Source organism: Amblyomma maculatum, chromosome 2, assembly GCF_055883805.1.
Source record: "Amblyomma maculatum isolate TAMU_Amacu chromosome 2, ASM5588380v1, whole genome shotgun sequence".
Classification (NCBI taxonomy): Eukaryota; Metazoa; Arthropoda; class Arachnida; order Ixodida; family Ixodidae; genus Amblyomma; species Amblyomma maculatum.
In genome coordinates this window covers 17,670,940-18,247,655 of record NC_139345.1, presented here as the reverse complement: position 1 = coordinate 18,247,655, position 576,716 = coordinate 17,670,940, and the positions used below count along the sequence as shown (strand labels likewise).

General features: G+C 47.8%; 8 protein-coding genes, 1 long non-coding RNA gene and 1 pseudogene across 18 annotated transcripts; 4 read left to right on the top strand and 6 right to left on the bottom strand.

Moving 5' to 3' along the window:
* Window positions 1-2,233: 2,233 nt before the first annotated feature.
* Window positions 2,234-142,866, bottom strand: LOC146198079 (uncharacterized). 7 transcript variants are annotated; one of them, XM_084593390.1, is made up of 4 exons: window positions 125,505-125,715; window positions 120,760-120,822; window positions 88,199-88,316; window positions 2,234-5,553 (listed from the first exon to the last, which is right to left on the bottom strand). In XM_084593390.1, exons 3-4 carry the CDS (start codon window positions 88,278-88,280, stop codon window positions 3,272-3,274), a joined length of 2,364 nt encoding a protein of 787 aa, XP_084449516.1. In that variant the 5' UTR covers window positions 88,281-88,316; window positions 120,760-120,822; window positions 125,505-125,715; the 3' UTR covers window positions 2,234-3,271. The 7 variants fall into 7 exon arrangements, with proteins under 7 accessions (XP_084449516.1, XP_084449515.1, XP_084449517.1 ...); XM_084593389.1 differs by lacking the exons at window positions 120,760-120,822; window positions 125,505-125,715 and adding an exon at window positions 142,684-142,866; XM_084593391.1 differs by lacking the exons at window positions 120,760-120,822; window positions 125,505-125,715 and adding an exon at window positions 138,116-138,134.
* A 26,288-nt stretch (window positions 142,867-169,154) lies between these two features.
* LOC146198078 (uncharacterized) lies at window positions 169,155-171,181 on the top strand (annotated as a pseudogene).
* Window positions 171,182-186,785: 15,604 nt separating this feature from the next.
* On the bottom strand, window positions 186,786-206,205 carry LOC146198076 (apolipoprotein D-like). The gene is made up of 5 exons (XM_084591849.1): window positions 206,098-206,205; window positions 198,269-198,399; window positions 196,687-196,772; window positions 194,227-194,316; window positions 186,786-186,970 (listed from the first exon to the last, which is right to left on the bottom strand). Exons 1-5 carry the CDS (start codon window positions 206,203-206,205, stop codon window positions 186,786-186,788), a joined length of 600 nt encoding a protein of 199 aa, XP_084447975.1.
* LOC146198077 (uncharacterized) lies at window positions 187,902-193,677 on the bottom strand. Its single transcript, XM_084595657.1, has 3 exons — window positions 192,938-193,677; window positions 191,812-191,992; window positions 187,902-187,909 (listed from the first exon to the last, which is right to left on the bottom strand). Exons 1-3 carry the CDS (start codon window positions 193,649-193,651, stop codon window positions 187,902-187,904), a joined length of 903 nt encoding a protein of 300 aa, XP_084451783.1. The 5' UTR covers window positions 193,652-193,677.
* A 4,748-nt stretch (window positions 206,206-210,953) lies between the features above and the next one.
* bbg (PDZ domain-containing protein big bang) lies at window positions 210,954-510,494 on the bottom strand. Its single transcript, XM_084593387.1, has 9 exons — window positions 510,378-510,494; window positions 333,418-335,549; window positions 315,955-316,022; window positions 315,062-315,409; window positions 229,900-230,004; window positions 217,588-220,163; window positions 216,655-216,970; window positions 215,043-215,150; window positions 210,954-212,904 (listed from the first exon to the last, which is right to left on the bottom strand). Exons 2-9 carry the CDS (start codon window positions 335,445-335,447, stop codon window positions 212,744-212,746), a joined length of 5,712 nt encoding a protein of 1,903 aa, XP_084449513.1. The 5' UTR covers window positions 335,448-335,549; window positions 510,378-510,494; the 3' UTR covers window positions 210,954-212,743.
* Window positions 263,242-265,196, top strand: LOC146198075 (uncharacterized). The gene has a single exon (XM_084592563.1). It carries the CDS (start codon window positions 263,327-263,329, stop codon window positions 264,671-264,673), a length of 1,347 nt encoding a protein of 448 aa, XP_084448689.1. The 5' UTR covers window positions 263,242-263,326; the 3' UTR covers window positions 264,674-265,196.
* On the top strand, window positions 421,947-423,732 carry LOC146198074 (uncharacterized). The gene is made up of 3 exons (XR_014704710.1): window positions 421,947-422,040; window positions 422,789-422,843; window positions 423,674-423,732. It is a non-coding gene; the product is annotated as an uncharacterized LOC146198074 (long non-coding RNA).
* Window positions 510,495-522,922: 12,428 nt separating the features above from the next.
* Window positions 522,923-524,601, top strand: LOC146198072 (uncharacterized). The gene is made up of 4 exons (XM_084591848.1): window positions 522,923-523,568; window positions 523,925-524,072; window positions 524,314-524,378; window positions 524,424-524,601. The coding sequence occupies exons 1-4, from the start codon at window positions 523,312-523,314 to the stop codon at window positions 524,599-524,601; spliced, it is 648 nt and encodes a 215-aa protein (XP_084447974.1). The 5' UTR covers window positions 522,923-523,311.
* Window positions 524,602-524,618: 17 nt separating this feature from the next.
* On the bottom strand, window positions 524,619-527,450 carry LOC146198071 (uncharacterized). The gene is made up of 2 exons (XM_084593386.1): window positions 526,274-527,450; window positions 524,619-525,214 (listed from the first exon to the last, which is right to left on the bottom strand). Exons 1-2 carry the CDS (start codon window positions 526,936-526,938, stop codon window positions 524,635-524,637), a joined length of 1,245 nt encoding a protein of 414 aa, XP_084449512.1. The 5' UTR covers window positions 526,939-527,450; the 3' UTR covers window positions 524,619-524,634.
* A 5,708-nt stretch (window positions 527,451-533,158) lies between these two features.
* Window positions 533,159-576,447, bottom strand: LOC146198070 (arylsulfatase B-like). Of its 4 annotated transcripts, XM_084593384.1 has the most exons (12): window positions 562,307-562,594; window positions 557,071-557,132; window positions 553,935-554,019; window positions 550,543-550,655; window positions 549,181-549,340; window positions 547,829-547,941; window positions 544,940-545,050; window positions 542,673-542,798; window positions 541,567-541,693; window positions 539,293-539,586; window positions 536,730-537,181; window positions 533,159-534,163 (listed from the first exon to the last, which is right to left on the bottom strand). In XM_084593384.1, the coding sequence occupies exons 4-12, from the start codon at window positions 550,630-550,632 to the stop codon at window positions 534,026-534,028; spliced, it is 1,611 nt and encodes a 536-aa protein (XP_084449510.1). In that variant the 5' UTR covers window positions 550,633-550,655; window positions 553,935-554,019; window positions 557,071-557,132; window positions 562,307-562,594; the 3' UTR covers window positions 533,159-534,025. The 4 variants fall into 4 exon arrangements, with proteins under 4 accessions (XP_084449510.1, XP_084449511.1, XP_084449509.1 ...); XM_084593385.1 differs by lacking the exons at window positions 553,935-554,019; window positions 557,071-557,132; window positions 562,307-562,594 and adding exons at window positions 568,163-568,385; window positions 576,326-576,447; XM_084593383.1 differs by lacking the exon at window positions 557,071-557,132.
* Between the last annotated feature and the right edge of the window lie 269 nt (window positions 576,448-576,716).

The window sequence follows — 576,716 nt, the reverse complement described above, 5'->3', positions numbered from 1 at the left end:
GCTCTTGTGACCAGGTAGAGCTGAGCCTCCGGGTCAGAGCTGGCCAGCGGTGCTGGATAGAGCGTCGCGTATGCAGACGGGGAGTCGTGCGCCCGCGGATTAGAGGCTGGCAGGTAGCCCTTGGCTTGTTGCGGCCTCTTCCGTAATATGGACGCTGGATCGAGCTTCGCGTATGCCGTATGCTTATAGTGAACTAGAATATATACGTATGCGGTGTGCCGTGACCGAGTGACGTCACAGCTAAGGCCAGCTGCTCAGCCCTTGGAAGTCATCGTAACTATCACTAACCATCACTTACTAGTTAAGGGGTGTTTAACTAACACTAATCAGACATTAACCTGTACTCGGAAAATGGTAAACTATCACTATTCGAGACGTCCAGCCGTCAGATGGTGACGTAATCGACAGTGATTCACGCATAGACGAAGCTGACTCCGCCGAGCGTTCCATCGCTGTGTCCTTGCGGCGCCTTTCATTAAGCGCTTCCTCGAACGCCGCCTCGAATAGAATAAAAAATAGTTGTCACTCAATTAGGGTGACGTCAAGGGTGTGACGTCAAGGGTGTGACGTCACCCATCTGGCGTTAACTACGAGGACCAAGCGGGAACGAGTGCGCTCCAACGCCGCCGGGCAGCGCTTCTTACCTTCCACGAGTGCTGCTCTTTTCCTTTCCTGTAAACGAATTATAGTACGCCTGTGAACAGACGCGCTCGACATGGAAGCCAAGGAGTTTAGCTGCTGGCGAACGGCGCAGGACTGGATAAATTAACTTCTGATCCCGAGGTAGTCACTGCTTTCCGCTATGTACTATATCCAGACATAGCAGAGCTAAGCCATCTTTCATTTTTTGCTTTCAACGTCCAAGCATGGGTCACGACTAATGCATACACCGGTGGCCGTGAAAGGACGTGCGTTACAATTCATACATTCTCCCGCGTTCCTGCATGTATTGTGCTGAGCTCGCAGTAGCTTTCTAAAGAAGCTGTCTGTGCGGAATGAGAAAGAACGAAACATTCGCGACATGTAACGTACAGCCTTTGTCAAAAGTTTAGAGCCTAGAGTGTTTGGTTTTCAGCCGTGTATTATGACTTCATTAATAACAGTGGAAGTCCTAACCATTTGAGAGGATATATAGGAAGAAAAATCTTGCCTTCAGCAAGTTTGGAAACCTGGGAATGCATTACGAGCCACATAGTATGGCTCAGAAGTAGACCCCCTGCATGGGCTCTAAACTTTTCACAAAGGGTACCTCTTAAGAACCGCGCAAAAATATGTATTGCCAACTAGGCACAGTTATGTACCTGTACCTAGGCACAGGTATGTATCTTGTACCTGCCATGCTAAAAAAGGAAGCCCAATACTGGAATTAAGAAAATTCGACCTCGCAACACACTTACCTTCTATATTTGTTTTTACTACACTACCAGTCTTACCGGATGCTTGGTGACATGCGGAGCACAGGCTGATCTGGTTTATCGAGATTCAGCAGCATTGGTACTAATTAGTTTAAGGGGGTGGTCTAGTTGGTGATCCATGATGCATGGCTGAGAGTGCAGAACAGAGAGAAGATGAAACACAAACACCAGAAAACTCGTGTCTTATCCTTGCGTTTCACCTTTTTTCTGTTTTGTGCTGAAATCCTACATATATTGGCACCGAAACGAAATCAGATGCCCCTTTTTATTTATTTATTTTTTTTTTTTTTTTTGCTAGCGACTGAATGGCTTTTGATTTCAACAGTATGGCTCTTTTAACCTCGCAAGAGGGTCGCCCGAAAACTCGGTGCGCACGATTCATACTGCCGCATGCACAACATATTCGCGAAACGTCGATGAAAATGCCTGAGCGTCCTTTGCGCGCAGTACAGTATTAGGGGTAAGAAAATCACCTCAAGGTGAATCAGGTTTCAGTAATATATGCGCTTTGTGGCTGCTTGTTACATACTCAGAGTTCCTTTAGCACACACGCACAAAAAATGATGGAAACCGAGACAGAAAAGGAAGACAACACCACGCCGTGTTCTTTCTTGTCTGTTTCTGTGTCGTTCTTTTTGTGCTAAAAGAATTCTAGAGTCGATTTGAGATAAGAAAACAGTTACTCATTAGCATCCACCCGAGGGCATCCATGTGCAGTCGTATATGATTTGTCTAGGCTAGGCGACAACGAGTAGTTGTTTCCTTATTACTTACTACCGTGCGTGTTAGTGTACAATTAAGGCACACGAAGCTTCAGCCATGTCAACAGCACTAATTTCATTGGCACTCGATGCACACATTCTCACAGACAAGCACACTCTGTCACTAACAGAAAATATAGTTAGGAACTAAAATTCATTAGGACAAATACAAGTGGCAGACGCAATCTATTTAATTGAAGCTCTGAGGCCCAACTCATGTCAGCGCCGTGCAAGCAACAGTATATGTACATTTTTTGTATCCGTCAAATCAGGGAGAGCATGTTGCCCATTGGCTATATGCTTCTTTATCTCTGCAGAGATCCGTTTACGCGACCACTCTTTCGCGTTCAAATATAATACTTGCTAGTTATCCTCCTCTCCATATGCTTTGGTATTGTAGCTCTTAATGAAAGGATACAGATGTATATTTCAACAAGCACTCACATAAATCGCAGTATAAAAGTATAAAAACTGACCATCGAACACTGTATTGCACGTACGAGAACGATCTGCCTTCTGCCGATCCTGCCAAACAATACGGATAAGCTATACAAATGGCTAGAGGAACCTCGCTCTGCTAGGCCATGTAGTTCCAACGCAAACGTTTGACTGTCAACACACAAATTTATACACTAAATGGCAGTATTCAAGGACGACAGAAAAGGCGAAAAATAAAAGTGTCCCATAATACTTCGCCGCAATATTGAAGTTCAATTTGTCGACAGAAGTCACAAGCGCTAAAGTGACTGCCGCTGGAACGACACGCACACAGACACGCGCAATCCTGCCAGGCCGCAAAGACGCACACCAAAGCGCGCATAAGTAATGCCGGACGACGCTTGACCAGTCACGGTAGGATGCATCCAACGTGGCAGGTCACATCACCGGGTCAGTGCAGCGGCGCAACGCATAGCGGATCAGTACACAAGCTCATTAGGCACCACTGGATGCACGCACACATGATGGCAAGACCTTCCACTACTCTACAAGGCCGGTCCAGGTGCGCGAAGGCGTTAAGTGGCTAGCCGTGTATTAAGACGGCATGCTTGGATCACTTTGGGGTGTTGTTACTCGAGTTAGGCGCCGGGTGAGAAATCATGCCGGTATGCGAACTCCAGCCGTCAGTCGCCGCTCACCTGGTGTCGAGACCGGAGGAGGAGTAAGGGAAGCGAGCAAAGCGTCCAGCTGGCAGTCTTCCATGGGTACTATCTTCCCGCGCTGACTCGCCGCTCTCCAGTCGGGACCGTTGGCGGCGCGGTTATTGCTTCCTGGAGCAGAAGATGGCGTCGGTACACCTTCATCCAGACGCTTCCACCGCTGAGACTCCTTCTGCAGCGCCTCCATTATGCTAGTCATGCTCTGGGACTTGTCATACTGCCTGTCGGAAATTGCCCTAGAGCTGACGCTGACCGAGAGCGCACGTGTCGAGCGACGAGCGGCGAGCGACACGGCGGGATCCTTTCGCAAGTTCCTGTAGGCCATATCGTCCCGCACCAGGTCTGGATGCACCTTGGGCCTCGTGAGAGGCCGCGGAGCGTCAGAAGGCCGGGCCCTGATGTAGTCGCACGTGGTACCCTGAGTCGGAACTAGGGGGATGCCGAAGGGCGGCTGAGGGGGCGGAACTCGGGCTCCGTCAGCTTGAGCGTAGCTTCGGTACGACATATCGTCCTTTTCTATGTCGGGTTCACCGGCAAGCGTCATATCCGCGAGAGCTGGGTCCACGTGGAGGCTGGGAGTGAAGGCGGCGGAACATAGGAGGTAGCTCACATCTTTGCGCGGTGGCGGCGTATGCGCTCCGTTCCTAGGCGGCGGCTGTGGCTGGACAAGGCGGCGGTAAGCCAGATCGTCGGCCACCTTGTCCGGAATCGCTGAGCGCCTGAAGGACGGTGCTCTTTGTCGTAGGCCCGATATGAACGACATGTCATCACTGCAGCTTCTCTTCAGGGGATAAGCCACGTCCGGCAAAACTGTGTCAGCACCAGGGCGGTTTAGCTGAAACTTGGTCGGCAAGTCTCTTCGTTCAGCACGGAACAGAAGGTCCTCGTCCTCGTTTAAGCGCAAGCTTTTGTAAATCTCCTCTAGTTCATTCAGCGCCGTCTCGAGATTCGCCGAAGAACGTCTGTCTCTTTCGCGCTGAATGACGTCGTCCAGGCGCCGCCGAGCGGCCTCGAGGCTGTTGGTGCTTCCCGCCACGGACCGCTGGCGTGGCACAGGGGGCGGGACGTCTCTCGTCTTCTCGACGACCATGGACAAAGGTCGGGGTCTGCGAGGCGGCGTGTCTGTCCTCGGCGTCAAGTCTAAAACCTCGGCGGAAATCGAGGCTCGCCGATGTCCCGGTGCCAAGCCGAAGAACCTCATATCTGTTCTCTGAGGATCACTCATGTATGCACCTGCCGAATCCGGTCTCGGCGGTGCCTGGTCAGTGTACGAGTACGCCGGCCCACGAACGCGCGCTTTGATGCCATGCGCGGGAGTCAAGTCGGCGTAGCTGTAAAAGCTATCCTTCCGCTCTGAACCAATGCCGCTGTCTTCCAGTCTCCACTGGTCGAAGGAGGCCGAGTGCCTCCTTGGCTTCGCCACCAGGAGGGGAGGTTCCCTCGTGAGTGCTCTGGAGGGAGTTCGTCTTGGCGGCGGCGTCGGAGCGCGGCCGAGACTCGGACTAGACGCAACTGATTGGGAGCTCACCCCCGAGTCCTGAGGTGAAGGTTGTATTGGAGCAGCTGGTCCCTGAAACGTGGTGGTCACGGTCAGCGGGGTGACCGCACCCGCTCTACGAACCATGTTGGGCTCTTGGTATGCCCTGCTCTCTTGCCACGCGGTAGCCAAGGCACGCGGAGGGGCCGAGCCTTCTCTCGACTTCCTTTTGGTCTTGTTCACCTTGCCGTTTTCACGCCAAGTGACGTCTTCGTCCTCATCGGAAGACGAACTGCCGCCGTAGTGGCTACGTTTGGCCTCGACCCTGGCTTTGACGGCCTCCAGGCGCTCACGACGCGTGAGACTCTCGGTGGACCCTTTGATGCTATTGGCAGAGAAACCGGAGCAGCCCGCGGCGCCGAGTCTGGCAGGACTGTTGCGATAAGGTGATCTGGAGGCTTCGACGCCGGCGCTGTGAGGACGATGGAACTCTAGCGAGGAGCAAGATGTGTCCGAGCTGATGGAACTTTCGTCTACCGTACTGTCTGCGCGCTTGCGACAATCAGCTTTCCCGTTCTCCCGGGATTCTTCACGTCGTAAGGCAGCAAACAGAGATCTCGGATCTATGGGCTGTCGGTTCGGCAGACTCCTCGATTTCGCCTGCACGACTTGTCGTGGCATGGCCGCGCACCGGGATCCGTTGTTGGCTGGCCCGGCCTGCCGACTGCCGACACATTCCGCCCCTGCAAAGGCACGAAACAGTTAGCGTAAGGAAAACATCAGACTAAGACTATATATATATATATATATATATATATATATATATATATATATATATATATATATATATATATATATATATATATATATATATATATATATAATGTTCACCACTTTACGGGGTTTATCTGGTTTATAGTCCAATAAGTGCAACCAAAAAGGAGGAAAAGTGGCCACGCACAAGAACTGTGCTGCAACTTACGTACACTGCTTCGACATGTCACAGGGTGTAGACAGTAATTTCTTCAAATTTATGCAAAGTTAATTAGTCGATCGTTATTGCGGAAGACCGTACTTTGAATTCCAGAACATATTTCACGATCTACGTTTTATGACATATATCGTTCCCGAAAATACTGGGCATCCACATACATCGAGCCCTTTTTTTTTTTTTTTAAAATCTGCGCTTTGCTTCTGTATTTCATGCTTTCCTTAAGTATTCAGTAATTAAGTAAATATAATTAGGCGTACTTCCATCGTTTTGTTTTTTGCTTTGAGCCGTTCAATCCAACCCACAGGAATACCAGGACTTGCTGACGTTAGAGAAAAATGCAATTTAAAATACTTGGGAACAGTAGCATGCGTTTGTTTCAAGTAGAAAACCGTATGAGAAGAGCAGATATTAGCTCGAGCGGACGAGTACTAACAGCAGTGGACAGAATTCGCACAGGCCACAGACCAAATTTTGCGCGGCGATACAAACATGACTTGTTGCCGCGAGGAAGACACGCCTGCCTCCGTACGCACTGAAATCAGCCATGTGACTCAAGGCACAGTGCCGTGACAGTGGGGGTGGCCTTGAGCTTGAACGAGAAGAAAGCGCCCAAGGTCTGCCTGCCGGTGAGACCACTGTCAAGGGTCCGACGTACAGTCATAAAATTTATGAGCGTGAACACGGGAAAGCGTGCCGAACTGTACAATCAGCGCAGTCTAGCGCACGCTGACAGTAACTTCGCGAACGAGATATTCGCGGCTCAGGCTGTTAGATTAGCGGATGCACTCCCTGCCATCAATGCGGTCTGTTACCCTTCTAGACCCGCAATCTGCTGCTTTAGCTATCTGCAACACGTGGTGATGACAGCTCAAGAAAGGTGCACTCATATGAATCCTACATGCCGAGCGCGTAACGATAAGAATGCTGACGTGCTGTTCAATTATGGAGTTTTTGTGCTTTTGTTTACAGCGCAGCTCTTATGCGCCCATTCATTGGTTTAACCGTGCCGCCGTCGGCGTTCCCGGTGTAACCGAGCGAAAGGGCAGCTAAAAACGGGCGAAAGAAAAGCCAAGAGCTCTGCGTCACTCGCTGGTTAAAACGTTTGTGATTGGTTGAATTTCTTGATCATAAAATAAACCACATATGCTTTGATAACGCTGATGCAGTTTTGCGTATAAAAAAATTCCTTGAGCGGTTTTCTTTCACTTCTTCGGGAGCCACACCATGGCGCGTGTACCCGACGAAGAGCGACGGCACATCATTGACCTAGCGTTGAAAGAATACAGCCAACGGTCTATTGCGGCCATGACCGGCCGACCGCTCAAGACTGTCAACAGAATATGTCAAGCCTATAAGACAGAAGGAAGAATCGGCGATGCTCCACACCGGCGCCGACCAAGAGCAACGACGGAGGATCAATTGATCATTGCGGCAGACGATCCTTTTCAGACAGCGAATGAAATCATGGAAAATACCGGAGTCAATGCCCACCCTGCCACTGTGCGGAACCGGCTGAAAGAAGCGGGCTTGCACAGTCGCGTCGCCGCACAGAAGCCCTTCCTCAACAGTACGCACAAGACCAAGCGACTCCAGTTTGGAGAACAACACGCGTCCTGGACTTCGGAGGACTGGAAAAGAGTAATCTTTACAGATGAATCCACCTTTTGCACCAAACAAGCCCGAAGGAAGAGAGTCCGGCGGCTAGAAAATGAGAGGTGATGCTTGCATTTGTATCTTATTTCCCGTTGAGTCGTCTCAATAGAATTATCCTAAATGTAGGAGGAGGAAGAGGATAAACGCTTCACGCAATCAATGGCTTCTTATTTACGATGTCGACTGCAGCTCGAAATTGAAATCTTCGGCTGCAAATGCTAGAATGAGTTTAGTGGCCAGTCTCATTCAAGAAGCTTTATATCCTCTTTGACAATTGTGCTTATTGTTCGTGCGCGCACTCTTTATTTGCAGGCACCATCCGACCAATATTCAAAGCGTAGCCGCAAGCGGCCGCATAACCGTAAATACCTGGGGAGCCATATCGCATCTCTGACTGGGACCGATGGTCCGTATCGAGGGCCACTTGACATCCGCCCGTTACAGCGAACTTCTAAATGACGTTATGCTGCCTTACGCTCGCCACGGACCCTTTCCCAACGGCAGTTTCATCTTTCAACAGGACCTTTCCCCTATACACACGTCTCGCCTTGTGAAGGAGCTGCTGGAAGACGAAAGTGTAGAGGTCCTGCAGTGGGCTCCAAAAAGTTCTGACCTGAATATTATAGAGAATGTTTGGGGGCGGATGAAGCAACGCTTGATGCGGCGTCCACTTCAAAGTACGAATGCTGACGGCCTTTGGCAAGCGGTGCAAGAAGAATGGGAGCGGCTCCGTGAAGATCGCGCATTTGTTGCCTCACTCTACTCTTCTTTACCGAAGAGGATGGCTGATGTCATTCGCCTAAAAGGCTGTGCTACTCGCTACTAGAAGCAGGCGAAAATGTTCAAAGTTACCTTAAGTGCAGGATGCTTTCCACAGTTCTCACTGTAGTGCGAGTAGCAGTTGATTTTTGCTAAATTCTTCTTTCTGCTCCACTCTCAATAAAATTATTCTCCAAACCGCAACTGTGCAGTGCTTTGTTTCGTCTTTGACATATATGCACGCAAAATACAGCCAGTAGTGTTTTACTTGAAAACAAACATCTATATATATATGTATAGATATATATATATATAGAGCGAAGTATATATATATATATATATATATATATATATATATATATATATATATATATATATATATATATATATATATAAGAGAACGAAAAACGTGAGCGTCTTTGCAGACTTGGCTTATGGTCAATTTTTATAACTAAGGCCACTACAACGCGAAATATTGAGAGAAGCAGCAACGGCATTCCTCGAGATGTCAAAACGTAGTAGTGCATGACAGTTGAAGGCGCCACCTCGATGAAACCACTGGTAAAGGTTATTTTAAAACGTAACTTTATTATTTTCTTTTCGCACCCGGAAAGTCAATCTGCAATTATACGGTACCGTATCCCACTGTTGAGAATATCTGAGCGGCGATGAAATGGTAATAGCATCAAAATGACCATATGCATAGGTTTCCTCGGCATTGGTTACAAATTCGCACGCCCAATATCCAGGCACTCCTTTTGTAAAGGAACGCATGTTGTTTTAGCGGCTGGGAACCCGCATCAGATTATCGCTTTGCGCATGCCTGGGAAAGTGACAGCCGCTTAGTGCCCGCGCCTTTGTTATCAGTTATCCGTTATCGCTGTGCGAAGTAGACAGTGAGCGGGAGCTGGCTGGGAGTGCATCCGCTTATCTAACAGCCTTAGCCGCGAATATCTCGTTCGCGAAGTTACTGCCAGCGTGCGCTAGACTGCGCTGGTTGTACAGTTCGGCACGCTTTCCCGCGTTCACGCTCATAAATTTTATGACTGTACACCTCGCTGCGCGGAAAAGGTCATCCCGACGCACTCCCAGCAAGCGCGGACCGGAGAGCGTGCGAAGAATGGAAAAAGATGCCGCCAGAGGTAGATATGGGGTCAGTACTTCACATGAGGTAAGGTAAGGTAAGGTAAGGTAAGGTAAGGTAAGGTAGGGTAGGGTAAGGTAAGGTAAGGTAGGGTAGGGTAAGGTAAAGTAAGGTAAGGTAAAGTAGAGTCAAAAGTAAAGTAAAAAAAAGTTCTCTCCAAACAAGTATGAACTTTCTGGAAAAGGCCATGTGTAAGACGCCGAAACAGCAAACGTTTCCGTAAATTTATTTTTTTGTGCACGCAGAAAAGTGGCAGGCATCAATCCAGGGAGGTGCATTGTTCTGTGGAAGTGCGAGCCACCGGTCTTCCAAACGGTCGTATCGTATGTCCGCGCACTGGCATGGGTGCGTCACGATTTTTACTACTGTGCTCATTTATTATTATTATTATTATTATTATTATTATTATTATTATTATTATTATTATTATTATTATTATTATTATTATTATTATTATTATTATTGCGGCACCTGCTTATCGTGCAACAAAAAGAAGTATACTATTTGATCCTATGCTCTTTTGAATCTCTCGGAGGTAGTGCGCATTGTCAGGTGTAAACGGGACTGACGGAGCCGGTCCTGCTCGATCACTTCTTTCAAGAGGGCAGGGATTGTACACGGTTCTGGGAAGGACTGTCTTTACCAGCGAAGGCTTCTCGCTTCTAAACTATTGGTTCAGGACACTGAGCTGGTCTTCAAGCGGTCCAAGTGGCAGTTGGAGGCCCTTGTGTGTACTTATGTGCGTGGCGACAAATGGCCAGAACTGTGACAGAACTGCGACACGTACCCTCGTCTTTAATTGTTATTACCATTAGGAGTCACCACGATAACGTAGTGACCCGGGAAGATTAACTCAACGCTAATCTTGCCAGTAGCTCATGCCCGCCTCAAGCAAGGAGTAAGAAAACAATCCGTTTCCCTACAGTCATACGTGTTTACCGAAAATCCCGCACTAAGAGGCAATCTAGAGCTGTTTAAATGCTGAGCGAACCTCACAAACTGCTCTCACCAAAGGACGCATCAATGTTTCTCGCTGAATGTGAGTGTCATGACGATACGGCTGTTTACTATTCCCGCCGTTATCAACTCGTGTCGGTAAGGGCGCCCTTAACAGTTAAAGCGTAAAAACGAAAATCGAAGGGCACGATCGCTACAATGCTAATTCACTTTAAGGTATACAGAGAGCCGGTCCTATATGCGAAAGCAAATCGTCATCTCACGCATACTACTCCTATGTTCGTTTTAATTGCATACGCTTTTATGTTCCCAAACGACTGATGATATATGAGGTACGCCGTAGTGGTGGGATCCGGAGATTTCAATCCCCTAGTACACCTCGCTTGCGCCTCTGTCAAGAAGCGGCGGCTGCTGCCGGGATTCGATACCGCATCCTTGATACTCCTATCATTCGCAATCAGCAGGACTGTGCCTTTTTTCATGAGCGCTGTTTATCGGCCGAGGCGGCCTTACGAAGTGAGTCAAGGCTCTTAAAATAACACGCATTTTCTGGCCACTTTCCTTTTCTTTTTTTAATTTGGTCGCTGCGCAAGCTTCGACCATGTCTGATCTCCGAGCAATCGCGCACGGTCACGTGTGCACAAACAATCACGCGGCCAGCTCGCTTTCGATCGCTAAGTATATCGCCCAGAAGTTATTAACACCCAAGAGAAAGGGGGGAGGGCAATAAACAAGAAAGAGCAACGCCACACAAGCTGTTATCGGGGACCATGCTATACACGACTCGTTCTCAGAACTCCACGAGCGTGACGTGGCGGTTGACAGAATTTTTCGTCGTGTCCAATAAGCACCGTGGTAACCGTACGCGAGTACACGCCGTGTCCATAACTGAACGAGAGAAAGACGCAGGGCGCAACACCTGCAGCTGCGTTTACAAACAGCGAAGCGGCGGCGGCGGCTGTGCGGACAGGGGTAGCCGGCAAAAGAGCGGGAATAACCGGAGCGTTATTTTGGCCCGTCCCGCGGGGCAGAACAAATTGCCCGGCAGCGCGGGTCGTGATCGGGCGCCAGGTGCGTCCGATCGTTACGCGCCGTTACTCTGCGCCGCCTTCGTCGTCGACTCGCGGCATCATCCACGCTTCGAAAGAACAACAACCGGCACCGCGAGGCGAAGGACCTTAGCGGCCGACGCGTGCACCTGAGCTTTCGCCATCGCGTTGTGTTGTACACGCAGGACATCCCACAGAGTGAGGCCCTCTACGGGGACACGAAACGGCTCCATTTGTTGTCGGTCTGGTTCTGTTCGCACCAATGACGCCGTAGTCTGTGAGAGCGGTGTCGCTGCTGTCGCTAATGTGGTAGTTGGTTTTGCCGAGAAGGAGCCGCCAGCATTGTACGTATGGCGCTTTTAATAAAAGCAGAACTTGGCGATATACAGCAAAGTCCGAACGATACAGCAGCCAGGTGCAGTTGGCCGTCTTTGAAGCTACAAGACAACCGACCCGGAATTCGAAAGCATTCGTGAGAAACGGAAGTTAATACAGGGCGTTTAAGCTACCGGACCTGTTCACCCCTGCCCCCCCCCCCCCCCCACCTCCTCCTACCGTTTCCTGCGAAAAACAAAACGAAACAGCCAGAACGTTACACAGCTGGCAGTCGACACCCCGACGCCGTGAAGGCTGCTACCGCAGGATGCGGAAAACGGCGGTGACTTAAAACTGAACAAGGCATGAGTGCTTTTGAAAGCACTCTTGTTTTTTAAACATAAGAATTGTGATCTCTAGGGGGCAATCTTGAGCTAAAAACAGCTGAGGCATTCCGCGAGCAATGAGGAACTGCACTGCATACCCTTGATGCCTCTCAGCACACTCGCTTACACTCCCGTCTTTGTTTTTTTTTTTTTTTTTTTTCCTGCCTACTCGTAAATTTCTATCTTACTTTAGCCACTGAGAAGACCGACAAGACAACGTGCCCGTTGCCCCACTTAATCTACTCTCATTCATGCCAACGTCAGCTCCCGGTGGCCCGCCCCTCGCACTCCACTTCCGCCAAACCATCGGTCCTTCACGTCACTCGTAAGCGCCGCTTCAAATAAATACGTACACACCACGCCTGTCCGGAGCGCCGCAGAGAAATTGCGGTAGGGCGCGTACCCGCGCGTCACACCAAAGGACTGATCAGTCCGCGCTGTGCAAAAGCGCGCAGCCCGCTCCGGCTGTGCATAATGAACGAGTCCGACAAACGCAGTAGTGCACAGACCCGGGACAACAACAAAGCGCCACAAAGCGTAGTTCGTCTTCCACGCGCTCACACACGCTCGCGGCTACAACCATTCTGCGAGCGGTTCGCCTGTCGACAAAAGTTTAGAGCGGGCGCTGCAGGGCAAACTGCCCGCGCTATAATAAAGAGAAGAAGAAGAAGAAGAAGAAGAAGAAGAAGAAGAAGAAGAAACCTCCTTGCTGTTCGTTGTGTAATAAGACGTCTCGAGAAGCCGAGGGCTAAACAAACGAGGCGGGTCGCGCGGACCCTCCCTACCTATTGGACCCTTCAAAACGTACGCGCCCGCATGCGCGACTGATGTTCGCGGTGGCAGAGGAGCGAGGTTCACATTCAGAGCTAATCACACGAAATGCACGAAAGCAGGCCAACTCGAGTCTCTGCCGTTACGTCACCGATGAAAACCCCGGTACGTTTGCATAAGCCTTGCCTGGCCGCGCGCCTTTGCGGAACCTGCAAGCGCGCACCGCCGCTCGACACAGCGCATCGACGCGCGCGCTCTTCCCCGCTGCGCCGCGGCGCTTCCCGCTGCAGTTTAGCGCGCGCTTTTCGCTTCGCGGGAAGAAAACAAGGGCGAGAACGCCGTCGACTGAGGACGGTTATTCGACGCTGCAAGTGGAACGCGATGCGAAGATTCCGAAAACGTCACTTTGGGAAAGAATGTCAAGGATTGATTGCTATATATCCTGCAAGGCGACCGCCCATCGTCAGTAACGGCGGATTGGGCGCGAAGAAAACATGCTCGGCGGAGGAGCTCACCTCTGCTCTTTCTGAAGGAATTTGAGGCCGGAGAATCGTCACGGAGCGAATTGATGAGCGGCAAAGAAAGGAAAGACAAACCGAGCAGCCTGCGCGGAGATTGAGAAAGCGGTTCCAGGAATGTGCACCTAAGGAGAACTGACAAAGAAAAAATAGAAAAAAAAAAGGAAGACATTCTGTCACGGAAACCTCGCCATAAAGCAACAGACCGTCGACAAGTTGTGGAGCATTTGGATCGGTGGGCGGCCAGGTATGTAAGCTTTGCGGCTTGCCCGCTCTACAAAGAGCGTGGGTCGGAAATGCCACTTCGTTTTAATCTATAAGGGGGGGCAAGCCGCAAGCCACCACCCCCCCCCCCCCCCCCCCCCCCCCCCCAAAACTTATCTCTAGCCGTCCACCTAACTAAACGTAAATTTGATCACTCAACTGGGACGACAATCTGCTGCTCTGAGACCATTGTTGATAAAGGTGTTCAAAGAGATGAGGAAACTTCATAACGAAGACTAGCACTATGCTTCATCAAGTGAATAACTAACAGCGACAGAACAGTAGTACAGGCCATCCAGTGAAACGCGTCACTTCTGGCTTGATGAAATACTTCGTGCGTTGGGAGGGGGGGGGGGGGGGGGGTTGCAAGTTCGTAGTGAAATTACATTTTGCATTATTTAAATACTGCGTAATTAAATACAGCGTCCGTTTCCGTTATATTTAAATAAACAAAAAGAAAGCAGGTTGGAAGCACGTAGTAAACCTCGTTTAGTCGGAATTTAAGGTGCCGCAAAATATTTGAATTATCCGAAGGTCCCAATTTGTCACAAACATCCGAAATTCTGCCAGAAATCAGCCACAACATAGAACAATTTCTGGCAAAGTCCTGGGCGGCGGTATTTAACTCAGCATGAGATGAAAACAGAGCAGCGACGTCTTCTTGTAGTTAGTAAGCGGCCTCGTCGCGTGTGAGCAGGTCCCACCATACAAACAGTGCATGTCTGGCGCGTTTGTTGTTTCGGTGCACAGGAACCGCAGAAGAACGCGAGACAAAAGCGACGGAAAAGCTTCGGCTGCTGAACGATAAGGGTGCGTCTGGAAAGAAATTAACGGCGACCAGCAAATAAATTAACTGTCGTCACCCAACAGCTGAGCAAAAGCGCACTCGGCCAGCTGGCTAGAATCCGGCCGGGACGAAGCTGAGAAATGTGAAGAAGAAAATTAGCTGTGGTTTAGTCTGCGGTTAAACCTGGCGTTCAGTTCAGTTCAGGCGTTCAGTCGTGTCCGACTCTTCGTGACCCTATGGACCATGTCACGCCACGCTTTCCGGTCTCTCACTATCTTCTTAACATCACATAGCTTCATCTGCAATGCCTCGAGAATGCCATCTAACCATCGCGTTCGCTGCCTACCCTTTCTCCGGCGACCCTCAACCTTTCCCAACATCAAATCTTTCTCCAGCGACTCCTCTCTTCTCATCAGATGACCAAAGTAGCTGAGCTTTAACTTTAGAATTTGACCCTCCAATGAGCAGTCATGGTTTATGGTCGACAATATCGACTGATTTGATCTTCTGGCAGTCCAAGGAACTCTTAAGAGTCTTCGCCAGCACCACAATTCAAACGCGTCAATTCTTCGGCGGTCAGCCTTTTTCACAGTCCAACTCTCGCATCCATACATCACAACTGGAAAGACCATAGCACGGACACCCACCTGGCGTTACGCGAGAGCTATCTGCATGGCTACGCTTAGGTTCAGCTTGAAAGTAAAGACGTGGCTTTTGAACTTAGTAGTTTGTTCTATGGCTTCAGCTTTATGCAATAGGGAGCACTTTTGACCACTTACGTGCGATGAAGCGAAAGACTATCGCGCGGTGATCCGAAGCCGTCCACTACGGCACCTCTTTCTCTCTGTTTTCACTCCCACCTTCTCGATGGCGCGATAATTAACGTAAACTACCAGCCAACATAGTATAAAGCCGGCCGCTTTAATCGAGCCGTATATGAACGTGCCTGCGTTGCCTAGGGATAACGTGAATGCAAATGTTTTGGCAGGCTGATTGTGATATCAACCTCCCATATGAAAGGAGAGGCCCGAGTTGGCAGCCCCTGCCAAAAGTAATGTCAGGAAGTCCTACGTCCAGTTAGTGTTCGGTCATGTCAACTGGCAGCTATCGCCTCCCACGACCTCCTCCTCTTCTTCTAGCGGTTGCTAGGCAACGGCTCAAGACAAGTGCGACCGCGGCCAAGGTGCGACCACGAAGAAAGCGATCACGGCGAAATGGCGAAGTGGCTGGCCTAGTGTAGCTCTCGCTACAAAAGTACGCGGCAGCATTACTTTCCTGCGGCGGGGAACTCTGAACGCTGAAACGCTTACTGCTGCTTAATGGCGTGTCATAAAGGAGTGCGGGCAAGACTGAAATTAGACGATTGCTAAGGAAGCCGATAGAATGGACCAAAAGCGCACGCATTGACGAGTGGCTGGTGCCAGATACTTGTGCGCGGGCGCAGATCACGACCACACCGGCAGTCCGAATCGTCCGCGTTTCATGCGAATTAATGGGGGTCACATTAAATGCGCGACTCTGCTGATCTCGCAGTGGACATACGCGTCCTGCCTTTGCAAAGAAAAGCCAAGTACATCATAGAAAGGAAAAAAGAAAGTGAGAGTACGGAACAAAATTTTAGTCGTGGACAGCTCTAAATGTAAGGCAGTTTTTAAGCGGCCTAATAAGCATATCTCGCTGCTCGTGGTATCTGCTCTAGCTTCAGCGGCAGCAGCATGCGATTGCGAACACCTCCTTTAGGGAGACTACACCGCCGACATCGATTTCCAGGCTAGGCGGATCCTTTCGAGTGCAAAACTGTTTGCAAGGGTGCGCGTAGACGACATGAATGGACTTATAAAGAAGGCAAGGCGAACGCCGAACGAAAAGAATAAACGAGAAATGTCAAGATGCGCGGACGGCGAGGCTGATATCGCGTTTCATCACATCAAGCATGACTCAGCGCTGCTCCAGTGACGGAAACGTGCGCGACGGCCAGGAATTCTGGCGGGGAACCGAGCTTCGCACACCATCCCATCGTCCAGACGACTTCCCGAGACAAAACCTAGTGCAATGCGATAAGGATCTCGTGTAAAAGGCCGTCTACCTCCTAATTCGGAGATTTAATTGGTTGCTTGATTGCAATTGAGATGAATGATTACCAAACTCCGCCGCACACAAGCACCATCACATAAGTCCAGTCATTGACAAGAGTGTTCAACTCGCAAGTCTCACCATGAAGTCGTGTGGCCAGGGTCAGTTCCTTAAGTGAGAAATGTTTAGATAAAACTATGCTGAGCCCCATTTCTTTTTCCGGGAAAAAGTCCAATTAGTACGTGGTTCGAGCGTGACCTCCGTACCAAGATTGACCCATAAATCTGCTCGTGCACGGTGAAGTATATTTACTGCATCACTGAAGTTCCACAGATGAGTAGGGGTGACAACGAGGGATATGCTCATACTCTCCGGAAATTAAAAGCTTCAGCAGTGCTGTTCAAAGTGCGTGTATGAACCCTGCGGGCCAGATGATTTCGATGAAGGTTCGCATGTATGTTTGTAAGCAGTTACTTTATTGTCTGATAGAGAAAAAAAAAGCATATATGATGACCAGTGTGGCTCAGAAATAGATGTTACGCTGATAAAGATATCGAGGAGGGGACGTTTCTCAGTGCTCCATAAAAGGTAAGAGCCGTAAACACCCTTTGCTTCGACTGCGCTGTTCTCCCCATTCTGACTCTCAATAAAAATAAAGAATTGATCCGAGATAAAGAAAAAAAGAAGAAACTGCAAATTGCTCACTCACATTCTCACGTCGTTCAATAAACGCCTGGCCGGACGAACAGCCCGTGGCCCAGCAGCAAATGAATGACGGTACTTTTACAGAACGTACGACACGGATGCCTTCGGCTTTCCGCCTCAGCGTTCCCGAAGCAACGCGGAATGGAGTCACCGTCTTAATTCAGCCGAGTCCACGCGTTCCACTTCGCTGAGCTTAGCAGCTGCAACGATGAGAAGGCCAAGCCCATTTTGTGTCGCCTCTCGCGAGCGGCTCGTATACAGTCCAGGTAGGATACTGAAACAGCGAGGCGAAGGCGTTTTGGTGTCATCCAGCCGTGTATCCAATAACACACCAACTGATCATACGCGTAATGAAGCTGGTGGAAGAAGAGAGGAGGAAGTATCTACACGGTTACGCGAATATCGCCAACTCACACGCAGGCGCATGTATACCCAAGCGCATACACGCATCCACTTCCAACAGAGGCGTCGCGCGATCGAGGCCGATCATTATACGACTCGGGTCATGCTTGGAGTGCGCGCTCGGCGGCGGCCATTTTTAAGCTTCGTCACGGCAGCACTGCCTGACAGTGACCCGTTTCGAGAGCGCACGCAGTGGGGCGGACGCAGCCATGTGGGCCGGTCCCGTGTAGTACTACAACTACTCTCCAGGCGGAAGAAACCAAGCCGTTGCGAGGACCGGTCCACCGCGGTTATATGGAAACTCATTCGGAATCGGAACGCCGCGGCAGGAACGAATGTGTGTGTCGGAGCCCGGAGGCTAGACGCGCGTGCTCGCGCACCCTCTACGCGCTTGGGTGCTTTTATTCGTGGCGGCACGCAACGACGCGTCGCGGAGCTGGTGGAAAAGAACGGCAGTGAAATCTATTACGCGGCCCGCGCTGCTGTTGCGACACGTGCGTTTCCCAAGGTTGGCTCGCCGACGGTCACACAGTCGGGGATCGGTCGCCAAGCTTGGGCGCTTCGGGCACACGCGCTCGCTTTACGGAGAACCCTTCTTGCGAACGATAAAATGACGCTGTAAGGGTAGGGGAAGTGTACAAGTAACTGAGTTTACGGCCCTCATGTTTTTACAAGAATCGGAAGACACGTGCATACCATATACACTGCGGACACATGCATCCCGACACTCCCATCCCATGCGTGCGTGCTCATTTGGGTTGATAGCACGGAATTTCGAAAATGGTAGTCCAACATTAAAAAACGATACCACAAAACAACCCAAAACGCTAGGAGTAATAGGGCCGGACCAGTCGCATGCATATGCAACTTCGAAAACAACGAAGGGTCGATGAAAGCTCGAACCGTGACTTTGGGAGCCTGATCTGAACTGCTTCACTGGACCCGCGCTGCGGGCCTGAACTCCTCCGATAGAATAGGGCTAACTAATCGGATATGTGACCGGAAGCAGTCATCCATAAAGTGCGAGTCGACAAGTGTTTCTCCGTTGGACGGTCTAGAACCAATCCTTGAGCACATTACAATATGTAGTAAAAAATGACGCGTCTCACCCTGAGGCCTTGGTCTGCCAGGTTTGTTTAAAGGCTGATACCTCTGTCCCTTCCTGCTGAACCGACTTCACTTCTGTATACTATATGTGACAAGTTACCAGCTAAGGTTGTTCCTTGGTTATAAGAACATACATAGCAACCGGCGTTTTTTAGTTTAGAAATTCCGTGCTTTCTTTTTTCTTTTTTTTCTGCACCGCCGGATGTTTATCGACGCGTCTCGGCCTAGCTGCATGAAGGGAAATGCGTGGTTACTGTCTCACTTTGGATAGACGCCCGACCAGTTTTGATTTGATACGGATAGCACAGGTATATTGTACATGGTTCTGTATGGTGCCTGGTATGGTGCATGGTATCATTCTGTACGGTGCCTCGAAACGCCCGCTTCCCTACCGTTGAAGGCGCGCCCAACGAGGCACCCTAGCGTTCTGCGCCTTGTCCTGCCGCCTTGTTCAATGTTACTTCCCTTGTTTGTCATGTCTCCACGCGGTTTTAAGGCGAAAGCCTTTAATGGCTCATGCTGGCGTGGACAAAATGTGCCGCTTTTGCGGCATTCTGATTGGCCCAGGCGGGATGACGTCATAGAGGTCTCGACCAATCACAGAGCACCAGCACGCGAATGCGTGCCTTATACGGCCATATATCAATCAATGAGGAATTACTAATTAATGCATTGATGAAAATAATTATCATTTGATGACTAATAAGTAGCTCATTAATTAAGTATTTCATAATTAATTGGTTCGTTATTTTTTAACTAAATACCAATCAGTGTCAATTGCGTAGCAGAATGCGGCACTCAGGCTTTCGCCTTTCACTACTAAGTTTAGTCGGTAAAGACCCTCGCAATTTTATCTCCTTGACCTTAGCAACGCGGTGAGGAAAGGGATGGAAGGCACAGGAAGGTGGAGCAGAGGTGGATTTATGGGCCACTCCAGGGAGCGCGTGTAGCAGGGAGGGAGGGGGGAGGGGGAGGCAGCGCCATTTTTGAACCCTATTTTTTGGTTAAAAAAAGGAAGGGGCAGGGACACCCCTTTCTTTAAATCTGTATCCGAGGCACAGGGGGCGGCAGGATGGGCTGCTGGGAGTGATGCGCGCGTATCTGCCCATCTAGCACGCGAGTTCATAGCGAGTCAAAGCAACGGGGGGCCAGTCTTTATGCAGTAGAGTTGCACGTCCCGCTCAGCATAAAACTCGACGAGCGCTAACAGAATCCGGATTCGTCAAGAAAGGCGTAACTTCATAGCCAAGCAGTGACGAAATAAAATCTCCGTTTTTCCAGTCGTGAGCCGGGCAAGCTACACCTGCGTCAACAGGGAACTAGTGGATACAAACGCAGATCTTGTACGCGCACTTAGCTCCGCAGTGTTCACAGTAAGAGCAGAACAAGGGGTGGGACCTGCTGACGTTATTGCGGAACCCTCCTTGGGAGAACACTTAGGTTTCCCCCAACTTTTGAAATACATGTAATTACTTCTAGAGAAATGTAGAACAACAACAGCCAGTATCTACTGTTTCAAAGTGCATTTTTTTATCGAAGATTATTCCCGTCACCCGCAGCGGCTCAGGTTCGATCCCGAACGCGGTGGCCGTTTTTTACACGGAGGCGAAACGGAGTGGCGCCCGTGTGCTGTGCGATGTCAGTGCACGTAAAATAACCCCCAGGTGGTCGCAATTTCCGGAGCCCTCCGCTACGGCCTCCCTCATATCCTGAGCGGCTGAGCCGCTTCGGAACGTTAAACCATTACAAACAAAACGAAACATATTCCACAGGCGCCACGTCAACAACCAAGCTGAATTATGTAAACACTGCCGGGACAATGCGCTTTAGCTTTTGTTGGGAGTGTGCGTTCGGATCCATTTTTTTTTTTTCCACGTGACTCAGGGTTCAACGATGTGTGCGCATCACGCCGCCTTGCTGTCGCGACGCCGAAACCTCTGGGAGAGCGGAGACTGTTAAAAACGGGGCTACTATAGAGCTACTGCGGCAGGCAGCGCGGCAGTGGGCGAGGGAGGGGACACAATTGCCGGAAGGCGCAATCGGGCCAAGGTTCCAACTCTCTCTCCCCCCCCCCCCCCCTTTCACTTATATGTGTCTTTCTCAGTGCGCGCGCCCAACGCCGCGTCTCTGTTCCGGCCCGAGCAGCGCAGGGATTTGCGTGTCATAATACCGAGCTCTGCCGAGCTCTGACGCGCAATATCGGTCAGCATGCGGGAGAGAAAGGCCTGCCCGACATCCGAGGTCCACAATGAATGAAGCCCGTCGTGGCGTGGGTGCTGTACTGCCGCTCGCATTTGTGTCCACTGTAGGCAGAAAGCTCAATGACCCTTTCCTCCGTTTTTTGTTTTTGTTCTTTTTTTTTCCCCTTGGCGCTACAGATGGGAAATGAAGTGACGCACGAGTACATGTACAATGTGCTTCCGCTCTCCGTGCAGTGCGCCTCGTCGTAGTCGAGCGGCTGCTGCTGCTGCTGCCAGTCAGTCAGAGCGGCCGATTAATTCGGCCTCGCTCAGACACTGCTACGAGCCGGCCTTCCCGTTAGCTCATCTAGTAGTAAGCGGGTGTACTAGAGGCTTGCGCTGGGCCTTGCCGCTAAGGACAAAAATGCAAACATAGCCCCTTCCGTCCCCCCGACTGCGCCATTCGTTCTCCGTTGGCCGCGAAATGGTTTCCCTGCACCGGCGTCAGTGGTAAGGTTATAAATAGAAAAATTATTGTCCTTTATGAAAGTTTTCCTTGTGGATTTTCACAGATTTCATTTAGGTAATACAGGTGTTCCTTCCTATCAACGTTCCGAAACGATCAGTTTTGAAAATGTATAAATACACACTTTGCATGGGCAGGAAAAAAAAAAAAAAACAGAAACGGTCACCGTTACCTGACGTTATTTGCTTCTTTACATCACTGCAATCTGAATAGAGAATGCAACCTCATTTTATTTCCTTTCACAGGCAACTTATGAAGCCAGTCGCCGCAAGTCCTTCAGCTTTTCTTGCTAGCAAGGCCCGTAGCTCATTCCGTTCGATGACGCAGTGTTTCCGTATGGAGGTCACGCACTAAAACGTGCCGGTTTTCCAAAGAAGTGTACGACAGTGAAGCATTTTTCCTGCACCTCCAGGGTAGCAACAGCATGTAGTTGCACGTTCAGTCAGCGGTAAAAGTGATTGGAAGATCAGGCTCCTTTCACATGCAGTACGTAACCTGAGGAGAGCTGTAAAAGCACTAGGGGGCGATTGCAATCGGTTGAAGAAACCTGTCGGTTACCGGCGGTAGAAGGGGTCGAGCCCACCACCGCCCAAAGACGAGGAGGGTTCTCTATTATTTCATATTACTTTTGGGTAGCCTCAAAATAATATATGCATCCCCACGCTGTCTTTGGTTTCCGGTCGTCTCCACCGCGACGTTCTTCCCGCGTGCAGGTGTGACGCGTTATTTCGTACAAGAGGCCAGCCGTGAGCTGGTCCTTTGCTTAGAACAGCGGATCTTTAGTCAATTTTCCAGGCCTGACGATGATTGAGGGACCTGCGGCGCTATTTGTCGCACTCAAGGCGATCTGTGCATAAGTGCCGAATCAGCAGCGTGTGGCAGACCATATGATGACGAGGCACGATCGAAGTGATTTAGACACGGCCGGCCCTTCGACATGCACCAAAATTTCGGTGCACGGTTTCATTTGCGTCTAGCCGTCACTGGCATTTGTTTTTTTGTTGTTTATCCCGCAAGCATAAGAGAGTGAAGAGTTCTACTGCTCCCCTGGATTCTGTTTTTCCATAGCATTTCCTCTAACTCCCTCCTCTTCTGAATTGTCTACGCTTGAAGCATTTCGAAATGCGGCAAGACAAGGTACCAGGTACGAGTTACGTCTACTGTACGAGCCCATTAATATCGGAATGGCATGACCTGTAATATAAAGCTATAATCTATATACCGCACAGCCTGCAGAACATGTATCTGCTCCACGACGCAGCCTTCCCACATATCTGCCGCAGCTGGCGGAAGAAACTGAGCGCACGCGTCCGGCGGCTGCACACATGCGCAGCGGGATCCTGAACTGTCCGCGGGGTGACGACGCAGAGCAGCGGGATCCGCGCGATCTGCATATCGCTCGCCTCGATCGCGCGAAAGCAAAACCCGCTAACCTCGCTCTGCCCCGCCACGATAGGAAAAAAAAAAAAAAAAAATCAAACGTCTGCACAGCACCGCAGTGGAAGCGGCCGCACGAGACTTCGCGTAATCAAACCTGTCTGGACTTCTCCCGTTACATCCTTCCCGGCGCTCGTCATCGCGAGCCTTCGCTTTCTCTCGCGGTCACCTTACGGCTCGCCCGTGTCAGTGAGGGTCACCCTTCCGATACCTCCCCTCCAGCCTCGAGACGGAGTTTTTATATTAATCACTTGCAAGCAAAAAGCTTTTGTTCCGGGTGTATACATAGCCGGCGAATACAATGTGCGATGGCATTAATGACTCCTATGGGCGCGGAATTGCGACAGCGAACGAAAGAGGCAAACGCTCCACTACATAGACGGCCGCGCTTTGGTTAACCTCTTCCCGGCTTTTCCAGTTGCCCTTCTTGTGCGCCGTCTCTCCTCAGTGCGAAGGGCAGCTGAACTCGCTTGTTTCGTGCTCGACCCCCCGCGCATCTCAGCACTCGCGCGGACCCACTCGGGAACCCCGGAAGAGTGGCCCAGAAGTCCCTGGCGTTCGTTTGAGCAGGTTATTAACGATGCGCTCACAGACGCATTATAATTCGTTACAAAAGAACTACACGGCCGGATTATGTGCACAAGTGCATGAGCTGGATGTTCTTTACGACGGTAAGTAAATGCTTTGTATCAGTGTCTGTTGCGTGCCGGAGAATACAAGGACCATTTCGGGGGAGACGAAGCGCAAAAGGCGCCCGTGCCCTGTGCGATAGTGCTAAAAGCTGAAAATTCCCCAGGTGGCAGAAATTGTTCAGGAGTATTCCACTCCGGTACCGCTTCATCGTTTTCTATCACTCCCTCCTCCATCCCTCCAGTCGAGGCGCTGTTGAGGTACCCGCCGAGGCGTGAGGCAGTTACTGCGCCCTCTCCTTTTCTCATAACCAGCGTTCAATTTACGTAAAGCGAAAGAAACAAATTTAAAAAAATGTATGCTACACCTAGTAGGCAGCACCGATGTGTACTTACGACTGAAATCACTGGGAGAGCCGTTTGCCAACTTCATCGGTCATATGAACATTGTTACTATCACCGCTTATCTTCCCACTTAGAGCTTTGAATAAAACGATCGGTCAAGCCTCGTCCCACAGCGCTGGAGGTGCTGAGTATCGATGCCAGTATACGCCCGAAGCTACTCGTTTTCGCCTTGCCGGGGCATATGGGTATAAAATATCTTGTTTTCCGATCGGCGGTCTTGGGCATATTAAAAGCTGTAGACTCCATCAAGCTCTCCTAACGTAACTATCGAAGTGTCTCGCGGGCTTGTTTTCGTTTGCCAACGTCATCAGTCATTTGTTAAGGCACTGTTGCCAGCTCCAAATGCACCGTCATACCTTGGTTCGTGCAGCGCAGTTACAAAACAGCACTGCCAGTCAAGGACAGCCACGATAGCTTCAACCAAGGCGTATGCCAGATCCAAACCGAACAGCAATGTAGGATTCCACCAGAGTCGGCGACATATACTACAGTCCTGGAGTTTCCGTCGAGCGTAGAGACGTTAACAAGAACCTACTCCGTACGTGGACACGTATATTTGCCTTTAACTTTGACGGAATATCACGTTAGTTTGTAGCAGGCGACATTGCGCCTGAGAGCAAGACCCGGCCATATACACTTCGTGCCGGCTTTTCTCTGGCCTCACTCGCCGTCGGCCAGAGTGCTACGCCCAAGAGCTACGATACGAGCGTGGATGGCGTGCGCACTTTCGAGTTGCGAAAGAAGACTGTTTTCGCGTGATTCACACATGGCCGGCGATAAAAAGGAAACGCCAAGTGGGAGGGCGCCAGCGTTGTGAGAGAATGAAAAAAGAAAGAGGAGGCGTGCAGGCCCCGGAGTGGAAACAAAGATATATCAAGGAGCGAAGAAAAATAGAAGGTCCAGCAGGTCCAGGGCAGGAAAGCTAAATAAGGCTGACTTTCCGGCCGAGACAAACTTTCCTCCGCTGGAGCTGCCTCCGTTGAGTCGAGCGCGTTGCCTGCCTGCGTATCTTGCGCAATCGCCACCACCCTACGTCTTCTTAATCCATTATGCGCGTGATGCGACGGCAGCCGTTTTGCTCTATACCAGGCAGGCAGGCAGGCAGGCAGGCAGGCAGGCAGGCAGGCAGGCAGGCAGGCAGGCAGGCAGCCTTCTCGGTACTCCGAACCGACCCCTGGCGACGATGCATGTGTCCTCATCTCTACCGCTGCTTTATTCACCTTCTTTTTCGCTTTGCACTGGTTTTTAGGAAAGGATATTGCTGAAACAGTGTCGAAATAAAGGAGACCTGCGGTGTTCATACGAAGAGGCATTAAACTTTCTCTATGGGCTGCGTGAATGAGCCATCTATGAACGACCCGCTCATATACGTGTATTTCAGAGGAAATGAAGTAACGTACGAGCATAGCACACGTCAGAACCTGACATATCTCTCCAATTAGCAAGACTGACAACAATAAATGGCAACAGAACACGTCACGGTCCTGAGCTTCATTATGTATTTTCTTTTTTCTTCCCTCTTTACAGTAAGAGCAACAGGAAATCGAGGCGCCGAAGTGCGATAGTGAGAACACTAGTGTTTTGAAGTCGACAGTGATTCGAGTCGCTTCGATTCTAGCGGACGCACGGACATCTAGAAAGTGCCTAGCTTTGAATACAGTAATGCATGGCTTGGTTCTGCTCGCTTCAGACGCTTTTGTGACTAGCTTCTGAAGCGGCTCGTTATTTCGTCTCATATTAGTAAATGCACAGTCATCAAACGCTCTCAAAAGCGACTCTTCCTGGGACATCTTAAATCCCGCGACCGCCTCCCGCCATGCAGTCCACTAAGGACCTTGTGAAAAACGCGGAAGATTTAGCGCAGTCACGAAATGTGCTTTTTGGGCGGAAGGTCCTCTCCGCCGCCGACGAGCACGCACGCTGTCGTGACGCTGGGGCTATGGCGACCCGGCCTTCACTTGGTAGCGTGCAGAGACTCCGGGTTGAAGAAGGACTGAATCTTCGAAGTTGGTAAAATATGTACAAGCAGGTTTACTGGCACTTTGAGAAAACGTATTTACAAGAATATTTACATGAAAAAGAAGGGTACATCAGCAAAATGGAAAGCGTTAAGAGTTCATAGCGAGAAGCGACTGGATGAGCCGTTTACCCAGGGCTCAGAGCGACATTTCGTGCTCTGCAGCGTCCTTAAAAACCCCCTATGTCCAGCCCCTCTCTGAAGATGCTGACCAACCAAATCCAGGGCACGCCCCTCAGGTATCGGCATCCAATCGAACACATCACTGCACTGATGGTCTGAAGCACTGACTGGTCCGGCATTCATTCGTTGGGCGTGATCACTTGTTGGCGGGAAAAGCTTGGGAACGGCGAGGAGAGGAGGTACATTTCTATTCTTCAGCAAAGAAACCACAGGCTGGTTCTGACAAGGGGTTTTACTTCTCAGAAACCCGAGTGCACGTGGCGCCGCATAGGGCTCCCAACATGGTCCCTTTTCGACAATTGCAAATCTTTCCTGCATTCCCGGGAAATCACTTAATGGCCGTATGAGTCATGCTCCTTTCTTGTCCTGCACGTCAGCGGACATGTCACTCTGTCGTCTCCTTTGGATAGGAGGCATTCATCACTGGAGGATAGCACTTCTCGACTGGAAGGGTGAACAAAAGAAAGCACTTCCTGCTATTTCCCGCAGGGGGACGTTTCTTTGTGTTTTTCCAGACGTTCTCTTGACAGGGCCAATTTGGCATTTGCAGGTTGTCCACAAAGCAAAACATGCTTACAAAACAGGATTCCTGGAAACAGGCTCACTTAGAGCCAATGGACCATCACCACATATTCACAAAACTTTTCCATGCCCACAGGCGAACAATAGAGCGCGCAAATGCGGATGCTTGGTCGTAACAGCCTCCTCCCCCGCCAGAAGAGACTCGGAGGGCAGCAGCCGCAGCTGCTGCATGAAGAGACGACTTAATGGCCTGCACGTGAACGCTTGAAGCTCGCTGTTGCATGTCGCGTTGTCTTGATTGTTGTAGGCCAAATTGCTTGAGCTATCTGAAACTCAACCACCTGTCGAAGCAAGCACTCGGCTCCCGTCTGAAGAGACCAGGTCAAAAGAAAACTGCCATTGTTGTTCGAGAAAAGCCCACTCTCAAGACGTTCAGGACCCACGTATGCCTCGAAAACCAAACGTGCTGCTTTACATAGTCATCTATATTCAAGCGCACGAAAAAAAAAAAAAAACCTGATTATCAATTTGGATACATGGTGAGGAACATCTCGGACCGCTTAGAAAGAGCGGCTAAGCGCGGTCCGCATTCCCATTTAACTTCCCTTTTTGTATCTTATTTCAAAATTGTACTGCTGTAAAATCAAGCTCCACCTAAGAAGGCGACTGTTCTTCGATGTCGCAGTTTGCAGCCAAAGCCAGGGGACAATGGTCCCGTCTCTACGGTGAATTTGGCCCCTCCAAGATAGCACTGCAATTTTTGAATGGCCCATACAATGCAAGCGCATTCCTTCTCTGACGCGCAATAAGCCCTCTCTCTAGAACTCAGTTTTCTGCTCAAGTAGAGCACGGGGTGCTCATTACCGTCGTCATCTCTCTGGCAGAGAACAGCACCTAACCCTCGATCACTGGCATCACACTGGACCGTGAATTCTCGGCCATAGTCTGGAGCTCGCAATACCGGACGCTAATCAGCACAGCCTTCAGGTTTACGAAGGAGGCTTCCTTTTTGTTCGTCCCAGACTACATTTGTCGGTTCTGTCTTGCGGAGAGCGTCGGTCAGAGGGCTAGCCAAAGCTGAATAGTTAGGGATGTAGTGATTGTAGTACCCAGTCAGACCCAGGAATGCTCGAATTTCCGTCTTCGTGCTCGGCCGCGGGTAGTCTGCTACCGCAGAAATCTTAATCTCGCTGGGTTTCCTGAAACCTTGACCTACATTGTGACCCAAGTAGTCCACGGTCGCCCTTGCCAGGCAACATTTCTCGGCCTTTACGGTTAGTCCAGCTTGACGCAAAAGGCTCAGTACAGCTCTTAGAGGTACCATATGGTCCGCCCATGAGTCGGAAAAAACCGCAATGTCGTCTAAATAAGGCACCGCGAATGTTTCACACCCCTTTAAAACCCTATCCATGAGTCGGGAAAAACAAAATGGAGCATTTTTGAGCCCGAAACTCATCATTGTTGGCTGGTAGCTGCCCGTCGGAGTGACGAAAGCCGCGTATCTGCTGGCGCGTTCAGTGAGCGGTACTTGCCAGTATCCTCGAGTAAGGTCCAGCGTAGTCACATATGCCGCTCTACTGACCTGTTCTACTCTCTCCTCAATATTCGGAATAGGATACACTTGATCCCTGGTGAGAGAATTTAGCTTTCGGTAGTCTACCACAGGCCTAGGGTCTTTACCTGGAGCTTCTACTAAGATCATAGGCGAAGCATAATCGCTTTCCGAGGGTTTTATTACTCCCAATTCCAGCATGCGAGTTACTTCCCTATCCAGAATTTCTCTTTGCCTTGGAGAAAATCGGTAGCACCTTGATCGCACTGGCACGTCTGAAGTCAGCTCAATATCGTGCTCAGTCAAATCAGTTCTGCCTGGCCTGTCCACGAAGCAGGCCTCAAACTCTGTTATTATCTCGCCCAGATCGGACAGCTGGGATTTCTTTAGTTCTCCTCTCTGCTCCGTCTTTTTGAGAAGCTCCTGAGCGTTGCTTCCTTTTCCGCTGAGGCAAATCAAGTTGTCCCCCATCTCCTCGGGAAGGTTTAACGTTAGATTTACCATGGTTTCCCTCTGCTCATAAGGCTTCATAAGATTGCAATGATAAATGCGCACTGCTTCACGCCTATCGGGGATTTTCACTGCGTAGTTAGTGTCAGAAAGCTCTACAACGACTTTAGCAGGTCCTTCCCACTGTACTTCGAGCTTATTCTTGGGATCATTGGCTTGCTCCATAGCTAAGTCCTCTCGGTTTCCACTTAGAAGTCTCGTGAGATTACTAGACACCGGCGGCAAGAGGTTACTCTCTAGAACGTCCTCATTCCGTGTCTTATCAAGCTCACTTTCTAGTTGACTTATCTGAGATGCCTCGCTCTCAAAGTTTTCTGACCTGCTATCTTCCGCATTTACCACTGTTTTAACTGCCGTTTCCTCCGCTGTGGATTTTTCTGGAATGAGCAGTGTAGCTAGTTCTCGCGCCTTTGAACGTGTTAAGGCTTGCACAACTCTGTCTCCGAAAAGGATGCCCCTCTTTCGCAGCAGCATGTCCGATTTGTTGGAGAACAAATACGGATGGCACTTAGGAAGCTTTCCTGAAACGGCAGCCTCGGTTGTTAATTCGCCGAAAGGGCCCTCGATGACCACGTTCGCGATCGGCAAGCACACACTCTGTTCCTCAACTACCTGTCGGATCCATGCACACTGTCCTGTATAGTCGGAAGGCGATACATACGCCGGATGGACAACATCCATCGTTGCGGCCGAATCGCGCAGTACCTTGCAAGGCTTCCCGTTGACTACTAGGTCATGCAGGTAGGGTTCTAAAAGCTGCATATTTTCATCGCAGTCCCTGACATACGAGAAAGCAATCTTTTCTTTCCGGCAGTTGACGGCAATGTGACCCTGCTCATTACACCTAAAGCATGTGAGCGGCTTCCTAGCCTCAAGCTTATTCTTTGTGTTCTGCACGTTGGTCACTTCCCCACTTTTCTCACTGCCGTCCTTTCTAGGGAATTTGCCTGAAGAAACCTTCATTTCTTCGTTTCCAACTCTAGCAAAGTGCCTTTCCTGACGGTTTTTCATACTGAACTTGGGATTGCGGGGCCTATCCACTGCTGGGTTGCTGAATTGTCGGCGCGAAGCATACTCCTCAATAAGTTCGGCAGCTTCAGTTGCCGACTTAATTTCGCCTCGGTCCTGTAACCAATTTCTTTCTTTTTCTGGGAGGCAGTTATAAAACTGCTCCAAAAGAATTTGCTCGACTACAGCGTCCCTATCACTGTAGGAATCTGTGCTCTTTAGCCACTCGCCCAAATTAACTCTTAAATTGTACAGGAATTCAGGGTAACTCTCGTCCCTGGACTTAGTAGCTTTCCGAAAACGTTGTCTGAACGCCTCGGCGCTAAGCCTATACTTTCTCAGAAGGCAAGCTTTGACCTTCTCGTAGTTGTCCGCGTCCTCCTTGCTTAGCCGCGCGACAACCTCCGCTGCCTCGCAGGGCAGAACCGTCAATAATCTCTGAGACCAAGTGTCTCGCTGGAAGGACAGTTTTTCGCAGGTTCGCTCAAAGTTAGCCAGATACAGACCGATATCCCCTGATATCACATATGGCTGCATGTACTTTGACATCTTGAAATCTGCCTCCTTGTTGAGAAGAGGTACCGCTAGCTGGGGACAATTGCCCGACCTCTTGCTCAACTCTAGTTCTAATTTCCGGAGCTCAATTTCTTGGTCCAGCTTTTTTGCTTCTCTTTCACGCTTCTTTTCCTCTTTTTCCCACTCACGTTCGCGCTCCCTTTCCTCTTTTTCCCTCTCAAGTTCACGCTCACGCCTCTTTTCCTCTTTTTCCCGCTCTTTCTGCTCTTTTTCCCGCTCCTTCTGCTGTCTGAGCTGTTCCTTTTTTTGACCGATGAGGTTCCATGCTTCACTGAGCTCCTCATCATCGGCTCCCAAATCTGTGATTGCCTTTATAATCAAAGGTTTTCGTGCCAAACCACTTGTATCAATTCCCAATTCCTCACACAATTGCAACAGTTCCGGTTTCTGCAGCTTTTGTAGGTCCATGATCGCTCCGAGTGTCGGCTACTTCCAAAACAACTGTGCAAACTACCAACCTAAAGGCGTTTCCACACTCTCTTTACCAGTTCTAAAATCTAACCCTGTTCTAGAACCTGGTCCACATCAGAAGAAAAGCCAAGCACTCACCCACACATGCGATCGATGTTCCGAGCTGCCCTCTTGGCCGATTGTTGCTCCTGCTTGTTGCTTGAGATGCCACCTCCGATCACAAGGTGTTGTGGTGGTAGATTCAGATCCACCTCCAATCACCAGATGTTGTGGCTTGTAGATTCAGATCCCAACGCTGGTCACCAGTCGTTGTGCTTGCAGATTCAGATCCCACCGCTGATCACCAGTGTTGGGGCTTTACCCCACCGCTGCCACCAGTTGTCGTGACGCTGGGGCTATGGCGACCCGGCCTTCACTTGGTAGCGTGCAGAGACTCCGGGTTGAAGAAGGACTGAATCTTCGAAGTTGGTAAAATATGTACAAGCAGGTTTACTGGCACTTTGAGAAAACGTATTTACAAGAATATTTACATGAAAAAGAAGGGTACATCAGCAAAATGGCAAGCGTTAAGAGTTCATAGCGAGAAGCGACTGGATGAGCCGTTTACCCAGGGCTCAGAGCGACATTTCGTGCTCTGCAGCGTCCTTAAAAACCCCCTATGTCCAGCCCCTCTCTGAAGATGCTGACCAACCAAATCCAGGGCACGCCCCTCAGGTATCGGCATCCAATCGAACACATCACTGCACTGATGGTCTGAAGCACTGACTGGTCCGGCATTCATTCGTTGGGCGTGATCACTTGTTGGCGGGAAAAGCTTGGGAACGGCGAGGAGAGGAGGTACATTTCTATTCTTCAGCAAAGAAACCACAGGCTGGTTCTGACAAGGGGTTTTACTTCTCAGAAACCCGAGTGCACGTGGCGCCGCATAGGGCTCCCAACATGGTCCCTTTTCGACAATTGCAAATCTTTCCTGCATTCCCGGGAAATCACTTAATGGCCGTATGAGTCATGCTCCTTTCTTGTCCTGCACGTCAGCGGACATGTCACTCTGTCGTCTCCTTTGGATAGGAGGCATTCATCACTGGAGGATAGCACTTCTCGACTGGAAGGGTGAACAAAAGAAAGCACTTCCTGCTATTTCCCGCAGGGGGACGTTTCTTTGTGTTTTTCCAGACGTTCTCTTGACAGGGCCAATTTGGCATTTGCAGGTTGTCCACAAAGCAAAACATGCTTACAAAACAGGATTCCTGGAAACAGGCTCACTTAGAGCCAATGGACCATCACCACATATTCACAAAACTTTTCCATGCCCACAGGCGAACAATAGAGCGCGCAAATGCGGATGCTTGGTCGTAACAACGCTCTTTCCGTGCCGTCCGTTAAACTAGCAGCTGTCAAGGGCGGCGCGGATGAATGGACATCTTTTCTTGGCGAATTGGTCGCCGCCACGTATAGGCCATCGCTCGGCGGACAGAAAGATCAAGCTGTTCGAGCTATGACGGACAAAAGCGCCTTCAGGAGGAACAATGAAATGAGAGGGCTGCGTTGTATTTTCAACGAGGGTGTGTATGCTAGGAAGGCTGCTGCAGTTTAGTTTATTCAGGGAGGGGCTATATTCCTATAGGTTTAGAACGGTTAGGACAGAGACAGTTTAGGAAACGGCACCGTATTTTGCTGCACCGCCGTAAGCCGTACGAACAACGACCCGTGTTTTCGTTTCGTATTCTGAAGACACACTCCAGTGTTTTCGTGCCGTCTGCGGACTTGGAAGGAGAGAGGGAAAAAAAGACGAGCAACAGAAAGAAAATAATGCCGCGGTCAAACCTTACTGGGTCAGAATGGAAAATGGTTTAAGGCATTAAACGTACCAAAACAACTCAGGCTATCAGAGACGCCGTAGTGGAGGGCTCCGGAGATTTCGACCACCTGGGGTTCTTTAACGTGCACTGACATCGCACAGCACATGGGCGCCTTGCTTTTCGCCTCAATCGAAAAGCGGCCACCGCGGCCGGGAGAACATCATTCCGCTTATTCGGGCTTCCGCGGCGGAGCTCAAAATGGTTAGCCCCCTCCCCCGTCCATACAGACACATATATCGCAGGGCCGTAAGCCATTCCTGACACGGCCCTCGACAACCGACGGTGAAGGGTACCAGGAAAGAGAGAAACGGCTGTTCATGTGCATGTTGCGACGCCGCCGCAACCTCTTTCTCCGGTAGATGGTACTACGAACATCCGTAAGCAGTTTCACTAAATATGTGCAGCAAGTTCAGAGAGAGTCCGTGCAGTATAGCCAGCTAATCTGGCTACTCGAACCATAGAAGTTCTCTGCACGCTGGAAAGGCTAACCATCAGTATCCGCTTCCTAATTGGATGCTGAGCTCTGCTGACAGCTGCTGCGATCGGCCAGTGCACTGTCGCAATTCCGAACCGCACGCAGAATTGCTGCAGACAGCTCGTTTGGCCGGTGCCAGCTCCTACGCGGCGCTGCCCAGTGCTATCGCAATGTTTCTTTCCTAGGAGTGCGGCTTCCTTTGCCGCAGCCCCTGGCTAAATGGTGCCCGACGCCGTCGGCACCTAACCCGGATATTTACCATGCCCTATACGACTGCTTCTTCCTCCAGTTGCCGCTGAGCTTATACGAGCGTGACCCGGCGGCAGTCGTCTCTGGCCAGAAACCGCGCGGTAGTACAAGCTGGGCGGGCGCCCGCGTAAGCTCGCGTAATATATAACGGATGAGAAAGAAGGAGGCGAGGAAGAAGGTAGGCGAAGAAAAGAAACGGCGTACAAGCCCTTGCGCAACCGACGAGTACGAATGGCGCGCGCAGTATACGAAACTGGAACATGCCCCTCCGTCTGTTGGAGCAACAACCACTTCCATCACTTCCCTCAAAGTATAAGCGGAGATATATTAGTGAAGGAAATGAAAAAAAAAAAAAAAAGTAAAGGAACGCCAGGAAGCCGAAACGTGCGCCCTGAGCCGAATCTGCTCTTTTTCTTCCTTTCTTTCTTTCATGCAAGGCCGTGGGACGCGGGCAACCACCGAGCGGAATGGAGGCGAAGCTCTACTATACTTTCCAATGACCCATTGTGCATTTCTTTTTCGCGCCCTTCTCAAAAATCGTCCAGTGACCCGGTGTGGAGACGATCACTGCTCTTGCCGGCCGCGGAACTGACTACCGCACCCCGGTCAAGGCGGTGATTTTAGCGCGGTGACGTTATATCTGTCCTTATCGATGCTCTTTCTGACCGCGAAGGGCAGACAAGATGGATCAATATCTTATTGAAGAGCGACGGAGACTGCGTGTCGTGCTCACGGCCTTCCGCACTGAGCTGTCGCATCAACAAAGCTAGGGCTGCGGCGGACCGTGGCATAAGGCCGACCTTATAGAATAACGGGCAACTTGTGGGGTACGTGTTATAAGCATCTAATGGCTGCGTCACGAGTTGTGTCGCTCTTTTCCCTCCCAGTAAAAACAAAGGACAATAACAGAGCTAAGAGTTTCTCGCACCTCTGTCTGCCCACTTGCAGCGAATTCGATCACATCAAAAATGCGGCTTAAGTGTATGTTCGGGGGCACGTGCTTGGTGTTCGAGCGCGCCATCTATTACATGATATAAATCCAAAAATAAAAGGAGGAACAAGAAAAAAACAAATCGTCACGGCATGCTCGTGTCACATCTTCCTATATAGGTATCCAACTTGACTGTTTTTAAAAGCAAGATTGCGTAACCTTCCCGAGCAGTGACTCAAAGACCATGTACGCCTTGTTCCAGCCCCTGGCTATTCTCCGGCCAACGAGTTCAGCTACTCGGCCAGTTCACTGAAATAAAGATATCGTGGTATTTTATTATTATTTATAAGACTGTACATCCGCAAATACATTGTGGGACGCTGCAGGTGTCGACAGAGACAAATTGTCTCCAATCGCTAACCGATACAGCTTCGTTGCCGCATTTATCGATAGGCGGCGTGTATAAGGGCCCCCGCGCTCTTTCCCTCCCCTTTCCTACCGGCAAGGAATACCCGCAAGGCGAGCTCATTGGCTCGCTCTACAGCCTTCACGAGCCCGGGGCGCCATGAGGTCAGTCGGGCTAACCTTAGACCTTAGCTGCGCATACTGCCGCCACGCTGTCCGGGCGGCTCCCGCGGAGAGGAGAAACACCCGGAGAACAAGTGCCCGTTTTTTTTTTTTTTTTTTTTCCTTTTTTTTTTTTTTTTTCTTGTGCTCGTTTTCTCTACCGGCGCAGACAGCGGCGCGCTTTGGCGCCGATAACAGGAGCAGTAAAAAGCCGCAAACGACCGCGACTTGCTCGCTACTTCTTACGAGGTGTATTGCGTTGCATGGCCTCCGGCTCGCTGACCCGATGCGGACGCATATGAGACTTTCCGCGGGCTATCTCTTCCTTAGTCTCGGGAAACTGTGCTATAATACCCACGTCCACGGTATGGTGCAAACCGTGCTGGGTGCTTTTAAAACATGTTCATCCAGTTCTTGCGCTGATCGATCACCTCGTGCTACGTACGGGGTGCGCTGCTTCCAACGAGCATGCTTTGCATGTACGATTCATTTCATATGATATCCAGGCCGATTTATAACGACATTTCAACGAAACGCTTCACCAGCTTTCACGACGGGACGTAGCAGCTCAGAAGGGGCCCGAGCTTAATGAATTTTCGTGCATAAGCAGCGTGCCTGAAAAAAAAAAACAAACAAACGAAAAAAACAGAAGCAGGTTGCTTCAAGAAAAATCGAAGCATTACAATCCCGTTATCTAACACAAATTGCGCCAGAATCCAGATAGGTGTACGCCTCGTGCAGGTCAAACTCGCCTCGCACTCATTTTGTGCATTTTTCGCGATGCTTTGCAGGCAGTCCGCGATATTGCCGGCGACGAGTGGACACGAGTGCACTCGAACGGAACCACAAGGCCCCAAGCATTAATTTCAGCGATCGCGCTGCCGTAATCAGTGGATACCGTCTACATCTCTAATGAAAAACGAGGACAGTTCGGCGTTTCGTAAGATTGGTCCCAAAGAGCAACCTTGAAGATTGGAGTCAAAGATCGACCCACGCGGAACTACACAGCTGTCGATTACCATTTGCCACGATACTGCTTCTCAAAGAAACGTAATTGAGAGTTATCCCCCCCCCCTCCTTTACACACACACACACACACACACACACACACACACACACACACACACACACACACACACACACACACACACACACACACACACACACACACACACACACACACACACACACACACACACACACACACACACACACACACACACACACACACACACACACACACACACACGCACTCACGCACGCACTCTTTTTTTTTATACCCATGGCTACTCTTATGCATGTGGTCCGAAAGATTAAGAGAAGTGCTTGTTACCTTAACTTTTTGAGCGAGAGGCAACCGAAGGTAAACTGCGCAACCTTCATAGGACGGAAGAAATAAAACGATCCCCTCGTCCGTCACCTGTCTTCTCTCTCTTGCTCTCTAATACGAATCAAACAGGTAGCTGCTGTTTCTTCGCATCAAACACGGAGTGATCAGTGCAGGGCCGGATATTAACGCGAGACCCGGTTAGAGAGACCTCGTTCTGCAGAAAATACGGCATTGGCGCTGTGAGCGGAAAATCGCGAGCATGGCGCAGGCCTGCGGTAGCTGGCAGCTCACATAAGGCCACGCACTGTTTGGACGTCGGGTTGATTGTTCTATGATACGTTTGGCAGTAGCTGTAGACTCGGGTCTCTTCGTCCATATGGGAGAGTGATATCAGTCTGACGACTTCTGGCGCTGCATTGTCCATCACATACACATATACACAAGAGATTACAAGACGTCCAAACCGATGATGCGCACACTACCTACTGGCAATTTATTTGCGGTTTATTTATATTTATTTATAGCTATTTATTTATACTAGAATCAGCCTGCCAGAAGCCTTGCATTCACGTTACCCCTATGAATCATACATGGCCTGGCTAAAGCGGGGGTTTATATGTGGGGCGGTAGCCTATACGCTATCGCGTCATATCCTTAAAGGCGGAGCTTAAGCGTCCCCAATATGTTTTCTGTATGAAGTGTGCCCTCGTGCGAAATAACAAAACATCCTTTCGTTATTTACATGTGCATATAGAAGTTTTTCCTCTTCAGTACTCCAGACCTCAGTTCATTTATAGAGACAGGGAAGAGCTAAAATTTCCTCGACACTTTCAAGTCACGTGGCGAGGAAAGATAGCCATTAAAAGCAGCATCAATTTTTAATCGACCTTTCTTCCGTAATAACTTCCTTTACTATCATGGTACGGTAAATACATAAAAAAGCAACAATGTTTCCGAGCGAAGCCCACTGAGAACGTGCTCTTGTTTCCGCATCCTCGTCATGGCACCGCTGATTGCACGTCAATGTCAGACAAAGTTCGAAGAAAGGCACGAAGTGAGAGTTCGGCCGTCGCTTGCCCCAAATTTCTGCTACCGAGATGACGGCCGATTTCAGGACGAGGGCGGCCACCGCACTCCATACCAAGACGCCGAGGGAGGAGGACGAAGTTGCTTGTATAGACAGGAAAACGGAACCGGTGTTAGCTAACTTTAAGTAATCCTGTAGGTTGACCATGTCGATCCAGAGTGCTCGATTACGGTGCCTGCTCCCAGTTTTACGTATTGAGCACGTTTTGGCACTAGAACACATTGGGGATAATCGTTATCGCGCTCCCGAACAAGCGCGCGTAAGGGACAGTATACGCGACACAGTTCTCAAGGCAGATAAACCGCGCTCACCTTAGTCGGTCGCCCCGGCTTATCACCGCGCGCTGCTCATTGTATGTAAACACACACGCAGTCTGTCCGAGCGGCCGCGCCGTATATATACGCCTAAAAACGGACCGCAACTAGTTCACATCCTCAAATGGTTCCCACGGAAAACTTGACAACTGTCGCCGACGGGGCTGCTGCGTATGCGACCACCGCTGAGTCAACCCACTCTTCTGTCCATCTGCTCTCTCTCTCTCTCTCTCTCTCTCCCAGGGGGTAATGACAGTGCAGCGTTAGCACTGTCGTGCGTGTCCGTTTCCTTAAGCGCGGCGCCGACCCTAATTTAAAGCCTTCGTTAGCGGGTAGGCCACTTTTGATTGCTGTCGACACGAACTGGGCAGAGCAGAGGCGTGACGCACCGCGGGACCGATAATTATCGCCGCCACCGACAGGATTATACCCTCCCGATTCATATTCTATCGGCCGCGCGTTGATCGGGTGTGTTGCGCGGCACATCAATGGCCCGGTTTCTGCGCGCGATATGAGACGTCAACTCCGTGCGGTTGGCTTGTTAAGCGAAACAATCGAGCGACAAACCCAGGTGGCCGGATGGTGGATTTAATTAACGGGACATGCATTGTTACCGTCGCGCTGTTTTCTTTTTATTTTCCAGTTGTATTAGGCGCCCGCCTTCCTTACTAGGTCTAGATAGTAAAAAATAAAAAAAAATAAAAATAGAGCACTTCGATATGCAGAACGATGAAGGGGCAGAGAGAGAGAGAAAGAGAGAGGTTATGATTATTGAAGCTTTATTCACACTAAGGTAGAGTTCTGCTCAATATTCTGGTTACGCGCATGCTTCTACCGAGTTCCAGTGGCGTGCTTATATTTCCCACCTGCATTCACGTGTCTAAAAAGAAAAGACTAGACTACTCATTCACGTCACGTGCTTTCTTAAAGGGCCACTGTCCAGGGAAGGCCCTTTTAGGCAAAGGAGCCCAGTGTTTCAATCAGGTACCGGAGATAGTCTGTGCAAAATTCTACAGCGACACGCGCGCCGCAAAGCATCGAAAATACAATTCAGCTCTCTCATGCTCTCCTTTGAGAAGCCAGCTTCACCGCTTCCTGCGCTGGCCCGAAGGGCCCCGATAATGACGTACGTACCGTGAACGACGTCCATTGGTCCGTCTCGCTGACTGACGGGAGAAGGATGGGTGTCTACCGCTCGCAGCGCGCTTTTCCCTCGCCACGGCCAGACTGAATCCAGCGGCGCGCGCTCCCTCGACCGTTTTTTTTTTTTTTTTTTTTTTTTTTTCGCGCTCGCGGAGAGCCACGCCCCACCTCCCGCCAAACGCGGAGAAGGAAGGGGAATTTGTATTGCGGAGGCTAGACGACCTCGGGCAGGAGAGTGAAAAACCTTTGCGAGGAAACGGAAGGAGAGAGGCAGGATAGAATCGGGTGATTGCGGTGGCTGTAACTGCGTTATTAGTTACTCTTTTCAAAAACATTTTGCGGCCTTGCGTTCCAGGGGCGAAGTCTCACAGTCACCGGGGAAGAAAATATTTTAGACCGGAGGGTGGACAGTGGGCCTTTAAGTTTATTTTTCTAACATAGCCGTGTTTTTTGGAAATGTTCTTTTGTGGCAACATGTGCGCGTTGAATGTGCGCACTTACTGCCGAAAATCTGCGTGCCGATGACGAAAACAAGACGCGGAGTAGGCAACACGAGAAGACGCACTCCCGCAGCAAATACGTCCTTGACAAGGGCGTTGAGGATACCTGGAGGATGAAGGATTGTAAGTGTAGGATGGAATACCAGGAGAGAGAGAGAGAGAGAGAGAGAGAGAGAGAGAAAGTGATGCAGCACAGTTCCGTGCTTGGCACAAAACGCAAGAGATGGGCAGCAGCGCGAGAACACCAGTGATAGTTGAGCTTCATTATGAGCTGCATGTATGAACCTATGGGCCGGGTTATTTGGCAACGATTGCCAAATAACCCTACCGGTGTGACTCGACATCAAAGTGCACTGGAAGGTTGATTCTTTTATTCTCCCTTGAATGAGCAATTTGAATTTGCAGCTCCTTCCAACTTGCTGATATCATGTGGTATCTTATGGTGTCTTCGGCTGACGGCACTCGTGGAGCAGTGTAGTTGTACCTACAAACCAACACCGCCACAATCGCAACATTTCGCAGCATGCGCCAGCGTCTCTAGTTACCACTAGTTCTACACACTATTTGTAAGAACGTAGAATAGCCTCCGAGACAGTCAAAGATCTCGGAGGCTATGCAGCAGTGCACAGAAAACTCCACGAGTGCCGTCAGCCGAAGACACCATAAGTCTCGCAAACCATCGAATGATCTATCGCCACGCCAGTTTGCTGCCACCGTCAACACCGACGCCTGATTTTCTAAGCAACGGGACCTTTAAAGCTGTCGCGTTAGTAAGGCGGAGCAGAACGGTTCCAGAAGTGCAGAACAGCCGAACTCCTTCCGACCAGTCACCTGGTCGCTGCGTCTCTACAGAGCAGCGCGTAAATACAGCGACGGCATATAAGTTATCGGAAGGAGCATCACTCATTGCGGACATCGAAAATTCGGCGATAAATAAGTGTATGCCTCAATCCCGGCCTCGGCGGCCGCTTTTCGATGGAGGTGAAAAGCAAGGCGTCCGTGTGCTGTGCGATGTCAGTGCACGTTAAAGAACCCCAGGTGGTCGAAATTTCCTCCACTACGGCGTCTCTCATAGCCTGAGTCGCTTTGGGACGTTAAACCCCACAAACCACAGGCATAAACCAAGTATATGCCTCGGTGCCTTCATTAGATGCACAGGCGGGTTTCCTTCTTGCCAAAACTGTATAGCTGCTGGTTGGTCGCCGAGATTATTTAAATTCCTAGGAAAGTGTCGTGCGTTTCCTCTACTCGTTTCCAAAACTCTCCTCCGCTACTGCACACAGCAGAAACCAACAATCTGGACTAAATGTATAAGCAACCGAGGTAAATACGTTTCGTTAATATAAGCGGATATACGCTTCAATGGATTTCCTGTTCGGCGATACGCGGAGAATGTTTGACAGTGCAAGGCGCATAGAAGTGGCCTTTTGGCCTCAAGTATATACTCAATAGGCACTTACTGTGGTGCATCACTGTAAGGAGCTCGAACAAGCCTTCGGCGAGCGACGATTTCGTAATCCGCACAGACCGCTACGACCTCCACAAACAGCGGCGCAGACCAGACGGACGTGTCGCAACCACTAGACTCAGACATGTTCTTCTGGTCTTTTTATTTTAAGGCCACATTTAACATCCCGGGCCATTGCCCTGCCATGACAGCGCGGGAAAGATAATTAAAACGAAACTCGATCCCGCAAGCTCCAGTCGTCTCGTCAAAAGAATGTCACGCGGGAAAGTACTTGTGCTTTCTGGCGTGCATGCTGTTGCGTAATTTATTTCCTATTTTGCTTTGTAGTTATTTAAGTGTCGTTATATCATCTTTGAACTTGTAGCCTTTTTTATTGCGGGCAGATAGGATGTTTTCGGCAGCCACATGTGCAGCTGCATTTATCTACCACAGCGTAGCTGTTTTAAAACAAAATAAAAAACAAAGGACCGACATACTATGCGCAGTTTGATTGCCTGACTCCATCTTTGATTGCGGACACCTTAGAAATAAATCAAAGGAACCGTGACGAGTATGTCCACCTGAGCTGTCAATATCCACAATTTGCTTTACGAAGAGGCACGTTCATGTGCACAAATGCAACCTGTTTCTAGTTTGCACCTGAACACAGCTGCAAATAAGGCTTTTCTCGAACAGTAAATTGTACAGCCAGCGAAATCTGCAATTACTATCAGACGTAATTCGGCCGCAGCACGTAATAAGACGGATTGGCGTAGCTGACATTGTATAGCATGTGCAAAAATAGCGCTGAAGAATAAGACGGTGGAGGTTGTTATTGTTCCACTCAGGGAACATGGCACATGTCCACAGGGGGGTGGGGGGACTGGCCAAGGTGTGATGACTTATGCAGCAATGCAACTCCCACAGGCGATTACGAGAAAACGCTAAGCGGGTAAGCTGCATTCATTTTTTTTTTTTTCGTTTTGATCGTCATCTCTGTTCTTATACTCAGTGCTGGTTTGCTACACGTCACAAGTAATTGCGTCATTTAATGTTACTTCTCTGACAGCGTTCCTATACGTTAAGCTTCGAAAGATGGCATCTAATGCGGAGTATTATCAAGCGTGCCGAGCCAGTTTACTGAAAGAAAAAAACATTACGAGGGACTTTAGCGACTAAAGAAGTGAAAGGCGAAAGCCTGAGTGCTGCATTCTGCTAGGCAACTGGCACTAAACAATAATTAAGCAGTTGACTAGTCATTAGTTAAGGAATTAATTAGGTATTAGGTAGGTGAATAAATAATTACCTAAATAATTAAATATTAATTAGATAATTAACGAATTGCTCATTTAGTCATACATTAGTAATTAATTGATCAGTAGTTAATTAGTGATTGATCATTGATTGACATATGGCCGTATAAGTACGTTTTCGCGCATACTGTGGTGGTTGAAATTCACTGGTCACTGACGAAGGTCAAAAAACGAAAGACGTTTCGGGAACGCTACGGCTCCCGTCAAACCATCGACTACACCGTGGAGGTGATCTGTGATTGGTCGAAACCTCTGTGACCTCATCCCGCATCGGCCAATCAGAGCCGCCGCAAAAGCGGGACACATTTCGTCCACGACAGCATGAACCATTAAGAACTTCCGCCTTAAAATGACAGGCTTGTGAACTAATACGTATTTAGCACTCGGGCCTTGGTTCTGAGCTCTTTAGGCGCTGCGCGCAATAATTCTAAGGGGCTGAGCACACTGCAGTGCTGACGCAAGTCATGTACGGAGCAAGCAGCAGGGGACAGAGTTATCGACCTCTGCATGAGAGGCACAGATTGCTGCCTCTCGCGGCAACACCTGTTTCCGACTCTTGGTGACTGCTCGGCCGGCCAAAACTCTTTCGCCAGAGTCGAGCGGGCACAAAAAGGGGCCTCCTCCCGATATAGATAAACGCGAAAGTGGAACTGGAGATAGCGAGCGGTATCGAATATCGAGGTGTTTGAGGTTGTCTGCGAGAGCGGACACTCGAAACTGCCTGGACAGCAGGTGCGGGAAGAATGGGGTTCAGCGCGCAGAGAACACAAGCACGCACAAAAGCTGCTGCGGCGGTGTGTTTTTCTGTCGACTGTGCATATATTTCCAAGACAATGAAGCCGTGGAGGGTCGGCAGCAAAAACACCTTGCCGAGGACTCGTGTACGAGACGGCGCAGAGCCACACAATAAGGAAATGGCGGTGGGGAGGTTAAGTGTCAGGTATGCTAAAAAAAAAAAAAAGAATTTTAGTAATTATCGTAAGTAGTATGCCGTACACTTACGCGTAGCAAAACGTATAAACGGAAACGTATAAACGGAACATTAAACAGCTTTAGCCTACCGCATGCATACATAGGCCATATAGGGTCAGGCGCGGGCGGAGAACTGCAGTTGCTTAGCCGCGGCTCGTTCCGTCCGGAAACAAATAATTTAAACTGTCAACTGACTACTGACAAAATGTTTATGTTCGAGGCCCTTAAGACGCAGTGATTTAAACACTTTTGGCATTATAAGAGCAAGTTGGTGGGCTAGTAAGTTCTGCATGGTGGTAAAACAGCGCAAGGAACGGGACACAATGAAACGAGGAATTTTAGAGCCTGCGTGTGTCCTTTCTCATTCCTTGCGATGTTCCACCACCAGTTTTAGATTACCGCATGCAAGATAGCCATAAGGGGTCAGGCGCGGGCGAACTGGAAATGCTTAGCTTGGGGCGGCTACGCAGTGGGTCATAAAGCAGCGCTGAAGAAATACACGAAACCACTTTCTGTACAGCTCAAGCTATGACGCTCAAGTTGAAAAAGAAGGTCTTGAGTCCACTAAGCTCATACTGACCCAGCCCCGACAGCAGCAGGATCTGGCTGATTTTTAATTTTAAAACGGATTTGTGCACAGGTTTTTTTATCTAGTGCACGGGAAAACTTTCGCTATTGCAGTTTTTATAAAGGAAATATGCGTAGATTTGCTTTCCATTTAAGTACACTTAGTTTCGATTATGTATTTGGCTCATATCGAAAAAAAAAAAAAAACCGAAGAAAACCCTCATTTTTTCAGGGTCAGTGCAATTGTGCATTAACAGTGAAATACGTTATGCACTGGAAGACCCTTGCTTCGCTGGACGGTCCACATCCCAACGAGGCAGCCTTTGACATTTAATTACGGCCTTCTTCGCATCCATGGTTCTTCGCGACTCTACACGCTTGGACACAACGAAGGTAACAACGAAAGCGCTTCACTTGCGACGAACCAGGTGCCACTGTACGCGTACGACAGCTGGGATGACTATACGACGGTCGTTCTGTCAGCGCAGGGCTAAATTTGAGGGTAGGGGACACACAGGCAGAGCTTCGAGATTTTCTCAACACTGTTAACCAACCCTTTTCCTTTCTTGAACTACCATTTGTCGGGCGATATAAAAGAAAAAATACAGATGAGTGCAACAGACGTTCACCGAGTATCCTGCACAGTGCAGAAGCGGTCTCGTGGATAGGCAGGGAAAGAAAGCCATAGGTACAGAGCCAGATGCACACGGGAGGTCTTTCGCAGACAAAAAAAAAAAAAAAAGAGAAAGAGCGAATGTCGGCACTTTGTCATCCTCCCGTCTCCGGTCGGGGCTGTTTCGGAAAACAATGAGCGATTTATCCTCGTCCGTACACACGCACACACCAACATAGGAGGGCAGCATTTTTATGCGGGCGGGGAACAGAAGCAAGGGCAGACCCTTTTGCCACAGCCCACACACCACTCCTGCACAATAAGCTGCAGAGAAAGCATACCAGTGATTTTGCTTTCGTTTCTTTTTTCCGCTCCATGCATGTTTCTAGATCACCCACCCCATCACTTCCTTCCCTCCCCCTCTCCTTCAGCACGGGGCGCGTTTTTCTCTAGGTCGGAGGGTAGCGGGATCCTCCCCGCCGCGGAGACAAACCCCTCGCCTTGGATTCGTTTGTTGTTATTCGCTTCCTGACCTGCCCCTTGACAAGTATAACTTTCGCGCACTACAGATTCGGGGCCTTGCGGAGAACGAGCGCACTCACCTAGGAGACGCCGCTTAAGGACAAAGACTGACTTTAGAAGACAGCAGTTAGGGTGGGGGTGAAGCAATGAAGCCTGAAATACGACCTTGCAAAGACGCATGCCCGAGGGCGACAAGACGAGCCTGCTTTCAAGCGGCGTAAATGAGGCACACAAGTCGAGCCGTTCTCTGGGGAGCTTGTTCGTTTTCGATGGAAATAGAAATGCCTACGCGTACACCCGTGCATTACGCTGCGGATGCCAAGAAACCATCAGTATTTCTTGCGAAGCTCCTCGGCAGGGTTGCATATGCGGGGGTAACTTTTTAATTGGGCCCGACTTGAAAGGAGCAGAGGCTGTATATTAGCAGTTGTTAGTCTTAGTCCACGGAGCTATTGGTACGAGGCTAATTTCAGACTGTCTCGTGGCTTTCGACATTATCAGCCGCACTGTTTCAAATGATACTTCGCGGGTATCTTTGGAGTAAAGAAGTCATAATGTCTGCATGGTCGGTTTGCTCGCAGCAGAAGTCCACTACGTTGTACGAATTCTTTCTCTCTCCTTTTTTTTTTTCGTGCCCTGCCACGGGCACTCTTTTCAAAACCAACAATATATGTTTAGTAAGCGAGTGAGTGCCCAGGCAGAATGAAATACCTGGTGTTTCCTTCATTGAGATTAAGTTGCACGGCGCATCAAGAGTGCATTCCGGAAAGCGATAACTTTTGGCATGCCACGATGACGGATGTCATCAAACGCGGAAGAATAAATGCCGGTGGCTATCGTCCATTCGCACCCAATTGCAGGCTGTATTATTACCGCGTTTTCTTTGCACATTGTCGCCAAGACACAGATCTTGTCAGTGGCAAGCAAGAGCTCCATTAGTGCTTTTAACGACGTTGCTAGATGTCGGATCCGCATACGTTCAGTCACGGCATGAGAACGCAATCTACCTAACCGTTATGTGCAACCGCCTACGGTACGGCCTGGCAGAACCGATTCCCTAGGCACACCGCGGTACTCTCCGTTCTTCAACTGAGCGCCTGTCTCGTGGAAGTACAGCATAGCGGACACTTGAAGACTCGCCAAACCTTTCACCCTTTTAGAAGCCTTCCATGTACAGTCAAATGCACATTCCACACTGACATCCAAAGCTACACGCACAATCGCGATCTCAACAGAATACTCGACATCCGGCGTCACTGTCGAGTGCACCACGCCAGTTAAGCACTGTATACAGGTTCAGATATACGAGCAGCCACATACGAGTTGAACGGAATAGATGGCCGCGCGCTGTTTCATTCACAGCCTGATCGGTGCCAGTGATGTGGTGGTGTTGCAAAGTGTCGACACAACGGCACACTGGCTTTTTCTGTTTGGCTCTGGCTTCCCAATCTGCCCAGTTCCTGAATTCCTGTCTTGTAACCGGAAACATGCCCTTCGCTACCGTGCTTTTTCGGCAGCAAACAACTGTTAGTTTCCTTCGCTCAAGCGTATCTTCATCATGTTCCCAAGGCGTATTCTCTATACGCACAGCTGGAATCCATGGTCCATGATTGCGTGATCAAATTCGTATCACGCAGGCATACTCTTAGGTGATGAAAATAAACACCAGATTTGGTGAACACAGTATATATAGCAACACGCGCGTCATTACCATTTCGTACTGCACCCCTTTGTTCGTGAAGTGGCATGGTTTCTGTTTGCTTTTGTCTCTCCTTTACCTGGCCAGTCATCCATGTCGCCCGCCGTCAATGGAACGCGCGGGATATTTACGCCTCTGTGCGTGAATGCACGCCGGCTCTCGCTTTCCTGCCGTACACGGGCACGTCTTCTGACGACCTCACGCATTCTGCGTCGCGCGTAGCATTCCTTGGATACCGACAAGCCGGCTTCCCATGGAAGAAGGTAACTGATATCTGATTATTTCGTCATTTAGCCCCCAGCAAAGACGTGGCCATTACTTTGTGTTGTTTGCATCTGACCCCGTGCGCATAAAATGCACAGACACTTTTTTTAGGGCGTTTTTAAACAATCCTCCAGATATTGAACTCAAGTGTCACTGCAAGTCTGCGAGACTGCTCACTGTGTTCACATGTAGCCGCCTTTTAAAGACCTGCGTGTCAATTTAGGGAGATCTCTCGGTTCCGTAATCTAAGCTGACTGGTTCGTCTAAACCTGCTTCCCCTTTTTTTGAAGTGGTCATACAGCTGGCAGGTTTACCGCGATTTAGAGGAAGATCTGCATTACTCGCGGCTGCAAACGTTTCTGGCTACGTTCGTACAGGAACGTCCGGACTTGAAAGCTGTACTTTAAAAACTGCCGCTGACAAGAGCGTACACTTGCTCGGGTCTGAAGATGAGAATACAGATGGTCGGCTGTTATTCCAGCCGCCGGCGGCATAACAGGTCAGATGAACCATGCTCCCACCTGGGGCCTTTTTCTTTTGTTTTGAACGTGTTAATGACACTGAGGGAGATTAGGGCATACGGTCTGCTGAACGCCTGATATTTTCGCAAGCTCCGCAACACAATGAAGAAAATGTTTCAACCTTTAATTGCGTGGGTTAGTAAGCTATTTTAGGGGAACTACAAACTGACTGCAAAAGACGAGATTCTTTTTTTCGGAGCTCCAAAGATTTGCAAAACCTGCACAGCCTTCTTTTGCGGCCGCGTGACAGCTCTCGGATGAAGGTTAATTGCACTCACTCGCTTTTGAAAAACAAAACAAAAGAGCTTACTCGTTCGATTTGCTCGCCGCACCTATAACAGGCATGTATGCGAACCCAATCTGCTCCTATGGTGCTGCCCTTCCGCAATTTCTTTAGTTCCACATTTCTATGAAAGTCTGGCGACTCACTAGGTGATGAACAGTGACGGTCTCCAGCTGAGGTGGTGTCCGCTGCATGCACCAATTTTTCCTGTCTTCTTTCTTGTTCTCTAATTCTCTTTCTTCCTTAGTGAATGGCACATACCCACGAAGGGGGATTGGCCAGGGTTCAGTGTAGACAGCCTAATGTTTGGTTTGGTTTGTGAGGTGTAACGTTCCAAAGCGACTCAGGCTATGAGAGACGCCGTAGTGGAGGACTCCGGAAATCTCGACCACCTGGGGATCTTTAACGCGCACTGACGTCGCAAAGCACACGGGCGCCTTGCTTTTCGCCTCCGTCGAAAAACGGCCGCCGAGGCCGGGATTCGATCCCGCATCCTTGGGAACAGTACTCGAGCGCCGTAACCACTGCGCCACTCCGGTGGCGAGGACAGCCAAATGTACTGCAGATACTGGATTAGTGTAATAAATCAATCATCCACTAAACAAACAAAAAAACCTAGGATTTAAGATCATAGAATTGAATGGAAAAAAAAATGAAGATAGTGAACAAAGTTTTTGAAGCTTGTAAATCTTGAATACAATTAGCAAGGGAATCTGTCCATAACTGTAATGTAATCATGTAAATATTGACAAATCTGAGGCAACACAAATCTTGGGACAGACAAATCTAATTGCACTATGGGAATCAGTGAATGTTAACTTCCTCTTTTGTGTCCTCTCGCCGACTGAAGAAGTTGTGCGCAGCCCATGTTACAGAGAAGGTAAACAAAGCGAAAAATGAATGACGGGAATGCACTCACATTATCTAGAAAAAAACTAAACATCTACACCAAAGGAAGACGAAGTCACAAAAAAAAAAACACAATTCGAAGTGCTTATAATAAAGATATTTAAAAGTTCAAAACGAACGCCTTAATGTAGCCATACATCATGAGTCTGGAACATGGGACTGAAACATCCAAAGAACGCTAAAGCCGAAAGCATCAATACGTGCGCAGTTTTTAGCCAAGAATAACAGGAAAAAAGAAAGCACAAAGCCAGTTACATTTCGAAATACGCGGTAGACAATGGATCCCTTAAAGCGAAGAAAAGGAAAAGAACGTAAAAACGGAAGTCCTGATCAAGAACGTTGCTTTCAGAGCCGCACTTTTGCTTCACCAAAAGAGAAGCGATAGCTGAAGAACGTTTCTCCGGGCTCGAAGGTCGTGGAAATGTTACCAGGACGCGTCACCCGCACTTCGATTATATTTATGGGCGTCTTCGCCTCTCCGAGAGGAGGTGGCGGAATGGAGGTTTCAATTAGCAGCTGCCTGCGCGCGTCACATTTCGTCACGGAGGAGAGAGCGCGACCCCCGGAGACAAGGAGAACGCCGCGTAGGGGTAGAAGGCAGACAATGGGTAGAGGAAAACGTCACTGGCACACGAGAGCGCGCACGACAACGCGATCAGTCAAAGTCGCCTCTGAGCAAACACATATCGGAGCGGTTCCACGCGAGCCTTTCTCCTCGCACAATTCAAGCTCGCAGCCACAACAAAAATGCTGTATAGTGATTCGCGAGGGTATGCAGTGCACAGGTGCGGGTGTAGAGGAAAAGTCTAAAGAGGGGATATAGTTTTAGCAGCTGCGTTTTCTAAGGTCGACCGTGCATACCGCTGCCGGTCTCCGAAGCGGTCAACTGTTCACGACGGCAAATGGCCTATGCGAGTGGATCGCATTCATTTAAATTTTATCCGCATCTTGTCAGCCTTCACGTCTGCGTTATCTCCCGCATACCACTACTTGCGTTTTGGTCACTGCCGCACACACGCACACACACACACACACACACACACACACACACACACACACACACACACACACACACACACACACACACACACACACACACACACAGTTTATCTCGGCTAAGTCCTTTTTATGAACTTCATGGAAAAATTAAACGGGAACACTAACCGAATAAACGAACCCTTTATGAGTACTAATTAGTGTAAGACGGTGTAATCCGATCTTGGAGTTGGAAGTGGAGTTTTCTCCTGAAAGAAAGGGGAAGCGGAGACAAAAGGCGGCAGGCCTGTTGTTGTTGGGATCAATAGCACTTCATACGATTCTTCCTTCCTTTCTCGTAGAACAGAAGTGCATTCCCCTCCCCATTTTTTGTTTTAATTTTCACGTTCGTACGTGTTTTCCACCTATATCCACGCCTCTCTCTCCGTGCGCATGTGCGAACGCGCGTATGATAATCTCGCAATTTCGCACAGTACAATGAGCAAATAAGCCTCCGCGCTGCTGACCGATATCACGCTGGCGGGATAGACATCACGCGCGAAAAGGGGCGTGTCCCTGGGCGCACGCGGGAGAAAGGCCCTATTGTCAAAAATTAAAATTGACCACCGGCACGGGTTCATTACGAGCACGTTTAATGGGCTGAGCGCAATTTGCCTAACTCTCTGGTCCGCTCCGAAGAGACAGCGGAAGATTACAACGGGGGACGGCAACACGAAACAAAACCAGCGCGCTACTGTTGTATTGTTACGCCAGAGCGCCGAGCGATCACCGTCAGCAAGCAGGGCTGCGAGTCAAGGCCAGCGTTCGGAAGCACATAAAACGGGGCGTAGATATTTTTTCCCAGTGTGCGTGATTGCAGGCAGGGAAATGAAACGCTCTAAGCCCTAACGCTTACCTCCCTCTCGGGAAGTCTGAGTACTTAAGAGTAACCTCCCAATTAGGAAACCAGGTAGTTTAGGAACGCTTGTATTGCGCTCTCGTGCGTTGTTCCTGAAAGTGCAATTCGTGGCGTGTACATTCTCTTGTTCAGTGCGTTTAGAAATATCCTCGCAATAGATTTCACAGCACTGTCAGCTGTCTCACAGCTAGGAGTCGGACGCGAATAAGTGCTCTGTGGACAAGGTAAAACACTGCAAGCCACGCAGACAGCGTACAGCTCTGTCAGCCTCGGAACAGCACGTGTTGTACTGCAGCGGATGTGTTTTTCCGTCCTCGTACGGAAGCGTAAGCAGTCGGTAACATTATTTCGATGTCAGGTTGTCACAGCAAGCGTCCGTTGGTTTCTCAGTCGTGCTCTCATAACGGTGCAGGGCAGGTGATATGAAAGGTGCGCAGAACGGAAAGATGGAGAGCAAAAGTAAGATGCAGCCGTCGCACGCTTACCCGTGTAGCAGGCATGGCGGGCACGTAGTCAGCAGGTGCTCACGCAGACGACCGGCGCGCAGTGTGCGAGCGCAAGAGTATCCAGAGCAGCAGACGCGCACCGACTCCCGCGTTGCGCTTCTCTTCTACGCCGCGGCTATAGTGCCTAGAATATACTGGCTAGTGTGCCGAGGGCGCGCGCTGGCGTGTCCGCCGCGGTGATGCCTTCCCGCTACCACCGCGGGGCGGCGCTACCAATAGCTAAGGTGCTATCGCTCCGCGTTCGCGGCCTCGGCAGCATAGGCGGCATATAGGTCCGGATAGCGCGCTGCGCTTTTCACTATGAAACCTGTCTCTCGACCGTTTAAGCGCACTTTGTGTCTAAAAACAGTCTTGGTGGAAGACATTCATACCGTCCTAGTACTGTGCGGAGAAAATTATACGCTCAAATAGCGCTCGAGGAAGCGTTTAACAAATACTGTCTGGTCCATGTCTGCTATATATCTGTTTTATTTATTCAGCTGAACCGGATAAGGTCTTAAGCAGAACACATATTGACTTCCTGATATCCAGCGAGAGAAGAAATTTGAGAAAACCACCTAAAGTTGACACGTTGGTTGCAATAGTTTGTTAGTCTTTGATTAAACGATCGAGTCCGGGCCGGATTCAATATATTGCTATGAAATATTCCGATGACGATTTTATTTGATCTAGAGCCACTCGATTGCGATCCACGCATCGCGATCGCGGATGTTGCGTATCGTATCTATCTTCCTTCTGAGTGAGCGCTCAGTCAGCTCATATCCAGGTGGTTGTCCCGAATTATGGCAACTATATTCTCAATCGCGATCTAACCCGGAACGGATCGACGACGACTGTTATTGTCCGTGTGACACAGGTATCAGAAAATGCCCTTAATATTTTACACTGTTCATTAATCCAACTTTGAATTTTATTTACTCTTCGGTCTTTTCTTATGGTCCATGGTATATCGCGATGCCGCAGTCAAGTGCTACGAACGTCAATACGGGCCTCATGCTTTCGGATAGTTTACGTCGACGTTTCTGCAATTCAGTCATGCTTATTGCTAAGGTGATATAGGTGATAGGTTAGTGACGTTTTATAGCGTCACATATGTGCTACAGAAAAGAAGGGCGCTTTTTATGTTTTCAAAGATCGCATTCGACAATAAACACAAGCAGTCTGAATCTGTTCTTACTCTTTATTCATTTGTTTTATTAGGAAGTCACTTAATTGTTGCTTCATACATAAATGATTATTATGCGGTGCGCTTTTTTTTGTAACAGAAGGAAAGACAAGAAACAAAAGTGGTGATTGTATCACTGATTCTTTTTTTTTTACAAAGTCTACAATATAGTAAAATTTGAGCAAAAAGTCGCAGCAACAATAAACAAGTAAAAATATAGAAATGAACCGCTAAAGGTTTTGGAGAAAGGCCGCACATATGACACCGCAATAATTTTAAAGTAGTCTGATACCAATTTTTGGTGGTATTTTTTTTTTTTTCACTTGCTAATGATGCGCTAGATATTCCTGTAATTCTCCACGTGGTTTCTCGCTTACCACCGCTAAGTAATTTATAATTAATTTTACTTTCTTCACCAGTTTCGGCTTCGCGGTTTCAGCAGCCGAGCGGTTGTTGTACGGTCACAATTGTCTAGGTCACGCGCGGGATTTAAAAAAAAAAAAAAAAAAAAAAGTTTTAACCACAGACTCACTTATTAGCTCCTCATTTTGCGCTTTCAATACAGCCACTTGTTCTGCGCTCCATGCCAGTTTTCTCTTAGCTCTTCTCAGAGCGCGAGAAATGTTGCAGCATTTATTTGGCTAGTTGCATGCTTTTTCCTTCTTTCTGCGCATCTTGTGTAAGCCTCCGCTGGTATTTGCATTAAGCGCAGCTAACCCCTTCAGAGTTGACGGTCAAGCGACACTTTTTCTGCAAAATATATTCCCATGAATGATATGTGCTTCCTGAATCAGCTGGTTGCAGGCCACATTCGGAACAAAGACCCTCCAGTGCACTCTGCCTATAGATCTATCTTCAGCTTTAGATATTGTTGTATTGTACGCGCTTGTTTTTTTCTTTTCCGAGAGTATACACTGTAGTGTCCACAGAACTGCGTTCAGGCTTCCAAAAGTTATCACTTTTTCTATGTACAAAGTGACAAAGTTCCTTTTTTTTTTTTTTTTTTTTTTTTTTTTTTTTTTTTTTTTAAGGCTCGATAACGCGCGTAGGCTACAGATCCAGCAGGTGCTTCGGTTAATTTGGTCCAAGTTGCAGGTATGTAAACTGAGTCAAACGGATCCCGATGCTCAAAGCTGCACGTCTGCTGCTGCGGGCATGAGTTCTCGCTCGGCTCTTCTAGCTGCTGCCAGCTCCTTGGAAGCATTGTCAAACATCCTTGACGGTGCGTGCATGGCTGTCGTCTGCACCACTGGCATTACGGCACTGCGTTTTTTGTCGTTTAGCGGCCGGTTGGTCACAGAGGTTCCTCAACTTTCTTTTAGATGTAAGATAGTTCGGATAATGGTCGAATAGCATTGGCACGGTTTCAGGATTAATTCGTGGTCTATCTCTATAGCGAGCTCGTTGACGATGCCGTTTACTGTCACTTTGAACGTTCTCTTGATGTAGCTCTCCTCAAAATATTTTTCGCAGACAACACACGTTGAAGTCAACTTGCGGTCCTGTCTTTTAATCAGCCGCTTTCACTACGCAAGCTGCGCAGGGTCCGATGGCACACCGAACATAGAAACCTAGTCCTGATTCGAGCGGTAGCCACTCCGACAAAGCGACACGAAACATGTCTTTTCCCTGCTCTGATGCTTTATTTTTAGCATCATTAGTCGTTGCAAATTTAATTATCTCATATGAATGCAAGAAACAGAACGACTAAAACAAAAGAACAGCGTAGACGCGTCCAAAGCGCTCGAACCCACTGATGGCTCGGCCAGCGCAGCTGCGGCAAATCAAGGGCGCGCCGGCGGCCGACGGCGTCGACGGCACCTTTACGATGAGCAGCGCCCCTGGCGGCCAAAGTTGGAAGGCATCGCCGGCGCGGACACCTCCTCCCATTGAGAGAGCCCTCCGCACGGCACACTAGCCAGTATATTCTAGGCACTATACCGCGGCGAAACCGCCGCGCGCAGCCGTGCGGCGCCACCGCAGCGCCGAAACGGAAGGCGCATGAACTACTCAAACGGGGAAAAGCGATCCGCTTGAGTGCGTTTGCGTTGGAAGCCCTCGGTGGAGCTCGGAAAACACTCATTGTGTGGGAGAATGGTTTATCGCTTCTGCATTTAGCGTCAAGGCACGCTAATGTGCGCTGATAAGCATTCCAGAGGTGTTTGTAGTTTAGTCAGTTAAGTGTAGTTAAGGGGGTACATGGCTGCTAAAGTTACTTTTCCAATTGTTGACCAAATTTGATAAAACATGTTATTCTGATTCAGTTTCTTGCACTGATTTCAAATATGCAACTATTTTTCAATTGGCCAATTAGTTCAAGAGATAATAAAATTAATTGTTCATAATTATAAAAAAACGTGTTATTAACATCGTATTCATCATGCTTTCTAGTACCTAGCAAAGTGTTCATGTGAATTTTTTATATTGCGGTTATTTTTTCATTGTTTCTGTAAATTATGAACAATTAATTTCATTTATATTTTGTACTTATTGGCCAGTTGGAAAAATAGTTATATATTTGAAATCAGTGCAAGAAACTGAGTCAGAATTCCAGGTTTTATAAAATGTGGACAAAAATTAGGAAAAATAGTTTTAAGAGCCATGTTCCCCCTTAAGAAAAGTGGAGGAAATAATGTGTTTGTATGTAGTACATCAAAACAACAAGGCTATGAACGCAAATTTACTTTGCGTGAAAATAATTTTATAATTAAACCCTTTCGCTGATAATGTAAAGTAGGCAAATATTTCATTTTAAGCATTTCACAGCATTACGAGGAAGTCGATATCGTAATAATAATAATAATAATAATAATAATAATAATAATAATAATAATAATAATAATAATAATAATAATAATAATAATAATATAAAACTATGATGAAGCAGCTGATTTTGACATGTGCCTGTTTCACTGCTCATCTGCCTTTTTTTTTTTTTTAAATTCAGAAGCCTGAGCCACTAATGCGGTATTACAAACAGGGCTTTCATTTATCCTTCAAGGCATGCACAATCCCTCGTCAGGAGCACACATGAGCAAAAGAAAAAAAAATGCAGTCAGAAAACGTTGCAAATCCTGCTTTTCTGTATCAGCTGTTCCATATACTGGTCTATGTGCTTCAATGTAAGAGTTTATGGTCATCTATGTACACCTATGGACTTGTATAGTCACCCACAAAATGCATGCCACTAGATTATCTATAGGCAGCTATAGAAAATTTTATACCAATTTGGCTACTGCTTCTGAACCATACAAAATCTCCTTAGATATAGAAAACATTATGTACCTGCAGCTGTAGACTAATAGTCATACAATTACCTTTACCTACCTATAGAGATAGAAATGGCTCTAAAGCTACAGACCGCAAGCCATACAAGCAGTTTTAGCTAGCTATAGAAAACTGTATGTTCCTAAAACTGTAGAGCAGTGTCACACAATTAATTTTAGCTACCTACAGGGGTGTAAATACCTCCAAAACTAAAGATTACAAGTCATATAAGCTGTTTTAGTTGGCTATATAAACAAGTGTATGTGCCTGAAGCTATAGACTAGTATTCATACAGTTATCTGTAATGTCAAGAGAGATGTGGATGCCTCTAAAAGTACCGATTGAAAACCTTATAAACCGTTTTAGCTAGCTATAAAAAGCTTATATCCCTGGTGCTATACCTGCAGTCATGCAGCTATCTTTAGACTATAAACTGTTTTAGTTGGCTACAGAACATTGTGTGTACATATCAAACGTTATTGACCAGCAGTCATATATTTTTCTTTAACACACTATAGAAAAACGAGAAAGCATACACATGAGGATACATATAACGTCGGTTCCAATCTCTCTTTCGAGCTATCTCGAGGTTGACCAGCAAATATATGTTGTATGGTGCAATAAATAGTATTAAATTTACCGCAGTGCTGTACTACAAACGGATTGCGCCACAGTTTTGTTGTAGTTGGTGGTACCACTGTCGCCGCACGGAAGTACGCCTACGCTGAGTGCCTCCGACCCATGGTGATTTTCGTGGTGCTCACCACTGGCCGATTTTCAGTTATTGGGGCATAAACGTCCAAAGAGCTACAGGACGGCTCCTGCATGGGTGTATAGATCCGTAAGCAAGCTATACAACGGCCCTAAAGAGTATATAGCTGACCGCAGAAAATGCCATAGACTGTAGCACACAGGCAGACCCAAATACATAGGAAAGGTTAACCACTTCTATAGCGGGACTATAGCAAAACCTAGAGACTGCCATAAGAACGGCTGTAGCTATTTGGGTCAAATGCGTATACGAAGAGCTTTCTACAACTGACCATAGAAAATGCTAAAAACTGCAGTACATAGGACACCACAAGTCTGCATAATAGTCTGCATAATCTATTGCACATATCATAGCAAAATCTGAGACTGCCATAAGAACAGCTATATATATATTTGGGCCAGTATCTATAATGTTTGCATTCGGTAGAGGGACCTACAATGACCGGCACAGAAATCCCCCTCTTCTGTTAACGATCACGTTTCAGGCACCGCAGCACGAGCGTGGTGGTGAGAGGCATTCCGTGCACTGAGCAGCCAAGCTTATTTGATCCTTAGCTGACTAGGCGTATTCGCGCGCACAGAACATGAGCAATTTGTGTCTGTGCAGTTTTTATATCAGCTTTGTCATTTAAAATTTCACACCAGGCATAAGCTCGTTAATAGACCATGTTATATCATTCAAATGCTAGTTTTCTGATAGCGCTCCTTGCGGCTGTTGTATAATGCGTCCAATCTCTGCCTCTTCAGACCAGTTCAGAACGAAACTTGCAATCATACATTAGACAAATCACACTCCCTACGGAGAAAAATGGGCATACGTGCATTTTTAGTTTCACAGCCGTTAAAATTCCACAACAAAGGGCAAATCCAAGAAATGGGGCAAATAGGTTACCAACGCGAAAACCACGCGGCGCCCGTATCTCGGTAGAACAGAGAATAATGAAGAAAAGGAGACCGAACGAGGGCACAGCTAAGTGACTACACGTACCATAGCGCGTCTCTCTTTCGCGCGTTCAAACATCCGTGAAGTTAACAGCCCGTATCAGTTACGAACACACTGCACGAATAACAACACGCGCCAAGGGGCACAGATGCTCTGACCTCCATGCGCAGGCCAGGCCACCATGGAAGATCAGGCCCCATGTGTCTCTCCCAACACAAACTCCGTGTGTCCGTGTAATAACGACGCGCGCAGAAGTCTGTAACAGATCGCTCATGCATTTTGCAATACTCGCATCGCGTGGTAGGCCCGCACAGGGAGCTCGTTTTCCGCTCGGGCCAATGATATCTGGCTCTTAACCGTGCCGGCCGGCGACGGCCTGTCTTAAGTGCTCGCCCGCCAACACGGCAATCGCATTGTGCGCGGACGGTATGTGTGCATGTCTGCTAGACAGGGAGGGATGCGGGCGCCATAGCATATATACGCATATGCGTGCATTAACGTCTCAATGCCCGTGCTTTACCGACTAGTGCAGTTCATCATGCGTGCAGTTCTCCCGTGTTCGAATTGCTCATACGTTCTACATTCCTTTCGGTGACAGATGAACGTGTAGCAAGCCATGCGAATTTTCCTCGAGTCAGGATGATATTGTTCGAGGCACTCCGATGAGAGCAAACGCAGCGGCGCCTACGCTCTCCGCTGTTCGAATTACTTATCGCAGCGCTTCTTGTCCCCATTCTCCGTTCTTCCCGCGCTATGTTTCCTAAGTTAAGATGATTCACCAACCTGCCCAAGCTTATTCCCTTCTGCTTCTATCTGAGTGGTAACATAGAGCGGCGTGCGTATCGTATTTGGGAACTCAGCGCGGAACAGGACGCAACACAAGAGAACGAAGGCAAGGACGGAGCGCTGAACTGACAACTTTTATTTTCGGATTTGAACCAACTAGCCTAACAGCAAGAGTGCGTATCGTGTAGGCGCCACACTGTTTGTATTTTCTTTTACCGTGATAGGACATGTGGCGCAAAATTGTCAAATCACGATTTAAATTGCTTATAAGGCGTCAGCGATAATTTTAAGTCTACTTGGGAGGTGGTGGCCAGAAATACTTTATATGGTGGAGGAAGTCTGTCATAATAACAAAGATCCTAATTACTGATAATTAGCCACCTTTCTATTGGGTATAGTTGTACCTCGACAAATATGATCTCAATATAGAGCAAGATAGAGCTCAAGAACGCAGCGGCAAATGCTGCTCAAAGGAGATTCCCCTGCCATTGGCGCCGGTCTATTGTCATGGCGTCGAAGTTAATCCAGTTGCACCTGCCAAACACCTGCGGCGTTACTCTAGAAGCTTATGTATACTCTAAAAGTTTATGTATAATGAAATGTACCGTGATGTCAAGGAAATCGGTCGACTGTATTAGCTGGAGCACTTCTTTCGAAGGTCGTTAATTTATCGCTGCTCTCTTGGGCTATCAGACATAAGTTCTCTAAAGTCTCTGCCAGGATCACACAGCTCAATGTAACTCAATCTGTCCTAAGATAACCTGCAAACAATATGCTCATTTATCCTCGTGAGCCATTCTTCTTGGCGAAACGCGTGAATATCGAGAAGCAGCAGATCAATTTTCACCGCTGTGGTTTTCCTCGCAGACACAAAGGAACTATCTAGTGCAGGGTAGCCAACAGAAATACCCTACTGATTAACGCCTTCGCCTTTCCTTTTCTATTAACCATCTGCTGGTACAATCCGAAACACTGAAGCGGTCGGGACTGAGCCACAGTACTCCAGACCTTATCGCAGTAAATACTGAGTTGTACTGGAGTCCGCCATCAATACTGCAAGGTAGCTTTGTGCGCAAGTTTCAGTCACGACATTTGGTTCCCGGTGCAATTAGCCACTAATATTCGTTCTCCTTACTTCTTATACCGGATGTCCCAGCCAACTGTGCCAAGGAATAAAAAATGAAATATAAAAAGCAGTCAAGTGGAACCGGCTGGAATCTGCATGCAGCCTTGTGCACCTGTTTTTTTTTTTTTTTTTTCACGACTAATTTAATAGTTCAAAGACATATCAGTTATTTAAATTGTACATTATTTAACTTAGACAATAACTGGAATTCGCAGAGTCAGAGACCACCGTGAGAAGCTCCAATTCCTGTTAAGAAAGCCTGCAGAATAAAAATAAGAACTATATGACTACGGTCGAATACAACCAGCGCCACTTAGCATTCAAGCATATCGCTACCCTTTCGATTAGGGACAGTGAGTCGCGAAATGGCACTACGGACGCAAGCGAACATCTCCACCTAAAAGTGATTATGCATAATTGCTGAGGCAGGCAGCGCATTCGTCAGCTGAGAACGTGCTGCTCTCATTCGTGATCTGAGTGAATAAAATCAGCTGCTGGCGTGTGTTAACGGCCCCGGCCGTTGCTGCGGTAGAGCGATAAGTTGACTGTTCGTGGCGTCCGCGCCAGCCAGTCAGCGCGCGGGACGAAGTGGAATACACCGAAGCTGGAAAGTTTCAAATGCATCTCGTTTTATTCGTCTCCAAAGCGAAATAAAAGCAAAATTCATGAAATAATGTTGGCAGCGTCGTTGTAGCTTCGTTGGGAGAATCCTTGATCCTCAGTTTCGCAAGATGTTTGCAGCACTAGGGTAAATGTGGCTGGGGCCAATCAGGACGAGGTGGAAAACATGGGTGCAGCCACATTCTTAAACAGTGATCGACATGCGCGTAGAAGCGATTATGTGGTCCAGGGCGAACTGGATCATCCTGATTGGCCCTGGCCGCCCTTACATTTCGTATAGCGCTGAAACGGAGTGTGGAGGTAGTAGCCAATGCATGGCTTGTCATGCACATGGTAGACCGATGTTTAGGTTGTTAAGCATGAAATGCTTATAGATCTTGTCATTGTTGACATTGGGATGACATCGAGCCAAAAAACGAAGAGGCAACATTGGAGCATCGATCGCCCTCATCCGGGCACTGATCTCCCTCAATCTGGGAGCTGAAACTTGAGCATCCGGTCACCGAAAGAAACTTGCCGAGACGAGTTTCCGCTCTTTTAAGGCTTCCACGCTCTCGTGAGGCATGCATGGCCTTGAGTCAGGCCATGTCCAATGCAAGTACGTTATTCGTGTGAGATTGTTCGCACTTATGTGTCCTATTTCTGGGAGTTTTCGTGCTTAGGCCAGTAACGCTTGCGCATTTATCCATTGTTACTCCCTTTAATTTTGACCGCATTGACAGCGCAACTTATGAATACCATTTCGTAGCTACGCTGCTGATAGCTGTTATTATGGAAACGACTTAAGTGCTGCCCTGTTCGCAAAGATGCAGATGTTCACATGAATACATTTGGAACAGTTTGATGAACTAAGTGGATGAAAATGGGAATACCAATGGGGCATCTGAGTGTCCAATTGAAACGTTACCAGGGGCGGAAGTGCTGCTCCATTTGCTCCATCCTGCTCCAAATGGGCTGCCTTGATGTTTTGCCATCAAATTTGAAACACGGCTTTGCCGCTCGTTGAATTATTAATGGTATTGCCTACGAAAAATGTGGTTCGATGCAATTTTATTAGACGACTGTGAGAAGCACAGCATTGTGATGGCATGTTGTGAGGTGCGCGTACACGGTATAAGGGCCGCCCTAGTAAACATGATGGCAACACGTCAATAGCAGCAGTATTTCTTGCTGAGCCTAAAGCATCTCTTAACTAGAAGAGCATAGAGCCTATATAATAAATGTTTGTTCACGAGTAAATTTTAAATGATATGATTAGCGGGAATTGATCGCCAAAGAAATGCTCTGTGCATGCGACATAGCACTTTCTCTCGGCTACCACGAACCATTAGAAAACTGGTCCGGCTGCAAAGAACTGCACGAGTTGCTGTGAAAACAATCAGGTACTTCATCATTGAGGCTGTCATGCCTATTCTAGAAAAAAGCATACTTGAACTGCTATGGGGGGTGATGTCACTTCGGTGCCAGTCACTGAAAGTGTTATCAGGAGTATTGGAAAGGCATAGAGGGCTTAATCATTGCCAGTATGTTGAAATTAAGGAAGCCCCAACATAGTTGTAGCCGTTAACAGAAGACACTGTCTGAAGGCAGTCAAGCAAGAAATCTAAAGGGGGAAGAAGCTATCCTTGAGTGTTGACTATACCCCCCCCCCCCCCCCCCCCTGAAGGCACTACTGACCAGTGTCCAGAAATGTATCAATACAGGCATAGGATCAAAATGCACATGCACAAGATAGGGAGTGGAAATGTGCTGTCCATCGATGTGAACTTCAAACTACTGGAGATGCTTGAGCACATCAAAGTGGGCTTCCTCTCTGAATCTTATCAGGTCAAAATAGTGAACAGCTTTTAGTTAAACTTGATGGTTGACAACTGGACAAGTTGGAAATCGTGCCAGCCTCCCCCATCTTGTTTGCTTCTCTTCTCTGTCTTGTCTTTCGGCTGGTTTAAAATTAAGCTTGATGTTCAGTTATGAAGTGTAAACGCAAGCGATTCATTTGTTGATAGTCAAAGTTTTACTCGGGTTGCGTTATTTTAAGGATTTGTGCATATTTTAGCTGTTAGTCTTATCTTGTCAGAGATACGTGCATACTCAGTAAAGCATTGAACGTTGAAGCCTCGTATTCGAGAAACTGAAGAAACGCCTGCCAAATAAGGATCGATCATCCGTTTTCCGCTTTATGGCAGACGTCGGGACCGAATTACGAACATGTCTGCCATAAAATTACAGAATTCTTCAGTGTGCGTTGAGCCGCGGTCAGGATGACACGCATACCACTTTTCGACGTTGACACTCTTCTGTGGTGCTGCGTAACAGAAATATGTCAACTATTTTCAGGTTGAAGTGCAAAAGTACAATTGAGTTTCAAAGCATCAGGCATCCATTATTTGCTTCTAGTTAACGTGTCTGAAGACTGACTGCAGGCACGTGGAATGTATTCTTTGTCTGAGGCTTTTCAATTTAGTCGTTCAGTCGTGTCCGACTCTTCGTGACCCTATGGACCATGCCACGCCACGCTTTCCGGTCTCTCACTATCTTCCTAACATCACATAACTTCATCTGCAGTGCCTCGAGGATGCCATCTAACCAACGCGTTCGCTGCCTACCCCTTCTCCGGCGACCCTCACACAAGCGTATAAGACGTGGTAAATTATTCCTCGATTTTAATTACAAGAAAAAAGGAAACCCGATTTACGACGCCTTAGTTTTGCTCCCTACAGGTATTTTTAACACACACTGTAACAAAGAGAACGCAGAAGGAGATGCATTTAATGCGTAACTGCGTAAGCCGAAGACCATCCTTTCTTTTTATTCATCATCATCAGCCTGATTATACCCACTGCAGGGCGAAGGCCTCTCCCATATCTCTCCACTTAACCCGGTTCTTAACCCGGTTTGACCGGTTTCTTTTCATTGGCCATCCTAAAATAGTGAAGTGTGCTCGTGAGGGCTGCCTCACACAACGAGGAGCTCTGCACTGTCACCGACAGATCGCTAAAGGCAAAAATGCGGAGCAAACGCGACCCTGAAAGGAGCCGGCTACAAACCATTGCCTCCAAGTCATTTAGCCGAGCTCGCGAAATACGGCTCGCATGAAAACCGCACCAGAAGAAAAAGAAGGAAACAAAACAATAAGAATTGGGAAAGCGTATGGCGCGCGTGCAAATGCGGATTCGCGTACAGCCTCTTGTAAGTCGTACATACACGCCTCTATAGCTGCGCCCTCAATCTTGGCACTGTAAAAACAGAGAAGCAAGAACGCCGCGACACACCGCGGCCGCGTTTCCAGAACGGGTGCATGTATGGGCGTCCACGGGGGGGTACAACAAAAGGCAGCCGGCTTGCGCCCTCCCCCAAACCACCGTTACAAACTGGCCGAAAACACCATTTTCCATCGAACCAACGTATCGTTCGGTGCCGCGTGCCTTGCCTGCGCGTTGGTAGGCCGCGCTGAGGCGCTAGAGTCCGCAGAGGCGGTCATGGAAGCGATTCTTATTGTGAACGTGCAAGCTGAAGAAAAACGAATACAAGGGCAAAATCGCAACAGAAACAAATCATGCGGTTCTTTCTTTGGCAATAGAGCAGGGTAATGCCATACGCAATACTTACATGCACACACATATAGAGGCCAAGCACGGCTGCTCGAAAACTGTTCCTATTCTTCTTTTCAGGAGGCTACGGCAGAGGGGGCCAACTTCGGCGGCCGCGTTACCCTTCGATAGCTTTTATTTATTTATTATTATTTTTTTTTTTTTTCTGTTCGCCCATGACCGCAGAATGTGTCTTCGCGGCGCGCGCTTTTAAAGGTTGCCTCGCGCCTGTCTTGCGCGCTCGGAGCCGACGACTTCTTTGTCGACACGCGACTTTCCTGCTTTTCGTTTGTACTCACCGGCTTTTGGGCGTGTGTTTCTTGAGGAGCGTTCGCCGCTGCACTCTCGGCGACACACTTCCTTATGGAACGTTTCGAACAACTAGAACATCAGTATAGGGGTCTATACGACCGGTTTGCAGTGACTGTGATGAATAAAATTACTGCTGTTGCAACTATATCTACATGCGCATGCTCAGAGGAGAGTTACTGCGTGTAAAATTACTTTACGTAAGAATTGTGAATTTCTGGGGTGGATTATAAAGGGCTGGCTCATGACTGACGGTTTCGAAACGGTCGTTTTGAGCCCGCAGCCGCTGGCAGCCACAAGAGGCGTCGTCACTGAACTTACACGCAGGAGCACGCAAGTTCCGTGCTGTGAAATATCTTTGGCAACGCCACCGAATATATCTGAAGAAAATAGCGCAGGAGATGAGACAAGGAAATCTCTCACGTGTAATTTCGCAACACCAGAGAGTTCGCTACTACAGCTACTAACATGATTATTTATTCTTAGGGTGACCGAACTCGCATATTCTACACTTTATGCGATCTTTGGGAATTCTTGCATTCGACACACTAATCTCCTGCATCTGACTTCTTTATTGAAAGACGCACAAACTTTGTCGGGTATCTGCTATAGGCGCGATAGTTTTCGTATGACGTCCCGCGCTTGTTCCATTATTTGAAGTTATTTGCAGGGAGACACGGGCCGAGTCTTCCTTGCTGCTCAATACTGATCTAACCCCGAGTTCAATTGTTGGATCAGTGAGTCTTTGGCTCAGCAGTGGCGGTTAACTGCTACACTTAAAGGAACTGACAGAATGTTCTCCAGGAAGCGAAGTGTCGCGAAATGCCACTGAGGCTACCACCTGGTGACGAATTAAGCCCCGCGATGTTCACGTTTGTGTGCTGCAAAGAACACGGCGTCCCCTTCTCATCTGGTGTTTACATGGCCTCCAGTAGCGGGGCAAGAATGCATGACGAAAAAGAATTTACCGCGTTCAAGGTCTTCTTTGATCTTTTTTATCGTTTGGACGTGAGATGTGGCACACAACAATGGAGGCATAACTGTGCCCTCTTCAAAGTGGATATGCGCTGGCCATCACGATGAGCATCTAGTATAGAGGATGAGCGGTTTCCGACATCTTGCTTCATTCAGCTTCGAAAAGAAGATAAGGGTAAGCGGTTGATATGACGCTCAGCTGGGAACTCGGAGCAGCTTGATATATACGACTTCTTTGAGAGACGCTTTCTGAACACTGACACGTGCACTGAAAAGGTCGCTTTGCCAGAAGAGCATGCAGTTTACAGCATGTGGTTTCAGATTTCCAGAGCGCCTAAAGAGCACAATACGTACTGAGTGATGAAGTGCGTAGGTAAATGGATGTCAAAGTGAGCGAGGAAATCGTAGTGTATACTAACTGCTTAATTAATTAGTGTACTAACAGTGATAAGCACGCTGTCTTCTCAGTCTTTTTCAAACTTTCGAATGTTCGAAAAGTTCATGGACCAAGAAGGCGACGTTTTTCAATATATACATATAGTAGTTTTCCAGTGCCTCGCCCATTTCGACATCCACTGACCTAACCTAAGCACTTCGCCACTCAATATGCGCCGGTTAGGCGCTCTGGAAAGGTCGAACCCTCCGCTCATCGGTCACCTGACCTTTATGTTTCCGGACAAGAGCACGCCTAAATTGCTCACAGGATGATTGCAATTAAGGGAAAATTGTCTTCTTGAATTAGAGGGAGAGGGTGTCACACGACAGCTTCGCAAGTTCGGTCTTATGGCCATGCGAAATATTACGCGCGCGTACTATGAAACAAGCACTGTGTAAGCATACCTGCGCCCGCTTCAGAAGCGATATGGACTTCAACGCTTAACCGCGCAGCCTCAAGAGAGAACTGTCCACTGCGGCAGCCACTGCGCCATGTACCCTCAGTTCTAAACTCCAGTGCTAGTCCGCAAGGAAACTAACGTCAATGTCACTCGTGGCCCGGTTACATTTCGGCCAGTGAGTGTGCTGACTGCAGGGCGAACGAAGGTTACTTGAGATGGCGGGCGCCCGCGCACCGTTTCGTCCCCTAATGATCTTCACCCGAGTACCATTCTGCGCAGCCTGTAGTGTCAGTCGATTAGTCGCCGAGGACAAGTCCCGTAGCACGCGCCACAGCACGCGAGCCCCCGACTACGCCCCCTGATGGCGTCAACGGCGGAGGCGTGGCGCTCCTTCGAGACACCGCATCTTCCTTCCAGGTGGCTGCTGCTGCTTGCTGCCAGTTCGCACTGGGTCCGCGCTCTTTCCCCAGGTCGGTGTGTATACGTGTCACGGGCGCTGCGCGGCATGTATACACGCGGCGGATGAAATGGTCCCACCACGGTCACACCCTGGCGGATGCCGGATAGCCGTAACTCTCTCGGTAGAGATTGCACAACGCGTGCCTTTCGAAAGAATGCCCCCGGTGTGTGCGAGAGGTCAGGTCAGACCAAGAGTGTGTGCGCGCCCATCGCCCGGAGGTCACGCCACCGCTGCTGGGTGTGAGGGCTGAATGACATCCTCGCCACTCGCGTTATATAGTACTATGCAGGGCACCGAGGCGTTCTCCTAACTGTGTACAGTAATGAAAATTCTGTTTGTATCACAGGATATGTGAAAAAAAAAAAAGAACGAAATAGAGCACTGAAATTACATTCCAGCTGCATACTAGAGCTGCATTACACCCGTTATTATCAGAGGTACAAGTAAACCAATAAAGCCTTTCATGCTCAGACTCTGCTTAGACGTAGCACCCTTCGGTTATACACTCCATCTCTGCGCCAAGCACACAAAACAATGAGCGACAGCAGAACATGAGGCAAAGTAAATGGAATCACGTTATTGACATGCGCATGTTCGCCTTTTTCAGTTTCTCAGAATGAGATGATCGCAGCAGTACTTCCAAGGAGGTGTAAATAATGGTCCAGTTTGAAAAGCACGGAAATGTGTGTCACTTCAATTTCGATGAAAAGGCTCTAATCTGCTGTCGGCATCGTGACAAGGGCTGAGGCGTAAATGAGAACTCAGGCTGCGGAAGTGGAATGACATGTGTTGCTTTGTCAAACGGTGACGCGTGTCAAAGAGCGCGTAAATGCATGATGCTCCTAACTCGTCAATTCTCCCGCTCGCAAACTACATCCGCACTTTCCATTGTCACCAGCGCTAGCGATAACCGTCGCATTGTTTTCCCATTGTGTGCATATATGGCAACCGTATCTCTTGGAACGATATTTATTCCAGCCATTTTTCTACTCACGGCAGAGCAAAGAGTAAGCTGTAATATCCGACCCCATGGCAGAGTTCATAATGCATCTAGGAGCCCTGGACTGCAGGCATGCTGAAGAATGTGCTGAGTAAATATGACCTTCCATTTTGAAATATCCCTTACAAAAAAGCTTAATGAGTTTCTGATTAAATGGTAATTACATTCCTCATCATGCACATTAACATTTCTATACATTTTCTTGATGCATTTTTGATGAGTTTCACAAGAAAGTTGGCCACCGTGTTTCTGGTTGGTACCTAATGTGTGCATTTCTTGTGTGTTGTTCATGAGTGTTGACCAATGAGCACTTTTGGATAAAAAGTAAAACCTAAAACGTAGCGAAGCACATCAACTACATTAAAAAAAGCTAAAAAATAAAAAAAAAATTAAAACTAAGCAAAAAAAAAAAACTGGACCTCTGGCGCGATTCGAACTCTGTACATCTTACTCCGTAGCTTTCTACGCTAACCACTCGGCCACTCGGGGAGCTGGTAATGTCGGTAACGTATTTGCTTCTTATGTCTGGACTGTATTCATAAGATTGGGACATAATGTTTCGAAGCATGTTTCGAAGTGTACAGGCCATTGCGGCTGCTCTAACAATTACAACTTCTTGACCTTTAGAACTTGCATCTAATGTTCTAGATACCTATGCGTACTATTTTGTCCACTGCAGTCATTTTAACATGTCGAGTTCGGCATCGCTGGCAAATTTATCAGCGCTGGCTCTTCGGTGGTTGCTACCTTGGGCGTAATTTTCGCTGAACACGGAGCTGTAGCACGAACCTTTAAGGAAAAAAGTGCGACCAAGCTTCAATACTGGCAAGCGCAGCAGCGCCAACACTATTTTACTGGTAACTAAATCTTATTTGTATCTAAACATTTCGGGAAGCGTTGCGATGACTGAGGGCGAGCGCTCGGCTAATATATACGCAGAGCAATTGGAGCTCGAAAGCTTAAGAAACACGCAAAATATCACGCATTATAAAGAAGGCATTGCTTCTCGTGCCCTGGTCGCGCACATGCTCCCAGGACGGTCCAGTTCCGAGTCAACGCACGGCTCGGGTTACGTCCGCGCGTCGTCGTCGGCGCAGGCCGGGGTACGTCCCTGCTGGTCTCTCCAAAACGGCCTGCTCGCAGGTGCAAGGAGGCATTGGAAATGGAGCGGCCTTGCGTCCGTTAGCTTGGAGGCGGTGTGGCAGTGCGTCGGTTCGCGTACACAACAATATCCTTGCCCGTGACACCCTCAAGCATATTGTCCAACCACAGCACCCATTCGCTTGGCAAGAAGTGATTTGCAATGGCACAAACACCCAAGACGCAGGGTGTAAGCGTGTTTTGAATGAAACAAATGTCCAAAAAGTTGTTTTTGGTTTTGCAGTGCATGCTAAACAGAAATGAAAACACAGTAAAGAATATACATTCGCTTAGTGATGTATAATTTCCCTCATTTGAGAAAGTCAATGTATTTCCACATTAGCTCCTATACAAAAATACTGTTTTGTTTTCCAAGTACAAAACTTCTTGCGTAATCTCAAATGAAAGTCTGTTGCGGATCTCATGTTAAAACACATAAAAATTGTTTCTTAGGCAACATACTACATATGCTAATCAGAAATGAAAACATAGGGCTCTGAAAGTGTGCAGTTAACAAAGAAATAATATATATTCACTTAGTGATGTATACATTTCCTCATTTGAGAAACTCAATGTATTTCCACATTAGATCCTACCCAAAAATACTGTTGCGTTTTCCAAGCACAAAACTTCATGTGTGATCTCAAAGGAAAGTCTGCTGCGGATATGATGTTAAAACACATCTAATCTTGAATCTCCTTTGAGTGGTTGATGACTCATCAAAAACACATTACGTGGGTAACAGAAATTCAATACCCATTTTTGTAAGGGTTATAAGGCGGTAAGTATGCATATACGCGCGGAAGTTGGAACGTTCGCATAACCGTAGATAAGGTAAGATGAGGACTTCTTACTTGTTGAATGTACCAGGCATATGCCAATCGAAAATATTTTGTGCAGTCCTTTCACAATACTTCTTACAATATAACAACGGTTTTCTTAACAATGTAGTTCTGTAGAGGACCCGGGAACATTACATTTCAATATTCTTTCATCACATTCAAATATGTATTCAAATGATAGATTATAAACAGAATATCATAACTCACACACTAATGAAAAAAAAAAAAAATTTTCGAATGCGAACGCGTGATCTGATAACGAGCTGGTCTTCAAGCACTCTTCTTTTTTTTTCTTTTTCTTCTTTTTTTGCAGTCACTTCTCACACTCTCCTGAGGAATATTAAAGAAGTCTTTCCGAAAATCACTGCTGATGGTTAACACCCGTTTCTTGAACATTTCCTATAAAATATTAAGCCCCCAGCGCATACTTGCTATCCTGTTAAAAATGATGCTGCGGCTTACAGCCTTCCAAATGAAAATGAACTGTGAAGCAGACCCCGCGCAATTTACATTAATAGAAAACGGCACCATGCTTCTCCGTGAAAAAGAGCGCAAAACACTGGAAGCGAAAAACGAAAGGGTGGCGCGATCGTTGGCCTGGGCCGCAGAATAAGGCATAGGGAGGAGAGATATATAAGGTCACAGAGTGCACGGATGAACGTGCATAGTATACTACCTAATGCGCCTTGCAAATCATCTTCTCGGTGTCAGCGAACGCCCCCAACGCTCAGGAACTACCGTGCCACGCCCCGCTGCATGGCTCCATTCTTCCCCAAGGGCGCTGGCGTCACGGCCACGCGGACAGTCCTATACGTCACGAACCATTACTATTTAACTATTCCTGACTTCCAAGCTACAGCCGCAATAACGGCATCACGCGCATGCACAGAAATGGGGATTAGTCAACTGGTCAGACGTTGTCACGCAGTGACTGAATGATAATGGGAGGAGGGGAGGATGAGTTTACGCGACCTTAAAAGGGTTGCCCACTCCGTATTCAAGGAGGGTCCTCGCGACTCGCGTCTAATGACCGTCTTTATACACTGTGATTCTTTTTCAGGGACTGAATTAGCGAAAGATGACTTCGTTATGCTGCCACTATTTCCAGCAGTGCTGACCCAGCAGCCGCGTACGAAGCAATTCGAAATGATGACAGTCGCGTTCACTCTAATCGGGTGGAGCCCTTCACATGCATACGCACTGAGAGCGCGCAGGCTGGCTTGCACACCCTTTTGAAAATTATTATCAGCGCTAGAAAGATTGAAATAACCACCCCCTAGTGTGGGTAACTAAACAATTTTCTACACTATATGGCCCGTTCACAAGGATGCGAACAAGCGCACAGTACCGTAGATCATTCCTCTGATTCTGGCCAGCAGAAGCGCAGGGATGTTTATCGCACGTGCGTATACCTTCCTGCGTTCCGAAACTCCGAAAGCGCACGTACGTTGCCGAAATCAGCGGCGTTTACAGTAGAACGAACTGCTTCGCAAGTTCCGCAGCGAGGATGTTTACGCGGAACGCAGTTCTTACTTCAGTGTCTGCCTTCCGTGGCCCGCTGCTCTTTTGCCGAATAACAAGGGCTTGTTTTTAAAGAAGTGGATGCCAGATCATTTAAAGGCGCAAGGCCCTGGTCAGCGAATCCCAAAAGTAGAAAATGCAATGGTATTCTATCATTGGTGCGCCAATTAAGACCAAGTGGCCTGCTTCAGAAGCCTTGCGCCTTTATTCCACATTACTTTTGTGACAATGTCAGCAAGTTCCAAGAAGTGTTCTTGTGCCTACACGCGGCTATATACGAAGGGAAAGCACGCTTCATTAGTTTATAATAAATGTACACGGGAAGAAAATGACGCTTTTGCTCTCCAGCGATGAATCATGAAGTGCCATGCTCGCTTACGGTGTTATACACAAAAGAACAAAGACTAGCTGGCAGAGCCACGTGGACGCAACAAAACCTTCGCGGACACATCGATGTGAATGTATGAGAGTTAGCAGCCAATGTGCCAATCTTGTTCAACAAACGTTTCTAACATCATCTTTTCATTAAAAGACACAGCACAGATTTATGAGATACGGGCATTTAACTGTTTAGACCAAAAGCCTGTAAACAGTATAGTAGAGTTAACCTGAATGATGCAGATGTACCATACCAAAAGTTTAAAAGTGCGGAATATATTGGGTGGATTGTGTTTTACGGTTTACAAATTTGCATTTTAAATATTAGCATTAAATAACTCGATGCGGTTTGTGCAGGTGGCTTGTACAATCGTGTAAATATTATGCATGTTATGGAGGCTGAAGGTTAGACGATTAATTGAATAAACTGATCTAATCAACTCTTTATATTTAATTAATGAGCAATATTGTGAAATTGAAGGCCGTCAGCATTAAAGATGAACACCTGTTTGCATTGTTGCATCGTTTCTTAATAGGAAATACGGCGTGAAATGTCAGAAATATTCGTCTGAAAGGTCGTTGTGCTGGCTTTCACGCAACACACATATAAAATTACGTTACTGCGCGTCGTATTTTAATCAAATCACCTTAACTGCATGTTCATAAAATACGCAAACAGCTCGTCTGTATTTGATGCGTAAAAGAAATTCCAGCGAGGCCATTTTAAGCATGTATATGCGTAAAAGCCAAGTAAACAAGCTTTCAGGCGCGCTTTTTTTCACATTCTATATTTCAGCCACATTACCTGCGAGAAAATTTTAAAAAGGGGACTCACCTTTGATGAAGGCGGCTAATTTCGCAAATATATGTTACTCCTTAATATAAATGTAAAAAATGTTGATTAGCTTATTCTTGTTTATTAATCGTGTATACTCATTAATTTCTACATTTTCATGATGTTCGCATCACTGTACAGCCCATCTGCGCAGGTCATTCGGCCTTAAATTGAGGAACTGGAAGCGATTCCAGCAGAGGCTACACCAACACCGAAGACAGCGAAGAGCGCGACATGCTAAGTAGCCATGCACACCATCGTGCAACCGAACAATTTGATGCAATCACGTCGTCAAGGAGGTGTTCACCCTGCAACTTTTCTTGTAAAGAAGTAGCTGGTTAATCAATCACAGAGAAAAAAAATTGAATCCCCCGAAACATCACTTTTCGCTAAACTAACTGATTACATGTAATAAATTATATGCAACTCTGCTTCGAAGTGTCCATACACACTCGTCACATTATCGACAAGCTTTTCATCTGTTTGGTTTACTGTTGTTACACGAATTCTTGCAACAGCAAAACTTTCCTTGACATATCATATACCCACCAGACGATATCAACAAACGGTTTTATTGATATCGTCTACAGCGGTATGTTTCATCTGTTTCATTAATTGCAGTTGGTTTATTACATAGCAATCCGCAATAAAATGCCAATCTTTGGTATTTCTTTTTTCTTATCCATAGTTATTTGGAGTGACTCAGTTTCATGCAATCAAATTTCTGTATTTGCGCGTTGTGTTTATGATTCGAAGTGCTATTTTGTATGTTTTGTATACGTTTTTCAAACTGCACGCTGAACGTCATCCGGAGCGGAAGCCTTTGTCAGGCTCTGTAGCCTTTAGCTTTCGCTCCGTCTTTCTGTAATAGAAAGAAAGAAAGAAAGAAAGAAAGAAAGAAAGAAAGAAAGAAAAAAGAAAGAAAGAAAGAAAGAAAGAAAGAAAGAAAGAAAGAAAGAAAGAAAGAAATGCAGCAGAAATATAGAAATAGCGGTTTTTGGCTATAAACGTACTTGAGTCGAGGGTTGTGATGCGAGCAGGATGAAGTAACGCAGGATGAAATGAGCTAGGTGGAAGCGGTGGAAGCATGGAGTTAATGGTGGAAGCGCTCGCAGAGCGCGCTTTCTCCGGTCCGGCCGCGGTGGAGCGGCCTCGTTTCTCCTCGCGCTCCACAGATGGCGCCAGCGACGCAACTAGAGTAGGCGGCGCTGACATCAAGGCACCCTAAACTAGAGTGGCAAGTGAAAGCAGTCAACAACTGCAGTAACTGTATGGTCGTAACTGTCACTGCACCAAATGGTTCGACCTAGGACGATGGGACGTTTTACAACGTTGCGACCTCTGCAGTTGGGAGCCTAGCTGGCGTTTAGCTCGTAGCGCTATTGCTTCGCTCCGTTACTTTCTTACGTCGATGGTGGAGCTCGTTGCAGCAAAAGAAACTGGTTTTGTCGTGACTTCTCAACGTTGAAAATTGTCAATTACATGCTACAAATGTTCCAATCATACCTGCGCATCCTTAAATAGAACGTAGGTCGCTGCATATCATGGCCTCATGTGTCGCTAGCTAATTACGACGGTTATGCCGGTTTCAGTGACTAGGAGGCACATATTGCAGTTTATTAACGAACTAAAACATAATGTACCGAACTGCTACGAAAGTAGGTCACGGCCAGTACTTCAAGAGTAGTCCAAGCTGCTCATTATTGCAATGCAGGACAAATTCCTTTTCGAAAATTTTAATTGCCCATGTTTTGCTCCAGCTTTTCCGCTCTATTCCCTCTACACTTTCTTAGACAGACATTAACGGGGACTAGGCTAAATGGCCAGCGCCCCAAAATCGCAAACCCCACTGCCACTGAGAACAGAGGAGAGATGACCAAGAAAATTCCCTAGAACGGAAGAATAATTTGATAAGCGACCATGGAATGTAATGCGAAATCTCTGCATCGTCAGTCGCATTTTAATTTTCGTCTTTCTAGGATCTCTTAATATTCACCATTTAAATGTTGTTTTCCGATTTCGGGCTCCACAAGAGTGCTGCTCCCGGTGCACCCTCGTTCTCTTTCTAGTTTCACATTAACGACGTGCGCTACTTCATTTCACTCCTACTGCTACTGCTAACGTCCCAACAGAACATCCAATCACACAGCGAAGGACTACCATGAACCTGACTTCGAATTATTCATCCGGGCAAAGGTTACCATAACCGAAATTCGAACAATGGTCAACTACTCCACGGACGCGCGAATCGGTGTTAATCAAGAAATAAACTGCAGCGTTAAACTTGCAACAAAACGTGTGTTATTCACACACACACACACACACACACACACACACACACACACACACACACACACACACACACACACACACACACACACACACACACACACACACACACACACACACACACACACACACACACACACACACACACACACACACACACACACACACACACACACACACACACACACACACACACACACACACAGAGAGAGAGAGAGAGAGAGAGAGACCGACAGAGCAAAACCTTCGCTTGAACTTCGGTTTGGCAGTTTGAGTCACGTACTGCTATTTCTTTCTTAATCCTCTCGCACTATCTCCTTCGTCATTAACCCGCGGCACATAGTCCTAATTGGTAAATCTGGTCTCAACGCCGACGACCAATTCTGAGACGTGCATGGGCCAGGCATTCTCAGATCATGGGCGGTCGTCTGCCAGTACCCGTGTAACAGCTGTATCTTAACTTATAGGGCCTAAAACGTGAACGGTAACGAGGACGGTTCACCTAAATTGAGGACAATGCAGTGAGCTATGGAAAAGAATAAGATAGTAGTAACATAGGGGAGGAAGCGAGAAGTATGTGTCAGAGAGCCAACACGAGTTAATGGCATTATAGTCGGAATTAAGACTAAGAAATGAGAATTAACATGACGTGTAATCCGAAGGCAAGATGACCAATGCTCGCTAAGAGTAACTGATGCGATCCCGAGGGAAGGAAAACAAAGTAGAGGGCGTCAGAAACTTAGGTCGTTGAATGAGATTCGAAACTTTGCGGGGATCAGGTGGTGGAAGTAGGCATGTACAGACCGCGTTAACTGGATATATATGGGAGAAATAGGCCTTTTTCCCTGCACTTGGTGTGGTCAGGCCGCTGCTGTACTGACTATGATGATGACGTGGGTACTGCCAATGCGTGCAACGAAACGACGATCTTCAAAAACTTTTGTGAATTCTTCTCAGGTCACATTTTTTGCGTAATTTTCACGCGCAACGTCAGCTTGAAGGCAAAGTGTTGTGCCGACCCAGGACGAAAGCAGCGAGGCGACCGCTCTCGAGACACTGGGATGTTAAAGATCTCGTTCTGTCGTAATGGTGTGAGCGAAAATTTTATAATCGCAAGCTACGCATAAGGTCTTACGGCCATCAATGCTCTTTCCGACCGGTAAGGCCGTCACATATTGGGTGGGAAGGCTTCCAGCCACGAAGGGTGGTAAACAATGCTGGCGATAGCTATTCATAACAGAACCATCGAAATGACGCACCAGGTTTGGTACTTTACATTTTAACGCTGCTAATATATCCTTTTAATGTAGTTATAATATCCAGCCTGATTCTACGCGCTGGTGGAGCAATGAGGTCATTTTCTCCAGCCTGCATGGTCAACTTTTCATCAGTCGCAAGCCTAGCAAAAGGAAGCTTAATTCACCAGCCTCATAATGCGCGGCATACGCATGCAAAAAAAAAAAAAAAAAAAAAAAAAGTCGCTCGACGATTCATTTTACATCACTGTTTAGTCATCTAAGAAATCAGGATTAACTTAGCCGCTGATGACATGCGTCGTCACATTTTTCAGTGTAGCAAGAACTTGAGCCGCATGCGCAGGACTCTGAAACGCACCCGCCGATCATGTCACGTGATCACAGGCTGTCAGGCTGAATCTACTCAGTGTCTTTCCTGTGCTCGAAGAACGGAAAACATTGTTGCGATCGCGTTATAGCTTCATGCTTGCGTACATATCCACAGGGGGGCTCTAAAGAGGCAAAACAAAAGAGAAAAAGAAAACACAAAGGAGTTTCTTCTGTTTCCTTTGCCGCTGCCGTATGGAACTGGAACAGAGAGGAAGGACCAGAAATTCTGATGGCCCGTTGCCTTCTAATGGCTGCTGATGCAGAGTGCATAGAAAGCTGTAAGGGGCACATTCGCCGCAGCTATAACACGCCCGGCACACTTTTCCTCGGGTGCACTGAGCAGAAAGAGTAAGCCGCAAAACAGCCCATAAGTGGCAGCAAGCAGGCGGGGCTGCAAAGCAACACGCTCGTGTGTACATGCAGAGCACAACTAGTGCGCATGCGTGCGTCGCATATAGCGCGCTTCGGTTCCTTCGCACCGTGGGAGCCGCTCTTCCCTCCGCGCAGACCCACCGCGTGCGGAGAGCAGCATCAGCTAGGCACCCTAAGCTCGGTGAGTTATTGTGGAGGCCCCGTGGCCACCGAATGTGGGACGCCGCGGAGCATTTATTAGGGCCGAAACGCAATTAGAGCCGCCGTCGGCCCGCAGGGCGCTTTGGCAGAGCGCGGCGCCGGCGGCGCAGCCTAAACGTCGCACCAGGGGGCGATGCTTCACGTGAACCGCCCCAGATGAAAGGAGCTCCATCTCTCCTCTCTCGAGCTCGCAGAGAGTGCACTGGGCTTCACTAAAAGCATGCAGCATATCTGTGATTTCTCTTAGGCCTGCCATTCGGGAAGTGTGAGCTTAACAACGCACCCGTCTGAGCGGTGTAATCATTAACATTGGCTTAACAATATCCGCCTACTCCAGGTGTAACTCTTAATGATGTTTATTTAAATATATGTTGAGCTTGCTACGGACACGCTAGCTCTTCAATCTTCCCTATCTACGCCATCCACACGGCTCTGTGCCGGCCCTTCCAATGTCCCCTTCTCTATGAATCTGTTACCTCACACTAAGTATATAGCCATCGTTCAGCTGATCTCCGCGTGTTCACTTTTTCTTCTTGATTTCAGCTATAGATATCAAATAGTGTGTGTCCTGGCTCACTACTGACTGCTCTCTTCTTGTTTCTTAATGATGTCGTTGTTAATTTGCCTTGCGTAGAGAGCTCCGCTTCCCTGCGTTTCATTGCAGTCGCTTTCATTAGTCAGTTCCAGTGGTTACGACGCCCGACTACTGTATCGAAGTACTCGGGTTCAAACCCGACTGCTGGTGGCTGCGTTTCGAAGGAGGCGAAACAAAGTGACATCCGTGTTCTGGATAATGTCAGTGCACGTTAAACATTCCCAGGTGGTCTAAATTTCTGGATTCCTCCACTACAGCGCCTCTCATAGCCTGAATCGCTTTGGGACGTTACACCCTATAAACCAAAAGCACTCGCAAGACGTTCTACAAGGACTCCACAACAGCGAATGTTTGACGTCATCGTGCACTGAACTTCACGACTGCACGTAGTGGAGGGACTATAGCTTCCTCAAAAGTAAATGCGCCTTCTAACCGCAAGGCACTTCATATCAAACGTCCGAACTACTATCTACTGCGCACAGGTGGTAAGTGTGGCTTGTATTCGGTTCTCCTCCACTGCACGGTTTTGTGCTGGCTAGAGTATTGAGAGGCAGGGATGCGCTCTCGACCGACGCCTATCAGCTCCGTAGTGTAATAGCAGCATAAGATCGCCAGCCGACCCTTTGCTATGGGGCGTCCTGTTTGCGAGTGGAACGGGCTCATTCACGGAGGACGCCTCCTCAGGCGCTCCGAAAGTGTGCTACGGCGATTCGCCTTAATTCACGCGGTCAGTGCGGCGGGGAGTATCCGATCCGTCTTCCCAGTATAGTCATGGAATACAGAAACGTCTGTGGCATCCGCGTCCGCGTGTGCCTGTACGCGGGAGGAGTTGCGAAAAGGCTGGATTAAATAAAATGGAGTGGATAATCGCACTCCGTCGTTCCGTGAGATCGCATCCTTTGTGATACCGGCGTGCTAAAAAAAAAAAAAAAAGGGGGGGGGGGGGTAAGGGGGAGTTGAAGGAACACGCGCGTGCACAACGCGGTGCAATGTGCCCGACGGCCGGATCGAGTCGTGTGGGATAAATTGCATAAGCAGAACAAGGTTAGATAAAATAGTTTGCGTAGTTCGTGAGTGCGTATCTAACGCAATTTTGAGCTGTTGAAAACCGTGCAAGGACCTCTGGTACCCTGAACATCTTGTTGATGCCTTTGATTTGAAATTTGTGTTATTCTTTCACGGTTGTGTTACGTACCTCTAAACCGGTCTGTATAGAACGAGACAATCCTTCCGACGTTCTAACTGATGGTTAGATCTTTACAAGAAGGTGTATGGAAGCAGCGACACGGACGAAATGAAAATACGTCGAAACGTATAGTTATTGCTTCCAGTCTGGTGACGTTAGTTCCCTCCATGTAATGTACGGATTTTGTCGCCAATGTCACCTTTTTTTCTTTTTTCGTTTTTTAGATGAGACATCTAATGCTGTATCTCATTAAAACGTTATCGGAGTTACGCTCAGCGCACGAGGAGCGTGCAGAGGTGAACAGGGTTGTGTCGGAGCGCTGAAACGCTGTGCTGTGAGAAAAATAACGTGAGATAGTACCGAACTTGCTTTGTTGCCGTCATTCCCCTTCCCTGGTGCAAGATAGCAGGCCAGATACTCAACTTTCCGGCCGACTATCTGCCTTTCCATTCAATAAACACATCTGCCCTCTTGCTTGTATTATTCTTCGATTTGTGAGCGCTTGAGCGCGAGGACTACATGTGAAGACAACTACCTGCCATAAACTGTCTTGTCCTTTGCTCCTCCGGCAACAGCTCGAACGCTCTGCGCAAGCCTGCGCACGTCTGTGCAATGGCTCGCATACAGTGAGTTACTGAATTCCTCGACATTCCGAACATGGTCAAGTGTGCTGCGCACGGCGATGTGTCTTTTGTTTTCTTTAAAAACACGTTATCTCTCTTTTTTTCTCTCTCTCTCCCAGGCTGCGTTCTTGTATTGACTTTAATAAGGAAAAAAAAAAATTCTTTCGTACTATATACCTTACTTACGCAGGCAAAAGTCAAGTGATCTAGAGGTTCTGAACTCAGACCTCAAAAAAAGAAAAAAATAAAGAAGAGAAATGCAGACCTCACCTCAGAACTAACCTCTAAGCAAGTTTCGCTTGAATGCGCGGGGCAAACATATTTTCCAGTGTTTTGCGGAACACTGTAACTGGCTGTTTTACCCATTATGCGCAGACGTCGAACTGAGGTATGTGGATATGAATGGTGTCTTATTGCAGGTTAATTGCAGGCATTGTAACCGGTCGCACAATACGTGGAAGTCACTTCCGTATAATATGTTGTTTTAAATATCCCATTTGCTGCTGACAAGTACTTCGTTCAATAAGCTTGACGCGCCGGTTAAAACCACTCTGCTTTGCATGCATAATTACTCAAGAACACTGGCAAGGCGCCGTTCTGTTAACATAGGTAACCACTCTTCCGGAGCGGACAGATGACTGCTGGCCTATGCCATGGGCACATTTTCAGCTCAGACCTTCCAGTCAATCAGACGGCGCTGGAGCTTTGCCGCCAAGGATTAGCCGCGCGAAAAACAAACATTGGCGCCTCAAGATTGTGCGAAGGACGCGGCCAGGGGAGCAAACAACGGAAGCAAGCGAGGAAGGCTAGGAAAAAAAGAAATGATGGCGACGCCGGACGGTATTCTGCCACGCGCGAAAATTGCGACACGTGGTCCTAGATTTAGGCGCGACTGCTGCCTCGCCAAGCCTGAGGGCGCACGCCATCACTCTGTGGGCTACTACTCGTTCTTAGCTTCTTCCTTCATTTTTTCTGTGTAGTTTTGGTCGCCGGTTCGAACGGTCGGGGAGTCTGCCAGCTGATTTTCCGGACCCGACACCCACGCAGGAAGACGCGCACGGCGCGTTCGCAACGCAAGGGCGCAAGCCAGGTTACGCAACGCTAGAAAAGAAGGGTACCTGCGACCGCCACGCACACACGCGGAACGAACATGCCGACGCGAAACGCTCGTAGTTGTCAGAGGGCGAGTAGGCCCGCGCGCAAAGCCATCGTCGCAGCCGCGCGTGGCGTGGCTCCATCTGTCGACGCCGCCGCGATTTGTGGAGGAGGCGGTCTCGTGCTTCTGGAAGATGCTGGGGAAGACAATTAACGGACTCAGGAGGAACGTTGTCGTCTACACCTTTCTTAGTGTTATAAATCCTACCACTCGCACTTTTATCAGTGAGGGCGCAGTGTCAGTACACTTTTGCGCATGAGGCCAATGAGCACGGATGAAGACGTTCGTGTGTGCATTTCTGTAAGATATCTCCATGGATGCTGGTGCCTCGAGGCACCCCATGTTTCTGAATCTGACAGGCATGCCTTAATAGAACTCACGCCATTTATACATTACATATACCAATGTTCTGTCTGTCTTGTAGTTACAAACACTGCAACTGCTTATTCGGGAACTATTAGACATATCATCATCATCATCAGCCTGATTATACCCACTGCAGGGCGAAGGCCTCTCCCATATTTCTCCACTTAACCCGGTTCTGTGCTAGCTGCATCCACTTGACCCCTGCGAACTTCTTAATCTCATCCGCCCACCTAACTTTCCGCCGCCCCCTGCTACGCTTTCCTTCCCTTGGAATCCAGTTTGTTACCCTCAGCGACCATCGGTTATCCTCTCTTCGCACTACATGTCCTGTCCATGTCCATTTCTTCTTCTTAATTTCCACTAGAATGTCGGTAACTTGAGTTATTTCTCTGACCCACTCTGCACGCTTTCTATCTCTTAATGTTACCCCTACCATTTTTCGTTCCATAGCCCTCTGGGTTGTCCTCAACTTAAGTAGAACTCTCTTGGTTAGCCTCCACGTTTCAGCCCCATAGCTGAGTACAGGCATATTCTGCCCCGTTAAACCCTCATACATTTCGGTTCTTAGCCGTAGAAAAGATGACGGTGCTCTGTATGATATGATAGTGTTATAAGGCTTGTATAGCATGTGGAAACGCAGAATGGCTGTTCGCTATGCTAATCTTCATATCAGGCCCATCCGACAGTATTTTGGTGATTCCGTCCTACAGATAATTGATGTTTTGAACACTCAGGTATGTGTATTCAAGTTTTTCAATGTATTTAAAGAAGTGATCAGTTTGAACGTTTTATAATTAGATGTATTGCATGTAAACCAGGTAACTTTTGAAAATCTGGCAACCTATAGCGTTTGAGAAATAAAGACAATAAAGACAAAAAGAAAAAAAAAAAGCCGCGCTGGATTAGTGGTTCAAGGCACTCGGCTACTAAACCGGAGTCCCAAGGTTCGAACCCGACCGCCTACGGTTGCTTTTCGATGGAGTCGAAACGGACAGGCGTCCGTGTGCTGTGCGGTGTTAGTGCGCGTCAAATATCCTTATGTGGTCTAAATTATTTCGTACCTCTCAACTACTACGGTACCTCTTTCTCTCTTTTCACTTTCACTCCCACCTTCTTCCACTATGGCGCGGTTCAGATGTTTACGCAGAAAGTGACAGATACTATTCATTTCCGTTCCTATAATACTAATACAATTTATTTATTAGACATACTTTAAAACAGGTAAGTGTTTTCACATGAGTTGCATTTATAAAAAAGAATAATGAACAGAGGTTTCTTCCATTCATGGTATGGTAGCAATGAGCACGTACAAGCATGAAAAACTGAGAAAAAGAATTTTGCTACGTTAAAATAATTGTGTTCAAAACCGTCATACGGTGATGACTCTCGTTACTAGTTTTAATGGAGGTGCAACGAGGAACACAGAGAAACTATACCGCATGTATTTATTTATTGGTATCTAAATGAGTGTTAAGTGCCAAGACTCAAGGCCGCGAAATTAATTCATTGTTTTACCACCTGGATGTTTCGTGTCAGATTGTAATCAGTACTGCTGAGTGTAGAACTTTTTTTTTTTGTGTGTTTTCCAGTGGACGACAAGATACGTGTTTGGAGAGCCGAGCAGAACACGATTGCAGTATAGTCGGCGCTAGATGATGTGCAGCATTTCCAGCTGTACATCATGCAACGGCGACTATACTACAATCGTATTTTGCTCGGCTCTCCAAACACGTATCATGATATATATATATATATATATATATATATATATATATATATATATATATATATATATATATATATATATATATATATATATATATATATATATATATATATATATATATATATATACATATATACTAATATGATCAGCCATACTTGTGTGTTTTACAGCGTAGTCTGTTATAAGGGGCATTACGTGGCGAATTCTGTGGCTTAGACAGTCAGTATGCAGCCACGTGACGTGCACGTCTTGAGCACCCGACCACTTGTCATCACGCAGCCAGCGCCGGCGCCAGTCACGTGACCGTGCGCCCGTTACGATTATTGTAGTATTCCGGATTATTAAAAACATTTGCAGGTCTTAGGCTTTTTTCTAGGCCCGAGTCATCTATTAAAAACAGGCAGCAGTACAGCGGCAACGTTAACAGCTGAGTTTAGCATGGTACGCGGAAATTATAAACATTTAACAATTCTATTGTTCATCCTAACGTAGCACAGGTAAGATACTGTACATGGTTTAACGTCCAAAAGTGAGGCGGGTAGCGGGGACAGCTCAGTGGCCGGCTCTGGATTAATAGATTTCTTGAGTCATCTATACCCAAAGACAGCATGCATCGATTACGTCAGCTGCCGCATGGCTTTTGTCGAAATAACATTGACCAGCGATGGCATCTAGAATTTCCTGTTTCACTGCGTCAGCCGTTCCTTTTCCTTTAAAACTTTTTTTGCTTCTAAAAGAGAATGTCCAGCTGTCAGCACATTCCAGGAATGAAGCATGTCGGGTAAGCACACAGGCCTTGCCGGAAAGCGCGAGGACATCCAGATTTGAGTTGTTAAGCGTGAATACATTACACAGCGAAATGGGAAGGAGGGAGGCTGTTCTTGTGAACGCTACCATATCCTAGTCTGAACGAAAATTGCAGACTTCGAACAAACCAAGTAGTTAGTCCTTTTGGATTATTGCTGAAAAGAGGCTGTTTCTTCTTCTTTGTTTTTTTTTCTTTTTAGCACACATATTCATGTTAGAATACTCTGTTTGGTATACCAACTGCATGTTTTTTTTTTTTTTTTGTTATTGCTGTTGTCTTCACTTTTAACGTTGTTTAGAAACAGAAAATGAAGAGATGTTCCTTTTCTTCAATATCGCATCGCTGAAGCCTAAAATGTGCACGTTTCCTACTCAAAGTAACTGAGCCAGAGCCAAGGTACTGAGGGCCTGATGCGTATGTGTGCATGCCATGTTATGCATCGATTTCACACCATTCAAGGAGCTCAAAGAAACTTGCGAAGAGTGCGTCGCGTTGTTCTTCTTTCTTCTTTTTTTTTTTCTTTTTTTTTTTTTTTTTTTTTTTTTTTTTTTTTTTTTGTTGTTTCTTTTCTCCCCACGGCTGGGAGACAGGAAGGGTTCAGCGGAGTCGGGCACGCACGCCGGTCGTCGCCAAGTGTGGGAAGCGTGGTTTTTCGGACTGATGAAAATTCAAGCAGGCAGGCACGTGCGTCGGCGAAACGCGCATTAGTAAAGGAGGAATCCGAGCAGAGCAGTTGTGTGCCGACACGCGACTGATCGCGCATACGCGAGAGTAGCAGCCTTGGACTTCCATGCCCAAGCGCGCTTATCACCCGACCAGCTGTCGGCGCGCTCAGGCCCTGTTTTTGTGAGTGTTGTCAAGCGCCGCTCGTCACATGCGCCGTCGACAAACGGGTGATCGAGGCGTGTCGAGTCGCGTGTCACACATCCGGGGCGGTGTCGGCGTGACTTGGCGGCGCCTCAAAGGCGGCAGAGATCTGGCGAAGCTTGCGCGCCAGAGTGCAGTTGTATGATTCCGACATACATGAAGCCTATACTTGATCTTTACACGCTCCGCTGGCTCACTCGCCAGAAGAGAACGTGTAAAGCCCAGCCTATCTCCTTCTCAAAGGGCACTTCTTTAGCATCACAGTAACTCAGGCGCGTTGGGACAAATCGTTTTCGAAGCCTCCGGACACGGTTGCAACGTTGTTACAAAATTTTAACTGCGCTAAATAGAGTGTGGGTTACATTTAGTTGCTCGTGAAGTGCACATGTCAGGCACGTAGCCAAGAAGGTACGGTTAATTGCCCCTTTCGAAAAAAGAAATCCTGGCTACATGCCTGGGACCGTGGTATGTATTACAAAGGTTAACGTCACGGAGCGATGAACTGGCTCACCCGGAGGTCTTCAGCGTAGCGCTGCAGATATTGTTTGAAATTTCGACTTCGTTTATAGTACATCTGCCGGGGGTTATCATTCCGCGAACTGGGCCCCAAAGTCGAACGCCTCTGAGCCATCACGTGGATGTTCACTGCAAATACCAACCTTATGTCACTATTCAATCTTTATAGAAATATTTATCATTCTACTAGATGCATTTCCCTAGACATCAGTTTGATCGAAATGATGGTAAAGCGATGATGCGCCCAATTTACTGCTGAAGAACTGTTCTAGTAGCGAAATTTAAGCCCAGTGTTGTTAAAGTTAATCCTGAGTCCTTTATTAAAAACCTTCTCGCGGCCTCCGTGTAGCGTTTAGAAGTGTAATTCAATATTCGGAAAAACAAAACAAACACAAAATGCACCTAACAAGCTTGCATTGATGCAACACCGCTCGTCCGGTTGGAAGACATACAAACAAAAGATTGTGTGTGTGTGTGTGTGTGTGTGTGTGTGTGTGTGTGTGTGTGTGTGTGTGTGTGTGTGTGTGTGTGTGTGTGTGCGTGTGCGTGTGCGTGTGTGTGTGTGTGAACCTGCATATTTTTTTTTTCTTTTTACTAAGACTGCGTGCACTACTGTAAGCGCAGTTAATTTCCTTTCGGTCTGCTTCGCTCCCTGCAAAGAGAAGCCAGGGTCTCAATTGTCGCGTTGCCAGCTTATTGCAAGGCGACGCGAAAATGTGCCCCCTCAAGCTGAACTAACACCGCCGGTAGACTAGCTAGTCTATACAGGTGGTGTTGGCTGAACACGCTCACTTTCTTTCGGTGAGGCCGACACCGTGAACCTATTCAGATCCGCTTAATGTCGCTTGCAGAGAGGCGGAACATCTTGGAAGAAGGCAGCAGAGCAGGCAACAAAACAGAAGAAACACACACAGACACAAGGACAACGCTGTTTTGTTTTGCTTGCTGTTTTGTTGCTTGGTCTGCTGCTTTCTTCCAAGATGTTAAACCAACTAGCTCAACGTTCTCTATTAGAGAGGAAGAGAGGAAGAAGAGAGAGAGAGAGAGAGAGAGAGAGAGAGAGAGAGAGAGAGAGAGAGAGAGAGAGAGAGAGAGAGAGAGAGAGAGAGAGAGAGAGAGGTTGCCACACCCGACAATCGGGTTGTCAGCGTCCTGTTTTCGTAACCGGGCGAGTCTTTGCAATTCGTCAGCCGGCAATCAGTAGCCTGTCACGGGATGTCGCGTGCCTTGTAACGGGACCGCGGAAAATCGAACTCACGGCCAGTTCAGTCAACGAGCAGTGAAAGGGGCATACAAGGCACGCAGCCTCTTCGCACGCGAAACTTGAAGGGCTTGAAAACAATGGCGGTCAAAGGTGTCGCCTAGTGAAAAGGCGTTGGTGGCCGCGCCACAGTTACGGAGACGAACCATTGTCGTTGCTGCCAGACCGACATGCAGGTGCTGCTACAGGCGTCGGCAGAGGCCCCTTTATCTCAGCCCTTAACCGCAAAAGGAGTTGTGTAAAGCGGAATGGCGGCGGCCGAAGACGTGGATTGTCTCGCCGCAATCGTCGACTGTGCCGCTGCGGGTGGCCTCGATACGCAGCTAGCGAAGCCGGAAGTGCGCGAGAACTGCCGAAAGTGCGCGGGGGAGACAAAAGTGCGTGTCCCCTGACTTATGGACTTTTCCGCATTTGCGCGCCTGGTTAGCGGCAATCCGAGCATCCAGCCTAGTGCCAGCCGGAAGAGGAAAATAAGAAAAGTACAATCATATAGGTACCGGCACCGGTGCGAAGAAGCTCTACAGACTTCTTTTCTTCCCGCAAGACAAGGTCCCGGAGGGATACGAAGCCAATAAACTATGCTTTTCTTCATATCTTTTTAGTCAGTCTAGCCAAGTTTGAAGCTGAGCTTGAGCTCGGGTCAAATAAAAAAAAAACGCAAGCAAGTGAGCTGGATAGTTACAAACGAGAAGCTTCCAACTCGCTACCCCTGTTAGCCGTGAAGTGTAAATTGGTATGAAGACAACAAACACAAGCTGTGTTTTAGCTGAAATGAAGTACAGACATGGTACATAACGCGTAAAATACAAATTATATGCTCTGTTCATACTTCCATGATGAAGCGACAGGTTCGGTGGTATCAAACGAAGAGTGTATCCGAAGCTCGGGACGGTCGCTGGGATTCGTTAGATGTATGCGCAGAGCCGATTTACTGCAAGTCACTGGGGGGAGGTATTTGTAAGGAAGTGGGCTGAAGGAAGCCGCTAGCCACAATTTCATTTTAAACCAAGTAAATCTTCCCGATATTTCGACCATGTGCCAATGAACATCTCATGAGGTAACGCTGCTACGTGTGTTGTTAGATGTCCCGAAACAACACAAGGAGGGCAATGGGAGACGCCGTATAGTGAAGGGTCCTGAGCTAATTTCGACCAACTGGACTTCTGTAAGTGCACTGAGAACGAACGTGCTCATGGTCGTTTTTGCATTTCGCCTATAAGCGTGGACACTCGAACCCGCGACTTCACACCCGCCGCGGCGACACTGAGTCAACGCGACGAGTGTAGAATATTCGAGCCAACATTGCTGCTCTATGTTCCACTCAATTCCTGCAGTAACCTTGCAGTGCCTTCTTTTTTTTTTTTTCTTTTCATTTCCTGCGTGTGTCTACGCCTTCCCTGTTCTAGCCTTGCCGTAGGAAGCACTCGAAGCGCGGAGGGGCGATTTCGATAGCTTTTTATGCACTCCAGTCAATAAATAAAAAAATAATCGCATTCGATAATTCCTTTCTGTGAATGATTCTATCAGTGATGGCGGCCAATCAAATTTCGCGAAATTGGTGAAACATATTTTTTAGGCCTGTCACCTCAGTGATTGTGGCGCCCATGTATAGCTTGTGAGGCGCGCTTTGTCTCTACACGACCGCATGGACGACGCGGATAATATGCCATATTTGTGTGTCCCGTCCCTGCCGCCCACAGCGAATGGTATGAATTTGAAATTAATAATGGAGTGATTACTCATTGACATCCACTCAAGCGCTCTCAATTCCTTCTAGCCTTACCACCTGATGTTCTGACCATCCTGGTTAGCTCAGTTGGTGGAGCGACTGCTCCTGAAAAGCGGTGGTCCCGGGTTTGACCTTCGGACCAGGACGAATTTTTATTTAACTACGAAGTTGCTGAGAAAGCTGTATGGCTTTCCTTTGTAGCCTTATGGCTGCGCTTGGGTGGATGTCAATAAGTAATTACTTCCTTATTAATAACACATCTACTCCACCTTGTGGGATTCCCCTAAATACTCGATGAACATAAAATTACGACGAAAAACTGTACTCTCACACTCTTCTCATTGTGTGCCTAACCTTCAGCTTTAGCATGTATTTCTGGGTAAATCCTCTTTCGAAAACAAAGAGCCCCTCAAATTGATTTACTATGGACCGGGCTGGAGTGTTACTGCTATGTGGAGCGCCAACGTTTCGTATCCCTTGATTGCTGAGAGCAACTCGCGCCCTCGACGGCGCAAAAGTCAGGACATGCACGCATGGCACAAAAGCCGCACTGGTGTGCCTTAAGAATTGTCAAGTTTAAGCTGTTTGCGTTTCAAAAGGCTTTGTTAACGTGAGTGATATGTCGAAGAGGCTGGATGAAAGGAGGAGATGGTTGTTTGCTTATATGTGCGCGCTATAGTATGCTACACGACATCAGACGCTATCGACTGACTGTGTAAAACAATATGCGGAATACACTCTTCTTCAGTGACTCCATTTTGAGGGTAAGTGCTATCCGTAAGTTATCCTTTATCTGCAATGGTGTTTCCTCCAAGTATTGTCTCCACAGCTATATTACCCACTCCCATATTATTCTCGGAAGTGCGGCTGATTGCGTCACTTCTATTACCAGCCGACAGTGACGTTACTGCTATCGGTGTGTATACAGGAGCACAGTTTTACAATTGCCTTTTTTTTTCTTTTTTTTTTTTTTTTTTTTTTGAGATCACCGCTGCGTCGGTCAACTTGGATTTCAATTTGTTGCACACACACCGCACCTTGTAATGCTCGCTTCCTAGATTAACATGGCACTCTTGGCAGATATTTCCGAAACTCCGGGTGTTGGAACTGTCATGAGTTACATGTTACGTATAGTCGAGAGGGAGCTATAAGCTCGAGGACTGCAACAACGTATCATTTGCGAAAGTTCCTACGATCGCGTTTGATTGCTAAGCGTGCCATTCTCACCCTGTCCGCGCTGCGTGCCTTTTGGCTGCTATGAACACCACCGCCTAGCCGTGTATCGAGGCCGCGGCTTATCTACGGCCTCAGACACTATGGCTGGAAGTTCGCGCGAGCAAAAACTAAACAAACAAACAAACAAAAAAAAAAAAGACGCGTCAATGGAGGCGGTCGCGCGACGTGAATTCTAATGCAATCGAGCGACTAAAGGCCGCGGCTACCCACGTAACTTGGGAGCGTCCCTCCGTATGCATCCGGGAGCCTGCGCGGGCCGGGTCCTTTTCGGCGTGTATGTACACGCTTTCAGTGTGTTTGTGTTTCGGCGCGGCGACGTTCGGCCGCCGCCGCACGCGGACAGGGCGCTTTTCAATTGAAGGACCGCCAAGGACGAATCGAGTGCTTGCGCATGCTGTCCACGCGATGAATCACGCAGCACGCGTGCGTTTGTGTGTAATACATGTATGCATGTATACTGACCTTGTGGCGAAGGCATGGTTGGCGTGGCCGGCTGCGACGGCGATGGCGGGCCCGTGGTGACCGGGATGATGATGGGCCGCATGCTTGATGTGTGTCTCGAGCGCCCGCGTCACATCACCTAAGCAGAGGAGAAAAGCGGACGTCGTTTAACGAACGAAGAATCGAACGACGCGCATATATGTTGAGAGAAGGGAAGAAAAAAAAAGAGGTCGCCAGGAAACGTCATTAGGAAAGGAATGAAAGCGCACCGGCACAGGGTTGCGCGTTAACAGGCCGAGGTCTGTGGGTCTCATAGCATTCGAAGCACTCTTTTGTTGCGCAAAGCAAACGTTACAGTGGCGTGTTTCTTTTTTCTTTTTTTGTAGTTTCACCTTGACGGAAGCAAGATACACAAGCACGCAGCTAACAGTTGTAAGTACCACTTGGCTGCATAGTTAGCATGGGCAGGAATTGTTTATGCAAGCGCAGGAGCGTTCATGAACCGAGTCGAAAGGCAGTGTCATATAATTGTATTCACTCAAACAATGACCAGTGCAAGCCCTTGTACATCATCTCACCATGTGGGTTTGTCTTCATAGTTTATTCGAGAAATATATTCCCGACAGCTCAATTCAAAACGCACAAGAATGACGGACCTGGTGCACTGTAGGGAAACTGCGTACGCTTCTTCCTTGCCGGGTGAAACAGCCGCCTAAGGCGCCCAAGTGTTTAACCGCGCCATACCAGACTATGAAATGCAGACTTCCTTCATAACCACTTGACCGAACCGACTTAAACTCGCTCAGCTTACGAAAATCTATCAACCCGAGCAGGCGGAGAAGGCAACAAATTTCCTCTCTGTGTTTACAAACGAAACTTTTATGAGAGTTCGTATATGAGCACAACACACGTCGCTTCTCTTTCGACTGAAGTAAGTCGAGGAAAAACAACCAGGGCTTTGACCCCAAACACGGAGCGCCGTTTCACTACGTTACTGCGATTTCCACTCTCCCAACTGCCGCTTCCATCCACGTTGCCATGGGCAGCTAAACACAAGAACGGAAGAAAAGAGCAGCAGGGTTTCTCAAACACCGTGCGTTGCCATTTAGTTATGTATCGGAAGCTGATCTGTACACACAAGAAGACAGCGAGCGCGCGAGAACAGCGCGAGCTCCCTCCACGCGGGCTAGAAAGACGTGGTCTCGAAATAGCGGGTCTCGCAGCGCGTTCTAAACGCGCGGCAACGAAAATCTCCTGTTGCGGATGCCGCTACAACCGCAGTCGCAGCCCGTTTCTGCTTCTTGCTTGGTTCCGACCCTCTCCTTGCTTTCTGGCGCTGCAGAGCCGTGGAGCGCGCAACTAGCCGGCGGCGGTACTGCGGCCGTCGACCAACTTGCTGCTTACCTTTTCCCACGAAAGCTATCCCCGCGCGAACGCCTATTTCTGGGCCGGCGCGCTCTGAATGCTTCGCACCAAACAAAGCAACGACGGGTTGCTCTCCTTCATTTAGCGGGCAGCGGCGGCGCCGCGATGGGCTCATTTGCCGAGTGACGTTTCGGCTGAGCATATGCAAGTGCATCGTGCCACGTAGTTGTTCACGCTTCTGGTTATCCGCGGTCGTCGGAGCGTGAAACATGCTCGGTCGTGGTTAGGCATTCAGTCTGGTATTCGTGCATCCTATCTGGAAGCTATAGTTTAAACGCTTCCAAACTTAGTCCTTCCTCCATGACACACACACGTACTACGTCTCGAACGCCCATGTGGCCGCCAGAGATTTATCACTGCGTGTGGACGCAAACGCTGACGGTACGCTTAGTTGTTCCGGGCGGATGTGTCACCGAAACACCGCAGTGCGCGCTGTTGCGGAATAAAAGAGAGAGAGAGAGAGAGATTCCGGAAACGATAACAGGTTTTAGAGCGGGTTTTGCGAAGCCCGCATTGCAATATCGTTTATGGAAAAGCTTTGAGGAGAAACAGGGCTCACGGCAACCATTTCCGTGGAGCTCTTCGTTTCGAACTCCCTTAGTTTCGACAGAAACGAAATTACCGAAACTTTTAATTTGCACTATCCATTAATTCAAACGAATGCTGTTCGATAGTTGCTCTGTTAAAGTACACGCGTGTTTTCGTCTTTCAACATTCGTTAGACATTTGAGTACATGGGTGATCACGTGGTATTCGCCTACTGTCGCTAAATAATCTGTATAATTTGCAACTGCATTTCTTCTCGATGCGCTTTCGATTTCTGTTTCATATACGTAGTTTGTTTTCATTCCGGCACTTGAAGCAGGCTGGTCGTGAACCAAAAACGCCCGTCTGTCAGCGATAGACTATAGTTTTTCTTCGACACTCATGTGGCCTAAGCCCTCCTTACACGCCACATACTTGTTTACGCACTGTTTCTTACACGTTGTAGCTCTCTTTTGGTTGAACTGAAACACCAAGAAAAGAAATCATTTATATATTACTCGGCGGTCGTAAGCGAATACCACGTAGTTATTCATGTATTCCAATATTTTATAGATTGCTATAGGGAAAAAAATATGCAACTAAAATAACATGTCTATAGTTTTTTTCAAGCGTTCATTTTAATGCTCCTGAACCATTCAGCTTGAAAATTCTCAACTATATGCAGCGTTTTGAATAGATTTATCAAAACTAAATCAAGCTCAGAAATATTACGCAGTATTAACGCGTTTGAGTGAGCCAGTTAACGAACCTTAAATCTTTCCAGCGGGTGACATCACGTGAGTGCAACTCTGGGAAGGCTGCAATAGGAGGAGGAGGAGGAGACAAGAAATAAAATTGGCCTTCCTGCTTGAGGTCTGAACTGAGGCTATCTACGGCGCAATGTGAAGACGCGAAGACTCACACGGAGAAAGCTCGTCACACGCATGGCTTCTCACAGCCTTTTCCATTTACTTTCCCGATCGACAGTCAAGCACAGTCTTTAGCTTTTGTGATGGCTCCAACTCTGAAGTTATTTTGACCGAAAGACACGCACTTGAACGGAAGGCAGTGCTTGAAAGAGCCGTGGAAAGCAAGGAAGGCGGTAAGGAAATAAAAACAAAGGTTCGAAGGGCGCGAACGAATCCCCACCGCTCCTCCCTCGCATACATTCGCCGACGGTGCACGTGGGTTGCTGACAGGATCTCAGCGGCGGGCCGGCGAAAACAATCGTGACAGTTTATTTAACTGGGGCGAGTAGAGTGGGAGCCGGAAAAACAAGCAGAGGCAGCAGGCACAGTGTTCCGCCGTCGGCTCTGCAGGGTGGGCTTCCCTCGCAAACCTGTTTGTTGCACGTTGGGCACCGCACGCTAAAGAGAGCGTCTCGTGCTGCGACGCAGAAGGGCACGGATCCAGAATCTTCTATTCACGCGTCCCCATGTATTAGCTACACGAAACCTGCGAACGCGAGAACACAGAGGTTCAACTGAGTACGCACGCTTTCGGGTGTACCTCTTGCCGAAATAGGTCCGCTCCGACACGTTCGAAGCTAAAGACCGGACGAGAGTATCAGCTGAAGCACTTTTCTTTTTTTTTTTTTCTTCAGTCAGCGCACTATACAAATGGTCTCTCTTAAGCAACAAGTGTTGATCATTGATAGGAAAACGACAGGAATGGATAACTACGCAGCTGTACGACCTCGCCCGTAAAAATTCAAGGTGGATTTAAATAGAGTAGATTACTTAAAATCAGTAACTTGAATAAAGTAGATTATACAATATGTTACAGAGCAGAAGTTCTTAACGTCAGAAAGCTCACTCAACCAAGTTGGCTCGTTCTGGGCGCGGCTGCGAAAGCGAAACAACTCAGGTTTTGAACCTTAAGGATATTATCGGTTATGAAGTATGCGTCACGCAGTTTTTCAACTAGGCACTCGTGCTCAAGCATTTGTGGTTTCTGAGCCCCGATTGGAAGAGAGTCCTCATTAAAATAGAAAAAGAAAGAAGAAGAAGAGAGAGAGAAACAGCAGCGCGCAGAACGGCTTTGAAGACGTTGCACCGCTCATATGTGTAGCAACATAAATTCAAAGAAGACCTGACTACAGTGATTACCCGATTTCAGTTCTGTTCCACAGCGTCTGAATCAACAGCAGAAGGCGGCAATGGAATGGAGCCGAGCAAGAAACAAAAATAAGGTGGAATGATACCACGCCGGGTTGCAATATGGTAGATGGCTTGCTTGCTTTAACTTGGCTTAAGTTACTTAAAGTTGAGCTTTACAATATGCCCGCGGCTTCTAATATTCGATGAGCGCGGCTAACTGCGGCTCCCTTGATGATTCGCTCTTCATGGTGCGCTTCTACGTCCCTCGCTCAGGTCGCGAGGGCCCTGCGCGGAGGTGCTGGTTCGAAATACATACGCTTTCGACGTTGCTGAGGACACTTACATTAATTGAGTTAAAGACCCCCATTTTTGTCACAGGACGGTTACTCATTATTCTTTCATTCTGTACGTTGTCTAAAGCTGTTGCTATAGCGGGATATAGAAATGCACAAGAATAATATACCAGCTCACGAACCGGTTTAGTGTACCGGAAGGATTTATAGCAGTTGGCTTTTCAGGCCAACCGCCTGATCTAACGTAATCTTCAGTTACAGGCTAGCTGTTCTCAGCTTTTATGCCCGTCAGCTTACATGAACTACGTAATGCCAACAAAACGCTGTTTCATTCAATAGACGCATAGTTCTTACGTAGCCATCTGCATCTCAGTAGTGGCGCCGTCTCGCGGTCAGGCATAGTTGCACGGATGGTTATTCCATTCGTCTCGCACCGGCTGGTGGCGACTCGATCGAAAGTACACAACACAAGTGCGAGACGACCGGCACAAGTATATGCAAGCACTCGCCCCAGAACAGGCAGATCGCCAGGTGGCACGTACCGATGCTAGGTGGGCTATATACAGACAGCTCAATAAAGCATGTTGCCGGGCTAGTTGGTTTTACATCTGGCGGTTTAACATGCATACAGTTGGTTTAACATGCAGAAGTTGGAATCGAGGACTTCGTCGCAAGCAGCACGGAGGAAAAGGAGCGTGCAGCGAACAACCTGTTTCACTGCCTATATGGTTCGCGAGAACGGATGCGTATCATGCTGAGAGTCTGAGATGGCGTTGCATATTAAGCAATAACACATCTATACATATGGTAGTGGCGCACGTTTTGACACCAATAAGCGGCTAAACTGGTCGAGCAAAAAACAGACGGTTTTGAGGTATTTTCATAATCCAAAGATGGAGTAAGCGTGCACGCGGAATAAGCGATGTTACGATATGGCCCCGAGAATTCACATTCGCAACACCGGTGCAAAAACACGCGCGACTCTTTACGCCTACTGGGAGGCGACGGCAATATTAATAATACATGGGAAAGTACTGCAACTGACAAACAGGGCAGAACGAGACAGCTTGGTATTTGTGTTGCAGCAAGTTCCAAGGTGTGGAAATTCGGTGCTTGCAGAAAAACACGCATGTCAGCTCGATGTGTCAGCAAGCAAGTCACGTTCGAAGAGATGACAGCAACGAAGGTTAAATATTAGAAACTTATCCGAAAAGACATGAAGTTGCTAGTAATTACTTTCAAATTGTAACAGTATGTGCGCGCTCGCTCTCACACACACACACACACACACACACACACACACACACACACACACACACACACACACACACACACACACACACACACACACACACACACACACACACACACACACACACACACACACACACACACACACACACACACACACACACACACACACACACGCACACACGCACACACACACACGCACACGCACACACGCACACACACTATATATATATATATATATATATATATATATATATATATATATATATATATATATGTGCATACATATAGCGTGCACTCTATGAAAGAGCCGAAACTCAGGATACACTGCAGTAGAATTATTGCAGATTGGGCTAGTTGGTGGTTCATACGGTATCCACAGCGCTAACAGACGAGTACAAAGAAGAAACGGAACGATGCATCCGTGTTGCTATAGAATAGTGTTGCATCATTGCTGCTTTGTCCTCGTCTGTTAGCGCTGTGAACACAAAACTCCTGATATCTTTAGAGTCCGTGCTCAGTGTTAATTAACGGACGTATTTTGTGGGTTAATTATAAACTTTGCCCGATGCATTTGTCAGCCTTTATGCTTTTGCGTCGTGCTTCCACTCAGGTTTTCAAGAAAATAGAGAAAATAATACACACACTGCTATGAGGTGTACTGAAATGGGAGTGAAGAGTACTGCACAAAAACGTACATCCATAAGGGCGAAAATGTCTTGTTAGTAAACACAATTTTATATACAGGGACTTTTGAAACAATGCTCTCCATGAAACGAACAATTTTCATGGCGGAAAGAAAGAAAGAACGACGAAAACATTAAACATCACTACGTGACAATTTTTTCGTAAACCTGCAGCATTCAAACCAGATGTCTGATTTGCAGATGTGCACAATGTGGAGTAAACAATGCCGCATGCATCGACGCGGCTACCGTAGCTTGGTTTGTAGAGGAACCGTCTTGCTTTGGCCACAGCTCGCGTCTTAGTTAAGAAGAAACGAGAGCGACACAGGGAAAGGTCGAACTGTACTGCATCGCAGCACTAAGCATCCAATAATTCTTCGGCCGCATGGAACTCGGACTCAACGTTGTTTTTCTCTCGAGAATATGAACAAAGAGTGGCCGCACAGACACTGTATACACGTATTTTTTCTCCATGTCTTCTGGCGTGCTACAGTCGTTTAGGTTACACTAAGTTACTTTATCAGCTACCCGGAAGGGAAGAAAGAGGACGCTAACTCACGTCCTTGCATTGCTCGAGAAAACGAGGGAGAGAAGAAAGCGCAGCGTCTCTCTCGTGCGGGCGCGACCGCACGTCCAGGAAATCCTCGAGCAGCTCGCACGACAGAAGTCACATGCGCCTTTCCCACAAAGGAGCGTTTAACGAGAAGACGAGAAGTGAATGTTAACAGTGTACAGAATCGTGCAGGTGCGGCGGCTGCGTTTCGATGGAAGCGAAACGAAGAGGCATCCGAGTGCTGTGCGATGTCAGCGCACGTTTAAGATCCCCAGGTGGTCGAAATTACTCCGTAGCCCTCCACTACGGCTCCTCTTTCTCTCTTTCCACTTTCACTCCCACCTTCCTCCCTTCCCTTACGGCGCGGTTCAGGTGTCCATAGACACAAGTGTGACAGATTTCTGCGTCTTCCCCTTCCTGTGAACCAATTATTATTATTATTTATTTATGCAATATACGCCTGTTTTCTGCGCAGCAATAAGGAAGGTTTTATGAAAAAAAAAAATCTTTTTCTTTTGCTGGTGGGGGACGGACTCGGACCAGCAAATGCCGTACAGTAAAACGTACGTCCTCTTACGAGCGTCCCTGTAATGGTGTTTTCCAGAGCGGTGCTGCTCTTGTCGACGCCGACTTACGCGATTCAGTATGCGGTTGCCTATATAACTCTCACTCGGTTGACAAGGCTGCGTCCGCTCTTTGCGTGTTTTGTTTCGAAGACACTTAACTGATGGCCACTCCACAACGAATAAGCTGCGCCTGGTCGATTAACAAGCACCGTATAGGTGCTCGGGCTGACTAGAATAATCTTTCAGTGCAGACTTATACCTAGAATAAACATCCATGTGGTCGGACTAGGCAAAACCTTTCTAAATCAAGCGAAAAATTTAGTGCGCGGATAAAAGTATAGTTAGTTGTGTAGCACCGCTTATAGCATTTAGTATTTCGAGAAAACCTCTCCGAGAGCAGAAAGACGTTGTGTATCCTTGAGTGGCAGCGCGCGGGTCTAATCATTTACCTATTTTCTCTGCCTGCCTTTATTGTTTTACGTCAAGCAGTAATAATAATAAGACATTTGTTAAAAAATTCTGGATAAAGGGTTGATCCTTTTGCATTATGCGGTACATACAACAGCCGAAGATTAAATTATACTGGAACAGCACCTACGATATTTATACTGAATATTCTCGTTTCGTTCTCAACAAGCAAACGTTGCCGCCACTACATCCCATTTACAGAGAGAGAGAAAAAAAAAGTGTACTGATGAGCAACCGCACAACAGAAACGGACAGAACGAAGATGTAGACAAGACAAACGTCGAGTATATGCAATGCTAAGCGTATGGTGCGCCTGCCATTTAGGTCATTGCTCCTACGCACAAATAAAAAAACAAATAGAGGGACTTTTAGACGCCTCTTAAGAGGTAAATGGCGAAAGCATATCCTTCCTCTCTTATTATCGTTTGCCTTCTATCGGCGTTCGTTGCAGTGCTACATATAGTTGTGATTAGGTTAGAGGAAAGGAAAGGCGCGGTATCTGTCACACTTTCTCCGGTAAGTGTGAGCTTGGACGGTACATCATCGATCCTGTCGCGTGGCTTTCTTTGGCGGGCGTTCGAGACAGTTCATAACTAAATTATTTGTAATCTCCGCATAAGTTATGAACTGTCTCGAACGCCCGCCAAGGAAAGCCACGCGACAGGATCAATGAACTTGAAGATCCCATCCCTCCCCCTCACTATCTATATTCTCTCCACTTACCCCTCCCCTGCACAGCCCCGTTGCGGTGGTCCCTAATCTGTTCTAGGAGACAGTTATAGGGCTGTGCCTCCCAATTTCTTCAACTTGACAGGTTTCTTTTCGGGTTAATAACGAACAGGCAGAAACAAAAGAAAATGCGTGCAAAAAAGCGAGGGAATGAAAAACAAAAACTGCAAAGAGTCGCATTACGCAAGCAACGTGGAAAATGTTTTTTTGGTTGCGAAGTTTCCGGTAAAAGCCGCATGACTTCTACCTGTAGTTATATAGATGTATGTACTTATGTGCATGTTTGCCAGTGATTACTCCTTTCCCTTGAAACCGACTCCATCTTGGGGAATTCCCCTCCGCGCACTAGGAACAGGAACGATAGCATTATCTAAAGCAACCATTGCCCCCTCCCACGTGCCTTTTTTTGCTTCTCTCTTGCTTTGTTCCTCTCTCAATCGAACCACAATTCGAGAGAAACCACACGGATTCTGGGAAAGTTGCGATTTCGTAGGTCGGACCAGTGTACGCGAGCGAATGAAGCAGGGTGGTGAAGCAAATAACACGGAACCACGCCTTCCTCAAAAGCACACTATTAACAGCATGCCGACACAGCGGCTGTCACCGGTTGACCTCCATCCCTTGTTTCTATTTTCTCCTGGCTACCACACACTCTCATTGTCCTCCTTCGCGATTAAGGAGTACTACGTGTGAAGTGCGCGCAAATCCCTCGTCTCGCATCAGCGGCCCTCAACGCCACGCTGATAGAAAGGATCTACAGCGCCATCTCGACCAAAGCGCGAACAAGTACGGAGGGGGAACGCACAATGCTTAACCACCAGCGCTGCGCGTACAGAAAACCAAAGAGCGGCTTTCTCTCGAGAGCCAAGTAGAGCGAGACGCTTCGCGGCTGCAAAGAGGGCGAGAAACGGCGTGTCAGCGGCGGTGGTTGCAAAGGACGGAGAAGAAAAGAGTCGCGCCGACGGTAGCGAAGCGAGCACAACCACCGATTGCACCGGCAATCTGCACGCTGCATGCCGGAGTGAGCCACCAGATTTGCGCGCGCTCTCGCAGCCGAAGAAATCCATGCTGTAGAGTAAGCCTCGGACTACAGCGTTCTAAAAGGCTTCTAGAACACTGCATTTCGAAAAAAACCCCGGATCGGTTAATTAAAGGTGAAAAGGCGTCCACGTGATGCGTTTAAGAGACGTTGAAGATCGAATGTGAAGAAGTGCGCCCGGCGGTTCAGTCATTCAAGATCATGCGTGTGATGGCACTGCACGACCAATTGGTCATGTGACTTTACTATGATTGACGTAATTTAATGGGACCGAGGATCAAGGAATCCGGGAAAATAAATGGTGGGGGACTGGGGTTGGCTATAGCAGCCGAGCCCCAATAGACAGATTTAACACAACCTGTCTCGACTGTCCAAGAGAGGGTGCTGACCTGCCACATCGCACATTGACTCTAACAGCAGATGCCCCGTCATGCCCCCAGGACTCGACCTCCAGCTAGGACAGGACCAAGAAACTGTGACTGTTTGCTTCAAAAGGGAAATGCCACGTCATCATCATCCTCAGCAGCAGCAGCAGCAAATCCAGTGACTAATACGCATTCGCAGTATAGGCACACGACTGTTTTGGTGTTCGTTAGCGCCAGCACGTCTTGTATAATATCCTTACATTCCTTCCAAAAAGCGTTCTTCAGCGTTTTCTTTTTTATTCGTGTAAATTCTAAAGTAAAATTATCCGCCCCAATGAAACTATCCGGCCGTCGATCAATACTTCAGCTGGAACTCTGTCAGGCAAACGCTGTTTTACCTACCACTAAATTTACCTGTTGCGACGGGCTCCATGGGTACGCAGTTATTCAAAACCTGCGGTCGTCTGCATTTGCTGACATTTTTAGCTTCCGGGAGAGACTCCCGGGGATATTTTGTGAGTAGTCCGTCTCACTTTCCAACGGGCCCTGCTTTTTGACCCCGGGCACAGATATGAACTTGATGAGTAAAAATAAGCCAGACCCTTGAGCCTACAGATCGCGCGTCAGCGCTGACGCAGGCTGGTCACTTTTTCCTTTGCGTTACGCTGTAACGAAGGCAGGGTTTGCGCGGGGTTGATCGATGGTGGTCGGATAAGGAACCGCATATATAATATCGAAAGAGAAGCTGGTGTTCAGACTTCAGGCTATAAATTTCGTCAGGCATAGGTGCAATGCGTTCATTGAACCCCGGGTGCAGCCCCGCCCGGATTGTGTGCCCTTACCGCTCCAACAGCAGGCGTTTGAGTATTTCGCCATAACAACATTTCAATGGGAAATGTTGAAAGCGTATTGGAAGAGGCAAGCGCAAGGCTCTCTAAATGTTAGAATGCCATTTTCCTTCTTTTTCGGCCGCACATTCCACAAACCTGATGCTGGGAACAGACTGCCGACACGTGCGCTAGCTCCGTCTTACAGGCACCCTCGATCAATTATACTCGTTACACCGGTCGAATGTTAAGGGATCTCCGAAAGAGGAGTGAATAAACACCAAATCTATGAAGGGAAGCAAGAATGACCCTCTAAATCTATCGTCGCGTGCGCTCAGGCCAAGCAAAAAGTCGCGAAGCTTGAAAACAGAAGCAAGAAAAAAAAAAAAAAAACGGAAACAAAAGACCTATACCGTTACATTTCTTGCAGTGCAAGTTTTGTAACAATGAGCACGTCATTTTCGCGGTTTACTTTGTTTCTGAAGATTACAGGGCAGCAATACCATGTTCACTCGATGACAGTCGTCAAAGATGCATTGTTCTATTTTTCCATTCAACGACTTAGAATCATATATCTCTACCACTGCGTGTTCCCCAGCAGTTGAACCGTACCGCGCTATTGCATGGCCTCTATTGCATGGCCTCATTGTCCGGTCTCAAGGGTGCTGTACAACAGTTTACACGGTAGCATTTCCCGAGTACTTCTTCTATACAAGTATTTTCTCTGGTGCATTTTTCTTTCTCCCCACATGGGCTCTTATGGCCTTCCGACACCGCATTCCTCTGAACAGTTATGCATCGAACTGCCTTGTCCTGCAGCGAGGGCGCCATTATTCTCTCCAGCAGAGCCGTTGTGGCCTCCCGCTTGCCTGCTAGAAGTGTTTTGTCCTCACAGGAGCTACCATTGTCTCAGGGACTCGGGAAAGGCGAGGTCGCGAGATCGGCGAATGGCCCGAGGCGCCGGGCGTATAATTTCCTTTCCCCTTCGAGATGGCCCGGCGATAGCGGTTCTTCCGAGAGCAGAAACGTGCGCGCAAGTTACGGTTGTGCTGTAGAAGGGAGCGGAACGGGAAAACGGAACGACAAGGCTTGCGTGTGCCCTGTCGCGTTTCAAGTGTCACATGAGTAGAGAGATTGAGCACGGACCCACTGTATTTCCTGGCATGCAAAGTGGCCAACGCAGAAATGCGTGCAGTACTGACAGTGTAATGTAGTATATACGTCTTATATGACCGTCCAGTGAAGCTAGAACATATTACGGAGTCATGCAGGAAATTTCTACTTTACCTCTAACCTGCTGATGCGGCAGGGGACATATTGGCTCTTTCGCCGCCTAAATATTTAACGCCAAAAATAAAAGAAATATTAAATCCATTCGTGTACGACAGGCTGCAAAATTTTGTAAATGGGAGTCAATGGCATATTTAGGCACCTACCTGCAAGCCAAAAAGAGAGTGGCACAATTGCAATAGAATTTACAAGGCGCTCTTCTAAAGTGTAGGTCAGCAGCACAGAAGTGACGCGACAACTGAATTTTAAGCAACATAAGTGAGCTAGGATGCAAAACACAGACCACTTTCAAAGGCGCGGGCGTGCAAGCAGCGGTTGCTGTCAGGCAAATGAATTTCTGAATTACTTGACCTTGTTTCGAGCCACCCTCAATGCAAAACACTAAGGTGAGACGAATATGTACGCAACCACTGAAATTCATGCGCAGCAGGGAGGCTTTCTCTGTTCCTTAGTTGCTGTTCGGTCTATCCTCCTTAGGCTTGTAGCTCTACTTCTCTTAAGCGGTCAGTCACCTTTCAACTGATATTCAGACTGCAACTACAGCGCTAAAGATGCCGTGAAGAGGGCTATTGCTGCTCGATCTTATTTATTTTTTCACAGTGCTTGTAGGGTGCCTTCTAATGATGCAGAACTATCGGTAAATTTACTATCGATAGTATAGATCGTTTTTTTTTTTAAACTATCGATAGTACTAATATCGATAAACTATCTATAGTGCAATCGATACTACTATCGATAGTGCAGTCGGTGTCGATAGTGTTCAGCTTCAGACGACATCCTTAGCGCAAAAAAAACACGCGCACACGAGAGAAAAGGCGGGACAAGGGACAAGCGCTGCATCTCAGGGCCCTTTTATGAGCGCTTGTCCCTTGTCCCGCCTTTTTTCTCTCGTGTGCGCGTGTTTTTTTTTTGCGCTAAGGATGTCGTCTGAAGCTGAAAACCATCTAGCCCGTCTAAAAGTTCTTTTAAACCATTTGTCGATAGTGTTGTCAATAATTATGCAGTTTTTGGCTAGCGATATTGCCAAAACATTTGCTATAACCTACTATCAGCAGGCGCGATCGCGCTTATTTCGCATGCTAGCAAGGTGATGTTGAAAATCCTCCAAGGGAGGCTGCAGCAGTATGTGGATCGGGAGCTTCCGGACGTGCAAGCTGGGTTTCGCAAGGGCAGAGGAACTAGAGACCAAATTGCTAACCTTCGCTGGATCATGGAAAAAGCAAGAGAGTTCCAGAAACCCATCTACTTCTGCTTTATTGATTATGCGAAAGCGTTTGACTGCGTAGATCACAGCAGATTGTGGCAAGCTCTCCAAGAGATGGGAGTTCCAATTCACTTCATCTGTCTCCTCAGGAACCTGTATGAAGGGCAAGAGGCCACAGTCAGAACTGGCCATGGTCTTACTGATTGGTTTCCGATCGAGAAAGGAGTGAGACAAGGCTGCATACTGTCGCCCTGCCTATTTAACCTATATGCAGAGTGCATCATGAGGAAGGCCGGTCTGGACGAGTCTTCAGCTGGAGTGAAGATTGCTGGGAAACGTATCAACAACCTTAGATATGCGGATGATACCACTTTAATGGCAGAAAGTGAAGTGGAACTCAAGAGACTTCTGATGCGCGTACAAGAAGAGAGTGAGAAGTTTGGGCTTAAACTGAACATTAAAAAGAAAAAGATCATGGCGTCTTGCCCTATAAAGTCCTGGAGCATCAATGGACAAGAAGTGGAAGCTGTGACAGATTTTCTGTTCTTGGGCTCCAAGATTACCTCGGAAGGAGACTGCAGCCATGAAATTAGGAGCCGCCTGCTTCTGGGAAAGAGAGCAATGGTTAGCCTTGACCGCCTAGTAAAGAGCAGAGACATTAGTCTGCCAACCAAGATCCGTATAACTTGTGCTATGGTCTTTCCAGTTTGATGTATGGATGCGAGAGTTGGACTGTGAAAAAGGCTGACCGCCGAAGAATTGACGCGTTTGAATTGTGGTGCTGGCGAAGACTCTTGAGAGTTCCTTGGACTGCCAGAAGATCAAATCAGTCGATATTGTCGACCATAAACCCTGATTGCTCATTGGAGGGTCAAATTTTAAAGTTAAAGCTCAGCTACTTTGGTCATCTGATGAGAAGAGAGGAGTCGCTGGAGAAAGATTTGATGTTGGGAAAGGTTGAGGGTCGCCGGAGAAGGGGTAGGCAGCGAACGCGATGGTTAGATGGCATCCTCGAGGCACTGCAGATGAAGTTATGTGATGTTAGGAAGATAGTGAGAGACCGGAAAGCGTGGCGTGACATGGTCCATAGGGTCACGAAGAGTCGGACACGACTGAACGACTGAACTGAACTATCAGCAGTACTCATTTCGTGCAATTTATGATAAAGTTTAGGCAAATGAAATAAATCATCTAATTCCGTAATGAAAGTGCCGGATTATGCCCATCAATAAATTCATACTCAAAAGTAACCTGCTGAATCCAACCAACAAATTCGGTGCTTGATGTTTTTGTTCCTAAATCCCAAAATGCAAATATAAATTGGAAGCAGCGCATTTCCGCAATTTTTTTACGGCTTCCTCTCCGCTATGAACGAACATTTCAACAGTTGTTGTTTGCCAGCCAAGCATTCTGGTGAAGGAACACAAACATGTCAACTTTCTTGCCCTTCAGCCTGCTCCTCCTTTCTGAAATTATCTGTCCAGCTGCTGAGAATACGCGTTCTGCCGGTACCGACGTTGCTGGAACGCACAAGCACTTCCTAGCCACTTCAGAGAGTGGCGTTGTGGAACATTACCAAGACCTCCAGAATTCCCAATTGGCAAGAATGCTCCAAGAAGAAATAAAAATAATAGAAAAAAAAATTGCCCCGCACTCACCACTACTGATCGGACCAAAATTTTCCTCTCAACATACCTTTTTTTTTTTTACTTCACCTGAGTCGGAGTAGCATGCGTTAGGGAGCCGCCAGCCTCATCCAGCGAAATAATTACTCGAACTGCAGTCTGAATATCGATTACTTATTTTTGAGGAATATGGTAATTTTGAACCGCTCCAGAACAACACAAGCTAAAATGTCGACTAAGAAACTAGAATCGATTTTTAACAATGCTGCTCTTACGAGTTCCGAAGAGTTGGCAATTATTATGAACCGTAATCGACATAGTTTACGTCCAGACGTTGAACGTTCTGTACAAGCTTACCTGGCACAACCGGCAGTTGATACTGTTTTGAAAGCAGCAGCTATGCTATAGAGAGCACGGATCTCGGTAAAACCAGTTTTTCATAATCGGCAAGCATACCCGCTGAATTGTTAATTTCAACCAATTTCGGCTCAGAAGCAGACAAGCAAACGGTGCGTCTCGGATCGTTGCTGTCAGTACAACTAGGAAATTTGCGACACTTGACACCATCCAGCAACTCTACCTAGGGTACAGATGTGTTGAAAACATGATTAACAAAATGACGTTACCAGAGCGGCGAAAATTGCACCGCGCGGCTGGTGGTGGTGGTGATGAAAACATTTATTATAATACATAGAGGTATATACACTAGGTGGGATGCCTAGACAGGCACTCCATTGGCGTTTGCCGCAGCCCGGGCGCGCTGCGTTAAGACCTTTTGGGCCTCTAAGGTGCAGCAGCCGGACAGGGTCGCCTCCCAGTTCTCTCGGGTGGGGTTGGGGATAGGGGGCAAAGATGGGTTTTTCTGGCAGGCCCACACCATGTGGTAGGTGTCAGACACTTCCCCACAGTGCGAGCACAGCCCGTCGAATTGCGGATCAAAATGTTTTAGAGTAGCCGGGCACAACATTGTATTGGTGAGCAGGCGCAGGAGCACCCGCTCGTTAGCCTTCCCCAGCCCTTTGCACGGGGTGGGAAGAGTTTGGTGCGTAGATCTGTAATATTCACATATTTCTTTAAATTTGTAAACTGGGCTGAAATCAAAATCCTGGTCCGCGTCGGGTCCCGTGAGAAATGCCCGGAGAGAAAGCACGCGGGCGGCGGCGTCGGCTGCCTCATTCCCTTGGAGACCTTGGTGACCTAGAGCCCAAACGAGAGATCGGTACGCGGGATCCGAATCTCGACTGCAATTTTGGTATATGCGGTAAGCTAGGGGAACAGTCCACCCTTGCTGGACGTTCCGACAAGCCCCTCGCGAGTCGGTTATGATGTATTTGGAGGAGGAGTCAGAGGCTGCGAGGGCGATGGCAACCTCTTCTGCGTGTATTGGTGACTGGGCCTTGAACGTAAGGCCATCTACTGTTTTCCCTTGTGGATGACCGCGGCTGTGTACCAACCCCTGGGGTCTGGGCCGGAGACGTCCACATAGAAAACTCCTGCGGTTGGCGCTGCACCGTGCTTTGCGAGCAGGGTTGGCAATTTTGTTATCGACACGGTCGTAACCGCGGCGCCGAGCGTTGTTGTCGGCCGCTCCGGAAACACGCCACTAGTGCTAATGTTTACCTCGACTGCACATCTGTAGATCTCGTTGATGCATAGACTGCGATAATGGAGAGTCCTGTCATATTTACCACCACCATCATGCCATGCACTCACGGAATCAAATTTTGTGTAATGAGTTCGCACGGTTGATTTTATTCTACCGATAGTACAAAAATTACTACCGATAGTACTATCGATAGCGCTATCGATAGACTATCTAAATAACTATCGATAATATCATCGATAGTATTATCGATAGTACTATCGATAGTTCGATAGTGACCCAACTATCGATAGTTCTTTATCACAAGTGCCTTCACCAGAGTCTCACCTTGTGCCGTGTGGTTAAAACAAATGTAGACTTCTGAGCTCGTTTCGAAATTTGCAACGAGGGCTACAAGTTGGCAAAGTTGACAGAACCGAGGAAGTAGACCGACGAGACGAGTGCTACCACGGTCGAGTGCAAACAGTTCTACCCTTGCGACTGATTTCTTTTTCGTAGCACACTCTTCGCGGTCACTGAACGTGATTAACAGTTACAACCACCTGAAAAGCGCCCACTCGTCCTGGCTGGAAAAAAAAAAAAAAATGCCGCCATTGCGCCAGCTCGTATTTTGGCCTCGCTCTCCGCACTCTTTGCAGAAGATTTTGGGCCCCATGCACTGTCCAGTAAAACACGTGGCGATGTGCATTGTTTTTTTTTTTTTTTTTTTTTCTGCCATCGTGCTGAAAGAGACTGGGCAGACCTCACTTACGTGGACTTCGTCCCCACCGAGACTGATACAATATGGTATCCGCGGTGCAATGCATAAATAATCGGCGGTTGTACATCCGGCTGAAAGACCACCAATATCAATGCTAACAAATCAGACAGGCCCATGTGTCGAATCCTCCAGCTGTTGGTGCATATGTGCGCAACGAGTGTTTATATACACGCACAAGCACGGTGTCGGCAGCAGCGGATCGACGCCCCGGCACCGCCTTTTGCGACCACTTATCCAAGTGGTCTTCCCTCCTTCCCGCGGTCACGCGAGCTCACGTGCGAGCGTTGTGTACATGTGTGTGTGAATGCATGTACACATATAGAACCTGCGCCCGCGGAGTCGCGCGGGGAGTGTAGGTCGACTCTGGAGTAGGAGGAGGTGGCTGTTCCTTCGAAAGACCACCGCTTGCTTCACGCGTAAACAGCCAGACTCGGCGGCAGCGACGTTGACGACGAGTGCTCGGGCGGCGGCCGACGCATCTGCGGGCCAGCTGCCGCCCACGGGGAGACGAAATCCAGCTGACGCTCCTTCCTCGCTTCCTTCGGGCCAGACCCCGCTGCTCTTCGGTCGCCGCTGCAATCGTCGCAGGAACAGCAGTGAGCACGCGGCGAGCCGCGGACGCCAAGACAGCCCCGCACGCGGCCTCTGAATCTTCCCAGCGGGGCTGCGGACGCCGCAACAGCGACGAACGGCACCGGGAGAAACCCAGTTTCAAAGGGCGCGCCTGTTCGCCAGAGACCCGGGCAAAGGCAAAACCGCCCGCGTATTTATGCGAGGACTGCATCATAGGGCGGGCTGACGCTCTGCGGAGACGAAGAATCTCGACGCCGCCAACGGGGCTACGCGAGGGTTCACTCTCTCCCCTGCCGACTGAACCCATTAAGCGACCGCGGAGTGACAAATAGCCTCCCTGCGCGTGTGTTCTCTCCACGTCTCGAAACGCGAACGTGTCACCGCGAACGAGTTTCATCTCACCGAAAGCGCACTTTGTCATATTCATAAGGGTGTCTCCCCGCTCAGGCTGGAGTGTTCGGAAGTCCACAGCGCACTGTAAGGGCGGGACTGGCGGTGTACGCACACGCCGGTCTTGAGTCAAAGAGGAGGCTTCTCTGTGACGCCGACGACTTTTAGCGAACAAGACAGGGGCACTTCATTGGGTACTCAGCGGTTCGTTCAGAGTGGCTTTCGTTAATTTGGATGGCTTTCTCTGATATATAATGACCTCACTTCGCCATGCATTGCCCGTCATCAAAACACACAAGGCTCGAGCTTACGCTGGACGAACACAGGCGGTCGCTTCGGGCGGCCGATAACACTAATTGCGACAGTCATAAAGGGAGTCACCATGACATTGGTATAAATCACGTTCGCCTTCATAGGGGCAGAACTACTACGCAAAGTAACTTGTAGAGTTTTCAGCACAATGATCTGTATTGGTGACCCTTTAAACTAAACAATAAAGACGTTTAAAAAAAAGTAGGGGTGATATTAGTGGGGAGAAAGTGCGTCATTTTATACCTGCTCCCCCTCTGGTCATACTTATATATGTAGCGTACAGCGCGTACTGTACCACTACAACCATTGCCGCCACTTGGAATTTACCGTAATCACTAGTATAACCCAATGATAATCACCTGTCTCTGAAAAGTCGCCTAGTTGCTACAGCCAGTGTTTCGTTATCGCCGACGCCTTACAGTTTTCGCCCATGACGGGACTGCGGGATAGTGCTACCGCATAAAAAAAGCTTATTTCACTGACGCCGGCGACTGCTGTGCCCAAGGATGCGGGATCGAATCCCGGCCAAGGCGGTTGCTTTTCGATGGAGGCGAAAAGCAAGGTGCCCGTGTGTTGTGGGATGTCATTGCACGTTATAAAGCACTGAAAGGGCCTGATTTTCCGGCCCGGACGGAGCTGGCACGGGTCCATCATTTGTAGCCCGAGCCCAGCCCGGATCTGGCCCGGCCCACGCTGACATGGAGCAGGCCCGAACCGCGCCCGCGCTTCTGAGACTCAACCCGGCTCAGACCCGGTAATGTCAGTCTGCGCGGACCCCTTAAAAATGTACAGTTAAGGCGAAAAGAGAAACGTGTAATGCTTTTCTATTCCATCATAAATGTTCTAGTCCTGGTTGAAATGCAACAGTATATAAAAGAGTCCACAGCGCTAATAACGCGCAACAAAAATTCCAAGCACGTAAAAGAAAAAAGATTTTCAAAACACTGCATGGAGTATTCCTTTTATGCATGGAGTTTACCACGAGACTGTACTACCAAGGCTCTTGGCTTTTAATTGGGCTAGTGTGTTGCTAGATTCGGATGTAGTGGCTAGCGCACGAGGAACTGTCCACCTACCTGCTGTATGCTTCTACCACGTGTGTTAGCCACTACGTCAGAAGCGAGATTCTAATAAACTTACTAATAATATTGTATGTGCTAAGAGCCGTAAGTAACTATTCTTGCTCTCTGAATTGGTGAATTAGTTCTTGTAGGTATGTTGTTACGATTTTCTTTTTTCGTTTGGTCATGACTGTATTTCATGTGTAATTTTTTACTTTACTATGGGTGTATTTCTGACGTACCCAACCCACTCATACCTTAGTCCTGAATATGACGAATAGTATTTTTAATATAAATAAATAACGCTTCTTAATGTGTATATACTGACAAATCAATATGGGAGAAAGATCTGACAAAATATTCTTCCCAGCAGGGAAGGGCACTGTTAAAGTAGCGACAGAAGCAAATGCTTGGTCAAGAAATGTTTGGCATGTCATTTTATTTAAAGCTATTGTTCTCATTAAAAGTAATGGATTACAGGTTTTGAAATATATCTCCTTATTAGCAATTAGCTATTGGGGGCAAGTTATTTGCTTAATCACACACAAGGAGCCTGCCTCCGGCAACTATGCCACAGGAAACTACCTGCCTGAGCAAGGGCAGTAAAATAATAAAAAAAAAAAAAAAAATCGACATATTCTTGTGAAGAGTTCATGGCCGCACATCGCATCTCTATGGCGACAAAAAGCAAAACGCCTGTTTATTGTGTATACATATGTGTTTGAATACCCGAAGATTCTTAAATCAGTACGCTCTGATTAAATGGCGTTTCTTGTAGCGTAAAGATGTTTTTTTCTTTTTTTTTTTTTTTCCGTGTGGGGGGCGCGTGGCTGCCTGTCGAGCAGTCGATTAAAAGTCCTTGTCCAGCGGCTCTTATGAGGCCTCATTAATCCAGTCGTTAGTAGCAACACAACAAGAAGATACAAGAGCGCCTTCTGCTAGATTTTAGCACCGGTGTTCCTTCATTTCCGAAAGAAGCCGTTCACAGCTAGCCACAGCCCGGCGTGGGCCCGCATATTCAAGCCCACGCCCAGCCCGGGCCCTGCAAAACAAATTTTTCAGGCCCGGTGCCCCGGGTCCGTGCAGTTCTCGAGCGCACGTGAAACAATCCAGCTGGCAAAGTAAAAAACGTAGCACAAAAATACACGGACAAAGGGAGGAGACAGTGTGTGTCCCCTTCCATGTCCGCGTCTTTTGGCGCTACCACTTTTTTTTCTTCTTTTGATATCATGTATACCAACAAACCTAATAATATATGCCCTTCTGAACCGCAAGTGGTCGAAATTTCTGGAACCCTCTACTATGGCGTCTCTCATATCACCTGAGTCGCTTTGGGAGGTTAAACACCGGAAATTAGAACACCGCTTTTTGTGCTGTTCTCGCTGCTGCCAGTGCCCGATAAGTGGGGCCAAGGACAACCCAACTCCAAGCCGTTCTTGAACGGCTTTTCCCTTGGCTCCGTTTTTCACTTCATAGTGAGAAAAAATAAGAAGGAAAAGAAACTAAACTATACTAATTGGTCAGTTCAACGTCCTAAGACATCAAACAAGTTGTTTTGCTGTGTTTGGTATGTGTTATCGTAGACTGTGACGCCGACTTAAACACTTTCGGGTGTGCAGGTGTACATGGCCCACCCAGCCCAACGGCCTGTAAACCTGACTGCTAGTATGTTCGAAGCTTTCGCCAATGTACGCGTAAGCAACTTCTGACGGGTGAAACTGAGGGCACGCAAACGACCGACACGTACTGGCTATTCAAAGCCTGCTCGCTTTCGCGCACGATCCGAGAAAAGCCACAGCCCGACTGCAGACGCTTGAGGCATCAAGAGCGCCTGTCACTGCGAGACCGAGCGCAATGACGCGTCGTTTAAACTTTTTAAAAGACCCTTCAAGTCCGTCCTGCTCCTGCCTAGTGAGCTTCCAAAGGCAACGCACGAAGAGAAAAGGTGGCGAGGGGGGAGCCATGAAGGGATAATCCGCTCTTTCAAGACCTCGCTTTGTTACTCGTAGCCCTTCAAGAGCGAGCGAAGGGGCCCCATAGGAGACAGACGCATAAAAGCGCTAGAAACAAACGAGAGCCAAGCAAGTGGCCGCCGCGGCCCACTAGGGGTGGCTCTCCAAGCAACCTCTCCTTTTGTAATAAGTGCTTTCCACCACCATCCACAAGGGCTTTATGCGATGACACACGACGCATGCTGTACGGGTGGGGAGCCTTCGGCGTCACTTGGCCGTAGAACTGCTTTCACTCGGCGCTTGTTTCCGTCCGTCCCCTCGGATCGCGGGGTCGAGGTCCCTGGTCCAGGCAGTACACCCTCGCCGCGGGGCTTCGGCGCGCAGGCAAAAGGCCCTGAAATAGATCAGCGTCGCTCTCTCTCGCACGTGCAGAAGCAGCTTCGCCTCCCCCAACCTGGGCTCTCCTTTAGCGGGCGCGCAGCCGCGTTCTTATCTTTCGGTAGCGGTGTCAGTCACGCCTTGATGCTCCCGCTATAGTGTACGGCGGACAAGCTCGCTGGGAGCGTATGCAGCGCGTTATATTTATAAGCACCGCGAAGGGGAAAGGCAGCGAGAAGCTACGCCTTCCGCGCGTTGTGTACAGTGCCAGTAGCTGGAGCGAGAAGCGTACATATAAAACGTGAAACTGGAAGGGTGCGCCCGAACGAGCCATGTTACACTAAGGGCGACTTCGGCTGCGTGGCGGGAGGCGGACGACCGTGATTCATCCGTGCGTAATAAGTGTGCTGCGCGCGGAGGCTTCGTAGTGTTCGTGTCGCCAGGTGACAGTTTAAAGGGGTTGCTAGCTCCTGCCGTCGACGCTGAAGGTGCACGAGGTTGTGCAGTTACAACTCCTAAGTAATATCTGGGTTAGCTCGTGTCCGCCGCTGGCATTAAATGGACACTGATTAATTGACAAAGTATTGCGCCTTAATGAGAGATAATCCAGGAAAGCCCAAAGCCCGAAATGGAGGTACTGCCTGCGCCGATCGATTTCGCAAGTAAACCGCAGGCGTCGACACTGATTTTTGGACGCGGATCTCTGAGGCCACTGATTTCACAACGGTGATACCTGAACCGTTCCGGCAGGAACGTCACAAGTTTTGGTAGTTAGGAAGATAAACGTATCTTCCGCTGCAAGACAAACGCCAACATGACAAATGGAACCATATGATCGACATTTTCTGATAACAATAAAATTGAATGAAGCTGTTCGGAGCGTCTCTTCTAAAGTCTTCTTGCGCTGGCCAAGCTTTTCTCACGTACTGATTCGTGGTCTTCGAATGAACGGTGATGTCAAAGCCCAATATAAAAAAATTGTGATTATGGTGCTGTCTTCCCGTGCCACCATCACGCCGACATTCCTTTCGTTGAAACAATCGCTGAACGGGACATCTGGCTTTACACGGATGACTCAGAAATAAAATAAGAAGACAAAACGAATGTCAGCTGATCATTCTTCTCAAATAGACATGATTTGTGGCAATGTCGAGCCGTCAGACATGTCAAATGCGGAATCCATAAAGGACGAGACTCCCGCCGTATACCAGCCATTACCGTAAAAGCCCGCAGCTCGTGCAAACCGCGCACCATCGCGAAGACCTTGGATATGTGGCCGTGGCGGTTCCGTAAGGTTGTGTAAATACGCGCGTCGTGAGTTTATTTACCTTAACGGAGCGAGCGGGAGTAACGTGCACGCTTCCCCGCGTGCTCTCGCTGCGCGTGTTGTTGCAGTTTTCCCGGGAAGGCAGCAGCAGCTGATGCGTGCGTTTCCCCTTCTTCGGCCACCACAGAACGATACGCGGAGAAAAACTGGCGCCGAAACGCCGAAAAAACACGTCTATTTCGAGGGTCGCTTCGTCGTTTCGTCCGCGTACGCATATGGCATTCATTGTACGTGGAGGAGCCGCGGCCAACTCCGAAGTGAAGCGGAGAAGCTCGCTGCCTCGTCAGGTGGGACGCCCGAGAGTGACACAATGACAGCTGCCTGAACGATGCCTCTTCCCCCGTGAGTGCTGCGCATATATAGGGTTAAAAGAAAGCGGCCGACACTGCTGTTGCTGCTGTTGCGCTATAGCGAACGCACAACCACCCTCAGACTAACGACGTGTGAGACAGCCACGTCGTTGTGGAAAGCGGTCTTGGTCAGCAGCTCGTTCTCAACAGCAATTTCTGAACGTTGCAGGCGTGGCACATTATACTGGGTGTTTCAACGAACACTTTGAAAAATTCCTAGAAATAGGGAACTCGAAATTGACAGGAGCAAACTCTCAGGCCCGGCGGATGCAATTTACTGCATGCGAGAACGCTATTAATTACGCAGCTAGACTCGCTAGTTACTTTTACAATTTTCGCAGTTGGATGGTGTATGCCAATGTAGGGAGTTTGAAGCCGTGGGCAAGGCTTATGTTTTTGAAATTACGAAAAGCTCATTTTTTGGAGCCATGCAGCGCAAGGAAATTCTGCTCTTTTTCTCCGCTCAACAGAGCGTTATTAGACGCGCATGAAGCTCGATGGAAACCCTACATCGGGTGGTGGCGTGCGTCATTGAGCATGCGCTATGAAACGTGGAGGCTAACCAAGAGTGTTCTACCTAAGTTGAGGACAACCCAGAGGGCTGTGGAACGAAAAATGGTAGGGGTAACATTAAGAGATAGGAAGCGTGCAGAGTGGGTCAGAGAAATAACTCAAGTTACCGACATTCTAGCGGAAATTAAGAAGAAGAAATGGGCATGGGCAGGACATGTGGTGCGAGGAGAGGATAATCGATGGTCGCTGAGGGTAACAAACTGGATTCCAAGGGAAGGAAAGCGTAGCAGGGGGCGGCAGAAAGTTAGGTGGGCGGATGAGATTAAGAAGTTCACAGGGGTCAAGTGGATGCAGCTAGCACAGAACCGGGTTAAGTGGAGAAATATGGGAGAGGCCTTCGCCCCGCAGTGGGTATAGTCAGGCTGATGATGATGATAATGATGATGATGATGATGATGCACTATTGTGTTACGTCGTATACAATCTTTTCCTTCGCCGCTCGTTGCACGGAGAACGAACAGTCGCTGCCAATTATGTAGACGTTATTTTTGAGAGCGACGGAGGAAACGAAAATGCATGATATGGCACAGCATGGCAACAAGTTCGGATATAGTCGTTGCAACACGTCACCACCGGATGTATTGTTTACAGCGAGCTTCATGCGCGGCGATTCCATGGTTGCGGTTTAGTGCTTTTTTTTAATCTTTTTTTTTTCGGCCAGAATTTCTCGCGCTGCAGGGCTTGAAAAAGTGAGTTTTATTTTTTTTTTTGTTCGTTTCAAAATCTAATTTGGAATTGTTTTATCCTTAGCTTCGAACTGCGCACGCTGACATTGAACAACCCCGCGGCGTTAATATAAATGCTTATCTGCGACGTTTAGACAATTTGCTATTAATTACAACAGTTTTTAGAGTTACATTAACGAAAAACCTTAGCTGGAATAAACATGTATCAAACGTATGCTCCTCAGCCTTTCGTAAACTCTGCTTTCTTAGGCATAAACTAAAACTTGCCCCACCTGAACTTAAAACATTAACCTACTTTTCAATAATAAGGCCATCACTAGAATATGCGTGCACCGTCTGGGATCCCTACACTAAACGTAACATCGAGGCCCTTGAAATGATTCAACGCAAAGTCGTCCGTTTTATTTTTTCAAAGTATCATGTAACTGACTCACCAACGACCCTCATGAGAACTCACGGTATTGAAACATTACAGCTGCGCCGGAAAATTCAAAGACTGAAACTACTTTTCTTACTAAAAAATCATAAACTGTCTATGAATGCAGACCCCTTCCTTAAACCTAACACTACGCGCCAAACACGAAATCATCATGCACAATCATTAACCCCTTACAGTGCTAGGATTAACGCCTTTAAATACTCGTTTTTTCCACGCACCATTGAGGAGTGGAACAGGTGTCCGCCAGATCTTTTAACCAGAGCTGATTCTTTTGACTCAATGTTTTCTTCACGGCATTTAATTTGAGAGCCATTTATTTCTACGTTTACTTTTTGTATTTTGCATTTGAGCCTTGTATGTATTGTTGTATTTTGTGTTACAACTTGTATTTAACATTTTTTTCAATTTTGCTAATCCTGTTCTTTTTACATGTATTATGTATTCGCCCCTCCTGCTTGGGCCTACTGTAGGCCTGCAGTATGTTCTAAATAAAATAAATAAATAAAATTACGCCCGCCGCGGCTGAGAATATGTGGTAGATTTTTTTTTTTTTTCTATTTAAAGATCCCTATATTAAGAAATACTTAAAAGTGTCCTCTGAAACGTGCGGTTTATCTCCGTCCATGCACCCCGCCGATATATCCTGTCAGACAGCGAGATTATAGTTTCTATAACTGATTTACAAGAGGAATATATTTTTTCGTTGCACTTAAAAAGATTTCTCTCGATGCTCGCCAAAAGAAACGGTGCTTAAAGGGCTAAAGACTGGCCACTTACAAAAAGCTTGCCACCCGGTAATAAATGTTTCCTGTGTGAACGAAAGTGTATAGTTATTATGTTAACCGAAAGGGAACGTCTTTCATCCTGCTATGCGTAGCGCGCTCCCGACGTGTCATAAGTTCCCCGATGCAAAAAACTGCTCACAGGCACACGCGATATATGCAACCGTAATTTGTTTTGCAATTAAGCGGCTCGAGTGTAGCGCCGCTGTATCTTCATCGTCCTGCGGGAGAGCCAAAGTTCATTGAGGTTCTTAATCCAAGAGTTTATTTTTAAAATCCTTTTAATTGCCATTGGAAAATTTAGTGCCATCAAGGCTATGCAGTTAATAGGCGTCTACTTCGTAACCTAAACCACGGGAACACGACGGGTTGTAGAGGCAGTGTGAACAATTACGGTGCAAATTGGTCGAAGTATAATGAAGATACTGTATAGGCCACGAGAGGAAGTGGCACTGGGTGAGAGGAGGAAGAGGAGAGTGGAGAGACAGTTGAGCGTGATAAAGCCCCTTGTCGTTCTCCTCGTTCGGAGACGTCAGAAGTCATATCGTGTGACGGCCACCAGGCATCGCGAAGCCGGTCGGTACACTGACCGTTACAGGTCACGAGGCGGCGCCGGCGGCTGAGAAACGGCACTCGGTCCGCGACGCCGGATTTGCATACGCCCACCCAGTGCGGTGCCATCTGCCAGCCAGGGAGGGAGAGCGAAGGAGGGAACAGGAAAAGTCACGCTCATCGTGAGTGCCCACTCTTGAACGAAACACCCCCGGGAGAAGCGCGCGTGGGTCCCCACTTTGACGAGCGTGTGCTTTTGTGTGTGGCTTTGATCTGTGGGCCACACTTTTGCCGCAGCTCGGAGCCCCGGCTGCGTGACCACCCGTTGTCTCTTCAGCGTCGGCGCCCGATCGAACGAGCACGCAAACAGAGCAGGAACGGCGGCTCCCTTACAAAAAGTGGGTATCTTCGGTCACGACGCGTCGGCTCTCGTCTCGACGAAGAGTCAATGTTTGAGCACTGGGGATCTTATGTGCGTCTCGAAGGAGAAGGCGAAGGAGCGAGGAGTTCGCCGAGACGGCTTCGCACACAAATGAGCTGCCGCGAAGGCCGCCTAATCACTCAGCAATCGCAAGTTTAGAAAGATGTGGTACATATATGTGCACAACCAACCCAAGGATGTTCGGAGACCGGTTGCTGCAGGACGGACTGCGGAAATAAGTTTCTTATTCATTTTTGAAAGTAAATTCGGCCTTCGGTGCATGTATGCAAGAGTGTCAGGCGATCTATGTCGAGTTCTTGTGAGGCTCGTGGAAGAGAATCCGCCTCGCATTCGGGAGGTGCCAAGTTCGATCCCTGGCGCTGCCGGACTGGTACCAGGTGCCGCCGGGTACCGGTTTTTCAGAGATTTCCCCTGACCTGGTGCTCGGCTCTTCTGGGGTGAAATGCTTGGGAAAGGGGCCATGAATCGAAAATGTTTGCTCTAAAAAGAATATATAATCCCTTTCCCAAGAATTTCACCCTGGAAGAGCGGAGCACTAGGTCAGGGGAAATCTTTGAAAAACCGGCGGCATCTGGTACCTCGAACCTAGTACCTCCCGAATGCGAGGCGGATGCTCTACCACAAGCTTCTTTTCTTTCTTTTTTTGTGGAGGGCACCAGACAGAAAGAGGAAGGAAAAAGTTGCGAGTGCGGCACCGAGTTTAACTTCAACCACATAGGAAGGAGACTGCAGCCATGAAATTAGGAGACGCCTGCTTCTGGGAAAGAGAGCAATGGTTAGCCTTGACCGCCTAGTAAAGAGCAGAGACATTAGTCTGCCAACCAAGATCCGTATAACCCGTGCTATGGTCTTTCCAGTTGTGATGTATGGATGCGAGAGTTGGACTGTGAAAAAGGCTGACCGCCGAAGAATTGACGCGTTTGAATTGTGGTGCTGGCGAAGACTCTTAAGAGTTCCTTGGACTGCCAGAAGATCAAATCAGTCAATATTGTCGACCATAAACCCTGACTGCTCATTGGAGGGTCAAATTCTAAAGTTAAAGCTCAGCTACTTTGGTCATCTGATGAGAAGAGAGGAGTCGCTGGAGAAAGATTTGATGTTGGGAAAGGTTGAGGGTCGCCGGAGAAGGGGTAGGCAGCGAACGCGATGGTTAGATGGCATTCTCGAGGCATTGCAGATGAAGCTATGTGATGTTAAGAAGATAGTGAGAGACCGGAAAGCGTGGCGTGACATGGTCCATAGGGTCACGAAGAGTCGGACACGACTGAACGCCTGAACTGAACTGAACATAGGGACACCGGAGATAGCTCAGCTCAGCCACTGCATACAGAGGTGGCTGCTGTCAAACACTGCGGCAGGACAGCCCAGAATCATGTTATATCAAACTCACGTTCTGCTGCTGCTGTTCACGGGAAATCAATTTTTGTTTCCCCCAAATAAGCGCCATTACGTTTTGCACCCAGCAAAATAAGGCCTTGGCGAGATTACGTTCTTGTTAGCTCATACTGCAGAACCAAGATGTCCATGCCAAGAGAACTAATAAAAAAACAACAACACTAATTTCAATTCATCGGGGTAAAAATCAAACAAAAGAGCATTGTTTTCTCAGCACGGATTTCCTTTCACTCGCGCCAAACTGTAGACTAATATGCATGCATTGCCACACTTGCCTACTAGCCTGCTCAACATTCACTTTTCCGGCCTACCTTCTCCAAACGCAGTGTTTAAAAATGAGCATGTACAGACGAAAGACCGCTGATGTAGTGCTGGACAGTCATTCCAAAAGCGCCTATCCCGCGCACACCCTCTATTACCTGGCCGCCCCTCGCCTGCAAAAGTGGGGCACCGCATGCGTGAGGAAGGTCGCTGATGAAAGGGTAATAACACAATCAATAACAATAAACAAGGTCCGAGGAGCTAATTCAAGCAATGACTCGAGCTGGCTCTGCCGACATGAATAATGAGAAACGCATACGTACAGTAGTATATGTACCGTCACGGAGGATCGCCATCGGGCAGCCGCGACAGTGCAGCCAAGATTGTAACACAATGCGGGCGCCTAATTACGAATCACGACATCAAAGGCCAATTGTTTTCCTCCAAGACTGCGTGCATATCTTTATTCGGGGCAGCGCGCGCCCCGTCATGGGAAGGGTCACCCGCATATACGCACACGCATGCACAGGCCCAGGCACATGATCTCGTTGTGCAAGCCCGCGGCGAGACGTTTCGTTGGAGCGAGACAGTTGAACGCCAGCGGTGCAGCTCTGAACGTATGCGTTACACGCACTGGTGTGCTGTGTCTCTTGCGGGTCCCTTCTTTGTTTGTTCACTGTCAGCGCGCACATACGAAGACGTTAAGCAAGCTTTCTTTCTGCCTGGCCGAGGAGGAAGGACAGGTGCAGGAAATAAACTCTCATTCGCTTTTATTTTTCATAATCATCATTGGCCTAGTTGCGCCCGCTACAAGAAAAGTTTATATCTCCCAGTTGCAGATATATATCTCCCAGTTGCAAATATCGTCATGGAATTCGGAAGATGCGTCCAGGGAGCTGACTCAAGGCGAAGTAGATTTGAAATAAGGGAGTAACTAACTATAGCCATTAAAGGCCAGATAAACGCATTCGTACCGTTACAAAGGTAAGTTAATCTTTCACAGAAACTTCATAGTTTGAAAAAAAAAAAAAATCGGCCTACGATATTTGCATTCGTCTCATATACCCCAAATATGGGCATCTTCCGACTGTGAGTAACTGTCGGACCACGCTCCGGAGGCTACGTGTTCGTTTTCTAGAAATACACTTTGTTGCTCTAAAGCACTGCTTTGGTGAAGATCAACCCGGCAACGGTGTTTGCTTCACAGCCTTACAGTGGGGACAGCGCGGTACTCCTAAGGACGAAAAGGTCTCGGGAGGAGAATACCAGGGTTCTAGTTAGTAAATACGTATACTCCGTACTCGTACTTTCCTACACGACTAGAAACAGCCCCCGTTCCTTGTTTACGAATAGTAAAGGCGGTACCCTATATAAAGGTTTCTTACTCCGTTGATTCTTCCGTTTACATATGGCTGCGAATTACCAAGTAGCTCAATAAGTCACCCTTGCAAACTTTTCTGTACAGAACCTTCACTTCTGTGTCACCTTCGTGGCCGCTGCCGTTTATCACAGGTGTATCTTGGCCTACTATAGATTCGTGTCAAGCTCCTACGTGCTGGGACAAATGCGTTGTTGGGAGGCTTCATCACTGCACAAGCGTCGTATCATGAAGGTCGCTCGATCCGAGTGACATTGTCAGGTGCTTTTCTACATTTGAGTTGCGTACGTTCACCACTCGGACAGCCTTGCAAAGGCTCAGAGAAAATGGCGACAGCTTTCTTAGGGCCTTTTTTTTTGTTTGTTTTTAGACGGAACCATGAAATTCTTGTAAATAAGAACGAAGAACTCGCCTACAGTTGATGTGAAATAATATTTCAGCCGGGCGAGAAAGAAAGAAAAAGCCTGTACCCTGCGTCCTCTTTCGCTTTCTATTAGTTTTTCCCTATGACAGCATGGTGTTGTTGTTATGTCCTAAGCTCATGCCCCTATCAGACTGCCATGGCGCAGTAAATTTTTCGACTTCTCAAGGTGGGGCAAACACCCATTCTCCCCCTATTTCCCTAACCATTTCCCCCTATTTCCCTAGCCGAGCACCAGGCTATGGGAATGATTGCACCCAGTGTGTCATACACCGATACCCGGCGGAAATAGGGAGTGACTTCCAGTCAGATCCACTCAGGGTGCCGGAGGGCTTGATTCTCATCCCACCCTCTCATCGCCAAGGGTCGAGCTACCCCTCGGCGGTTAGCTCCATCATACTTGTCTATTGCCATGTGGTCTGACAACCAGACGACCAGCCAGTGCCCGCCGGGCCCTGTCACCTGTACCAGCGACTACCTGTCAGAAGCATGCCCGTTAATTTTCGATCACAACGCCGATGGCGGATTTTATGCGCAAGGAGCCATAATAGAGGACTTCATATAGCTCATAGTGTTAGCCGCATAATGCGAAAGGAGACAGCAAAACGTTCTTCTGGGAGTTGCAAGGCGAGCTGCAAAAACCTATGCGAGTGCCCCGGCCCTATCGAAGCAACCGTACGAGGTAATATTCGGAAACTATTGCAGACAGACAGCGGTTAATTAATGCAATGGGAATGGAACTGGTGTGTTCTCGCTAAAATTTTTTAGTTTATTAATATTTTCGCAATGTCGTAGTCTGTCATCTATGCCTGTCCCCGTTCCCTGTAGCATGCACCAACCGGATGGCGTAGGGCAACGACACGCTTTCGGAATGCTTACTTTAAGCCTCTCTGACATGTATTTCCATTAACTTATACGTGCGACAAGGAACGGTCCTCACACACTCACTCTTTGGAACCCACCCATAACCCACCCACCTCTGCAGGCGTGAAAGTGATGCAGTGAGAGCCCCGCAAGCTCAGACGTAAAGATGTGTATGTTCGGCTATTCGCTATCTTTATTGCTGTACATCGATAACTCATCGGCAGGCAACTTCGTGCGAGCCTCGCTTTGAGCACGAGACCTTGTCAGGGTACATACAGCGCGAGCTTGTGTCATTCATGTAATACATCTATTATTCATGGTAATTATATATCAATGAATTTTATTAATCCCGCGTATGTGACGTATGCATTGATCGCGAGGTCCTTTGACAGCTTTAGAAGGTCGCTTCCCCCCACACGAGGATACGCAAAGAAAGGACGCCAAACTGTCCATATGAATGCTGCAGTCGGTTTCCCCATGAAAAAGATCTGCAACGTGCACATCATCGATCGTTGTTTCTCGGTCCGTGGAATCAAGTGCGCCAAATTTTCCTGCCCCGTTAATTGTATGTGGGTATTGGTTTATTTCCAGTGAGAATGCGCGACTGAAACCGGCTACATCTATGCTCTGATGCATCGTATGGTGAGCACTTCCAGGTAGACGCTCGCCGGGCGCAGATTCATCCAAGCGCAGAGACGGTACACTGCAAATTTTCTATGATCTCGTCGCCACTGGAATGGGATGCGCGAAAGAAGTAAGCGGGCAGTTAGCCAGCAGCAAATAATCGCGAAATGTTGACAATTTGTTTTTAGTTTTTAATAAATGGATCCGGCTAACATCCCGCATAAAAGAGTATGCCTGCATTCGGCGCCTCTAGGTCAGCGACATGCCCTCAGCCCCATTTGGGCCCTTCTGTCCCCCTCTAAGAATGGCGTCGTCGAGATCGGGTGCTTCTCATCGGCGAAGGAAACCCTGCCCACCCGGGCGGAGGCCCTGCACGCACCCCACGCAAGCCGGCTGCGTGGGTTGCTTGCGTGGTGATATATGCGAGGAAGCAGGAAGAAAAAAGAGTGCAGCCGGCCGGACGAAGGAAAAGTCCCAGCCGTCCGCAGAAACGGTGCACAGAGCGAATGCATACACATCTTGTTAGAACCATGCAGTGTTGTTGGAGCTGCGGAGCTGGTATCAGCTTGTCGGGAGGCTAGGATGGCGGGATAAATCGACACAAGGCTGTTAGCTATGATTCACTAGTTATCCACTGAGTGGACACGAGAGCAAAGACACCCATCATTCGCGGAGAACAACTTTACTCCAGCTCGCTATTAATGAACGTCAGCTACGCAGCTCGCTGACCACTGCACAGTTATTATGGCACGACGCTTTCGCGCGCAGGACAGAGAAAAGATACACGCGACGATTCACTCGGGCCTCTCTTTCCTCCTCTTTCCGTATAGCATTCATTTCAGCCGGCTGGCTGAGCGGTGAAAGTCAGCGGGCCGTTGAGAGATGGATGCGTTGGCGTCGGGTACTTCATAAGAGTGAGTGTGATGCTATTCAGGGCATAATTAGGGGCTCGGGCTCTGCCCCTGAAACACACGCGCCTGCTGACTCACTCATATGTGTGAGCCTGTATGTCTTCAACGTTATGGCTGCCGAAAAGGAACAAATTGCGAAGGACAAAGATGTTTACTCGAGGTCTGTGCGCAATCCGTTGTGCCGATGCTGGTCTGATCACCAGGAAATGATGCTGCCGAGTGTATACATATAGTTCCTCGTCGTCCACCTTTCATACGCAAGTAATTTGATCGTCGATATAGTTAACAAGGAGGAGTTTTCTGTTGCTCACGCCCAGCAAGCTTGTGTAAGGCTAACGAGGGAAATTGTAATTTGCGGAGAAGATACTTGGTTCGAAGCATATTTTGTAGTTTTCCTGTGACAAACCGACCAAATGTGACGTTAAATTTGGTGCCACAGAACATTTAATTAGTACGTAGAACTTGCAAAGTGCGGCCGGCCCATGCGAGTTCAGAAACCAATGACTACAATACGCACGCTGAAACTGGAGAATGTAATGACAGTGCCATGTTACGTGCGGTTATCGCAGTGTGCAAAAGCTTCCTAACCATAGGACACGGTAAAAGCGAAGGGTAGATAAAGATGGTTCCTTTAGGAAGCTATAACGGCTGCCTCAGTAATTCAGTTAGAAATGACTACAACGGCATTGAATATGGAAGTTCAGGCCACCTTCGCTCCTTCGCAGAGTCTATGTTGTCATTACTATTATATCGATAACAGAGATGGAGGGCGCGGGGAGTCACCATATGTTGAAAGGAAACCAAGAAGGGCCGAACCTGCAGAAAAGGACAGATAACCGACCAGATGGGCAGTCCTCGTACACGGTACTACACCTCCCAGTTAAAGAGACGCAGATAGCGTGTGCATCCTTTGCACCGGAGATAGCTGCGGCAACCGCTCCTTGACTTCGACGCTTCGTCCCGTTATGGCGACACTGCTCGGTTATCGCGCGCCTCAAGAGCAGGCAGGGAAGCATTTCCTGCGGAATACGCGATAACGGAGCTGTACGGGAAGAACGCACCTCTGCTTCATTTGCATCCGGCTGAATGCGGCGCCCTTTCATCGCCTAAGCGGACTCATGGCAACTGTCTCGGGGAACAACGCAAGGAACATACAGTACTCCCATTCTATAGCACCGCAGATATTTTGGAAGCAATAAAGGTTGTTTCTTTTTGCAAATTACATCGCATTTTTGCTTCACTTCTACTACGTTAAACAATACAAGGTGTGTCGCCCACGCTCACGCGAGTTGTTACAGGTGTGCATGCGCATTATAGTTTCCATACGCGCTCAGGTGTAGTAATTCAAAACGATTTAGGGTGTCCAGATAGGTTCCCTCCAGTTCTCCGTGATATGCGTCCCGATGCACGTATATCTACTACACGGTGAATCTATATGAAGTATACCAAAAGTGAGAACACGATTATGAATTTCTTCATGACTCGGCAGATTAGCGTCGTTATTCACACTATCACCAACCAGGGTATATGTTCCGTCCGTCCGGGAGCTCAGATCAAAGACTTCAAGGACTTTTTGAAGGATTCTGGAAGCCGCCTTCCTTTTATGACTGCTTTCCGTACTAGCAAACAATGCTGTGGAATGAAGCGGATGGCGCTTTTCAAAGTTCTCACATTAACTGATACATGAATACTAATCCAGTCACTACAGAACAACCCAAGCTCGACTCCACCTAAAAGCGCGGTAGCTATGCAACGTTGTCGGAAATTTTATAGTGCAATACACGTTAGTGCGATACACAGCATACCTGTGATAAAAATGGCGAGGGGGGGGGGGGGGGGGAGGGATTTTCTCTCAAACGAAAGGTACTGCACTGAAGCCCAACACTACAGGAGCAAAAATGCATGCAGCCGACTATTCTACGCGTTTTATTGCTTATTCGCACATTGTGTGCTAGAATACTTTTTCGCAAAAGTTCCTAGCCGATTTTTCGCGTGACTATCCAATATATCTAAGCTGTAGGGTGGGGTGTGCTGTCCAGTTCTAAGCGCTGTAGACGGTAAGACTAAACAACGGTATGAGGACGCCTCCTCTTGCTAGCAATAATAACTGTGTTAGTTGCTGCTGGACGCTCAGGACCGCTAGCAGCGCAACATGTGCCAGCGTGCAGCACGACTCGGCGCGTGTTCCAATGCCATCACGTTGGTGGCACGGCTACCCTTTAATCAAAAGTACTGCGCCGACATGAAACTATTGATGTCACTCACTCTCTTGCATGCTCTTGCACCGCGCCACCTCCATCGATGGCCCGTTGTTGTACTGAGGGCCCTGCTTGACCGTATTGGAAACTATTCCGCAGCTTGGTAGTCAAATGCGTGTGCCATTAGGTCGCGGAGAGGGAAGGACGGATGGAGGTAAATTATTGAAGATGTTTTCTTTTGTTCCTTTCCACAGCGAGTAGCATGAAAATCACCATAAGGGGAGGGGGGGGGGGGGGGGGGCGATAAAAATGCGTCGCCCGGCGCCGAATTAAGAAGTTCAATGCCACGCGTCCGGACACATTATCCTCATCCGGCTCATGTGAGCGGCAGGAAACAAAACTCTGAGGAAGTGGGGGGTATCTCACACCCACGTCCTGTTCACGGGCAGCGAAGGGATGCGTTTCTCGAATGTTTCTCTGTTGCATTTCCCGGCCCGCCGAAGTGGTGTACGTGTCGTCGGCGCACATCACAGACAGGCGTGTTCTGTTTCTGGAGCCGCGGACTCAGGTGTATATGGTAACAAGCGGAAACCCGGTCTTCAGTCAGTACGTCTGAGGCGTGGTGTCGTATTGGCGCATGCACGAGCTCGTGGGAAAAGAAATGGGCTCGCACGTTCTCTCCGACCCACGTCTCCCACCCTCCACGCCGCTGTTATCGCGCCTCAACATGGCTGCGTCAAGTTGGCCGTTGAACCCTGCTTAAAAGGATATAGGGCTGAACCTGAAGTCGGAACATCACATCATATTATGAAGTACGAATTGCTAACACGAAGTGGTGGCCTAACGTCGAGAGAAAAGAAATGGTCCGAAGCTCTCTTCAGAAGTCTACCTCTGCGCAGGTCACTAAATGAGATGCGTCGACAGAGCTGCCAATTACATTGAGTGTCTCAAGTTGCGAACCCAGGAACTACAGCCGAGTGAAGCATTCAGAGCTCATGATGTCTGGATCCACCTTTTTTTGACAGGATCGTATCCTTTCTGTTTGTAAGGCGCCTGCCATATATACTTCTTTCTTTCGTTCATACATTATCGAGAACTACAAATTCGTGCACAATCGTTCGTTAGACTTATACGCGACCTCAGAACCTTTCTCTTGAATACTTTTTTCGCTATTTTGCCTGTAAACCCTTATTAATGAAACAATAAAGAACGCCTATATTGTTTTATATGAGGACTGCGTTGTTCTGTGCGGCGCTGAACGTTCAAGTGCATTTTTTTTTTTCATCTAAAATGACGTGAGCATGCTGTACAAAAAATGTCGGCGTGAAAACAGTGACAAGATGCGTTAACAAAATATCAGGTCACTGGTTCGAGCTTATCTAGTTAGGGACCTTCAAAATTTAGAGACCATCGCATGAATTGTTTCTTTTTGCCTGCTGTTGTAATTAACATCTATTATAATACGATCAGCCTTGAAGGTGTATGCAAATAAGTCAATCATCCTCGTATCATAAGTTCAATGTCCAGAACAGTGAACACGGCGCCAGTTTACTGCGTAATAAAGCAAAACGGAGACTGCCAGAAAAGAGAACGCGGTGGGCAATATTAGGAGGCACGGCTATTTCAGTACAACAGCCACAAGATTCATACACTGTTATCGAACAGCTTTCGAAGAGCATTACAGTGCTGATTATATGGTGGGCTGATGGGCTATATTTTGACTCTGGTAACAACATACACAGTGTAAGTGGGGGACTGGTAGAGAAAGCGCGTGTACTTTATTCCAGTATGCAGGAAACACAGGCGAGCACGGGTTCAGTATGCTGTGTGCCCGTCGCTAAACAGCATTCAAGGCTGCCTGAAGCAGGCTTTTGATCAGTTAATTATAGTGCAATGGCAGGAACCGAAGACTGTCGGGGTTCAGGACGAAAAGAAGTGGCCAGCTGGAAGCTCTGCTCTCTGTTTGACAAGAGCTGCACCCTGGAGGCATATCGTTGCAGCAGAAACAGCTCCGAAAGCAATATTCAAACAATCAGTCAAAACTATAGAGAGAACAACGTTGAGTCTTTCTCCTTGTGTTCGCACCTTGTTTTGGCAAAATAACAATGGCTGAAAGCGCACGCAACGATTGTCAGCAGAATTCCACTCACCAAATGACAGCCTCGATTCTTCTGTATTTCTCGCGCCGCGCACACCGAAACACAGATGCAAGCGGGCTTGACGGTGGGACTTGTCGCGGGCCCTTATCTCGGATCAACCACGAGGTCCCCGTCTCCGGCGCCGTCAGCGCGCCGATAGCACGCCATGTCGTCGAAACGAAGCGCAAGACCGGCAGCAACCGAGTCTGTCGCGGGCGCCGCGCTGGGCGCGAGCGGAGGACGCGACGCTCTCCAGCGCCACCACTCCACGTAGTTCCAGGGGCTCGCGTGCTGCATCATTCATTCCGCTGGAGATACCTTTTTCGAGACCGATACGCTGTGCTTGGCGCCTTCAAGAGGTCATTTCTGCCTCAGCTTTGCATCCCGAACCTTGCCGAGGCGGAGCAGAAGATAATGACTTCTTGCTTTTATAAAGGATGGATGAATAACGTTACAACTGGCGGCAAAACATTGTGAGCACAAAATGGCGGACGACGTGCTACCCCTGTCGCCGTTGCACGAAGCATTATTTACTGCGTTATTTACCGTTCTTGAAAAGCCGACTGTGGAGCATAGCTTGCATTGTGTGCCTTCCAGTAGCCTTTAGACTGCTAAATTTTGTTGCATTTGTTGCAAACTGAACAAAAATAAAAATGTGCGTTAAAATGTACGCGGTGTCTGACGAAGACAACTGGTTAGTATTAGAGGAAGACTACATATTATGACGGACCTTTTAATTATTGTTATGGCGGCACCGAACATTCAGGTGTCGTGCCATGGGGCAGTCTAAACAATATTCAACTCACTGTAAAAATTTCACTGCTGTCCACTGTGCAGAGGTGTGCGTCGCAGAAAGCAAGCACGGCTGTCTCAGTGAAGAGTGAAACTGGCGGCCGTGAATATTCGAGCGAAAGATTGCTCTCGCATTTAATTATTTGCGCTCCTCATCGTATAGACCGCGAAAACTTGCTTACAGGTCGTCACCGGATCCCTTAAGATGAGTTATTATTGCCGTCTAGAATATATATATATATGTATATATATATATATATATATATACATACATATATAAAAGGTAAATGTCTATAATACTTCATGATATACTTCAATAACACGCGCATTGTTGCTGTACGCCGATGTTTTAAAAACGGTTGGCTCTCTGTTCAGATGGTGTTCCGATACCATGCACCGAAATGTGTGGCCCTTTCCTGTCATTTAGCTATAGGCATTGCTGGAACGTGCCTGTAGAAACCAAATTTTATTTCTCTTCTTTTGTTTCTCTTTTTTTCTTTCTGTCTTTTATTTCTCTTCTACCCGCCGTGCGGGCTTAGCTGCTTGGCCACTCAGCTGCTGAGCCCGAAAACGCGAGTTCGATCCCGACCGCGTTTCGATGGAAGCAAAACACACGATGTGGGTGTGCCACGATATCGATGCACGTTGAGGAATCCCAGACTGTTTGATTACGCCGGAGCCCTCCACTGGGGTGTTCTTCGTAGCCTATATGTGTTGCTTTGGGACACTGAACACCGTACACTATACATATCTTGTTTTTCCAAGGTGCGCCCTTGCATTCACGCTCTCCTCGCCGCAGGCAACACAAAGAGCGCTCAGATGAACTCATGAGGGATAGAGTGCGGCCGACATGAATATATACGTGCAAAGCAAGGGGGATGAAGAACGACACCATTGCATAGTACTACAAGGATGGGTGGATCGCAGATCCCAGGAATGGAAGCAAAGAGAAATTCATATCGATTAAAAAGAAACAAATGGCAAAATCTTACGATAACAGCACAGTGCGCGTAACGAGATCCGCTCGCCCCAAGTCAAAAGGAATGGCCCATGAGCACACGAGCCAAGTATGCGAGGCAAAAACACAAAGAACGAAAACGGCGACAGCTGATGCGGTCTGATTGAAACTGCGTCACGAGAGACAAGAGACAGAATGCGGCCAGGCGGCACAAAGACAGAAGGGAGTCGAGAAACAGTACACGGGGCTGTCCGATGACAAAGTATCTGCGAGCGACGTAGCCGTGCGGGTATGAGAGAATAGACGAGATGCTGTGCCACTATCCAGGATATCGTGCGGGAACCCTGGAACTTTCCGCGCGCAAAGGACGACTCAGAGATGAGACGTCAACAGCGCAAGAATGGGACAGAATTCCCGATAGGCAACCGACGACAGGCCGCCGTACCGTCGGGATGGGAGGTATGTGCATTGCGCATCCGGTCGCCCATGTGGATGGTGCTGAGGTATACGGTTATATACCGCCTTCTCTCGCCGCATCTGCGGATTCTCGCGAGAACTTCGAGCACATCTTGGTGTTGACTATTCCACGCCGCTAGCGGGTGAGCGCGCCTCTTCGGCCGTCTATAAATACTTGCTCCTCGCATACTGCACACTGCAGCGTTAAAAGTCACCTCTGCGCGTGCAGGCCTGAGCCACACACGCACGCCGGGACAACTGCGAGGAAACGCGGGCAGCGCGCAAAGCTCGTTTTAGGTAACGAACATCTTTCATCACGTTCCGCCGACGGATCGAATTCGGGGAGCACGAAAAAAAAAAAAAAAGTGAAATTAGAAAGAAAGGATACGTTTGGAAAGAAAAGCAAACCGTAATGAAAGGATGGCTGGATTAGGTGACATGATAAAGAGGAGCTCGGCAGCATTTTTCTACCTAGCAGTAGACAAGCCTTGCAACGCGCAGTGAGATATATAGGCGGCGGTGTGAGAGGCATGCAGGCGACGACGGGCCAGCTTCCATTTCGGCGAAATTTTGTGCTCCGGAAATAAAACTTGGCCATTTGAGAAGCGAGACCGAGGATCTCGAGGTATGGAAACCACGTGTGAGGTGCCCCGGAAAGATGCACAAGAAATGCTGCGGTTTTAAAGGGACGGACGTGGAGCCAGAGGAGTTTCTTTTCGGAGTGGGGTACAAAACTCGCTTCCTTCCTCATCACGCGAGGCACGATCATGGCCCGCTCGTGACCACTTTTACGTCACGCACACAAGAAATGACGGCGCCGCCTCAAAGGCGCCGCAGTCGTCCGGCCGCTTGTGCTTGTAATGGGATAACGAGACCGATGACGTCGATTGCTGTCCGCTCCAATGTAGGGCATGCCGATTAAAACTGCATTAGAAGGCACGTTATCGCATTGTATCTGCACTGGGATGGCTGCGGATATTGCATATTCATTTCAACACTTTCCTCTAGCTGTTTCCTTTAGGATATACTTTGAGTGAAATTCAAATTTTGAAAGCGCGTAGCGTTACACTAAATAAAATTTTATTGTTCTTGACGTGTAGACACACGTTTAAAAATGTCTTGTCCGATGAAATTCCCCTTAGCAGTGGAACTGCTTTACAGATTAGGCAAGGTAACCTTTATTCTTTTCATTACTTCAATGTCAATGGGACAGTATTTTGATTTCGGCGTGAATGGCCCCCCTTAACGCGATGACAGCAAGCACGCTCAGTTGAATATGAAGGGTCACGCCGTCGCCCTTTCGGATACCTAAGAGTGTCAAGAATTTCCTGCCAAGTTATTTATGTTTCGTAAAAACCACAGACCTCCTTCATAGAGCTGAAGAGTGCGACCCTTGATGGAGACCGCCGTGACATAGACAGAGCGACTGACTTTTGCGGCTTAGCTACGGTAAGTTCCACATTTGTTTCGTTTCTTCTTCTTTTTCTTTTTTGCATCAAGCAAGAATTACTAGACATCTGAGAGCGAACCTCTACAGACACCATTAATTTTCTAAATGCGAATATTTCGTCAGCCAATAAATATCGGGATTCACACCACACCAGAGCTGCAGTCCTGAGGTCTGCGAACAGCGCATCACCGATTACTCGCCGCCCTATTCGCCGTCGAATCACCGGCCGCAAAACGTCTTCCATCGCATCCTCTAGCGCATCCTATAAATGGGGATGCACATCGTTTCTCCCTCGAGGTGCGGTAATAGCTGCTTGATAAGTGCGTACACGCGTTTGGGAAGCGATGAGAGGCGCTCCGTCGTGACCGCGTGACTCTTCGTCCGGTGGTCGCCCCACACTCACGCTCAAAGGGGCTTCACACCGCACAGCCGGCGTCTGCTGAAGCGCTCGACTCTGCGAGAGCACCAGGCGGGGACTGTGCGCGCACCACGTCGACGAAGCGCCTGCGCTTCGTCGCGCCTAATTAGCTCCCTCTGTATACAAGGTCAGCCCTTCAATTACACTACACGCCGTGGCTGCCGAGCTCGGTAAAGCTTTGGAGAGGGTACGTGACACCCGCTGTATACATAAGCGCGGCGGGCGCGCGACCGACCTTGAACGCGATGTGGAATTACGTCTTCTCTTCTCTGGTATTTTTTTTAACGCCTTCTAGCCTTTCGTCTCGTTTCTGGCATCCTATCATCACTCATGGCTCGCGCAAAATGACGCTGACAGGCTCCATGTGACTGCCGCACGTGGCTAGGAAAACAAAGCCGGAGGAAGTGCTAAAGAGTAAAGAAAAATTCGCATGAGCCTAGCGGCGGATCAAAAGACAGCGAATCCGACTCTTATGTAGCCGTGAGAGAAGCTTTATCTCTGTGATCCAGCTGAGGTGTACCATTATTTCAAGTGAATTATTAACTCTGACTTGGTGGCGCATGTTAAACGTTATTAATTATTAATTAGTTCACAGGAAGGGAAAGGCGCAGTGTCTGTCACACTATGTGGACACCTGAACCGCGCCGTAAGGGAAGGGATGAAGGTGGGAGTGAAAGTGGAAAGAGAGAAAGGGGAGCCGTAGTGGAGGGCTACGGAGTAATTTCGACCGCCAGGGGATCTTTAACGTGCGCTGACATCGCACAGCACACGGACGCCACTTCGTTTCGCCTCCATCGAAACGCAGTCGCCGAGGTCGGGTTCGAACCCGGGAGCTCCGGACAGTAGTCAGGCGTCTTACCACTGCACTACCCCGGCGGGGCTGTTAAACGTGTCCAAATTAGAATTCGGCCGTCAGTGACTCGAGGCATTCACATTTAAGGCACTGCAGTGTAGGACCATGACATGATTTCATGTTGGTAAAATGAATCACCGAATGATTTGCCCTATTAAAAAAAATTCAAATCTGCAGTCTGCAGACATGACTGACTCAATATGATTAAATCCAGGTTTATTGGTCATCACATTTAATTGTGAAACAAAAGTATTTTAGGACAATGTTATGAACGCATTGATCGAAAATAGGCAATCGTCCAGTACTCAGCGAAATCTCGCTTATAAAGGTTGTCCTGCGCTTATATCACGCAGTTAAGATTGCCATAGAAAACAAATGAGGTGCGTTTTTGAGAGGAAGAGGAAAGCGTGGCGTGACATGGTCCATAGGGTCACGATGAGTTGGACATGACTGAACGACTGAACTGAACTAACCAGCAAACTCCCAGCGTCGCGAGAATATATTTGCCGTTAGTGTGGTGCAATATTGTCGCGACTGTGCGGAACGCGATGGAGGCGAAACGGAGTGGCGTCTGTGCATATATTGTGCGATATCAGTGCACGTTAAAGAACCACAGGTGGTCGAAATTTCTAAAGTCCTACACTACAGCGTTGTAGAATGAGTCCATTTGGGACATTAAATCCTAAAAGCAAAATAAAAAAAAAGCAAGCAAATTTTGTTCATAATAAAGAAATCCTCGTTCCTAGTCCAGGATACCGGGGTTTGCAAGTATTACCTAATAAATACGGGCTGTTTTCAGTTGTGCCCCCAAAGAAGAAATCTGCGAATATAATATCAAGTAACGCTTCGAAAGAAACATATTCGACTATTTCTTGTGAACGCGGAGCTGCTTTGGCAACTGAAGAAGGAGTTGACCATGCAGTGTACTATACGGTGGCTCGAGGCTATATAATGGAGCCAGCGTCAAAAGAACTGTGGATGCATCGACACTGACAATCCCTGACACACCGCTGCCATGCCCAATAATAGGAAAAAAATGTCTCACTTCATCGATGACGTAGCCTTATTAGATGCGAACAAACCAAACATTTTTACACTGGACGCATATAAACAGGGCGGCTAGGGAATCCAATCAAAAGAGACGATGAACTTCGGGTACGTCGAATGGTGTTAATAGTACAGACACAAGAACAGTCGAGCATTATCTACGGCATGGGGCATACAAACATTGTTACTCGCACAAGCGTTTCCCTCAATGCATACACCCGCAAAAAAAAAAAAAGAAAAAAAAAAGAAGAAGAAGAAAAGAAGATACTCAACAAAGCAAGAATCAGGCCCTGTAATATTGCGCTTCCTAGTGCCGTTGGTAGCCCCCGCCAGACAATGCATTGTTAGCTGTGTAGTATTACGAAACCAAAAATGCTGGACAAGGTCACATGCACCCAGCAAAAACTCCGAAGAACGGAAACAAAATCTCGACAGCGCCGGCAGAAAAACAGAAAATGAAAACTCTGGCCCGAAGCGGATCTCAAATAATCTGCAATTCCCCGCGCTCGGTCCATTGAGCGCCACTCGCGCGGAAGCCTCGTTGAAAGCAAACTGGACCACCCTCGGTCAGAACGAAACACAACGAGGTGGAAGAAAAGAGGGCGCGCATGCGACGGCAGCCGCAGTCACCACAATGGACTCTTTCTGCGGTCCGATCAAGCGCGGCCAGCATAACGGAAGGTCCCTTCCTGCAGCGTCGGGGCTGCGAGCGATGGCCGTGGTACAGCTTGCAGGGCGTTCGAGCAGCCAGGCCAGGGCGCGCGTGTGTACAACACACGCGGGAGCGAGGCCGCCTCCGAGGGAGTCGAAGCACTCACTTACACAGCGATTGGCATTGTCCTCGCCCCCACGGCGGGAAGGCACGCACGCCCTGGAAGGCGTCGCTCAGAGATGGTGGCAGTGGGCCGATCAATGAGGGAGGTCAACGCCAGACGTCTTCTTCCGGAGCCCGGAACGCGAGGGCGAGTGTGCCGGGCATTGATACGGCCGGAAATTCTCCGCTGCTCGTTTTTTGATTGGCTATCGAGATTTCAGCAGTCCCTGAAAGGCTGTGTCGGTCATACATGAGCGTGTAGCTGCGCGATGGGAAAATTGTGAATGAAAGCTTCAATTGGTGTTCCATGAAGGCTATAAGAGGGTGCCAAAGCAACTAGAACACGTCACCTACTGTTCCACCTTCATATATACGTAGTATTTATGTAACAACAACGCTAGAAGAGGTATATAGTGCTCGAACGGCGCGTGTAGGTATATACTACTGAAAGTGAACTAAAAAGAATGACAAAAACATTGCTTTAGGTGACGGATGAGAGTTTGTGGAGGTGTGCACTGCGCAGAGCTTTTGTGAAACGTTCTCAGACAGCAAACATATCTACAAGACGTCACCGCACCGTTGCCTGCACTCATGGCCTCTCTTCGCGGGCAATGTCGTTAAACATGCGCTAGCCATTTCTACTTTTGCGATTACAGAAGCCCTTGAAACACCCTTCGCGCCATTTCCTATAGGGTTGCACCTTCACTGTCGCTGCAGCTTTGCTTCTTACACCGACACTGCTGTCGCACTGCAGGTAGCTACGGGGATCAGCAAGGTGCAGATAAGGATCAACCTATCGTTTGTGACGTAAGCTGCGTCTTTCAAACCGTTCTATGTTGTTTGCCAAAAGATGCGCTTCTCAACACTTTTTCACTTATACTCTAGTGTGCAGACCACCTGCTTCGTTACGGTGCTCGTTCTGGTCGGCTGCTTCGTTACGGCACGGTATGCCGCAATAGGATGGGGATCTCCTACGGACGTTTATCGTGATTTTCCGTTTCTAACGAGCCCCTGAATCTTGCGCTCACCCGATTTCTATACAGGCACGCGTTCGTGGAGTGGCCTAGAGTTGGCATCCGATTGTAACCCGCATGCAATCTGAAGGTGCGATTTTTATGAAGAAAATATGTGCGTTAAAATCGATGAAATAATATAGTTCGTAGGTCGAATTAGCCCCGTTAACTTTACTATTTATCTTCACTGAAACTACATACAGCTTTCCTTATGTAAACAACATGCTGTTAAAAAGATAACCGCTGTCTACAATACAGTCACAAATGTTTATTATAACGATATAAGACGAGATGGCATTGAGTGCGGAGGTTCTTTTGTAAGCATGAAATACTTTTTTTTTTATTCTCCTGCCGGTATTAGTAAGAGGAATAGACTGAGCCACGTAGCACTTCGTTCCCGGCGTCGGCTTACTTGGCGTCTTCTCCAAAGAAGGGTCACGCTGCGAAGATCCGCACACGCTAGTCCATGAGAGTACCGGCAGAAGAACAGATGAGACAAGAAGAAGAGAAAGTACGCTCATGTTTCGGAGAGCGGTGATTTCCGTGAAGGCGACTTTGCACGCCCGCCCACATGCATACAAGCGGGGCTCCCTGAAGAGGAAACGCAACTCGCAGCGTGGGAATTCACACACGCCTCTCGCCCCTCGAAAATTTTCGGTAAATGTGAGCAGTTGGAAATGAAGTGACTCGAGCGCACAATGCAATCACTCACGTGACCGGCCGGTACGCGCTAAAAAAAATAAAAATAAAATAAAGACGTGTTCCCGTGTTTTCGTTTTGTCATTGTTAATACATCTAGAGACCAAAAACGCCAGGTCACGGAAAGAACGCAATATAGGAAGAAAACGAAAGTATAGACCGACTGTTGCTCGAGTGGATTGTGACCGGAATTTAAGATCGCTGTCATCTCCACCTGCCTCCACCGCTGGTCAGGCCGTTATTTCGCCGTACTGCGCAATCTGTCTCCCTGTTAAAAACGGAGACAAAAGAGAATTAGAAGGGGGTGAGGAAAGCTAGAACAGAGATAAAGGGAAGTTCCGCTGCGGCCATCAAGAGGTGACGTAAAAAGTGCGTGCTGGCCTCTGAGTGGGGGCGCGGCGGCCGACCGGCCGTTGCTCGCGCTTGAGCGGCAACGGCAGCAGTGGGCATGATCTATGGCGCGTTCGCTAGAAGTGTGCTGGGAAGCCGGCAGAAAAAAGGCTCCTCAGAATACGAGTGCGCTTTCTGCCGTCCCTGCATGCCCCTCCTCCTCCTCCGACGCCACTCCTGGAGGTCTCCCCGTGACGAAGGAGAAGAAGCCGGCAGCGTCGGCGACGACGGCGACGACGCGAAAGGGTCGCTGACCCGCGGCGAAAAAGAAACTCTTCTTCCGCCTGGATGTCTAGGCGCCTTCTCGCGTGCTCTAAGCGTTCCCCGGGACCGTTGCTTTTTCTCGTGCCAAAGAGTCGACCGAACCCCGCGCACGGATTCCGCAAATGAGCAGAAGCCGCCGCGCCAAAACGAGGAAACGCGGAGAGGTGAGCGACAGGTTCTGAGAGGCGCGGGGGAAGTGTTTTTTTTTTTTTTTTTTTTCACGGAAGGAGACAAGCAGAGAGAATATGAAACAGTCGTGCTCTCGCTACACAGTAGACGGTCCGTATACCAAACAAGCGTTGTAATTCAAATAAAGCAACGCCTAATCATCGATCTCTCGGCCCGAGCACTGAACAAGGTTCAATAACTATCAGGTTAGAGGCGATGTCAGCTCGGTGGACTTCCTGTACACGTGAGTGCCTTCTTAGCGTAGCCAGAGCAGTTGTATGCCGGCGCCAGAGACCACCACAGGGTCTTTCATATATTATTCCAGTTTTCTACATAGTCTCAGACACCCTACTTCCTATGAAAACGACCGTTAACGAATCTCTTGTTCCTGATTTGCAGGACCGCTGACATCAACCGATAAGGAAGTACTTTATATAATCTGTGCGCATCTTTTCAAGCAAGTTCGGTAGCGCTGTTTCGGTGTCGGCACATTTTGTTCCGTGTATCCAACTAACGCATATCGTTGCTAGACTGTTACTATTTTTAGGCATCACAGAGTGAAGGGCTCCACATGAAGATTAAATAAAGGTAGAAAGTTTGACGCTTTTCCTATTGTCTTCCTTTTTTTTCCTGTGTGCCTGCTCAGTTTGCGTCCATTTATTTGAATCATGGAACTCCGCATGAAATCAACGAAGTGGCATCAAGGTCGCATGGAAATATTGCATACGAGCATCATGGTGCATTCTGCATGCCGTCACCGAAATGCGGCCTCCGTGTCTCTGTGGCCTGATTTAAACCAGCAGCAACCAGCTTACAAAGTCAGCGTGACAGCCACCTCGGCAGGTGAATATCCTGATCGAGGAACTGGGTTTCGATACTCTCCTTCTGTGCATGTGTGCATAGTCAAGCCTGAGTGCATGTATGCTATCGCAGATTTCAGCGCTGCTGAAAGCCCCGAAGCTCGTTTTCTTTCAAACGAACACTGAAAAGTGCGCCTCGATGCTCGTAATGCATTCCATGTCAAGGCTATTTCAAAGCAATGAGCGCCTCAACACATCTCGGTCACAGCGATCGTGTTCGAGATGGTGGTTACAAGCGGGGGAGGAAGGTGCGGTGTGGTGCTGTTGAGGGCCAAACCAGCCCCAGTCGCACTACTGGTATCGTTAAATATGTATGCGAGATTGACACAAGCTGAGAAGCAACTGCGTCGCGTATGTGCACTCGAATGCGTGTGTTCTAGGACACCGGGTGCAAACGCGATCGGGGCTGTTAAGTGCTTTATACCGAGCAATGCGAGCACTGTTGAATCTCTCCCCTGACAAGGGTGAAATTATGCGAGAACTTTACGGGCATTTTACTATACCTTGAAAACCACGATTGATAACTTTGCTTCTACTGATATTGAGCGAGGAGTGAGCAACAGATTAAAAGGCGTGTATTCCATACCTCGTAATGACGCACTGCTAAGGAGGAACAAGTTCATATCCAGTGAATTCCTCCGTCAATTATCCTGTACTTTCAGTCCACTCAAGTAGTGCAGTAGCCACCGCTTGCACAACCGCTATGTCGGCCAGGAAATAAAAAGGTCTTTTTGTAAGGGAGGAACGAGGCAGTAAGATACCGCAAGCTTGAGAATTGCAGCAAACGAACGTGCCAGCCGCATACGCCGCAAGCAGAGAGGACGACGGACAGCGCCTCGTTAACTATTTCTCACGTCTCGTTCAGGGCTCTCTGATTACACTCGAAAAGTCAAGATTTCTTTGCGTCGCGCTATCTCGACAACGAGCTCGTTCTAAAGCATGCAAGCCTCGTTTCTGCTTTGTACGCAACGCCTCTCCTCGCACCGAAGCACTGCGAAAATACACATATTGTTCCAGTATGCACCTCACAACAAATGATATCTTTCTTTCCCACGCCCCTCATTTGCGGCGTGGCCAGATTAGTATTATAAAATGTCGTGGTCAATCATACTGCTCTATATTCTGCATTCCGGAAATCCAAAGCCGTGACAGCAAAAAGTGGCCCACATCACTCACATAAATTCATGCTGCTCTGACCAAGTCCGCCTCTCTAATTCCGTAGTTCTGACCTTTGTGCGCTACTGTTCTTTAGAGCATTGGCCTATAGATGATCAAGCTATGACTGCTATCATTATTGTGGCATTTCACTGCTGCTGTGAATAAACCATCAATAAAATATACAGATCACATCACTCTCGATACCTGTTTATAAGGAGCCACTGGAGTTCTCAGGTTGCTCCACGACAAGAATAGCAGCGTCCTGGGTTGTGTGATTTCTGACAGCATTTTAAAAGCGAATACGGCAAGAGAAAATAATAAAATTACCTGCACTTCATTGCGAGAAAAAAATAAGCTGTTTTAAGGTGATCTGAATAGAAATAACGGTCTGTGCGACGCTGTGGCGTAGTCATGAAATGTAAAGTATAGCAACTTCAGACGCTCCAGAAAGCTACCATTTTAACCGCAACGAAAGGACACAGCATGGAGCCATCATCCGCTCATATCTGACTTTTTTGGCCAATTTCAAATATACATTTCTGTTTAAACAGCACGTTCTGCCCTCGTTATTGCTGCCAAGGTGAGATACCCACTAGAAGTCGTGAATGTTTTTATACTCGTCTCCGGCAGGAGCCAGTGCCTCTAGGAGATTAAAAAAAAAAAAAAAAAAAAGAAAAGAAAAAAGAAAAAAATCGCCCTCAATTACATCAACGATTCGAACTCAAATTTTGCACGCGTCATCTGTGTTGGGTGCCCAAATAGCATGGCCAGCATATTTCATCCAGTACTGAGTAAAAGGTACAGCTCACAGTATCGGAAACAGAGTCCATAAGTCGGACCTTACAAACGGGAAGTTTATCATGAGGTAGCCATGCACTGCCGTGCCAACGACCGCCGAGCGTTTTCCCTTCCTACAACCCGCAAAATAAAAACAGGACGTTTAAAAGGCTTCTTGAAATAATAACCTCACAGAGTGGCAGCTCATCCGTGCTACTGAGAATCGGGCTGATTACTAACGGCGGCTTTCAAGCCTTAAAAACCTGCGCTGCCATCGTCGTAAGGGACGTTTTGGCGAAGGCAATAACCTCGTTTCTTTGAACGCAGTACCGCGCCCTGCCATTGCTGTCTCGTGTCTTCTCTGTGCCGTAGAAATGGGAGTCGACGACACTAGGCCGTCCCGCGAATCGGGACTTCTCGCCAACATTCGACGCCCTGATGGACCCCCCTCCGAGAGAGCGGAAAACAACTAAAGAAAACAAAGCAAAACGACAGGAGAAGCGAACCTGAGTCGGTCGACGCGGGAGGTGTCGTCTGCTGGCGCCGAACGGTGCAGACGACGCGTATCGAGTGCAGTCTCGTGACGTCACCTGCCGCTTCTACGGCCGCACGTCATGTGGCCCTCGCCGCCCCGCTATCGGGCGTGTGCCCAGCCAGCACTGGTGCCAAAGCGGAAAGGGAAAGGGCGTCTAGGCCTATTTCTGAGGGTGATCTTTTTTGCCCAAGTTGCAACAGCGCGGCGGAAGCCCTCAGAGTGGAAGCGAATATAGTAATAATAAAAAAGGACGAGGAAAGCTCGGCGACGAAAACATGAGCAAAACTCGATTAAGGGATCCGACGAAAAGACGCGGGGCGAAGCTTTCCCCCTGCAGCACTTGGAAGTCTGCCCAACTTTTCGTGCACCGCACGGAACGAAGCTTTGCAGGAAGAAAATAATGGGGCGATATCCGGAGACCGAGCCTAGATGACGGGGCCACCTGGCTTTAAAGAACCAGGTTTTCCAGTGCGTCCACAGCCGTTCTCCAACGGTTCGAGTGGACGATACAGTTGAGCTAATGAAAAAGAGTTCGGATGCTATCAACAGACATGACATTACTAGATTAAATTGTATAGGCCAGAAAACACGCGTGAAGAAAAACGAGCATTCGATGACCCTCTGCGGACAGTCATCCGTCAAAACTCGACTTAAAAACAACTCAAGGTCACGCTTTTGTAATCGGTGATTGTACTGCCTGAGTATACAGCCTCATATAACTAAGCAGCGAATTTTGGTCGTACCAATACAAAATACATCGCGCTTAAGGAAAATAGTCGAGCACGTTCCTGTGAAGCTTAGGGATAGACATAGAAAGCAAAAAAGAAGGTGGCTAAGATCGGTACGCCGCTATGTTTGCAACGTCAACAATCTGATATCGTCTGTAATGCCCTGTCAGTAGCACTAACCGTAAGAACAGAAACTTATAAATAACGAGTGGTCTCGAACGCCCATGGCCAAGATAATCTATTCAGTCGATCATATATAACCGAGCTCGCTTAGCATTATATCCTTCTTCTACTGGGAGCATGTAGGCTTGGTGTTTTTGGCGCTGTACACAAATCGAGTGCTTTAAGAAAAATGGGAGAGACACCCATCCGCCTCCCGATTGCAGCTTTCTCAAGCCTCGTCGCACAAAATAAAAATCAAAATAAATAAATAAACGCTCGGGCGTTGGACTGCCATCCCGAAGCCAGCGCAACAAGCGGAGCGCAGACGCAGGCGGGAAAAGCGTACCGAGCGGTCCTCGCTCAATTCCGAACAAAGCGAAAAAAAAAAAAAAGTAAGAAATGACAGAAAGCTGCTCGCTAGCACCAAACAAGCTTCAAAAAAAAAAAAAAAAAAAAAAAAAAGCCACCCCAGGGCGAACGTACTGGATCTGGGACGATGCGTTTTCCTATAACGCTCGACCAAAAAGAAATTGACATGCAAACAAGGAAGACCGGTAAGGTACGCTTCGTGAGCCTGAATTGCGGATGGTCTCCCTCGCCATCATCTTCCTATATTATGTTTCTCTTTTTCCTTCCCTCACGGTAAATGGTGCCAGCGGACCGGTATATCAAAAGGAAGCGCTCGGTGCGAAGTTCGACACCAAACGGGCCCATTTAGAGACCGGCAAGTGGGTTGCGGGCCAGAGTAAATAAAGGCCCCTATAACGTCCACACACATCCCATATACTCCGTGCCAAAACGGGCTGCACCAATTCACTGGACAACACGGGGAGGCAGGCAGTTCACGCTCCCCTGTAAGGCGACGCTGTTCACGCGTCTGTCATACGCCATCTGTATGCATACTGTACTCGCCCTCCACGGCGCGCATGTTTCGGAGCACACGCTGTGCGCTGCGTACAGACTGGCATGGCAGAGCCGTAGGGACGGTGATCAAGCGGGTCGCAATCAAGGGGTCATGGTCGACGTGCGATCCCAATCTAATTTCAGCAGGAGGTCCGCCTCCTTTGTGTGCCTCAGCCGGCACAATGGCTTCACGCTCAGCTTCGCGTCGAATGGGCTAACCAACGTGTGACCGCTGCATGGCGTACGCTGTTGGCAGCTCATTAAACGCGAATAACAATTGCCTACAGAGGAACAGCGCGATGAAGACATGTACAAGCACTGCGCACAGGTACCCTATCGGAGCATCACGCCCGCGATTGTGACCTAAGCGCTTGATCGCCTTCGAGGCTTGAACCGCGTTCGTTTTACAAGCGTTCGTGTCCTTGAAGAACTGTTGCCCGACCTGTGAAATACCCCACATGGAAGCTCGGAATCGTGCAGCTTGCTCCGAAGATGATGTTGCCACTGAGCGAAGGTCAAGAAGATAGATGGTGTTCAATTGTGGTTCTTTTGGCCCGCGTCTGACATCAAGGGCTATGGGTTAATGTATCTGGGAGATTCGTCTCACAAACACAAAAAGTGTCAAGGGATCGTTGCAAAAGTAAGCGCTGTGCTACATCTTGACATTAACGTACGCTTGAGCCCAGAGCGAATAAAGTGAGAATTGGTCGGTTTATTGAGGAATCGCGACCTAAAGCCGTCTCTTGTGCTTTTGTTTTCAAAGTGGACATCTTTCAACATGTGTAAGGTCTTCAATGAGTTGGCCGAATCTGTTTCACTGTTACAAAGTCCCTGTAACAATGTCGCACTAGCGTGAACCTTATTTATGTACAGACAGTATAGCTCTAGTAAGGTCCTAATCCTTTCCTGCGGTTTTAAGCACGGGTAAAAGAACTGAGGAGAATAGTCGAAACAGGTAAGCACAATGAAATTTCATCGCCTGTCTCCACCCCCCCCCCCCTCCCCCTCTCCTTGCAAATTTCTGCCATGAATCAATATTTTTATTACCTGCATACGTCTTGATATTTTTGAGGTGCCCTGGTGGAATTCTCTCAACGTACCCCACCGGGGTGGACTGGGGGCAGCGGGTATCCTCTTAAATTCTTGGACGATTTTTCAGCGCACCTCTACCAGCTTATTTATAAGTGCAGTAGTAATTGCAGTGGTGGTAAAATGAGATTCAATAGCAAAAAAAAAAAAAAAAAAAGAAAAAAGAAGTAAGACGAAGCAGGAGGAACAAAATGGCGATAGTATTTTGCACAGTGGAGCGATAACGTACTCCCGCCGGACGAACTTGTTGAGTTCACTTCAGCGAAGCCTGTAAAAAAGCAGCTTATGTATGAAGCACAATGTGAAACCTCACGTTTATCAGCCTCCCGTAGGTCAGTTTCGCCAGCCAGACACGAAGACATTAAGCTCAGCAGTTGCTTATAACTGTTCTTAAATACATTCGATCCAAAGGGAATTTAAATATAACAAATGAGGCATTCTCGTAGCGTGCAGTGTAAATGGGAACGACATAAACAGACAGTGTCACCTCAATCACACTGCCACTGAATAGAGACAAGCATATCCCACGGGCTGGTGTAATATTGTCATCAACGCGCCGAACCGCGTGACAGCAAGTGCCCACTAGGCGTCCCCCGCTGTTTGGGACTTTAGCATTTACCAGAGCAAATTTTCCATGTTTCGCAACAAAGGCTTTTGAGAAGCGGTGCCGGCTGTTCTGAATGGAGGCAGCGGCGGATGCTCATTGTGTCATCTTATCAGGCGTCAATACTTGACCTGTTGTCAGCTGTACTGATTAGTGCGAAATACGGCTAACACAGTGGGGAGTGCTTCAGGTACAGACCACGATTCCTGAGGTAGCAGGAGTCCTTGACGTGATAAAGTGAGCACTCCAAGGAAATACCACTCCTCGAGTGACCGTTTCCTTCGGCCTCGGAAGCCTGCAGCTGTTTTTGTGCTTTTGGGGGCCATCGCGGAATAAGAAACTTTCGTTCGTTCGAAACAGGCTCTCAATACAGAGAAGCATCGTAGGTAGTGCATGCAAGCCGACACCCGCCGATTTAAGTGCTCGAATAAGTAAATGGTCGTGCAAGCACTGTGACTCAAAAGCGTAAAATATTGTTCACTCTCACAATTGTCAAAAGCATATGAATATATAACTAAATACTCATCTTGTGGGACGCACAGCATTACATTTTTTTTTTTTTTTTTACGTGTCCTTGTCTTCCACTTCCTCTGATAAATATTATTGTATCACACTGTCAGAAACAAGAAGACTCCGTGAATGATCTCTTTCATTGTGTGAAAAGCCCACTTAAACGTTTTGCTAAAAATGTTTCGACTTTGACCCCATTCTGATTGGCGCCTTGCAAATGCTTTTACCTGTTCAAGCTTGAAAAAAAAAAAAAAAAAAAAAAAAAAAAAAAAAAAAACGGTCTAATTTACAGTCAGACAAGTCAGGCACCTGCTGGAGTTTCTCTTTTCCCCATTTTCGACAAGAGCTCAACCCTTTGGCAGTGGCTCCTTCGCATCTCTTCTAACGCAGCATCCTACCCTACAGAATGAAATCACCACGACAGCATCCGCGCTCCGGTGGGGTGCCAAATGCCCGCTCTGCTTCGGGAGACAATCGCGCCCACGTGCTCCTTGTCTAAGCATGCCGCGACCGGTACCTGCGACAACGCAGTGCAAGACTCACAGCGAGACGAGATATGAGGCGCCCGCAGCGGACGAAACCGAAAGGCAGTTGCGGCGAGGTTAAGTCCAATCCGGGGCGGCACCACAGTCAGCGGCACAAGAAATAGCAGCCCTCACTGTCCGGAGGCGCGGCACAAACTTAGCGGTACTCGAAGCAAGCGCAGACATTGAACGGCTCAGGTGCCCACTCTCTCCACCCGCTGTCTTGCAAGAGCGGGGGTAGCTAGTGGGGGGCACACGAAACATCGCTCAGGACGCTAGTGCCGTCTGGTGTGTTATTAGATTAGCTCGGCCGGCTCTGCGTTCAGGCACGGCCGGTTTCGAGGGAGAGCGCGCTTCTCTCTTAGAAGTGACGCGAAGGGATGGGAGGTGTTGCCCCATCTGGTGACGGAGTGGAGCACGTCTTGTACGCATTGCTACACTTTCTGCCACAGATGGCGCCCCAAAAGGCGAAATTTTTGTTTCCCCCAGGGACGCCGCAAGAAAATGGAGAGTAACAGGCGAGCAGGTAAAGCATTTAAATACCTATACCCAAAGAGCGTCGGCTCAAAATGGATGAAAATAACTGGGAAATTAACCGGTAAGTATGCAGTGCACAATGTCGGAAAAATAAAGACCTTTAAACAAAGGGTAAAAAACAAAGAAGGTAAAAATGACAAATTTTATGGAAAAGAAGCAGAGTAGACGTATATCAAAACTAGAAAAGGCAGATCAGGACGGAATCTTTCTTTGATAACTTAATAAGCAGTGCCATATCTTTTAGAGCTAGATTTAGGTGCCTTAGAACACGCAGCTGCAAAAATAAATATATCCAAGAAAGTGACACATGTGCAGTGTGTGGCGAATCCGTGGTTGAAACAAGTGAGCATGTTATAATCGAAAGTGGCGGTATCTATTCGGATGTCGATGCAGGCATAGTCAATCTCCATGAGACGGCGTGTGAGGTCCTAGGGTTTAGAGACGTCAGTAGTCGGGTGAATGAATCTGCGGTACAAGTTGGCAAAGAACTACAGTAAGATTGGTGGCTGAAAAGAAGAAAGATGCAAGGTTAGAGCGGAAATAAAAATTTATTAACTGAAATGACGAGGTATTTTAGGGATTAAAAACAACATATTCAAGGTATAAAGGAAAGAAAAGCAGAGCAGGGTGGAAATTATGCCACCACCAAGTTTCAAAGGTCACACTCTTATAATCCACCCACCTACCCAACCACCCGCCCATCCGTCCGTCCGTCCGTCCGTCCGGCCGGCCGTCCGTCCATCCGTGCGTGCGTGCGTAAGTACGTACGTACGTACAGCCTTTGTGAAAAATATACTGGAATATATATGTAAGCATAGAGAAGAATGGGGACTTGATTTGTCGTTTACTAGATTTCGAACGGTGCAGATGCGTACTGAGCCCCGTTATGGGGCTTAGAAGCAAAATCCTTGGGCTGTATATTTTCGACAAAGACTGTACGTACGTACGTACGTACGTACGTACGTACGTACATACATACATACATACATACATACATACATACATACATACATACATACATACATACATACATACATACATACATACATACATACATACATACATACATACATACATACATACATACATACATACATACATACATGCATGCATACACATTGGTCCTTTTATATTCCTTAGGCATGGCGGGATGGCAGATATATTTCGGAAGAAGACTGCTCGTTACACTGACACTGAGCAAAGGCACCGTGTATATAATTTTCGACATGCTAGAAAATGCGGCTTCGTTCTACTGCACATAATTTATCTCTTTTAACGTTGGACACTATGAAGTACCTAAGATACTTGATGAAATGTATCATATGTATCGAACGGGGCGTCACTTTAGGCCTATAAGAGTGTTATAAGGGCCTCCTTACATGTGAAAATCGTTCTGCATAACCGGAGGGTAGAGGTACTTGCAATGTAGCTTGTAAATGTACATGAAGAGTTAGTGAATTTTTCCATCAGCAGTGCATCCAGTCGTACTAACGGCCGGTATTCAGTTGTCACGAGGATGGTGAATCGCAACAACGAAATTTGGGTAACCGTTGGCATGTAAGGTCAACAACAACGGCAGCAACGACTATTCAGTGCTAAATTAAGGAATAAGGCATGCTAACCAGTGCTGCGTACCTAAAACGCCTACTCGGGAAACAGAAGGGGTGAACAAGCTGAGAGTAATTAGTACCGTCCTATATGAATACAAGGACAGGAAAAGCAAATTGAGACGCGTGAGTGCGGAATCAAATAAGGCAGGCACTATATATAGAGTGCGCGGCCATCCTCGCGCCAGGAGGAGTATTCTCCTCTCTATCTCGTCGTTCTGAATCTCTGCGATTTACGACGCCTAGCGTAGATGTCCACATTAAATAATTCAGCAAAACTTGTTGCGCTGTGCTAAGTGTTGCGCTGTCTGGCCTGGATTGTACACACAGGCCAGACAGCAAAACACTTATCACAGCGCTACAAGGTATGTTGAATCCTGTAATGTGGATATGTACGCTAGGCGTGGTAAATCGCAGAGATGCAGAACGACGAGATAAAGAGAAGCTACCCCAAGTAGCAAAGAAACATTACAGCAAAGTTGCATTTTTGTTTCAGTCCAACGTTGATGTTCTTAATATCATTTATTTTTCTAACGGCTTAGCAATGTTACATATAAACGTTAGCATAATATTCTTCAATAAACATTAAAGTAATGACATAAATTTAGTTAGCGTGCAATATAAATACAACAATTTTCAAAAAGATGAAACAACCCTTCACGAGCATGTTGGCCCACCGCGACAAAGGCCACTATACAGCATAACACATTCATAGTTCAGCATAACTCCTACACTCACCCCTGAATAAATATCACAGAGTGAAGGAAAGAAGCCAACAGTCGGCGAGGCCAAGGAAAGCATTGGGGATTGTACTTTATCTTTCTTTTTTAATTTTTACTTGATAATCACGTAAATTAGTAATGTAATGTGTTTAGAGGAAAGATGAATAACCACAAAGTAGAAGGAAAAACAACGTGCCGATGGTGGGAACCGAACCCACGACCTCCGAATATCGTGTCCGGTGCTCTTCCAACTGAGCTACATCGGCCGCTGTCCGCCCTGATACTTTCTTGGGTATTAATGTTGTCTGTATACGAACCTTGAGAGTGTTCACCAGCGCCAGCCTCAACTATAGCGGTGGACGTGGAACGTCCTATGTTACCGCCAGCGTCACGTATGATCAAGAGCGAGGGCGAAGATAGATGGATTTATTGAAAGGAAAAGGCAGAGAGGTTGGCCCAAATAATTCAAATCTGGCCTGCTACTCTGCACTGGGGAAGGGTAAGGAGAGAAGAACGAAGGTCATGATGGGTGACGATGTGGGAGAAGGCATATGAAATATATATACAGACACAGCAGCTTGCTTTACAAGCGCGAATCAAGTCCGCTGGCGCTCAAATAACGGCAAAGAGCACGCACTGCCTGGACGCCCTTCCCCTTGTCCTGCCAAGCGCCCAGCAGCAGTTCCTCCGACAGAGGCCTCTTGTCTAAACGCTTCAAGGAAGCAGCTAGCACATTTCTTTCGTTCGCATACTCTGGGCACACCAATAATACATGGTCCACAGTCTATGGGATGCCACAAGTTGAACATTCCGGTGAGTCCATCTGTCCAATTAAATGTAAGTACTTGCGCTTGAAAGCCACGTTTAAACGAAGTCTATGTATCAAGCATGCCTGATGACGCGGAATATCACGCGGAACATTAAATTTAAATGTTCGATCGAGCCTTCTTAGACGGATGTGTCGGGCGTCTGGTTGAGCCCAGTAAGCTGCTGTAGCAATACTCATACAACTCTTTAGAAGACACGTCGTATCCGCTCTTGAAAAAGGCACAGCTGTTTGGAAGCCATTGATGAGTGCGCTTTTCGCTTCAACATCGGCCTGCTCATTCTCATGGAGGCCGCAGTGGGCAGGGATCCATTGAAACATTATCATGTGGCCTTGCAGCTGGGCAGATGTGATGAGCTCCATAATGTTTAGTGCCAAGGACTGATAGGCAGTGTGGCGTAAGAAGTTTTCCAAAATTTGTAATGCAGTCTTCGAGTCCGTGAATATACACCATTTTTGAGGTGTATACACATATATACACATATATATACACACATATATACACATATACACATATATAGCGAAGAGATTCCCGAATGGCTACAAGTTCGGCAGCGGTTGATGTAGAGGTATGTCCCAAAAGGAAATGCAAAGTCGTTTTCTGAGTTGGTATGACCACAGCTGCAGCGGATGCCTGTGCTGACACAGATCCATCTGTGTATACGTGAATATAATTGGGATATTCTGACCAGATGTGTGCCAGAGTAAGTTGTTTGAGTCCACTAATTGGTACCATTGATTTCTTTAGTATTCCGGGAACACGAAGGTGCACCAAAGGTTTATCCATCGTCCATGGTGGTTGGGTGGGACGATATGGGAGGGCATATCCTGTCGGTATTTGCGACTGATGGCAGCGGAGTGTACTTGTAAAACTGCAGTCCGGCCTCTCATCCAGAATCTTGCATAGTGGGTGAAAACGGTTTCTTGTAAGTGCTCGTAAATATACACGAAGTGGTTCGTGTGACAAGTATATGGACATTGGGCGAGCGTGTGCCTCTTCGATTGTGCCTTTGTTAGAGGTGCATCTGGGCAGTCCAAGGCATATTTTCAGTGCCTGCGTTTGCACGCTCTCTAAAGTCCGCAAGCAGGAAATGCTCATACTAGAGAGTACTGGGAGACTGTACCGGATGTAGCCAACAAACAGAGCCTCATAAAGCCGTATTAAGGAGCGCTCAGTTGGACCCCATTTGATGCCAGCTATGTAACGAAGTACATGGCAAAAATTAATTAGCCTTTTCTTCACCATAGCAATATGTTTCGACCAAGATAGTCGGTGGTCAATAATTACTCCCAAGAATCTGTGCCTGGAGACGTATGGTATTACGACTCCATGAAGGGTAATCGGGTAGCGGCTGACACATTTTCCCGTAAACGCGATCACCGCACACTTTTCTGCCGCTAAAAATAAACCTTGACGCCGTAAGTACATCGATGTTGATGACACAGCTCGTTGCAGTCTCGCACGTAGTTGTGGGCGCGTCGAACCAGAGGCACGGATGCATGTCGTCAGCATATGCACTTATGTGGATGTTAGTTGGCAGTTCACTCACCAGGCCAATTAGCGCAGCGTTAAATAAATTTGGGCTGAGAACTCCTCCCTGTGGAACTCCACGACCGCCCTGAAAGCGGGTAGTATCTCCTTCAGGCGTAGTCATGTAAACAGAGCGGCCGCTGAGATAGCTTACAATCCACAAGTACAGCCGGCCACCAACTCCCACGTCGTCAAGTCCATCAAGAATAGCTTCATGTAGGACGTTGTCGTAAGCTCCCTTTATATCTAAAAATGCAGCAGCTACTAGTCGACGGTGACGCTTTTCGTGTTCTACTGTCGCCACAAGGTCGATGACGCTGTCAATGGAAGAGCGTCCGCGGCGAAATCCAGTCATCATATTCGGATAAAGATCATTACTCTCTAGATACCACTCAAGTCTTGCCAGCACCATGCGCTCCATAACTTTTCCAACACAGCTTGCTAGGGCAACTGGCCGGTATGAGGTAAGTTCGAGAGGAGGCTTTCCAGGCTTCAAAAGAGCCACCAGGCGGCTAACTTTCCAGTGTTCAGGAGCAGTACTAGAAGCCCATATATCATTGAAATAAGTAGTGCAGTTCTACCATCCTTGCCTAGGTTTGATAAGGTTGAATAAGTAATCCCGTCAGGACCAGGTGCAGATGAATGCCGACAAGAAGCAAGAGCGGCGTCTAATTCAGCTATTGTAAAGGGCACGTCGTATTGATCATTCGGCGAAGGTGGTGCAAAAACCTCTGAAATTGGTAACTGTGCCTGGTTTGTGCCCACAACCATTTTACAAAAATCTTCAGCTACGTCAACTTCATTGCAGCGTTGGTAAAGGGCCAGGGTACGAAAAGGGTGCCTTTCTCGATGAGGCGTGCGCAAGCTTCTCGCAACATGCCAGATACGCGACAGAGGCTTACGGGGATCCAGTGATGAGCAGAACTGTCTCCAACGTTGTCGTCCTAACCTCTCCAGGTGGCTCAAAACTTGTCGTTTAGCTCGGCGAGAAAGTGCGAGATCTTGCGCGGATTTCTTTCTTCTGTACTTCCTTTCAGCCCACCGACGGATCGCGCGAAGCCGCTCGAATTCCACGTCGATGCTGGACACTGACACCGGCACACTAACATAGCGAGTGTTCTCACTGAGAGAGGAAGTAATGAGTCCCTCTATTTGAGATGGTGACTGGAGGTCCACGCTGGAAGTCTCCACCGCTGCCCTAAAGGCGGGCCAGTCTGTGTATTGCACACGAGGTGAAGTGGCAGGTGCAAACCACTTGATGCATATGTACGTTGGTATGTGATCACTCCCATGTGTTTCCACATCACTACACCAAGAAACGGAGGGATGGAGGCTTCTGGAAACAAACGCTACATCCAAGCAGCTGCTGTAGGTTGTTCCGCGTAGAAACGTCGGTGAGCCGTCGTTTATATTGACGAGGTCTTGCGTATGCATAATGTCTGCCAGGTCTCTTCCTCTATTCCTCATTATGGCACTACCCCACTGAGGGTGGTGAGCATTAAAGTCCCCCACAATAATACGAGGCGCTGCACAACACTGGATTGTTAAAAATAGATATGATATGTCCAAGCCACCTCTCGGTGGAATATAAGCGCCAAATACAGAACATACTCGTCCTTTCAGGGTTAACGTCAAACAAATGTAGTGGTTCGTGTTGTGGGGCTGTAGAGCATGACGGACGTGCGCAATGTCTTGGCGTACATATACCAGCACTTTGCTTGCTTCGTCTGCTTCTCTAGACCATAGCAGAACATATCCAGAAAGGCGGAAAGCAGCCGGCGTGTTGGGCTCACAGATCACAATCACAGGAAAGCGGTACTTCTGTACCCGCTGTCGGAAGTCACTCAGCCGACCACGCAGGCCTCGGGCATTCCATTGCATCACTACACTGCGGCGCAAGTGCATCGTCACAGAGGTGGGGTTAGTTTGTTGCGCCATTGTGAATTATTGCAATGCCGCCAAGAGCGAGGGCGAAAGCTGTGCTAGAACCCCCTTACGCAACCTATGGCTTCAAGACTGCCAGAACCGAGACCCCGTAAGCTACAAGCAGATAAAGGAAGGGGAAATGAGGGTGCTCGTTATAGTACATGAAGGAAAGAAGCCAACAGTCGGCGAGGCCAAGGAAAGCATTGGGGATTGTACTTTATCTTTATTTTTTTAATTGTCAAGGAACGCCACGCGACAGCCGCTGCAAAAGCAGGACACACTTTGTACACAGCAGTATGAGCCATTTAAGGCTTTCGCCTTAAAAGGCGCAGTATCTCCCCTTCTCCGGCAAGTGTGCGTTTGGACCGACGGTACACCATCGCTCCTGTCGCGTGTCGTTCCTTGGCGCGCGTTCAAGTGCGGCATTTCAGATGGCAGGGATGCATCCCGCGATCGACCAATCAGAACGTCTCAAAAGCGGGACACACTTTGTCCATGACAGCATGAGTCATTGGTTGGTTGGTTGGTTTGTGGGGTTTAACGTCCCAAAGCAACTCAGGCTATGAGAGACGCCGTAGTGGAGGACTCCGGAAATTTCGACCACCTGGGGTTCTTTAACGTGCACTGACATCGCACAGCACACGGACGCCTTGCTTTTCGCCTCCACCGAAAAGCGGCCGCCGAGGCCGGGATTCGATCCCGCGTCCTTGGGAACAGTAGTCGAGCGTCGTAACCACTGCGCCAGGCTTTCGCTTTAATATAAACGACATCATTGCTGCTTCTGCGCGTTGTGTAACAAAAGCACCCGTTTAAAACGCTGCAAGTCCACGGACAGTTCATTTTGCAGAAGTGTTCTAATCTGACAATTTGACCACAGTTCCCACATTCAGGCCAGCCATTGCTTTGTTCAAAGGGCGTTTCGAAACTAATGTGACCATCACTACCTCAAGCAATACACTGTAGGTTTCGAGCACGATATGATTTCAGCGTTTTGGTTCTCGAAAGTTTAACGCCAATCAAATGAGTAAGTATGCTAATTTCACATAAGACTTGGAAGGAAACGAAGGAACATTTTCAGTTGTTTTTAAATAGATTCGTCAAAAAAGAAATTTTCTCGGAAATAAACTTTGCTCTGGTAGATATGATGTTATTGATTTGAAAACAATCTTAATTTTCAGTCACTGCTATTTTTACTATAAATATTAAGGTCATGCTTGGCAAATGGAATTTACGAATTAATTTAATTAGAAGCATAGTCGTATGCATTTGATTACTTGCAATCGATTACTTGTGATTAATTAAATTTTTGTGCAAATCTGTAATCAGTTGATTAAATTTTAAACTAATGTTCTAGTTATTCAAATATTTTTCTATTATTAATTCCCGGTAATCGATTACTTGTTTGCAAGACAGGCTACAGGGGCAAAGCGTCCATGGAGATGTAAGTGGGTCCTTGTTCGGTCAGATGGTTGTGTGCCTAGCTGCCTGGCATGCTGAACTCTTGGCGGCTTTCGTTCTTGGTGTAGCTATCACCATTTATGGATGCTCCTTCAGATAAGCAGGGCCTAGCTAATTCATTTCCAACAGAACTGGAGTTTTGCTAGAAATACTGTCGTGCCTCGTTAATATGAACACTTTGGTTCTCGAGCGGAATTCTACACGAATCTTATCGTTCGAAGTTACGAAATATTGTCCATAATACTTGTCAATATTAACGGAGGTCATATTAACGAGGCAGGACTGTACACCTGAAGTATTGAAAATGTATATGCTTATTATACTCAGCCGCGTTCGATGTTTCTTTCAAAACACTATAAAGAACGAGAGGTGTTGGTCCTTTTGCGGCGTAACTGAGCTGGCACTGGCAGGCATCCTTGAAGGGACTAACAGCGAGCTGCTTAACTGTTCGTTCCTACAAGAGAGGGGCGAAAGTTAGTCCCGATGAGCAGGTTTCTAAGGAAAATGCAAATTCAGTGTCATTTTCCTTAGAAACCTGCTTAGAAACCTGCTCAATTCAGTGGCTGGAACCCCAGTCCGGGACTCAAGCGGCTGCCACTGCTCTCCGTGCTTAATTTCACGAGAGTCATTTGGCCCTTAAGACAGCCTCCAACCCCTTAATCATGTCTTCCGATGGATTGAATCTTTTCTTCTTAACCGATTGCAATTTGTGTTCGCTAAAAGCACTACCTCACCGCTTACTAACGTACTGTCTGGTGTACCACAAGGTTCTGTCCTTGGACCACTTCTGTTTTTAATTTATATCAATGACTTTTTCCTCCGTATTTTCTAACATCCATCTTTTCGCAGACGGCTGTGTAATTTTCAGGAAAATAAGTAACCAGAATGACACTGACTTACTTCAGTCTATCTTACTTTTATCTCCAACTGGTGCAGAACATGGAAAATGGAATTAAACGTTAATAAATGCAAGCTCTTGCGCGCTTCTCACACCTCAAATCCTTCTCCTTCATATTACCTGAATGGCATTCCTCTTGATTGAGTTAACTCATATAAGTATCTAGGTGTCTATATCACACGAAATATATCATGACGTACCCATATCGAATACGTGATTAATAACGCTAATCGCATATGTTAGGGTCTTTACGTCGCAACCTCTTCGGCGCTCCATCCTCCCTAAAAGTTCTGCTTTATAAAACACTATTACGGCCAAAACTTGAATATACAACATCAATATGGGACCCTGCGCATGATAATTTAGCATATTGTCTTGAACTTGTCCAAAATAATTCCGTCCGCTTCATTTTCTCAAAATATAATCATACCACGAACATCACAGCCATTTAAGCTAATCTTTGCCTTCCATCCTTACAATCTCCCAGGATGATCAATCGCTTAACTCTGTTTCACAAGATATATTATCCCGACACACTACACGACAAATTCATCTCACCACCAGAATACATTTCCCGTCGTATCGACCATCGTCACAAGGTCGGAACCGCCAAATGCCATATACCAAAGCTTCTTTTCAGTCATACCTTGCCCGGGAATCCACCGAATGGAACCGCCTTCCCTCCGACATTGCAACCACTGAAGATAACTGATTTTGCATTCTTATAATTTTTTTTGTGCGTGCTTGGGTTTGGATTGGTCATTCTTGGTGTAAATAAAGCACCATATGCGATTTTTATTTTTTTTTATCAAACGCAATCAAACTCGGTCGGGACGCATAAACAAAACGTCTGAAAAGGCTTCAAAAGGCCTCTATTCACATTTGCTGCATACCAGTGGCAACATTCATAGTGTGAAAAATGCCCAAAATATGCCAGGAGAGCAGGTCAGAAGACGTTTCATAGATTTCTCTCTTCCGGTTACCAAGAGACACTGCCGAGCCACCAAGCCCGCAAGTATCCTAGTCCTGGCAAAAATATACCCCCTCCCCATCCCCCGGCTGTCACTAAATGACGAAAAAAAGTCGCCCGCCATCGCGGAAACACACCCGCACTGGACACTCAGACCATGCTCAGAGCGTTAGTCTGGATTCGCGCACGCTAAGTCATCCGAGATCTGGAGTGAGCCCGAGTGAGTCGCCTCAGGAGTAGTTCCACCGGCCCGACCGTGGTGACACTATAATTTATTTCACTTCTTTGCTTCGGCGAAGCTTTAATGCAGTATACTTAATTCGGCATTTTTTCTAGCGTTTCTGAAGCAAGCAATGCTGTAATGGCGACTAGTTGGTTTTCCATCATCAGGTAGGCGCGCTAAACTTTAACTCAAGACGATTCACTAAAACAAGACACGTACCAGTCTAGTCTTGTTTTAGTGACTCGGCTTGACTTAAAGTTTAGCGCGCCTACCTGATGGCTACTGAAACATTATAATATAATTGATATGCAAATATTATGGTATCTTTTTCTAGTCTTGCAGACAGCGATCTCAAACTCACACAATTCCGTAAAACACAACCACCTCGGCAAGATATCACCGAAGAATTACTTGCACTCGAGGAAAGATACCAGCTGAGCTTTACTTTTGCACTGACGGTTCGAGAACGGCTGATCATGTTAGAAGCGCGGTTGTACGAGGAAAATTGGAGAAAATAGCAAGACTCCCACAGTGTGCATCCATTTTCACCTCTATCGCTGTGAACAAAATAAGAAGCGAGAAGATTACAGACAGTATTGTTTACACAGACTCTCTCAGTGTACTCAGCCCTTCACCCCAGAAATGCAGTTGTACCACTACTTACAAGCATCATCATCATCATCATCATCATCATCATCACCATCATCAGCCTGATTATACCCACTGCAGGGCGAAGGCCTCTCCCATATTTCTCCACTTAACCCGGTTCTGTGCTAGCTGCATCCACTTGACCCTTGCGAACTTCTTAATCTCATCCGGCCACCTAACTTTCTGCCGCCCCCTGCTACGCTTTCCTTCCCTTGGAATCCAGTTTGTTACCCTCAGCGACCATCGGTTATCCTCTCTTCGCACATGTCCTGCCCATGTCCACTTCTTCTTAATTTCTACTAGAATGTCGGTAACACACATGTCATACAGAATGTCATACACAACGTCAAAACAGCAATGGCGCAGGGACTAAACATCAAATTCTGCTTGGTACCAAGCCATGTCGGAATAAAAGGCAATGAGAGAGCAGGCGCATGCGCAGCTCAAGCTCGAGACAAGAAGACCAAGAACCCCTTTAAGAACTGCATGAAGGTTGTGCATCGTAAACTCAGAGATAAATGGCAGTTCATTTGGAATAGTAAAATAAATAGCAAACTTCATTTAATAATGCCTGTGTTTGGAGAATGGAAACCATGGCCACACTAGGAACGTATTTAAAGCAATTTTATGCCGTCTTCGTATAGAACACATACACCTTACACATAACTTCATACTAACGAAAAGGGACAAGCCCCAGTGTGAAGCATGTGGAGACGACCTCACAATAAACTATCCTTTATACTCATGCGGAAAGCTCGAACCAATAAGGAAAAAAACATTTTGCACTTTTTACAGTGAGCACACTCCTGCGCATTGGTGTTAGGTGAAAATGCTCTTTTCAACTAGTCCGTTACTTTCGAGTTTCTAAAAGAAGCAAATATCCTAAACAAACTGAAGATCCGACAAATTGCCACATATAAACAAAACAAAGAGGTATTTAACCCAGTTTTAAACCGCACAACACAGCACAATTTTGTAGTCTTGCCAGGAAATAACGACACATTATACCCGGTCTCCGAGTCGAATTTATATAGCCAAATAAAAAGAAATGGTAGTGTCCTAGCCCAGTGAAATTAACATAGGATTACTTAGAGAGTTCTTCCATAGCCTTAAGTATGAGCAGAAAATCCAGCGTTTTGTCGTTGCGAGCAAACAATCACAACCATGCCTCTAGCAGGTGGTAGTTGGCAGGTCACGTGATCAGGCAATGATTGTTCAGTGGGTTGTGCGACGTAACGAGACCATGTGACATGGCCGAGTTGGCAGGGCAGAAGTTGGTAAGAGATGAGAATCGATTCTAGTACCTTTGGATTCCGAACAAGACGTGTTCGTAGGGCTTAGTTAAAGCGTAACTTTATTTTATGACGGATGGGCTTTCACATAGTGGGGTAGCCTTAGACTTTATGCTAATCAGCATGTGTGAGATAATAGAGGCACAAATGAAGCGATGAGGGATAATGCGGGTAGTAAACTGCATGCAAACGAGAGAGGATTCGCAGGAAGTGCCACAGGCGGGATTCATTAAGGATGTCGATCCAGTCGTGCCATATATATCGACCATGGCCCTATCTTAAACGTGGAGCATATAAGTGCACCAACAATTTTTGTTCTTCTTTCGTTCTCTAAATTTAATTAGGGAGTAACATATAAATTGTTGGCACGATCTAGGAACGCGCTGTCAACAGAGAATATACGGTCTTCGATATAGAGACGGAAACACTCAAAGGGAACAAGCTCGTTATACATGGGAACACGCACCCTCAACCAATGATTAAGAAGAGCAAGGGGCATCACACCGCGCCAAATACAACTCACTCACTGACCTGATATCGTGGCAACATGGCCACCGTGACCACCATCATGATAATCCCACTCCTCTCCCTTCGAAGCCATGGAGTGTGACCCTTGCGTGTTAATTGGGTGATTTTGTTATTTACAATGAAACTATAAAACTAAAACACAGTCTATATGACCTTCATAGTCCAACACGTTTCAATCAATCAATCAATCAATCAATCAATCAATCAATCAATCAATCAATCAATCAATCAATCAGTCAGTGAGTTTATTAAGCGCAGAATTATTTTAGCTGTAAGATCTCACTCCCGTGCGAACTGTGGAAGATGTCTGGTGGCAAACAAGTCAATATATTATATTAACACTTCGAACACAGCAAGAAACTTATGTGCTTAGTTTGAACGCGAAATTAGTGTTTAGGGCGTGACACAAACGATGTGCTTTAATTTTGAACTATGGAGGAGCATCTAAATGTAATATATGTAACGTCGGTTGGAATTGAGCAGCATTTGCATTAATATTTTGAGACGCTTTGTGCTTTACGTAATGTTAGCTGCAACCTCTGGTGGTAGGCGCATCCGGGAAGCTCTTGCTTCGGAGAGAGAGTCTGGCTGACTCTCATGAATGAATCCGGCTGCTGCTGGCTCAGATTGCGCTTGTCGGCCGATGTGATTGGAGCACAGGAGGGATACAAAGATCGGGTGGCCAAGTTCACGGAGCAGTTTCACGCTCCAATGAGCGATAGGCCGGAGTCGTTGTTGTGTAACAGCACACACGTGACCTCGGTCAAGTGGGCACACAGCGCCTTCGATATGGCTCGTTGGAAACGAGACATCTGCTGACAGCGTGCACAACGACGCAGGGACAACCGAAGAAAAGGGCACTATGACGAGACCTGTTCTCACTGCATGATAGGTTGTATTGTGCTGTGCGCCCGTCCATGGCAGTCTAGGAAAGCATAGCGTACAAGTGAGTACAGTGTAGCGATTCCTTAAAATTTCAGCTGTATTGCGCAATAATTCACGCATTTGTATTCACTCGTCTTGGTTTATAATTGAGTCCTGCCGCCTAACCACGCTAGTTAAGTTCGCACCAAATTTATTTTCGGACTCCCAGCACATCTAACTTTGCAGTTAAGAAAACAACAGGAAGCTAAACACGCGGTGCGCACTAGTAATAATTATTAAGGTGAAAGCTCACGGAATGAAATCCCGTGCGCGAGAGGTGTGCGAGATCTGTGCGCGAGATTCCGCGAAATGTGTTCTCCTTGTCTATCGTTCCTGCCATCTGCAATGCCACTCTTGAACGCGCTCCAAAGAACGCCACGCGACAGGAGTGACGATGTACCGTGCAAACAGTTGCCGGAGAAAGTGTGGCAGATACTGTGCCTTTCCTTTCCTGTAAATCAATTAAAATTATATGTAGCACTGCAACGAACGCCGATAAGAGATAACCGATGAGATGCAAATGATAGGAGAGGGAGGGTAGGATTTCGCCATTCTCCTGAGACATTTAAGAGACCCTCTAATTTTTGGTTTGGTTTGGTTTGTGGGGTTTAACGTCCCAAAGCAACTCAGGCTAATATAAACTGTGTTAAAAAAAAGGCGGTGAGTAAGTGAGCGATCATGTGTGTGATTGAGTGAGTGAGTGAGTGTCTGAAAAAAAAGAGGGCTTTTGGATGGGAGAAGCGATTCGTGCTCAGTTGCGTGTGGTTCGTATATTACCCAGAAAAGTGATGCAGCAAACAATCACAACACAGGCGCATTCATGTGATTGTGCTCGTTGCGCCACCTTTCTGGGTATTATGCAGCACCAATTCGCCCCTCAATCTGTTAGTTCGTATATTGTTCACTTTGCTGACGGCCGTCGAGAATATTATGGTAGCTCGAGCAAAGCATTTTGTAGTTGTACTTTCGTTGCACAAATTACAGATGCCGCAAGGCCGCCATGAAGTTTCAAGACCCTCTGGAAGTTTTTTTAGTGAAGGAGGCAAGTACTTCTACGATTCTCTAAAGTGACAACTGTAAGTACTGTCCTGGCAGTTCACGCGAGTATACGTTGGACAGCACATTTCAGCAATTAAAGCGCGCTTGGGGGGCGCAAAGGATGGGAAACGATATAGTATTGCGCGTGGAAAAGGAGCAGCAGAGCGTGATATCAGCGAGAACGAACGTGGTAACTGAAGGTCGATTTAACGACGGGTTGTATTTGAAGTGCAGTTGAACGCTGTACACTAAACGCATTCTGTACAGAGCCAAAACTTTCTTGAAGTAATAAACCAATTAGCTCTATTCGTCACAAGGACGAGTTTTCACCAAACAAACCACACAACAAAGCAAGGTTCCGCCCACTCCCCCCCCCCCCCTCCCCTCCCACCCGACCTTCTCCTCGTCATTAATCACCACATGAATGAAAAAAACCCCGCGACGTTTTCTCTTCAGTCCAACGAGCGCTGTTGGTACTTTCAAAGGGGACCGTTGAAGCTCATTTTGTTAAAAGGTGGACTATGCGTATAAAGCATTTGTGTTTTGGTCATTGGTGATTGCGAATATTTTCCAGCTCCTTTCGCCCCCTCAGTACTAAACAGCGCGTTCCTTAATACAATCCGTGTTTTGAATTTGTGAGGGCCTAACGCTGCAGACACGCAAATCAGAAATGTGCGCGCACTTCATTGCTTAATTTCTGTAGATCAGTTTCATTTTGTTTATGGCACTTTGTACTCCTTCATGTACTCTAGATCATGAAAGTGGAATAATTAGGAGAATAAGATTGGGATGGAGAGCATTTGGAAAATACTCGCAGATTATGACTAGCAGCTTACCGGTTATAGCTCAACAGTTTCATCTTACCTGTGCTCAGCTATGGGGCTGAAATGTGGAGGCTAATGAAAAGGGTTCTATTTAAGTTGAGTACAACGCAGGTGGTTATAGAGCGCAAAATGGTAGATATAACGTTAAGGGATAAGAAGCGTGCAGAGTGGATTAGATAAAAAGCTCAAGGTACTGATATTCTAGCCGTAATCAAAAATAATAAATGGGCATGGATAGGATGTAGTGCGAAGAGAGGATAAGCGATGGTCGCTAATAACCACTTGGATTCCAAGGAAAGGAAAGCGTAGCAGGGGGCGGCAGAAAGTTAGATGGGCGGATGAGTTAAAGAAGTTCGCAGGGCTCATGTAGATGCAGCTAGCACAGGACAGGGTTAAATGGATAAATATGGGAGAGGCATTCGCCCTGCGGTGGGTATACTGCGGATGATGATGATGATTAGACTCATTTATGGCATAGAACTAAAAGGATGTTTTGTGAGCTTCCCATTCCTCGCGCGTCCTTAACTCTACAGCTGCGTTATAACCATGTGCATATGCTGCAGTGGCTGGAGGGCGCGAACGACAGCTTCTCTTATGCCACCGCGCGCTTGAGGAAGACAGAGTGCGACCAGATGCAAGGATCCCACTAGTGAGTTCTACTACTACCATATATAGCTCGGTGCGCGCTCCACTGTCGGGATCTGCATTAACGGGCAGGTATACACCAGTTGGAGCATGTCATTATGGTCAGGTAGCTCTTCGCTGAAGCAGATCGTGGGAGCCGATCACAGATCGTGTTAAGATCCTCTAGAACAAATATATTGCAGCGCAAAGAGACAAGGACAAGACGAGACGACAAGGACGGCGCTGAACTTCCAACTTTTATTGCGAACGAATCGCGTGAACACACGTATACGCTCTGAACAATCCGGCGTCACCGTCCATGCATGCTCAAATAAGTCAGCTTATGCGCAAATCAACCAGCTGTTTTTCAGAGAGAGTGATAGAGCGGAACTAACACATGCTTCTCCCCGATAACATATCAGCTCCGATTTCACGATTTCTCGCGTTACACGTTGTATGTTCTTTTTTCTAATAACAGTGCTAGCAAGATCCGGGGAACACTCCTCACAAGTAAGGCGGTGGGTGGCCAGAAAACATTCAAAATCTTTTCTGTCACGGGCATTTCGTGTTCTCTCAGCCTGTTGTTCACGCATCTCCCAGTTTGGCCGACACAAGTTTTTTCACAGTTTAACGGAATTCCGTAGACTACGCCTTCTGCGCATTCAATGAAGGGCCGCGATGCTTCTTGCCGCAATTCCTTTGCTTTGTTGTCTCTGTACGTAAAACAACGTAAAACAATCCCCACAATACCAACAACGTAAAAAAATGTCCGTGACGGAACAGATTTCGAAGGTTTTCTGACCATCTACTGCCTTACTTGTGAGGACTGTTCCCCAGATCTTGCTAGCACTGTTAGAAAAAAGAATAAAGTGTAACGCGAGAAATCGTGGAATCGGAGCTGATATGTCATCGGGGAGAAGCATGTGTTAGTTCCAGTTCTCTCACTCTCTCTGAAAACTTATTCGTGCATGAGCTGACTTATTTGCGCATGCATTGACGGTGACGCCGGATTGTTCAGAGTGTATACATATATATGTTCGCGCGATTCGTTCGCAATAGAAGTTGGTAGTTCAGCGCCCTCCTAGTGGTCTCGTCTTGTCCTTGTCACTTTGCGCTGCAATATATTTGTTCAAAAAATGTACCAACACGCCCAACTTGCTACGTTAATTAAGTCCCTCTACTTGACCCGCTGCGACGGGACGAAGAATAGCGAGGCTCCATCGGCGTCATCTCTATGCCCACAGCCACAACTTGAAGAGGCTATATTTCAGCCCCTCCTCTTTTCTGTATGAGCCATGCCCACCAGAAAAAAATACATCTGGAATTGGTTTTTAGGAAAGGAAAGGTTCCATAATTATTTTGCTAAGCAGGAGAATAAATGAGAAAGTGGCAGAGATAAGGAGTAGAAGTAGAAGTAGTACATCATACAGCATGAGGCGCAGTGGCACATGCAGGTCTTGTGTCGCGATAATCGCATAGTGGTATCTGTGCAACTTACGTCAGGGACAAAAAATTTTAGGTCCTTGGCCGCGGCGATCGTCTGCGGTGAAGGCCTCCCAGACACTGTTCCGCTTTATGAAAAGCACAGGCCTAATCGAAAGACTATGATTTTGCTGCTATGTTATGTGTTATGACTGTGACGTGATATGTGATGTGACATGTCTGTGATGTGACTGTACTAACTTCAACCATCCCTCTCTCACAACTTTTATATCCACTCACCTCTTTCCCCCAGTGCAGGGTAGAAAACCGGTTTATTTTACAGGTTGACCTCCCTGCCTTTCCTCCTCCTCCTCCTCCTCCTCCTCCTCCTCCTCCTCCTCCTCCTCCTCCTCCTCCTCCTCCTCCTCCTCCTCCTCCTCCTCCTCCTCCTCCTCCTCCTCCTTTTCCTCCTCCTATGCAGACATTTTCCTGGAAAGCAAGCTAGCTTTACATTGCTCCTGGGTGCCTTACTTGATGACCCCGTCGCACCTGATGTCCCACGCCTCGGCAGTTTTAAAAACCCTCCATGACGCGATGCTAGAGCCTGTTAGGTCTGCGGTGCTCCTCCGTCCGTTTTGCGTACGTGTACCGCTGATACTGTGAGAAATCCGACTAGAGGTCTTCTAATGAACGATAAGTGCAATTAATTTCATCAATGCTTGGATAAACATGCCTTTTTGCAAAACGGCAGGCTATATAGTGGTATGACCAAGAAGAATTTCTTTTTTCTCTCGAAAACAGGAACGTATGTGCGTGAATTCCAGGACGGCATATTTATTTCCGTAATGAGAGTACTGAGTACAGCCTGGCTGATAACTCAGTTTCAGGCATACATTCTCACTACAATAGGTGCAATAAACTTTCCAAGATAAAGAGAGAATAATTTGCATTTACGAAAGTTGACTTTCCTTTCCTTTCTGTTGGTTTTTATTTTGTAGGTACTTATTCTGGAGGCTTGCGACGCTCAAGAAAGACGTAAATATATACTTCCAGGAAACTGCAACAACCATGGCAACTAGAAGATGGACGAAACACTGGATCTTTATTTTTGGCCTAATCTTTTTGGTCCTGGAATCTTGCGCCGACGAAAAGCTCTGCCACGCTTCTTTGCCGGTTGATAACGGCGGCCGGGCGAACACCGAGGACAAAAAGGTGCAACTTGTCGAGTGCACTGACCAGCCGATCTCGTGTCGTGGAGATACGTGCAGTTGGAACCGCTCGACGACTTGCATCTGCCGAATGCAGTGCAGTGCCGGCGAAGGTTTTTGCGTCGAGACCAGCGGCGAGATAACCTTGTTGGTGTCCGGTCAAACATCGGCTTCTCCTCAGCTACGATCTTCATGTGCTCCTCACTGTGATTCTACGGACAGCACCAGCGAAGCCGCAAGAATGAGGAAGGCAGACACCAAACTAACATGCCGAGCCGTTAACGAGACGCTTGCTTTGTCTTCCGCCGACAGCTGGCGAGGCGACAATGAGCGCTCATGTGAAGTGTGTCGCTTCGGAATTTTGTTAAACATTGAGTGTCATTCGGTGACTGAACTTCCAGGTATTAGAAACGACTCCTTTCCGAGCGTCTCCAGCAATTCCACTATTCATGTACCGCATCCGTATGCAGTTGCGTATGAGGTCGCCAGAAAATTCGCCCACAGCGCTGACACCTTTGCAGGAGCCACATCAGCTTTCTTCCTCTTGCTCAAGGTTTTCGTATATGTCGTTGACCGATCGTCACGGTGCTTTGTTTCGCACTGCGCGCTTTGCTATGCATTGACGCTGCTAGCAGGCCATTTAATTGGCTGGATAAGTCTGGCAACACTCGATCGCATGAACGGCGTGGCTCTTCAGGCGACGTCTCTCATTCTGCTTTACTGTTCCCAGTCACTTTTTCTCTGGACTTTGGTTCTTTCGTTCGACATATGCAGGGCATTAACCGCGACGAGACGCGCGATAAGAAGCATTAAAACATTCGTCTTGTACGTCGCTTTCGCGTGGGGAACTCCCGCTTTGCTCTTTCTCCTGGTATATTTTTTACGCAATAGTCATGGTCAGAGGTGCTTCTCCGACTTTTTGAAAAGCCGCGCCTTATTGATGATTTCCATCGTAGTTCCGCTTGTTGCTACGGTTGCCAGCTTCGGTTTGTTCACGTACACTGTGGTGTCTGTCAGGAAATGCAAAGAACCTCTAAATAGTATAGGAAGACTGAAAGCTGCCGGGAGTCACTCCTCGCTTTTATTGTCTGTAAGGTTAGGATTCATTATGTGTGCTGTTGGTGTTTGTCGTCTCGTGGCCTCACTGCCATATATCGTGCCAAACATGAGGCGAAACCCGTCGACCATGGTGGCGTTTTACGTCGTTTACTTTTTAAGTGTGATGTTGGGAAGTCTTCCAGGGGTGTATTTGTTCTTTGGTTTCAACGACCACAAAAGACTGTGGCGTATGATTTCGAAACTTCGACTGCACGTGCGCCATTCGATAACCGAGGTCCCTTATCGATCTGAAAAGGAACTGATACTGAACAACGTAATGTAGAAGCCCGATTTGCAAACGGCTGCGATATGCGGTGCCAGCTGGTGTCGCGATGAAAGCCGAAAGCAGCTGGTAAAGGGATATCGCAGACGTTCGGTGCGCGCTATTCGAGCGGCGCCCAACTTTATGGCTCGCAAAATGAAGAGAAACAAATTCTCTTGCGGCGCTCGCATGCATAAGCGCGGAGTGCAAAACGCAGCACGCGAGCTGAAGAGGCATGTTTCGCTATGTGCACCGTTCTCAAGTGCGAATTCATCAAGCAGACAGCGAGGAAGGTACTCATGTCCCTACCTACAACGCGCTCAACCCGCACAGCTGGCGTGTCGAGACATTAAGTACCAGGCGTCGTTCCTCGATCGGGCTACCTGTGCATGCACCGCGTGCAATTAAAGCTGCTGCCATGATGCACTATCTCTCTTTGTACGTCATCTCAGCATCGCTGCTAGGTTGAAATATACTTCACTGGAAGCTACAAGCCAACGCAAAATTTACCATATTCGCCTTGGCTAGCGTTGATCTACCTGTCCCAGCCTCATCAGGGCCAGAAGCAGCCACCCTGCTTTTATCGAAGTTTCGCTATCTCACCTGACCTCGAGTCATCTCATTGGTGGAAACGCCGGAATCGGGTGTTTCCACTACGGAACAGGAAGAGGCGTCAACACCATGTTCCAGCGTTTCACCATTCAGATGACTCGAGTTCACGTGAGATAGCGACACTTCGGTAACGACGCTAACTCGGATATACGGGCCCTGAACCGCCCGCGCTGCAAGGTAAGGGAAGAAGGTGGGAGTAAAAGTGGAAAGGGCGAAATGGGTGCCGCGTAGTGGAGGGCTCTGAAGTAACTTCGACTACCTGAGGATCTCAAACGTGCACTGACATTGCACAGCACATGGACGCCACTCCGTTTCGCCTCCATCGAAACGCAGCCGCCGGCGCTCGGGATCGAACCCGTGTACTCCGGCACAGTAGTCGCGGGCCAGAGTACCCGGTTTCGATCCCGAACGCCGGCGGCTGCGTTTCGATGGAGGCGAAACGAAGGGGCGTCCGTGTGCTATGCGATGTCAGTGCACGTTAAAGATCCCCAGGTGGTCGAAATTACTGCGGAGTCTCCGAACCGAGGTTGTAATACACTTACCAATAATATTGTGTATGCTAAGAGCCGTGAGTAATTCTGGCCGCGGTGCGACAGACTGCCTCCCCGGACGCCTGCGTGCGGACCCGTAGGTGGCTGCCGCGCCATATTCGGCGGAAATAAATGTTCTTCCTCCTCCTCTGTCTGCTGTCTCAATTGCTGCATCGGCGATGGTAGATATGCAGTTCACATTTTTTCCTTTGGTCATGACTCTATTTCATGTATAATGTCTTAGTTTACTACTATGAGTGTACTTTTGATCTAAGCAACGCACTCCTATCTTAGCCTTGAATAGGACTGATAATATTGTTAAACTAAATAAATCATACTGCTTAAATCTCACATAATAGGAAATCAAGATGAGAGAAAAATGTGATAAAAATACTCTTCTGAGCAGAGGGGCGCACTCTTCAATAACCGAAAGAAGCAAATGCTTGGCAAAGAATTTTCTGGCATATCATTTAAGTTAAAGCTATTGTGTCCATGCGCGTTTAAAGGATGTGGATTACAGTGATTTTAGAAGTGACTACTTATTATCAAATGGCTCTTGAGGAAAGTTATTTGCTTAATCACACACAGAGACTGTCTATAGATTATTATGCAACAATATTATATTGAAGAACTCATGGCCGCTATCCGCATTGTTATGGAGACGGAAGACAAACACCTGTCTATTTTGCATCGTTATGTGTTTGAATACTCAAGATTTCTAATGTATAACGCTCTTATTCAGTGGCGGTCCTCGAAGCGTAGATAGTTTTTTTTTTTTTTTTTTTTTTTTTTTTTTTTTTTTTTTTTTTTGTTGAGGGGTGGGGTGAGGGGCGAGGTGAAGACGGCTGTCAGTTGGTTAAAGGTCCCTCTTCAGTGGCTCTTGGCTTCAAATGTCAACTAGTCGACGGTAACACGAAATAGTAATGATACGAGGGCGGAGTACCTTCTTCTAGATCCGACGGAGTGTGCTCACTGATTGGTGCAAGCCGTGTGCCATGCGTTGCAGCACTTCATAAGATCTGCCATGTAGTAGAACATGCTGCGACGTTTCGCGGAATCTCTTTTAAAATTTTCGCTTGCGTTGTTGAATGCCGAGAGGCGTGCGCATCCTAGAGCAGTGCACGGGCTCGGGCGGGCCCGAAAGCCCGGGCCCGGCCCGCGCTCCGGGCCGGGCTTCCTCTTGGGAATGGCCGGATTAGTCGAACCAAACTGTTTCGCAGCGTACGCGATATGGGTTTCGGTTTACATCATATTGTTTGTCCGAGAGCTATTTAGCCATGTTTATTTTTTTATTTTTTCAGGAGCAGACCCTCTTTTTTCGTAGTGTTATTAAGCTAAGACCGACCGGATCATTCGCAACATCATATCATTGCTCGTCACCTATGCTTCGTTTCACAAGATATCTGCAGCACTGCACACTATAATAGAGAATTGGGCTCCTACTGTCACGTCCGTGAAATTGAGAGGGGGGGGGGGGGGGGGAGAGGCGCTTAGGAGCACAATTGCCTATTGTACTGCGAGTGTTCTTGCGTAAGCTTTTGACATCGTTCATTGGACGGCATCCACACATCGAATCATGGCTGAGCCTCGTCGCGTTGTTCGCGGAATTTAACCGTGAAAGGAAATTAAAAGATATATATATATATATATATATATATATATATATATATATATATATATATATATATATATATATATATATATATATATATATATATATATATATATATATATATATATATATATATATATATATATATATAGCTTAGTAGGACTAAACAAGGAAGTGACCAAAACCAGCTCTAGGGGAGGAATTCTTTTATTTTTTTGCTTGCAAGACTTCGTATTAGGTATATGTACGCCACCGATAGCGAGTAAAGTTATACAAGTGTGTACTTTTGGTCATGAAGGAATTTTCAAGCCTCTTTCAAAGCTACACTTGAAAAAGTTTAGAGATTATAACAAGTGTGTATTTCTAAGATTTCTCCTTTTGCACGATTGCACCGAACAGCCGTTCAGCAATCGCCGGAGCCATACCGTCCCAAGGAGTGGAAAATAAAGGCCGAGGAAGAGCAAGAGGCGACGGGAAAATCCAAATGTCGACGCGCCCTCGCATTACCTCTGATAAGACTTGCAAAGTGGCGAGAATATCAATGGTGGCATCCATCAATAGTAGCATCGGGTCAACAGACCGGACGCGCTCCCGTCAATGAAGCAGTAAGAGACCTCGACAGATAGCAGGGGGACGCACCTATTAATGGCGTCGACTGTCTCGCGTACAACGTAATAACTACGTCGCGTGCGCGTGCGTGTTGGCGAAACAGCGCCCTTTCTCTCGACGTCATAAACGCGTAAGAACGAGGGGTCTCATTGGAGGCCATGTGGCACTAAGCATAACCAGCTGGCGGGGACGCTCGCTTGCATTCGCCGTCGTGGGAACCGGGCGCAGCTTTCCGAGGAGTTCAAAAGGATGACGAAACCAGTTCTACGCCAGGGCCTTTTCATGGAGTGGTCGCGACGACCGACATCCGCTTGGCATTGGTTGCATCGGCAGCCGAAGGGAGCCCAACGGGAAAACCGCCGTCGCCGCGGTTGCTGTGCGGCCACGGCTCTCAAGAAGGATGGCCCAGGAGCAGCACGGCCTGTGAAGAGGTAAGCGATAGACGAAAAAACGAGTTCGGTTGATGTCCGGTAAACAAACCGACCACATTCTGCAGCAGAGAAACTACGACTGCGATGCGATGGCTTCCGCTTGTGCGCTGTTTCCGTACGCTATAGCGCTCCAGCCGTGCACATCTGTAAGCAACCACAGCTGCGCTCGTAGTTTATCTGTACAGTTTAAGCCGTCGCATGAGCAGGCGGTCAAGGCCTACTCGTTTCTGTCACATATTATATATTACGCTTGAAGTTTATTTTGCAGCGGCGCCATGAGCACACGAGTCGTGTTCTCCTATTGTCATCGTTTGTTCCGTTCTCTTATTTAAGGCTGTATGCAACCGCAAGGCCAACAGAAGGCCGTCATGCGTGTTTCGATACAATATGCGCGTGAATTTCGAAATAAACTCTCCACTAATGCTCAGGCCTTTGTCCGGTTCGTTAATCGAAGGTGTCATCGGGCGTTATGCAGAAAGTAAGACTAGTCGTAATAATAGAACACTCCTGCAAGAGAAAGAAATAAGCGGGAAACGTCTTCGTGCCAGCCAGTGGTCACTCCTAGCCATCAGCATGCATTCATATAAACAACCGTGGTAGCACGCAAGGCATGCGAGTATTCATTAACGGAATGTCTCATTTGTGGCAGCTCCATGCATTCTTTCATAGTCTGACACGTCTAGTAAGCGCTCATTTGCCCTGTATGCCAAAAGACTCCTGACACTGCCCGCGTGCAGTATATACATGTAACGCCATTATGGTAGCATTACCACGACCATCTCTCAAGCAGGCGCGCGTCATGGGAGCACGGCTGTCTAGGCAACACTCCTCGCATGTACATGCATCGTGTTCCGGGTGCACACGGCGATGGGCAAACGTCGTAAGCGGTCTGTGGGAGGACAATTGTCCAGCGCCTTGTTCAAAGGTAACGCGGGAATGCAATATGGATGCCTTAATCATCCGAATGTGCCGTCGCCCTATTGCCGGTAGGAAAAAGGCGCCACGTCCGCGGCGTCTGCCTGGTGATCGCCCGTCGATCCATAATTCAGGAGCCGCCGCACAAAACGCAGCGCTCACGTGTTTCCCACGTTTGGTGCAAGCGATCCGGGTAAGCGTATGCGCCTTCCGCGCCACTCGTGCACTGTGACTGGCGCCGTGAGGACGCTCCTCCACTTGCCCTGACACACTCGCCAACAATGCGTTGCGTACTGTCGCAGCGGCTGCGGGCCGACCTGAAACCTCTCCATAGCGACCTTGTACTTTGCACGTTTTGACTGCACTTCCCTGCTTCGGTGAGTACTGAGAGTTTCACGTCCGTGGAAGATGCTCGCTAAAGTAAAGGTGTAAGACATGCATCACATATGATGCGATTCATAAGTTTTATTTCGTATTCGGTTCCAGTCTGCACCATCAGTTAATATCCCAGCTTCCGGTATTGAGCGGCATATAAGTGCGAAGACCGCAGCAACTGGAGTGGTTGTCAGTATATGCTAATTTCTATACATGCGCATTTGCGATGCCGCTAATGTTATAGCACGCATAGCAATTTCGTAGACGATATCTCGCTCGCAGTGCATACGTTAAGCGCATTGTAGTTTACGGTCCGCACTCTGGGTTTTTCATGTGTGTGTACAGCACACGCCCTTGTGCAGGATTGAAAGCTTGCTAACTATATACCATCTAGTGGAGGACAAACACGGATCATAACTGTTTAGCGCAGTAGTAGAAAAAGTATTTAGACTTACGAAGCCTTGATATTTATGTACTGTCGACCGCAAAGGTTTACTGGATATTATTTTCTCGAAAAAAAAAAAAAAAGAAGAAGCATCTTGTTGAGCGAGCGACCTGATAACCTTACTGGCTGAAGAAACATACGCGTTCCAACTTACCTTCATACAATTCAGGTGATTGGTGGTTCGAATTTGTCGAAATATAAAATTTTCCGACAGAGCAGCACCCGGTAAACTGTTGTGGTCGACAATACGAGCTTATCTGCAGGCGTATGATGGGAGACAAAGAGGGGCACCAGCCTCTGACACCGATTACTTCTTTCTCACGCGAATACAATGCCATCTGACTCGTTCCAGAACGAAGACAGTGTTCCTGAACAGCAAAACAAACAAGGAAAGGAGACGCCAGATGGTCCGGACATGTGGTTTCTCCCACACCTCCTCTTGCTACTGCTTGCGCGTTGTGTGGCTGCCCAGCGCGAATGCAACGGGACTGTTATCAGCGACGTAAGACAAGACGATCACCCCTTGTTCAGCGATCTCTCCAGTGATCTGTTCGAGTCGATTACAAAGTGCCCGTCTGACATCGACTGCTGCAGCGATGGCACATTTTCTTGCTACAACTGGACGTACTTAACGTGCTCCTGCACCGGATTCTGCGAGGACTTCGGAGACTGCTGCTGGGACTGTGAGAGGAGGGGGGTGGACGTGGACGCGGTTCCTCTGAACTCGAAATGGAGATGCACCAGCTTGCTGCTAGAAGGCAGCATAACGAAGCATGCTTTTTTAGCGTCTCGGTGCGACGATTTGTGGCCTCTCAACGACGACGTCCGCGAGCGCTGCGAAAATGTAAACTTCAGCCCCGGAGAGATGTTCTTCTACATTCCGGTGACGAGTAAGCGATCGTTGGTGACGTATCGCAATGCTTTCTGCGCTTTCTGCAACTACGACCTTGACGAGGTGCAGTTCTGGAAGGTTGTCGTAGGGGCGAAAGACAAAAAGAGGCTGCGACCTCCTGCCTACATCTCGGAGGATTTCTACGGCCACCTACGTCAGTGCAGTCGGTTTCCCCTCATTCAAGACTGCCCGAAGAAACCGCGGAGTTAGTGACTCGACACTGCAAAGGCTTTTTCGCGCCTGTCATGGATGACACGTACGAATCGGTATTCTACAAAAATGTCTACTGCGCTCGATGCAACGGAGCTAACGTGGCATCTCTCTCGTGCGTGCCGGCTGAAAAGATCAGTAGCAAGACGAGCGTGGAGGTCAAAGTTTCCGGCAAGCTGCCTGAACTTGATCTTTCATCCATATTCCGGACTGTAGCCAAGAATGACAGCTGCTTTTCCGCATACAATGGGAAGTGTTACATTCAGTCCATTACCTACCGTTACCGCAATGCCACAACGGCAGGCCCGAGTACGGCGGTTATGGTTCGCGGCTACTTGACCATCGTGTGTATATCGGTGTCGCTGTTCTGCCTGTTACTCAAGCTGATCATCTACATCGTCTCGAAAGAAGGCCGCACCTTTTCGTCCTGCTGCACCTTGTGCTTGTCAATGACGCTGTTTTTCACTCACTTGTTTTTCCTTGTCTTCAACGCAGCAGACTTTGGCCGCCCTGTGTGTATCGTGTCTGCAGTGTTCATCCACTTCGGCTTCCTGTCAACAGCCTTCTGGACCGCAGTGCTATCGTACGACATCTGGAAGACGCTGATACTCGTCCGCCGGCCCAGTGGTGATTGGAAGAGCCTCGTTCGCTACGCTCTGGCCGGATGGGGACTGCCGTTGTTAGCTGTCGGCGTGGCTTCCGTCATAAACTGGACCCGAAGCGACTCGGTGCTGTCACCTTCGTACGGCATGCCGAGGTGCTTCATAAACAAGAAGTGGAGTCACGTGGTCTTCTTTCTTGCCCCGATGCTGGTGCTGCTGCTTGTCGACATCGCCTTCTACTTGCACACTATCTTCACCATTCGGAAGACTGAGTCGCAGTCCCAAAAGTTTGACTTCAAAACAAACGTGAAACCGTCGAGGATCCTGCTGTTCGTGAAGCTCGCTTTCATCATGGGTGTCTCGTGGCTCCTTGGTCTGGTCAGCGGACTCGTCAACTCGCTCCTCATGGACTGCATCAGTATCGTTTTCATCGGGCTCCAAGGTGTCTTTCTGTTCTTCGGTTTCAGAGATCACCGGCGCGTCTCCAAGATGGTGTCGTCCTCTTCACTGATCAGCGGATTCCTGAGCCAGCAGCGATCACGGTCTTCGACAACGGCCACAACAGATGTCGCTCTGGCTAACCAACTGCCCGCCCTTGCTATCACTCACAGAGAGCGAATGTCAAATGACTCTACTTGAACGCAGCGCATGGAGCATTGGGCTGCATATCACGACTCTCGTTCATTCGGTTATGATTTTCTTAAAACCTAGCACAGTATTCGGCCGATGTCGTTGTCGCTACACTGCTGAGGGAAAAAATCATGGGCGAACATTCAAATCCCCCCCCCCCCAAAAAAAAAAGCAAAAAAAAAAAAAAAAACAAACTGAAATACACTGTACTCGGCCCAGTGAAGACGCCAGACGGATGGCGGGTTGTCAGGCCTTAGAAAAATCTACTGTAACAAAAATGCGTTTCACTATTAGTACTAGCTGGTATGTGGAGCTCTTACTACTGCGTCTTGTACATTAACTATATGTTTGAGAAGAACAATGGCGCATAGGCATCACGCCCACCCAGCACTTTGCCCGTTCCACCACATCTTCGAGCCACTTCGCCGCGAATGTCCCCGCTCCTCTCTCCATTATGCCAGTCATAAACTTCCTGCCATTTAGATGCGTGCCATAGCAGGCACTGCGATACCCTCAGAGATTCCAGATTGTTCTCGATACGCGCGTTTATCTGCGAGTCGCAGCAGCAGGCGAGGCCTGGTTGCACTTCACCATCAGTTAAAATAGCTTAGAGAAAGTTCTTGCAAACGGTGAAATTCCGCCAATGGATTGCAAGCAGAATCTTTCGTCATGAATGGAGCTATCGCTATAAAGACAGAATTCCCGTTTTCCCAAGTTTTCCTGTTGTTTCGCGGCTTCAGAAATCCTTTTATTGCGACACCGTTTTGTGGCCATTTTTCGGCTTTGTAGGTTTTATGGGATTACAATGTGCGCTACAATAGTGCGCTCCAGAAAAGCGAAAGCTGATGAGAAAACGTGGCCTTCTCACGCCCACGTGCGTTAATGCTTGGAAACTAATCGAATATAGCAGAAAAATCGCGCTGCATTCAAGTGTTTCACAGCCTCGTCACCTTCAATATTATGCGCTATATAATTGATATTAGCAATGTTTACATATTTACATTGTAGTAGCAATAGTAGAAGCAGTAGAAATTGTGTTAGTGGTGTATAGTAATATAGTTGCTGCACGCACGTTGTGTATAAAAAAATAATATCTGTGCTCTCATGAGATTGTGTAATCACAATCTTACCAATGTGAATTATTGAGAATTGGTGCGCTGACTCGTTAGACTTTAGAATGTGCTATTTGTGTCATGCGCTTCAAACCTGTGTGGCCAATGAGACTAAGGGCTATCGCGTGGCGGCCGCCTTTCTTTGGCAGCGAAACGAAAAAGCGTCCGTGCTTCCCCCCCCCCCCTTTTTTTTTTCAACTTCAGAACACTTTATTGCCTCCAGGTGGCCTAAATTAACCCGGGGCAATTCACTGCGTGTTTTAGGGCCGCTAAACTTAATATGTCCCCTGTCATCATTATGCTAGTGTCTGTGGCGTCCTGAGAGCAGTAGTTATTAGCAGCACGAGTAATATAGTAGTGTTAGTCGTAGGTACAGTAACTGGTAGAAATACTTTGTCGTGAAAGAAAACTCAGTGACGTCACTACTCCTTAGCGCGTGATCAACTGCTGGCCAGCGAGAATACACCGTTCATGGTCACATGTATAGTTTAATCCTATGGGGGGTTGAGAGCCTGCGCTCTCGTTGGTGTTGGAGGTGAGGTAGACGGAGAAGGGCTTTCTGCAGTTATTAATGCATTACATTGCTTCTAGAAATGATGATTAGTCCTAGAGTTTCCTGCAGTTTCACGAGTTATTATGCAAATAGTGAAATGTTAGCAATTGTTCCTCAATCTTCATTTTACAAAAGAAGGAGGAGCACATTCGTTGCTGGAAGCTGAAATTAATGCTTCATGTCGGGTAAGGGGTGTACTGTATTTCAAAACAATGCCATTTATCATTTGCATTGTCGCATGTGCACTGTTCTCATTCTGATTTAATTTATCTAGTCAAAACATGCTGTGATCTATGGTGTCGACTACATGTGCAAGACGTCAATTATAAGTGGTCGCACATCTGTATTTTACGTTGACATTGATGAAGCACACCTGAATAAAGGAAAGTGAAAGCCAAACGCATTGAAATTTGTTTGTATACCTCTGTGTGTACGCGTCGAGTGATTTGCTCTGAACTTAACGTGTTTAAAAAACGTAGCATGTAACTGAACCTACTTATATGTTTCAACTTTTCCTCTTTCATCCGAGCTGCTACAGCTGGAACAAAAATTTGAAAACAGTGACATCATAACGTGGCGTACGTCATTGACTAAACGTTAAAGCATGCACGATGACACGGTTTTGCGCAATATTTAATAGCCACGAACATGTCCTCATGCGCTGCGCGAGCACCACACGCTATTTCGGCGCATCTATATTCGATCCCCAAGTGCAGACATATATAGCTTTAACCGGAAGCCGAGCAGGAAGGCCGGATTCGCGAGGAGTGTGGTTGCTGGTTTGGCTAGTAAACACTTGCCCACGCGAGGTAAGCCGACGAAGGCAGTGTTCAAAGTTACGGTACTTCATGTACATGCTCTCGTGTTGTAGCACATCGCGCGACGATAAATCTGAGCCCGGTCATATGTCATCTGTCAGCTACCAGCTGACAGAGGCATTCTCGTGTTTTCTCACACACTACGCCAAGGCCGAACTTTCTCCAGGACGGGGAATTTAATATTATTGGATTAAAAAGAGGGCCGATTTAGCTTTGCTAGTACAAATGCGAATAAGCTGCCACTTATGCTTCGGTTTCATGAAGCCGTAACCTACCACATTATGCTGAAGGCCACCCGACATAGATATGATGTCCCACTCTAACAGAACCTTACGAACAAGGCTTGCTTGGCCTGGGAGTAGAGTGTCTTACTCGGGATACGAGGGTCTTGGTGAGTTCACTTCTTTCTCAAATGTGCTGCTCCCAGATAACGGTCGGTCTTCTGGCCAACCTCAATGATCAAACCCTACAAGATTTTACGACCTACATTAATGATCGCTGGGACGCGGGGGTGCTACCGAATGAATGGAAAACATCCATAGTGACGTTCATCCCCAAGCCCGGCAAAAAGATAAACACAGACAATTTAAGACCGATCTCTCTCACGTCCTGCGCCGGTAAGCTCATGGAGACGGTAGTGAGGCAAAGGCTGCCCGATTATTTGGAACAGCACGAGTTGCTGCCGCCCTCTATGTTCGGCTTCCGACCACATTTATGAGCGCAGGATGTACTGCTCGAAATCAATAGGGATGTCATTGATCCCCCTGTCGGTAGTTCAGGAGATAGGATTATTTTGGCCCTGAATCTGAAGGGGGCCTTTGACAACGTTAAACCACAGTAGAATACTGAAATATTTAAACGCCACCACTTGCGGCGAGAAAATATTTAGCTACATAAAAGCTTCTTAGAAAAACGGAAATCTCATATCAGATTGGGCAATGAAAAATTCGGACCCATCGATATGGGAACCCGATGAACTTCTCTCTTCGCTGCTCTTTAACGTTGCCATCATAGGCCTTCCAGAGAGGCTTAACGCTGTGGATGGCGTACGCCGCGCCATCTATGCGGACGACATTACCATCTGGTCGTCCCGGGGGAACCTAGGGCAGATGGAGGAGGCCCTCCAAGAGGCCGCCTCGGTAGTAGAAAACTACGCTCGGGAATGTGGTCTAGAGCGCTCTCCGAATAAATCAGAACTTTTGCACCCCCCCCCCCCCCTCCCATTGCAAAGCATAAAGACCCAGAACAATAAATACACATTTACGTGAATGGTCTTCCGATACCAGAGGTGAACACACTTCGGGTATTGGGATTGCAAATTGATAACAGGGGTAACAATGCCACAGCCCTGAAAAAATTAAAGTCCACCTGCGAACAAATTAGTAGCATGATTGGCAGGGTATCCGGTAAGCACGGTGCACTTGAAAAAGAAACCGTTCGCCTGGTTCAGGCGTTCGTCGTTAGTCGTGTGGTGTACGTGGCGCCCTACCTCAAGCTGAGGAAGAGCGACCGTGGCACGCTCGACTCGATGATCCGGGCGGCGGTAAATAAGGCTCTAGGGCTTCCGGCCAGAGCGTCGGCAGAGAGCCTGCTCCAACTTGGGATCCATAATACAGTAGGGGAGCTGACTGAGGCCCACAGAACAAGCCAAATTACTAGGATGTCGGTGACCAGCACCGACAGGCAAGTCCTCTGAGACCTCAATCTAGGGCTTCTCCCCACCATAGAAAACAGAGTGGACATCCCGGAAGTGTGGAAAACTACTTTGACAGTTAAGCCGCTCCCCAAAAACATGAATTGGGAGTATAATCAGGGGAGGCGTACGTGAAACCAGGGCAAAACGTGTACAAAATAACTATGGCAGTAAGACAGGCACATATTACGTGGATGCAGCGGGTCCAACCAAGGATGGCATCTGCACCATTGCTGTTGTGCACGAAGGAAATCAGGTGAACGGGATCTCAGTAAAAACTAACAACACGCTAATGTTGGAGGAAGTGGCGATTGCACTGGCCGCCACCCACTGCGACGCAGCCTACATAATGTCGGGCTCGCAACAGGCCTGTCGAAATTACATGCAGGGTAGGATAGCGCCACCCGCCCGCAGAATATTATTGGCACATACGAAAAATTCAGATTCGGCTACTAGTAAAAAACAGGTTATATAGGTGTGCGGTCACCAGGGGGGCGGAGAGGAACGAGACCGCTCACGCGGCTGCCCGAGCGTTCCTCCCCCGGAGTTCCGCTCAATCTTCCGGTTCTACCGAGGCAATCATACCAATCCGGCTCTTATGCGGACATTCCAAATTATTTAGACCTCTGCAGGAGGGCACTCCCTGGACCCGCCAAAGGACTCGACAGATCTGAGGAGTGCCATCTTAGACGGCTTCAAACCGGGTGTTTTCTAAATCCCGCCATACTAAAACACATGGACCCGACATTCACGGGTAGGTGCAAATTCTGCGGGCAGTATGCTGACTTATACCACATGGTGTGGGCCTGCCAGCAAAATACAAAACTAAAACCAATAAAACAGCCAACTAGGGAGGGCTGGGAGGCGGCCCTGTCCAGCTCGGACTTGTAGGCCCTGCGTGCCCTGGTCCAGAGAGCTCGGGCAGCGGCGGCGGCCAATGGCGTCCCGGGAATAGGGTCTACCACTCAGCTACACAATGAAACGCACCTCCTTACCCAAATCATATCATCGTAAATGTTTTCTCCTCCTCCTCAAAGGGCAACTCCGGGGGTTTTTTGACATCCGAATATTCTGATAAAAATTTTACTGTAGATTCTCCTCTTCGTCCAGACACATTCAACAAAATTTGGACGCCGTATGATAATCCGTTCGCGCGCAACACGACTTTAAAATATGCGGTTTTCATGGCTTAAGTTGCGACTATTTCTGCCGGCAACACTGAGTTTCTGACGTCACAAACAGTATACCGGCGTTGCTGTCCACTTCCCGCATGATTATGAAATTGTGAGGCTTATATTGAACTACCTCAGACATTTTATGCAATGCTTCATGATTTCCATACTTTATTTTCACCATCCAACGCACGTACGAGTGTTTCTCTAACACTGAGTGTGACGTCACCATTTCGTCTCCTGGGACGTCGTTTCTGGCCGTGAAAGCAGTTTCGGTTTCGATTTGCTGTTTTTTCTTTTTAAAAATACTTCTAATTGGAGTTTCGAAAAACGGTTTTTTTGTGTTCGAGTCAGGACGTGCCGAGGAATGTAATTCAACCGAAAACACAAAATGATGGAAAAACCACCGGAGTTGACCTTCAAGGTGGCAGCTCCGGCCAATTCAGCCATGACCTTCAGTCTCGTGATATCACACAACCCGCCGACCAACCATTGCCGACCAACCATGTCTCTGTCAACCACTACCTGTCAGATGCACTCTCGTAGGTAGTACTTGATGAAGGAAATTACCAGCAAGCAAACATCGGTGAAATGCGGTAGTAGGGTGTTAAGGTGTAGTGGTCCTTTTTTTTTTTCTTTTTTCTTTTTTGCAAAAATTTGCCGACGATTGAGATACTCGGTAATGCGAAATTTAATCGTTACTTTTAAGGTACTGTAGTTTTGCCTCATGCTGGGGTAAAGAATTTCAGAGGCATGTTTCTATATATGGGCAGTTTGAGTCCACTTAATACAGTCCTTCATAACCATCCTTCAGCTGGCACTCGATCCTTTCCCGGATTTTGATTGTCGTGAAGTGGGCGCATAGCCGTCAAGGGCAGAGGACTGAAAGAGAGAAAGATCATGAAACTAGTACAAACGTACGTCATTAGCAGAGTTAGATACGCAACGCCATATTTGGATATTAAAGCGGCGGAGAGGGGCAGGATAGACGCCCTCATACCCAAATCCTTAAAGAGAACAGCGCTAGGACCATGTGTACTTCAGCGGAGCGACTGCTCGCGTTGGGAGTACATAATAAGTTGAGAGAGCTAGCGGAAGCGGTTAAAGTCTCTCAAATAGAGACACTTAGCCCGACGAACACGGGCAGAGTAATTCTTGCAAAAATAGGAATAAACCCGGATGAATAGCTACTAAAGAAAGTGTGAATACAGAGGGAGATGAGAAATACGCAGGTAGTCTCCTCACTCCCTAAGAATGTTCATCAGGAACGTAATATACAACGAAGTGAGAAGCGAGCTGAGGCCTCAGAGCTAGGGCTCGGAAACATGGAAGAGAATGATCAGGTAGCTTACGTATAGATGCGGCCTAGGCCACATCGGACGATGGTGGCTCCGGTTGTAAATGGCCGAGTCTCCGTTGCAGCTCTCCGTAGACGCAATATAGAGGCGGCGGATGAAGTGGCGATCGCTTTAGCTTGCTCAGAAAAAAAAAAAAAAAAACAGCGGCAGTAATTACCATTCAATATCTTGGAACAGGTAGGATCTCGCCGGTGACAGCAATGATCCTTAGCCAACAACCGCTGAACAGGAAAATTCAAATAATCGGGATACCCGCGCACACAGCCTTCGCAGGAACGAGAAGGCCCGTGAGCTGGCTCGAGCACTCTGCTTGCGGGAAGCCATGAGACCCGCTGACGATTGCGATAACGGGGAGCGGTTGCCACATTTATGGGGAATTCATCAACCATTATCGATCGGCACGCAGGCTGGTGCTCCCGCCAGACCCCAAATTGAATAACGAAGAAGGTGCTGCATGGAGACGCTTTCAAACCAATATATGAAACCAGTCTTAGACATGTACTTCGAGACGAGAGGGCATGATAGGTGTAGACATTATGGGGCGAGAGGGACCCTCGACCCTCGGCCGGCAGAAAGTTAGGTGGGCGGATGAGGTTAAGAAGTTCGCAGGGGTCAAACGGATGTAGCTAGAGCACGACCGGGTTAATTTGAGGAATATGGAGGAGTACTTCACCCTGCAGTGGGTATAGTCAGGCTGCTGCTGCTGTTGCTGCTGCTGCTGATGATTATAGATATCTGACTCGGAAAGCAATGGTCCCGGGTTCGAGTCTACTGTCACCTTACCATCTGAAATCTGCCGATATATAGGACACTCTGGCAGCGATCTATGCCACCTCTACGCCTCATAGCTATGTGACCGGCCAAATCCCGCAGGCCAGAGACATCCACGTGGTTTTTCGCTCACAACGCCCGCCGCGGTGGCCCTTACCCGTCTACCCTCCTCCTCCGCTCTCCCCCTTACTCACTTCCATATTTCGTTTTCCCGCCTCTAGCACCTAACTCTCCAAACAACCACCAGTACCCTTCATAATGTTTGTAGTAGTTTGCAATGATTAAAATAAGGTGGATAACAGGAGCACCCCATATCGGGTGCACTTAAGCTAGTGGGGCACGCGATAGCGTTAAGCGGTTTTCTTCGGCCGGCGACCGACCGAAGGAAAAACAACGCGCGATATATATATTTATAAATATATATATATATATATATATATATATATATCGCGCGTTGTTTTTTCTTCCGCTTTTCATTAAATATTCTTTATCCCGATAATCATCATTACACTAATTCTTGGCGAATACCAACAACCAAACACGAAAAAAAAATCCTTAACGTTTGCCTTAGACTCGTAGACTGCCAGGCCTTTTAAACACTATTATATAGACGCTTTCCCGCTCCACTCAGTCAGTTTTCCGCGGCTGTGTGTGCATGCTCAGTGCGAACACTAGCCTTCTCTCCGCCCTTGAGGGGGAATGCCGCTATCCCCCTCCTCCTCTCTGTGGCGAACACCACGTATACCTGAGGAGTCATTGAGTGAACCACGTCATACAACTGGTCGTCGCTGTGGCGGAGGTGACAGCGAAGCGCGCAGCTGTGGCGGCGGAGCGCCACCAGTTAGAGGTCGTTTCCAAGCCTGATTTAACAATTCTGCTGGACATGCGAGATGTGGAGCTTCGCTCCAAAAGTGTGGCAGAGTATGCCACATGCTCTACCGCGATGGCTCAGTAGTTAAGACACTCGACTACTGAATCGGAATACCTGAGTTCAAACCTGACCCCCGGCGGCTGTGTTTCGATGGAAGCGAAACGGAAACGCGTCCATGTGCTCTGCGATGCCAGCGAGGTGGTCAAACATTCCGAGAGCACTGTAGAATCTACACTGCAGAAGTGCGGAAGCAAGCGTTGTTGGTGCACACGGTGCATCACGTTTGCTTTCATTATCGTTGTCAACTAAATGCACCGTCATTTTCATTGCTAATGTCATTATTGTCGTTATCGCCAACTGCAGCGCCATTGTCATCGGTACTGTCATCCTCACGGTAGACAAGGAGAGTTATGATGTGCGTTTCACGATCCCTTGTATGGCCACATCAAACGTGCGGTATTAAAGCCCGCACCATCGGAACAAATGTGCACATTGCAAGAACTCTTCTTGAATGCTGTGACGCCTTCGTAGAATGAGTTGCTATAGTGCAGCTTTACCTTGGGAAGGCTTTCGATAGAGTGTCGCTCGGAATTTTTTTCTCAATACTAGAACATGTAAGTGTTGGCTCGGTTATATCACAAGGCATGCGGATGGCGTATGTAAACTGTGTTGCATATATCATTGTGAATAAACAGTTATCAGAATGTATGCCTATATGTTCTTCAGTCCGGCAAGGTTGTCCGCTCTGCACCTCTGCTTTTTGCTGTTTATCTTGAGTCGTTTCTGTTATCACTGAAACATTATGAACGTGTCTGCGGTTTTACTCTCCAGTTTACGCAAATAAGAGTATACTTGCTTACGCGGACGATATCGCCGTTGTTTGCGCAGATCGGGATAACGTTAAAGATGTCGTTCGAGTTGCGGATGACTACTGCAAAAAGACCTGCAGGGTGCGAAATCAATTGGAAGAACAGCATTGATTGTTGGCACAGTGAATGGGAAAATACACCGGCAGTGTTTACTAATATGCGGTGGACGAAAGCTCCGGCAAGGTACTTGGGTGTTCCCTTAGAGTATTTTAAGAGCAGCAGAGAGTAGCGGAATGACGCAACTCAAAAGACTAAATAAAAAGCGGATGGCTGGAAATGATGCGTTCTCTCAGTGTTCGCACGTGCAAGTGTGTGCAATTTGTTTTTGATTACTAAAATTTGGTTTCTGCTGTAATTTTTATGCATATCCCGCTCTAACGCGCAGAAACTGCGTAGAGTATTTTCAGTTTTTATTTGGAGCTCAAATTGGGGGCGAACTAGCCGCACTAATTTGTTTCTTCCCATGAGAAGGGATGGCCTTGGTCTTTCTAACTTGTTTCTGAAATTGGTTACGTCATGACGTATTTTTTTTGCGTGATCAAACAGACCCATCGTTGTGACTAGTTATCCGGCCAGAGATCGGGCTGTCACTGGATTTTTACGATAAGTTGTTTTTGGCTTACAAATTTTGCGGGCACATTTTTTGGTGGAGCATCTTAGTACTGTACCCAGGAAAAACAACTTATAAGGACCTGCTGAACCTCTTTTTGCCCGTATCCCTACACCTTATTCATATATTGTGGAGGCCCACAAGATGTCCTAAAGAGAGTTTGGAAGATGTCGGTTAAGCCGACCGTCAAATCGTTTTTCTTTAAGTGGTGGTAAAACATTTATTGTGGGAACCAAGGTACAGTACAAGGGTTGAGGTGGTTCCTGATCCCGGCTGGTGTCTGTCAGGCTGTGCCTGGCAGCGACCGCTTCAGCCCAGTCAACCAGTTTTCTTTAAGCTTCGCTTTGGTATCTTTCCCGTAAAAACGTGGCTTAATGATAAATCCATATTTGTACCTTGGACCCTCAAATGCATAATCTGTAAAAAAAAAAAAACAGAGACAATCGATAACGTTTTTATAGATTGCTGGGATCCTGTTTCTCATTAGGATATTTTACAAAGAAACTTAAAGAACTAGCTATTAACCCTTTCGGCATCCGGTTTCTACCCGCATACAAAGTGACGAGGCCCAGAACGACATGATTATGGTGCTGAGCCTCCACAGCATTTAGAAATCGCGGATGGCATATGGGCACACAGAAGAAGAAAATGTACGGTCTGTCGGGACAACTTCATTGAAAGTGTATCATTTCTCAGAGAGGTTCTCCGTTGTCGGCCTGAGCAGCAGCAGTGGATGGATGTGGTCGATGGTTTGATCAACATGAAAATATTTTAAAATATAATTTTAGCCAAACTGTAGGCTAGCGATTTTTATGCATGCATGTACTCTGTTGACCGGCAATAAGGTAAATAAATAAAAAAAAACGGGCGTGGCGCATTTGGTTATAGCTCGGGATATGCAAGGGATGGTGGTTCGATTCCCGGCGGAGACAGGATTTAGGTATTTATATTTAGCTGTCTTCCTCACGATAAGGCAGAATTATTGTGCCTTTCATTCTCTTGGGCACGGCGCAGTTGGTTAAAGCGCTCGGCTGGGGATCTAAGAGATGGAGGTCCAATAGCCGGTGACGATCGGATTTTTATTTTTTTGATGACATCATCATGACGCCATTTGATTGAAGCCATTAAAAGATTTTGCCCTAAAATCACTTCACAACCCTCTGATACCGCAGCCCTTCTGATTTCGCTCGAGGCCTTATTCCTCCCTTCTCTTATGGCGCGGTCGGGGGACCAAGGAGAAAGGATGACAGATACTGTGCCTTTCCTTAAACCATTCCGTTAGAGATCATTTTCAAGCTCGAGGAAATGGCCTCTAATGGAATATTTCATAGGCAGGGAAGGCGCAGTATCTGTCACTTTACCGTGGAACCTGACCCGCGCGTAGAAGTGATTTCCAAACATAATGTGACCTTCAGCTCTTCTAACGGAATGCCCCGCCGTTGCTGTTGTTGATGCGACAGAAGGAAAAAGGAAAAGAAAATGTATGGGCCTGCTACTGGCTCTGTTGTTAAGCCACCTCCGCGGCCTCAAGCGCACAGAAGATAAAATAGAGTATAAAGAAAGGGAAGAGGAAGAGAAAGACGCGCGTCGCAACAGCCGTCGTTCACCGCCGAATCTATCGTAGGCCGTCATTGCACCCGCTACCGTTTCGGTGGTGTACGACGGCTGTTGAGACGCATGTCTTTCTCTCCCTCTTTTCTTCTGTATTTTCACCTCTGTCCACACGAGGCATCGAGGTTTCCCCTGATCGGGCCCGGGCAGGTGGATCACCGCCACTTGCGGCGGGGGCTAGCCTGTCACTGAATTTTTATCTGTTGCAGGCCGTCATTGCACTCGCCACCGCTTTAGTGGCGGTGGACGACGGCCGTTGTTGCGGCGCGCGTCTTTCTCTCCCTCTTCTTCTTTCTTTCTTGTCTATTTTCTCTTCTGTCTACACGAGGCAGCGGAGGTGGCTCAACTACAGAGCCAGTAGCAGGCCCGTGCATTTTCTTTTCCTTCTTCCTACAGCCACAACAGGCAGCGGAGGGGTGCCGAGACGGGCGGTTCGGGGCCGGTGGTTGCTCTTGGCCCTACGGGGCTGGGACAAGTAGGTCAACGCCTCTTGCGGTGAGGGCTAGCTTGCCACGGGATTGTTCATTGCAACCGCTGCCGTTTCGGTGGTGGACGAAGTCTGTTGCGCCCCGCCGGGGTGGTGCACTGGTAAGACGCCCGACTACTGTGCCGTAGTACCCGGGCTCGGACCCGACCTCGGCGGCTGCGTTTCGATGGAGGCGAAACGAAGAGGCGTCTGTGTGCTGTGCGATGTAGCGTTGTTGTTGTTGTTGTGGCTGTAAGAAGAAGGAAAAGAAAATGCACGGGCCTGCTGCTGGCTCTGTAGCTGAGCCACCTCCGCTGCCTCGTGCAGATAGAAGAGAATATAGAGATGAAAGAAAAGGAAGAGGGAAAGAAAGACGCGCGCCGCAACAACTGCCGTCGTCCACCACCAGCGGTGGCGTGTGCAATGACGGCCTGAACAGATTAAAATTCGGTGCCAGGCGAGCCCACGCCGCAAGCGGCGGTGACCCACCTGTACCCGCCCCATCAGAGGAGAGATGCACCCGGAGGCGAGCGCAATCACGGCTCCATCGTTAAAGATCCCCAGGTGGTCGAAATTACTCCGCATCCTACCCCTGCGGCACCTCTGGATTTTTTCCACTATGACTCCCACCTTCCTCCCTTCCCATACGGCTCATGTCGGGTGTCCGCAGAACAATGTGTGGCAGATACAGCGCCTTTCCTTTCCTTCCCCCCTACTGATGACGGCACCAGAAAAATAAAAATCCTGTCTGCACCGCAGATCGAAGATCCATCCCTCGGATCCCCTACCGAGCTCTTTCACCGACTGCGCTACGCCCGGGATCATGAAACGCACATAATAATTATCCTAGTCTACCGTGATGATTATAGTAGCGATGACAATGACGCTGCAGTTAGTGATAATGGCAATGTTGAAAATAGCAATGATAATGACGGTGCATTTAGTTGATAATGATGATAAGAGGAAACGTGAGAGGAAACCTATCCCCCCTGGGACCCCTGAATATCGAGCCAGACGCGTCACCTTCATGCCACACGAGCACGCTCGTACTACTTGGGGAACGTGCTGCCTCACAGGTGTATATATTTTGGCAGAAAGCTTACGAACGTATGTCAATGAGCATGTGCGAGATAAGAGAGTCACAAATAACGGGATTGGTGTTTTAATTAGCGCGTCAGTGCGCATGCACTTATTTCTCGCCAGGCCCGGCGTATGAGTTGAGAGCAAAAACGTGGAGGCTGCTTTTAATTGCCGATATTTGTGACGCTACGTATGTTGGAACAAAGCTTTTGGCGGGTGGAAGACACATTATCGGCTTTTCTTGCCCCCCTCTGTACCCTTTAGGAGACAGCAAGAGAGTAGAATGCGTTAATCTAGAAATGCTAGTTAAAAGGATACTCCGTGTTCGCAAAAGAAGCGACGACGTGAGGAGGTGCCGCGAGGTCCGCAGCCGCTTGCACCATCGCGGGTAAAACCCAGTGAAAACGACGGCAACAGGCGGCATGCGCGACGTGCGGCAGCGGAGGTGTGCGTTCGTTCGGCACCTGCTCACTGCTAGTACGTAAACAGTCCTGCAATCTGTCACGTCTATCTGCGCGTACGCCAGAGAATTGTGCACGGGGCCTTCTGCGCCGCGACTGATGCTGCACTAACCGCTGGAGCGCAACGGCATACACTATCCCGTACCCTACATGACAAGAATCTCAGACTGCAGTGCGCTTGCGCGTAGTCCGGTTTAGCTGTTGTTAGCTTTTCGCTGTCAAGAGACCGGACGTTTCTCTTTCGTTTTTTCCCCTTCGTTGCGGCAAAAATGTGATGGCAGTTCTGTGACCAAGCACGCCTGTTGAGGCGGAGATCACGCAGAAAGTAGTAGCGGAGCAATACAAGCCCAAACTCATGTACGGCAAGCAAAGCTCTGATTGGCTTGTAGCACGAGGCGACGAGCGAAACTTATTTGGAGTTGAGAACCGAACAAAGAGGAAGCGATATGCACATCACTCTATACGCGCCGCTCGTCGCTTCTCTCTTCGCGAGAAAGTTGGCGTACATTGAAATCAAGGAAGAGGGAATGAGTATGTGCAGGACATGTGATATACGACGGCAAGACACACCTTGTCATGCCTATTTGCATCAAAGAGGCCAAGTGAGATTTAGGAGCTGTGCGCAGAAATGACGTGGTGACGACGGCTATACACACCAACGCCCGTTGGTGGAAAGGCCTAGGATTCGATGAGAGAAGGAGAAAGGATCCGAACTGACAAGGAGGAGGAGGAGGAAGATGAGGAGGGGGAAAGGCAGGGATTTTAACCGGTGAAAGAAACCGGTTTGCTACCTTGCACTGGGGGAAGGGGGTGAGTGGATATAAAAGTGGTGGGTAAGAGAGGGATGGGTGAAGTTAGTATATTCACATCAAAGCCATATCACGTCACATCACATCACGTCAATGTCATATCAACAGCAAAATAATAGCCTATCGATCAAGCCCGTGGTTTTCATGAAGCGGAGCAGTGCCTGGGAGGCCTTCACCGCCGACGATCACCGCGGCCAGTGACCTAGAATCTTGACTTCAATCAGTGGGCGTCCATCTAGACGCTCCAGCGCTCAGCAGAGACACTGTCTTTCCGCACTGTATGCGGGGCACTCACAAAGAATGTGGCCTATAGTCTCGTCGCACCCGCAGGTTGCACATGCAGGGCTATTTGCCATACCTAACACAAAAGAATCAGAGTTTGTGAACGCTACACCAACCCACAGGCGGCACAGCAAAGTTTCTTCACGTCGGGGTAGGCCAGGTGGAAGCCGGAGCTTCAGGTCAGGGTCCAGGGATTTTAAGCGGCAGTTCGCAAACTGGCCAGAATTCCACGAGAAAGTTCTCATATTTCCGCGACGAGTTGCTCATGGGCTCCACGGCGGAGAGCCGGTTTTAAGGCTTGCAGGACTGCTTTTAAATCTGTGAATATAAACCATCGCTGTGGGCTTTGCTGACTGATATGCCTAATTGCAACACGAAGAAGGGTTAGCTGACAAGAAAAGCGCACAAGGATTGGGGAGCAGAAAAGCGGGAAACAGGAGGCAGACTTAACCTCGCTTCCAGAGAAGCGTTGATCAGCCTAGCGAAGATCATCCAAGCTAAGTTGCGTCCCGACGTGTCCTCAACTGTAGTTATTATAGGACGTAAACTTGGGCGAGATGGAAGTAATTCGAAAACATAATTCTTAGCGCCTATTACGACACAACGGGCAAAAAGAACACATACGAACAGGACAGACGCCCATGTGTCCTATAATAAGCGCTACGAAATATGTCAAGATAATGCGCGCTAAAGCGTCGAAATCCCGGTCACATGTGTTATCGACCTCATTTCGAGTCGGATACCTACGTTACAACACGACAACATCCTATAGCAAAAGCGGGGGGGGGGGGCTTTTTGACTGGTTGGCCGCTTATCTGTTCCGATGCAAGTTCTTCACATCTTGGGTCACTAGGTGAAAACGCAATGCTATTTGGTTGGCTAAATGAGTACAAACGATTGAGCATGGAGACGCTTTTTTTTTTTATTCAGTGAAGTCACGACGATCGTGTGGCTGCCCGGAGGAACTCTGTCATGTTTCTATTCGGCTCTTTCGTGGGTGCGAGTCACTTGAAGTGGCTCCCGTTTCGCCTAAATTCCAAGTGTAGTCCAGCGTCTCCTAGATTTGAAGGGTGAGAGTGACCATAGGCCTCGCACCTTCAGAACGGCTGGACCTTTGTCTGATGTACCGAGAAACAGGATGTGCGACGTGTGACATTCAGAAGAGGAGCACATTCGCCGGGTGCGAAATGTTCAGCGGATTCTTGCGCATGCTGTGACAAGAGGAAAAGTTTTGCCGCGAGATTTCATCGGACGGGAAATCGTAGGCGTCCAGTAGTTGGTGCAGCACCCGCAAGGTGTCTCTGCGCAGCCATGGCCTTCGCGATTGGATCCAGGCCCACTCTGAAACAGACCAGACATATTGGTTAGTTTCAATAGGTTTCTTAGCGTTAGAGTGTTCGGTTACACGCCACTGGGATTCACAGCTAGGCGTGGCATGAAAATTCTCCCTGAATTAAGACCACCAATGGCACCCAGTAATGTACCGTGAATAACGGTATGCATTCCAATGTATATTCATATTTAAGTGCTATATTTATTATTATTATTATTATTATTATTATTATTATTATTATTATTATTATTATTATTATTATTATTATTATTATTATTATTATTATTATTATTATTATTATTATCATCATCATCATCATCATCATCATCATCATCATCGCCCGCTAAGTGCGATTACGTGTACGGGGTGTTGAAAAGGATGTAGGTGCTAAGCAGCGCGGCAAAGAACTTTTCCTTTCGGGCACAATTGAGTCTTGCGCACACCGCGTGCGGACTGCGTACATGATATTACGAAGTTTAGAAGCAACTAACACTACAATTCAAACATGCAACGCTTGAGGCAGCAGGGTAGGCATGAAAAACTCCGCTGAATCGTTAATCGAATTCAGATAACTCAATAATAAATGATTTACATTGCGTTTGCAGCAGTTCTCTCAGATCGGAGTCGCTGGTAACTAGGAAGCGGTTTCTCAGCCGAACAAACTCTGTCGCTCGTACCACAAGTGCAAGTTCTAAAGACGACTATACTTTTTGCATTGTACCTTGTGGTATAACTCTCCGCTTTGACGGTCTCTGCGCCTCTCTTGTGACACCTGGGGCTCACGAACCACTTTCACATCGTTCGGAAACTCAGCCTGCACGCCATCATGGATGCTCAAAATATTTTGTGCTGCATCACCTATGTGCCCGCGATTGGCCATCGTTGGTGTCTCATAATATTTCACTTTTATTGTGTCAGTGTTTTTCTCATGAGCGTCAGTCACTTCTCTGCAGCCAGTGTAGATGGAATGCGTCACTTGCTGGACAATGTCGCCCATGGAGGTCCACGAATTAGAGGCGGGAGGCAGAAAGGCTAATTTTGAAATTCAAAATACACTGGCCATCTGGCGAAATGTTCGGAGTTGTATTTTGTGCAGACTATGCTGTACAGACTCAATTTGCCGACACGTTAACTGCCATCCCCTTAACAACACCACCAACACTGTGCTAGACCAATCCAACAGAGCATGACCGTTTGTTTGAATACCACGATGCGACAAATATTGCATTCATGTAGGGTATACGGCAGAAAATTTCAATCACACGTGTACGTACTACAAGTGCTGGTCCTTTTAGTCCTAGGTATGTTTCTGGTTATAGTATCTCTATTCCGGTTCCGTCTTGGTTTCGGCGCTTTTTAATGCTCCATCAAGTCCTGTATTTGCAATTATTTATTTGTTTATTTTCACATACTGTGGCTTCGCACAAAACAATCCCTGGGGTGGCGGGATGCGGCGACATTCCAGTTAATAGAAAAAGTGCTTGTGTGTGTCTGTGTGTGGAATGGGGGAGGGGCAATAAAATAAAATTTCTTTAATATGGCTCGACCAGGTTTTTATGTTCATTATACGAAATAATAAGTAATTGTAGAATCCTCTCGCGAATATGAATGGCTGCGTGTGTTCTGCGAGTATGGAACTGAGAAATAAGCGACGCTCCTGAGTCCCTGATCAGGCTGATTGAGTCAAGATATTAAAATGAGACTTTGTATGTGAGTCAGAAACCTGAAAAGTGATATTTTGGTCTCTTGAGCGCGTAAGCGACTGAAATTTGAATTATTTCTTCCTAGCACCTAATCTGGACCGCAAATAATTCTCATCGAACACTTGACTACAATTAGAAACCTGCACTGTATTCTCTGTACATTCCTCGCTCAAGTAAAAATGTCGTTTTCTTTTTACTGCAACAATAATTTAGCCGGCGAGCACTCCCTACATGTTACTGACAATTGTTAGTAGCACTGTGTCCTGTTTTCAGTGTATCTGTTTTCCCTGTCTTCCTGCGCTAAGCCTCCGGTAAATTCATGCACCAACTAGCCTGCAAGAATGTTCCGGCAAATAATTTAACAAACACGAAATTATTAGCGCATCTTACTAAACAGAAGATATTTGCTGAAATATTTTTGTACGCTGTAATTAATGAGCAAGAATGATAACATACTATTGCCCTCGGCAATAGCGCCGCGTTCGGCTGATCACCAACTGGCGGCAGCTCGTTCATGTGCCACTCGGAGGGAGCAGAGTTTTGCACTATAGAAGCGATGCAGCAGAGCTGAGGGGGTGTGAAGGAAGGAAGGCTCTTTACTTCTCCCATGCGCGCGTTAGTCCATCGTACCTTGCTGTATAATGATCAAAGTCGTAACGAAAATACATAACCCATTACAGGACGTCGTTGCTTGGCTATGCGGAGGCGATGGGGTCGCGTTTAATCGAAATACTTGGCCAACATGTCGGCGGTATACACCGTGGGAACAGCAACATCAGCGACCTGATTATTGCGGGTTAGTTTGCTGAAAACACCACCATTCACTGGGAACGCTCTTCACAACGGTGAACGAATTCCTACCATTAGAAGTTATGAAGGAGCACTGAACAAGGGTAAATGGGGTACGCCTCAGTTCGCAGGTCGAGCCAACGCTTCGACAAGCGTACTTGTCTTCGTCTGGGCCCAGACTGGGCGTAAGCAATTTAAAATTCGCGCGAGTGAAACACCGGAAGTATTTAAAAGCGGGGGGGGGGGGGGGGGGGGGAACACAATGCGAGTGGAACACAATCACTCTGATCCAACACTGGCTGGCTCGAGGCAGCTGTAGGAGACCGTTCACTTTCGAGCAAGTCACTTGCAAGGGGCAAATCTGTATCACTTTCGTTTACAACAGCTGGCTTCACAAAAGAACGTCGCAAATGATCAGCATGCACAAATCGCGTCTGTCCGTCTACAACCACAAGGTATGTCATTGCCGATTTCACATCCACGACCCTGCCTGGACGCCACTTCACCTGTTCCCCACGCACTGAACGCACAAACACACTATCACCAACAACAAATGATCGAGGTGAACTCCTTCGCTTGTTTGCACTGCGAACATTCCTCTCAGATCTGGCATTTATTGCATCTTGCAGATTCGGTTTCAACAAAGATAACCTTGTGCGCAACTTCCTCCTCAAGAACAGTTCATCTGGCGATTGGCCGGTGAATGTGTGCGGCGTTGTTCTGTAAGCGAACAGAAAGTTATCTATCCTGTGCTACAGTGATCTGGAACTTTTGTTCTTCTGGTCTTCCAGCAATTGCTTCAACAGCGACTGTTTTACTGTTTTGACAGCACGTTCTGCCGAGCCGTTCGACTGAGGATGATATGGCGGAGTAAGCGTGTGCTTGACCCCGTTTGTCAAAAGAAACTTCTCGAATTCTTTTGCACGAAACTGCGGCCCGTTATCTGTGACTACCTCTATCGGCAGGCCATGACTTGCGAACAACGAGCGCACCGTTTCGATCGTGCTTTGCGCCGTCGTTGACGTCATGATTTTTATTTCCAACCATTTGGAATAGGAATCTACAGCTAGAAGAAACATCTTTTTTTCCTTTTCAGCAAAGTCTAGATGTACCCTCTCCCAGCTGCTTGTGCACCACTTCCACGATGAAAGCGGCGCTAGTGGCCCCACGGATTTGGTGCTTTGACAAATTTCACACTGCTTCACTGCTCGTTCGAGGCAGTTGTCTATCTGAGGCCACCAAACCATTGACCTCGCAAGTGCTTTCATCTTTGTGATACCGATGTGTTGTTCATGTAACAAGCACATAACTTCACTTTGAAGCGACTGTGGTACAACGACTCTGTTGTTCCACACCAAACAGCCGCAATCGACTGAAAGCTCAAACCGCCTAACGAAGAAAGGCTGATAAAGTGTGTCCACAGCACGCGGCCATCCGTGCCATACCATTTCACGAACAGTACTAAGAACTGGATCTTTCACAGTTTCCCGCTCGATATTTTTCGCAGTTAAGGGGAGTTTACTAACGGGCGAAAAATAAAATATTTCTTCTGCCTCGTCACCGGCTTCAGGTAGTGGAAGGCGTGATAAGCCATCTGCATTGGCTATCTTTGTTTGCTCTGTGCAAAATGCGAAAGTTGTAGTTTGCAAGGAAAATTCCCCAGCGATGCACGCAAGCTGCAGCGACTGCATTTGTGTGGTGCTTTGCCTCAAAAATAGCGGTGAGCGACTGGTGATCTGTGATCACGTTGAACTTACGCCCATACAGATATTTATGAAATTTCTTTACTGCAAAAACAACAGCAAGAGCTTCTTTTTCCACCTGCGCGTAATTACGCTCGGTAGGAGTCATTGATCGAGATGCGAACGCAATCGGTCGCTCTACGCCCTCAATCACGTGCGACAGCACCGCGCCTAAGCTGTAAGCAGAAGCATCACATGTCAGCTGTATTTCTTTCTTTACATCATACAGTTCCAAAACCATGTCTTCACTGATCAAATTTTTACACCGTCTGAAACATGCGTCACACTGGCTCGACCACTTCCATGTGCTGCCTTTGCGCAACAGTTGATGAAGAGGTTCTAGCAAGTTTGCTAGGTCAGGCAAAAATTTGGCGTAGTAGTTTACTAGACCCAAAAATGCCTTTAGTTGAGTCACGTTAGTTGGTTGAGGCGCTTCTCGAATCGCCTTTACTTTTTCTGGTGTTGGGTGTACGCCATGCTTGTCTAGCTCATGTCCCAAGTAACAAACATTTTCTTGGAAAAATTTGCATTTCCCTGGGTTTACCCGGATGCCGTGTTTACTGAGCGTTTGTAGCACTTGCTCGGAACGGTGATAGCACTCCGTCAGGTCTTTACCTGCTATTAACACATCGTCCAGGTAACAGGCAGTTCCAGGTATGTTTCGTAACACCTGGTCCATCACGGCCTGAAACATTGCAGGGGCGCTTGCCACTCCGTATGGCAGTCGCCGGAACCTGAACAGTCCCATGGGCGTGTTCACCGTCAGCAATTCTTGTGCCTGCTCATTCAGCTCAAGCTGCAGGTAAGCTTTAGACAAATCCAGTAAAGTGAACACGGTCCCTCCAACCAATGACGCGAATATGTTCTCTGGCAGAGGCAGTGGATAGTGGTCGAGTTCAATACCTCGATTTACAGTCACTCTGTAATCCCCACATATCCTAATCTGCTTTTCTGCTTTCTTTGGGACGATCACTAGCGGTGTAGCCCACGCACTGTGCCTCACTCTGTACACCACACCAGCCTTCTCAAGTTCAAGCAATTCATTCTCCACCTGTTCGCGCAATGCATATGGCACTGGTCTCGCCTTACAAAAAACTGGCTGCGCATCGTTTTTCATTTTGATGCTACCAGTGAATCCCTGAATAGAACCATAACCTGGCTCAAACACATCACTGTACAGCCGTTTTAACCTGTTCTCGGCTTCCGCTGCTACCATCTGCCTGCCATCCTGCACGTTATCAACGTCACGTTGCAACTGCTGAACAGCACTGTGCAAGTCAACTTTTAGTGCCGTTATCCAATCGCGACCTAAAAGCGTCGGCATGCGAGCTCCATTTTCTTGCTTTGCTATTATCAGAGGCAGATCGTAGCTTCGGTTTTCATAAGACACCTTGACGTTTGCTACGCCTTTCACTTTGAGTGAAGTACCGTTATATACGCCTAGACGTATGTCGTCTTTCGAATATGGACAATTTGGAAAATTTTCATCAAAGTCTCTTTCAGACATTATTGTCACAGCGGCTCCCGTGTCTAATTCCATCGGTATCTTCTTGCCATTTACTTTTACTTTAAGCACAATAGGCGGTGAGCCGTGAACTTCGTTCGTCGTACACACTGTAAGCAAGTCAGTTTCCGCCAAGGGCTCCTCAACTTTGTGCACCACCTTTGTTTTGCACATTTTTGCTACATGACCCGGCTTCGAGCATTTGAAACACATACTTTTGAGGAAAGGACAACTCACAGGCGTATGCAGTCCGCCGCATCTATGACAGACGCGCACAGTGCCTTTCCCACGTTGCTTCCTTGGGCCGTTTTGCGGGGCACGCTGCTCGTTGCTAGGGGCCTCCTTTGTCGCGTGTCGCTGGCCTTGCGGGGTGGAATCCCGATGCCAGCAGATGTCCGCCGGACTGGTGGTTGACCCCTCCGGTAGCATTTCTCTGGTGTCTTTCTGAGCAGTCTCCAAGGCGGTAGCAATTTTGCAAACTCGCTCCCAGGTGACTTCATCATCAGACAGGGCAAGAAGACGGCATCGGATAGAATCCGCTCGCATTCCAGAAATCAGTCGATCCCGGAGCGCTTCTTCCAAAAAACTTCCAAACGAGCACGTGGCAGCCAGTCTCTTCAGCTCGACAATGAACTGTGCCAGGCTTTCGTGCGACTCTTGCTTTCGCTGGTAGAAGTGATACCGTTCGGTAACCACTGACCGCTTTGGTGCATAGTGCTGTCGGAGAACATCTGTAGCTTCTTCGTACTTGACTTCCGTGGGCTTCTTCGGCAGCAGAAGGCTACGCAGAGTCACATAAGCTTTTTCACCAAGGACAGTTAAGAAGACTTGCAGCTTCTTACTTGTGTCTATTCCGTTGGCTGTTGCGTACAGGTCAAACCTTTCCACGTAGATGTCGAAATTGGCAGAGTCCGGGCAAAACTCGCCCAACGATCCCAGAGTGGTGTTCATCACTGATGTTCCCGCTTGCCGTGGCGTCGTCGTCTTTTCGTCAGGAGGCTTGGTCACTGCCTCTTCCTGAACGATCCCATCCTCGTCGCCATGTTGTTCCGAGACGCCGAGAAGGCAAGACTTTATTCGGACAGCAACACGAACATACCAGCAACAAGGATTCAGTGGCTTCGGTTTATAAAGGAAGCCTGGATGCAACCGAGGCATGCTATTGGCTAGCGCTACGGTCGCACACGCGAACCATGACTGCGTACATCAGATAGCGGCACACAGTAACCAAGCGGCACACAGTAGCAAGACAGCAGCAAGCTTGATAAGCGTTGCGCCGATATAACAAGTACAAGAAATGGGTGTGGGCAGTGCATACGATGCGGAGTGTATATAAACTATGCTCCCTTAGGGTAATGGATGTATTACAAGGAAAGGCGGATGTATACTTATAGGAATGGTCCGGTGTCAGGTGTACAGATTGGGAAGTTTATGGGATAGTCGCAGCTGTCGTAGAGCAGGGTCTACTGTATATGCATCTGAGAGGCATTCGTACAGCAATGGGCATGGTTTGGCCAATGACTTACTGGTCAGTGGAGCGTGGTCCAGTGTGCAGGCGACTACGACAGCATATTCTTTGTAGTTTGTGCTCACCACAGTGTAGTAGACGCCTTCACCTAAGAACGGGAAGAAAGTGCAGGTGCGCTTAGCGGAATGAATTGAACAGTGGCGCAGCCCTCGGTTGTTCCCGATAGTCAGTGCAAATGTCATCGTAACGCAGATGCTCCCAAAACGCGATGGTCATAGCGACAAAGGGTAACGCTTGTATAGACCCTATTCACTATCAGGTTTAGCAGGCGGCAGTTGTGGCAACACTGTATTGTGGAACGCCATAACGTTGGGCGGTTCGGCACTAAAAGCACACACACACACAAAAAAAAAATCTTCCCGATGCGTCGGCGCCGGTCTACCGGCGTCCTCCGTGCTGCGCGCTGTTCATTTGTCGGACACCTGAGACGCCGTTTTCAACGCCGTCCAACCAGAGCTCGGATTTCACTGACGCCGTGTCGTGATTCGCCGTAGGCCCCCCGCTCTCTCTTTCTTTCCTCCTCTCCGATGTTGCGTTGTGCGTGCCACGGTTGCCAGTAAAGCTGCAATGACGATGCGTGAATAAGCTCTATAGCTTTTCTATTATTGACGCGCTGGCCTTCCGAGTGTTTTCGGCTAAGCTGTCAGTTTTGAAAAAGTGACACGGTATGGCACTCGAAGTGATGCTACCTTCCATAAGAAGCTGCAGCTATTAAAAATATTTACGGCAAGTCAGAAAACGGAGGTTATACCCTGTGTTGGCTCAGAGGAAACATTGAAGCGAGAAAGCTCCTGGCAGACATTTTTATTATCCACGTTTCGGCCAGTACCCGGCCTTTCTGAACACTGAAACCCATGTATCTCGGTGGAAACAGTTCAGGCAGCTGATTTTTCAAGACGATTTGCAAATTTTACATTGGCATCTTATTATTGAGCCTGTAGTTTAAATGTTACTAATTATTTTTTCTTTTGTCTTGCTAATTAACTTTATAGAATAAAAAGAAAGCTGCAAAATGGGTCATGCGACTCTCAACTACTACAAGGATCTGTTTTGCTTGGTTGGGACACTGCGTATTATTTAAAAGACCGGCTGAGACAAAATAGATTGACAGTTGGCTGAAGCGATCGGCGCTAGATGAATCCTCTGGTGCAATGATTTTTTAACGCAATTTCGACCCAGGCTTGCCTCTAGACCTACCTCCAGTTCCTTGACTATACACGTTTTAAACCATTAAAGGGGTACCTCTCAGCGGGTACGACTCTCTTTTTTTTTTCTTTTTTGTCTTCAAGCGCTGAAATCATAAAAGCAATTCCTGCGGTTAACGCGATTAATAGAAGATAGAATCAGATAGAACCCGACCTGTTGTATGCCTAACTGAAATCTAAATCTAAATTTGGGCAAAACTTTAAAGTAACGTGTACGTAATTAAATTGGCACGTATTTTTGCCATAATTATCGCGCTTTGCACTTAATATGTTGGGGCGAGTTAAACAGTTGGACGCTGGTGGCGACTAAAGCTTGGTTCAAAGTTCACCTTCTCATCTTGACTCTGCTTTACCGCGGTACTTGTTTATTGAGGTGAGCATTAAGGAATTATTTCGAACAAACTTGCATTCGGGTTTATGAGCGTATAATTCTATTCACTGTTCTTGCGTAGCAGATTCATAACCTGTAAAAACGTTTCCTGTCAATGGTTAAATTTTACTGGCTGTAATTGGCTCATATGTCGTTTTCTCAGCTGCATTACATTGGTAATCTTGCTGCTGCGTCGCACCTTATCGCTTCCGCTCACGCCTTAGTTGGCAATATATATCTTATTATTATTATTATTATTATTATTATTATTATTATTATTATTATTATTATTATTATTATTATTATTATTATTATTATTATTATTATTATTATTATTATTATTATTATTATTATTATTATTTAAATAAGGGCAAGTGGTCGAGCAAAATTTTTCAGTTTCGGCCATCACGTCCTAGAGCTAGTCACTGCTAGCTTGTATATGGCAAAGTTATCTATTCATGTCGTGACATACCCACGAGCAGTCATGGGCAACGGGGACAGTGGTAATAGTGAAGGTGGGGACAAGCTGGTCCCAACCTTGGGTACTTGCCTATAGGCCTGGCCTTCGTACAGTTGGCAAGACATGCGGGCCCTCTACTCCCCATTTCTGACTCTTTGGATTGCATAATCAAAAATGACCCGATGCAGAATTTCTAAAGTGTTACCGCAGAAATTGTTCCTAGTATCTCTAATGGTCTGCATCAGGGAGAAAGTTTACAAAAGGCCCAATTCCATGCAACACTGAGCAGAACTTGCATCTAAGAGATATGTGAATTTGTACTCAGCATACGCCATTTCTGAAGCGGAAATAATGAACCGAAATCACATTCTGTGCAAACCGCCCTCCAAGCCCATCGTGACCTGTCCGTTTTGTGTCACTCACGATCGTCTTCGGTAATGACAGTGGCCCCGTCGCACTTCGATGGATCGATGAATATCGCGTCAGCTTCCAAGGACACCGGGTTATTGCTGCAATTTTGTAACAAAGAAGACGTTGTTTACACGTAAATGCAATGACGATGGGAGCAGTTATTAGGTAAAATTGGGTATGCCGAGGTGCCAGCCCAGCTCTGGTGATCTGAAGGATGACCGCTCGGCAGATACATACTATATTACTTTGAGTCGGTAGAAAATAAAATGTGTAACAAGATTTTTTTTTTTTCTTTTGCCTGCTGCTCTCTTTCAGCAAGCATTTTATATCCCGTGAGAAATGCGTTCGCCACAGATGACTTTTTATAAGTCCAATTTTTTGAACGCTCACATCATGAGATTCACATTGTTTCGGGCTGCATCCAGAGTGCAGGATGGGCTTCAGAGCGGACCTAAATATAAAGTTTATTACAACTTTTTTATTAGTTCTTTAATTATTTTAGAATGTTTTCGCTCTCATACCGATGGGCAAACGGACAAACCAGATTTATCCTGCATATATGGACACATGGTGGGGGCGACAATGGCAAAAGCAAAAGACAAAAATAGTCATAGTCACATAACAGGAAGCCAGCAAAAGAACCTAGATCCACTGGGGGATTGTGCATGAAAAGAAATTTCAGACAAACTCTGGCTGAAGAGTTTTTTTGTACGTAGCCTTTTCGCATACTGTATGCTGCAACATAAGAATCAGTATATCTGCAAACCTTTCCTCGGCATAAAGTTTTTTTGTGTTTATTTTCAGTCTTGGTTACTCATTGTGAGCGCAGGAAAAACTTCACTAGGGAACTTTTGCGACGGATAGGAAGGTTAGACAATTTAATATGGTCATAAAGATACCAATAAATAGTCCACAGATTCCTCACAATTATCTTCAAAAACAGATCCCATTATAGCTTTTCTACGGCAGTTTTAACTATTCGATACAAGCGCAGGGGAAAGTAAACTTTAAAAGCAACTGATTGCTTAGGTCACTGCTATCAACATGTGCATAAGCTAGATTGTCTTACAATGACCCACTTTTGCCCGACAATTATGATGTGCTTTAAAAAACTCGATTTGATTGTGCTGGCTAGTTACCCAAAATAGTCCAGAAGAGGAATGCTTTACACGGTGAGATCTATGCATGCTGCCTTGTGACGGATCATATTGAGATATGTGGCGCAAAAACACAAACACAGGAGAAGATACACAACACACGCGCACTTTTTTTTTTGCACCACATATCTGAATATGATCCAGCACCAACTAGCCCCTCAAGCCGTTATTTTGAGATGCCTTGTGACGCTTTCAGTAGGACATGGGGACTGCGTGGTTTGGCGTTGCTGTTTGCAAATGAAGAAATACTTTGATCAGATGAAGCTGCTGACACAAAGCGAAACTAGGTGCATCAGTAATTTTCAGGTTCGATCTGAAATACCTTCTCGGCGAGAAGTCATATACTTGCGTCTCTGCTCAACTGAGAACACTGCCCATATAATGTCGTCATTTTCACTCCACAGTCAATGTATTTTAAATAACTTCTATTGACGCACCTGGCATCGAGTGCTGTCTTGACGATGCGTAGACCAGCAGAGCCCAAAGGTTTGTACTGTGTCATCACACAATGCAACGTGTCTGCGTATGGGTCGGCAGTCTTGGCCAAGTCGTACCACCGTCCTCTGAACTGGAAGAAGTTTACGTTCACCCAAAATATTTTCCCACACTTTAGCCTAGAGCGCCGCTATATACTTTCTTCCTCGATAAGCATAGCTAAGGAGACGGATAGACCCAAATCATAAGCGCGGCCCTTGCTCGCGTAATAATCCGTTAATAAGAATCATTGCAACGAAAAGGCGCTTAGATTGCGTTATTGCGTTGAAATTACGTTCAAGCCTACATCTCCTGGTGCGTGGCAGGTAGCCGATAAAGATGTGCTCACAGCTGTTGAGCTGCCAGAAGTAGCTGAGAGGATCATTTAACGTAATGAGTCTTGTGCTGAAGTTTTGAATAGAGTGGCGCCGCCTCTTGGCGGCCAAGGAAAACCTGATTGGGTAATACAACGGCGGCTCTGCTTAGGATGCAGTGCTTACCGCGCAAGCTTTCTACGTCGACTCGCGCTCCTTTATGCCCCTTCGTGAGCGTGAAAAGACTCTTCATGTATCATGGACATCATTGTGAACCGGCAGTAGCCTAACATTAAAAAAAGAAAGCCCTGCGGCTGCCTTCCGGCGAAATGATCTAAGCATGCGGCATCGACCTTAAAGTGTACCCCTCCATCTCGAAACATTGTCACCGCCGCTATATTGCCGCATGCCTCGTAGGGTGCCACGGAAACTTAACAATTTCATTGTTCGACTCTACTGCTCTCTTTCATAGCCGCACGAAACGGGGCTAATAACGCTGTAATTGGTAGGGGCGATCAGGTGCATGTATGCTCCAAGACAAACGCCTTTCGCCCTACGCAGGCCGCTCCGCCGGATAAAAGCGGAAATATATAGAGTACAGCCAGCTATGTGCGCGTATTTATTTGTGGCCGCGAGAGAAACCGTCCGTTATGCTACTATTTTCAGCAGCCGCTCATATATAAAAACTGCACGTACGTCAAGCAACGAAAGATTGACGGCAAACTAGAGCTCACTTAAAACGTTTTCTGTCTGAATGAAAACAGCCATTCACTTTTAAGAGGAAATAGCAATAGACGGCATTTGGCGCAGATTTATAATTACTAAGCAGCCGACAATAGCATTTCGACCATTATGCACCGCGTGTTCCTGAGCTGAGAGTGCGCTTCTAATGCACGATGTTGCCCCACTGCGCTAACGTACAGGCAGAAGCTTTGGCTCGAGAGTTGCAAGTATATAAGTTAAAGGCGATTGACAATTAAGCAATGGAACGGCGTCAGTGTGCCTTCACTGATATATGGTGGTGGTAACAACTTTTATTGCCACGAAATGAAAGGAATTATTTTGGGCTGAGGCGAGTCTAGGGTGGCCTCCAGTCGGGAGCGACCTCTCGAGCTCGCGTGACGAGGGCCAGTTGCGTAGTTTTTCTTGGGCTGGCCAACAGCTTGTCCCATTCCTCCTCTGAGGGAGCTGGCAAGAGTGTCTTTGGAGGGGGATTGCTGGCGCATTCCCATAGTATATGGTCTTGAATGGCCTGCGTCCCGTCACCGCAGTGCCGGCATGCAGGGTTGAATTCTCCGTTCGTAATTAACGATAGTCGGTAGGGGCTAAGAATGGCCTTTGTTTGTAGGCGTCTGAGTGTCGTGGCTTGCGCCCGGTCGAGGTCGGGGTGAGGGGCGGGGTACGTGCATCTAAGCTCGCGATAAAAGTTTGTTACCTCCGCGTATGTGCGCGGTGCCTCGACAGGCGCGTCCGTTCCCGATAGATCTCCCGTCTCCCGGTTGGTTAAGCCTCGGGCTAGACGGTCGACCCCTTCGTTTCCGGAGTTACCCGCGTGAGCCGGAACCCATACGAGATTGATGTTGTGATTGAGAGATCGGTTGCGCAGAATTCGCGCCGCGAGTGCGTTTACAGAATTTTTGGCGAAATTTTGAACGGCGCTTTTTGAGTCGCTTAGAATAGTTTTGGTGCGGGGATCCGCGATGGCCAGTGCGATAGCTACTTCCTCTGCCTCGCATATGGAGCTAGCATGAAATGTTATGGCGTTAATGAAGGTTGACTTTGGAGTGGCCATACATGCCACGTATGCTCCGTTTTTGATGTGTTGAGCTGCATCCACGTACACTGCTTGTGGATCGTCCTCGTACTGTTTCTCAAGGGTCTGTGCCCTTGTCTTCCTGCGGGCATCATGTCTACCTGGTAGCATGTTTTTGGCTATTGGTTTAACAACTACTCTACTAGTTATGTCAGCCGATAAATGGGATGTTGCGCACACCTCCTCAGTGGGGTGTATGTGGAGCTTGTCGAGAATTACGCGTCCCGCAAGGCTGCGTGACAAGCGGGTCACTTGTGCTGTCTTATGGGCTTCAATTAGTTCAGATAGCGTGTTAAAAATTCCTAACTGCAGTAGTCGATCTGAGTTAGCGTATACTGGTAAGCTAAGGGCCGCTTTGTATGCTGTTCTAATTATGCTATTAAGTGCATGTTCGTCCCTACGACGCAGATGATAGTACGGGCAAGCGTACATGATTCTGCTTATCATAAAGGCTTGGATGATCCTGCACAGGTCGGCTTCTCTCATACCCCTGCGACGTGTGGCAATGCGTCTCACCAGCCCACCTATCTGGTGCGTCGTGACGCGTAGCCGGCGCATAGCTTCTGTGTTCTGAGTATTATTCTGAATCAACATTCCGAGAACTCTGATCGTGGCTACCGGGGGTATCGGATGGTTGTCAATGTGTAACTGGATAGGTTCTCGAGAATCTGGTTTTACCTGTGAAGCTTGTTTGTTCCTTATAACTAATAGTTCTGATTTAGCCGGTGAACAGGTAAGGCCGTTTTCCTGCACATAAGACTGTACCGTGTCGATAGCTCGTTGTAATGACTCTGTAATATCTCCATCGGAGCCAGAATTGGTCCATATGGTGATGTCGTCGGCGTATATGGAGTGATGTATGTATGGGATATCATCTAACAAACGCGAGAGGCCGCTCATAACGATGTTGAAGAGAAAAGGTCAAAGTACGGCGCCTTGCGGTGTTCCTCTCGTCCCTAGTGTAATTTTGTCGCTAACTTTGTCAACGAAATGGAGCGTAGCCGTACGCGCATTCAGAAAGGCAGTGATGTAGTCGTATGTCCGTTTGCCTACGTTTAACTGTGAGAGGTGATTGAGGATGGAAGCGTGTGACACATTGTCGAAGGCCTTACTCACATCGAGTCCCAGGATGGTTCGCGTGGCTCTTATGCGATTTGTATCTAGAATGTCTTGTTGAATTTGCCGCATAATGTCCTGAGTCGAAAGACCAGCTCGAAACCCGATCATGGACGGCGGAAACGTGCCTTCCGCATCGGTGTGCATAAGGAGCCTGTTTAAGACAACGTGTTCCATTACCTTCCCGAGACATGACGTTAGCGAGATTGGGCGGAGGTTCCCCATCTCGAGTCTTCTGCCCGGTTTAGGTATAAAAACAATTTTAGCGTGCTTCCATTCCTCAGGGACGCTGCCCTCGGTCCAGTACCTGTTGAAGAGGTCCGTAAGAGCCTCTACAGACTGGTCTTCTAAATTGCGCAACATCTTATTGGTGATGCAATCTTCCCCCGGTGCCGAGGTGGTGTTAATTTGGTTAAGAGCAGCCCTAATCTCTGCTACGGTAAAGACGCTATCCATGCGAGGATTATCCAATCCTGAGTACCCATCTGGCGTGGGTATATCCTGGGAGGTGTTAATGTATTTATCTTTTAAAGTGGTCATGAGCTCTTCGTCGGTGCCTTGGAAAGATTGCGAGATCCTATGTAGGTTCTTGTGGGAATCTGCCTTAGTTCTCGTAGGATCCAGTAAATGTCTAAGTAAAAACCACGTGTTCTTGTTGCCCAGTTGCCCATTAAGGCGGTCGCAAGTCTGATGCCACTGTTCTCGGCTAAGTTCCCACGAGTAAGCCTCGATTTCCTTTTCAAGCCGGGTTAGCCGAATTTTTAAACCTCGGTTCTGCTTATTTTTACGCCATCGAGCATGGATACTTCCTTGTGCTTCAATCATGTGCACTAGCTTAGCGTCCGGGCTGGGACTGCTGTCCTCCAGGGTAACAGTTTTTGAAGTGTTTGCGGCGTCTTGCAACAGACGCTCCGTCCATTGTCTTAAATCTACTATACTTTCCGCTGGCCTTTGCGAGCGGACATATCTAAAGGCGTCCCAGTTCGTGTGCTTTACTTCCTGGCGACGCATTTTGCAATGCGTGGCTCGGAAAGTGGTACATAGTACATAGCGGTCGCTTCCTATGTTTGTATTTAGGTTTTCCCATCTCGCATCGGGGATATTTCTGGCAAAGGTAAGGTCAGGGCACGTATCCCTGGTTACACTGTTACTAATGCGCGTAGGTTTATCAGGGTCGACGAGTAAGGTATGCCCTAGCGCCTGGGCTGTCTCCCATAATTTAGTTCACTTTCTACTGTTAACTGAGTAGCCCCATCTGCATGGGGTGCGTTAAAGTCTCCAACAGTCAGTAACATTCCATTATGAGCGGCTACATGCGCCTTACGGAAGAGTGTGGCTATTTTCGTGCTGTTGTCTTTAGGTGGTTTAGGTACATAACGACGAACACCGAAATTCCTGCCGCGGCCTAATTCGAACTTTTCAGCAGTCCCAGCTTCAGCTTTTTGTATGGTTTCCCAGTACGTGGACTCTGTATTTTCAAACATTACGAGCGTGACTTATCAGCTAAACGGGACACAAAAAGCAATAACCAGCGCAGGATCAACTTAAAAGTTCAGGGACAAGCATGCAGTGAACGCAATCCGCAGCGGCCCATGCACGGCCAGTGCAAGGTGCCCATCGGAAAGATTGTGCCTCAGAACGGTTATTTACGCTGCCTAAACCCGTTGCGGTTTCGTGTGGATGCTTAAGCATAGTTGCATGTAAAGGTTTCGTAAAGCTCCACGAATTCGCGCGACACTCACCTGGCTATATCGACAAGCAGCGCGCCGAGATTTCGTCTCCCATTTCTGCACGTCCTATAATACCTGCACTGGTTTATTTATTGCCTTTTTCACGTCGTGACAACCCTGAAAACATTTTCAGCGCCTTAACTTCTTTGTAATTTGTATACAACATCAATTAGAGCGGTGGATTCACACCGATTGCATGTATTCGGATGCAGATGCCGCGTATTTGTACTACCCAACAGACGCCTATAGAGGGCGCATTTTAGCACCGTTTTCGTGGCGCCCCCTGGGCAGCGCAAGACGCCCAAATGCGCGATATTTTGAGCTGACAGGAAACGCGCACCCAGAGCTCTCAAACAGGAAACAGTATGAAAAGAGCAAGGTTTTGCACTGATTTGACCTTGACCGATAAGAACTGGGAAGCCTACTTGTTTTGCTGGATTTCGCCTGTCAAAATTGCGGATGGGTAGCAGACTAGGCCCGAGATAGGTTCTGAATGCGTAGGGCCGCAGCGATTGTACAACTCGCTTTGCTAAACATGGCAATTATAGCCAGAAATTGTGCGCTAAGGTGGGTCACACCTGATTCGTCTTCCGTTCGTATAGGGCATGAGAAAACAGCGCTACCAAAGAATTAAGAACTTAAGGGCATCGCGGCGCTGAGTCATCTTTTACATTGCCGCTGAAAGTGGTTAAGTGTTCAAATTTTAGAAATCTGAGCATGATCTTACACCCGATACTGCCCGTGAAAGTTAAAAAAAAAAAAAAAAGGAAGGCATATTTCGATACGGGGTGCAGAATTCTCGTCTCTGTTGCCGTTTGCATTCGAGTTGGTTTTGTCACAAAGGTTGTCAACAAGTTCAGCAAGCGAAACTGTATCGCGAATACGCATCATGTCGTATTTGGGTGTTTTTTTAATATTTGCTTGACAATGCATTCTACCCCACGTGCACCACATGCGACAACACTCCCGTGCCATGGAGGAGCTCCACCTGTCAACAATTTTCAAAATGGGCCTTTTTTTTTAGTAAGGACATTGCATTTCAAACGATGCATTCGTAAGTGATGCAGTGTGCTAGAAGACATATTGACTAATACTTAATAGTTATGTATTTTTAACTTGAATCAGACCCCAGAGAGAACATTAAAGAGCCGTACAGAAAACAGGACCCCCTCGGCAAACCACGAGCGGCGACTCTCAATATGCTGTCGTTTCGTGCTATCCGCAAGATTACGCTCCAAGGCTACCACCTACCCAGCTTCGCTTAAATCGAGCTTTCATCGGGCTTAGCCGCGTTCAACAAAAATGAGAAAGGAAGCATCTTGCGGTCGGACGCGGAAGCCGAGTGATTGTATGCACCGGCAGCCGTGAAGCCTTCAAAAACCTTGGGATGCTGCAACAAACGGCACCATTTCGGGCATCAAAAAGCATGTCCTCTCTCGAAAACAAGGTTTGGCGGTGTAGTGGATTGGGTCTCGGGGCAGGCGGGTGCCGTCTGAAACGCGGCCGCGCACTCGTTCCCGAGCGATGTCTTAAGCGATGACCGCTCCGTCTCGGCCCTGCCCGCAACGAATGAGTCCAATCGGGCCCACATGTCAGCGCTGCCAGACAAGAAAGACTGCGTGACTTCGCAGTGCAGGCTATCGATAATCCCTTCTGGGCGTCCCCGCGGTGGCCAAGCCTTCGTACATATGGCTCACGCGGGTATGAATCGCACTCACCGGAAATGCGTTTCCCAAATGGTGGTCACATAAGGAACGCCAGGCATGCCCAACAAGGTTCTAAATGCGTCGACACACTACCGTCAAAGCAGCGTTGACGACGTCCTAGAATGTACTGAAGAAACATATGGCCAGAGTAACGGGGAGCAAGTGCAACTTAGGCCCCTCCCCAATGGTTCAGCTTGTATTATGAGGCGGCCTTGGTTATTATGGCAACGCAAGAAAGCACCCCAAAAATATATCAGTACTTGTACTGCACCTAACAATAACACTTTGACCCGACCCACGCTTAAATCCCTCTGGTACTTAGCACGGGAGGCAAACATTGACCTCCAAGTGTGGTCTCACTGTTTCTACTCTCCCTCTCCGTGAATAATATTTTAATGCCAGCTTCAATAACAAAGAATGCTCAGCTCACAACTACTGCTGTAAGCTCCTCATTTATTGAGATGCTTGCTTTCAACCGTAAGTAATCTCCGTATCAGTTTTTAGAACGTCGAATAAAAAAGCATTCTATTATCCGCTTTAGCGCAAAGTATAAGCCGTTGCGAAAAGAGTACGTGATAGTAGCACTGTTAAGTGATCCGCGCTCACAGGCTTGACCCTCTGTTTCTGGCCTCTCATTTCTGCCTTCGCCCGTGCGTGGTCCCGAAGTTCATTTCGTGGTACCGGCGAATAGAGAAGTATTTTTGACATTATAAAAACAGGTATGAAAGTACTTATGGTTGGCTCTCATCGTCTCTGTAAATAAAGAGGCTAAAAATAAGTAAATGTTAACTATTCAGTGTCAGTTAACTAGCCTGATAATTAGTATGGATGAGCTGCATTCTGCGCTGACATTGCTGTTGCGAACAAAGCGCTCGATCTTCTAACGTAACAACTATTTTTTCTTCAAAAAACGAAAAATTGCTAACAATCTTAAGCGAACAACACTAGATATAGCCGCCCAACTTATCACTAACCCTGGTAAATGTATGCTGAAATTACCCACATGGTCTAAATACGCCCAGATTTTAATTCTGACCTTGGCAGAGTATAAAGCACCAGCTCCTGTGCAAGCAAGACTGCTGGCACCGTGCATTAATGAGCCGACGTACATACCTTCGACGCTTGAAAACGCTTCATCGCTGGAATGTCGGAGCAGTGCTTATCGCCTACCGCAAGAAGTCTGCTCTGAATACAAACAGTTACTGCTACGACACTGGTCATCCACGTATGCATATCCTGAATGGCAGCGCTTACAAATACGAAAGCAGTATTACAGGTTGCAAAATCCCAACGGCAAGTGCTTCCAGGAACCACGCAGTCCCAAGTATATAGACGGTGAAACGATCGCCTTGGCCAACGATTCCCGACACAAGTGAATTCGATACCAGCGGGTGGTCTAATGGGGACAACACGGGGGGCACAGCAATTAAGCGATGGTTAATTGCCCTCCGAAGCCTCTATCCCACCAATAGACGGGTGCTGCTGTTGCAGTCTGTCTGTGACAAATAGCTCGGGGTAATGAAGCGTTCTGGCAGTGAAGCGTACCGCGGGTCGGTGGGCAAGTCTCCTAGTGCGTGAAAACCAGACCGTATCCAGTCAACTGCTCCCACTCGCAACATGAGTCTGACCCCGGGTCACTGGTGTTCATCGCCACGCACCAATGACTGAATCCGTGCTTGTGCTCGCAGTGTGTTGCTCTTGAACAGAGTATTAAGGGACCCGTTCTCGACTCCTATCTTGTTTCTAGAAACACGGGGAATTGCTAACGCCCGAGGTATACAAGCAGTGCATGCAGCTGTTTTGCAAATTAAAGTGTGTAGAAGAGAAAAGTAATAACAGAAGGCACCATAGGCATACGGCCCTTTGAGGCACGTATTTCGCAACTGTGTACTGTAGCGACCGGATACCTGACAGGCTGTCGTCAGGATCGGACAAAAGCGCGGTATATACCGAACGAAGGAAAGGCCTGTGCCGGTTTAAGTCCTTACTGGCTTCTTGAGTGGAGTGAGCAGGATTAGGTGATACACCAAAATTTCACCTGATTTCTTATCGAATTTGTGACGCAGCCGTTCTTGGTGTAGAATTAAGGGCGGTACGACACGTGCCATACCATTTCGATTCCCATTTGGCCAGTTAAGTAGAGGCTGATTTGCGACAGAGATTCTAACCGACGACACATGTGGCTCCAATTATACGCCGTGAAATAAAGGAGTTTAACACTTGGAAAACAGTCAGTCTCTTATTCCTAAATCGCAAAAAAAAAAAAAAAAAAAGAGCTACTAAGGGGTGCCTGCACACATCTTGATCAGCGGAGTTAAATCCAGGCTATTTTTTTTCAACGCTCACAATCGTGACGAGGAATCATTACGGAGGGTTAGTCTGTTATAAACACTGGCAAATCGTCGGAATTAGCAGAAGGCAGCCGATCGAGAGAAAAAAGGTGCCGAGTGATAAAAGCAATTTCAAGCATTCATTACGAGTTGTGTTCAACAGCGAGCAGCCCACGAAGGACGCCGCTTTCTTGAGCCGACGCCTGCGGCGCCGCGTGTGCCCCATATGCTTACGAAAAGGGGAATCCACCGTGACTGCACTATGGAAGCGGAGCTCGGGGCTTCCTTGCGGTTCCCACGGTTGGGCACCAGACAGCGAGTGACTCCGCTTACTGAAGGAATACTGTGACTGCCCGTGCATCATACCACCTGTGCTGTCATTTTTGTGACTGGCTACCGATCTGGAGGGCTGTGTTCTGAGTTTGAGTGAATAGGTTAATGTGAGAGGGTCTGGACCTCAGGGGTTTTAAGGACGATGTTGTGTGAGCAATTGGCACTTTGGGACATGGTCAAAAGGCGTATCTAAACGCTCATTGCAATGAGCGCTTAACTCTTGCCATTAAAATCCTTTTTTTTTTCTTCGTGCAATTAAGTATATATAAATGTGCCATTAAATCTATCTGCTTTCGTTTCCCAATTTAGATACTTCAGATTTTCCTCAACACGAAGGCTCAGCAGGTTTTCAAGTGGGAATCCGAGTTCGAGCCAGCTTGAGCGCCAAGCTAGTGTATTTCAATTCGCTGTTTTTCATTACTGTGTGAGCGTCTAACATTTTTTTTTCTTTATAGAATTTAACGTCCCAACGCCACTCAGGCTGTGAGACTCCTGCATCCTTGGGCACAGTAACTGAGTGCCCTAACCGCTTCGCCACCACGGCGGGACCCTTGTTTTTGTATCGTACAAATTTTCCACTGCCCATACTGAGACTAATGTTGATGTTTACGTCATGTAATTTCATTAAATAGCAATTTTTAAGTAAAAAGTTATTTTATCATTTCATTTCTACCATTTAGGAGCAGCTTTGAAAAAAAAACTTTACCTCATGACGTTGCGCTCAAAGTGCACATATTGCACATATTGCACAAAGTGCACTTACGACAGCATGGACGTTCCTCGCGGACACTCTTGCCATAGCCAGATGAGTTTGATAGAGCAGTACTTAGTCATATTATGACCCATTCCCGCATACACCCTTTGGTGTGTGTTTTGGTTGATATTTCTGCTTCCGACAGATGGCTTGCCCAAGTTGCTCCTGGCAGTTCTGTGCTATATCTCGCGCAGATTCAAGCGCAATCAGTCCCGCACTTGTCCTACAATTAGGGGCCCACGATCTTCACCCGAGAAACTGTCGCTTCGACGGAGTTGACAATGTCACAACTCATGGGAAACACCTGCATGCTATTCTTAAGCTTCCGCATAAAAAAAGAGTTGATATTTTTATTGCCACCGTAATTTGTGCATAATCATAATTGTATGCAAAGCTCCGTTGTGGAACTGCATTATGGTTTCCTTTTGTGGGACTTCGCGCTGAGCAGCACGCAGGTGTAGTTGGGAAACATCCTATCTTGTTTTTGTCCACATGTTATTTTCTACCCTAACTGATATGACACGAAAATGAATACTGCGTGGTGGGACTAAAGAGCATCTATCCCTCGGTCATTTGGCAACATCTCGGTAACCATATTATAGTTTGGACTGCGACGAACAATTTCCAGATTGCGACTTCTGACCGCGTTTGTCACCGAAGAAGTGAAGGAAGACATCCTGATTGTTCCTGGACATATACATGGTATTCGTTACCACGTTAGCTGCAAAGCCTGCCGAGATACCCAGATTCCCTGGACATGCATATATGAGGAGCAGTACATGGAGCAGATAGTGGAGAGCCACGGAGTAATTTCGACCATCTGGGGACCTTTAACGTGCGCTGACATCGCACAGCACACGGACACCACATCGTTTTGCCTCCGTCGAAACGCAACCGCCGTGGTCGGGATCGAGCCCGGGAACTCCGGCGTGTAGTCGGGCGTCTTACCACTGCACCACCCCGGCGGGGCGGATCCTCCGCGCAGTCCCAGATTCATAGATGTCTATTCGGGACAGTTAATTAGCTGTGGGGAATAGCAATTAAATTCCTTCATAGATGGAGTCTAGCCAGTTTCCGTCGTAGAGCTGTGGTTCGCCACACCCACTACCGAATTTCGGCAATGTTCGTTTATCTCTGCTTCAAGAGCAAGCCTCGGTCAAGTGACATGGCAGGACACTGATATATGTGTGATGTGTGTAAGTGTGTGACGCGACCACATGTGGGCGAATTCGTGAGCGCTGCAAATTTGGACAGCGTTTTTAACTCGGTAGCGTTAAAGGCACCCGCCCACCAAAAAATATGGCGTCGGCGTTGATAGCGAAAAGTGACGAGTATGGCGCAAGCAGGCAGGTGGCAGTTGGGATGGCAGAGCCCTGATTCTTCGTTGGTTTGTGCGACTTTGCGAGACCACATGATAAGCTGTCGACTCGAATTGCTCATGTGAGGTGGGAAGGTGGAATACGAATCAGCCTTCCAGTGCTCTTGGATGCTGAGTTGTGCACACTATACTCCTAGGCCACGTTAGTATATGGTTAAAGCAGGGCCCTATATATATCGGGTGGTACCCTACGATATCGCACCATAGCCGGTGCTTACTAGAGTGCCTCCCGTAATTTTTGAGATGAGGATCGAACCAACCGGGACGTTTAAATCCCAAGCCAGAAACGCTACTCAGGCCATGCAGGCATACACGTTCGTACGGCTCGGTCAAAGCGGAGCATCACATTAAAGTCGTGTGTTTTGCACATAATGTGTGTATTGGTTTATAAGGTTTGACATTCCAACGCTACTTAGGTTATGACAGACGCCGTAGTTGAGGGTTCAGGCTGGAGATTTCAACCACCTAGGGTTCTTCCACCCGTGCACTGGCATCGCACAGTGCACGGGCGCCTTGCTTCTCGCCTCCATCGAAAAGCCGCCGACCGGATTCAATCGCACGTTTGTCGCCTAATGTGGTAGATTATGAGTGTATGCTAAGGAGTATGTGCGGCTAGGAACCGAAGTGCGTAATTCGCAATTTGCTTAACCATGGTAAATCAACGCCATTTTTTCGCCAGTTCATTTGCACGAATCCACGACGTCATAATATGAAAGACTCAACTTTCCCTTTCTTCTTCCGTGTCGTCCCTCCCTTTCCTGTGCAGCAATATACGAATGGCTAGGTGGGGGAGAGGGGTAGTTTTCCTAATTGGCAATTACGAGGAAAATTTGTTCCCCCACAATGTTCAACTGTGCCCGGAAGGCTTAAGTACTGAAGCATTTTCAGCCTCTAATGTTGAAGCATATATTCACCACGTTGTTAACGCTAGCTGTATGTAATAGAAACGTTTCAATGAAACCGTGGAGCAAGCGGGTGTGGTTAGCGGCAACGAGTCTTTTTTTACTTGGGTCAACTAGAAGCTAGGCGATGGAGGCAGCACTGTTCAGCTTTCACATCGACAACCTGAAGAAGGAAAAAGAAAGAGTTCTCACTGCATCCGGTAGTTCACAGGCTGCTTCTTTGTGCACCGAAAGTCAGTCTTCACCAATACCACAGCAAAAAGAAGGAAAAATTCAACAGGCTTCACTGAAGTTTATTTACGACAACGAATTTACAGTCACTCAGACAAAAAAAAAAAAAAGAAATGTAGGTTGTTACTGCACAATAAAATTTACCGGTTTTCTTACCGAAGCTTGAGACAGACGCGCAGATGTGTAGAAGAGGAAGGATGTCGGAAGGCGTGAATAAATTCTAAATTGTAATAAAGAAGTCAGAGGTTGCGATATGATTGCAAAGCAAAACGTTAGACGTACTGTGTGTATTCGATTGCACATAACAAAAGCATTTCTTACCACCGTCAAAAAAAAAAAAAAAAGAATCTTGTGCGATTACCAGTTGCAGCCACTGTTCTAAGGCACTAGTCGGCTTAGAAAAGACAAAAATATATAAGCACATTGTCATGCGCCTCTAGGATAAGAGAAAATATATATTACAAAAATAATTCATACGACTCTCCTAGTACATATATAAATAGGTGTTTTAAGCTTAACAGCAAGATTTGTTATATTTCTCAAAAAAATACTTCTTAGAATTCGCATCTCTCAAGGTATATTCAATATTTGCTTGAAAGCGCGAATAAAGTACTACGTCTCTACACCGGGCATTGACTTCGCCATTGTGACAGACCTGAGCTACTGCAGCAGCTCATCTGCTCAAATTCAGTGGACGTCTGATGAAAGTATATGCGGCCTCCTACGTAGTCATGTCATATTGGCACTTTGATCGAAGCACCCTGTTTGCTTTCCATACAAGAGAAAAGAGTTCGATCTGCACTTGTATCAATGACAGGCTGGTATCAGAAGCGACATTTCGCTAAGGAAACAAAACAATCAACAAGCTCTCTAACAATCAGAGCGTGGCTTGTTGTCGCCATACCCTCCAGCCAGATAAGAAAATTGTGCCATACTCTTGTTGGCAGTGACAGGAGAAGGTAAAAGTGGTAAGGACATATATTACTATCTTACAGCTGGTTGTGCCACGGTAGCACAAAATACAGGAAGGGGAATATGTGAAGGCACGAGTGAGAACAAGAACACTTTGCCAGAGCACAGCACAGCCTCCGAGTTGTTTTCTAGAAAGGAGCTGCGCTCGTTTCCTTTTAGGCGAAATAACAACGTACGCAGTCTGCCTGTCACTTCCAGGCGTGGATTCAGCGCTCGACGGAAACATCCAATTTAAATGCAAACACAGGCAGAGTCCGAACGAGGCCAGAGAAAACATTGTGCATTGATGGCACCAATCGTTAGAAATATTCCGCTTGAAACGTGTTAAAGGTGGCGCCAAGAACCAGGCAGTCGAGCGCAACAATCAAGGCTGAAAATTGCTTCGTCCTACTGTTGCATTTTCGGCCGCCGCTGAGTGGAGTCGTATAAGACCGCGGACCTTTGCGAGCTTGTCAACTAGGACCACCATGCTGGCGCATATGCTGTAGATACAGTGCCAGCTCTGCGCCGCTCACTTCGAACGGACAGTTCATGCTTTTACGGCCGTTGGCCGTACACAATGCACGCTTCGTAAGACACAGCGGTCCAGGACGAGGCAGAACTTGCGCTAGCTCTCGCACATTCCAGCATGGTTGCCAGCGTTGCAGCATCTTCCAAAAGACAGGGAAAAGGAGAAAGCACCACATATGAATGCCTGACATTGAGTAGCATCCTAAAGGCACGTCACAGCAGGTATACGTCCCACAGCTCTTAGCAGCGACGAATAAACGGCGCGTCATCACGAAGGGGAAAGTCACGTTTGTACAAGTTGGCAGCGCACACGCACACACACACGCACACACTTTCGCACGCCCGTCGCTTAGCAGGCACGGCGGACGACTTGCAGGGTGAGCGGCCCATCCGGCAGCTTCTTGAGGAAATTCCAGGCCTCGGTTCGCGTCATCTGGTAAGTGGCTTGAGCGTTGATAGAGACCAGTTCGTCGCCCACTAGAAGGCGGCCGTCCCTCTCGGCAGCGCCCCCTGCGTCGAGCGTAAAGCGAAGAATCAAGGTTGTGTACAAGGTACTCTAGCTGTCACTGGAATCTGCTTAGTCAACGTGGAACTAGTCATGTCCTGTGCAGGAGTGATGGCTAGCTCTTTTTGGAGCAGCTTTGGAGCAATATGAGTATTGGAACATTCTGATTATGTTTTGGAGCACGTTTCTAAGGTCAAACGCCTTTTCTTATTGCAGTTTTCTATTTCTGACATAGTGTTGGTAGTGGGTTATTGAAAAACAATGATCAAAAAGAAAGGAAAAGAACACTGCTGGCTGCACCTATTGCTGGTTAATATCTTGAGCACCCGAGCTACAGCCGGCGGGAAAGAAAAGGGACAGCAAGATGGCGGAGAGAAGTACAGACGGGACGATAGTAATAAAGTACAGGGCCTGGCATACGAAATTCTCAGTTTTATTCTTCTTTTATGCAACGATCGATGCTTTTCGACTAACAAGACAAATGACCAAAACATGTAAATATGTTCAATATAAAGCAGGCTGACCTAAGCCACAATTCAGAACAGACTAGGAGCAAACGGAACGCTTGCTTGTGCATTTCATATCTAAATTTTTTGTGCCTGTTTTGACTTCACAGTTTCAAACATGGAGCCTACTACTTCGGTACGCTCAAGTCACACCACTAGATCGGAGTTCGCATCAATGGGCACGACCTTTCCGCTCTCTATCTTGAGCAAAATTTCCTTCTTGGTCCTACACCTGCGCTGATGAATTCCCGAGCACTGGTTAGTGGTGCTTTCAGGGAAGATGTACAATATTGAAGGGTAGCCTTTTGATCCTTCAGCGTCTTTGTAGCTCCAATGGTTTTGTTTGAGCGATGGTGGGGCTTGAAGCCCTGTATGGCTTTCCGACCTCCTTGAGAAGGTTTCTAGCGATTGCTATCCTCGGCTCACCACAGGACAACGCTTCAGGCATGCAGTTTTGTCTTGCATAGGCCTGACACGCTTTTCTTTGACAAAGAGGCTCGATGGTATCTACTTGTTTTCAAAACAAAAGCATTAGAAAAGCTTGTGTAGTTTTTGCACTCAGACAAGTGTTCTATAGCAGCTCGCGGGAGTTTACGCTAACTTCTCCCCTTGCTATTATCGCTTCTTTCTAAACTGGCGATTCACAGCTTGGGATGAGGTGCGGTGTCTCATGCGCGCGGTGTATCTTTTTTTTTTTTTTTTGCAATTCATTTCCTACAATACTAGTGGACCATATTAAATTTGATTGCAATATATATATATTCCACGTTTCTCTAACTTTCAAAAATTTTATTTATTTTAAGAAGCGTTGCAAGACAAGCTATACATCTCCCTTTGATAGTACAGTAAAACAGCCGGTTTGGGGCACTTGCGAGCAAAATTGCGTTTTGGAGCAGTATGGAGCAGGGAAAGCCGTTTAGATTTCAATCAAAATCTCACTAATAAAAAATGCGGCTAACCCACTTACCACATCCTTACTTCACAAACAGCGCAGGAACAATCCACTGAGATTTATCGGCTACATATCTTATTTCCAGCAATTGAACCTCTTTGTAAGCTCGGCTGTGGCGCTGATATTGTTTGTGAATACGAGGATATTCTTGTTTTAGATGTGCCCGCCGCAGTGGCATAGTAGTTGTGTATGGCATTCGCCTGCTGATCCCAAGGTCGCGAAATCGAATCTTGACCTTTGCGGCCGCGTATCTTTGGTGGCACGATTCGAAACACCCATGCTTTGCGCGATGTCAAGCTTCAGGTGGTTGCAGTTAATCGGGACTCTTAATGCAGCGTTTGTCGTATACCACGCGCTGCTTGGGGATGCTATGGTTGCGCAGCTACAGGGTCATCTCCATGGTGTTTGGCATCAGCGCTCACTGCCAACTGTGGTAGAAGGTTCCCGAAAGCGTTTCAATGGAACTTCGGCAGAAGGAAGAATCTGCGTGAAAGCCAGAAGAACAGGCTCGAATTCGCATTATGCGTGTCTTAAGTCCAGCTACAAGCGAGGCCATACGTTTGCTGAAATGCCGAGACCTATAATACCGTCCGTTGATGTGTAAACTTGAAACGATGAATATCTTCATGAACAAGCATAACATTCAACTTTACGAGCAGCACTTGAGTCAATGCTTAGGGCATACCTCGAAAGATCCTCTTGACGACTAGCGGCTTGTCCCCGAGCGGCGAATCCTTGCCGCCTTCCAAGGTGAATCCCAATCCGAGACCGTCCTTGACCAGGACTATTTTTTCTGCGATGCAAAATGTAAACACTAATATAAGCATCACAAGACATGTAAAATATCATGCTACAGTTCTCACGTAACAACTATTTGTGTTACATCGCACGCATGAAAAACGCCTTTTCTATTCCCGTGGCTAACGTCTGCCACAAGACTAGCAATGGATTTCGCGGAGCGAGGTTCGCACCTCGCTTGTACTGTGTCCTGTTAGATCGGGAGTTAGTATATGAAGTCATCAGTAACTGGAGCTTTCCTTTACCTTTAACTGTTTTAATGGAGAAAAGAAAACAAGACGTTAGTTCTGGCGTCTGTCATGTCTGAATGGTAGACGGGGAGAGGGATGTCATCAGAACATGTGAAGTCGAGTACGCGATGCAAAGGTTGCCGGACGCGGCGGAACTCTGCCCAAGCGGGCGCGCCGACAGGTCTGGCGGCCGAACCCACGTGCGCCGCTTTTGATGTGCGTGCGAGAGTAAGCGAAGGATTGCCAGACGCGGCGAAATATTGGCTGAGCATGGAGCACTGAAAGATTTGGCACCGAAACACAGGCGTGCCGCTCTTTGTGCGCGCACAAAATACAGCTGACGTCGCGCGAGCAGTATAGTTGCCATACGCGGTGACAGCAAAAAACCACAACATGGTGCATAGTAAATTGCACATACTCGTGAAAATAACAACAAATGCGCATAGCAAATTACATGAACGGCTTTAGTGCTGACGCATTCTTAACACATAATGTAATTACGCATGCCCCAAAGCTTTTGGTGCTATACGAAAGGGCGTACTCACATAAAAAAAAAATAAAAAAATGCGCGACAGCTAATGTTTTACTGTACATGATATAATAATGCGATCAACGGCGCCTATGCTCCCTCAAAATTGGGGGCTGCAGAAATGTCTGCCGAGGCAAAGGTATCCTTCTTCAGAATAACGATATTTGTTCTTTTCAACCAAAAGGAAATGCTGAAGGCTGTAGAGGCCGAAAGCCTCAACACAGAGTGCACCTCTCACTTCTGGATTTGAATGAAGCCGATGTGCCACGTCAATAAATTCTAATCCCTTCGTCAAATTCTGAGTCTGCTGGATGTTTATCAAACTTTTACATTCAAGAGAGTTTGCTTTTAAGCCGTATAATATGACTTCTGTAATAATCGTGAAAGTCCTAGCCATTGGAGAGGGTAGGACGAAATATCCTCTTGCCTTCAACAAGTATGGAAATCTGGGAATGCATTACCAGCCACATAGTATCGCTCAGAAGTAGACCCCCTGGTCTATAAACTTTTCATAAAGGCTGTACCTTAAGTAAGGCCAGTTAAACTGCTGGACAAGAATTCGCAACAAAAACGCACTTATCCCGCGCTTGTCCCTGCCTGGTTCTTCTCCGTCCATGTTGTTTTAGCGCTTTAGAAAAATGTCAGACCTGTACTAACTAGCTCGATCCGCCACCCTTCTAAACGCAGGATTGTCCTGTATTCATCTTTCGGTACAGGTTAGCTAGGAAAGGCCAGCTCACCGTGTTTGGCGGGCGTGGGGCTTTGCTGGGCGTCGGCCACGGGAGATGCAGGGGTGGCGACGACCTCAGGCTCGTCGACCACATCGAGGACCGACGACAGGCTCGAGGCTCTACTGATGTTGGGAGTCGTTCGCATAGACTGGCGGCCCTCCCTCGAGATGACCAGGACCACTTCCTGCCTCGGCGACTTGAGGATATCGATGGCGTCCTTGTGCGTCACATTCTTCATGGTCTTGCCGTTGATAGACAGAATGCGGTCAGCCTTCCTTATTCGCCCATCACGGTCGGCTAGCCCTCCTGAAATGACCTTGTGCACCTGCAGGTTGAGCGCGATAACTGCCAGTTAGCAAGCGCTTAGCTAGCACAGGTGCATGCATCTATTAACTCTTGCTTTGAATGAGATGTATCAGATACACATCACCGGTGCCCTGTGTGCGAAGAAACGATTTAAAATTAATACAAATAGTGCGAAAAGTTAGTTCCCTTCCTATGATACAATGCACAATTGTTTACTTGGTGTATGTACGGTGTCGTCCACACTCAGTTTGAACACGGTCCCGTCTTCGGAGCACCAGTGCGTATTGAGCGGCGACTAATTGGCGTGCCATACGAAACATCGCCTGCAGGTCTCTGTGCTTATGTTAGTTTGCTTTAATATGCAGCTGCGTAGGAAGCAATGTCGATCTGATTACAGTGACCGTAATCAAGCTAAAAGTGGTCGACCCTGCACGTACAAACGTATTTTCATCGACCAGCAAACATCACATACCTGCGCTGACATAATTTTCTCCTCAGGCGCCTCAGTACAGGAGGCTGGCAAGCCAATATTTGACCTCGCGACATGACGGCAATGTGCTTTCCCACTGTCTTATACCATGCCGATTTGCAAGCACAGCTGTACCTCGAATATAAATTATAGGAAACATCACTCACCGTAATTTCCTTTGTTTCGTAGTCGGAGCCACCTGCTAGAGTAACCCCAAGTCCGCTTGTTGGCGAGTCCTTGTGGAGGATGACGACGTGGATGTCATGTCCAGAGGCACCAGCTTCGTCCAGCGATTGATTAGCCTCGTCGATAAGTTGTTGAAGTTCCTGAGGCGAAATGAGACTGCTCGTGGAGGCCAAGGACGTCATAGATGAGTACTGCTCTCTAGAAGCGGTGCTGTTCCCTGAATCGTTCGAGTCGATCGAAGAAAAACGCCGGTGTTCGGGAAGTGGAAGTTGCTGCTCCGACCTCATGGCTCTGAGCGAGGCCAGGGTGCGCGGAGGTACCTTAGCCACTTCAGTCTCGAAAGCTTTCTTGATGTCGTTCACGCTCAGGGAGGGCGAGCAGTTTTTGCTGCTTCTGTAGGCCACGTTGGCCGGCCTTTCAACCTTTGTGCGAAGGTACGATGAAGGATGCGAATCGGGCCAGTCCGTGCTCAGGCGCGGCTTGTCCCTTTCCTCAAACATCGAAGCCGGCCTCGAAAGTGCATATTTCTGCGAGCGCATCTGAACGGAAGGATACTCTGCCGAAGTCGACGGAGAGGCCTTTCCATTAGCGGCCGCATACTGTGTTTGTCTCTGATCATGAGGCTTGGGAGCAACCGGCGGGTGGGCTTTGCCGTTTACCATGTCTTTCCTCGCAGGCTGCGGAACGCTCCCCTGTGCATCTTGAGATCTCTGCTCCCACTTTTGGGCCAAAGCTTTGAAGCTTTTCGCACTGTCCGCACTGTCGACCGTCTTTTTGAGCACCGTCTTTTGCTGACCGAGCTGGCTGGCTCTGACGCTCTTCTGCCACGCTTCGCCGGGACTCTCCTTCATGTCCATAGATCGCGCCCTGTGGTCCGCACTAAGGCTGGAGGCACTACTAACCCTCGTAGAGTAGCTCGGTTGCTCGCAAGAGTTCCGTCTGAACTGCGAGTTCCAACTCCTGTCATCCATAGAGCGGAATTTCGTCTTGGCGTCTTTCAGCGATGAAACCTCCCACGTCCTAGACGATTTCCTGCTTTCGTCACAGTTTATTTCGGTCGCCATTAACCGCTGCACTTGAGGCGGGCTGCTTGAGGCGCTGACTGTCGGCGCTATCGTCTCTTGAATCACAGCATCAGAGGAACCGAAAGAATTAAGCCGCTTTATCTCAACCGAACTCCTCCGCTCTGCGGTATACTTTGCACTGGGTACGACATGACCGTTTGTGACTGTCATCTGATCAATGCGCGAGTCGGTGGAAGAAACACTTTTGATGCTGCTTTGCCTGGACACTTTCGTGTCGCCGTTCTTTTCCTCGTAGGTAGCACTAGAAAGGTAACGCTCCAGGAGCGGTGACTGTGCGTAAGATTTACCATTGGTAACTGGCGTGTCAGATGCGGCAGCAGGCGCTTGCTTTTGCTCACTGTCACTCAATGCAAACGAATCGGCCCTGCTCTTCTTTGCAACCTCGAGCGAGCATCCACTGCTGGACGGATTAGAGAATGTGGACGAGCTGCTGTTCGATCTCGACCTACTGCCAGATGATGTGTAGCTCAAAGGTGGCGGGGACATAACGGGCGTCTCCGGTAGGACCGGTGTCACCGGCTTGCTGTGCGTCAGCGAAAACTGGAAGCCGTTCTGAGAGCCTCCTCGCACAGGCGACACGTCGCACGACTTGGACACCTGCAGAGAACGTCGCTTGAACGCTGGAGAGTACTTTGGCACTTCCGACACCTCCTTCACCTTCCAAGGAGGATCCGCGAGCAGGGCAGTGTGCTTTGATGGAGGAGAGTGTTTACTCTCCCTTTTAGGTTTATCGTCCAAGAGCACCACCTTGTTGGATGAAGGCACGGGGTTGCTTACTATGACCGGCAACGTCTTTGCAACGGTCGTCGGTGCCTTTGGCTTGTCGGGTATAACCAGCCCCTTCAGCTTGGTGCAGAACTTGGTCGTCTCTAACATGGAGGCCAGCATACCAGAGTACCTCTTCTGTGTGGCTTCAGCAGATGCCCTCCTGTCCAGGGTGAGCGGGGAGCTGTACTGGGCCGTCGGCGTGGGCAGGGGCGCCGACGCGAACGTCGTCGGAAGGACAGACTTGTCCTCCTTGGGAGCGGAGACAATCGGCTCAGCCGCAATCATGGGAGACGACGTGGAGTCCTTGTCGACGCTGTTGGTCCGGGGCGGCTCGCTGGTGACGGCCGCTCTACCGTCGCCCTGGCGGTTGCACTCCTTGGTGGTGGACTTAGTGGCCGCGACCTTCGTCTTTTCTTCCCCTTCGGAAGCGGAAAGCGAGGAGAGCGGGTCGTCCGAGAAGATGCCGGAGTCTTCGTAGACGTGCATGGGCTTCTTCAGCGGCAGAGCGTCTTCCTGGGTGGCAGCAGGGGGCACTTTTGGCAGCGAAGGCTCGCTGTACGCGGTTGGGAACTCGTGGCCGTCAGGCGGTAGCCGTCGCAGCAGCAGGGACGGGAAGCCTCCGCCGCCCTCGTCAGAGCTCATGGGGTCTTCCGAGTCCGGAGTCCGGGTCTTTTCTTCCCTCTCCCGAAAAGGGCTGGGAACTTCTGCACAGTGCAAAAAAAAAAAAAAATGCCGTTAGAAGAGTTGCACAATCAATAAACAGCGTTCTTGTCCATCTTTTTACAGCGTCCGCCACGGTTACTGCGCCCATTATTAATGGCACCTCTTATAGCATCACTAGAAGTAAGAGGTTTGACGAAGAGACCCTACAGGCCTTGCGGCTTTCGTCGGAGAAACTACGCACTGTGGTTGACCATGAGTAAGTAATAAACAAATAAGAAAATGTCCCTGCCATTCGTTGGTAGGTTTTACGCTCACTGTGGCGACAGCTGCACAAGACTCGAAATAAGTGCGCAGTTCACGCAGAGATGAGAGGCAGCGCCAGCCAGGCAAAAGCGGATGATCTTACTCAAAACGGGAGTGGACCCACACCGTCCTCTCGGGGGTCTGCAAGACAGCGACTTGGAAGGCGGTGTGCAGGTAACACTGAATAATAACGTTCATTGATCGCCAAACACCAGCGGCTAAAGCAAAGAAACGAAATGGATCACTGGTAAGTGGAGCACGGCTATCTCCGGCCGGCCGACTTCTCCGCCTTTCATTAAAATACCTTTCTCCCTCTCTATTGCTTCAATTTCAGAAATACAGCAAGTTGCAAGTTGCAAGTTGTCCGCGGTAACACCAGCAAACACTGCAGATTTTTTGCGAATGAAGCGGTGTCGGATGCGTATCCCATTTCTAGACGACCAGGATGATATTGTCACTCCAGATGGTCTACATGAATTTAAAGTGCTCCCATTTGGATTGTGCTCTGCCCCAGCTACATTCCGAAGGATGATGGACACCGTCCTCAAGTGGCAGATCTGTGTAGGTGACAATATAGTTGTCTTTGATAAACATTTCTCGAAGCCCATGCACTCGTATCTCAAATAAACGCTACCACCATCACCGCTGCCAACTGTGCTGATTCAAACTTTGCGAGACAGGTACTCATCAGAGAAATCAAGTTAGACAGCCCAACAGACCAGGAGGCAGTGCGCGATGAAAGAAGACACATGCAGTGGAGGCACAGCCCTGGGCGGGGAGAAGGAGCGACATTGAGTTTCTGGTGACAGGAGCGAGACAGCGCGATCCAGTGTTCTTCGCTCGAGCCCGAGACTGGCGGAGCACTTTCGTCTCCGCTCATCGGTCGCGGCTGCTCGCCGACGACATCCGCAAGGGCCATCAACGCGATCGCGGAAAGATCGTGTTGCCTGCGGACACGAGCGCTGCTCCCACGCGTGGCAATGACCTTAGGCGCCGGCGCTCTGCTCTGGGCTGCGTCGCGGAAGAAGGGTGGAGGAAAGCGAGGCCCGCCCGGAAGTTCTGCGCGCAACGCTCTGTGGCGGATGTTGGGTGTCAAGACGGTGCTCGTGCAGCCGCTGAGATGTTCAAGACCCGCTCAGTCTTCGCCCCGGAGCTCCTGGAGGTCAAGCCGACGGCTAACCGCTGGCGCAGTCGTACGTGACACACATATCTCAGAATTACGTAAAAATGGTGGCAGATTGCTGGCGGTGACGGCAGGGTTGCAGGGGAATCCGACCAACCCGAAGATTGCTGGAATTGTCAAATTTTACCTTAATGTAAAACGGAAGGTTGCCATGCGGTGACATCGAGACGCGCGGTAAGTGTCAAACAACAATACTGCACTTCTTGTCAGCTGCAGCACAAGAGGGGGACAGTGAGAACTCTGCCTAGTCATTGTCTCGAGTAAAACTATGATATCGACTTTTCCTCTGTATGGTGATGTCTGTGCTGCATCAAAATAGGCAGCTGTGCTATGAAATTGGAGGAAAATGGGAGAGGCCTTTTCCCTCCGGTGGGTATAGTCCGGCTGATGATGGGCTATGAAAAATTGAATTTAAATATTTTCTGGGCACTCCAGTCAAACTCCACGCAAAGAAAAAAAAAATACAAGCAGTGTCGACACGGGCAGAACACGTGAAATCGGATGGTGATGGCGATACCAGCATTATACTGATCTTATTAAAATTTCGTTTTCAGTTAAACCAGCGCATTTGTCATTCGAATGTTGTAACCTATAGATTTTGTCGAACTTAAATTTAATATCAGTGTTTCTTTAGTGACAAGTGCATTTGCTGTTACATCTTCGTACTTGTTTTCTTCTGTCTGCATGAAGCTGACATGCATTCAGACTGGCGTCCAGGCACAAGCTGGGAGCCCAAAGAAAAAGTGGTTTGTCATTGACATTCTCTTCTGCACATTGCGGGCATCAATATACATAAATTAGTTATTTCAGGAGCCACGCTTGCGTTGTGCGCTGGCACAAACAGCGACGCACAGTTCTTTTTTTTTTTTTTTTTTCTTCCCGGGGAGCCTGTGCTCAACTATGCATGCCGTGCACGGTTCAGGGAATGAAGCAACGAGGCGTGCCAACAGGACTGATTATCTGAGTCGCGTACATTGTATTCCCCCTCGCTGGATGTTGCCGCTGGGTAGTTAGAACACCGCCAAAAAAAAAAAAAATAGAGAGAAAAGAGGGAGAGATCATAAGAATCACAACAGCACTGCCCGAAAGGTACGGCTCTTTTTCCGGCAAAATGTTGAAAGCTCCCTAATTTCGCTTTTGAGGAAAATTATTCAACGATACGGTCAGTTATCTGATGATACATATTCTGAGGAAAAGGGAAGCGTAGACAAAGCGGCTGCCCTGGCACCCCTAACAGGGGACCCTCCTTCACTCGCGCCTTGCTTTTGTTTTTCCGCATTCCATCGCAGGCTGCAGCTAAGACAATGACACAGGCTCACGCTGTTTCGCCTGTTTCGCCATAGAAGAAAGCAGAGCAGGGAACGGGCGTCCACCCAGAAGGTGCGACCGCTCCATCCTCCCCGGTCGAAGGACCGGCCCCCTTGTCTCCGAAGCGTTCCCTTTGACGCCACGTGGACGAGAAAGAAACGAAAATAGCCAGGGATCGAACATGCGAAGAACGGACAGTAAAAAAAGAAAGACACAAAAGAACGGAGAAAGACACGGCGGCCTTTCAAGGACTCTCCGCGCGTCGCTGCAGACGCCGCTTGTCTCCTCCGGCCGTGTTATTTTCTCCGCTCGAAAGTCACGAATCGAAATTCCCGCGGGCCGTGACCGAAAAATAGGAGCTTCCTCCTCATGACGTCCACACCAATGTGAACGGCCTCACGTAGTATCGGCGGCGGCGTAGGGTCCCTCGCTGATTCTCTCTCTCTCTCTCTCTTGTACGCGTTGCGAGTGAGCGAGCAGCACCAGAGCTGTAGAGTCACGCGAGCGCGGAAGAGGCTATGCGGCGCATGCGTCCGTAGCACTCGCGGGAGGGCCGGAAATTAGCGCCGTCGGCCGTCGTTTGGCGTGCTATGCACAATGTGAAACATTTCACGCCCCGAACTCTTCCCCCGCCGGCTGGACGCGAAGACAGCCTCCTCCCTCCCGCCCCCCCCTCACATTTCCCGTGGGGCAAGGAAGCAGAAGATCGTGCTCGTCTCGCATCACGGCAGCAATCGGCCGGCCTTGCCACAGAGGCGAAGGCGGAAATGCGCCCGCGAAGTGAGCGCGATACAGTCGCCCCTTTGGTTATTACGAAATTCACGCGGCGCACCACGTCCACCGGAAAGTGTAAGCGCTCTCCTAAGGTTGCCTGTGGTAAGGATAAATAGGACTTATTTTCCAAGCCCGGTGTGACGACCACAAGGCCGTGCGGCTCAACTTATATTGTCGTAGGAAATAAAACAAAAAGAGCACACACAAAATGAGCTAAATTAAAGCTTCCCCTGAGAACTGGGCAAAGTACGGCTCTACGGGGTACAGCTGCATGATTAATTTTTTTTTGTAGCAATATCACGGCAATGTTTTAATGATATCACGACAATGAGGGCTCTGCATGCAAATAACAAATATATTCTGTTTTGCGCAAAACTGCGATCCTTCAACAGAAGGTGACGACCCTCTGGTCGACACAGACGTATTATCACCCAGAAAGCGAAGAAGAGAGTCAGCATAAAAGTGAAGGTGATACCTGCAGCGCAAGCCAGCTGGGATAAAATGCTCCGCCACAGTGAATATTTTCGAGAAGATTGAACAAAATTCTGAGGACGCTTAAGTAGCTTCAAGAGTGTAATGGGAAGCGTTGCTGAACATGTTGCATGAGGTGGTCGCATACAACCCCAAAACTATCGCACTGAACACGTAGTCCCTGCATGCTCACGACTCAAGGGAGGCTGTTCGAGTACTGGCTCGACCATTTTTCTGTTCAACGCAATTGCGTTTTTTTTTGTTGTTTTTTTTTGTCATAAGAATCGCGTTATGCCATATCGTACCATGCCGTAGCTTACCGCTGGATCCCTAACTATCCGTTACTAAAATCCTGCAACTTCGTGCTTTCTAGTTGGCGTCTGTAAGGCCTGAATAGGCAAAACTGCTCGTGTTCGTCTAGCATTGCGATGGAAAAATGCGTAGGGTAGCCACCAAAGTGGGCAAAAGTTGCATAACCCTCTTTACCCTTTATCTCCCCCCCCCCCCTCCCTTTCCCCACTATAAATGTAATGCTACAATGGCGTATACATTATGTGGACTACAACAAAGTTACAAAATGTACTCATCCCTTTGTTCTGTTTTCCAGACCACATGTGAAGATGCTTTTGCACCGGTGTGTGGCACCTCGCTTGGTATATGCTGTCTATCTTTTATCTTTCACCTGTGAACTGATGATCTGAACGAGTTGTTGAGATCGAGCGCACCCACGACGCGAGGCGAAAGCTTCGGCGCCAAAGGAACAGCCCACCCGAACAGCAAGGCGTCTTAGTGAGGCATCGTTCTGGCCTTTGTCACTCGAAAGATCCAGTGGTCTTTATTTTTTTTTTTTTGTCCTAACGTGCTTTGTGCATAATGACCTGCTATTAAGCAATAAAAATTAAACATTGGGGCACTAGCGCACGTTTATCCCACCACACGACGCATTTGAAGATCTCGTTCCGAATATGATCACGCATTTCTCCCCGGTCACAAACCGTACACGCGAATGGTGACGCTGGTATTCCCGGGTCGCTGAAATCGCATCTATAAAATGAGTGAAAAGAAATCTGCGGTCATGATTTATGGGATTTCGTTTTCCTGATCTCTTATTTCGCCTCTCTACCATCGTATATTGCAAAGCTGCCAGCTTCCAAGCAAAACTGTCTCTGGCACCGTCAGCAAAGAAGGCAGGGATCGCGAAGAAAACACAAGAGAAAATTAACGAATGAATCGAATAAAAAGATACCGACAAAGTATTGTCCTCGGTTCGAATTTTCGGACCTCTCTCATAACTTCAAGTACTTCTCGCGTTTTACGCGCACATACGGGTGGGTGCCTTCAAAGTTATATAGAGACCAACTGAGTTGAAAAAAATTAAATTTAATTTAAATTCAAACAGTATTTGGCGAGATTTTTTGGTGGATAAGGCTGTCTGCATACTGCCGTACACTAACGATTGATATGCAAATATCGGTTCGATGATATATGAAGCGATGGTGTTTTTGCTAATATTGCCTTCCATTACCTTTGACGGCACCCGCATTCTCATTCACTGCGCGTCTACATCTCGCAGCAGTCTTAAATGGAAACGCGGCGAAGCTCGCACTCCTCTTGCTCGCCAGATGTGGCCCGGGAGTGACGCTGAAGGCACCCCAGTACAGCGAAACGCTGTGAAAGAAAATGTATCCGCGAGGAATGACAAAACGCACATAACTCCCAGACCGGTCAGTTCCATAATTCGCGGTTCCATCTCCTCCTCTCACGAGGACCAGTGCGCCCTCAAAACCAGCATCGTCGCCACCACTGGGCAGAGCCGCACAATCCCGAGACATCGAGGGCGCTGACGTAGCCGAGGAGATTAACTGCTCCCCCAAGACGATATGCAGTACGTACCAAAGAGAAAGAAGCAAGAAAGCCGGAATAAATAAAACAAGAAATAAAGGTAGAAGACAAGCACCAAACGCGCGAGGAAAGAAAAAGCGGCAGTAAAAGCCGGCAGCAGCCGCAGCGTTCAGCTAGAAAGCAGCTCTCACATGAGGTGGGCATTTCCGGAGGCGGTTTGTTCTTCGCGTGCACCCGAGATGAGAGGAAAAGGACAGAATCATATCGGCCTCCTCCTCCAAACACACATTGGCCCAGTTAAAAAGCTTAGAGAAAGAGAGAGAGAGAAAGAGCAATGAGGGACAGCTTGACGAAAACGAAGATATATGTAGTTACGGAGGGGCCGGCGGGAATGCGCACGCTGACTGCCCCGCGGCCATGCACCTTGAAAATCCCCACGTTCCTCCGGCAACTCCATCTGAACACCGTCGTTTTGGCGCGACAGCGGCATGGCGTAGGTCGCTGTTTCGCGCACAGCGACGTCCTCTGGAATCCCGGCCGCGATCGCGGCATGCATTTAAAGTGGCGTGTGTGTGTGTGGCCTGCGGCGCATGCTTACACAAGAGGCCAGCGCCTGCTATTACGCCTCATTATGCCGCCGCCATGCGAACGACAGTAGCGCACTCATTCGCTCGCTGCTGCGTGTTGTGTTACTCCACTTTCTTTTTCACCTCCTTACCTTTACTGCCAAGTTCTTCGAGACGTTATCGATTCGGTAATTTCTCTACAGGTGACGAAAGCCGCTGTGTCCATTAAGACACCTGCATGTGTGTGTGTGTGTGTCTGTGTCCCCAGGATCTGTGTTATTGGATTAGCGGCCCGATATCGAACGTGGAATTCGAGGAATGCGTTTGACTGTACGTAGGCAAAAAAAGGGCGGATTGCAATCGTGCTCTCTGGAATGGATATAGTGCTCGTTAGTCACCCTCGTCAATGTACCTTCTAGCTCCACTTGTATGAAAGCTGGAGCCGTAGAACAAAAAGAAAACAGAAGTGTAGGCATGAAAGCGTGCAAGACTTACTCGATAACGAGAAATATTGCTAGTATCTCTGCTCTGCAATATCACAGCAAGTGCGTGCTCCACATCAAGGACGAGAGATAAGGAGAGAATTTCCATTGTTCTCGTCACGGTGGAACTACGCTAGCGCGTTCCGGTGGCGTTACCCGTTATCTACGTTGCCCTCGTCCTGCGTGTGGAAAAAAAGTTTACAGCGACAAACGTGCTAAATGTAGCACTAGTTTTTGGAACATGAACTGGAGACATCAAATGTCAATACGGTGCTTTAAATAGATAGCGTTACTTTGACTTGCGTCAACAATTTAGATAACTGGAGAAGGGATGCTCTACAGTTTCATGAGCGCTATTCCGATAGCAGCTGCTGTAGTGCGCTGAACGACTGCTTGTGACGCATGTCTCACTTGGCTCAGGCCTAAATTCATTAGGAATAAGAATTTCTAATTTAGGGATTACAAAGAGGTTCACAAGAACTGGAACCACTTGCACTCTCGGAGCCTTCATCATGCAATGCGGAGTTTCGCTTAAATAGCGCATCGCCGTCGTAATTTGTACAAGTGAGCTTATACAGTTCCTATTTCAGCCTGAGCTGCTATTGCGTTGCTTCCTTAAAGACTTAATAATTTCATATCCTTCGCTACATACAGCAAGGCACGAATAAATTGCACGACAACGTTTCAATACTTTTCGTGCGAGAAAAATTATTCAAACTTAGAAAGCTCTGCGCCAATTTTCTAACAGAAGTTAAAGAGCAAATCATTTAGGAAAGCAAATAATCTACGGCGAACTTGCGTTACACAATTTTAACATTTAAAAACAATCTTCCCACAATTCTTTAAATAAGTACTATCGTCTCTATCAGCTTTGAGTAACTCAAGCTGGACGGTATACTTGAGTACTCGGCACGCCTACCGAGCAGCAAGCCAGACAAAATTTCTCAAGGCAATCCGCTACCAAGCTGGTAACTTCGAAAACAATTAGTCTATAACCATTCCACATGCTCATCTAGTCCATGTAGGATAACAATAAGCAATTTATGCAACGGCAATATCATTCCGACGAGTCACGATCTTCGCCCCACTCTTAGCATGCAGTCTCGGTGCGGATATCTTTCCCACGTACCCAGAACTAGACGTATATTGCACGGTATATTTGGCCAACTTTATATGCTGCGTTTAAAGAGTCGCCTCTCACCACCAGCGGTTCCCTCCGTGTTTCCCACGCAGATCATGCACAGAAACACACACACACACACACACACACACACACACACACACACACACACACACACACACACACACACACACACACACACACACACACACACACACACACACACACACACACACACACACACACACACACACACACACACACACACACACACACACACACACACACACACACACACACACACACACACACACACACACACACACGCGCACGCACGCACGCACGCACGCACGCACACACACACACACACACACACACACACACACACACACACACACACACACACACACACACACACACACACACACACACACACATGAAGAGAAAGGATGCCTCGAGTTACAGCACTCTATACATATCCCGGTGTTCGTCCACTATTCTAATGCAGTGCTGCGCCCATACAAGAGGAAGGAAAGCAGCACAGGAACGCACGCCGCCGAGCACAGCGCGAACAAAGAAACAACGGCCTCGCGGCATTACGCGAGGCACATAACCCGGGCGGCGGCGGAAGGTGGTGGGAGAGGCTACCGACGCACAACTTTCTCACGCCGCCAGAGAAGAAGCGATTGTCCTCGTCATGGCGGCGATGTATGGGAGTGGCTGATATTCGGCGGTGCCGCCATTCTGTTTCCCGCTACGCCTGCAGGACTCCCTTCTAGCAGGTTACTTCCTCGGAGCTCCTTCCGCGTTTGATTTAAATTTGCGATATGGCATCTCGTGCTCTTAGTATCTGATGCCTGGAAGAGGCGCGAAGCGGCTCCATGACCGTGTTTCTTACGTCTAAATTTTTTCTTGGGGCCGATCTGTCCCGAGAAGAAGCGGCTTATCTCTTTCTTGTCCATACTACTTATACGCGCGCATACAATGCTGATTGGGGGTCTTCCTATTGTTTCCCTATCGAAAAGTGGGTCTGACCGTTTGTTAAGGACGAGGTGGAGACTGGGACGTGATTTGCGTGGTGCAAATGTCGAGAGCTACTTGGCGGAGCATGCGCTCTCGAAAGGGAGCCGAGCTTCGTGCTGTCCGCTTGCGTCAGGCTAATCCTTGGAGCCGCTCCACGTCGTTATGCGATCCGGCCTTCAGTGCGGATAATGGGAAAACAGTGAAGTATCTTTGCTGAATAAATAATAGGTATAGAAAAGGAGCCCCGGTAGAGAGAGCAGTAGATGAGGTGACGTTTATAGTAGTCTATAAGGAAATTTCGGACAAGATATTTAATCCGACGAAGGGCGCTGGATTTTGCTGGGCACTGCCTTTGGCTGCGCTAACACATGACTCGTAAAACATTGCTGCAGCATGTTGCGTCTAGAAACTAGGAAAAAGCAACAAAGAGAACGCTCTATCCTTTTGGCAATAACGCAAACCTAAAAAAAAAAAAAGTAAATAAAAAGATATCCCAGACAGTATTATACACTTAGGTACTCGCATAATGACATGCTCAAGTATGTAATACATCAGGTGCACAAGACATCTCGGCATTTGATAAACTTCTACGAACACTGAGGCGAGGTGCGAAACAGTAACGTGAGCTAATGAAAAACGAATTCGTAAGGTTAGCAACCGCGCGTGTTACTGAGTGATTTTTAGGTGCAATGCGTTCGAACTCACCGGGTTCGAGTGGACTCAAGGCTTGGTCATCGCCACTGGCGGGAGCAAGTTCGTCGACCTGGCCGACGGTCTCCAGCAGCGCCCAGTCACCTTTTGTCTCTTCTTCTGCAGAGAAACCAAAAATAGAGATGTGTAAAGGTTTCGCCAGATGACAGAAGGAAACGGCACAGATAATAGTCGCGTATATCTTTCTTGTTTCAGCCATACTTTTAAACACCAGATCATGAAGACGAGGTACACAGGAGGGCGGAAGGACGAGGAAGAATACGTGTGTGTTTGAGTTGTCGCCTGGCTCCTGTGCGCCGGCCCTTGGTTGAAATTGTTCGGCCCATCTACTTCCCATATAACCTGATCCCTCGATTGACACGGGGTATGAAGCAAAGGCCAGCGATGACCCGGACATTCAATTCCCAGCCGCGGCATGGGCCTGCCTCGCCCGGTACCTTCATGGTCTCGGAGGTATGCGCTGACCACCTTCCCTACCACCCCTTACTTTCCTTTCCATAACAAAGTTGTACTTCCTTCCTTCCGTCTAACAGTAGATTGCTTTCTGACGTCAGGAACTTACAATATAATCTCAGTCTAAATGTTTTCCTATGATAATATGCAAGAAATACAATTGCGTTCATGTCACTGAAAAGAACAGTTATTGCCGACTCCAGATTGCTTTTAACAAAACTAAACCTTTTATACTCTCTTCATCATCATCACCATAACCAACCTAACTACTCGCACTGCGAGGCAAAGGCCGCTCCCATGTTCACCTAATGAATCGCGTCCTGTACGCCAAACTGCATTTTATCGCCGCAGAACATCCCACTCTAATCCACCCACATGACTTTGCCGCCCACTGCTGCGCCCGCCTTCTCGTGGAATCAACTTCGTACATCAGATCGGTTATCTTTCCTTCGCTTTACGTGCCCTGCCCATTTCTTCTTGCTCAGTTCAACCAGAATATCATTAACAGGCGTTCGTTCCCTGACCCACTCTGCCCACACTTCCTGTCTCGTAACGTTACCCCTATCATTTTCCTTTCCAAGGCTCGCCGCGCCGCGCACTGTCCAACTTACTTTCAAGCTATTTCGTTAGCGTCCTATTACAACAACCGGCTACGAAATCCGATTATAATAGCACAAATATTAAATGTGTGGAGATGGCGCTGAACAGACCGCGAATCGCAGAATATGTCAAACACTCGAGGTTAAAAATTTTCCAACCTGCTGCATCAGCGGGATGGGAGCAGATGAGCGCCGAGGATGGGTTAAACCATGGCTTCCGAGATCACCCCACCCCCGCGCGGGGGGGGGGGGGGGGGGGGGGGGGGGGGGGTCTCGGAAGCCATGGTTTAACGATAAAAGTCAGCCTTCTGTCACAGATGTCCGCAGTGGCGGAGCACCGCCTGGCATCCTCGCCGACAGACATCTGCTGCTTTAAAGCATCGAAAGTGGCACGCAACTCATAAATATGCTAGTGCGCATCCGGATATCCGCTACTATCTTTCTTTCTCACCGCTAAGGCGGTCACAGGCATGAAAGGTACGCGCACTAACTTGATTCCGAATGTGAAGTCTGCATTATATTGTCGCTCTTAGGTATGCATGCGACCAACTGCGGCTGCACCCCCCCCCCCTCCTTCCTTTATGGTTTTCTTCTAACAAGAAGCTTTTGCAAATAAGTCGCATGGCCCATTTCCATCGCATGTCCAAGCACTTCAAATGAGCGTCACTTGATTTTTTTTTTTTCCAACAGGGACGATCTGGATCATCGTCCCACATTCGCAAGACTGCAACCGCCACAATGGAATAAAATGCGCAGTTGTCATCGCCACTGGCTCCTCTTCCTGCCGACATAAAAAGAATCAACGCCTCTGCGAACACTGCCGCAGTGGAGGGAGCGAACGAGACCTGCAGGTCCTGCGATGAAAGTGAGAATAGACGCGCGGTAATATTATAGACGTCGTTACATGGCGAGCAGCGGCGGCTGAGGAGCGCGCGTGCTGGTATGCCCGCCGCGCCGTTCGAATAAGCCGAGCACGTTCCGTCGTCATCGAAATCGGAAGCGCCGGGCGCGCTTGCATTGCAAATGACGCTCGCACGCACGCACCAGATGCGTAACAAGGCGCGCAGCCGCACGTTTATGCGCGCTGCCTCCGCGTCGCAGAGCATCTGCAAGCCGAATGAGAGACGGAACGGGGCCGTTGCTTCGTGCTGACCGTTAGATATACCTGGCGGCGCTTATCAGAAGCGCAGAGGCGCGGCCCAACGCCTCTCTGCAAATACCTGAGGAGGCCGCCATAAAGAAGTAAAAGGGGGGAGTTGCGAGGGGGTACGAGCGTTAGCATACACCCAGATAACGAAGGGCTTGTCCGGACCTGTGTGCGAGTAGGTTCAAGCGAAACCGTTGCAGGGTTGATGAGACTCTCCGACGCGTGCTACGGGAGTTCCCGCGAGCGGCCTTGGGTTCCCGCGGGGCCGCTAAGAGATACAGATGCGGAGGAGGCGAATTGAATAACGGCGCCTGTTTTTCTTTTACATACCTGCCGACGACGACGACTGCCCGCTGTTGAGCCAAGATCAGCGGAAACGCCGATGTGCCCCTCAGCCAAGACTGCGGCGCTGAGAACGCCAACTTGGGCCCGTTACATGTAGCCCTCTTCGAAGGGCATTTTGGAAGATATGCAGATGCATGCGTCGGCCAGCCAGCAGGGGGCGACGTTCTCGCTAAAAATCACGTCTTGGCCTTCTCACCACTCCTCCCTTCCCAGCTTCATTCGCTTCTTACTTCTTTCCTGTATCTCGTTGCAAGGACGCGCGCGTACCGGCGCTTTGGAAAGGCTGCCGCCGATCGGCTCCCATTTCTCGGATTTAAGTATCACTTGGAACACGTATGTATATCGGGCTGGCTGCTCTCGCGAGTTGGCTATGCGCCTTGCGCTTTCCGAGCGGCGGCCACCATTTTCGCAAGGTCATTAGGAAGATTGCGGGGCGTTCTTTTTCTTGCTCGCAATTTCTCCTTTCTTTGCCTCCTTTCTCGCTCTTTTCGCGAAGGGCCTCCAAAGAAAGCTCGAAAGAGGAGGAAGAGAGGCGATGTTTGCATTTTGTCCCGTTGTAGAACAAACGCGTTATTCCCTGCCTTTTAAAAGAAGCCCTACGCAGGGTTTTAAATGTAAGGTGAGGGGGGAGTCCGCCGGTTGGCCGAGTTTAAAGAAACCCACCGATGTTATTTCGTGCGTGGTTGGCCCTTGGCTGATAACATATGTGGTGCGCGTTTACATTTACAAGGCGGAAGAAGGACGAATAGGCCCCGAACGCAGCTTGTCTGTGATTGAGCACGGTGCGCGAGCGAGGCAGCGCATTACACCAGAGCAAACAATCGGGGCTAAACATAGAACGCGTCTGACGTCCAGAGCTATAATGGCTCGGTATAAGAGACATGGATCTTGCGGCGAGAAGACATTAACCTCAATACGCGGGATGAATGTCGCGTTGTGACGCGAGTTTGTGTTCCGGAGATGACATGGTAAGTAATCTGGGCTAACACGTAGACGGAACTGAGAAGAAAACATTTCGGGCCGCCTAGTGATACCAGTGCACATGGCGTACGCACTCGTATCACTTTGGTAGGCAGCGACTGTTGCAAACATTTCTTCAGACAGTACATAGAAATATGATCAGCACAGCTTGTTAACACTTTGATAGGTAATTAAGCACACTTGATTGTTTTCCCGTTTCGCTTTGGCTTATCAATAACCAACGAAGTGAGCGCGTACGTGTATCTGCGTCCAGTTCTTTCCGCCCGATTTACTGTCGCACATAAGAAACATTGAAACAAAGATCGCTGGCCACAATGTTAGTAAGACTTCAGCAGATATTATTTTAGAATGAATCGCCAAAAATATACAAAACGCGCCTCGGTCATTCAGATGAAGAAAATAACGTTGAATGAACATCGCCCGTACCTTTCTGTGTTGTGCGGTGCCCGGCCAGTGATTCAAGACCTCAGTCCTATGAAGTTCACCACAGCTTACGCATCCGCGGTCAACTCGAGCATTCCGTTTTGCGCGCCGAAAGGGAAAGATGATCGCTACTTTCTAATCTTGGACTGGATTGTACCTAATACAACAGCGGCAGGCTAATTGCGTAACAGAAGCTGCATTGCACACACCACGGTACTCTCTTTGTGAACATCCATGACGCCTTCGCTGCGCAAAACACAAGAACGAGCAGCCGTTACGAGGAGCGTGCATCCTTCGATGCGGCCAGCCACAATGGCCACAAAGGCGTACACATCAGCCAAGAGCGGAGGAGTTTGCGTGAGCATGCCTTCGCCTCCGGAAGGTATCGCGGCCACCGCGACCATTTCGCACCGTAACGGACTGTTCGGCCGAGCGGTAAACGAGTGAATTGCATAAACAACGCACGCGGCAGGGTTGCGTGCTGCCCATAGACCTCAATCGAATCGACCAACCCACGCGGTTCAACAGGACGCCCTGTGAGGGCCACACCACCTCGCCACCGCCCGCTAATTCGGAAGGAAGAAAGAAAAGGCAAGCGTGCACACACGTGCAACGCAGTCGGTTGTGGGCCGACGGCGTTCCGTATGAGAGCGCCTTTGTAACAACCTACCCACGCGCTTATCAGCCTCGGTTTCTCCATTGTCTTCTTCCTCTGCCTTGGCGCATTCGCTCTCCTTGGCGCAAACTTCCGGAACCTCCATGACTGTTGCTCGATGCCTCGCTCCGCGTTAGCTCGGTCTGCACGTGGTTGCGTGAGTACGAGACGGCACAGGCGAGCCCGCTATGGCAATGAAGAACCCGTCAAAGAGCCATTATTCGGTGACAGCCGGCGCACTTCACCACCCAGCGGTGCAAACGCCAGACACCAGCTCCCCTCTTTGATGGGCTGCAGTGGGGCCAAAAAGCACTCAACGCGCACAGTGTGCAAATCGGATTTACTGAGCCTCGAACGACTCCACGCATTCACACATCGCCGGCTTGAAGCAAACACACCAGAACATTCAAGTAGGAACACACAGCAGGCGCCGATGCAGTCCGGGCACGATTATAAGAAATGGGCAAAAAGGTGCGAACCAGTCATAGGTCACCAACGCCCATTAGAAGGCTGTAGGTAAAAAATGCTGTCCGCAATTTTTCAGAGAAGCGCGTATAATCCTGGCGCTCGAGTCGTGCGAAGAAGCCTTGTGTCACAGCGAGAGCGGGGTGTCCGCACAGCGGAAACCGCCAGTCGCGGCTAATTGTCCAAGAAATTGCCGCTACTCTCGCTCTCCGAACCGACGAGAAACATTTGCCTGCGCAGAAACGACGTCCGTTCTCCTCAAAGAGCGCACCACACACTCCACTCGTCGTTTTCGCCGAGGTCGGAGGTCCCAGCGTTGTCTAAGCACCCCGCGGAAGAAGCCGTAGCGATGGTTAAAGAGCAGCGCCCCAGCGGAGGACCCTTGTTCATTCAAGAGAGAGGGCGCTTGGCGGAAGGAAGGAAGACGCCGCGCGACAAACACACGACGCGGCGCTGTCCGCACAAGCGTGTCCCCTTCGGTAGCCGGCCGGCCGACAAATGGCAGGAGTTTTGCCCGCGCGCTGCGGAAGCTACCAAAACTCAGCGAACGACTGACGATGGCGACGAAGATGTAGGCCAAGATTCCGAGCAGCGGTGGCGGCGGGCAAAAAAGCACCGCCCTCTTTTTCTTCTCCTTTCCCGCTTCTTGTTCTGCACGCGAAAGAGAAAGGACCTTCCTTGGAGCAGCCGCCGCGGCAGCAGCCCCTGAGAGTGTCTCTACATCTTTTTGCTTTTTCATTTCTCTCCTTCCTCAGAATCTTGCTGGGTTTCCCCTCCGAAGGAACAGGGTTTATGCATGGAGGACGAGGGGAGAGAGAGATGCAGAAAGAAGAGAGAAGGTGCACTGGAGAAGGCCGCTCGTTTTTGTTCCCAAAACACCGACCTGCCTTGTTTCTGCAGTGACTCTCCTCCACTTCTTACGCGCTCCTCGATGGCGCGGGATGCAGTCGCGGCGCGCCGGAACAGCTAGTCAATGAAGAGGGGAAGGTAAAGTGCTTTTGTTTCGTTTTTCTCCGCTCTTTTGTCTTCTGTCCACCCGGCCATCGCCACAATCGCGGGCTTCTTTTGGCGGGGGAGGTCCATCGAACCTCAGAAGACCCAGATGCCCAGCTTCGCGTACGAGGGGAAGAGCCTGCCGTCACAGGAAAGGGCCATAAGCAACCTGACCCAGAGGCCTATCTACGTATGGACCCTTGAATTTCCACGGCCTGGATATCACTAATACTTTACATGATTAACCATCCTAACGCTGTAACCACAGCAGCGATTGCAGAAGAAACCATCTTCCTGACCTCTTCAAAGCTGTCTTTGCCGCTGCAAACAGCCACGGCCATTCAAGCATGCCGCCGCTTCCAGGGAAGGACAGGAACGTAGCTTTTGCCTGAGAAAGCGAACAAAGCCGCATTCTTGACGTCGTCGTTAAAGACTTTCGTACAGCATAGAGCTTGCCGCGATGCGGAAGGATAGCCTACAGAAACTTCACAAGTCGGCGACCATCTCTGGCTTCATCTACGCGACGCCCCGACGCTTACCAGCTACGACGAGCTGAGCTGGATTCAAGCGCGACAGTGGTGGAAGCATGAGGGGCGGAGGATTAAGGCCTTCGTCCAAGTGCTTTTCAGTGTTTCACAACGTCTTCCGGCTTCATTCACTTCGTGTCGATATATACGAGGCCGCACACAGAGAGAGGAAATTTCGGAGTCTAAAGAAGGTGGCATCGAATGCTTTTCGTTTTCTTGATTTCTGAGATGGCCGATAACGATAAGACGCTGCTTTCAGCCACCGAGAACAGGAGCCCCTCTTTTTGCTGCGCCCTTCAACGTCCGAGAAACGAAGCGGGTGGCGGCAAGCCACCATAGCAAGTTCGATTGATATAATAATAATATACGTGCAGCTTCTGGTGCGATGTCGACCCACAAAGAACACGTGTTCACCGAGGAAATACGGCAGGTTGGGCCCCAGCCGCGTTAATTCTTATCTCGTAGGTGTCCCCGGCATAGGAGGAGGCCATAAAATTCGAGTCGCCCACGTGAGGGCTCCTTTTTTTTCCTGGTTTCCTGGAAATTAGGTCCTCTGCAGAAGGCGGAAGGTGGCTGCCTGAGAGAACGGGAGTACTGAATGAGAAAAGGAGAGTAATGAAATCGGGCGACAGTGAGCACAAATAAAATGCGATAGCGTTGTGACGTGCCAACGCGGCCCAAGGAGTCTGCGGAACGCTATACGAAAGCTGGCCGATATGGTTAGCACCCTGTTTGCTCCAAATATCGACACGCGTCCACAAATGCACACACAAAAAAGAAGTCAACGGCAAATACTAGTGTCGGGTAATAACGACTCTGGCGACAATAAAGCGATATAGATGCATTTAGAATTTGTCTACGGCCCTGCTCAGAATGTTAACAACATCAATGATGGAAATGAAACAAATGGTTCTATTTACTTTTCTAAATCCTTCATGCTTGACACAAATAACAAGAAAGATGCTGTGAAAATGAGTCCACACTTCGCTGCACTCTTGAAGCGTCATCCAATCGGCTGATCAAGATCTAGCGGAGTTCCCATCGGGAGCCCGCACTTAAAAAAGGACTCTAATTTCATGTCACATTGTGCTCAATGTGTAGATAGAGCAGATGCTTTCTTTTCTTTTTTTTTTTTTCCTTGCGAAGTTTCGTCAACGTAAACCAACGCCGATATTTCGGTCAATGCCGATTGACCGAGTAAGGCGTGTCCAGTAACACTGGGCTCGGCTAATCAAACAACTGCACCTTATTGTATTTAAGCAGTCGCATTCAGACCAGAATCGAAGAGAGTATATGCATGGTGTAAGTATGCAGTGAAAGTAGTGGCACCGGTGCTACTTAATCTTGTGTGTACACAGGCAGGCATATACCGGACGCACACATCCCACGGTGGACGACCGGCGTCTCAACACGCGACAACCTTCCGCTGCGCGGCCGCCTGGAACAGCAAACAGCGCCGCACAAGACTCAGAGCTCGGCATTTTCTCACGCTGGACGCTGGAGAGCCCCGGGCTGGGCCGCTCGCAGGCAAGAATTGAGGTTACCGAAACGCGCCGGTAGGCGAACGACAGCCGTTGATCGAGTGCGAGCGTCAGCTGTCAAGAAGGCAAGAGTCGGTCATGCCGACTCGCGCCGAAAGGTTTCGGGCAGGGGCCGTTCAGAAAAGAAAGGTACGCCGCCGCATTAATGATGGATAGCTTCAATCTTACATTCTGGGCCGGATTAGCGCGCTTTGGCGGTGTCCTCGCGCGTGACCGCGGACGCGGCTCCTTTTGCTGAATGCCGCCGCCAAGCGGATTATGGTAAGCTGCGTGCGCATGAATGCGCTGACGATCGAGGTGGTGGCACCTCTTCTTCATAAGATTAAGATTTCCCTCTCGTCGGCACTGTGAGAATAAGAAAAGCAAGGAAGAGAACGTGTATGAATGATCTCCACGTCCGTCGGCTCCACGACAGCACGGAGAAAGTGAACGACTTAACTGCCCTAGATGCCTCCTCTTCCTGATGGTCGCCAATGGTTCTTATCCATGGTCGCTCTGCAATAATTGATTCATGGTGTGCGATAGAAAGCTTCTTACTCAAAAAGAGCGATTGCAAGCCCACTCACGCAAATTTCGAGTCTCCAGTGAGACGTTTTCCAGTTATAATGAAGGGCGTGGTGACCTGAATGAGCGGCAATTGATAAACGTTGCAGCGCTATAACGCTGCATACAAAAGACCTAACATCGCTGTAACGCGGAATTGGCTGTTTGACTAGCGACACAGCAAGAACCCGCTAACTTGAAGCAGAGAGAGTTATATGAACCACTTTAAATTTGCGGCTTGCCACGCGCTATACAGCAGACTGTCAGTACCACTATACGATAGCGTGTTCTTAATTGCTTTTCCTCTCCTTTTTTTTTCTTTTTTTTTTTTACATATAATCCACTTAAATACAGCCTAAACGTCCAGATAATCTAGACCAACCAGACCAGGGTGTTCGCATTACCACTTCTTTCGTAGACGTGTTGCAAGTATTTGTCAGCTGTTTCGAGAACTTGACAAACCGCTGCAGAAAGAAAATGTGCCGAGCTTGTCAATTCGTGTGATTTTATCTCAGCTGGCCTAGATTGAATACTTCGGCCAGAAAAGCATTGGAAAGTTTGCACACGCTGATATATGGCTCTTCCTACGCCGAGAAGCTTAAAATATGAAGGAGATACGGCATGTACTATTGTCAAATGAGACAAGATATGTCACCTAGATGTTGGGCCATTCGAGGAATGAAGATATTGCAAGCATGAAATAAAGTTAATTGTTGTTTATGAAGGAAATGTGAGAGGAAAAAACTGAAGATACGCACACGCTGGCTAGCGGGAGAGTTCGATAAGAAAGGCAGCCGCGAAAATTACTTCGATGGAAACAACTCAAGCAAAAGAAGACAAAGAATCTGAGTATATAGACGCGTATCTGCATTCAGATTCCGTTTTCTTTTTTTTTTTTTTTTTTCCGAGCTAGATTTCTTCTGATATCATCTGAAATAGAAGGCACGTGCCAACGTTTCTCTTGTACCGCTTAATACTCACTGAATGGTGTGATTGAAATAATAAAAAGCAATTCAGTTAATGAAGTAAATGAGAGTGGGCGGAATTGGAGTGAAGTGAGCCTAAATAGTGCGTTTTGTTTCCAGAGAGCAGAGCAATTAAGTAGTGCATAGGAATTTTAGCCGCCGTCATGGAAGCCGGAAGTAAATACACAAATATAACTAATATAACCAAAGGCACCATCTTGCAACTCAGTATGTATGCTCATATGTGCGCTGTGAAAACGGTAAAAACAAAGCGCATTACATGCACCTCCCCAGGTTTTTGGTATATGCTTCAGTAGCCCGGGCCTCCGTTCAAGCCGTGAAGAAATATTCCATGACTTCAGTGATACATTACATTAAGAGCAGAGATGTATACAAGCACGGGCATAGGTAACCGGAGCATGCTATATCAGTTAAAATTTCGATCCCATTTTTGCACTCGAATATAGCAAAACTTTGTCTTTTTGAAAGCAGTCTACTACCTGTATGCGCACACCAAAGCTACCAGTTTTAATTAGGGAACCAGCGGAGTGCAAAATGTGATCCTCAATTAATTGAACGTGATTTTTTTGTTTTGTCTTTTGCTATGGCAAAGCCGTGTTCGGCGATTTAAATCAGCACGTCCCACTCCACAAATTTTCGCCATTTGCTTTTCTCTTTTGGTGTGAATAACTCTCATGGCAGATCAGCAAATACAGGAGGGTGGCGCTAACGAACATTTTCAAGGATAAGTTTCTGTGATTCGTTTTCTGTGATTGGAAATGTATTCGTAATATGTATATAATAGATACATGTGGTTTTCTTCCATCAAATTTATTTTTGACATAGCCATTGTACAATCTTTTGCATAAATTTTCCATGTTTTATATATATATATATATATATATATATATATATATAATGTGTAATAATGTAACCGTTTTTATCAGGATAAAATATGCTGAATAAAGTTGATTTGAACAAAGTTCGATGCGACTTAAATACCCAAGAAAGTAGAAGCTGAACCGTCGTCGCCGCAGCTCAGTCGGTAGACCACTGGACGCGAAATTCGGAGGCCGTGTGCTCGGAACCTCGGAACCCACCGGCCGCTTGCGTTTGTTTTTTTCTTCTACTTTCTAATCAGATATCTCTACGATAACATTATTGATTCGCATTTAACGACAACAAGCGATTCCTACGCGTTTCTTTGTGTTACTGATTGTTAGCTCACTTCGTATGTGTTAGATGACGGATGCTACATATATAGGCGCATCCGAGGACCTCTCACACTGTTGAAAAAAAAAAAAAAAAAGAATTCCTCTAGGATCTCCAATACTGCCCATTCAAACAAACGCCCTCCCTTTACAGTGCAGGACACCTATTCGCGGCAATGACGCGTATCGGCATAGAATAACAGCGTATCATAATCAAAGTTCACTTGGACAAATCCAAAATGCAACCGATCTTTTTTCAGAAGAAAGGAAAACACCCTGACAAGACAAAAAAAAGAAAAAAATCCGTGTTCGCGGTATGCGGCTTTACGTTAGTCTAAGTGAGCTTAAAATACTAAAATGAGAATTTCCGAACCTACACCTCATTCGCTCGCTTTCTTTTGCTTAACTTCGAAGGGACCGAACAAAAAGAGCGCCTTTGCGTGCTGCCTGGTTCGGCAGATCGTGATCCGGGGGTGCCCGTGAATCCTGGAGCAACCTCGAGGTGAACAAAAGCGGTCTGCAGTCAGCGGAACCGAAGATTTCACCAACTTTACGCAACCGCGTGGGAACAGCAGCAACAACACGATCCAGCACACAGCAACCCACATGGATTCCGAGACGCGGCCTCCCCACAAAGCGGTTCCAGGACCAGGGGAAGAAGACGCCGGCGGCCCTCGCAGCGGCGCAGCGATGCGTGACTCAAGGACGTCCAATCGCTTAACGCGGCTATCCCGATGACTCCGGAGGGCGCCCCTTTGAGGAAAGGCTTCTACGGTCCACTGGTCCTGAACGAAACCCAGAGACCGATCAGCCGTCGTGGTCTTGTTCGCTAGCCCGCCCGCCAAGACAGTCGTCTTCTACGCTCGGACACGGCGCATCTTGTACTTCGGTCCTCGCCTCCGAGCGCTCTCATCCATCTGTCCGTTTGTGCGTATTCTTTTTGGAGGCCTTTCGAGAGAAGCAGGTTGACTTTGCGCCATTCCCCTCCGTTTCGGAGCTGGCGCCACCGAGTATTGCGTCGACGGTGAAAGGCGAGCCCCGGCGAGGGAGTATAGATTCCGAACGGACCGCAATCGCCGGAAATTGGTCGAATTTTGCCGTGCGCTGTCCGGCTGCTCTTCGGCGTTCGCTGCGGGGTTTCTGTGCCCCCCGTAGACTGTGTTGACACTCGGCATGCCCATGAGTCACGCTAGCTGGTGCTATTGCTTTTGCCGCGTTGCCTTTCGACCATGACGATTCGCAGAACCAAAAGCCCGAAAGCGATGCTGCGTAGGGCTCTGGCGTCGCGGACACGCATGCGGTCTTCCGGCGCAGTTTTATCCACGGCGTCGAGTCGAAGGACCAAATACGAAACGCCGCGAGTTAGGGCTGTGAACTCGAGAGCCCCGAGTTCACTATGCGTCTTACAAAGGGAATGAGCGACCAATAGGGCGTGAACGCACAAAGCTGTAGAGTGAGCACCACGCAGTTTGTTAAGGAAGGCGAATATATCAAAGGATACTCGATAAAAAGAAAGACACAAAAGGAAAGGGGCGAAGTGGGAGGAAGAATCTTCCAAACATGAGTTGGGACACCATGCGCCCATGAGCAGTGGCTGTAGGAGTGAGTCACGCAGGGCTTTGACACTGAAGAACAACAGCTACTCCGGGCAGGGAAATGACGTGCCTTGGTAATGCTGTTAATTACAGCTCCCCTGCGAGTGACCCAAATAAATACAGAGATACCTCCACTGCAGCAGGTTTGTGTAGCTGATACATGCCTAAATTATCACCGTATCTGCTTGACGCAGAAAGCGCCTGCCCATGAACTCAGGATAAGGCGAAAAGTGCAGGCAAGTGGGTCCTCAAACGCGCCTTGCGGCTGTTTTGTGACGCGCGTGGTCTTTTGGTACAATTTGCGAAAATACAGCTCGAAGTTCCCGCCTCAAATACAATACAAACCTGATGGATCCGTTCGCTAAAACGGAATCGACTCACCTCTCAAGAGTCACGTACTACCTGATACCCAACAAACACAAGGGCTGATTTTCTGCTTCGCCAATGCACTGCGGCAGACGACAGCGCGCTTGTGATTCTGGCACGCATATCGAGCGTACAGGGCTTTGGCGATCGCACTTCGCGATATGTAACAAAAGACGTCAAGAGGTGCATCATGGCCTCAGTGCAGATTATATGCAACTGAACGCCCTTGTAAAATGCAGCGCTGTAGACAACGCAGTGGCCTTGGAGAAAGGAGAGACCTGCCGTACAGATGTCCTAAGAGGTATTTATGCTTTGCGTGACGAGATCATGGCAGCCTCTGAGCGGCGATAGGCGCCACGCGACCGAAGAAGACCCAAATTGATTATATCCGCCGTCGCAAGAAGTTTGGCACGGAATACGCAAGAGACTGTCGGTTCCAGCGATGAGGCAACGATGCGATGCGCTTCTCTGAACGCAACCGCCCCCTCTAATGTCCTCTCGCTTGTTGCATTCTTCTGTATCGAAAGAATGCGGTAAATCAGGCGACCAAAGCAAGAACGGCAACTGTTAACATTCCTTTCCGCTTTAATCTCTCTCTCCCTTTATCTCCCTCGCTACGCGGAAAGTAGTGGCATGCATAAGTCTTACGCCCCGTAGGCGAGCGACGACTATGCAAGTCACCGTAGCGGAATTTCGACCTCCTGAGGATTTTTGCCACATGCATGTCAGAGTTCACGGACGTGTTTGAGTTTCGGCGCCGTGGAAACTCGGCTGCAGCGGTCGGGATTCGATCCCGCGACCTTGATTAACTCAGCAGCTAAACATTGCAGGCACTAAACCACTGCACCACGAGGATCGTTGCAGACATATAAAAACAATATAATAGCATGTCGTATGAACGTTTTGCAAATGTACCGCCGCCGGAGTCCCACCGTTTGATCCTCCACATGATTTGCCAGAATTTCTGGGGTCGATCTTCAGTGCCGCTGATACATATAATGGGCACGGGATTTCCTCCGGACTGGTGCCCAGCTTTCTTGATTGTTTGACTTGCAGCCTTGTACAGACGAAAATCATCGTTTTCGTTTTTTACTCTTACCCAAGCTGCCCTTATTATAATCCTGAGTATAGTCAGGATCACCATTTGCAACAGCTTCCGCAAAACTGCCACGTTTTTTGAGGCTGTGATGATGACGTCGCATGGATCATGCTACAATTAAATGTTAAATAGTTGGACGGCTTTCGAGATGCGCTAAAAAAAACAAGAAAAAAAAAACGTACCTTTTGCCAACAGGAACAGGACTCTGTTGTTCTCGCCATATACGGCACTCCGTTTCAAGCAGGGATCATTGAGCGACTCTTTCACGCGAAAACACTTCGATAACTCGACCGAGCTGGTTGCCAATAGATTGTAACAGGAGACACTCGAAAAAAAAAAAATTGCACTGCTTTCTTCGCCCGCAAACCACCCTACCGTCACCACAACGGCGTTTCGATTCCGATCTTCGTGCAGAATATTTCCACTAGCAACACTATAATGATCATCGCGTGCATGCTGCCGATGGTGGGAACTATATTCACACTCTGAAAGCAAAACAAACTGGGGCTAGGTTGTACAGGAAAAAAAAAAAAAGAATAGCGCGTTACAACTGGCGTTCTAAACGCTAATAAAGAGCCCAGCTCAGCAGTGCGAACGGTAAACCGAGCATCCTTCTTATACAATCTGTCTTCTAAGTAACATTTGCTTTATTGCACGTGTAAGGAATTCTGCGGAAGGTCTCCAGGAATCGCCGGCGAAATGTTATCCGTCGACCACAAATGATATAATGTGCTCATGATGTGATAGAGAGATAACGCGTAATGGATGTCGAGGGCACCGCCCAAGCCATTGTTTCTTTTCTTTTTTTTTTTTTTTTCTGCCTTTTGGTCACCCAGCTCGCATAGTTGCATATCCCGTGAGGAAGAAAAAGAAAACGCATACGCTGCCCGAGCAATTCGAAACATTCCGCCAGTCGGTCGCTTCGATCCTCTTATCTCCGACATCGGCATTTCTTTGTAGAGAGGGTGGAGGGCGTCTTTACGAGCTGCCGGCCGGCCGACGGAGAGAGAGAGCTGGCACGGGTTGCTTCTCTTTCGTACTGGGTCTGCCCTTCCCACCTCCTCGTGCTTGGGCGGCGTTTGCGCGGAACCGAAGGGGACGAATATCGGACGAGACATTGAGCAACCGGAGCAGAAACTCGGCACCCGGGGGATGGGGCGAACCACCACCGCCACAGCCACCAGGAACGCGAGCGGCGTGCCCCAAATACCGGCGGGCCTTTTAATGCGGGCTTCTTTTAATCCGATATGGCCCCGCATATCCAGCGACCGCAACGAATCGCCGCCGTGTTGCCGCGGTTTGCTACAAACCCCCCTGTGCCGCTTCATCTATCAAGGCTGCTCCTTGCCGCCGCGGCGAGAGCCGCAGGAAACGGGGTTGGCTGGATGCGGCGCGTGGTAAGCCTCATCGCCCAGAATTTTCGACCGCCACGGGAGGAATCTCCGCCGAGACGCAGTACGTGATCGGGGAGCAAGCAGGAGAGTTTTTTTAGCGGCGCGTCGCTTCCTATCCGCGCGAACGAGTGCCCTGGAGTGAATAAAGCGCCGACACGATGCTTGCGGTGAAGGTGTTCCACAGATCGATGAAATGAAGGTCGCTAAGCAGGGATACGGGTCTGCGAACGAAGAGGGAGAGCGACGTCTCTCCCCCGGCTGATTTTTGCAGCTTGCCTCACTGAAATCTTCCTCCGAACAGCACTTTTTCTTCGTCTCTCGAGACTCAACATCGTGTAAAGGTTACATCGTGGAACAAAGCTCGTGTTCACACGGCAATCTGGCTCCTCAGCCACAAATGCATAAGTAGCATCGCGGAGAGAACCAGATGCAACGAGCATCGCATACCTGTACGCCAAGCATGTCTTGCGGCTCAAACTCAGCATTAGTAGTGATAGTGATTGATAGTTGATACACATCGCGAGACTCGCGATGCAGGAGACCTCTCTGCAGTACATAACTCCCGTACTATGGAAGACAGCACCGACACGCAAGCAGAATGAACGGAAGACATTGCAGGCTGTAACGGAAGCGGCATGCTTATAGAAGATGCTACTCACTGTGCTTATTATCAGTCTGTCCGTCTTACTGAAAAAACCCAAAAGCCAAAGCAGATCAACACCCTATGACTGAGCATCTTGCTCAATGAACCGCGTCAGGCCCTAGCTTAACTGACCATTTTTTTTTTTTTCAAGTTCTCAAACAACCACTGACGAAAGCCACAAAATGCTGCCCCTCCTCTTTTCACCCTTTCCACGCACATGCACCGACCGACACGATGCATCGATTCAAGTGCCTGACATTTCACAGTCGTCGCGTCAGCGCAGTATCACTGCAGCGCCCGCAAGATGTAAGGCAAAAGTCGCCCGGCATCCCGACGAGGAAGGACACGACATCGCCTCCCGGTCTGTGTGCCGGCCGCTGGAAACCCGGAAGAACACAAGTCGCCCAACCGTCCGTGTGCATCCACTGGTGCGAAGAGGGTTTCCGTTTATCAAATTTCGTACGGCGGTCATCGGTCCGAGGCCCTTTTGTTCCGTATTTCGAGGAACGAAGCAAATAATATAAGGTACACAGACGGAACAGCGAGATAAATACCACAGTTATGTTTTCCGTGAGGGAGGAATAAGTTGCCCCTTCCTCTCTGCCATCTTCCCCTCTTTCGTATTCTCCTTGCCTCGATTCCTACGCACGTCGCTGAAAGAAGGAAAAGCCAGGAGAAAAACGTGACGCGCAGTGGCTTCCTTCGTACATGCGTAGAGCGTACGCGCGTGCGGTATTAAGTACATCCCAAGCACAGCCTTCGCTTCAGCGAGACGTCCTTTAAAATCAGAACGTTTTGAGGCGAAACAGATTCGAAAAAAAAACAGAAAGAAGAAAAAGCGGGGAAATGATAGGAAGCAGTGTAGAAACAGGAAAACGAAAATAACAAAGAGCGTCTGCTCGGATAGAGCTTGAGAAATCCCGAAGCGTCGTGACGTGGGTATATCCTCCGCCAAGGCCGGTTCGTGCGGAGTGGAGGAGAGCTTTGCAACGTGAGCGCCAGTGGTTCAGTTCCGCAATACATGCGGACACGGCAGCAATGGCGCGGACAATGAAATGAGGATGAAGCACGTGAGGTGAGACCATGGCCTAGCGATTTGTGCGTACTCGGAGTTCCCCGCTTCGAACACAAGTCGCAACAATAGCAGGCAACGGCATTTCCATCTATAATAGGAGATCGATGCCTGACGTAATGTGGATCGGGTAGCGCGTTACACTCTTCAACACAGGGAACGGGCATTCATTTACTATCAGCTGGTCTGGTCCTGCGTCGCTTCGTCGGGGTGTCGTACAATGCGTCACATCTACTTAAGACACATCTTGTGTCCTTTAGAACTCGGTTTGCGCTTGGATATTTCTCAAAGTTGAACTCTCGTAAGCGTTTCTTTTTGTCGAGTAGCACGCATATCACATGTACAAACTGCGAAATTAACATTTACTATGCTGCGGTGATGATCATGTTCATTATTTCATGTTGATCAAAGTGTCTGCCAACGCAAGAAACAAGATAGTGATGAATGAAATGAACTGAGGGAAAGAGGGAACGACAGTCGCGTCAGGAAGCGGCGCAGAAAACTCCAACAGCACAAGCGAGGGCATCGCGAAGGCAGTTGTCTTGATAACCATCCAGTCGTGCAAACGAACGAACGCCGGCAGTCTAGCCCCAGCGGGCCTGAAAATTCTCCCGTGTTAGTAGAAATAAGTATGATCCAGTTTTTCTTCTTTCCCGCACGACAATTCGAGCCACATAATCGCAGCCCAGTAGTTCGCGTTCCGCAGATTCTCGACTCTGAAAAGTCGCCGAAAAGGCCTCTATCGGGCTCAGCGGCTCGTTCGTGCAGCGGGGCAAGGAGGGAGGGGGGCGGGGGACATTTCTTATGGCGCACGTTGGCTGCTGTAGCCACGCGGGGCTTGTCTGTCAACAGGCATCGACTAGTCGAAACGATGTGCTTCAGAAGCGAAACATCCACAGGCTAGTCAGCAGTGTTTCTCTCGCTCCGCGGCCCGCGCACTCATTGCGCAATTCCTTCCTCGTCGCGTTTTGTGCGCCCGCTGCGACGGACAAAGGAAAACCCGAAGTAGAGCACAGCACTGCGTCGAATAATACGCGGGCGAAAACGACACCTGTCGACAGAGCCAGCAGAGCGATGGGCGATCGGAACAAAGAAGCAGAACTTCACCGACGGGGCCGGACGCGACTTTACTTATGTTCGGATGAGGGAGAGATCGAAGAAGATACGCGCCAGCCGCCACAGCGAGGCACAATCAAATCAAGACATCGCCCTGTGGGCCGCCGCCTCGCTGCTCAGAGCGGAGTCAGCCGTGGTCTCATTTCCAAGCTGCTTATTAGCGAGATGAGATCCCTCCCCCACCTCCCCCCTTGCGAGCACGGCGTCCCCTGTGTACGCCGCACGCGCCTCGCGCACTACGCCTTCTCGAGAATCAAGACTGCAGCACACGTGCGCGCCTCCAGCCCTAAACAATGAAGAAGGCCACCTGAGAACCTAATAAGCACGTCAAGAGTCCGCCGGGGGACTTCATGAATGCCTTAGCAGTCGCTACGCGTCGCGAGGTCGAGCTGCCGCACAATAAATCATGAGATCGAAATGGAGGGGCGGGAGTACGGATGGCATGGTGTCCACTGCACAGCACGCTCACTCAATGCACGCTGATCGCCAGACTGTCGCGGGTCACGGGTCGAGACCAGGCAAGCGCCCGTGATTAGCGACAAGCGCGTAGCGACATACGTGGCGGGGCGTCCCAGCTAAGTGGTACCAATAATAATAATAAAAAAAAAGCAGAAAACATTCTTTGTATTTAAAATCCCAATTGAAGTCGGCATTAGTATAGTTCGACTAAATATCAAGCAATCGGAACATAAAAAAAAAGAAAGGATACAAGTGAGTAATTTAAATCACAACTAACAACATTAACTTGATTTCAATTCGAAAGAACGCTTAGGTTTTATAAATATCTGCGTCTAGCGTAGCTGGAACACCTTGTTTACGTAATTCGAGTGCGGCAACGGACAATGGTTGAACCGACACTGGAGTTGCGATGAAAACCATTCGATTACGGCTTTTGTAAATAAAAAATTTTTTCATTGCAGCTTTATTTAAGTCTTAACCATGTGCGCGGTTGAAGTCCCCTTCTAGCCACCCCTCCATTTTTATTTCTTCGCGCTTCAATTTCCATAACTGTCATCTTAATGGAGAAATCTCCGAATCCTTTTTTTTTTCTGAAAATGATTATTTTAGTCATGGATAAAAAAGCAATGACAAAGAAAAGAAACTAGCAACCGCCAACAACAAAAAACCGCATTGCACGAGGTCAATACGAATAGTCTAAGCGCATTACCACAAAAGCGGCTGATACTCGCAAAACTGAGGGAAATTTACGAAGACGGTAGTGGTATTATGACTATCGCGCTTTTTAATTGACCAGAGAGTCCATTATTTCTGTTTGGACACGAAAGGCAGTCGAGTTTGAGTAGATGTCTCTGGGCCTTTCGCGCATGGCAAAGGTCGCTTCACAACCAGACGTAGTCGCGTGGTTATGGTCTTTAACAGATTACAACGAAGCTTTGTCGAGCTGGTGGTTAATTACTTACTGACTCTCTCTTCTTATCACTATCATAAACGAACAAAGTGATCAACAGTTCACACAGAAACAAAGAATATAGGCTTGGTTATATGGCCTAATGAAAGTGCCTTGGTTCCGAGGTGTCGCAGCAATTTCACTTGAGTAAACAAATTAGCCATGAAATAACGAAATCTTTCATTCCGAGCTTTTCTCTTCATTATTTTTTTTTTTTTTTTGGTTGGGGGGAGGGGGGGGGGGGGTCTAGACAACCGGACAACCGACAGTAGATTGCCCGTTAGGGCAGTCCTTTATGCTCGCTTCGTGTGACGGAACTTCCGAAGAGTACCGTAAGCGACCCCGTTCTCTCAGTTTTCTCTTTTTTCATTCGCACCGACGAGCACCTTTGAAAGGATGCTCATACACCACATCAGCTCGAGCCGTCAAGATGTCGTTCTGGGCCTGGGCCAGATTACTGTGATACAACAGGGCGGATATCAAGAGAGACGCTCGTCATACCGTTAGGGGGGGGGGGGGGGGGGACTAATCTGTTTTTAAGTGTCGAGCGCTCCTTGGTTTATAAAGACCGTGGCGACGGAATGAAAGCTAGAGCGCGACAAACGACGCTCGCACACACCTGCCAAGCTGCGCGAGCTGCACAACCTACAGGACATTGATGACAGCACTGGAATGACGCGCTCGATGGATGAGTGCACCTGCCGCTGGCCATCAACAGATTGCCCGTTCCAGAAAGCAGCGAGCGGTTCCACCGCACAGCAGCCCATGGCGCCGACCGAGGAGTCGCCCTTGTTTGCGTATCGCAGTCCGCATGCCACACACGTACACGTCGCTGGACCCGCTACGAAGGACTGGCCAGCCGCACAGTTTAGCTGCCTACTCTCCCAGGAAGAAACCCTCTCAAAGGAATAAAGACACCGTTGCCGCTGCTTGGGCCAGGCGAGTGAAACTGGGGTAATGATTCGCCATGGGATGCGTGCTGCTATTGATGCCTGCGGTGTGCGCCGGCGCCCAGGCAACTGCGTGTGTGTCAAGAGTAGGAGAGATAGCAGCACTCAGCACGGTAGCAGAAGGAGCGGCAAATCGCGCAAGGCGTTCGCCCAGTATGCACACTTTTGTCGCCGCTGCAGCTGCCCCTGCCGGACGCTTGCAAGCTTGGACGCCGTATAGCTTCCCGCCTGTCTTCTGTGCTACACTCCGCTTAACTACCCTCCCTCCTCCTCCTTGGATTCCGCAGCACGAATGACGCGGAACAGCTCGCCGGCGCCCGTAATCGAGCTGGCCTACGGCGACAGCGAATATGAACGAAATAAGGAAGAAAAAATAAAACAGTGAAATATTTCTTTTCTCTCTCTCTCTCTTTCTCTCTCTTACTTTCTTTCCTTTTTTCTTTTTTTTTTCTTTTTATCCGTGCCGCTTTCCTTGCCTAGCGGGCGCCAATTACGTTAACAGCACACCTTGGCCGGCGCCATCCACTGCATACGGACCCGTCAGTTAAATATCGCGAGAAACCGGCGGCGCTCTTAATGATCGGCGTTTCCTTTTTGTCTTCGGGAATCCATCCGCCCCGCCGCGTGCAGTGATCACGCGAAAATGACGGTTTGTGCCGACCGGAACTCGTGCCGAGGGTGTCGGAAGACAAGCGTCGCTGCACGTTTCTCCGTCGCCCAGAAGCGCACAGGCCTGGTTAGCGCGCTCTGTGCATCTGTGCCGCGCGTAATTTGCATCCCGCACTGGAGTTTGTTCTCTTTTTCCTCGACGACGGTTTGAGCAATCGAAGGCTCTCAAAGCACCGCGCGGCGGCGCTGTTGGATGGATGGATGGATGGAATATACGAGCGTCCCCTTTGAAACGGGGTGGCAGCAGTAGCTATCACGCTCATTTTTCTCCCTATATCTTAATTATTGATTTAGAATGGTTAATTAAACCATCATTCTATTTATTAAATTTTGTTCCTACATTACTAGCATTATGTCACTTCTCTGCTTTTAAGCCACCAACCTTCCAGTCGTTTTTTGCTAGTTTCCACCGCCGGTTTATTCACCCGGCCACTGTTATCTCTAAACCCCAGAGCTTCAGGAACCGTGATTGCACCTGCACCAACTTCCGGATGGATACCATTACATTCGAGTATAATATGGTCAATTGTTTCACTGGACTTTCCACATACAGCACATGCGTCATCTCCATTGTTAAATTTCTTCTTGTAGCTGCGTGTTCTAAGGCACCCTGATCTAGCTTCAAAAAGTAGGGCACTGCTGCTGCTCCTGACGGGAAGCGCCATCTATGGCAGAAAAACAGGAACGGGGAATATGGGGGCCGCGCCAGCCGCGCGTTCTCCTCCTTGCACTGCCGAGTTCTCCTCCTTGCTCCCTTCCGAGTATGTGCAGAGCTTGCGCGCTGCATCTGCGGCGCGTCGCAGAGCACCGTCAGCGGTGCACCTTAAGAAACATCTGCCTGCCTGACTGTTATTTTCCGTAAATCAAGCTGCCAGTCTTGTTATCTTTAGCCAGGAGTGGACAATTGAAATCGACAAAAGCAAAATCAGAAAACAGGATACATATAGACACTGAAGGATAAATCAGAGCAAAACATTGGAAAATATTTACATGATGAAAGTCATTTGTGGGGGAAGGGCACATTTAAAAGTGTAGTTGGACAATTAACAGCGTCTGTAGATAACGCATTCCATTAAAGAATGTTGGAAATAAGGTGGAAAAGTTTGTTGACAACGTGTACTCTCTGAAGGAGACAGTAGAAAACTACGATAAATACTGGACGCGATGTGTGCTTCGGAAGTCAACGATCACATTGCAAACGCCGCGTCATTTGTGTTAGCTATTTTAAACGATAGCTTTTATACAACTCGTTCGCCCGAAAAGCCACCGACGTCGTAGTAGCCGCCCCACGAGTCGGAAATATTTAATCGAGGGCTCCGTAAAAGAAAATTGCAGCATTGTATAAAATAATACAAAAATAATTTGTGGTTCTATTGTTTGATTCACAGGCGATGAAGGGTTTATGAACTCAATGTAATTAATTGATGAATAAGAGAAATAAAAGAGATGAATAAAATGAAAAAAGGCGGTTAAAATGTGTCAAAATGCTAAGAATGAATGCAAATTAAAAAAAATCTAATGTAAATGTGAAAATAGTGACAGATAATTAATTCAAGTAATATAAAAAAAAAATGAAAAATGCATCCAAAAGTGTCAAACTGCTCAGAATGAAAAGTCAGTGTTTGGCGATGCTAAGTATCGGTGTATAAAATTAACAGTAAATATAAAATAAACAAATAAAAATAAAAAAAGAAAAAGTAAGATGTGTAAACACCCTCCCTGTGAGTTTGAAATGCTATAGCGTCATACCCTTAACGGCGGAGCTTAACTGTCGCCTAAATTTTAGTTGGTTGGTTTGGTTTGTGGGGTTTAACGTCCCAAAGCGACTCAGGCTATGAGAAGCGGCGTAATGGAGGGCTCCAGAAATTTCGACCACCTGGGGTTTTTCAACGTGCACTGACATCGCACAGCACACGGGCACCTTGCTTTTCTTTTCTCCTGCATCGGAAATCTAATTATTAGTATGGTCTCGAAATACTGAACGCTCTATAGCACTACGAATCAAAGCACTCAGTGGCGCACTTGGTCGGTGTTCTGCGCTGTCGAATATGATGGTTTGGTTTGGTTTGTGATGTTTAACGTCCCAAAGCGACTAAGGCTATGAGAGACGCCGTAGTGGAGGACTCCGGAAATTTCGACCACCTGGGGTTCTTTAACGTGCACTGACATCGCACAGCACACGGACGCCTTGCTTTTCGCCTCCATCGAAAAGTGGCCGCCGAGGCCGGGATTCGATCCTGTGTCCTTGGGAACAGTAGTCGAGCGCCGTAACCACTGAGCCACCCCGGCGGGGTCGTTGAATATGACGATCACGCTATTATTTGTTTTCATATCCTTGTATAAGTAAACGTTGTCTCTTTGGGATGAAAGTTAACTGCATGCTGGTGACATTTTTCTGTGGCAGTGGTATCTATCAACTGAAAAGCTTTGGTAGGTAACAGGCACACGTTCTCCGTCCATAGAAATATCACCACTGAATTGTTCATGAGGCAGCGGAAAGCTTAGGCTCTGGAAAGTAGGCTATAGATTCGAAGCTAGGCTAGGAAGCTAGCTCTGAAGAAGCTTGTCTCCTCTATTCCGGTTCTCACGCCGTGTTTTGTGAGAATATGGGCTATACTGGCGCACAACTGGCTGCGAAAACGCAGTGTTCGGTGCCGATGGGGCCAGTGTACGCGATGCACACGCGTAAGCAGCTAGACCGCAGACACATGCGCAACAATGTTAAGAAAATTTATAGCGAGTTTTAGTGCGTTATGTTTCTTTGTATCCGCTCCCTGAGGCTTGGACAGAGATGCTAACAACGTTAGCATTTGCTGATGAAAGTTTGGGAAACTCATAGCACCTTAAGAAAGCGATAAAAGTCATGCTAGCTCACATTTGCTTATTCATAGCATGGTCATCCCGTGAAAAGTGAGTTTTTTTTTTTTTTTTTCTAGGCGGAAGATGGCCTTGCAAAGCTGGAACTTAAGCTTATTTCAGAACGAAGCTGCGGTGGGCTTCATTTAAATTATTACTAGATAAACTCATGCACCAGTGTGGAAACAGCCAAGGTTTCGACTTCTTTGCCCACGAGGCGGAAAAAATTCACGCAATAAATGCAGTGCATCAGTCAAATCAATGGGTCAATTCTGAACCCACGAGAAATGCTTTCTGGCGAGCGAAAGTTCATTTTTAAATTTATGGGCAGCTTCCACTCTCGGAACGAACCGTTAATCTTCACCTCTCGTCTCACCTTTCATAACTGGCAAGGAAACCAGTTTTCTTGAACGGAATCCTACAAAATCCAATCGTTTTATCTTTTCGTACAAAGGCATCCACTGAGAGAGCGCGCGTGCCAGGCGCCACTTCCCTCATACTCCCCACTCAGACTGAGGGACGGGTGCGCGCACAAGCTACTGATGCTACCGCCGACCCAACGTCTAGGGAGCCTACGTGTTGAGCCGCGGCTGCCTACTGACGTTTGGCCAGCAGCGTCATCCGCGCTCCTCCCCAGTCAAACCCCCAGCTCCTAACGGCCCGCCCCTGGCGTCGCGCGGCCAAACTTGAGCTTGATTATAGCTTGGATTCATTGACGAAGGCACGCAAGCAATCGTTGCGGACCGACCGACTTTTTACAGTAGAGTCGCACACACGGTAGCCTAGTTTCGCTCATTCTGTCGGCTGAATTTAAGGATGAGAACGGAAGGTAGCTATGCAACTCCCTTCTGTATGACTTCATATGGACAGCAAGCATTGAAAGGGCGTGAGCTCGGTTTCTAACCATTAGAGTCGCGTTAGGACCATGACAGCACGCTTTTGCAAAAGTGGTTAGCTTTGTTTGGCCTGCCAATAAGCGAAGATGGAGAAGGTAAAAGAAAGAAAGAAAGAAAGAAAGAAAGAAAGAAAGAAAGAAAGAAAGAAAGAAAGAAAGAAAGAAAGGAAAGAAAGAAAGAAAGAAAGAAAGAAAGAAAGAAAGAAAGAAAGAAAGAAAGAAAGAAAGAAAGAAAGAAAGAAAGAAAGAAAGAAAGAAAGAATGAATGCAGTCCACTAGCACAGGTTTACACACCAAACCTTTCTTGGCGGCCTTAATATGGGTTAAGAATGTGGGAAAGGGCCGAGGACAAAAGCAAAATGAACGCAAATTCTCGGCCAATACCACACCGGCATTTCATAGTCTACGGCATCTTTCCTATACACCCACCTGACAATGACGAGAGGGAGGCCAACCCACCACTGTCGCGAGAACAATATGGACAGAAGGGCGTGATGCGGTGTTCAGAAAGCGTCGACCAACGCCCATGCAGCCCCAGCTATGCATACGGTTGCTGTCACCTCTCAGTACGGTACATTACGCCGTCGGTACTGCGTAGGCTAAAAGGTAGCCTCAAGCATCGCAAGGCGCCCACCCGAACGCTACCCGCCGTCAAGAGATAGTACGTAGCCCGAAATAAGCATTCATCACGCCGATGTGTCGAGCGGCCCAATCTGGGTTAAAGAGCGCATCTAGTCGCGGCAGCTTCTCACTAGAGGCACGGGGTAGGACGCATCGGATTGAACTTCCCGAGCCGCTTAATTCACCGATGAGCGACGGCTCATCCGGATCGAATCATCGAAAAAGAGAGCAGATGCGTCCTATAATGGACGCATCTGTAAGAGCATCGCGGATCCGCTCTACTCGCACGAGACCCACGTAAGAAAGCAAAGAAAATCCCAGACAGACACCGAGTATCGATGTCATCGCGTGCGTCAGCGTGCTTCCCTCCTGGGCCGCTCAAGCGAGCACGAAAGATTCGGCGCTCTCGCGACGGACAGGTCCGTGCCCCCGTCGCATGGAGGGTTTTTTCCGCAATGCTAGTGTGCTCGACGGCGCAGCTACCCACGTGCAGAGGCGAGCTTCAGCGCTCCGCGGGACATCCGCGGCACGTCATCGATGACTTCGCAGCTGCTTCCACCGCCACCGCTATTATAGGCTACTATAAGGAGCAGCATCACCATCTACAAGACGCAAACGCGCCTCCGGACGCGCCTTGTACACCAGACCGAGCGCTGTGCCTTTCTCTCTCAAGACCCGTGCTGCTTCAAAAACCGTGATTGATCAATTACAAAGTGTAGCGGCGGGCCAGCGGCGAAGCGTGAAAACTGTCCTGGCGGTCACGTCATCCCCTGCTCGGCCGCATGACAGCAGTGGGCAGCGTGGATGCGGACAATGTAGGTCGCGAGCTTCGATACGCCACACCGCGAGAAGTGTGGCGAGGCGTCAAAGCCCGCACCCCGCTTCCCCCGCCCCTTCTTTTTTTTCCACGGCCTCGGGTTTAAGTATAGCCAGATTCGCAGCAGCCTGCCGCGTCGAGTCCCAGCAGCAAAGCGTGGGAGTCGACGAGGTGGGCTCCACACCCATGCGTGAGTGCCTTACTCCCGCTAAACCTGAAAGAAAGCCGCAGCGAGCGACGAAGAGGAGACGAGAAAAGCGGCTTTCGTTTTCTCCGTCGTGAGCTCGCCTTCACTGGTCGTTCTTCTTGTTCGTAGTCGTCGTGTCTTTTATGTTACTATCTTTGTTTGTTTCTTTCTGTGCGGAGAAAAAGAGTAACCTGTTGCTCTTCGTCTGCGTCTCCAGTAGGACCGAGCTGTTACCGTCTGCCCGCGGCAGCGCTATGGAAATCACGTCTACCGGCGGCCCGCACGTAAGAGTGCTGGTTAGGTAGCAGTGCAGCCGCCGCCTAAGCGTGATTGGACTGCGCGAGCGTCCGCGCATGCATGCATGCTGCGTCGGTAACATTACCGTCGTCGAGATCGGCCCAGCTGCTGCTGTTCGGTAGGGAGGCCAATGCACGCGGCCATATGGAGCAGTTGTATGTGTACACGTGCTACGCGCAAGGGAGGTAGGCAGCGGCGGTGCGAGACTGTGGAGGTGTGATGGACGACATGCCTATGCGCATTTTATTGGCGCTCCAGCAGCAACAATAAAACGTCACTTTCCCTTGCTATAGTCGCACGAAACTGCAGTCTGGCGCTTTTTTTTTTCTTTCATTTAAAGTTTGTTTCATTCGAGAGAAGTGAATTCCAGCACATGCGCTACAAAGTTGAAAAATTCCTCCCGATGTTTATTGCAGCGCGTTAAAATATATTAAAGAAAGATTGCATAATGGAGATGCAAATGCTAAATAGGCCAATGCAGAGGGTGTAGTGAGGCTTGATGCCATCGAAAGAACTTGCGTGTCTCTATTTTTTGCGCAAATAAACTCGCTGAAGGCCAAATCAACGCGATATTTGTCGGGCTGGAAAGGCATTCCTGAATAGCTTGTCAGTCTTTAACGAGCCTGCATAACTGCCACCCCTGTGGACAAATTGAATGTCGCCAGGTTTGTCAAGCACAACCGCGACTTATGAGGCAAGACCGCCCAGCAGCGGAGGACATTATATGCGCCACACTAATTGTCGGCGGTAGCGAGAACGCCTCATACGTGATTAACACCAATCATCCACGCTCAAGCTACCGGAATGATACGTAGCGACCATGCATAAATTGATCACAATCTGCGCAGAGCTTGTTCCAAGACCGAATAAAGTCGGGGCGTGCGGACTAAAGTGGGCAATCGGTCTTTCTGATGAGGGCGTGGCTACCGTCTCTAAACGAAGCGAGCTAGAATCAACGTCTGTACCTAGATTGAGGCAGTATCAAAGCAAGAGTGAACTTTATCGTGGTGTATGCACAGAAAGAAAAGACTCGTACGTCGAAAAGTCATGCACACAGAGAGCCGCCGACGTGCGGTTTATAACGAAGCAATCAACGGTTCAATTCAATCACTCCAATAACGAGCAATCCTCTGGAATGAGAGTTGCGAGGGATCGCGCGGCGTTGAAGAAAGAGACAGTCGCTGTACGATTCCGAAGAGAGGCCTCGACCAGCAGGCGGTGGCTTAGCCCCGCCTATGAGCGCAAGCCTGCGCTGGAATGCGTGAGAGGTCACATACGCGCACCAGAGACGCCCATGAAGCTTTGCCGGACCGGCGCCGCCGCCGCCACCGCAGTTTATTAGCCGGTCTCTTAGAAGTCGTCGCCGAAGTCGCCGTGACACGCGTCGTCCATTTCGAGCGTGCCGTGCAACCCTCGAGCCTGAATCTGATAACAAAGGTTGCTTTCCTTCCGTCCTTCTTTACCTTTCTCTCTGTATCTCATTCTTTCCTCGCAACAGTAAGAAGAGACGAAAACGCCCAACATGGCCGACGTATAGGAGTTACAGTGCGTGCGTATACGTTTCGGTCACCGCTCCCGCCTATTTCCACCCATGAGCTGCTATTGCGCCTAACCGCAAACGGCTTTTTAACCAGCTAGCGCGTATACGCGGTCTCCGGACGTCTAGCGGGGGTATATGGCACGGAGGCAATTCCTTAGGATTAGCACAAGGAGTTGTGCATGCGATGCAAAGTCAACGCCGCGTAACAAGCTGCGGGTCCCAAAGAACCGCGTTCTTGCTTGCGAAAAAGGTTTAATTGCAAGTTGGCGGCTCAGAAGGCTTCTGTCGGTGCGACTGAGACGACGGGGAAACAAATGGCGCTTGAGCTGCCTTGTAAAAATGCAGATTGCTTTACTTATTTGTATTTTTTTTTTTTTTTTTTTTTTTTTTTTTTTTTGCGGCACGCATCACTTTGTTCTTGCTCAGTTTAAGTGCGCCTCTGGCCGACCTCTAGTTCAGCTTGAGGAACTCGAGTTAAGAAAGGATGGCGATCTTTTTCACATACATCACGGGGAGTTAAAGTTTCTTTGAGTGGGTGCACGGCCATTTTGCATCCGCGACATCCGAAGTATATACGCCCTTTTCTTCCTTGTTAATCTGTTTGCTTGATTTGCACGCCCACATTATTTTTCTCCCTAGTGTAATAAAGGTCTAGGTAAAAAAAAAAAAAAAAAAAAAAGAACAAGAACACGCAGAAGGCGGAAAACATGAGCGCTGAAGAATGCTCAAGGTCGAACACTCAGTCAAGGTGCGAAAAGCCGCTTTGAAAGAGATTAGCGCTTGCGAAGAGGAAGCTGCGACAGTAAGTTATGTACACGATACAAAGCGAACACTCACTCGTATACATAAATGCCGCGGCGGTTGATCAAAGACGGAGACAAGCGAATTGCATAATACCTCATTAGAGGGGAGTTTGCATGGTGGAGACTTATGGCGGATGAATACAAAATCGCTATGGCGAAAGCCTGGCATCCGGGCAATGTCACCAGTCTTCCCTTTATCTATAGTTGTCATGCCGCGGGATGTATATATTCCGATAATCACGGTCAGTCCTCGAAAGCTAGCATGCTCGTTCTGGTAAGTACACCAAGCACCGTCCACCTTAAAAGCGCGACAAGCCGAACCGCAGAATTTTATTCCCACGCTAGCATTAAACGGAGCACGCAGGCATACCAAGCGTTTAGTTAAGCGGCGCGGCTCGTCACGGTAACATCCTGTGAGAGCGTACTCTGTCTGCTCTCACGGTATCTCCTTGCGCGCGCGTCGGGGCGAGCGTGAACGTGCACAAGAAACCACGGTGCGTGGCACTCGATGGCACGCTTATTGAACAACAGGTGGCCGCTTATCGCCCCCCCCCCCCTCCCATCTGCTACTTCGGCTTATATGCGTTCACCACGGCGTGGACGGGGGGAGGGGGCGAAGAAGGATTGGGAAGGCCATCCCCAGCTACCAGCGCCGGTCGGCCCCATGCAAATGGCCGCCGGTGAAGCGACCCAGTTGCTCCCGACCCCCGAAAGATTAATAGCGACCGCCGTGCGTTGTTTACCCGCGCCTTTTGTTTCGCATATATGAGGCGCCCCCAGATCACGCGCTGGGCCCTGGAATGGACCCCGCTCGGTACGCCGTCGTGGCGGACGATGAGCGGTTGATACGCCCATAGCACGCGGCGGCCTCCGCGGACGCAAGATGAGCGCCAGATTGCGGTCTGCGGCTGCGCGGGCGCGATTATTGGCTGCCCTAAGAAACCTTCCCCGGAAGATGACCGCCGCAAGCGATTGATCCCCAACGCGGCGCGTAGGATATCTTTACCAACGCGTCGCGGCTAGCCTGCTGGTTTCGCCACGACGTGAAATGTGCGGAAGGGATGACAAAACCGCACCGCATTTTGCTACGGTCATCAGCAGCAGCCCTACAAGCGTGTGATTAACCAACTGCATGACAAAGGTTTCTCCCATCGCACCTCTAATTAACCATGTTAGTCTAGAGTGATTGGTTACAGTAAGCCGCATCTCTGTCGGGATGTCGGCTTGCCTTCACTACTGTTAACAGATCAGTTGAGGGCGCACTGTTAGAACTCGATGTGCACGTTTGCCTCAAGCATCGCCAGCGGACTTTGTCATGAGCAACAATGGAGATATGTGAAAATATCTGCAGAGTAAATGTTAAAAGGACTGTAATGATATAAAATATTCATATATATACTAAGGACATATAGCGGCATGCGGGGTTTAACGTGCCAAAGGGACACGTCGGCTATGATGAAGGGCATCGTAGTGGAATGTTCCACGTTGACTTGAGCCACCCAAGGCCCCTTTAGGTTCACAGACATCTCACAGTACACGGGCGTGTTAATGCATTTCGTCGTCATGCAAACGCGGCCTTGATTGAACTCGCGTCCTCGGACTCGGCAGCCGAGAGCTCGAGCCACTGATCCACCCCGGCGGCCTCGCTCGTACAGTCACAGTGCCATGAGAAAGGAACAAAAAAGTTGTGTTTTCCGTAAAAGAACTTTCAACTTAAATTAAGCTTTTCTAGCCAGACAGACTTCTGTCGTGTGTTTTCTTTTGAGTAAACCATAGCAAGTCAATATACAACCAGACTGAGGGCACACACGACAACAGGAAAATGGTTGACAGCCGATACTGTCGTGCACGAGGAAGACGAAGCAAAGATACCAGAAAATACAAGGCCGGAAGGGCTATAAAAGAGAAGGACTTCCATCGTTGCGGTACGGTGAATAATGTATCTGCCGATGGTTTACCAATGCTTATCAGCATATACGGTACATGTGTGCTCTCAACAACTATGTACCGCCTTTGCCAAAGGTACCCTGGCTGCATGGTTCGCTCCTCACTACTATATAGTGTTATAATTGTGCCACCCATTAGGCTATAAATATGTTTAAGACGAGAAGGATACTTGTCCTCACATGAAATACTGCTCAGTATTTGAGTAAGCCGTATGTATTCCACTATACGAGTGAGAAGAAAACAATGCAGTCTGGCATACTTCTGGCGAAGATGGTTCACTGATACGACATGGCACATAAACGCACTCGAGTCGGATGCTCACCTTTCCCAGCTATACCCTGAGAAACCTACGACCACTGGTCTGCTCAATCAGTGCCCAAGTTCAGAAAATGATTACGCTTCTTGTAGTATCCGCCCCTTGCTATCGTTATTGGCTGAATGCGCTCAAGCACAGCTCGATCACGAATCCTCCTTTCTTTACTGCGAGCAGTGTTGCGAATTCGGCCCCTGCGAGAGGTAAGACACAGCTTCGCTTCCTCACTGTTACATGGTTATGAGGCTTATAAGGTGTACATCCCGACGGGCGGAAGTGGCGGGTGCAACGGCTCACTGCTTTCGGTCCCCGTATATAAATAAATGTAAGACACGCACAGGTGATGGAGACGTGGATGCACGTAGCTGGCCATACAACGGCCGCCGGAGCGTCGTGACAAGAGTAGGAGGCGCGCTCCTTTGCTCTAACTTCGAGGTTCTCCCACGCGTCGGGGGAGGATCCGGATAGAGAAGAGAAAGATATGACCCCCTCTCCCCGGAAAAATAAATGAAAGAATAAACGACTATACGCGGGCCATCGCCGGAATGTCCGTCCATGAGGAATGCCGTCCTCTTAGTGCGTCCTCCCCCGATTTCGAATGCGATACCCAGCTGGTAGGCCGCCGTACCGCGACCGACGCACGCCGTGCAGAGCTCTCCCCTTGTATACCGCCGCAGTCTCTTCCCCCGCACGGGAAAGATACGGTCTCCACGTTTCGTGAGACGCCCGTCGCCGAGATGGAGTTGGCGCTGCGGTTCCTCGCCCGCGTTCTCTTTTTGATTCCTTTATTCCCCGCCGTACCGAGATCCGAGGCTGCTGCATCGTGTAACGCCTGTCCTCCGCCCGCGCTCGCGCGCACAAACACTAACGCACAAACGCACGCGGCCTCTGTAGCCTTCGCTCCAGATGCGGACATTAACATCGCGCCGGTCTATCGCTAGCGAGCCGGGCGCACGCGATACATCTGACGACGCACAGCAGCCATGGCGAGTCCTCCGGGACGCAGGCACGAAGAAATATGTAAGAATTGCGACCGCATTAAGTCTTCAAGGCTGCATGTACCTCGCGGGTTGAATAAAAAATGCGAGCATTTTATTTTTTTTTGTTCCTAGTTGTTCAACCCCCGACTTCCCCCCTTTTTTAAAGAAAGAAATCTGCGCCGGAAACCCAGCTTTCGAAAGCTACAACAAGATGTTTTAGTGCTACAGAACGCGTGATCTGGAATATCTAGTATGTGGGGATTCATAATCCCCTGCCCCCATTATAAAGGGCTGCGCGTAGTTACCACGCGTGATTACGTGCGCTCTTGGGGAGGACCGCGAGGAGAGGGCACACTGGCCACCCTCCCATCCTCCCAGGCTCCCGCGGCGACACCGCACGGGTTTCCTTCTTTCCTACCGGATACCCAGGAAACCTCCTCTCCCCGAGCCGAGGTGAGATGCGCGTCTGTCGCAACTCCCTCGGCGTCTTTTGACGGTTGGGCGTGCACGCGCACGGTTCAGCATTCCCGTCGGGAGACCGCCGCCTTCACCCTCTGCTCCCGGTCCAGCGCGCACTGACTGCCGCGGGCCGTGAGCACGAAGCCGCACGCAGGTGAGCAGTACCTCTCCCTCCTCGTGCGTGCTTCTCCCTTAGGTGGTTCTTTTTCACCCCCGTACGCGGCTTTCGCTCGCTACACGGCGGTTGTTCTTTAGTGTGTTTTCCTTTGCCGTGTACTCGAGCATAATAAACTGTTCGAGTACGAACTCGGTGTCTGTCCCCTCTGGCTCGAACCCGCCGCAGTAGCGACTTCTCGCACCGCGGGTTGGGGGTCACAGCTCTGTCTGCTAGGGCTGCACGTCGGGGCTAGAAGGCGACTGTAGCGTCTAGTCGCCTCGTGGCGCATTCTTGCGGGAGTAACACCCCCATATCTTGGCGCCCGAACGTGGGGCCAGAGGTGTGACAAACCGAGTGTCTGTGCATCGGGTTTTCGACACAGACAGGCCATGGAAGCGAGCATGCCTGACTTTCAGTCGCTGCTAATGCTTTCCGATATGGCTTCCCAACGGCAACCTATTGGCGCGGCTGTATCTGCTACAGCCGGTCCAATCACAGAGGCTGACGCTAGCGACGCTAGCCCCAGTGACCTCATATCGTTTGAGCCGAGCTGTGCTTCTCCCGACGCACTCACTCAGACGCGCGGCGACGCAGGGCACTTTTCGCCAAGCGCTATGCCGCGAGGTATGGAGTGCACGGAGCGGCCGCTACCCTGCACATCCCAGCCGGTCGTTCAGCCAGATTTCTCTGGCCAGACCAATCCCCAAGAGGCTATGCTGCGCGACGCTTTGCGCCTCATAGAAAGCCTCACGGGTGTCGTGCAGACGACTCTGCACACATCCGCGCCAGCTGCGAGACCAAGGTTAGAGGTGGTTTTGCCCAGTTATAGCGGTTATCATGATCGTGTCAGTGCCAACGAGTACCTGGACCGCATGCTGACTTACCAGCAGGCGACAGGGCTACCCGATGGCGAGATTCTGAGACGCGTCGTGCCAGTCTCACTGACCGATCAGGCTGCCCGCTGGTTCCGCCTCACTGGCCACCGGTCAAGCACGCTGGATGAGTTCCGAACGCGGTTTCGCGAGGAATTCTTGCCCGCAGATTACCAACGGCGTCTGCGGCGCGAGCTGGAGCTACGTACTCAGCATCCGGACGAGTCCTTGCTCGAGTACGTGAGGGCGATGGACGAGTTGTATCGTCTCGCATACCCCTCGGCTCCGAACGGTGAGAAGGTAGAGCGTGTTACGCGACAAGCTCACCCTACCTTCGCAGCCTACCTGCGAGGAGCTCAGTTCAGAGATTTGGACGAGCTCGCCTCGGCAGCCAAGCGCATACAGGCGGACATTCTCGCTTCGCGCACCTATCGGCCACCCCCGCCGGCGTCGCACGCACTTGAGCCGCGATGCGCCTGGAACGGAGGCACTTTTCGACCTCGTTCCCGGGGAGCCGAATTGGTTGCATTGAGTGACGGAGAAACGAGAAACGGTTGGGACCTGTCTGACCGAGCTCTCGACCCGTACACTTATGCCATGCGTACAGCACACGCTACGCCCGGCCAAGACACGCAGAATCGTGGTCGGCATCCCGACACGAGGACGCAAGCGCAACGCGCACCTGCAACGGTAAACCCTGCAGAGAGGTACGGTCAATCGGCGCGCGGCGACAACAGCCCCGCCCGACAACGGCCGACTGCCCTCTGCTACCGGTGCAACCACCCAGGGCACTACGCCAGGGAATGCAGGCGCCCCGCTGCCCGAGAGTACGCGCTTTCGGGAAACGAGCGGAGCCGCCGCTGAGCACGACTGCACAGCCGGCGGCGTCAACAGCGGTGCTCAGTGAGTCACACGAACTCCTGGCCCCGTTGGCTTGTCGTTTTGGTCCACCCAGCGACACGCCAGTGCCACTTATTGAGCTTACTGTCGTCCGGCGTAAGTTCATGGCTTTGCTAGACACAGGAGCGTCCGCTTCGTTGTTTGGCGACGAGGTATGCGAACATCTCCGTCGGAGTGGGATCCGATTGCGAGAGAGCAACCTCGCCTTCCGACTAGCCAGCGGCACGGCGCACGCGAGCGGTGCCGCGCGGCTTGTGGTGCGATGGGAGAAACGAGTCAGGCGCCAGCGCCTCACCCACCTCCCCGGCCTGTCGGTCCCAATCATTCTTGGTAGAGACTTCCTCGCTAAGACGGGCATTGTTATTGACGTCTGCAACGGAGGATATAGGGAGCGAGCATGTGGCACCCTGAAACCTTTCGTTCAACCTCAAAAAGCATCAGAAGTACACTTGCTATCAGATGCTACGCGCGCAGACGTACGCAACAAGCGCCCGAAAAAGCTTCTCGAAACGCCTTTGGCCTGGCAGACAAATTCGCCGGTCAACCGCGCCGAGAGAAAAGGCGCGGATGGGACTGACTCCCCTCCCGCGCGACCCCCTGCCTCTTTTGCGGTTGCACTTTGCGCCGCGGAGGAAGGCAGGCCTCCCCACCCTCTGCTGAACAACGTGAGCAGTTTGTCAAGGGAGGAAAAAGCGCGCTTGTCTCAGCTCTTGAACGAGTACGATGCAGTATTCACTGAGCGGCCTGGCTGTACTACACTAGTAAGGCACAAAATTGAGACAGGCGACGCCGTTCCTTGGAAGTGCAATCCCCGGCCAGTCAGCTTGGCTAAGAGGAAAGCGCTTGATGACGCTCTGGATGAACTTGTCGATACAGGCGTCGTGGAACGTTCAAACAGCCCCTGGGGTTTTCCAGTGGTGCTGGTGCCCAAAAAGGACGGAACTACCCGCCTTTGTGTGGACTATCGCCGCCTGAACGAGGTGACGCGGAAGGATGCCTATCCACTTCCGAGTATTCCCTCGATCGTGTCCAATGTTGGCGGAGCGAAGTACTTTACTACGCTCGATGCCAGTAGAGGATACTTTCAGGTGGAGATGGATCCCGGTGACAGAGAGAAGACTGCATTCACCTGTCACAGGGGTCTTTTCCAGTTTACCCGAATGCCATTTGGCCTGGTTGGAGCTCCGGCGACGTACCAGCGTCTTATGGACCGTGTCCTAGGTGATGCAAGGTGGCACTACGCTCTTGCCTACCTAGATGACATTGTGGTGTATTCGGCAACCTTTGATGAGCACTTACGCCATCTCAGGGACGTACTGGAAAGACTGAGGTCTGCGGGAATCACTTTGAACCCAAATAAGACTCAGATAGCGGCGACCCGAATAACCTTGTTAGGGTTCACGCTAGACAATGGACGCCTTCTGCCGTGCGAGGAAAAACTTCAGGCGATTCGGAAGTTCCCCTCGCCGACAGATGTAGGCGGACTGAGACGCTTTCTGGGGATGGTGAACTTTTATCGCCAGTTTATCCCAGATTGCGCCGCTCTGCAAGCCCCCTTGACGACTTTGTTAAGGAAAGGTGTTAAGTGGCATTGGGATCCCGAGCAAGAGGCTGCACTGCGAGACCTCACTAATGCGCTCGCGGAAACCACAGAGCTGAGGCTGCCTGACCTGAACAGGGAATTTGTGATCCACACGGATGCATGTGACTTGGGCTTAGGAGCAGTTCTGCTTCAGGAGCACGAAGGTAGCCTGCGGCCGGTGGCGTTCGCCAGCCGCTCATTAACTCCCGCAGAGAAGAATTATTCCGTGACAGAGAAGGAATGTCTCGCGATTATCTTCGCTCTGCGGAAGTTCGACTACTACGTCGATGGAGTCGCTTTCGTGATTGAGACAGATCACATGGCACTCACATGGCTGAGACGCCTAGGCGAGCCGTGCGGACGCCTAGCGCGATGGGCGCTACTTCTCCAGCGTTACGACTTTACCGTTCGCTACAGGAGAGGTAAAAACAACGTGGTAGCCGACGCGCTTTCGCGCGCACCCGTTGGCGGCGGGGGCAGTACCCCTGCTACCCCCTCCGCGACGCCCCTCAGTCGGAGCAGCGCGACTGCAGCTACGCTCGGTCATAGCTCCGAGGGAAGCGCGGCCGACCCGCCTTCCCTGGGCGAAAGCGTTAACCACTTGGACTGCATCAGTTCAGTGGGGAGCGCGTTCAGCAGAAGGGAGCTATTAGAGGCTCAGCGAGAGGATCCATTTTGTCAGAAAGTGTTTGACGGGCTCAGGGAGCCGGGCGGCGCGGCCGCGGCGCACATGGAGGCAGCTGGTATTGTTGCCCGTGCGGGGCGCTCGAACACAGCTGGTAATGCTGTGAGCGCGATGGATTCCTATCTGCTTGACTCTGACGGCGTCCTGCTGAGATACTTTCCCTCCGAGAAGGATACCCACGAGTCCTTCAAGGTGGTGATCCCACGCACGCTGAGAAAGGCGTTGTTACGCTACTTTCATGACACGTGCATCGCTGGGCATGCGAGCGGCCCTAAGACTTTTCTTAAGTTGTGTCGCTTCGCTACCTGGCCTGGCATGAAGCGGGAGGTGATTCGCTACACCCGCTCGTGCGACGTGTGCCAAAGGGTTAAGCCACGTGGTGGACGCACACCTGGGCTTATGCAGCCGATCAATAGCCAGGCTCCCTGGCAGATTGCGGCTTGTGACGTCATGGGACCCTATCCCAGGACCCCGAGCGGGAACCACTTTCTGCTCGTTGTCACAGACCATTTCAGCAAATGGGTGGAGCTTTTCCCACTGAGAAACCTGACGGCACGCGTAATCATGGGGAAGCTGGTTGAGGTGTTTACACGGTTTGGCTACCCCGAGCAGTTGATAACGGACAATGCGTCGTACTTCACTGCTAAGCTGTTCGTGGACTCCTGTGTTGCCCTCGGCATTAAGCACAAGAAAACAACCACGTACCACGCCCAGGCGAATCCCACGGAACGCGTGAACCGCAACATCAAGCACATGCTAGTTGCATTTGCGGAGACGCACAGTGACTGGGATACCCGTCTCCCCGAGATTGGGTTTGCTCTCAGATCAACCGTGAATCGCTCAACTGGGTACACACCTGCCGCCCTCAACCTCGGCAGGGAGCTGTCGAACCCCGTAGACCGTACTCTACAGGTTCGTAGCAACAACCCGAACGCTCGATCGGTACGCGCCGACTACGCGACCGGGCTGCGCGCGAAGATGACGGAGGCTTTGGACAAAGCACGACGGAATCTGAGCACTGCTCGTGCAGAGCAGAAAGCGCAGTATGACCGCTCTCACCGAGAAATTCACTACAAACCGGGTGATCTCGTGTTGAGGCGCAGTCATGTCCTGAGCGACGCCAGTAAGAAGTTCTCCGCTTCTCTGGCGCCGAAATGGTCAGGACCGTACCGAGTTTGGCAGAAGGTCTCTTCGCTCGTGTACAGGCTGGCGGACTTGAAGTTAAGACCGACCGGCGGACCGGTGCATGTCTGTGATCTCAAACCCTACGTTGACAGAGGGAATGAGTGGCCCGAGGAGGACGCACTCCCTCGCCAGCAGGCAGCTGTACCGGGAGGCCGATGTCGTCGTTTGAACATCGCGCCTCGTTACAACTTGCGCCCACGGCAGACGTAACTCTGACCAACGCGCAGGGAGTAATTTCTCGTGCTGAACACGGGCGCGACGCCCTGTCGATATTCAGTACATTTTGCTTCCAGAGCAAGCACGCGCTTTCTCTTTGGAAAAGACTGAGTGGGATTAGATTAAAAAAAAAAAAAAGGAGAGGAATACCGTAAACGAAAAAAAAATGTAACAAGGAAAAAGACAGTCTTGCAGCCAGCCAGGAGGGGAGCCGGCGGAGGCCACGACGACCGTTGCAGCAGCGAAGGGCAAGCCGTCCAAGGAGTGGCCGCGTTCCTGCACCTAGGGCCTGCTGTCGCCGTCAACCAGGCCAAGACAAACGGTTTCCGGTCGGCTACGGAGCGAGCCAGCCGGAGTTCGTGGAACGGGCCCCTGCGTCTAGCACGACAAAAGCTGCAGCAAAGGGACCGCCTCGGCGCCGTTCGGTGCTCGCGGCCGTGGCTTCACCAGCGGGAGCAGTTTGGCACCCCGCTGCTCTCGCCACCGGCGGCGTCAACGACGGAGGGAAAAGAGGCCGGCCGGGAGCGAGCGGACGACCCGCTGAGGGGGGCCTGCAGCACGCTACGCAACGCGAAGACGCAGTTCCTAACCGTTCCCCGGCGGGCTGCCCTGGCTGACCAAGGATGAATGGAGAGGCCCGCCGGCGGCCATCGATATTTCCGTGCTTGGCTGACTGACGGCGAAGAAGCGGGACCTGTGGTTACCGCGGTCATCGACACTTCCACCCTTGCTCCATGGTCGCCTCCTGTGGTCATCGGCCATGCCTCCCCCTCCGACACCCATGGCTGTGAGCTGTCTGCAACTCTTTATATATTGGCGCTTTTCTTTAAACGGGTTTAAAAGTTACACGGCGTCTAGCTGGCCCCACTCAGTATATCTCTGGGTGAACGCGGTTACTTTTAGCCGTACGGCGGTTTTAAGGAGGGGGGGATGTGGGGATTCATAATCCCCTGCCCCCATTATAAAGGGCTGCGCGTAGTTACCACGCGTGATTACGTGCGCTCTTGGGGAGGACCGCGAGGAGAGGGCACACTGGCCACCCTCCCATCCTCCCAGGCTCCCGCGGCGACACCGCACGGGTTTCCTTCTTTCCTACCGGATACCCAGGAAACCTCCTCTCCCCGAGCCGAGGTGAGATGCGCGTCTGTCGCAACTCCCTCGGCGTCTTTTGACGGTTGGGCGTGCACGCGCACGGTTCAGCATTCCCGTCGGGAGACCGCCGCCTTCACCCTCTGCTCCCGGTCCAGCGCGCACTGACTGCCGCGGGCCGTGAGCACGAAGCCGCACGCAGGTGAGCAGTACCTCTCCCTCCTCGTGCGTGCTTCTCCCTTAGGTGGTTCTTTTTCACCCCCGTACGCGGCTTTCGCTCGCTACACGGCGGTTGTTCTTTAGTGTGTTTTCCTTTGCCGTGTACTCGAGCATAATAAACTGTTCGAGTACGAACTCGGTGTCTGTCCCCTCTGGCTCGAACCCGCCGCAGTAGCGACTTCTCGCACCGCGGGTTGGGGGTCACAGCTCTGTCTGCTAGGGCTGCACGTCGGGGCTAGAAGGCGACTGTAGCGTCTAGTCCCCTCGTGGCGCATTCTTGCGGGAGTAACACCCCCATAAGTAATAAATACGAGACTTCTGGTTACAGTGGTTAGTGGTTTCTGTCACTCTCGGATAGCCTCGTCCTGTACGCAACAAGTGTAGGTTTAACTCCTAGGAGGCTTCGCGACTTGCGGGTAACCGGATAAGAAGCTGCTTCTTATCAGGCTCTTTTTTCCTGATATATTATTTCGGGTTTCTGCTTTTCATCACGAAGGCTAAACAGAATTTATGGGCTGGCTTCCAAATAAAGTTTCATAAATCTTTGCGTGCGCAAAGTAAAGATGCAGTTAAGGGCAACGCAGAGAAAATGTATTTCAGTTCTTACATGCCCTTCCGGGTAAATTTATTTGGAAGACTTCGCGGCGCCTATCGCGCGGCCAAAACCGCAATAATTTTAAGACATATATATATGTCCGCCAAGCTCTCTGGATCAGAGGCGCTTCACACTTCTACAAGCGGTCCCTTATCTCGTCTTTGGAAACGCTGCGACGCGTGTCTGCTCATGTTTATGTACATTCAGTTGCCCACAGCTGCACCTATGCCGCATATAAATTCCCTGGAACTGGTCGCATACGATGTCGCGGCGGCGGTTGCTGCTGCAGGGCTTCATTATTTCCATCTTTATTCCATCTTCCCCCAAAGCTGGCCCAGTCTTCAGTCTACGGCTCCTCTTTTCCTCTGCGGCAGCGCCGAATCGTCCCGCGTGCCTCTATCGCAACTCGCCACAGCGCGTTCCCTTTCAGATGTACATGCAAATGAACTCAGGGGAACCGCATTCGTGTCAACAACCAGCACTGGCGGTGGTTATGCACGCAAGCTGCGACACTCTCCGACAAAAGAAGTTGACTGCATAAAAAAAGAAAGAAAGAGATTGGAATCTCCGTCACGGGGAGGGGGTTTCGCCTGGAGACATCGCAGCACTGCTTCGAGACGGCGACGTCAACGCTCGAGAAAGATGTGACCGGAAGATACCTTTTTAACAATGCATTCAGTGCAGTTCGGCGATGGTGCACCTTATTATCGCCCTCGAAAAAAAAAATAAAGATGAATTGTCTCAGCGTCACGAAGAGAAGACAGCAAACGACGCAGCTTATGCGCATGTCCGATGCATGCCATGCCAGTGCCGAAGGCAGCCGTGACACTCCCCGGGCTATGCGCCACGGAAGAGAGGGCAGTGGATCACGCTTATAAGCGGCCGTCTGCATCCTGAATCCGTGAGCGCGCATTGTTTATGACAGCTTCCAGCAAGAGAGATTTGTAGCGTGGACATTCCTGCCCTGCCTGCCGGCACCGGTGGATGACCGAGCAAACTGGCACGAAACTGCCGCAGCACTACGTGCACGCTGACGTGAACGATCGGACGAACTTACCCCGTTAGCCCTTTGGCTACGGGCGTGAAAAGGGGAGCGAGGCGGAGAGGCGTGTGACTGACCGAAGGGACTGCTCTGCGCACGCACGAACCAACGCTCCTCTTTCCAGACTCACGTACGAGCGATTCCTCGTTAATTAGGGGCGCAGTGCGCGAGCAGTCGTCCTCCTGCGGAGCGCGCGCACGAGTGCATAATTATCTCGAATCGTGGGGAATGAGGCAAAAGGCTTGGGCGTCGCGGCCGCGTTTCGGTTCCGCTTCTCACACGCAACTTGTACGCTGCAGGGCGTCGTCGTACAAGGGGAGCAAAGGTGTCGACCGCTCGAAGGAAGGAAGGCCCCGTGTGACGCGCTCTTCGATCAAGCACTGGCGCAATTGGATGTTTGCGTGGAACGTAATGCCTTATTGCCGCGTGCAGTAGGGCACCGTCTCCCAATATCTAGTCCGCATCTGAAACGACTGTGCTTTCTTGCTGTTGTTGTTGAGCAGCTACACCGACCAAGCGCCCGATCAGTGGCTGCCTTCATTCTAGGCACTTAACCGAGCCTCCACCGATTGCTTAGGAAATTTTTTCAGCCGTGCACGCAGATTATGAGATTGCAGTTGACAGCGTTCACCCGTCAATTTTATCAACCGCTTCCTCGGTCCCTTTCATGAGAATTTTAGAGGTAGGTGCATTGAACAGAATCTCATATTAGAAGTGCTTTCACGTCGTTCTTTAGCGAGACGGAACTTCCTGGTTAGCACTGGCAACTTCGAAAGCACTCATTATACAAAAATCCTTTTAGAACCGCGAAAAAGTAATCAGACGTAGAAGCAATCGATCCTTCTCAGAAGTTCTGATCGGTTAGTAGAAGGAAGTATCCCTTGTACGACCGCTTCTTTCCTTATATCACTGCATTTTGTCATTGTTCCAAAGACGAACTTTCGGCCGCTCGTCATATCCATCACGTACGTACATTAACGTAGACCGCTCCCACTTGTTAAGCGGCAAATGAAAAATAACGCCGAATGGACGCTGCTTTAATCACAACCTTGCGAGTTGCGACCTTCCCAGACGTTTCCCACCCTACATAGGTAAGGAAAAAACGCCTTTCTATTTCCACTGCACGAGACTGTGCTTAGTTGCCTGTGCACACACGTACGCGCACACATCCGGATTAGCTCAGCATCGCGCGGTCCTCCTCGTATATAACCACGCTTGTTTTCAGAAGGAAGTAAAGCCACCCTGCTGAGACGAACCAGGCGGTAATCGCTTTCTTCGCGGGAGTCGCGCGAGCCACGCAGGTGGGCGCGAGATAATAATGGGCATAACGCTGTTTTTGCTGCAGCCGCATGCAAAGACGGCGCAGGCAAATTATGCACGCAGCCATATACTGGTATGCTCAGCAGCGTCTGTCATGCTCTCGCCAGGCCCGCCGAGCCTGCTACGCTTCAGATGCGGCGGGGAATTAAAAGTTTGTTTCTCACAAGAACAACAAGTGCGGTTTCTTCCGCGTGGAGTGAAACTGGGGAAGACGAAGGGAACGTACTTGCCTCTATTTTTTTTTTTTTTCCTCGACCAAACAAACACTTGTATATATAGCAGCCCATGATAACAGGCGTGTTTGCTCACGCCTTCGTACCGGTTCTCACCACCGCTATATGATTTCGTGCCAGTGTTTCCGCGGCGCGTATTGTACATTATATACCCCCCCCCCCCCGCAACCCTTTCCCCCCTGCGCGCGTACACACACACACACACACACACACACACACACACACACACACACACACACACACACACACACACACACACACACACACACACACACACACACACACACACACACACACACACACACGCATGCACGTGCACAGTTGTGCGCTTACCCCGCAGTATAATGCTGAGCCTGGAGTGAGGGATGTACCATTTTCGCCGTGAAAACTGCACACCGAAAACAAGGGTTCGCATGACGTTCGTGTCAAATGAAGTGTACTGTGCACAACACAGAGCACGCTTCGTAACATAACCAAATTTCCCGCGTACAGATGCACCCCATTGTGTCGTGAACGACACCCACCGAATGGCTGAGTCAAGAGCAAAGAAACCACTATAAGGGAAGCCAATACGTTGTCAGTCAGCATATAGCGGATGGTTATGCGTGGCACAAAATTGCGCTGGTCCCTATCCTCTATAGAAAGTAACCAGAGCGAAAAAAAAAAATAGCAGGCGGCGCTCTTCAGAAATATTACGGATAATAAGAGAAAAGGAGACAGAAATCTGCACGCCCACATTCATTTGCGAAAGCACCTGTATAGTGTGCGTGCAACGCGCGTACAAGTAGTCACGAAGGTGCGATACAGATTCCGCTCTCCCCGACAGCTCTTTACGTGGAAAGGCAGCTATTACACGGTAGCAAAATGTGCACGATGCGGGGCTTCACCGGCACGCAATGCATTGAGGGAAGAATGGGGGGCACAACTCCGGCGACGCCGTGCAGAATAGAACGGGTGCTGCTCCATACGGACAAGAGAAGCCGCCTCAGCACACCTGCGCCCTCTGTGAAAAAAACAATGACAAAGGGTGTCCCAAGGAGGTACATACTTGATTGACATGTCGTGACGAAGCGTAATCTGCGAGCACGCACACCAGCTTGGCCCTCTAGAAACTAAATATAAAAGAGCGAACCCGCCCTGATGTCTCTATTAGGGTCACTTGCCCAGCGAACATTCCGAATGCATAACTGAATGTCAAGTGCCCAGCGACTTCCCCGTCGTCTCTTAGGCCTCTTTGACGGTCGCCGCATCGTCCACGCGTGGTAGACGGAGCGTCCGCACGAGGCGTCGACAAGCGGTGACACGGTGCTGACCTCACCTGCTGCGACGATGGGACGTCCGGTCGAGATGCCGCTCAGCCGCATTTCTCTTTCTTCTCTTCTTTTTACTACCCACGGCGTCGCATATAAGTTCAGTCGACCCGGAATTATCTCTCGTGACACTAACAGCGCAGCTCTAATGCATATACGTGACTCGTTAACCACGAGTAGGTTGGAGTCGACTCGATGTCAAAGGAGCATCGAAGTAAGGTTCCAATGCGCCAGATGCCAACACCTCTTTGATGCAAAACTGTAGGCTGTTTTCAGTGAAGGGCTTAGTCACCCTCTGACTGCTTTATAAGCCCTTTCAAGATGCGCAATACGCCGACCAGAACCGCGACTTTTGTAAGCTAACGCAAAGCATTGACACACTATCCCTATACCCTCAGTCGCTCGACTCATCCCCTTGACACGGATTTCTATACTTTTATTTCAAGGAGGGTTTGCTTTAGCACGCAACGCAACATTAGTAGCAGTTATGAAGCGTCATTCGGGGAGCAATTCATACGTAAGCACAGCCAGGAAAGGGAAGTCTTAACTTTTGAGAGCAGGCCAATCACAGCAGCGAATTAACTATAGACAGCATCCAAGGTACAGCGGAAAGTCCCGAACAGAGTACGCGTGCACAAGTTTTGTGTATACTAGGGGCCTGATTTGCCCCCATTGCTGCTTTGCTCTGCTTTGCCTGATTTGCTTTCGGGGTCTCACGAATATATTACGCGAAAATGATCGAGTGGCCGGCGCTCCGTGTACGTACGACAAAGAGCAACCATAGTGGCGGCAACAGAGCGCGCCAAACACGACCGCACATACGGGAGAGGGATACGAAGGAAGGCTCCATTGAAAAAAGGACGGCCCACACACGCACACAGGCATTCTCACGCCGCAGCCTCCGTAATCCGATGCGGACACGGTCATGCGTGAGGCTAACAGCGGAGAACATGCGGTGGCCCCGTAATCTGGACAGCCGGCGACGACGCCCCTCACGGAATTCGGGTCCCAGTAAGGCACCTGTCGGGGCGCACGTAATAATACTTAGCGCCGTCGCCGCCTCTCACGTCAGTGTACATGGAGTCAACGGCGCGCACCGTTCGGAAAACGCGGGCTGAACCCATGGCCGCCAGCGTCTATATACCGACACCTTCATGAAAAAGGGTTAGTCGAGCGCGATCATTGTTTCCGGCTCTGCGCGCCAACCGTAAAAGCGTTCGGTAGCCGAGAACAAAAACAGTGAAGGCGGCCACGCAGACTAATGATAGGCTAACGTGGAGAAGAAAAGAAACAAACAAAGCGCTCGTGAGCGACTATAGACTGATTTGTCGTCACGCTGAGTTAAATCCAGTAACTCCATGGTCCGCGAGGCCGTAACGGAACGTAGCACGCAACTATAGGCTTCAGTGAAGGCAGCTGAAAATAGCCGCTTTCTTTCTTTACCGATAGCGTATATATGTGCTAAATTTCGATAAGTATGCTTTGTAAAAACCATTCTTAAGCGGAGTCATTGCCTTCACTAGCGGTATAACCGTGCACCATCGCAGATCAAAAGAAACACCGTTTCACCACAATGGCTAGTTCACCAGGTGTGACCAGTCCATTGCGGTCACAGGAGAACAATGTTTCCTTGCCACTCTGAGAGGCTTTTTACTCCCGTATTCTGAACAATTCGATCGCCGCAATGATATTTCATGTTCGCGCTTGTCGATATTGTCGTTCACTGAGTATACTGCTTCCAATTTCCACAAAAGTGCACCCTCATCACTTGCAGGAAACCGACTCCAACGTGAGATATGTTCATTCCCAAAAGCTTAAATGCGGCTAATCGTGATCGGAATCTGGATATGCTATAAGCATGCAGTAGGCAGCTCCACGCCAATGGAAACAAAGGACGTACGAGGAGCACACATTGATGCAGCAGAAATCACTAAGTCGCCCTGTCCTTGAGCCCAAAGTCGCCTAATGCATTTAATGGCGTACACACGTGACAGGTACTACTGACAGAAGCCCCGTGTTGCACAATAATATATAGTTACGAAAACCATGTATATGCTGCAGAGAAACTTCGGCGAAAGAAGAACCAACCAAACCTCGACTTAGAGGAGCACTAAAGCTCACACGTATTTTCAACCACAGCTCCACCTCGTGATCGAACCGAGCCGTAAACGTAAAAAGCGCTCGATGTCCATCACGCAAGCGCCTATCTGCCGCCGCTTTGGTGCACTTAACTGGGTAAGTAAGGAAAGTTGTCTATACTAAGCTATTTTTGAGTCAATGTTCACGTCATCGCTGTACCCGCGGTGAAGAAAATGTACCTATGCCAGCCCTAACAACGCGTCATGGTTCCTCGGTATAGTTTCTTTCGGTGTGCGCAGTTTTACAGAAGCGAAATGAATTCTAAGCACGCAAGGAAAGCCAGGGAGAGTAAATCCTGAAATGAATCAGCCTGAGTGAGTCACGCCAAGTGCAATTCGTAACGCCGAAAAAAATGCATACTTGCCCGCGTTCTAATCCTTTCTAAGAGCCAATTCTTGTCAATAAAGTAGCACGATACGCAAGTAATGGCAAGTGGTGGCTGCACGCCAAGAACCCCCCAAAGAATGCCGCTCGACTGAACGGGGTTAAAAGCTTTCCCTGTCTAAGAAAGGAGCTGGCGTGTATCGAGCGTATGCACACGAAGCACGCGAGTCGAGATCATCGGTGACGTTAAGTGCACGGTACTAGAGACATAGCTTGCCAGCTGAGTTCAACGGCGTCGACTGGGTACTCCGACGCAAAGGAAGGGAAACCGCTTGACCGGGCCGAACGCAACGTGACGCCTGCAGAGTGTGCCGCGCGAACGAAAAGTTCACGCTCGGGGGTCGGCCACCATTTTTTTTTTTTTGCCTTAACCTTCCTTCAACCCTTCACTCTCTTTCACGCCATCGATACACAGCACAAACCTGCAGTCGAACGTTCGAACGGAGGTCACACGAGCCTGCGACCTCGCGGCGGGCGAAGATTAAATGCCGCATAATCGCTTCGACAGGACCGACCAATAACTCACGGGTTCGCCACGCTCGATCTCACACATGGCGCAGAAACGGCTGGATTCTGCAAGTATAGGCTCGAGGGTAGAAGGGGTGTTTAAATCGCCCCTCAAGCAAAAAATACTCATAACGAGCAGTAAAACAAACATAACACGCGCGCACAGGGAAGTACAGGCCAAAGGCGAACGCATATAGGAAAACTGCCGCAGGCACGCTACGGTCTGCAAAGACGATACAAAACTATATGTATGAGCATGCACGAACAGGGCCGAATTTCCAGTTTCCCCGCAAAAAAAAAAAAGAGGCTATAACCCGCCGAGGCCAGTGCATGGCGTTTCGTAAATAAGATAGTGAGCGCTGAGCAGACTCTACACCGGCGGCAAGTAGAGAAGCATTCGCCTAATGTCTGGGTCGCGCATTTGGGAGTAGCAAAACTGGAACATATGAGCGAACTGAGCGAAAAAAAACTCAAAAGCAGCATAGGGATAACCGGCACGGTAGCAGCCAACTAGAATAAAAGCAAGAGTATTCATCGGCCGGTGCAGACATCGTTGCCACGCACAGAGCGCGCCGAAGGCGTATGCTCGGGGTCTGCGGAAGCGGGGCAGGGCGAGAATTTGTCTTGTCAGAAAAGGGGAAGACGGTGCTCGCGGAGCTGGATACTTTGAGCGCGGCGGAGGTACGGGTATGCGACGGAAAGCGAGGGGGCTCCGTCCAACATGTAGACCGATGGGCTTGGCCACCTCCTGCTCGAAGCGTCGCGCCTATATTCTACCATACTACACCGTTGGCTTTTTTGCTTCAACAAATATGCATGCATACTTCGCTAACGATGCTTACTATGTTTCTCCTTTCAGGAAACTTTAGACTCGGTGTGGCCTTTCTTCTGTTCATTTTAATAATGCCATCGGGAAAACTGATGACAGGCAACAATACTTGTTGCACCTACGCATTAACTACATATCACCCATTTAGTAAACTAACTGGCTGCCTTCTTATTCGGCTTATGCTCGTGGCAGTTGCAAATTTACTACATACCAATCTTTTTGTACACTTGACTGGAAAGAAGAGAGCAAGAATGTACCCTCGTCATAAGGAGACAGATAAGACACTGCCGTTCGTTAAAGGCAGAGCTACAACACAGCGCACGAGTGGCGGGGACGCCACTCGTGCAAACCAACTCGAGCGTACTTCCTTCCGGCCGCACAAATGCTTCTCTTTATTTTAGATACCGGGCTGCTACATGGGTACCATCACGCACGCGTAGTATATACACATTTCGCACATGTGGTGCTCCCAGCAACGCGAAATAACCTCCAGCTGCACACCCTGTGGACGCCGGATGCAAGCGACGGGGCCATCCCCCTCTCTACCGTAGGAAGCCCCGGTTTCCTCTCGGAAGACGAGGAAGTTTTCCTGTTGCCGTGTGTGTTTCCTTTGGCTCTGTGCAGCGGAGTGCTCGGAGACAGCGCAGCGGCGCAGTTCGCTTTGTTTTGCTCCGAGCGTCTCCGGATCCGTTGCGCTGGCGTAAACGAACGCGGCTGGACGCCCTTTGGCTGCGTACCTCTGCTCAGCTGCAAAGGGGCGGCGTTGTTGGTGGTAGGTGAAAACATTTATTAGGCTGTAGAAGGGACAGGAGGTATGCTTGGGAAGGCTGCAGGCACCGCCGTCGTTTTGAGGCTGGATTCTAAGCCGCAAAGTTGTTCGAGCAGTCCAAGAACGCTCCGTGATTGCACGACGGCGCCCTAGCACTGGCGAATCCTGCATGGTACTTACATTATAGGACCCGAGCAATCGCAACCGGGACAATCCCCATATTCTACGCTCGAAGACGAATGCCAGAATGCGACCGCTCAGTATGTGAGGCGACGTCTAGTTCTAGCTTTTAGAACACTGCACAGTTTCAGCGTACAGACCGCGGGTCTAAGATTCTCCCTCTGGGCGGCACAGCGCGCAAAGACAACGCGCAGGTTTATTTCCGGCCTTTTGTGGCTCATTTCCGAAAAGGAACGAGCCAGGACTTGAAACGCATGCTACGATGTTCGACGTAAGCCAAATACCATTTCCTCTAAAGAAGCGTTATCGCGCGGTCTGTCTCGTTTGAATCGATATACCACGCTGTAGATCCACGAAGAAGTGACGAGAGTGCCCTAAAAGTCGTGCCGCGGATGTGACAGCGAACCTGCCGTCTTATACATCATTTGTAACGCGCTATCTGTTCTAAGCTTGTGTGCGAACAGACTCAGACGTCAATGACTAACTGTTTTGTAACTCTCTCCCTGCCTGAAGTGATGACGAGTCCTGCTTCAGACGCCTGCCTGTCATTCTAGCAAGCATAGTCCCAGCTCAAACCTCCTCGCTCTTTATTTCATTGAGCAATGGATCAGACACAGACAAAGCTCCGTTAATACTCACTCAGTACGACTCTCGTCGTAGCACTGAAACCGTATTACGATGGTAAGAACATCGCTATCCACACTCTCTCCAGTTTGTTCAATAGCAAGGATAGTGCAAAAGTGCCGTGCATCGATGAATTCTCCCGTACAGATACGCCGTCCCCCTGCCGCCGCACGCCAGAAATATTTGCCGCGCAGAACAGCCGCAGAACAACCAAGTTTGCGAAGAAGGGCGTAGATTGTCCATAAAGGCGGGCCATAAAAGGCGCGCCAAGGAGAAGACTATAAAAAGAAGAGAAAGAATCGAGAAGAAAGAATAGTGGGAGCGATGTGCGGTGGCGCATTCCTGGCGCGTACGCTATAAGAAGAGAGGGAGTGAAGGGTATCCGTAGCGGCAGCAGCCTCCGGTAGAAGACGTCCCGTTGGCCGCGGGCGCGTTTCTCCGCTATATGGGGACGTGACCTTGCCATCAGCGGCTGCTGCCACACATGGCGTCCGAGAAGGAAGCAACGTTCTTCACCGCCGCGCCTCAAGAGAAAGAACAACGTAAAGCAAGAAAAAAGAAGCGGAGAGAAATAAAACGGCGGACACAATGGGCGACGGCCGTTTCTTCCGCGGCCCGCTTCTGGCTCGCAGTGTCCGAGTGATCGCGGGGTGAACGCACCGCGCGCTCGCACAACAGTCGTGCTCGCCCCGCGCCGGTCCCTTGTGGCGAGGCGGACGCGCGCCGCTGCCGGTGCGATGGCTTCGCTTCCCGCCGGATGCGTGCCAAGCCGAGCCCAGCCTGGCGCAGCTGCTTCGGGAAAACGAGCTGTTTCTGGAAAATGCGAGTGACGATCCCGGCTGCGAAGCGAAAAATCGTGACGCAGAGTTTTCGTGAATGATGATCGATGAAGGAGTGGATAGCGTCATTAAACTGGGCGAGGAAACGTCGTGTGGGTGCATGCTTCCTTTGGCACCCAACGATCGCCAAGTTAAGGTCGTCGAGAATGCTTGACGTGATGACTAAAAAAATGATGATCCTGCCACAGTTTGGTTTGAACAAATGTCAGTGATCCACCTGCCGGTCAGGAGTGAACGGTCTGAGCATTTCCGACATTTATTACGAACTTATTACTCCAGTTCCAAATGATATACGTTGTCGGGGGTTATTATGTGACTTATCTTAATACCCATGTGTTACTGTGGACGGAATTTGCAAGCTTGAGAGAGCAGCAGCATTTAAATACCGCAGGGTGTCAACACTTCTAACCAGACATAACAAAAACCTTTGCAGCACTCCACTGTTTTAACTCGACAGTGGTTTCATACTTGCAGAGGCCGAAAAACTTCCTCGTCAGGACACGAGTGCACTTACTTTGTGGCTACTCAATTTCCCCAGAGTTCTTCCTCTTTGATAAGGCTTCCTGAATGAGGTGCCAGCTACTTAAACACACAACCATTGCTTGCGAATGACACAGAACCACAACAACGGCCTGTCGTCATAACAAAGGTTCCCTGTTCTGGCTGGCCGCCGTCAAACAAATGCCATTTCCTGTAGCGTAATGCGACAGCTTCAAATGACTCACGACTTGCGGTGCTCACACGAGTACAAAATTGGAAACGTACGCGTCAACAGGAAGCCGCCGTAATAGAGGATGTTTTCACTCCAGACAACAGGTATCCGAAACCTCATTGGTCTTCAGATTGAACCAGGCAACGTGATCGTGAAGACGAGACAGAGCCCCGACCGTTTCGCAAGAAAAAAAAAAAAAGAAAAAAGAAAATGATAAAAGGGAAGAAGAGAGGACAACACCAGAGAAAAAGTAGTGGAACTCCACGAAGCAAGGTTCAGTAAAAGCTTAGCGCGATAACAGAGATGTGCAATATTGTATTACATTGCTTTACCTTTTAATATAAACTGTCATTTCTCCCTGTCGCTCACCTCTTTGATTTATCCTTCCTGTCTCCTTGCTATCTCTTTATTTCTTTATTTCTGCCGCCCCAGTTCAGGTATTTCAGCTCATTTCGAAAGCAGATACCGGGGCAGGCAAAAATCTTTTTCCTTCCTTTATTATTTTTATTTTAGTCTATAATAAAACCACTTACTATGAACAGAGCTCAGTAAAAGGCCTATGTACTACATTAAATGCACGCAAGGCCGAGGGGCAAGCAAGGAAGAGTCGCAAACGGAGCATTTTCTTCTGCATCATAAGCTGTGTGACGTCAACTGCACCGGTGCGCACATTAAACGAAGTCGCTTGCCGACGCAGCGAATGCTGGCCTGTGCACACGCATTAAATGTGACAGACACGTGGCGGCTACGAACGGGAAAGGCCTCACATTTTTAAGGAAACAAGAGCAGCGGCGGCTTGTACAGGTGGCAGTACATATGCGTCTACACTCGGTGAAGAACGGCTCGCACACATGCTGCTTCCATGCACGTATACGGGCACGCGGACAGCTGGCATGCGGCCTGATGTCACCGGCAGGAATTTGTGACGTCATATACGCCGCCAGCTGGCTCAAAAACAGAAGCAAACATCGCATCTGACTGCAACGCGGCTGGTGCCAGCCACCGAGGCAGCGACGCACATCGCGTGTGGTGAAAGTAGAAGGCGTCCCCCGTGCTCATAGACAGCGCATCCTCACCTGTACTTGGGAAAAAATTCTGCTCTTGTCCGATGTACCTACAGCTATCATCAAGCCAACTTTACCAGCCTTCAGCGTACACTGTGAGGAGGAGTGGGATAGAATACCTATAATTAATCCAACTATTCTGTGCACATGATATTGTTCAGGTGATCCTAATGTGCGCCTCGTGATTGAGTGAATGTCTGTGCTGTGCACAACTGTATAAGTCGCAGTATCACACTTGAAGCATATATATATATATATATATATATATATATATATATATATATATATATATATATATATATATATATATATATATATATATATATATATATATATATATATATATATATATATATGGTGCCTTTTCCGAGAAGAAAAGGACTATCCCTTAACACCCTTATCAAACGCCCACCGGCCGCGGCACGCGAATAGAGAGGCAGCCATCTGTGTTAGCGCTTCTGGCCAGATGGCTTTCCCCAAGTCTTATCTCTACATATCGGGCTTGAGTGCCCCGGCAGCGGCGATCGTTAGCACTTTCCGGCCGGCAGGGAATCGAAAACACACGAGCTACGCTAAAGGTGATGTAAAAAATACTGCCACTAAGATTTAAAAATAAAAGGGCAAGCACGTGAGCTTCCCTCATTAAAATGCAACATGCGTGAAGCAGAGCCAAGGAGCCTTGGGTGAACACATCCGGACCATACGAGAAGGCGTATTTCTAGCATAGAAAAGCTCCTGGGTAGAAGAACGATGCGACAGCAGCCGCATATCTCTCTGTAGCCGCGGCTGAGGGCTGTGATAACGGTAGACGCACTTTTATCGGGAGGGTGGAGAGGCAAGTGAGAGAGACGGAACAATGGAATTTTTAACCCTAACGCTCGTCCTTGGCCGTCCTTGAATTACGCAGCCCACATGAATAGTACCGCGGGAGGCAACGAAGCGCTGTAGATATGAGACACCGAGGCGGGTGAGAGACCAGACCAGCGTTTTGGGAACTATATGTTATGCGGAAGGAAAAAAAAATTGACGTCCATACAATGGGCCGTTAGAGGTGGCAATGAATATCTAATGTGAGACAATAACAACCAAGCGAAAAGGCCCATGCTGTTTTACGTGCGTTTCAACGGGGTGCCTCATATCGCACTTCCACTGAAGGCACAGCAGCAGTTTTCATAACCACGGAACACGAACCCTCTTTGGACTTATCTATACTAGGGACTTCAGTTATAGCTATTCGTGTGTACGTACGCGCGCTCTCCAGCTGAGAAAAAGTAGAAGTTGAGAGCATATTAATAATACAGCGTTCGAACCTCAATTATAAGAGGCAGGTTTCACGGGCTATCGGACTAAAACACTGCTTGTCGCCCCACTATAAAGACCGATCTATAACTGTCTGTAGACCATACAAGCAGACATGCAGTCACACGTCCTGGCGTGAAAGCGGCTGACCCAGAAACGACCGCTTTGTTAGTGTCAAAAGCATTACAGCCATTATAGATCCTGTCTGGTCTCGGACGAACGTCTCCTCGCAAGCTCCCGCTGATCCTCCTCAGCCTCTCTACCGTCTCGATAGCTTACATACAGGCAAGGCCGTTCGTGCTAAGCCTGATGGAAACCGTATACACCTCATAATACAATCGAGCGTGGGAGACGAAGGGCCACGCACGAAGGATAAATAAAAAACACAACAGTGGGGAGGCGCGTCGTGTGTAGCTCGATAGTCGCCGCCAGATAGCCGGGGGAGCCTCAGAGAGCGTGGGACTCGGGACGACCTTGGGCGTGGCTCCTCCAGCCATATCACACATACTCGCAGCAGGCGCCGGAGGTACAGGTTCGGAATCGCATGCATGCATGCGGACACAAGCTTCCGAGCGGCGGCCGGTATGGTTCGGCCGCAGCTGGCTAAGAATTCAGCCTCTTCCCCCGAGGCAGGCGCAGCAGAGGGCGGCTCGTAACTTGACAATGAGAGGCGGGTGCGAAATGGTAATGAACGCTCACGCACGGGCACAAGCACCCGGGGGCTTTCTCTCCCTCTCCCGTTCTCTATTCTTTCTCTGCGCCGCATGGAGGATCGGAAGCCAAGTTTATCGAGGCTGCAATCGAGTATTCCCTGCCAAAACAATGAACGTCCTAGAGCGGGCGTTGAGGTAGAGCGTCTGATCGACACGTACTGAGCTGCTTTTTGTCAGCCGAATAGTGGTTTCTGGGGCAATGTTCCCGATAAATTCGCGAAATTCATGCCACATTCGATTAATGGCATGTCATACACTTTCTGGTGTTCTCTTCGCACGTTTTTTTCTCGTTCGGTTCGCACTGCGTAGCGAACCGAACCCCGATCTAGGACAAAGATGATGCCTCATCTTCCTCTTATTTGTCTCCTTAAGCGTTTGCGTCGCAAACAGCAGAACGCGCTTGCGAAGAAAGGTGTCTTCGAGTGCCGTGCTCCTGGACACGCGTCCAGTGTACTATGTCGATAGTCACGTCCTTATATATCGGCAGCCCAGTGAAGGTTCCTTAAGCTGGCGCGGATTCATTTGGAGCAAAGGAGGCAGAAGAGGCAAAAAAAAAAAAAAAAAAAAAAAAAAAAAAAAAAAAAAAAAAGAAGAAACGAGCCTGGTTTACAATTGCAATGGATTCGATGCTGAAATGCGTCACGCACGACAAGATGAGAGCGCTGACGACCGTGAACAAATGCAATCAGTCGCTAACAAAAGCGACCGGTCCAGGCGCTATACGCACTCGGATGCCCGGCGCCAGACTTTATCAAATGCGCCTTTCGCTCCTCCCCAAACACCTTCACAGAATTTCTTTTTTTTTTTTTTGTCTTTTAATTCAGAACGTTAAATGCAGCTGTCCGTGCACGCATCTCTCTCCCTCTCTTGTACGCACCGTCTAGTTCGCCATTTCGCCGACACTCTCTCACATTTATGTGCCGAGGCGGCTCATAACTTTTGATCTGCCTTTTCGGTCGCGCCCCCGAGCAGCGGCGGCACTCACTTAGCTGGCTGACAATTAAAACCACGTCCTTGCGATCACACATTTTCTTTTCGGCGCCGCCCCAAAGGAGAAAAAGCAGCGCCAGACTGCGCGTGCAGTGTATGAGATAAGTGAACGTCCGCCAAGAAGTGAACGGTTTAGACTGCATACGCAGCTGCTGCTGGCAACCATTTGTCGCTGTACCGCATCGTGCGGTATAGTTAACGTTAATGGGCCGCCGCCGCCGGTACGGAACCCACTCACCGAGATAGATCAGCCTTCGGGCTTTGCCTGAGTGGCCATATGCATCCCTCCTCCCCTAGCACGAACCGTGCGATGTTTCGGTGCCAGCGGAAAACGTGCCATACGCGAGCGTGTGCCATTTCGCCCGCAGCGCATTCTGTGTGTGTGTTTGTGTGAGCGTGCGGGCAGTGCAGTGAGTGGCTGCTCTGGTTTTGTCATTTATCTTTTGCCGGCGCCTTCAACGACGTCACGCCTCGAATTGTATCCTGCGCTGCAAAACGGCTGCCACCTCCCTCCCCCCTCCGTCTACCCCCGAGCAACTTGCGGAGGCTTCATGCACGGGCGTTGATATGTGATCAGGGGGATCTGGCGAATGGCGTCTGAAAACCGCCTTGATTATTTCTCCTCACTCTCTATCACTAGCAGCGCGTTTTGATTTTCCCTTGCTTTCTTTTTCTCACGGTTCGAACATACGTGTAGCCAAACGTCTTATGAAAGTCGCTGCTGAAACTAAGAAAAAAACAGAGGGTGTTTAGAAGTCTCACGTCTCTTTTCCAATATATGTGAAGCAACAATAACCTTTGAAAGTTTATCTGTAGAAATAGCAGTGTCTCGGTACACACCATTCGTAAAGAAGGATACGACATGAAACTGCCTCACGAGGCGGTATGTAATCATTATTCCAGCTGTTCCTCTCCGTTCGACTGCGTTTCTTTCAGAAAACGCTCATTTTAGATGCGTGCACTCACGCATGTGAGCCGAAATTAGGTGATGCTGCGTGTACTTTCTCCGATACGACGCGACAACACTAACCGTGTATGCTTTATTCATCTGGGATGGCAGGAAGGTAAGCAAAAAAGAGGTATGGCCAGAGAAGAAGGAATCACTTTCTGGGGACGTGCGAGTTGCGGCAAGAGTTACCCGACACGCTTCATCACGAATGTGTGTTTTTTATTACCGACGGGTCAAGGACATATGCATCATAGATGACTCGCTTCCTTTGGGATGTGAGAGAGGGGTGGATGATTAATAACTGTAGTGAATGGCTCGGCATTAACGTAAACCGCGCGAGGAACTAATCCTTTCGGTGCGTAAATTATTGTCACTGGGCCAGCATTTCTTGAAATTCACTCTTTTCAAACACGCAATGGTTTCAGTACCATGGTTAAGCGTGAATAAAAAACCAATATACAAATTCCATTTGCTGCGCTCTCCAAGTGTCAGCCTCTGCTATGAGGGTTGTACACATATGCTGATTAGAATTTTACCTCGCTTCCTTCAGCATGCAGTAGCACGGGGCGTACAAAATCTGGACTGAATTGATTCACACGCCGGAAGTCCCTTTCAAGTGGCCCGGTCATTGAATCATAAGCTACCGTCCGCGGGGTTGCTTCATACATGCAAATAAAGGGAATACATAAGAGCAGCTCACTTACATCGCCCACAGGGCCGTCTTCCTAGACGGTCGAAATTCCTTCGGATGACACGAGAAACGTCCAAGCAGAGAGTGTTGAGGAATGAGGCTATGAGCAATGCAGGACACGTAGCGAAGGTGAAAGCTTTATCTTAACGTCTAGTGAACCCAAAGTGCCGGGTGTCGTACCTGCATTTCAAGTTTGGCTTCCTTTGATTTGTGGGGTTTAACGCCCCAAAGCGACTCAGGCTACGAGAGACGCCATAGTAGAGGGTCACGGAAATTTAGACCACCTGTGGTTCTTTAACGTGTATTGACATTGCACAGCACACGGGCGCCTTGCTTTTCGCCTCCATTGAAAAGCGGCCGCCGCGGCCGGGATTCGATCCCTCATCCTTGCGCACAGCAGTCGAGCGCCCTATAACCACTGCACCACCACGTCGGGACTAAAGTTTGTTTGGCTATTCTACATATCAATAGCTGCCGAGTCCTATATGCTATCAGCCACTTCCATTGTGTTTCGAGTCCTGTCACCAACACGCCCATCTAAAGTTCGCATTCCACACACATGATCATCACCGGGAAGGGAAACGTGTTTTTCGAGCATGGTTCCGTGAGTCATATCCACAGGGGAAAAAAAAGTAGTAACAATGTATCGGAATATAAAGATAGTAAGACAATTGCCAACTTGGCCTATCATGTTGTCAACTTCACTTACTGATCGTCCGCTATTTTCCCGCTGCGCCGACGCGGTGATTCAGAAGGGCGCTCGAGTACTGATCAGAGTACCGGGTTTCGAACCTGGCCACGAAGGCTGCATTTCGATGGATGTGAAACGCAAAGGCACTAGAGTATTGAGCGATATCAGCGCACGTTAAAAAAGGCACAGGTGGTCGAAACTGTTTGGAGCACTCCATCATGGCTTAGCTTATAGCCTGAGTAGTTTTGACACGTTAAAGCCTTAGGCTAAACAAAACTTTTAGCTTCTCGTCCAGTGCCACCCGTATACTAACCCGTCCGCCCATCTATACCATCCGCGTTGAATCATTCACGCTGGTCTGCCTAAATAAACTTACGACACCTAACGTGGAATTCTCTTCAGGAGAGTACATTCACTTCAGTTATTTCTGATTTGATATTACGAACAAATCTAGCTTTTCGTAGAAAGCTGGTCATTACCCTCGGAAAACAGAAAAAGGACGAGAAAAAAAAAATCAACAACTTTACATCAGCAAGTCCATTTCAGAAATCTGGCGCAAGACGAATACTGGGCACAGCATCAAGAACGAGGAAAAAATAAAGGAGAGAAGAAGCTGAGAGAGCTGTGCGCACTCTTGCGAGGTGCGCGGCGTTTCCATGGGCGTGAGGGTGACGTCAACTCGCAGGTACACGAGCGCCAGAACAGATCCGGGAAGAAAGTTATGCGTCGGTGCGTTACTCAACGTTACCAAAGGCGGCATCACCTGACGCCGTTTAAAACACGGCAGCCAAGTTGAGGCCCCGTGGCATAGACGAAAGGGAATGCGGTGCACGTACTTAGCCTAAGTAGCTGCTTCGAAAAATTTCCGGGAATATTCTTCCTCCTCGTTCTTCTCGCTCCTATAAAACACACAACTGTGAACCTCGGTGGACGTTAAGAACAATAACAATAATAGAAAAAAAGCAGAAAGGTAAATATCCAGGGGAAGGGGGCTAAAAGCATATTCTTTTTCTCAGAAAGTTGTAGTGGGGTGTGCAAAAAGAAAAACAAAAATTGAAATGCTTCGAACAGCGCCCAGTTTAGTTTGGAGCACCGTGCTTTGGAGTCATATATATGAATGCCCCCCCCCCCCCCCCCTCCTCCCCTCTACACACACGCAGGGACAATCACTCGGCGCGCACGTACACAGCCCACAGGGTCCTGTGGGCGCACCGAGAGGAGGCGCTGAAGGCGAGTGTGCAGCGGGCAGTGACACAAAGGTGAGCGATGCAGCGCGTGACTTGCGCGACCTTCCAGACTGGACGCATGATATTGTCCTTGCGAAATGGCGCGACATTCGTCTTGGGCGCAAAAGGCACTCGGCAAGGCTGCGCCAACAGCCGCCAGCTGTGAGACGTCCGGAAACTATAGGGTCAATACAATCTACTGCCTTTCGAGCACGGTGTGTGCTGACCGTGCTTGTTTATAGCCAGAGGTTGTCTGTAAGGTATAGAAAAGACAAAATGCGCATCATTAATGCAATGTCTATGCGCTGCATATGAGCAGCTGTGTGTTGCTTCCTGTAAAAATGAGTGGCAGGTAACTGAGGGGTTTCTAGCAAACTGTGCATGACCTGTGTATAGGGTGCACGCCTGGCTGTGAATCGTTTACGACCCGTCGCAAGTCTTCCGGTATATTTAACAGCTGTAAACCCCTTGTTCGGAATTGTCGCTTTTCCGGCTCGCATCTGCACGTATATACACAAGCAGGACGCGGCACACGCGTCTCTGGAGTTACGATTCGAAACAAAGAGTCCAGCGTCAAATTGAATCATGATCAAAGCTGATAGATAAAAAATAGAACGGACCTTATAGAAGTAAAGCAAGGTAGCGGCCTTTTTGTACGCCTCTCTCCTAAATGCTCATCTCTGGTCAGATTGTTGATGTGATAGCGCATTACATGAGCGTTACAAGTTACGCACGCAACTGTCACGTATAGATTAAGTTGGACGATGCCCACCTCTGAGCTCTCTCCATCATAATTCGAGCAAAGCGCGGAGTGATGCAAAACATCCATACTCTTGCGCACCTTGATTCTAGCGTTATTGAAACGGACGCTGTACGAACAGAATAATCTAAACTCCACAAAAAGCATACAAACTGAACAGCTTCAAGTGGATGGACTTTCTGTAGTATATGTATTCTTGATTTCAATTTAATACAAAAAAAAAAAAAAGTTCCAATCCTGAAATGCAGCCAAGTGTTGTACGCTTTATCACTGATTCCTGCATGGGAAATTCGGTGATACCTTCAGAGTACTTTTCTATGCTTGCGCATCCAACTGTGCCGGTGCCGAAATTCTTCAACATAGACGTAGTCGCACGCGTATGCGTTGTTTTATCTCCGCCCTGTGCGCTGCAAACGTATTTCCATGCGCGACAGCCTAACACAGCACAATTCAGTTCCCGAGCTACTGGTGCACGGAGTCTTACAATTACCTAGACTTACTGCTATCCCTGAACAGCAGCCTCAAGGGTAGAACACGTGAAACACATCGTACGTATGTATATATGTTGCAGGGCGCATTTTTAGCCAACGCCTGCATTTAACGCCGCGCCAATGGATAAGAACGCGCAACTTAGAGCACTTACGGATATACTTTTTAAGGGTATATCTTCAGCCATGCCTGCATTTAAACGCGAAAGTGCGCAGTTGAAGTCGTTCCTGGTGGTACCTCTTTCTTTTCTGCCTTTAACACAGCTCTATTAAATCATTCGGCGAGGCCAGTTACAAAGTTCTGGCCACCTTGTCGCATGCTTTACGCTTGTTGAAATCACACCAGTACCTTTTGTGGAATAATATATTTATAAGTGCTTGCTGCCAGCGTCATTGATATTTCTTTTTATGAGTGGTTTGGATGACATGAATTAATCTTACTTCGCGCATTAGACCGAGTGTCATCTATTGGAGCGAGGGCGCAAAGGTGCAGCCACATTTCCATTTCATCACTGCATATAAATTTGCTGACAGTCCACCAAACATTGCGACAGGAATTTGACGTTGCCTCTCAACTTGATAACCCGCGATCACCATCCAGGAGGCGCACACGGGTAATGGGCGGAGAGATGGGGGAAAGTTGCAAAACAAATGGACATCGCAAGGGACGACAGTTGTTCAGTACTGTGTGTAATCGGAGTAGCTTTCGAACATGCGAAGTGCACTCACCTATCGAGTGACATTTGCCAATACACGACAAAAATAACTCCTTCAGTCGGCAAATGAGCAAAGGAGCACTTACACATAGTGTGTATCAGAGTAGCGGTCGAATATGCGATGTGCGCTTAGCTATTGAGTGACACTCGCCTATAGACAAAAAAAAAAAAAAAATGTTTCTTTGGTCAGCAACAAAGAAAGAGAACACTTACGAGGGTTTCGAAGGAAGCGAGCAAGGAAGAGCCGCGACGCGCGCCCCTAACCTCCGCTCCGTTGCGAAGGCCGGCAGTCTTCGTCGGTCCAGCGGCGAAACAGCGGCGAGCTTTCGCCGGCTCAGAGTTGCGTCCGTCAGGTAGTCGCTGGCCGGCGGCGGCCCGAGGAGCGGCGGCAGAGGCGTCCGAAATTCCAAGGCGGTCACCGCGGTGCGCGAACAAAAACTTGTTATCCGTGGTGCGGCGCGCGAACGTTTGCGCTGCTCCGCTGCGCGGGCCGTCGGAGCGCGCCGCCGGCCGACGTCGTGGGCGGACGCGGTCACGTGGGTCCTTTCCTCTCGCAGCATCATCATCCTCTCGCGCGCCGCCACAAGAAGAGCGCGCGGCGCACTATTATTCCTTCTCCCTTCCTCTGTCCCCAGCCGTCTTTTCTCTCTCCCTCACCTATAAGAGTTGTTCTTTTCCTCCTCCTTGTTATGTCCGTGGTCGCGCAACAATGCTTCCTTGCTCGCACTGAAAGACCTCGTACGTCTTCCTTCGTCCGACGCATTGTCGGTCTGCGCGCGACTTCTCCACACACGATGAGCTCGCTATGCGTAGGTATGCGCGCTCTACGAACAACTTACCAGTAGGGACAAGGCGGCGTTTGCGAGAAGATTGCTGGCTTAAGCAACATTGTTACACTTGGTGTACAACGCGACTTGCTGCGCACTTGCTCAAACCGCACGAGAGCCAGCTGCGCGCAGCTGACTTCTCCGGCCTCGAACTCCGCAGCTCCGCAAAATTTGTACGCGCGAAGGCGCAGCACTTGTTCGCTCAAGCAAGCAGCAACGCGTCGCTTGTGAGATGTTCATGCCCGGTCGTTGGAACTCGTTTGTTTTATCTCGCACTTCGCGCGAAACAATGAGAACGAGATGAGATCTGGTTCGCGAATTGTACAACGGCGTCGAGTTTCATGAAACAAGGGAGCAAACTTAGAGACGGAGTAAGCGACATACGCTGAAGAACTGCAGATAATTTATGCATTGCCACTTGTGCGAGCGTCGTCAACCTCTGACCCACGCGCACCTGTGCTTCATTTTGTTGTCTCTATCTGTGGTCACCGAATTCCGTACAGTCACTTAATGTCAAGAGGCGAAACAGGCAGGCAAACAAATAAAAAGAAGGCCGTAAATAAGCTATATGAGGTTTTATGGCTCATAAGCATCTACGACTATCATACACCATTATAAGTAAGATCCCCTTATAAATTCGAATATACGCACTGCGTAGCAACAAAAGATGCTGATTAAATCTGCAATCACCTAACTGCGGACACGCGCAGAAACTTGCTTATTCCGCATGATTCGCGGAAAGTCACTGAATGCGGCTGAATTCTGAACGAATAAACCGTGGACTCGATCAAAGAACCAGCTATAAAAGGTCTCCGCTTCTAAAAGCTGAACTTTCTCCAGTAAATTGATCTGTTTCCAACATTAACTGTAGCGAAAATTCGTTGAAGGCACTTAAATCTCTCATAAGTGTGGTAAAGCGAAAGCCTTTCCTGCGATTATTTGCACTCGCCGCATTTTCGCTCATTTACTTCTTTTTCCCCGTCTTGCTCCTTTTTCTTTTCTTTTGCTGTGGTTTTTTTTTACTCTTTCTGCTCTTTTTTTTTTGTTCTGTTATGTCTTTTTCTATTTTTTCTCTTTTTCAATGTGTTTAACCCTCTTTCTCTTCCACTAATTTCTTCTTCTTTTACTCTTAACTGACTGTTTTCAATGTTGTAACGGCCTAACATAAAAACTTTGCAGTTTATATACATCTTTTTTTTGCACAATTTCGAAGTCCATGTCTGTTCTTAGGCCTGCACACTATATCGAAGTCCTTGACTACTTTGACGTTTTTTGGCTATAATTAGTTCATCACTCCACATCAACTAAATTTTGTAATCAGGCATACTTTTTCATCCACTACTTTTGTTACTCATCAATCAATTTATTTCTCCACAAATGATGGCGTGACACTCTCCGCTGACGCACGAGTCCCGTTCACATTCATGAGCCTATAAAGGTTTTCGCCTTAATATTAAAATCAAGTGCTCCCATTCTTTTAGAGCGAAAGCTGCACGTTCCCGCTCCAAACCTCAAGGTCATCAGGCTCGCGACATTCGACCAAAAATTCTTGCGGAAACAGCGTCGTCTTCATCGAGTTACAACTACAACACGCAGTGCGGATGAGGTCCGCGAGCGTAGTGTCGGGCGAATCCACCAGGCGGCGTGACAAAAGACGGCGTGGCGATGGGGAAGCCACTCTCGCTAAACGAAGAGACCGCAGCCGTGTCAGACAGACTGCCGAGACCATGCATCGAACAAATAGAAGCCAGATTATTCCGGTGCCCAGAAGCTTACCAAGCGCGGAAACAAGCCAAGATCGAAGCGACAGCAGCGACTGCGGCCGATGGCTTAAGCTGGTGAAAGATTGACAGCGAAACTTGATAGTTGAACCTTCACAATTTTTAGTCAATGTATTAAGAAAGCTGCATCCTACGCAAACTGTATAGGTTTGAAAATCAGTTTGCAGTTACCACCTGCCAGCGCAATGGTCGTGATTTTTCGCTCACAACGTCAACGACGACGCCGGATCATCTGTTGAACGGGCACTGTAACACTATCGCGTTAATAAATTACATAATAAAGAAAAAAAGAAAGGAAAAGCCGACGTGCAAGAAACGACTAGTGGGAAAGACATCTAATACTTGCCGTTATATATGTCAGCCGTTTGCGAGCACAGTCGTCAGCGAGACTGAAAGGAAATATGTTTACGCTCTTTCATGCGTCGTGTAACGCCTTTCGGGCAACTATGAGCCATAAAGATAGATGGCGCTAATCGGCTTCGCAGCTAGCTGCGAACGACAGATGCTAGCGTTTCCAGCTGCGAAATGGCTTCATCAAATAACCCAAGCGCTCAAAACAAGTGCGGGCAAACGAGAAATCAGGTGGCTTTTCCTCTGACACTTTTTAACCTGGCAGTTAAAGGCAGTCTGACTAAGCGCACACGCGCGAAAAATAAATAACCTCTCCCACCTGCAAACGTCTCGGCCATCAGCGGAAGTTCAAAGAGGCAGACGTGAGAGCGCAGCTCATCATCCAAACGGCGAACATATGGTTGGGTTCATGTTTATTCTCTGTTATTAATTAAAGTTGCGTTCACGCAGATGTATTTGTAGAAAATTGGCGGAACTCGTCAGAAAATTCCACCCACACGCTAACACGAAATGTGAAATCTGTGTACAAGTTCAAAGACCTCATCCTGCGCAATAAAAATTCGAACGAGGCAAGCGTTTTTGCACACCGCATATAGTACTGTTGCAGAGAAAATCGGCAGCAGCGCGAGAGGAGCCCTCGCGCTAGGCCAGCCATTAAATCATCATTCACCCTGTCGCCATGTTGTGCTGTCTTCTTGCTTGTCGCCACGTAATATTTTGTAGTGCTGAGTACGTCATCCCCATCCTCGCCTTGGAGCCCCGACGGCATCCGTACGCCGGGACCATCGGCCGAGAGCTTTTCGCACCACTTCCTGCCAGTCCCGACCAGCCGCACTACCGCTGCCCAGCCCCCATCCCGGATCTGAAGACAAGGCGGACACACGAACTGACCAGAGACCAGATCAGAGCAAAGACCGGACGGACCCGAAGAACCGAAATACACGAACACGCAACACCCCGCCCCGCCCAACAGCCAGCTCGACGCGACCTCGACCCATCGGTCACATAGATGCTTTGGTGGCGGATGGCTGAAGAGCTCAAGGGGAGGCGAATCACCGATGCACCATCGTGGTAATCGTCATCGTGGTGGCAAGCGCATCATTCTGTTTTATCTTTTCTTCAACATCCTCACCGTCACGTCACCACCGACTTCAACTAACCGTTCGGGACGATCGCTCGGTGGCCCTGGGAAGTGTTGCGAAGAAGATCGGCAGTAGCGCGAGAGGAGCCCTATAGCGCTAGGCCAGCCATTAAATCACCCTTCACCCTGTCGCCATGCTATTCCTTCTTCTTGCTTGTCGCCACGTAACAATATTGTCCAACTCTTTCGCGCTTATGGAGCGAGAATTGCTTGCCTCATCATCTTTCCTTCTATTAGAACGGCCAACCTTTTTTCTTTCTTTTATTACTCTTCTTTTTTTTTTCACTTCATACACATTCCTTGATGGCCTGAGGCAATAAACACCGTCATAAAAAAAATTGCACTCAAACTCATTGTGTACTGGATAGAAATTGCGCTCTATTAGTGCTCGCGTGAAGTTTGATACACGTTGCATTTCCAGAGGTTCGGTCAGTGACCCTGATAAACAACGTGTGAGGAGTTCTATTGAACAGAAGCGAGCAACGCGCTAAAGCAAATAATGAAAGGAAACCCAAGGTAGGATACCACAAACTTCTCAGCACGCACCCAGCAAGAGGATGGACAACACGCTGGGGTAAAAGTACTGAGATTAGTCTGGATAAGCCTCCGCGCCGCAGTCTGGCGCACACTGTTGTTACAAATAGGGCTTCTTTCTCTAATCTCCCGCGGAAAGGGAGATGACACGCTATAGGATTGCTTGCCGTAAGCCTCGGCGCGCACGGACGTATACACGTTGGGCGGCAAGGCCCTGGCTGGCGCCATCGATGGGAGAAATTGACCGCATGCGTTGACAAGCGCGCATGTAGACACGCGTCCGCGACTGTTTTAGCGCGCCCCTCCGTCGCGCCGTCAGGTGCACTCATGAATTATGCAAGCCGTGAAAACGTTTAGTGCACCGTGGTTGCCACCGCGCCGTGGCCGCGGCACCGGCGAAATTAAATAGAAAAACAGCTAAAAAAGAAAAAGTAATAAGGAGATGCGCCCTCCGAGCACGCCTACTTGCGTACATATACATGCACATTCACCTGTACGCATGCAGAATGCACGTGAGAGAGAGAGAGAGAGACGGAGAGAGAGCGAGAGAGAAGAAAACTCACGTGAAAAGCGAAAACTGCACTCGTCTGATACGCATGTCGGTTCCTTCTTTGACCGGGCGCAATTCATCGCACGTGCGCCGGAGAGAACATGCAGACTCCGCTGTCTGTGCCTCTTATTTTATTTTCTCTGCAGTGGTCGGCGTAGTTATTACCCTTCAAACCGTCGTTTTTTGTTTTTCTTTTGTTTCTCTCTCTCTCTCTTTCGAAATCGCGCCGCCTGTGTAGATAGAAGGAAGTGCGCGCGTGCTTACCAGAGCTCGGATTTCTCTTCTTTTCCGGCCGTGAGACGAAGGAATTTTTCCATCCCCGCAGTTTTCAGAGAAAGACCCGCGCGGGTGCGTAGAAGAGCGAAACAGCGGGGGACGAGTTTTTTGCGAGAGGCGAAAGTGGTTGCTCGCCGCAGTGGCGTCCAAAAAGTTCAAGGTGGTGCTTGGAACAGCGCCGATGGAAAGGAGTAGAAAAGGGAATGAACGATAAAACAAAAGCGAGATCCGCATCTTGCGCCTGGCGCTCGCGAGAAGCATGGGAGTTGCGCGCGTACCTTTTGATATTGCAGCGGTCGCTAGAAATTATCGATGGGAAAAACACATCGATAGCATGATGGATTACAAACACGTCAAAGATTCCTACGGAAGAAATAGGTAGTAAGCACTTTGGACTACAAAGGAAAATAGAAAATGTCAGTACAGGGACGATAGGAAGGAAAAAGAAGAGGCTGAGATTTGGTGCATGGCAGATATTATCCAAGGAGGAAATTATCTGCCGGGCAAACATGGCGAAATGCTAACTTTTTCAGCGCTAGAAGGCCCAGAGGTGTATTTCGCAAAATAAGAAATAATAACACTTTGATAGGTGTAAACAAGGATGCTGACTTGTGGGACAACCCTCTGCGAGAAAAAGATGAAGGCAGAGTAACGGCAGAGTGGTTGCAGTTGTGGTTTGTGGCCCGGGTTCGACGTCCCAATGTGACTCAGGCTATGGTAGACTCCGCAATGCAGGGCTCGGGAAATTTCGGCCACCTGGGGTTCTTTAACGTGCACTGACATTGAACAGCACTAGGGGCGCCTTGCATTTCACCTCCGTCGAAGAGTGGCCGCGGCGGCCGGGACGCGATCCCGCACCCTGAGTGCGTTAAGCAGAAATATTGCACGGTTGCGTACCGTGCATCGGAGAAAAGGGAATTGAGGGGAGTAAGAGAAGGAGACAAAGATGGAAATGCAGCCTGGAAGTCAGAGGTCACTGCGGTAGTGGCTTGAGCACTGTTAAGGATGCCAATCGCTGCGGTCCGAACACAACAGGGCACTACGCCTTTCGTAGCCAAGCATATACGACATTCACAAAGGGTAGACGTTTCACCATGTAGAAAAGGCGGGTTTCCTCAAAGGATGCTAGCCCTGAGACACCGGTACACCTTTCGGTGTGCAAAAAATTATGTGCGAGATTATGTCCAGTCTTTGCATGCGGAAGCGTTGGTGACTCCCACCTGCGCGGTGCGCGTGCGTGCACTTCACTATTTGCTTAATCACCAATCTTCATTTGTGCCCCGCGTTAACCAAGCGGTGCTAGCGTGAATGCATGTTCTAGTGCAGCGTGCCTTACTCGGTATCCAAGGGTACCGGAGGGCTGGATACACATCACTTTCCTCTGAGGAGCCCGAATTGGCAGCGCCTGCCAGCGCGACTTCACACAGCCCGACATCAAAGTATGGCCACGTTATGGTGATTTTTGCTCACTATACGCCGACAACTCCGACATTGGGTTTTCCGAAAAACGAAGTCTTTAACAATATCGCGTTATTACAATAATAAAAAAAGCACTTGTTCATCTTAGCCGAATACTGCTTCGACAGCACTGCTGTACCTCTATGCACTCACCTGAAGGCGAAATTTGACGAAATTACATAATTCTACGGGCACCATCGTGCAATAATTGTGTGCTCGTGCATGGTGCTTCTAGAGACGAATTAACTTAAGTAGAATGCTATCCCTGTCTACGACGACAAGCGGTTACTTTTTGGAGAGATAAACTGTCGCTGTTGGAGCCGCGGCAGTATAGTAGAAGCATTTCCTCTTTGAAGCACTGATGCTTGTGACGGCGCAGTATAAGACGCTATACATTTCCTTTTCGTCCTTTCCGGGTTAGAAGTGACGCTGTCTGGCTAGCCTGCTCAGCCGTTCAGGTTGTGTCTCAGCGCGCTATGCATTCCTCGTACTAATGAGATGCACATAACGCACACATTAACGATAGAAATGTGTTATATAAGCAAGAGGCGCCTCCAACAAATATTTCCCGCACCTGTTGCCCGACGAGTGACCGCTGGACGAGTTTGGAGGAGTGAAAGCAGCGGCGGGCATGAGAAGCGGTGACGTGGAATCCGAGTATACCGGGTCGCATCAATCAAACGCGTCACTCAGCCACCGAGCGGTATGCATGGGCGCGGCGAACGCGCGCGCTCCGCTTCGAGCGCTCGTGGATCGCGAGCCGGTCAGCGAGCGATCCGAGAGCGTGTACCGCTAATGGCTACGTTTTTATACGCAGGCTCGCGCTCAACACTAAGCAGGTAGGTACACGTCAGTTTATACCGCTGCGAACAGAGGTGGTAGCAAGCGTATACACTAACAGAAATATTATTAGAACATACACACCAATATACAGCGACCCCACACGCCTCCAGTGTGCCATAACAGCGGACATATACGCTCTTCGAATGTTTGAGAGCGGTCGTATCGCGAAGTTCGCGCTATGTGCAGAATAAACGCGGTGTAATAATAGTATGTACAATCGACCTCGAACCCAGGAGCTTACCGTACCAGGGATCTCACACGGTGACTGTAAAGATGATTCATTTTTAGGATTTTAGGCTTTCAGGTCCCCAACGCTGCTCAGACTGTGAGACGCACTGGTTCTGCTGCGGACTCTAAATGCGCACATGCGGCAATCCTCGCGCGCGTATACGTACGCATGCGCGTCCACCCTGTGCGTTTAGTGTCGTGAATTCTCATCCGAGAAGAGTGGCGGCGAAAGCGAGTATCGTCCTTGAAGCGCCCAGATCGCATTCGAATTCTTGCTCGGAGTCAACGACGTTTAACCCTTCGCCATTCGCTTCGCAGCGGGGCAGGGCAGGTGGAGGCCGGCTGATCGGTCGCTGACGCTGCACGCGCCGGTGATTGCAATGCGCCCTCACTTCAGCTGCAAAAACGAAAATGAGAAGAAAAATGTTAGACGGCCGTTCGTTCGGCCAAAGTGGCGAGGAAACCGCGCATAAGGCCGAACTTGAAACCGGGACAGCCAGCCGACTGTCTTCTGTTGGTTTGTTGGCGCGGCGCTTGTCTCCTTCTACGCAGCCCGCAGTCGTAGCGAATTTAGTTCAGTTCTACGTTTCTCTTTGACGTAGGCGGCGTGGGAAAACGGCGCCACACAAGCGAGGGCGGTGCGCGCGTTCGCGTTGGGGAACGCGCCGTTCGACTGATGGATCGAGTACACGTGTGAGCGCCCGCGCGCGCGAGAGCGCACACGACATGTAATTGGATTTTGGAACTGCTTACGACCGATTATTTGCTGGTGGGTGCTCAACGTATCCGATACTGCGAAGTAATGAGTGGAAAACATCGAAGCGAGGACGATTAAATAAAATTTTTTTTACAGAACGATTGCAGTCACAAACGTGCATTCATTCTATCTTGCTGTACAGGTTGAATTCGACTCTACGGAGAACCGTCCGCAAGAAATCAAGGACGTTTTCGAAACTGGCATGGATAGGAGAAGGGGAAGCAGAGATGAAGACTAGATAGAACGGTGTTGGGTACTGTTTTCAGGCTTTCGCTTCATGTGTTTACTACGTAGGTATTTTTTAAAGGTACCTGTACTCTCGCCTCTTCTCGATTTTAGCAAAAAGACGCTTGAGGCGTCACTCGGGGACCTTCACGCACCGTCCTCTGTAACTTTTTTTATCGCCCAAAGCAACCCACACAAATGGGTTTTCGCAAACTATACACTGTATGGTCTTCTGGAGAGAGTTCATGGAGCCCAATATTTGACACATAAAGCCGTAAGAGAATGATTTTCTTCTCCGGCGTTGAAGTCAGACAAAATGCCTGCCACTACTATACGCTTTTCGTTTCAAATCAGCGTGAACCAAAGCGACGGTGGTCACCAGGGCGAAACTGCTTGCAAACTTACCTCGCCCTCTCGGCGGCACAGCGCGGGACAGCGCCTGTGGATGACAACGACTGAACACATGTTAGCCGTGTTGAAAGAGCAGCTCGCAGCTGCTCATCGAACTCGGGGTCAAAAACGAGTGACGCAAGTGGCTCACGTGCACGCTTTAACGTCTCGCACGCGTGGCGAATTGCTCCACACTTTGTCATCTTTTTTTCTTGTTTTTGTTCTGCGACATTGCAAACCACAACGACCGCTTACTGTCGAAGACAAACGCCAAAGCCTCACAGAAGGCGTTGCGGCAGAAATAAGCACCACGATACAGTGATGGAAGGCGAGGAGAAAAAGGGGATAAAACACCTACAAAGGCAACAACGAACAAACAAAAAAAGCTATAAACGAAGCTAAGGGACAACAGGTTACGCAGTCGCCGGCGACACAGACCTCTGCGGTTGTTTAAGGCGCTGCTCGGCGTCACAACCGCGTTGCGCAAGACTCTGTGAGAACCGCTCAGCCTCGTCGCAGCAGTCGGAGCGTGTGCGCGTTGTCCGTGCCGAGTTCATGAAGTTCTGTGCAGCTTTTCTTGCAAATGTAACAGTCATCAGGAGTTCTGGACAATTTACCGTCTCAGAAGTTGTTGCGCAAATTCACAGGCGCTGCCTGAATTTCCTCCGAGCACGCTTCAAAAAGCTTAAAACGGATCTAGTTGAAGCAGCAGAGGACATGCTCGTTAACAACGACACCAGTATATCCATTCTACCTGGAGCCACAGCTTTACAGTCTACGCCGTAGAAAAACGCTGCACGCGACCACGCACTGCACCCAACTAGGGACAGGGTACGAGGCTAGCTGTTCGCGCCGCGAGTCATTAATGCAGTCCGACTGGCGGTCACCGCCGTCGCTGCTGCCTCGGTGAAGCGTAATCGACGCGCGCGGCGACTGGCCAAGAACGATCAGCTTCCTTGGTCAACGGTCTGTAGAAGAATGCTCGCCCAGCCAGGGCAAGAACAAAGGCACTGCGGCCACCGCGAGGGTGAGTGGACCCAAAGGCCGCAGACACATCCGCTGTAAACACGTCCCACGACGCGACGACGCTGCGAATCCAGCTGCATGCGAGAGAGAGAGACCGCCGAGGGTTTGTGCTCAGACATCCTTGCATACCAGGCCTTATATCTGTCAACGTGTTCTTCTTCGGAACGGTCGACCCTTGCGTGGTCTGGACGATGGACATTCCGTCACCGCCTCACAACGTCTCCGGCTGGCTGTTGCGTCCGTCCATAATATACGGAGGGGGCAGACGGCTAGCCACAAGGGTGCGACCTTGCAGTCTTTTTCCCATTCAATGCTGCATTGTTGATTAAGATGAGTTGGCGCGCCACATTGCCTGCCCGCTTGGCCGTCCCGACAGGCGCTGGCTTCCGATGTTCCGTGCCACACGAGCGACGCTTGAGTGGAAGCGGCTGACTTCGCTGAGCCGCTGCTGTCCGTTATTTCAGACGCTCGAATCTCGCGCTATGTAATTTCGGCGCAATGAAGTGTTCAAGTGCAAAAGCGCCGCCGCGTTTGTGTACGCTGTCGAGACAACGGAGACCTTGGCGTGCCGCCACCCGTCATGCTCGCCAAGAAATTGGTCCGACTGAGGTCGCGGTAAGCGGGAAGTACTCGTCTGGAACGCAGACTTGCGAATCACACACGCAAAAAATATAAAAAAGAAGAAAAAGAACCAGCCGGTACACTTAATTAGTGATTTATTCAGTTACGGTGAAACGTCTATACCAGCGAGGCAACACTACAAGCAGTTTCGTTTACTTGCGCGCTGTCCATTCCTGAATGATGCGCCTCTGTATAGTCAGGAGGGATATAGTGAGTCAACCACATACACAGCGTACGTTATCTGCGCTCCAAACGGACACAGAACGAGCAATAACAGCTGTAAATCAGGGTGACTCCTTTACCACCCTCGACTGTGCAAAGAGGTTTATATGAATGCTGTGAGCCTCTCCTTTCGACAAACGTGAACGAACTTACGATTCGATAAGCCTACATTTTTTTTTGCTTTTCTCTTGTGGCCGAGCTAAAGGTAATTTCCCGCTCGCAGTCATGTTGCCTTGTGCCGCGAAGAGTGCGATAAGCTTCGATCTACTCTATTTGCATGCCTCCAATTAAAAAAAAAAAAAAAAAAAAAAAACTTTTGCAGACAAGATTGATGTCTACGACAGAAAATCAAAGAGAGCCGCATCCGGATCTATCAAATCTTACTCTCTGCAAATCATCCGACAACATCGTAAAACGACAGTGAAAGGAATGAGGGACTCTGAATACGAGTATATATTTAACCAAACACTGATAAGCTTGGCTCTGTGCCCAGGAGCCGTACGTTCTTGGGACGCAGGTGGCACGCGTATGCGTTTTATACCAAGCGATCTGTTGTATCGCATTTTAGATTAGCGCACTGTGATCTCAAAGCGACTATACCGCCGAATGAGAGAGCCAAGACACATAGCGACTTGAGCTCGAGCACAATAAGGTGGCCGGATGTTCGCGTTATCTCGACAGGTCCGCGATCCTGAACAGCCCATTCGCAGCTGGTCATGCAGCCCGGGCATGTCTTAAAAGGGCAAAGAGCACGGCGGGCCTGATATTCCACGGCGACCGAGCGGGGTTCGATTACCTCTCAGGATTGCGAATCTGAGAAATACGACACTAACATCTGGAACTATCTGTCGCATCCTTCGCGATAGGGGAGCCGTACAGCATTGGCAGGGCCGAATGGGCACGTTAACCTTAGTCTGTCAAGGAGAAATAAGAAGAGCAAGAGGCCGGAGTTGGTGAGTGCTGGTCAGACTTTAAGAGGGAGCCTCCAGTCCTCATCTGCATTCCGGTGCTTCCGTAAGCATTCGGCGCACGTCCAATCCCGGTATCCTTAAGAACCGGGGTGCGCAGCGCCGCCATCTAGCGCAAGCGGGAGACACTTTGGCGCAAGCCGAGAAAGAGTAAAGCAGATAGAACGTCTTAGTTTCCAAAGTACAGCAGGCAGAAGAATGTAGGGGGCAGTCAAGGCGAAAAAGCCCGGACCACGAAAAGCAAGGCACGCACGCAGCCCAGCGTACCAGAATATTCAAGGCTGGCGATGAGCGCCGGAACGACACTCTCGACTCGGGCAGCGCTCTTTATTAGGGTGCGCGAGCCTTTAACACGGAGGTGAGGGAAGATTTGCGCGAGCGGTTTAACAAGCGAGGCCTGGACTGGACTTTAGAAGGACTGGCGTACAAGTCGGGAATGAACAAAAATAAGTGAAGAAAACGGAGAAGAGTGCCGTTTGCTTTCAAGGAAGCGCGCGCCATTGGGGTGACCAATGGGTGCTGGCTCAGGTAACTCCTCCTGCCGCGCATAGGCGTGTACGTAGAGTCAGGGAGCGACGCAGGGCGAGCTGGCTGGGCCCAGGGAAAGCGCGACGCCTTGAAAGGGCGCGCCCGCGCGACACGGAATGGTGGCGGGCCTGTATTACGCTGCTGTACGTGGAGCGAGGTGACCTGTGCGCAAATAAGTATGCGTAACGCCCGTGGTCTTTCAATAGAGGCGAGGCTCTGCTTTTCTTGGTTCTTTTATTTTTCCTTCGCGCGTCTGCGCCCATACGAGCTGGAAAACAAGGTGTCTCGGAGGATGAAGGGAGGACTCAACCCTATCTTTCATTCGAATCACGGTGATGACGAACCTCGAGCTCAGCCTATACGAGCGGCTGCTGAAGTGAATATCCTCGGCACGAACGACGCTGGCGGGGGGTCCTTCGTTAAAATTCACCCTCGAGGGGCGGAGGCGGCCCGACGGCGAATGGAGAACGATAAGAAAGTCGTCAACGCGTCTCTGCACGACTCATACGAAAGCTTCTGCCATGAGTGCGGAATAAAAGAGGCACAGATCGCTCTCGGGAATTCCACACAAGTCTGCGTATGAGTACAGACAAGCAACGTGGTTTGGGAAGCGATAATTCGCGCTCGAAAGAGGCAGGCCCTGGTCTGAATCGATGCGGATTGCCAATTCTAAAACGTTATAATGGGTTGTGTGAACCCTTTTTGGAAAGGGTACGGAACCTCTTGTCTCAAGCCAGTCGGAGGCCTTATCTTTGGGCATTGAGGGGAAAGGTGGAGGAGATTGGGGAGCGAAGGGATTCATCTTTTGCCACGGGTCGCCCTGAGCTGGATGGCATTGTTAAAGGCGTGTCCGGAAGGAATAAGCCAGCGGGGTTGTCAAAGGAGATATACGGGCGTCCGACGAGAGCGCGCGGGACACACACGTGGACAACGCTGCTGTCGCACCGATTCCTTAGCTCTGCGGGGACCCCAATAAATAGGAAACCGCGCCTTTGTGTCGCGTTGTCTTCCACATATTCCGACAACGCCGTCCCACTCAACCGGCTTTGAGGGCCAGCAGGAACCAGCGACGGCGGCCTTTGCTCCACCCACGACCGTCGGCAGCGCCTCTGTGTACCGACGAGGCTGTTCGGCGCGCGGATTAGCGCTTCCCGTAATCCTTATCCTGCCCCCGCCACAGCAGGGCACCGCGCCGCAATCTGACAGCGCGCCGCCAGACCCGGACGCGACGAAGAATGACCAAGGCAGCGCGAGAGACTCGGCGAGAAATGCGTCCATAGCTCAAGCCGCTCCCGAGCGAAGAACAGGCTGTACGAGAAGGAGGCGGCCGCAACGAACGCATGCTCGCACTTCGGGCAGCCTATCTCGGGGAGACGGGCTCGGTCTTTGCAATCTGCATAATAATAGAGGCCCTCTGTCGTTTGCCAGGGGAGAGGAGGACGGCCCGCGACCGGCGGCTCTAGCGAACTTGGTGGTGTGTGAGTTCGATCAGGATCCAGCAGGTGGCTTTTCCCGCATGAACACAGCTGACCCGCGCCCGAGTTGATGCTGCTGCTGACGTCGCCCTTTCTGCTGTTCTACTGGACATGCGCGAGCAGCGCGACCTAATGAGGAGCCTTTTTTGCCCCTGCCAATGGCATTACACGCGCTCCGCCCTCTCGAGAAGGGCGCCTGAGTCGCCGCTTCCGCGCCCTTGAATCGATCTCGAAGCAGCTGCTTTTTCTCGGGCAACGAGAACCCGCGTGTTCGCATTCTTCAGTCGTTTCCTGTCCTGGTTAGCAACGGCAGGCAGATTTTGAAAGACGGCACCGCGGTGCTCTCCTATAGGCTCTACACCTGCCAACTCTTTCTGTGCTTATTAGATGTAGTAGTACTATAGTCGCTTATTTCGAATTACGAACCGCATTAAGAGTACCGCCATGCCTCAGAAGCCTTTCAATCAAGATGTCGCGCATATGCGAATTCTCTTTCATTAAATCCTGTTGTGTTTATCAATTGTCCATTAGATTTAGCAACTGATAAACATGCGACGTTTTTGGACTACAGGTGCATGGCATGTCTAAAGCATGATGTCTACAATTGCATCGTTCACTGATCCTGTTAACCACTGACCCTGCTGCTGTAATAAATATGTGCGTCTTCGCAAAGCTTGGTGCAAAGCTTTTAGCAGTATATGACCATCCAGTTTCTGGACTACAAACTGATTGCATGTCACATATGAAACATCGACTCACAACGCTTTCTCACACCTCCTCAATTCAGTGCAGTCGAATAAGCGGTGAAAACAGGTCGTCTTGGCGCAGCTAACAGAGACGGCCTCTTTGTGAAAGCTCAGTTTCCTAAGCAATGCGATATACGCACACGGCCATCCATTTCTAGCTGTAACATATTTGTCACTGCTGTCAAAGCGACATTGCGTCCCAAGCAGGCGCATATCTAAGCAAAAGCGATACAAGCACATAGGGATCGACCCAGAGGTGCTGCTTCGCATGGCCTGCCATTTAGCTTTACTGCGTGGCCGGGTCGGACGCAATGGCTCTTTGAGAGTAGTGACCGTGCTTTAGATAGAGGTGGACGACACGGTACGTGCACTTTTGATGCGAGAGCGTCAAAGCACTCGTTGAGCGGAAAGCCCGTCGTCGGCGCTGTGAGAGAAGAATCGTGACCGTGCCTCTGACAGGTGGCACGGCCGGGCACTAATTGGTCGGTGGCCTGTGTGACGTCACGAGGCCAAGTGACCTGACCGAGTTGGCAGGAGCTGTGCGGAGAATAAGATCGGAATTAAAGCCGGAACCATTGACTCTCGTATGGCTGTTCGTCTGGCTGGATTAAAGTGGTCTTTACACCTATGTCAGGTGGTCTCCCGCATAACGCTGTAGCTTACGATGCATGCTGGGGAGGAAAACTTAATTTTCTTCTTCTGATGTTTCTGTGATCTTTGGACGCGAGAAAAAAGAAACGCGTTCGATGCCTAAACAAGAATGTCGACGCTCATCAACATTTTGCCGATTAAATCAGGGTACCCGAGCGTGCCAGGAAAAGAGTGGTGCTCGCCCAAACAAGATAAGAAGTTCAGGAAGGCACAGGAGCGCGAAAAAGTGTCTTCCTGAACAGGCATCAACACGCGCAACTACGAGTACTTCTAGGGTAGAAAGTAATTGGAACCGATCCGAATTTTAATCTCGCATTTGTCATCGTAGCTGTCAACACGGTTGCCTCGTTATGGGTGTATACATGCGCTGGACGACGCGCAACGGTTTTTTCCCCCACCAGAGATAACGGGGCGCACACAACGGAAAGTCTGCGCATTCTTTGCTTCCTATTAATTTTGGCAACGTTCCTAATACGACCTTATTTTAAGCTGCGACTCAGTCGCGCGAAAAGCGAGATACCGCGGGCAACGGCATAAGGGGAGCAACGCCGACAAACGTTATCATTACTTCTTTTGTTTTGTTTTGTTTGATGGAAGCTTTCTGAGAGTTAGGAAAGCTTTCCGAGAGTTAGGAATGCGGTCGCTCGTTTTCGCAAGCCTACTAAGCGATTATTTCGGATACAGGGATGTTCGCCATTCTTGGCTGACGTTTCTAATTTTAGACTCTGTTTCGACGCCTTTTATCTCTCTCTCTCTCTCTCTTTTACAGCATTTAAGTGTAAAATTAAGTTCCGTGCAAGTTGTCGGACTTAATTGCCACGAGAATACCTGCCTCGGTGGCCTACCTTTCACTGAAGTTATAGTCTGTAACAAATATCTTTATTGCTGGCACATTGTTATCATGGTAGAAATATGTTCAATTAGGATCTTGGTCTGGGCTAGTTGGCTCACATCTATCACGAAATAAACACAGCACGAAGAAACAGGACACAGGAAGAAGACACATACAAGACGGGACTGGCGCTGACTATATCAACTTGGTAGTCAGCGCCAGTCCCGTCTTGTATGTGTCTTCTACCTGTGTCCTGTTTGTTCGCGCTGTGTTTATTTCGTAATAATAGAAAACTCGCAAAAAAATAATAAACGCAAGAATGATATCACAACTATTTTCTTTTTGCATTTTGAAATGGTGAACACGCTCACAATCCTGCAAGTTTTTCTCCAATTTTCTGCAGCCCTCTATACGCTGTAACTTTTATCTTTATTGTTAGATTTTTTGCTTTGGCAGGCAACAACACAATGCATCCTGAATAACGTTTCTGAAGGTCCTTGGTTGCAAAATCTAAATCACAACAAAGAACATCTATATCCAAAGGTAAAGCACCAACGATCTTCTTCTGACGTGTTTTCTGCTAGCTTGCATTTCTTATACGACTGTTGAAGCACTATATATAAAGACACGCATACACGAAAAAGAAATAACGTACGTGGCGCCAGTCCTGTGGTTGGTTATGCCATTTTGCTTGCTTTGTCTTCAAATAGGAGAACACTAGCTTAAACCAATTTGTTACTCGAACAAATGAGACGCTTGAAAATTAAACTTTCAAAAGCGGGTGGTTCACATCGCCGTATACAGCTCCCCGTGGTACATGTGATATAATGCAAATATTTATGTCAACTCACGGCAGTATACATCGCCACACACACATATGCAATACATACTGTGCATGCGATTGCTGCATATGTTTATATATATTTATTTGGCAAATTATTCTACCCTGTCTATACCTTCATGTACATTGCCATTCAAAATTGTATATATTATCAACACGAACAGCCAAATTTTATTCACTATGTAAATACTGATTTTTGATGTATTTGTTCGTTAAGATGCATGTTATGTGCCCTTTCCTTTTTTCTTAATCCTGTAGATTTTCTGTTTTGCATGTTTGTTGCCGCTCATGTGAATGTCTAATGTGAATGTCTAATTAAACTCTTTCCAAACACTGCTTCTGCCAGCAGCCAACGGCTCTTGTGCGGGACATGCAAATCTCCAGCTATCACCTGGCGTGAGTGGTGCCCGTGTGCCAAAGCGCGTTCTGTATGCTTCCCTGTTAAATGCCATCCGCGAATGCGGCATTAAGGAATGCACGACTGACCTCAATGATGCCATTCATCACTCTCTCAGCCTTGGTGCGAAAAGCACAGCCTTGTACGCGCTTTGTTCTGCAAAGTACGCGCTGCACATTTTACCTTCTGCAAAATAATAAAAATAAACCCACGCTCTCGCTTTTCAAGGCAGGCTGTTCTGTGCTATAATCATTGCTGATGATACAGTTACTTGCGACATATGAAAGATGGTTTATTGACGCCGGCTACAAATAATTAACGGTAATTTGCAAACCTCAACTACGAATCACACGCACTTATTTTGTCCGTGCAGCGCCAGCCCTTTGCACCCTTCGAGCTCTAGATGAGCTGGCAGCGGCTCTTTCTAAGCATTCGGGGGCATGCGTCAGCCAGAAGTAACATTCGCCACGGCTCTAGGGCATTACACGACTATATGTGTCTTATGTATATACGTCAGTAGGCATAGCGCGTTGGTGCGCTTTTGTATTCCTGCAGTGCTCAGCAGCGCTGATAACACAGATTGTCAGCAATTAGAAAACAAAAGTAAAAAAAAAAAAAAAAAGCAGACTTAAGACAGCTCAGAACGAGGAGGAGAAATATGCTTTGCGATGAGTATATATATATCACTCGCCGAAATCTTTACATTACAGTTTGTGAGAAATTCGTGTTATGACGGTGCATATTCGGCGCCGCAAGGAAAGCTAAGAGGGAGCTGTAGGGAGGGGGGGGGGGGGGGGCGTTGAGGAGTACCAGCTTCGCGAAAGCCATACAACTTCATCAGATAGAATATCAGGCATGTGAACACGGGTAGAGAACAAAGTGCTCGGGGTGTAAAGCGGTTCAAGAAGAAAAGAAATATATGCTTCAAGGACGAAAAAAAAAACAACAAACAAACAAAAATAACCTGCTCACCCGCAGCAAGCAAGATCACAAATGACGCGTATTTGACAACAATCGCAGCGGATTAGACCCAAGGACTCGCTCGTTGGATCTAGGCTCTCTGAGCCCGTTTGCGTACGCGGTATAGGACACGCGGATACCACCACCGTATAGTGCGCCCGACGCTCTACTTAACCGGCGGGCACGGTCGGAAGACGAGCTGTTAACCGCGCATGCGCTGGCAGCCCGCGGCGTCAGTGAACGAAGAGAGCGATAAATCCCCTTTAATCGCTGTACCCAGTTCAGGCCTAGTTTGCCCGGAAAACGATCACTACAGCTTCCAGAAGCCGTTTCCACTTTTCTTTTTCATTTAAAATTTTGTTTCTCCTCCGCGAATCCTTCAACTATCTGCACGACCTTGCCAGGCGGCCTCGCGAGTAACGCGGCTTTCCTAAGCTGGAACGACCGCGCACCGGCGACGCGTAAAACTGCAGCAACCGTCGTCGCGGCCCGCGAAGAACCTCGTCGGACAGCTAGTCCTTGATTGCATGCCGGGCCGCGATAAGACGACCGCTCCGGGACCGCATCCAAGACCTCGTAATGCAGCGCGGTCTGATCTCCACAGTAGCCGCAGATAAATGGCGCAGCAGCAAAGAAAAAAAAAAAAAAAAGTAAGTGTCCACTGTAGTGGCATGCAGCGCCATGAATTACATCGCTCTCAGTGAGTTTGAGAAGGCTATGCGAAAAAGACAGTTCCCGGCGAGCACACGGTCGTCGTGTAAAGAAGCCAAGTCGGCTACGGAAGATGTATCTGGTTTCCTAAATCGTTCATGACATCGATATACGCACAAGTCGCCCTCGTGAGAGAGTCTTCGAAACTCTGCACTTCTTTATTTTTAACGCTAAATCAGTACTACTGGCACATGCTGGTCGTTTTAGAAGGCCATAGGAACGGTTAGTGATTCTGTTTTGAAATATGGCCGACAAGCAGCAAATTACCGCTGAGCTAAATCTATTAAGGTACTGACACAGTTAATTCGGACGCTTTTGAAATAGCATTTCAGGTAGCATCAAAATAAATTATGCTGCCCTGAATAAAGACAACAGAAGTTACGCTGTTCTCAGTCACTCCCCTATAGTGGTTCAGAAAGGAGCCCAAAATATAGCCGATTTCCAAGAGTTAAGAGTGGGTCAAGCCGAGGTTGTTGCAATTATACTCTAGCGTCCGTTCATTTATGCCCTTGGTGCCATAAACAGATCAAAAAGTGAGATCAATAGCTGCGCAAATCAACGCGTAAGAGCACGCGCTTATTATCTCTAAGAAAGAAATATGGGTTGCGACGCGCCTGCCAGTTTAATAAATGATCTTTGAGGCCGTATATATGCGCGCGTGAACAATCAGTGCTGCGGGCTGTGCACACCCGGACCCTTAGCGAGATCTCAGGGCACCGGCAATATAGCTTAATTAAAGCGCCCTGCACCTCGCCTGCTGTCATTAGCATGTCATATAGGCCTAAAAGGTGAACCATTCCGAGCGTGTAGTTTATAGTCTGCGTATCAGATGGCCCAGAAAACTTGGCTGGCTGCAGCCATAAGGCACGACGAAGTTGGCGTCGGCGCAGCTCTGCCAGACTTCAGACAACGGTGGCGCCTGACGAATGCCAACGGCAACCAACGAGCGCTGACCAACACCACCTGAAGGGCTAAAACCAAAAAAACAAATCTATATGCTAATGAATATCGATTTGGGAAGAAGACGCAAAAAGGGACTTCCAACGGCGCTGCAGATAAAGGTTTCCCTCTTTATAATATCGAGCAGGTGCTAGACGTATATGATGGGGAAGCCGTTATCTCTCGCTTGGACGTCAAAGTAATTTCTTATAGGATATATCCTGGCTTGAACAAAATGTTGAAAGGTTTTAGTTTCTCAGCATGCACACTTTGAAAATGAAGCGGAGACGAGGACAGTCCTATGGAGTGTAGAAAAGGAGGGCGTGAACAAATTGGGTTTGAAAAAGGACATATTCCTGTACAATTATAACAAGTTTTTATTCGTTGCTTTCTGTCCACGTTTCAGTATCACTTATATATTCACATTTTGGAATTGCAAAGGTTATGACGCTAAAACAGACCAGAATACAAGGTCATCCGTCTCGCCCGCACAGATGCCAGCAGCAATAGTGCATGACAGGGCTGTCAATAAACGTGTTTCAATCAATCGTCGGTGTTACAGGAAACAAAGTGAGTTAAGTTATGACTTAAACCCAGTGCTTTTTCCGTGTCAGCAGAAATTACGAACTGGAGGAATAACGCACTCAGTATAGAGTGTCCGTATTTGCATGACGCGATGTCTGAACTCGGTTCTGTTCATATGATGTTTATGTTTATCGGGTAAAACTAAGCTCATTATTTCCGTTGCATCATATTTACCTTTCTCTCTTCTTTCTTCTTTATAATAATTTTCAGCTTACTCATGCTAACGGGGCCACTGCCTTCAGTGTCGAACCATTGCTCCATTCCCGAAATGGACAAAGTCAGTAGGAGAGAAATACAACCCTCGTTCGAAGTTGCCTGCCTAAATTGTGCGTAAAATTGTTCGAACTGCGTATAGTAGCATTTTAGCGGAACGAATGACGGTTCGTAGCAATGCTATGGAAAGCAATGCACAGTCTTCTTTAGTCCAGCTCAAAACGCGCCCGAACACCGTCCGCGCCTATTGTATATCGAGCTCGAGTGCACGGTGCGATGCAGTCGCCAAGCGCTAGGCTCTATCTAATCTTAGGTTTCGAATTTCAGTTCCTCGTCGCACGGCCTCTCGATTACGGCGAGAGCAAGAAGAATGTCTAGGTACAAAAAAAGAAGAGGGCAGGGGTAGAAAGGAGAGACCCGTGAGGGTTAAAGTGCAGCAGTCGGCACGTGTGCCGATAGACTAAGGCTCTCCACGGTGTGTGACCATTTGGTGGCCTCCATTTCTGGATTCTGAGAACGTATCACCCCCGCTGATATACCGGGCGATTCATATCTGTTTTTGAGAAATGAACACCGCAGAATCTATAGCAGACGTTGGGAAACAACAGCCGGCAGATGATATTTGCACTCGGAAAGCAGCACCGTATGTGCCACCTACGCTGTCCTTGCTGATTACAAAATCCTTAGTTCCTGAATTCGGACGAACACATTTGTGCCATTAGCAAACGTAGACCGTCCCTGCCGCTAAATGGAGGCGCCAGTCCACGTCGGTTGCACAGGTGGGAGGGGTTCTCGAATGTTGCAACGCGCAGACAAGGAAGGGGCATTGAGGAGTCGGCTGACCGGGATCGAAACCCGGTTGCTGCGTACGTATGCGCGGATCATCTATAGTGGTAACCGATACGCCAGAAGAAGCCAGCAAGCTTATTGCTTCAAAACTCGTTTGGGCATTTTTTGTGGAACCAGCTATTCAGAATTTAACACGGGAGCAATGGATAGATAGTAAAACATTTATTTTGGCCGAGGTGAGGGATTAGTGATATTGTTGGCTGCGCCAGATGGCTGCCAGTTGCTTCCTGGGGTGATCTCTACGGCCTATTCGGTGACCCGAGCTTGGATGTCACGGCCCGACTTCCAGAGATGGAGCTGGCAGCAAATCGGCGGGTGGCGGATAAGCCGCGCACCCCCATGTAATGTGGCCTAAAATGGCGCGGACACCACACTCTAAAGAATGAAGATGAAGAGAGTGTGTGAATGAGTGAAAAGGGCTCGGTGCTCTTAGTAGCAAGGAATAAGCCAGGTGAAGACATCAAAATAACTAGTTCAGCGCGGCTCTTGTAACCTTGCATCTAGCTAATGTAGAGCGCAGGCGGGGGCAGCTTTATGCTTCGCAGCTCGAGTTCCGCCGTCCATACATTTCGTCCGCTGATGGGAAAGTCGGTGGCGTTGCTTCACTAGCAAGCAGGAATGTAAGAGGGGACACAGGGAGAGAAGGGTGGAAGTGAAATATAAAAGTTACAAAGACGACCATAATGGAATGTACTAACTATATGCACCTGGGATCGCAGCCATGCCGGCCATACAGTCTCGCCCGAGCAGAGCACGCATTTGGCATTGTCGGCGACGAGGGGAGAAGGAGAAAGAATGGAAGGGCCGCGGCGCTGGCCGTCTCTCGTTCCGACTAATCTCGCTCGCAATCTCTTGCAGGGCGCGTGCCTCGCTCCGTGGGCAGCACGCGCAGGTCGCCGCGAGATTGCATATCGAGCACCTGCTTGAGTCGGTCTCGTGGGAGCCTTGCAACGACCGGAATGCTACTCGCGCTGCTCTCCGCGCACGCAGGGGGGCGCCACATTGTGGGCTGCGAAGCAGCCGTGCGCCAAGAAAAAGAACAAGCCACGCGGAATGAAACTCGCAGCGCGCTGTACGGATATATGTGCACTGGCCGTTCAGTAATGCGAGGCGTAGGCTCCGGACATGCTTTAAAAGGGTCGGCCTGGACTTTTCTTTGCTGTTCGTTTCCTTCACCCGTCGGATGGTAAAGCCATGACCCGTACGACGACGGAGCAGCATTCCTATGTAGATAGATACCGTCCACTCGCTCGAAAGCTAGGCGTTTCTGTGCGGAGTAACCGCGTACTGAAGAGGCGATGCTATTGCCACATAGAATATGCGGGTCAGGTAAAGAATCTTGCAGTTAAAATTCCCTTTGTATTTGGCACGTGATGGCCCTACTTGCCTATTGCCACAAAACTCAACAAGACACAGTTCCAATTGCCGCTCAGTTGATTTCGAATGATTCCCGCTTTCACCACGCAGTGCGAACGTGTCTGCGTGGCCTAAGGTAGCGTGACTGACTTTGAATCTAAAGGTTCATTCCCATGGTTTCATTCCCATTTCAGTAACGGCTCTTTGCGGTATCGCGTGATAACATGGCTTCCGCGTGGAAACCACGCTGGAGAAACAAGCAGCCAGGAGCACGTGTGGAAAAATAAGCTCGACAAGCTTCGCGGTAGCATTGAGCTCCCGTAATATATATGAGCCAAAATAGTATGAGCTCAAGTATGTCGAGGGGTCCATTGGACCCCTTGCAAAAGTCGTTAAGTAGGCTTTGCCACGCTGCTTCTTTCCTCAAACATGGCGTCACTGGCCGCCAGAAAAACGGCGATATAGACCTGATATCGCATCTTGCTTCTACACAGATGCATGTAGTGGTAATAGGGTAATTATACGAATATGTTCTGATCCATAAATCATATGAATTATGGCCATAATACAATATTTCAATACATTGCTGTTCTGCCATTAGTGGGGAATGCAGCATAGAGGTGAAGCCGACTTAACATTTATGAAAGGGGTCTATTTCAAATTAAACGCGCCCTGCGCTACCGTGGTACGCTTCGCTGCCATGCACGTGCGCTATGCGACGTAAGCATCAATAGCGAGGCATATATACTTGTCTTCTAACAATATGCGCTGCGCCACTGTGAACTCGAATTGCATGGCAGAAAAAAAAAAAAAAAAAAAAAAAATAGGCGCACTGGCCTCGCATAAAAGGTCGATTCAATTCCAGACAGTTATGCGCTGGCTTTCTTTGATATGTTATCCAATGACTGGCGACAGACTGTGTTTGGATGAAGTTTCCGAGGACTGGGCAAGAACCCCGCCTCACCTGCCTCAATAGGCCTTTCACGCCTGAAAGAAGGAATGGTCCGAAAGAAAACTTCACTCACCGGAGCCTTCCTCGGGCGTGTCCCTGGGGAGCGGCGACTCAGAAGAGTCCTCCGGTTCGGACCTGTCGCTGTCCAGGTGGCTGCTCTCGGTGAGGAGCTCACTGCTCGCCGAGCCGGTCTCTTCCTCGGGGATGGTGTCCATGTCACTGCCGGCGGCCTCCAGATGCTGCAGCGCAACACAGCAGCCCACCACGGCGCGCTCCTCTTCCGGCGGAGACCGCGGAGGCACTCCGTAATCGCATACCGCGACATCGCCGGAGAGACACTCGTCCGAGCAGGGGCTATCCAGGAGACGGCCTTCCATGACGACGTCTTCCGTAGCGCTCACTACGGCGTCGTCCGTCTCGTCTGCGGATAGAGATGGAACAGCTTTGTTCAGCATCTCTCGTGCCTCACCATTTAGTCCGTGGTGTTGGGTGTACCCTCCGAAGAGAAAGACATGATTACAGAGAGAGAGAGAGAGAGAGAGAGAGAGAGAGTGGGCGTCCCCGTTCACAACTTTTTATTTCATCCTTTTCGAAATATTACCCTTTTTGTTACTTATTTGCAGAAGTAATACAATGCCTAAATGGTTGCTGAAAGAAGTAGAGCGAAAGTGTAAAATTTAAATAAAAGGTGGTGGTTTTTCCCCACCCTGCAACGGCTCAACGATGTCGAAGTCGCGATTTCTGTCCCTGATGCGCGACAAAAGGTTCGTCTTTGCAGTGCAGGACACTGCAATAACGTTTGTCTGTCGGCGGTAGCGGCATTGAAAGAGCTCCGAGCTCATAATGCGGCCCTTCTTGGTAAGTCCTTACAATTTCTGGTGACAACAGAATCTGTTCCATCGGCGCATGACGCGTACTCCAGTGCGCGTATTAACGTCAAACGCGATGACCTGTAACAGCACTCACCTCGGTATTCGCCACAGGAATCCAACATGTCTTCCAATGTGTCGTCACCGCTCGGCAGCTCAGCTGGCCTGCACGGAGAGCAAACGGAAAGGCGGGTATGTTTATCGGACCACAAACACTCGACCGACACGGCCGAAGCCGTTTTCGAGCTTAGCGCTTTGGTGCGACTTAGCCTGCATCACGAGCCGATATTGGACAAGCACTGGCCTAAGTGCGACGCACGTGAGGTTGCCCATACATTCAGCAAGCCCATAATGACACTTTTATAGCCCCTAGTCGCATATTGATATTTCATCTCGAGTAATTGCCACAACGTGTACCTTTCATACTTATATGTACGGGGTTCCTTTCCACTATGTTCCTCAACACTTTCTCACTGCCATATTATGACATGTACACCGTCATGCAGATCACGTGCACGTTTGACTAACGGCAGGGTATAACCGATTCACTTGTTGTACGCAGAAATATTGCAGTGCACCGGCGAGCCTTGGAGCAGGCAATCTATATTCAGCAGCTGCATTCAATCAGAGGGTTATATGAAATTTGTGTTTGTCAGCTTCGGCTGCGTCGAAGAAAAAAGCTACCATTTCGATGCACGCCAACAAAATCTTCGAGTGCCGCTGTAAGGACCAGGACGCGTAGACAATAGGAAAGAGTAAAGCCTCCCAAGACGCGGTGAATGCGGGTCCACTCACGAGGAGCATTCGGAAGCCGTTTTCCTGACAGTTATGATGGGCGCGGCGTGTACGTTGCGAGTGTGTGTGATAGGTGGTTTCACCCGGCGATTTACGTCAGCGGGATATCTCCGTATCTGACAAATTACATGGGCGTTCACCCTCGGAAAGTAATTTTCGCTGCGTGCGCTGGGTAGTTTGTCCGTGCAATGCTCTCATTTGTGTTCATGCAGGCACTCCAGCCTAACCTAACCGCAATGGAAGACCGATGTTATTCTGGCTTCGTGATACTGCAGTGGCACAGCGCGCTCCAATTCAGGGCGCGCACAAACATGCTGTTAGTTGAGGTGGCTATTTTAATGCTCTGGAATGACAGAAATACCGGGGAATAAAAGTTGCCCTTCAACGCCATTTTCGAGGTTAACAGAGCCAGTAGCGCATCTGATTAATAAACCCAGGTAAAGCATTGCGGGGAATAGAAAGGCAGAAGCGAAACATGGAAAGTGAGGGGGGGGAGGGGGGGCTAATCTGCTAATCGAGACAAAGCCTTACTGATTTCGTTGCGTTCCTCGCTCTCTTTCCAGTCTTTTTTGTTGGGTGATTGTTGTGGAATTCAGTTTTTTCTTCAGAAAAAGTATAGTACCAAGTCCGCGAGCTCTTTGCGCGGGGAAAAATACGAGAATATATATCATGTCTGACTAGCCGGGCGTGAGAACAGCCTCGTACGTATTAAGTTAAGCCCTGCAACGCACCGAGAAGAGCGAAGCGTCATCAAGAGCCAAGAAATGGGACAGCATTCGCAGATGGTCGCATATATACAACAAGGATTTCAATGGTCAGGTTGCTCGGCGGACCCGAGTTCAACCCAGACCTCGACGGTCGCAACGGTGGCGCAAAGTCATGTGTTGTGCTATGTTATTTGTTGTGCGAACACCAGGTGGTCTCCTTTAATCCGCAGTCATACACTACAGAATCCTTTGTAGTTCAGGTGTCAACTACAACTTGCAATTTAGGATATTAGATAAGGTTATACTCAGAAAGACGAAAGAAGAGCTGCAGGCGTTAGTTTTTATGGCTCTAAGTACGTTTACGAAACGCTAACTCCATTTGAAAGCCATAACTACCCTGTAAGGAAACCACTCCAAAGAGGAACTAATCATTTGGCCCTTTAAGTGCAGTTTCCTCAGTTTTGGAAGCGGTGTTGATGCACCTTAACTAAGCAGCAGAAAGTTACTGGCCAGTTAGTAAAAGCGTGACCTATGATTTCTACTTGGGAAGAAGTTTTTGAATCGCAAGTAGGCGCGAAAACATCCCCATCTAAGAACACATTTTTGAGTCCACACCGTTCGTAACATAAACGCTCCCACCCGCCAATTATCGCAGGAAATTTAGTGTGCAGGCGTAAACAAGTAGACAAGAATCGAAGCGAACGCCTCGGCCTAAGAACTCAACGTGATCGTCATGGGCGTTGTGGGAAGCCGGCTGTTGGATCGGAACGGCGAAAGGTAGACTGGGTGCATGAAATACCGTCCGGCTGACGACAAATATGTCGCGTAAAACGAGACAAGGATGAACGCTCGACCGACCTGCGAGTGTGTGTGTGTATGTTGTGTATGTATATGTATATATATATATATATATATATATATATATATATATATATATATATATATATATATATATATACACACACGCAAGGTTTCGCTGTAAACACACGTACGTACAAACATCCGGACGACTCTCGCTGGGGGCAAATGCAAACACAGGTTGGCGGGGAAGTGCGGCAACATACTGCGGCTTGTCCTGGACGAGCTAAGTGCATATGCAGCGGACGCCGCGGGAGAGGAAACGAGCGCAATGTTCCGGTCGCGCTCCCGGCGGGGCATCAGTCCTGACCGGGTTTTGCGCGTCTACTGCGGTGTCACATAAAGCACGACGGGAGCAAGCGCGCCTGTTTTTTTTTTTTTTTTTTTTTCTTCCTCTTGCGGGGTTTATTTCCGCTGCCTTTCTTTCCACGACTCATGATTAAGAGGTAGGGAGAAAGAGGACTCATGCAAAGATATGCCGTTCTATGTCGCTGAGCGAACTTTCGCGCGCAGTGTAGTTAAATATCAATGACGAATTATGGACGTCATAGAGAGATGCACCAGAGATAAATGCAGCAAAGCAAACGCGAGCGCAATGAAGGCAACTGGGGTTTGAAGTTCTGCATCCTTCGGATCCTCGGGGCGTTTTACACTGATAAGCGATGGTTCGCGCGATAGATTCATGTGACCCTTCGTTACAGGTACGACTTGCAGTGCATGCAAGAGAAAAAGAGGGCACGACGCGAAAGCGCTAAAAGCTCCCCTCTGCTGGCTCCCCATATTTACAGATCGATCCTCGTTCTCGTATGTAAGTATAATACCTACTCGCTTAATGACTGATCTCTCAATTTGTTCCTCTATTATCCCTCATACAGTCGTGATATAACGCATTATGCGAGCGGCAATCCGACACAGATATAAAGCCCGCCTTAAAGCAAGCAAGCAAGCAAGCAAAAAAAAAAAAAAAAACACATGCGAACATGCGTTTGTGGCCTGTGGGCGTGTCTGACCAAGGATCCAAGAATCCCATGTTCGATCCCCATATCACCCTCCACTTTCAAAGGAGCTGCTAGAGTTATCGGCAGCTCCTGCCAACTATAGGCTAAGTCATGTGGTCTCGTGACGTCACTAGCCTGGCGACCAATTATTGTTCGGCCTTGTCACCAGTCAATTACCACCTGCCAGAAGCACGCTCGCGCTTTTTCGCTCACAACGCCGGTGCCACAGAAATGGACCTTTCGAGTTAAAATAAGGCGACAGAGTCAAGCTGAAAGCACAGTGCGAGGAAAGGGCTGACCATCAAAGTGGCGTGAAACAGCAGAGAAGGAACATTATTTCTAAGCATGCATTCGAAACACCTGCTGCGTGTGAAAATGCGAGGAACTGTCATTCTTGTGCTTTGCGCGAACGACAGCGTTAGCAAGCATATTTTACGAATGCCTCGCGAAATGCCATCGTAGCTAGAATATGCGGCATAACTATACCACGTCGAAAGCTTATAATAAGATTAATACCACGTATGCTTAAATTATTGAGTGTTGTAGATTGATTGACCTCTTGAGGCACTAACTGCATAAATGCGGCAGTAGCCTAAATGGCATTACACTTGAGTTAAGGACAAAGTTCAGCAGCAATGTTATTATTTGCGTGTGCGCGCGAGCGTCATGCCTTTCGCGCCGCGATACACTGACATTTTAACAATGTCTGTGATTAGGCATGTATTGGATGCTCGTCTTTTTATTTAAACGTCCTCTGTATAAACTATTTTTGCCTCTAACTTAGAGGCGGGATATGAAAGCAATGACACAACCTTCAGTCGTATTGTGCCTCAAGAACCGAGACCAGCAAACAGCAGAAACGACATAACAGGGACCTTCAATATTATAACACACTTAGGACTTCTTTAAGCACGCTACAGACTGACCTTATTTACTACACTTCTGACTTAAAGCGCCGTCAACCTGAGCGCTCGAAACAGGCAATGCTTCTCGCTACTTGCGGAGGAGCGGTCGAGAGAGCACTAATAAAAGCGGCCACAACGAAGGAGGCTCTCGGCCGAGCGCGTGTACGAAAGTGATTTCGGGAGGCGCGTGCCGGCTGCAGGCGACGACGCCCTTCGGTATCTGCCAGAGCCGTCGCCGCCCGGGCTGGATCTCTGCGGCGCTTGAGAATCGCGGCACGCGCCCCCGACAGGCTTGGCGCGTGCGCGGGCAGCCCGTCTCGAGTGGCTCCATGAATAAAATGAGCGCCTGACACGGACCACACAGCCGTTCGCCTCTTTGGCGTCCCGCCGCTCGCGCAGCAGCACAGCGTGGGGGCGGCAGCAGCAGCTCTTGGGTCGACTCTCTGCGGTCGAGGTCAAAGGTCGCGCGTCCCAGGAGGAAGAAGGAGAAAAAAAAGTGTATCGTGCCAGCCTAAAGGAATTGCTTCGCTTCATCTTTCGGAAAGACCATGGCTCCGCTAGAGAGGTTAAAAAGGAGATAAAAGGCGCGAGAACGAGTGCGCGTATCTACGGCTTGCGGCGCCAGCGGGGGCGCGACAATCGTAAAGTTCCGGAAGAAACAAAGTACAACTGCATGCTAAGCTGGGCCTCCTTTTAAATGCTCGTCCTTTCCTCCTCCTCCTCTTCCCTGGCACGTGTCAGGCCGTTTGCCGAAGGATTATCCGCTTCGGATGTGATCGTCATTGTTCAGGAACGCTTTTTCTTTTTTATTATTATTATCACAGTTTGGCGCTTTCCAACCGTGTGTCGTGAACGGAGAGCTGAAACGGAAGGGAACAAAAATGAGGTGCATAATATTGGGGTCATCCCCCCCCCCCCCCCCCCCGCCCCGCCCCTCTTCCGTTTTCTTTTTTGCGTAAGATGATGTAAGGCCGCACAGTGAAAGGCGACATGGACAGCTAGAGAGCCATGAAACAAGAGTCGAATATCCCCTTCTCTGGTATTTCGTGCGTGTGGATTATTTTGGTTTTTCGTCACGGAAGTCTTCGCTTCACGAACTATGTACCGAGAAAGCTAAGGGCCAGTCAGGGCAGTGTGCACTGCATGATTGTGTTACTACTTGCCTGTCATCACAGTATAAGAATGGGGTGGGAACTCGATCATGCTCTGAGCGTCACGAGGTAATGTCACGTCGCCCCTACCTTTCGTAGTGCTGCCAACATCTTGTGAAACCGAGTATCAGTGGGCGCTGTAAAAGCTGTGTGAACAACGTTATCCAGCACCACGAAAGACAACAACAATGTAGTCGTTTCCACGCTTCTATGGAATGACAGGGCATGAGGCTTTGCAGCTGCTTCACGATACGCTGTTTTATACTTTCCGTCTCTATATCGATGCCGGCTTCGGCACGATTCCAAGTCGATATTTCCGCGGCCAGCAGCATATAGCAAACGTGATCTTGTGATAAGGCCCTGATTATAAAGGAGGGAAAGTCCTGCGCTTGTCACGTTGCTAATAAGTACGATACAGCTAATTGAAGCCATATCACGTATGTGAACTATAAAGCAGAAAAAAAAAAAAAAAGAACGACCACCACAACCACCACGAACGCGAACGAACAATTATACATTCTTGGTATAGAATTCAGTGATTTTAGTCACGTCTGAAACGGACAGCTCTAGCTATCATTTTATGATTGATAGGGTGACTTAACACGGATTTCGTTTTGCAACAGATGGCGCTTCCACATCGTCGTCTTGATTAAAAAAAAAAAACAAAAAAAAAAACGCTTGTCGTCTCTGCTGCAGACTAATTCGTTCATGAACGAAACACATGCATTTCTACACCACTTTCGGGAAAGAAAAAAAAAAATTCCACCGCTGCATGTAGTCTGGGTAATATACTCCACTTATGAAAATGCCAGCAAGCGCCGCATTCGTCAGCGAGACAGCCGGCAGAACTCGAGGCCGTGTTTACAAATATCTCGAGCCAAAACCGGCGCCGCTGGCTGTCTGCGCGCCAGCTCCGTTTCATGTCAGCCTCGGCGAGTGACCGATGCAAGAAAAAAAAAAAAAAAAAAAAAAAAAAAAAAAAAAAAAAAAAACACGGATAAGCCAAGAAAAAAAAAGATGAAGCGCGCAACCGGTTTTCCACCGCGAATGCACTTACTGAGCCGTTCTTGCTCATATATACGTACGGCTACCCCTAAGTCTTAAGCGAGCTTTTTAATCTCCCGACAACACAGTGATAGCTGCGCATGCTATCGGATATCGAGAGCCCAGAGAAACGTCCCCGCGTGCATACAGAAAGGGCGCACATTCGATCGGAATCCCCCGCATTCTTAACACGGAAGAAAGAATTAAGAAATGAAGATGATAGCGAACGAGGATGAAAGATATGCCAAACTCTTCCGGCTTGTTTAGCGGGGAAGAAAAGAGAAGACAGGAAGACGTACAGAGGAAAAAAAAAGTATAAAATAAATGGAGCAGCCGCAAAGGGAGGTATTTGCCGCGAGTTTTATCTCCCGGAATCCCAGAGAATGGGCCCGAGCGAGGCGCCAGACAGGCGCCGGCAGTGTTGAGGAGTGGGGGAAGTGGGGGACCAGAAAAGCAAATTTGGAGGGGAGAGATAAAAACAAAAGGAGTCCACAGTCTCGTCGCCGCTGTGGACACAGGGCAGATCAGGCATGCCAATACGCTCCCAGCCGCAAAGGCTCGCCAAGGACGTAGGCATTGCAAGGAACGAGAGAGGAAGGGAGGAAAAAAAAAGCAGTTGGCACTTGCAGGTGCCAACATCTCTTGCATATTGGCATGAGTAACAAGTAAGAAGAAGGAATGCATAACTATATCAGACCCAGAAGGCTGGCCCCAGGGTAAGAAAACTTTGCACCAGCGTCCAATCGTCTGTCCTCGTTAAGAGTTGCTGCGCGCCACTTGGTGTCTGAAGGAATCGCTGTGGGTTCCTGCAGGTGTGTGCAAGAAATCGTGCCCAGTTCTTGTCATGGTTTTGAGAAAGCAAAGCACTAACCAGAGTTCTGCTCTTGCCCTCTTTACTCCGCTACAGTTTCAAACTTGGTACAATCCGCTGCCCCGTGGTATTAGTGCAAGAACAGGAAGCGCGTGGATAACGTATCTAAAACTGGAAGTCGCCCCCTTCAGAACAGCGCAAACTTCGCTAACAAAAGAAAGTTATCGATACACCACTCGATGACGTGACTTTCCGCGCTGCCGGTAAGGTGCTGCCATAAAACAAGACAGCCGCGAACGTCCGCGTATGCGCTCTGGCTCGCATTTCATTCAGACAATACGCTTTGCACCTGCAGATGCACAGCTCACGTCAAGCTCGACTTAATTGCATAAGCCGTATGATCTGGAGGAAATTCAAGCCTGTTGCCTCACGCGGTTGCTGCGCAATCAGGCGCTGCGTCCGAATAGTTAGTTCTGTTGAGCGTTGCGACAACACACGTGCGCAGAAGCAACCAGTGGTAGTTTCGGAATAACAACGACAATAAGAAAGACGGGAAATGTAAAAGACAAAAGCAATCACGTGAACTTATAGAAATTTCAGCACATTGAAACAGCAAATGGGCGAACTTTGCAGAAGCGCCCTGCGGTGCCAAGACCAGACAGTTTCAGCACATTATATATGCATCCACCGTTTAAATAACTAAATCATTGTGCTGAAGACGAGACAAGGACGGGTCATGTATATCTAGGACTGCTTTTCACCGACATCTACACGGTGCGGCTGTTGCCACTACTGCGGAGAGTAGAAAATATGCCTTTTTGTGGTTTTCATTTCTCACGCGACGTTTCTGAACAGCCATCTTTCTTTTTCGAGCAGCGGCAGTGATGTGGTTAGTGGAGGGTCCCCGCACCTTTTCCACTCATCACGTTCAGGCAGGTCTGGCAGGGCGTTAGCGCGTGATTCAACACTTGTCGCTTCCAATAAATTTGTTAGGGAATGTCAGCAGAGGAACACCCTGTATCCAGGCTAGAGACTCGTCTTCAAAACTAGAAGGAGCGGTTTGTCGGCCCCCCCAGGTAGAGGAAGCGCTGAGACAATAAACCGTGTTGGCACGAAAGGGTGAGGCGAAGATGAATGGCAACCGCGCTAGGCACGCGCGACCGGAACTAGCCTGCACGAGAACATTTGTTTCAAAACTGCACAGTACCGCTAGTAAGCGACCGACCAAGCGAGTGTGCGCATATATCTACGGGCGGTCCCCCGTTCGCGTTCAGCACACCAGACGGCGGGGCATCGGCAAGAACGATGAATCTTCAGAGACGCATTGCGCGCCAAAGCGTGTGACTACAGGCCTGTACATGAGTGCACGCACATTTTCCCCCATACACACACCTACACACACCCCTTCGCATGTATTTTCCTTTTGCCACACATATTCACGAAGGCAAATGAAGGTGGCGTGATTTCTCGGGGCTCGCCGACGCTGACCTTGCGTACCTGCCGATGTTTGTTATTTTAATCGATGAGGAGGACGAGTAGGTTAAGGCAATGTATCGCTCTCCCAGCACCCGGTAAAAGATCAGGAACTAGTATGTCCGCACTATAGGGTCCTGGCACTGCCTCTGGTAAATGAATTGGGACGTTTAACCGAGCCGATGGATTGTGCTCTAGCATTAGGCTAATGCTCCTGGATGCATGTATACTTGGCTTGTAGACGATGAATGCGCTTTATTAATACATACTGTGCAGCTACCCAGAGATTTCCGGCTAAGGTAAGGCATGCGCAACCTGTCCAACCCCGGAGCTCTGCGGCGTAAAGAAGAAGAAAAAAAAGGCAGCTTGGCCGTGCGAGCCCGCTTGATCAATTACTGACATCCGTGCACTATTCCGGCAATGTGAAACAGTGTGAGCAAGCGGAAGGCTGCATTCTATGGCATTCGCGCGGATTCAGTGTTGTAGTTATTCATATTAGCTGGCTCATTCGTTTTCTGTTTGCCGTTCATATTAGAGGTACGGGTAGTGCCTCCTTTGCACAGCTTAGGCGCTTTTGAGTGCATGCCTGTTATTCACGAGGACTTGGGTTAAAGGTGCTTCCTTCTGTCCACAGTCATGCACTTCCTTATATCCATTGCCCTTTTCGTCATCATGATCATCATCAGCAGCAGCAGTAGCAGCAGCTTAAGAGAGTCTCCGACACATCTCTCCATTAAAGCTGGTCCTGTGGGTCTTAGGCCGGCTGCTTCCCACTGCTACCTCTTGTCTTCTCATATTAGTAAACACCGACCAGAACGTGACGTTCGCCTGCTCTCAGTAAATAATTTATAACTGAATATATTGTTATGCAGTTCCGGTTTCAATTTCGGTAGCCGAGAGGTGCATGGTTGCGCCGTAACGTGTTAGTATGGCATCACTTGCACACAGGAACAGGAGCTTATGTGTTCTTTCTCTAGACAATGCCATTCCAGTTACTAGAGCAGTTTAGCATATGAGTTGGCGGATAATAAAACGAAAAGGCAGCGACTATATTGAAACTTTATTACGCTTCACTTAATTTTGTGACCCACTTGCGACGTTGAAACCACCGTTCGGAAACGTGAAATCGAAACTGGAGCTATAGATAGAAAATAAATTACAAACTATTATTTGAGCTCAGGTATCGTAGATAAGCTTAATAAAGGTTGCCAACTGAAAGTTGCCCACGCCTACGCGCCTACACTCAGCCAATACAACCAGGTAGTAGAGAGTTTCTATGATGACGTTGAATTGATATTGTGTAAAGTATGTATGTGTGTATACAGGGTGTTTCATCTAAGATTTTACCTATTTTTGAAAAATGGGAAAATGAAGTTTTATTCTCGATTCTTTTTTTAGCTGTTGTATTAAGAGTAGAGAAAAATCAGGAGCCTTAAAGGGTACTAATTAGCTTAAAAATTAACTAAGATTAACTAATTAACTTTTTCTTTATACCAGCTAGAAGCTACTTTTAAATTGCAACAGTGAGCTACCGGTGTGAGAATGCCAAATGGTATTTTAAACGACAAGAAACGTGCATTTCTTAAGGACTGCAGCACTGGCAATTCTGGCCACTTTCGACGCACGAAAACGAAACCTAGCAGACGAAACGCGGAATTTTACGCGCCCACGAGTGACGCAGTCGTGACGTCGCCGGGCGAATCAAGCCGCGTGAAGGCGGCTGCTGCCGCTCGTGAAATACTCGTCTGGCGCTGCGTCATCACATCCAGTGGTGCGATATCTGTGCATGTACTGCTTTTCTTTTTATTTCACCCTCTGGGAGCCAAAGCTTGTAGTCAAGAGGGAGGGCTGATTTGCCCATACCATCAGCGCTACGCCCGCACCATGACAAGCTTCGCCCGCAATGCGTTGGTGACATCTCAAGATCCTACCAGACCATGACGCTGCTCCAAGCGCGTATTTCGCGGGCGGCAGCGGCCGCCTCCAGACGGCTGGTTTCTCTCGGTGACGTCACGGCTGCGTCACTCATGGGCGTGCATAAGTGCGCGCCTCGACTGCTAGGTTTCGTTTTCGTGCGTCGAAAGCGGCCAGAATTGCCAGCGCTGCAGTCCTTAAGAAATGCGCGTTTCTTGTCGTTTAAAATACTATTTTGCGTTCTCACACCGGTAGCTCACTGTTGCAATTTGAAATCAGCTCCTAGCTGGTATAAATAAAAAGTTAATTAGGTAATCTTAGTTAATTAATAAGCTAATTAGTACCCTTTAAGGCTCCTGATTTTTCTCTACTCTTAATACAACAGATAAAAAAAGAACCGACAATAAAACTTAATTTTCCTATTTTTAAAAAATAGGTAAAATCTTAGATGAAACACCCTGTATATATATATATATATATATGCTCACAGAAGCAAATAATCTATGGACCTAGAATACCTTCCTCGGAAAACTGAAGAACACGAAGGGAGCTTGAGGGAGCCCCATGTTACGAGACTCAAAATGAAATGCACTTCGTATACTGTGCCATCGCCCTGGCATAGTGCAGGAGGTGGAGGTACGAGGAAAAGTGCGACGTAATGATCGTATGTGATGGTATAAGGTCTCGAATCAGTCCCAGTATTTGAAGAGAGAACTAAAGAAACTAGTTATGAATAAGCTCGACATCAACAAGCTATAGGGGTAGGATGAGTCTGGATCTCTCTGTAGAACAAATATTCGGCTTTAATCGAGGACGGCGGCTTTAGTGTTCAACAAGCAATGAATGGTAATCTCTCAATCATCGTTAAGGATTTTACAGTAGAACTATGGGAGTAGTGCAAGCAGTAGGGCATTTAGACAAGATACCGGTATGAGTGCTCTCAGGAGGCGGAATATCTGATTAACAGAGGCGAAAGTCTAACTTCACAGACAGAATAGCACTGGCAAGAGCTATCAAATCTAACCAAGAACCATAAAATATCCGGTTATTTAGCTTGCTCTAAGGAATGTGGGTAGCCTAAAAAAAAATGCTGTCGTAAGGAAACTATGCTTAGGCAAGAATCAAACGTGTCTGCGCTAAGAGACAATGAAGGCAATATCATAACCATGTATGAATAAGGTAGACGAAGAAGCCGAAGATTTGTACGCAGAACTGCTCACTCTCATAAGTAATTGGGGCGGTATACTGATAGAGGCTTTTGCCCTGTAGAGTCCAGTCAGGCTGCTGCTGACTATTGAAGAATTGAGCACTGGTTAAATGTCACAGGTATCTTTCTGAAGCATGTACACTTTGAGAAAATTTAGCGTATCTATCTTTTCGAAGAGCAGCCGTGCAGTTTCTTAAAGGTTCGCGCACACCAGTGAAACTTTTTCTGTTTGGTTTCCTCCGTTTACCGTGAAGCATAAAAACCGGCGGAGTTCATGGAGGCAGCCGACCAACCTGCTTGTCATTTCCTCATTTCCCAACCCCGTTTCCATTCATAAATCTTGACTTCACCTCCCCCTTCAGGTTGTACCCACTCAGTTAGGCCAATATCGAATTGAATTTATTTTTGCATTACTGTGGCGCTGGCGAACACTCCCAAGTACAGGTTAAACTCAAAATAAATAGCTAAGACAGTAGAAGATTAAACAGCCGTCGCCGTACTCAGCGGTAAAGCACAGGACGCGAAACTGAGTGGTCAGATCCCACGTGCGGCATGTGGTTATTTTTCCTTCTGCTTTCTAGACAGTTACTTTCACGATGAAGTATTGCTTCATATTTAGAAAGGAAAAAAATATCTGCCATGCTTTCTTTGGCTTCAGCGGCTGCTGGCCCCCTTCTTATGTATGTCATAACGAAGCCCTTCATTTCCATTTGATTTCCAATTTATAAACAAAATTACTTTTAAAATTTGCCTTTTCCGTGCCCTCAATTCTGATTCCTGTGGGGATCGCTACATTTACGACGTCACAGATATTATGACCCAGGTTGCTGCACGAAGTGTCGAAACTCGTCCGATTGAGAAGAAAAAAAAAGAACGTGACCGAAAAAAAAAAAAAATGCCGCACATGTTTTCGGATCGAAATTGTGACGCAACCATTCTTTGTGCGGCGTTCGGGTTGGTGTCGTATCATTTCGCTTCTCTCTTAGCATCCATCTACTGGTGAAAGTTAGTCTGCGATATTGTCTTGAACAGACGACATATATACCCCCAATTGTAATTGCAGGTGTCCACAAGGAAGTGAGACTGATACTGCGCCCCCTCCCGCCTCTTCCTGAAAAAAAAAAAAAAAAAGGGAGACAAATAAGCTAAACAGGCTTCTTTGACAAACGTTGCGCGAGTCTCTTGATGCTAAAAATTGCCGAAACGAAAAAGAGCTGCTAAAGGCGATATCGCGTCTACTGCTACGGTGAAGCTTCAGCGCCATCCGAATCTCTCCCGCGATTGATTCTGGTGTGAAAACAAATTTTGCGAGACATGTGATAAACTTGGTGGTCATATGCAGCCGTTGTTCAGCATTCGATGAGGCTATGATGTCTGTGATGACTGATTGACACCGACCGCTGCAAACTGTCTCGCGCACGCACGCACGCACGCACGCACGCACGCACGCACGCACACACACACACACACACACGCGCGCGCGCACGCACACACACACACACACACACACACACACACACACACACACACACACACACACACACACACACACACACACACACACACACACACACACACACACACACACACACACACACACACACACACACACACACACACACACACACACACACACACACACACACACACATCTGCCCAAGTATAGGAATAAATTAGAAATAGAAACATTAGAAATAAATCAGAGAGCCGTCGGACGATTAGCACTAGGTGCCCACGGCAAAATCACGAATGAGGCGGTGCAGGGAGATATGGGCTGGGTATCTTTCGAAGTACGGGAAGCTCAGAGTAAAATATTATATAAGGAACGCCTGAGAAAATTGGACAGTAACAGATGGGCAGCTAAAGTATTTAAATATCTATGCCTAAAAAGCGTTGACTCACGATGGAGGAAAAGAACTAGGAAACTAACTAGTAAGTATGCTGGTAACAAGGATGAAGAAATAAAGAGCGTTAAGCAACAGGTGAAAAACACCAAAGGTAAAATTGGATAAATTCGATGGAAAAGAAACAGTGTGGAATTATACCGAAAGTGGGAAAGGCAGGTCAGGAAGAAAGCTTCCTTTGATAAGTCAAGAGGCAGTGCCCTACTTTTTGAAGCCTGATCAGAGTGCCTTAGAACACGCAGCTGCAAAAAGAAATTTAACAATGGAGATGACGCATGTGCTGTATGTAGTAACTCCGTGTGAAACAATTGAGCATATTATACTCGAATGTAATGGTATCCATCCGGAAGTCGCTGCAGGCGCAGTCACTCTTCCTGGAGCTCTGCGGTTTAGAGATACCAGTGGCCGGGTGAATAAATCGGCGGTGGAAGCTAGCAAAAAACGACTGGAAGATTGGTGGTTTAAAAGCAGAAAAGTGACATAATGTTAGTAATGTAGAAACAAAAATTCAAGAAATAGAATGATGGCATACCTAGCTAATCTAAAACAATAAGTAGGATATAGGGAGAAAAATGAGCATGATAGCTACTGCTACCAAGGGGACGCTCCTATATTCCATCGATTCATCCACTGATTCTTCAATGCTTTGTACGACGTAACGAGACCACATGATATCAGAAAGTTGCAAGGGGCTGCCTATTGGGGCAACTCATTTGCGATAGGAAGGTGGAATAAGAATCAACTTGCCAGTGCATTTAGATGCCGAGTCACGGACGCTGCACCTATAGGCCATGCACGTATACTCGTACGGATCGGTTAAAGGCGGAGCTTAAATCTCCCGAATGATTTTTGTTTTTAAATAGCCTTACTTGGTATTTCGAAAAACGGTTTCTGGTGTCGGAGACATGTGACCGTAATGAACGTGATACGATAATTAACCAGAACAATCTAGAAATCCACTAGAGTTGCCCTTTAGCGTTAATCGGTTACATGACCTTTGCATTATATGCCCTGCCCACGTGCATTTCTTCTTTTGTATTTTCACTGTACAGGATATCATTAACTCGCTTTGTTGACTGAGCAGTCGGCTCTTTCTCTTGCCTGTTAATATTGTAGGTGATATTTTCCTTTTGATATGGCATGGTTTTAATTTCTGTATTTATCGAAAAGAGTAGTGAGCTCGCATTCAGGCGGTATTTTTTAGCGCTAACAAAAAACTTACTTAGAAGCCTCCGAATCTGAAAACCGTCTAGCCCGTCTACAAGTTCTTTTAAGTGAGTGCGTAGCGTGCTTTATTTGTGTGCAGATGTTTTCATCCTGTTTGCACCATAGTTTTCATGTCTAACAATTTGTTACTAGCTGGTTTGAAGGATGCAATTTACTTTCATGAAGTAAGTGTACGTAGGCGACACGTATGTCACCGAAAGAAAGAGAGGGGGGGGGGGGGGGGGTCGTTTGCGAAGCACGTAGGTGTTTTAGTCTGGTACAGCCCTTATTCGGGCAACTATTTTATCTCCGTCTTTTAAATAGGCTTTTTGTTTTTCAGATCTCTTGAAACGGAACAAGAAAATATTGTATTGCATTGCTCTCAGCAGAAAAAGCTTAGAAACTTTCCAACTGGCCACACGAAGCTATGCAGCTCGCGAATATCCCTATAACCATCGCCTCCTTCCTAACAAACGAGCGACGATGCTTCGACGAATTATGCTCGCAGTCTCACCGAAAACCGCCGAGCGGAGGAGGCTGTGGACGAATACGCACACACGCACGTCCACGCCAGTGCCGCTGTTGCGCCGGACAGAGACGCATCGGTCGGGTAATTGGAAATACGCCGAGCGCCATCCATCAGCGGGGATATCGGGTGCAAAGGAAGATCTCCCAGCCTGGCTGCGCCACTGCGAGACACGACGCAGGCTTACACGGAGCCAGCGACCCGGCAATCGTGATTTCTTTAATTCACGGAATCGGCCGATGACCAGCGGCAGCGAGCGCGGCGGCCACCACCGGATCTGCGCCGTGCTAATGAGGTCACCGAAGGGCACATCCCCACTCCACCTCCCCCTATCTTTTCTGCACTTCCTTGCCCCCTGTACTATACATATGAGTCTACTACCTCTCCCGAATGCGCGAAGGAGGTGCCAATAACATGCTCCGGGTCCTGGCAACGCTAGTAGACCCCTTGGGCCAGCTCCGCGCCGCCTCCGTTATGAGTCAGTATAAACGAAGATGGCAGCGGTCTCCGTTTGATGTTCCTTTGACTCCTCCGGGTCGCCAGTAGGATGGCTGAACGCGCACACATCTCCTTTTATGTCTGGTTTCGTACAGAAAAAAAAAAATTAAGAAAGCGGCGGACAAGTATTTCTGCGTCGTGATCTGTGAGGTTGGTGAAGCACACGTGCAACGGAGTATAGGGTTCCTTCGGGGCATCAGGACATGCAGCGCCGCCATGTCGTCATCTATGCGATAGCGCGCTTTCCGCCGGCTGTGGCTGAGAGAGAGAGCTGCATTTAACTACTGTAGTGCTAATATATTTACTGAGGCTGGACCCTATAGGTATGCTCTGCGGTGAGTAAGCAGTTTAGGAAATTATATTTGTTTATCCATTCCAGCTAAGGTCTATAGCATGCACAAAAATATTTTTCTTAATACTTTCTAATACTATCAGGTATGTGAGAACATTTATAGAGAAGGGGGGGGGGATAATTATGTAAGCAACAAGCCTGAATGAAACACTTTACTAGCGACATTTTAAGCGCCATCGAAACACGATTAAACACTCACGAAGGAATATGAACCATAACACGGTTTTTCAAGTCGTACCGACGTGTTACTTTCTTCCAAAGTGCTTCTGACATCGTGCCGCTCGTCTTGAGCAAGACCCGCCGAAATTAAAAAAAATAAAATAAAAATAAAGTACAAACAATGACGCAACCCGTCCGCCGCGCTCTGCGCCATTTTGCAGAGACGGCACCGCCACTCTGACAAAAGCCAGGTTTTGTAACGGGCCTTGAAGCGCCGCTTCTGTTATCGTTCTCTGCGATAGGCCAATGGCAAAGTGCGTGACGAAAGGACTGCCCAATCCCCGCTCCTTGTGTCTGCATGTCAAGGACGGTCAGATAAGTCGCCCGTGGTCTACGCACGTTAGGGGACATGATCGAGAGATCAGAGAGGAAGAGTAATCATTCTAGCGGACTTTGAAACATGAGCAAGAAACGCAGAAGAAAAAAGAGGTGCTTCTGTGGAGAAAGCAAAATAAATGGTCAGAAGACTGGCATACATAAACGGCGGTTTTCCATGGATCCAGCGAATACTTCGCTACGCCAGGACGACATCTTAAGGAAGACGGACCGTTATTTCGTTCCTTCTGCGCACTCCCGAATCGAGGACAAGTCTGGCTACCTGTGCTGTATTTTAAAGGAGCGCTGCTCACGCGGGCAAATAGATTCACGAGGGGAACATAAATTACAGGAAGCCCGACATGAAAGGACGTCCGGTAGCGAGGAAAGGGGGCCGCGCGCAAGCGTCGCTGAATAGCGCCATAAATTGAGACGTCGCGCGGTGTGACGCGTCTTCGTGAGGTATACAATGAGGAACCAATGCTGGTCCGAGAAGGCGAGCCCTATGCGGAGCGAGTTTTGTAGCAGCGTGACCCTGCCGCGACCCGGGCAGCGGTAAAACGCGACCTCAGCTGTGCTCTGTAGAGTCACCATTGGGCAAGCGCCGCAAACTGTCTAATGAAGCCCGGTCGCCCAAAGGTGAAAGCGCGGGCGCCAAGCGTTTCACAACAACTCACCCGTCGTCGAAACACGAGGCGACGTTCACAGTGCCCTCTGGTTCGCCGTGGCCGCCAGCTCCAATGCCAGGGGTCAGCGTGACGCAAGCGGAGCTCTGGTATGTCCGGAGAGGCTCTTTGTATTCCGGTTCCAGTTCAATGTCCGTGCTCGCTGGGCGTCCGACCACTTCGTCTCGCCGCTGACTGGAGACGGTAATTGTCCTCTCGCTCAGGGTCTGTCTATTGGCAGGCGTCGCGAAGCACGTGTCCACCTCTTCCCGCGTCGCGAAGAAGTTTTGACTGCCACGCGAGTCCAGCAGGCCATTGCGGATGAGGACGGTGGAGCTCGAGCAGTGCTCGGTCGTTTTGACGACTCTAGAGAATGACAGCTGCTCTTGCTGCGACTGCAGGGGTTCCACGAGCAGGCGACGCTCGAACGCAACGCTGTCGTCTTCGCGGCCATCGGCATGTGGAAAGTGTTCGGGCTCTTCCTCGGGGCAACATTCGCCCTCTAGAGGGGATCTCTGCTGTTCGGCACAGCACGCCATTGGCTCGGACGAGCTGAAGTCAAGCTGCAATAGCTTATCCAGGGCCATTGCAGCAGCGGCGTGATTTTCCTTTACAGCTGGCAGGTGTCTGTCAACGTCCATGCCGACGTCTTGGTCAGAACCTTCTTCTTGTTCTTGGAGAGGCGACAACGTGTCTGGCCTCGACTCCTGGTCTTCATCCGATGCCAACCGGTATTCGGTGTCGCTGCAGACATCGTCGGTCACGCGCTGCTGTGGGGACGAAGACAGATCTTGGAAACACTCTGGTGGCGCGATGGGCGACGGCAGACCCAGAACGTCACAAAGTGCGTCCTTGCCGTCGTTAAGAATTCCCGGATCGTCAACAAAGTCAAGGTCTTGCTCGTCATCGTCGACGCACGTTTCTTCGTGCCCGTCGAGTTCTCGCTCGAGCTGCTCGAAAGGGCTGAGCACTTTTTCTAGGTCGAAAGTGTGGGAGGGCCTGTCCAGAGACTGCTGTCGAGTGTGCTCGGAAAAGCTAGAGTTGGCGGTGCTCGCCCTTGAGAACTTTTCGATGACGGTGGACACGGAGCTTCCTGTGTCATCGGACTCGCATTCCAGCACCTTTTTCTCCTCCTCGGCAAAGAGGTCGACATAGAAGTCCGGCTGGACGGGCCTGTCTCCCTTGTCACAGCTGCCGCGTTTCCGCATGAGCTCTTCCCAGCCCGGAAGCCTCATGCTTAGTGACATGCCCGGAAATGCTGGTGTCGGCGACGGCTCTTCCGGATCGGAGCAGCTGCACTTTGGCCGCCGCGGAGGCAGCGGCGGAGGAATGGAGGGCCTTCGCAGCGACGGACTGCGCTCGACGCCCGAGGCGTGCTTTTCGAACAGCTCGACGTGCTGCCGAACGCTCGTTGTACTGGGTGCCGACGCAGCGATATCGCTACCTCCGCCGATGGAGGACTTTCTCGGTGGGATCGGCGGCGGTGGATGCTTTCTTGTCCGGCCCGACGTCTCGCCTTGATGTCGTAAAAGGAGCTTGATGCATACCGGAGAGTCGCGTAGCAGCGTGACACAGTCCAGGCGCGTCATGGAGGTGACGGGTGTGTCGCCGATCTCTAGTATCTCGTCTCCTTCTTTGATGGGAGACACCTTCCACTGAGCCCTGGAGGCTGGACTTTCGGGAGTGATGGACTGAATGAACACTCTGGACACATTATCGCCGGCGGTCGTTCCTCCCACGAACTTGAGCGCCATGCCCAGCCTTTCCCCGGGAAGGCGGTACACTAGTACTTCCTCGGTAGCGCTCGATGTTTCGTCGACTTCTAGGAGCGTCACGTAATTGTCCGGTTCAGCCTGGCTCGAGGGGCCGCCAGCAGAGTCCTCCACGGATACGACGGTGACGAAGTCTTTCGTCCCGGTCGCTGACGGCTTGAGTAACATCGGCGGCGGACTCTGCTCGCCGTTATAAGTTGGGATAGGGTCGCTCAAGTCTGCGTCGTTGTAGACTTCCATAATGATTACGTTATCGGGCAGAGTTGCCATAGAAAAATCTGGTGGAAAGTTGCTCTCTGTCCGTATCCTACATGGTGCTCATGCTGCTGGACGGCGCCAAACCATTTCTCGACTGTTGTCCCTGGGCCGAACCTGCGAAAAGAAGGATACACATTTGTGTAAATATGGTACGCCCGAAAGCATTACGCGGTGCTGTGTGCACACATCAGCTACACATATGCAGAGAAAAAGGAGGAAAATCTAATGACACTCGCGGAAATAACAAACTGAAGGCATGTCTAGTCATCTGGAAGAGCGAGCTTTCATTACTCACATTGGGCCAAAGAATAACAGAAGTTACTGAGCGTAGGGAAGCGCTACCAATCATTGTCGACGTGTGGTTGAAACAATCCATGTTGCTTGAAAAAAGTCCATTATATAAGCCAAGTACTCATCCCCCACATACCCATGATGCGACCGGTAAATAGGTCATTTTCCACTATATCGTACCTGGCGCATTCATGATAGCCACACGCGCGTAGTGCTCTCAACACTGGTATGTATTCTTTCTGGGAACCAGAGCTAAAGCGGAGGCGCACGGAGGCGAAGCACCTTGGTGAGCTCACCGAGTGATGGATCTCGCGGAGCAACCGCCGCATTCTGGGCCCCCTTTAATGAGACTTTTCGGTTCGATAGAGAGATGTAGGAAGTGACGAACGCGCAGCGCGCTTGTTGCCTGGCGTCCGCATACAGTCAGTGGCATTACACTAACCGCGCACCTCTGTGCACATAGAAGCACACACACGAGCGCACACATAAACAGGCTGACGCAGGCCAGGTCAGTCCTCGGATCGGCTTTAGCCAGTCCCATGCATGACACGAGTGCACGCCTTTCCTTCACCGAGATGGATGGAAAGCAAGCGGGCTAAGGACAGAACCGCGCCTCGATCCAGGGGTCGCTGCCGGACGGCCGAGTTCAGCCCAAACACGAGCGTCGTAACTGTAGAGCGTGTGTTCTGATACAGCGCCGGTCCTTGGCCTATACAGGCGCCAGACAGTGCCAGATGAAGAACCCATACATAGATGCGTGTATATATTTCGCAAGAACGGAGAACCAGCAGCACGCGAGCGCTCATGCTGCATACAGGGCGCGAAGCTCTTCAGGCGCCCGCGCGTGCTGCGTTGACCTTTGCGTGGCCCCAGTGGCCATCTCGGTGCCGCTCGCGCCTTGGAGGAGGAAAGCGCGCGTGCGGCCACCTCGGCTGACGGTACAGGACTGGCGCCTCATTGCAGAAACGCGAACCGGCTAAACAAGCCATCCATGGAGGAGATAACCGAGTGGTCGCGTGGTGAGGTCGCTAATCGAGGCAGCGCGGCCGAGCAGGGGAGACCGTCCGCTGAATATTCGCGCGGTTGATGGACAGCACGAGGCAGGTGGGGTGATAGTCACGCGCTTGACGGCGGCCAACGGGACAGCCTGTACGATCATGAGGGTCCGTAATTGGAAACTGCGTACGCCTCAAGTAGAGGGAAAGCGTAATTGTTGGTGTCCTCTGCATGCTGCTCTCCTTATACTTGGGTATTCATTGCAGCAATGACGGGGACAGGGCCCGCGAGAGCTGTTAGCGTCAGCGGCTTTTTCTGTTTTACCAGTCTGCCGGTGGAGTCAAAAAGAACTTGTTCGACAGCCTTGATCGAAATTCCCCAGTTCACTCATGTTAAGCTCTCCCCTCGGGAGGAAGCGGTGTCGAAAAACACTTTTAAACGGGTTTGAAAAAGGGGCGAGGTACAGGCAGCCGTGCAGCGAGCGCTATGACAATGCTCAGGGAACTTCTATTGCCAGTATAAGCTCATCCTGCACTTGGTGCGGAGAGAAAGCCGACCTTAATCATATCGTATGGTATTGCTCAGAGCCCCCACCTCCCAAGGCTCTCATAGAAGCTCCCTCACGTGAATCCTGGGAGGAAGTGCTGCGCAACGCGGGCCCCGATATACAATTGGGCGTCGTAAACCGCGCTGAAGAAGTTGCCGCAAGCCACCAGCTAACGGCCACTTGGCTCTTTCATTAAGACCCAGTACACTCTCCCGACAATGGTTTTCTCTCTCTCTATCTCTCTCTGTCTATAAAGCAAGAGAAGTGTCATGGTATCTATTGCCAGTAAGTTTCTGCAAAAGGAGACATTGGACGCTCAGACGCGGGAAAAAATTTCCGAGATCACTGCAGAATCGACACTGGAGAAATTCGAGAATCGAGAATTGTTGTCCGCGAGAGGTGTTAGCGGGATGCCGCGAATGATAAATAAGGGACTTTCCTTTCCGGTAAACCGCTTAACTGTATTTAATTATGCAACTAACCTACCCCAACCATTTTGTCATTTACTCTCTTTCCTTGATGCTCTATCCGATGATATCATTCTTTTTTTGATATACCAACTGGTTCCTCTTCCGCTAGTGACAAATACTGGTCCTTTCCTGTAAGCCACTTAACTGGCTCTACGTTTGGATGAAGGCCAAACGATGAGGCGTCCGCATGCTGTGGGATGTCAATGCACCTTAAAAATACCCAGCTGGACGAAACTACTCCGCAGCCCTCCACTAAGGCACCCCTTTTACTCCCATCTTGCTACCCTTTTTTTACGGCGGAGTTAAGGTGTCCACAGAACAAGTGTGACAGAGATTGCGCCATTCCTTTTTTGTGAACCAATTATTATTGGTATTGACTTTAATTAGTTACCTAATTATACCACATCAATGACATCAACCATTTTGTCACTTGCAAACCTTTCATTGACGCTATATCCTATGGTACCATCCTTTTTCCGATATAGTACCTCTTTTACCGCGCCGACAAAGTTATGCCCACGCAAAACCCGCCTGCACACAATGCTTACGCATTACTAACTGGGCATGCATATTTGAGGTTGGTTTGGCTTATGGGGTTTAACGTATACTAACGCGACTCAGGCTTTGAGAGACGCCGTAGTGGAGATATTCGGAAAGTTCGATTTCCTGGGGTCCTTTCACGTCTACTAAGATCGTCAGCACACGGGCGTCTTGCTTTTCGCCTCCATCGAAAAGCGGCCGCCGCGGCCGGGATTCGACACCGCAGCCTTGGGCACAGTATAGTCGAGCGGCCTAACATCGGATGACTGCACAAGCGAAGCGGGGTGGGCATATGGTTAATAGTTCATTCAGTGCACGCGAGACTTACAAGAATGCTGGGCTGTTCAAGTTAAAAACAAATTAATACAGTAGAAGAACAGGATACTATTTTTGCGTTGATCACTTGCATGAATTCATTCAGGAAAGGAATGCCTGAACAGTTTACAACCCAGTAGCAAGGCACTGAAAGTGGTAAGGAATTAGTATCCGCAGATGCGGACCACGAAAGGGAAATAACTAAGAGAATTAGACTGGGATAGAACGCATTTGGCTAGTTCCTGCAGATGATTACTACAAGCTGGCCAGTATGCCCCAAGAACAGAGTATATATCAACTGTATCTTACGGTACTCATTTACACCGTAGTAATTCATTGATGCCATAGACCACAAAGCATTCTGAGGTATACGCGCATACACCTTGTGGGGTGGAACAAACACGTGCACACCAGGAAAAAAGAAAAGAAAAATACAATTTTGAGGAAGCCCCTTTGATGAGTGACAACCCACCATCCGCTGAGCTGTGATATCGCTATCACGTAGCCCGAATACGCTACAAACTCAACGCGGGCTTGGTCACCGGAGTGATGGCGTTGGGTGCAAACGAATTAGCTCTCAGATGACCCTGCCGCGCAGGAAACACATACCGCCTTACCAACCTTCCTCGTACGATCTCGCGTCGATGTTTTCAAAAATGTCAGAGGATGAAAACAGCCGGTCAAAGCGAGGGTGTTGGAGTTAATGCGTTCCAGCCGCACCGAATCGCGCGGCGGCCTTCGGAGCCGTGTTGCCACTGCCATCATGCAAGTGGCGGCGGCAGCAGGGAAGGCCCGGAGAAAGCAATGCCCGTGAATTGCGAAAAAAAAAAAAAAAACAAACAAACAAAAAACAAAAAAAAAGGAAAGCTAGCCTTTCTCCCGTGCAGCGGTGCGTGACGCAGTTGCCATCTCTGCTCACGGAGTAATACGTATAGAAAAAGAAACCAAACAACAAAAAAGCGCTCCGAGGGAAACACTTTCAGACGCCAATTTTAGCAGCTCCAAACGCAGTCGGGAAAGTATTCATCAGCAGATGGCACAGAAGTCGGCAGCGCTCCAGCAGCCCGCCGGTATGCCATCGCACCCACGCCCGCAGCTTCAGTAACGCCATCTGACGCGCGTGCGTATGAAAAAGGTGGGTTGAAACGAGCAAAAGCGCGTGCTTCGGGAGGGAACCATCACAAGGGGGACTTCAGGCAAGCATTTTCTCGCTCTCTCTGTATCTGCAAGATTGAAGGACCGTCCACGATTTGTTTATGAAACGGTACGACGCAGGAACCAGGACATCCAGCCGTTGTCATTGCATACATTTTGAAAAGGGCTCTCTCTAAGCGGTGCTATGTTTGCTGTTATTTAATACGGGAACCACGGAAAAGCGACTACTGGCAATAAGACACCCACAAAGTTAGGCGGATGCCATAGATCAGTCATATATAGATCATAGATCACTCGCTCAATCATATGTCCATTAATTTGTGCCTTTTTATCTCACACATACTATTTAATATACACTCGTCAGCAGCCGTATTATATGAAAGATAACCCGCCAAGCCGCTATGAACGATACTGCCTGGCCTATAAAGGTATAGCGGGTCCGACTCGATTCGATTTGATTCGAGGTTCGATTCCCCTCACCCTCACACATGAAAGAAGAAGCCCCAGTTCACAGTTCCCGCGAAAGCGGCCGCGTCACGTGGTCTCCTGGCGACCAGCACGTGTCCTCCCATGCTAGCTGTCAAATACTGCCTGCCATAGTAGCGTTCTATGGTACACTGTAGCCAAAGACGGCATGCTCGTGTATTATTACTATTTTGCGGTCCAACGCCGACGCTGATGACCTGGACACCGGATTTGCTAGAGAACGGTGTACATGAAGGGCGTCAGTGATTGGCTATGCGTATAGCGTGTAGCCTAAGAAAAAAAAAAAAAAAAGGCGCATCATATATGGGCTCGACGTGCCGTCGCGAGACCGGATGGTTCTTGGCGTAAGAGGGAGGTCTTTTGAAAGGTACACTGCAGGAAACCCCAGGAAAATACAGTGTCCCTGCAACCCAAAAATTACGTCGGTATACTCTTTGAGTTTGTAAATCGTTGGCAATACGCACATTGAAACTCAAGCTTAACCTTAAAGTCTAGCCTCGAACCCAAAGCGAAATTGAGCGCTGCGTGCTCGCACGTATAGCATCGCCTATGGCTGCTGAAATTTTATTTCCTATTTCCGCTTTTTGTGAAAACTCGAAGAACATGGTATGTGCAACTCATTTATTTATTTATTTGGTTACTATTAGGGCCGCTGAGGCGTTAAAAATAGGAGTAGCTTAACTACTTACACAAAAATTAGAACTAAGGAGAATTTTTTTTTAATATAGGCGATGAAGAAGCGCAGATTTGAAAGCTTCGGGTTAGGAAATGGAGACGATGCAGGCGGGCAGGTGGTTCCAGTCTGAACAGGTCTTGGGGAGGAAAGAGTATAAATACTGGTTAGTCCTGCAGTTTGGAACATTAACTTTAAAACGATGGTCAATGCGGGATGATATGTAACTCGGAGCAGTGAAAAAGCTTTGTTGCAAGGATTCTTTTCTGTAATATATTTTGTGGAATATGGAAAGTCGAAAAAAATGACGTCACAGAAAGGCGAAGAAAATCACCGGATCAAAAACAAGACTAAAACAACAACAACAACAACAACAACAACAACAATAATATTAATAATAATAATAATAATAATAATAATAATAATAATAATAATAATAATAATAATAATAATAATAATAATAATAATAATAATAATAATAATAATAATAATAATAACACGCACCATGTTGGCCGCACGAAAACCTGTCCCGCTCCCGGAACTCTTAGAAATGCATTGTAATAACGTCGCCGGCTCGCGACTGCGGTGCAATGGAGGGCGAAGTAAGGAAGACAAAAAGGGCCAGTCGCATGATGAGACCTCATCGCGACGTCTTTACGCCCGACTGGCGGAGATTCCGTGCCAGTGCTTCCTCGTTCCATGTGATGCACGACAAGAAAAAAAGGCGAGGAGCAAGTAAGAAGACACGTGTATCGCGAATTACACGCCTTTATACGGCTGGCTTCCGTGGAGGAGGATCGTGCTGGTCCCCAAGGCGAGTGTGCCATTTACTCGCAGGCGCTGACCGCACAAAGGACCCGTGGCATCCCGAACCATCCCCCCCCCCCCCCCCCCCCTTCTTTTTGCTTGGCTTCCGTGCATGCGGCAAACCCTTCGCTCACAATAGAAGCCAGGGAGATATCACCGAAGCCACAGTGTCGTTGTTGAAGGGGCCAGCTATTGACTGCGACGCTTATTTCCGTCCTTCGTTCGCGTCGTCATTCGCCGGCGGGCACCGCCTTCTCGCGCCGACAGGTCCAGGGAAGCCGTGTGGCTAGCTCCCGCCCTTGATCTCCTCTGCACACCGCTATAACACTGCTTCGAGATATGGGAGGAACTGGGTGATACGGTGCACTGGGCGGCACTGCGCGCAAGGGGTCAGGTGTGGGGAAAAGGCCGAGGAGGAGCGGGCGACGAGCACGCAAGGCAATCAGTCGGAGCGTGCCGAACTCTACCACCAGGGGCGACGATGAGGAAAGAGCGGCGTCGGCCGCTGGCGATCAGCATCGTCGTCCGCCGGCCAAATTGCTCCGCAATGGCCCGGCACCAAAGCGGAGTACCACGATGACCTTGCGATGACTTTGCCGCGCGCGCGGGGCCCCGGTTTCGTGACGAATGCCCGCAGCGCTGCGCCGGCTCCGGAGGACCGGAGAAGATTCATCAGTTCGGCGTGCGGCCGTGCTCTCCGACCGCCCAACAGGGAGGACCTTGATTTTGAAGCATGCTGCCTTCCCCACACCCGCTGCCACCCTTTCCCCGGCCTGTTCGGTCCACCGGACTCGTGCGCGGGCACGGTTCGTTTTTTTTTTTTCATCTCGCGCATCTTATATAGTCGCTGCGAGACGACGGCGGGTGGCACAAATCTGAATTCTATAATTCGTTCTTATTTCGAGTCTGAAAGGGAGGATGGGAGGGGAGGGGAGCGGTACAGGGCTGCAAGTATCTGAATTGGAGAACATAGTTTCGTGCTCTCTATGCAGCCCTAGAACAAATGGCCGGGAACAGAGAGATAGGACCAGTGAGGGATGGCCGAAGATTATCGAAATGGAAGTCAAAACGCAATGTATTAAAATACAACGCGATGCTCGCGCCGCCACGAGGCAACGACGCGTGGACTCCGAAGCAAAGCGGATGGGTGGAGTGCCCTGGTGAAGATGGTAGGAGGCCGCCACAAGCGAACACAACCGCCAGGCGCAGTGGGAGGCAACAAGAGAAAGATCAACATACGAAAAACCTGACGTTAGGAACGCGTGTCCAGGATGGCTACACTCGCAGGTATGGCGGCGTTCCGCGCGCAGATCGGCCGATGGAATCGCGGGGATATCTGTAACAACCGGTTTTTCTTGCGCACGAGCTCGGAAAGTGCGCCTTAGATGCACTGCTGGGGAATCGGACGGCCGGGCCGCTGCCGATCGCATCGCATTCAAATCTGGCCGACTTGGCATCTCTGTGGGGTCGCTATGCAATGCAGCGAGCTCGTGCGTGCGTTTGTATGTGTGTGTGGGGTGGTGGTAGAGAGGAGGACGGAGAAGACCTGAGTGATGGTGCGGGGACCGGTCAGCGACTCTGCGAATACCTGCCTCCGCATATTCAACATATGCAGGGCAAAGCACCATCTTGAAGTCCGGCATATGAGTGCTCTGAAAACTGCAATCTAATTTAATGTCACTGGAAAACCGTTAAATATGCAGCTCGCTGCGGGAGCAAGCACCTAACGGGTTATTCCGGCGGTGGGAACGTGGTGTCCACTTTAAGGTATTTTGTGGTCTTCATCCTGCATGCACGCGCAACGATAACTATGAAACCTTACGAGCAGTCTTGAAAGCGTGTATATCGCATCGTACGCCATACACTGGCGAAGGATAACTCTCCATCTCTCTGTTTGATGAAGGCCAGAAAAGTACCTAGAAGGCTGCGTTGTCTTTCTCGTCCCTTTATACCGCCAGCGTTTTTTTTTTCTTTTCTTTTTTTTTTTTTGCAAAACCTTTGGCAGTACATGGCTCTTCCGTGCGGCACTGGCCTCTTGATTTTAAACAATGCACGAAATATAAAAACATGCTCAGTATTTTGCTCAGATCTTAGAAGAGGCGAATATTTCGTTTTCTTAGGGTCCGCGCACTGAACAACGTAATTTTGAGTTTTTAGAGCGGGAGCTCTATTTCTCCAATGCCAAACCCGAAGGTCATCAGGCTCCCAACACTTGACATTGAACTCTAGAGCTGTGCAGCAAGCATCATCGTCTTCATCAGGTTCCAAACTGCAACACACAACACACAACCTCGTCGCCTTCATGGTTTCACCCGCGCGCCGCTCTTTCATTTGACCATGGTAAACAAGCCATACACCTACGCCATCCGGGCGAGTGCAGGAGAGGTTCGCAAGAGTAGTATAGGGTGAACCCCCCATGTGGCGTCACTGAAAGAGGCAGCGTAGCGCAGAGGAAGCCACTCCTGCTAAAGACAGAGATCCTATCCGTGTCAGACAGCCTGCCGATACCGTCGGACAACGAGAAGCCAGGCTGGCCCGTTGTCGAGAAGCTTACCAAGCACGGAAGCGAGTCAAGCTCAAAGCGGGAGCAGTGTCTGCTGTCGCTCGGGAAACTTAGTCTAAGGACAGTTGAACCTCTAAAATTTTTGTAGTGGCGAAAGTGCATGCCGAAGACGTTGGTAGTACATATGCAAGTCGGTTAACTAAAGTACATTTGCTAGTAATTAAAGGGTATAGGCAAATGTAGATACGTTGCACGGACATGGTATTTTTTTTCCCTGTTACGTCTGTTTTCAAAGACTGAACATCTGACCTATCTCATTAGACTCTATGGTATACTTTCTTTATCACGGGTATGATTGTCTCTTTCTGTCCACTGTTCACTTCAATATAAAAATTTCAAGTTAACGTGATTGGACAAGCGTGAGTCGCGTTTTGCTTCTTTTCTTCTGTCTTCGCACTGGCCGGAAACGGGCGCGTCCTTCGAGCATTTTCAGCAATAAATTGTTCGGGCTGAAGTACGCATGACAAACACCGTGTCTTTCTGCTATATACGCTGCTATATACCAGTTGGCACATGCCATTGGGTAGCAGCCTTCGTGCAGCTAAAATTACTCCCAGACTCCCAGCAATTTTCGTGTAAACATGAGATGAATTATCTCCTGTCGCGTGCTGAAGTCCGGCGCCTTATCTCTAGCTCGCGTGTGACGACGGATGAACGGGGGCCGTTAGGTGTATCGGTTCCCACTAATCACTAGCCCGGCAGGCTTAAACCATATGTAAAGAAAATTTAACGCAAAGAAGCAGTGGGCCGAAAGCTTGCTCAGTATTCCTCTAAATGCCCAAACAGCACCGCTGTTTATTGAGAAGCTGATCGTTCACGCTTATGGCTTTTCTGTTGTTCACTCGTGCACGAAGGTGTAGTATATGACAGCGCAGGCTGTGACAGCGCAGGCTGTCACAGCCTGCGCTGTCATATGCCTTTCGACATGCCTTTTCGATGAGTGTAAAATATCATCTCGAGAAAATTTAACTACAAGCATTCTATTTGCTTTATTTGCGGGTGAAGAAGAGCTAACATTACAACCTTCGCGTTACGGACAATAGTTTCTAACCTCGAACCCACAGGGCTTTAAACTCAAGGTGCGCGAACTTTAGCGGCAGGTTAACACTGCAGACAGAGCGCTTGTGTAGTGTTGTTCCAGTTGCCGAAACAAGGCATCTGTTATTGAAGCTGGTCGTTCACGCTTACAGCTTTACGGTTGTTCATTAACGCATTGCGGTGCAGCATCTTTTCGCGTCGCCAGGCTAGCCGGACTGGTTTTTGCCGCAATACCGGTTTAGGCTTCAAGTAGATCCTACATGCCTTTTGTCATGACTGTGAAGTATAGTGCAAAAAAAAAAAAAAAAATAACAATCGCCATCCTATTTGCTCTGTTTGCAGGTAACAGAAGAGGTAGCATAACAACATTCGCTACGGATTACAACGTAATAAGCACGCGTGTTCTGCACATTGAGAAGCGCGTTGTACCAACTACTGGCGTCCGATCCGCACGACGCACACCTTTGCTTCAGAGGCCCGTTGCTTGATGCAACCTGTGTGAGTGACCGCGGTGTTCGCTGCGCGCAACGTGCCATCTTATCGGAACCAGGGGTGAAATATGCTGTTCCGCGTAATCGCGGGAACGCAGAGGTGCAGGAATGAATGAACTTCGCAAAAAAGTGCGAAAGTTGAGATGCACACGTAACCGCGCAGCAAGGATAATGCGGCCGTGACTTTAGCCATGGTCCTACAGCGACGTCCGCCGTGCCTTTAGTGAGAACCGGCTGGACGGATCGGACGTAGATGCAGTGCCGTTTTTACTGCTAAATTACTGGTGCGCGGTTAGTAATATCTCCTTGCCACGAAGAGACGTTTTGCTTCATCCATTTTGTAAGAGGGCAAATAGATGCACTTAGTGGTTATTGAAATCGCTGTTTTGGTGTCCCTAATCCGAATAGCTCAGTGTTAAGGGTTAATTCCAGGGAAAAGAAATAACGTCTTATGCCAGCGTTAGCAGTAGATTCTTTTTGTTTTTGTCTTGCTTTATTCTAAAGATATTATTTCGCGGCACCGAACTACACCTCGCCCCCTCTCTTTCCGCTTATTCTGTTTTTGTTAACATCGGTATTTACTGTTAGTGTGCTATTTTTAATGCTGGTGCTTCCAAATGCGCACTATTCATATACAGGCACAAATAGTGCACTTTTCTGCCTCAACAACTATCGCTATGCTTCTACGGCTTTTCCGACCCACTTCCAATACATGCTACTTCTTCTCCCACTGCCTGATACTGTCAACTACTACAACTTCTACTACTATTAGTACTACCACCACCACCCCTACCGCCAACAGCCTTCTACTATATTTTGTGGCTCTGGCCTCTCGTCATAGAACCCAAACCTACTATATACTAAATCGATATGTATGACTTAAACTGCTGCCATCTATCAGCTGCTGCTACTACTACCGCCAGCAAAGCGAGAACTATTGCTACTACTACTACTGCTACTACTACTACCACTACTACTAGCAGTACTACTACTACTACTACTACTACGCCTACTACCTCCACCAAAACATGAAGTGTTGCTACTACCACTGCTGCTACCCACTGCTTTCGCTATCGTCTTCACTGCAGCACCACTGTCATCACCGGGCGCGACTCTGCTCGTCTAGTCATTAGTTTGTTCATGAAACTAAATTATTAGCGACAGCAATGCGATACACGTTCCTGTCAACGAGGGCACGCGGTAAGCCGGGCGAAAGCGCTCATTCTTCATATCACGGGTTCACCCAGAGTTCTAAATAAACGAAAGCTGCGCAATCGCATTAAGGAACAAGGCACGGCGCTGCAGTCGTGCGTGCACAAGTCATTTGCGTACTCGGTGGTTGAGTTGGGCGGCTGAGATGCACGCTGACAAATAACCTGGTAGGCGCAGAGGTGCGCCTATAGGAACGAGAAGAAAATAAAAAGCAAGAAAAGCGGAAAGATGGCCGATGGCTGAGCCGGCACGACAGCGAGTGAGTGTGGCGTGTGACACACAGTAACCGGTAATCAGATGCTCGAGTCCGGCAGACATATGACAAAAGCATCAATGTCACGTCGTTCCCCACTGCGTCATTACAATTCCCCATCTCGCGCAATTCCCTGTGTACATACGTCAAGAGCGAAGTTTTCGCTCTCACGGTGTCTTAGACCTCGAACGTATAACGTACGTATACGCAAGCGCACCTGGAGCTAGAAAGCATAAAGTTGCTCGGCGGTGCAAACAATTTCCGAAGCAAACGCCAAGTGAATGGCTTAGGGGAAAACGCACACACTTCCGCATTTCGGAATACTGTAGAGACACAGAGCTGTGTGCGCGCGCACTGATCTCGAACGCGCCAGCGAAGATAAGAAGATTGCGCACGCTATACCTTCGCAGGGATGACACAGTCCGCGAAATGTCAGCTGCGCTCAGTCCGCAGCCCCTCCCAGCATGGCTGTATCTCAGCCCCATTGCTACACCAAAGGGACCTCTCGGAGAATTATAAAGGTGTGTTTTCTTGGGAGGATATTGCAGCAGCCCAGCCCCTGGCAACGAGTTAGCGTAAGCGTGTTGTTTAAAGCCGCTTCTTTGTCCACTATACGAGTGTGTCTGTGCACGGTCCTTTGTCACGATTAAAAAACGCGAGCTTTCTTGCAGCTCGCGCCGTGCCACATTTTCCCTGTCGCAGTCGTAGCTCCAGCTTCCATGCGAAAGAAATACACCAGGAAGAGCAGGGCCACATAAAGACCAAACGCACGAGAGATAGCAAGGAAACCGCGTGAAAAAGCCAAACTTTTGCTCTCCAGCGATCATTTTTGGATCGTGTGATTGGTGTGATGAAGGTGCAGAAATGCACTCGAGTTTGCATCCATGCGCTTGAGGCCAGCATAAATGTCAGGAATAAGGAAAAATGAAACAAGCATTCACTCTCCCCGAGAGCACAGTTTCCAAAGTGGAGGTCCAAGGACGTAACCGGGACTTGCAGGGAGTAAGTGCCGGCGCGCTATGTCCGCGATTGGCGTGTGAGATAGGCTAACAGTTGTAAACACCCAAATTGCGAGATTTCATGTCTCGAGGCGGTACGCATGCGCGGTAATGGGGGCTACGGACTAACTTATGACATTTAATCGGGGTTCTTCAACGTGCACTGACATAACCTAGAACCAAGACGTTTTTTCTTTTCTTTTTTTTTTTAATTCTTTAATTGTGAAAATATGGCCGCCACGGCCGAGAGTTCACGAACAGTTTCCGTTGAAGCGAAACAACTGAAAAAACGTACAGGCCCTTCCTCAGACACTGAAAGTGATACATAATCATGATGGTGGTTTCACTAGCAGTGCCGAACACTTTTACAATTTCTGAGGTGAACAGTTGGAGAATCAATTATCGTGAGAGTTTCTTCCTCCACCACCCCTCCTGCCCGTACTCGGAAGTCCATAAACAGAACGCAATACTGATTACTCGAGCAGTGGATCTAAATATAATAGCAGTGTTAAGACCGCTAGCTCAAAAATTTCAAATTTCATTTGATCACTTATTTAGCCGGAAACCGGAACTTTCTACCACCCACAAGCTACATTGTCAGTACAACCCTCCTGATGTTGCTTAGGTACCCTACTGTCACCAAGTTTAGTTCTCTCTCGCGTCATTATACCACTGGACAATAATACTGTGGGTCAAATGCGGAGGGTTAAAAAAAAAAAGACAATGTCCCTGGCCTAATCACTTCGGGAGAAACAAAGAAAACGCTAAGAACTGCCAGTGCGGCGATCTGTCGCCTCTTCTTCGTGCAACTTCATTTCAGGTGCTCAATATATCTGTTTTGTAGCGATAATATTGTGTGATATCTAGATACAAAACTCTACAAATAGGGCGAATGTGCTTCTTTCCACATGTGCCCCACCGCTTGCTATATTCTTCCTCTTCGTTTTAGTCCCGAAACCCAACAGTGCAAGCATGCCAAGAAAGCAGATGGCAATCTCACTTCCTTTCCCTTTTTTTTTTTTTTCAAACTTGGGCCAAAATTACTTTCTTGTTCTTTGATTCTTGTCGGGAAAGTGTTATAATTGCCATGAGCCCCTCCCCTTCGTTATGACAAGGCGAGATGGGGGAAAAAAAAAAAAGCTACGATTAATCGAGCCATCTATCTGGCAGCGCTAGCGGGCAATTTCCAAAGGCATCTCGCAGGTACGCAGTGCTGCGGACTGCACGGCTAAATGTGGCGAGCCCTTTTTGGCCGCCGCATGCGTAAAGGCGCGACATCGACACTTCGCGTAGGAGCGGTGGCGCCGCCAGAAGGGTGCTTGGAAGGACACGCCGTAATTAATCGTTCTTGAAGGAATTCAAGCCTGTCGCAGCCACTCAGGAGTATCGTATAACAACGGAAGAAAAATTATGGGGGCAAATACGCTGTCTTCGATTTGCCCTAACATCGGAGAGTTTAGCACATGTACGTACCGGACTAACCGGGTGCTTTGTGCGTCTGTGCATTGGGCAGGCATGTGCAGTTGAGCATTTGCAGATGGGCTCTCGGCTAATCCAGTATGGACGGATGTTAGTACATCTGCACATCGTTCCAACATTGCTTCATTACGTGTGCTGCCAATACGAACGGAAAGCGCTAAAGAAGTTAAAAGCTCGCTGGGCCCGCTGCCTCCATTATTATTATTATTTTTTTTTGCAGTTTTTAAGAGAAAAACATATGCAGCTGCTTATTTAATTCGGAGACACAAAATTGAGAGTATTTGTGTGCACAGGCTGATTTCAGTTCAAATTGGACTTACGTGATACATCAATGAGTATTTTCTGCAACAATGGGATACTAGAGCAATGCAAATAGAGATCGACGATATGTTGATTTTTGGAAACGAGCAGGGAATCACTGCTAGTAAACTTCAATAAAGATTCAGTGGTATTACTAAATGCTGCTGTTGCTTATGCATTTTGACAGTGGTCTAGCACTTCAATGGCAACTTTCGTTTGATATGTAGCAATGTTAAGAAAGCCTGTTGGAAAGAGGAATGCCTAATTGAGGCGTAGCTACTGTATGACATATACGGCGTCAGCAACCTTCCCCTCCCCAACCTTCCCCTAATTCCAACTTCCCCTTCCCCCTGGTCACCAAGAGTGATGCCACAAAGATGGCCAACATAAGACGTGACCAGTATCCCCTCCCCCCAAAAAATAAACCATAGTCACCACCACCACCACCACCACCACCCTGGAAGCTACTATCCCTGTTTGAAGGATTACTTTAGCAGATCGTCGAAATTCGCGACCTAGTGAAGCTTCACCGCAGCGCAAGATGCTTCACGCTGATGACGTTTTGCTGTGTAAAGAAGCTTGCGTGGGGAGCGTTAAAGAGCAGCTGCATCACTTTTGAGAACTTCGCGATATTCAAGGATTCATATCTACATTGGTTGCAGGTAATGCATAGAAAATGTTCTTGCGCTAGCATTCAAACTGATGGAGTAATCAACGATTAAACCTCGAACTTCTCTTCACAGCCCCGAAGTTCTGCGGAGAAGCTCGGTGATGACGTCACGGACGGTACTATTTCTGATGTTCGTTGCCTTCGCCCAGGTCCTGCTGCGTCTTTTCTGGCAGTGCTAATCACCATTTCTAGGGCTTTGCTTTCAGTAGCCTTGTTTTTATTTCTTCAAACCAAGTGTGACTGCGCAGAACACGTACCGGTACCGTAAATGACGTCATAATGCGTCCCCCACCCGTCGCTGCGCAGTGATGTGAAGCTTGATAGACGTCGCTGCTTCAATCGCTAATTGTGCCATTATTTCAAATGCTAGCGCAAAAATATTTCGCATGCTTTAGGTGGAAGCTATAATCATTCCACCGCTCGACACTCATCGAAATCTAAAACCGGTGCTGCTTCCCTTTAAGTCATCATCATGAGCCGTCGGACTAAACCCACTGCAGGGCGAAGGCCTTTCCCATATTCCTCCAATCAGCTGCGTCCACTTGACCCCTGTGAACTTATTCTTAACCTGATACGCCCACCTGACTTTCCGCCACCCCCTGCTACGCTTTCATTCTCTTGGTATCCAATTTTTTACCCTTTTCGACTATATATTATCCTGTTTCCGCACTGCATGCCCTGCCCATTCCTTCTTCTTGATTTCCACTGGAATGTCATTAACTCGAGTCATTTATGTGGCACACTCCGCATGCTTCCTATCTCTTAACATTACACATAGAATTTTGCTTTCCACAGCTATCTGCGTTGTCCTAAACGTAAGTAGAGCCCTTTTCGTTAACTTCCACGTTTCAGCCCCATAGGTGAGTACAGGTAAAAGTCAACTGTTGTATACTTTTCTCTAGAGCGACACTGATAAGTTGCCAGTCATAACCCGAATACTTACCAAATGCGCTCCATCCAAATCTTATTCTCTTCGTTACTTCCCTTTCATGGTCTGGATATGTAGACATATGCATCTACTACTTCCAGTGCTTCTCTACCCATTGTAAACTTCTGTTCCTTCCCTAGGCTGTTGAACATTATCTTAGTCTTCTGCATATTGATTTTCAAGCCTACCTTTCTGATTTTGCTGTCTAAGTCATCGATAATTATATGTAATTCCCCCCCCCCCCCCCCGAGTTACTTAGCAAGACAATGCCACCAGCAAATCGCAGATAACTGAGGGTATTATCTATAAACCCTTATCCCTAACTGCTCCCATTCCAAGTTTCTGAATATTTCTGCCAAGTCAGCTGTGAATAGTACTGGGGAGATCGTGTCTGCTTACCCAACACCTTTCTTTATGGGAATTTTATTGCTTTCTTTGTGCAGAACTGTGGTTGCTGTGCAGCCACTACAGATATTTTTCAGTATTCTCACATATGGCTCATCTGCACTATGAGTTCGCAATGCTTGCATGACTGCAGAGGTATCGACTGAATCAAATTTCTTTCGTAATCAATGAATGCTATATGTAAGGGCTAGTAATATTCCAAGCATTTTTCTATCAACTGCAGGTTGACAATATTGGTGTAATCGATAGTAGAGTATGTACCCTTTCCGAAAACCTGCCTGATCTTTTGGTTGATTTAAGTCTAAGATTGCCCTGATTCTACTAGTTTTCTTTTCGATTGTCTTTTATTATATCAATCAGTGAATGTTAGCGCCGACGCCTCTAAGTATTATTTGTAGTACATCTTAATTATTAAACTACATACTTTCGCAAGAGATTTCAGCATATGTTCAAAAGAAGGCGAAGCAGTCGCGTTCTAGTAATTCCCTGAACAGATCAATCCCTCAAAAGTGATGCGGATAGTGTAGCCACATCACTTAATGAAACTGTCACACGTACGATGTCTAAATTGTCGCTGTTCTTGACTGTTGAAGAAAACTGCCATTAGCTATTTCTGACAGCTATCGGCAGAGAAGGATACAAAAAAAAAAAGATAGCTAGCTTCTTCATATAGCCAGCTGACATCATAGCGGCTGGTTGCTTTGCACAAAAGCTGACATAGTGGCTATCAATTTGAAAGGGTCAAGAGCAGCCTTTGATACAGAACTTGTCAGCATAAGGTAGCTTCGTTACACAAGGCCTGCTCAAACTTCCCGTTTCCAAGCCACCGGGATACCTGCACCCACTGCATCACCGACGTGTACCCGGCAGCACTGGTGATCGAACCATAAACCTTCTGCACGTACGCGGATGCTAAAAACGGTAGACCACCACTGCTATATGAAAGCTGGCTTTAAATTCGCTTTATTTGTCACTGGAGTTTCGCGACACTTCTTTTACGAACACACACACACACACACACACACACACACACACACACACACACACACACACACACACACACACACACACATATATATATATATATATATATATATATATATATATATATATATATGCATCGGCGAAGTCCGCCATCTCGGACTTCGCCGATGTCTGTCCGAGGCCGGTTACTCTCTCTTTTCCTGAAGTTGAAGCGGATAAAGAGATGGTGGCGACGCGCACGTCGCGCGGCTCAGCATTGAGGAGGCGGAACGGCCGCACAGCAGCAGCAGAAGCCGCTCTCTCTCTCTCTGTCGATCCGTCTTTCTGTGGACTTGAAGAGGCGGAAGGGAAAGTGTCGACGCCCGCATCACGCGTCTTAACACTGAGGAGCGTCCGCACAGATGCACCCAATGAGAGAGTAAGATATAGGGGCGTGTCTGTTGCGGGCGTGGTGGCCGTCATTGGGCAGCGTTGCACCAACGTGTGTTACTCATGCAGGAGTGAGCAGTGGTAACTTGTGTGTCGCTCGCGCGTCCTCAACTTCGGCATCTCTCCCCTCGCATCAGTTGCTCCTCAGCCTTTACGGACAGCAGAAGTTCACGAGCGGTACTCCCTGGAACTCGGCTACGAACTGCTCGCCGCGTCGTGAAGCAGCTTATGCTCACCTGCGCGCCTTCTGGCGCTCGCCTTCAAGTGCGTTTCCCTCTCTCTCTTCTCTATTTCTCTCCCCCTATAATCCCACCGCAGACTTTTCGGCCGCAGAGCAGTGAATTGTAAAGGGGTACATTGTGCCTGCTATCGTTCACTTCTGAAGATGGTGTAAGGAAAGCTGAGGAAGCGGCTGCGCCGCGCGTTTGCTTCGTCTCGCAATGGGTACAGCCGGGCCGGGCCATCTGGCACCGCGGCGCAGGTTCGCCTTGCTGGACGTACTGAAGTACAACGGTTACGAAGTTAGCGGGATCGTGAGTTTACTGATTCTGATATTGCAGCTAAGCGGTACAAGAATCTAGAAGCACAAATAATGAGGAAACATGCTGAGCGTGCACAGAAAACTGCTCAAGACCCTGAGCGTTGGCGTGAAACGGATGCTGAAGCGAAGAACAAACGTGCGGTAGAAACTCCACGACAACGGGCTGCGCGACTGCAAGCGATGGAACGGTATAGCAGGAATAAGCAGTGCTATGCACCTACTTCGCTTTTGATTAACTATGCAAATCGGCTGTAATTTTGTTTTTATGTTCATTTTCGAATAAAGCTTAATTCACCCATACTATGTAGTGTATAAGAATGCTGAATTGGGCGAGTTGGTGCATTCGCATTTTAGAAAACGTAGCGCAAAGAAGACAAATGCACAACAGAGCGTACCACTCCTGCGCTCTAGACAGATGTGTGGATGAGTGTGCTTACAAGACAAGGCCTTTTCGCTCCTGGCGCCACCGTGTGTGTATCCTTCTTTTTTGTCTTTGTCTTCTTTGCGCTACGTTTCCTAAAATGCGATATGTAGTGTATCCAGCTCCGGGTAGTCGGTGGGAACGTAGTGAGATGCGTTGAACCATCTGCCTTAGCTCACGTAATAAAAACAAAGAACGAACAGAGTATCCCGATATCCATGCGTCAAGATTGCGAGTGAGCCTTTTCATGAATCATGGCAGTTGAAAAATAAAAGAGAAAGGTGAGTTGGATACAACTCGTACACACTGAATTAAGTGGTTTTATTAACAGTGACTGTGTTTTTGAGACGTCCCCTACGAAGCGCACATTATAGGTGATAATAAACGCTAGCTGAATGTTTTTTGATGAGGCCGCACATACTGGTCTTTCTAGCTGCAGGAAATAACCGCACGAACTTCTATGACAACCTCAGGCTCAAGGTCAAATGGGCGCGATCATTTTAACGGAATGTCTAGTCTGTGAGACACAGAAAAAGATCAATCACGTTAGAATAAACGCAGTAAGGTACTGATAATACCAAGCAGGCTGGGCCCCTTACCCTTGCTTTCGTAGTCACTAATATCCGTAGGAAATTTACCATGTGGTATAAACTTCTACTCTACACCTCTAAATTTCATGACCTATATTTCTTTCCAATACTCATTACCATTGTTTTATTTTGTCCCCTTCTCCTCTTGAGGCCTTTTTGTATGCAAACCGCCTTCCTGAAGCAAGGGAGCATATCAGCGGTTACACGGCAGCGAAAATCTCGGCCCTTCGTTAATCAATTCTCTTTCCCTCTCCCTTCCCTGTCTGCGTCCAGCAAGAAAATCAATGACAGCGTGTGTGCGAAACTCACCGTCCAGGAATGCACTTGAACCACCTTATCTACGCGCTTGGCAGCCAAACTGAGATGCAGTTGCCATCTCATGTGGTGCGAAATAAGCAAACGCGAGCTTGAGAAAAGAGTGCCCGAGCATTCCAAATGGAAATGGAATGTCCTTACGGGCACAACAGCTACGCGTTTCTTGCGGAGAGGCCGTTAAAGCAACGGGACCGGTTTGGCACAGTATTCTTCCCGAGCTGGGGCGCGCCACGCGACAAGAGAGACCGCGCGTTTCCTCGGCGCTCACTGCCTGCACTTCTGACGGTGCTAGTGGCGCCATCTAAAAACTGCTCAGCAAACTACTATGCCAAGGGTTGGCGCCAGATTCGTTTTTCTGCAAGGGTATTTCCTGCTTTCTCCTGTAGGAGAGGGTATCATAAGCGCGCGTTTTGCTTTCAGAATTTGTTTTACTTTAAAGGGCAAGAATTAAAGATTTATTAATTGGCGTAGGGCAGGTTGCGTCGTACATTCTGTTGTTTTTATAAAAGTGAACTGCTTTGAAGGTCTATTGCGTTGGGTTAGGGTGGATTAAGGGTAGATTCTGTTAGGCTATGCTGGATTAAGAGTGAATTGCATTGGGGTAAGTCCGATGAGGATGAAATACAATGGATGCAGGTGGATTAACGAATTGATTATGATGGATTGAGTGGCACTAGGTTTGATTCAGTAGATTAGGTATGGATTGTGGTGCATCAGGTTAAATTACAGGAAATTCGTTGGCGCATTAAAACATGAATAGTAGTCATAGGTTTTGCCTTCACAGCATGCAAGTAGTCATACGTGCCCTTCGTAACTTTTTCGTTCTTCCCCATCTGATCACTAAACTTTCACTTCGCAATGTCGCATATAAAATGTTGTTTCGTTACGGACGGACTGCAAGCGCTTTGTTTCTTTTCGCGCCTGTTCGCGTCAGCACTAGGCCATCATCATCAGCCTGACTATAGCCACTGCAGGGCGAAGGCCTCTCCCATATTTCTCCAATTACGCCGTTCTGTGCTAGCTGCATCCACTTACTTGATCCCTGCGAACTTCTTAACCTCATCCGCCCACCTAACTTTCTGCCGCCCCCTGCTACGCTTTCTTTTCCTTAGAATCCAGTTTGTTACACTAAGCGACCATCGGTTATCCTCTTTTCGCACTACATGTCCTGCCCATGTCCATTTCTTCTTCTTGATTTCCACTAGAATGCCAGTAACTTGAGTTATTTCTCTGACCCACTCTGCACGCTTCCTATCTCTTGATGTTACCCCTACCATTTTTTGTTCCATAGCCCTCTGGGTATTCCTCAACTTAAGTAGAACCCCATTGGTTAGCCTCCACGTTTCAGCTCCATAGGTGAGTACAGGTAAGATGCAACTGTTGTACACTTTCCTCTTGAGCGATACCGGTAAGCTGCTAGTAATAATCTGCGAGTGCTTGCCAAATGCGCTCCATCCCAATTTTATTCTTCTTGTTATTTCCTTTTCATGGTCCGGATCTGCGGTTACTACCTGTCCTAAGTAGACATATTCGCCTACTCCTTCCAGTACTTCGCTAACTAAAGTAAATTGCTATTCCTTCCCGAAGCTGTTGAACATTACCTTAGTCTTCGTCATATTGATTTTCAAGCCTACCTTTCTACGTTTCCTGTCTAGGTCATCAATCATTATTTGCTATTCATCCCTCGAGTTGCTTACCAAGGCAATGTCATCAGCAAATCGCAGATTACTGAGGTATTCTCCATCTACCCTTATCCCTAACTGCTCCCATTCCAAGTTTCTAAATACTTCCTCTAAGCAAGCTGTGAATAGTACTGGGGAGATTGTGTCTCCTTGCCTAACCCCTTTCTTTATGGGAATTTTGTTACTTTCTTTATGCAGAACTATGGTTGCTGTGCAGCCACTATATATATCTTCCAGCACTTTCACGTACGGCTCCTCTACCCCCTGATTTCGCAATGCCTGCATCATCGCCGAGGTTTCAACTAAGTGAAATGCTAGGTACGCACTTTTTAAACGTACAGGCATTTTAAAAGAGCCTCTGGGAATTGTTTCCTGTAGCTCCATCCCAAAGTTCTAGTTTAGTATGCTACTTGTGAAAAATAAAAGCATTTTTTGAAGCTATGCACTGGAGATGGTTCCTCATTCCTTACACCGACCGAGTATAGCTCTGTCATGAAGCTTGGCGTGCTCACGCATTCGTACCATTCACTCCATCACAGTGTTGCGAGTCTTCCTTGAGACCATCTGTAGGCATTCATTGCTTGGCTATGCGCGCTTTATTGCAGGTTACTACTATATTAGCAACTTCAGTTTGAAAGAGCAATCCTGACGCGCATGTTTTGGCAGGTTCTCTTAACACTTCCAGTACACAAGAAAAAAAATTAAAGAGAAATTCAAATAACTGCAGACGACCTGAACCACCTACTTTTCGTTCTAGTATGCAGTGTACAGGAACGATAACCTAGCATTACCCCCAATAATATCTTGTATTCGACGAGGACATGATGGCTTTCAATATCGAGGTGCGGTTTTGAAGCCTCGCTCCGTTTTCGAAGTGCACCAGCTTCGCCACATCTTGTCAGTCCTATTGTTTTGCGACAGACAAGCATGATGCGTCGATTTCCATAACTCCTATTGCGTGCATTTCCTCTTCCTTCTAGCTTCAGCTCTTTCACCGTCGTCGATGAAGAGCAACCATGCCAGTTCCCTCAAAGTGCCACTCGCTGAAATGTATGTTTCAGAGCACGTAACATCCAAGTTGACTTTCCTTGGCACACGGCCATGAGCGCCTTCAGTTAATAAGGGCATTACGTACACCACTAATTCAAAGAACGGCACATGAAGACAAAGAGTTGATAGTCGGAAAATGTCTGCACTAAGACGTAATGCAAAGCTTTGAAATTATGCACAGCAGCACTTTTCCTTCGTTTGAAAATGACTTTCTTTAAAACCCAAGAGTTCTGAACAAGTGCATTTTTTTTTTTCAAAGGGAAGATAATGAACTCGTTTCGAAGCGAAAGATTCACTACGCAATGTGAAGCCAAGGTCGCCGTGCGAAGCCGGAGTCGATACTGCGCATGCGCTGAGCAACAGGTGCGCCGCGCGTGACGTCAGAGTTGCGCCGCCGCCGCTGCCGACTCCGCAGCCTCGCTGCGTCGAGCAACAGGTGCGCCCCTCGGCCGCCGCCTTCACAGCCTCGCTGCAGGCGTTGCTCATGCGCAGTAGCTACAAATGGGACACGCGTGACGTGCTTGACAGATGAGTAGTGCGCTACCGCAACAACTTCTGGGGTAATCGCTGCATACGTCTTAACTAAATGAGTGACAAACAGAAGGTAAACAAGCTACGGCAATAAAGAGCTTTACTACGTGTAGCGGTGCGTACAAGCTTTCGCGACACACCAGATTTAACGGGAGCTTAACCACAGCATTTTTTTTTTGTCGGCAGACCATCGCTCGATATGCTTTTAGCCTTCTGCTATTTGCTCTTTATAGATGCACTCTTATTACTCTGTTAGAATGCATGACAAACTTTAATATCAACGCTTTTCTACGCATCAAAAGATTAAACCACTCTAATAGATGGATTCATAACAGTATCTCACAGTACCTCACGGCTGCCTCGAAAAATCACAATTAAATTTGACGCCCAAGAAAGCTGAACTTAAACACATTTTGCACATTAAACTGTGCCACATACACATGATAGCATGCGAAAATTAACGCGAATTCCCCTCCCCCCTCCCCCTTTGCGAATACGCCTACTGACTCTGATCCTTATTATTCTCTGTTTCAGACACATTACGATATATATGCGAGGGATGGAGCCACGGACAGGAAGCGGGTAAATGGTTACGGCACGAATTAAAACACGGAAGTTCGCTTTGTGCACAACTGTGTATTTAGGTTTCGATCATCTCCACATATGATTTACGGAAGTGACCAAAAACCTAAGTGTAAAAGGAACCCTGAAAGGGTTACAGAACATTTGGAAATTAAAACCGCAGCAGACACAGGACAGCGAGAGGCGACGGCACAGGGCGGTCGTGTTCTGTGCCTGGCGCGGTTTTAATATCTTGTGTCACCAACTAGCCTTCTTATCCACCCTCCTAAGTGACAAAACAGCGCTCCACATTTGGAGTCAAGAATTTGCGAATGTAATTCTTTACCGCATCGGATGTACTATTATTCTGAAGTCGTATGCCGCTTGCGTCTGTAGTGATCCCCGCACATAATTCCTCCGTTAAAAAGCATAGTCCGTTGTTAAACACTTATCAGCTAAAAAGTTAACGAGCTGATTACTAGACGAAATTCAAGAATTTGGTTCTTCTAGATCATTTGATGTAGTCAAACATTAAAAGCTGATTTCCTTTACTGTTGCCATTGGCCAGCTCTTCCGGGAAGCCACAATAGCCCGTTGTTGCCAACAGCTGTATGAGAAAGGTGTATCAAGATATATATATATATATATATATATATATATATATATATATATATATATATCGTATATATATCGTATATATATCGTATATATATGTATATATATGTATATATATGTATATGTATATATATGTATATATTTGTATATATACATATATATATATATATATATATATATATATATATATATATATATATATATATATATATATATATATATATATATATATATATATATATATATGTTACATATATATATATGTAATTTTTAAATAGTTATCAAAATCGCTTGGCGAGCGATTCCATGCTGCATATCGGTCATGCATGCTAAGGCAGCACAACTGATAAGTGATGTAGCAGTAATAAAGTGTACCTGGTTGAAATCAACACAGCGTACGAGCCAGTTTCCATAAGTGAAGAAAAAGAGCATTTTCTTTTGATTCCTGTCTGTGAGCACATGATCAAGATGATCAATTGCCTGACATTAGTTCTTGTGTCGCATGGTTAACTCGTATAACTGTGTGTGATCAGTTAGCAACTGATTGGTTTAGGTTGGGTTTGTGGGGTTTAACGTCCCAAATCGACTCATGCTATGAGAGACGTCTTAGTGGAGGGCTCCGGAATTTTCGATCATCTGGGATTTCTCAACGATCACAGGCATCACACAAAACGCGGGCACCTTGCTTTACGCCTTGATCGAGTAGCAAATGAGTGCGAATATTTGAGTTGCACATAGCGGCAAAGTTCCGCTCTTCAGCCAACAGAAATGCATTGCTCACTTACAGTGGCGTATTCCCGGACAATTACCCGCCGCGGTGGCTCAGTTACAGCGCTGGACTGCTGAATCCAAGGATGCGGGATCGAATCCTGGCCGCGGCTGGTTTTCGACGGAGGCGAAAAGCAATTGCGCCCGTGTGCTGTAGATGTCAGTACACGTAAAAGAACCGAATGTGTAACGTAACACGCGTAGCTGTAGGCCATCTGGTGGGACATCGTAAACAACAAAACCTCAGAAACGACTGCCGTTTACGTGCCATTTCTGCAGTTTTGTTCCCTACGAAACCAGAGGTGATGGAAATTGCCGGAGCTCTCCACTACGGCGTTCTTCACATCCTGAGCCGCTTTCGGACTTTAAACCTTACAAACCAAACAAGGCTAGACTTATTTTCGGATAATTACTTGCACTTTTTCATTCTGGCTATTGCCGGTACTTACACCCAAATGGTCATATTAGTATCCATTTCTTCTTTGCACATAAACCATTTTTCAAAGGCTGCATCAACGTCCTGCTTTTGTTGTTCTTGACCAAATAACAAAAGACGCATACCCGTATAGGAAGATCGGCCAAGAATTGGCGAGCAGATAGAGCTTTTTAGATGTGTCCAAAAAGAAAATTATTGCTTTTCTCTTGAGCCTTCTTTTATTTTTCGTCCCCAGACTGTGATGGCGTTCGTAAATTTTGATTTATTATTATTATTATTATTATTATTATTATTATTATTATTATTATTATTATTATTATTATTATTATTATTATTATTATTATTATTATTATTATTATTATTATTATTATTATTATGTAGTCTTAGTGCTGTCAGCACATTAGTTTTAGAGGTCTGACGATGATGTTTCTGTTTAAACACCAGCGCTGGTGTCTGATGTGCTGTGCATCCTCTGGTGCTCCATGAACATTTCCCTAAGGTTGGAGATATATAATTGGTGTACTCTCTATACTGGACACTGCGCGACTCCGCTGCCCACGGGCAAGGAGAGCCCCGTGTCCTGAGTGTAGAAAGCAGCAAATTCTTGCTGGTCATTGTGCTTCAGGAAATGTTACACAATGTATTTATTACTAATTACTAATTAAATAATTATAAAGGACATACTTTGCACTAATTGTTAAATCTCTTTCCTGAGTTCGATAAGTGGTTAGCAGTCGGAGAAATGCAGTAACCGTGCAGAATGAAAACAGGACAGTGGGCGTACTTTGCTGCCAAAATTCTATTGAAGAAGTCTTGATTCTTGGCGTTAGAGTGTTGTCAAGAGAGGATATCCAAATTTAGATGTAATTTGCTGCTAACACGCACCTTTTCTCTTACCTTTTAAAAAAAAAGTAAGCCCCTCCCCCCTCTACCAAAAGCTTTCTTTCCCTCCAAGATCGATATGTGTGTTTCTACGATTTTCGCGAGCCGGTAAACCAGAATGCACTTTAAAAAGCTAGTAAATTTAGTTCCAAGAAATGCAGAAAGAGGAAGATATTTCCACCAAGACCGACTGAAATACAGACCTGCACAGATAGCACTGCTCCAGCGCGCACCTTCTAGTTCATAGCCTTCGCCGCTAGGGAACGAACACTACGGGTAACCTGGCGATACTGTAAACCTGTTAATAAGAAGGGTCTATTAGTTCTGTCATTTTTCTTCGTCGTTATAGTTTATTTATCTGTCCACGCTGTAATGCACAAGCACCTGTTCTGCGCATGTGCAGCGAGTAACTGCAGTGCCGTCGCACAAAGCGGAATCGCGGTATGTCTTCTGGCGACAGAAAAACATTATAAAAATAAACACTGTCCGCTAAAATACAAAAAGGCAAAATTTTAGAAGTATAACTTGGGCAAAGATCTTTTTTTTTTTTTTAATTTGGGTACAGTTTGTTTATATTAATTTGTGATTTGATGATGATGAAAATGACAGACGAACAGGTCAACCGAGCGCCCTCAACGACGAGAAAGGTAACGAAAGTTGGCGCACGAGGTCCCATAGGACCCTGTTTTTTGTGCAGGTCTGTATTTCAGTCGGTCTTGATTTCCACGGCCTTCACGTGACGCAACCAGTAGGATTAAGGGAGAAAACCCAGTTCGCAAAAGTATAAAAATGAGGAAGTGCTGAGAGATGAACCGTAGTATGCCTCGGCGCTCCGTGTTGCTGCAAAGCAGATGAGAAGCTCCGCAGAATACGTCATTGAGGCGACCGCGCGAGCATATCGAGTAACGGTTAACGTAACTGCCTCCAACTGGACGGGCGAGTTGTGGTGGTATATATAATAGCGGCTCGTTTCCTCTAACCCCTTTCAGGACGAGGAAAGGATGGAGCTAAAGAGAAAGAAGAGAAATGGCACCGGGGGCTATATATATGAGAGATAAAGAAAGACTGAGGAAAAAAAAGAACAGCCAAGGGGAAAGAAGCAAGTATAACATCGCTCGGCGTCGGACCATCGCGGGGAAATCTTATACAACGTGCGTGGACGACGAGCCCGGCGCCGAAGCGGCAGCGGAGACGAGAGCAAATAAGAAAAAGAAAAAAAAATCTTGGAAGAGGCGCAATAAAAGCGTCGGAGCAAGTAAAAATGAACAAAGAATAGCGCCATAGCGGGGCTCTGTTAAAGGACCTTGTCGAGGTCACGCGCCAGACGAGACCAGAAAGCCGCCCGATTCTAGGGACCGGTTTTCCGCGCATGCTGCCGCCGGCGTCCGCAGCGCTCGCCGTTCTAGCTTCTTTTTCTTTTGCTTCTGTGGAAGCCGCTGACGATTTCTTCGTCTGGAATGCAGTCTGTTTATGTGCAATCGAAAACGTCCGGCGGACACGCGGGTCGTGGCAGCGGTTGTGTGCGTCGTCCACATTGCCGGCAAACGCCGTAGACGGCGCTCAAGGTTTGCCGCTGAACGCCGCTGGATCCTTGCTATTCCTTCGGCATAATTGTAAACGGCTGAATGCTTTATAGGTTCACTTCGCAAAGCGTTCTCTCGCTGTCTTCGGTGTTAATTTTATTGGTTCGTGCAAGTTCACGAAACATTGTCGCCAAGCTTAACGACCGCTAACTGTACACGAATCGGGAGGGATAAAGTTTTCCCAACGTGTGTCATTGTTATTCGATGATGTGTAAGTAAAGAGAACGGGAGATATAAGGGCTGCACTTAACTAATCATTAGTCCCACCCAGGAAGTGGTTTGCCAGCGTGTGTTCTTGCAGCCGACGTTCCTTCAGAGCCGGAAAGAGCGTGGAATGTTGTTTAAGCTGGCGCAGGCCAAAGAGGACGGTTCAAAGTTCAGAGCATTCTCAGTGGCGAGGAATCGAAACTGAATTTCTGATTAAAAAGAGTGGGAACAGAAAGTAATGCCTAATAATAAGAGCGCGTTAATTCTAAGCCAGCAAAACCTGTATAGGACAAGTCCATCCAAATTAGTCCCATAGTCTTCTCATAGGTGGACGCTGCGGGCTCGCTGTTGTTGACATGCGATAGGATGGGAAGATGAACACGGCGGAGCAGTTTGAAGGGCAGTGTTATGTTGCAATGACAGTGAAAACTATTTTGGATTAGGGGTGCTTTCATTGCTTACATACAGTAAATAATGGCGTTTCATACGAAGTATGCCAACATCATGAGCCATTCATATATATGCCCCAAACACCGCTAATCCTTTCTTTTTTTTTTTCTTTCCGTGCGTTTAATAAATTTCTCTTGCGTTTATTTCCCCGCAGAAGAAGTGCAGGAAAAATAGCACAACGAGTTAAGAAGATGGAAAATGGCATGTGCTTCAAATTCGTGCAAAATCGACACCCAGGTGAAAGAAGAAGGAATGACCGTTCAAAAGCATTCTCATCGCAAAGCCAGTGTCCACCAACAGATCCGCCGTTTTTCTTGCTGATTTTTACTGTCTTTCATTTATTTATTTATTATTATTTCTTTTTTTGCGTCCAAGACAAAACTTCAAGGTGAATTCGCCACCCCCCTCCCTCCCTTTTGCAAAAAGAATGCAACGGACATCGCGATGCTAGCTACTTCGGAGAGTTCGTATTCGCGCTGCGTGACCAGGAAGAACAATTCCGAATGTACACGTGCGTGATAGCACGCAAGAGAGAGGCAGGCAGGGACGTGCAATACAAGCTAACTGTTGCCAGGAGAAAACGCGTGCACTCAAAGCTGTCTGGAGTCATCAACTCAAACTCAACGCAAGGCAGGTCCACGGAAAGAAAACACCCGAGACACAGCAGAGATATAGAGCTAAGGGTGAGAAAGGTGTGGCAGCGGAGAAAGGGAGCACAAGCGACACAGTGATTTATGAACCGGAATTGCGATATAAAGCCGCAAATGGCAGAAAGAGAAAGAGAAATGAAAACTCGCGGGTTCGCAACCGTAAATGACTCGGAGTGACTACAGGTTTTTCGTAGCTTTTTTCGGCAACACAGCGCGATGCCAGGTGGGAAAAGAAGAGCACCAGATTCTTCCTGGATGGGAAGAATACGAAGAGAAAAAGAAAAGAAGGAGAGAACTGAAGGAAAGCGAGCGACTGTTTTCTTTTCCCTTTTCGCTTATCAACGCATCTGTATCGTGAAAAAGGAGTCATGCGGCTCACATGCCGAAGCCTGGAGGATATGAAGAAGATAAAAATAAAACGACAAAGTCACTGGTCCTATACGATAAGCGTCCGATTCGACAGCATAGACACTTTATGCTCAGCGCGCCATTGGAATCACTAAATATATGTTCCAGGATATCTACAGAGGGACAGAAAAGAGACAAAACAGCTTCTCTCCTTAGTTTTCTTCTTTCGGGGATGATAGCCCTTTTGGGAGCAACGGCCTCAAGCCGCCATGATCGGCACGGGACTCTTGAGTTACAATACGAGCAATGGAAGTTATATATATAGAGTACCGTGCCGATCATGACGGCTTATATATATATATATATATATATATATATATATATATATATATATATATATATATATATATATATATATATATATATATATATATATATATATATATATATATATATATATATATATGTGTGTGTGTGTGTGTGTGTGTATGTATATATGTATATAGGAACGTGTATCAGTGGCTGCTATTAATGAAAAAACGCATGGACGCACTTTAACGACAGAGATGTTGGCGAATCCCCGGCACACAGCTGGGCGAAAATTTCTAACAGCGTGCTACTTATACACTTATACACCTGAAGCAAAGAAAATTTCTTCAGTTTGTCGATCCTGTGTTTTAGAATCGTGCGAATCAGGCCAGATAATTTTAATGCGGAAGCACTCCTTGGCTTATGAGTGTCGTGAACAGGAATTGGGGACAGTGTATCTTCACCAACTGTCAATAGCGAAACACTACGTTTGGAATTTGCGCCAGTACGAACAGATCAGCTTACCTGGCCTAAACACGAGAGCACCATACCATCCCCGCAGCCGAGCGCGCCTCGTGTAAAACTGTAACACTCAGCCCGTGCAGCAAACAGCGTCGTCTCTTTATCAATTTCCAACAGCGACACACTCTCGCGCTGTGCCGTTTGCAGCGCCGTCATCATGAAGTTGCTCCGTTCTTCATTTAAGCTAGGCAAATACGCCTCCAACACTGTATATGACGTCACCGTTTCGTCAACTGGGACGTCGTTTCTGGCCATGAAAGTAGTTTCGGTCTTGATTTGCTGTTTCTCTTTTTTAAAAATAGTTCTACTTGGAATTTCGAAAAACGGTTATTTGTGTTGGATTCAACACACACCGAGGAATGTATTGCAATCAAAAACTCAAAATTAGAAAAAAAAAAAAAAAACGGGGGTGCCCTTTAATAATTGTTTAGAGTGCGGTTGTTCTTTTTTTTTCTTTTTTTTTTTGACAAGTCAAAATGCGTTAACCTTTGATATTGATTGATGTCTGAAGGAACAATATCTGGGTGCCTGTAGACACCTTCAGCAGGTTTATTAGCTGCTAGGAAGTGCAAGTTGAAAGCGGACGTCAATCATTGCCTGACGATGTATAACACTGAAGGTGGGGGTGAAAACAGCGGTCTGAGGGCTGTTGCTGGATCAACAAACAACAATCCGTTTCTTTATTACTCTTTCTTTTTTTTTTTTTCAGTTGGGTGGGTGGGGGGTGGGGGATCGTTGCCATGGTTAAACTTTAAACCAGCTGCTCTCAAATTTCTGTGATATATTTATCACTTTTCAACACATCATCACAATCATCATGATCGCGACTTGACTACACCCATCGCAGGGCAGAAACCTCTCCTGTATCCTTCCAATGAATGCGGTCCTTTGTTAGTTGCATACACTTAATGCCCGCAAACGTTTTAATCTCATTCACCTGCTTAACTTTTTGCAGGCCAGTGCCACGAGCGCCATTTCTTGTAATCCAGTTTGCCGCCATTTAGCGACCGTTGGTTATCCTCCGTTCGCCCTACATGCCCTGCTCATCTTGATTTCTTGTTATTGCTTTCCGCTAGGATGTAATTAGTCCCACTCTACTCGCCTCCTTTCTCCAAACTTTACACCTGTAATCTTTTTTTTTCATACCTCAATGCGTTAATTGTCGTCTCTTTCAGACCAAAGCTTTCCGTTAGCCTTCGCGTTTATTGAAGACAAAGGGGGTGACTCCACGATGAACTTCGCGGGCAGAATACAATGGGATAGACGACACCAACTAAAATAACTATTACATCCAACGAAGAGCGTCGACGCAAAGTACCGCGCATGTGGGGGGTTTTAGTTTAAAATCATGCGTAATTATGATCTGTCAACATCTATGCGAAGATCAAGATGCGCGCACAGGCGCTATCTATTGTCTAAGTTTACTTAATGCGCACATAGAGCCGACAAACTAGCGCATTTTATTTCAGACAGCGGGGCTATTGGGCAGATTTGTGCATTTTGTGGTGCATGTGCGTGCTGCGTCTTCTATTCTGACCATGAGTAAGCTTTTTGGCGCCAACTTGCCCATCAGATCAACTGCCATTCTCTAGTGTGCTTTAGTCTGAAATGAGATTGTTAAGCCCGCTGTAAAACATTTTTGACTGCCTGCATACTTAGAATAGCCTGACTTTCCCATCTACGCGTAAAACAACTTTTTTTTTATTTCTTTACCTTAAGTTTATTTCTTACCTTAAGAAACGACTGGCTGCAATATCCCGCAATAGCTAACCCTGCCTCTATGAAGCATCTGCATGTGTGAGAGTGAAAGCGCCCAATTCCCTGTTGACCAATGATGCCACTCACGTTTTAGGATCGCAGCGCAATTTATTTGAAATAGATACAGAACAACTGACAAGTGTAACACAAATGACGAATTCTACTGGCTTAGAATCACTCCAGGCGAGACGCACAGATGCAAGACTAAAATTGTTGTACCTAATATATAATTATATAATCAAAATCAATAGTCATGAGCACATTACCAATGTTTCCCACGCGAATACACGTTTTAACAATGGAAAAATGATACAAGAATATCGAGCTTATAGTAATACGTTTAAGTACTCCTTTTGTTTTTCTTTTTTTTTTCTCAACACATTTGTAAGCTGGAGTGGTAGTGGTGGTGGTGAAAACTGTAAGCTGGAAAAAACTGCTGGAATTATAGTGGATAGTCAAAAAGTGGAAACCTTTCTTGCTAACCTGAGAGCCCAGAGTGTGTGAACTTTGCAATGTGTCGTACAATATGTATCTGTATGATGTAAGATGTGAAGAAAGTACCATGTATCTGCGTATATAATTTTATTGCGAAAGCAATACTACAATAGCCAAAGCTAGACCTCGGGTGGCCGCAGATATACGCCGTGAAGAGGCCTAGCTACGTTGTGAATAGCTACGGTCTTCTCATTAAAAAAATAAAATAAAAAAAAAAGAAATCAGCCTGCATGACATTTGAGTTCACGTTACCCCTGTGCCACGGGCAGAAGCTGCCAACTCGGGTCGCTTCTTTCATATGGGAGGGGGATATCAGACTCAGCCTGCCAGAACCGCTAGCATTCTTGTTGCCCCTACGACACGCAGGCATGTCCATGCGGCTTGGTTGAAGCGTGACTTTATATGTGGGCAGGTAGCTTAGGCTCTCGCATCATACCCTTAAAAGATGAGCTTAAGAGTAGCACCTTACACTGATAGGGCGTGATAGGGAGATAATATAGCAGGCAAAAGAAGCTTGCGCCGTTGCTTTCGCAATTATCTATAGGGCAATGCTAAACCACTGCTAATTTTTTGTGTAGCTTTGCATTTTTGTGTCATTTTGTGCCCACTCCTGCTTGGAGTCAAACAAGACTACCTGATGCATAAGTACACTGACACGCTACTAAGCACAGTACCTTGCTTGATGTGCTCGGCTCCGCTACAGAGCCATTGCGGCGCCCTACTAGCACTGACATTGTGCGTACGCCATCGTGCGGCCGTATATTCGCCTTGGACCATGACTTATATCACCGTCTCTGTCGCTCATGCACGCTGCTGTTCTGCCAGTAAATAGAGATATTTAATTTACCGTGATCTGCAATCCGCTACCGTGATCCGGCACCGCGCGTTCCACGGCGCACGCCTAGACCTCCTTTACGCCGATAGATAGCACCACATACTGGATGTCGGCACATACACCTGCCGCGTCGGGACCAATCAGCTTGTGCGCCCCACCCACGCGCGGTAGAGGGTCACGCTGGCGGATCGCGGATTACGGTAAGCTAAATCTCTCTAATCTAATTCTTTGTTCAGTTTCACGTACGATGACCCTGAAGACAGCGCTTGGCTGCGAGCCAAGTCATAGTTCGGCCACAGCAGAATGTCAGTAGAGCGGCAATATGAGATGTAGCGTAAAGAAACAGGTGCCGATGGACATGGACCGGCACTGTTAGATATTATTCTTCACGCCCGCCCACCCGCTTGATTCTTCCTTCCCAGTTCTAGCCATACGTCAAACGGGTCAGGCCCAACACTCGCAGCAACAACACGACGAATAACTAATTTTCAAAAGCATTTTTTTTCCTTAACCAATGGCGGACCGACGTGAGTTTATGCGCTTTTGGTTTACGCACAACTGGAGAGAGAAAAAGGAAGTCAATTGATGATCTATTTAACATATAACTTGGCGTAGAGCAGAAACAAATGAAAAAAAAAAAAAAGGATATGTCCAAAAATGGTAAACTACCGAGAAATACACGGGACTATTCCTTCTACGCCTGGATAATGTTATTCTATCTCTATACGCTCTCTTCTCGCGGCCGGCTAGAGTCTTTGCGTGTAGACTCCTCTCTTTTCTTAGTGAATATATAAATTTTTCTTGCTTCCAAACCGAAACCCGCTGCCGAACAGGTCTGCAATGTCGTCGCAGTTCAAGATGCCAGTCTGCTTCCCTTTTTCATGTTTTCGTGTCCACCATCGTCGCCGAGCTCATCAGCATTCATCCCTTACAGCTGATGCAGCGGGCCATTGCGTCTGCGCCCGTCTTCAGCCGGCTGGCTTAGGCTTACTTTATCTATTTATTTGGTGTCGCATTACATTTGCTACCCTGCATACTGAAGGCACGCATGCATCTGGTGCAATGCAACGCGGAAACTTCGATTGAAATGGGGGCAGGAAAACGAGAGAGAAGAATAAAGGAAAAATACCGCTCAACTGACAACAGAGCGCAGTGAACGCAAGCTTGAGCGGCGTGGACCAACGTCATCATCGCCGGTTGCCATGCAATCCAGAAAGCTTGCGTACAGCGCATCACCAATGGATAGAGGCCATTTTTTAATGCGAGAGCATTATACTTCGCTATGTTCACAGATTTCTGTCCGCAAACCGCGTCCGCAGATCGCGTCCGCAAAATCGTGTCCGCAGCAGTTGTGAGTAATTGAGAAGTGGTAGAGGTTAATGAGTGGTGTCAATCGATAGAGGGTGAGATAATGTTAATTCCGAAAAATAATTGGGCCAATAAGGTAATTATGTAATTAATTAGAGGCAAAATATGTACATTTGAATATATCAAATACTAAAATACTTAATTAAATCAGTCAATTAAGTTAACATCAAGGATGTGACGTCACACAACCTGAAGTCAAGCCAAAAAGGGCACAGGAAGGGACTTGGCGCTCAATTTGAAAGTACCAAGGACTAAAATGGGTAAACAAGAAATGAATTAAGTAACTAGCAGCAACCAGAAGCAACCAATAGCAGCATGCGTGCTTTCGCATTACTCCGATGCAGATTCTGCAGTGCTCTTTAATTTTTTCGGTTCGGCGATCCCGAAAAAGTTGACTCATCGCAGTGAATCTTTGTAGTCTGACCTACACTGCCAAGGTGCAAGACTCTTGAAAATCTATATTCACAATTTTAGTATTTATGGGTGTGCTTCAAGCGATCCGACCAGTATAGCGGTGTTAAGGAGGACTGCTCTCGGTCTGGCACTATAGCTCTAGGAGTAAACCTTACGTAGACGGGTGGCTTATTTGTAATTTCACGATCAATTCGCGCTTGTTTGTCGTTGCTGGCAACCTAGTGGAAGCCAAACATTGTTTTCTCTAGGGCATAAAACAAATAGCTAGATATATGGAAAAACCTCAACCCAGTTCGATATACGGTGCGCGTTGGGGGAATTTAACATATATGACTTCGGAGATGAATACTCTTGCGACGTAAGTGAATGACAGGAACAGGAGGTCACACAAACCGCTAATGCCAGTTGTTCAAGCTCGGCCTTGAACAATTGACATGAGGGAAAAAGAAAACAAGATATAAATAATATAGTTCATCCATCAGTTACTATCGCTGCGCCGTTTAGCTATTCACTTTGGAGGCAAACTTCACTCATCTTATAATGCGTTATAAATGAAATACGAATGCAGGGTAAATAATAATGTGTAGGTGGAAAAACGAGAGCACAGAGGCCTCCTCTATATCTACGCACACTTTTTCGGAGCAATTGACGCACCCACTGCTATCGGTTGATTCGAAAGCACTGAAGAGCTTCTAAGATGCAATTCTTTTCGGTTGTCTGAATTGAATTTTTGTCACCCGCCTGCTAGCTGGCAGATTCTAGCCTTAGCGTGGATGCATGGTGCGATTAACGCACTGTAAGAAAAATCAGTTAAATAGCATTCAAACGGTCTTCATATCACTCAACACTTACTGGTCCTTGGATAACAAGTACCGCAGCATCACGCTTACATGCCCAACAATATGGCCCGCAGTTACAGAGAAAGCCATGCACTTCACTCATCGCTCTGGAAATGAACTCGGCGATGTCAGCGCACGTTAAAGATCCCCAGGTGGTCGAAATTACTCCGTAGCCCTCCACTACGGCTCCTCTTTCTCTCTTTCCACTTTCATTCCCACCTTCCTCCCTTCCCTTACGGCGCGGTTCGGGTGTCCACAGAGCAAGTGTGACAGTTACTGCGCCTTTCCCTTCCTGTGAACCAATTTAATTAATTTAATGTTTCTTAACGAAAAGAACCACGTGAACCGAGGCAAAGCATCATTGTAGAAAAGTAAGCGCAATGCCTGTTCGGAAGTTCTGTCTGTTATAATCCTGTGAGCGCTCCACTACAGGGTGTAGCACTTTTTGTTGACATATTATCTCTATAGGGCTTGTTGTTGTTGTTGCGGCTGTAGGAAGAAGGAAAAGAAAATGCATGGGCCTGCTACTGGCTCTGTAGCTGAGCCACCTCCACTGACTCGTGCGGACAGAACAGAAAATAGAGAAGAAAGGAAAAAGAAGCGGGAGAGAAAGACGCTCGCCGCAACAACAGCCGTCACTCACCACCTAAGCGGTGGCGGGTGCAATGACGGCCTACAACAGATAAACATTCGGTGGCTGGCTAGCCCCCGCCGCAAGCGGCGTTGACCTACCGTCCCAGCCCCGTAGGGCCAGGATCTGCCCTATAGTGCTTGCATCAAGGAGACGCATACAATATTTACGCTTAGTGGCTATTCTACATAGCTAGCGCCTTTTTTACGCTACATTCTGAGAGCAATATCAGAATGTGTCGGAACGAACAAAGTTGTTTCAAGTGCGCTAGTCCATCTTGTACTAAAGTTCGTGGGATGCCGTCGATTTCGGTAGCACTTCGAATTTTTTTTTTGTTCATCGTGAATTTTTGTAGGCTTGAAGACTTTCGGTTGACTCTCGGGAATAAAAAAATTGTTTTACTGGCTTCCGCAACCGCTTAAAATCGTTGCTGAGATCCAGTAAAATCTTTTTGTAACGACTGAAAGCAAGCAACGCCTCAGAGGCGTTGCTTGAGTTCAGTAGGTTACGAAAATAATTTTACTCAAATACAAGCAAAATTGGATTAGCAGCATGCGTTGCTTGGAATCCAATTTCTCTGGACTTCGTGTTTCAGTGTCAGTTCGATATTCATCATACGAAGGTTTTCATTCGGATGACCTACTTTTACCTTAACATCTGAAGCTTAATAATAATAATAATAATAATAATAATAATAATAATAATAATAATAATAATAATAATAATAATAATAATAATAATAATAATAATAATAATAATAATTGGTTCACAGGAAAGGAAAGGCGCTGTATATCTGTCACGATTGTTCTGTGGACACCTGAACTGCGCTGTAAGAGAAGGGAGGAAGGTGGGAGAGAAAACTGAGAGAGAGAAACGTACCGTAGCGGAGAGCTACGGAGTAATTTCGACCACCTGGGGATCTTTAACGTGCGCTTACATCGTATATCACACGGACGCCTCTCCGTGTGCTGTGCGATATCAGTGCACGCTATATTTGCTTGCTCCGAAATGTCCAGTGCAAAAATCTAAAAACTTCTGACTGTGACTCCCGGATGGGCTAACTGTATCAAGTTTGGGCACAGATTGATTGATTGAATGTCCTTTATTGAATGGGAAGGCTCATGGCCATGGATGGGGATAAAGGGGAGTAGACATAATCTTCATTGTTTATTTAGGTCGTCACTCGAATCACATTGCTCTAACCAGGCCACTAAGCGAGCCATACTTGGCAAATATCATCTGTGTGTTTGCATCAGTTTCTAGAAGGGAACGGTAGTTCAGGCGGTAGGGTTCGATCTCGGGGCGTCCAGTAGAAAAAGCAGGGCATTCCCAAAGTAAATGAGATATGCCGCCGCAGGTTAGAGTCGTACAGTGGGGGCACGTAATCATTTTCTCTTTATACTGACGCCAGCGGGCCATAATACGTGGCGTGTAAGCCGCATGGGCGATGAGCTTATTCAAAAAGACTTCTTGACTTCGGGTGAGGTGGGTTCTTCTCGTAAAAGGTGGGTCTGGTGTGGCCACCTGCATGCGATGCTGACTGAGGCTACGAAGACTGGTCCGAGTATAGTGCATAAGGGCAAGAGAAGGGGTGAGTTGCCCGCCCAAGGTCGAATAAGGATGAAGCAAGGGGGGTGGGGAAGTAAATGTGGACATCCCACCTGCCAAGGCAGCCGCGGCGTGTGCCGCCGCATTGCCCCCTGATTCGTCCGAGTGACCTGGGGTCCAGTGAATAGCGACAGTTCTGGTCGCGAGTTGGTGGCGTTTAAGGAGGCGCTGTATAGCCGTAGCTGTTGCATCTTGTGAACCCGGAGTAGCGATTTCCTTGTAAGCTTCAAAGGAATCAGTAAGAATACGTAGTGACCCAGTTCCGGTGCAAGGCACTCCTGACAAGGCTCCCCAAATCGCGAGGAGTTCAGCGTGAAGAGGGGTACCCTGAGGTAGATGGCAGGCATAAGCGCCTGAAAGGGAAGGGTTGTCATCGCATACCCAGGCCATAGATGCGAATTCGCTTGTAATGGATGCGTCGGTGTATATGTCAGTCGTATCGGGGATTCGCTCTTGTCGGTGATGGGCAGCTAGGAGCTCCCGGGGAATGACAAAATCGCGGTTTATAGGTCGGCGATGGACGCGTGTGACTACTGGCATCTCCCAAGGGGGAAGTGATGCATATAGGGCTGGTGTTTTGTCGTTACGCTGTTCATCCCAGGCCAGCAGGCGACGCCCCTGGACAGTGTTCTCTAGACGTATTCGATGACGCGTCTGTGACTCGGTAACGATGGTAGTGAGCGGTGGAAGAGCGGCCAAACGCTCAAGTTCGGCTATTGGAGTGTGCTTAGGTAGACCGGTAACAGTGCGCAGTGTAGCGCGATGAAGGCGTTCGACCTTAGCGAAGTCAGTCTTCGACAGTTGGAGGACCGGTGTACCATAGAGGATTTTTCCGACCGCCGCTGCTCTGGCCATCGCACGGCAGGCATGCTGCCGCGCACCGCCGTGCCGGTTGGACAGGCGACGAATAGTATGTAGCAGTGCTGGCCAAAGGCGTTGTAACTGACGAACCCATTTCTGGGGGCTGTTGCAGCTTGATATGGGCAGGCCAAGAATGCGGATTTGCCCATTTGAGGAGGTGATGGTGTTGCCTCCGATGTGAAGATGGATCTGCATACTGGGGTTGGTTTTATGTTTTCCGTCGATACTAATCAATTCTGTTTTATGTGGTGCGAGTTCGAGGCCAATTTTGGTTAGTGTATCTTCAAGACAAAGAAGGGCCGCCTGAAGTTCAGTCTCCATAGAATATTTGTCTACGTAATCCGCTGCCTCAGTCCAGACGGTAATATCATCGGCATATATAGCGAATCTTGCGCTTGTGCTGATTTCCAGATTCTCGGCGACGCGTGTCATGGCCAAGTTGAACAATATGGGTCCGAGAATGGAGCCCTGAGGTACACCCCTATCCAAGTAATAGGTTTTGGGCACCCATCCCGGAGCTTTGCCATGTAGCTGAATGGGTCTAGATGTCAAAAAATTGCGGATCCAGATTTGGGCACGATCCCTGTGCAACGAACCTAACGTGCCGACCCGTATCGGTCTCCATCCCTCTCAAGCAGACACTACACTGGGCACAGATAATTGAGGTAAAATGTCATCCGGCATTGACACATAGATGTGTGCAAGGGTCGAAATTCTGAGCCCGAGCTTGGGCCAGACGCTACAGGCCCGAGCCAGGCCCGGCCCGACACTAAACGGCCTTAGCCCGGCCCGGCCCTGTGCTCAGACTTAGGCGCGGGCCCGGACCACCCTGAATCCGGATCATGAATCCGGCAGCGCTGAAGTTTCTTCCGCGGCTCTCACTTGTGGCTGGGATTAGTAATGCGTTCTCAGCAAGAACAAGTTTTCTGCACATATCTTCCTTACTTCTCTAAAAAGCGGGCAGGCTTTAACTATGAGCAAAAGTTAAATTTTCTGACCGAGTACTCAGTGAGCACATCTCGCTCCCCGTATGCCTTCTGCGGTGTCGGCAAGGCGCACCTCAACTGCCTTATCGGGGCTAACAATCACAAGGCGACTTTAACAAGGTGGATGCTTGGACTATAGGAATTATGCCCCGCTTCCAACGAGGCTATGTCGAGGCCAGGAGCAAGACACAAAAGAGACAAGAGAGGTGAGAACATGGCGCGAATCTCGAAACTGATAATGAAACGCCTGTTAACGGCGGGGTCGCGGGGTGAACAGGCAGATCAACGTCGGGTAAGACGATCTCGCGTTGGGAGTCTACATTTGCGCTTTCGCAAAAGTTGTGATAGTCGGGATCGGTGTGTCCGGCGCGGCCCGGCTTGGCCCGGACCCGGCCAGAACTCGAGGTAGAGGGATTCAGAGGGACCCAAGCCCGTGCATATCTCTAACTGACATTTCTGCTGCCTTCAGTTTCACAGAAGCAACGAAGGTGCACTAGATAACTAAAACAGCAGGCCGAGCTCTCGCCCCTACATACGCAAAAGGGCTGCACTCACCTTCCGGAATTTAAAGTCTACAGAGGATGAAGTGATCGCCCACGAAGAAACAATACAAAAGAGCCGCATAGCTGAAGGCACGCGAGCACATCATTCCGGTCGCTGCGTGCTCTTCTTTCTCTCTCTCTGAGCGTACAGTGCGTATAACTACACGGTGCAGTTACTCGTGCAGGGGCGCACTTGCGAAAGCGACCTCGAAATATTCGCGCATCCCAAAAGCGAAACAAAACCTCTCCAAGCGGACGCCCGCGGCGAGGAATTTCTCCGCAGGCTACGTCGGCGACGAATGTGGGCCACGCCGTGTTACGTCCGGCCTTTCCGGGCGCGCGGCCAGCCAGCTATCCTCACAGGCTATGCATGAATCTGCTGGCGCCGCCGGCGCGGTTTTTCCGGGCTGCGGTGCTGCGCGCCCTTCTCCCGCTCGCTTCGCTACTCGAGGACTGCCTTAGTTAGCAGAGTGCCTCAAGGCCGTACTGATCGAATACGGTAGAGGCCCCGACATCGCGTGCCTTTGCGCTGACGTCGCGCTGCTTAGCTGCAGAACAGGGTTTGTCGACACAGTGTGTCCTGCAGCCGTTCACGGCTTCCCACGTTCGGACTGTAATGCTTGATAATCGCTGCTCGCATGTGACCTTCGGGAAATGTGATTGCAATGCGGAACGTTGCTGTGTAAGTAACGATGGCGATGTTGCGACCAAGGATTTAAACGGCTGTCCGGTGAAAATTGAGCGAGTCTATATACACTTACCATTGGAAGCTAACCAAGATAGTATTTGTGCCAGAGAAGTCATGCTTAACTTCTAATGCGGTCGAATATTTTTTCATTATCTTTTATTGCTATAGCATTAGGAGCCGTGAAGTCGTGAGCAATACGCGACGTCCGTGGCTTCGACGCCTGTACGAAGCCTAGCACCTGCCAAACATGGCATGGGAGGGATTTCCCTTGCCCCCTTCCGCCTGCCTACTGTCACGGGGTGGTTTTTAGAAAGATTGCCTTCTGCAACTGTCGCCTACCATAGAAATGAAAAAAGGATAGGTCCAGATGGAATACATTGGCGAGTGAAAACAAAAACGCTATCGCGATCAGCAATCGATCTATCGCCCCTGAATTTTCGTTTTCTTACACATTTTAGCCTTATTTCCTCCTCTGGCTGATATTTCTCATAGACTGGTATATGGCTTATGTGGATAGCTGCTGCGAAATTCTAGCATATTTTTTGCTTTAAAATTTCGGACGCGCTGTAGAGGGCACTTTTCATTTTATAGTTGCGTGGTCTATGACGTCTTGATTTCATTAGAAAAAAAAAAACACTTTCTCTCGAGCTTATACAAAACGAGCCTTCTTTTCAAATTACTATTTACCACTACGTATGTAGCTGCATTGTCGGGCCGACGTAGAAGGTATAAAGAAAGAAATTGTATTACTACTGCTAGTAGTTACTAAGTAGCTTCTTGTTATTACGCTAAAAGCTTCAAATTCCTTCTGGTGAAAGGATTTATCGCGATGGTAAAAGCATGTTGTTTATAAGATGCTTCAGAGTTCATGTTAGTGGGGCCAATCTATGCAATTGCTTATTATGCAACTGCTTTTCTGCGAAACACAGATATTTTCTCTTTCAGTTTCAATTTCATCTTATGACTTAACTGTAATGGTAATTTAGTAGCGAAGGAAACAATTTTCTTTTACAGAAAAATTTAGTGAAATGATCATCTTCGGCCTTTCACTCGAAAGATGACAATTTAATGTTCAGCCGTCTTCAGCTTATAGACAAGAAAGTTTCGAGCTTGGCGCTTATAAGAATCCATTCAGATGATAAAGATAGGCGATAGGTGTCGACACTGTATAGTCAAAGTACGTACGAGGTCTTGAAACATGGAAATGTCACTGGGGCAACCAATGAGGTAATGAATAGTGAATATTTTCGTTCCATTTTTCGGACTCTAGATGCGACCGTTATGCGATGATGTCTCAGGCTCTTTGGAGTGCAAGATGTAACCTGGTTTACACATAAGCTTGCAAGCAATGAAGCGAAACATATTTTATTAGCATTTCATTGCCTTATAAGCGAGGTCACGTCTTTCTCAGATAGCTGAAGTGCTCGCGTGAACTATGCTGCCCTATTTATTTATTTATTTATTTATTTATTTAAATGGCAAAGCTTCTAGTTTCATTGCAGTCTAAGCTCCTGTCAAAATGCTGCTGAAAGCGTGTGTGGTCTGTTCAGTGGATTTCAGTAGGTGCCTGTATTTGCGGTGCTACAGTTGTGCAAAACAAATATAGAATTACTACTGCTGACTTCTTTAACTGGCTGCATGAGGTCATTCCCCTCAAATTTATGACTTGCGATTGCCGAAAGCCGAGTTGAAGCGTCATAGCTGAATCGTTTCGTAACGAATGCTGTCTTCACGTGTGTAGGACCAATACATACCAGAAGGGGTTGCGAAAGTTCCCCTTTTGCGTTTCGCATCACCAACTGCGGCGTGTTATGTTGGGGCATGGGCGCTGAATAGAACAGCCGGACGCTCACGATGCGTGCGCTGGTCTCCTCAATATTTGTGTGAAGGGGAGGGAGAAAATTGTACGGACTGCCGCATTCTCTTTTCGCTTCTCTGCACCAATGTTATGCGTTACAGGTCACTCCGCGCCATTTCCAAATGCTAGTGTTAGCAGTTAGGCTTGGTTTTTATTTCTTTATTCAAGCTCTGCACGCATCGATGGTCGAGCAGTGTGTCCTTACAGGAACCTGGACACCATTAAGGGGAGCAGGACGTTTACCCATTAGCTAATATAATAAGCAACGGACCACTGGGCGAACAGCAGTGGTCTTAAACACGTTAATTTAATCCTTTTTTCGTTTTTACCTTTACACATTTATGGTAGTTAATGTAGCTTGAGAGGTGAGCGTATAATTACAGCCGTATTTCCTCCAACGTAAAAATCTAAACTAATCAGTGATTCCTTGCAATGATTCGTAGGAGACTTGATGAAATTATATATCCTTGTAAAAGTTTAATAACTGGGCGGGAGGAAGAACTGGTTTCGAATACGGGATTTCTGTTCCCGTAGCTCCTCTAGAAATAAGCTTCGAAGAAGGATAAAGAAAAACATCAAAGCGACCGGAATTTCGAATAAATGCGGGTCAGGATGCGCTTAATGCGCAATGCACTTTAATGCGGGAATGTACTCAAGCCGCAATAAAACTTTATTGTCTAAATTCACTCAGTGTTAGGTGAATAAACGCGCTATCACGGCATATATCTCGTGCTGTAAGCTAGCTGTGACAAGACGTGTGGCTGAATAATGAAAACATAATTATGAGTCAAGGGCGTGTAAGCACTATTTTTCGTTGCAAACGTCGTTGTTCTCTAGGCAAAGCATTTGCAGCTCTATGCTTATTATTGCCTCTGTGTTTATCAGAAGTCACGCGTTACAAATGATTGCATTTGCATCTCCGTCTACAAAGCATCGTAAGTGCTAGTTATATAACTAGCGCGACCACATAAACACGTCCGCGTTCCGTTGATTTGTTATATGTAACAGCGCTCAAGATTCACGCCTGAGACGACCAACCTGACCTAAACATAGCTGCGGCAGTCTATTATGTAGCGAACCGGCTTCTCGCCGAGTCGTGAGAAAATTAGCCCGTGGGAAGGGAATGTCGAGGAGCCCAGAAGGCAGTCGTCGGTAGCACCGGGCGCGCATCCCCCAACTAGAAAGCAAGACCGGAACAAAAGAGGCGTAATGGCGGCGCAATTCAATTTTCTTCTCAGCGCACGCACGCACACATAAATGCATACGCACAGAGCACCGCGGGGGCAAACACGACCTGTCTGGACTCCGCGCGACGCGAACATATGGGCCTTTCTCACGCTCGCGCAGCTTGACACCCATTACGTAGCACGTGTAAGACACGCCGCAAGCAGCGATATATGTGAATGTGCCCGGGCCGCGACCCTCGACGATTGCCTCGATTTCACGGAGCCGGGCGGTCGTACCAGTACGACAAACGCTCGCCGTCCCTGGCGGCGCGTTCGAAAGACGAGCGACAGTGCTCTGTCGATCGAACTCGATGAGGTACGAGAAGAGATTCGAGCCGACCGGCGCATCCTCCTCTTCAGCCATCTCTCTCCCTCGCTCGCGCTAGTGCACGCAGTCGACTGTGACGCGTCGACATTCCGTGAACCAGAGTGCGGAACCGATGGTGTACGAGGTCCCCGGAAGCAAAGACCCTCTCGGGACGCCGTCGTCGTCGCGTCGCGGCCGCCGAAGGGCTGCTGTTGACCTTTCGAGCATGTGTCCGCCATGATCTTTCCCACGCGGGCGGGCTCGCGCACGGCCTCTCAGACCAACAGCGCGTGCGCTGCGCTAAACTCTGCCCGTTATATTCTTTTTTTTTTATGTGTATTTTGGTAGCGACAGGTTCACACACGGAGCGGCGCTGATGAGTGACTCGTGAAGGAGGAAGTGAGTCCTTCGAGAGCCTTTGCAGCGTTGGTTGTTCCGACAGGCCGATTTCTCTAACCCTTGCACTACAGGTCGATTATGTTTGGCAGAGGAAAAATGCGCGCTGAAAATACAGAGACAAAACCGGGAAATATGAAGACCAGCTCATATTTTATTTCCTGATAAAAGCTTCGTCACCAAAACTTCAGAGGCCCTGTTTCTAAGATGAACGACATTACGAGGCTCGAGTCAAGAACCTGAGAGGTACAGGAGGGCGGGGGCGAGCACAGAAGCATGAACTGCTGTTATTTGTGCTATGAATATACTCAGAAGAGATATGCAAGCTCGATGCGAGCGCGAACTCCAAGCAAACCTTGTGGCTGCTTGTAGCGTGAGCCAGCTGTCTACGGGGTAAGACACTAGGCACTATTTCACGGCCCACGCCATGCTGAACAAGAGCTGAAAACTCTGCTGAACATGCTGAAAACTCTATTTTATGCATTATGTGCACGATACTGATTAGAGCTTGCTCAAGTAGACAAACACGTGCCTAATGCCAACAAGAGTCTTGAAAGGCAAATACCGAGGCGAGAGCCGACTTAAAGCTCTCAAGGTGGGATGGCTTGACACCTGAGAGACGTATTCAGCATGGAGTAATATAACAACCTTACATTGATGGGTGCATACACGTAGTTCAAATCATCCCCCGCTATTAGAAGTTGCAAGACAGGAGTGTAATAACGATGATCATCAACAGGTCGTCTGTGTATGATGCATTCACTCTAGCCGGCACATGGCAGTTATGCCAACATGCGTTCACAGCTTCTTTGTTAAGTAAAAATTGCATTTGTTCCATATACGTCGAGGCGAGCAGAAAAGGGTCGCAAAAATTAATGAAAGCTGGCTATAGCACGGGTAATTGGACAGGGTTAATGGAAGAATATGAGTGGTCTTTGTCCTGCACTGGGAGCAGTCATGTTCATGATGATAATATTTTATTTTTATTTATTTAAAACGGTGCCCTGCAGCGCCAAGGCAATAGAGCAGGGGAGTGGGCTTCGATGATAACATTACAGAGTAATTTTAACGCTATAACGTGACAGGTCCTGAGGTCCCGTTATACAGAAAATCCTTCGTCGGCGTTGTGAACGGAAAATCACTGCTGCTGAAAGGTAGTAGGTGGCAGCTGGCATGACCAAGCACTGATTCTTCGATTGTTTACGAGATTTAACGAGACCACGCGTTTTATAAATAAACAAATAAAAACGTTAAGGTATAGCAAGTGAACTGGGGCAGTCATTTGTGTGCTCCTTTTCACTCGTTGCTGCACAGATTTATATTGGTCCTGTAAAAGGAAATGTCCGCAGCCTTCCGAGCAAAGCCGTTTTGCTGGGCTGGTTGCCGTCCATAAGGAAACGGCGAGTTTAGTTACAATGAATAAAAATAACTATACGCAGCAGGTAGACAGATAGGTAAGTTATTTTCATTACATCGCACACTTAATTCACGCACGTGCCGAGCCAAATCATTTTCTTTCATGATGCTAATCGCATCGAGACCACTACACTCCTTGGAAAGAGAGAGAGAGAAAGCACTTTTCCCCATTTCTTTCCTGCGCCGCCCATTCCTGCTTGCAAGCTTTTAGGGCAGGTATTACAAGAAATCACCGGTGCGGTACGCCAGAACGAAGTCTGCGGCACGGTGGTCTACGGGTTATCTCTCACCATTCGGACAGACGGAGATTTTTCCTTACTTATTTTTGGCGCCATTTCTTTTTATTTTCTCCTCTTCTCAGTCCAACGAGACGCGGGACGTGGCAAGGTAAACGTGACGGGTTTACGAGGTTACTTTCAGCTGGTTAATGCATGACCCTTAGACCCTCCTTATCGCACATTCATGTTTTATTTTTTTTTTCTTCTCTAACTTTTTTCCAAACATGAACGAAAAATTGAATGCTTAATTGAGTGGAAACTCTCCAAGCGTCAGCAGAGAGAGAGAGAGAGAGGTAACGATCATTTTCTGTTGATCTACACTGTCTCCGACTGTGTAGAATGCACAGCCCACGCAGGTGATGCGAGCGCGCAACATGAGTCACTCATGCAATGAAGCGGGGAAGAGGGAACAATAATAAAAACATCATAATAGGAAGAAATAAAGAGAAGCTTTGCAGCGCCGTGACGCTCAAACAGGCAAAGCAGGCATGCACTCGCTTCCCTTCCCTGCCCATCTTCCTAGCGCTTTCCCGCACCTCGTTCTTGTTTTTAACGAGGTCGACCTCGTGGCTTTTCAACTACCGCGGTGGCTTCTTCGCTGCTCCGCTTCCCTTCTCGTCGGGGCAAAGCGCTCCTGCTGGCCACGGTGGCTCTTTCGTGACTTCCAAGTGGTCGCGAAAAAAAGAAAGGGGGACGGGGCTAAGGGAGACTTCGCAGATGCCACCGCAGCAGAAGCACCAAAAGTAAGAGAAAACAGAAACAAGGAATGGATGAAAGATGCGCTTTGCGACGGCTACCTTACGCTGACAACTGCTCTTGCGAAGTGATCTCTTTGCCCGCTGCTTCACATCTGGAGATCGGGGCACCGACGACAAGTTCGGAGACGAAGGCCGTACCCCAACAACGCCAATTCACAAGCACAAAGATACGCGCGGGGCTGCTTTTCTAAGCAGAACACGCAGTTGGAGTGGCTGTTCCGATGGGAGCCTACACTGCTCCTGCTGCGTCGAGACGCGTTTCCTCCGTTGACGCGCATCTGCTGACGGCACAGAGAGGACTGCGATACTTTCAGGTATGAGTGGAATCAGCACCTCTCTTGAGTCCCTTGACAAGCAGCCGTTATCACAGACACGGGGACGTATAACTAAGAGAAGCAATTTCTCTTTTTACCCCCGTTCTTCCGTTGATCTTGCTCTCATACATGGCTTCAACAGTGCGCGGCAGTTAGTTGCGCGGCGGTGATAAGAGAACGCAATCTCGCGTGAGCTTAGTCCGGAGAAACGGCGCGCTCCGTGAGAGGTCGAGGGCGCCGGCGATTTATGGCATGGACGGAAGAGAGATACGGTTCGTTGCGTAATGCGCAACGTGCTTCGAATAGAAATTTCTCGATGACCTCTGCTGCGCGTGGTAAAAGGGTGAAAAATATCTTCATTTCAGTAAACAATTCAAAGCTATCGCCATCAGAGATAAGTTAGTACTACAGCACTTGACACAGAGCTGGACTGCTCCTTGCAGCGAACTGTCCCAAAGGGAAGCTGACAGCAAACTCAAACCTCATGGCCGATATCGATAAGGTATACTGCGTTCTAATAATAATAATAAAAAAAAACTGCTCCTGCTTGCCGAAAATCGTTTCTTCATAATCTAGATGAGACCAAAAAGGAAATACGCGTGTTGTCGTCATCGGCCGATTTCGGAAGCGAACCCGCGTCAAGATGGGGTTTTTTCTCGCGGATCTCAGATGTCAACTCGTATCGCTATTCATTTCAAAAACGGTGGTAACCAGTCACTTTCAGAGCAGACATCACGAGTTTTCAATAGAGTGGCGTAGAAATAATTTTATTTCCCATAAATGTGGCTGTTTAGTGCGAACAAGCGCCAGCGTATACCTCCAGAGAATCAATTTACATCAACAATTAGAGTCTGTTCTCAGCGTTAATTTAATCGACAACCGCAATATAATTGTGGGAACGCATTGTGTTTTAGATAGAATTCTTGGCGACAACTAAATACGCGCCTTTAACGTGATGGTATTAGAGGCATCAGTGTGGTGAAAACCCTTCTGTGGCCGGCATGACGGCAGGCTCAAAATGGTAGGGAGCGTAGCGAAGTCACATGTTTCATGACCAATTAAGTGAACTGTCAGAAATTGCGAAAATTACGTTGGTTAAATCGGACTCGAACTCTGACCCTTCGTCGCGAGTCAGGCACCGTACCCCTTACACCACCGCGCCAAGCTCATTTAGTCTTGCGTGGCAATATGCAGCTACACGTGCACATATGTCAACTCTTTCCCAAGGCTGATGCTATGCGCCAGCGTAAATGGTACGCGCCATAACTGGAGAAGTCTTAACGCGTTATATAGGCCGAGGGACTTCTAAGGCTATCAGGTTTCGCTCTCTTATAGTTGAGTTAGGAGTTCATCGTTATTCTTTTTTTTCTTCTCTTTATAACCACGCAAAGTGAATGACAGTAATAGCTTCAAAGAAGGCTGCATGTGTTTAGAAAAGAAATGTCAGAGGAGAAGGCAGAATCTGTGCAGGCAAATGTTAGCCAAGGATATATATAAGCAACTACTGGTAGTACGTGGAAGCGATGGACTGGCAAATAGACCAGTCTTGATGAGCCGTGGGGTGCTTTGTGGCAAAAGCTTGACCATATTTATACAGTGTATTAATCACTACATGTATTATGCAGAGCAACAAAAATATGACGGACGATTTTGCGTGGTTAGGCCATCTGCGAATTAAGTGCGCTAGCACCTTGGTTTTTGGTTCGGTTTCGTGTCGCACATATAGCCCTTAGCACACATTCCTAATCTGCCACATTATGTGAATAGCCACCCACATAGTTATTAGGCTTGGCTTTTGCCAAGCCGCATGCAAATGTGCTTGCATGCCATCCTCAATAGCCCGACTATGCCCACTGAAGGGCGAAGGCCTCTCCCACATTCCTCCAAGTAACCCTGTGCTAGCTGCATCCACCAAACCCCTTAATCTTAACCGCCCACCTCACTTTCCGCCGCCCCCTGCTACGCTTTCCTTCTCTTGTTGCATAGGAGTAGCTTAATTCGTTTCACTCGAAATCCAAGTGTACGGGGGGTTCTGCTCCCACCAAAGTTGGCAGCTCCTGCCAATTCGGCCATGACTTGTGTCTTCATGACGTCACATATACCGTCGGTACAGACACAAGAGTTGCCGCTGCGCTGCTTCAGACATCACACAACGAATAAATGGCCGAGTGAACCATCTTGTGCTAGCGCACTAAAGAAAAACTAAAAATTTCATGATTGGATGCCTGATTGATGCACTGATCAATAAGGTTCGTTTTTTTTTTTTTTTTTTTTTTTCCTGCAAGATCTGCACTTAAACGGCTTCGCCCAAGAAAGCATGACGTAGCGATGACTCGTGGACAAATTATGGGCGCGTGGTTTAGCCGTTGTATATGAAAGCACAAAACCCGTTGTTGTGATGGACTTTCGTGACGAACTATATGCGCTCATTGTAGGTTGCGGTAGCACCGCAACCTACAATGTACAACGCATGCGATGCCTTTTTTTTTTTTTTTTCGGTCATATTTCCCTCTTGTGAAAAGCGAAGAACGTTGCTTTGTGCACATGTTTTGCGCATCGAGCGCTTATGTAAATACTGAGCTTGGTTATAATGTCACCTTCATTAGGGATAGAACTGAAACCACTACTATTGGATTATTATCCGCTAATGCCCACCCGCCATGCAATCTGTATTAATTTCTCCCGCAATTTCCAGCAATGGAAGAAATCTGCTGAAAACGTCTCGGACCTTGCAAAATCTTCAAACGATAACAGGGTTAAAACCATTTTGTCCAAAAGTAGTTCCCCAAAATATACCTAAAGTCACTTAAAACAAAGCAAGCGAAAAGAAATCCTTCATGGACAGCACTCTGTGGAGCACATCACCGGCGAAGCCACGAGAGTGTGCTTTTTTCACTAACGCTTCCCCAAACGTGCTTCGTTTCTTCTTCTGTTTCTCTCGCCAATCTTTGCCACGTATGATCCCTAACCGGCTGTCAGGATACAACGCGACAGCCGAGGGCAGTGAGGCTGCCGTAACCACACCTATTACGCGCCATGTTCCGATGGCTTCCACACCAGGCTCCTCTTACACACCAACTAATGCAACAGAAAAGAACGGCAAGAAAAATAAAATGAAGTGGAAAAGGAGGGTGCTTGTAGAGAAGGGAGTCGCCTAAAGCAACCTCAGGAGCCCAACTCAGCGGGGCAGAAATAATAAAAACAAGAGAGGCAGAAAGACGCTATACACAGAAACTGCACCGGACCCAGGAACCTCAGGGGCAGCGGCCACAAGAGCGCGAGGCAAGGGTGAACAGCCTAGGCGTGCACGTAGTAGACGGCTGGGCAAAACACGGCGCGCAGGCGTATGGAAACGTCAGCCCGTCAATCGCCGGAGAAGCGGCGGCGGCCGCAGAAAAAATAAGCGGCTCCTCGCCACGAAAAAGCAAGCGCAGCTGCATGCCCGCGCCTGGGTTCACTCAATGCAAGGATCGCTGTGTGTTGCCCCCTTTTATCCCTCCTTTCCCTTCCAACGCCAACTGAGCCGCCGTGCTGCGTTCAAGATGCTGGGAGCGGAGAAGGATCGTGTCTGATGCGGCGTTCGAGACGTGTTTATCGTGAAAACAACTACAACAGTGCCGGTCATCCCGGCGCGCCACACCTTGCCTAGAGGCACGCAGGAGCAGTGAAAGGAAGGATCCCCTTTGCCGCGTGAAAGGCACGCATGCATGCATACAAGCGCACAGGCAGACCTCGCTCGGCCGCGGAGGCAGCACAGTTGTGATGGGTGCGTGACGGGTGCGTGTTTCTCGACGTCGGGTCAAGACGAGGGCGGTGGACGTCTTACACGAGGGTGAAGGGTGGATCGGCGAAAGGGAGAGTCAGCCAGCAGTCGGGCTCGCATGTAAATAGCGCATTTCACGGCAATTTGGCCGCCTTTGCCCCCGCATCTCCCGCGTTCTGAACGAGCGGCCAAGCCAGTAGTCATTTCCCCGGTGGGAAAAGCGGGGAAACAAAAAATATACATATTGGAGAAGGATGTGTACTGGCGGCCCTATTATATGCACATGCACGTGAAAAGGGAAGTGCTGTCTTTGTTCTTTGCATGCATGTTTTCTCCTTCCCGCATCCTGTCTCTCGAGTTCCGAAAGTACTGCGTTGCCGGCTTGCGATGATCACCGTCGATCACGATGCGAGTGACGCCACTTATAGCATAGACTGGGCTATACATTATCTTCGCATTCCTGTGGAAGCTGCGCTAACGTTTCCTCTATTGTACAGCATGGCGAAATGAGGGCGCCGGGTTGGAGCGATTACGATGATTGCCCCTGTGCCTAAATGTAGCTCGATCTCGCATATTGTGTCAGTAAACGGACGCAAAAATAATGGTCGCATACCGGTACTCTAGCAAAATTATTACCAGTGTTATTACTATCAAGCCCTTTCTCGCTAGAACTCTAGAAACTCTACACTGATCAGCCATGTTTGGCATGAACATGGCACAGAGACGCTTTCAAAATATTTCGCTGGCTTAGTCGCAGAAATCGTCTAAAGGGCTCTTCGTGCTAAAATCGTGTGCTTGTCAGTGTTGTATACTGGTGGCGTTACTAGCCATGATAATGCAGTACAGTAACAAGAATAATCACAAAAAGACCACGTTCATTTGATGAGCGCAAGAAGAGAAAGATGAGCCTGCTATCAAGCAGTGCCGAAAAAAGAGTGCACGTTCTGATTGAAATAATTGAACCTGCCGGTTCCAACACCCGGAATAATGATTCTGGGGACTGATGCTACCATATAGGGCTAAGGGTCAGTGCAGGTTTAACACTGATGTCAAATTTAACAGTACAGCAGTGCTGACGCACTGTTGTTCAGCTATTAGATAGTTTTAGCTGAGCGTTTGTATGGCCTGCGCATCCGTGCGGGCGAGCGCAGGTACCACAGCGCATGCGCAGAGCGCTCATGCGGCCAGCGGGTTTACAAAGCGATTTCTACAAACGTTGGGAAGCCCTCCCCAGCGGAACCATACGCAGCGCGCGAGCGTTCGCAAGCGCACGCGGGCCTGTCTGGGGTGACGGATCCGCCTCTTTTCTCGCGCGACGTTCCGTTGGTGTATCCGCTGGTCCTTTCAGATGTAAAAACGTTCAGCGAAATGTCTCTATGGAGGGCGCGCTTTGCAGCCGTGCCGGTGACGTATTTGATGTGATCTAAGCTTTTTTTTTTTCTTTTTTTTTTCGTACTGAGGGGACAAACTAAATGACTGACTGAAACTGAACGAGCTGCTCGGTTGTGGAAATTGTCGGGCTGTGCTGCCTAAAGTGCTTGATATGAGTAATCGTTAAAAAAAAAAAAAAAGAAGTTAATTTGCAATATCCTTTTGGCGAGCTCAACAACTCTATTTCGAACATGCTATTTGTCTGCTTAAAGACTGAATGGTCACTCTTGAGTACGAACAATCGATATGAGAGGGCAAGAAACTTGCTCACAGCTTCAGTAATTACAAATTAGTGCGCATTAGTGCAGCCCAAATAAAAACAAACGCGCGTGACAAGAGGTACCTGCTTAGGATGAAACGCACCGTTTTCTTGCGACATTGCAGTAAGGCTAGCAAGCAGTACCATGGCACTACTTGGACCTTAACACCTGGATGTCAGAGATCGCTAATCACGCAGCTGAATGACTGATTTCGCTGTGTTTACCTGTGAATAAAGTACAGCCTCATCTGTAATATATATAGCTGCACGGCGAAGCATATACAATTTAACAGTCCAATGTGAAAAAGCGAGTGAAAACATTTAGCCTTCTCCCGCTGCTGCAAATGAGGTGTGAAAACCTAATTGCGTACCTTGCCGCGTTGAGGCTGCCACTATTCGCTGGTCCATTAATCTGTGCCGGCACCGGACTGCTTGCGTATGGGCAGGTTCCCGTACGCTGAGCACGGCCGCAATATTTAAATTATCGAGCTAGTCTACTCGCGCAATTAGCCTTATCCTCGCAGTTTATCTGTAACAAAGCGGCATTGTTTAAAGCTCGGAGTTTCAGCACGTTGTATATTCTTAGGGAGAGCTCGAGGATGAATTAGCTTTCTGAGTCGGTTTGGCTTGCATGCAGGGTCATTCTGACAAATGGTAGTCTGTGGTGTGAACTTTAGCAGCTCGGCTGAAGGCAATTTGCCGGTCCCCAATAGTTTTCATCAATCATAGAGTTGAGCCGGCATACTGCATAATGCTTTCTTTTTCACTTTTGAATAGTATCAATTATAGCTGCGTGTACATGCGTTTTTCCTTTCCGTTTCTTTAGAATATAGAAGTAAGAAAGGCGCTTAAATAAATCGTTATGCTTGCTTTTGGAGTCGTACGAACAGAAACAGAGCGCGAAGTGATCGAAATTATCATAATTAATTGCGACTCGCTGCTCATCTGGGCTTGCTCACTCATTTCAACTCGCAGTTCATCTGGACACATTCACTCATCTGAACTCAAGCTTTATCCTGGCTCATCTCATTCATTTCAGCTCAATACACGTATGACCTCGCAGGGCTGAACGATTTCTTCACACCAAGTGGCGCAGACAAAGACAAATATCTTTAGGCACAGGAGTGCATTTTTGTGCTTAAAGCTGTTTGGTTGGTAGTTTTCCGTAATGTGAGCGAAGCGTCGCACTTGTGGTTTAGCTTCTTAACAAGCCAAATCAAATTTAATATCATAATAGGCCGTCAGCAAGCATAAACAAGAAAGCCAGACTTGAATAAATCTGTCCACCTTATCTGTATATAAGAGGCAATATTCTTCGTCTCAAAAATGCACAAAATATTTCAGGGAGTACGCTTAAAGATGTACGGAATTCTGTTCTTCGGTTACCCAGAGAAATTGTCAAAACGCTGCACTGTCAAGAGTCCTCGGTTGCTGCAACAAATCTTTCCTCCCCTCAGGTGCAAAAACAGGAGAAAAAAAAAGCAAAGCGCACATCGTCGTCACGAGAGAGAGAGAGAGAGAGAGAGAGCAGAAATCATAGTCTGAGCTTAGGCCTTGACTCGCAGCTCAAATCATGATGTGAATGTGAGTCAAGACTGGCAACTCGATGATTATATGTGAATCAGTGAATCCGATTCTGTCAACCCATGAGTGTTTCGGCCAAGCTACGGCACTGTACGATACCACTGAACGTTGAAGAACCCCGTAGGGTCGAATCATCTAAAGCCCTCCTCTACGGCGCCTCTCAGCCTGAGCCGCTTTGGGAACCAACCAAACCTCAAACGCGGGAAATACTCCTAGCGATAGAAAGAAGAAGGGGAATGAAACTTGTAAAACGGGAGAAAATAGGGACAAGGCCTGTTTCGCACTTGTCAGAGTTGCTCGCAGGTATATTGCGAACGATGTCGGCCACCGTCTTGAAAGCGGCATTGAGTGAAAAACGGAAAACGGCAGCCCGTGCGGAGGCGCGTACCCAACGTTTCGGTCCATCTTCGGCGGCACTGTATCTCAAGACTTATCCAGCAGAGCCATTGCGCTTGCTCGGAGGGAAAATGGCGCTTTCATTCTTCTAGGTGCGGAGATGCAAATAAGCTCGGTAAGAATCGACTGCATACACACGCTTCCCACAACAAAGCAGAATAGTGAACACAAAGCCTGTGAAGCCGGAAAGTAAGAGAGAGTGAAAAGAGAGCGACCAAAATAAAGAAAATCGCTCACAAAACAGAAACGAAATAAGAAAACGCGTCCAGCGGAGGGGAACGCGCGCTCTTAACGACGTGTGGGGGCTTCGTGTGGACAGGAATGCATTCCGGCCCAAAAACAATGCCTGTCTTCATGCGGCGATGGAGGGGGGCGACGGTGGAGGAGGCTGACCTCGGCGTGCCAGCGCCTTAACGAAGGCCTCGGAGCGTTCCGCGGCGCTTTCCGCGTGTACTTCCATCGCGAAGCGATGGGAGCTCAGCTGCCTTCGCTTCATCCCCGTGACAATGAGCCCAGCGCGTCAAGCCTTGGCACACAACACGTACTCTGCCTGTCTTGGCTGCTCTGATTGGACGGCAATGACCAAAACGCAAGGTAAAAAAATATAAAACGCCCCAACGTCCAGACCGCGAGGAGCGCTACGGGAATATAAGTCGCTGCAGATCGCCTGCGCCATGGCCCGCCGGCGGCGATTACGAAAGTAACTACCGTGCGGCTTTGACAGCTGTTTATATCGGCCCGCTCGCTAATGGGCCGATGTAAGAACCACGGCGCATGCCATATGCGAGCCTGTCCGCGTGGCTGATTCATTGTGTGAAACATGCTACGCCGGGTCCCTTCTTCTCTTTTCTCTTTCTCCCTCTCTGTTTCAGTAGGCAGGTGCGTCCAAGACTTGCATTGTGGTCTACACTTTCTCAAGTGCAGCGGGCGCTGATGGAAATACGCTGGCGGCAACAAGCAATCATAGCCACGCCGCTGACATGCTGTGATGAGGGTCGCCTCGTTAGTGTATACAAGACGGCGAGCTCTATAGGCTGCGAGAACGCCGCTTGTTGCGTGCGGAGCTACTTGCCCTTGCGATACGGTTGTTTGCGGTCTCGCATCTGTGGGCAGAATGCGTCGAAATAGCGAATAGTGTCAAGGTCGTTGCGCACATAATTCACGGCGTGCTTACATGCCGACTTGCTCGAACTCAAGAGGCATTGTCCAAAATGTCCAGATGGATCACCCACGTACAGGACTCTGCGGTATACGCTTGTGCCACGATGTTCTTGCCCAAAGAACAAGGGTCGGAGCAGATGCAGTACAAAGAAAATTACACTATTTTTGGACTGGCCCTTGTGGCGAATTTTATGCGGTTGAAGAGGAAGCAGACGCAAGAAAAGGAAAAAAAGAGATCACGGGCAATGAGGGCGATTCATGCGGATGGGAGCATGCAAGCTCCGATTTCATGAGCCTTTTGCGTTAACGAACTGAGGTGATTCAAACCAATTGCAATTATCTGCTTTGTTGTCCAGCTGCGGTGCTCCAAATACCCCCCCCCCCCCCCCCCCCCCCCCTTACATTCCGTGTGAGCTGATGCATGACTGTCGTGTGGCATTTCCTCGCGATTCTTTTTTTCGCGGAAGTGCCTACGCGCTATTAAATCTTGAGGTTTTAAGTGGTCGTGCAAAACCGACCGTGCGCGTTCCAACTAAGGATAGCGTTTACAAGCGGCCACGTGCGACTGAAGTGAACTGACTACAGTCGTGCCTCGTTAATATGGACACTTTGGTTTCCGCACAAAACTGTCCATAAAGCGGGGGCGTCCGTAACGAATCGCAAATTCTTTTCTGGAGAAGAAAAAAAAAACCGCTAAGGATAAATCTGCTTAGAGCATAATGTAGGCAGCAAAGTTGGCATTTAGAGCTATAAGAACATAATCCGAGTCACTGTCATGCTTCAAATTCGATGCAGTTGAAAGTATCGTGATGCAGTTGCATATTGTTCTCGACGGCGTTTCATTAATAAATTACTTATACTTTTCATCTACCTCGAACACCTGCTACGTATCAGCATTCTGTCGCCTTAAAGTTGTTGAATCCAACTTTGTACAAAGCGCAAGCTGCTGTCAGAGTTTTGTTCAAGGGAATTCATGCAATACAAAAAAAAAAAAAAAAAATCGTAATGTGCATCGACTGCGGAACTTCACAGTGTAAAACATGAAACCTCAAGCGAAAACGGCAGCCAATCAGTCATTGACACTACAGTTCATGTGGTGCCTAAAAACAAAATCTAGAAGAGAAATTATCTTTGAAGCAGTGTAACGACTTGGTTTTCATGACTGGCCATATTAACGCGACAAAAATACATGGACCCTAGTGGTATCTGTGCATTTTCTCCTTGTCCATTGTCCGGACAGCGAGTTTCCATATTAATCAGACGTAAACGCATGTAGAAAGTTTGGTCCACAGAAAAACTGTCCATAATTCGAGTCGTCCATATTAGCAGGGGTCGTATTAACGAGGCACGACTGTATTACAAGGATGAAAGTTCTTGAAGACAACAATATTCACAGCACAGCGTGATATCCTGGCCGATTAACACATATAAGAAAGACTGCAGCGTTGGCCAAGTAGTTTAAAGCAGCGGCCATGGGACCCCGGAAGTATGATAAGTATCCCTCTGCTTTGTCGGAGGCTGGTCACGGACACAGGACAGCCACCGGGTTTCTGAGCTATTGAAAATTTTCGTTCGGGTTAAAATTAGTATACAGAGAGCTAAAGCAATGTTAAACAGCCTCGAAGGAAACAACAGTTAGTGATAACTAGCGAGGCGCTTTAATTAGTATAGGGAGTACATCTACTTCGGGCAAGTAGCGACCGCAGATCCGGAGGGCAACGAATTAAGTAGAAGCGCTCTATAGTGCTAACGCATTAATACCAACCAAGCCCATTACTCTGAACATTTAGTTCACCGCCACAGGTTAAGGGGGTGCCCAAATCAATTTTTTTTTCGTGTTATTTTCTTCAAACGGTATGGACAAGATATCGAGAAACATGGATCGTTACACCGGGTTCCTTTACATCAATTTCTTATCCAGTCGGCCTATATGTTTTCGGCTTCAGCAGTCGTGCAGTTGCTATGACATCAACGAAGCTTGAAGTAACGAGAGACGTACAAAGATTACAAAATCGTCTGCTTCATCGTTATGATTTGTTTTAACGCTATACCTTACTTCAAAAAGCGGGACGACAATGAGCAAATAAAGATCCGCCATGGAGCACTTGACGAACAAATGATGCGACATGAGTTTCACAACCACTACTGATCTACTGAGATCGAAACAGAAAAATAAGTTAAGTAGAGGATTATTTACGGGGCGTGAGCGAACTCTGTGATCGATAGTTACATAATGCTTTCGACATCATAGAAAAAAAAAAGCATAACTGGCAACAAAGCTTTTACGGATGCGAGTCTGACCCAACAGAGTTAAAATTGAATATCCACTGAATAAATGCCCCTTGGAGCAAAACTGAGGTTTCACATCAGCTGCGCCTTTAAGGTTCTGGCGTGACGTCGTTAATAGTTCTCGTTTGCCAATTGCCCATGTGTGTCCTCGTTTATATACATGAATTTTGCTGCTCGCCTAATTAATAATACTTTCATTCTTTCCTTCAATACACCACACCCAATACGCCTGCAGTCTTATGTGGAGTGCCGCTGGATAACGAAGTGCCCGCGTAGCTCATAGTAACCAGCCTGTCTGAGTCAGAATGCAAGGGTCCTAGAAGGCTGATTCTGCTTATGTCTCTTCCTACCTGAAGGAAGAGCTCCTGCCGAACATGCAATGGTGTATCCCATGTAGCACGAAGTCAGCTTTGAAGTGTGGCTCCCTGTTGGCTCTATGTGTGTGGGCCTCCCATGTGAGCCCCGGAGGCATCAATGCGGGGTCTGCAACGCAGGCCCCTGTACGGCCTCCAGTGGCCCAAATCACTCCAATCAAGCACCAATGCAGCTAGCCTAAGTGGGGTTGATATCCCAAGCCAACCCAGTTCCCCAGTCTGCCTTTCTTTGGACATATGTGGGCGTCCGCCAGAGACGAGCATTATTTTATTCATTAATCCACTGGATTCATCTCTGTGAGCACTGGAGCGATATGGGCAGCCTACTCTAAAACAGTCATACGGCCCTCCTAAGAACAAACGGCCAGCGAACGCATCATTCGTCATTTATTCTGCTCTATTTTCACTGCGCTTACGTGATGCCAGCGAGGCATGTAATAAACACAGGTGACAATAGCATGAAATATGTCCACGCGCACCAAAATAGATTCGTTCAGACGTTGCTAGGAATAACTACCGCAGCCAAAGTTCAGGTTACATTAACTTGCATTTTGTTTTTGCTTCTTCTCTTAGTTGTGTCCCGAATAGAGGATATCACATATTTCAGCGCACCCACTCCTTGTTGGATCCGGAGCTTTAAAATGACACTACGTAACTTGATACTTCAGGCTATTTTCCGCTGTCACTTCAAAGGCAGCCAGGCGAAGATGACCGGTCGCTGAACAACAATGGTGCTCGGGAGAAAGATGACCTCAATTCCGCATCAGCTGTCAACAAAGAAACTTCTTGAAATGCTAGCATCTTTTTGCAGCTTTCGCTATCGCTCGATTCTTGTTACGTAAGCCACCGATACAGGTGGTATAGGTACAATCTGGTCGTTTCTGTTTAACTGCAGGCTTTCTCTTGAAGGGCACACGCTTGCATATAACCATGTTTGACCTTATAACTAAGCATTTTCATGGCATATAGAGAGCGAAAAGCACAGGGAGCGTAAACAACGTGAATGCGCTGTTTAAAAAGAAAGCCAAAACAAGCAGAGTTGCTCAGGGCAGCTTGGGAGCAACATCAACGCGCTGCTCAGCCAAGGCCTCCGCGGATTATTTATATTCCGATCACATGCGAGGAATTTATATGGCACAGTTTCCTTTCCGGTTTCCGTCGCGCGCCGTACGATTATGCGGAAGCATCTAGCGACCCTCGAGAGGCAAACCATATTTTACGCGCAAAGAATGTGCGCTGTCCAGTTGCCCAGGAATTCAAATGTGCCGCTGCCGCCACCGCCGAGCACTCATTCATCTGAACGACATGAAGTTTCGCGAAGGCGGCAGTGACAGCAAGGTCTCCTTGAGGACTCATATAAGCCCAAGCGGAAGCGAGCGGGCCTTTCGAGGTCGTGCTGCCGCCGGCAAAGAAACACACAAACCGATTTTTCATGGAAAAGGGTGGAACGCTGCAACGCGCCGCCGCTTCCAACGCCGCATATGCACAGTGAGGGCACCCGCTAATTGAGACGAAGCGCGGGCAAGACACGGAGCGCCGAGGTTAATTACTACAGCGTGTTCCCAATTAAAACCACAGGGGTTGGTTCTGAGCAGTGAAGGACCGTCGGCGTTTTTTGCTATACGCGCGCATATGCACGCGCGCTTGCTTCGCCTGTTTACTCGTCTCCCAGTTACTCCCTTTCGGAGCACTCCTTTTCGATTTCAGTTGTGCGGCTGCTCACGCGCACATGCGGGTGCGATGTCCGTCCCATGCACAGCACCCCGCACTCTCTTGTTTCCAGCATCGGTCTCTCACGGTCGTCTCCGCAGCGAAAACAAGAGGAGTGCCGACACGCACACTCTGGCAGGCTTGAGGAGCTTCGGGGAAGGTGATTTCGAATGCAAATGCGATGAGTCGCCGCGGCATGCAGGTTGCGGCGAGGGAAGTAGGGCCTGGCCCCGTGGAGGTCTGCGCCGAAGCGTCGTCATGTGTGTCCTACGTGGTGTGCCGTTCAGCTATATACGCGAATCTGTATGCGATCGCGTGTGTCTACAGAGACCGCAGGAGTTCGCCGTTGAAATAAAATGCCCGAACACTGTCCATTGGCACGCCAGAAGCAGGAGAGGAAAGTGGGGGAAGAGGTTAAGCTGAACGGAGATAGGAAGGATACTGGCCGTGGAAGGACGAAGTAACTGAAACGCACGCACACACACGCACACACACAGGCACATACACTTCCCGACGTGGCCTCACTTTCGTAACACAGGGGCACTTCCTGCCTGCCACGATCTGGCCCGGTTCCCAGGTGATCAATGCCGAGCGGCGAAGAAAAGGCGAGCAGGCTGTGTGGTGCAGCCGCACGGCGGCGTTCAGCCGTCGTGTTCATGCGTTCCGCGCCTTCGCTCGCGCTCTAGCGTAAAAAAGCGCCGGACGCCTTGGACTCCGGCGCTCGCGTTTGTGCCGAAACCTCCTTGCTTGGAACGTCCTCTGAATATGCAAGAGGAAGGGCAATCATCGACGCGCTTCTTTTGCGCGGCCTCGCGAAACAGGGAGGTCGCCTCGCAGTGGTGGGCCCGGTAACCTCTCTCCCTTTTATTTTGGCTTGAAAATTTTCTCGGACGTGATGGCCGGATGAGTATAACGTTGCCGGGTAGGAATTATTGCTTCTTGCGCCGTCTAGGTTCACGAGCCACGTTTTATTCAAGCACGCTGCTGCTGCGGAGCTATGCCGGATCATTACGGACAGGAGCAGTCGAGCAGCATGCATGGAAGCTTGCTCTGTGCGTGCGGAACTGTACATGACTGAGAAAGTTAGGCTTACGTACCGTTTAGAAAGTCGTCGTAAGTTGTCTGTGTCGCTTTTCCTAAGGCGGCACAGCACTGTACCAAAAAATATAATCCCCTTCCAACTAACGCACGCACGAATTCACGCGCGACAAGCCAGGAGAGAAAGGGCGAGAGAAGGTCGTTGGAAGCTGGAGTTCGCGGAGTCCACAACAGAGCAGAGTACGTTGCGCGCCGTTCAACCGCAGTGTGCTGGATCCCCACACTTTGCTTGGTGTCCTAAGGTGAAAATGCGAGAAGGTTCAGACGACGACGGATATTCGCCTATCGAGAGGAAACCAGTTCTCCGAGGCGTGCATTCCTTTAGCAAAGAGCTTGCCCTCGGGGCATTAGGAATTCATCGCCACGCACATGTGCGCGCGACCACGACGCGATTGAGCCGCTGCCGTTGCTGGTCTTGAAGGATGGGCGCGCTCGGGCGCATTCGTGGTCATTTGGGACGTCTTTAAGCACACGGAGTCTGCTGCCGTTGATGCTGCTCGACTCTCCGCAAAGGACGCATTCACATGAGGCGGCTATTAAGGACGCACGAGATGCGGCGTCTGGCATAGCAGCGGATGATGGCGCGACGAGAGACCTCAGAGCCCACGCGAGGCCTTCGGAGCAGAGTGCGTGCAGTGGGCTGCTCCTCAAACCAGATAGCTCGGAGACGAAGCCATAAAATTCCTGCTTCGCGACGTCGTCTCGTGGCGCAAAGCTGCTTGCACACAGCGCGAGGCCTTTGTGAAAGTAGGAATAAGTAAAAGTGAAAGCACGTGGAAAACCCCGACTCGATCGTTATAGCTTATTTGAATACATGCGATAATCGTAATGCGATAGATGCCATTCCAGAGATTTATGCTCTCGTTCCCCCGCTCGCAGGGGGATGCAGCCTGTGAAGTAAAAGAAACAAACGACGTGAAACGGCCCAGAAAGAAAATGCAGGATCAGAAACGACAGCAACAAGACGAGAAAAAATACGACACGCGACGTTCCTCCAGAAACAAGAAGAAGAAGAGTGCTTCAACTATTCCTTAGCGAGAGCGATATTTTTTCGCAATAAATAGGCCTTGGAAGATACTGAGCGCAAAATATTTTAACGCACTGTTACGTGTAACCACAGCAGATTTTCTTTTTGTTTGTTTGTTTGTTTGTTTCCGCCACAAGTAATGGCCTCAAAAGAACTTCTTCGAAGGGAAATCTCTTATTGATAAAAAAAAAAAAAGAAAATCTTTTATTGCTCCTCGACCTGCGACGAGGTTATTTACCACTGATTTTTGGATCGATCGGACCTCAGGCACCTTATAAAGCGGCTAGCATAAGCCGTGAGAGCGGCAAATTGTATAGGCTGTTATATTCGCAATGTCAAGCTGTTCTCAATTGACATGCGAAATGCGAAGAGGTGAGCGCGCGGCCAACCACGGCAGCGCGCATATAGCAGCAAGTTGGATCTCTCTTTGCGCCAGTCATATATTGCGAAAGATCGCGAATACAAATCAGTTGGGGCAACCTACAATTGATCGCACTATTTATCCTCGACAGATTACACTGAAAAATAACACATAACATTAGAATATTGTTGCAGAAGGCAGTTTATAAGGAGAAAGCACAAAGCAGCAGACGACGAAACATTAGCCGGACCATCGGCTTCATAATTTAGGGCGCCTCCACTTTGCAACAGGTTTCCTACATTTCTGTCTCTAAAAAACGCCAGTCGTAGACGGGAACTTTGATCGAACGGAGACGTTGCGGGATGTTGGTATAATAAGCGTTTTCAATACTCAGTCACGATTTGTTGGTTTTTTTTTAATATTCCCAGAGCGGGTAGTCGGCGTTGTGTGAAAATTCTATAAAGATTGGAAAGGCCCTTGTCCGGACGCGATATCTGCTCTAGGATGGCAAGGAAAATGATAAGGTAGTTTCCTCCAGGGCCTCAGTCCCGAAAGCCAAAGCTCAACATTTGTCACCATTCGGTTACCACTAGGTCGCCTAACATAGTATGGCGAAAAAAAAAAAAAAAAAAAAAGCTAGCCCGGTTGGTCGCAAACGTGTGCACTGCGTCAGCAGGAGGGATGATGTCTCTTTTAGATAACAGTGTTTAAGAACGGCTTTGCGGCCATAACGTGAGTGGGAATTCCTCTCTAAGACGGGTTGGAGAGCTTATGACGATAAAAAGCTCCGCTGAAGGAAGACGACAAGCCGATAAGAAAGTGTTGGTCACACATTACTCGTCAAATTACTGAAAAAAAGGTGCTGACTCCAGTCGTCCTCCAACATTCCGACTTTGAGCAGCGTCACGCAAAAGAGGAACCTTTATACCCTTTTAAGATTTTACGCTATTACAAACGGGTTAGCCATTTACTTTATTTGTCAGAACCTGAACAATTTGCGAACAAAACTATATACAGAGCGGCATGGCATGTATACGTCCTCCGCTTGCCAGCAGCTTAGCGAACATTTAAATTCTCGTCTAAGGAAGTACGATCATCGTGGTTTCCCGTGCCACAAAATTACGATGCTTTAACTTCGAGGCGGTAATTGGAAATATGTTGCGACACTCGACGGCTGAAGGGTACATACAGTTCCTCAATATTACCTAAAGGGGAGAGTGGCGGCACTGTCTATGCGAGTTTCTTAAGGAGCACTCAAACCACCGCAGCAATGCCGGGAAGATAAGGCTTCGTATTCGTCTTGGCTAGTGCTTAATTGCGCCTGCGAATCAGCAAACTGTGGCGCGATACTCTAATCTATGAGCAGATCAGTTTATTTCAGTAGTGCGTCTTCCAGTCCTTAAATTCATTTAACGCATATACAGCTTAAGATTTGTCCCGGTATGGAAACTTTCGCAGCCTTTCTTAGAGGGACGTATTGTGAGTGTCGGATTCACGTTTCATGCTAAAAAATAGCTAAGCAAAGTACGAAACCTCGTCGGCATTCCTGCGCCTATTCGTTACGGCTAAGCTGCAGCGTTAACAATTTGCCTTCTAACATTTAGAAGCTCCATGGAAAGATCGGTTTTGCCCAAATTTCACGGTTTTCCCATCATTCCGCGTGGAAAAAGGAGCAACGCATCACACTATTTCTCTCTCTCTCTCTCTCTCTCTCTCTCTTTGAAGCATTTTTGGAAGCGCGAACATCAAATATTCCTTGGGCACCTCAATTATTATTATTATTATTATTTTTTTTTTTTTTTTGGTGCCTTATACGACATAAATTCATAGTTCGGCTTGCGGGTAGACAACATGATCAAGAAGAATGAACACCAAATATGTGGTACCACAATCGAAATTATTTCTCCTTTTTTCGGCAATCAAATTTTTGGGTGCACTTGTAATGAAAGGAATTCATTTTTACGATGTCAGTTTCCCACTGGGCACAATTGGTGTACAAGTAAAAACAGCTTTTGTCAGATATCTGACCACTTATCCAGGGTTCCCGCGCAGTGTGGGCGGTTGTTGTCGTTTTTGCGACTGCATGAAGAAGCAAATTAAAATGCAGGGGCCTGGCTCTGCAGCTGAGCCACCTCCGCTGCCTCGTGCGGAAAGAGGAGAAAATAGAGAAGAAAGATAGAAAAAGAAGAAGAGGGAGAAAGAAGCAACAACCGTCGTCCAAATAATAATCCCGTGTTGGCGGCAACATGTTACAAGTACCGGCATTTAATGCGTTCCTTTTTTCGGTAACTTAGTAACGTTCGGAAATGCAACGGGCAACGTACTTACTTCAACAGTTTTCGGCAACGTGAGGCGTTACTAGTTACTCATTATTACAATTGTCTCATGCCGTCCGCCCCTTTTCTAAAAAACAAAAGAAAAAAAAAAAGAAAAAAAAGCACCTCAGAGCACTTATAAAGCGGTGTTGAAAATAAAAATGTGCAGGTGCTCTCAATGGTCCTTGTTGCGTCTCGCATTCATATGCCAGGAAACACCTGCTGTTGTGTAGAACAGCGCGAAAAAAAAAAAAAAAAACCGACAGGGACGAAGGAAGACGACAAGACGAGCGCTGACTTTCAACTGACAAGTTTATTGCATGCCTGCACCCATATATATGAACACGTTCACACAATAAAAGAAACAAGAACAACTAAACAAACACCGGAAAGTGTAAGAATGCAATCGCACCATGTGTCATCCAGAAATTTCACAACGCATCATTTTCTCGTGTTCATAAATCTTACTTCACGTTCCGATAAAGCTATAAACGGGCTGCTGATACAAGTTTCCTTTATCCTGTTGATTTCTTTTCCTTCTGAAATCTCCCGAACTGTCTGGTCATTATGCCGATTGATTATTTTTGCTTCCTCTAGAAATGGCTGGCAAGCGTCGCTTTTACAGTCCCTGCAGTGTATGCCCATAGTTTCTTTTACCGTACCAAAAACATTATTGTGATGCTCCATTAGTCTTTCGTTAATACAACGCCCCGTCTGTCCGATGTAATGTTTTCCACAAGACAGCGGAACTGAGTATACAACCCCCTTCTGGCAAACCACATAAGGGTCTTTGTGTTTTATGGTACAGCCCTGACCTATGCTTCTCGTACCATTAACTTTTCTGCACATTTTCCCTAATTTATCGGGAGCCGAAAGGACAACTTTCACACCTGCCCGATTTCCTATACGTTTTAGTCTATGCGAGAGGTTATGAATATACGGAATGACCGCTATCTTTTCTTTCGTCCGCTGGTTCGTGGATAAGCTCTCCAGGCTCGCCTGAGAAGATTTTATACTTGATAAAATAGTCTCCGCTACCGATACCAACAGCTGCTTGGGATATCCTGCGTTTTGAAGCCGTCGAGTTTGATACATGAAACTATCTTTAATAGAATGGATGCATGATTTTCTTACAGCATTAATATAGCATGATTTCACTACGCTACGTTTCACTAATTTCGAATGTGAAGATTCGAAGGAAAGCAACGGCTTGCTGGCGCGTGGCTCATATGTCCAACACGTGTGATTAGGCTCAAATTTCAGTTTAAGATCTAGAAACCTGATCATATTGTCCTGCGGCCATTCACTGGTTAATTTTAGTGGATTCAAGACATCGCGAAATTTTCTTTCTACATCTGACTTAACAGTTGCGAAGTTATCACTATCAGGGTCTAACAGGACTAAAAAATCATCTACATACCGAAAGCATCCTAAAACATTCGATTCACCCAAAGTTCGTTTTAGCGTTCGATCTTTTTCCGCCAGTAATAGATTGCTTAACACAGGAGCTATGCATGACCCTATGCAAACCCCTTGTTTTTGCAGGTAGGTGTCACCGTCCCAAGTGGCGAAGGTAGACGTCAAATACATACGCAAAAGTTCTAAGAAGCCCCCCACCGACAAACCTGTCGCATTCTGAAAAGCTACCACCCCTTTCCTGTCTATGCAATCTTCTATGCACGAAAACAATTCCTCATGTGGCAGGGAATAGTAAAGATCTTTTACATTGAACGAACAAGCCATGACTGTTTTGTTTCTATGGGTTTCTAAAAATTGGATTACTTCTACTGAACTTTTAGTGTAGTACGGATCATCCAGGCTAAGCTTGTTTAGGATTCCTTTCAAATACGTTGATACACATTTTTGCCACGTACCATTTTCAGAAATAATAACTCTGAAAGGACAATCTGGTTTGTGGGTTTTGGCACTAAAGAACAGCTGTAAACCCAGACCCTTGCTTTTCTCGATAGATTTGCTTAGTGTTTCTAGATTAAGTTTTTTACAAAGTTTTTTAGCTTCCGCTTTCACCTTTTGTATAGAAATGTTTGTCGCAATATTAAATGAGGAACAGACTGCTTCGTGGCCTTTAGTTATGTACAGATGTGAAGGTAACACCATAAATCCCCCTTCCTTGTCGGCCGGGAGCAAGCACAAAGAATTCTGTCTTAAGTATGAAACAGTTTTCCCCACTGGAAGGGTGTTCACCGGACCTTGGTAGCGAAGCACGGCGTCAACTCCTTCGGAAACACACCGGTCACTCTCAGCCTCAGGTGCCATTCTGGAGACTAGTCTGGCCATGCCTAGAAGTTCGGTAGCCGTTTTCTTTGGTTCCGTAGCGAACTTTGGACCGTGGGAGAGAACTCGACGTACGTCCTCCGGGAGGGAAACGTTGCCTGTTTTATGGATGTCGTTCGTGGTCTCCTGATCTCTGGCTTGCGACGCACGGAGCTCACAAAGAGTTTTTTGCCACATAAAGTCAGCGTTCGCGTTAGCCAAGTCCGAATATTCTTTCCATTTCTTCTTCCCTTTCGTAGGACCCTCTGCGGTATGTAGCTTGAGATATAGGCAGTTGCGGTAAAACCGCGCTTGTCTGTTCCATTCGGACTTGAGGATTTTGCAGATCCTGGAGCAATGTCCCTGTGATGGCTGGAATCCTCCAAAGAGCTGGAGAACGTGGACTGGCACACGTTTAGCTTTGATGAGAAAAGCTAAACATTTTGCGCCGACCTTTAATTCCCTCTATTTGTCATGCATCAATACTTTCATTACATGTGGGATGCTGCGTTTAGCGTGAGCGTTGTGGGGTTCTGGATTAAGTCATGTGGCTGTGCCGTTTTGACCCTATCGATCAATCAGGATTTCACGCCCACGGATATCCATGTCGACTCCGACGCCGGCTTTTCTGCGAGACGAGATATTTAAAGCTGTCACTTCAAAACTCGTTAGCCTTATCGAAAACAGAAAAAAAAAAAAAAAAGACAGTGCTCAGTAAGAACATTGGCCAATGCTTTTCAAAAGTTCGTCCCAACCGAACAGAGTGATCCACGCAAATAAATGCCGACTATACTGCCTGATATATACTGTGAAATGGCGTTAGCTAAATTCCAAGTAACTTTTCATTCTGTTAGTATACCGCCTTTGTTTTCATGTGTGAGCGAGTCAGTAACAGCGATTATTGTTCTACTAAGGTCGTCGATAAACGCTCTCGCCGCTTCTGACACATGTCCAGAATGCTACAGCACCATGTTAACTTCATTGCAGTCTGTTTTCGACGATTCCATGTAGAAAAACTTTCTGCTTAATTCCACGCACAGGCTGCCAGCCTTACAACTTCCTTTTGTGTTCCATATGGAAGGCACTTGACGGTTCTCGAAGCTTCGAGGATCTTAGTGCAGAATCACTGCAGGAAGTCGCAACGTATTTTCTTTAGAGCTTTAATTTGAGATGTTGCTCAGTCGTACATTTAAATACAGGCAAAGGGAACCAGCGCCATTTTTTCAGCGAAGTGTAACAAAAAATATTGAGCTTTCAAAGCTGCCTACAGCATCGAGTGAGAGGAGTACACGAAGAGCAAGGCGCCTGTGTGCTGTGCGATGTCAGTGCACGCTAAAGAACTCCATTTGGTCGAAGTTTCTGGAGCCCTTCACTATACGGCGTCTCTCATAGCGTGAGTTGATTTGAGAAGCCAAACTCCATAAAACAACGACTCCTTAGGAGGGTCTCTGGACATAAATAGGTCAAGGCAATCATACGCTGACCCAGCCAGCCTTAGAACCTTAGAAAGAGAGCGACAGAGATGCGAGCAGACACACCACTGTTCGAGAGCGTATATGAGCGTCTAATTCTGGTCTCCAGTACCTACTCACATCTCCATCAGCCACATCGTGCTGTCATTAACGCCCGCGTGAAGTCTGACCAGGAGAACAGTCAAGAGCTGGCCTGCTGGGGTGACCCTCTAACTCGAGAGCCATCGTCCGAACGAAAATTCCTCCTGCCGCTGCCTGTGAACGGCGAGGTGTCTTTCGGAGATGAGAGCGTGTACACGTTCCCTCGCACACGCTTCAGCGGACTCGAACACTCCCTGCCCGCCCGCGAAGCTGTAATCCACTTTCTCATCCCCGCCGCTGTCACAAACTCCGCGTCGTTAACACAGAAACGTCAGCTCTCATGCGAAACGTCCGACGCGCATCGCTCGTCCGCTCAAGCGCGCCATGTGAAAAGGCCTGGAATTAAAGGAAAAAAAAAAAAAAAAAAAAAAAAAAAGGAAAAAAAAAAGGTATTGACGCTAGGCACAACGGCTTATTATAAATCGAGGCCGTGTGTGTATGTTTGGCCAAAGCAACATCTCCAGACTGGCCGCACGGCCTTGGGGCATCATCCAGGAAAGCGTGTCGGGGGTAGGACCTTGAGGTATCAGTGCTGTGAAATTTAATACAGTGGAGGAGCACGCCCTAGGGTCGGCTGGAGCGGCGTAGTCTCAGTGTACGGTGCAGTGACGGAAGAAAAGGAAAAGTGAAAATAAACGAACATATACATGAGAGCGTTCAGTATTCGCTGACATGTGCCCTCTGTTATATAAGCCAAGCGTCGGTGCACACTTCTGCCGTTCTTGTCTCTGCTGCACGCAACAGCACAACATTGTGTGACATCTTTCTTTTTCTTTTTTTCTTTTGCACAAGCCTTTTTCTGGAGCGACGCCACATTAACTCTTCAGAAACAAGTAATCATGAATTGCGACCACAGAAACGAACAGTGCGACAAAAAAAAAAAAAAAAAAAAAAGAGAGAGAAAGAAACAATATCGCGCTGTCGACAATAACACTTCTGTTGCCAGCCTTGAGTCCCGACGATCTTGAAACTTGCTTCGCACGTACTATACAGATAGCAAGGAAGGGATATATCCAGCATTCAGTCAGCTCTCTCTATCCCTCTTCTCGAATTACGTGCAAAGTGAGCTCACCAACCTAGTTTATACACAATCAATTCTCAGTGCCGCAGAAGGTCCTACGTAGGCTCTAAAGTTATTCGACTATAACACGCTCTCGAATCATCGAACAACGTTGGTCGACCGGTAGAAAGCGCACGGACAAAAAACATCCTCCCTCGGGGTCACAACTACTGACGCCACCTGTTCCGTTATGACGCCACAGGGAATGCCCGAGGGACCTGCTTCAAACTTGCGAAGCCTTGATAGAAGCAAGACGTCGATTGCAGTAAATCAGAGTACGTTGACATCAGAATTTTCCGTATTTTTCGTGCACTTCTCAGGGCAGATTGTCATCGCCGAAGAGCCACTTTTGCAACGCTAGCTGCCTTCACGTGACAACCAGGCATTGCATCTTTATTTCGTGCTGCCTGACAAATTCCAAAAGGCACCCGATCATACGGCGAAGACAGCGAAGAGACGAGCACGCCCGTCGAGCGCTCCCATTCGTTCGTCAGGAAAGAAATGAAGACCGATCGCTATCTGAAGGGAAGGGGGTGGCATTTTTCTCAAGCCGCCCCAGCCGAGACGCAAATCGTGAAGACGGCAATGGAGGAATGCCGACAGCAGACGAAAGATAACGCGACGAACGCCGCGAGCTTGCGGACAGCGGATTCTATTTATGCGTGAGAAAACGAAATTCTGCGCACATTCAGCCGTCTGTCTGCACCGCACGATGGGGGATCCGTGGGGCCGCTAAAAAGACAAAAACAAAAGAAAAGAAAACGCCTGCAGCGATAACATGAAAACGAATGGCACGAGAAGTTCCCGCGATACAATTCGCGTTCCCGAACGAGGAGGCAATGGCTGGTCTGCAAGGTCAGCCTTGAGTCTCGGAGGCGCGCGAGAGGGTGGTACAAATGGATGGCCATAATCGGTACTGCGTCGGCGCTCCGATATCATCACAGTCGCGGACGACATGACAAATGGCCAGCATCCATTGGCCTGTCCGAGCGAGTCGGCAGGAGCGTCGTTGTTCTGTAGGGCGCGCACGTTTTTAGAGAGAGAACGACCCGGCGCAAAGCTAGTTGCACGCGATGCGCCCTGCTGCGCCCTTGTGTTGCCCCGTTATTATGTTTCCCGTTGTCTAATGCCTCACGAAATTGTCGGCGCGCGGGGTGCACACAGCACGCCCAGTTCAGCTGTCACGCCTCGCGTTTCCTTGCCTGATTTTATTCAACCGCTGTTTCGGACCGCTGGAAAATGTGCATGCGAGTCTCCAAAATATCGCACGGGCGTTTGGTTTGGAGCAGAAATTTTGGTGAGTTGTTTGTAAAGTATGGTTGAAAAACGCGACAAAAAGCAGTGACCTTCCGGTATTATAGCATCCGCCTCGCATTCCGGAGACACTGTTGTAATTCTAATAATGCCACCAGTTTTCTATTGGCACGACATTTTCCCCGGTCTGATGCTCGCTCTTCTATTGGATGAAAGTCTTGAGAAAATAATTTTGGACCAGATCATTTTTCGATGCCCTTTTTCCAAGCATTTCACCTCTTAAAAGCCGAGCACAAGGCCAGGATCATGCATGAACTGCACCCGACGGCATGCACTACAGGGATTGCATCAGTTGCCCCCAGAATGCAAGCGGTTGGCGGATGTTACGAGGTCGTCGCTTTAGAGAAGGTTCCGCTGCGAAGGGCGGCGGAGTTGAAGGCTCCGGAATCATTTCGCTTTTTTCAAACGCGCACTGACATCGCGCACTGCACGGGCGCCTTGCTTTCCGCCTCCAACAAAATGGGGCCGGCATTCGATCTAGCGACATCGGGGAAGCTGCCGAACACGCCTGGGTGCTAATTTAATGAGCGTTTTAGTCTACGGATCCGCTTGTGAGTAAGCGCACGAGCTTTGCATACGAAATATACGTGACAAAAAAAAAAAAAAAAAAAAAAACAAAGAAGAAGAAGAAGCCCTGAAGTAGGTCGTTTTCTATATGAAAAAATCTGTTTCTTTCCCTTTTGCAGTTGAAGGTTTGGGGATTGAGCACGAATAGATGAAAACGCAGGTACCACGCTTTACAAGCGAGTTAGACGTGCAATCCGTGCTCGCAAGGGCGTATAAGGGTTCGCCTGGGTATCATATATAGCTGTTGGCTGCTGACGTCAAAACAAGCACGCACCTTGTGAGATCTTCAAACAAGTAGAAATCATCAGAAGGCTGCATCAGTCGGCATACCTTAGAGGTCACGGAAATACATTGACGCGGAGAAAAATGAAAGACGAAAAAATAAGAAAAGGTGGAGGCAACAGCGATTAAATACGTGCGTCTCTGAAATGAGACTATAGATCAAAAAGATAGCCCATCGCAGACGTCTCATGCGAAGTATATGCGTTGACAAGTTTGAATGATTTGCCCGCTCACGACTCAGGAGACAATTTGCAGCGATGTAACTCATGACGGGTTATACGCGCACAGTATATTACGGCTCCGAAGAGGAGAGAACGTCAAGGTGGAGTCCAAAATTATGGACAAGGTTTGAGATGCCTCATTACTCTTCGTGCTCGTTTGTATTTGCGCTGTCTGAGAGAGAGAGAGAGAGAGAGAGAGAGAGAGAGAGAGAGAGAGAGAGAGAGAGAGAGAGAGAGAGAGAGAGAGAGAGAGAGAGAGAGAGAGAGATGGGAGGTTATAGAATGCGCTGGCCCGTCGAGATGAAGGCAACATCCGCGTCGACGTCTTGTTCGACATGCGAAGGGCGAGCGCTACTGAAAGGGGAGAGAGGCGAGCGTCAATTTGCGCCTGCATGCTCCAATGTGTGTCATTTTTTTTTTTTTAAGCGTTCTTCTTTTTGCATGACGGATGTTCCAAGGACGGCGGATATGGCTGCCCTTGCCTGTCTCTCCAAGCCGTGTCGCGGAGGGCGAGCGACCGGGCGTTCTCACCCGGATTCACAGACATGTGACCTCCATATCCATCTTGCAGCACTTCACTGTTATTTTTATTTCCACGTTTGTAATTCCGAGCATACGCAGGTGTGACGGTGGCTCTGGGTCTGTGCCATTGTTACGGGACCGAAAGATTGGTCCTGTTCAGTTCGCCCTTTGGTCGTCCGCTGTGACTGACACGGATGGCGAAAGCAAGCTTGGTTTGCTTACGAAGGTTGCTAATCTCAAACAAAAGGCGCCGCTTGTTGCACTTCCACCGACGGCTACATCCTGTGACAAATACGTCATGACGGTACCTGAACAGAAACGCGCGCACTTAACGTTAACGTTGTCACTACCTACACGAAAGAGATACTTTATACTATATATAAATGAAAAGCTGTCAGGAAGAATTAATGCCTGTGGATGAAGCTCGCAATCGCTGCTGGAGAAAGACCAGTGTGTGTGTGTGTGTGTGTGTGGGGGGGGGGGGGGGGGGGGGTTCCATTTGAACCTTGTCTCTTTCGGATTTCTTTCCGCATAAAATGAGTTTCAATTTGATTTTCCAACGTAAAATTTCTTCCTTGAAGGGAGGAGGGGTGGGCCCGCTTCCGCCCCGTTAAACCCGGTCACGTTGTCCATGTGTAGCCTAGCCAGTCAGAGATGCGCTTGAAAATGTCATGACGTCACCACACTTTGCCTGAGAAAACTGCCGATGGCTCCGGCGCGTGTATTCCATTTTATACTCCTTCTAGCAATGTACAAGTTTCGTTCTCAAATAAAGCACCGTTTCGACGTTGTAACGCTGTAATAGAGTGATACAAGGCTCCTTGAAATTAATTACGATTTTCTTTCAAGTTTTATATGCATGATTCCTAAGCATGACTTGGAAGGCCGTAGTGAACCTTGTTTTTGCGCGCCTAACATGAGCACAATTTATGCTTCCAACGAAGCGGCGGAGTGACATGACTGCCGAGGATGTAATCTGCATTCAGTGCATGAGGGATTGGTTTGTACTGCACATGAGCGGCTGCGGCACCGCATGGTAACAATAGCAAAAATACCAAATCCGGGCATTTAGGGTTTTTCTTAGATTCTTAGAGACCCCTTTCTGGGAATCCCCTGTCGAGGTTAACGTTGCACAGGAGTGCACGTGAGCACAATTCTTATCAGGCTAGTAAAGTTTCAAACGGGAACTCTTGAAAACGAGGCATGGCGCGCGCCTCTCTTCAGATTTTTTTTTTTTTTTTTTTGCTTGGGGCATTCGAATTAATCGCGTTTTGAATCTCATGTAATCGCGCGTCCATTTATTTGGGGCCACGTACGAGGAACCTGAATTTCTCTCTTACATACAGGCCGCACGGCTCCGAACGGCTGCTACACTCTCAGACTGAGCGCGCTCGGGCCCTGAACAATCGGTACGCAGGAAACGGAACGAGGAGACATCGCGAGCGAGCGGCGTACCCGATTCCGGCTCTGTTCTCAGAACCTAATTTTTTGCGGCCTGACCTAGTCTACGCGCCCGCAGTACGTGCGCGAATACCCTCTCGCGCTTACACGCACACACACAGACTCGGGAGACCGCGATCCTTACTTGCCTCGGCGCGGTGTCCGGCCGGGGCACGTCTCCGAACCTGCGGAGAGCAGCCGCTCAAGTCTTATCAGTTCCCGGCGGAGATTCGCCGTGGCGGCGGTAAACAATGAGCAATCACAGAATCGGCGCTCCAAATCTGAGCCGCTTTAGCGCCCATCATATTCGACGACGAGGTGAACAAGAGTTCGGGCAGTACGAGAGCTCTAAACGCGGGAGCGCGAGCCTCGCTCGTTTCTGACGAGCATGATTGCGCCCGCGCACATACGCATAAAATTCCCGCGTGTCTCCTGTGTGCCCCGCACAAACATTGTCGTAAGCACACAGGCGCAGGTGCTTTCATCGCTAGATATATAGCAGCCCCATCTCGCAGCATCGCATGCCGGGATAGAGAGACGCTTGACCAGACATATCTCGAGTTCACGGGCAAATATTTGAGAACAGTCATCGTAGATGCTGCTACTACTGTTGTTGGTTCTCCCGCGCTCGTACTTATAAGCCCCTGATGGATGGCCGCTAAGAAAGGCCTTTGCGCTTCGTTCCGACGCGGCGAACAATGGCATCAGGCAGCATACGGGGAACGAAATCGGTGCGATTGCCCCATCGAGGAAGACAGAGTCTCTTCTTCCCTTCCCCTACGCCTGGTTGGGCAACGGAGCCGGAACTGGACAAGACACGCACACAGATACGCACCACGGGGGAGTGCACCCACGGGGATTCCACTCGGTTGGGTGCCCGCATCACGTGACCCAAGGAAGTGGACCCCGGATGAACCTGTACGCTTTGTGCTATACGGAGGGGTCTCAATCGGGTCTGGCCGATTCCATCGTTGCAAACGATGCGAGACGATGCTGAGCCCTTGAAATGGCGGCGGCATGCTTGGGCCTGGATGGATGGCGTGAGCTGGGAATTTTCCGCGAGCCCATAAGACGCTTCATGAGTACATCGGTCGTGTACCATGGCACTTTATAATAGCTCGCAATTTCGAAGGCACAGCATGAAGTCGTTACGATGCGAGGAGCGAAAGGTCGCGGTGGCTTGTAGACGCAGTTCACGCGGTGTGCATTCATGTCTGAAGACATTTTCTAAGTCCGCCACAACGTCTGTTGTGTCTGCAGATTTAGGCTCCAAGTTAACATCTTAGCGAACATATCAGAGACTTTGAGTGATGCGCTCACACGTCACTCTAGCGAGGTAAGCGAAAATAAATAAATGAAAGCCACGAAGGGCGCAGCGCTCTGCCATGTTAACGGAACCTTGCGACATAAAATAGTTTACGAAGCATCACATCCAGCTACGTGTGGTGTAGTTTTACCCCCGTGTCAATAGTCAAACGTGTCTTGGAAAGTGGGCCACCGGTAAACTTGCGGCAACCTGTAAAATAGGTGTTTTGGGACTTCAATTATGAATATAATAGTGAATATAGTGACACCGCTAAGTACATGATACACGGCCTGATAGCTTAAATACGGCTGAAAGGGTTTTCAAGGAATGCTCACAACATCCAGCGCATACTCACTATTGCTAGTCTGTCTAGGGTATTGGCCTCAACCTGTAAATATCTACCTATAAATAACACGGAAGTATTCACGCTCCCACCAACTATATCTAGTGTTACATGCGTCATTAATGATGGGTGAGCAAATTTTTAACATATGAAATATGCATTCGTGTAAGGAGTGAGCTTTAACGCTATATCGTTAAGGGCCCCAAGTCACAGAAAAACGCGAAGATCAGAAGAAAGTAAATAAACAATAAAAGTTTCGCGGAATCCCGCGTTGTCGAACACCTTCCTTCGCAGTGCGAGGCCAGCACGCAGCCACTCCAGCACAGAAACGTATTGCTTCTCTCCGAATAAAGATGAACCAAACGTATACATTGCCTTATGACTGCCAACTAACGGTTTAGATGCATCATTAGAAAGAAACTAATTACAGAAGTAATAGTTAAGTGAGCAGTAAAGAACATTTCCTCTTTGCTTACCTGCGATGCGGCGCTCATTGGAAAATTCCATCGATCGTACGGCGCTGCCGCAGCAGATGGCGCGAACCGCCGCCCAATTCGAAGCCTTAATCATCTAGCCATCGTGTTCAAAGCACTGGCGTTTAAGGACAGCGGAGAAAAAAAAACAATAAAAAAAAAGGACTAGTGAATTTAAACGGGAAGAAATAACTAAACGGTAGTTATCTGAGTGGTGTTTAAACTCGTCAGGAGTGAAATTTCGCCTTGCACTACAATTCAAAAAAGGAGTGGTGTGTCATGAGTAGTATGTCGTTGTAAAGCTGAAGAGCATGAGAAGGCGATGCGAACGGTGTCCGATATAACGCTATCGCGTAGGACTCCTAAAGGTGAAGCTTAAACGCCCTCCAATTTTACTAATCAGAATGTGTTCACGTCGGTACCGCGAAACCGCAATGTGCACATTTCAAAATAGGCATGTTCAGCAGTTTATCCTCGCTTCACTGCCAGTGATTGATTTAACGAAGGGAAAGGCGCGGTAACTGTCTCACTTGATTTCTGTGGACACCGCAACCGCGCCGTAAGGGAAGGGAGGAAGATGGGAGTGAAAGTGGAAAGAGAAAGAGGAGCCGTAGTGGAGGGCTACGGAGTAATTTCGACCACCTGGGGATCTTTAACGTGCGCTGACATCGCACAGCACACGACGCCTCTTCGTTTCGCCTCCATCGAAACGCAGCCGCCGAGGTCGGGTTCGAACTCACTGCCAGTGACCGCCAATCATCCGGTATAGTGCGAATGTGGAGAAGCCAACTTAACAAAGTTTGAAAGTGGTCAAACGCAGTCAGATAAGTCGCCTGCTTCATGAATTGCTTACCAAGTAAAAATAACGTCACGAATTCAGTGCATGATCTTCCACCGTAGTCGTATACCTCTATTCGGCTAAATGAAAAAAAAAAAAAAAAAAAAAATATATATATATATATATATATATATATATATATATATATATATATATATATATATATATATATACATAGAGAGAAAAACAAAAGTGTTCTTTGCGTTCTCCCGAAATCGATCCAGGGGTACTGTAAGGGTTAGCAAATGCTACCATGAAGTATTGGCTGACTTGATTGGTTTACTGGAGTTTAACTTCCCAAAATGAATCATCATCATGTCGGCGCGTTGAACTTTAACTCGAGTTAAAGTTCAGTGCGCCTACATGATGATGGAAAACCAACTGGCCGCCATTACAGCATTGCTTGCAAAATGGATCAGGCTATGGGAGACGCAGTAGTGAAGGGCTCCGGAAGTTTCCACCACCTGGGGTTCTTTAACGTGCACCGACATCGCACAGCACGCGTGTGCCTTGCTTTTCGCCTCCATAGAAAAGCGGTCGCCGCGCCGGGATTGTCGATTCTGCTCACGTGCCGGTGTATACCACAGCATCCACGAACGCGGGTTGGCGGCCTCTTATTAATTGGGACCTCGAAAACTTTTGAAGCTTGAAGAAGACAAAAAAAAAAAAGAGAAAAGGGGGGAGGGGGAAGAAAACCCGTCATCAGTGAAACGGGTCGTATCTCTGGTCTCTTAAAAGAAATGGAAAGAGGAGCAAAAGTGACCAGAATAGTAAAACTGAAGAGCAAAAAAGTGGGAGCAGCAATCAAATAAAAAAAAGTGTGCTGGCCACGCTTCCAGGAAACTCTTAAATGGTAGTCAGACAAAGCAGCAGTTTTCCAGAAAACGTGCTCCATATATAGCGGCATCACCGGTACCGTTGCGTGCCTAAGGCGTTTACAGCTGCTGTCCACGGGTAGGGGGGATTCCACGGGCGCTCAAGCAGGGGCACTGGCCAGACGGCCGGCCACCCACGGACATTAGGAAGGAGCCGAGGATGAGCGGTCTGTCCGGCATCTCATTCACGACTTCTTAGGTTTTCCTTCCTTCAGCGGGACCAGGCGTCACCGAGAAAACGCACTGTGCCATGCCGCGCGCGTGCTCGCATCGGAAGAGAGAAGCGCACGAGCGAGAGTCCCACAGACGCGGAAGGCGCGAACTGTGTCACACCTCGGGCTACAGTGGTGGTGGTTTCGGTGGAAGAGAGCGGAGGCCGGCTCAAAGTTACGGACCTGCTCAGAGGGTTTTCTTTTTGTTCTCTTCTTTGTTCATTGTCAACAACAACAACAACAACAAGAAAAAAAAAACTGTAAAAGCTCGCGTAAAAGGCAGATCGCGCAGAAAGTTGAATACAACACCGGCGAGCGCGCACGGTTCGCCCGAGACCGAAACACGCCTGGCATTGTGCTGTGCGAGTGGTGAAGAAAGGAGGAGCAGCGGGCCTTCCTTCCGCGTCGAGTGACGACGGACGGGCCCCAGTTGCCCCAGTGCCGCCCAGCCATGAGCCCGGGCAAGGAAGAGGCCGACTTCGCCGTTCGAGGACGACAGCTTGCGGCGGCCCTGCTCTGGGCGTGCGCACCGCGAGGTCGGCCGAGGGAGCACCCAGCACGAGGCACAGGAGCGGCAGGCCGCGGGGTATGCATGCCGGCCACTGCTGGACTCTTTGTAACCCCTGGAAATGCTGCAGAGCTGCCGCTAACCCCCTTCGGCCCCTGCCACCGGTAGTAGTATTACGCGCAGGAATATAGGCCATCGGTGCGGAAGGCACGCACAGCCATACAAAAGGCGTGCGGACGTAGCCGCGCCGCGAGGGGAAGCCAAGGCGGCCGCTCGCTCCTTCGGCCGGTCACGCCGATTCATTGCCAGCGCTGCTGCAGGGCTGGGTGGGTGAGCGCGCGTTCAGAACGATGGCGTTTTGTCTGCGCCGCTTCAGCGCAGAGACAAAACGTTCCAATGGCCGACTGATGCTGTCGTCCTCCTTCCGTCTGGCCGTACGGCGGAGAGGTGTCTTTGCGGCTCGGTGCACCTGCTTCAGGCTGAGCTGTGACGCCGCAGCCGCGTGTCTTGCATTCAGTAGTAGTAAACGTCGCAATAGAAAATTCAAGTCGTAGTAATAACTACTTTTTCTGTAGTAAGTATGCGTAGTAGTTGCTGTTGCAGTATTTGCGGAGACAGTACTTGTAGCAGGTCCAAAATGTAGTAAGAAATAAAAATTGCAATGTAGTAGCATCACTTTTACCAGTATAGTATTACTTGTAGCAATAATAGCAGAAATAACAGTAGTTGCAGCACTAGTGATAATACTACTAGCTGTAGCAACAAGTAGTACTATTTACACGTTTACAATCTGAACCAAAGCTGTGAGTAGGAGCATTCTTCTTCTTCTTCTTCTTCTTCTTCTTCTTCTTCTTCTTCTTCTTCTTCTTCTTCTTCTTCTTCTTCTTCTTCTTCTTCTTCTTCTTCTTCTTCTTCTTCTTCTTCTTCTTCTTCTTCTTATTATTATTATTATTATTATTATTATTATTATTATTATTATTATTATTATTATTAGTAGTAGTAGTAGTAGTAGTAGTAGTAGTAGTAGTAGTAGTAGTAGTAGTAGTAGCAGTAGCAGTAGCTATCATGGTAAACTACTTACTCATGTAAATTATCTCGATGTTGCGGACAATCGAAGTTCAGAGTCAGGCCATGCGTTCGCCTCACTCAGGGCCATAAAATACATTGTATGACAAGGAGCAGCCCAGATTTCATGCTTTAAAGCACTTCGATAAATGCTCCGCCTAAACACTAACATGAGCGTTGTTTCCTTTTAATTTTCAATGATTTAAAGGCTGGCACTGCATCGACTTAAGGTGTAAATCGAGATGATTTACCAGTGCGTTGCATCCAATCGATTTGGCAAGTGCACTTAGTCATAGACGAAAGTTTTACGGCTTAACGGTTGTCGGCGGGAGAGTAGTGCACGCTGCAAAATGATTCATTAGGGCGGAAAATGAAGAACACACAGATATACATCGCACGGAACAGAGAAACTGTGAAGCGATATTGAATCGAACCACTATCGTCACCGGGTGCAGAGACGACACCTTGAAGTTATTTTTCTAGGCATTAATGTGCACAGCACTGAAGAGGTGTGAATCAACCTCCTGTCGTTATCGCTATTTACGCAAAACAAAACCAAGGGGACGCTAAAGAGAGCACAAGTAAGTTATGTCATGTGCATTACAAAGCGCTCACTAGGTCCCTTTCTAACGCTTGCTCCCAACGAGCGTTATATGTAGCCCCCATAACCGGAAACAATAAATACAATGCAAGAATAAAAATACCCTTCTTGCCTTTGCATTGCGTACCTTCCTGGCATGCAGAGGGCCTGGGTTCGGACTCCAATGACGACAAATTTGTTTTATTCAATTACTACTAACAGACCATTTAAAGTAGCCTCCTCGCCAATTTTATCTTATGTAGGCTCTCCCCCAATTCGTAAGATTTATTTTAACGTGGTGTACTTAAAATTCTTATGCTGGCTCATGTGGTTGTGACGTCACGACCTTGTCGACCAATGAAGATTTTTCCCCACTCGCCATTTACGTCGGCGGCGGATTTTCGATGAAATAGCCTATTGTCGGGATCGTAATTTAGAAAACAAAAAGTGCATATCTTATATACATCAATGACACTGAATGATTACGGTCCGGTTTCCTCGCTGTTTGGTTTCTCTTGTTCCATGCCCTCTCTATATCCTGTCTCCCGTGCCGCATTACTTGGCTTCAGGTCAGTGCAAGTGTACTCTTATCCTGTCTCCCCTGTCACATTACTTGGTTTCAGGTCGGCGAAAGTGTATATCGTGCTCTGCCATGTACTTTCTTCACATCGCTGTTGATTGTTTGTTGCGTCAACGTGAACCAACCAGTCGTTGTCACCCCTCTTCGAAACGAACTCATCAAGACCGACACATCAAACGAACTGCATGTCACAACTCTGCTTATGAAACAATACGTTGTCAAACTTGACATCATTGCTGTATTTGATTGCGCGTATACGGTGACTGGAGCATTAGCCGCAGACATGGAAATCATTCGTATAAGCCACTAACGACATTAGTCAATTAAGGAAAGTTAAGAGAGCAATGGTTAGCCTTGACCGCCTAGTAAAGAGCAGAGACATTAGTCTGCCAACCAAGATCCGTATAACCCGTGCTATGGTCTTTCCAGTTGTGATGTATGGATGCGAGAGTTGGACTGTGAAAAAGGCTGACCGCCGAAGAATTGACGGGTTTGAATTGTGGTGCTGGCGAAGACTCTTAAGAGTTCCTTGGACTGCCAGAAGATCAAATCAGTCGATATTGTCGACCATAAACCCTGACTACTCATTGGAGGGTCAAATTCTAAAGTTAAAGCTCAGCTACTTTGGTCATCTGATGAGAAGAGAGGAGTCGCTGGAGAAAGATTTGATGTTGGGAAAGGTTGAGGGTCGCCGGAGAAGGGGTAGGCAGCGAACGCGATGGTTAGATGGCATTCTCGAGGCATTGCAGATGAAGCTATGTGATGTTAAGAAGATAGTGAGAGACCGGAAAGCGTGGCGTCACATGGTCCATAGGGTCACGAAGAGTCGGACACGACTGAACGCCTGAACTGAACTGAATGGCCATTTGAAAATAAAATAAAACGAAATAATGAAAGAAGAAAAACTAGGTAGGTGGCGATGTAAAGGGCACCACATTCTAAGGTTTCCGACTGGGTGACAATTTTGTTCCAGATAAAACATCGCCGCAGAGGCCACCAAGTGCAAATACAAACTACAGAAGAGGCTAAATGGCATGAAGACAAAGTGTAGGGTGGGCTTTTCAAAGATAACTTAAAAACAAAATGCTCAGCCCGTAGCATAGAGACAGTGCGAATGGCTACGAAGGCAGTGAGAGAACAAATAAACGTCATCATTATCATTATCGTCATCATAATCAATAACAACAACAACAACAACAACAACAGAAATTACAAAGTAGAAACAAAAACAAAAAAGGAATAGGCGAGCACGAAGCAGTTATAGCTCCTAGGAGTTGTTTAGAACATTACATGGTATTAAATAAATTTGTGAACGTGAATGGAGCTTGAGTAAAGTGAGCATCATCACCATAGTAACCACAAAAGCGAAAACCTTCATAAATCACCCCAGTGTATCCTACTATAAGACAAAGGTAGATGACGTCAAAATATACCTGACTGAAGCCATTCTTGATTGCCGTTATTTCAGCAAGCTATTCAGGCTTGCCATCCCATTTGAGTTTCTGCGTCAGTACACAGACATGATCAACTTGACCTGGGACGAACGCTCGACCAGTGTAACTTCAATCAAAGAGCATGTTTCCAAAGCGAAACGATGTGGACCATCTGGCTCAAAGTGGCGGAGGGTGAATACACATTTTTGACGCTGACACAGTTCACGCGCATCGTATGTGTAAATTTCTTTTTCAGATATGCATTTTTATCTCATTGTAGGCCGTTAGTCAACATTTCATCGGCCTCCTTTCGTGTACTGGGCACCCTGGTCAAATGATTGACATCGTGACACGTCTCTGCAGCTTAATGATGGGCATTCATCAGCGCACCGTCGCTATATGCTCTCGCGCTTTTCGTGTAGTAAATATTACGTGTAACGAGTGCATGGAAACGAATACACACGTATCAAATACCGCAAATTGCCCTAGGAGAACGAAAGAACAGCGCACTTGACTGGGACCAAGCAGGCACGCCTCGAGCGGCAGGGTACGGGCAGTAGAGCACGAACCGAAACACCCCTGTGGCGCTCAGTCGATCCGGCAATAATCAGATTACTCTCAGTGGAGGCCAAAATGGTCATTATTCAGCTGTGGCGGCAAAAACGCTCGTTGTCGCGGTCTATTCCTCTATATATTATCTTTTTTTTTTTTTTTTTTTTTTTTTTCTAAGATACGGCATCGGCGGGCCACTGCATCTGGAACCGATACACTTTCTCGAAACGGCCATTGGCCGCACCCCTCCACTTTCTCCGCGTTCCACGACGTCAGGCGCAGCCCAAGGAGGCGCGCCGAAGCTCACCTATTTTTTTTTTTCCTTCGAGTGCCGAGCAGAACAGGGTCAGCAAACTGGCGACAAGCATTTTGAGAAAGATCGACACCCAGTACCATTTGCAGAGCTCGCGGAGCCAGCGTGCCCCCACGGAGTACATGTGAGCGGCCGATGCACACGCCTCTCTCCTCCCCTCCAGAGCACTTTCCTTTCCCTCCTTCAGATCACCGGCGTCTAAAATGGCTCGAAATAGAAGTTCCCGCGCGGGCGGGAGCAGAGAAAATTCTTCGATACAGCGGCAGCAGGCTGTCCCATGCCTCGTAGGAAACAAAACGCGGCGCCGCAGTGGGAAAAGTCTGCTTCTGGAATGGCAGCCGTTGTAGCCACGGGCGAGTGCCGCGCCCCGCAGAGGAACTGGCCCTCGCACTGCGTCGAAAGGACCCAGCGTGCCTTAGCGTGTGTGCGTACTACGCGCGCGCACCGTATACGCTTGCCAATGAAGCAAATCCGTGTCAGGAAGAAACGCTGCGCAAGGCGGCTCTCATCCCGCGTCTCCTCAGTTTAATCTTGATTATCGACCTCGTCCGACTCTTTCTGGGTGGACTTCTTGGCTCCCAGTCCCATATAAGCGCTGCTAAAAGCTGGCTGACGCGTAAGAAGACGCCCACAAGTCTTTCCCGTCCGTCTCCAGCAGCAGCGAGGCGGAGATAGCGATACTCATTACTCGGGTGTCCATTTTGAGATAAAAAAATATCTGTCAGGATTGCTGCTTCTGCTGCTACTGTTACGGCTACTACTGCTAACACCAATTAATACTGTACTGCTTCTACCATACTCCCATTTCTACTGCTATTTTTATTATTGCAATGTTCTGCGTCCTGCAGCTACTATCCTATTACTGTTATTACCATTACTACTACTACTACTACTACTACTACTACTGCTACTGCTACTGCTACTACTACTACTACTACTACTACTACTACTACTACTACTACTACTCCTCCTCCTCCTACTACTACTACTACTACTACTACTACTACTACTACTACTACTACTACTACTACTACTACTACTAATAATAATAATAATAATAATAATAATACTGGATTAATTACTCACTGACATCCCCCCGAACGCCATGTCAATAAGTCATTGCTCACGTATGCTGCAAATAAAATTGTGTTGATGGTTCCATAACCGGAGGTAAAATATACACCCATAGTTCCTAACTGCACAGGCATACAAGCGTTTAGTTCTACTGTTGCCATGAGGTCATCATGAGTGGAAATGTCGGCTTACTTTTTTTTTTTTTTTTTTTTCACTGCCTTCTCTTCTTCACCCAGACCCTTTCGTACACTGCACGACATCGTTGCCACTGGCGCGTTCGAATGCTTGGCACCGACAAAGTCGTTCAATGCTTTTACAAAAAGAAAAAATATTGAATGACTCTGGCACCGCTAAAGGGATGATGGTTCGATTGGCTCAAACGGACAGTGCATAACTGTCATTGCTTTACTGGCTAATGACTTACTTTTGTGATGGAATTTGTGATACTATGGACTTTGTGCATACAAGGCGGCGTACAGTTGTGTACGCTAGAATGCCAGGCAGCTGACACATCGATATATTATCAATTTTTCTAGCGAAAACAAATTTCAGTCCACTCGTATCATTTTTCCAGATTCACAATGACATGGACCTGTAATACACACGAACTAGACGATGTAAAAAACAAAACAAAAACATCCACCAAACCACGGAAAAATATGCTTAAAGTCGACTTCCATTAGTGATAAAGAACGGAAATTCAGGTGCGCTGATGCTAAGGATGAAGCATACTACAAACCTCCCTTGCATTCGCGTTTCCTAACAATACTGACCTGCTCGACGGTTTTCGGTATCGCGCAAGTGTTCTGATATGGGGTAGCCAGGCATTTGACGTTGTAAGTGAATAAACAAGATCGAACCAGATTGCATACACTTATTGAGCATCTTTTGAACATAATATAAAAGTTTTACAAGGTTATCCTCGAAGTGGCACACTCAACAGATTACTTCCTGGGTTGCAACACAAGCGCCTATACTTTGCACAGCTTTTCGCATAATGCAGAACGTCTCATTTATGTGGCGCATTATCGGTGCGGTAAAAGAAGGACCTGCCCCGTTTCTTAACTTTCTAAGCCAAATCAGTGCTATAATAGCTTCTCCGTGCATCGTTTTCCGGTCTCTTCAGGCGGGCTCATCTGTGTGCGCCGCGTGACCGAAACAATGCAGTGAGTTATTCTCGGCTGCTCAATTGAGTGCACTGAGTGCAGTTCGTCTTTTTCAGGTCCAGGCAACCGGTCAGTTCCTCTAGCTTGAGTCGCTGCCATTTCCGCGTGGAGGTCTCTAACGTACTTGGGGAACGAGCGTATCCTTACATGGCGCAAGGTAAGAAAAAGCGTTCCCCTTCTGAAGCTTTTCTTTTTTTCTTTCTTTTCTAGCGGAACCCTCTTTACGGACTAAACGGAAGTAGTGCACATAAATGATCTCGCCAAGAAACGGTTAAAGAAGGGTTTTTTTTTTTTTTTTTTTTCTTTCAGGAGTAGAAAGGGGGTTTCTTGTGATGCGGCTTTCCGCGGCTGAAATGTTCTGACATGCAGCCGGTGTCGTGAGGTGCACATTTCTGTCTGTAAGCGCTCATTTCTTGAAGTGATGCGTCAATTTAGCAGTAGAGCTATATTTAGGCTTGAATATATTACGCTTTTATTAACTGCGGGGCCTACTTGCTCTAAACCACAGTGTTTCTTAATTTGCAATCAGATTTTAGGTGACTGTTGTAACAGATCACGAGCTTCGAGTGCGCGAGAGATCAATATTCTGTCCCAACCCTAACCTGTACAGAGTCAGCCATTTCGCTACGATCTATTGTGTCCGGTAACAGGCACTATTACGTCGTCTTACTTACTACTAAGATAAGAACGACGCACATTGCTCTCAGATGTTAACGATGCTCAGTCATGAACTGAGGAACGTACACATTTCCCGAAGGGTGCAACGTGAAGTCAGAGATGTCAAGGTGGTACTGTGTGCATCGCCTGCACCGTCAACTTGATTTTCTGTCATAACAAAGCGGTAATTAGCTTTTCTCGTGGTGCGTTTTGATCAGCTTCATTTTTCTATGCTGTGCGCTTTTCAGGCTGGTTTTGTCTCCCGCCATCGTAGGACATCATTGAGAGATAGTGTACGAAGAGGTGAGTCGGATGAAATTTTACCGTTGCAGATATCAGCTCAAGAAAGCTTAGTCGGCTAGAAGAGTTGACTACTGCGGGGAGGACAGCTATGTAATTAACAATCAAGATCACGTAGATTCATTCTAAGCAGAGAAGTTGGCTTTTGAATTACCTGGACAGCTGATTACCTTTCTCCTGAGACCAGTGTCCTATTTCATCTTCTTTAGTGGCGGCGAGCGATCTGATTACCTTAAACTGAAAGCCCCAGTCTGCATAATGATAGTCCTCTTTAAGTGCTAGCGGGTAACTGAATCTATTATGCAGCTTAATAATTTACGGATCGAAGTAAATCATACATAATTACAGCGCATTGATGTGCTATAGTGCTAGAGTAGCCATCTGACTTCCTGAGCTATATGCAAAGCAGTCTGGCAGAGATTCAAATGGCGCAAATTTTGTTTGCTCAAATGAATGCATGAAGTAACTGTTTATCTCCATCTTGGCTGCTCGCCATTTGGATGTCTGAAGGGGGCGTGCAACAAAACGGTCTGTGCCAAATGTACATGATGCGAAGCGATAAAGAACAACTGCATGATTCAGTTTTCAAGGGTTTAGCGCTAACTCGGTTCTCATAAATGTGCGTTAATGAGGTTCACTGAGCACCAAGAGGGATCTGCTGTGCGCAAGGCCTCTAGCGGACAGCGCAGCTAGGAACCCCAATTAGGAGGCATTCCATGCTGCAGTTTTTTATTTTTCTCCTTTATCCCGTGTCGTGCAGTGGATTGCGAAATTTACGTTGGTCTCATGAAAGAGTTCTTATCTTCTATTTTTCTTTTTTCCCACTTCGCCAGGGTGCCTGCCTAGTGTACATACGGAAATATTTGTGCACGTGACACGATGACAAATTGGGTAAGTGTGCTTCGTATGAGACGAAAATGTGGTTTTAGTAGAAAAAAAGATTTCCTCTGCGGGTTAGCTTTTAAATTCTTTTCTCCATTGTCACTAATCTTGATCTAAAATTTTACGGTAAATACTATAATTCCGATATTGGAAATACACAGGGAAGAACTGAGGACAGTGCAAAATGAAGTTCGTCAGTGGTTACCGATATACAATTTTTCTGGCCGGAGCGGTCGCAGTGTAAGAGATGTAAGTGGGCCAACGTACAGTTGCATTTGTCACCAGGAAGTACCATATGACCCAATCGTTTCTGGCAGCTGCATTTCCGAATGTACACAGCTTAAAGGGTGGCGATTTAGGTAAACTAAACCATCGACGATGGACGCGTCAAAGGGTACGTATGTACGAAAGACTAGCGTGGAATCAATAGATCGCCCTCGTCAAAACGTTAGTTGCTCCCGTAAGTCAACACCCTCAGCTTCAATTCCCACATAATAGATGGCCACAACCATAGCAGATATGCTTTACCGCACTCTCACCTGCGTCGTGCTTCGCTTCACGGCGAGTTGTGACACCACACCAGCCAAAGAACCCGGCCACCGGAACACTAGCGTTATCTCTCAAAACGCGATGACACCTCCGTTGCCGGTGCACTTTTCTGGCTTCGGTGAGTCAATCCAGCGTGGTCACCGCACTAGTATAGAAGAACAGCGATGTCCACTGGCAGCCTTGCAATTCGCGACAGCTGGACCCGGCGTCCAGGCCCGAGACGGAAAAGGGGGGAGAGGTCGTCACGCCACGCACACACGCACACACGCACGCACGGATCAAGAAGAAGCGAAGGAAGACGAAAGGCCGATGAGCGAGGAACAACTCCACGTTGGCGGCGCAGGAGGAGAGCTACAGGCAGCAGCGGAGGCCGCCGAGCAAGCAGCAGGAGCCAAGCCCGAGCGGCGAGCGGATTTTTCGTCGGGACAGGTTCTCTTCCTCGGGCGGCAAGAAGGGGGCGCCCAAGGAGTGGCTGGACCGGTCGCCGCCGCCGAACCGGGTCGCCGCCGAGCGAGGGGAACAAGTGCGGCGAGATGCTGCCTCGGAGCTAGCGTCGGGCCCGCGCCAGCCTCAGCAGCGTCGCGAGCATCGCGCCGTTGCCCGCAGCAGCGCCCGGCGGCAGCTCTCGCGCCTCCAAGGTCAAGGCATCTCCTACCGCCACGCGCGAGTTTGCGTGTGCCTGGCTACCCGCCTCCAAACTGCAGCGCCCAAAGGCACCCCGACGCACAGCGGCCCCGGGGTCAACAAAAACGGAAGCCCCACTCTTTTCCGGCGAATCTTCAGCAGCGCTGCGCCCAGGAAGCACGCGACCGCATTCTGCAGTGCACTTGTAGAGAGCAGTTTCACGCTACGCAGAAATTGTCTCTGCAGCTGACAAGGGCGTAAAACTCTGGTTGTACAGCAGCGCGTTGCTTTTCATCGCGAGGCTTTTGTAAAGGGAAGTTCTCCGTTCATAAAACGGTCATGTCCACGCGGCTTCCGGTCTGTTGAAGAATGATGGAATTGCGGAAGTGACAACCTAGACATTGATAGGCTATGGTATTTGCAGCTTGAGATCAACTGCACACTAGAGTGTAGCTCTTCTAAATTAGTACGTGTGCGAATAACGTTCTTTTTTTGCGGGCTCTCTCTCTCTCTCTCTCTGATACTTTTTGCAATAAACATGGCGGCCACGATATCAGAAAATGTAATCGGATTAATGAGGAGTCTTATTTTTTGAGATCTTCCAAATACACCGAAACAGCATTCGAGAAAAGGGCGACAGTTTCTTACTCGAATAAACCGCAGGGATATTAGTCTTTTTCTGGTATGCTGTACATGCAAGCTGGAACAGTTCTCTACTAATGTACAAAATGGAGGGACACATTTTAATTGTGAGACAACTATGCTATACTATAAGATACTGCTAAGCACGTGCAAGTTGACGAGAAAGGTCTAAGGTTCTGATGCACTTCAAAAGTTTAGTAAATTTGTTTTTGCTCTCGGAGCGTTTAAAATGGCACAGAAAACTAACGGATGTGGTTTTGAAGAAATATGTGAAGCTGCTGGAAATATGTTTGGTACGTTTATGAGCATATTGACAAATTTGGTCTAACCTCACAAAAAGATGTCAGGCTGCCATAGAGAACAAATGGGACGCGTTTTTTTTTTTTTTTTTTTTTTTTAAAGAACAGTAATCACAAAAAGCTTAAAACCTGCCAAGGGAGGACCTCGCATATGATCATCGTTATCTTGGAGTTAGTATATTAACTCATTCCGAGTAAAAGTCTAAAATTTCTGGGTACACTCTAAGCACGATTAAGCCCGTAAGAAAGTGAAAAAAGGAGTAGCATGTCATCTAATGCACCCCCCTGTGCAGCTATGGCATTCTCTCCAAACTTTGTGGTAGAGTTTCGCAACTAAATGTACGGAATGCTATACTATTGGCAACAGAGGCATATTCCCTCCTAAAATCATGTTTGTTTCATTCAATTAGCCATGACAGGAAACATTAACGGCTGCATTAGGCACCTTCAGGTTAGCAAATAGAAGACATTAACACATCGGTTAAAATGAGGCAATTTCTAGAGATTCTCATGGCTCAATGTAATGATAACCAGCTTCCGTTTCTGACGATATGGATTGTGTATTTCTAGTGATGAAAATGTGCTGTAGAGCTTTGCGACAATGCCGTGGCCTAATAAGGGAGTGTGCTATGCTACCCCTCTTTTACTGCACGTATTCGTGTTAAGAGCGTATACTATCGGGACAAAAGTGGTCCAGCTGTCAGCGTGTAAACTTCGCATTCGGCGCTTTTCGATGTGAAACTCGCTATTTTTTTAAAGTAGTTATTTAAGCCTTATGTATGAAGCTGACGGCTAAATTTACTGCTCTACATACTGGACAGAAAAAAAGCGTTGGGACATTCCTTGTGCGCAGTCAGAGTAACTGAAGCTCTTCACCAACACAAGTAAGTATTGTGAATGGCAATCTTCTGTTACAAGCGCTGAGGTGGCACCCTCCGATTCTCGTATTCTTCTTCGAAAGCGGAAAAGGGAAGTAGATAGAATACAGGAGATTCAGAATATACCTCACTGTAGCATAATAAGTGCAGGATTAATAGCGAAATGATAGACCCGCACAGGACACAAAATACTTACTCATGTCATTGGCTCTCTGTGCCCGCCATGTAACAATAAAGTATTCAGGAAGTCATGCCCTAGATTTCCTATTAATTTTTAAACACTTTAAACTTTAAAGTTGAATGTAGCCGAAGCGCATTGCCTCAGCTTCCTTGGCGACGGGTCTTCGGTAACGTAGCCTTCTGTGTTCAGATATTCGGCCTATCACTTCAGATCCTGCACAGGCGTCAATAATAAATGCCCAAAGCAACCCTAAGCTATGAGGATCAAGGTGACAAAAAGGCTCCGACGAGCGGCTTTTCCCTATTTTTTATTAGAGAGGATTTTCACCCAGCAGTTTTAAGCTTTTAGAAGCACCTTTCGTAGTAAATCATATTTTTCTCAGAAATGATACATCGATTTGCTTGCCATTGCAGACAAGTATGGCTTAGTTTCGGTTTCTTGATTTGGATGATTTCGGCAAACTATATCCTCAGATTTTATTTGCTGAAGAAAACGAGCATCGACTACTGTTTAGTGACGCACTGTTATTATCACAGTATAACATACGTTATTTTATTTTATTTTATTTAGTGTTCTTAATTTTGAAGATTCCAATTTATGTTTTCATAGTTCATCTCAGTACTTGGTTCGTGGACGCCGGCATTACAGGAAGCCTTGAAATACCAACCTTACCACTTTCAATAGCTTTCCATTGGACTTTGCGGCTAGACTTCATGACATCTGTCTCTTTCTGTCTACCTTAGTGTGGCCGATCTACTACCTTTGACTCTCGGCAACCTTCGAGTTCATTTCTCTCCCCTTGGAGCCCACCACCCCAGTATAGGGAACAACCGGGGGTCACTTTTTCGTGCTACATGTACACTCGTCCTTTTTTTTTCTCTCTTAAAGTTACCTCTTTCGTATCCCTACCTATCACTGGCCACACCACCATTTATACCTATTTTGTCAACCTGTGTTTTGCTGCTTCTCAGGTGAGTGCTGCCAAAACAATACAGTTGTGTAATTGAGAGTCTAAGCGAGGTGCACTCTTTCCCTCTACTAGCCCTGTAATTACTTCCATCTGTTTCAAGCCAGGAAATACTGGACAAGCGCATTTTTTAGAAGGAAGCTTTTTTTCTATAAATGCATTCTTTTCTCGCATATTGTAATATTCCACTGTATATTGACATATCTTCAATCGGGCAGAACGTATCTTTCAACCATTAACCTTTATTCGCCTTTAAAGCCCTCCCAATTGGTTGTCTAAGGCAGTCTTAACTACTCGATGCGAGCAAAGGGCAAGCTTCAATCGAGATATTTTTTTTTATTGTTTTTTGGTGCGCTACAGGAAAATAGGCAGACACTGCTTGAACCCATAGCCAGCGGCTAGTAAAGGGTCCAATGGAAAAAGTTCATAGGTTGCAGGCACCCAATCGTCAAAGTTAGAGACATCAGAAGTAGTAACTTTACAATAAACATAACAAAGTTAGTTATCGCTTATACATTCGTAAAACTACCAATGAAGAGAAGAAAATATAAACTAAAACCTCACAAATCAAACAAAAGCGCGTAGAACTTATACAAGAAATAAAGCAAAGAAAGATGAATGCATAATGTCACCACACTATAACAATACATAATGTCACATGTCGCGGAGAAATAACGCATCAGATACAATACAGGTATACGTAGAGGTTACATGGGTAATACCAGGCGAACAATATAAGGTTACAGTAGGCAAATGCAAGTATGGACTCAAAGTGTTTCATTCATTTTAAGGTAGTATTCTTTTATTGCAATGGAAAAATTCTTGGCAAGCTTTACGTCACAGGGTAGAGAATTCCAGATTTTGACGCCCGTAAACTGCAGCATACACTCACCATAAACGTTTCTTTTTATGGGTAAATTAAAATTTCCGTAAGTGTGGCTTCGGGTTGTACGTGTACGGGTTAGTTGCGCTACAGAAGACTGGACCATATTCCGTTTACTATTTCCATAACGGTATTTTACAATGTTCCACAGCTACCTGATGTCCAAGAAAGCCGGACGCATGTACCCGAAACTATCCTTGGGGCCTTTTTAGATATCGTCTATCGCTGCTCATTTGCCAAGCTGTTCAGATTCAAGGCCGCATTTTTTAACGAAGGGTAAATACGATGAGTAACCTGAAAATTTGAAGCAAGCACCTCACTTCGGTAATTCAGTGCTGGCCTGAGAGTAAGAAATTGCCCAGACGACATGAAATACGTAAGCGATCGACACACCACGTCACCGGTGAAATTTTCTGCAAAACTGCTAAACCTGTGATGCAGCGACCTTGGTTGTTCAGAGCTAGATTGCGTATAGGGCTCAAACTGAGAGCGTTGGATTCAACTGGTTATGCAAATCTGTTATCGCGCAGTCCCTGCACGCCACAACGATTAGCGAGACGCTGCCAGCCATTCCTTCGTTCTCGTTTTCATAATTGCGGTTAAGCTCCAGCTGCCGCACTTCCTATGATCCAATAACTAAGCATATTTCTAAGCATATCGCCGATTTCATTATTTGTTTTGTGGGGTTTAACGTTCCAAAGCGATTAAGGCTATGAGAGACACCGTAGTGGAGGACTCCGGAAATTTCGACCACCTGGGGTTCTTTAACGTGCACTGAAATCGCACAGCACACGGACGCCTGGCTTTTCGCCTGCACCGAAAAGCGGCCGCTGAGGCCGGAATTCGATCCCGCATCCTTGGGAACAGTACGAGTGCCGTAACCACTGCGCCAGTCCGGCGGGGTTAACGCCGATTTCTTCTGTCTGGCCCCGGTGTACAGTTTTTTTATACATGAAGATATGCAAATAAGCGTCCATACAGAAACTTAAGCTATTGAAACATGCTCTGCCAATCTCTCGTGAAAGTGATCAGCTTGTATCCCCTGTAATTTTCGACGTGATTATGACTGTTGCAAATATTAGCTACTCAAGCCACCCTCCTCCTCTCCCCTGCATGTATACTAACCAAACCAAATGCTTCTTAGCTTTGGTGATCGCATGAAAGTAGGCCTATTCGCTATATATTATTACCACCATAAACATTGTTATTTTTGTTGTCGCTACTGTTGGCAGTGGTAATGACAGTTGTGGTAGGGATGCTGGAGGTGGTGGTCATGGTTGGCATAAAAGTGAACAGGATGTCTGTGTAATTGTTTATGGATAAATTTGGCGGCCTTGTATAGATTTTTTTTCGGCGTTCCTAATCAAGAAGTTGCTTATACATACTGGATTTTGCACATTCGAGAAAACGGAGATAAAAGTGCATTCATTTTGGCGAAGCCTGAGGCGCAAAAAGAGGACAGGAAAGTGACAGCGACACAGGACAAGGCGCAACACAGGACAGGCGCCTTGTACTGTGTCTCTCTCACGTCCCTCTCATTTTTGCTCTTCAGGCTTCGCCAAAATGAACCAACTCCACCAAATAGCACAAGAGCCAACCTTGCTCAGGAAAGTAGAGCCTCCACTTCTTTGAACTGAGCACGTACCTCAGTCGTGGGAGTTAAAAAAAAAAAAAAAAAAAGGAGGAAGAAATAAGAGAAACAAACGAAAGGAACAAAAAAAAAAAAAACGAGAACGGAGAAAGACTTGCTCCTCACAGCCAGCACTGTAGTCTCCTATTGTAATACAGAACGTGTAAATTTGCCTTCTCGGACATTATGTATACTTTGGGGGCCGCAGCGAAAAGACCCCGTGTTACTGTCTGGGAAAAACGACGCCAAGTAATGCGGAGTCTGGAATGGCTATAGCGACATTCTCTAGTATGCGCCCAGAAGTATAGCCCTGGCCTTCTCGGACGTAGCCTGGGCTGTTGTTCAGGCTTTCCTTTTGTCACTGCATCTGTTGTTCACCCAATTTCCCCGGTGTACACGGTTGCCGTCAACAACCTATTGACGCCGTGAGAACAATCGCGCGGAGCGCCGGACACCGTATCTCCCGCAAAATTCCTGCTTCGGTTCTCATATATTTTACTGAGCATTACAAAGGCGTTGACAACGGCGTCATTAGTTACGCGCGCATGGGTTGTTCTAGCCAGACGGTGCACAAAGGCTCGAACTTTGAGCAGGAAAAAATAAGGCAGTATAGAAAGGATACGTCGAAAGAATACGTCGAAAGCGGCACGCAGTATGTATGACGACAATGACAAACGCTGGTCCTGGTAAAGCATACACACAGCACAGGAACTGTAGTGCATTGCTAAGCATGGCTGCTTCTTTTAAAGCCGGAGCGCGAATATTTAAAAGGACAACTACATCAAACTACTGTTCTCAGCTTGTCAGGCTAACTGAACAAAATCCTGTCTGAAAACTATGAATTAAGCGTATTTGTTCGAGAACAGACGCGTGACTTTTTCTGGTCCGTCCGACTAATGGTATTAACTCCTTTGTCACTGTTCTTCAGTTTTACATACTACACGCCTTCTTGCTCGAGCGTATTGGCAATGTCCTTCGATTAGTCATTTTGCGTGGAAGTGTAACTACGTTCACATGTGCTCGACATTTTCTATTGTCAATATGCTTCTGCCTTGTACGTGCCTCAAGCAATCTCAAGCTGCCAACGGCAGCTTTTTCGCCTCAGGACCCCCCGCAAACCTTTGGAAAGTAGGATTTGAGCTTGATTTTTTTTTTATTCTTCTGCCTTTCTGGCTGTGTTGATACTTGTTTTGCGGCAAGAGAAACCTCGATTTAAAAGTCCTCCCGTCGGTTGGTCCAGACTCGTGACGTCCTCGGCGAAAAGTACTGGTCGCGACTCGCCACCGTATTGAAGCGAACTGGGGAACATAGCATAACCTCTGAGATCCGTGCCCCAAAACCGTTGTCGACGCATGCGTTTTGCTCGCGGAATCGGCCGGTGATGGCGGCGCAAATGTTTTGTCTGCTCTTTACCTGTAATAGAGAGATTTACATTGCCTGAGACGTATACTATAGTTGATGTATACCGGTTTACCGGATCCCCCACACACTGGCGGAGTGGCAGCGATTGCATCCACCCCTGTCAATACGCGTGCGCAGGAGGGGTCCGGCAAATCGGCATTCGTCGATACGAGTACGTCTCCGGCATGCTAAATCTCTCTAATAACAGCTCCGCTATCGATGGGAGCGGTATCTGTGTGATTAGAGTGCGGCGCACCTTATCGGTACTAGACAGTTTCCGTTTGTCCTCACTGCCTCTTGTACATTTCTGTCTGAGTTTATAAATTGAAAACTAAACGGAACGCCTGCATTCGTGATGACTTGTTGCTATAGGTAAGCGAGCCAACTGCTAGTATTTGCTATTAGCTATACTGATTCTTTGCATGAGCGCACTGCGAGTTAAGCGAATCCTGTAGTAGCTGGCACTGTACTTTTTCTAACCCACATAATACAAACGATTATTGACTGATTAAATTGATTCAATTATTAAATGAGTGAGTGAGTAGCAGAGGAGAAGAAATAGAGAGAGTGAGTGCCGTAAATATGTATCCGACCTCACAGCGTAACTGAGTGCTCCGCACCTCCCTCGGTGGACCGACCTGCTGTCAGCATTAAGTCACGTGTTCCTGGGGAGCGCCAATATTTTATGTTTACAGCCGTATCTCTGAATGGGGAATGCCGTTTGCAGCTTCAGTTAGTGCAAGCTATAGTCTAACCCTTGCCTTACGATCAGCGCGCCACCGTGATACCAGAAGGAACGCGCTACAGGAAAACTTAACAGTTACCAGTGAGAGCAAAGACCTACACGTCCCAGGTTGAGGAAAAGCACTGAGCTGCCGCACAGCCGGCGTATAGTACTCGGTTTCGCAACGCGGTCGCTATCGAAATGTTTCGTTTTTATTTCAGCTTGAATTTCGCTGGTGAACGCCTCACAATGGCCGCCGGCATTTCCTGCCACCACCGCCTGCCATCGCTTTCTCCAGGGGAAAGTGTCGCTGCGCATCCCGCACGGGCCGCCGCACTCCGCGGAGGCCGACGCTTTACAAGCTGGATAGATGGTTATCACATCGCGCGTTGTTCTCATAACCTCCCTGGTCGACTCCCCCGCGCCTCGCCGGTATATACCCTTGAACTCTCGCTCATAGGAATCTGTGTCGCTCGAACACACCGTCGCCGCAGAGCGGTGCACAGGTGTTTGGAGGACAGGCCAGCGGACAGGCGAACGTCGCTTGCGAAGAAAGCCAGAATGCTTCGTCGTACTCGTTGCCTCTCCGAGAGAAATGCTGCTATTTTTAGCAGACGAATTTTTGCCGCTTTTTCTTTAATGATGATCATCGAAGGCGGCTCCGGCAGTCTATATACGTTGTCGATTTATTTCTCGAGTGTGGAGACCCGCTCTTGTTTAAGGTCCCTCGGCTCGAGTAAGGAAGAAAGTTTCAGAGGATCCTGCTATGCCTGGTACCTTGTCGAAACGGGAAAGTTTTTAGGTGCACGTGGACCGCATTGCGTCCGAGAGAAGCCATTCTACAAACAAGAAAGATACACGGTATCCCTCACAAATCTATGTCTTTGGTGCGCTGTTTGAGACCAAGGAAATGAGAACACATGTGTACGCATTCAAAAATGTTAAGTTCAAAAACCTAATAAGAAACTGTATCTTACTTACAAAAGCCTATTTATTCTTTTTTCACTTCTCGGAATAGATTTTCTTGTGAAAAAAAAAAATGCGTGTCTGTGTGAATTAAGTTTCCAGCCTTCAGCCCAACTTGTGGAAAGAAGCGAACCGGAGCTCCTTCAGGGCACCCCAGTCCCTGAAGGTACCTCCTCCGGAGCACCCTCCGGTGAGTTCGTCGATGCACGCTTATCAGTAAAACTGCGTCCTTCACCCGCCAATTTCCTCCCTCCATCCAGACGCCGGAAGCCCCCACCATCCAGACGCCCACGCAGCCAACTTGAAGAAAAAGCGATGGGGAAGCAGGATCGCAAGAAGCAACGAGTGTTAAAGAGAAATTTACGACCAATATATACGCGGATCTGTCTAATCAAACCATATAATTTCCTTTGTATATACTTTTTGTATCTGTGATTAGGTTTGCATCCTCGAGACGAAAATACAAACATTTGGTTTTAAAAACAACGGATAAAAGAAACGCACTTTCATAACTTACGTCTGCAGTCAACGTTTGTTGCGGCAGGACTGAAAAACCACGCGTAAGATTAATATTCGCTGAATTGGTTCATCGTAGTTTCTTGTTGACATGTGCTGCAGCAGTTAAGAAGGAAAAATAAGCGCCCAGTCTGCTCAGGTATAATCGGAGAGAAATCGAAGCAGTTCAAGGCAAACCAAAGCACAAAATTATGTGGAGAGCACAGAGTCTTCTTTATATTTTTTCGATGCACTGAGGACTGCCTCAGGGATCGAAGGAAATAAATGTACACAAATGAATTCAGGTTTGGCAAGTGGCGAATAATCTAGACCGCAACGACGAAGCCACTCTGTCCTCGCAACACTGGGCATTTCTGTTACCTGCAAGCGCATAATTCAATTTATTCAGTATGTCCACCGAATGCAGTGCGCTCCGTTCACCATGCAGCTTAAGGACACACAGCGGGCGATAAGCTCGGTCCATTAAGCAAAATTCGGTCTACCGCATCATTAAAATGGCCAACGCATTTACGTTTTCGCGCAAAATATTCAAAGGTCTTCGGACCAGTATACCTGGCATCGGTCAACAATCAACCGGTCGTTTCCTGAGCCACTAATGCTCATTAGAAGCCAAGCCGAAGCGAAGGCTAACAGCTGCAACGCTGTAATAAACCGGACCGGCAGCTTCGACCGAAGTTTGGTAGTACATACTGGCCACTTTCTGGACATTGATGACCTCAACTCATGTGCTGGATGTGTCTCCAAACTTGCGCAGCAGGCTTTCCCGGGGACGCGTGCGCGATTTTCTGCTGACCGAACAGAAGTCATAAATATGTCTCGTTTTACGACGGTCCTTCGAATTCGCCCGCATGGATAGAGAGAGAAAAACAAAAAGAGAAGAGGGTAGCCATCGACACAGACAGAGACTGACCTCACGAAGATACTGAGCGCCGGCTGCCGGTGCCAATAAAGCCGAACGAAGACGGAGCACGCGGGGTCCTGAGTAACATAAGGACTCAAGGCTCCGATGTTTAAGTCGAAGCTTACTTTGGCTACAGCACGGACAAGGACGATGGCAACACCGCCGTTGCAGTTGCATTACGTACGTACAGTCTTTATCAAAAGTTTACAGCCCAGAGGGGTTGCTTTTAAGTCGTATAGTATGACTTCTGTAATAATCGTGGAAGTCCTAGCCATTGGAGAGGGTAGGACGAAAAATCTTGCCTTCAGCAAATATGGAAACCTGGGAATGCATTACTAGCCACATATAGTATCGCTCAGAAGTAGACCCCCTTTGCTGTAAACTTTTGATAAAGGCTGTACATGCATAGATGATAGTGGAAAGCCTGTTCTGAAGACAATGCAGCGTTAATGAGGCAGAAGCCTGAAAGAGGACAGAGTGGCTGAAGAAACAAATTCTGTAGTTAATCACAGCTTATAGCGGAGATGAGAGAAAACTTGCTCAAGAAAGACAGGCCTCGAGTAGAGAAGACATCCAATGGATGGTAAGGAAACGCTTGTATGAACGCCGTAGAGGAGAGGTCCAGAAATGCCGACCACCTCGTGTTCTTTTACGTGCACTGACATCACGGAATACGCGGACGCCTTGCCTCTCGCCTGCATCGTTAAGAGCGGCCCCGCGGCCGGAACTGAACCCGAGCGCTTGGATTGAGCAGTCCAGAGCACGAACTACTGCGCCACAGCGGCGCGGGCGGTTAAAGTAACAAAATGGACACACAGAGATGCGGAACGTACGGCTGGGGAAGGGAGTGAGTCAGGTGGGCGGATGAGATTAGGGACCTGGCTTTGGTATAGGTGTGTCGGGTTTGTAACGGCCACGGTTAACCCGAGTTATATAAATGGGTCTGTGCTTTATAGAGGTAGGTGGACTGCTGCTGATGATAATGATAAGTTTTAATATGCCTGTAGGCGGCATCATGAAAGCGAGTTGGATAAGGGTGGATGGGGACCCTTAGTTCCCAAGGCAAGCCAACGTTTCGACAAGGGGGCTTGTCTTGTAGAATAAGAGCCATAGCCTCTCATTCTACAATGAGTGTGGCATTAGTCACAGCATGGCAGCCATCAGTACAGTAGCCATTTGTTAACAAAAAAATAAATAAATAAATAAAAATGAGGGCGTTTCCAGTAGTTGCGCCAAACAGCGCAACGCCTGAGGAAGGAGACAGTGTGCACTTCCTTCTCGCCAGCTTGCCACTACTACAGCGGCTTACTCTTAAACGCAGCGTTCTCAGAATAGACTTTTCCTTACTGACGTCTCGGTTTCTTATTACCAGCCGTATAACTTTTCTTGACGTAGTTTTTTTACCTTTTACATAGCTTAGTGAGGATTTATCTAGCTTTCCTGTTAAAGTGGGGTGTCTTAAAATCAGAGGTGGCAAGTATTTTCCTTTGCGCAACAATTTTGCAGTATAGAACAATGCTGAAGGAGTGACGCTTACTTTACCCTTAAACGGCAGCTACAGCTATAGCTCGAACAAGGAGGGCAGACAGCCGTTCCACGCACTAACTCGGCCACCTGTTACCTCAGCGAGAAGAAGGAGGCGCTCGCATAGAGATAGGTTAGGTTACGCAGGTTTGGACGCCCGTTACAGGTTGTATGTGGTACGTATCTCTTTAAGCTTTCTTTATGCAATACACCTTACAAGCGTACTATGGCAAGAAGTCTTACTCGTTAGAACCGACTTACGAGCGAACCGACGCCCAAGATGGGGCCTCAGCGATTATGATCGGGACGCCAGCAGCGTGCCAACGTTGCGCATTTAACGCTATCGACGACATCGGGCATACGACGAATACACCAAGCTCAAGCCGTAACACTGTATCGGAGAAAATACGAAGACGGAGCTCGAAATGCGCTTGATAACCAGAAACGCGCAGGCAGCGAATAGCGAGCGCCGATGTTCAAGCAACGTCGAGAGAGAGCCACGCATTGGTTTCGTTCATTCTTTTTCCTTCTTCCAGGAAAAAAGAAGTAAAAAAAGGGGGTCGCTGAGATGCGAAACACGTGCTAAACGGCGTCCATAAACGTCTCTACCGGCTGCTCGACTGGCAGTGGTCTTCTTTTCATTTAATTATTTTGCGGCTAAGTTTCTGTTTCTCTTGTTCCTTGTCTGCAGCCACGCCTGGCTTCTGCCTACGGGCAAGAAGTGGGTTTGATTTCGGGACGCGTCTGCGCTCTCGCGGATGATCTCAAAGGGTTGCGCAGCGCGGCTGCCGCTGGGGAGCGCCGAAAATAAGGTCGCGCACCGTTCTTGTACAGAATACTGATCAGTTCTGCTTGGCGCGAGCGCTAGGGTTTCCTTCATTTCCCTCCTCCTATGCCTGCCTTGACTCGCAGATGCAAACATTCCGGAGTAACCTGCATTGACGGCTTTATCGTAGAGGCGAAGGGCTGCCAATGTTGCCTTTTTTTTTCTCGACATATTTCTGCTCGGTGAATGTACGAGACGATGCACGTGCGTACAGGTGCGTATTTTGCAATTCGCGACGCCCAAGAAAGAGGTTGCCAAGCGTCATAGGCTGTCTGCCACCGCGCTGTATCTCCTTTGCTTACTCCGGCGTTCCTTCTTTCTTTCTTGTTTTTTTTTTTCCTTCTCATGGCTCGGGAATCAAACTTGCGTGCTTGTAACACTTTTAAACTTCGCTTCATTTATCACAACAGGGTTCACTACATGAAAGCGGGCGCGGTTATCGAAGGAGTCTTTATCGCATATTCATAAGAGCGAACGGTCGATTGAACGGCCTGTCTTAGCAACAAGCCTTGGCGGTCATAGATGGAATAACACCATCCTGTTTGAAAGAAAAGGAAAACAACTCTCAGATCACATCTTCGCTCTTCCCCGGCGATAAAAGCGGCTTTTTAGTTTGTTCGTTAGATGTCGACATTTTTGTTGCTCTTACATTGATATCGGTTGTGCGGTGACAGGAGCACTCGAAGTCGTCCCGCTTGCACCTTCTGTTTTTGAAGAGCTCTCCAAAAACCTTAAGCTCTTACGAAACTGACTGAGTTTGCTTTTGTAGCTATAATTTTGCGAAGCCCTTTCGCTGCGTATGTAAACACCAAAATTGATACAGTATTTTGTTACACAGACTTTCAATCTGTCTTGCCTTACAACACGTCTTCAACTGTTCCCATCAATTTCGCTCTACCACTTACTGTACCTTCCTAGGCGTCATTTCGTGTTCTCAATTTTTCCGCTGTAGTGATTTGGTGCTGTTGCAATACAGAGTCGTCTCGTTAATGTTAGTTACACTCATAGAGGGCTGGCATAGACAGAGTGCCTGCATGTCGCCTCATATGCCGGTTTTCATTCTCTTCAGATCCTGAAGGACGCATCCTCGAATAAGTGCGGACGTATACATAACTAACCACTCCAAGGAAAACATGAACCGACGCCGAGCCACGGAGAGGCGCCGATAGAGATGGCACATTTACTTATCCAGCTACTTAACCGCGGCGTCTTCCCCATGCAAAACTATCGGAGCGGCTAAAAAAAGCCCCGTCCAATTGCCCAGGGCCTTTATATTCCTCCGGGCGCACCCTTGTTTTCTCGTCGGTGCCAGCAAGCGTCCACTCACCACAGGGACCGACGATACGCGCGGCCGAGGCACGGCACTCCGGGACACGTTCCACTTAGGCTAATTGAAAGAGCGGCCGTCGCTCCCCGGCTAGCAATCGTGCCCTGCTGTTGCGTTTGCAGGACTGCCCTCGCACGAAGAGGTATATACGCACAGGTACCAACAAGCCTAATCCTCGGCGCGCTGCCGGCCCATAGTGAGTTCGCCCTTCTGCCCGTGGCGCTGTCTCAAGATGCGTACACATTATGGGCGAGATGTACTGTTGCTTTCTTCTCGTCCCTAGGTGGACGCGGAGGGCCTCATCCCTCGTCCGAAACCACGGCGCGTGCTGATGGTCGCGGGCTTTCTTCTTCCTATAGAACTGCGGAGGGCGATACGCCGGCACTAGCGGGGCCCAAAACACGGCAGCCAGCATGCACAGCCACCGCTAAGAAGGAGAGACGTTGACCTGGATCGCATCGTAAATGAGGCACGCGCGTTACCCTAGACAAGGGCACTTTGTCTTCTCGCGGTGTTCGTGCCGCTGCCCTAAGCAGCTGCTGCTGCTCTATGCGCTCGCGTTACTCGCGCTTTCGGGAGCGGACCACACCATTGCTCCTCCGGCAGTTGGAGGGGCGTCGACTTGCCGCGCGCGCCGGCAGGTTCGTGAAGACGTACGTGAGCAGCACGCGCATATTGCCTCCGCGCGCCTTCTCGGGCTTTGTTTCTGTTCACGGTCTCTTTTTGTGCGTGTGTTTGTATCGGTTGTCCTGGCCACTCTGCCAGCACGCGCCTCAAGAATGCCCGATTCGTGCTCTTCGTGACGCCTTTTTCTTACTCCCATTTACATTTTCTTTCTCTACAGTTCAGGGCGCTCACATGTTATCGCCACTGCAGCTACTGCGAGCGAGCGAAGCGAAGCACCGATCCATGCAGGGGCGGGTAGAGGGAAGAGTTCACCTCATGGCCCCAGCTGGACAGAGATGCGTGACAAAACAGGCGTACTTATCACGAAGATGAACGCTCGTGGATGTGCTCGTAGAAGTCATGGGGATAACACGATCGACGTTCTAAATCTGAGCCGAGATTTAGGAGCGCTTCCGAGACAAGATGATTGCTCCTTAGCGCAGAAATAAGGCTGACCTCGTGCGAACCACCGGCATTTCCTGTTCTACTGCGCCACGCAGTGAGCAGAGCTCAATTTAGACGTGAAGCAGAATCTTTTTATTATTTTTATTATTTTGCTCTCGGGAAAGGGTGTTTTGACTGTTCTCTGCCATAAGATGTGCGGAGGAAATCTTGGACGTCGAAGATGCACGCTTCACTCTCAGTCTCAATAGAGGTCAGACGTAAAGATCTAGGTAGTAGAAAACACCGAGTTTGCCGTGGCCGGTGACCGGATATCACGACAGCTGCTGGAGAGGTGGCTGTGTTGCATGCCGCAGAGCGATATAAAACTGGAAATAGAGGCTCGTAATCAAGAAGGTCCACAAGTCAAAATCGCTGCGAAGTCCTGACATGAAAGTATGTTTTCTTGCAGGCGTCGGTTAAACCGGGCTCCCACTTAGATGCGAGTCGGGTATTTTTTTGCTAAATCGGGAAAAAAGTGGTACATGGCGCAAAAACGGACTTAAAGCAATATTTCTGGCATTTATGTGACACTACAGGAAGAAATGTTCAGTAAAGGATAATTAACACAATTTTGAACGGGTCATTCGCAAAGCTTCCGCCAAGAAAAATACACAGAGAGGAAGCAACTCAGAAATAGGCATCCGCACTGAATCGGCTTCGTTTGAAAATTTATTTTCCTGTCGTGACCATACAGCCGGGACTTCAAAGTATCTGTTTCCTGAGTGAATGTACAAAATTTCACTCCGGTCGGGACTCCCTCACTGGTCGCTGTCGCAGTGAGCCTGCAATCTCTGTCAGAGCTCGAACAGATGAGGTCGTGCGCGTTCTCAACCTTCGCGAGCCATGTCTTGAAGATAGCCATCTTCTTTCGAGAGAGCGCTGTCTGGGATGCCTTCCGAAGTTCAACCTCTTCGTCATGATTTTTAACGTTCCACAGTGTAAGGCCATATATGAGTGGTTTGGCTTATATGATTTAATGTCCCGAAATGACTCGGGCTATGAAAGGCGCCGTTGTGAAGGGCTTCGAAAATTTCGACTAGCTGAGATTCTTCAACGTGCACTGACATCGCGCAGTAAAGGAGCTCCTCGCTTCCCCCCCCCCCCCCCCTCCCTCGAAAAAGGGCCACGGCGACCGGGATTGAATTCGCGTCCTTGGATTCAGCATCCCAACGCGCTGAATACTCAGCCACCGCGTCGGGGCCACATATTAGTCTCGAATAAAAAAAAAAGTTACTGCTTCTAAGCGACTGCCACAAAAATTGTTCACAGCCATTCATTTCCGGTGGCCAATTATTCAGTTGGTACATCCATAATTATGGCTTATGTTAAATTCATGGTAATTATTTATTCAACTTTCAATGCACTTAAGCACTAGCTGCGGTGTTACACGGGTTCTATACGTTTGCCATGAGTCATTCAAGATTGCGACGGTAAAATAAGGAGATATCCACCGTCATCAAGATAAAAGTTACAAAGCTGCGACGCTTATCACAGTGCTGACAACGTGTATTCAGGGCAGCGTGTGTGTTTTACCTGGAACGGAGCATGTTCAAACGTTATCAAAGTTGACAGTCTTCATGGCAAGTATGCTTCTGCCGACACACAGTCAAGAACCCGCTCAGAGGAGCGTATTTCGACCACTAACTTTCTCTCCGTTCCTCTCCCTTTTAGAAGCTGTAACCCTTCAGTATGCATGCGCCTGGTGGATGGCATCCGCCGGGTCCCCCGCCCACGTGGATGGAATCAGTGCAACGAGGAGAGCAGCGATGGTGCTATGTTGCCCAGCGATGCCACTTTCCAGCATGAACGAGCCCGGACGAAGCCTTGAGCCGAGACCACAACGTTTCTGGAAGGCATCAGTGAGCCCGGAGTTGGCGAGCGAGAGCTATCACAGAAAGACCGTTGTCGTTTGAGCTGCCCCGCAGGACCATCGTTCGAGCCGGGCGTGGCGGCTGAAGACGCTCATATGTGCGCGGACGGATGAGCGAGAGAAGAGGCGCGTTTAGTGTGCAGAGAGATGAAAGCTGGCAGACATCTCTGCCCAGTGTGGGCGGCCGGATAAGACAGAACACACAAAGCTCTCGTAAAAGACGCAGATGAACGTGCAGAGAGGAGTGGAAGAAAAAAAGAAGTAAGACAAATGCCAGTCGTCAAGCTGCAGCAGCGGAAAGCGAAATGAGGAAAGAGAGCTCAGAAACCGAGGACAGAGCAAATAACGCGGCCTGAACGGAAGGAGACTGTTCCGCTCACGCTCCTCCCATCAAGCGGCCTTGCCGCTTTTCTGTCTTCATCGTTTTATTTTCTATTGTGCTACATGCATGCCATTTTGTTCTAGCGTCGACAGTCACACGCCGGCATATTCTGGTGTCCTTACTGGTTGACTCGCTCGGGCACTGCTTTGTGACTGTGAAGCTAACAGTCTTAAGTCTTGTGCTGTGCAGTACAAATTTTACTTGGCGCCGGGACGTTAATTTAGTGACATATATGTCTACTCCTCTGAGAGCATATCTCCTGCTCACGCATCGCGTCAATTTGTCGGTGAACCTTGAAGAAATGACATATAAAGAAGGTTTCGCCTGTTCAAAAGTGCGCCACCAAATTAGCCGTTTTGACCAAAGCCCAAATCGCGCAAAGTTGGACGGCGCAACAGCTATATCCACTCTAGGCTTGCGAGGTATATAAGAAAATACGGGCTGGTTCCCGCAATGGGCAATGTTCACAATTTAGTTGCGTTTGTGTGCCGTGTCTGCAGTGCTGACACTTCCATATCCGACATTTAATCTGCTTGTTTTCGTTTCATCATGTCAGGACGAGCTACGTCTTTTTGACTGTGTTCGTACCCGGCGGAACTCCAATGAGGTTCACCAGGTACAGACCCACTGCAAAGTTCTAGACGTTTCACGACATTAATGTCGATAACTGCAATATATATATATATATATATATGTGTGTGTGTCCATCTCATCCCTTCGTCATGTGCTGATAATATAGCGGAATCAGCGGCTCGATCTTTGTGAGCAGCTGCATTCATTAGCGCAGAGCCTTACAAGAGGTCCATCTGTATTCTCCTATCAGCCCGCTGTTGTTGCTTAGGTGGTACGGGCTGGGTAATAATTGTTTCTTCAGAAAACTAATTTAGGTGCTCTGGTATCGCCTTCAAATGCCACAAATGAGCTCCAGGAAACACTTGGAATGCTTACTCTAAGGAATCAAACCAATGAACTGAAATATTGTAACGTGATATAACGTGTCCGTTTCTGATTATCCATTCCAATCTACACAGCTGAAAATGTGAATTTTCGCAGTAAAGTATGCGTTACAGCCACGGAACCCTCGACGCCCAGCACAGTCCTGCAACGAAGATACCAGTGACGTTTAGAACTACAAGCAAACGCCGGCCCCTTGCAAATAAGCTCATCCCCATTAATTGTGTCAGACCTCTATTGATAAGAAGTAGGTTTCATTTCTTCGGTTCCAGCTTCTGCACCACAAAGAACAAAAAAAAAAAAAAAATAGAGTCCATGGGCGGCTCAGGGGGGCAATGACCCACTGGGATGCATTGCGTCGTCACAGTGCACGCTCAGTCACTCCCCAGAAGAAAGAAGAGTGTGATGAAAAAAAAGACAGCAACGACGTACGAGGTCAAGAAATGGGAGACGACGGGTGAGGGAAGAGGTGGGGAGGGCATGCGCTGCCGGGGAAATGAAGAAACAACACGCGGTCTCATAAAAAGCCGCGCAAACTTTTCGGGCAATTAGGTTTCTGAGTGGCCACATATCTTATTACTATAACCGGCCTCCAGCCTCCCTACCACCCTCCCTTCCCTCAGTCGCGACGAGCATCACCACGCGCTGTTGCGTTTTTCTCAGACCTCGCGCGCCTCGAGCTTCCTCGTGCTGTCTGCCCTGTTAATTCATCTCTGCCCGCGCACACGCGTACAGTGCTTACTGGGGAGAAAAATGCAGCGCGGGCTCGTTTGTCAAGCGAGCACTTTTCGCTCTTCAAATCACCTACCTAGTACGTCCACGCGCGCAGTCACACGGTCCTCGGCCCGCATTAAAAACCATAGGGTGCACAACGCACGTCATCGTCTGCAGTTGCGCACGGCCGGGTTTTTTCTCCGATTCCTCCATCATTCTTTTTCGGTTTTTCTCCCACAGCAGCGAAAGGAGAATTCAGAGCGGCGGACTGCCTTTTTTCCTCGACAGCATTATCGTAATCTACTTTCTCCGCACGCTATTTTTACCGTCAGCGTACGGGCCTCAGTGACGATTGTTTACAGTTCCCAGCAGACGATAAACTAAAAGCCGAAAATCCGAAGAGAACAATTTGAGTTTAGAATGAGGTGCATTACGCATGGAGCGAGCAGCTTTGTTCAGAGAAGCTGTCAGCGAACGCTTTCCCGTGCAGCCAACACGGATACTACGCCGACGTAGTCTGAAGCTGGAGATAAAAAGAGTTGCGGCGCTTCTAATTACTTGATAATGCTCTAGGTATGCTTTGCTTTATGATGAAATTAATACCAATGAGTAAAGACAGCCGACTAAATATTGTCACCGGTCGTGGTCTGGTGGCAGATCCGCAGCAATCATTGCAGAAGTAGGGTCAGAATGGGAAGTGGCCGAGAGCTGGGGTGCACAGGGATCAGGTTGGAGCTAAGGTGTGACAGCAGAGAGGGTGCACTCGGTGAGGGAAACAGATCTGCGAGTGCGGTGCCTTGTGGAAAACCAGAGGCGCTGAAGTTAAGAATCGAAATAGGCGCGGTTGGCGGTGACGGTGACGACGGTGTGAGGAAGGATAAGATTGCGCTGGAACAACACCAGTGATAGGGCAAGTAAGGTAGGCGCCATCAGGAACAGAGGGAAACGAAGACATGCGAACATAGATGGCAGCCTCGGGCGGCAGGCGAACCTATTCAGCAATGCAGAGACGAGGCGTCTGAGAGGCGCTGTCAGAGCAGAGCGGAAGGTCCAAACGTATACAAGGCCAGTGGCGAAGTGGATAAGGGCAGCATGGGCGGTCAAAAAATCTATGCCGAGAGTCGCATGGTGCGGACAGCAGTCTATAACGGTGAACATCACAGGCTTATAACGGTCGGCAATACTAACACGAGCAGTGCACATTCCAAAGACAGCAGCTGCACTTCCATCGGCGACACGAATGGCAGTGGAAGTGGCGGCGGTCACAACATTGTTCAGACGGCGACGAAAGGATGAACTCAAGACAGAAAAGGGCGTCAGTATCAATTAAAGCAGTTACAGGAACACCGTCCACATATATGACGAGAAGGTTTCGTCGATCAGCCATGGTCAAGAAATTTTTGGACCAAGTCGTCAATGCAGCGTCGCCTCCGGGCGCTGCACTGGTTAGTTTTCCGGAAGAGAGCCAGATAGGTGGGGAGAGGACGGGCGCCGAGATTGCGGTGATCGGGACAGGTGCGGCCGAGGAGACGGTGAGCGGCTAAACCTGCGCTGGGCTGGAGTGTTGAAGGCGACGGGAAGGACATCACGCGGCGATGGCTGGCGGGGTCCGTAGTCGTCACGCTGATCATAAGAGCGAGGTTGAAGAGACGAAAACCAGCGGTTGCAGCAATGGCGAGAAATGTGGCCGACTCGTGAGAAGATGAAAGCACATGGGCCGTCTGTCCGAGGTACGCCATTCTGAAGGATTCCGGAAGCGGTAGCGCACAGGGAAAGGCTGAGTAGGAGTGGGAGTAGCAGCAGCAACTATTGGCGTGGCGTGTGTTGAACGAGGTTGTTCAGAGGGTCTGATGGAGTTCAGGCCAACGTCCGCAAACTTCTGGCGAACGACTGCTTTAATAAGGGCAATGGGGCCTTCGGTGGGCTCAGGAGATAATGTAACTGGGTTCAGAGCCTCTAGTTCCCTGCGGACTATTCGGGTTACATTTCCCGTTTGCTAATGCTGGTGCAGCGTAGGTTTAAGTCCTCGTGCGATGACGTAGCAGCCATGTTAGAAACTAGGTCAAAACGGGGTGTAATTTGGCGGTGTTTATCTTGTTCAAACTGCCGGCGAACCTGGAGGACGGAGTCAACGATGATACAATCTTTGCACAGACAACAGAAGATTAAATGTGTCGTCCGCGATCCCTTTCAGGATATGACCCACCTTGTCGGCCTCTGACATAGTGCTGTCTACGGCACAGCGCTAGGACATCCTGAACGTACGATACGTACGACTCGGTCGTTGACTGTGCTCGACAAGCAAGATCTCTTTTTGCACTGAGTTTGAGTTCAATTGACTTTACAAATAGTTCTTTCAACTTCAGCTTAAAACTATTCCAGTGTGTTATATCTTCTTCATGTGTCTCGAACCAGACGCGCGCATTTCCCGCTAGGTATAAAAATAACGTTGGCGAGCATAAGAGTGGCGTCCAAGCGGTTGTGCTTACTTACATGGAGAGCCAGTCGTCGACATCGACTTCGTCGGGGCCGCAAAATGTTCCCGGCTTTCGAGGCTGTGCTATATGACAACGGTTGGCGCTGATGTTGGCGCTGTGGATGGGGATGTGTTGAATGGCATAGTTAGAGAATCAAGCTGGTGGCCACTTCGAAGTTCCAGGTTGTAGTACCGATATAGTTTTCTCCTAGCACCTCCACCAAATGTTACGGGGCGTTCTCGAGCGGTAAAAATCTCAGTACAACGTCAGGAGCACCTCAGGAACACCAGAGCACACCCGCACAACAGCGTCAGCTTCAGTGTCGTCGTCGTTCGGGCCAGCGCCCAAAACTTCCTCGTCGTCTTCCGACATCTCGGCTACACACCGTAACAATAAATATCAGAGAAAAGTCTTAATATATCTCAGCCATAAATGAGCCTTTTCCTGCAGGTCAAACGTGAGCGTAACAAAAAAGCCAAATAATCACCTTTATTCTTTACTAAAAACAGTTCTTGGACGAGATGTTCATCAATGCCCCGTTGTGTTAAGACGATGGCTGTCATATCATATAAATTCCGTAGCCTTCAGTGGCACCAAAGCGTAAACTGGTTGCGAATGAGAAAGAGGAGAACCGTTCCGGAATATAATTACGAAACAACTGTGGAATATTATATGATACTTTATGAAGATATTGATACAAATGGTCTGAGCATGTGATCCGTAGTTAGTTTTGCCTGTGAAGTTTGTCCTGCGCTTGCAACGAGAAATCAAGACTTTGAGAGAAGAGTAATGGGCCGAATTTTTAAAAGCAAAAAAAGCAAGTAGCTACTAAATGCTTCCCGAAAGACGATTTATAGGTATAATTGATAGTTGCGCAGCAGATATAGTGCGCGTTTAAAAACTACGTTCAAAAACTCTTTCCCAGAACTTGTCCTATATTTCTGTGTATGCATATATCCGCTAAGTACCGCTTCACGCTTTTCTGCCATTAGTATCTTTGCAGCTCTGATAATATTCAGATCCAGAACACTAGGTAAATGTCGGCTCAGGTTAGCGTGCGCCTTACTGTCAAGAACCTCATGAAATGCGCGGCGTAATAGCATGAATTACCAGGGTGACTCATCCGCAAGCGTCATTTGATAGGCGCAGTCCATTTCGCCTGTGTGACCGCTCAGAAAAAAAGCGCGTCCATTATTGCCGTTTTTCTACTGGCTTCCGGCAGGTTCTTAGTTTAAATAAAATTCCATTAGTGCCTAATGGTCAGCACATCCAATTTTATTTGCAATAGATTTTTTTTATCCATTGTTCCTCTTCTAGGGAGCGAAATCAATTGTGCCGGCTGCCAACCGCTACAGTATCAATGCGGAAACATATTTGTATTGAACTGCCGGCACTCACGCTTCCCTGTATTGAAAACATCTTCCTGGCGTAAGCCCTTTCGATACCTCCTCAACAGGGCACAGAAAGAAGCAACCGCCTCATAATGCCGCCGTAAAGCAAAAAAAAAAAAAAAAGTAATAATAAAGCACAAAACACCTAACGATGACGTGAACAGTACGCAGAAATCGGTGAGATGAAAACTATGGACTGACCCGGCCGTTTCTTCCTGGTGCCCATTTGGATTTTACGAACGATGACAGGCGCCCTCGCAGGGGCATGCAATGTATGTAGCGAACGAGGTGCGGGCAGAACTGCTAGGGAGGAGGGCCGTCTCACCACGTCCGGAACTCGCCGAGCTGTGGACTGATTGTTTCCGCGACTGTTTTGAACCGGCACGTACGCAGCCTTGGGCGTGCTCCTCTGCCACCTCTTTTCCTCGCTCATTCCGCTTGGCGGGGCGAAATTGCGACGGCAGCTTTTCCTTTCCGACGCTCTGGTTAGAGAGAGGAGCTGCCGGATGCGTATCGCTCCAGTCGCGCCTGCACTTGTGATGCCGCTGTTTATGCAGCTGGGCTTGCCTGGCCGCGGCTGCACTCGGCCGCTCGGAGAGTCCGAAAATGGGCTATGAAATGGGGTTAATTATATAAAGCTGCCACTCGGAAAGAAAGAATACGTATGAAGGACGAGGCAATGCTGCGAATAATTTATATAGGCAGTCCAAGTGTTCCGTCGCGACGCCCCGCGATAGCGCAGTGCTTTAGATTCCTATTAATAGTCCTGTTTTTATACGTACGGTCAATACCAGTCCTTGCGATGTAAACGTAATGAAAGAGCATCGAAAAAATTAATGTGTGGAGAAAATATTCAATTAAAAATTTTGGGAGCATTTAAGCTCCGCTTTTAATTAAGGGTATGCCACGCCAGTGTTAATGGCTCCCGTATGTTGCTGCTCTTGCTCATCGTCATTCGCATACATGCATTTTGATCTTCGCTCATTCACTAATCCCTTAATCTGTGCCTGTGTTATCACAAACACAGTCATTAGCATACAGTAGTGGGCTGCCTCATTATGCGAAAAATCAGTTGACATAAATATTAAACACTCTTAACCAACCCACCCGAAGGTGCCTACACGGCCAATGGACAGTGCGTCTGACAGGGGTCCAAGGTTTGGTCCGTATCTCGGCCACCATTGGAGCTGCTTGAGTTAGCCATGTCACGTGGTCATGTGACGTTACACAACTCAGCTACCAACCAGTTCACGGTGATGTCTCCTGCCACCTACCACCTACCGTGCCCATAATTTTTCGCACGCAACGCCGACGCCGGATTTTCTGGAAAACAGAGCCTTTACCACTGTTGCATTAAATCAGAATTATGAAGAGAAATAATGCATTCCGGTTCGGAAATTTGAAAGTAGGCATGTCGTGCTACGGCAAAAATATTGCAAAGCTTTTCAGAAGGCCAGTGTGTCTGATAGTGGTGAGCGAAGTGTAACGCAGGACACTGTTATGAAGGGCAGGGAAAGGCACCCAGTTTCAATGTTTGGATCGCTGCCTATTCAGTTGCCTGCGGGTAACAAGTACAACAGGTTTGCCTGGGGTCAAAGATTGACCAAAAATCTGCTTTGTCCATCTGGGACGCCGCATCGCGAATTTCGGAGAGATTAATGAGAGGCAGTGGACTCAAAGGTTCTTCGAATCTAGTGATTAATGTCTGCTCATACGAGCCCCAGATAAACTACTGGCAGGTTCAGCAAGTCCGATGGAGCTGTTGCCTGCCATAATTTTCCGCCTCGGACGTTTCCTCTTTCGCGCATTTTACGACCCTATTGCACATGCCATCACACGAGAGGCCCGGGAAAACGGGCCGCATACTATAACGGCGCCTACGGAACAAGCGGCTTCATTCGCGGACGCGGCGAGCGTTGGAGCTTGTCGCAGGCCGGAACGTCTACCTCTCTCTCCCTCTCCGTGAGACACGTCGCGGTCACATGCTCGTAAACCCCCTGATCCGTTTATAAATGGTCCCCTACTCTCTCGCCCTTTTCGTCGTCAGCGTTGTGAGGAACGACAGTTGCGTCCGTCCCAAGAGAAAGGCGGTGCTCCTGCCTGACACCATCGCGGAGGGCGGGAGGCGCAAGAATCAAGAAGGGACATAAATAAAAAATAAATAAAAAGAATGGAATAAGGATTGAGAGAAATGCGGTCAGCCGTGCATACATGGCTCGAGACCCAGCCTGGTCCTCTCAATTGATTGGCCGCAGAGCGCGCGCGTTGACCGTTGCCGTTCTTCGAGGTATAACAAGGTGAGACCGTCCTTATATACAAGACGCCTTGTATACGCTCGTATATAGAAGAGGGGACCTTGATGAAGGTCAGCTGCCTGCGAGATACTTTTCGCGCGTCCCGCGCGCGATGCACCCTTCTCATGCACGAGCTCCCTTCAAAAATAAAGATAAAAAGCTAACAGCCCTAACAAAACTAAGACAAAACTGGTCGCACGCCGCCAGCCCGCGGACTCCGCCGCCGCTGGGATGCGCACTCAGGCACTGCGACCGGTGTTGTGTGGGGCTCAGGCCGGCGAGAAACAAAAGGCGGCGGCCGCGTAGAAGACGCGCCGGTGAATGAAGTATAATACGGAGGTACAGCGGGGGGATGGCATGAGACGTGCTTTTGTTTCGTTGCATCTCCGCTGACCCCGTTCCTGAGGCGCACCGGCTACGACGCTGCAGTGAATCGCGTATTGTTGCGGCAGCGTCGGCGGCGTTTTCTTTTGAGCTACTCTCCCGGCGCGACCGACGCGTCGCCTTATCTTGCGGCTTTGTGCTTAAGCACTGCCGGGCTACTGACCCGAAGCTTTATCCAAACATCGCCGCGCGCTCTACACTCTAATGGGTCCCAAATGCCGCGCGCTCTAGACGTACTATGCACCTAAGCACGTTCCAGTCACGATTCGATCGGTGCTGAATTTATCCTCGCTCGGAGCTTGGAAGGCCGCCGCGAAAATACGCCCGCGGTTCGTGGGCGGAGCTCATCCCGCGTTATCGATACGCTGTCCTGGTATTGCAGCAATGAATGGCCCGAACGTATGATGGTTATTAACGGCTGTTCGTGCGAGCTTCGTGCACGATCATTTAGCCGGCTATAGTGGAGACGGCAGAGGTCTCGAGCGATGGATAGGGTGGTTTAGCTGCGTCGAATGCACAGACACGTGACAGCAAGTGATGAAGGAGTGCGTGAGAGCTAGGTGAAAGCCGCCCGAGACAAGGGCTTTCTCGACATCGCTCCCTCATGCAGAGCCAGCAAGAAGATTCATGGGCGCTAATATTCCCAAGGCGTGTGTACCCTTTCCTTCAGCTGGTCATATAGAGATGACTCTTGATCTCGGCGCAGGATTCTGGAGCTTCAGTCATGCAACAAAGAATGTGTGTCTCTAGACACCAAGGGCGCTTCACATTGCTCTACGTGCTCACGGCTTACACTCTTCTCTTCTGTTGACGACATACTTTGAAGAGGGAATAAATTCGAGCATTTGGGTGCTCCGCTAGCTTTGGGGTATAGTGCGAACAAGCTTGGAGTGGTCTTCAGGTAAGAGCACGACAGAGTGAACCTGCTTATGTGCAACGTTGGACGAGCTTGATTACAACTGCAAGGCTGTCTCCTCTGATTACGGTCGTGAAATGGGCAGAATTAAGTGGTCAGTGCTTACAGTAGAGATAGAGCGGAAATCTTCTTCATGACACTTCAAAACGTTGACCTAGAGAGCGCATGAGATGACCGCACGTGCGAGAAGAGGGGTGTGCTTAGACTCGGGCTAGCTACTAAGTGTTCAGAGCGCTCTAAATTTCGGGCGACGTGAGATCAAAGGCGACGACAGCTCCGCGGTTAAATTAATGGCGGCACTTTAGCGCGATCACTCATTTTGTCCCTATTTCGTGAAGGGCTATCCCCGCCATTGTCTTGAGCATCCAATGGCTGGGCAGTCTGTCTCAATTTCGCCGAAAAACAATTGCTAACGCGTGAAAACGATTTGTCGCCACGCACAGAGACGCAGTTTTAAATGTGTTGGAAGTTGTGTGCAGCCCATAAGCGAGACATAGACTTGCGTCTCCACCAAGAGTGCTGCTATTTATGCGGCTAAAAGGTAGCATAATTCTCACGAGCATCAAATGATTTGGAGTTATTAAATAGAAATCAGTAATTGGTCAGACTAATAAAACGACCCGTGAGCCATATGATTAGACAACTACTAGTTATGAAAAGCTGGTTTATTGTGTGTAATATATGTGCTACTTGTAGACAAGACATAAATGTACTAAGGAATGCACAACTACACATTACAAGCCCCTTTCGTCTGATAATTGTCTACTATGTTATACAGATCAAAATGTAAACTGCGCGAAAAAACGGCACAATAGGCGAAGGAACACAAACAAGACAACACGGGCGTTCCTCCGCCTATTGTCCTGTTTTTTCGCGCAGTTTACATTTTGATCTGCAATGAACCAACTCGCCCGCAAAAATATTCTAATATGTTATATATACTGTGATCATGATCAAACATCTGGGTTATGTGTTTGCCTCATTTGCTATACAGTGACTGCTCTTGTAAGAATTGCTTAACTCATTCCATTTCACTCTGCTTCTTTCAATTGTTTTGTAATTTATTTGAAACCGCAACCGGCCGGCGGACAAGGTTGCTTGTTGGCTATCATTCCTGAAATCATTATGTTATAGAGCATAATGATGAAGCATGAGAAGGATTAATCTTATATCGGAGGAACCGTAACAAAATTTGGCCGAACTTCCAAGTTAATCTGCTTGTTTGCGCATAGGTGTATGATATTATGATCAGTATGTTGTTTAAAATCTTCTCTCTAATTGGGGATTACACCAAACGCATTGGACTGACACCATTCGTGATGAGAATTTTCAATGACAGTTTCATCACGCTGTCATCTCTTGGTTATCTTGGCTAGCAAGATTGCTGCAAGGCTCGATCGCGACCTACAGTGCGAAAGCATAGGCAACCTGCAATGGTGTTTGCTGAGACATGTGGTGACACCTGGCGGCCGACGGGAGCTAATACTGAGGCGGCGCAGAAGCTGACGCCGTGTATGTTGCGGCCGCTGTGTTCCTTCTGCGTTCGCGTTTTGTTATCCCAGTGAGTGTGATTTACTCATTTAGTGACTTCAGGGGTCTCGTGCGAGACTTCGGCTACTACGGATGTGAACAAGAATAAAAATAAGCGCAGGGGCGGCGAGAAAGACTGCCACAATCACGAAGGAAACCCAAGCGTACCGCTTGCTGGGAGAACCTGAAGAGAATGATGAGAGAAGGGGATAGTGGCTGTGAGAGAGTAATGTAACTGAAATTCGTTTTGTTATGGGGCCAGTGGCGTACAGACGCCAAGGAGCTAAAATAAGACCATTGCCCATTGAGCGGAAGAAACGCTATAAACTTCTGACTCGGAAGTCGCACGCTGGTTGGGGCACTCTCCTCAGTACGCGTTCCGCGGTGTAAAATCTGGCATGTACTAGTATATGCTGTGCAGGATCGAGTGGCATTGTCATTTTAAAGGACGTAATGTCCAGAAAAGCAACAAAGTCGCGCAGCCGCAGCATCGAATTCCAGCCGCGTTTCATCGGAGGCGAAATTAAAAAAAAAAAAAAATGCTCGTGGATCTGTGAACCGCATTTCTAATGCGGTGTCTATTAGGAACCTCAAAGCCAAAATATGTTCAAAACTTCCAATTACAGATTTGGATAAGCATATTTATCTGTAAAATAGTTCTTAAGGCGCTGAAAAAGTCGAAGTGGCGGAGTGTGGAGGCCCGTGATACTGTGTACGCGGAGCATGGAACTTCATTCTATCGTTTAAAAATAAAACAGCGCAAAACACACAGACGAAAGAATAGAAACAGACACCACAAGCGCTGAATGTTTCTATTTTGTTTGTTTCTATTCTTTCGTCTGTGTGTTTTGCGCTGTTTTATTTTTAGACCATGTATCACCAACTCGCCCGCTTTGCCATTCTGTTCATTCTATCGTTCCGCGCCAAACATTTCTTGCACCGACTGCTCAAGCTGCTGAAGAGTTTCTTGTCCCAGTCGATAGACCGTTCCATCATTAGTAGCAACCGTAAAAAAATCCTAACTCTAGCGACCTCATTTACGGAAGCTTTGCCGTTGAGTACCAGCATTTCCCGCCGGCTTTCCCCAAGCTTGTGGTACGGAGGTATAAAATGCATGCCATTGTTGTTGTTAAGAACTTTATTTTTCCACTGAAATAAGAGGCCCTCTACTCCCCGCCCCCGACACGCAGACCTATGGGACGGAGGCCGGGGCCTCTGTGACCAAATGCTGCAGTTTTCGTTGATGACGCACGCTACAACCACACAGTGCTTGCAATCGCCACGACATCCGTAGCGGGTACAGCACCAAGCCTCCTGTAACCTCCGCGACACTGTCTAAAGGTGCACCACGAACAAACGTGTTCGTCATGGTATTAAACTGTAAAGCGCAACCGCGAGAAAATTGTTATGCTGCTGTAATCAAACAGCAAGAACAAAAAAAAAAAAAAAAAAGAAACGGCGATCAATCTCTTCTCAGGTTCTCTCTGCACTTTCAATGTTGTTATTAATTTATTAATTTCTTAATTCATCATCACATATCCGACTCATGCCTTAAGGCAATGAATTTCATTACAAAAAAAAAAAATCTCGGTCTACTCACGCGAAATTCAAAGTTGTGCGCGCGGGTGTTCCGTCGCGAGCGGCGCACACTTCGCGGTGACGTCGACACAATTCACGTTCTAAACATGACCATTCTCGAACAGGCGGTGTCCTTTTGCCAGTATTGGTTTTCGGAAGTAGCTCTGAAGGCATTTGATTGCCTTAAAACCGCAGAAAATGAGAGCCGAGATGCTTCCCGCCGTACAACGGCGAACGCAACCCGACCGCGCCGGCCGCCTCATATTAGCCGGCGCCGCCGTTGGCGGCGCTGAACGCTGCACTCCACTAGCGCCGCCTGGGCACTGCAGGTTGCCTATAGCCACAGATTTAGTGCACAGAGCAGGACAGGCTGTTTCTCAACGGAAGAAAGGAAAGCGTTCCATGGAATTTACACAGCAATGGGTGCGCTCGAAAAACACGAGCTTCACGGCCCACCACAAACGGGCCAAAATGAGGTAATTTAGAGTAGGGCATAACCCCGGTTCGACGCTTGGCCATCGTTTGCCATAATTTCATTTATGTATAACCGGCATCTCATTAAAGTTATCCATACATACATACATACATACATACATACATACATACATACATACATACATACATACATACATACATACATACATACATACATACATACATACATACATACATACATACATACATACATGCATGCATGCATGCATGCATACATACATACATACATACATACATACATACATACATACATACATACATACATACATACATACATACATACATACAATCAGTTTCGATAATCTCTTAAATTTTAGCCTCCAATTTAGGGGATTGTTCTAAAGCCAGTGTATACAACGTGAGTTAGAAAGTTTGTATATCATGACGAAACGAAATCATAGCGCTAAAACAAAGGTCTGCAAGGAAGCGCTCGTCATGATGGCCGTTTCTTTCAATGCTTTCGCACTCTCTTACCATGAGCTCCATAACGCGATGCCTTCATTACAGTGTTAAGATGAATGCGGGTGAAAGTATCGAAAATATCGTGATGGTTCAGTAAATTGAGCATTCACCTGTTGAGCATACCCTGCACCTTCACCAAGATGTTACGTGGCAAGGTTAGTGCACGAAGGTTAGTCCAGGATGACGCAGTACACAAAGCACAGAATCACAGCAGCGTTAACCTTCTTCTAGCACTGAACGTTGCTGCCACTTTGTCGTCTTCTGTGTCACTCCTCCTGATCGTTGTCTTCTTTTACGTCCAGCGATGCAGGGCATATATGTCACAATATCAAGGTTGCGGGTTCGATCCTTGCCACGGCGGCCGTATTTCTGTTAAGATTGAATACAAAAGCTCCGGTGTACTGAGTCAAAGTACCTCAGGGGATCTAATCAAATCGGCACTACGGCATCCCTCATGGCTCGAGTGTGATTTGTTTACTCGTATTTGTATTGAAAAGTACTCGTTAGCAGAGACCCGTGGGACTATTGTTTACACGCGGTAGTTATCGGAACAGTAGTTCATGTCGCTGGTCGATGTTAATCCCGCTCTATGGGGACCTGGGCGGGCGCCTGCGCGCACGAACGTATGCCGGAGTCTGTCTGCGCATGCGTGACGCGTCAGGCGCGAATTGAAGGCTGAGGCGCGCGCGGAGCAGATATCTGTCCATCTCATATGTTTCCGCGGCGCTCGCTGCGCGCTCGCGCTGGCGCGGAGGAGGCTCACCGGTCATTGATTGGCGCGCACCAATCAGGATGCCTTTCGCGCAGTCTTTGCGATCTCTCTCTGTTTTTTTTTTTTTAATTTTGTTTTTCACATCGGTGCTGCGGTGCGTAGAGATGTGTGTAGTCAGTCGACCGACAACAAAAGGTTCATCGCCGGAGTGTAGCGGCGGCAATCGCTGTGGCTGAGGGAATTTTGCTGTGGCTCGCCAGCCACAAACTGCATAAATATAAGTTAAAGAAGCTATGTGGGGAGAGGTGGCGTCTGAGATGCTGCCTCTAGTGCTGCCGAGAGCACCGCGCGCAGATCAGCGCATTGTTTACGGCAAGCATTGAATAAGCGAAATGTGCTTAAAAATCCTAGTTTTGCAATCGCGCAGACAGCATCGAGCGTGAGCAAAGGGGATGGAAGTCGCTCCGGGGCTTCAAGTAGCAGTCGAACTGATTTGGCCGGTTTCTGCCTACGAAGTCTTGCATACAATACAGGAGCGAGCGCGCCAGAGACGCTTCGTGGAGATGCGCACTTTTTCCAGCGTTGTGAGGGCGCGCAGGCGCCTCGCTCGTGCGCCTCGCTCGTGCGCCCCATGGAGGCCACGCTTTAGACTAGTAGGTGCCCGTGTTCTGGGACTGGCCAGTGTTTGAAAACCTGCATACGAATAAAAAGCACGCAAGCTGGATGTATTTTACCTTTTGTAAGAAGTTCACCACCTGTTGAGTTGCACGTCTGTCATGGCGTAGTCTACAGATATTACAGGCACTTCTTTTAAAAGGGAAGAAAATGATGTCGTTTCGGTTCATTGTGTGAATGGAGGGTGGCCAAGTTGTCCAACATTAAAAAAAAATGCTGTTTGAGGAATCTTGCATTTAATACATTATACATCAATTACAAGTGGCTCAAATATAGAAATAGCTCTACCCCTGATATTCTACTCCGCTTTACTTTGACATACATGCATAAAAAAGCCCAGCCTTCTGGAGCAGTTTTTAATTGTGGAGCAACTCTGTGACATTGTAAGACACTGTTACGCACCGTCGCTGATAGGAATAGTTTAAGCTTCCGATGTGCCACGAAACCTTGTTTTAAATTTTTTCCTGTGCCCCAGTCGCAAGAAATTACAGAACGTTTTTTGTTGTTACGACAGAATTTCTGTGCGCTTTTTGACAGAAAATCTGTTGTGGCAACAGAACGTTCTGTAGTTACGTCAGAAATTTCTGTAATAATATCAGAAAAGTGCTCCAGAACTACAGACAACAGAAACATACTACAGAAAAACTACAGAACTACAAAAAAGTACTACAGAAAAACCTGACGTTTACGACAGAACTACAGAATATTTTTCCGCATTTTTGACACGGTTCTGTAGTTGTTGTTTTTTTCGACTCATGTAGTTAAGGTTGCCATAGAAAACCAATAGGCGTGTTCTGGAAAAAGAAAATAAAGTGCGAGACATCTATGAAACATTATATCTTTGAGCACATATTAACAACAGTGGCCTAAGCTTCCGATGCGTATTAAAGTTTTGCTTTGAAGTTTGTCCTGAGCTCGAAACGAGTAATCAAGATCACCAAAGCAAAGCAACATGGCTAATTCTTGAAAACAAGTAGCAAAATCTACAAGTCTGACGAAATAGGTTCTGTATAAATGTTAATTGTTAAGGTGCTGTTATACAACGCTTGAAAAAATAGTACGTTGAAAATCATTTTCCTAAACACTGCGAAATTTCTGAGTATGTCTAGTAAGCGCACAAGCACTTTACACCTGCTTGACCACGGGGTTTGCTTCTGAATTGCGGTATATGCAGCGTTTCCATCTGTTTCAAGTTTTGGGTGTAATGATAGCTATTCTACTCCCCGGCACCTTCACAGCTTTCAGCAGTCATTGGACTCGAATATGTAGTATTCCGCTTCACGACCTATGTATCAGCAACCATGGTGGCCCGACGAAATGTGGTCGCGGGGGTATGTATTGCTAGCACAGTCGCATGGTACATTACAGGAGTTTTAGGAATTCAGGAAGAGACGCGACAAATATTTCATCTGTGGTGCAAGCTGATCCTTCTGCCGGAGCATTCTGCGCAGTCGGGACTCCGCTGTCACGCGGTGCTCTTCGATCGCAGAATCCTCGAACATGCATTCACCTACGCACGCAAGCACGCCTCAGCTGTATAAATTCTGCACAGAGGAGCGCGAGCGCGTTCTTCAGAAGTGGAGCATCTAGCTCGTTTCTCACAGGAAGCCCGCTTCGCACGTCATCGTCTTCACGCAACGCCGCCGCTCGAAGGTGGCGGTTTCGACAAAACGCGCGGGCGTCATACGACAGCTGGCCTGTCATGACTGCGCTTCACTCTGCCCGCCTAAGAAGAGACACAGCGTGGTGCGGGAACATTGGGAACAAGGCGTTCAAAGGCGTCAAAGTGGAGTGGGAGAAAAATACTAGAGAGAAAAGAACTCCAAGAGAGAAAAAGCATGGATGCAGATGTGTCGCGGCATGTTCGCTCACGGAAACGCACAGAGGGCTGGACGTTTCGCATACAATAGTTCCGGCGCGCCGCCGTGCGTCCGTATATGCGAACTGTTGCACCGGAATCAGCGGAGCGGAGCGTGATCGCACGTCTTGTCCGCGACACGACATCGGAATTGGCGCGTACACGGCGGTTCGCGTCCGAGGGCCCCGCCGTGTCTTTGGGGGCACGGTGAAAACAAAACGAACCGAGAGCGGTGTACGAGGCAGACAGCGCGAGCAAGCGCACGCTGGCTTGCTTCCCCTTCGGTTCGGATCCATGAACCGGAACAAGAGTGGCTGTTTTCCCGTTCACTTCCGGCATCGGGGAGACGCGGTGGCGGACAAGCAAAACGCCTCTTAGAAACTCTTGTCCGCGCCTACGCAAGTTCAACCGGTTTCTTTATTCTTATTTCTCATTGACTCAAATGCACGCGGCATCCGAAATCTAGCCGCTCCTTCGCGGTTCAGCCGCCGCCGGTGCGGGCAGGAAGTCCCCGCTCGCGCATTCCGGAAGCACGCCACGCAGAGATGATGATGTCAGAGGTCGGTCAGCAGAGCGATTGCGAGAACTTGGCGAGCCAAATGAGCGAACGAGTGAGAGCAGCTGATTAACGACTGTGCCTTCGGGTGTATACAGAGGAATCCATTCGTTTTCGCTCATCGCTTATGCGCACCGTGACCGTGTATCCACCTCGCGGTACTTTTTTTTCTTTAATTTCACCACGGAAAGGCACGTCTGCCCACACGCACGTGCGTGCCCAGGAAGCATGTTTCAGTAACCGCGGGCGTGAGCGATGCTCATGCTCGTTCTCACTCGGCTTGTTCTCACTCATTCTCACTAAAGGTGGCTACCAATTTCTTGACACGAGTTTCACGCGTACGGCGCATAAGCATTGAATTTTATGCTTCACCACAGTGGTCGCGTAACATGCCCGAAGTCATACATGCGCACGTAGCAACAAATGTCGAGGTATTCTTCAGAACATTGTGACCTATCCACTCTCGACTGCGTTCCTCTTTTCATGCTCTTTCGATGCTAAACTGTCCACCCAAGCCTAAGGGCCACTTTTATCGGAGTACCGCTCCAGGGAACCCCATGATACGAAGCCATCACTCAGAATACGCAATGAGTCGCCGAACGTAATTACACGTCTATAGTGGCACAACGGCAGAAGCCGCCAGCGTCCGGCCGATTTCGAATGCGCCTAACACCGCCTGAAAAATTCCATGCGCGCGCAGAGATACGTATGCAGCGCATGCACTGCAGTCCTCAGGGTGCACGAGAATAACGGACGGAAGTGTCAACCAGTGCCGGGTGCACCCATCGCAACTCCTTCCGCGTGTAGAGGCGCCGCGAGGGGTGCGCGCAGGCTGCAGGCCGCGGAAAAAGCGTCATGAGAATCGCTCGCTTGTATAATTGGCTTTTGTTCCTCATCCTGGGGGCCAAACTTTGTTTCGTCGTGGCTTCGGTGCCGCATTCCGAGCTGCTGTGCATGCACGCATAGCCCGAGGAAGGAACGGCGAGCGCCGAATGCTAATGGGTCTCAAGCCCGCTTGCCGCCTCTTGCTGGGAGCTCTGTCTATATCGGCAGCGTTTATGGCTCGCAGGAACACGGCGATCTCGCGTCGTTAACATATCCTCTTTGGCTTGGAAGGGACGATTGTGTTCCGAGAGATGAGCGATCGCGAAATGAGAATCGGCGAGCGCGAGACGTGCGTGTGTGTGGTGTGGAGAGGAAACGGTTCCGCCCAGCTATAAACCGGGAGCAGATGGGCAGCTAGAAGACCATCTCGGCGCTGGCCCGATGACCTTGATTGCGGGGAATCGACGAACGGTCGAAGGCACTCCCATCCTCACTGCGTGAGGTGCAGAGCAAACTTGCGGGGATTGTGCTTGAACGAATGTTGTCGGCTGCATAGTGTGTGGTTGGTGAGGACGTAAGTATTAAAGATGGGTTCTCGTAGAGCAGCCAAAACGTGACGAGAGTTGATCAAGGACGTCGGATCATCAGAGCCAGCGGACAACAACTTAAAGACACATGAACATAGGTTCACGTGCAGAGCCTCTGGTAATACTGTTTGCCCGCATATATCGTAAAATATGCGGCTTGCGCGTGTACGAAACGCCATTGCACAATGACTACGTGTGTGGTGCTATAACTGATACAGGGCCACACGGGCAGGGCATCCATTTTCTTAAAGCACGTACTGACCGTGCATAATAAGCGTGTTTTTCACTTAGGTCATGACGCCATTTTGCTCCCAAACGCTGTGTTTCGGAAGACGTAAAGACTTCAGAAATTACCGAGTTGTATCACATCTCGGTCAGAGCTCCGGATCTTATCACAGGTTAAGGAGCAGATCTCGGATCTTGACGTAATGCTTTCGACAGCGTCGATGCGTATCCTTCTCGTTCCGGTCACCCCCGAGTTCGTGGGGCCAAACCAGACGCCTCTGCACGGCCTGTCCAAAACAATGGCCTGCCGGCGCTTCCTGTTTACATACTGGAGGAAACGCGGGTCGTGCCGCCGACAAGGGACGCGTCAAGCGGAGCCATCTATAATACGCTTATCACGAAGACGCTATCTTCACAGGGTGACGCGTTCCGGAGGTCACGAGACAAGAAACCTAGAGCGCCCCCCGCCAGGACACCAGACACGCCAGGAACAAAGCACGCCGTTCTTTTCGACATCTCGGTTGTACGACCTCAAAAGCGAGCGGATAAGCGCGCTTAAATATTTGCTCACTTCCCGGCAAACCCTCACTCAAAGAGCGCCGCCTCAAGTTCGATCTGATGAGCGGCAATAAAAAATTAATTCTTTCGCCATGCTCTTGACAATGGGCGTTCATTCAGGGTCGCGATGTACATAAGAATTATCGCGCGACCTAACTGTGGCTCGGTACAGGCGTAATCTCCATGGCGACATCTCGGGGTGAGCCCCCTCCCCCATCTGTACTCAATCCCTAACCTCCGCCCAGGCGTTCTCTGTCGGCTTGCGCCCGGAAGGCGGCGTTTGCAATGCCCGTGTCAGTGCATTAAATGTCCCTTGCATTAAAACCGGTGGCTGGATTCGCTGCTATACGGTGCCGCTATCGTTGCGAAGATACGGAGACATGTCGGTCCTAAAATATTGACGTCTGTCTTTAGATAGCTCTTTGTAGTCTCACTCATCATGGGCGAATACCCTGACTTGGCTTTAAGATGCTTGAATGCAAATTACCTGTAGCCCCGAACTGGAGTGATTAAGGACCGCGTCCCTGTTCCCACACTGTTACCTCTGTCACCCGAACTACGCGGATGCTGGCAATGCTTTGTCATGTTGATAGTATAAGCGAATTGTTATATATATACCTTGAAAATAAATAGGATCAACATAGCTGCGCGAAACGCTTGAAAGAACAGAGGGATACTGTTTGCGTTCCATATTGTTTCATGCGCAACTAAAACTTGTCTTTCAAGTTAAGATCAACCATACCAGAAAGGAAGAGAAACCTTTAGAGATATATTTCAGTGAACCAGTGTAGTAAACATATATCGTCTTAACGGAGAACTTAAACCATAGTCTTAACTTTGACCACATGCACTGTACACCTCAGAATGACACACGTTTATCTGCACGGTGATCTCGAGAGCACCATGCTATTTGATTATTAGCAGCTCTGCATTTGCCTGTTTTTCTTCTTAATTCCTCTTACCAGGCACACTCCGCAGCTGGAGAGCACGATTGTATGCCAAAATGGCTGAAGACAGTACGCGCGAAAATACCCTGTCTTGCACGGACACGGACGAAGTCTTTTCAACTCCCTTTTCAAGAGAGAGATGCCTGCCGTGTCACACGAGACACGACAGTCACTTAGTAAAGGAAATGTCGGATGTTCGCACTGCAAGGAATTCGATAGAAGCGAAGGGGATTCTAGCTCCTAGTGATCTTGGGTTCTGATTTTTAAAATCAAACATTGCACTCATTTCAGCTTCTATAGCCGTTGAAATATTTTTTGTCTCGGAACAGAAATATCTGAGCCAGGATAAAAATGTTTCTGCGATATCCGACTCTCTCAAACCAGGAGCACTTTATAGTGCCAGCAGAGCGGGGAAAACCGCTTTGTAAGTAAAATTGAGTGCGTACACGCTTCACATTAAAAAAGAAAAAGAAAGACATTTCTAATTTAGTTTCACAAGAACGGTACCTCTTGAAAAAAAAAATGGCTGTGGTTTAGCTCTGGTTAAACCTGGTTGTGTTGCTGAAGCAACGGCTGCTTAACTACGCTGATGGTCCGCTTTGTGGTAGCTTGGTTGTGCTTCGGTTTATGGACGTAGACAAAGTATAGCTTATGTAGCTATTAATCCCAATGAATACACTCTTGTGGTCGGTAGAGTAGTGGTACTTGGTCCTTTGTCGATTTTATATGTTGTCTCTGGTGTAGATCTTTGGAGCCCCAAGTCCAAGCCAACATTCCTGTTTGGAAGGCCTAGGCTCTGCAGAAGAGGACTCACACTGGGAACTCGAGCAGCTAGCCACGGAGTCGTCACACTCAGAAGTAGAAGCGGAACGCTTCGCTGCATACCTCTCACGTCGTTTCTGCAATCGGGCGGTCCGTTCTTCGCCGGTTTCATGTGCACGTTGCTCCTGCGTCTTCTCAGCCTGTCTCCTGACCTTTCTTTGGCTTTGTGCATGGCGAAACTAATCAACCGAGCCGAAGCGCACTGGTATATAACCCTGTGGCAGCACACCCTATCTACACGGAGCGAGCGAGCGTGCGTCAAGGCGTTGCTAGGTAACGGAGGAGCAGCTGCTAGGCGAGGCGGTGGCATGAGACCTTGGTAACCACCGCGCGACGATGCGCCGTGGCTACCGTGAATAAACAGTCTAGCAGGCGTAGTGTTGCTTCTGCAACAAAATAAAAGAAATCAGCGATAAAGTAAACATCTGATATGCTCTCAACTCGATCGCCTTAGCCGCATGTACTGAGTGAATAATGCCTAATAGGTCTTTAGAGATTTGTCTGAAAAGCTCCTCGTTAGCCGTGTGGCACGGCTATCAACATCACTCGGGATGGTCCTTCTCGGCTGCTCCCTGGGCGGTAGCGATGAAACCGAGTCAGCGTCGAAGAGATGTCAAAGGCGTCTTTATACATTATATACAGGACATATTTACAGCAAATCGGTACGGGGGCCTAGGACTACCAGCTAGGCACAATGTAGTTGCACAGCAATAGCCGGGGAGACTACGATGCGTCCCTTCCTTGCGAGCTGCACGGCATTCCACGAAAGCTCGTGTAGGTCTTAGTCTCATGAGGCAGTGCGTTCGCTTATATAGCCTGGAAAATACGTTGGCACTCAAAGTGTTCAATCCGGAGGCAGCACGTGACGGCGGCCCGAGAGGTTCAATAAGCGAGCGCGCTGATCGCTAGCTTCAAATCTGCTGCGGTGCGAAGGCGACTCGCCTCCAGGGGACCAGCGCCCTCCGGCATTTCAGAATTGTTTGATCATGTTGGCTTTCAATGCTTCCTGGCAATGCGCTGCAGTCTTGAGGGGCAGCACCGGGCTTGTGAAGGGGGTATTAGCAGGGGAAGCTTGACGCTTGGTTGTGCGGAATCCGGGCGGTTTGCCCGGGCGCAACAGAAGGAAGTTCGAGGCAGTTGCGAGTTGCCCTCATGTCTAAGGTATGAAGTTGTGGTGCGCTCAAATCCTCGCACGCTGGCCCGTCAGCACAGCGTTTGTGGTTAGAGAGTTCCTAGGCGATTAGCAACTTACTACGGACAGCTCGAATTCTGAAGCAGGGAATTCTCGTTAGAGAATCCATATATTCAGATTGCTGAAGATGTCAACAAAATGACCACCTTTGTTTTCGGTGATGTTTCCGCGCGCCGTTCGTTGGGATTGGAAAGCTGCGGCTAAAGCGTCTGCCAGTTTGGTGCTGTTCGGTTTCCTGGCTATTTGGTAATACTATTCGGCACCAGGTGAGACTGGTCCAAAACAGCGTATTTTTTTGCTGTCAAATATCTATTTCCGCGCACAAGTGTCGACTTAGTAGCAAAGTAGCAATTGTCTGCACTGGAATAGATCTGAGACTTCATCTGTCGCAGTAGTAGCGTGTTGCACAATTACCGGCGCGCTGTAGAATGCTTCTCCCAACCAACTAAAACGCGGTATCTTCTTAGCTCAAATTTCGCACAGAAATAGAATTTTGTTGTCAGTATTTTTTAATACTAAACTTGTTTGGGGTACCTCACTGATTCGATCAGAAGAAAGCGGATGTTCCCATTGTATGCGGCGGCGGTCATGCAAGACGAGCCGCTGGCATCGCCGCCGCCGCATACAATGGGAACATCCGACTTCTGATTGAATCAGTCAAATACCCCAAACGAGTTTGGTATTAGAAAATACTAACGACAAAATTTCTATCTTTGTGCGAAATTTGAGCTGCGAGGATATCGCGGTTTAGTTGGGAGAAACATTTTACAACGAGCCGGTAATTGTGTAACGCGCGGTACATAGCTTTAGGCATATATCCCATCAAGCCAATTAACTTATCTACCTGGCTGTGCCAAAATAGTTCCGAGTGTGCAGCTTCACTCTAGCAGTGGTAGAACTGAGGACGAGCCCTGGGCTCCAGCAGACCTGCGGTAGCCTGTACAGCGAAAACGCTACAAATTCCAGATGAAAGTTTTTTTCTTTTTCTCCGCCTACCAGAAAGAAACAGACGAACAGGGCGAAGTCAACAAAGACATGAAGAGAGAGAGAGAGAGAAAAAAAAGACAAGATTAAAGTAAACAAATAGAGAACAAACAGTAGTAGGACGTCTATACCGACCGCAAAACATGAAAACCTCGTGACTCGAGGCCAAGGAACGGCCCAGTTGTTACATGCATTCTCAACGCCGCGAAGTTATAAAGTCACGACCGCGCGGCGTCGTTGCTCGGGTTCCCGCAAACCGTCCTCGTAGTGGTGCACAGGCGAGACGCCATTCTGTCGGCCTCTTACGGAGGACCGTGTTGTCGGGCGTAAACGTTTCGCGCAAAGGCCGCGCCAAGCAGAAATTCAGAAAGAGGGCGAAAGATGTACTTTATATATATATATATATATATATATATATATATATATATATATATATATATATATATATATATATATATATATATATATATATATATATATATATATATATATATATATATATATATATATATCGCCGAATGCTAGAAGTCGGGTGGATGCCAACAACTCTATGCAGAGACGATGTGTAGAAACAGATCTATGCGGTTTATTCTGGGCAGTGACCTCGAGTAAATATTCCGATCTGGCTTGTCTAACGGTCTTCATCGTTTACTCGGGCTACTGCATGCCTCCCGTTGAAGCTAGTTCCTTTCCCGCGCACTTCGCGGGTGCTTTGCCTTAGACAGTGTCCAAAGAAAATAACACGAAAGAGTAACAAACATAATAAACAATCCTACCCACAAAAAATCGCGTGTTCACCGAAGTGTGAGATGGCAAAGGCGTGGGACCTCCCAAATAAAGGTGTCAAAGCACCGCGGGGAGAAAGCGCCCGTCGCCGCACGTTCACGCATGTTTGATGCTTCGCACGTGCGCATCACTGAACCGCACCGCGCGCTCTCCAACTGTGCTGCGGTGGCTCTCGCGCCGCAAATGTGCGTATGAGCGAACAGGCGTATTTATACGCGATGACCCCGATTCGCAAAGCGCACGTCAAGCCCTCGCGCCAGAGGCTAGTCACCCCTCAACCACGCCGCGCCACACACAGATGTGTGTCACACCGCGGGACGCGCGAGTTCTTCATCGCGCGCTGTGTGAATCGGGGATGACGCAGCGAGACGGGCCGGTATACTGTACCATAGCCTCTTACGCTCGCCGCGATGTCACCGCGGGCGACCATTCGCACATCGCGCGTCCGAGAACACCGGCAATGTGTACGGAAATGCTGGCGCGGGCGACTGCAGGAACGAGAAAAAGTAAATGGCTGACAGCGGAAGCGTCTGAAGATATACACGCTGTCAAAGTGTATCACTCGCACTATCACGAAGCCTGCTTGGGCGGCGTGATGCGTTGCTTCGCGGCACGCTCTGGCGTGCCGCAAGCGCTGGTGATTGATTATTTTGGCGAAGGCAGCGCGGACGCACGCATCTTCAGCATCTATGCCAGCCGACACCTGTACAAGGAGCCGGCTGGCTTCCCCAGTCTGTCGGCGCGGATAAGTAAAAACAACGTAAAGGTAAAAACGTGTTCGCGGATTAGTGCGAGAGCTTGTTGGCGTCGCAACCACAACGGCGAGAAATGCAGCAAGAGACTACACCTCGGGCCAGCGCTGACGGAAAAAGGAGTGTCCTGCTGTATGCCGTGCGCGTGGAGAGACAAAAGCGGGGTCCGAGCTGTAGCACTACCGCGTCGCAAGTGCCGCGCCAGCGAAGACTTGTTCGTGGCTGCACAGCGGACCGCCTATGTATGTATGCATAAAGGTACTGCACACCCTTACAGCAGAAACGTGCGGCGGAAAACGCCAAGAACGGTGCACTAGCGGCGAGGAGGGGAAGAAGGCACGCAGTGAAGAAACTATATGCAAGATGTGTCGACGGCCATGGGGAGCGGCGTTCCTTTCTAGTCTTAACGTTAGCTGCGGTGCATGAGGTAAGTCTTCGAAATCAATGAACTGCATATAAACGTGAGACCTGTATTTGATGTCCTCCCCAGTGGTTCATATGATGTCTTTTAGCTTGTTGGTATGGTGCTGCTCAAATAGGACGTGTAAAAAAGAAAGAAAAAGAAAAAAAGGCTGAATTGGATTGGTGGATAAAAAGAGAGCTTGTGCCTGGTGCAATCCCTAATTTTCGTGGCGTGTTAATCGCTTCCACTCTGCGTGCTCTAGCTTCTCAGCGTAACAGTTCGGTACATTTTGCCTTCGATCCCCGTACAGCCACAAAGCCGACGAGTTGCGTTAAACGTGTGTGAGAAATCAGGAAGTATAGAGCGATGCAACATCAGCTCTGGCGTTTCTAGCGCGGCCGCTGGCGTCCACGTTTCCACATTCGTTTGCTTCACTGCTCCAGGGCGATTGTAAATATGAAAGGCGACATTGATGCGTTTGTATAGTGCCACGTAATTTTTCAGCAGGCTGCGAAATGCTTCGGGTATATCTAGGGGAGTTATTCGGACAACAGTAAAGAATAGAAAGCCTACATATCCCACATAAATTGCGGAGTGAAAAAAAATGCCCGATGCTGACACTTGAATGTAGCTCGTATAGCAGCGCAACGATGGTGGCGCGTCTCGGTTCAAAACTGGCAATGCAGAGCTATGTCTTACTGCAAGATTGCACAGAGTTCGCCGAGGAATGTTAGGCAAGTAAAAAGGAATAGACACGAATAGAACGACTCTCCGTATTATGAGCTCGCAGGTGCATCTACCCACAGGGTGAGTAGAGAATTAAGTGCGCCATCTGGAGTGGAGCTAATTAAGCGAGCAATTAATTATCCAACTGTTGCAACTTTCCAAAGCACGTTTAAATTACGAGACATGGAAGACCACCGTGACTGCGCACCGGTTAATTTCTCCGTTGCGGCCCCTAATAGTTTCTTTGAACATTCCTGCATGGGATATTAAATTAAAGATCACGGTCATTTGGCCAGTCTGAAACAGAAATGTATTACCAGGCCTCACCGCCGCAATGAATAGCCTGTAGTATGTGGCATCATTAGGAAACTGAAATTCTTTTATTATCGATCAAGATGCTCCTCTGTCTGCATTCTGGGACACGGCTCTTACTGAAGCAAAGAAAAAGAAGCATCTCGTTTCCTTCCACGTTGCTGGTCAAGGGAAGACCGGATTGCCATAGGCTATGCGCCGGAACGATGTTCGGACGCAAGTCTGCAAACACTTCGTGGTCGGTTCCGTTTTCAATAAGAAAAAGTCAAAACCGTGATGACTGCGACTTATCCGTGAGGCATATTCGACGATATATATTTCCCGCGTGAAAACATCACTCACTTCCTCCGATAATGGGTGAAATATTATCTCGACTTGTCAGTACACGCTTAAGCGCCGCACGGGGAGTAAGGCAGGAATGGGCGTTGATGTTCTCGCTTACAAATTTTCTGTAGCGCTCTCGGTGTTTCGCAAACGGCCTCGCTCTAAGCACCGGCACCAGTACAGCTCTCAGCAACGGCGAAAGGCGCTGAGCGCCCGTGCGTGTCAGCCTGGAATCGGTCACGCCCTCCATCCCGCATCACGGAATCTCCACAGGGCGTGACGGACGCACTCGGTCTCCCCTTCTTGCCCCCTCGGGGTGATAGCGTGATTAATTGCAAGTCCCGTTAGGGCGACCAACAAATCGAAACAGCCTCCTCCCTGCCGAGGTACGAGTGTTCGACTCCACCTTCTTCCGTTGTCCGCGCTCTTATAATCGCTTTGCTCCTGCCCTCTCCCTCCGTTCGCCGTTAACACTCTTTAGAGCCTCGAGCGTGGAGACGAAGAAGAGATACGCGAGGAAATCGCTGCGTCGATATCTCCGCACAGGGGATAGCCGCGTATCAGGGCCGAGACGAAGCCATTCTCGCAAGTTTTCAAGCAAAGCGAATCGAGCATACGCCACGGTGGAAGTGGTGTGTGTAGGGGGGGAGGGGGGTTGCGACTTCTTTCCACGGGCTATCATGGCACGAAATCTGGAGCGCACCGGACTCTGTTATTATACAGTAGCGTACGCGCGCGCAAGAAAACCCGGCGTTCCGCCGCTGCCAGATCGACGCAAAGCGCGCCGAAGAGGGACGGCTGCATGTTGCGGTTATTAATGGCTTATCGCCGGCTTATCGTCTTGACTGGCGTGCGAATATGTACGACACCTACCGAATCCCCGTTGCTGTCTCAGCCATTGAGGATAGCGTCAGAGGGGACAGAATTCATCGGGAGAAATGAGCCGGGACGCTTCACTTCTCAGTCTATAGTATGTGCATGCGTGTTAGGCTCAAACCGATAGACGTTGCATCTCGAATAGAGATCCTCTTCGGACCCCTTCCAAAAAGGCAGTGTAGAGAAAATGAGAGGCTAAGGTAATCGGGGTTGAATCGGCGGCGCCGTCTTGTCTCTCTCTCTTTCTTTTTATTTCCACTCTTCTCGAGCAGCACGTATGCGAAGACAGGACCGGTACAAACGAGGTTAAGTCATGAATGCGCTCCATTAGGTTTGCCTCCAACCTCCAGCCGACCGCTTTTAAAATGCCCGAAGAGAGCGGAGAGAGAAAACTGTATCGCAAGAACTTGGACTGGAAACTTGCGTTTTCCTCATCGGTTCGCTTTTGTGTTTACCATTACCTTTTCAATATCGTGGCGCATAATGTATCGTCTGCCTCGCAGTGAAGTCTTCATCGCTGTGAAAAAGGAGGCAACGTGCCTTCTATTTCAAAATATCTCAGTGCCTCGCTCCTGGGCCCTACTGTGTGGTTTCCGCAGCATTTGCGTCGATACAGATTTCTCGTGGGTAAATAAGATAACTTACCTCATTATTCATTGAAAGCTCTAATAAGTCAGGTGTGCAATTAAAGTTGTGCTACACACGCGCGTAGCCGAACGGATGTCTCGAGATGCTTTGAACACCAGTGCAGCGGTGGACAACGTAATGCTGTTTTCTTGACCTGGGAAGCCTGTGCCAAGTCACGTAAAGAACAGTGAAGTGGCCATATAGTGCCTAAAGGGTCCGAACAAACTGGTAACATTTACTAACCGGTGCAGCTTGTGCACGACTCGGTTCCATTTTCTTGCAATGTTAAGTATTATATATTGATGCAGTAGTCGCGAATCGCTGGAAGCAACATTTCTATAGCTGATCAGTTATCCGAAACACTTTGCTGCTTGATGGTTTCAACTCCGCTTAAAAAAAAAAAAAAAAAAATCGCGCTGTACGTACCAGTGACCTTCAACTGTTTACTTTCCATCTTTACAATCTCATTACTCACAGCGAAGGCGAGATGGATTTCGTGCAACCAACGTGAGTCCCGAAAAACAGAGATTCGTTCGTCAGCTGTGGAAGAGTCGTCATTCGTTACTTGGATGCCCGAAGGCGGGGCATGATGTCCCGTGACAGAAAAAATTTGAGAGTTGTTGACGATGTGTCGAGAGCTGATTTCAAAGATAAGTCCTTAATTTGATATAAAGGTCTAAAGCTGACAAGCAACCATCTTAACATTTTGGTTGAAGTGTCTAAACTGAGATGACGGCAGTAACCTAAAACCAAGAAAGGCGCACCGCACCGCATGATAAAAAATAAAAATAAAAAATAAACCTGTGTTTCAGTGAGATCGGCTTCCGAATTGCCATCGAAGAGACTGTTCAGCATGCGCAGAGGAACCTTGGCAACTACACGCCCCGTTTGCACTGTACCGCTGCGATGCCGTCAGCACCCTGGCTGTTGCGTTTTCTCTGATTTGACGTTTTTTTTTTTTTTTTTTTTTTTTTTTTTTTTTTTTTTTTTGTGGTCCCATGAAAAACGTTTTAACGGAGTTTCACTACAGGTGGTGAACATGTTGCCATTAAGGCGGTGCGGAGTACGCACATAACAGTCCGGCTTTCGAGGACTGCTGCTGCGAGCTGCCGGTAATGAGGCTCAGCAGGTGTGCACTCAGTACTCACGCGATATTCAAGTTGGGCATTGCGAATAATAAAAGAACTGTGCCTAGGGGAGGGAGGTCTTTATTCTAAGTGCCACGGGGATCAAAGCACTGCATCGACAGGTCTCTCTCCTCACTGCCGGCTCGTCCTTGGAGAGGAGCCGGCGTTTCGTTATTTTTCTGGGAAGAACGATGCATACGGACGCCCCCTAACGATGCACGAACATCGCATTAGGGACGATTCACCCAGAAGCAAGGCTCCAGATAACGATAGCGTTACGCGCAGTGGACGATGTGACCCGGTCAGAGCGGCCCAAGCACATTCACCACGGGCATTGATGATCTTAGAGGCTGCAGCCGAGAGCTGAGAGTCAAAATGCGCAATATTTAGGCGAAGATTAAGCGTGGTGAGGGATTCGTCGAAGCGGACAGCTTGGGAAGCCTCTCTGAGGAGACAGACATTTACGTCATGCAGCTTTAGTTAAACGTTTCTCACACCTGGCACCAGATTCGCATCAACACAATGTCGCAAGTTACGAAAGGTGCGGCGGCGAATCAGAGGACTTGAACACCAGAGGAAGTTAATTTCTCCGTGTGTGGTTGCAAAGAGCAACGCTCTCCGCTCTTACAGTTTCCGTCAAACGGACGCTCATGACATTTCGTGACAGCTCGATCAACGGGATTCCAAAGAAAGAAAGGAAGGGGAAAAAGGTAAAGGCAATCAAGTAAGCCAGGGAAGGCAATAACTGGGTGCGCTGAAGGCGGCCTTGGTCTACTTTTGGTCTACGCACGCGACGTTCGCGGGCGGCGCTAGCAAGCAAATTCAGCTGCTGGGACCACAAGCAAAGTCATCCTGCTAGACAGCTGACCGACCGGAGCTATGGCAGTAAGAGAAAAATAAGACAGTGAAAGAGAGAAAAAAGAGCTACCAGTGTCCAGAGTTTGCACAATGGTGCCCAACGGTGCCCAACTATTTCATTTTTTTTTTCTGTGATGCAGCGCGGGGGTCGGCAAACTGGCGGACGCCAGAAAGCTCATGCACGAAGAAGCAGGTCTCAAATGAAAGCGCCTGCACTTTGGATTTTCTGTCGGACGACGCTCAGACCGCCTCGAAACGTGGACTGCCCGGTCACGCAAACCGTGCTCGAGCAAACTCGCACGCTCGCCGGCAATTGCACGGTCGGACCTGTCGTATTGGTCCCAGGCTCCGTCTATACTATTACACGCGGCGTACGTATAGAGAGCAAACCACCCGGTCTGTAATGCGCGCACCCGATAACCGGTGCGTTTCCCAGAGATCTGTTCCGCGTTCGGTCTCCGTATGGTATAGTTAACGCGGACGCGAGACGGGCTTACTTGGCTACCTATATATACGTTCCTCTGCGTGGTAAATACAGGACTGACAAAACAAACAGTGCAGTCCTTGTAAGCGAGCCTGAAAGGAGTGGACCTTGACGCACCCGTGCTTACTGTCATGGGGAAAGCCAAGATATATACGACTCAATAAGCGAAATCACAGAAGGGCGTATACAATGGTTTTTCTTGCCAAGTTGTGTGAATATCTGACAGCGACTTTATTTGCGCAGTCAAGCTTGCTGCCTTTAGCGTTGTCCGGCATGCGGAGCTGGAAATAAAAGCACGAGTAACTATCTGGGTGCTTTCGTTAAGATTAGTTTGCTGGTTTGATTCACGGGTTGAACTGTCGGCTATATTAAGACTTCAGCGCCTTCCGATATTTACGAGACCTTCAAGTCTGATGTGATGACGTTCGCTACGGCGTCGGGAGGGCTCTATCTACGAAAATTATTTAGTGTCAATCGGAGCGTCATTGGACACTTCAGAGCACGTAACAAATGCAACAGAAGTCATTTGAAGTTAAGCGACTCAAACATCAACCATTTTTCTTTTATGGACACCACTCGCGTACTCTGAGGAATTGAAAGATGCTGCCTCGCTGTAGTGCGGCGCGCGGTTAAGCGCACATTGCAGGAACCTGCTGAAAAAAAAAGTGGTATAATGCGATAGATTTATGTAGGATTTATCGTACGCCATACAGGTATATAACTGTCATACATTGCCATGAAATGTCTTAAATAATGTATGAGATTTGTTTGGTAATTCTACGACATTGCATGATAAAGCATATGTATATCAGGTTACTCCATCATACTGCTTCGGCCACTCAGTGTCATTTCCATTATGCGGTCATGATATATATATATATATATATATATATATATATATATATATATATATATATATATATATATATATATATATATATATACTTTACAGTCAGCTCCAGTATGAAGGGAAACAGCCATTTTGCCAAAAATTAAAGAAAAAAAAAATTCGAGGACACTTTCGCGACTAAAGTGATGAACGGCGAAAGCCTGAGTGCTGCGCCAAATTTGCGCCTGTCCTCAGGTGCAAGCATTTCGGGGAGATGGCATCAGCTCATTAGCGACGAGATCGCGCTCCCTGTATCTTCGCAGTTGTTCTACGTTTACTGTTGTGTGGTTGATTTTACCGGCAGCGCGGCACTCATTAATAATTAATTATTTAGACAACTGCCGCTAATTATTCGTTAATCAGTAATTGACAATTCATTGTCACATGACCAGAGTACGTAACTTTAATTAGTAATTAAATGATTACTCGACTATAATAATTAGCAGTTGTTAATTAATTAGTCATTAATAAGTGATTGATCATTCATTGGCATATGGCCATATAAGGCACGCATTTGCGAATGCTATGGTATTGCTCAGTGATTGGTCAAGACCTCCATGACATCATACCGTCTCGATCAATCAGAGCCGCCGCAAAAGCGTGACACTTGCTGACGACAACGATGAGGTAATAAAGGCTTTCGCCCTTAATATGATATCGGCACTGAAGTTGACAATGCCCTATAAATAGCTGTAAGTATTTTCAGCAGTGTTCGGACAAGGCTATAGTTTGATGATTCTTGCCCGGCTACCTGAGCGACATCACGAGCGTCAGCAGTGCAGCGACGTTCCCTAACGCTTCAGTCCTGCGTTCGGTAGAGAAGAGAGGGATCGAGTCGGCGGAAAACGCAGTATATGGCTACACAGAGCGCCCTTGCGTGAGTCTGCTCTTGCACCGGGAGGACTTTCCACTGCTACACAAATGGCGACGCAGAGAAATACTTTACTCTTTCTCTCTCTCCCTTTCTTTTGTTGCGTCGCGGAAATGGGGAGTGGAGAGTAGTCGGTGGCAGAGCCACTGCATAATGGAGAATAGGTTCGGCACCGGACATTGCTCTTCACGGATGAATGCAGTGCCGGCAGCATTCGCATAGGTTTCGGTTGGGTGCATTTTATTGGCCGGGAACTCTGAACAAAATAAAAGGACCCACCAGACAGGGCCCTGAACGGAACACCCGCCGCTGTCGAGCTGTAGCCAGCTGGGTGAAGATGCGCGAGAGTCATATTCGGGAGGAATGGAAAACTGCATCCTGCAACCACCTGATCCTCTTAGTTTGGAACGTTCATTCTAATATCTGTGCCAGTTGCTGAAATCATTCCCCAGCCAGCAAGAGCACTTGATATATATATATATATATATATATATATATATATATATATATATATATATATATATATATATACGCTTGATCTGTCAAAGGTCGCGTATACTTGAGCATGCCGGTGTCGATTAAGAGAATGCATTTGCACAATAACTAAGTCTGTTCAAAGCGCTTCCGCTGTTTAATTGAAACTGAGACGGGGGCGAAGTAGCTGAGAAAAAGTATTTACGACCTGGCATCAGTGTACTGACCACAGTATCAAGGATCGACAGCACGAGCATGAGCCATTCATCAAAAAAAAAAAAAAATCATGCAATTTCCTTGCTTAAAAGGTTTTATGGTGCAATAACTTCATGCAGTCTGTATCATTCAATGACAATCAAATAACATACAAGTGTCATACAATACCATATATTATCATAAAATATCGTCCGTATACTTTATAAGCCTTACATAACATTGTATATGATATTTGTATGCCGTTTTAATGATACATCATGCATGAGGTCATTGCATCATTGAACCTTTTACAGTACGGTTTCGAATGCATCTATCAAGCGCAAATAAACTTTAATTGGTACTGCAGTGCCAGGATATCCCCTGTCATGGTGGTTAACTTCGTCCCGACGCTAGCGCTTCAGACGGCGCACTCTGTAATTTGAGGAGGTGTTAAATATATGAATAAAAAAAAAAGAGCCCATAATGGCTGAGCGAGAGAATTGAAAGCAGTGGTGTTATACACGTTCGTTTCCATTTTCGACGCGACCGCTTATACGTGCCGGGCAACAAGGCAGAACAATGCACGGCGATGGCCTCCCACGAAGGACCAGGAAGCGGGAAGCAGTGCTCACATCCGGAGGATGCCGTCATCACGTCCGGCCCATGGTGGCTGATAAGCTTCTTCAAGTCGTTTTACTTAGCGCATGGACACATGAACGGACACGAGCGTCATTGAGCCGCTGCCACCGACGGACGCACGTTTTTACGTCTGTGCGTAGCATAGCAGTGCCGCTGGCCGCAGAAGCACTTTGGCTCATGCCGACTCGCGAGGCTTCCGTGTATGCCCCGTCGTAAATGAGCGGGCCCGCGCATTCCACCCTGTGCAAATGACCCTGTCACGCTCCGCCATTTTCGTCTTTATGCGTAATGACGATACGAAGAAAAGAGTTCCTTCGGAAGCGAACGTTTTCAACGAATTCCGTGCAACGAAATGCAGAAAAAAAAAAAAAAGTCTCGAGAATGCAGCAAGGAGTATTACATCTCGGCCTGACAGAACGCTAACGACCTCTGTCTATTACTTCGCATATACCGCAAAGGTAGGAAGAGAGGTGGCGTAGAAAGTTGTAGAGCACGTCTTCCATTGACCGCCAGGGTCTGAGATCTGTGGTGTGGAACGCAGGACATATCGTGGAACAGAACGAGCCTTCGTAATATGTACACGTGTCGAGCAGTGGAATGCTTAACTCTCACACCAGTTAACAGTGCGTGGAGCCTGGTTTATGCATTGGTGCTGGTGTAGCATTCAATCAAGTTATCATCCCGTGGAGAGGGACTACAGAGGGCAAGTCTGGAATAAAGTGCATGAAACCTCAGTAATGTGACCTTTATTCGTGATGACGTCATTTCGCTTGGTAACATCCCTATTATTTCACAAGCAAGCATGTAGGGTATCGGAAATTTTATAAACACAACCGGGAGCTATCGGCTAAAACAATACATGAATTAGAAATCACAACATCCAAAGTGACTCAGCTTTCTCAATAGCATCCGTCAGTGCGGTTTCAGCACTCCCAACAGAATAAAGAGTTTCAGTCGAAGGCTGAGCACCTACAATAGGACTAGCTTACTATACTGACCATCGATAAGTGTTCGCTGCTTTGTTCACGTGAGTTAACAGCTTTAAATGTTGCCGTCTCAGAAAATTTTGTTTTCCCTTTTCATCCCTTCAGCTCACTGTGTCTTCTTTTGCAAAACGGTGTCACGTTTGAAATAGTTTGAATAATAAAATTACGCTGTCGTCAACTATATGTACTGCTACATTTACAGTAATTGTTTTGTATCGGGGAACGAAACTATTTGCAAGAACGCTAGGATACTCCTGGAAAAAATGCAGCACTACACGCTCATCTTTGCTCTTAGATGTAACTGGAATTGCACTGACGTTTCCATCAGTGTGGGATAACGCTTAAGAGTTGGTGAGAAAGCGCGACTCGTGATCCTTTTCCTAACAGAACGTTATTCTGTTGATCCTTATTGAAAACAACATCATTGGTAAAACGCCATACTTATAGTGTTACACTCCATCTGTTTTAATTTAAAGGAGCTAATATTCTCTGAGAGCTAGTAAACCATCAAGTAATGTCAGAATTCATATTATATTTAATTAGGAAGTTAATGGAATAATATTTTAAGGAAATAATTTTCTCCATCGGAATTCGAACGAACGATATCCCAATGTCGTTTACAGCGCTCCACCAAAAAGGCTTCAACTGAGGCTGTCGCGCCCTAAATGTTGGAAGGTGCCAGCGCTGCGCGTTGCACGTTGCATTATGACTTTGAGCATTTTCCCCAGCTCTGCACGCAGTCGGTGCGGCAGAAGTGGTTGTGGTGGAAAGAATTTATTGCAAAAGGAGAGGTTACTTGGAGCGCCATCCCTAGTGGGCCGCTTCCCTTACAATACTATAGGTGGACTCCCTTATTCCGGAACTCCATTGGTCTGGGCCGCCACACGAGCTCACTGGACCAGCGCTTGTTCAGATAGATCCAAGCAGCCGAGCAGGGCCGCCTCCCAGTCCTCTCGGGTAGGGGAAGGGGTTATGGGTAAAAGAGAAGGGTTTAGCTGGCATGCCTAGCCCATGTGAAAGGTGTCAGCCACCTCTCCACAGAAAGGGCAGAGGCCAGAAAAGGAAGGGTCGAAATGTAACTTCCTATTATTCTGCGAGCTAACGGAACTGAGATCTTAAGGGGTAGCCGTATATCTCTGTACTGTGAAACCATCTGAACGTTTATGGCATCAATAGTGCCAGAACCGAGGCCCTCACTTGGCTATGAGGAGACTAGACTATAGGGAAACGAAGCGGCATATTCTCCCATATGTCCTGTATTTTCAACGAATCGCGGTTCGATTCTTGTTTCCTGTACTTGCATTGGTCCGTTTGGCACTGCCAAACAGCATGCCGTCGCGTAAAATATTGGTAATTAGCTTTAAGGGCCGGAACACCGAGGCGAAGCTAAAGTTATCTGGTATCGATAGGTTACTGCACTCTAACTGCGAAGGGAGTCCTCAAACAGAAAACGGAGCTTAGAAAAACACAGCAGTTGTTATCTGTGTCCAGATTCGCATGTAAACTGTGTGAGGTGGGACAGCTTTTTTTTTTTTTTTTTATTTGTAGCGAGAGCTGCATTCGGCTACCAGTCGAGCATTTCGCCGTGAAGCCGGTCTGTAAAATGTGCGGCAAGTTCCGCGGAGAGGAGGGGAGCAGGTGCGAAGGGCGTGAGATCAGAGCTTCGCTTACCGAGATACTTGGTTGTGCGAGTTGGTAATCATCCATTGTTAATATAACAGCGCGAGCAGGAAGACACAGGACAAGATAAAAGGAAGCCACAGGGCAAGCGCTTCGTCATATTTGTTTTTATCTGGGCCTTGGAGTAAAGGCTTAAGCTGAGTTGTGAGCCAGCGCTTGTTCTTTGGCTTCCTTTTATCTTGTCCTGTCCTGCTGTCCACGTTATAGCTATATGCATAACTAAGCATGCACAACTGAGTGTATAACCGGAGGCGAGACGCGGCGTCCGCAGCACAGTCATTTCGCATGGAGGGAGTCGGGCCGCTGCTCAGCGGTGGTATCGACAGGAGAGGCTCAATTCCTCGGATCTATTAGTTGTCGCCTGGCAATCGGTCTTTTATCAGAAAAAGAAAGAATATCGAAAGGCCAAGCCAGCAGCAGAGATGCCGGAACAGAGAGAAGAACGTCTCGCCAAAAGAAGACGCCAGGATGCAGAGCGTAACAGAGCAGCTCAGATGGAGCCTTCGGAAGATCAAGGGGAACCGACGACAGTGGCACAAGATGATGTAATGGTCCATCGTTTAACTGATCATACCATTCGACTGTCAGAAAGTTAATCTGCGACTTGAACATTTGAAGCAGACTTCGTGAACAATACGTTTGGACACATGTGCAGTGTGTGGGAAGGACTGTGGCCGCATGTTACTATACTAATCACCGCATGAAGAAGAACTGAAAAAGGGTAAATGGGGTACGCCTCAGTTCGCAGGTAAGCCAACGTTTCGAAAAGTGGACTTGTCTTCGTCTGGGCGACGAAGACAAGTCCGCTTGTCGAAACGTTGGCTTACCTGCGAACTGAGGCGTACCCCATTTACCCTTGTTCAGTTCTTCTTCATACCGTGGAAACCATCTTCTTCATCTCGTTCTACCTGTATACTAATCACGGCGCCATCTTTCTTTCTGTGCATGAAATTAAAAAAAAATGCAGTTCTGACGACCAATGTATATTCAAAAAAAAAAAATGCAGAAGCATGGTCGAACGGTCGTGGATAAGCGGCAAATCCAGCGTCTTGCTGGCCCGGAGCTGTCTCCGCTATTTGAAGGGCCCGAAGAAGCCAGGTTATTTATTGCTTCCGCGCAGTCTCAAGACTCGACGTCAGCACGTTGTGCTCAGTAATGCTCAAGCCACGATGGCTCACGCCATGGACCCTTCCACCTTTCTTCCCCCACCCAAACCCTCCCTCGCCCCGTGGTGACGACTGTAAGCAGGTACCAGTGAGTCCTATAGCCAACGCAACAGTTAGTGCCACTGCGCCACGCTCCCAACTAGTTTTCAACTCCGGCCTTCTTTTTCACCATCTCTCCCTTCGGGATTCCCTTGACGCCTTGTATCCTGCTGCTTGGAGAATGGTTGCCATGCGATACCCTGCTACACACGAGGTCTCAGACGCAGTGTTCTGCTCACTTCTTTCTCCTTTTGCCAATTCGTTACGCTGGCTTCGGCTTGCCGCACGTCGTTCCTGTTTTCGCGGCACTCTACTGTGTTGTCTATTGAAGGAGTGGTTGCGCAATTTAGTAGAAGTAATTTCGAAAAGAATTAATTATTTTTGCTGTGAAATTACTACCACAAAGTAATTCAGTACATTACTAAATTACCGAACCGAAAAAGTAATTCATTACATTACAAATTACCCGAAAAGGTAATTAAATTACAGTAATTTCTTACTTTAATTCAATTACTGCCATGTCTGGTTCCGGAGCCCTCCTTTATATGCCTCGACCAACCCTCCAACGTCAGCTGTCGTCCAGATTACATACTCATTTGGTTTGTTTTGGTTAATGGAGTTTAACATCCCCTAGCGACTTCGGCTATGAGAGACACCGTAGTGGAGGGCTCCGGAAATTTTGACCACCTGGGGTTCATCGCACAGCACACGGGTGCTTTGCTTTTCGTCTCCAGCGGCCGCCGCGGTCGGGATTCTATTCAGCATCCTTGGGAACAGCAGTCTAGCGCCCTTACCACTGCACCACCACGCCGGGGGTCATCATAATCATCATCATCAGTCTGACCTTACACACTGCAGTTGATTATTTCCTCTGCGCAGTTTAACACTACTCCCTTGACCTTTTCCACCAATCCTCAAGTCGCCTCTCGCTTCTACTGTTTCATAACTTAGCCCGCCATGGATGTCCCGAAACCCCAATGCTTCTCGAATCCCTGTGTCGGCGTCGTGCACTGGTGGTTGAAGTGCCTTACATTCTATAATAATATATTCAATAGTTTCCTTGCTTAGCATGCAGCAGAAAAATGTCATCTGTGCTGTCAAATTTTTGCCGGCAGTATTTCATCCTCAAGCACCCAGCCCTAGCCTCAAAACGTAAACCACTACCATTGGAATTGTCAAAAAAAAGTTTCCTTTTGAATTTTGGTCAACCGCCCTATAAAGTTCCATCGGCGGTTGTCCATCATTTTCTTTTGCCAATGGGAATTTTCTGAGGATAATACTTTATCTTTCAAGGTGATTTTTCTATCGTTTTCATTCCCATGAAATTTGCATTTATTTGCAAGCCATTTAGTTCTTCTCCATGTCGTATCAATACTGCACCGGTACAGGCACCTGAAAATCTTTGCCGCCCAGCTCTTCTCATTCATTTGCCTCGACCATTCTTCATAGTGCACCTTACTTTTCGCATTCTGCGCTTCGAACGTCGACCATCCCATATCACCTAGAACCGCCTCATTAGTCCAAAGCAAGTCTGCCGAATGCCCACTGCTTTATTTCAAGCGCTGAAGTTGTGGCAGATCCCAAGCACAGCACAGAACAGCGTTAGTAAACGTCAAACCTGGTACCACCGCGCCTTTCCAGACTCCTCGAATAACTACATATATATTCATTGTGGTGCGCGCCATCTGGTGGTTGTGCTTTGGGAGTCAGGGGTGGCAATTAATCAGCTGGTCTGCCGCCACCTTGAACCTTTCGGATGAGTAGACAAGGGAGGAGGAGGGAGATGAGGAGGAAAGGCAGGGAGGTTAACCAGTAAAAGCAACCGGTTTGGCATACCCTGCACTGGGGGAAGGGGATGAGTGGATATAAAAGTTGTGAGAGAGGGTTAGTTGAAGTGAGTACAGTCACATTACAGACATGCCACATCACATCACGTCACAGTCATATCATAGCAAACTCATAGTCTTTCGATTAGGCCTGTGCTTTTCATAAAGCGGAGCAGTGCCTGGGAAGCCTTCACCGCAGACGATCGCCGTGGCCAGGGACTGAAAATCTTCATATCAGTCAATGGGCGTCCATCTAGATGCTCCAGCGTACGGCACAGACACTGCCTTTCCTCACTGTATATCGGGCACTCACAAAGAATGTGGCCTATAGACTCGTCGCTTCCACAGTTTGTACATGCAGGGCTGTTTGCCATCCATATATCATAAAAAAGTACGAGTTTGTGAATGCTACACCAACCCACAGGCGGCACAGCAAAGTTTCTTAGCGTCGGGGTTGGCCAGGTGGAAGGCGGAGCTTCAGGTCAGGGTCCAGGGATTTTAAGCGGCAGTTCGCAAACTGGCCAGAATTCCTCAAGGAGAGTGTGTGTTCTCGCGCAAGTGCGCGAAGCCTGCCCGCTGCGTCTGCCCTGGAAAAGGGAATCAACACACAATCGCCGCCTTGGTGGGTTGTTCGTGCGACCTCGTTCGCCCGAAGATTGCCCGCTATGCCGCTGTGTCCTGGAAGCCATTGGAAGATGATTTCATGTCCTCCATTAATTGCACAGTGATGAATTTGTCGTATTTCCGCAACGAGTTGTTCATGGGCTCCACGGCGAAGAGCCGCATTTAAGGCTTGCTGGGCTGCTTTTGAATCTGTGAAAATAGACCACCGCTGGGGGCTCTGCGGACTGATATGCCTAATTGCGACACGAAGAACGGTTAGCTCTGCAGCTATTGAAGAAGTCTGGTGAATTGTTCTAACTTTTATTTCTGTATTAATTGAGGGTATGTCCATGGAGCCTGAAAAACTCACGGCATTCACTGAACCATCGGTGTAGACGTGCAAACGATTTGCATGGTACTCATGGAAGTATTCAAGAGTGATTTGTTTTAGTTCTGTCGGCGATAGCTCGACCTTCTTCCTGATGCCGGGCATTGAAAGAAGAACGTGTGGTTTATGCAGGCTCCATAGTGGAGAGGACGGTTTAGATGCGGTTGTAAACTGGGAGGGCATGATAGCGCGATGCGTATCAACGGTCTCTGTAAACGATGTACGTGGCATGGTAATATGAAGAATGGCCATATGATGACAGGGAACCCGAGAGATGTGTCGGAAATGTGCTCTCAGGACGTCAACTGTTAGGTAGGTAGATATGAGATGCTCCTGTGCAATTAAAATGGTAGCAGCCCTAGAGGCACATTTCGGCAATCCCAGGCAGGTTCGCAGAGCTTGAGCTTGAACGCTCTGCAGAATTCCTAAGTTGGGTTTCTTCATATTTCCAAGTGCAGGTAAGCTGTACCGAAGAAATCCAATAAATAATGCTCGGTATAGTTAGAGCATCGACCGCACGGACGCTCCCCATAACTTTCCCCATGAACAGACAAGAACTGTTGAAACGTCAGTAGTAAGACCTAACGCTCTATTAATATTTATCGCCGCGGGTGGGATTAAGATCCGCGACGGTCCTGCGAGTAATGAGCAGTGTAAGCATTATACCACTTCTCCATGACCGCAACTTTTTTTTTCTCATCCATCGTAACAACCGGCAGCATCCCGCTTGTTATACTGGCAGTCTCTTGCGCTATGTCTTTGATGTCGTCGTCTTCAGCACCTTCGATTCGTGAACGAGTCAGTAAAAGAAATAAAACAAAAATCTGAGAGCACTGTGAAATCATCTACACTGCAGAAATGCGAAAGCCTAAGCGTTGTTGGTGCACACGGTGCATCACGTTTGCTCTCATTATAAACTAAATGCACCGTCATTATTATTGGTAATTCCATAATTGTCATTATCACTAACTGCAGCATCATTGTCATCGCTACTATCATCCTCACGCTAGACATCCTTACGCTAGACAGGAATTATGGTTGAAGCGGTCGGCTGGGGATCCGAGGATTGGAGTTTCGATTCCCGGTGGAGTCAGGATTTTTATTTTTCTGGTGAATTCATCAGGATGATTGACAAGCGACACCTGAGCGCACGGACCCCGTGCACATCCCGCGCACAACTTTCACGCACGGGATTTCGTTCCATGAGCCTAGAAATTAGAAAGGCTTTCGCTTTAAAATGAGCGATGATGTAGCGTGCTAGATTGTGGCGATGATAATCACTCGACCGCGTGAGTATTTTCTTTGCGTATTTTGCGAGTGTGAGCGCTTGGAAAAGCGTGATATCTGCCTATTTGTTGTTCGCATGACTTGTTCGCATGTTCGCATGTATAGAAATGAGCGATAAAAAAAAAAAAAACGTAACTGGAGATCTTATAGACTCAAGGTTTATGCATGCTGTCCGCACATGTGGACACGGTAGAAGTCGCACTATAAGATGAAATTTTTTTTTTCTGTGCAACCTTGGCGCGCTCGCTAGGAAAATCTAAAAGGATGAAAAGTTTTGCTCCGCTCGATAGCGATTCGTGACTAAAGGGGAGGTTAGCTTCTCCAGTCTCGGGAGGGCCTCATGTGCAACGCTCCAAGCTCGAGCACACAAAAGAACGTTACTAACGAAAACCGGTTTATTGTACTGCAGCTCTTACAAAGGAATCAGGCCGTCGGCGTTCTTCACAATTCTCAAAGCGTGCGTTTTGGATGGTCAGTGATCGACTTCGCCAAGAAGAGACGCAGCGAAAATCGGCAATGAAGGCCTTGAAAGGTGACGTCGAGCAAGAAGCCGCAGAGAGCGAAGGGACCGCTTATAGTCGGATGTCTTTGGCAGGACGGGTTGTTACTCTCAACATCGGTTGTGTTCCGTCAGCTCCCGCCTTTTGTTGCCCGTGAAATTTTACTCTTCCAATCTCGGCCTTTATTCGATGACTTTATTTCGTTCAGCGGAAAAGGATTTCCTGTTAAATGAGTTTTTCACCAGGCTTCCCGTTTGTGACAGCTGCTGTCACTCTTTTCGTTACGTCATGTGAGCGGAAGCACCTCTCGCACTGGAAGAAAAGAAGGGGATTGGCGTGCGCATTGAAATCGGACGGAGGAAACTTTGTGGCGTAGCCTATTACTGTGTTTTATTGCCTCACTTCGTCTGTACCTAATGGGCGGGCTATCTCCAAAGTCATCGTTTTAAGCTGAATTTCTTGTTTGTGGCTTGTCTGAGTCTTTGAGCGTGCCTGTCCTAAATGTCTGGCTGCGAGCATAAAAATCTTTATCGCAATTGTGCGAAATGAAATGTTAAAAAGAGCTGTCGTACTTACGCATACACAAAAAGAGCGTGCAGTCCACTTCGGCCGCGGCTAGATGAATCATTCGACAAAGAGCCACACAAAGAGGCCGTTCTTGAACGCTGCCGGTGGTCAAAGCTTCAGTTATTACGGGTACGAACCCATGAGCGCACTGACGGATATGAACGAGCGGAGGTGCTGTGCGGTGAAGCGAACAAAAGAAGCGTGCGTTCAGGCGCGCCGAGCTCTGGCAAACATAAAATGATAATGCCAATCTCAGGCGGTAGGAAAAACCAAGAAAGGCAAAATTTTTTTTTTTCTTGTATCCGAGAAAATTGAAGAGGGAGGGACGTGCGGGTTGTAGGGGTCACGATATTTGCGGTAAACCCCCTTGTCGAGAGAACCCATCTGAACAGGTCGAGAACAACGTGGAAGTGAAGGCTTGGTCGGTAGCAGTTCGTGCCGTCACCCTTTGTGTTTCTTTCTTTCTTTCTTTCTTTCTTTCTTTCTTTCTTTCTTTCTTTCTTTCTTTCTTTCTTTCTTTCTTTCTTTCTTTCTTTCTTTCTTTCTTTCTTTCTTTCTTTCTTTCTTTCTTTCTTTCTTTCTTTCTTTCTTTCTTTCTTTCTTTCTTTCTTTCTTTCTTTCTTTCTTTCTTTCTTTCTTTCTTTCTTTCTTTCTTTCTTTCTAACGAGGAGCATCGGAAAGCAACGCCGCTTTCGACCGCTCAGTTGAGTCCAAACGCTTCACTAAGAACAAAACATCAACAAAAACAACAGAGTTAGACGTTGGACGAAGCCATTTGTTGAAGCGTGACGTCTTCCGCAATCGTGACGAGAGCGCTGTAGGGACACAAGAAAAAAAAAAGAAAAGGGGGGGGGGGATGAGAAAACGGGATGCACGTACACACTCATCCCTCGAAGGCACAGGAAAGCCTACAGGGAAAAAAATATCCAAGCGCTGGAACAAAGCACGAATGGAGGAATCAGCGGCACGCCGAACGCTATAGGCTTCCTGGTGAAGAAAGGTGCTGGAAACCGGAAGAACAATGGCTGACCTTACGTTGTAACGCTCTTTTCTTTTTTTATTTTTTCTTTCTGAATAGATCTACGCGCGGAATCCGCTACTTCTCTTGAGCGAAAGGAAATTAAGGGGAACTGAGGCCGCGAAGGAGAAAGAGCGTGCGAAGGAAAGGAAGAGAGAAAAAAAAACGAGAACATGTGGCACTCGAACATTCAGTGTGCGAGCTTGAACGTTCTTTCATCGGCGCGGGATCGGCCTTTTGAAACCACACCGTACGAGTGGAGAGTAGATTTTTAATTCGCGTCTGGCGCCCGCGGCAGCCGCACATAAACCTTCCCACGACTCCCGTTTCGCTCGGCGGCGAAGCACCTAAGGTTCTTTGCCCTAATGCACGTCTTGCCGCGCTACTCACAGGTGGTCTCTACCTGCGCTTGTCGTCCAAGTACGGCGAGCGCAGGTAGAGGGAAGGTGCGCGGGGCGTGCCGCCCTCCGACTTCTCCGGGTCGCGTTTGTGGTATGCGTGTGAGAGAAGTATGCGCGGCTAATTGACAATAACGGCATTCATGCTCGCCCGGATCATCCGTCACGGGCTTCTCATGTCACGCACGCCGTACTATGCGAATATCGAGAGCGGGGCCTTCCACGCTCTTCGGAGGTACTCTAGTGCGAAGTGCACGCGGCCTGTGATAATTAGCGCTGATCATGACTAACCGAATGGGCATGTGCGTTCTCATCGCGCTCCAAGCTCTTTAAAGTCGCTGTCATGTGTAGCAGTAACGACTTTTGTGCAGGAATGTAGGTCCCAGTGCTTGAAGCACACCAAACGAGATGAAAAGAAAGTCGGCTTAGTTTCAGTTCATTAGCAGCGAATTAAGTTTGTGAGAATGGGTGAAGAGGAGCTTGTTTGCAATGCTGCGGGGAATTTATGTAGTTTTTGCAAGAACAAAAAACGTCGAAACGTCAATGAAAGATGGGGCGACACAAGAGAGAGAAAAAATGGACGTTGAAAGTGATGAAGCCAACTGTTATTAAATTTTACATTTCTTTTCAAAATAATGTCCAGAAAGATTACAGAACATATGCGGGCGTCCCCTTATAGTATTTATTTTTTTTTTGTATTTGGGCGGAGAGCGAGTGTGGTGCTGTCCGTTGGACAAACCCTAATAGCCAATTTCACTCAGTATTTCAAGAATTTAACGTGCCTCGTTTGGCATCATTGTTTTAAAGAAGCACCAACCAGTGTGCAGTAAATGAGTGCACCGAGCAATTTACATGGCTGACCTTCGAATAGGTAGCTGTCGTGGCTACCTGGCCCGGAAACAAGCGCTGATGACTCGCGCTTGCGCTGCCTACGGGGCGTGGGCAGAATGACCGCAACTGCACGTCATATGGCGGCTGCATCGCGTAACGGGGCTGCTTTCAAGGACGGCGACGCCCTTCCTAAAGACTAGTCTGAATGGCGATTACGACTCGCTCGCCTCAAGGGTGACATGACGCAAGCCGCATCTTCCCGACCTTCGGAAAGGATGTGCAACAGCAGAGGTGACTGTACTCCGCGTGCCCGCTATTTAAATGGGCGAGCTCGAGGAAACAGCCCCTGAAATCATTTTCATGTTCAACTCTGTTGGAATTGCGCAGCCGAAAGCTGACACACTTTGCTTCGTGTCGCGAAGTGTTTCTTATCTAATTGCGCCGCTTTGTGACCGAGATCTTCCGATCGTTTTTCTTTTTGTATACCTTTTTGCCGGGACGACTTGAATGTCTGAACAGAATAACTCAGGAGAAGCTTCGTACCGAAAGGCTCATATCGTGGAGCACTGGAAGTCATCTCAAGTTCACAATATTTCTACCTCACTGGGGTATTTTCCACATTTTTCCATTGCGAAACAAGCCGATCATTCGTATAATGCCAAAATGAGAAATGGTTAATTTGTGTGTCGTTTTCTGAACTAACGTGCAAAAAATGTGAGCACGGCACGAATGGGCGATCAGCACAGACAGAATGTTGGCCTGTATCGATGAGGTATACTGTGTTCTAATCACAAAGAGGCCACACTCTTCAGGAAGGAAACATTGATTAGTTATATAATCATTCTGAATTACCAGTAACTAATCAATTAATGCGACATTAGTATTAACCTCCAATCAACCATCACATTTCCAATCCATTACCTAGTTAGTACATATCACTACAGAATGGTTCCGAAAGCTCCCGACAACAATCCAGCTAAAACTGTGAAACGGTGACGGCTTTTCAACTGAACGAGTTGTATACACTTTGTGCAAAAAGGCCGAAATGCAGGTGTCGCTACCGCGGGCCGATTTCCGAAGTAAAATGCGTGCATCGACAAATATTTTCGCGTTCGGATACCTTATAGGCTGCATTACACTGTACATCGGCTCACATCTAAACAATAAGGCCATTTTTTGTTACCTACACCAGCTCCACTAGTGTCGCAAAACTCAATCGTAGGTACTGGAGCACTGGTGTAGCTGGTGCAGGTAAAAAAAAAAAAAAAAAAGAAGATAACAAGGAGGCCCTAATGGCAACCCGCCAACTTCAATAACGATGACGCAAAGTTCAATCGACTCGCAGGAAGATTTTTAAATACATGTTTTTTTTTTTTTATTTGCGACAAAAGCGCCTTTTGTGCTACCGAACAAACTTCAACACAGTCAAAAATATGTAGACAGTGGTATCTTGCTGGGACAATGATCTTGCGTAGTTGGCGTCAGCGTCTCCACACTCAAATTCAAAACGGCAAGACCAACACAGCTATGCTTTCCCGCCTAGTGTCCTCACTGAAAGTCAGTCTTTTTACTTTTCTTTAAATGCACCCAGTGTCTGTTTACTAAAGATATGAACTTCTTTCAACGTAGTGGTAGGGATTGGGACGTACGGTATTGACCTTGGATTTGGCTACGGCGTCTGAGGGAGCTAGGGCTTGAAATGACGATCACTTCAACTCCTCGTGCAAATATCGCGAGCTCAAAAAGGGCAGCCACTGAGATTCAGGACACTTCTCATGGCACAGTTTCTTTTTTTCCCTTAACAGGCCGCGACCAAACCCGACAATAAAAATAATCTTTCCCCCACACCTTGAGGACAGCCGCACTGGCTCAACCGCGAAATTGAAAAATGTACACCCTTGCTTGCACACAGGTCATCGGAGCAATAACACAGCCTTAAGTGATGCTTGAATGCTTTGAGCCCTCATTCGCTGACCTTTTCGGGCTGATTAAATAACACCGATATCCCTAATAATGTGTGGCCCAGCGCACGGTCTGTCATGAGTCCAGTGTGACACCGCAGCACTCTGTCACTGCCTTCTTCTCGCAGTTGCGCTAAGTGCGACCATTATGTATACGCTTCTTGTGAAATTCGGGCCACCCTTCGCAGCCGGCACGAGACAGCCGGGGGCTTCGGAGAATCGCCTGCGCTTAGGATTGAATCGCGGCCACGCAGATTCGCTCAGGTGATGCGGTAAGTGGGTTCGTCCGGGAATTTCCTCGTGCCGCAGGCAGAGGTGCGCGCAGTTGTCTCGCCGAGAGCCAGCTGGTTTGGTTTACCAAAGCTGTTACCTCGAGCGCCCACATTACGTGCCTTTGAAAGAAAACGGTTTTCCTAGTTTGATTATCGACCTTTTGTTCGCTCGATGAAGTGGTAACCAATTCTGAAGTGCGGTATACGCTCTTGTTCGTGCCGACCACCTAAAGCGTTTGCTATACGGATCTCGTGCCGCAGACAAACCGAGGTCATCGCTGTTCGCGCCAGCGTTGATGGCCATGATCGAAAGCTTCCAATAGAAGGAAAGAGTTCTTAAAATTCACATACAGGGCAAATAAAGTTTGAATTGCACCCAAAGTTTCAAGAATGTTCCTGCAACCAAAGAAAAGTAAGAGAGCTAAAAAGAGAATTCGGTTAACTTAGATTTGGGTAGGATTCGAACTCGGAACACTCTGCTTGCGAGATGAGCACGCTGCCCATAAGCCTCGTCATCCTTTTTTTCTTTGTTGCCTTCTCAGACAACAATTCAAACAATACAGACAATGCTAAAATATGGCTGTACAGGCAGGCTTGGCGCGATTCAAATTTTTTCAGTGTGACTAAATCTATAAAAACCGCCATCCATTGCGGCGGCTCTGTTTGTGCGCGATACACCTCTGCAACGTATGTTACGCTCTCAATAACATTTTCACGGGCAGACCGAACAACGATGCCGGCATATCTCACTGCCATCCTTGTCTTCCACAAACCGTGGAGGCCCAGATGCATGAACATGTCATACGGTGTGTGATCTTCGCTCTCTGCAGTTAAAAATCTGGTTCCTGAAGGGGTAATTTGTAGTTCCCTTTCAAGTGTGCGCTGTAAAATGTCCCAGAAAATGATTGTGTTCCAGTATTTATGTCCAATGGTTTCTGGGTTTTCCCACAAAAAGGCAAAACACTGTCCAGGTTACAAAAATTCCTTTTTCCTCGAGCCATGCTTTGACTGGAAGAGTGTTAGTCTGCAGCTTGAAGAACAAGGTTCTTATAGTAGGTGTGACACGCATCCCTTTGACTCTTTTTAAAACGTCACCTCCTGTCCCTTCACAGTGCCTCATTCTGTACAGAGGAATCGGCATCATAACATGAATTAAATATTTGTACAATTCACTTTTGTTAACCAAAGATAAGTACTCCAAAGAAAACCGCGCTGTTAGTACGGGATATGACACAACAATTTCATGTAAAAAACCAGGGGCTACAATTCACAGCATCACTGGCAGTAACAATGAAATCAGGCAAATCTTTAGTTAGTCGGACATGCAACATTGTACGCGAAGAACCGTCACTTTGGTCTCGTAAGAAAAAGAAGCGTGACACGATTTGTCTAATAAACAAATTTGGCAGCCCAAGTCCACAATCGTGAACAGATCTAAACAGATTTGTGCCAATAACCCTTTCCAAGCTCGAACCCCAAATAAACACCGCAAAAGCTCTGTGCATTTTTCGCACATTCGCTCGTGCAAAAAGTACTTGCGGTACATATCAAATATTTGCGATAAGGAATACATCGAAAAAACCGCGACCTTGCCATAATGCAGTCTTTTCGTTCAAGCTAGCAATTTCTGCTTCCCAATATTCGTTTTTTTTTTTTTCCCTTGTAATACTGCGATTGGATTCCCAGATATTTAGCTGGTGTCATCGTCCAATGCATGTTTGCAAAATAGGCCGAAGTCAAGTCCCAGCTACCATGCCAGATGCCAACGCTCTTATCACAATTAATCTGAGAGCCAGTCTGTTGGCAAAATGTTTCGGCTACTACATTTTTCGGCGAGCTACATTGAGTGATTGTTCACAAAATCGCTATCCGTATGTGGCTGCGCTGCGGAAGCTTGGCAATATGATAACTTATCACAAACACACAACCTAATACAACACTTCTAAAAAGGGTCGTAAGGAAAGAAAACATTAGCAACGAAAACTAATGCCGTGGAACGACAATTTCATCTTCTATGTCCGTAAGCTAAGGTGTGCTATCATCTGGCCGAAATGATCCTGGTAGAAACCGCAAACTCAGCATTCTGGCCCGACATTCGCGTTGTCCCCAGGATATAAGACCCCTTCGGAAAGCTGCATAAAGATCTACCTAGTGAATGGATATATAAATTCCCCGTACTCTGTAACTTAGTTACTTTTCATAGATTCGCGTACTGATGCGTGAAGAAGTAATTATGAATAGGAACTACGCAAAGATGCGAAATTAATTAAAGGCTAATTTGATCACAGCACAAGGGATGTTATGATTCGAAACATCATATCCGCCTTTCACCAACATATGATTCGAAACATCATATCCGCCTTTCATCAACAGAGCCTTTCACGCGGCCACCGATAGACGCTGAAAATGAAATGAAAATGATCTTTGAGGAACGGAAACAAGCAGTGACTGCCTCAGTTGCCGAAGGACACCTAAACGCGCCTTGAGGGTAGGGAGGAAGGTGGAAGTGAAAAAAGTTTTACAGAGGTGCTGTGGTAGTCGGTGGCTGCAAACTCGAGTCAAAATTCCACTCCCCAAGCCAAAGAGGAAAAGAAGTCTCAAAGCAAGCAAAAGGAAGGACACAGCAAGAGACGCGAGGCTCTTGAAGATAGTCTTAGAATCGATCGAAGAATGCTCATATACCTCTTTCAAAATATAACTTTTTGAACATATACAGTCTATAAGTGATACGAAATGACCGTTGGCACATCTACTGGCCTTTTAATACATAAGCTTCCATGGCATCACGTGTCACACTAACATTGTCGCAAATTAGTGTGCTATCTCTGGAGAAAGCGAGCAGCAGCTTTCTACTATGTCAATTTTTCAAGTTCGCATTCATGCAGCGCTCTGCAGTATGTGAATATATGTGCTTTTCTGTGACTACCGTAAAATGTTCTTTCATATTGACATTGGTGTCCAACATAAAGTTTACTCTTCAAACAAAGCAGCTCATAAACAACCGTGCTAACACAGTACATATAGTAGTGACTTGTGATTAACTCTAATAAGGAAAAGCTGTCGCTCGATGTCAGATCCATGTTTTCCTAACACTGGCACATGATCTGGCCTACTGTTAAGGGACCGAAAAGACAGCTTGAATCCCATGTATAAATCAGGCTGGGGGGCGTTTTATTTTTTTAGACAGTTTATTTAGAGGGAGTAACAAAAACCTTGTTACCACTATATGAATCGTTGCGCAGAATGCCTCGAAGTCAGACCTAACGCATTTTGTCAATATCTGGAATACTGCTGCGACAATCGATAATGGATACCCAGCTGCATTCATTTCGCCTACTTGGTGCGCGACGTTAACTTCAACTGTGTGGAAGCAGGATTCGAGAAAGAAGCGCGAAGGCAAGTTACAAAATGACAATGTTCTTTCTTTAGGGTTTTTGATTGGCTCTGCAAGTACATTCAGCCACGGCACTTTTGGGAACCTTGTTTGAAATCGCCAGCAGGTATGGGAACTCTTAGAGCGAAACAGGTTATAAAAGAATTGCAGTTTATTTATTACCCACTGGGAAGTCAAATGTGACTTTTGAGGCCAAAACAATGTTCTTTGAATAATCGACGAACACCGCAACTCTGTACAATTTAGAATTTTCTAGCAATTATAAGCCTGATTTTAGTTTCATCATCGTATAGTAGCCACCGAGGAAGAGATCAGCATTGTTGAAGGTATTTTGTTGTCTTCTAAATCTTCATGATTTTTGTTCTAATTCCAGATGAATAATAAAAACATGGCTGCTGTTACCTTTAGCAGCTAAAATGGTCGGTAAGATATTTTGACGGGGATCAGGTTGGGTAACAAAGCTGATGCTGGTATAGTTTCACATCTGATTTTTAGACACAACAGAAAATAAAGTGCATGCTTCACGATTCTTGATCGCATATTTCTAGCTTTGCCCCTCACAATGTAATACCTTGATCAAACATGGCGTACTCGTGGGCACATTTGTTTTGCCCATTGTGAAGCGCACACGGAACAAAAAAAAAAATAAAAAAACATTTGTTGCATCCTTTTATTGGCGATGCTTCTCTTTTTGTATTGTTTCTTAAATATATGTAATAACTGAAACTGTGCAACGGTCGCTCCATCCCCATCCGCGTACCCTGGTTTTCTTCTTTCTTGTTTGGCTGACTTTAATACCAGCGCATTCGCGTCTGCCGAAAATTGAACGGAACGTAATAATTTATATTCCTGTCCTCTCCTCAGGGAAGGAAATCATAGGCTATAAATAAGAAGTAAGGAGCAAAGACGGTCGGCTAATTAAGGCGCGCAGAGGCAACTCGCGGCGTATACGCGTAATGGATCGCATACCCGACCCGTCCGGTCACCGTTCCCCTCGCCGGCGCGCGCGGCGTTCCCGGTGACGGCGAGGCGTGGCTCGTCCCTGGTGTCGTGCTCGCCACAAGGAAACAAACCGGCGACGGTGCCGGACGCGCTAATAGAATCAGGAACGAACCATGCGCCGCCGTTGGCGTCCTTGGCAAGGGCTACGGGGGTCGCTTTATATTGCTCGCCGGAGGGACGTCGTCGCCAAGGCTGCAGCCAGCTTGGGGAAGACCATGCAACGGTGTACGTATACGTACACACCTAACGGGGCTGCGCCGTGCCACAGAGTGCGCGGAATGCGCGTCTACAGTGGACCTCGGAAAAAAGAAATACGCGAACAGAAAAAGCCGGAAACCAAATGACGGGGCGACAAGGGCTGACCGACAGGGCCTTGTTAGGAAAGGCGCCAAGCGAGATGCCGGCAGGATAATGTGGAGCAGAGAGTCGGGAAGAGATACGCACTCTTATCAGAGACAAGGGAGACTGACCGCGGCGAAATGCTGATAGGGCAGCACGCGCACGTTAGATGGACGCGCGTTTCCTGGTTGTGGTGTCTTTTGGTGTTCGCTTTCCGCATATAGAATGGAATTTCACCGCCCGGTCGGCCTCTCTGCGAGCACTTCTTCCGACTTTGGATGAGTGGCAGCCCGATGGAGGAAGCGCACCTACCATAGCGCTTTTCTCTTCGAATGAGCGACAAGCGTGTCGCCACGTTATGGCCCTGCGGATGCGGGTCTATATCAGATGCCCATCGCGTTTCGAGAGTACTCGGCAGGAGTGAGGCGCCTTGTGTCTCGTTCTAGAATTTTCTGAAGTGCGAGCTCTTTGTTTTGTTCGATTGGACAGGTGGGCAGTGAAATCTTGTCAATACGATCTACTCACTTACTCTATATCCATGGCGCGATTTTTGCAGGAACTTCATGTGGCAGAGTCACTTGTAGAAATCTGAGTAGAGGGAAAAGTTATGTCTGATGCCTAAATCTCTTTTTCTCGGTACCGGTGCGATTTCAAACTTCGAGCAAATTGACGCGTACTAGTGAGCTTTCCCATTATAAGTAAGCGACATAGAAGGCACCGCCACTGCAGAACGGCAAGTTGGCGATGTTCGCTGAGCTTGCTATGCATCGCCCTGGTGCATATGTTGAATCGACTCTTTTAGATGACCTTCTGGAAATGGTAGAAAGGGAAACGAACAGGAAGTAGTTTTCCTTGCCTTGTTCCTATAGTCACCGTTACTACACAACGCCTGCGTCCGCCCCACTTTTTTTTTTTTGGAATCTTAGTTACGTCGGCGTAGCAAATGGTAAATGTATAATAAGCGCGAAGAAAAAAAAAAAGTTGCGGACAGATAGTAAAGACCCCTGTTTTCAACCAGTTAGCGTGATGTTCGTACAGGTATTCCTCCTTCCTATAGCAACCACAGCAGTGTGATATCCGAGAAGCGATAAGCTGGCGGTTCCTGCTAGTAAAACAAAACAAAATTTCCCAGAAGCTTTGTACAAGAGAGCAACAAGAAAACACACGATTGGGCTTCCCCGAGGGCAGAGCACGCGTCGGATGATGGCGTACGCCGAGGAGAGAAGGGTGTGGAATCTGGAAGGGGCAAAGACGGCGGGACAGCGAAGTCGTGAGTGCACTGCATGCTTTAACCTGGGCAGGATGGGGACGAGGAGGGGAGGGGGCTCATTTTAGCGAGAAACAATAACCGTACGCTACTTCCTCGATGGCGACCTTGCAGTGAATCCAGCTGCCAGGTCACGTTCAGAATTTGGCGCGGTTGCCGGCGTGCTTAAGGGAACCTCCTCTAGTATGTGCCGCTCACTTTGGTGGCTCAAGCGTTTCTCTTTTGTGTCTCTTTCATTGTTTTCCCCTTGGCCCCTCTCATAAACTCGTGCCAGCCTTAGCGGGGCAGCGTTTGCTTCGTGCACGCTGGCAGTGCCCTTCCACAGCGAGACATTCCGCGGGATGCGAATATCCATCCCAAGTCATTGTAGCTCTTTGCATACGTGACTCCTGGCCAGTGAGAAAGACATCACGGGATGGTAACAACATTTAACCTACAAGGACTGGAAGGTGCTCAGCCGAACTAATAAACTTTAGCTGCCGCGAACAGCTCTTTAAAGACGCCTGTTAGCAGTGCTGGAACTCGCAGCCTTTGTTTCGTAGAAAGTAGCGTGTACAATTACCACACAGGAATAGCGAAAACAATGAAGCGTGCATTAACGCTGCTTTTCATGCGTTGGCCGTCACCGCATTGAACGGTGGCATAATGAAATGATAGACAACTGGGTTCCGCCTTCAAACTTTGCAAAGAAGGTATACAGTGGAAGCTTTTTGGCATTTATGCGTCTACTAATAGCGCTGCAGTTGCACCTGCCTGCCTCCTTCATAAATAAATTAAAAAAAAAAATGCAGTGAGTGGCAACGCTGCTGTATGCTTTGAAAACATGGGCCACTTTTTGGAATTCTTGCGTAGAGATACGCACAACGGCTAAGTGTTCGCTGTCAGAATTTTGGACAGCTGATAGCCTTAGGTAGCGCTACTCACGTAGTGACGTTGTAGTACCGATGAAGCGGGAGACATAATAGTCAGAGAAAAAGCATCAGGGTTTGTATTCAGTTCTCATATATATATATATATATATATATATATATATATATATATATATATATATATATATATATATATATATATATATATATATATATATATATATATATATGAGAACTGAATACAAACCATATATATATTGCCGCGAACTGTTTAAATCTTTATTTGTTCTTGTTCGACAGCCGCTGGCATGTCTGGCACGCGTATCAGTTGTGTATCCCGTCTTTGTTTATGCTCGTTGTCGCGATACGACGCGTTATCATTTTCTTTGTCGCGAACGATGTCTGTCTCCAAGATTCCGATAACTTGCGTACGCTTCTACAATGTTCCATGTTGTGCTAGTAGCAGTTTGCGACGTTATCTAGATTGTTCTGAGTAGCCTTTAAATTGAGCGTTGACGAGTGTGACGGGTATTCTCAGTTCGACGATCGACGAGCACGTTTGTTGCTATCACCGCCGCTGAGTTGCTTAGTTCATTTGCGGGCGCAAGTCAGCCCAATGAAGAATTATTTCAATACTATCACGCCTGTGTCCTCTTTTGGTGTCTACGGCTTTGTCACGTGCACGCACGCGCGCGCGCGCGCGCACACACACGCACGCACACACACACACGCACACGCACGCACACACACACACGCACACACACGCACGCGCGCGCGCGCGCGGAAGAAAGAAGCCAACAATCGGCGAGGCCAAGGAAAGCATTGGGAATTGTACTTTGTCTTATATATATATATATATATATATATATATATATATATATATATACACGGTGTGTGTGCGTGTGTATGACATCACTTGTCATGACTCGCTTGCTAGGTCGTGCTTAGAGGTATCGACGAGCTTCCCGTGTCGTCGCAAACCTGGCTGGGCGATTTCTAGGCGTCTGTTGATTTTTTGGATCGGCCATCAATGCCAACCTTTATGTATTACCCATATATCGCAAAACAGTGCGTTAGAAAGCTCGATCTTATCATGCGCTAACGTAAAACGCAGAGCGGTACTGATTCGGTGATAGGATGTCGTTTAGGCTGGCTAGAAAGCGGTGGTTCTTGCTTAAGGAGCGCGAAAATTCAGCCAATCGGTAGACGATAATCTCTCTATTCGCCCCAGCCTTTCGGCACCATATCAGTGAGACATCGACCTTACTAGTTCCGTTGCCTTCGCTTTTGGAGGAACTTGAATGGCGACTGTCTTGCACCGCAGCTGCCGTGTAGATTTTAAAAGATGGTATGCGGCGAAAATGGCCCAAGCACGCGCGCGTTCCAAGGTTTCCGCCCCCTGACAAGATCGCTGCCACTCAAGGTGTCCAGCGCACAGGTTTGGGTGAGCGGGGCTAATATAAACTCTCCCCTTTGCCCTTTCGAAGGATACGTTGCAATCGCTGTGTATGTACAAGCCCAGAAACAAAAACACTTGATAGCTATGATGCAGTCCGGCGTTGCGTCAGCGTTTTGTGGCCTCGAAAGCGAAGCTACGAGCTCACTTCTTTTTTCGGACGTTATTTGATTTTGTGCACAACCTTGCTCTTACAAATGTGTATATATTCGTAGCTAATTTGTATACCATGCACATTATGGGGCCAAAATTGAACAAATATCACTACACGCTGTGGGCTCCCGGTCGGAAAAAGCCGCAGAAAAGCTTCTGTTGTCACAGCAGTATTTCTGTGCAGTTTTTGACAACAGTAATCTCTGTAGTTACATCAGAATTTTTTGTAGTAAAACAGAAAAGTACTACCGAACTACAGACTACAGAAAAGTACTGCAGAGTACCACTGGCAGAAACTGGAAAACTCTGGCGTTTACGACAAAAATTATGTGTAAATATCAGAACTATAGAATTTTTTGACGTATATTTTACATGGCTCTCTAGTTTTCTTCGACTGGGCTGTCGACAGAAGTGTAATACATGAATTCAAATTCTAGAAAGGAATAACGTATGAGTCGTGGGGCATATCAAAACGGGTTTTTCGTCTCAGTCTGAATACTCCGCGCAAACGTTCTTCTGTTTCACAAAGAAACCAGGAACTATATATGTAACTGTTTATTGCTTGGTATGCGATTTCTTTGATTGTCGTGCCCGTGTAGACAACGCTTCAACAAATTCTGTCCTCAGAACGCTCCACGATATTGTCGTGCCAATTTTTGACACCGCTGTACGCTACTGTGTTGTGTTTCGTGCGATGTGGTAACATTTCAGTAACGTTGCACGCAAGGTGCGACAAAGTCCTCACAGGTAAATGGCACTCGTGGTGTCCATTTACCCAAGTGATATGGCCATTTACTGCTGTACCTAAAACAGCGCAAAAGAGGAAAAATTGTTCCGCATTGTTTTACACATACGACTACATTTTGCTTAATATAAGTGATATCCGAGTGAGTGATATCTGTAAGTGAGTGATATATAAGTGATATCTGTGTTATTCGATTGTTGTATGCTGCATGTAACACTCTACACCATGTATTATTGTGTATGCTTTTATGCTTTAGTATAATATGCTCACAGCCCTTCCTGTTACAATCCCTGATGGGATTAACAGTATGAAATAAAAACAAAAAGTCCGTTCAGACACGGCTCTTAAAACGAACTGCGCAGTCTAAGACACAGACGCAAGACAAAAAAAAAAAAAAATGAAAAGACGAACACGGTGCTATATGCAGCGCTGTGTTTGTCGTCCAGCGCTATGTTACGATGTTTCGCCGTGGTCTGTGTGCGCCTTATAGATCGCGCAGTTATTACTGGGATTTTGTGCCCCAATTTATGGCGATAATGACGGTGAGGATGTGCTTGAAAATGCTGTGTCAAAGAGGGCTGCGCATTAACTTCCTTCGCCTGAGGCTTTTTGTTGCCTGAAGTCGCTGAATTTCAGTACGTGCATACACTTCTGCATGGTTCCTCCATCGAAATGCAATCGAGATAAACCCACAATTTTGTGGACAGTAGTCCAACGTGCTAGCTACTAAACCTTTTGGCTAGCTTTTAGTCGCAATGTAACATTACCACAGAGGGCGCAACCTCGTACATTTCCCTATAAATTGTTAATTCAAATACGATAGAGGAATTTTATGCCATTCGTTTGGGTTTAAGGAAACACAGGCAGAAAATACATAATTTTAAACTTCCGTTGCACACGGAGACAATGCGAGGAAAAAGTATGGCAGGACCGATTCCGAATACGCTATCAAGCGCCCAGGGAGGAAACGATGATTCAGCAGTCAGCAGCTGCTGCATTGCACCGAGACACACAAGAATGCTGGCGATGGCACGTTTCCGCGTGTCATAGTGCACAGGCATGGGTACAGTCAAGAGACGGGAAATAGTCAGTTCACCGGACACCAGGTCAATGAACATTCGCGGAGAGGATATGGAGCAACATCAGCTGACATACTGAGAGCCCCTGAACAGTTGAAGTTTTAAGTTCTGAACACTAAAAGAATGGGAAGAAGTTATTGAGTAGTATTAGGCTATACCAGTGAAGAAGAGTAGGCGCGTGAAGTGTCAACATTGAAGGACGCCTATTAATGTGGCGCTATTCTGGAAGTGTATAGCCTTCGTGATCGACCAGTATTGCCGAGCGTTCTTTGTCATCTGGTACAGCAAACATTTAGCGAAACTTTAGCATTCATTCTTTTTCAGTTTGTTGCAAAAAGTGCAAATTGTGAAGGTGCGCTACACTATTTCCGGCCTATGTACTCCTTATGTATATAGTATGCCTAAACGTCCGCGTAGTCTTGCGCTGTTTTAGTGCATATACTTGCTGGTAAAATGCGCAGGTATATGATGTTCATTTACGTGAATACTGCATCTGGCACTAAACGTTAAAGTGAGTGTTGTCTCAAATTCTTTTACTGCGGTGTAATTTAAGCCGCATTTACTCAGCGTTTTTCACAGCACGTATACAATTGCGATTTAAGTAGCCGATTCAGTGTCATTGTATAGCCCTCAGTACAAGTGCAGGCGTAAGCTGCTCCCAGTCTTTCACATTCTGGATAAAAACAACAAAATCACTTTGACTCTGGGCGGTACTATCCAGAAGCGTGACTCACTTGAATGGCCCCAAAGAGTCCGCGGTGTCCGATACACCGCAGTCCAGTGTCCGAAAACGAAGCCGAACACTCACAAAAACAATAATACCTTGTGATAATCGCTTATACTATATACGTGCCAGTACGGACGACTTATACGCGCTCAGTCGCGCATCTGCACTATAAAGCTATAGCGGCAGCTTCCCCTCTCTCTCTCTCTGGGTCTCGGCGCTGAACTCGCGAGCGCGTCGATGCGTAGTGGCGGTGGCGAGGGAGCGCAGCACCTAGAGAGCAGCTGTGCTCGGCGGCAGTGCATCAGACAGGGGGAGGCGCACCGGCCAAACTCGACAGGAAGCGCGCGGCCTGGCGCATTCCTGGCTGCCGGATGCTGGGCGGCGCGCACCGCATGCGTATGCTGCCATGCACGCGTCGTCCTTCCACGCGCACAACGGCACCACGTCGGCCTATATGCAGGTTGACGGGAACAACGTTGTCACGCGTCGTGCTCTTCGAATGATTGCTCTTCCTTTCGTCACGCGGACACACATCGTCGAAAACAAACAGCGCCGTTTAATCGAGGGGAGAGCACCGGGCTTTCTTCCGGCCGGCGCGCGTCAAAGTCCGTATTTGGCGATGACTGTGGGAGACCGCGACCAGTGAACTTCTACCCTTCTACCGCCTTGAGAAGCGGACGGAGGGAAGGGGGGAAGGGTATATTTGCCTTCTGGAACTGTACTATGCGTTGTGTGGGATGCATGCCGCAGCGCAGTGCCCAGCTCGTTCGATTCCGAACACTTGGGAGTCTGCGGAGTCATTGCTGGCGGCGCAGTGTGAGGCTGAATACACCCGGTCCATCCGGGTTTTTGAGTCTGATGCTGGTCGAGCATTTGGACATGGACAATTATTGGAGGGCACCTCCGCCTTTATGAGTGTGGAGCGAAAGCATTGATTGTTCCTTTCTGTAGGCTTTAGTATACTCGCTTAACGTGCCTCTGCTATCTCACACAAACTTATTAGCATACAGCCCTAAGCTACCACGTTATGTGAAAGAACCCGAGACACAAGCATAAAGCGACGCTTAACCAAGCCGTACCCGCATGCCTGCTTGGCCTATAGGTGTGTGTCTGGCTCGGGGTGCAAGGGCCCTGGAGGGGTTCGATTTCCGTCTCACCGTCTCGTCTCAAGATCGAAGCCGGCAATGGTCGCGCCTGCAAGCTAAAGTGTACTATGTGGTCTCGTGACGTCATACAACCAGCTGACCAATTAGTGCCTGGCTATGTCACTTGCAAAGTACAATCTGCTTGAGGTATGTTTGTAACATTTCGCTTTCAATATCGACACCGGATTTTGTGGAGAACGGTACCTTTGACGATACCACACTGAAACTTGACAGCATACTGTTGTAAAAAGAAAAAAGAAGAAAAAAAAAACATTTCTCATCGTCTCGCTACCCACTAATTCGCAAATGAAGCTTGCGTTTCTGCGAACTTGCGGTCTTTGAGGTATTGAAAATAATAAAATAAAACTTGTGTACCAGACCACCCCAAAATTTTTCCTTTTTTCTTTTGCGCGTGAACCTGCATTGCGTAAACTTTTCTTCCGGACTGCGTATTTAAATGGAGCATAACTTCTTAACAGTGTACAAAGTCGAATGAAATAAATCACATTAAACTGCGGCTTTCTTTTGAAAGTGAACTGCCGTTGTGCTCTCAAGGTATAGTGCCCTTCGACGTAGTAAATCAAAACAAAGCAGAACATTAAGGGGTGGAGGGGACACAAACAGCCTTCTAGCGATAATACGTGAGGTATGCTAGCAAATTCATGCAGTACGCGCGTCTGATGGCGCCGCAGTATTACCGCCACGTTTCTAAAATACGTGGTTGATATTTTAATGATTTTACAAAAACACTTCGCAGTAATACTATGACCATGATGGACGTTGTGTAACTGAGATCTTCGTATCCATTTATTACGCATTCAGTTATTTAATGTGCATACATAATTCATTGCACGTGCGTTCCGATCTTGAGCCTCAGCTAACCGCTGCAGTGCCCCGGTGTAATCGATATCTTATGCTCCAGGGATAACGCATTAGGTCCACGTATGCTTTTAGGCTACCGCTGGTATATATGCCTGCTATCAAATCATGCAAGCTCGTTACGCCAGGGTATCCCGGTTCCCCCGAAACGACCGCGCGCGTGGCTTTGTAATAGCACGTTGCACCGCTTATTCATGAAACGTTGTTGCGACCACATATCATTGTATCACTTTCATCGAGCAACATAAAAGCGCAAGTTATCGATCGGGATTGGACGTGGATACGTACAAATACATGCCTGGGCCACTTGATACAAGTCGTTTATTAAACGGCCGCCAGGAGAAACTGGGGCAAGGCTTCCAACAGGAGCTCCGCGTACACGTATAGGGACCCTGCGAAGTACTAGTGGCCGATAAATGCAGTCGCTACTGCATGAAAACGATCACACGCGCTTACACTGAGTGAGAACACGCTATCACCGGGATCTTACGCGAAATTGCGCGTCTAGTGTAGCTACATGCATGGTTCGCTAAATTCGAGGAGACCAATATATGAGGCGACATTATTTACAACGCTACGCATATATCATGCGCGAACGCCGAAGACTTGGTTTCGGCCGTTCTCATTGGGTCTGAACCTTTCTCTTGTTTCAAGCGCTCCCAGAACTGCACTGCGATGGTCATGTCAGAGCGTTCTAAATTTTGATATGCATTCCTTCTTGTTTCTTCCAGCTGGACTCGAAGTAACCTGAATCGGGAAATATCTAATGCCATTACGCACTGAGCGGCCGAGGTGTACACAAAGGAATGCAGCACAAATGGAGATAGTCAGTGTGTGATAGCCCTGATGAGAAGCCAAAGCGAAACTATGGCAACAGATGAAACGAGGAGGTACGTGTGGACGTGCATGAGCAGCAGAAGGAGGAGGAAGGTGATAGAACCAGATTAGAAGTTCTACCAGAGAAGACCCGCGGGCGCACGACGGCAGAAATTAACGTAGCGATTTGTGATCGGGGAGCCTGTAAACCCGCGAGAACTATAGGCGGCGCCATTTTAGGCCTAGCCCTTGCGAATATGAGCCTGCGTGGGGGACTTGGCTGCTACGGGACGGATGCGGGTACTATCACCACCCATTAATTTTTGACATGATGTCGTTGAGGCAACACATATCGACGAGTACGCTTCGCTCTTTCATAGGTGGCGTGCAGCAGCAGAAGCGAAATTATAGATCTGGTAAAATAAGTAAGTTTGAAAATAGGCCTTGATGAAACAGGCGTACAGGACGCGCCAGAAGTTCCCAGGCCGCAATTAAGGTATGCTTTTCAGCCTTGTAGAGGGTCATGAAGAGGCACGTCCCAGAAGCTTAAGAATCTGCAGGAGATACGATATATATGTCCAGCTGACTTATAACGAACATAATGGCCTCACGCGCAGGCTACTTGCTGCATCTGAGTTTCGCATAAACTGGATTTCCACTGGATTTCCAAGAATTGTGGATTCGGGAGAAAACGCCACGCAATATTTTTGTTTAAAAGCGCATTATGCGCGTTAGCTAGCACACCTCATCATTGCGGTTTCAAAACTCTCGAATGAGGCCATTCGCTATATACTGAGAATTTCATGCATCATACCATGCAGCACAGGTAACTGATGAGTGTTGACGAGCGTTCACATCAACGTTTGGTGTAGGTCGATCGTCTCCTTATAATCCCCTTCGTCATACTCCTGACACTATGGGAGTGCCCGTACCTACAGGCGTAGAATGGCCTCTTCAGTTTCTTGCTGTGCGAAGCCGGCATAAAAATTCACATTAACGACGCGTCGCCACAGGTATACTTTCATCAAGCTACTTGGATTTTTGGAAGAGTTTATGGTTTTCGGGTTTATTGGGTATCGAAGCTTGAGCAACACTGAGCCTGAATTTCGTAGGAGTGCAGGCGGACAGTTCATAAAGCAGGCGGCGCGAGCAGCGGGACCGGCTGGACCAGCAAGAAACATCGCGTGACTGGTATTCGACCGTAGTAAATTTGTACCATTGGTTCACCGGTGACTGCGCGGCAGTTTCACTTTCAAAGCCATTCCTGTCCCCCGCTAACATAGCTTCTGTTTCCGTTTTCGGCGCTTTTCCCAGCCGGCATGCATAATAAGCACATGTGTTGGATGATGTTATGGGTCTTTTTGTACGTCAACTTGAATGTATTTGGCCAGCGTTTATTTTCGGCTTCAGTGCTCGCGTCCGGTTTGGTATTTAGGTCTTTTAGGTCACTACATGCTTCCTTCTGAGAATTTCCGGAGGAGACGCTATCCAGTGGAGCGCTTTTGAAAAGGGAGTTTTCAGCTTTGTAGATAAATTATGTCACCCACTTGGTCGATACAGCCGAGTAGTCCAGTAAGTGTTTTTCTTTGTATCTGAGACGCAATATTATTGCCTTAATGCCTATTTTGAAGGTAGACCCTTCTTCTTCGTAATAAGCGAGCATTCGTTACAACTGCAGCTGTTATAACTTTACTCAACTGTATATTTCACTCATGTATGTGAACATTGGTAGCTTGATTGAAATTTTAATACCACAATATACCGTTGGAAAAGAGAAATTGTGGCTTGGCATATTTGGCTCATCATGTACTTTGTCAAAGGTCTGTTATATACTGACCGTCATTTTTTTTTTTCCTGATGATATTTCGAGCATTCTGTCTTCACCCAATGAAATGTTTTGCATTTGCGTTTGTAGTTAGCGCAGTAAGCAGGGACCTATCTGTTAATCTGAGGGCGCGGTAAAATTACGACCTAAAGCAGCATTGGCCTGGTGATTGTGTGCTCTGTTTCAACTACTTCCTGCACTGAAAAAATTAATTCAACTTGATTGTTGTATGGTACACACTTGTGTGCAGTAGACGGCTTCATCGATGACGATGGCGGCTGCTGTTATTGCATGAAAATGTAAATACGAATAAACGTTATACATCTAGACAGATTGGTGACTTGCCAGTAATTGTTTGTTTGGAGAAGGCGAAAATATCACCGCAGCCTTTTCATCTCACAAGTGAATGGAACATATGAACTCACCTGGTTCTCCTCCCTAAGCTGAGAAAAATCTATACGATGGGCGCATCCTTTCTTTACGAGTAATTTCTAAAAAGAGACTTTATGGCATACAGGGCTAAGCGGAGTAGCTTTCAATAATATAATATGCAGCGCACGATGTAACTGTAGCTTGCGTATATTTTGTTGCAATTACACGCGGGAAAGAGCCTCACAAATCATTGCCCTTGCAGGTGAGAAGGCAGCACACGGTGAAGGTGCACCTCCGTACTTTCCTGACCTTGCACGTTCGCATGATAACTTGAGATGGTTAGCAACTCGCCGTAGACATTGTTCCTTCACTAAACAGGACCTTAACACGTGGGGACTGGCGAGATAACGATGTAATTATGCCTAGTTCGGTATTGTTCTTATGTCCGCCTATCGGGGTTCGTGCTGCACGGCATTATTTCCGGCGCCTATTCTCGTCGCGAAAGAACGCTGGGAATGTTTAGCACGCCGCTATGAAGCCATCAAGTCGTGACCGCTCACGGTCATGGTGACGGTTCAGGAGGAAGTTGATTGTATGGAGATTGCTCGCAAGGCTGCAATCAGCGGAGCGCCAATGTGCGGGGCCTTTATTGCCGGGCTGGCATGCGAGCCACACAATCGACGTGGCATGGAACCACTATTTGCAGCCGCGTCTACTCGCGTGATGATAATCGGGCAGCGTGAAATGATCATCGGCCATGTATAGAGTCGGTGGAAGTGCGAGCTCGCAGTTTCATCAGTTACCGAAAACATTTCGGGACGGAGCCTGTGCGTGGTATTCTTATAACAAACAGCATGCTTCTCTATCTTTCCTTACTGCAGAAGCAATTTCTGCCGTTTGCCGCCATTATTAGGATTAATGGAGGGCTCGCGGATTGCCAGGACAAAATTTAATTCCTGTGAGAGGGATGTTTATGTATGATTGGCCGTTAGTTGTCAAGCAATCGCCTCGACCTTACATCACTGCGTACACTACAATGTACGATTTTTTTCTCTACACACCATTTTTGCTATTGATGTCAGAATTCGACCCTTAAATGTTAAATCGCTATTTCTGACGGCATGGCAGACCCGAGCGCTCCTTCACTCCTCTTTCGTACGGACTCATTCTCAACCTACGTACTTTGCAAACCTGGACACGTCCTGCAAGATTCGTTTTCGAAGGCTTCTATTTTACACCCCAAAGAGAATGAAATCAAGCTATACATTTCTACTCCCCTCCCTTGCCAGGCTTCTGTGCCGCAAAGAGAATTAAGCACCTCATCAGACCACGAAGCACGCTACATACGTGTTTCAGTGATGGTGTTGTGCTGGTTCCGTAGCGCTTTTTTTTTCTTTTTTTTTTGCGCTGTTTGAATTTGCTGCAGCTGAGACAGCGAGCGCATAAATAGAACAGATTTCGCCAACGAAACTTGAACCCCCGACCACGGCGTGGAAAGCTGACGCGCAGTCACGTCAACCCTTTGACCAACAACCAGCTTCGCCACACTTCCGCACCGCGTAAAAGCCGACCAAGCCGACCGCGCGTCAATGTGTACCTCTTCTCGGCGTGGTGGCCTTTGCACCGGGATGGCCTCCCCCTCCTCTTACCAAAGGGCCTCCCAAGCAAAGCAACAAACCCCGGCGCCCACGGTAGCAACGAAGAGTGTATGCAACGTGCTCGGGCACCAACGACGACGACGGAAGCCCACAGGGAGAGGCGAAAAACTCGTTTGGGACCATAATGACTAGGAAGTGTCAAGCTCCTTTCGGAAGACGGCGCAGGCACCGAAGCGTGGCGGCCGCTGGCGTCCCGCTTACCAACCGGGCGAGGGAAGCACGGGAATCGCTGCACTGCCTACCTGCGCGCCCCTGCCGCACTGCGCGACATCGACGACGAAGACTGTTCTCTTAGCTACTGCCCCCCCCCCCCCCCTTTTTTTTTCCCCCTTGCGTTCTGTGGTGATCGTGTCGGTGCTCTGGACTGGTGCTGTTTAGTACAACAATGAGTTGTTTCTGCTGCGCCGTTGTAGGTACGTAAGAGAGGGGAGAGCGTGCCATCGATTCACACGGCAACCGGAGATGGTGGATGGACTGACTGAGCACGGAGGGCTCCTGTGCTCTGTGGTTTTGTTTAGTGACTTAAAAAACAACAACAAAAAAAAAAAAAAAAAAACACGAGAGGTTGCGAGCGCGACTCCGTATAAAAACACCATTTGGTGTAGTATGCTGCGAGGGGAACAACCCCGTATTCGCCGTCGGTAACTACTGCGCGAGATAACGGAAATGTTGCGGCACAATCCATGGTTCCACTGCAAAAGCTTCGCCGGAGATGTTGCGTGTTCACCGACCGAGATGAGCAAGCTTTAGTGATAAACTCGCTTTTACTGGCCTCGCACTCTGCCTGATCAGAGAAGACCTTGCTCGATAGTGCTATTCTTTTCTCTCTACACTAAGCGTTTTGCTCTCTGTAAAACGCACCTTTTTGTTGAGTCAGTGAGTTCGCCTTTGGCACGTCGTAACAACGGAGGAAGCAAACTGAGGGGTACAGCTGTAACGGGGATTATCGATTGTTTCCAATGTTTCGCCTGTTAAGAGCACAAATGCTGATAGGTGTTCCATGTTAGGGTATTCAGAGTGCTCTCGTGCCTGTTTGTTTACACATCTCGTCCAGATGTTTAAGTTTCTAGTCATAAGTTGATTTAATGGCCCACAGGTAGCTTGCAGGCAGGGGACTATGGCTAACATATTTGGATTGTATGAGATCGGCTTCAAATGCTATTTCTGATGTATTTGGCTTCAGAGGAGCTGAGTTCCAGACCGAAAGCAGCTTGTACACCCTGGCAATACAGCAACCCCGCTTTTCCGGCATGACCATTGCTCAGATCTCAAGATCACTGTTGGTGCAGATTTGTGTATCTCCTTGACGGGGCGCTTCCATTTTGACCATATGTTTTTTGGAAGTTTTCGTCACGAAGATTGGGTTTAGTTTTATGTGAAATTTCTACCTTGGGTGGGCGGAAGGAGGGAGGGGAAGGTGGCATATATCTGCCGCTGGGCCAGTGCTCGTTATCACTTTTTGCTTACCTTAAAATGACAGTTTAGGATTTTGATGTCAAGAATGGGAAAGATGTCGACGAAATACTTGCAAGCGATGAGAAGATGACTTTGTTTAGTGTTTTATCTGTTACCATGAAAATCTTTAGGGGTAATGGGTTGTTATGTCTTGTACTACTGTGATTGTTTTTGCTACCGAAGAAGAACTTGAGGCCTATTCTATAAATAACGGTGCTGCAACCAATGGTGCTGCAAAGGGTGAACCAGTGCTGGTTTCGCAGTAACTTACCTCTTCTCGTTGTAGCAGTCGCAAAGCAGGAATCGGACATAACGCACGCAAGCATCTTGAGAAATATCACCGCATGCGTGGCACTGCTTCGAAAGTACCCTCTACTTCCTCATGCTTGGCGTAATGCTCCGATGCCTTGCTACGCAGAAACGCTTGTTGATGGTGACGCCGAAATCTAAATTGTGCATGATCTCAAGTGTTTAATTAAATTTTGACATGCTAGGTGGGGGCGGTATTGACACTCCTCCTCATAATCCTTCGCCGTTGCGCTCAGCGTATTCAAGAACTCGAGCCTGAATCAGCCTCACCCTTAAGTACATACCGTACATATCCGGCCCATGGATCTGATAAGTACTTCTGAGGTCTTCGGAACTTACTTCGCGGAATGCATGCGGGGATAAAGTTTCTGCCTACAGAGCAGAGGCGCAATAACAAAGGACTTGATATCTGTCGCTTAACACAAGTTACACGGCGGCTGTAAGGGACTTCGTAGTGGAGGGCTCCGGACTAACATCGATCACCTGGAGTTCTTCAGGTGGAATGATATGCACACAGACGGCGCCTCCGCTGAAATGTGGCCACCTGTCCGGGATTCGATCGTGCGACCTCCTGTACAAACACTGAACTCCGCACCTATCCACTTAATTTATATCCTCCTCTTTTGTCTATGGTACGCAGCTGTATGCACTTAGCAACCCATTGCCAACCTAAACTTTCGTGTCGCAACACATATAAACGTGAAGACAAATTCTAAATCAATATCCTTGCACATAATGCGAAACTAGATTCCGTGCCACTATCCGGCTGGATAGTTAAGCGTGACGTATGCTCTCGTTTACTTTGGGAGGACTAGCAGCGGATGTCCACACGAACTGTACGATGTAGCTGGTACTTTGATACGAGAGGGATCGCAGATTAGATATGAAAGATAAGTGGGAAAGATTTGTAGTTCTGTAGATGAAACAACGAGTGACGAAGTCAACCCAAGGGCTTGAAGGTCATTAAGAGCAGCCCTTTTCTTCCAAAAATATGCCGACCAAAACACACACACACACAAAAAAAAATAACAAAATAAAAAATATTTAAAGAACTTTCTTTCGTATATGTAGTGACAAATCAAACTCGATCGCGACCTTCAGTGTTCAAAAGAAAATGCCCGCAAGGGAAATAAAAGTGCATCGCGAAAAGAAAAACGAAAACAGGAACCGAGCTTTGTATGCGCGACGAGTTGCACCTGATTTCCCAGTAGTCGATACTGCTCTCTTGAAGACAAGCAGCTGTGCTGGAAGCAGACTGCGAACCGCTCACAGGTGCCCTAAAGGCGCGCTGAAAATGACGCGAGCTTACCATAAAATATGTCAAGACTATTTAGGCGGCGGCGGCTGAGCTTGTAAGCCGCATTTCCTGGATCTTCCGTAAAAGAATTACGGAACCTCCCTAGAGAACTGCTAATTCAATGAATTCACGCAGTAGCCGTAAAGTCTCCAGAAAGTATATTGTTTTCGACCGTTGTCTTTCCCTCTTTCATTAGCGGTTGGTGGAAAATATATCAAATAATAGTTTCTAACTGGCCTAACCAGGAGTGCATACTTTTTCTGTGCATAGCTATTTGAGACGGTAACTACAATACAAAAGGCGGTGGTATTTGTATTTAAGTGAGCCATTATGCCAGTACTTTCGGTTTCGACTGAAAGGTATTGCGCAAAATGAACAAGCGAAATTAAATTATTTGGCAGAAAAAACAAACAAACAAAATAGCGGCCCTTGATAGAATACAAGCAAGAATCAGTACGCTCCTTCTTAAGAATTTTTAGTGTCCGTGTCGCGTTTAATTTGACCACCAGTGATAAAGTCCAGGGGACAAATCTGTACTGTTGTCGTGAGCAGTGCTGCTTATGAATCCCAGCCGCGTATGATCAGCTTTAACGTATGCGTTTACTGACATTTGTCAGACTCTGGCGCGAGGTCACTGAATACGGTTACGAATGTTCTCGTCACTCACTTGTGTTGCCGGCGATAACCTGGATTCTTCTTTCAGCGGCCGTAGCGACAGCACTTGGTTCCGGGAAGAATCCAGCTGTTGTCCGATCCTATTGGCTCTGGCACACAATCCACTGGCGCACCGGAGAGATCTCCACAATTCGACTTGTAAGCGCTGTCCGCGCAACCGTCCCCGGCTGCGTGCAGCAGAACACCACGCGTGGGACCCAGAGATGCCGACGCACGCCGTCACTACTACTACTGCTGCTGCTGCTGCTGCCGCGCGGTGCCGGGCGAACGAGCAAAGCGAGGGATGGGAGGACTGACTTCCGTGCAGCGCTTCCCCGTTTTTCTTCTTCCTTTTCTTTTCTTTTTTTTTTTTTTTTTTTTTTTTTGGCGGTTTTGTTTGTTCGCAACACAGTCAGGCTGTGTCGTCTGAAGTTTTGCAACTTCGGCGGCGGCCGAGCACGATGAGGACGACGTGCGGACGGCCGAGCGGAGGAGAGTCAGTGGCCTTCGCCGCGCCGGCGGCAAAGGAAAAACACAAAAGGAAAAGCAGTAGCAACAACAACTGCAGCAGCCGGCCACGCCACGCGGCGAAGCCAGCGAGCAGACGAGCAGGCAACCGGTGAAGCCGGAGGAATGCCGGTCCCTCTGGCGGCGCTGCAGTGAAACTTGTTCTGGAGCGAGGACTTCTGCCACTCCTGCTGCTGTGGCAGCCGCCAGCTTTGCGCTTCGCAGTCTTCCAGACCGGCTGTTTTCCCCCTTCTCTCTCGTTATCGTTTGGCGCAATGGAGGTGAAATCTTCCAGCCAGGAGGGGCAGTACCACGTTGCTCACCGTAAAGTGGAGCAAGCTAACTTTATCTCGGAACTGTCTCAGTTGCTGAGGTGTCAGGAGGACCTACTATTGGTTGGAGATACGCTACTTGAAGTGATACTGGCGCTTGAATATCTTGACATCCGAGAGGTGAAAGAAATGCACAACTGTGACATATGAAAGAGAAAAAACAAATTCGAGGAAAACTTAAGCTCCACCTTAAGGGTATTACACTTGACGGCTGAGGACCTCTGGTATAGACGTAGACGGTAGACGCGCAATTTCCACTGCGAAATCCGCTTTCATACTTGGAACGCTGTGGCGCCATCGGTTTTGCCAACGACGTATTAGGTCTCGGTGAGGTTCGGTAGTCGCCGTATGCCAGAGCCACACAATTTTTTCCGGTATTGTTTCTCAGTTCTGGACTACGGTAACGACGGCGCGTTTTCTACTGAACTGGCTTTAGTCTATCGTGTAAAATGGTGCTGGTATATCCTCATGCTTTTAACTGTTTTCATGAATGAAATACTAGTCTGCGCTCATTGATTGGGCTTATTGTTCACGTTGTTGCGCCCGGCTAAAGTCGCCCAGAAATTCAGCCGGACGCCACACTTCTTCGGCGAGCGCCTCCTTCACAAAATTTGAATACTTCTTTGCAAAGCACCGGTGCACTGGAGGCGAGCCATGCCAAGGGGAGAGAAGCGACGTGTTTGAACGTGATGAGCTGAGCGTCCAGACAGCTCGGCGCCGTGGCCCTGGTGGTGGACCCCTTCTCGCCCCGCGGCATATTTGAAGCATGAGCGCAGCAAGCTTTCCCATTGGCACTGCGAAAGTGTTGCCGTCGGATTGGACCATTTGAGCGTCAGCGGTTTCTCGGTTTAAGGAGACTCAAATTCTTCTGTTCGAGACTCCGAGTGTGAGTTCGTCACTAGCGTCCATCGGGAGCAGTTCGCCCCCTGAGAGAGCGGATGCGGCGGAATCGCCCCAGCCGTCGCTGCGCGAGAAGAGTCGCGTATGGCTATGTTAGCTTTCGGCCCCAGAGCCGAACTCGTTGTGTAAATGCTTTCAAATAGTGTATAAATCCTTTTCTTCATCTCACCAGGACCGACTTGGATCCATCGCTACCGCCCAGGGAGCTGACAGCCCTCGTTCACGAAACTGGTGACGAGCGCTACGCAACCAACTCCTTGGCACAACCCTGTTGACGGTGGGCTACTGTATGATAACCCCACCGCCACAACAACGTGCACACGTCTTCTGTTTTCACTGCGGTGAAACATCTTCGCAGCAGAGAACATTGAACTTAAATGCGAACGTTCGTCTTTTTAGTTTTGTCCCTGTTTCATTTGAAAATATTTTTCGCTAATTTCTCAGGCAAAAAGAAGAAAAGGGATCTAGAGAGAATTTACATTTGATGAGGAAATTGAGGTCTTTTATACTTCATGAAGGGCATGTCAGCGAAATAGGCGCAAAAGTAGTGGGCGAAGTTTTATCAAATGGCCAGCGCAAGCCTCTTGATCTTATCGCTTTTGATTAAATTTTGTTTACCCATATGCAACGACTTCAGTTGATTTGAAAATCAGTCTGTGCTAGCCTTGATCAAGAATTCACTTTGGAAGTGTTCGGTGTACATTAGGTTATCTCACATGCAAGAACGTCTGAAACACAGGAGCACCTTTAGCCCGAAAGGAACATCCCGCACTTTTCCAGCATGGTATGTGATGTGAAACTCGACACACATGCTACAAACAGTACAAGATCATCGCCTCCACAGTCATCACCGCGTCTCAGCAGGCATGGAAGGTGCCTTTGCTGCACTTGGGGATGGAGTCATCATCATCATCATCATCATCATCATCATCATCATCATCATCATCATCATCATCAGCCTAATTATACCCACTGCAGGGCGAAGGCCTCTCCCATATTTCTCCACTTAACACGGTTCTGTGCTAGCTGCATCCACTTGACCCCTGCGAACTTCTTAATCTCATCCGCCCACCTGTATCTGAGTATCTGAGGCTTATTCAGATTCAGCCTATGGTTTGTATATCGCCATCCCCCAAACCGCCGAGACAGACAACCACACTTATATACAAAACATTTGGAAGCCCCGAAATGGAGCATGATCAAAAAATATAGTCCTTTTGTGTGAGAACGTAGAAGATGAGCGATTGCATTTTAACTGGCCTAACAGAGGGCGATATACCAAGGCTAGCTCGTGCCTCAGTAATAGCTTATGATGACACTGGACGTTCACTTTGAACACGGTATGCATCTCAAGGAATAAGTTATCTGCCATGTGCAGTTTCGAGTCTATTTTGGAATAATTGTAAATAGGTTTGTTGTATTTTAAGGTATGTTGTTTCTATTATTTATGTGCATTTCTTTTGTTGCGTACGCGATCAGCGTTATACTGTATTACGTTTTCTTTCTTTGAGTTCACCTTAAGCCTGATGTTCGCGAAACACACTGCATGCTGCCCATGTATCCTTGGGGCACTGCAGGGTGCTTGCTCAAGCTGCATTATGCAGCTTTTTGCCCAGTGTCCCCTCTTCCCATTGTAATGTGGGTGGAAGAATAAACTTCTATTCAGAGCAAAGATCTACTTACGTTGTTTTCGGTATCCTGCCGCGTAAAATGAGCCGCGTGTTAACCATATAACACTGTGTTATAGCCTCACGCTCTTTTGCCATTATTATTGTTTGCAATTATGAGGTATCGGTTTCATTCAACCTTGTTCTTTAAGTGCACTTGTATTCATTTTTTACTGTGGTTGTTTGGGCCTTGTGCCTACTGCTGACTTGTAGGGGTGGTTAGGCCCATCAAGCGGTGTATAATTCACCGCTTTTTTTTTTTTCTCACCATCCCTAGTTTCTATATACAAACTGAAATAAAAGTATTGTTTGATTGATTATATCGTTGAGAGTTTTCAGGCTCCTGTTGGCAAAAGTGTATTGAACGTAATATTAGAGAACTAATTTAATTTCAGCTCCGTCTTTGTACGCAGGTCATCTGAAATCGAAATTGAAGTTCAGCAAGCCAACAGTCTTGAAAAAAGAATGTTGAAATTTGTTAATTCTTCTATGGGCTTCCATTAATGCCAGAGACTGTCTATTAATAGTATCCACATCTTTCCGTCCTTTTTTCGCAAATTCATTTTTATCATGACGCCCGACATAAGTATAATATAGTGCCTTACATATTTAGCAGCTCGTCTCACCGTGGTTGGAACACTTGCAAATATTGCGGCGTGATGAATACTGCTACGAATACGACGATTACCACGACATCAAAGAAAGAATTAGTATTTGTTTACTGGCTTTTCAGGATGCCTTTAAACACATGCACAGATGAACCACCGACGTCTTCACGACGCACTTCATCACTGAACGTTAACTGTACGCTTCCTGATATCCAGGAACACGTCAAAAATAACATCCACTTTTCCGGCCTAAAACTCACCTCTGGTGTTTTTTGAGATCATAGCCTTAGTATAAGCCCCTATAATCAGGGTATACTGTTGGTCCGTTACGAGCGGCATTCACGGCACCCCTTCAGTCCCACATCTGAAGGGGCGAGAACTTGACCGCCTGGGCGTTTGAAGCTTTGGGAATAGCGTACGTGCCGCACTACGCATGGCGAAACAAGCCGTCTCCGTGACTGAGGGACTTTAGACGAAAAGCTGCCTTCGTGGATGTTTAGTCGCAGGGGTTTTGTCCCTGCCGCATGATTAGCCCATTGCATCATTGTGTAGTGATTCTTCCACCTGTTTTCTTTGAGTAATTCTGCCTCCGATATATTCAGTGTGCATCGGTAGAGCATATATTAAAAAATACTGTAATTTTAGATGAAGCCCTTGATTGTGAGCAGGGTTTCGTGTGGTTTTCTGCAGTAACAGGAAGTTATCCGCGCAACGGTAGCTTAGTGTTTAGTGCGCTCGAGCGCTGGTCCCGAGGACGCGGGTTCAATCACGGTCGCCGCAGTTGCGTTTCGACGGAGGTGAAACGCTAGGCACCAGCCCACATTTTAGTGCGCCTTAGAGAACATCAAAAGTAGATATCAGCGGAGCCTCGAGGCTTTAAACCCTATCATAAACCAAACCTTAGAGCAAACCAAAGGTATACGTTACTCTATCGCTGTTCATTTTGGTGAGCACATGTATGTACAAGTATATACGCAAGGAAAGTGACCCCAACCATTTCTGAAAATCTGAGAGTGGGAATGTATTTCTATAGAAAATCCCAGACGTTCGCCACAGCTGTTTTTGTAATCCGATGTTTGAAAATGACGTTGAAATTCATTGGCTTCAATAACATTATATTGATTATCGTCATAATAGCTATAATCAGGGGGTCCGGTCTTCTGAAACCAAAATATCTTTATTTTATATCAATGATCAGGTGCCAGACAGTCATGGAAAAGCGTGTTTTTTAGTTTGGGGGTTTAACGTCCCAAAGCAGCTGAGAATATGAGACACGTCATAGTGGAAGGTTCCGGAAATTTCGACAACCTGGGGTTCTTTGACATTTCACAGCATAGGCGAGCCTTTCTTTCGCCTCCACCTAGAAGCAGCCACCACAGCCAGGATTTGATCCCGGGGCCTTTGGTTAAGCAGTCGAGCGTCGTAACCGCGGAGCTACGACGGCGGGTGCGTCTTGTCTTTTTCAGTGATTTTTCAGAAAGGATTTGGGTCTCGGCTGTGGCTAATCAGGACGATATACCTCTGCTATTCAAAATACAAGAGCCTATCATCGGCATATCGTTACGTTAACTTCCTTTTTCACGTTTAGGGCCTTACAGCCGCACCATGCTCGCGCAGACCTCTTACAACTCTCGTCCGCTCGCTCCTGTCCAGCGATGGACGGAGGAAAGAGCCTGCTTCGTCCTCTCCCCTTGCAGTTTCTCTTTATGCCACCAGAGGGCGTGACTAAGCAGCTTACCACGTGACCATTAGTACGCCGCGTTGGTAGCGTTGGCCCCGTCGTGATCGCAGCCGAGAGCGGCAGCGGTACTTAGCAGCGCAGTAGTGCACAACGAGAGGATGCGGATACGCACCGCTGGCAGAGCCTTTTGTGTTCATTTTCAGGTCGCTTTGTTCCGCTACCGGCCGATCGCTGTCCTTTTATTAGACCGCGTGCCGCTACATGAGTGATGACACAGTCAGTCGAAACTGCGACACCGCGCATACATTAATACCTGGCCGCTTTGCAACGCGCTTCTTAAAAAGATGCGTGGCCGCTAAAGGCCCCATTTTGGGCTTTCGTGTGCTGCTACAATGGGTTCTATGCACTTTTTGTAAGTTACTCAACTGTCATGTGTTTGCGAGCTCGCTGGCAGATTACTTCTCGTTTTTAACGTATTCCATCTTCATTCACCTAAGGTCACAATTGCGACAAGTCGACCATAGTGTGAATTTTGTTGCCAAAAAGGACCTAATATGGCTCTTTTATACATGATGTCTCTGTGGAGGCAATTTCATCGTGTTTTATGCGGGCGCATATGCGATGCTTCACAAACCTGATTCGATTAACCGTGACACCTTCTGATCACGCCTTGTACCTCAAATGTACAAGGACATTGGTTCGAACTCCACAATGGCCCCTTCACGAGTTTTCGAAGAGTTTGAAGAAAGCTCGCTTGGTCCGACCTAGTGAGGAACAAGCTGGCTGTCACTGACCTGGTCATTTATGCCGAAGTGTGCTAGTGTCAGTGCCGGCCAATTCGTCCATGATGACGATTTGCTCGGCGCAGATTTAGTTCGGAAACGCAGTGACTTTGAGTAAAACCTGCATAGGAAATCTTGAAGATCTGTACAACGACTTGAGTAGAACAATGTATCTGTTGTCACATAAGCTTTAAGATTTTCATGGAACAATATGGACCTACAGGAATCACAGCAGCGGAATTGGAATAGAATATGTAATCCTGTGCAGCAGGCAGGATGAATAGCAGTTCATGAAGTTTGCATGTGTTCTTCTAAGATAAGCAGTCGAAAAAAAAAAGGGTAGAGAAATATTTTTTTTTATCATAACAGAATTTATGCACTGTTTTCGGAAGGGAAACTCTTCTGACTAGATGTCAGCAGTATACAATAATACTTTGTGTTATTATTGCAGAAAGGTACTACAGGCTGCAGTAAAGCACTACAGAAATACTACAGAACTACAAAAAATTACTACGTGCAACTACAGAAACGTCCAATCTTACGACAAAACTACAAAATCTTTTATTGTAGTTTCGGCATGGCTTTGTAGATTTTTCTATTTGGGCAATGTCGCATGTATCGGATTAATGAAACCAATGTATGCTACTGACAAACAAGTTGACCCAGACGCAGAATATGGCACTGATGATGGAGACCCTGGCTACCGGCGCATGCATCACACTTTTCCTCCTATCATTATTTTATTTTTCTTTCTTTCTCTTCTCTTGCCTGTATATTATCGACCTCAAGAAAATTTCAGAGACGCTGTTAATTACGTGCGGAAATGCGGAAGCATTGCCAATTCCGTGCCTATAGTTACGTGAGCTCGTTCGGCATTTCGTTAGTTTTACGGCGTATAGAGCATTTATTTTCTTATTTCTTCTTCATTTTTATTATTTTAATTGCGTGTCTGCTCTTACTTTTGTTCTTGTTTGACCAAATAACTTTGTAGTACGTTTCCATCAGTTAACCTCTGGGCCGTTGTGATCACAGGACTGGTACTACATACATATTCTATGGTGAGGCAAACAAAAGTAAACAAAAATAAAATGCCTCTGCCCTTGACATGGTATTACATACATAAAATATGGTGAGGCAACCATAAAATAGAATAAAATAATATGCCTCTGCCCGCACCACGTAGTATAACAGGCTCAAGGGCAGCGGCCACGTCTTGCGGACAACTTCCGGCCTCAGATTAGGCGTCTCGCGAAACCGTATAAGGGATTCGTCTTAATCAAACGTTTGGCCATTTGCCGGGCGCCGCCGTCTACCGTGGTTGCCTCTCTGCGCAGTGGCCTTTAGCCACGCGTGTAACAATGGCAAATATGAGTACGGACCTGAAGGAAGAAGATGCTGCACATGACAGCGACAGGAATAATATGATTACTTTGCGGTCTTACAGCTGAATTTTGTATTGATATAAAAATGAACAGCATGTTAGCAGTAATTATAGATATTTGAAAAATTTCACGTCACCGCTTAGTCGTGACGTTAACTGATGGCGTTCCCTGGAAATGAAAAATGTGGTTTCCCATTTGTGCTTTTAGAAGTTTGATTAATTCATTGAGTTTTAAATGAAAAACTTTTAATTGAAGAAAGGCTTGAAGAGACGGCGGTCGGCATTTTTTTGTCAGAACACTAATATTTGCCGTGACCATCTTGACGTGCCCGACGATCTTAAGCTGATGTTCTTGATCATCTCTGGGCAATGTGTACACAACTGCGCCTGCGCAACATAATATTTTGGTTCAAATTGGGCAATTTGCCAGTATTGCTTACCTCAGAGAAATACTGCAGACATGTGAAGGTGTTCAGGTAGTGAATTTTTTTTTTTTTTTTGCATCACCGCGGTCTTGATGTCTATCATCGTTTGCCGTTTGCTTTCTGAGTTCCCAAGGCCCACTCACATTTCCGACGAGCCGCGAAGGGCGCGCGACTGGCTGTCGCTTGCGACCAGAACTGTACAGATGGATCGGGCTGTACCGACGTCCACACTTGCAAGGACGACGGTCGCTGTTCATGAGAGAGTTTCCAATCTTGTCTCTTACCTGCAACGAGAATCTGGATGTCCAACAGGCTCCTTTTTATTTCTACGACGCCGCCGATATCTTAATGGCAGGCGACTCGTAGTCGCACAACTAGAAAATCGAACAGCGTGCGACTTCTCTGTGATGATCGCATTTCGACTAGAGTAACCGTTTGTGATCACAGTGATTAAACGGTAACGCAGCCTCTGTAATCCGCAAGTGCGGACGCGCCTTCACACGCGCGAATTTCCAACAGTATGGCCTTACACAGTCATCCTCGTGAGGGCGCACTATCCTGTGATGCACTCCGCTTAAGTCGTACGCTCCATGCTGCAGACACGAAGCTGAGGACAAGCATGATGCTGCTATGCGTTCGAGGAAAAGGGTGGTTTTTATGTTTGAGACTGAGTGACCAAATAAAGTAAGTGCGTCACAGCACCCTTGAACATGCAATTCGTATTTAGCATCGTAGCCACTGCAACGTGTCACCAGCGAACGTGTCATTTCCACCCAGTGTCGCGCGTGTATATTGCGCTAAGTTTCGGTTTTGTGCGGCAAAAAGCACCGGACTTATCGCGCTGCAAGGAATAGTATTAAACTTCATTGTTACAATGAGCATGCAGAATTATTCTCCTTAGGTCGGCCTCGTATGTGGACCAAGGACTTTGGAGAACGATTTTTTTTTGCTTTGTTTCAAAAACTGATGTGGTCTAATCTTTTCTACAGCGTTGGCACCAACCGCAAAACTGTATTAATTAAAAAGTTAATTAGTGAAGTTTATTTATTGAGGAGAGTTACAACAAATTACATTCGCCGTGGCATAGAGGTTGTTCCTAAAAAATTTTGAAAATGGACGCTGGAACAACAGATTTAAATGGATTTACGGTGCGTTTCAAACAATCCGGGCCTCGGCTTTTTTTTTTTTTTTTTTTTTTTTTTTGGTGGCGACAAGCAAGGCACCCAGCCTGGGCGATGTCATTGCATGTTAAAAAACTAAATTTTATTTATTTATTTATTCAGTTAGTTATTCTTACCCTCAAGTCCAAGTCATTTCAGAAGGGAGTGGTTTACAAAATAGAACAGAGGTTAAACGAAAAAAACCGACATATATAAGCGTCATGTTCCTGGTCATACATTTCTAGCTACAATAGAAAAAATACGGTTGTTGGTGCGAGGCAGAAATAACATTTGTAATTGAAAAAACAACGGATACGATTGTTAGGACCCTGAGTATGAAATGTTAGCTAAATTGATACGGAATCGCAGGTTGTCTTAAATGGCTGCCGACATGGGAAGGTAATTCCAATCTTCTAATGTGCGGGGTATGAATGAACGAGGTTTGGTTTGGTATGATGCTATGCTGACTTTCGTGCATAATCAAGCCGGGATGAGATGAAATACGAGCAGAAATAAATTCATCTCGTAGAATGGGGCAATCGTAAAATACTTTATGAAATAGGGTAACCGTGAGAATTTTGGCTAAAGGTGGAAGAATTAGCGTATTTTTCATGGAAGTGCTGGAAGATTGTAGTTAGGAAGGATGAAGTGGGCAGAGTTGTTTTGCATGAGCTCTAGTGCATTAGCTAAGCTAGCGGAGTGGGGACTGAAAATGGCTGATGCGTATTCAAGTTGGCACGGACAAGTGTGTATATACAGTATTAGTTTTAGATAAGTACGGGGGGAGTTACGACGCAAGTAGCCTAACATGTTCTTAGCGTTGCTAATTACGCTGTTTATGTGGAGTGACCAAGTGGGAGAGGAAGTTATGTGGACCCCGATGTATCGATATGATGTGACTGCCTCGAGTATAGCGTTATTTAGATTATGTGTAACAGTAGCAGATGCATGTGGGAAACACGTAAAACTTTGCATTTCGAAGAATTAAGTTGCATTATTCATAAATTACACCGTGTGGGTATGGAAGTGATATCGTTTTGTAGAGCACAATTGTCGTTAATGTCGTTATTTTCACGAAAAATAACGCAGTCATCAGCGAAAAGGTGTATATTAAAAGATACCGTCGAATCTGGGGTACACCAGATTCGACGGTACTTGGTGGGGGGAGATGTACTGTTAGCAGCTACGAACTGAGAGCGGTTATAAAGGAAATATTCAGGCCAGGAAAAGAGATTCGAATCGAAGTTAAGTTTACATATCTTGTAAAGTAGTAGTTTATATATGGCATACCTTTTCAAAGAGCTTTGCGAAGACGAGATAGACGCAGTCGGCTAATGAGCGGCGATCGAGGATGGCATGAAGCTTATGTGTGAATGATACTGAGCCTCGCAGGACAGCTGCTTATGGAAGCCGTATTGGGTATCAGTAAAAAATAAATTGAATTCCAGGAAGTTGGAATACCTGAGTATAATACGTGTTCTAATACTTTATACGTAATACTTCTTAAGGAAATGAGGCGGTAATTCGCGGTGACTTCTTATTACCTGATTTATAGCTGGGGATAATCTTCCCGACCACCCAGTCAGCAAGTAAGGCGTTAGTATGAAGGAACTGTTGAAATATCATAGACAGTAATAATGAGCAGTGTATTTTAGCATCTTTTAGGAATTTCTAGTTGATTAAGTCCCTGCTGCATGGATTAGAACATGTTTTAAGGGAGTCAATTATCTTCCTAATACCACGGGGTTCGATGGTTATTGGATCCATATTTAGTACTTATAGTCCTGAGTTTGAAGAAATTTGGTTCAGTTACATTGAACGAAATTACTGCAGATGGTGTACTTAGTACGACTGGGAATTCTTCATCAGAGATGGAAAGGCCGTTAGCGCCTCATAAGAAAATGGCGTTGATATCGGTTGGGTTAACCACCCACAAAAATGTTTTTGGGTCTATGGAAAGAATGTTAGGAAGTGTATTAGGAATAAAATCATGTTTCGCGTTTTTAAGTGCAGATACGTAAGCATTCTTAGCACGAAATTTCCGGAGTCGTCCACTACAGCATCCATCGCTCATCGCGCCTTCAGAATTAATGTTCTTGTGGCTGACGATGACTAACTTTTCTTACGTCGAGCGACAAAGTAGCCGATAAAGCCGGCCGCGGTCTTAGCTCAAGCGCCTAGGCTCCCTAGCCAGAGAAGTCGGCACACGCTCTTCGAATTGCGCGCTGCATTCATTGCCGCGCATCACCAGCGGACGTTGCGCTTGCGCCATACTTCCGGCGCTCCTCGTGCGCTCAGTTTCAGTTGCGTGCGGGAAAAAAAAAAAAAAAAAAAAAAAAAAAAAAAAAAAAAAAAAAAAAAAAAAAAAAACACGAGAAAAACAACCGATTTCATCGAGCTGTAGGGCTCTAAAAATGAGGTTTTATTCGATTTAATCGTCTCGTTCACGGCATCAAACTGGACATTGGGACTAACCTCTCAGCTACGATAATAAACAAGTATTGAATTTTTGTTATTTACGCTCGTTTCGTTTAGGAGCGTTTCGCAGCAAGTTACGTTTGCTACGACAGAGAGTATTTTACTTCAAATATTGTTTTTCTGTTTTCAGTATACTATTTTTTAAAGTTACTTCGTCGTCCCTGAAATACCCTGTACATATAAATAAACGGTAGCGATTTCTCCAGAATTTTTTTTTTCTGCGGAGCGCTGATTTAAAGGGCGTTTGAAGAGACGGTGTAGAATACCACGAGAACAAAAAGATTAAAATATGCGACACATGCAGATAACACTCGCAAAAACGTTTTGTCCGGGTGTCTGAAATGGTGACAACATCCGATTGAAGCTGCGACTGCTTTCAGGCTCCTCCACAGCGCACAGTATCAGGCGGGGGAAGCATAGATCGTCACCTGCGATGGCGATGCAATTTCGACGTAAATGTGCTTGCTTTTAAAGAAGAAACCTAACGTGCGTAAAGGAAAATCCCGCGGCGCGTTCTTTGGCAGCATCTTATGACGCACTGCACAATGTGAGCGAAGGCAGCGGAGATTTCACTTCTTATACCTCTGTCACACGGACAGGGCTGAACTCCTTTCAACTCCCTTCAACCAAGGTAGCCATTACCTCGAGGGAGATACGTGCCGTGTCACACGGCAGTCCATTATGGAAGGAAGTTAAATGGAGTTTTGAAGCAAAGGAGATCGACGATCTCCATTGATGGGCGAAGGGAGTACTCTCGTTTCCAATGTGCTTTGCTTCCGAGTCATTAAATAACATATTTCTTCAATAATGTAATTTTTACTCCTAAATATATTAGTTTTTATTGCATAAAATTGTATTCTAACTCGGTTAGTTGCGTTTAATTGTCGCGACTGCACCATACTCTCCAACTAGGCGCTTGACGGCGCTTGCCCCTTCTCTTCCTCCGTGCTTGACGCGTTGTTTCGGTTTCGGTCTGACACTGGCGCGCTCGAGCATCTCACGTAGCAGCAGCCGCGCAGCACTTCGATGGACGACGCACATGTACCACCCTCGCAGCCTTCAGTAGCGAAGCGTCAGCCTGCGCTCCAGCCAAGAACGACTTGGAATGAAGCGGAGACGTGGGAACTGATACGGCTATGGGAAGACAATTTGGACTTACTCAGGGGCGAAAAGCACAATGCCAAAGTGTATGACGCAATCGTTCACGCGCTCTGTGCAAACGGCATAGTTAGGACGCGGAAGCAGGTTCAAGCGAAAATTGACAACTTAACCCAAAAATACAGGTAAGCATTTTTTTTTCTTTCTTTTTGCCCATGCACGCATACCATTCAGAGAAGGGAGTTGACAATGGTGAAGGCAAAAGACAAATGGTCTGTTGTTTTCAGATACCGAGAGTTGAAAATGATAAACAGATGGTGTGCTGTTATTTTCCGTACCTGATAATAGCAAAATGTGCGTTTAACATTCGTCTACTAGCATCCAGTGTTCAGTTTGTCACCATGATGATCGACAGTGGCGATCGTATGCACATATGAGCGAAGTATGTTGACTGATATGAAGCACGAGTGATTTGTCATAATGTTGTAGTGGGAACTAATTTACCTCGTGCTGTGAATTCAATGTGAATCCTTGTTTTCAGGAAAGAGGCACGTGGTAACACAACGGGCGCGGGAGCAACAACGTGGGTGTTCTTTAGAGAACTCCACAGAATTTTAGGCAGTCTGCCAGTAAATGACCGCTCACTTGTTCAAGAAAGTGTGCGGTTTCCGGATGAGGCGGTTGAACAGGTGGGACGCATTTTCTTTCTGCTTTCGCAGCATCATTAGGCAGAACAAAAAAAATTGTAGCAGTATAGCGCGCGTTTTTTTAATATATATATATATATATATATATATATATATATATATATATATATATATATATATATATATATATATATATATATATATTTTTTAGATTATTTTGAACATGGAGACAACTAGCCCGCCATCACCATCACACGATGATCTGGCCAGCTTTTCACAACAGCCCTTCACGGATCAGGAAAACATGGATCCCGAAGACATGTCATCACCTGTGGCAGCTTCCCCACAGTCAGAACAAAACAGAAGTGGTACTGCCCAGGAAAGCTATTAAAGGAAAAGAAAAAGGGTCTCCCCACAAGAAAAGTTCCAGGATTCACTCCTTGAAAATCAGCGACGGCTCATCTTAGCGCTTGATGAAGCCTCAAGGCACGAGTGTACGCTCAGAGAGAGGCAAGTCAAAGCACAAGAAAAGCTAGTGGACCTGCTGGGAGAATTTTTGAATAAACAGTGAGTGTCTGCTTTCACTGTGAAGTATTGGCTTTATTTAGTGCACTCCAGCTTGCTCGAAATACCGAACAAGAGCAGCTCGCACCTCTTTTCCACTTGCAACTTCCATGTCCGTAGAACGCGTTGGTTGCGGATTCACCAAGTCAAGCTGCTGAGCTTCGTTCATCCACTGTGGTAATATTGGGTCGTTGAAATGTTCACAAATGTTGTTGAGCACACAACATGCACGCACAAGAACTGGCACATTCTTTACCTTGCACTCCATCCGCTTCATCACGTATCTGAAGCGTGCTTTCAGTCTTCCGAAGGCATTTTCAACTATCCTTCTAGATTTGGAAAGCTGGTAATTAAATGTTAGCTCTGCTTCGGTGTTTCCACGAGGAAATGGTTTCATCAGGTTAGGTGTTAGGGGGAATGCCTGGTCACACAAGATCAGCGGCGGCACGTCAGTTCCTCCAACAGTGAGGCTTGGGCGCATAAATGATGGTCCTTCAATTATTCTTGGCAATGTTGAGCTCTGGAGCACATGGGAGTCGTGGCATCTACCCGGGGAGCCGACGTTGACGTACCGAAACCTGTACTTGTGATCTACTACAGCAAGGAGGATGACGCTGTACCTGGAAATGAATGAATGAAAGAAGCCTTTATTTAGGAAGGGATGGGAGTGTAGCTTCGTCTTCAAGCTGCTGCTTACGGTTTGCCATGCGGCTGATCTTCGCGCTGTAAGTCGACCTCTCTCACACTACTCGAAGCAGGCCGCTCTCACTGCCCTATGTAGCAATGAAATGTTGTATTGCGGTGCTTGATAGAATCTGATCTGCTAGGGTGGGCATAAAATTGACCTCACAGTCAGTTGTCAAACATACAAGCACAACGACTTTATCAAAGGCAGTAAGCACATTCAAACAATGCAAAGCCTTGCCATTTGAGAGTTTTGATGACAGGCTCATATCTTATTTGTTATTTTCAGCTATAATTTCGGGCTGTCTCATATAACTGTGATGCTTTCCTCATATTAAAGGCCACTGTCTCTATGAAAATCTGTTCTACAGAAGCTTAAACGTTTCATACAAGCCTGTGCAAGCAAATTTGTGATGAGGATCATGAAACATGCCCGGCATTTCTTGATTTGTTGCAGGGCAGGCATGAGTAGTAAACAGCAACAAATATTCCATAAATAGTTCAGTAAGTGCGTAACCAATTACTGTGCGTGGTCCACTGTGATGGCTGCAAACAGGTCCACCCCAGGCAGAGCCATCATGACAAATGGCAGACATGATTTGACGAATGCATGCTCATCAAATGTGCTTCTGTGACAATGCCCAGACTTGCACAAAGTGACAAACCAGGAAGTTAAAATGCAATTATTCACATCACGTACCAAGGTAATCAGCTGCACTTGTGGTGGTTTGCCATAGCAACACTGTTTAAATATGATGTATGACAACACAGATTTAAATTCATAACCTTATCAAATACACTTTTGCTTTAGATGTGCATACATATATTTTATAGCCAAGCATGACTATACGGCAAATGTTCTTTAAAATCAGAATACCACTGCAGTAGTGCACAATACATCTTGTGAGTGCATATTCTATCACGTGTAGGGGCAAATACTTCATGCAACATATATTAGCAAGCATTAACACTCTCCTCATTATTTACATACTTACCAGCCCTTATAGTTATAATAATCACTGGCATGATTTTTCGGTGGGGAAACTGGAAGATGGCAGCCGTCCAGTGCGCCCACTGCTTGCGGGAACCCACAGACGGCTTGGAATTCACGGATATGGTCCGCGATGTCACCAGCAGACATCATTTTCACCCACTGTTCTTCTAGCACTTCCACAACAGTCTCACAGAATTCCCTGTATATAGTGTTCACAGTTGATCTTCCTAAGTCAAACAAATGTGCGATTGTTCTGTCTTCAGCGGATGAACAAAGTTTATACAGGCCCACGGCGACACGCTTCTCAATTGAGACGGCCTCCCGCATGTTCGTCGCTTGTCGCTCCATTAGGGGGCGGCAGGAATCCACTATATACTTGAAAGTCGTCTCCGACACCCGAAACGATTGTTTGAAACTCTGTTCTCCCAAGTTGGGCAGTGTATTTTCAAACCATCGTCCATCGCGATGGTAAGCCCAAACTTGCCTCCGTGCACGGCGTGGGGATGAAGACACTGCAATGAGCGTGTCGTGGCAGATCAAGAGCTGTTGTCTAATCGAACGTACCCTATCCGCAGCTGCTTGAACCTCGATTTCCATCGACGAAATCACTGCCATAGCGAAGGCGATCTCGCACTTCTTCCTCACGTGTTCAGTCTCGTCACTCATGTTGGGGCGGTTGGGGCACCAAACACGCGCAAACTGTTCAAAACGCAAATACGGTGGGGCAGAACATAGCACGATATGGTTATCACTAGACCTAAACGACTACGGAGAACGACTAGAACAGAAACAGAAAATTACGAACGCAGTACGCAGTCAATTACGGCGGTAGCACGTATTGCACAACGCCGCGCATGGTGTCCAGCAGAGCGGAAAAAATGGCTATGTTTAGAGCATGGTCGTTGTTTTCAGCAAATGTGTGTTCTTTTATATTGATATGACTAAAGCAAATTGCATTTTGCGAGGAAAATAGTAGTATAAAAAATATTCCAGTTTGTTTTGGACATTATTTTTTATATCTTTGTGCAAAATAAACAGCGCCTAATGGCCCCCTGTTGGCTGCTCTGAGAAGCTCGTTGCAAGCCGTGTGACACGGGGACAACTCCTTTAAGGCGAAACTCCCTGCGACTCCCTTGCGCTCCTTTAGACCAAGGAAGTTCAAGGTAGTTCCGAGTCGGCCGTGTGACAGGGATATTACTGTTCACATTGTCATAATCGAGCTTTTCTGTACGTCTTTGGCGCCATGAGAAGAAGTCCGCAAAGCGCTATTCGGCGATTACGGGGTCATTTTAAATTCATACATAAGAATATTTGGCATGGTTTACCCATGAGGGTCATACGTCAAAATCTTTGAAGACGAATTAAAAGAAATTTCTGCTTACATATAACAAATAATTATGGAGTTAAATTGCTGGTGTCATTTTACACGATGAGAAAAGAGTTGAGCTGTGACCGTAAAACAAAAGATTTGAAATGAAGCAGAGGGATGTTTCCTTAATTTTGGGCAGTCTATTTGAAAAAGGCTCTAGAATGTTGGCAAGTTGGGGTACATTATATTTGTGTTTGAATGGGATGGTCATCCCGTATAGACAAAGATACAGTTGCAATAGTGCTGTGTACAATAGGAGTCCTCTATAAGGCAGTAAAAAGCGTTTATTGAACAACATACTTTTGCTTTTAACAAGGTTGTTAACCAAATGATGGATATTCAATCTCGTGACACGGTATACAGTTAAATGTACTCGTAGCAGACACTTTACTGAGGGAGCTATTTCAATGCATGCTGATACAAGCGGGTAAAGTGTCCAGGGGTTAATCTTTCGGTCCAAAATAAATGACTCTATCATAATGTGTTATGTTGCATTAATCGTTAGGGAAGATCCTGTACTATATCCGCTTAATTTATGCAAAGTTACATAGATTTGGGATGCTAGCTCGCTTGCTATTAGCGAGTTAAGGAATTCGCTAACCTCTTCAGCATGAATGATAAATTTTGCTTTTTTTTGTTAATGTTAACGTTATCATTAACGCGGAGAATAAACATCGTGGGCCGCAAAAGACTTTCTTGAAGCTCGCTTGAAGGAAACGAACAAATGTACAGATAAAAACACGCTTTTCTACTTCTTGGTCGAATAAGTGCCTGTTGTTGTGCCGGTGGGATTATCACACAGTATCCCACCGTCAACAGGGTTGTGCCAAAAAGTTGGTTGCGTAGCGCTCGTCACCCGTTTCATGAACGAGGGCTGTCAGCTCCCTGGGCGGAAGCGATGAATCCGAGTCGGCGTTGGTGAGACGAAGAAAAAGCTTTATACACTATTTGCAAGCATTTACACAACGAGATCGGCTCTGGGGCTGAAAGCTAACATAGTCATACGCGACGGTGCTCGCGCAGCGACGGCCGGGGACATTCCACCGCGTCCGCACTCTCAGTGGCAACTGCTCCCGATGGACGCTAGTGCCGAACTCACTCTCGGAGTCTCGAACGGAAGCACTTGAGTGTCCGTAAACAGAGAAACCGTTGACGCTCAAATGGTCCAATCCGACGGCAGCACTTTCGCAGGGCCAATGGGAGAGCTTGCTGCACGCTTGCTTCAAATATGCCGCGGTGGGAGAAGGGGTCCACCGCCAGGGCCACGGCCCCGAGCTGTCTGGTTGCTCAGCTCATGTTGAAAACTTGAAACACGTCGCTTCTCTCCCCTTGGTACGGCTCGCCTCCAGTGCACAAGTGATTTGCAGAGCAGTATCTAGATTTTGTGAAGGAGGCGCTCGTCGGAGAGGTTTGGCGTCCGGATGAATTTCTGGGCGGCTTTGGCCGGGCACAACACTGTATAATTAATGCATTGTCTTGCCGCTTCACTCTATTTTCGTTAATTCAAGCGTTTTAATGCAGGCATGTATTTCATGGCTGCACTTTCATTTTGATGTTTCCGAACGTTTCTGTTCATCCAATCGTCTTGCCACCACGCGGAAAGCAATAGATTCCACATGGAATATGAATCCATGCGTTTTGATCCGACCGAGGCACTATCATTGCATCGTGCGTGCAGAAGGCAACTCACGTAGAGGTGAAAGAAAAGATTAAGTGATGAGAAGGCTTACGTCACTAATGCTCGTGTTCTAGTTAACTGGCATTTAGTTCGGTACTATCCGCAACATTGTTATTAAACGGTGCAAATTTCGTATGCAGGGAAGCACAAGAAGGAAAGCGATGATTTATATAAAATGACAGGAAAATTACGACAGGAAAATTATTAACGCTTATAAATGCGCAATGTTCTTAGGAGATGACCTGTGAGAGCCTACTTGAAAAGGTTGCAGCTATGTTTTTTTTTAACGTGGAGGCAATATCATCCAACGTGACGCGTTCTCTGTCCAGCTCGAGAAAGCATTCGTAGCCCCCCTCGCACATATACTACTGTCCGTCAAGTAAAATCAAGTGGTGGGCTAGTTGATGAATCTGAACTAAAGAAAAAAGTCCCACACCGCCAAAAAAGACGATTACACAGATAGACCCGGACAAGGCGGACGCTGAACTTCAATGCATTCTTTGACAGAAGTAAGTTCTTGGATAAGGGATAGAGTGGAAACGTTCCACCACATCTGCTGAAAAGCATAGCCTAGAACTTCCGCATTCTCGTTCAAAAACTCGCAGACCTCAGGAGATTTTCTCGTGGCAAAATGATTATCTACTGTCAGTGTTTATAACTGCCTAAGTAGGAAAAGGGTGACTGAGGTTCACAGTAGTCCGGACTGGCACATCGGGCGTATGAGTCTTAGTGGGAAAAAGTAGCTTCAGCTTCTGCATTCCAAATAGTTATGGCCTACCTATGCCAAATTCGCATCTTTATTCCGCGTCAACAACTGCGGATCATGAACTGAAAGTGCATTAAGTTGAGCACCCGTCCTACCCGTTTCTACCTGTGTATTTGTCTTCTTTAGCGCAGAGAAAATTTCTCCTTTAGTTAGAATGCTTCTTTTCGTGTTCGTACGTGCTTGTGGTTGTGGTTATCACGTTTGCCTCCTTTGCGTGGGGATATTTTTTGTGTGTGGTTGGCTGGTTGCGCGTATGTAATGCCCAAAATTACGCTTGTACCAACTCTAGCATTCCCGTTCCTTGCTTTAGTCAGACCGACTTGTGATGGAATGCGACAATCTATATTAAAATGAATTAAATTTGGGTCACATGCATGCGCCGTGACGCTCACATACGGACAATGATTCTAAGCAGAAACACGCGAGTGCTTACAAGTGAGGCAATGAAAACAGTTCATAAGGGTTTCTTTTGGTTACAATCTTTTATGTCTGTGTGTATACATGAGATCAAAGGATTCAGTAACATAAACCATTTCTGCAGGGTTTTAGTCTAAGAGTAGCACGGATTAGATCAAAATTACTTAACGAATTGAGTAAAATGTCTTCTTAATAAATACCGCCTCTAGGAATTTCCCATACTTATAAACGTCTTATATGCCTTTGAAGCTTGCGCATTTCCTTTGTATGTGCAACACATAAACATGAGCGGCGGAAGATCTGTAATATTAGTTACCAGCACACACCTGATGTCAGCGATTTCTCATATGCATTAGTGGTCACAGAACTTCTCCGCAACGCTATGAGAGAGGTTTATATACCGCTCGCGGCTGTTGCACAGGGGCTCTGTTGGGCAGCGAAGGGCATCGGTCGCTGAGCTGGGCGCTATTGCGACCAAAAATTAAGGCCATTAGCCGCTCATCTGACGACAAGTTCGGCGTTTTACAGTGCTTTTTTTGAATTCGGGTAATGCAGTTGGTATGCGTGGAACCATGCCGAGAGCATTTGACGCGTCTGCATGCCGTTCCGGCAAAAGAAGCGGGACAGAAAAAAATCTCACTGCCCCCTACCTCCAATGATACCGAGCTGGCGGGGAAGACAAAGCGGACATTAGCGGGGCAAGAAACAGGTAGCTTCACTTCAGCCTTAGAATGCGTGCGCGTTTGTGGAGGACAATGTTTTGATAACAAAATAACCGGCGCCGGCCCCCTTTTTCGACGTGCAGACAAAGAGAGTCCGTAGTATTCGCGAGTGTGGTTTCGAAGATTGCGGAGAAAGAATTCAGAAGCTTTAGAGAATGCAGATAACGGTACAGCGCAGTTCCAGCCACAATGATACGATGTCGAGATTGAGTAAGTCGGAGGAGGTGCACAAAACTAGCGAAAACGCTGGTGCGACCCGATCTGCCGAGCCGCTGAAAGTGGCTGGCAGCTTAGTTCCGTGCCACTAGCGACACACAGCCTGGGTCCTTTTAATTAATTCAAGCGCTCGTCGCTCAAACAGTTAAGAAAAACGATTTAAAATAAATTCTTCGTCACATTGTTTACAACACGTACAGTTAGCATTCAGGAATCGCCAGTCACACACGCCGCCATGCAGTGTGTTTCATTCAAAAAAAAAAAAAAAAAAAAGAATCCCAGATGGCAACGTGTGGCGATATATGCAGACTTATGTAAGAAGGCAGTGGTCAGCGAAACTAAGGAAATGGAAAGGAAGGATAGGCGAATGTTTCTATTTCTTGCTAAGTGGCGGTGTTAGAAAAATTTAATATTGTGATCATTCTATGACTCCGGTATGCTTGTTTGAAAAATAAAAGAAATAAAGTGAGATCCCAAACAACGACTTACGAATTTTGCCACGGTGCTACCAATTGAGTTACAGCATCTTTCTACTTTCGAGGGTATGTCGCATATAACCTAATCATGGGAATGTTCACCAGCGCCACCCTCGCCCACAGAGGCGGATTCCCCCATGCGTCAACTCAGTAGATCCTGTTTAAGGCATGTTTTGGGAGACCCGGTTTCGATATGTAGCAGAAGAGGGTTCTTGCGCAGATCCGATCTTCCTTGAACAATAGCGTTCAAAATGCCACTTGCTCTAATAGAGGACGTGCTATCCGCAGCTGCGGGCGACGGCTTGCGAGGTATCTGTCTTTCGCTATCGGCTTTAACGTCACTCCAACCACTAAGTCATCTCATGGGTGGGGGGCTAACCAGCTATTGCGTACCAATTTATTCATTGACGTCCTCAGCGTAAACCCCCTTCCCCCTTCCCCTTCCACACTTTCACCCCAAGGCCCCTTTGTCGATAAACATTGATTTGAGTGGATGAGCTATTGTGATTGTGTCGCCTTGGTTGTGGCATCACTTCGCGCTGCGGTCTGCCTTTAGTGATGCACTGACGGGCAAAGGCTCCCTATACCAGTTTTCTGCTGTAAAAAGAAAAAAAAAAAGAAGGATAAGCATTCACATTTTACTGAAAACTAGAATATTGCTGAAATTGATCACAATGTCCCTTTAAATAATGCACCAAATTGGACAGTGCCTATGTAGGAGGAGAGGTTGTGAGGAGAAGAAAATCATGACAACTCTCTTACTTTCGGTGCCATATGATAGAGGCGGGAGGTGGCAGATATTGGCACCATAAAATGCCGCAGGTTGGTCCCGTATCACCATCTGTGTAATGCTATACGCCGCGCATGTGCGCGTGCGCAAAATTTCTTGTCCACTGAAAATGGTGGAACCACCGACCACATCACTTTTAATTTCAAACACCAGATAGTGTACCTCTTGACGCCCGCTGATTTTATAGGTTTGTTATACAAAAAAGTGGTACAGACAAGAAAGCTTTCTGGTTGTTTCAGGCATCTCAGTGCTTTAGATAATTGTTCGTTGTATATATGGCGTCCTGTGAAGAACCAGATAATGTTTCTCTCAGCAGAAAAAAAAGCGATGTTCAAGATGCGTGATTTTGGCTCAGAAGTAGCACGCTTAAAGCCACCATACCGCGCCATCATCCATCTGAAATAAAGATGATTGCCTCGCTTTAGTTTCATTAAAATATATTTTTCATAAGCTAGGCTTGTCGTGTTCTACTACATAAGCAACACACCGAAGCAGCTGCAGGAGGTGGCATGCTTAAACTTGATGCCCATCCCGTGACACCAAACTGGTTTCAAAGCAGGCGCAGTGCACTGCAGTGAGCGTACAGGGGGTTATAAGTTCGGTATACATTTTTAAGTGAAGAACGTAAGTTAAAAACGTCCAACAAGACTGCAAGCTGAATTTTATAGCAGTCTTGACCGCCAGTCCTCGAGAGCAAACAATTCGTTGTGTAAATCAAGGGCCACGGCAGCTGACTGTTGTGCCTGAAAGTGCTTATTTTGTTTGTAGACACATTCCGTTTGCACTACGCGAACAGAAACGTAAGCAAGCAGGCTGTGTTTACTCTATTCTCTTTATTTCTTTGCCGTTTCGCAAAGCGTTCTTTTGCTCGTTACGGACACAAGAGCAACGGATTTCACATTTGAGCAAACTATTGAGATCGCTGTGATGTCTCACAGCCTACAGGCGTGCACCACGATGTTTTTATTCCCCCCCCCCCCCTCTTTTTTTTTTTTTTTAGGTCTTTCTTTCGAAGCAATGTCTTCAGAGTAGTACTCGTCCGTTCGTCTTGCAACGTCCGTTTCACGGGCAGAGTTCGCTCTCCACGTGAGTTTTTTTCAACTGTGCTTCTGAAGACGCGAACAATCTTTCTTTTTTCGCTCTCGGCGAGCAGCCTGCTGTTCACCTCGTCTTGCTTCGAGTAGAGCGCCACGCTGGCTGAATGTAGAGCGCGCAGTAGAAAAAATAAACGAGTAACATTAACGCGACAGGGGAAGGAACAACAAAAAACAACAATAACAATCTGTACAATGCGTCATAACACATGGGCAGTGTTGTCGCTACGAGCTGGATCGCCTCCAGGTAGTCCAAATGCCACCGTGCTTTTCCGGGTAGGATCGGGGATCTTCTGGTTCGTTCCGGTGTGGGATCATATTCTCCTCGTAGCTTTGCAGCATGCGGACCATCATGCCCATTGTCTGCTTGCCATAAGGAGATGAAAAAGAAAAATTAACTGTTAAATTCATGCACAAACTTCAAAAAATAAAAATAAAGTGTGTGAAACCAAATATTAGACTAGCAATGTACCGTGGCAGCTATGCTCGCTGGTTCTTTTTCTTAAAAAAAAAAAAAAAAAGACTTGTTGCGTTTACAGAAGACCCTTGAAGCTAACGAACAATATATTTTCTGTGGTGGAACGTCCAAATGGTAAGAGTTTGCTAGTCTGAGCGCGACAGATGTTCGAAACAAAGTAAGGGGGAGGGGGTGTCTAGCGAGAGCCTATAAATACGAAGTCATCTCTCATTCATTCGTAATGCAGGTACTCCGCACCAATGAGTACATCATAACACAAATTTGGATCATGTTTTCAGGGGCACTGTCCAGTCGAATTAGATGTATCGTGTTCTGTGAAACGGATTCTCACATTAGCGTTGCAACTTTCGTCGAACTACGCCTTTCATTTTTGTGAAAATTATCTCCAGGCGTACATCAGTCACTGATGCGGTGCCAACGCAAATAGTACGTGCCATGTTTTACTCCATTTGCGAATTTGCGAATAAGAAGTTAAAGCTTACGTTCTGCTGTGGAAACCCACTTTCGCGTACTGATTGAGCGTTACGAATAAAACAATACAATCTGTGGCGTTGTGAGTGTGTGTGTATTGTGCTTTACCCTCATTTTCTTTGCGCAGTTGTTACTAACCTGTCTATAATTCATGCACGTAGTTTTCACCGTTCAATATACTTGTGCTTATCTGCCTCAGACATAAAAGTTACTTATCTGCCAAAATATTTTTCTGTCGGTTCATTTCTTCACTAATATCAGCGCATTACAATGTACAGATAGGTGGACAAAGTAAACAGACGGTCATCATGAGAGACCGTTTAATAAGCTACAGCAGTGATTCTACTAAATGGACGTAACGGGGACCTTTGTGGGCCAGATGGAAGTGCTTGCGGGCCTTTTGAAGAAGAGGGAGGGGAGAGGGAACGATCTTGGGCGGTGATTTCGTGAGGACGGCTGCCGCAGTTCTGGGAGCAGGTCGCGGAGTTGGAATTGAGTCAAGGCTGAAGTGGCCTCTAAAACACTCGCACTTAATAAACCAGTGCGCCATGGCCTGCGGAGGACGTAGGTAATGGGCGACGTTTCGACGCCGGTATGCAGGCCTCTAGAAGGGATTCGACTCCTCTCAACACCACGCCTCTCTCTCTCTCTCTGGGCACCCGAGATGCTTTGCATTGCAACCTTGTCCACACAGATACCATCATCAACAAACGCTGTAGACGCCCCCCCCCCGCACCCCCCCCCCCCCCCTCTCTCTCTCTCTCTCTCTCTCTCTCTCTCTCTCTCTCTCTCTCTCTCTCTCTCTCTCTCTCTCTCTCCATTTCTCTCACACGCGCCTTCCGTCGCATTCCTCTCGCATTGCTTTCGCTTTGAGAAACTAAATTCAGCTTTGAACCTCGAAGTTTAAGCCCCCAAACCTGCACCTAGAGAGGCTAGATCTATCGCGCGACTTTTCTTATTTTGTGGGCGTGGGTTTCGCGCACTCCGAAAGTTGTATGCGGGCCCCCATTTGAGAAAGTGCTAGAGATTAGAGGCGCTAAGTGAGCACGCGCAGTGGAAAATAACAATATGGGGACTCGCACTGTCGACTAAAAGGCATGATAAGAAAAAGAAAACGACAAACTAACGTTCTTTAAAGCTCTGAGAGGCCTCATTCGAATGTCCAGTTTTAACAAGGAGGATGAGGATCGAATGTCGGCCTCTCGTTACTGTATATTGAGAAAATACAGTATTCAAAATATTTGGTTAGAAGCTTATAGCTTTTAAATTCTGACAGAAAAGGACAAACTAACATTCTTCTAAGCTCTGAGAGACCTCATTCGAATGTGCAGTTATGGCAGGGAGGATTAGTAGGAATGTGGGCCTCTCATACTCTATATTGAGTAAATACAATATTAAAAATATTTGGTTAGGTGCTTATAGGTTCTAAGTTCTTGCAGGAATGTTCATGATTAGGTTCATTGATGGAAGCTTATGGTGTGGCGGAAGGCACAGATGCGTCCGGTAGGCGCTGCCAAAAGATGGTTACAAGGCTGCGCACAAAATATAGCAGTTGCGGTCCTGCGGCGCTGGAGGACTTGGGTCTGCTAAGATCACTTCTACCCAGTCTTCTGTAAATCGCACTCAATTGCTCTTGAACTCTAGGATTAGGACGGACGCAGAAAAGCAACTGACGTAGGGTCCCAGGTTCACTTACGCCCGCTGTTGCCACGCAAGGCGTCCATGCACTATGCGAGGCCATTACAGTGGCTACCCAATGTAATGCCAGTTCGCAATAAAGAAACCCATGTGGTCAGAATTATATGAAACCCTACGTGAATGCGTTAATTATAATCCGAGACGGTTTTGGAGGTTAAATGTTCAAACAAAACAAAAGAAAACGAGCAGAAAGAAGTGGGGGTTAGACGGAGACTACTGCAAAGGCAGCGCACCCGGCGTACCATTGCATGCCTGTACAGAGCTGCATAGAGACAGACGCACCCTTCTCCGTATATTGGCCAGGTTGAACATCTCGCACGGGTCGATCTCCAGGTCGAAGAGGTACGGCGGCTGCTGAGAGACGAAGTTGCTGCGGTATGCGAGCACGCCGCACTGCACCGTGGCGTCCCTCCTCCAGTTTGGCCGGAAGGGCAGGCGGTTCGTGTTGTAGAACATGCGCAGAGACTTGGCCGCTAGCGACTGCTCCATGAGCCGATCCAGCTCGTCGGGATCCACCATAGGCCTTAGCTCTCCCGTTGTCTTGAGGTGGGTATCTGACGAGCCCCTCACGGGCATGTCGTACACGATCTTGTGCTTGCCGTAACGCAGGGCGCCTGCGCCCGTCACCGGGTCGATGTTGAGCAGCACCTCCTTGCGCGGGGACCGCCAGCCGCGGGACAGGGTCTCCCACATGTTGTAGCCGTCCATGTAGCCCAGGTTAGAAGGGTTACCACCTGTTCAAGAAGGAAGAAGAAGAAGATCGAAAGACGCAAAAAACACTACAGGACGTGTGTACGGGTCCTCGTGTTTGCGCTGCGCTTCCCAGTGTAATTAACTTAAGGTAAGTCCTTTAAAATTTTCATTCGTTTGGGCGACACCAAGGAAACGCTGATAAGGCAGCATTAGGGTTTATTTTGTTATAAGAGTGCTGGCAAAAAGCGGACACATCAACTATGCCTCAATCAATCTCTGGATGCTTGCACTTATTCTTCCAGGTGGTCGAAATTTCCGGAGTCCTCCACTACGGCGTCTCTCATAGCCTGAGTCGCTTTGGGACGTTAAACCCCACAAACCAAACCAAACCATATTCATTCGTATGGACCGTTCGTATTGTTTAATCATTAATCGTTTTTATGTGAGGCGGCAAAAAACCGCGGCTTGCCTTAACAGGTCCTGTAAGAAACTACTTATAATAGACACGATTTTTAATTTGTAGTCCTCGATTATTCATGTTTCTTTACCATAGTATGGTATGAAATACGCTATTATATTAGTAGTCGGTCATAGCTAAGATAAATATGACTACAGTGCTTTGTTCACGGCTCTATGCTGCATTTAGTCCCCAAAACTTACGACTAAGCTTTATTGGCACACTAAATGCCCGGTTTACATAGCAATTTCCCAGGGAGGTATTTACGTTGTATTTACGCATCAACTACGTATTTACGTAGTTGTATTTATGTAACAACGCCATAAACTTGGCAATAAGCACGCGTGGATGATCAGTACCCTTTAAGCTGCTGTTGTCTAAACGCGATGCAGATTAACTAAGCTGCACGACCAAGGAGCGCATCGCTCAGATTCAGTGATAATACGCTAAGGGTAACCAACTTACACTGGCAGTGTCTCGTTTGAACGACCGGCAGCTTTCTACTCTGTTCAGTGTTATGTATTGAATTTAAGACAATGATGCATATCAAGGCAAGATGACACCGTTAGACGTTTCGTGCCTGTAGAATTACCAAAGAACAGTTGGCAGCACCGGACTGGACACCATTTATTATATTAGTAGCCCCTCATTTTTTCATAATAGGCACTTAACGATTGAAGTCTGTTAAGATCGGGTTATCATATCGCGGCGAGCTTTAAGCGCACTAATTTATAAAAACATTGCCCAGCTTACCGCTCTACTACATTATTATAACAGTTTGATCAAAGCCGTTGCTTATACTGAGGCTGCTTGAATACACATGAGGGTTGTGGTAAGTGCCTCAAGTTTTGGTGTTATAACATGGTATACCAGCCTCGACTTCTGTCCATCTTCGTGATGGATTGCTATAACTTCGTAATTTGCAAATCCCGTCCAAGTTTCAAGTGTAAAAATTTCTTTCATCCGGAGAGCACAACTTTGTTTTCTTAACATAAAGTACGAAAACCTTTACCATCGGCCGTTGACCCCTATTTTTTTTTTTCGAATGAGACGAGAGTTTAGCATCTGGTAACTATTTAATGTCCCATCTCAGCAAAATAATCAAAACTGCAACAGTCGGAAATGATAGCACGGATATTCCCGGCTACAAGTTCCGAACACGATTAACACCCCCCCCCCCCCCTGAATAATAATAATAAAAAAAAAAAAACGAAGAAAAGAAAAATTGCACCGTACTTTCACATTAGTTGTAATACAATATTGACGTGGCAGTGTAGTGTCTGTGATCGTATCTTTCTGCTATGCCTTCATTTGTTCCAAGCAAATATCAGTACCTGAACCCACGCGATACACTACAATATTCGGGGGCCGTGACTTTCAGGATTGGCCATTCCACATCATCGGTTGATATGCTGCATCAGAAGATTGCACTCATCAACATAGTGATCTTGTTCTCGGAATCGCTGTTTATTTGCGCTGTAGTAGAAGGTGTAACTTTGAGAAGCTGTTCGTAAACTAAAATTTTAGACAAATAGTTATTAGTATTGCTGTTGTACGTTAGCTGAGCTATCATCGAGATGAATTCAGGCGCAGATTGTATATATGAGCTCAGATTTCCTTGTGCGACCCTCAAAGCTTGAACAGATCGAGGCAGAACTTTGCCTGACAGTTGTTGAGAAACGTTGGAACACTGACCGGCAGCAGCGTAGAGTGTCGGTAGCCAGTCCGTGATGTGCATGAGCTGGCGGGATACGCGGCGCCGTTTCTGGAGCAGGGGACTCCATATAAACGCTGGCACTCGGACCCCTCCCTCCCAGAGGGACATCTTGGTCCCTCGAAGGGGCCAGTTGAAGCCGCTGTTGGAATGGACACCGTATGGCAGGGCACCGTTGTCGCTGCTGAACACTATTATGGCGTTCTCCAGCATGTCAGCGCGCTGAAGAGCTTCCGTGAGCCTCCCTATGGAATGGTCCAAGTTGTCAACCATGCCTGCGAGGGAACATGAGAGGTCTTGTCAGATGAACGCGAGAGCCAAAAGAGTGCCACTGCGGAGTGCTGAGTGAAAGAGAGCAAAATGATGCACGCAATTTCAACTTCGTGTCAAAGTTTTAAGGTCTTAGAGGAAACGGATAACCAGATTGGGTTTAGACTGTGTGAGTGGTTCGTGTCGCAGCCCACTGATTTTGTCATTAGAGGCCTGGTCAACCATCTTTTACATTTTACTCGTCTCATTAAGAGAATTTTTGGTCAAGCTCCGTCTTTAAGTGCATATGACTCACCAGCATTAATGGCTCCCGTCTGAACCTTCCTACGTGAACCCTCTTTCGCGCACATGAACTTTTCTACTCGAATAATCAGTAATACTTTAATTTGGACTGCTATCATTTTACGCATATCATTAGCCCACAGTCGTAAGCTGCCTCATCATGTAAAACACCAGCCGACATAGATATAAAGCCCCTCTTTAACCAGGCCGTGCGAACGTGCTTGCGGGGCCTAGGATTACAATGTCTGACTCTGATCCAGATGCCACGGGCTCGATTCCTATATCACCGTTTCATCTGGAATGAGCTGTGCGGATCGCCATGTCATGTGGTCTCGTGACGTCACACAACGAGCTGACCAGTCAGTGTCCGGCCATGTTACCTGTCAACTCCCACTTGCCAGGGGCATTTGTGATTTTTTTTTCTCAGTATGCGGACAACGTCGATGACAGTGCCGACGACGGTGCCGACAACGGGTTTTCTCCAGAACGGGGCTTTTATCGCTTCGCGTTAAACTGACAGGAAGAAGAAACTTAGGAACGAAAGGAAGGGCGGATGAGAGATTCCCAGAGAAGGGTCCCAGTTATGAGGTCCGCTCTTTTACTGAAGAAGCCTACATGGGAGATCAGTATTTACTGTTTTTGAAATTGAGAACGTGGAGTTCTCAGGGCAGGTACAAAAGGAATTTGCAGTCCATTGGGACGAATGACCTTGTATCTGCTTGTCCCTGCAACTCACTGTGACATGCAAATAAGTAAACGCAGAGAGGGACTTTAGTGTTAACGCCAGTCGACCCTTCAAGAAGCGCAAATGTTAATCGGATTGGAGAAAGCATGAGATGATTTGTACGCCGTGGTCTTGCAAACGTTCATGATGGTGAGACATCCACACTCTCCATATTGTGAAAGCTGCTTGCAGCTGACTGCAAAAAAAAAAAAAAAAAAGAGAGAGAGAGATGGCGCTGGTCAGTATGGATTCATGCATAACGCACTTCTTTACCATAGTAAGTTCTCCCGCCTGCTGCCGCTTGCACCCTATGCATTACTGCTGCATCTCACGAGCTCGGTGTTGGCTGTATCCGCGGAAAGGGAGAATCAGCGGAATGAGAAAATCACAAAACACTGTTAGAAGACGCGATGATTCGGTACCTTATTTGTTGACGTAGATTAAAGCCCCCACCATATTTTACCCCTCTTTGTTGAAATACAGCATATACTAGCTGATTTGGGAAGCCGGCAAATTCGCGTCGAACGCATGGCATGAAATCAATCTTTCAGTTCGAAGTTGGTGCGCTTAGCTTTGAGAGTGCGCATGTGGTCGTGGTTCAGTTTGAAAGGATGTGTACGTGGGCAGCAAATCGAGGTTGTTTTAATATATCTTTTCATTTAATTAACAGACGTGGCTGAAGTTTATCAGGGGTTGCTGCATTTAACACGAATGAAAAAAGAAGACAATGCCTTCAATTTGCAGCGTTTTAAATGTGAGAACGATGACCTATTCAGCCATGACGAATGTCTTGCAGGGAGCGGTTACTTGAGTACTTGCACACCCTCAACTAACCCTCTGGATCATTGCATAGAAGCCTTCAATGCCCACTCTGTTGAACATGAGGCAGTTATATCTGAAAGCAAAATTAGGCTTGCGAAAAAGTTTCCTCTAATAAGTAATATGGCCAGTATCGCCACAAGGCCTTGCTTCGCCTCACCTGCGAAGAGTGTCCTGTTGGCATGACCGATGTAGCCAAACTTGCGCACGTTTTCTTCGGGTGCCTGCAGCGGTTCTTTCTCCGTGGCTGCGTGAGGCGCCAGGTGGCTGAGGTACAAAAACAGAGGCTACCGAAAATAACGAAGAAGAGCCAAGCGTCCGTTAACCTGGAGCGCGAAAGAATGGCCGCTTGACCGCCCGTCGCCAGCGGCCCTGACGACACACCTTCAAAACGAACATGCGGTGAACATATAGCTCGCATTATTTTGCTCACTGTCTGATGGCTACCATAAAAAGCATTGCCAGTTCACCCCAAAAAGATCTGTAATAATACGAACAAAACTTTGGCAGGAAGCGATTCCTTTGGTCAAATCACGGAGGGTTAGGCTCACAAACTGTTAGCGCCGTTTAGCTGCCGGCCAAGTCCACGCACTTGCCACATTTGTCAACGAGGGCTGCTTACAAAATGACAACAAAAGTGCTGACCAGTCTTAGACAAATCGTATGTATAATAATAATACTAGCCTAGTATGCATAAGTGTATTCTAGACTAGGGGACAGCTTTAATGCGCATTATTCTCTTCATGCTTCACGTAAGGCTTCAATTCAGAGTAATAAGCGCGACGCATAATTCATCTGCTGGTAATGATTATTAACCTACAAATTTCTTTAACGCAGACTAATGTCCAGCGTTTGCTTTTGTTTCAGTATCACTGAGAGTGTATTGCTGTTTAAAATGCTCATCTTTTCGGACACTATAACGCGATCAAGAAGCTTTGTACATGTAAAAACCTCGTACGCCATCTACGCAAGTGTCTCTTGTGATTGAGCTGCAATTTTTATTTGTTTTTATCATGATTGGTCGATCAATTTTCTAACTATGAGTGATCAATGATAATGCGACGTAGATTCTTCATGCGAATAGTAAGAAAGTTATGTTATATATAATCTGATATTTAACATTATTGAAAAAAATATCAATGTTTGGAATATTGAACTTATCGTGTTTGCCATGGTTGCATAAAATCGTTTTTAGGCAATCAAAAGACCTTGCGAAACAAGAAAGTAAAATAAAATTGTAAATCTGTGGCCGTGGCCGCAAGTCACCTGGGATTTGTTGTGATTTTCGATGAGTGAAATGGCATGGTCGGCGAAAAGATCCGTGGCGTATCGGCCAGATCCATTCTGGGTTGGAGACATGTTCATTCGGAAGTCAAGACCAACATGTCTTTTCTGGAACGGAGAAATTAATTGGTCTTTGCAACGAGATTATGCATAAGAACTTAAAAAATGTTGAGGAAAGGAAACGTTTGAGTACCTAGGGTCATTCATAAAGTCTGCGTTCAAATGCTGGGCTAGATTCAACTACCCGAGGACGAACGTAGAGGAGTACTTTTGTCTGTAGACATGATTGTCACGATAAAATTGCACGAAATCGACAGGCTTTCAGCAAAGTTGTTTATATGAGGCCCAGAACAGGGTGCAAGAAATAGAAGCGCTTGATGGAAACTGTTTCTATTAAATAACATGTTTTCTTTAAAATACTTCATCTCTTACACGAGTACTCTAATATTTCAATAGACTTTTCTTTACAATTCTGGATGTGAGCTCGGTGCGGTGTTGCAGAAGAGTTCTATTTGACGTTTCAAGTTGGCCTGTGGTAAATCAGAAGGCGAAGTGGGTGCCGACGACAATAAATTGTACAAGGTGGTCTAGTAGGTGTGTCATTATGTAGGATTAATTGCATGCAGTTAGTGCCAGATATTCTAGCTTTAGATCTGTCGTGAGATATGCTAGGAGCACCTTCTATGTCCCCATCAGCGGAATGTTGGAAGCTAGCATTTAAGATAAGAGGGACACCAAATTTTGTTCCATGCATACAGCTGACAGTATAGCATACGTTTATTAATTCGAGGTTAGATAGCGATGAAACACTTACGAGAAAGCTTTCATTGCATATTACTTTACAAACCTTAGGCCCAGTATTGGCGCATTATTGGCAATAGGGCCGGACCTTGACAACCCTGTACCAATACTGGGCCCAAGGTTTGTTCTTCCTGGTCTTCTTGGATAGTTTATTGATGCTGAAGCATTTTTTTAATATCTTTCAGTAGTCATATTCTTCTATTTTTTTTTACTTCAAACGTTCTTTTAAAACGTTCTCAATGGCACAGAAAAATTAACTTGCTTAGGTGTGAGACCCGTTAAGAAGGTACGTTATAGTTTAGCAAAATAAAGGGAGTGTGTAAAGCATGCGAAACGTACACGTGCAGTCATTCCTATTCTTCAGTGCTCGTACGTGTACAGCGTGCACTTGAAGGCACATTGAGAACAAAAAAAGTCTAAATTCGCCTGTACTGATGAATTTCGCGCTTTAATATATGAACACTACTTCAACTGAAAATTGAGTTTTTACAAGCTACAAAAGATAAGTTCAATACAAGGGTCGCCATAATCGATAGTTTCAGCAAGCGAGCAGCATGGCGTCAAGATAGGTCTCGAAACGTATTTCTTAGGATTGCCTGTATCCCCGCTTATTTTTAAAATATGCATTAAAGAAGCCCTTGCTGCTCTCCGAGTCATGAGACTGCACTGCCTGAAGGTAAAATTTAAAAGTAAATTCCCTCGTCAATAAATGCGTCTCCTGATGCTTAGCAAGTCAGGAAGAGTCAGGCAATAAACTTTCATGAGTTTTTTTTTGTGTCCCTTTATCGCTAGAAAATTGTGCCATGTATTCAGTTTCATAACCGAAACGTTTTCCTGGTTTTCTATCTCACAATCGGCATTGGCTGATGTTTTCAGCGCTTGAGTCCCTAAGTCGAACTGCGAACGCCTCTTGCGAGAGGTACGGGGATCGATAATCCGCAACCTCCACCACGTGTGGAAGAAGGCCAGGTCGAGACGGCAAGGCAAGGGATGCCGTGTCTGGCGTTTTACTCCGATGACAAAGCCCAGGCGCGTGCCGGAGCCGGCGCCGCGGGACGATGATGATGTATGTACAAATGAAAGGAAGATGATGGCATGTACAAATTAAAGAACGTCCACAGAAGGCTTACAATATTAAGAAATACAAGTTATGCAAGATTCGGAAATGTGTCTGCGCTGGCTGAGGTAGCAAAGTTCTTACCGTTGCATTTTGTCAGGACTATAAGCGAGATGGATTAAGAGAGATAAAAATGAATGATGCATTACCTATCTTGCGTTTAGTTCAGGGCACCTCCCTTAGTCTCACACTGCTACTTTTGGGATAATATCTTATATCCTTCAGTCTGTATTTCTTATGCGAGTTGAGCAGAGGGATGGGATCAGTTGTTCTTAGTACAAGTGAGAAAAAATTCATTAGTGAGAAAAAATACAGGGACGGTTGTACTTACGTATTGATTCCGATACTGATAGTAGTCAATGAAGCCATTGTAGTATCCGAAGAAGGAGTCAAAGCCACGGTATGTTGGCGTATATTCTTTTTGAAAATAACCTAGATGCCACTGTAAGAGAAAAAGACGATTCACTGAAGTAGGTGGGGTTCACTGAAGTAGTGGGGATACTAGAACTAAAAGATAGATGTGACTGACAGAAATACAGTGGCTTCAGATTTCCGTATGACTTTGTTTTCTCGGCTACCTAAACTAAATGTTCTTCAAGAAACCAGGCGTAGAGAAATTTCTGCGAAAGCAGTTATCGATGGCCTGAAATAGGCCTCTTGAATTACACTAAAGCGAGGAACTTCATGCTAATCAGCAACAGTTATTATTCTTTAAAGGCATAGCATAAACTTTCGACGTTGATCTCGGCATATAATTCAGTGTTTATGGCACAGGTAGTTTGCAAAACTGAGCGTTGCTTTAGAGGTGGCTACTATCTTGATACGGTGCTTCTAAAGAAACGAGTTTAGGAAACGAGAACAGGGGAATAAGTTCCTCTATGTATATCACCACGCGACAGTTTTGAAATTTATTCGTTAAACATTTCTTTAAACTGGTGGGCAGGCCTTTGCCATTTGCTGACACGTATTTTGCATGCTCTCCCTTGCTTCGAAATTATGTTATTTAAACCGAAATAAATATTGAAGAAAAAAAGAGATGCCTCATTAAGAAAGTGTATCTACGAGAAAAAATTGTTGAGTGGGAACGGTTATTCAACAAAGCTGTTCCATCAGGATCTAGGAAACACGGCAGTGAGCAATTCGATTCTTATAAATGCTGTTTATCAATGACACGAACTGAAAAATTCGTTTCCATTGATTTCTTAGGCATACTGGTACTCCCTCTTTGAGATACTTAGGGGCAGATAAGATGAGCAAATTTATCTCGATAACCACACGTGTTATGGTTTCAAAAAAATAAAATAAAAATAAAACGTGAAGAAGCACAGCTACAAGCATTATGAGAGGGAACACAGGAGCGTGTGACTCCATGCTTTGCGCTGTAACGACGCATGCAAAGCAATCTCGGTCGGCTGCAGTGCCCACTCCCGTCTTCTGCTAGTTACAGCGCTTTTAGAAATGTCAAGGCCACGCGTTCCCGTGTTCCCTCTCATATTGTTTCTAGCTGTAAAACATTCTGATAGCACTGTTGAATCTACACTGCAGAAATGCGAAAGCCTGAGCGTTGCTGCCACACAGGGTGCATCACGTTTGCTCTCATTATTATTATCAACTAAATGCACCGTCATTATCATTAATACTATCATCATTGTCAATGATAATATCATCATTGTTATACCCCGCCGGGGTGCCGCAGTGGTTACGGCGCTCGACTACTGTTCCCAAGGACGCGGGATCGAATCCCGGCCTCGGCGGCAACTTTTCGATGGAGGCGAAAAGCAAGGCGTCCGTGTGCTGTGCGATGTCAGTGCACGTTAAAGAACCCCAGGTGGTCGAAATTTCCGGAGTCCCCCACTACGGCGTCTCTCATAGCCTGAGTTGCTTTGGGACGTTAAACCCCACAAACCAACCAAACCAACCAATCATCATTGTTATCGCTACTATAATCTTCACGGTAGACTAGCAGAAGTATGGTATACTTTTCATGATCCCGTGAGTGGCGTAGTTGGTTAAAGCGCTCGGCAGGGGATCCGAGGGACAAAGGTTCGACTCCTGGTGGGGACAGGATTTTGATTGACAGCTATAGTGTGATCGGAAGGACGCTGACAGTATGCGACATTAAACGCTTCCGCCATAAAAGGAGTACGAGGCGAGAAGTAAAACATGATCGAACGTTGGACAACAGGATGTACAGCAGTTCGGGGCGTGATTATTTTTCCGATCTGAATCGCGTACAAAAATCCTCGCTAAAAACTGAGCCGAATACGAACGGAATAGTGAGGAAACATATATATTTGCTGATATTCGCTTATTGGACACATATTCAATGACCGAACGCACAAAAACAGTGAAGCGCTGGGGGCAATGCCGCATTATGACGCTTTTGCTTATGGAATTATTGCTGCAGCTGTTAGAAAACGAAGCACTGTTCTCCGTTAGGATATCGCAACACAAGCACGAAGTCACTATATTGACTCTATCATCAGCAAGCGAACGCATAGGAAAGTCATTATTGCTGCTGATGACATAAAATAGTTCCACATCAAAAACACGAGATGAGCGAGAGCTACATATGGGATATGCTATCTGAGATCGGGCATGGAGACCGCCTTTGCTGATTTAGCCTAGGCCTTGTCACGTTGTCCAATTTGTGAAGGCATCTTTTGCCATAAAGAACGTCTGCACGCAAATAGACGACGTGGCGGCGATGAATCCTTCATTCCGCCTATGCCGATCATGACAGCAGGTACGTTATGTGCGTGTTACCAGTTTTTTGAGTACTGATAGAGAAAAATACGGGTTTCTTTATTCAACTCTTGCTCCGACTGTCCGAAAACTATTATAAAATTTTGAAATCTAAACGATTTGGTTCGAATAATTGCGAGCACTGAATGATTCTTTCGCTGAGTTGAATATAGAATATTTGGGTGGCTTTTAGAAATTTTCGGACTCCTCCACTACGGCGTCTCTCATAGCCTGAGTCGCTTTGGGACGTTAAACCCCAGAACGAAACCAAACCAATCATTTCCATCGCGTCAACCAAGCAAGCGCCTATACCACAGAAAGTGCGCCTCAGACAAGTTTTATTTTAATTATTTATGATATTTTTATGAAACACGTGATAGATTACGATTATTTATATTGTGACACAAACTGTTCTTCTTCGACGCTTTGCTTGGAACTGAGGTTTATTTGCTGCGAAGTCTCTATAAGTTTTCACCTTCCCGACCAGATGAGTTGCGTAGCCCAGTTCTTTGAGGTACTGCGGCATGATCTTCAACTCCAGTGGAAGACCCCACGGCTCAGGACTCCTGATTACCCAGTGCTGCATGCCTGCAAGACAAGACAGGGTTGTGAATATCGCGCCAAAGCAAGAGAGGTTACATTCCTGCAATAGTAACCACAGTAAAGGCAGCTCCATTACTCAATATTCTTAACACTTTTACGTTTTTAGAGCCTTGTTATCGCATCGTCATGCGCTTTGCGCCATGGGCAACGTTTTGCACAAGACACGAAATTTCAGCTTGAAGCATTTCCACACGAACAGTTACCAGATACAAATTCACTGCGATGCACAAGTGTTCATTATAATCAGTTATAGAGACCTTGTACAGCCTCCGACGGGTCCTCCGCTTAGCTTTTTAAATGAGCAGGCTACAAATGAAGCTGCGCACGAATCCGGCCTCTCTTCTGTTCGCAAACAATCCAGCTCAGGAGTAGTGTGCAGAACACCATGTTTCTTAAAGATAGGTTGAGCAGGATTAGCATAATCGTCAGTATAAATAACGACATAGACCAATAATTATCAAAAGCTGTAACTTTTTCAGAAATCCTCTGGAGCACATGCAGTTAAAGTATTCAGCTATGAGTCTTCATTTCCTTCAAAAACATCCTTTTGTTGCTTTTTTTTTTTACTAGACGTCCAGTTCCAATCTGGCTGCTTGAACGACTAGCTAATGATTGATAAAGACTTACCACACCCTGGTCTTTCTGAAAACAACAGTTACTTCATTGAAATGCCAAATATGCTTAATTGCAATTCAAGTTCAAACCTATTCGCGATCCAGTGCAGTGGAAAATTGTATACACTAATTTCCTATGCTAAGTTCTTCGCTTTCCTTATGGTATGTTTTGTTTTGACGCATGGGTTTCTTGGCATACTACAACGTGCGATAAAGCCCCAGTTATGAGGAGGGCTCTTTGGTAAGGTACAGTGAGAGTTCATCCAATAGGCGCGCCATTTCGTGTTAGTCAGAGCAAGGTTTCGTAATAATCAGATCCTTTTTTGCGTGGAATACCAATGGCAAAATACATAGAGGTCACAGAAAGTAAAAATCACCATTTAGGCAATTATATAATTATTCGAATTGGCTCTACGTTTGTTTTTATGACGCAGCAACTAGCCCAGCCAAAACCTTTACTTACTTTGCTCAAATACTGGAGTTCAAGAAAGTATACTGATAAAATTGATTTTAAAGAAGTCCACTTCAAACAAGCATGTGAGATATGTTTATCAGCCTGCGTACAGTCGCCTCGTTATGCAGTTTTTGAACACCGTTGTCCATAGCTCACCTGTATGTATGGGATACATGCCGGTCATGAGCGCCGACCTTGACGGCGTGCACATCGGCTGCACGTAATAGTTGTTAAGCACGATGCCGTCAGCGGCCAGGGTGTCGATGTTCGGAGTAGGAATCTGGGACGACCCATGGAAGCTGACGTCGTCCCAACCCTGACAAAAAAGAATTGGTTAATAACATGCTTTCAACGCTTCCGATGTTGTGAGAAGCATTGATCGTAGTCACTGAACCAAGGACGTCCTTGAGACTATTTCTGTTGTGGCACCTATCCTTAGCTATTAAACCATGTCTGAGTGATACGTAAGATAACGGTGAAGCGCCAAGGCTGCGCGTGACCTAGAGCCCGCTATAGAAAGTGTTCTGTTTTACCGTTCACGACCCAGAATTATGGAGCCAAGAAGGTAACTCAAAGAAGACGCATAGTATTCTTGTCTCATTACAACAACAGCAGCGACAACAACAACAACAACGACAGCAACGACAGTAACAAAGATAATGCGTGTTGAGATGAATTATGAAGGATAAAGGAGTTTAGAAGGACTTGACTCAATAGCACATAATTTTTGCAATGTGAACCGTGTTATTCTATTTCTCTTCCATCATAGCTGTCCGTGCGCAAATAGTTACAAATTGTCAAGACGCTGGCCCACAAATTCGGCGTTCCACAGTTTAAAAAAAAAAAAAAGCGAAATTTACGTTGCACATGATTGTCGGAGTGCCTGCTACGTGGTGCGGAGCTGCATGATTAGACCATGCAGAGCTGTATGCAAGGTACTTGATCAACAGGGAAACAAATACAACTTCATCCTGAATGGTACTAAAGCGACAGAAAGGAGGCAAATTATGATCAATCTGCGGCGTAAACATAATCTCGCTTAATTTCTAAGCCATATATACATTTTGTTGAAAACGAAATCCCAATGAAATCGAGAGAGATAGGGGAGCTCCAGCAAAGGAAAAAAAAAAAAAAAGAGAGACAGAAAGAACGAAGTTATTACCTTCCCAGGACGCGGAAATCTCTTTCTTTCGAAAATATTGGATTGCTGGAAAATGTACCTTTTAGAGTGTGGCTTTGTATATAAAGCAATCCTCGCAAATTTTTGGGGAAAAATTTTGACGCATAGACAAGACTTGTTCTTACTATCTCGCCTTCACGAACATCTCACCTGCACCGTTAATGACATGCCTGCCACGTGAAGAGGTACAAAGATAGCGCGTTTCTCATTAGATATAATAGCTGAAGCCTGGTAATGTACCAAAGCTCTTTTCATCACCAGCAACTGAGAGAAATGGGACAAGAAAATGCCGCTTTTGCCAAGCGAAAGCATTACCTTGGCAGTTGATGCTGACTTACCAGGTCATCGACGAGAATGAAGATGATGTGCGGGAGCACTTTTTGTGAGACGGCAACTGAGGCCCAGAATATGACCAGCAGCGACCGCATGTTCAGATGCTACCAGCGTTTATCTGAAATGCAAAATCACTTTTCATTTTCTTAACGTTTCTTTAAGCAACGAAAAAATGAATTATTGTACAAATGCGTGGTAAATCTGTGCGCACTTAAGGACTGAGCACCTACGCTGGCGCACAGTGGAATAAATGAAGGGACAAAGTGGACGCTCGGGCATGTTGGTCAGACATTATCGGTGCAGCGCATTCACGATGAGGACGAGGGGAGACAGACACGGCGTTGTGTCTGTGTCTCCTCTCGTCCTTCGTAAATGCGCCGCACCGATAATAAATTAAGGCAATGTAGGTTCTTAAAAAGATGGAAAGGGAGATGTTGCGTCGAGAAGAAAATAGGTTATCCTTAAGCGGCTATGTCGCAACAGGTAGCACGGCTTTAAACATTTTTAAGAGTCGGCTGTTGTGAATCGCGATTAGAGCCCGGACCTGAGATAGTTACTTTTCAACCTTTTAAAAACGTTTAGATGGTAATGGCTGCTAAAGTGCGGAATCATATAAGGACCTGTTATCTCTTACAGCTTTCCTTATCCTTGTTCTTTCTACGGTAACAGCTATTCTCCTGCTCAGCCTTCTCTCTTAGTGTTTTCAACTTTTTGTAGGTTCGTACTCATTTAGCAGTTTTTAGGGTCTTCAAAAATTTGAAACACTAACATTTCTCCCCACACAGTAATGAAATGCCAAGAGTTTTGTTTTTGCAATATCTACATGCGCAATAACGTTTTAAAAACCTAACTCATAATGATGTACTGTGGTCAGAGAGAGGGCTTATGCCTTTGGCGGCGTAATCACATGTTTTCGAGTTCTGGCAAAAGTAGTGCGTTAACGAGAATGACAAGATGAGGAAGGAGGAAAGCAAGAGATCACTAGAAAGAGCGAGACCTTCAAATTTACGCGAAACGGGCGCGCTTCTTCGCAGACTGACGAGTCCAATGCTCCCTTCCTCCCAGCCATCGGGTCGCTTTACTCTGTCTTCTAGAGAGTGGGGAGAGAGACTACGGAGTCATGAAATACGCAACGTAAGCGAGGCTATTGTCTAAACTGGGCCAGCATGGACGAAAGGCTCGGCCACAACCCGTCGCTCCGCCGTCGCCGTCGCCGCAGGAATCACGCCCCGAATCTTCAGCGGTATTGTTTCTCAAGATATGACCACACACCGACCGGCTGGCCGACCGTGCCTCCGGAGCAGGTCGTGACCAAGGAAACGGCGACGAAGATCATGCATGCGGCGCGCCTGCTACTCTTCGGCGCTAACAAGAACGCTCTGTGCACTCAATTGGTGCACTGGAGAGTTTATTTATATATTTTTTTGTCAAGTCAAATTAGTCTGGGCTCATTACACTTTCTTTTCTTTCTCTGGCACATTCAAGGTATGCACTACTCAGTTTGCTGGTAAGTTGCGAGTCGCCAGGCTGCTTTCACTGCAGATAGGAAGGCAGCGGGAACAGTCGCACAGAAATGCGATAATGCGATAATGCAAATGCGGTGCTTAGGCTAGCAGCTTGCTTGTGCTGACCTTGTTGTTTTTGTTTACTGATCAAGAAATGCGCTGTGTGGTAGCTGCTCGCTTAAAGTCGAATATTCCTGCTGCATGAATTTAACAAAAAAAAACAAAAAACAAAAAGAGACAAGTAAATAAGTAAATCATTCTCTATGCGGCTGCAGTAAGTGGTGTGAGGGAATAAATGCTCAGTATAAAATGCGAGAACTCTGATTTGGAGATTAAAATTCTGCCCCAGCACTGCAGCCACACTCTACCCCACATACAACAATAGAGAAAAGGTTGGCTGCAACAATTTTGTTTTAGGTAGCCACTTAGCATACAAGGTTGTTTCCTTGCTGCGCATGTAAAATAGCTAGAACGCCTGTTCGCCAGGCATTTAAGGGGGTGCAATTGTCTACACATACCTAGCTTACAAGGACTACCTAAAAAGAGAAGTGAAACAGTCGTCCTTAGGCTTATTAGAGCTCAGGTGCTGAAATTATAGCTGTATTATAACGTAGCAGGTGGTGCTTACTTTATCGAAGGAACTCTGCTCTATAATCGCAGCTTACTCTTGTACCGGACCCTAACTGTTCCTTGCATTTTGATGGTTTTTTGTCTTGATTTTTGTATGAAGTAATGCTAAAAAAAAAAAAAAAAACGGCGATAAAGTAATAGTTTGCACGCAACTCCGTCTGTCAGAATTTACGTCAGCCAGCAACACGGATTGGCAACTGCCATCTCATGTTGCGCTTTTTTCGACGCTTTGTATCCTATAGCATACACAGATGTTGCCTTCGAATTAGCTAATACTACTAGTCATACTAAAGCATTGAAGCTGTGGGATAACATGCGAATGTGTTACTTCCTTTGCTGCAGTGATATGGAAGCGGACATGCTCGCCATGTATGTCGATGTCCGGCATAAAACATGGGACGAGATATTGCCTTATGTCACATTTGCATATAACACGGCCGTACAAGAAACAACTCGATTCACTCCGTTTCGCCTAGTATACGGACGCGATGTACATACAGACCATGCTCGACGCTATGCTGCCATATGCGGCTGACGACCAGCTGCTTACCGCTGACGCAGAAGAATTCACCAACTACGCTGAGGAAGCTCGCCAACTCGCCCGTAATCACATTACAAAACAGCAAGCAACAGATGCACGCCGATATAACGACCGCCATCGCTATGTCGTGTTTCAGCCTGGTGACAAATTCTGGGTGTGCACACCTGTCCGGCGCCCAGGCCTGTCAGAAAAACTTCTCAATCGTTCCTTCGGACCCTGCAGAGTGTTGCGTCGCCTCTCAGAAGTTACGTACGAGGTTATTCCAGACGGAACTGTACCGAGTTCTAGTCGTCAGTGCTCGTCTGACCTGGTGCATGTGCTTCGCATGAAGCCGTATTTTACCCGCTGAAAGTCGTATTTGCCATCCAGAGCAGTTTTTTTTCTTTGAGCTTGCGGGTTTTCTATCGAGAGGGGGGGGGGGGATATGCCACCTGACGGTTCGAGGTAGAGCTTGAACGACGAAGAAGTTAGAGACTCTCGCGCGCTTCGGCTAGCTAGGACTGTGGACTCTTGAGCTTGTGTCTTCGTGTTACCATTTCCCGGGAACCTCTGTCTTGACTGTGTGTATCTGCCCCTGTTGCCGATACCCATGAATCCCTGTCTTCGTGACACTTTTGCGATTTCAGCTGTGCTGGGAAATAAAGGGTTCAGCATTGAATGCTTTTAGGCACAGGTGTGTGGCTGCTGCAGCTAAGACGAAGGGGGAACAAGGGTTACGTACCTAAAAGCCCTTCAGCTCATCCCTTAATTGGAGCATGCGGGCTGCGCTGTCACCGGGACAGATGCATGCACCAAGAACAGCTTCCCTGGAAAGGACTACGTCGTTTAGTTCGCATATATGCACACTCTGCTCAGCAGCTTGGGAGTGAGGAAATTCAGCCATAATATCATAGAAGTTTATGCAAATGAGAACTTGGTCATGTAAGAGTTAGCTTTTAATATTCGTGATAAGAACAGGGTTGCTAATAAGTGCCGGTAAGTTCTCGCGCAGCGAAGCTCAAGGTGGAAAGCCATGTCATGTCATGTCAAGTCGGGTATATGAAACGATTAAGACTGTGTTGTGTGCCGTAGTGCAGGACTGCGGATTAATTTAGACACCCTGGAGATTGTTAACGTGCGCTGACTAGCTTTAACTGTAAGTATAGCTATTATGTCATAGTCACATCGTTGCTATTCGCCGCGAGATCGACCTAGAGGTGGCACCACCGTCGCTCCGATAGTGGAGATCGGCAGCCGGCGGCGCTTGCAGAAACGCACGCGTTGTATATCTGCTTTCGAGTCCGGCGGGTTTGTTGGCAATGAAACGTGTGTCATGCAATGCATTAGCGATTTACTGTTTAGAGTGTTACAATATTGCAGAAAAAAAAAATCCGTGGATTTTGCCAATGCAGCAAAAAAGCAAAAAAGCAACAACAACAGATGTGCGGATTTTAGGAAAACAAGGCACGCAACCACCCGTCTTTACTGGCATCGCTTTGTACGCTTTTTGCGTTGTACGGCACGCACAGGCCTGATACTTGGGCCTGAACATGACATATCATATCGCCTTTTCAACAGCGTTCGCGTATCTTATACGAGTGAGACAGGCAAATTTAGTGTTAAGCCCATAGAGATACAAGGTTTGCACTCTGATCTGCAGTACTTTAGAATGAATCGAGGCAGCCTGGTTCACTATATCTTACTTGTCTCGATCATTAAGCAGGTTACATGTTGCACTGACAGCGTACTGCCCGGCTGGTTGCCGTAGACTGAGTGGACATGAACTCTGGCTACACAACCAGGCACAAGTATTCCCCGAAAATGAGATTACGCTGACACTGTACAGGAAACCTCGCTGCACAGGAAATCTGACTGCTCACGTGTAGAGCGGTGAGTGGATTGAGTTTGCCGAGCTCACAACAAGGCAGATGCTCCTTGCGGCTGATAATCTGATGTTACACTCTGAAATAACCCTAAATGATTTCCTGAAACCGAGGAAAGTATAAGGTATTTCTGATGTTTGTGATGTTTATAAATGGTAAATTGGTAGTGCAATTATTCCTCTTTTAAATGACAACGAATTTCATCATGTACAGAACTTTTATACACTTTACAAAATTTAGAACTATCAGCGATTAATTTTCAGTAACGTTAAGGTGCAAGCTACTAATCAGTAGCTGTAAAAACTGCGCTTGGTCGCTGCCATTTTCTGCAAGGAATTTTGGGGCGGTTCTGTCGTTTACTTCCAAAACAGGTGCCGGATATAAAGCTACCCTGAAATAAATGGAGTTCTTCTTATCTTGTGCTAAAAATATGCATTTATTCCCAAGCTAAACACCGATGGTTAATCCCGTATGAAGCTATTTTACTCCCCTTGTCAGAAGCAACCAGTTTGCTCGAAAGACAGCACACAGGAAAAAGGGTTCTAATCAGTAATGGTCGCTGCGCCCATTGAAATTCGAACGCCTGCAAAATTGGGCTCTGAAGAAATTCGCGGTCTTCGGCGCATTGAATGAGGCACCATTTTCAAAATTCGAGCCGTTTTTGAAAGCCGTTTGGTCTCGGATTCCGGTGAAGATGCACTTGTTATGGAGAGTAGCGGTGTTTTAAAAGTGACCTACAAACTGAAGCCAGGCGCGCCCATATCTGCTAGCAATTTCTCTGTCGCTTAAATCAGGCCTGGCAAAGACGTGCTTCGGGAAGTTGATGTAAAAATCGTCTAATTCAACGGCGGGTCGCTTCATTTTCTGAACATGAACTGATATCGTGGTCCTAAATCGATTGAATGCAGATGTAAAAGTGAGACGGGTCGACACACGACAGCCGAGGCTGATGTTGGTTGGTTGGTTTGTGGGGTTTAACGTCTCAAAGTAACTCAGGCTATGAGAGACGCCGTAGTGGAGGACTCCGGGAATTTCGACCACCTGGCGTTCTTTAACGTGCGCTGCCATCGCACAGCACATGGACGCCTTGTTTTTCGCCTCCGTCGAAAAGCTGCCGCCGAGGCCGGGATTCGATCCCGCGTCCTTGGGAACAGTAGTCGAGCGTCGTAGCCACTGCGCCACCCCGGCATGGTAGCGCACAGTTTGGATGCCACCTCCACCTTCCTACCCGTTTGCAAACATTAGCAGAACAGTATCCAGTGGACTTTCTCGGCAGCTTAGCACGGCAGTTTTATTGGCACGGACATTCCGCAACACTCCCGTCGCGTCGTGTCGTGTATAGGCTTTAATTCTCACCTGGGCCAGGGGACACTTTCGCACATATGAGTAATGTGTGATACTGGCAGTCCAACGACTACGTCAGACGCGCGCCTACAAAACAAACATCGCAAAGGAAAACGTCACAGCTGAAGAACCCGCTCGTCCCCACCACAAACTAAAAAAAAAATAAAAAAATCGGAACATAGAGATGCGGAACTGCTCCTTCCTTCATGGAAAACCCTCGTTTTCTTTTCTGTGTTTTTTTTCTTTTAGTTTCTGTGGTTTCCACAGCAGGTAAAAGATGTCATCAGAATTTGCTAATGACATTGCCTTGCTAAGTAACTCTGGGGATGAACTGCAAAGAGTCATTGATGACCTAGACTGGAAAAGTAGACAGGCGGGCTTGAAAATCAATATGTAAAAGACTAAGGTAATGTTCAACAGCCTCGGGAAGGAACAGCAGTTTTCTTTAGGTAGCTAAGCGCTGGATACAGTAGACTAATATGTCTACTTAGGACAGGTAGTAACCGCAGATCCGGACCATGAAAGGGAAATAACATGGAGAATAAGATTGAAATGGAGCGCATTTGGCAAGCAATCGCAGATTATGACTAGCAGCTTACCGGTATCGCTCAAGAGGAAAGTATGCAACAGTTGCATCTTACCTGTACTCACCTATGGGGCTGAAACGTGGAGGCTAACCAAGAGAGTTCTAAAGTTGAGGACAACGCAGAGGGCTATGGAACGAAAAATCATAGGGGCAATGTTACGAGATAGGAAGCGTGCAGAGTGGGTCAGAGAAATATCTTTAGATACTGACATTCTAGTGGAAAAGAAGAAGAAATGTGCATGGGTAGGACATGTAGTGCGAGGAGAGGATAACCTATGGTCATCAGGGTAACAAACTGGATTCCAGGGGAAGGAAAGCATAGCAGGGGGCGGCAGAAAGTTAGGTGGGCGGATGAGGTTAAGAAGTTCGCAGGGGTCAAGTGGATGCAGCTAGCACAGGACCGGGTGAGGATCTTATAGTTATACAGCATTCCGGAGCTACACATCAAAAGGGGCCAAAGAAGAAGTCAGTGTGGTGTTCAACTATGATAAGCTGCTGGACTATACTAAAGACTCTAGTGCAGCTATATGCTATCTGTGAGATGCATTCGAACGCGGTACACCTTTCGTGCAGTGCATTTCATGCTTACATTTACTCTCAGCTACTATCTCGACTGCCATTTTTGTCACGTACTTTTGTTTACCGAGCGTGCTGCTACTTTGCTCTACAGGCTAGCTGCTGGATATTTGTTAGTTTTCCTTTCGAGAACAGTTTCGCTCCTTACAAGACGAGAAAACAAAAGAACAATAGAAAGCATATCAACTAAATCCTAATCAATGCGCTTGTAAAGGCTATCGTGTTGACAGCATACATACACGCGCACTGCACGTGTTTGCATTGCAAGAATGTGAATTCGTCAGAACGTGTTCCCGCTCATCATATAATGCAGCCAACGGTTGATTATTACTAATATCGAGCCCTCACAGTATTGATACAAGCAGGTATGCGTCTACGTACCCTGCAGCGACGGACAGCTCCATGCACGCACTTCGCGGCGCCGTGTTGACATCGAGCGGAATGCGTGATTCGTAAGAAAATCAAGCAAGTCCACGAAGAAAAAAGGAAAAAAAACGGCTCGGCAGCCATACCCTGCGGCAGGCGAAGTCCCGTTAGCCGGCGGCGCTGCCTCTGCTGTGGTAGGCAACGCCCTTGCGTCGTTCCGGTCTCTATTTCCGTTACGTCTTTTAGGCGCTCTTTTAGTAAGGTCCGTGCACGTACGCCGCGACCGTGAGACTATCGTCGACGAATCTAAGCGCTTTTTAGCGAAACCTCTGTACCCGCCTTTCCAACCCTCCTCCCATCGCGTGGAGGAAGGCGACTTCTAATATCACGCATTAAACGCGTTAAAGGATGCTGTGCTTGCCAGCGCACATGGAGCGCAGCCATGGTCGAGCTTGCTGGCAGCGATCCGTAAGCTGCTGCCATTTCGTTTCCTGGTCTTTTCACTCCGCTTTTCTTCTCCTCCTCCTGCTGGTCGTCTGCGCGAGGAAGATGAACTGCCGCGTCTGGTACACCTTGACCGTTACTGAGGGGGCATAAAGCGTCATTTTGTTAGCGAGTAGGGCGAATGAGTTATGCAATCCGTTACGGCAGTTATATAATACTGTGTAATGACTCTGCCTTCACGACTGTGGGAGTATTCTACGGCGCTTCCTTGCATGCAAGGCCAAACCCTCGATTTATGCCCTGTGGAGTGAAGACGTCGACAAATCGTTCACGCACGTGCTGTCACTCATATTTGTTGTTTACTTTAATTATTTATTGGTCACTGCTGTTGCCGTGAAGGCGTTAGAGGACAGTTACGCGATAAACGATACAAAGTTACAGTGCTGCTATATTCTAAACCAGATCCTATTTAAAAAATGCTGCGAAGAACTTTCTGGGAGAGTGTTTATAATTTAGGTGTTAGCCACCACGAAAGGCAGGAAATGCGCATTCATCCAAAAATTTTAGCTATGATGCTTCAAATACACGTGACACTGCAGCGACGTCCGTAAATGGCAAGCGCTGCTCTATACTGCACCGCAGTGAGCTGCTGTTGTGGCGAAATATTCGAGAAGCAACCCATAGAGACGCCTGAAAGTAATATGGAGCATGAGAGTGGTTGTCAAAATACTTCATCATCTGAAGCGCATGCAGATAGTCAGGGTCCCGCTGACCACTCTTGCTGTTCGGATGCTCGTCGTATCTAACCGGCACGGGCGAAGTCGCACTTCTGCCATCACTGCTCCCCAGGGGCTCTTTTGATACTTTATTCAAGGATTCGTCGCTGACCCTCAATGTGACAGAGAGTTGATCACTGGTGGCACGGACGTTCTGCTTCGCCGCCAAAGCGCGCACACTCAGAGTGCGTTATCAAGTGCATGCCTTGGGGGTTCGCACTTCGTTTTGCAGTTATTATGCAATCATCGAATTATGGTGCGTCAGCGATACACATTTGCTTGACGCATTAAAAGCGGCACTGGCGCCCACTGATCAAAGCAGCATGACCATCATGTCAGTTCCGACGAAAAGGCTAGCATTAAAACTGCAGAATGAGTTCGGCGGACACTTTCTGCCAGAATGGAGGATGGAACGAGCGCATTGGAAAGCAGTTGCTACCACTCGAATGCTTCGTTTTATCCTTCGGCGCAATTGCACTGTTCTGTTCTCCCGATAAATTTCTGCGGAAAGACTTCAAGACTTAAGACATTTGACGAGAAATAACCAGGTACCCCTGTTGGAATTTCACTGCTCTATAAACCGTTTCTGCAAGCTTCCTTTTGAAGGTTTGGGGTGGAGAATGTTTAGAAATTTTATTAGATTTCACTTAAAGCCACTGTAGCAAATTGAAGCTTTTGGTAGAGTTTAACTAACGGTTTTAACGTACTTACTCAATGGTATATTTTTCAAGACGATGAAATTTTCATTACAGCGACTCCTTTCTCTGTATTTTTGTTCAGCTAACCAATGCTTTGATTGAGGCAAGCATTCACTGCATGAAATTCTGTGATGGTTACATTGTCTGTTTTTCTTTTTCTTTTCTGGGCCACACTTTGCTTTCCACTGCTGTAATAGTTTTAACACGAGCTGATGAATAAATGATATGAGATGTGATCAGCCGTAGAATCGTTATAACAAGTAATTTTATATGGAGTCTCTTCATCATTTTCGTTAGTGCAGTTGAGGCATCCGCTGAGCGGTCGGAAAATTTCAATGTCTTTACTTTTCCCCAACGCAATGTTACGTTTATAAGCTTATTTTATCAAATGACTGCCACGTAATGAAGATCCCTTATAGCTAGCGACCTTATCACCTGAAGATAAACAAGAATTTTAAGAAATGATGGAAGGTCCCTCGGTGAAAAGCCCTCAAGGCAGCTAGGGGTGACGTGGCCTTGTCTACAGTATAAGTTTCGTTAAATATTAATGAGGTAACTTTTTATTTTGTGCTTTAGGAAAAGGTATCAATAACGAAGTTGTTGATTGTGTTTAAAAACATCTGGCTGTAATACTTTCATCATGATACCGTGTACCTAACCTTTTACTTCCTCTGCTCGTTTATGAAGATAATACGGGCACTAAAAGGCCTTCGGAGTGAAAGCGTTGCGGATTCAGTGTCCCACATTTTGCACAAGAGAGCAAACTCTGCATCGCTGTTAAGTGGCCTCTCCAAAGGCGACATGACAAGATATTTCGCGATAAATAATCAGGCATCCTTGTTAGAATTTCACTTCTCTACCAACCGCTTCTGCAAACTTCCTTTTGAAGGTTTGGAGTGAAGAATATTTGGAAATGTTATTATATTTCAGTTAATATTTCCGTTGCAAAATAAATTTATAGTGGTGTTTAACTATCGTATTTAACAGTAACCTATTCAGGAGTACATTTTTTTCTAGGCTCTGGACTATTCAGTGCAGCGACTCCTTTCATCTTCAAAGTCGGTAGATAAAAGCCACGTAAATGGTTCCTTGTTACAAATATTTCAGTCAGCTGTCTTCTTTTTTGGGAAGGACTTCTGGATTGAAAGTTTGTTCCCAAAACCAATAATTAAAAATTTACATAATTAGGCACAGTAATTAGTTTTTGGCAGCAAGAAGGTATACTGCCGATTAGGACACGCTATTTCACCATCCCTCAGTTGGCTTCACTCAGCTACGCCTTATATTTAAAAGCTTTGTTGCATTTAGCTTGGACGACTGGCATTTTTATTGCGTCGTCTGACATCTGATTTTGTGAAATAAAAACGAGGATAAGAATGAAATAAAAATGGCAGCAAATGTGACCCAATACAGAAGTCGCTAGAAATCTGATTTCGTACGTTCTAGATTTTCTGCATCCATGACTTGAACTTGTGGGACAAAAGTAAATTATACCTAAAGCAAACGCTAATAATCAAACTTTAGTGAATTGTAAACTATTTATTGAAAATTTGACGGGTTCTACTCGCACAAGGAAGCATTAAGAATATCGTGACGCACGTCGCACGAAAATAGAAATATGTGAATATAAAGTCGAGAAGTCGAACACAGGAGAAGCGTGCGGACGGACAGGAAAAGATGGAACACGCACGGGAAAAACAAATGGAGGGTTAGGAAACAGTTTTAGTATGGGTGACAAGCGCGCACAACGGAAACAAGCTGCGCGTCGTGTTCACCTTTTCATCGGTACACCATCGAAAGCTATAATAATCTTTTCACAAAGCCGTAATTGCTGTCTTCGAAACAATGCCTGGCACACGACGCACACAGGGAAGGGCTGCATTCCTCCGAGGCTGAAAAGTAAATGGGGAGTTCCCAGAGCACTTACGCCAGCCTGACGGAAAATATGAGTGGCCCCGTGAGTGCCCCTTGAACCGCACTCATACATCACACCATTACTGCAGCCATCGATGTCGGAAGGTCAGAGTTCTTTATGATCCCACGATAACGATCGTGTAGGGAACCGAACAGTCAGCGCTTAGGCCGTGCCACACGGGTAAAGCAAAAATCTCCTCCATCGCGGGCTCAATACTCTCCTCAACATAAATAAAAAAACAAAAAACAAAAACAGACAGCACACGTGTCTTAAGGAGATCAGGAGCGCCAAGAAAATGAACACATTACCCGGCGGCAACACAACTCGAGAACAACTATTCGGCGCTAATCATTTTGTCGTCTATTGAGATCTTAGTTAACAGCGGCAGGTGAAACCTACCGGCATCCATTCACTTGCAGATACAATACGCGTAATTAGAGCAAAATCTGAGCTCATTGCCGGCCGAGGTGATCGGGCCCGAAAGGCCACAAGCGAAAAGAACGGCCGTCCAGCGGCCACAACGTACCTCAACATGAACGGCTGGCGTAGGAGAGCTGCTGCGGCCGAGAAGAGACGTGTGGTGACAGGACTCCACCCACCGCTGCGGGGCTAGCCTTTATACGAGCTTGTCAGTCGGCACGCCTCGGGCAAGGTTAATCTGACCAACTCTTTCTCGCACAGCGCGACCCAGATCAGAGCGACGCGACACTGGTACTGCTGGGCAGGAGCGGCGTCGCCTGATGCTCCGGATTTCCCGGCATCCGCGGATATGCTCCCTGACGAATGCGTCTCTCCTCTTCCGGCCAATGGCCGCACGTGCTTGACGGCGTCACCGATGCAGGATTAGTGTTACGATTAAGCGCGGTAACAGCAGAGCGCTTCGACTTCCTTCGTTGTTTGGACTGCCTGCCTGGCGATGAGGGCCGCTATTCTACTGCCACAGCCGGTCGCAAGTAGTGCCATCGTTGTTGCGTCAGGTGTCGTAACCGCGTGACGTCAGGCGCGTGCCGTTTCCAGGCACTGGCCAGAAGGCGCTGTGACATCACGCTGTAATTGGCCCGTCGAGACCAATAGAAAGGGACGCGTGAAAGTGGCGTCGAACGAGGTGCAAAGAGGCGCGAATTCGGTTATCGGAAAAGTGTTTGATTCAGTGGGCTGCGGAAAGGATCGGGGTCGTTCGCTCGCAGCGGTCTGTTTCGCCGACGGCGGTGTAGCTGCAACGCGGCCGTGTACGTCAGATCGGTAGACTATATACTCACGAGCTAGCCCTGCTTTGTTCCAGACATTCAAGGTCGTCCATATTTATTCGTGCATCGATAGCGCGAACGGAGTAATGAGAAAACAGAAGGAGAAAGAAAACCGCAATGCGTGCCTTCCGCACTCTCGATTAATAATCGGCGGGGGTCCTTGGCGAGTGCTCGGTTGCGTGCCCCTGATACCTTTCAGGCGGCCACTGAAACGTCGTCGGCATGCAATGGCGCGTCAAAGTGCAGAGCTCCCGTCCTCGAAAACACCGATAAGAACGACTACAGCGAACAACGCGACAGGAGCTAAGCTTCGCGTATGAGTTCATTGGTTTTGACATTTCCTGTCACGCGGTAATCAGCGTCCTAAAGTTCTTCTGGTGCGTGTTGGTTCATATGCCAAAAAGAGAACGGAACAAAATCTCCAAAGGCGATAGATATGGTCAGGTACGTCATGATAGTAAATATATTCTTGCAATGCTGGAAGAAGGTATTGATCCATTTAATCAGTTGTATGCTTTCTTACTAAATTGATGTTCACATCGCAAATTCCGCAGTGCGACCAGCAGCTTTTATAATCCAGCCCCCAAAAGCTCACCGTTGTTGACAGATGTAGAGTGTGGTGATGCTTCGAATATATATATATATATATATATATGTATATATATATATATATATATATATATATATATATATATATATATATATATATATATATATATATATAGGTTCGTATACAGACAACATTAATACCCAAGAAAGTAAAGGGGGGACAGCGGCCTATGTAGCTCGGTTGGAAGAGCACCGGACGCGATATTCGGAGGTCGTGGGTTCGGTTCCCACCATCGGCACATTGTTTTTTCTTCTCCTTGGCGTTTAATTATCTTTCCCCAGAACAAATTGCATTACTGATTTATGTGATTATCGAAGTAAAAATAAAAAAAAAAGACGAAGTGCAATCTCCAATGCTTTCCTTGGCCTCGCCGACTGTTGGCTTCTGTCCTTCACACACACACACACACACACACACACACACACACACACACACACACACACACACACACACACACACACACACACACACACACACACACACACACACACACACACACACACACACACACACACACACACACACACACACACACACACACACACACACACACACACACACACACACACACACACACACACACACACACACACACACACACACACACACACACACACACACACACACACACACACACACACACACACACACACACACACACACACACACACACACACACACACACACACACACACACACACACACACACACACACACACACACACACACACACACACACACACACACACACACACACACACACACACACACACACACACACACACACACACACACACACACACACACACACACACACACACACACACACACACACACACACACACACACACACACACACACACACACACACACACACACACACACACACACACACACACACACACACACACACACACACACACACACACACACACACACACACACACACACACACACACACACACACACACACACACACACACACACACACACACACACACACACACACACACACACACACACACACACACACACACACACACACACACACACACACACACACACACACACACACACACACACACACACACACACACACACACACACACACATAATGTGCCTCTTCCTATTTCACTAATTATAACGTACGTGGTTGTTGTGGTAGAAAACTTTTCTGTCCGCGACATCACTGGGTGCAGAAGATGAAAAAAAAAAAAATATATGCAACTTATCGTACAAATCACTCAAATGCCATTTCTTTCTTTCTTATTTTTTTTTGTTTTGTTTTGCATTTAGGGTTATGAGCGCCACAGTTCTGTACAAATGATATGTGTCACTTGTTCGCCAACTGTTTCCAGCAATATTCGCATAGCTAGATCATGACTAATTTAAATCGTTCCTTCTAGAGAGTCAGCATACCTGCCGCTGAAACACCAGTGTTAAAAAGTTGCGCCGATGGGTCAGTGATTCGCTCCGCCATCGGACAACCATAAGTCCACCTCGCAGAAGCCCATATGTGCCCCCCCCCCCCTTTTTTTTTGTGGGGGGGGGGGAGGGCATAGCCCCTTGCCTACGCATTTCACCCCGAAAGGGAAGAGCACCAGGCCGGGGAAAATCTTGTACCCACTCAGATACCGATGGGTACCCGCCGGTACAAGGGAAAGAACCCGATATACCTCTTGAATGCTAGGCAGACGCTCTACAACAAGGTCACCGCTCTGGTTTTTTCTTTATTGCCTGGCCTTGACACGTCGCATTTCACCAAAACAAAATCAACAAAACTCACGGAAAATTTCATTTACGTACGCTATTTACATACGGCACGTCGTGATCAGGCCATTGCTTCGGTGTGTTTTAGCGGGCTAAGCTGAAGTTGCCATTTATTTCCCAACTGAAACTTGTGGTGACAACTGTTTCGCAACATAACTGATGAAAGATAGAGAAACTGCAGCCAGTGATACTAGACAAAATGTATTGACTGTAGTAAATAACGCAAAATTCGCGTCAATTTACAGAGTTACGATGAGTGACCAAGCTGAATTTTACACAGTAAAGATTTTCTGAGCACTCTCAAGGCACGAGTGAACATATTTTCCTAGAACAAATATGGCTCGGCGAGCCTCATTTATAGCTCAAAATGCTCTCCCGTTTTCGATTGAGCACGGTGGTTTGCGCGAGAATGGCTGAGAAAATGGCAGCAGAACATCGGATGATGTCACGTATCTACCAGCACGAGTATGCCAGCAGCTTCGTCTATCAGAAGATAAACACAAGAGTGCGTCTAAATGGGCGAAACTGCAGAGAACGCCTGAGATGCAGTATACCACATTCATCTAATTAGACAAACAAAAAAATTAGTCCGAGATGTCTGTACGGGTACCCTCTGTCGGGATCGGCATGTAATATCTTATACGGAATATGAGAGATCCTTTTTTGTTTGTTTACGTCATGTAAACCGTTACTTTAAGGAAGCATCATCTACGATGCTTGGAACCTGCGTGCTCTTCTGCAGGCGTCTTTTGAAGCTCAACTTGCAAGTGTCATCATATTAACTACCTTTATATAATGCAGTGTCTGCTAGCATGCAGATAGTAACGTTGGTGTTATCGAACATATAATTAATAAACAGAAAAAGAAAGATTCATCCTAAGAGTCCTTAAGCATATTGGTAGTACTCTGCCTTGAAGAGGACAAACTGTTATATATTGGGTAGAAAATTAACTCAGAACCAACGTGCGTGAGAACATTATAGTGGAGTTTACAGTAAGATGTGCCAGGTCGTACGCATTGGAGAAATCTATAAATATGACATCAACTTTACGGCTCTCAGCAATAGCTGCAGCAACCTCTTGGATTGTGTTTAAGACTGAGCAAACGTGGAAAGCCCTTCTTAAAATCATATTGTTCCTTATTAAGCAGATTGTTAGCATAAAGAGTGATTGGCATTCCTTTGTAGACAGAATGCTGGGAAAGGAAATTCTAGTAGAAGGCAGGAAAAAGTGAACAATAATTGCAGAGAAACATTAGCTGTTGTTATAATAATGTATTAATAATGTTACATGTCAGTGTTAAGTATCTTAGTTTATAAATAAATATTCCTGACTTTGCAGGGATTTTAAGTAAGAGGAAAATGACGCCGGCGCCGTATTGTATCCAGATTTCAGAAATAGGGTTAACTTATGTCGCTTTATATTTACAAAGCACTACCACAAAACGTTTCCATAGAATGTGTGTACAGCTATGAGTGAAAATATGCTTGGTTGTCTTCCTTAACTGGTGTTTTCAGAGGGTATAGAGAGTCATCCAAGATCAGCAGCTTGATAAGCTAATTAAATATGGAGTCTTTCTTTTTCTAATGACTGGGACTCAAACACAGGCCAAGTATGCATTTGCTCAATGGAAAAAAAACAAACAACATAAAACAAAAAAACATGTATATATATCTATACCAAATTCTGAACGCTAGAAATCTAGAACTTTCTTCACGGAGGCCTATAATAGAACTACGTTCTGGACTACGAAAAACATCCAGTAGCGAACGGCTTGCGATTTACTTATGTCTGTTGGTACCGTGCTTCTCGCAGGAAATAGGTAAAAGCCTATTTGCACAAATCACACATTGTTTGCAGGCGAGTGTCAATTATATAAGGAAAGGTAAAAAAAAAGATGGTTACCATCTTAACAGCCATGTTTATGAAGGTACAGGTGCGGACAAAAGTAGACAGAGCACGGATAGTTTTTCATGCATTGCCTGATTGATACTCTTCGCAATGTATATATATGCTATAGTGCATTGCTTTTTAGGCAAAATAAAATATCTCCATGTACAACAGGGAAGGCTTGATTGCAATTAGAACGAACAGAGTGCTCTGTTCACTTATTTCCGTTGGAGTGCCTTAAGGGGCGGTGTATTGTGGGCTTATTGCAGTCTCATCTCTTATGTCCAGGATCCTGAACGCGTTCCAATAAGGCTTTCACGTGAGTGATTTCTGCAAACGCGATTGAAGTTGAGTGTAGTTGGTGAAGTATTCTTCGACTACTATGTTAATAGACAAGCCTTTAAAGGTAGTGTCACGACAGAACACTTATTATAAGCGTTAATAGGGTTCATATTAACACTAAACGAAAGCGAAAAGAAAGTTACCGGTGTGTGCAATATAGAAGATAAAATTCTAAGCTGTGGAACAGAGGTTGCACAAGAATAGTAACTAAGGAGCGAAGCATGCCCAGACAACTGCACTCAACGAAGATCTTGCGCGGAAAACTGCCTTATAACAACTCCGCGCGAGGCTTTGGAGGCCTTGAACGAAAACGACATGCACCCGGCTCTCAGCGGATGCAAAGCTCCGGAAAAGCGAGCAGCGCCGGAAAAGTTTCCACAACCCGCTCACTTCGAGAAAGTCCTGCGGCGAAAAGGAAGCCGCGTCGGCTCGAGTGCGCGGAAAGCAGGCAGGTGAGATGACGGGAGGAGGAGGAGGAGTGGGGGGCAAGTAGGAAGCCGCTGGTGTGCAGCAGAGGCTATTACCGGTTCCACTGCTCCGACGACCGGCGTCTTCCCTTTCCGGTTGGCGTCGTCTCGGCCGCCGACGTCGACGCCGTCAGCACCAGCCAGCAGCAGCGGCGGCAGAGTAGAGAGACTCGAGGTAACGGTGCAGGCGACTCCCGTGCGCCGCGGCGCTGCTCGGCGAGTTGGCGGGAACCCTTTGCCTCGGAGAAGACGTGCGGCGCGCGAGCGTCGCCGCGCCAGCCTGCATGAACGAAGAAAACACGAGTACAGAATGAATATGTGAAGGGCCTGACGGTCTCGTCTCCGTTCAGGCCGGCGCGTGGCTGCGCGTGCGATGTGCGGCGCCGATTGAGCCAAGGTGTTTCGGAAAAGCCGACCCATTTAAACTCGACCTGAGCGAGACGATCCTGCCGCTGGGCGCCTTTGCATCCGCGCTGGCATGCGCTAGAGCACGCGCTCGCCCTTCTGTCTGCCGCTTGTTGTTCGCTGTTTCCTGTTCCGTGCGCATGTATACCGCGCCTGCCGAGGCAAGGAGAGTGCTTAAGAGTTGCGACGGCAGCAACATAGGCGGTGGCGGCGGACGAGGAAATTTGCATACTCACTCAAGGTGAACGAAAGCACTTCGATGATGTCCGTCGTCGTGAAGGCAATGGGACACCACCCCCTTCTTCCTCTTGACAAAAAGAACCGTCCACAACACGCTGCCCGCCGGGTCTTTCACGCGCGTACGACTGTATAGCCAAGAGCCGAGTTCAGAGGCATGGCACTTCTGTGCCCTGAGACATGGCGGCGATTTCAGCAGCACCCCTGCCCTACCCACTCTGCTAGCGCTTCCAGAAGCCGCCCGACGTTTCTAGACGCAGGACCGCCCTTGAACTTTCCGCCGCAGCGATTGCCCCGTCCTCAGACGTTCGCGTGGCCTGCTTGTTCAGAAAGCAGCTCCGGCACTGCGCGGTTAGCACGCGGTGGGAGGTCGGTGTACAAAACGTCTTACTCACGCATGTTGTATCGAGGTGCAAAAATATTTAACGGTCAAGTCTTCTAGCTGAGCTGCGTTTGTAGGGTTAATGTGGGGTAAGCATGGATTACACACAATTTAGTCTTCATTGATGGACACCCGGTATCATTGGCGGTTTATTGAAGAAGGGCGCATGCTTCGGCTCCTTGCGTAGCTTCTAAGACATTTAAGTACTTTAATGGCCATTTTGATCGGCCAGCGCTCGCAGTTGTCTTGCTTGGCTTCCAACAATTTCGCCACTTTGAGTATTGCCTGCCGATTAAGTAGCATTTGCTTTTGGGTGCAGTAACACTGCGGGGTCGGCATATGTTGTAGTCACAGGACAGGACACCCTTGGACAGGCTACAATATTCTTCAGTCATTTATGTTTTTCTTAGAGGTGACACTTGTAAATTCTTCTCCTACCGGCACGAAGAGAGGGGCGTAGGTCTCCGCCTTTTAGAGCGCAGCTCTTTGGCGCCCGTTCCTGCATTTCGCGTCGTCGTTGCTGTCCGCGTTGTCTCTTGTAACCACCCCCGCAGCCGTGGCAGTGTGCGCTCCTTCCATCGCTTCTCGTGTTCTCCAGTTGCTGCGCGCGCTGCTCCCGCCACCGTTCGCCGCTGCGTGTGCAAAAGCTTTAAATATGCTCAGACAGTGAATTGACGGGGATCTTGGATGCATAATACTTGACAAAGAAAGAAAATGAATTGGATGGAGTTTTCACGCTTATATCGCACTTCAAGTCTTTCAAGTCTGATGAGTCAAAGCAAGCGAGCTGCGACCATGGTTTTATCAGAGATATTGGAATATCGCTGATCGGCTGCTAACACTCAGTGCTCAGTATCGGAGGCTTGCTGTGGCGTCCAGTGTGGGAAACTGGGGACACAATTGCAAATATAGATCACTATGGCTGCTTGATGCATCGATTATCTCTGATGAACGATCTCCATTCTTACACAAGAACGTCGAGGCAGCAGAGAGCCCGCTGAGCTGTCCTTCTGGTATAGAGACATTTTAAAATAAGGGAGAGGTTACTCCCTGACATCCACTTAAGCGTAGATATACGGCTATAAAGGAAAGCTATACAGCTTTCTCAGAAACTCGTAGTTAAAAAAAAAAAAATCATCCTGGTCCTAGGATCTAACCCGCGATCACCGCCTTTACGGAGCAGTCGATCTGCTAACTGAACTATTCAGGACAGTCTACAGATCAAAGGGCAATGGTGAATTGATCAATAACTCGAAGTGAGAACGGTGTTGGTCGGATATTTAGGGCAATTCCCCAAGATGGTTCGTTGGTTTTCAGGGTTTAACGTCCCAAATCGACTCATGCTATGAGAGATGGATTCTCCAAGGTGGAGTAGAATTTGTGCTAAGGGAGTAATTACTGATTGACATCCAACCAAGCGCAACCATTCGGACACAAAGGAAAGTTATACAGCTTTATCAGAAACTTCGTAGTTAAAGAAAAATTTGTCCTGGTCCGGGAACCAAACCCGGGACCACCATCGCCTTTCCGGGGCAGTCACTGTGCCAAATGAGCGAAAAAGGAGGCTATAGCAGATGGCAGAGTGAGAGCGAATTGCTCAATAGCTTGAAGTCAGATCGGCGTTAATGCGATGTTTACCGAAACATTCATGGTAGAGTATTGAGTGATTGCACACTGGCATCTACCTAAGCGTAGTCATAATATTTTATTTGTGGTTTTATGGCTGCGTTTAGGTGCATGCCAGTGAGTAAAATTTTCTTATTACAAATCTACTCCCCCTTGAGGGATTACTTTCAACGCAGCATTATATGCATTTTCTAAATGAACCGTGATAACGATCACTCGCAGCTTCAGGTGCTAGCATCTGTTATGTGATCTTACCCGGTTTGCTCTTGTCTAGGCAGCTGTGCAAGCCATGGGTTTATCGGAGAATAGGTAATTAGACGGGTAACCGTTTAGTGACGTGATGCAATCTCCTCGCACAAAAACAGGATAAAGCAGTGGTGTCTATCTGCCTCGTGTATCAAAAGCGGCGGTGCCGAGAGTTTCCCAAAGGCTGCATTGCACTTTGTTAGTCGACCTGTATAATCTGCATACGTATACCGAAGGAACTCGCATCAACAGCAATCGCTGATTTAATTCTGAAAGCTTGCTCTGGCAGGCAGATAAATTAGGACATATTATTAGTCTTCTTTCTTTAGATCGTTTGCCTACGTGTGATTTACTTCGCCTCTCTTGCGATAGACAGTGAATCACGTCTTGTTTGCACAGTATTAGAAGTTTCTTGATCATGCCGACATGAATGACTTTCGTTGAATGAAAAGCGTTTTTGTTTTTGCTTAATGCATGCCATGATTTCTCAGTAATAAGAAATAAGGTAGGGTGGGGCCCGTCCTTCGTTTTCATTACCCTTAACGGTGCTGTGGGTGGCGGTATTACTTATTCTACGACAAGATAGTTAGGCTTGCATTTCAAACGTGACCCATATTACTAAGTGCCTTCACGGTGCGGCTGCTACACTATCCTGACGTGGCGCCAGTAGTGGATAGCTGATGGGCGCATGACTGGCAATATGGTGTTGCCTCAACGCCTTCAGTGCCAATATCGTGCAGTAACCAATATTTGCCATGAAGACACGAGCTCTGGACACTACTCAAGGTCTCGCAAATTTGTGCTCTGGCCGTAGCTTGAACATCGAGTAAATCAGAGCATCTGCCATCTCAGCTAAGAGCGTTCTTTTTTTCTCATTCAGTGGAAAGTCCTTCATATCCTGATTGTGGAACTTTCTGGAATGGAATTTTGATTGCGCGCATTTTAGTTCGGTTAGCTAGAGAACCGGATATTGCAATGATATTCTGACATAGAATGTACAGTCGACGTCACCCTTGAGTAGAGTGCTCGGGAAGTGCTGATCCCGCTATAAAAACTGAAATTAAAAGTCAGCCTATAATTGGCGGACAAAGTTCTCATGCTCATCTTCTGCACAGGTCTGTGCGGATCTACTTCCGTACAAGCATTGCATGTAAAAAGCAGAAACTGCGACAAGGTATCGACTTTTATGCAGGGAAGCGTGCCCATCGAGCGCTCTACACAAGGGCGACGTCGACTGTACTGTATGCGCCAGCCTTTTGGAAAACTTGAAACCTAGTGACATTTAATAGAAGCGATTCACTTCATCATGGAATTAATGACTGTTTGGTGGTAGAGTAGAAAATAGTGTGTATATTGTAGGAAGCGGTTCGCACAAATTGACAGACTTCAATGTGTGCGAACAGCACTCATCTACGGGGATGAAATGTAGAGGCTAACGAAGAGGGTTCTACTGAAGTTGAGAACAACACAGAGGGCTATGTAACGAAACATTGTAGGGGTAACGCTAAGAGGCAGGAAGCATGCAGAGTGGTTCAGAGAAATAATTCAAGTTACTGACATTCTAGTAGAAATCAAGAATAAGAAATGGGCATGGGAAAGGCATGTAGTGCGAAGAGAAGATAACCGATAATGTGTGCGAACGGCACTGATAATGTAGAGGCTAACGAAGAGGGTTCTACTGAAGTTGAGAACAACACAGAGGGCTATGTAACGAAAAATTGTAGGGGTAACGCTAAGAGATAGGAAACACGCAGAGTGGTTCAGAGAAATAATTCAAGTTACTGACATTCTAGCAGAAATCAAGAATAAGAAATGGGCATGGGAAAGGCATGTAGTGCGAAGAGAGGATAACCGATGGTCGCTTAGGGTAGCAAAACTGGATTCCAAAGGAAGGAAAGCGTAGCAGGGGGCGGCAGAAAGTTCGGTGGGGTCAAGTGGATGCAGTTAGCACAGGACCGGGTTAATTGGCGGAATATGGGAGAGGCCTTCGCCCTGAAGTGGGTATATTCAGGCTGATGATGATGAAGTGATTAATGTGTGCTGGAGTTGGAAAAGAAACTAATGAATTTAAACGAGTTAATATTTTTTCGGTACCGAACGGAGCCTACCAAACCCGCCATTACACGTGGGACCTGTGACGCCACTAAGGTTTTTCCATGGTGCCTCAGCAGTTTTGCCTCGATGTGCTGATCCTGGGGTAGCTGGAGGGAATCTTTGCTGCAGCGGCTGCATTGTACGACGGAGGCGCGGCGCAAAACACCATGTCTGCTGTGTGATATGCCAGCTCACATTGAAGAAACACGTGGTTGTGGAAATTAGCTGTTATCATCTGCAGCTTCTTTCATAGCATACATGTCGCTTAAGGACGTTAGATACGCACACCAACGCTGCACAACGAATTAAGAAATGGTTAGTTATTCTCTTGGCGCCATTACGTTTACATCACGCAAATTAACTTGTAGTAAGATGACATGGTAAAATCAGCGAATGTGCCTAGCCGACAATTTCGATTATTAACAATACCTGCGCAAACCTTGCACAGTGCCAAATAAATAAGACCCCTACGGTTGTCTCCGTTAAATGAACCAAAAGTTTTGAAATAGGCGGTGTCCCCTACCCTAGCGAAACTAACTGATGGCTGTTGAAAGTCACCTGGACAAGTCTACAGAATGTTTTGCGCTCGCCGCAGTTAATTAATTAGGGAAGATTGATCAGCAGGCATTTTGATTTTTTCACTTTATGAACAAGATGTCGAGTTGTACATCATCGTGAAAATAGCTGACCGAAATGTTTGAGCCAACTTACTGTGTAGGTGATACTTCTACTTTTTTTCTTTCCAGTTTTGAAAGACAGCTTGCGCAAAAGCTTTCACATGAATACGGCGACCGTTCGGCATTCCAAGATGCGTCTCACATAATCCGTTTTTTTTTTCTTTTTTTTTTCTGTGTGCTTTCCCATACAACTGAAGCTTTCTATGCACACTGTATGTCCGCGAGTGCTTGGTCACGGGACAACTCTCTTTTCATGCCCATAAGCCACGTAAATTATAGCTCAGCAGCTAGCCATTTTTCTAGACCATAGACAACTTTTGCATTGACACTGAGGTCGCTAGTTAGAGACTGCAGTCTAGGACAGGCAACTCTCAACAGCTCTCGGTTGGTTTCACCGGTCTAGAGCACACCGTATATTCAAAACCTGGCTTACATTTGGTTGGGATATCCGACATAATTGTACTTACCTGCCTCAGCACTACAAGACTTAAAGGTATCTATCTGATGGTATCAGACGAATACTTGTAAGCTGACTCAGCTAGATGAGCCCTCGTATGTTAAGCGAGCTGTCGTAGTCGTCAGAGAGAAACACCAAAAAGGGGAAAAATTACACTGTGCCAATCTTTCGTTTTTGCATTGTTGCTTTATTTATATGTAATACAGCTTATGCATCAGTCTTTAAACAAAAAAACCTTAATCCTGGTGGCATTTTTCAGAAACGATTTACCCCATCATGAATTCGATATGGTTTGCTAGCAGCGTTATGAATACTATGCGCTTTTTAGGAAGCGGTTTGCACACGCTGTCGGTTCCCCTGTGAAGATAAGTGCTCTTTTCAAAGAAAATAAACAAAGTCAAGGGCGCGCTCTGAGAAAGCACTTAGGGCCTCCGTTCATGCGTTACGGAGAAGCATTCAGAGCGAACGCGGTGACTTTGTGCGTACGCACGCAAATACGGAACCGGCTCGGCTTTGCCCGAAGCAGGGTTCCTTCCTGTCAGAAGCACTCCTCTCACGGTACCGAAGGTAGTTCACTTTACTGAAGGAGAGCAGGGGAGGTAGAGCGGTCGTATATACTCTAGGGTACACTTCCCGTCGTGCAGCTGTTTTGAGTAAGACCACTATTTTGCATGCTGGTAAGAGCGATCTTATCGCTTTTTGTTCCCATGTGTCCGATTAGAGAGAGAGAACGGGATAAGTTTTGCGAATGAATAGAAAGGTTGACCTAGCCAGTGAGAAAGTTTGGCTACAGAAAACCTAGGAGCTGTGTTTACTAATATATTGCAACTCTCACACGTCTGTCTCCTTGCATGAATTGAGGTTTCTTTGAAATAAATAAGAAGCAATGCCTCTCTTCGAGAAAGGAATTGTCGATGACACACTGAAGCTCTCCTACTGGGTAGCAAATGTTATTTTCTAGCTAGCTCCTAACAATCAGCTTTTGTTTTGTTGTCGCCGAAAACGAATTAGTCAGTCATGTTATTCGGATTTCAGTATCGTTCACTAACTCTGAGACATCTAGACGACCCTAGTCAGGAAACGTTTCGTGTATTTCATCCTCTCAAGGCTGTACTTTAGACGAATCCAACAGTATTAGAAATTGTGACACCGACAGAAACATATTCTGAATTTAAATGAGACCCTCAAGGCGATAAAAGCGTACCTTCGAAGAAACGGAGCAATGGAAAGTAAGTCAAGCACGATAGAGAAGTTTTGATCTGATTGTATTTGAAAATTGTCGAAGGCAGATAAATTAATATCGCGACCGTCAAGACGAATGCTTAACTTGGGAGGAGTACGCTTAGTGGGATATACGGAGACTGACCTGATTGCTTGTGCAGGGCTCCTTGGGAGCAACAGGCGATGTTCGCGCAACCAAGCCACAAGCGGCGCTTTGGGTTTTTTCCCGTCCGGCATAATTCCTCGCAATGTGTACTGCCACAGGCTTGCCTCTAATCGTCCACGTGGTTGATCTTCTCGGACGCCGGAGGAGAAGCTCTGTCGCGACGCCCCCGTCCTGCTGCCATTTTTTTTTTGTTTTTCTCAGCGCAGTCCTTTCCTCACGCTACGCGATTTGCGACTTTGTATCTCGGTTGCACTCTCCCACACATCAAAAAAAAAAAAAAAAAAAAAAAAAAAAAAAGAAAGAAAGAAAGAAAGAAAGAAAAAAGAACTGGCTATCCTGTTAGTTTTCATAGGCTCATTGCTTTCGGCGCCCTTGTAACGAAAAAACGCAATTACGTAAGCAGTAGCACAAGGGGCTTAATAGCTGCACTGCTTCCTCGAGTTTAGACTTTTTCTAACTGGATACTAAGTGCTCGGCGTCAGCGGATTATCACTAGCAAAGCGGCCAGTGATAAGTAGTGAAACGCAGATTATAGTCGGAGATAAATGCAGAAAACTGAAAGCTGTCGGACTGCGAATGGTTCGATATTAAAAGGCGGAGAATAGTCACTGCTAACTACCAATACACTACCGGATGAAAGCACTTACGTCCGCCTTTCGTACTCGCATATATAAAACAAAGCGGCACCCCGGCCGGACGCTAGACTCACCGAGAGAGTAGTGGCAACGGCGGGCTTGGCGCGCTGACGCCGTCACTGCAGTTGATCTCCTTTCGACTGCGGCTCGCCGTCCGCGCCGTGAAACCAGTCTAGGGCGAACAGATGAAGTGAACAAAAGGAAAGAAAAGCAGAACTGCAAAGCGCCAGTAGGCTCCAGAGGGCCGTCTCGCACGCAGCCGGCCGATAACACAGTGGTGTTGGCGCTGGGAGGTCGCCGGCGACCAAGTGGAAATAGTAGAGACTGAGCACTCGGGGGCAAGCCGGCAGCGAGCAATCGTGCTTGTGCAATACCGGGAGCAATTTAGCGCACGGCTAACCTTGAACCTTCTGCCGTTCAGTTACACGATGCGTGGCGAAGGCAGCAAGCAACCCTGACGTAAGC

What these genes read in the sequence shown, in the direction of transcription:
- LOC146198079 (XM_084593389.1), bottom strand. Translation starts at nt 88,280, where the DNA reads ATGCGGCCCATCATCATCCCGGTCACCACGGGCCCGCCATCGCCGTCG. An exon ending in AACCATGCCTTCGCCACAAG is followed by an intron (nt 5,554 to 88,198) that starts GTCAGTATACAT and finishes GTGCCTTTGCAG; the next exon opens with GGGCGGAATGTGTCGGCAGT.
- LOC146198077 (XM_084595657.1), bottom strand. Translation starts at nt 193,651, where the DNA reads ATGAACACCACTCTGGGATCGTTGGGCGAGTTTTGCCCGGACTCTGCC. An exon ending in GCGGCGGACTGCATACGCCT is followed by an intron (nt 191,993 to 192,937) that starts GTGAGTTGTCCT and finishes GCTTACCTGCAG; the next exon opens with CTTGAGCTGAATGAGCAGGC.
- LOC146198076 (XM_084591849.1), bottom strand. Translation starts at nt 206,205, where the DNA reads ATGACCAGTGTCGTAGCAGTAACTGTTTGTATTCAGAGCAGACTTCTT. An exon ending in AAGACAGCACTCGATGCCAG is followed by an intron (nt 196,773 to 198,268) that starts GTGCGTCAATAG and finishes ACAAAATTGCAG; the next exon opens with CAATAACCCGGTGTCCTTGG. An exon ending in GGACCACGCTCCACTGACCA is followed by an intron (nt 186,971 to 194,226) that starts GTAAGTCATTGG and finishes GGTCTGTTTCAG; the next exon opens with AGTGGGCCTGGATCCAATCG.
- LOC146198075 (XM_084592563.1), top strand. Translation starts at nt 263,327, where the DNA reads ATGGAAGCGAGCATGCCTGACTTTCAGTCGCTGCTAATGCTTTCCGAT.
- bbg (XM_084593387.1), bottom strand. Translation starts at nt 335,447, where the DNA reads ATGGCAACTCTGCCCGATAACGTAATCATTATGGAAGTCTACAACGAC. An exon ending in GCCTCGTGTTTCGACGACGG is followed by an intron (nt 316,023 to 333,417) that starts GTGAGTTGTTGT and finishes CTCTCCGTGCAG; the next exon opens with GCCAGCTGAGCTGCCGAGCG. An exon ending in CCCCACGCCCGCCAAACACG is followed by an intron (nt 215,151 to 216,654) that starts GTGAGCTGGCCT and finishes TTTGCATCGCAG; the next exon opens with AAAAAATAGTCCTGGTCAAG.
- LOC146198072 (XM_084591848.1), top strand. Translation starts at nt 523,312, where the DNA reads ATGGACGACGCACATGTACCACCCTCGCAGCCTTCAGTAGCGAAGCGT. An exon ending in AACTTAACCCAAAAATACAG is followed by an intron (nt 523,569 to 523,924) that starts GTAAGCATTTTT and finishes CCTTGTTTTCAG; the next exon opens with GAAAGAGGCACGTGGTAACA. An exon ending in CCTGTGGCAGCTTCCCCACA is followed by an intron (nt 524,379 to 524,423) that starts GTCAGAACAAAA and finishes AAGCTATTAAAG; the next exon opens with GAAAAGAAAAAGGGTCTCCC.
- LOC146198071 (XM_084593386.1), bottom strand. Translation starts at nt 526,938, where the DNA reads ATGAGTGACGAGACTGAACACGTGAGGAAGAAGTGCGAGATCGCCTTC. An exon ending in TATTATAACTATAAGGGCTG is followed by an intron (nt 525,215 to 526,273) that starts GTAAGTATGTAA and finishes ATTCATTTCCAG; the next exon opens with GTACAGCGTCATCCTCCTTG.
- LOC146198070 (XM_084593385.1), bottom strand. Translation starts at nt 550,632, where the DNA reads ATGCGGTCGCTGCTGGTCATATTCTGGGCCTCAGTTGCCGTCTCACAA. An exon ending in GACACTCTACGCTGCTGCCG is followed by an intron (nt 537,182 to 539,292) that starts GTCAGTGTTCCA and finishes CTTCTTGAACAG; the next exon opens with GTGGTAACCCTTCTAACCTG. An exon ending in TGGCCAATATACGGAGAAGG is followed by an intron (nt 534,164 to 536,729) that starts GTGCGTCTGTCT and finishes TATGGCAAGCAG; the next exon opens with ACAATGGGCATGATGGTCCG.